The following is a 573,163-nucleotide window of genomic DNA, read 5'->3' as shown; positions in this document are numbered from 1 at the left end:
CTCTCTTATTTTTGTATTTATTGTGCATTCGAGCTCCTCTTTCACATAGTAACAACAGACTCATGTGTTGAAGGAAAGTGAAAATTAAAATATATATTATTTGCTATTTTCCAGCAACAGAATTGATCATACGAACAAGTAGTATTTACAGAAAATGAAAAGTATAAAGCAAAAGAAATTGTCAACCACTTGATGCCTTGGTTTACATGTTTGTAATGGGGAGCGAGAAGAAGGACAAACTTATTAATTCCCATGACTTCTCCATGAGTTATTAATTCATTATTAACCAGCTTCCTTATTGATCTGAACCTAGACACTAATTACTTTTGATCTGAACCTAGACACTAATTACTTTTCCTAAATTATATATATATATATATATATAATTATAATTTACCACTATCATACAAATGTATAAATGTATTACTGATATGCATATCCTTACCCAAAATAGACATCAAAAACATCAATCAAAAATACATTTTATGACATATATATTTTTCTTCATCGTGTTGACTAGTTATCTTTTTGTATATGAGTATGTTATTTATATATAATATACAATAGAAATTAATAATATACAACATACATATAATAAACAACATATATAAATAATATACAATATCTGACTCTGCTTATAAAAATAGATCATACAATATTGAAATAGTTTATCTAGCTTTAAAAAGTAAGACCATTTTCTTATTCTTTTTGTTTGATTGTTTGTTCGTTTGTTTTCACTAGACAGGAAATGTTTGAGAAAGGGACATCAAATACTCAATAAGTTAAATATAGTGAAGAAAATGTACTTTGTTACATATTTTCCACTCAGCAGATGTTTCACAATAGTTTGCTGGCTTGTTATTATTAATTTATGTATCCTCCTGTTTCGCTCGCTGTATTTCTGACAGCACCTGAAGGCAGCAGTCACAGAGAGGAACGCCCACCTCCTCGTGCCAACCTTTGACCAACCAGCGTTCGAGAATCAGCTGATTGTGTCACATGACCTCCGCTAACACGCAGCTAGCCTGCTAGCACAACAGCTCAGGGGACAGCAGCAGCTTCCAGTGTAAATAGTCCCCAGTTTCGGGGTAAACAACACAAAGAAATGAGTAAGTAACTTTACTGAATACTCATTAACTTGTAAATGATTTATGAGTGTGGCTGCCAGCTGTTACGGAAGTTAGCTAACTTAATGTTTCACTAACAGACAGTCAGCAGGATTTGTAGCTAATGCTAACGCTAACTAGTGACAGTAATGTAAGTGTCAAACCTGAGGAGACACCATGGAGACATTTACTGTTTGAAAAAGCGGCTTTAATCTCTCTGACTGAACACAGCAGCTCATTCTACAGTTGTTTTCATTTCTTTCTCAACTTGCGTGTTTTGTTTGCACAAGCAATTAAAGGCACAGATGATAATTAGGAAATAAATGGTGAACTATTTCACAACTGTGATACAGAGCTTGCTTCGTAGGGACTTGGTGTGTCATTGAAGAAACTAAGCATGGATAATAGCCTTTTAACGAGCAAATTAAAGTCATTATTAATGGTAAGGGTGTTACAAATTTACAGAACAAACTTGATTAGATGAAATAAAAAATGAAAGTGTCTGAAATCAATTAACATTTGCTATTACATGCAATTTATAATGCTGTAAACCACATAAATTGCGCTAATGGAATGTAGTACAATACTGCTCAAAATGAATGAATTATTTAATAAACTATTGGTCGACTGATATGGGTTTTTTAAGGCCGATGCCGATACCGATTATTTTAACATCAGTCTTAACCGATCCCCGATATGTGCTACCGATTTTTTAGGCCGATTTTTTTGGGCCGATTCTTGAACCCGATGTTGCCTTTTCTCCCTCCATTCACATGATAAAAATGACACAATGATAACAAATGTTACACAAATGTTAAGTCTCAATTTAAACAAAAAAAAGAAACATTTATTAACAAAACAAAGAAAGCATTAACAGTCATTAACATAGGCCTCGTGGTGGCGGCGCCTCAGATGAGTCCACATATTTGATGTGTTTTTCTTTTTTCCGGTATCAGCACCCAGCTCACCAGCGAATGGCAAATGTTGCACCGAGCAAATATCGGCCCAATGTATCGGTCGACCTCTAAAACATAGACTCATATTGTTTATTTATAACACCATACATGGCTTGTTCTGAAGAGGTATGAGGAAATGCATACAAAACAAATGGCAATCGAATTGTTGATTATTCATAAAAACAGTTATATACTGTTATATATTACAGTACAGTTATAAGAGATAATGGAGATATGTGAAATGGGATATACTGATAAGTTATCTGAAGCTTGAGAATAGAGGCCCAGATGCTAATCAGATAGTATTTAAAATATGTGTTCACTAACACATCATCTAGATTTGAAAAAGGTGCAACTATTATACAGGAACGTTTACAACTTACAAAACACCTCCCTTTAGATGTACTATGTTTATGATATTCAAGCTTAAACATATTTCAGTTGCTAGTTTAACTGCTAGCTGAAGATAGAGCCATTTGAAATGATTTCTTAACGTCCATTCCTGTGGAACTCTTACTTTTAACTTTAACAACTAAGCCACTGATTCCTCAATGATATGCTCTAAAAGTCAAATACTTATTATATTTTAAAACATAACTAATGGTGTATAAGTTAAACAACATATTACGACTTTGTTGCAAGTATCCAAAACTTGTTTAAAATTATAGGAAATCAATATGATTTGGGAGAAGTATGCAAGGGACAAAGGGTCGGGCTAAAGAAATCACTGCATTTCTTCAAAGGTTTAATTGATATAATAATAAACTGTAACTTCAACCTACATATTTATGGTCTCAACAAAAACTGTTTTGTTTTTTGTTTTTTTTTTATGGATTTTCTTGATTGTTTGTTTACAAAAATACAAAATAAATAAATAAAAAGACAGCTTTTTTTCTGTTTCAGTTGAAGAAAGCTCAATCGTTCTCTTTGGCTGTATGGAAGTAAAGGTACGAGTCCAGTTGTGACAGCTGATCAGAAGAGTGTCACAGTGAAAGTGGCCATGCATCCCTTCGGCTGTGAGGCGGAGACGTCCCTTCAGGACCTGTTTGAGTACTTCAAGAGGTGCCTGCAGCATGGAGAGTGGGAGCTGGCTAATGCCTGCGTGCCACAGCTGGTTAACTCGACGGGAGGACTTTCAGAAAACCTCCAAGACATAATCAAAGCTATTGTCTGCCATCCGTACAGTTTAAAGTGAGTCACTCAGGTGCACATTCTCAAGACATGTCAAGGTTTTTCATTGTGAGCTTAATGCCGTGTTGTTATTAGATCCCAAAAATCCCAAAACTTCACCCTCATATTTGTGTGTTATTTGTGCTGTGGATTTAATGTGTGTTTATTGTTGCAGATGGCAGACTGTGGGCAGTCCACACAAACTGGCTTGGTTTTGGCTTCAGGTTTTGGAGAAATGGACAGAAGAGCAGGTAACAGTCACTTGCATCCCTCTCTGTTGTTCTTATGTGACTTACTGTATGCTGTTATTTGAGACCATCTGTTTTTGTCTTTGTTGGAACCAGAGAGACAGTCTTTAAAATTGCACTCTCTCCTCTCACAAGACAACGTTGTATTGTGAAATGAGGCAGAAGGGTGTCTGAAGCAAGATCCCAGTGTGACACGATGCCTCTGCTCTTGTTTACTTTCCACCTCAGGTTCCTCCCAACATCAGAAGAGAGCTGGAGTTCCTGCTGCTCCTGGAAGAGCTGAGCTCAGAGGGCATAGCAGAGACTGTTCTTAAGGTTTTTATTATTATTTTATCATTTTACAACTGTCTACTGTTGATAATGAAGTAGTAAAAACTAGACAAGAAAGCATTTTACCTTTTAATTAGACTGCTCCATCTACCTACATGTACATTTCATTCATGCTGGTTTGAAAGCTGTCAGTGGAAACTTGATTCAGTCCAAATCTGGTGGTGTAAAAAAACCTATAGGATGATATGTTAGCATATATATGATTTTTAGCATTAGTTCAAAAGCTAAACTACTAATAACTACAAAAACTAATGTGTGACAATGATCCCTATGTAATGAACCCCGCATCATTACACTCCAAGACCTCTTGCATTTGTTAGTCATTATTCATAACATGCGGTCGATTTGCAATCTAGTGTTCTCTGTTCGTTACCATAATTAAACTTTCTGCTCTGTTCCTGTAACAGTAGGCAACCATGAGTTACCTGTCAGTGTATAACTTCATGTTTACTCCTTTAAAATCACTGTCAACAGCACCAGAACTAAAATACAGTAATACGTCTTTCTTTTTTCCCCAATCCTTGTTCTGGACAGAATGAACTGAAGCACAGCTTTGAAAGCACCCCAAGTGTTCTAAGAGTAACTTGATTTGTTGTGTTTTCCATGTTGTGACTATACACTGAGATAAATGATCTCTCTACAGGAGTTGCAGCATGCCTTCTTGGACACACAGTCTGAACAAAAGTCCCCAGAGAGTCCAAGGACAACAGATGCTGCTGTTGAGTCTTGCTTGAGAACTTTATTGGAGAAAAAGAAGCCCAGACTCGCCCAGACTTTAGCACATTTCTTACAGGTAGAGACAAAAATATATGTCATGCAGTACAAAAAATGGAAGATAGAAACAAAGTCTCTTTTATGTACTTTTGAGCATTTATATAACCGATGACTATGAATGTCAGAAAAATACATACACATAATATACCTTATGTACCCTGTTCTGGATCTTTTGAATACAAAATGATCATTTGAAATGCTTTGAACGTATTGGGGGAATATATATTTATATTCTCTGATTCTCCGTTCACTGTGGAGACATGTGAGACGCACAAAGTTTTCTTTGAGGATGAAATGTTCCTTTAACATCATATATTTGCAGATCTTGTAAGCTCAGCTATCACATTTTTATAGTGAAGTTAAAATCAAGCAAATAGTTGGCTGTTTGTATAGATTTTGCTCATTTTACAACACCAGCCTTTATTGTCACTATACACATGTACAATGAGATTTGAGAGCTGACTCCAAAAAGCAGTGCGACAATAAATAAAATACATAAAAATATACAATATAAACATAAACATACACATACTTAGGCAAGTAAATGTAAAGAAAAAAAAATTATATAATGTTAAACAAAGGCAAGAAAGGGAGGTAAGGTGCACAGTCTTCAATTCAATTTGCCTCCTACAGGACCAGTCATGCACAGAGGACCAAACTCTGCAGCACACATTCATCCAACACCTGATGAAAGAACTGGGAAAACCGGAGAGAAGGCCGGAGAAGGTGGAGGAGTGGGTGGAGGAGATATACGCTGTGTTGTCTGTGATGCCGTGGAGCTCTCACAGAGGCGGCGGGCAGCTGGAGGCGCTGTGTGAGGCGCTGTGGGCAGCAAGAGACGGGCCCCTGAGAGAGGAGAGGATCCTGAGCTCGCTGCTCCGCCCTCGCTGTGACGCCCTCGTCTCTGTTTACTGTTCCACCGCTTTGAGACTTCAGAGGGATCATCTGCTGAGGAGCGCGCCTGATACACAAGGTGTGTTTGTGTGTACAGATCTGTTTTAGACAGTCTGCTTATTCTGGTTGTGGTGTCACTGAAAGCTTTCTCTTCCTTTGAATCTTGAATTCATCAGCAAATGTTGAGGATTTATTGTCAATAATTATCTTGGGATCATCCAGATTCGCCCTATTCTTAAACTATATTACTGATTTCAGTATGAGTTTGTGATTCAACCCTTTAAGCAACCTTCATGTAAAATCATTGACCAGACTGCTTCATAAAACAGACGTGTGTTCCTTTACATCAGTTCCCCCTTTTAAGCTGTTTTAGTTGTTAGGTTGTCTTTTTTATTTTATAATACCGATGAAATATATTAATATAACCTGAGGTTTGGCCTTCTCTTTCCTCCTTTAATCACACTTCTGCTTATGTGGTTGCAAACACTGAGCAGTATTTAGTCTTATGAGAACTTGACGTGTGACAGCTTTTCTTGCTTCTCTGCAGTTTTGCAACATCTGCATTTTTCTTTCATTTTCGTAACATCTGTTCACCAGATTTAGAGTTTGTATTTGCTTATGTATTTTACTAATAGTAGTGATTGGTCGGTGGTTTATGAAATAATCAGTAATAATGGCAAAACATCCAATCACAAGACCTATTACTGTTTTTTTTTTATTTGCAATTTCCCCCCCCAAACAAGTTCACTATTTCAATTTAAATTGTGCAAAAAAATGATACTTCCCAAGTTCTGCTTCCCATAGAAATGTTCTGGATGTTTTTCAGAAATTAACTTTTGCAACCCTTTGCCACCCGAGACAGAAACCAATCTGTTGTGTGACTATCAAAAAAGCAGATTAGTCACTGAGAGGAGAAAGCAGGGGCTCTGTCTGACACGCTGAGTCCAAGGATGCAACATGAAGTCATTACTGCAGTTTGAGGGATTTATTTTACCCTTTCAGTAAAAAAAACAACATACAGATATGCAGATGGATTTGTAGGACTACATGGACTAGACTATGACCACACCCACTACCCCAGGTGACAAGTGAGAAAACATATCACTGCCTCTCTACAATCTTATACAAGGAAAAAGTTTTAAAAAAATGGACGCAGGTTCACATGTTCAACAATGGTTTTCCCCTAAATGCCTCCCATATCTGATTAACAATCTCTAAGAGGAAAACAATGAAAATGTTTTTGTTGAAATACTTTTGCATTCCCCTTTCAACACTTTATTTTCCACTGTATACTAATGTTGCTTTTAAATAATTATATGGCCTATAATAAATCATCATTCTCACCAGCTGGTTTTACTGTTTTCACACATCTTTGTCTTTAGTGGATCTTCCTGAAGCGGAGAAGCTGGCCCTCAGTTTATGTTGCCATCAGGATCGTCCATCAATTTGGAAGACCATTTATTTTGAGTGCCTTAGTAGTGGAAAACATTTTCTCGAGCAGGTCTTGGTAAGTAAACCGCTGGAATAATACTTATACTGGTTTTGTAACCAGATATCATGCGGTAATAGAGTGTACACAGACTTCTTTCAGTAGTATCGTGACTCTGTATTTTTCTTAATTAGCATCCTCATCGAAGTAAAGTTTGTAAGCAACCACATGTGATGAAATTCAATAAAGTAATAAGATTGCTTCCTTCCTGTAGATTACTGCACTCGACCTTATTAAACACGAGGAGTTTTCCCAGCTGAAAGACTTGCTCAAGCTGGAGTTTCAGCCCTTGTCTCGGCTGCTGTTGCTCCTGGGATGGACTCAGTGTCGCAGCCTGAGCTCGGCTCAAACGCTGCTCAGCATCCTTCACAGAGAGCAGGTCAGAGCTGGAATCATTCAGCTGTACACACATCTACATATACCTCCACATCTACTGTCATTATAACGTGCTAATCCAGTCTTTACTTTCTTTTTTAGGCACCAGCTAATGACTCTGTTCTGCAAGAGTTTTCAAACCTTTTGTTCTCTCAGCTGGGAATACTTGAATGGTGTAAAAATAACAACCCGTAAGAATTCTTTTTTACTTTTTGATGTTTGATTTGCTAGAAAAAATCCATCTCAATCTTTATTTAATTTAATACTTAACTTCTTTTGTGGTTGTTTCTGTGCAGAGGGATTTCCATGGAGGCATTGCTGGCTCAGCTTCACACTCTGGACAACCACTCTGCCCTCTACATCCTGCACTCCCTGACGCCTTTGGCTCAGTTTGAGGAGCGCAAAATACTGGATCTGCTGCAGCAACTGCCAAATTCACCAGGAACAGGTCAGCATCTTCACCATCCTGTCCCACCCTTATTTGTCTAATGGAGTCTGAAATTAAATTGGGGTTTAACTACTTAAGGACTAATGTTTTGTTTATTTTTCCCTGCAGAAGACGCCGAAGTCGTCAGTAGTCTCAGCTCTGGTGTGCAGAGAAACATGGTTTTGTTCCAGGGGTTCTGTGCCATGAAGTATGCCATCTACGCTCTCTGTGTAAATGCACATAAATATTCAAATTGCACCGAGTGTGAGTCCATGCAGCTACAGCAGCATCAGCTCTCTGAAGCAGAAATGGACCAAAACCAAACCTCAACTTCCTCAGAAGGTACAAAGTTTGTCTTTCTTTTCCTGCGGTGAAATTTTAGTTTGATAACCGATAGAAAGCTTCCTGTCTGCTCATTTTAGCTGATTATTATCTTGCTTGCAAAACAAGTAGATATTGATGCCATTTTCTCACATAACTTCTTCAATGTGCTTTAATCCTTCAACAAAAATCCAAGATTGTTTAAAACTGGTTTTCTTTGTTCTGGGGCTGGGCGATATGGACCAAAAGTAATAACCCGACATATTTATGCTGAATATCGATATACGATATATATCCTGATATTTTTATCACAAAGTGAGAGCAAATGTTCAGTCAAAGTCAAACATGACATGTCACAAGCAGTTTTATTGAAATCATTTATTTAAGTGAACATAAATACTGTATAACAACAGGAGTATCTTTTTAAAAAAGGACAAAGCCCCATAAAGTGCACATTAAAAAAAAAATATCTTAAATAAAAATAGCCTATGAAATAAAATAGGCCAATCTTTTTCTGAAATAAATATATTCATATGAGAAAAGAATAACGAACATTACAAAACAACTAAATATGACAAACCCTAGTAAGGGCAGCATTTATATATAGAGAATTATTTTTTTCTTTAACTATATCGATATATACGATATGGTCTAATTCCATATCACATTCAAAAATATATCAATATATTTTCTATATAGGTATGTCGCCCAGCCCTACTTTGTTCATTGACCTCCTCTTTTCAGAACTGACCCTGACCTTGTTCTTTTGACCCTGACCTCGTTCTTTTTTTTATTTCCAGGTTGCCATTTTCTGTTCCAGCACTACCTGTCAGAGTGTCAGCTTTATCTGGAGGCCGTGCCTGCCATGTTCCGCCTGGAGCTCCTGGAGAACATCTTCTCCCTCCTCTTCCTCTCCACCACTGACTTCGCCCAGCAGATCCAAAAAGACTCGATTCAGAATATGGGGAATGCCACTCAGTCAGAGTGTTCATCGAATGCAAGAAACACAAATGAAGAATCTGGAACCAAAGGAAAAAGAGATGAGACTGAGCAAGAGAACCAGAAGCTGCCTCCGGGTTCACCAACAGCAAGCCACCGCAGTCACCTGGAGCTGGGGCACTTTATCCAGGGCTGCAGGGGGTTTCTGGCTGACGCGACGGCCATGGCGGGTTTTCTGAAGCTGCTGAAAGAAGGGTTGGATGGCATGAAGGTGGAGGGCCTTCAGGAGGGACAGGAGGCGGGAACAGCCGAGGCGGCGGAGAACCTCGGCTGCTCACTGACGGCTGAGACATTCGGGGCTCGTCTGCAGAGGTTGTCCAAACGCACTGCAGAGGCTCAGTGGAGGCTGCAGATCATCACCAGCAACCAGGGCAGTGGAAGTGGTGAGATGGACAAGACTCTGCTTTAGCTTTTGATTTTTTTGATTTCCCTTTTCTGCATGCAAGACATAACAAAGGAAAGTCAACTACAGCCAAAACTCACAAACATTTGACTGGTGGTGGTTCATCTGTGTGTCACTTTTTTATATTCGCATTAAGGGTGCATGACTTTGGCGTTATTCTTTAAATCTTGATGGTAAATTCACTTGCAGGTTCAGAGAGTCCTCTCCCGATGTCAGCGGTCAGCTGTGCTGTCACGCCTCTGGGACGCAGCAAGAGCTCGAGCCTGAGGAGAAGGAAGAGACCAGGGAGACACGCAATAGAGAGACAAACCTCAGTGGAGAAACACAATGGGGAAGTTAGCACGAGCACATCAGGTAAAGCTTAAAAAGCTTTTCTTTTTATTTGATTTTGGTCTGTTCAGAACACATTGAATCAGATTGAATTTTATTTTTTGATGACATTTGGTTTGCTTTTGTCTTTCTTGAGAAAATATTTAGGTTAAAGAAGAGTGTTTTTTTAGTGGCAGTGAATTCACTTGTTAAATGAAGTCTGTGATTCATCCCAGTTCCCTTGCTTTTGTCCTTCTGGGGGAAAAAGTTTTTTTTGAAGATTTATATTATATTTGTAGATTTTTGAGTTTGAGTTATGAGTTTCTTTGTCCTTTATCAGATGGTGGAGGAGGGGCAGGTTGTGTGGAGTTGGAGGTTTGCCCATGTGGAGGTCCCCACAACTGGCTGGTCCCCGCCATGTTGTCCCCTCCAGAGTCTCTACTCATGTCCTGCATCCGCAAGGGGAACTTCATGGAGGCACATCAGGTCTGTGTGACATGCTGGAAAAAGTGAATTTTTTAACCAGGTTAAAAGTTAATGTTCCTCATTTTGATACTTATGAATGGATGTTACTAATACTTATAAAACTAAAGAATAGTTTTACATACTACCAATACCATTAGTACTACAACTAATAATATTATGATAAACCTTTATTTAACATGGTAGAGACTACTTCGCTGAGTCCTGTGTATTTCTCTGCAGGTGTCTCAGGTGTTCAATTTGGAGGCGTCCACCTGTTGTGGTGAGCTGGTGTTCATGGAGCGCTACAAAGAAGTCCTGGTGGAGCTGGGAAAGGTGGAGCAGAAGATGGAGAGCCAGTCTATGTCTTCATCCTCGTCCTCCTCAGAGGGTTTGGGAACAGCAGCTGTGTCCGGCCCCGGGCGGAGTCGGCTGGGCAGCAGCGGGCGATCAACCCTGCAGGCCATCGGAAGTGCTGCTGCTGCAGGTTTGAAATCTTTTTTAATGTTGCTCCTACTTCAAGGAATAAACATGCATTAATAAAATCACATGTTTAAATATAGGTTAATTCACTTTGTTGCATAGAGTCAGTGCAATCTCAGCTAAAATATTTTGCAGGTCTTATTATCTCTGTCAGGCATAAGCATCATGTGTGTATCTATCTGTCTGTCTGCTGCTAATCTCTGTATGATCAAGGACTTCTCATTGTAGGTTAGTACTTAGCCTCAGTAAAATTGTTTCCTTGGTAATCTATGTTTAGGCAGGTGAAGATAACTGTCCAGTTTACAGTATTGACATCTGCAGGTATTTTTGCAAAGAATCTGTAATTAATATCAAGAATTTACATATCAGTGTGTTTGTTATCTTCTTTGTTATCGTTGTCAGGATATACTGAGTGAGATTCAACTTAGTATTGGAGGGCAGAGTAGTACACACCTGCCAGAGGTCTGAGTGCACTTTTCTAGTTTAATCTCTGACTGAAGAATTTCTTTGAACAATGTCCAGAGAACAGATGTAAAGCTGCTGAATGCAGCTGTGGCACAGTATTGAGATCCATCGAAGGAACTCTCCGTGGAAAAATGTCGACCTCTTCTTCTTTGTATTTTTCCATTTGTTGTTGTTGAACTCTGGATCAAAATGATGAGGTTACAGTAAGAAGCCATTGAGTTCTGCTGGAAAAAAGTACACTAAAATACACTATTAAGCGAAAAAATACACTTTTTTTTGATACCCAGTTGTCAGAACACATCTGTCACATCTGGCAGTATATAACTGAAGATCTGACTTGGGTTCATGTTTCCCTGCAGGTGTGGCTTTCTACTCCATCTCAGACATAGCAGACCGTCTCCTCAGCACCCCGGCTCAACCGATGCCCTCGCTGGAGGAAGGCTATTGGCTGAGCTGCTGCACTTCAGACCCGTCTGGCCTCCTTTACACACTGCTGGAGGAGCTCAGCCCAGCAGCCATGGCTGCCTTTGACCTGGCCTGCTGCCACTGTCAGCTCTGGAAGACGTCCCGACAGTTGCTGGACACCGCAGAGCGCAGACTGAACAGCAGCCTGGAGGCTCGAGGTATTTTTTTCTTCTTGGAATTTTTTTTAGCAGTTTTGATGATGTATTGTAGATGGTGCAGAATATAGAAGAGATTTATTCTAACATAGAGGGCGAAACAAGACCAACACCAATGTCATGTGTTTTTTAGCTGCTTTAGTAATATTTATTTTAATTTTTATTCCCTGTCTGCCTCCACAGGAGTAAGAGTTGACTCTAAGGTGCCCCATTCAGAGGGGATCTGTGGCTTTCCCATGGTGTTACAGCAGATCAACAAGATCCTGAATCATTCTAACACTAAGAGCTCTGTCAAAACAGGTAAATAAAAAGACTCTTTCATTAGGGGACTATGAACATGTGTATTTACATTGTTATTAAAGGGATAGGGTTAATTTTCTGTGAAGGGACTGTGTGAGATACTTATCTAGTGTATAACATACAGTAGATGGCAGTCAGCATGCCACCAGTTTGTAGAAGCATGCAGGAAAAAAAGCCAAAAAAATATCAGTTTACGTGCACACTATGTTTGGAATTTGGCACTTTCCAAAGAGGAACTGAAGCGTTATCTATTCTCTCTGCAAAGCCACCAGACTGCATTGACAAAATCAGTTATTTTACCTTGTGGAACATGGGAGTTTCTGGTCTCCTGCTGTCTCGATCATCTCGATCGGTTAGTTGTTGCTGTTATTGTGAGACTTTGGTGTTTTAAAGGGTTATTTCGGATACACCAAAGTCACGCAATAACACTAACAAACTAACCAAGTGAGCCAGCAGTACACCAGCACCTTGAGCTCAACTGATGTGCAAGATAAAATGTAAAAAGTACTTAGCTTATCTTCTGTGTCAGTACTCCTCCCTTCTTCTCCAAACTGGGGGCGTGCCGACCGCCATCTACTGTAGTTAATATATTGACTATGGATAAGTATCTCATACAACCCCACTTCAAAAAATCTAAAATCACCCCTTAACATGCTATTTGACTACTCTAATAATAGAAAGAGCCAATTACAAAATGACCTGCAGATGCAAAATCATTTTCCTGACCAGAGAGTTCACATGAAACATGAAGCAAATATACACATATATAATGTGTTACTGATCCACTCTTGTTCATAGAAGCTGTTGGGGAAGACCAAGTGTCCGCCAGCCCATTTGGTTGCTGCATCCAGGAAGTTCTCCTGTGTTGCCACCCAATACTAAACGAAGATGGCATTGCTGCTCGGCTCAGTCGAGCTCAGCGTTTGGAGACCACACTGCAAATCCTGAGCACTGCTACAGACGGCACAGGTCAGCACAGTACCAGAGAATTTTCACATGCAAAAAAGTTTACATATAATTTGTTTTGGTATTCAAATTTTGACCTGCAGTGAACCTAATCATGTCAATCAAGTGATCTTCTTACACTTGCACGTCTTGGAGTTCTGTTGCATGTTTACCAGGAAAATGTGAGGATTGTCTGGCATGTCTTGTGTAATGTGAGATACTGTTTGGATAACTTCAAAATATGTTGCAGGATTGTAGAGTTGTACCACCTATAGTGTTTCTATTGTTCTGTGGCTAACTGTCAATGTTCTGTATGTTTTGATATCACCTTTTTTTATCAGAGGGCAGTGTTGGCAGCGCTCTGCTGACTCAGTTAGTTGAACAGGCCAGTCTGAAGCAGTCAGAGCTGGATGCTCACCCCGTGCGCTCCAGCATGAAGCAGCTTCTTCGTTCTCTGGATCAGCTTTGCCCCTTCGAGCCAGACGGAGACCTTGCCAGACCAGATTATGTGCGCAGTTTCCTCGACTACGTAAACACACTAGCATCTGTGTTAGTGCGCAGCCTCGGTTCAGAAGGTAAAATAATATGTCATTAAGAAGAGATGATGTGCTCTCTCTGTTTCTTTTGGAAGGAGTTGCAGATCTAAAAACAGAAGTGTCTGTTTTTAGATCCTTCTGCCTCATACATTGGGCAATGGAAACAGCTCTTTAAAAGTTTAAGTAGTTAAAGTGCAAAGTGCTGTTTTTATAGACTTCGTCATCTCGGTCATAACAGTCACTTTCCCCCACCTACATTATCCCTTGGTAATACGCTCACTTTTTCTTACCAAACTACAGAATGCTATTCTATCTTAATAGTGTTTATGTCTTTGTTATACTCTTCTTCTACCTTGTTTTTTTCTCATTTGCCTCTCTTGTTGTTTGTTTCAGATCAGAGCAGTGAAGTGAAGCTTGGGAATCCACTGCTGGTTTTGCTTCAATCTCCATTTCAGCTTCTCTCCCACCTTCTGTTTGACAGACAGGTGTCTCCTGACAGGTACTCAGTGTGAAGTATACATAAACCTGTAGTTTATGATATTTGATTGCTCACCTTTTGGCATAGTGATCGGCAGCTATATATGGCAAAATAATTTGTTATTGTTTTTTTAATCTCCAGTTTTCTTTTGTAGCTGGGTTAGATGACTAAGGCAACTTCTTTTGTTATGTCTAGTTTGCAACCTCCAGTTCTTCTACTGTTTACTGGCGTTTTACAGCCATGAGTAATCTGTAGACTAGACTAAATTAACCTACGCTGTAGCCTAGTATAGTTTATTTGTTCCAAACTGCATCGTGTTTTTTTCTTTTTTGTGGGACATTGAAGGGAAACGCGGCTTATAACTGTCAAGGAAATTATTCTTTTGTGTTCATCTAACTTGTTCAGTCTATGGTATTTTACTCTGCAAATTGCTTAAACCAACAAGAATAAGGTGCAACAAGGTAGACGGTGCCACACAGTAGAGGCTTTGTTATATTTGAAGGCAGCAAAATGGGGAAAGTTAAATCAAATCAAATAAAATCAAAATTACTTTATTTATCCCCGAGGGGAAATTCAGTTAGTCTGGTAGAATCTCTTGAAGAATGAGACAGTCTGATGTCTGTAGGAGCGAAGGATCTTTTGTATCTCTCCGTCCTGCAACGGAGAGAGAGGAGCTGTCCACTGCTTTAATTTTAAGGTTTCAGCTTTAATATTCCCTTTGGTTTGAAGCTGTAACATCCATTAATGTGGGTGTGAAAGAGGAGATCAACAACAAATATGAAATGACAAGTTAGAAAACTGGATGGTATGAAGGCAGCAGCTCACTTTTTTTTTTTTTTTAAATATTTTTTATTGCATTTTCCAACATAGACAAAAACAACAAACAACACACTGTGGCCACAGAAAACAAATATCCAATTGCAATACAATGACAATGCTCTGTCCCATTACGATTGACAGTGATGTAGCAAATACACATCTGGAAAGAAGTGAAGAGTCGTTGAAAAATAAACAAAAAACTTTTTTTTTTTCAAAAATCTCAATTTCCATTTCGAGAGAAAATGCTAAATTTTTTTTGATATTTAAAAATAATAATTATAAGTAATTTAATGTCCTGCCTTATCACCCAAAAACATCAGTTAGCCAATTTCCCTCATTGCCATCTATCATCCCTTTTAATACAATAGTTGTGAGTCTTTTACCAGCATATTTAAAGAAAGGTGCCCAGATCTTTAAAAAGTCATCCAGCAGCTCACTTTTTTTTCTTCTATTGTGTTTTATCTGCAGAGTGCTGTCGTTGCTGCAGCAGGAAGGTCTGCGTCTGAGCGTCCAGCAGGTGATTGTCCAGCGATGCTGTGAGACTCTGCCTGTGTGGATCTCCTGCCCAGGTCATGACACCAATCAGGCCAAGAAAGATGACGGAGTCTTTGGTGTTGCCAGTTTGTCCGTCCTGCTCCAACAGCATGCTCAGGAGCACATGCCGACTCTGGGGATCACCGAGTCTGAGTCTGATGAGAGCTCTGAGTCTGAGTCCTCAGCGGATGACCAGACTCCTACAGCCACCAACCTCTCCACCTCGCCACCATCTAGTTCATCCTCCTCGCCTTCTTCCTCAAGCTCTTTTCTCCTCACCCCATCCGCGCTGTCTTTCCTAAAGTCTCGCTCCCCTTTACTGGCCACACTGGCGTGTCTGAGTGTCTGCAAAGGAGAAACTGCTCGGACGCAATCCTCTGGATGGTCCGGCTACTTCCGTAGCAGCCGTAAAGAGGCTGCACTGGATGGAGAGCAGATATCTCGTGAAGCAGATAACCTCCTGAAGGAGTTCCCTATCCTCCGGGCTTACCTTCACACCATGGCTGAACCCCTGCTGGGCACCCTGCTGAGTGAGGGGGAGGACGGTTCTGCTGGACTCGGGGCGGTTGTTTGTGGGAAACCTCTCGTCAGTCTCCTGCTGTCTGGGCCTCAAGAAGAAGTTTCCCAAGCTGTGGCTGCCGAGGCCTTTCAGAAGGCTCTTTCCTCCAGAGACCTGGGCCGAGCACTCAGTCTGCTGGAGCTGTATGGGCAAGGCTGCAGCCAGGAGGGGGCGCTGAGGGACCGCCTGCTGGCCTGTGCTGCCTTGGAAGGTGAGAAATGATGGTAACGTGGTTAAGAATAATAATAGCAAACATAAATACATACATGAAAAAGAAGAAGCACTGGTATATATTCATCCACAGATAACTACATAAAAATAACTAAATAACTAACTAAATCAATAATTAAAAAAACAAATAAAAAAAAAACAACAACAACTAACATCTCTCCACTATAAAAACCCCTTCAGGGCCCTTTTAGAAAGTGTAAATATTTACCCCATTTTGCTTCATATAGATCCAGTCTACCCAGTTGTTTACATGACATTATTTCGAATGCTGCGACTCGTGACATCTCAACAGCCCATTCTCTCAGAGAGGGCACACCCTCCGTCGCAAATTAACTTTTATTTATTTATTTATGGACAGTTTATAGTTTATACAGTTTAACAGTTTATATTACAAAATATACATCAATGCCGGGGTAATTATACGTCCATAGATTTTTCAGAGGTGAAGTGTAAATGCATTTTACCAACAGGCAGCACATAGAAGCTTATTGGATTACTTTGGTGACGGGGGTGAAGCATTTTAATACCAGATTCCCCTTAATAACTACTTTTTGTAGAAAATTTCATGTTCTTGTATCAGATTCTTTTTATTAAACCAAAGAAAAAATGATACGTTCAGTATATTTTCAATTGTCATTTGCACATAAACATGAAGGATTTATAAAATGATGTACTTGTACATTCACGATTACAAAGCAAATTAAATAAAAGATAGATTCAAAACTATCAAAGGGAATGAATGAATTAAGTAAGTAAGATTGAAAAAGATTAGATTAATGTGTACTAAATAAAAAAGACGGGTTCAGTCCAAGTCTAACAACAGCAATAAAGCTCAGAAAAGGGAGTATTGGAACACCAATTTCCTACCATTTGACTTCTAGAAAATGACACTTATTTTAGATTGTTGCGCAGCTTCATGAACATGCAGCTTTTGTGTTGATCAACAGTTAACTAATTGACAACAATTTGTATAATTGATAAATTATTAAATCTTATTAAAGCAAAAATGCTAAACATTTCCATTTACAGTAAATTAATAAGATTCAAATAAAGGATGTTAACTTGTAAAATGTGTATTAATATTTTTTGAGGTTAGATACAGAAAAGTGAGAAAGCTGCTGCATAAAGAAACTTAGATGCAGAAGCCTTTTCCTGTGTTCCCTGTATTTGTGAACTTACTGAGCAGATTCACTTCCGCACATTAATAGCTCCTTTCCTTTTATTTATTTTTTGCTGCTACTGATCCATTTTAAAAGCCTATTTCTTTTATCCTATTTATTTTTGTCGATAGCTGAATTCAACATGTTGAATGCAGTGTTTATGCTACAGTTGTTAATAAATGTAACTGTTGTTTATCTGTTTTTTAATGTTCAGATGGAGGTGAAGGTATTGGTCAGCTCTTCCGCGTACAGGACGCTAACCTGCGGGCGCGTGTTGCTCTCCAGGCTCTGGAGCGCTGGCCTCTGTCCTCCTGCATGGAGCTGCTCGAGTTCTGCCTCAACGACCCGAGCACAGAGACGTCTCTGAGAAATGACCTCGAGCTCAAGAAGAAAGAACTGGACATCTATCACTGGGTAATTTTAGACCTTAACTGCTGTATTATACAACAGCAAAGTGGCTTTACAGGCAGAAACAGAAAAGGAGAATAATACCAATCTTACAAAAGATACATGATAGATGATGTAGTGTTGGAAACATTATCTCAGAAGTCAACACAGAAAGATGCAGTTTTTTTGGGCCTGAGCACTGACCAGTCCAAGGACCCTGTTGTAATGCAAATTATTATTATTCATGCAAATTAATCACATTTTTAAGGGCCTAAAGGTGCTTCTAGTGACAATTTGAGCTTCGAGTGATTTTAACCTGTCCTTGTGTTACAATAGATATAAGCAATTACTTTGACTGATATTGAATTGCGATACGAGTCCTGATATTGGAGTTAATGATGATTTGTGCATCATTTATCTCATTTTAATCAGTGCCACAATTCTTAATTCAGAATGGTATTTTGACAAATATTTTGCTTTTAACAAATGTTAAATGTTAAACGCCTCCTGAGATTTGGGTCTTGCACGGGTTCATAAAATTTAGAATAAATGCGCATTTTTCATACAACTTACATATTTAATGAACATTGTTGGAGGGAACCTGAGACATTAACAGCCACTGCTTCTACTGCTGTGCATATGAAAATAAAGAACTTGAAACTTTAAAATGTCAGAACTGCAACACCTGTTTTTGTCAGCAGGCTTAAAGTGAGCTTGTGTAACTCTCAGTTCTTCTTTTATCCACTAGTTCCTGTTTGGCCTCTGGTCGAACTTTTAATCTGTGTTCACAACAGATGTACATATTTTTCATGAATGATGTTGACATAGTTTAACATGAATATATTTACTACATTCTTCAGTGACATAATCTGATCAGACATCGTGTCATGCCAAGTTTTCCTTCTTCTCCTGTCACAGATGTTGAGTTTACAGCCTCCACTGCCCTGGGCAACTTGGCAGGAGCTGAGGACTGAGTCAAAGACTAACTCTGAGTCCATGTTATCTATGATGGTGGAGGCAAAAGTAGGTACAACACACCTGCAGAAGCATAGAGGATGTCAAACAAAAACTCACAACTGACACTGTTTAATAATCTTTGTTTGCAGGAGTTTGCTCTCTGTGCAGAGTGGGTGGGGCTCTATCCTGTATCAGACCAGCTGAGACTGCAGCTACAGACTGAACATCTGCTTCATCTGCTGGAGAAAGGACAAACAGATGAGGCTTTCCAGGTCAAGACTGTTTAACATCTGGATAAGGCTGGACATTTGTTAGAAATTTGTCAGGGGGTCACAAATTTGATCGTACAGCAAATATTACAATATATACTCTGTTGTTGCCTTGAAAAACAAATTATCCTGATAGATTTTTAATTCTGTATGTAGAGGAGAGTTGAACATTGAAGGACACATTTACCCCCTTTAGTTTACTGTGAAAATGTTGCCCTTGTTTTGTTAATTTACTTTATTCCTTTGTTCCCTACTTGTTTTTTGCAGTTACTTGAAGGCCTCTCAGACTTTGTGGTTGGCTTGGACGTTTGTGAGCGTGCTCTGGACCGCCGCCCCGGATTGGCTGCCTGTCACTTCCTGGCCGACTACCTCACTCTGCATTTCCAGAGGGAGGTGTCTCCAGCACGCCGGCGTCACATCCACGCCCTCCATCTGGGCTCTAAGGTTTGTTTCTATCATTTGTATAGTGGTGATATCTGAAGCAGCGCTCTTTATGTGCTGTAACAATAATGTGCAAAGACACAGTAACACTGTGTAAGTAACACTTACTTAGACACAGTAAACTTCAGATATATCATAATTCATCATTTGTATTGAACAATTAAAACTGTATTTTAATCCATCTGATTTAAATTCTGTGAGTTTCCTTTTGGATGATTAGGTTGTATCAAAGAAGTTTATTCAAAGGACTGAATACTTCTTCATACTGTCAATCAAAGAGACATTTCGCTCAAGGGCTCAAAAAACGACTTGCCCAGTCTTGTATGTGTCAATCCACCTGTCTTGTAGTATGCATGTTCTAAAAAATGTTCTAATTATAGCTGCTGTTGTGGTCCTATATTTTGAGGAGAAAGAAGAATTAAATATATCGTTGAACATTGGAGATTTATTTAGCAAGACTTTGCTGTAGCAGTTAACAGTGCTCTTTTTTTTATTTTCAATTTTGAATATTTATTTTTCTTCACAGTTGTGCACCATCAGTTGCTTGAATGATGCATCAAAGTGAAAATCCTTAAAATAAAGATTCTAAAAGATTTTATGTTAAGGGAAAATTAATGTCTTGTAATCAGTCAAATCTAAGTGTGGTTTAATAACACTATTTTTATTTTTTTATTTTTTTAAAAACACATTTACATACAAGGCATACAAGTAAACAATGGTACTAAGGATAATCAAAAAAAAAAAAGGGAAAAAAAAGATGTGGGAAGAGCAAGTTGAGGAACTAGGCCTGCAACAACACAGTGTTCTTTACAGTTAAACATTGTGATGCACTGTATTTTTTTAAATCTTGGGAAGATAATAGGATAATTAATATGAAAGTGCATCTTGGGATTGATGGAAAAAGCAACACTGAATGGAAATGCTATTAACTCGTTCAGCCCATAAAGAATCCATAAACGATAGCTGACTGGTTTGGTTTGGAACAGCTGCTGAATCGGTCCGTATCTTCAGCTTGTGTTTATATCAGTGGATGTGTTTCCTCCTGCAGGTGTTGCTGACTCTGCCCCCAGCGGCCCGGCAGGAATACTTCCCGCTGCTGTCGGAGCCCCTGTTGATGCTCGAGCAGCTGTTGATGAACCTGAAGGTGGACTGGGCAGATGTGGCTGTGCGATCACTGCGGCGCCTCCTGGTTGGTCAGGAAGCCGGCTTCGGTGCTGAGGACATCGATAAGCTTCTGGCAGACTACGCCTGCAAGGCCCTCGACTTCTCCTGCGCCCCCAGAGAGCGATCTCGTTCAGGTCGGTGCTGAGTGCACGCTGTATGGTGACATCATACAGTGGAGAGCTTCTGGGTAGATTTTCATAAATAAAACGTTGTTGCCTTGAAATCAAAGTTTAAAACACAGAATGTGGTTGTGCTCCAAAAATAAAGTTGTGTTGTAAATGTTTTAAACTCATATTTTAACACAGCCAATGAGAGTAGCGCCTAAATATTTGACTGCTTGTTTTTCAGACTCTGTAATCAGCCTCCAGGATGCCCTGATGCAGTGTCCCGCTCAAGACAGCAGCTCTCTGTCATCCAATCGAATGGAGTCTCCAGCATCCTCTGGAGGTACGGCGTTTGCTCTTTAAGAGTAATAATTAAATACACATGTCGATCCTCCATTGGGAATTTTTCTACACTAAAGTCAGCAACACAACAGCACTGCTGAAGTTTACATGTTCTTGCCCAAAAAAATAAATACTGATTGATAGAAATGCAGATTAAGTCCTTTTTTAAAGAGGCGTTTTAGGAGTGAACTATTAATTTAAGTTTCTGGTTAGGAACTTTTTCTTCTTCTTCTTCTTCTTCTGATTCTGATTCTGATTCTGATTCTGATTCTGATTCTTCTTCTTCTTCTTCTTCTTCTTCTTCTTCTTCTTCTTCTTGATTTTTCTGATTGTTCCCTTTCTTCTGTTTCCTTACAGGCAGCACCCCGACACACACGTCCTCCTCAAACAGCACAGACCGGGAGAAGGATCGAAGCTCCGCAGGGAGAAAACGGCGCTCGGCTGCCAAGTTCCAGCCTCCAGACCAACCGCCGGCCCGCAAAGACTGGGTCCCTGACACCAAGCAGCTCATGTGCATGGTCTGCAAGCGTGAGAGGTTCACAATGGTGAGAGGGCAGAACAGTGCAAGAGTCACTGGTGCTGTCATAAATCACAAACATATACTTCCCAATGGGGATGAATAAGGATTATAAGGAATATCCTACCTTACCTTAAATTACTCTACCTTAGGTCCTGATCAGACAGTGCACTTTTCAGCAGACTATAATGCCTTCTTGTAATGATTTCGATTAGAGTGAAGCTTTTTTTTCGCTCCATAACACCTTGTGTTGTTGCTGGAGCGCCTTGAAAGCCTCCAGTTAAAAAAACACTTCAACAAAGAGCAGAAAAGCACAGAATGTTTTTCCCCGTCCAATAGATTTAATGAACAGAATCTGATCAGAACTTTACTCTGTCTCGTTTTGCCTCACCTGAATGTCGAGTAGCGTAAATGCAGAGTTATAAAAATTATACTGTGTTATTGTTGAAACTGTAATGAGAATAACATGATTGTTGAGTTCAGAACTGGTTGTCAGACAAAATTTAAAATTCACAGCATTGTTTCCTCAGTAGATAATGGTTATTTGTCTCTTGCTTTTTCAGTTCAACAGACGGCATCATTGTCGGAGATGTGGCCGTCTGGTTTGTCACGCGTGTTCAGAGCATAAGATGCCTGTTGAGGGCTGCCCAGGAGATGAAGTCAGAGTCTGCGACCAGTGTTACGCATACTTTCACCCAGAGTAAGATCCTGTAGATTGTGTGTGTGTGTGTGTGTGTGTGTGTGTGTGTGTGTGTGGCAAACCTCAGTTGACCCTGTAGTCCCTCTAACTCAGAAATGGCATGAGTAATATATTCTAGAAAAGACACAGTTTTTAGGAACTGTACAGCATGATTTTGAAAGAGGATGTAGATTCACAGAAAATCATTAATCACGTTACTTTCCGATTAACTTTCTTTTTCTGTTTTCTTCTTTTCCATGTGCAGCTCTGACGACGAGCTGGAACCAGCTGAAGGTAAAATACAAACATCAGAAATGTTCTCTTGTCACTTTTCATCTTTGCTATATAAAAGACCCTGTTTACACTTGGTTTTTAAATTAATTTGGGTTATCTGAACACAACACACATTAGCATTTACACCACAAAAGATTCATGGTCAAATTTTTCCCAGACTGCCTCGAAAAGTGGTTTGAGAGATTAAATAATAATGTGTCTTGGTGGTTGTTCACGCCTGGATTTAGTGCTGTCTATTTGTGATCTGGTCATCCACGCAATTTTAAGTGTAAACAGTGTGTAAAAAATAGTAATCGTCAAACCTTTGTCAAGCATTTATAGTAAAGCAGGATATAGGATTCAACTTATATAAAATCCTGATTACATGCATCCTGCAAAATCGCACGTTCACCTCGAATATCCAAAATCCAGCTGTTTTCCGATCAGTAATGTATAGAGGCTGTAATGAAGAAACTTTCACCCAGTATCTTTCTGCTCTTCTGTCTGTGTGCAGTGGCTGGAAGCCCCGTCATCACACAGGAAGCTCTCGATGGGATGCTGCATCTGCCTGAAGTGATCCAACGACAGATCGAACTCAGCACAAACTCTGCAGAGAACCAGCTGCTGCGGAGCGAATTCTACTATGAACAGGTCTGCATTTCAATGTGTAACATGCACAGGATCACAGGTCATTTTGAGCTCAGTGCAGGTGACTTGCATTAAATGCACCAACACTTAAACAACCTTGCAGTTGAGGTTCAGCATTTTAGAGTTTAGTTCCCAGACCACTATATCGTCATTCAAGTCAAGTCAAGTCAAACTTTATTTATAGAGCACATTTAAAACAAACGTTTTTTTTTTTTTTTTTGCCATATGTCCACTTAAACTTAAAGCCAGGGAGAAAAAGTGTGTTTTTAGGGAGGATTTAAGTGATCTGTTTCATTCTGAAGAGTGAGCTTTTTCAAAACCAACATGGCTCAGTTCAAAATTTTGTTTCAAAACAAAACTTCTCATCTCTTCTTCTTCTCATCTCTTCTCTGACATTATTCAGTTGTCAGAGAATACAGTAAGTAAGTAATTATTATGTTCTTTTCCTAAAACTCCAAGGCTCCCAGTGCGTACCTCTGCGTGGCGATTTTGTCTCTGCACAGTGACCAGACGGCCTGTGGTCATCAGCTCATCAGTCACTGCCGATCTCTGTCTCGTAAACTGACCAATCCAGAGGTGGACGCCTGCCTCCTCACAGATATCATGCGGCAGCTGCTCTTCAGCGCTAAATTGATGTTTGTTAAGGTTGGCCGCAACCAGGACCTCGCCTTATGTGACAGGTAAGACATAAGTGGAGCGCATTGTAATGTAAATATTTATCTGTTGTTAAGTGTGCAGTCCTTTGTTGTTTGAGATCGTGTTGAGACAGATATGGGTGTGATATGAATTATGAGGGTTCAGTTGAACACATGGCGTAAATGGTGCAGCTATTCTAAAGATTGCATAATGCCACCAAACTCTATGAACTAACACCATCATAACATAACAGCTGCCTGAACAGGTGAAACAAAGCTGACAGAGAGTGAGCGTGCTCTCTGTACAGGTCCAGACAGATTCAGACAAGGTTTTATCAGACAACACAAGTGTGAAATACCTGAGTTAGAACTGTACAGTATGTACAGTATCCATTCTGCTTTGACCTACAGGCGTTTTTCACTGAAGCTATTTTGACATGTGACAGGAGGAAAAGCACAGTGGTAAATCATAGAAGAAATTATGGCTGAATTCCATGCAGCAGCTTCAGTTTCAATGTCTTGGTATATTGTATGCTGACTCACTGTTATACTGTAATGGCTTACTGAAACAGTTGAATAGATCATAGGTGCTTTTTCTACAATCAAAAGTAGTAGAAAGATTGTCTCACAAATTGTCTGCTGGGAATAAAAAGCCTTTGTGTCCACTAGTGGGCAGATTAACATCAAGACAAGCTAACAATGTTAGAGGACAAGAGCTTAAAGTCCCAGTAGCAAAATACAGCTGGCCAAGAAAAGTGACATCTGTTTTTTGGAACATAATATATCCAACTTAACAAACTACTTATCCCATTCTGCCTTTATGTTAAAACCCAGTTAACGATTATTTTACATATACTATATCTGTCGATCTACAGTCATGGAACACATAACAACCAAAATAGCTCATAAGAGTTTAATTTTAGAGCTGATATCTAGCCATTTTCCATGGGTTTTCTTGATAATGATGATGGTTATTATCAAGCTATTTTTGTTGTTATCATAATATCTGTCCAAACAAATGAACATTTAGTTGTACCAGGCATTAAAATGAACAAGAAATTGAAGAAAGGGTGGTCTAATAATTTTTTACATGACTATATATATATATATATATATATGAGTTTTTAACCCCCTAATATCGACAATATCCACAAACATCTAAAACTCATTATCTCTCAGAAACTTATAATGACAATATGAAGCTGTCAGTGCAAAAAAAGCACTTTTAGTGGCTGTGCATTGATTGATGAGAATTTTATTGCAGCTTGTCTTGCTCAATTCTGGACAAATTTTATTTAAAAAAAAGGTTTATCATCATTAGTCACTCAGACACAAATATGAAGGAAAATAGGGGACAGGTTGAAAAGGTTGTTTCCTAACTCACCAGATGAGTTGGGTTTATAAAATTAGGATAATAATTGTGGTCATAGTGGATTTGAACTTCCCCTTTCCCAAGCCTACGTGCCACTGTGCGCATATTAATGTCATGCTCTGCTGCAGCTATGAAAGCAGGTCTCTGACTCTCTTCCTCTGACTCACACTTTTAAAACTCCTCTTTTATTCAATCTCTGTTTCCACAGTTACATCAGCAAAGTGGATGTGCTCAAGATTCTAGTGACGGCCAATTACAAATATATTCCTTCTCTGGATGACATTCTGGAGACTGCTGCTGTTACACGTCTCCGAAACCAGCTGTTGGAAGCAGAGCACTACCAGCTGGCAGTGGAGGTGAGGCAGTTCATGAGAGTTCAAGAGAGATGAATTTGTGCCAGATTTAAACAATGACTGCTGGTATTATGTTTCAATCTCACACCCTCCCCTCCAAGAGTTTTGATTGGCTTGTGAAACCACAATTTTTTAACCTTTAAACCTGTATTGTAAGCTTGGTTTGTGTATTCGTTTATACCACACCTTTATTGTTGGCATCTTATGTTTATTTGTGCTAGGTACGAGTGTTTCCTCCTGGCTATTTAAAGAGGTTAAGGAGTTCATGAGAAGCTTAACCATAAAGCTGTATGATCAAGTATATTTTTCAGCAAATTTAAAGTCGATCACATTTCTGACAAAGTATTTTAGAATATCTGTCCATTATTCAGTTTTCAGAATGGTGTGGTGGTTAAAAACAATATTCAGACAGTCATGGTGAACAAAACCTGCTGTCTTAAACCTTTTCCCATGAACATTCGGATACTTAGTCAGCAAAAAACCCCATCCCAGCCTATTTTAATGATTTAATTATATGAATGCTAGCTAAATTATCATGAAATTACATTCAGTGGCTCTTCTTATTTTTGCTGGTGGTTTGGCTGATATGCTAGGTGTCTACCAAGAGTGGCCTGGACCCTAGTGGCGTGTGGCAGGCATGGGGGATTGCATCTGTCAAGGCGGGAAACCTTTCAGGGGCGAGGGAGAAGTTTGCACGCTTCCTGAAGCCTCCAGTGGACCGCAACCAGCTCAACCTGGGTTCCTTACTGCTGCAGGAGGTCGTTCAGCACCTGGAGTCCACTGTACAACCAACTCATGCCCTGGTAGGAAGACAAGTCCTTTTCTTTTTTATCTGACCAGCATCTCTGTTGTAGTGGTAGGCATGCTACCATCTAAGGCAGGGATGGGCAACTTAAATGCTGGAGGGGGCCACAATTTTTCATGGACACTACCACAGGGCCACATATAGGACCGTGCATTTAACCAGATATGATGAAACTGCAATTTTAAATATGTTTACAGTGCAGTAACTTAACATATTTCATGCTCAAATGCATGTATAACAGTATAAATAGGAATACAAAAGGTTTGAAGCAATTAAAAAATAACCACTTACTGTGATTTCTTTTTTATCAGTGCAAGAACAGCAGACCAACATTAATTGCAAGAAGTAATATTGAGTATTTCTATATAGCACTTTTAAGATTTCATGCTCAAATGCATGAGGTTGTACTGAGGGCCACGGCAAATGAGGGTGTGTATGTGGCCCCCGGGCCTCCAGTTGCCCATCCCTGATCTAAGGCCTCCATTATCACCCATGCATATGCAGAAAATATGTGCTGGACTGTAAATAAATACATTTACCAACTTGCATCTATTTAAAATCATCCCCATAATCATATTAAAATACTAATATATAACATAACATTTTTTTGCAAAGATATTTGCCCAATGTTTCCTGTTATCTCTCAATATGATTTGTTCTGATGTATTTGTGATGCAAGAGTGGAATAGTAGGTGGGGATTTTTACAATGGCTTTAGCTGCAATTATGAAATCAGTGGCTCATACTAAAGCAAGAAAGTGTAAGTATATGAAGTTAATAAAGACCAGTGAAACACAAATACATCACATACATTTTTTAAAATCAGTAAATTATGTGTATGGATTCTGTAATTGCTTTTCATGCAAAGCAATAGAAAACTCACCTTCTTGTTAAAAAAAATCAATAGTTCAGGTTCTGCTTTTTTCCCTATATGCACATTTCTGCTGTTTGTGTTTGATAATGCATCACAGTAGAGGTCAGATAGAGTCCCTCCTCGGTGTGCACACATGAGAGTCATACAGAATGTGCAAGACCTCTTCAACCCCCAGCTCTGGTACATGACACTTTAGGAATCTGTCACGTACTGTTTGGTGACAGGGGACCTTGGGTCCTTCACATTGAGAGCATGCTAGAAGGTTTTGGCATGTTGCTCCAGTACATTAGAGCTTCAAGTGAAAGATCCTTGTTAAGTATAACATATGTGATTCTGTATTCTCAGAGAACCACTGGTAGTGTTTCAGTGAATCAATACAATCAATAAAAAGGCATGACTAACAACAATGAACAACAATGTAATGAACTTTTTATTGAACTCAACAAACAAATAATATAGACAGGGAGGGATCCATTCATTCAATCCGGGGGCATCAAGGCCAGAAATGTACTCCCTAAGTTGTTGTTCTTCTGGTTGAAAAACAAAAACAAAACAAAACAAAACAAACACAGACCACCACACTGACACCTAAAAATAAGATTTATATTGTATAATGTTAAACTGGACTGAATTGACCTTTTGTGTGTTGTCTGTCAGTCTCGTGGTGAGGACATCTTGGCGTCCCTGTGGGAGCTGGAGGAGGCCTTGTGTGAGGCCGGTCCTGTGGATCGACCAGAGGGACAGACGCAGAGCAGCAACCTCCACCAGGAGTGTCTCTACTACCTGAACACATACGGCACTCACCTGGCACTCATCAGCTTCTATATGCGTCACGACTGCATGACGGAGGCTCTGACATACCTGCTCAACAGGGTGAGGCATAGCTTTTAAAACATTTAAGCATATTAAAGTCTTTATTAAACATCCAAGTGTTATAATTGTTAGACCAATTAATGGCACCACGTCTGTGTTTGAAAATAGATCCTCGATCCTGTTTTGTGGTGTAGTTTGTCCAGATTTGGCCCGATGTCAGGGTACTTTGACTTTGTCCAGGGAATGTAGTCCTTGTTTGGGAAAATGTGCAATAAAAGTACCAGTAGTCTAGTACCCAGTTTGTACAAAAAAACACATGAAAAAGTTTGACAGGAGTACTGATTGTATTACTCAAGTAGTATGATTGCATCTACTTCTGAGACGTTTTTACAGCTTTTTATGTGCTTTCTCATTGCTCAGGAGTGTCCAGATGATGTTTTTCTGGAGGGTGTGTTGCAGCCCAGTCTGGAGAGGGGGCGCCTTGGCACGCTGCAGGCCATCATGGAAAAGCTTGACCCCGGCCTGGAGGCATGCAGCCGCTACCTCATCGCCTCCTGCCAGTTCCTTCAGCGACGAGGATGCTTCAACACTCTCTACCAGATCCAGCAGTTCATGATGGTTGGAGGCTTTGATGTTTCTTTTCCATGTTTCTTTAATGCAATTTGTGGCTGTTGTTGTTTTTTTTTAATCATTTGAAAGAGTAAAGAAACAGTGGTGACTTGACTTCCACTGAAATCAAAGGTACATGGCCTGTGCTGGCCACTAGCGCTATTAAAAAACATTAGTCTCTTTTTTTTCCGTTCACACAGGCCTTTAAATTAACATATAAATGTCTTAAAAGGGACTGTTGGCCTCCTTGTTAAGAAATGTTCCATATACTCACAGTCTGTCTGAGGCTAAAACTGAAAACAACAATATTTTGCAGGGACAGGGCAGAGATGAGAGTTTGATTACTCAACTAAACTTTATATATATATATATATATATATATATATATATACACACAAACATGTAGCCTAAAAGATCTCAAAGACAAAATACAGTACAGATTAAAAAATAAAATCCAAAATAACCGACAATGAATAAAGTTTTTCAAGACTAAAAAGTACAATCATAAAATGTTAAAATTAATCAATAAAAAATAATTTAAAAAAAATAAATGTGAAAGATAAAAAATAATGTAGAAACCAATGAATAAAGCTTAAAAATTATGGTTATAAGATGAACGATAAGTCTTCAATTTTCTTTTTAAAAATATTTACAGAGCTTGCCAATATAATATCCAGAAGCAGTTTAGGGATGTAAAAACAGAAGGCACCGTCACTATAAACTATTATGTCCAAACCCATTAGATTCATTGTTGTAGAGGTCCTGAATCCACTGCTCTGAACAGTTAATCTAATTGTATAATATAACTAACAATGTAGACAGTCTAATAAAGGGCAAAAGTGTCCAAAAGTTTATAAAAAGAACAAGATACAAGCCTTTAAACTTGTTGTAGGTTCATAATTTCCTTATAATGTTTCAAATTATACCTCTTTGTAACCTGTAAAATGCTGTTTACCTGGACAGGACCATGTGCGAGCTGCCATGACCTGCATCCGGTTCTTCACTTACAGAGCCAGTTCGTACCTGCAGCTGGGAGAACAGAAGGTATATCTCTCTCTTTGTACATACAGTCATTGAAACAATTATTAGACCAGCCTTGTTTTCGCCTTGCTTTCTTGTTTATTTAATGCCTGGTACAACTAAAGGTACATTTGTTGATGATTTTGGTTATTTTCAAGAAAACCATGGAAAATGTCTAGATATCAGCTCTTAAAGTAAACTCTTATCAGCTATGTTTGTTGTTATCATTATATTTGTCCAAACAAATGTATCTTTAGTTGTACCAGGCATTAAAAATTAAGAAAATTATGGTCTAAACGATGGTCTGTAGTTATGCAGTTAAATTTTTTTTTAAATCTCCCTGCTCATATGAGAAAGATGACCCTGCTGTTGATCTTTTACAGCACTGGTTGGGTAAAGCCAAAGAGCACCTAAAGACATACCTGCAGGAGCAGCAAGGCCGGGGCTCTGGGAGAAGAAGGTCTCAGGTCAACTCCTTCAGGAAGATGATGTCGCCCAGTGACGTGTCTAGGTTGTTCAATATATTCTTATTTCAATTAACGTGATTGACAAAAATCTACACTTTTAGCCTCTTTATTAGAATTTATTAAGAGAAAAGAATGTAATTCAGTCTTGGGGCCTTTATATTTATATAGTATTATATTATTACTACCACTTTTGCTTCTTTGGACTTGTTAGTCTTGTGTTTTTAAAGTATGGACCGGTTCCTTCCTTATTTTTGTTAGGCATATGAACACAATTGAGCTTCAGCTGGAGGTGACCCGTTTCCTGTACCGCTGTGAGGCGGCGACCTCCTCCAAGACGCCACAGACCAGCACACCTTCCTCCAAGTCCCCTGGATCCAGCTCACCACCTACACTGTTTGGAGGAAGCCCAATGAAAGTTGAGGTTGCCTGCAAGGTGAGAGTCCAGTTGTGATTATTTCAGGACTTAACTTCTGGACTTAACCTGTATATAAAAATCTATTATCCACTTCAGATAGACAACGTTTGTTAGAAAGGGCCACTACTCTGCTACTGACTGTGGTAATGTGTTTAAACCCTAAATTAAAGATAAACAAATAAACCTATACACATATCTCAAAGCACTTTTAGATATACAGTAGTGTTCAAAATAATAGCACTAATGTGACTAACCAGATTAATCCATGTTTTTCGTATATTTTTTATTGCTACATGGAAAACAAGGTACCAGTAGGTGCAGTAGACTCTCAGAAAACCAACAAGACCCAGCATTTGTGATATGCACACTCTTAAGCCTGTGTAATTGGGCAATTAGTTGAAAGATGATCATTGAGCTGACGCTTTTGTCAAAAGAGATTTACAATAGGTGCATTCAACCTGATGGTACTAGCCTTAGACCACAGGAACCAAGTAAGTACATAACTTTTAAGAGCCAACTGTAACTTCTACAGGAGTGCTATACGCTAAAGAATGTAATGCAAACATCTATTTATATATACACTCACCGGCCACTTTATTTGTTTTTATGTAGCTGATTGTGTTCTTGTTTTTATCAAAAAAAAATGTCTGTGTTTGTAAGGTGACCTTGAGTAACATGAAAGGCGCCCATAAATAAAATGTATTATTATTATTATTATTATTATTATTTGCCAGCAAGATGTACTTAATAAATTGTCCACCGTGGTCTTCTGCTGCTGTAGCTCATCTGCTTCAAGGTTGGACATGTTGTGCGTTCAGAGATGGTCTTCTGCATACCCTGGATGTAGCGAGTAGTTATTTGAGTTACTGTTGCCTTTCTATCATCTCCAACCAGTCTGGCCATTGTCCTCCATCAGAGAGATGCCCCTCACTGGATATTTTCTCTTTTTAACGGGCCATTCTCTGTAAACCCTAGAGATGGTTGTTAGATCAGTAGTTTGGGAAACAACAATTCCACGTTGAGAGTTAAACTTAAATCACCTTTCTGCTTCATTCTGATGCTCAGTTCCAACTTCAGCAGCTCGTCTTCACCATGCCTACATGTCTAAATGCATTGAGTTGCTGCCATGTGATTGGCTGATTAGATATTTGCATAAATGAGCAGATGAACAGGTGTAATAATTAATAAAGTGGCTGGTGAGTGTATTTTGAGGTGTTAAAGTCAGATGTTTTTACATAGTTTGATATGTTGACTGATGTGTATTAATGTCAAATATTAAAGGCCTGATAGTTTTATGTGTTTCATGTACTTCATTACATTCTGTCTAACATTTATCATAATCAGTAATATGTCTTTGTTTTTAAATATTACAGGTGATGCTTGGAGGAAAAAACATAGAAGAAGGTTTTGGCATTGCATATAGAGTCATACAGGTACGTCGAATATTGGTCGACCTTTGCCAATTATTTGTTTCACTTTTTTAATTTATGTGTGCATATGTGGAGTTTTTGCCTGAAAAATTTCAATCATTGATGCCAAAAATATGAGCACTGATTTCAATATTTAAAGCTTTATTAAACAGTAGCAGTATTGATATGGATATCATTGTTGTTAGTATTATTATTATCCACAGATTTTTTTTTTTTCTTTCACATTATGTTATGCATTTTAATCTTTGACATCTGGTCGGTTCATTTACTGACTAACTTATTGTACAAACAAACTACATCAACAAATAAAATCTGACACATTAAAGATTAACATAAACATACACTACCGGTCAAAAGTTTTAGAACACACCAACTTTTCCAGAATTTAATTGAAAATTATGCAGTTTAATGTCTCAGTGTACTCTGAAATTAATGCACATTTGCAACATTATTAACACTTTATTGAGCATGATAGTGTTTTGAAAGTAAAAAAAAGATTCAAAATCACATTTTATGTTGGACTAAAGGACTAAAAAAAGACCCAAATGACCAAAAAAGACACAAAAATGACAAAGAAAGACACCAAAAGACACAAAATGACCAAAAAAAGACACAAAATGACTTACAAAGACATGAAAAGAATTCAAAAATGGACAAAATAGCCCAAGACTCCATAGAGTTAAGTTGTTAACCCATTTCTTGTTCCCTGAAAAAGGCCTACTTGTATAATTCTGAAATGTACATTATTTTTCAGTTTTGGTTAAGCTTACCTTTTTTTATTTACCTCTGGCAGTTCACCACTTACCTTTGTACCCTTTCAAGCTGTTCATTTGACTTGAACTGCTTGGATTTCAATAAAAAACTGGAAAAATTGGGGTGTTCTAAAACTTTTGACCGGGAGTGTATGTTTACTGTTCAATGGTTTTATGTTTAATAGTTGGAGTGTTTGTCCTCTTTTCCTGCCTCAGGACTTCCAGCTGGAGGCTCAGGCGGTCTACGAGCGTGCCGGCCAGAGGCTCGTCCGACAGAGGCAGTATGGAGCCGTACGGCAGCTGCTGAAATGTGTCGGTGAATCGGGCACCGCCACCAAAAACGACTGTGATGCCCTCATCCTCAGCTGTGTCTCCATTGCAGATAAGGGACCAGCCGATGTGAGTGACAAAGGTTTTGAAGATAGTAGAATGAAAAACGTGACACTGAGTGTGCTGTGATAAGGAATGACCTGGCTCCGTGTTGGCTTTTTGGTCATGAAGACTTTTGCTGTCCTTTATCTTATTCAGGCCAAGGAGCTGGAAAGTCTCATTCTGGAGACGAAGAGCACAGAAACCAAGGTAGCGCATGGCATTTTATTATTCTCTGCTTATCACTATCCTTGTTCTTTTTGCCCCAGGCTGTTTATTTTATAAATATAGAAGCCACAATTACCTTGCTGTTCCGGCTCGTCTCCTTGTGAGGGTCATCCTTAAAGGGACTGTTCAGACTTTTTGAAGTTGGGTTTTATGAGGTATTTATTCATAGAGTATTACCTACAGTATGGAGAAGCAGGCAGGAGTACCAGCACAGAAGCTAAGAAATGTACAGCTATGTATATACTTAGTCAACTAAAAAATATCAATGTCAGTTTAAGCTTGTGCTATACATAAATTATTTTCACCGTTTTTTCTTGCTATCAGATAGCCCTTTCTGACGGGTAACAGTGGCCGTTCTATCTATATTTTCTTCAAAACCATCATACTCCTTTTGACAAAAAGTTATTTTACATTGCACAACACCGGAGTTGCTGGTCTACCGCTGCCTTTATTGTTTTGTTAGTTTGTCTTATTGTGTGACTATTCTGAACCCTGAACTAACTAATTGAAATATGTCACACAATAACACAACAAACCAACCGATAGAGGCAGCAGTGGATCAGCAACTCCTGGGAGGTGAAATTACTGTTTTTGCCAAAGGAGGCTTTGAAGAGAGCATAGATAAAGGCTTAATTGACTGATTGACAGCAAGGTAAAGCTGTGAAAATATACTGAATATGTTCTTTTAGGAGCCTAAAATATGTTTAGCTGCTTCCCTTGTCAAAAGCTGCACATTTCTTAGCTTCTGTGCTTCTCCAAGCTGGGGGTGTACAATCTACTGTAGGTAACACACTGACTATGGATAAATACCTCTACGACCCCACTTCAACACTAAAAAAATACCCGATTTACCCTTTCCTCAAAACAGCAAAATGACTTCACTTCTGAAGTCAGTGTTCATGTCACACTCAGAAAGAAAAAAGGAAAATGATTGATGGTCTAACCTTGTCTGCAGATCAAAGCCTACCTGCTATGCAGAAAACTGCGACCAGCGTACCTGCTGGCGGTGAAGCTGGAGCCGAGCCGAGCGGGCCCGTTGGTCCAGGACGTCCTTCAGGCGGCCGAAGCAGCGCAGGATTCAGTGATGCAGAATATCTGTAGCCAGTGGCTGTCTGAACACAACAGCAAATCATCTCAGCAGCGTCAGGGCCGACCCAATGCCAGGTAAAGGCAGTCAGCCTAACAAGGGATCACACGAACTGCACTTGATAACAAATGAGCCACTATGAAGTGTGAATAACAGGATCCAGGGTTTCTAACACAGTTGAAGAAATGTTGATGATTAGTCAGCTTTCAGATAGACTGCACATTGTATGCTACAGGAGAGTAGCAAGCAGCTGTTGCACATGTTACATGTTGTGTGGTCTGCAGCTGCAGATCATTATAACGATAATTATAAAACACTTTTCATGCCCTTAAAGTCCCATACTATCACTCAACAGGGTTAAAATTATTAGAATGAAGTTTTGCAAACCTGCAAAAGTTTAAGGGGATAGTTTGTATTTTTGAAGTGGGATTGTATGAGGTTCTTATCCACAATCGGTGTATTACCTACAGTAGATGGCAGTTTGGAGAATCAGGCAGGAGCACTGACACAGAAGTTAAGCCACCTAAAAAATACCAATATCAAATTAAGTGTAGGCTATATGTTGAATATTTTTGTACTGCTTTATGTTGCTGTCAGACAGCTGTTACTGACAGGGAACTGAAGCTTTAATCTAGGCGCTCTTCAAAGCCACCGGAAGTAATTTTACCTCACAGAACAGAGGAGTTTCTGGTCTTTCATTCAGGGTTCGTACGGGTGTTTGAAATCCTTGAAAATGCTTGAATTTAAATGTTATATTTGCAAGGTTTAAAAAGTGCTTGGATTTTGGATGAAGTGCTTGTAAATGCTTGAAATTCTTACTGGATTTCTCTTGCAATCTGACTATATCTATCGACTATAGATGATCACATGTTCAATGTAAAAAATAATGAGTAGCCTATCTGAAATGAAGACCGTTCCTTCTAAAAGTGTAGTACCATCGCTGTTGGTATGGCTCAGTGAAATCTCCCCTTTTAGTATGTAAGTACTCATCTAAAACATGCAATTTATAACCGGTGAAAGATACTTGAAAAGCTTGAAAATGGACCTTGAAAATCCTTGAAAAATGCTTGTGTACGAACCCTGTTCATTAGCTTAATCGGTTTGTTTGTTTGCGTTTTTTGTGTGAATTTGGTGTTTTAAAGGCTTAGTTCTGATTAACCAAAGTCATACAATAACACAAAAACTAACCAAGCCTTTTATCAGGTAGCTTTGCTGCCGTACATTGTTTAGCTTTCTAATGGTACTCTTGCCTGTTTCTCCAAACCCGGGCTGTGCCGACCGCCACCTACTGTAGGTAACACACTGACTATGGATAGGTACTTCATAGAACCACACTAAACAAAATCCAAACGTTCCCAATCAATTTCCACCTTTCTGCAGTATGTAATCTGGGACCCTGTGAAATGACTGTTTGGTTTGGTTACATGTGAAACAAGCAAAGTTCTGACCACACATGTCATTGATACTTGGTGAGATCAGACGGACAAGAAGCCTTCAACCAGAGAGAGCAGTGACTCTGTTCAGCCTGGTGTTAAGTTACTGTTTAGGTGGAAACATCTTGAAACCCTGACGATCACTTTCTCTTTCTGTTTGTTCAGCCTTCTGTCTGAAAAACTAACAAATCACCGCCGTGCTTTATTTCCATCCTGGAGATATTTTGCTGTTATCTCTCATCTGTACAGTATTTGAGAGGGAACAATGTTACTACAACAACTATTACAGAACAAAATTGCTAACTGCAATGTTAACCGTCGTTTTTACACAATATAAACATATCTATAATTCAGTATTTGACTTACATTAATCTCCTACCTCAGCCAAAAGGGAAAATATTGTTAACTGACCAGAGGGCCTCTGACATGTCACCTGTCCTTTTTTTTTTTTCTTTTCATTTTTATGTGCTTGTTGTTCCTCTGTTTGAATTTACTCTGATGTAAATGTCCTCCGCCAATAACGGTACATGTTCAATCCTCAAAGAAACTGAAAAATCTTGTATTTGTTATCCCGATGAAGCCGTTTACCTGTTTTAAATTATGTCGTATAGCACATTTTATGGCCAGCTTTCAGTGTATATTTCCCTTTTGGTAAGGGAAATTAATATCAAACACAATTTGATGCATTTTAGGGCATTGTTGAGAAATTTACAAGAAAGTTTAAGGTTGGATAAAGAAAGGGACCGACTTATAGATCATGTTTTTGTTCAAGTTGAAATAATGCAGAATATCAACTCTAGAGTCATTAGTTTCATCTCGTTTCTATGTCTCATCTTCTGTCACTAATTTTAAATCATGCTTCTCACTTTCTTCACATTTAAGACCAATATCTATCTGAAATGTATAAATACACAATGATTAACTTACACACAAAATCAGTCAAATAATATTTAAAAAAGGGATATTACTTTTGCCATATTGATGTTTCATTTTGTTTTTGCCTTTTTTTTTCACAAAGATGCACCCTTTGTTTACTTGACAATCACCTTTGTTGCTGAAGCTGCCTTTTCAAGGATGATGTGTACTTCAGAGCCACTCTGATTACATAGTCAAGGTCTGTCTTTGTTTAGAGGAGTTGCTGTGTTGTCCTTTTGTCTTGCTTCCCTCTGCTGCACTAGTCTGAAGACAGAGACTGACGGATCTCCCTGTGATATAAGTGTCGATCGGCAGGAGATGAAAAGAAGCCAGTGTAGACATTCTTGCACTCTAATCCTCCTTAACTCGGACTGTTGTCTCATCACTGCCGCACTTTATACCTACTGAGTTTCAAAAAATAAAATTCTTTTGGTAAAAATTGTAAAATATGTAACTGCTTTGATGATGCAGGGACTAATGATTTTGAAGTGTAATTGATTTCTTCATCCCCTGTAAAATAAAATGAGCAAATAATAAAAAATGTAATATACAAAAATACTGAGCTCAAGTTTTTTTTAAATGAAAGGAAAAGTTTAACAAACACTTATTTATTGGTCAGTTTGCTGACCAATACATTTTTTTGACAAATAGATTTTTTTTTTGGGGGGGGGGGGGGGGGTTGAGTTCACTGAGTATCAGGAGAAAACGACACTTTACATTTAGCTATCACTTTTTTTTATTGCTGCTATTTGTGCTCAGTTCAGTGTTCAGTTAGTTCAATAAAACAATGGTGGTAATTTCCTTTTTTTCCCCAACAAGCAAAATGTACTGATGAACTGAAAGCAGTACTTTAATATCTGTTTATTTAATACGATATTATCGCGGTATTTAACATTATTGCTTATTGCATTCACGCTAGGGGTGGGCGATATGGACAAAAAAAAAAATCTCAATTTTTTTTTTTACATTTTCATGACAACGATTATCTGAAGATACCTTGGGGATGTGATTTCTTCACCCCCCCAAAAAAAACTTAAAATTCTTCTTGCTTACCAGGACATCTATGGATGGACACAATGTTTCAGAACAACAGCTCTTGTTTATTTACACTTAAGCATTCAAGAGACACCCAGTTAAACTTCAATGTAGAGACCTCAAATGGGTAAACATCAGTTTGTTTTCTTTTTGAGATATTATAAATACTCGATAATGTAAAATTTCAGGACTTTTACTTGTAGTGGAGTAATTTTACAGTGTGGTATTAGTACTTTTTCTGAAGTAAAGGGTCTGAATACTTCTTCCACCACTGCTACAGGTAAACTTGCTGCATCCCCAGGATTGCTTTCTTTAAGTTCTGCTTTGCAAATAAGCAAAGAGAAAAACTGACACTGCACTAGTGTTTACCAAAAACCGGCCTGTCAGAAAGAAGTAACCCAAGAACCATGTCTCTTCTCTTTTTCAGCGAGGTAAAAAGATCTGTCCTCACCGTCGATCACTTTCTTTCTTTGACTTGAATCCTTCCTCTTAGCCTTGAGTTTCTGGAGCATCCACTCTGGTAGCTTTTCTTGGCTGCTTCTTAGATTTTCCACCATAGCCTCCGGCATACTCTTAGCTGCTGCTCTGTGGCTATGGTTTCTCCCTCCCTCCCTCCCTTCTTCCTTCCCCTTTAGCTCTGGCTGGTCCACGTAAAACGCATGACTTCCTGTTCTCCGGCATGGAAAAGTGGCCACAGGCACCACAACCTCTGATACACTGTGAAATACAGAGAGCTTTCCCTGGCAGCGATAGGAGTCCTCAGCATTGTGTGAACTCTCTGGGGCTTGAAGGAAACATTCATTTATAGGTAAAAGTTCCACACCCCAGCTTTAAAATGACCCATCTCTCTATTTTTGAGTGTCCGGTTCTTCCTTTGCTGAGAGCTTTTTATCGGTCTGAAACTTGGATTCAAAGGACTGATACGAGCACCGTTATAGTAATATCTCCGTTTATTTACATCAAATGTAAACATTCAACTCTTAACATGAATGTAAGTGTAGTAAAAGGCATGTTTCACTTGTATAAAACACAGAATGTAAACTCTTGGCAACCTTGCACGTGAATGCTGAGCAGGAAACATGACTGGGGAGAGCCTTATAAATGTAAAACTGTAGTTCCTCCATGAATGTGCAGTTTTAGGAAATGGAAAAAAGTTATCTGCAGATATTGCAATGACATGAGTCTAAGTCTGATTTGGTTATAATAGAAAAGCCCCTTATAATAATCTATACTGATTACAATTATCACAAAATACATTTATGCAATTCAAGCGGTAATCGTGGCTCAGACTTGGATAGTTTACTAATTTTTTATCAACCTGGAAACACTGTAAGAACCCCTGCATTTGTTTAGAAACGCTGGCACAAAAGTCAAGCAATTTAGCTGCAAATTCTGGAGAAATTAAAAAAACAAAACACAATATTTGATAAAGATGCTGGTCATTTACCCTGACTTGACCCTTCACAGTATCCTACAGCATTACAATACATCAAGTTGCTTTTTTGCCTACACTGTATTCACATTGTGTCACAAAAATATAGAGTCAAAAAGTTATTTGTGGTTACATGATAATACAGTTGAGTGGTTTTGGTTTGAGGAGCTGTTGTGGAGCACCAAATTACTCAAGTTATTAAAATGTAATTACTGCATTATTACACAAAAAAGCAACTTCACATTATAGTACCTCTCACAGTATTACCTGACTGCTTATTAGGTAAGAAACGCTCAAAGTTACGGAACATCAAAACCATAATGAAATGAATGATGAAAGAAAGAAAGAATAAGGTCTCCTTTGAGAACTGAAATAGATTGTGGTTAAAAGTTGAATCAGTCCCACTCGATGCCAAGAAGCTCACAGCTGACGTCCCACAGTCTCCTCGCTGTCTCCTCACTTCTTCCCTGAGGGGCTACAAAGGCCGGGGCGCAGTCACTGAGACGAAAGGAGAAGGAATGATTATTACATAAGAGCTAATGATGCGGTGACTCATCTCTCTGTGTGCAGTGGTCTCATTTCTCTTTGACCTTGAGCATGATAACCGTGTTTAGTATCAAAGTATTTCTTCTTTCATCTGTCAGCACTTTGTAAGGGGCAGGCAACACAAATAACTGATGTCTTTTATTTCTGCAGTACCTTAAAGTCGTAATCAAAAAGATTTTCTTTTTGAACCCTGAGGCTAAGCAAAAGGTTAGCAAACCTGGCGTCTAATCAGTGAAATCAGATTTGAGTGAGGTTTTGAGCCACTATGACCTCAAACTTTTTGAATTTGATATTCACAGGAAGCATCTGCTAATGTGAACCTAGCGATCAAGAACTGTGGATTTGCAAAAGACTGGAAGGGATCCAAAGTCGTTAGCAGGCGATCGCTAGCGGACGAGCGTTAGCTTACAACAAAGTCCAACATTAACATCTTACATTCAGTGTTAATAAGACTTTATTCTGCGTCCATAGTGCTTAAAACAAGCAGCACAGATGTGTTGTAGAGAGAGACATGTAGTCTGCTGTTGTTATTACACTTGGCTGAGATATACAGACGTTAACAGTGGCGTAATGACGCGGCTCTAGCGCCTGTGGAAAAGCAAACAGGTTTAGTGCTGGTTTGTGAGTTAAACCAACTGTGAACCAGCACTAGCACCGGCTCCGAACCAGCCCTGAAACTGCTTTGGTCAAAAAGTGGTATCAGAGACTTTTGGTCTTTAGGTAGATATGTCTGTGTCTGTTTGGCTCTACTGTTAAGCCATTGTGTATTGCAGAATGAGGTCACACAATGGTGATTGAGGCTTCGTATTTACAGTGAATTAGGGGTTTGTGGTGCCATTAGTGACCGTTTTCCATCAGCCAGCAGTGGTTTGTCCGTCAGAGAGGGCAGGCAGAGCCAATGCAACTCACTTCTGTACGCTGTGGCGTCTGTTTATTCCTGTCTCTGCTAGCTTTGTGAGTAAATAGTTACAAAGAAAAAAGCAATGCCTCCAGACTTAGAAAGTGAGTTTGGGATCCAAAAACACACCTGCAATCACCACTTATCACCATTAGTGTCGCCAAAGAGAACAACACTGAGATCTTTGATATTGTAACTTTAAAATTTACAGTAAATTAAACATACTGAATCTTCACTTTCATATGTGGCCACTTACCGAGATTCCTTATTTCTATACAGACAAAATCACAAACAAAATAATTTTAAGGCTGTAAAAGGCAAAAGTACAGCTCCCTGTTTCCAGGGGTTCTGGGTCCAGAGGGGAATTTTTCCCAAATGACTTCGGAAAATGGATGCTGTTGATTTAATTACCATGAAATTAAGATAAACTCCTCGTGTCTTTTGTGATCTTCTGACTTTCCATCACTGGCACCGTGAGGTTGACACTCGTGGTTGACATTAAAACGTCCTGACAGCTATCAGATAGATTGCCATGAAATGTGGTGCAGACATTCGTTTTTCCCTCAGGAGGAACTGTAATCACACTAGCTCGGCTGTAGACTCTTATTAGCCTTCAATTTTCTTCTCCTGTATGATTCTTTGCCCCGAGATATAAAATACTACAAGCAAGAATTTATGATTAGTTATAAATGCAAGGAGGAAACGGATGAGAGGTAAAACTTCACATTAAATCAACTAGATGAAAGCAAAAAACTGTTTACATTACAAGTAATATATAAAAGGGACTAAACTTGACCTAGCTTGGCTCCAGACCTCTGAAATGCCACTCACAGCTTACATCTCTGTCTATATTTTGGTCTAACTCAGTGGGACTTGCATTCCTTTAGTACAAGATAAAATAATATTACAAAACTGTCTAATGGCCAAACCATGTTGTAGTCACTGGGGGTAACAAAGCTTTGAAGCAGGCAGCTTTCCTCTGGTGAAACAAAAGCTTGTGGGATGTGAAGTTTTTTTGACAAGTAACTGGGGAATGAAACATTAATGAAGAAGTTGAGATCAGGTCACCACATGACTTCTAAAACAACACGCTTGGTGCACAATTTCATACCTTGCTGCACATTTGTCTTGTAACAGCAAAAGTTATAATAACTTTTCCACATTATAATGTCTAAAAACAACTAGACAGATGTTATGTGTTTTATTGAGGTTTGTCCTTGCACTACCCCAAATGTTTAAACCAATTATCCAGCTCAGAGAAATCCGTTATTTTAATCAATGTAACCGTCTATTTCCTTTGCTCGCGGCTGTCTGCCAGAAGCTGTCATCAACTGACATTTTATCCAGTTTTAAGCAACATTTTTACAATACACTTCTTAGATCTTGGTCATTTTTAACGATATATTTTCAGTGAATTAAGGATTTCAGTATCGGAGGGGCAAGCTGAGCAAACGTTAGTGGCAGCTCTGCTCGCAGCCCCTCTGGGACGTCCCTGTCCACCTAACAATGCTGGAAGAACACAGATTTGAACATAAAACTGTTTTAGTCTATGTTTTACCAGTTTGAATCACCCGGTCCTTTTCATTTTGGAGAAGAAAAATTCAGCTCCCAGTAAAAACCTCCTCTGAAGGAATCCTAACTTGGAGAAGCTGAATGATATTGTGGTTAAAAACAACTGCCATGATCCCACCAAATACCTCAAGCAGCAGAAAATGACATACTGTGCATGTAAGAACTCACTGTAAGAACAGAACCAGCCGTTTCAGACGCGCGGCTCTTTGAAGCTCAGTGTCGCCTACCTGAAGTGTTTCCCAGAGATTGAGTGCAGCTCGTCTGCCACAGCACAGTAGATGCTGGTCTGTGCTCCTTCCCGTGGGGTTTTTAGGAACATGGCGAAGACTGTGAAAAATATCGTCATGAGAGTCGAGTGTCTGGTCAGGTCAGAGTTCACCGTCCCCGGGTGGACTGAGTTCACTGTCACATTGGTACCTGTGAGGAGGACAACAGACCCACGTCACTATGAGTGATATTTTATCCACTTTCTAATCAGCGGCAACAGGCTGATTGTCATTAAAAATGGCCTGAACTAACTAACTAACTAACTAAGTACATTTAATACAGTTATTTACACACGCAAACATAACTCATTTTAATTCAATTTTATATATATATATTTTTGAAAATGGACCATTTTGCATAATGGGTTTTTACTTTTGGTATAGTGAATTCGGGTAATGTGGGCCACTTTTTGCAAATTTGACTTTGTTATATTTTTCTAAATTTAAAAATATTTATGTAATTTCAATCACATGACACCCATGGTAGACCAATAGTAAAGGTTTTGATGACTATATTTACTTTAAGCAGGAAATAAACCAGCCAAACCTTAAGTGTCCCACATTACCCGAATCCTTATTCGTATTTCTTTTTTGTAGTATTGCTTTTTTTAAAAACTAAAATATATAAATAAGTAAAATATGGGGATACTTCTTCCACAAATGCAAATGGGTGTCACAGAACATTAACTTTCAGGATGTTACATATATAAACTTTTGATCTTGAAACCAACATTCAAAAAGCAGGGCTGGTTAAATGAGTTGTTGGTCTCACTCCTGTTCTTATAACTGTTCCTCTCTCTGTTTACCGGAGCAGAGCTGCTCATCTGTCCATTCTCCCATGTTGTATGTGCTTGTGTACATGTGTGTGTTTGTGTACCTTGGAGTCTTCGTGCCAACTCTCTGGCAAAGAGCACATTTGCCAGTTTGCTCTGGCAGTACGCTAATCCGCTGTTGTAGCTCCCCTGGCTGTGAAGGTCATGGAAACGGATCCAGCCGAAGTTGTGAGCCAGAGATGAGACCACCACGATCCGGGCCGGCGCACTGCGCTTCAGCAGCCCGATGAGGAGCGACGTCAACAGGAAGTGCCCTGACAGAGGTAAGAAATGCAAACAGCCGGTGCTGAACACACACAGTCTGTGTTTATACCTTTTTCTTTCTTACCTTTACTGCTACATAAACGTATCAATCTGAATTGTTTTGGTGCTCTTTCTATGAGCAGTTTCGTTCAGGATATTTACTCGAATGAAAATAGTTCCTTTCATGAAACTGCTCACAACAACATCTGTAGATTATCTACCTAAGGAATGTGCAACTTAAATGCTGCAGGGGGCCACAATTTTTCATCAACACTACCACAGGGCCACATATAGGACCGTGCACTTAACCAGATATGATGAAACTGAAATTTTAAATATGCCAACAGTGCAGTAACTTAACACATTTCATGCTCAAATGCATGTATAACAGTATAAATAGGAGTACAAAAGGTTTGAAGCAAATAAAAAACAACCACTTACTGTGATTTCTTTTTTTTATTGCAAGAACAGCAGACCAACATTAATTGCAAGTAATTTTGTGCATTTTTACTCTGCACTTTTAAGATTTCATGCTCAAATGCATGTAGTTGTACTGAGGGCCACTTCAAGTGAGGGTGTAGGCCGTTGTTTGGCCCCCGGGCCTCCAGTTGCCCATCCCTGATCTACCTGGTTGGTCATGATTTCTGGAAACAGACGTTGCTGTTGTGTTTTTCAAAAGCATTTTAGCGTAAGAGTCATCTAGTTCCATTATATTGAAGAGAAGACTGACATCTCTATGGCCGATTTCTCCATCACTCAGCAACTCACACCAAAACAATCTATAATAGCACTAAAGGTAAGAGGGGAAAATATGTATTTTTGATTTTGGGGTGAACTGTTCTTTTAACCTGACTGTAAAAACAACAAATTCAGATAACATAAACCTGCTTTTGTCTTGCATTTTATAGCGGAAATTTTACTTTCATGTCATCCATAAGAATAGACAGTTTGTTACAGTAACTAGCTTTAAAAAGATTTAAGTACAAAGAAAAAAGAAGACAATTTTTTACAAAAAAATGTTGTTATATTTATGTTATAATGTATTTACTCACCACTTAAAAAATGATGTTTTTCAGTCTTCATTCAATTTATAGTAATAATTTTTTTTGCAATCATCAACAAATTGTGTAATATATAACATTGTTCTGTGGTAAACAGTTGATGTTTGATTTATTAATTGATTCGACTAAATTTCAGCGCAGTCTCACCTAAGTGATTGACTCCCATGTGCATTTCAAAGCCGTCAATGGTTTTTGTGTAGGGGCACATCATCACCCCGGCGTTGTTGATGAGGATATGAAGATGGTTGACCTCTGCAGAAGAAAAAACATGGTGTGAATTAGTGGTCGACCGATACGGGTTTTTTAATGCCGATACCAATTATTTTGACATCAGTCTTAATCGATCCCTGATATGTGCTGCCGATTTTTTTGGGCCGTTTCTTGAAGCCGATGTTGCCCTTTCTCCCTCCATTTACATGATTAAAATGAAACAATGACAACAAATGTTACACAAGTCTCAATTTAAACAAAAAAAGATACATTTATTAACAAAACAAACAAAACATATTAACAGTTGGATAGCAAACAATGTGTATGTTGTTCTAGGCCTGGAGGTGGTGGCGCCTCAGATGATCCACATATTTGATGTGTTTTTCTTTTCTCTGGTATCAGCAGCAGCTCACCAGAGAATGGCAGTTGTTGCACCGAGCCTCGCCTGGTGTTGGCTCAGTGAAATGGGCTAATTGATCGGTGAACACACGCATGTATCGGCCGATGCCGAAAAAACGCAAATATTGTATCTATTTATTTTGTGCACTGCCTCAGACCTGAAGCTTGTTATCATAGTTGCAGTTTCTTTTTGCACAACAGTTTTTTATTATAAATATTTAACCTGTGGTTCTGTTAATTTTTACATGTTGCATTTTTCTTGTTAATACAAATATTTCTGTTAAATTTTGGGTTCTTTGTTTTTATCCTGGTGGTATCGAAAATGGTATCGAGTATCGAATATTTTCCTGAGTATCGGTATCGAGTTGAAAATTTTAGTATCGTGACAACCCAAATCTCTAGTGTGAATAACAACGAAGCAGTGCTCTGTGTGTCGATGTGAGTCCGTGTTTACCTCTCAGGAACTGCTGTGCGAAGGCTCGTATCGAGCAGGTGTCCGCCAAGTCGAGCTCTCTGACCTCCACTTGTGCTTGAGGATACGCGGCTCGTATACTCGCCGCCGCCTCCTCGCCTTTGTCCACGTCTCTGCACGCCATGATCACCCGCGCCCCTGTCGTGTGAAAAATAAGCAGCAGCTAAACTATGAACAAAACAGAAGCAACATTAATTCATAGAAGAGAAAATAGAGCCATTTATAGAAGGAGAAGGAGGTCTCTAGTTTAGGCTTTGAAATTTAAGATGATCCTTCATTTATGCAACAGAGTGGCACAAAATAAAACAAAAGATGGTTCAACATGTAGTTCAGCATTTAGTTATTTTAAATATACTCCCCATGTATTTTAAGCTAAATAAATAATTACTTTTTTATTGTTGTGTATCACAATGCAAAACTGATATTTACACAAAACTACAATACAAATTGATGGGAGAGAAATGCTCTGAAATTATTTGAATTACCTTTTTAATCTATTTTTATTTGAAAATGTAAAGCCACAATGTTTGTATGTTGCAAACTCCCAGGATTGTAACTGGTTTTGTCCCATTTTTTTTTTGTAAAAAAAAAAAAAAGACCTTATGTAGCAGAAAGACTCCATAATTGTAAAAAAAAAAACCCATACATTTTAGACATTACATTTATACATTTATTTTATCATATTTATGTTGTATATTGACTTATTCTGATTTAATTTAGATAGACAACATTGTTTTTAAAAGCATTTGCAGCATAAGGTCAAATAAGGTTCCTGGAGAAAAAGAGGTTAATGAAAAACATGAAATTCACCTGATAAAGGTAATCTGTAATCTGAAATTGAAATTGTTTATATCCCGTTTGTTATGTAGTAATAGGTGTGCCATAAAAAAGAATAAGTAAATCTGTTTTTTTTCAAGTGTCCCTGTAAACCATGAAATTGCGACAGTGAGCCAGCATGCACAATACCAGGACCCTGAAACTGAAGCATCTAAATGGAATTCAGCCATGATGAAGTTTAATATTTACACATTTGTCTTTACCTACTGTGGCATGTCAAAAGGTCTACAGCCAAGAGATCAAGGTCAAAGTATCAGTATTGTGAAGATGTGACCATGTAATGACATAATAATATAAACTTCTGTTGTGTAAATTAGTTTTCAAGAGCAAATTATTATTTCAAAATGAAATAAACTAGTTAGTTAAGGTTTAATTTTACATAGATCAAGACTTTCTGATATTATGCATTCCAACAGAGGATTTTTTTTCATTTTAGTGAATATTTGTTTGATTATAAATTGCCATTTTGTACACATTATATTGATATATTCTGATGTGGAATATAAGATATTCTTAAAAGAAAACATAAGCCTTTTTTATCCCCAGAGCACAAATTTCAGTGTTGCGGCAGCACAGAGGCAGAAATAAGAGCAGATGAATAAAGAATTAAAATAAATACAAAAATAAAATAAGACCTCTTTAAGACATGCATAAGAATAGGTGTAAAAAATACAATAGATACAATAAAATAATATAAAATACAAGAGTAATAAAAGACAAAGTTACAAGGTAAAGTGACATGTGGTGTGGGTAATCTAGTATCTTCTATACTACAATAGAGTCTATTCTTCGGTATGGTACCAGCTGGTTTAGGGAACTAATAGTAAAATCTAAAACCCAGCACACCAGCACCTCTCAACCCGCAAGAGATCTTTTATCAGGCAACAATAAAACAGACTATTCTATCTGATGGCTTGCATCTGCTGTCTTCTGAATATACACTGTTGAATTCAGGTAGGAGGAACAGGGCTCATCTGGGTATAAACATTAATTTATCCCTCTCTCAATTAAGCTCATCAATGAGAAACTGTGAACATATATCTATGAATGTAGGAAGGAATGTAGGCTGAATGCATGGGTATAAATGGAGCAATGAATGTATATTTATTTAGGATTGTATGCAAAGTCAGGGATTTGGATGAATATACATATATATGACTGAATGCATGGATGTTTATGAAAGTATGAACGTGTTTTTGCAAGGCATGTAAGGTAGAACAGAATAATGTTTGTAGGATGGCTCTTTTGCACAAGCACATGGATGGCAATTTGCACAGCTAATTTTTGAGTAGCCCAAACGTTAAATGTACATTTGTACTGTTACTGTTTTACTGTTTTATATTTTGTGTTGGTTGGATGCCGCTGTTGTATGTTATGATGTAATTGATGCAGCAATTTCCCTATTATCCAAGACACATTCTCCCTGGGGAGACCAATAAAATAACTTGTAATAACACTACTAGTTATATATATTGCATAGCCTCACGGCAGACTGCCAATGGTAGATTACGGGTTTAAAAAGGCACTGTGCTGTGTGTGGACGTAAAACCAAAAAGTCACCTCGCACTGCCAGGTCCAGGGCCGTCTCCTTCCCAATCCCTGTGTTGGCCCCAGTGATGAGGACTGTCTTCCCTTCCAGACTTGTTGTGGAACTGCATACTCCTCCTGCTGCATACTTTCTGTTAAAACACAACGACAACTCATTATTACCACTGTGCCATGAACTACAAGCTCCATTTCCATGACTAGAAGCCCCCTTCTGCAGTCACTATAAGTCATGTCCCCATTATTATTGGACATATTGACAGCCTGGCTTAATTATTCATAGACAAACTTGGACAATGAGCAGGAATGAGCGTCAAGTCGTACGACCCACGCCACTGAACAGGGCCTCCCTATAGCCAATAGCTCTGCTGGAGTAATGCATACAGATATAACTCCTCCTACGCTCAGCCTCCTGATAGGCCCGAGCAGCTCAGATGGAAGACTCCTGCTTCATCTCTGTGCAAAAACTCCCACAGCTCCATCATTCTGTTTAATTGATTTTCTGGTTAAAATACCAGCCAGCGTCGTGTGAAATAATATGTGGTCAGAAAAGAGGCTTTAAAATGATGATCAGTTAGGTTAGGAGGGCGGACAGTATTTTATATAATGTAAATGAACCTCATCGTAATAATTACATCAGTGCACTGTAATGCCCTGTCAACCAAGTAACAACCTCTGCGTGATGTGTTAAAACACTGGATCTTTACGAGAATGAATGGTTGCATTAAATGCAGCTTACCTTATGTGTGGTGCAAATAAAATCACCAGTAGCGACACCACTCCGAGGCCCGCGACAATTAATAAAAGCACCATCATACCACGGATGTGCGCTTTTCTGTCTCTTCCAGCAGGACGCCACTGTTCTGTAGGCAGAACAGCTGATGTCAAAGCATAAAGGGGTGCAGAACGTAGCAGGGTGAAAGATTCACCGCGAACGGAATCATGGGATTGTAGTTTTTACAGCCTGGGAGGAAAATAACTCAAGGTTACCACGTTTGCGGTGAGATTCAAGCGATGTTTTTATTTACAGGTTGATTTTAAATTGTCATTAGAATAATTCGTGTGTGTTTATTATAACAATAGGATAAAAAAAAATTGGAAAATACGATTTTAATTTTATCGTAATTAATATGCAATAATAATAAATTAAGGCATATTGGAACAAATATTATTTTTATAGTGATTTATCTCTGTATGTAAATTTCAAATAAATATTTTGAAAAATAAAAATATGTACATTAATATATACAGAAATAAATGAACATATAAATGAAAATGCATTAAATTATTTTTATTTTTATTTCCACATGTATTTATTATTTAATTAATTGAATTAATAAATACATTATCTATTTCCCTATTAACGTTATATATCTATCTTTTCACTTTTTGTATTTTTAACATCAATATTTATGTAAAAAAAAATTATAATTATGTATACTACAATATACAAGAAATAAATAATGTAAATAATAAGTTTAACAAAAATAAGTTCACCTTAAAGATGTTTTTTAATCCACTTAAACTGAAATAAATAACTAAAAGGGGTTGTCGTGTTTATTTTTATGAAGTAGTCGTAGTAGCTATGAGTAGTAGGGTTTTAAACTTCATTTCCCATAATGCACCGTGAAAGCTGTCTGCGTAGTGCCTGAATAAAAATGTTATCGGTGTGCTTTTTAAATCGTTCTCACCCAGGTTTAGCATTATTTTCATAAGATCTATTTATATTTTGAGTGTAAATTTTTAGCAAGTTGTCTTTCTGGGGTCTAAAAAATATACCGAAACATGTTTGTTGATATTTTTATTTTTGATCATGCGTTTTAGGTTTTGGGTCACGAGGACCATCATGCGGAAATCCCGGGGATGTGATTATCATCAAAGCAAAACTAGTTGTGAGTGTAAATAGTGATTTATTCAACACAATAAGCACAGCTACGTTAGCGTTAAAACAAAATGTCGTCGGAAGAATTTGAAAAGCTGCACGAAATGTACCAATCACTGTACGAGGAGCTGAAGATAATGCCGGAGAGAGCTCTGAAATGTCACGGAGGTAAACAGTTTGTGTTGTTGTTCTTCTACCGGCTAATATTAACGTTAGCTACCTGAAACAACCCCAGCAGGAGACGTTTTCTGTGCTGTTAAACTTGTTTTAAATCCACAGAGGAGAGGAAGAGGCTGGTGAGGACTTTCGATGAGAGGCAGGGGGAGGCGGAGGAAGTGGTGAGCTGCTCTGTTGATTGTTTGTTTTGGAAGTGAAATATGCTAATACATGGACGAAATTTTGATTTCAGAGGTGGGTGGGGGACACACACACACACACACACACACACACACACACACACACACACACACACAAATATCTTTCATAAAACTCAAACTCTTTCAGTTCACTGTGTTTTCTAGTAGTTCTTCTAGTTTTCTATTGTTACTTTTAAGTTTACTGTTCCCTTTTTTGGTTTGATCCTCCTGTATCTCCTTCTGCATTTCTACTATCTGTCACCTGACAAAAATATATTGATGCATGACATGAACAGTGTGACAATTTGCGGTGTAACAATCATCAATTTTGATGATACGGTTATAGAGGAAAAAACTTAGTTTAACAATTATGAGTATGGATGTATAAAATCACATTTGTAATCTGAGTTTTTATTGTATTTTTCCCTAAATCTTTCATTGTTTGTGTTTGCTGCCTTTCAACACACATGAAAGTAATGAATAAGAATAATCAAAAGTGTATCTCTTTGGCATTAAATATAAGCTTTCTTAAAATCTATGCATTGTTGAGGTTCTCAAGTTATAATAATAAAAATAATAATAATAATACATTTTATTTATCAGCACTTTAAAACTCAAGATTATTGAGAGCTTTGTAATTGATGAGGAGGATCTTGGAGTGGATGCTGCTTTATTAGTAACTGGTTGCCAGTGAAGGTGTTGCAGGATGGGTGTAATTTGAGTAACTTACACTTTGACTTGTAAAGAAGATTTTGATGTCCACTTTCAAAAACGGCCTTTTGAAAAAGTGCAGGGGACATGTCCCCTGTGGCCCCCCCAAAAAATGACGTCCGTGTGCTAATGCTCCCTATACACCAGAAGACTTTTAAAAGATTTGGAAAAGACTCCTGGAAAACTATCAGCTCACACCTGCTCACATCTAAAGACAAGTGTTTACAGTTTTTAGTCCCAGACTGAGATTTTAGACAGACTGTGAATCTTGTAGGGTCACTATTTACAAGACTACAACTATATTCTTTTAGCATTTTTTTTCCTACCATGCAATTTTTATCCCATCATGCTCTTAGTAAAAACTTACAATGAATCAGTCAGTCTAAAAAAATAAAAAGACTAATCTATAATGAAACAACTTGAATTCTTTATTATGACTTTGGTCTTTAAAAAAAGGGATTTTTTTCGTCAGTTGCAGTAAAAATGACCTCCACCTCAAAACTACCACTGGTGAAACTACTAACTACTACTAAAGCTGTTGCATTTTGTTTTGGTACCAAGGCATTTAAAAAAAGCATGGCCTAATCCAGAAGTTGTCCCATCAGTGCTCTCTACATGTCACTGTTCATGTATTTACACACACTTCACAGAGAAAGATCTTTCTCTCAATCACTCTATTTTCTTTTCCGTCTCCAGTTAGAAGGAATGGAAGAAGAGCTGCGTGCTGCACCGTCAACCTACAGAAATGCGATGAGTACAAAACTGCGCATGTACCGCCGGGACATGGGCAAGCTGCAGAGGGACATGAAGAGTGCTGCTCCTGGCTCTGGCTCTTCTTCCCAGGCAGGGGAAGGAAGCCATCATGGCATCTATGCATCACAAAACCAACAAAGTGTAAGTGTGTGGCTCTGGACTTTGATATGTTATACAACCCTGACTTTTGGAAAAGTTAGGACATTGTGTACAATGTAAATAAAAAGATAATTACCAATCCTTTTTGACATTGTTCAATTGAAAAATGTACATAGACAATATTCATATGTTAAAACTTTTTTTTGCATTCTGTTTTTACATTTTACATAATGTATAGGAACTGTGCTGTAAATGCTGTTTGTGCATAGTGGGATCTCACTAGGGGAGTCGGAGGGAGGGAGTTTCAGCTATAAAAATATTTTGTCTCAGTCTCAGACTGAAAGCAAGGAGCTCTCTTTTCTGCTGTTTATCAAAACAAATGTGGGGAAATGTAGGAAATCAATAAATTGATCACATGTAAGTATATGTAGAAGTTTTTTTGAGTGGAAATGTCACTCATGAATGAATATCTTAGACATGTCTCATGACTGATTTGCAGAGGAAAAAATTACAATAGTGCAGAAAAACCTCACCAGCCCTATATCTAAATGAGTGCCTGAAAATGGATTTGTTTCTCTTGTAAATGTTCACAATATATCACTTACCCTGGCTGTCTCTGTCTTTTCTGCCCACCTGTGCAGACTCACCAGCAGTCCCAGAGAACCTTGCTCCTCCAGGGCTTAGACTCTCTGAACCACGCCAGCCAAAGTATTGAACGGAGTCAGCGCATCGCCGCAGAGACGGACCAGATCGGCACAGACATCATCGAGGAGCTGGGGGGGCAGAGGGAACAGCTGGACCGCACCAGAAACAGAGTGAGCTGTGAACTGTTATTGTGTTACTGTGCGTGGTGGAGATAGTGGTGCTGCATTCATTTGCACCTGTTTATGGTAGATACCTTGTTTGATATTTGAGTCATAATATATTTTAGTATATTTGATCAATAAAATAGATGATTTGTTGCTGTTAGACCACGATTTTGTAAAAATCTGTTCTGTCTTTTGTTTATTTTAGTTGGTTGATACCGGAGAGAACCTCAGTCGAAGTAGAAAAATTCTTCGTGCCATGTCACGACGGTAAGTGTTGCCCTTGAAGCAGTTATAACATTTGAGTTGAATTGTTGTTTTTAATCGATTTATTAAATTATTCAATTCTAGCTTGGCCGACGTTATTGCTACCTTGAGTTGTCTTGAGAAGAGTTTTGCATTAATCACATACAGTCATAGAAAAATGTATTAGTTTTCTTCAATTTCTTGTTCATTTCAATGCCTGGTACAACTAAAGGTACATTTGTTTGGACAAATATAATGATAACAACAATAATAGCTGATAAGAGTTTAATTTAAGAGCTGATATCTAGACATTTTCCATTGTTTTCTTGATAATGATTTTGGTTATTATCAAGAAAACCATGGAAAATGTCTAGATATCAGCTCTTAAATCCTACTGAAATGTAATAAAATTGTTTGTTCGAAGTGTCCAAAATTCATGAAATATGATCAGTATCTTATGTAAATGATTGCAGAGCAATGTTCAGAGGCTTTAATTTTGACTTTTCTTCTTTTTGTCCTGTAGGCTGGTGACAAACAAGCTGCTGTTAGCTGTCATCATTATAATGGAGTTGGCCATTCTAGGTGCTGTGGTTTATCTGAAGTTCTTCCGACGATGATCAAACTATCCCATCTTAAAAAAGACACTCTGAGCTCTAAGCTCAGACCCAGACTCTCTACATCTGACTATCCTGCAGCAATAATTCTCCTCTGCTGTATTCAGCCAACTGTTTCTGTGGGTGCAAATAAGGACGAGGAGATGCTTCAGTCTTAAAGTGAACCTTTACAGAGAGGGGACTCTGTCCATGGGCAGGTGAAGTTTATCTGACAAGAATAATGAAATGTTGAACCTGTTAATGGACCAAACTTACTTCATGCACAAACTGTGATCTGAGATTTGCACTGTTTTATCAGACTGTTATTATACCATTGAAGCCCTGCAGGTTTATTCTTTTTTTGACTTGTGTGCTGGCTGCTACAGACCCTAGAGATGATTCTCTGTAAGGATTTATTTTATTCAAGCCTGAGTACGATCGACTCACTCCCACGTGTGTCGATCTTGCGGGGGCGATACTTGTGAAATGTTACTGACAGACATTGCTGCAACAGTTACAGTTGGTAGGCTTATAAAATCTCAGATTGGGATATATTATTATTACTTCGCAAATAAAGTTGTGCCATTTCTGTAAAATATGAAACAGTATGTGATGATTTGGCACCAGTTGATCTATTTTTAATGTGTCATAATGCCCAGTATCCAAATGGTTGTGGTATTAATTATTTTTTAAATTCTGAGTACTCTACTGAGGCCAAATATGTCAGTCAGAGATGTGAATGTAAACGGGGTGGAAACTCTTATAGTCAGGTGCAAATATGGTTTAGCCCTAAAAACATTCTAACAAAATGTTCCTCAGCGGTTTACAGTTTACCAATTTTTGACTCCAAGAAATGCCCCATTTTCAAAATGGCTTCAGCCAGGTCTGTAAAATGACCATTACTTCTTTTAGTCAGGTGGCTGAGCTCAATAAAGGGGACTCACCGGACAAAAGCACCACATTTTTCCACATGCTCTCTATCCCAGAAGTTTCAATTTTTGGAAAGCATGTATAAAAAATGTGGTGCTTTTTGTCCGGCGCGTCCCCGTTCTTCTCAAGTCTGGTCCTAAAACGCCTGATAATGTGTATTCGTCCTAGACCAGAAATGCTGGTGCCTGATACATGTTTTGGTCATGAAATATTCAGATTAGCATATTTGCATGATAGATAAGTGATTACAAGTACAAATATGTATTAAAGCAATTGGTTACAAGCATATTTATGCAAAAAATAAGTACACTTTTCCTGAAGTAATTGCATATTTCTCCTTTCTCATATCGATTCCTGCCCATCTTGGACGCCATCTTGAAAATTACACCTTTCTATTGGTCAGATTTTGGTAAACTTTTAGTATGTTAATAGGGACATCTAATACTACAATAAACAGCTGAGTAACCTTTTGTTAGATTTTTTTAGGGTTAGGTGTTTTTTTTTCATATATGCACCCGCCTATTAATACATGTAATATTCTTAACAGTTAATAATGTCTAATCACTGTATAATACAAATATCACTTGTGGAAATAGGCTTCAGTATTCCTTATTTGACAGATCATTAAAGCTAATCTTTAACCTCAGTCTGCATTGTATCTGATATTTCCAGGAACGGAAGCTAAACAGGGCAAAGTTAGAAAAACATCCGCTGTGGAGCTGACGTCAGCCCCAAACCAGGCCAGGTTAGTGCTGGGCACACAGCATCTGTTACTACGGAATTAATTCTCAAATAATAGCTGATAAGGTTATTTTTAGTGCTGTGTTCCTGAAGTGGCACATCTGCCACTATGTTCTTTTTCCGCACAGATATCACGCTTTACTGGTGTGATGCCAAGTACAAAAACATGTTTGTGACCTGGTTGTGAACAGGTGGAGAGGGGGTGTGTCGAAGGAAATATGTGTTTTGTTTTTGCTTTATCTCTAGTAATGCCTTTATGTTCCCAAAAAAGCACAACTATCTTCTGTTACCAAGTACGAACAGTAAATATTATGGTTATATCATTGAGGCTGACATTTTTTCTGTGGAATTTCTGCCGTATCAATTCCTCGTTTTATCATGTGACTTTGACGGGACAGGAAAAAAGTCGAGCAGGTGTGTAGAAAAGCATAACAACTGGGACAGTTATTCTATATAAATATATTCTACTACTAACAGAATACAGCCCTCCAAAACTGTTAGAAACAGCAGCAACTTTCCCTCATTAGGGAAAAATATTGAACTGGTCAATGGATTTAAAAGATTTTTTTTTTTTTTTTTTACTTTTTTTTACATTTTAACTAGTTAATATACTGTTACGATGTTTAATTAAAAAACATCTCATTGCTTTAAATGTATGTATTAAATGTATGTTTTTTATGTTCAGTCTTGACCTGAAAAGTAACTAAAGCTGTCAGCTAAATGTAGTGGATTAAAAAGTCCAATATTTGCCTCAAAATGTAATGGAGTATAAAGTTACATAAAATGGAAAATACTCAAGTAAATACAAGTACCTCAAAATTTTACTCAAGTACTGTACTTCAGTAAATGTACTTAGTTACATTCCACCACTGCTCCCATGTCACCCTCTATTATATAACTGCATGTAAATTATGGTAATATCTCATGTAATATAGATGCAACTAGTCATTAATGTCACTGTGATGCTAAGAATACTGATAAGAAACAAACATCATCCATTATTTCTTTGATCTGCATCATTTTTTCAGCCATGCTGCACCATGGCTCTAATGATAGCAGTGCCAGTTGGTCCAACACTGTTCAGTGGAGCGACCAGAATTTGGTACACACGAGGGATGCATCTTTTCAGTCCAGATATCAACATCTGGGCTTTGGGTACTGGCCGAAAAACCACTGTTTAATTCGTAAGCTAAAATAAGTTAATAAATTAAGTTAAACTTAAGTGTAAGACAAGACCAGGCTTGACTTAAACTTTGCTTTTGTTTTTTTAAACTGGTTGAAGAATCTTCCAAATTGACAGGAATTACAATTTGTAAGTGTAAGCAGCAAATGCAGCGATAAATAGTTAAGTACAGGATTTAAAATCCCAGTATAAAACAATGCAATAGCATAAAATGAAAGCTACTTTTCTTTGTGGTTGAACTTGTCTAGTTCTTCAGCATGTTGCTTCTCAAGGTGCTAGATTAAGTTGGTTGTAATATACTTTTCAGAGCTACTGCCAATCCTGTAAATGCAGAAATGCAACTAGCCGTGTAACATGTTGGCACAGCAAACGAGAAATACCTCCCAACAGCTGATATGTTTGGTGTTTAGTTATGCAGCCATGTGCGTGCTGCTCACACGCGATGTATTACGTAAACGTGGTGTCAGATGTAAACATAGATCTGAATAGATCAGCCTCATTGTCACTCGATTCAAACTATTTTGTAGTATCAGCCCAAAATCAGTATCTGATTTGTGCATCACTAGTACTCAAATTCATATCCCCTTAGGATGAATTATTCTAACTTTGTTGATTTTGTACCTGTTTTATGACCATCTACCTGCATTCCCTTCAGCCAAAGTTTACTCAGTGTTTTCTTATGTACCTTTAGAATAAAATAAAACAAACTATGTAGGAAATAAGACACAGGCACACAAGAAGAAAAAATGCAATCACATTTATGGAAGACCAAAATATAAACTCTTTGTTACAATGACAATCATCGTTTAGTGGCCACATCAAATCAAGCATCAGATCAGTTTAAGCTTAATTATGCAAATTGTTTTGCCGGCATTTGTATGAAAGCTGGATATTGACAGTTTTCAAGCCAATTAATACTGATATAGTCAGTAAATATTTATACACACAGTTATTCTAGTACATGTACTGGTAGGTTCATTGTGAAAATACAAAAGTAAAACTCTAAAGAAAATACAGTAACCACAGCTGGTCCGAAAGTGCAAACACATCATTACTAGTATCTGGCACAGCCACAAAACACTTGTGAGAGTCCACGTTACGCTGTGGACTTCAAACTAAGTCAACCTTGGTTTATCATACCTCTAAGGCAGGTTCATTCTCTTGTAAACCAAAACGCATAATAAATATGTGGCAGCTGTGTCTTCTAACACTTAACCTTTAACATACAAGAGCAAAATAAGTTAGTATTGCCGTTTAAATGAACAGTACTTCCCTCAAGACTTGTAGTAGTCAATGAAATTATGTCAAAGGCTTCCGTCTCAACATTATTAGTGTGAACTTTTCTCCTCGAATCCGAAAAGCCCTTTTATGGTTTTATGATTTCTGACATAATTTTGTTTTCTTCATGAAACAGCAAAAACAGCAGAGATGACAACAAAACCTTTTAGCTACTATTAGTTCAGAGTTGCGGAATGCTCGGGGATGATGTTGACAGAGTTCATAGCTTCGCTTCATGCTTTCAGAGGCGAAGCTGCTCTGTGTCTTCCTTCACAGAGGGAATCTCATCCATGGCCGGGTGAGCGCCTTCTCTCGTCTGTCCCAGAGACGACACGATGACGTCCACCGCTAGAGAGGCGGTGGCCTCCACGGCTTCACGGCTCGCCCCCAGCACTGGGTTTACTTCTACCAGGTCCATGGCTGACAGCAGGCCTGCACAGCAACACATTTACAGGTAAGATACAGTAAATTAACAGAAAAAAACTATTTTACGACAGAAAAACAGACAAAAATATAGCTGCAAGACGTGATTCTGGGGTCTGAGCTAACAGACCATTAGGAGTTAAATGTTGCAAAGAATCAAGGCCTTTTAAATTTTTCGACACCTGCATTAAGTAAAAACTAACAAGTTTTAAGATGATGGACCAAAGCTGTACGACCAAATTGATGATTTCGAAAACATTTTGGAGGTGTGGACAAAATTGTCATTGATTTATGGCCAAATTTGTGCCAGACCCATGAACATGTTTGGAACTGTTGGTGCACGCTATTGGGCAATTTCAAAAATAATCATGCACAACCTGCAAGATTTGCAATGACTGAACAAATAATTTCTGATTTATAGTGCCCATTTGCGTGTTCAAGGCCATTTTTTTTTTACATTTCTGGTGCCCCCTAGTGCTGTATTTTAGGTACTTTTGTTGACCTGTCCTGTAGTTTTATGGAATTAGATCTGATGATATGCTGAGACGCATCATTTTAAAGTTCATTGGTCAATATCTTGAAAACTCAATTTGGCATCAAAAAGCTTTTGATGAGCTCGGTCCAGTAATGATCCACTGAATATTTGGTATAAATTGGACGTGCTTAAGAAGAGAGGAGTCAAAAATGTGTTATTGATTCAAAATTACATTTATGGTCAGGCAGACGTGGAGGAAAATTTGTAGAGTGTAAAGAGATGGATGTCTGTACCAAGTTTTCGTTAAAATCTTTTCAAAGTTTTAATTTTGAACGTGTAAAGTTTAACTTTAACTATAGCGCCCCCATCGGGCTGATTGGGGTCATATTTCTTGGGCAGCATTTGCACACAACTTCCAGTTGTTGGTGAAAATTTAATATGTAAACAATGTACATTCTCAGAGGGATTTGCACAAACGTTTCTGAATAAAAATCATAAATCTGCACAAAAACAAAAAATCGTCTAATACGTACTCCCACAATGGTTTCAATTGCTTAGCTTGAACCGCTAAGTAAGGGTACCTGAAGTGGTCTTTAGGATGTTTTGACCATATCTGTGGCAATCTGTACCTGTGTTATGGATTTCCTCTGTGATGTAGATTCCCTCCCTGTAGGTCAAACCGCCGTTCACTGGTGTTCCTGTGGCCGGAGCCAGAGACGGGTCGAATGCATCGATGTCAAAGCTCAAGTGGATCGGTCGCTGTTTTCTGTTCAGGAAGGTGAGGAAGTTAAAGTGTGAATTAGAAGTTCACTTCAACTCACATATGCAGACATATGCAATCATTTGGTTTGATCAAATATACAAAATTAAAAATTCAGTCAGTCAGCAATACGTTTATAAACCTTAAAAAGAATCATACAATGATGTTAAAAAGTTAAAGATACCTTGACAGAAGGTGGTCAAGGGTGACTTCCATAACCCTTTGGATGCCTAGTCTGTCGATATCCCTCATGGTGAAGTACTGGATACCCAGGTTTTTCAGGATGTGGCTGTAATTAACAAAATCAAAAACATCAGGAACTATTTTCACAGTGCTTACATGGGCTTTCACGGTGCCATGTGGTAGCTGGCTGCCTCTGGGCATTTCAGGAAGGGGAAATTTTTTATGTTGGTGGTAGAAACAGTTGCTGCCCACACACAGATTTTTATCAGGCAGAAGGAATTCCTTTTTGTGGGTGGGAACGCTCCTGACTAATCAGGCAAATATGGTAAAAGTTTAGAGTGATAGTTTGTACTTACTGCTCTCCGGGGTCAACATCCCGCAGTCCGATGTACACCAGGTCGATAGAGGAGAGGAACGGCTTCGACCAGGAGAACCCTGGGATAGCTGGCATCTGTAGTGGACAGTCATAGTTAATGTTTTATGGAATGTATATACTATAGGAGCAGGAAAAAATCCTCCATCATCATCAGCCTGGATGTCTTTCTTTTGTGTTGGAAGGGTGCGGGGCATTTACATGTCTGGGCACAGAGGCTCATAATCTCATAATCTGCCCATGTTTGCATAAGAGGAAGTTATGTCATTGTTGTCCCTTATGGTTGATGGAAATGAATTGCTTTCCCCGGTTACTTCATGCAATGTTTCACAACAAGAGAAGTTTCTAGTTTACTTGTTTAAAATCAAATCAAATAGCCTTTATTGTCATTATATAGGCAACTATACAAAGTGCCAGACATGTGCAATACAATTGATATGTGCAAAACATTCAATCTACCTTATCTATAAATTATAGCATTTTCAGTCACCATTTATTTATCTTTATACTTATTTATTACATCACATGTCCTTGTTCTTGTTTTTGTCCTTGTTTAGCTTGGTATTTTTTAAATGTTTTTACTCATGTTGTTTTGTGTTATGATTGTCTTACTATGCACCTTTTACATTGAAACTGATGCACCTCCATCAAAATAATAATAATTTATCTGATGTGAAAATGTTAGTTAAGCTCAGTAGCAATGATTCTCTTCGCTAAAATACTGTCAAGTTGCTTCAAAGAGATCCAGTCTATATGTTGTTTTAGTGAAGCCTAATATTTCTCCTCACCTTGTCTTGCAGCTCTTTGAGCATGAATGCCACCGGCTGGCCGTGGAGGTTTCCTGACGGAGAAGTCATGGGCGTGTTAATATCTGCATGAGCGTCAACCCAGATGAGACACAGGTCAGGACACTGCTGGGCGTGACCTCCCACTGATCCAATGGCAAGGCTGTGAATAAAGAGGGACAGTCTTATGAATATTCGGTGTTTGAAACAGTCACATTTAGAGGATGTGGGTGTTGTTGCAAGCGAGTTGTAAAATAACACAAAGGGGGAAATTATGACACTAGTACTAGTTGCACTGCCTGAATTCAAAACAGGTTTAATGCATGCCATTATTAAGTAATTACCTGTGATCACCTCCCAGCATGACAAGGGTGTGTCCAGCACCGACAGCTCTGCTCACTGCACCAGACAGCATCTTATTAGCTCCGCCCACACTGCGAGGGTACTTTACATCCATGTAGGGTTCGTCCTTCTCAAGGTGGTGGAAGCTGAGGTCGCCAAAGTCGTGGACGGCGTAATCTGAGAAACACAATAAATAGAATCCAACATCAATTAAAGCACTTAATGTTTTAAGGCATTTAGCTGACATTTGATTATTGATGGACACTGGCTGCAATCTATTGCTGTTGGACAGTCTACCTTATAGTTAGGACTGCACTGTCTAGTTTTAAAGAAACATTAGTGCTTTAAAGACTGTACATCCAGGTTGAAAAAGCCTACATAATCTGTAGCTTCTACACTATGACTTTACAAATACCTGTCTGTCTAGCTTGTGGTCTGAGGATGCTGATTCACTAAATGGCAGTGGAACATTAGTGACGAAAGCACTTTCCACTTGTCCCATTTCCCTATGTGTCAGCTCAGGTTTCACTCAGTGCACCCGGCAGTCGCAGCAGTAAAGGCCGAAAAATTTCCACTTACTTTGGGACACGAACTGTGAAGTAAACAAGTGATGTGATCTACCATATTGGGGGTTCATCTGGACATGTGAGCCTTTATGGCAGTGTAGTGTTACTCTGCTGATCTAAGGGGAACCAATACGGTTCATTACCATTCGTAGAGAGGACAGGAATAGCCCTTGTCTTGGTGCAACAGTGAGAACCTATTGCAGGACAATTCAAAACGTCTGTTTTAGCAGCTACAGGCTGCCAGTTCTGCTTCTGTTTACTGTGAAATGTGAGATCAAAGCAAGTAAGTGTATATGATTACTGGTTGATTATATGTATTTTTTTTATGTGTTTTTTCTTTTTTTGTACTAAGGCAGTTTGGAAAAAAACTGACACTAACCCTGAGAGTGTAAAGATTGCAAGATGACATGGTATTCAGTTCAGTTAGGGTTTGGTTTCCTACGTTGGGCTCAGCTATAGTGACTTGGCAGCTGGATCTTTTTTCACTGAGGCCAAAATGATATCAGGCTACCAGGAAGACGACTCCTCACCATTGCCTTTAGCTTAGGGACATTGGAAAGGACATTGCTCAAACTTTTCATTTTTAAAAACTATATTTTAGATATTTATTTCCTGGTTTCTTAACAGTTCTTAAGTTACAAGTTATACAAGAAATTTAGTTTTGTATTTTTAATATTTGAGCCCATATGACTGCCACACACTGCTGTATGAATAAATAAATGAATGAATGTATGAAGAATAAAAATGAAGTGTCAGTGGCATGAAATAAACTGATGTCCTGGGCGAAGGAGGGGGCTGCCTGTTGCACAACATTTAATGTTTGCAGCTGATGAGCAGATGTCTGGAAACAGACATGCTCAGATTTCCTCGTTTGATTGGCTGCAACACAGGAACAGGTACTGCTCTCCTTGACTGTCACACACTTAGATTATCCATTGTATGAAGGTATGCATTAAGCTGTCGTTATTGCACACAATTGATGTCATGTTGGATACGATTTATGACCAGCAGTCTGTGTAAACCATTAGTGAGGTTACCATGACCTTGCGTTCCTGTCAGCGGAGGTATAATGACTTATTTATATTTAGACTTTGGTGTATAGTGAGCGTATTTATAGAAACGTTTTCATGCATATGGCAGCCTGGTTAGTTAATCTTCTTTGGAGTCAACAGGCACCTCTGGCTTCAGACTCTTTTGGTACACAGTGACCTCTTCATATGTTATAATATTTTTCCTTTTAATATTGTATTATTATTCTATTAAGAGACTAATAGGTGTATAATAGAACATTTTTATGTATTTATTTTTAATTAAAAATGTGAAATTAAAGACACTTATTTGGGCTAGCTTGTACTGGGCACTTGTCATGATCATAATCAAATATTAAACATTAATTAATAATCAGAATAAGTCATAGTTTGTTAAATACTTTGTTATATATATCTTTATTGTACTATTTTGTATGTGCTGTGGCCTGAAGTGGAAGACGAGTTCCGATATTTTACTTATTTAAAAATTGCAATATTACAGTGTGGAAATACTTTTCGAAGTAGACCTTCATTCAAAATCTTACTGAAGTAAACTGTACTAATATGTGCTAATAACTAAACAGTAACTAAAGTTATTGCATAAATGTTGAGTAAAAATACATGATACATATATACAATATTTGCCTCCAAAAAGTAGTAGAAGTATAGAATAGCATAAAGTGGAAATATCAAGTATATAAAAAAGGCAAAAACTTAAATACAGTACTTGAGATCAACACGAAGCTACTTTCCACCACTGGCTATTACATCATATTAATCTTAGGACATCATATTAATCTTAGGTTTGTCCTTGGTATTCAAAGACTTATTCAAAGATTATATGTGTCTGGACAACACATGTACTCAAAGTATTAAGACTTTATAGTGATCTAATCTTACTAAGTCGTCTTTAAATAGTTCCGTGACTGTTGCTCATTGTGTTGAGTCATTCCTGCAGCCTATCAACTCACCGTGTGGTGGAAAAAGTATACTGTCTTTGTTAGGCGTGTGATCCAAACCACAATGCGAACCCATTGACCTTAGCGCTAAAATAAAGAGCGGATTCATTCCGCCTGCTGGGTCTCCTTTCATCTTTAAAGCAGCCAGCCCCTTTCTCACAGGAAACTCGGTTGAAAAGATTTTTTTTTTATGTTACAGTGGAGGGGAAGAGTCTGTTTGCAGCAGTGACGACAGAGTGGAAACCACATCAGCCTATCCTCTTCCTGCGCCCTCCCGAGCATGTGCCGGAGACAAGAATGACTAAAGCAGACATGTGGCTCCCGAGAGAGAGAGACAGAGAGAGAGAAAAGATTTCATCCTCTATGGTGGAGAGTTAACACAGTGTCCTCTAACGTGTGTTGTCTCAAAGTGACCCCTTAGTGATTAATGGGAGGCTATTTTGCGCTTTTGTGGCACCGCGTGGACTGAATGAAGCTCTATCATGAGTTAATAGTCGCCATTACTTTATCGTTACAGGAATTTACATAATGTCAGTACAAGGAGCTATTTTATATTGTCTGTCCTGCTATCAAACTACTTGCAAAACAGAAAGGATTGTGATTTACTAAATGGAACATATGCCGATTAATCCTATCCCGTTTCATATTTTGTTGTATATGAATAAGCCTATATTTAAAAGTGTTGGAGACATTTTTATTTAAATGAGCCTGAGGCAGGGATCACTTTGTTCCCTGAGGCATGTGCGCTAGAATAACCTCTCCCAGGCAACATGTCGGATGTTTATATTTACTGCCTCCCTGTGATGTAACAGGCTGGCTACCGGAGGTAAATCTGTTCTTAATGTTGCCCAGACGAACCTGCAGGCGACACCCATCCACTGTTACATAACGCAGCTGCTCCATTATTATACCGCTCTCCTCTCACCTACCTAAACCGGAGAGCCTCTCGATGAGCCCGGCATCTCTGATGGCTTTAGGGCCGTGCTCCACGCCTCTTCTTTTCTGTTATAAAATAAGCAGGAGGTGAATGAGCCAGTGCTGTGGATGTTAATTTAAAGATGTTTTAAAAAAGTCACATTTTTCTTACCTGTCCTCTTGAAAACGGAGCTCCCAGCACAGCCACGGATTGAGCTCTGCTTTGCTGGCACGTGTGGCCGATTTGAGTCTTGAGAAGACGGAATAAAGGTCCTCTCAAAGCCATTTTGTTTTCTATTAAAAAACAACAACAAAATCGTCAAAGTCCAATTCAATCCGATCCCAGCCGCCGACCAAAAGTCTGATGAAAGCGCTGTGAGATGTTGCACTGGTGGATGCTGAATGTGGCCGCGCTGGTGCAGGGGGCTGATCTTATTGCTCCTAAATCTACTTAATATTCATGAGCTGGTGAATACAGCACCAAGAAGAAAAGTAGAGCTGTCACACCTTACGTTTTTCCCCTCTATGAGTAATATACTATGCTGTAAGCGTCAATGAGCTGTCATAAAGTGTAGTTAATATGTTTATTATTATTATTATAATTATTATATTATATCTTTTCCTTTTTCCTTATTTTTCAACACTCAATATTGTTGATATGTTTGGTTGGTAGTATTGCCATTGTTATTCATTTATTAATTTATGTATTTTTTGTTTGTTGTGCTACACTACCAATAAAAAATGATCACAAAAAATGAAAAGAAAAGTAAAAGTAGAGCTGTCACACCTTACTTTTTTCGCCCTCTGAGTAATTGATGATGCTGTAAGCGTCAATGAGCTGTCATAAAGTGTAGGTAATATGTGTCTTGTTATACATTTATAGTGTGTGGTGTCAGGTTGAATGGCACACCTTCGGAGCAGCCAATAGGAAATGGCGAAATAAGTGGGTTCGCTCGGGGGGCGTGGCCTGTGAGCTGATGTGGGTCAGCTGCTTTTATGAAATGTTTGTTGTGAAGCACTATACTGCAGTCTCATCTCGGTGGAAATTTCCAGAGACGCATCCAAGCGAGGCTGATAGCCTTGTTTACATTGTAGCATATGGCCTGTTTTCTTTTTTGTTTTTGTCAACAAGTGTCTCCGAGGTTGGGTCATAAACATATCGGGTGTCAGGTCAAGATGAAAACACATAGGCTAACCATCTTTACATCTTTATTTAGGGTGCCTTACATGTGTCTATTCTTGGATCCGTGGTGAAATAAGTAATAGAAGTAAGTCCAAACGTTTTAAGCCTATACATAAGTAGTAGTACAGTACAGACTATACATACTTTATATAATGAATAAAGGTTTTATATTAAAAATCTACATAAAAAGTATTATAATAAGTATTATTATAAAAGTATATTTAAAGCATAAGTACTCATCATGATATAATGTTTTTATACATTGGATTATTAATAACGATATAATAATATGTATATGGTTTTAAGGTTGATTGGTCGAGGTAAAGCTAATATGAACTACTTGAGAAACTGTTAGAGTTTATAATCTCATGTTTTTTAAATTATTGCATATGTATTTTTTTTTTTTTTTTTTCAAAATGCGAAGTAGCGTCTCACTATATCTATCATACATGAATAGAGTAAAGGCGCAGAGAATAGAAACGCTCAACTGACGCACCTTCACCTCAGCAGGCTTTTATTATACTTATTTCCCCCACTGCCCACGTCAGTGTGTTGCAACCACCGGCTGAAGTATGTAGGCTAGAAGTCGGTCAGGGGAAAAGCCTCGCGGTTTAAAATGATAGAAAGACATTTGGCGCCACCAAGCGTGGGAAAAAAGGTACTTCTGAAAATGTTAGGATCTGGAAGGAAACTGCGCACATTTTCAAAATTCATACATTCTATTCCTATTGTCCAAGACAGTCGGAAAAAAATATAATTCTCTCAAATACAAAACCTAAAGTGCTAAAACTCTAATTTGTGATGTCACCAAGTATAAAGTCTGGAACTGCTCCATAGACAATGAATTAGGGAACATGTTATAGATGACACTGAGAGCACCCAGGGGAAAGTGATCAGTATATGGCAACATTTTCTGTTTTTAGATCTGATAACACCACTACAGAACAAAGCTCATTCGGGCATTAAAAACAAAACAAACAAGCAATCTATGGGTCCACAGAATCAGTTTCCTGCCAAAGTCAAAATAAAATGTGATTTAGGCAAGTTTTGAACATGCCTTTGTGACTTAAGCAAGATATGGTAACACTTTATTTTGAAGGTTTCTACATAAGAGTGACATGAGTGTGTCATAAACATGACATGGGATGTGTCATGAACATTAATGACACTTTGAAGAAACATTAATGCTCATGATACTTGTCATGTCATGTTTCTGACAGGCTTGTTTGACTCTTATGTAGACACCTTCAAAATAAAGTGTTACCATATCTTGCATAAGTCACAAAGGCATGTTCAAAAATTGCCTAAGTCATTTATTTCTCTTAAATTACATAATTTACACACAGTGTTATTACTATGCCAATAGCCATCATTTGTTACATCTTTTTTGAGTGAAATGATCAATAAATGTCATATGTTACACTTCTGGTGAAGTTTTTTTGTGTTTCCTGCAAAACCTGAAAAAAATGAGTTATGGGATTATTTTTAACAGGGTGACGTCATGTGAACTGAAGTGTTAGGTAGGCCTAATGGAAACGGTACACTGGGATTTTTAAGAGCTGCTGACAAACTGACATGGCAAACCTTCTGAGAGAGGCTACATAACAGCATTAAGTGGAGATCTAGGAGGCATCTAGTTTTTTTAATTTGCAAATAACATCATCTGATTTTCCTGGAAGGCAAATTTAGGGGCCAAAACGGACCTGGGATTAAGTGTGGCTGCCTGCCTGAGAGACTAAATTTCGGGCGTCAAAGCGAGTACGGTACCGTGATATCCCATGATTCCTTTCGAAAAGAATAGGTCCCAGTTATTTGTATCCATAGGGGTTCTTGGAGCGCTCCGTGAGCAACTATAACGCTAATCGTTAGCGTTACGTTTTTCCTTTAACCGTATTTAATGGGCTTCTATTCGGATATCCTCTAGTATTATTGGACACTGGGCTTTATTTTATACTTGACTGCAGGTGAGTAATTTCGCACATGACCGCTGCAGCTAACACGAACTAGCAAAGGCCAAACAGTGTGTGCTAGCTAGCTTGAGCTAATGCAGCTAGTTAACGTTAAACGAGGAGAAACCCAAGTTGGATTCAGCAGGTATCACACCTGGTTAGTTTGTAACGTTAGCCAGTCAGTGGAGCTTTCCATGTTATAAAGTTAATACTATGATGAACTTGACATTAGCCAGTTAACCCTGACATCAGTAATGTTTCACTAGTCTTCAGTTGAACATTTACTCTTGAGAAGTTGATATTGATATGAAATATTTCCATGATTAGATTAGATTCAACTTTTTTGTCATTGAACAGAGTACAAGTACTAGGACAACGAAATGCAGTTTAGCATCTAACCAGAAGTACAGAGTAGTAAAGTGCAAGGGTATGCACATATGAACAGAGTATATAAATATAGTGCAGGTATGAATTGAATATGCTATAGGATATATACAGTGAATGAATATGTTATAGATATATATACAGTAAAGAATGTATAATATAGCAGCAGTGCAGGTTGATGAATGGATGATAATAAATAGTCATTAATATGGGCAGTTTACAGAACAGTAGGTGGGTGAATTTACATTACTATGAATGAATACATCAGGATTAGAAGATTCTTTTGAACTATTGACAGCAAATTTGGCTAGCTGGCATATTCTGTTTTCATCAAAAATACATTTTAGAGATTTTAAATGGATATGGATTACACTTTCTGTAAACGAGATGAAGAAACCATGTGTCATTTGTTGTATTTCTGTTTGAAAAAACTGCAAGGTAAACAGTAAAATAATTGATAACCATTTTATGAATCGATCAGTCAATCAAATACTTTTAATCAATAATTCATGTACATGGCAAAACATGTTGCTTTTAGCCTCTAAAATATAGATATTTACTGTATCTGCAGTATTCATATTAAACTGAAGAGCTTTGGGTTTTGGATGGATTTATAAAGACATCACCTTATGAGAAACTGGAATGGACAGATTTCACTGTTTTGGCTGGATGTTTAACATTTTATAATGAAGAATAATGGTAACTGTGAGGATAAAAACATTTACATATGTTTTGATTGTAATGAGGAGGAAAAAGATAGTATTTTTGTACAGTGGGCAGACGGGCAGACTCCAAACAAAACTGCATCAATATGACACCACAATAAGAGGATTTAAGAATAAGGAGCAGTTGAAACTGTGTTTATATAATTGTGTTTGGACTGTTCGTACAGTTAAATACTGGTCATTATACTGCTTATGTACATGTGTTTTCTTAGGAAAGGAAAGTTTAAAAAAGGAAAATCCTCTCTTCCTTAAGGTTCCTGTATATTTCAGGATGTCATATCCTCCTCCACTCAACCGCCAGCAGATTGGCATCCCGCAGTTACCTCCCAGGATTCCACCTCCTCAGTATGCAGGATTTGCTCAGACTGTCCCTCCAGGTAACGTAACGTATGTCTTTATCAAACGGGCTGCAGATCCTTTGTATGATTTTTAGTTTAAACACCAAACAACAAAATTGGCCAAGAAACCCTAAACCTAAAGGTTAGTGATCTGTTCCTGAAAATGGTAAGATAATATAGAATAACTCTACACAGCAAGCACATCACAAGTTATATTTAATGAATAAACAAATGGCAAGACATCTGCTAGTATTTGTTTGGAACCCCTTGTTGGTTATTGCTTTGGGTAATTTGGTTACTGTATTTTATTTCTGTTTTTTCAGGTACTCCCATGATCCCGGTTCATATGGGTGTAGTGACCCCCACACCCACAGTGAGTTACAAACAGGATTTCCTACTATACACCAATTGAAGCTGTTCTGTATGAAATGTTTGCAAGAGCCATTTTGCTTTGATTGTTTATTTGTTTGTTTGTGCTTCCCACCACCGGGTGGGGAAGAATGCTCATTATGGGTTCTTATGTCATGAGTTAATATAAGACACCGGTGTATGACTGATTGTTGTGAGATGCCCGAGAGGCACACAGTTTTATGGCCACAGAAATGTGATGTATACGTTGGAAATATAACTTTATTAGTTTAAGAAAGAGGTATACCTTTGTTTGGAAACGTTACAATAAACTCAGTCAATTGATATAAGGAAACTGGACATTTTATTTGTGCGCGTAAAACACTATAAACGGGATCTCATCATACTAGTGGCATCTTTTTCGAGTAGCAATCGGGTCACTACAATGTTGTTAAATACATGATCTCCACTCATTATCAGTTTTTCTTTTTGTGTCTTTTTTTTTATGTCAAGTGCTGCCTGACTGAAGCAGTTTAGCCGACCCTTACACTTATGAACAGATTCTTGTAGTATTTGCATTTTTCCTCAGTTGCTCTTGTTGTTGGCCTGGATAAGAATAACACTTGAATATGTTTCATGTAATTTGATGTTGCAGGTCCTTGTCCCGACCACAGTTGCTGTAGCACATAAGCCGATGCTTCCAAAGAAGGAGCCAGCCATCAGAGCCAAGGACACGGACGACAGCAGTGGTCCCACCACCACTGTATTTGTAGGGAACATCTCTGAAAAGGCATCTGACATGTTGGTCAGACAGCTTCTAGCAGTGAGTTAACCAAGTGTCCAAACTCTGTTGTTTTTCAGAAAATGCTCAAATGAAACTCGAGCTTTGATTATTGTGAACAGTGAATTTCTAAGGTTAAGATTCCAGTGACAGACTTTTAGTTTGTACAGACCCAAACCTCCAACACATCATTAATGAATGCAGTACCTTTACTTGTTTCACACATCCACAGACAAATCCCTGGCAAACAATGTCTCGTGTTAGTGCTAGTACATAAATATGGTTTCACCAACTTTCCTGTCAGTGATTGATCATTCAGTACAGTTGTCGCTAATAGTTTGTAAACACAACATTCAAACCTGACGCCTCTTCCTTGGCTCATTCATTTTGATATTCTATAATTAAGTTCTTGTCTGTGTAGCATCCAAACGGTGTAGCCCAGAGACATACTGAACACAGCAGAATGAAATAAATACAGCAAAGGGCAGGGCTTCTAGTGGCTCATTCATGGTGGTTGATACGGAATGCTTTTATTTTAGTCTTTTCATAGTTTTAAAATGAAGAAAATCCTACGTTGTGTACCTTTTTAAAACACTAGCCTTTGTAGTGTAAAATTAAATAATTCCTTTTTTCTCTTTTGCGTTATAGAAATGTGGTATTGTTCTAAGCTGGAAAAGGGTCCAAGGTGCCTCTGGAAAACTTCAAGGTAAAAAGGGCTCAACACAATTCATAAGTCACCTGACTGTAGTTTTTACAGCTCTTGAAAGCTTTTTTGGCATGAAGCTACAGAAAGACAATGTCCCTGTAATTTAATGCTAAAAAAAAGAAATAAATAAATCTTGTTTTAAATTTCCTATTTTTCCCCCTGCAAATATTAAAAGTTATTGGTTATTTTTTAACTTCTGTGGAACTAACTTTCTATCCGCTCTCCTCTCCTGGAAGCTTTTGGGTTCTGTGAGTATAAGGAGCCTGAATCTACACTGCGAGCCCTCAGACTTTTGCACGAGTTGCTCTTAGGTGATAAAAAGCTGCTGGTGAAGGTAGATGCCAAGACTAAAGCCCAGCTAGATGAGTGGAAGGCCAAGAAGAGGAGTGCCAATGGGGTACGCTGTTCACCCAATGAGTAAAACAAAAAATCATTGCCATTTCTTATGTTAAATTGTGCTTACAGTTATTTCCCTGGCTTTACCATACAGGGAGCCAGTGGCGGGTCAAAGAACGGGGACGATGACGAGGAGGAGGTTCTTGATGAAGAAACCCTGCGCCGGGACCAGGTCGTAAAGGGGGCAATCGATGTTCTCATCCGAGAGTATGCAAGTGAGCTCAATGCTCCTTCGCAGGACGCTGACAGTCAACCTCGCAACAAGAAGCGGAAAGAGAAGAAAGAGGAGGTATTGTTTGCATAATGTAGATGTTCTGTGATTTGTAGCATTTTTTTAAACTGCTGTGTACTTAGTGTGTTTCTTTTCTTGTCTTCCTCTCTTTTGTGTAAGGAGGATATCAATGCCATGGAGATGGAGGATGACAAGAGAGACTTGATTTCCAGAGAGATCAGTAAATTCCGGGATACACACAAGGTAACCTATCAAACTGCTGTCTTTACTCTCTAATTTAGGTTTTGGACAAGACATTCTCCATATTTGTAATTAGAAATTCCTCAACAGCAAAATGGAACTGCAATTTATATAATTCATGGAAGTAATTCCTCCATAATTTTGTTCTGTTACTGTCAACTATATTAAGTAGGTAGTGTGTTAATATAAAGATTAAGTAGTGAGATTCAAGCAAGGAATAGAAAGCAGCAGATGTTAATTCGAATATATTTTATAGTATCTATCAGAGGCTTAAAGGGATGGTTTGGATAGTCAGTGATGGTGGTCAGCATGCTCCCAGTTTGGAGAAGCAGGCATGAGTACCAGCACTGAAGCTAAGCAGTGTACTGCTGTGGACTCGGGCAGCAGCAGAACATAGTGTTTTAGCCACCTCAAAACATCGATATCGGTGTAAGTGATATTCGCCTTGCCATCAGACAGCCCTTTCGTAAGGCAAGCTGAAGCCATTATGCATCTTCTTTTCAAAGCCACCAGACTCCTTTGACAATGAAAAACAGAAATTTCACCTTGCAGAATACTGCAGCTGCAGAGTTTCTGTTCTGCAGCTGTCTTGGACAGTTGGTTGCTTAATGTTTTTGTGTGAGTTTGGTTGATCCAAATCTAAAATACCAAAGTCACACAATAATGAAAACAAACTTACTGATTGAGATTGCATTAGACCAGCAACTCCTGTGAAACTACTGTTTTTGTCAAAGGAGTCTGGTGGCTTTGAAGAAAGCACAGATTGATAGAACGGCTTCAGTTCCCTGTCAGAAAGGACTGTGTGCAACATGGTGAAGCAGTGAAAATATTTTACATTTAGTGAGCAAATATGGCAATTTTGCTGCTGACAGTCCTCTGTGTTACACTGCTTAGCTTCCACGTGGGTTCTCCCACCTGCTTCTCCAAACTGGGGGCGTACTGACTACCATCTACTGTAGTAACACACTGACTGGATAAGTGCCTCATACAACCACACTTCACAAAATCCAAACTATCCCTTTTTATAGTATTCAAATATTACATCAACCACTCATAGATGGCTTTATAGTATCTGTCAGTGTTTCCAAATTGGGCAAGAGTTTTTATTAATAATGCTAATTTGAGACGAAAGGTTTTAGCTCTGCACAAACTAAAGTCATCACACAGAGTGCATGGACACAATGTTAAATTCCATCCCAAGCTAATCTATTGATTAAACCCCACCAATGTGGTAGAGTTCATTTGGTGACTAGAGCAAGATGAATCTCAGAATCTCAGCTTTGGAAAAAGTTGCGAGGATAGGATGTAAGTATGATCTTTCCTTTCTTTTTAACTCATGTTGGGCGCTCCCTTCTGGAGGGTTTGCAGAGGGGCAACTGGCTCCCAGTTCATCTCCATTATTTCTATTTTCATGTGGACTGTAGGAAACAAAGTGCCACTAGTTCTGGGTCTTGAACTGGAATATACAAAATGGTGATAACGTCCAAATGTAGCGTGTTGTCCAGGTTTTAGAAGTCGGGGCAGCTCAGTGAACCTCTGCACGTCCTCAGATGATAAATGATGTGTTTGAAGAACACACACAGACTGAATGAGCCTAACCACTGCAGTAGTTTGAACTGCAGCCTGTAGTATTACTAAAGCAGGGAGCGCCCCTCCACAGCACTCTGTGGTCTGAAGACATACAAGGTAAGTGCTTGCATTTGGGTTTTTTTCTTTTTATTTGTTTTATTCTGCACCTAAGTGACTCCACCCCCACACCTTTAGTTAAATAATTACCAATTAAAAACCAATTAAAAACATAAAATTAGTGTAATAATGAATAACGTTTAAGTTATTTGTGTTTGAGTGAGGAGGACAAAGTTGCAGGGACAAAATATTGAAGGCGCCTCATGGAACGGGACTTTCTCTGAAGTTGCAGTGTAATCACAATTTCAAACACTGCTGCAGACACGGGTCATATTAGGGTGAACAACTATTAGTATCAGTATCAGTATTGTCAGAAAGAAGTAATTGATAACTATTAGAGCTGAGAGGCTAACATGCATATAATTATAATGTTGGGAGTCTCTCTCTGTCTGTCAGGTGACCGGTCATATCATATCATATATGCCAAACACACTGCAACCAACAAATAGGAACTCAGATTTTCAGACTAAACAACAGGGGTATATCAGACATGCAGTATGAATTATGAGGTAGGAGGTTGACAACATCTGCAGGTAACTTAATGTAGCCGACCTTAGTCACAGTGTTTGAAGTTGTGATTTACTCTTTTTCAAGCAGCTCTCAAACTAGCCTCAAAATCTCTTCTTTTTCAATCAGTGGAATTTTAGAACAAGAGGTAAGTTTTAGGAGGAAAATAAAATAGAAAACATGACAAAAACTCAGAGCTCCGAAACTAACCAAGGTTTACAAATACTAATTTAAATGAAGGCTAGCTGAATTACAAAGTAGAACCTATCGCTCATGTGGAACAGGTAGTTTCGACCTCTTCCATCCTTTCCTCTTTTTTATTTTATTTTTGTTTATCACTAAACAGCTGTCAGACCCACAATTCCAACAGATCTGGTTGACATTTTGTTAAATCAGTTAGAAGACTGTTTGAACTGTGGGCCAGACTCAGTTGAGGATTTAAAAAAATAATTTATTGGGTTGGAGAGGCCAGAGAGACAACAGAAGACAACCGGCAGGTAAGACTGTTTCACTAATTTCCTTGTGTCAAAATGGAATACAGTATCTGAATTATTTCAGACATTACTTTTAAAACCAAGTTGTTATTGATGTCATTTATGTGGATGAACTGTAATTAGACAAACTGCTTCACAGGTACCGTTTGGAGGTTTTGCTGATTCTTTTGACTTTACACATGACCTGCTTTTCCTCCCACACGTAGCCTGTAGGATGTGTAGGGGCAGAGAGGCGCTGAAACCGTAGTTCATCACCTGTGAGTTGCACACCAATAGCTCCGAAACGGTCTGTAGAAAATTATGATGATGATGATTTTTATGTCAGTTAGTTAGAAAGCAAACACATGGCCAATAATAATACTTAGTGCTCATTAGATATTTAGAGTACAATCAAAATAGGCTGGTATAGATTAATGAAAAATCACTACTGGGAATGTTCAATTGACAAAGGTGCACTGTTTGCTGCAAGGGGATTTATTTGACAAGAGGTATGTTGTGCTTTACAGAATCTCTGAAGTCTAAAAGCATGTCTGGTCCTCTTTTTATTTGCTGAAAAAAATGATATAAACATAAACCGAAATCATCAGAATAAAATATCCACTTGTGTTGCTGTTATTTACCATTGACCACATAAAATTGCAATGCAAATATGTAAAAGAAACAACTTCTGCAGCACAGTGTCCTCCCTGTTCTTGCCATGTCACTCTGCTGCATAAAGACCTCCCACTCTGCTGCAGGGAAGCACTTGTGTTGCAGTCTGGCACTTCTCCCTTGCATCTCAGATGACCATGTAGAAAACACATGGGAGCTGATTATGCAATTCACTTAGTTGGGCCATTTGCCACGTTAAGCTTGAGCTTGTTTTAATCCACTTGGCAGCCATAGGTAAGATCAAACCAGGGCATTATATAGTGATGATCTTAAGTGTATAGTTAGAACTTTGTAAACTAGTTGACCTGATAGTTCAAAGGTGACCTGGCACTTCATAATAATAATGTTTTAAAAATGAGAATCTGCATTAATCAAATTTCAAACAAACATATTTGTGCCCGAGGTACTGAAAGTTTAGTTTTCATTGGCATTCCCTCATAGAATAATAACAATAAAACATGGGCAGATTTACAGCTGAAAACAGCACACTTTTTTTTAAAAAAAAGAAGAAAATACCATACAATAAAGTTGAACGTTTGCAGACAAAATCCAAATAGTAGATGAATCAGGTACAGTGAGTACAGTCATGTTAAAGGTGAATAAAATAGTTTTATAACCAGCCATTGAAAAACATTACATTTAAATGTATAATTATAGGGACTCTGATTGATTGATGGGATGCTTTGCAGGAAAAGATTGCCTGGCCTTAATGCCGTTTTCCTATATGGGATACCCTCTTAGTAGCTCTGTTTGCTGTAGATTTGAAGTTGATCAAACCAGACAGAGGATTAGGAGCTAAACAATGCATGGTCTTATAAAGTAGGCATTACTTTGGGGAATATTTTTGTCTTAATGTAGCATGAGTAGCTCCACTTAGAATTAAACATTTATACCAAAGAAGGATGTAAAGCTGAGTGCATAAAGCATTACATTAATGTGAACCACGTTACCTCAACTTCATGTCAAACTTCATGAATTTTAACCTTCAGTATCTCTTGCATCAGGTAAAATCTATTACTTTTCATCATTTCCCTGAATGCACATTGATTTAAAAAGTGGCTGGATATGTGTTTGACCAGTATGTATTCGCCTACAGCTGAGTTTTTATTGGAATGACCTCTTATTACATCAGAGCATAATCTCAGATCACCACAGAGCACATACTAACTGCAGAGGTCGAGTTGACCTGTTACATGTGTGAAAAAAAAAATCATTCAATATTGGTGTATGTGAGAGCAGGATACTGGAGCCAGGACAGGAAAGGATCTATGCATAACACTTTGACGTAACAAAAATACAATAATGTAAATGTAAAGTGCTAAAAAAACGTTGATAAAACACCAAGGTTTCACTGGTTTTAACTTCCTCTTCTGCCGTAACTCCTTCCTTAAGCACAGATGACCTTAAGTTTTTAGGTGTTTTTCAAGCTTGATCTGTAATTTATGGTTGTAAGTAAGTGTGTCCTGAACTGAGCAGTATCTGCACTAAACCTGCTCAAACAGCGGACCACTCTTCCTGGAGGAAACACCAGGGCTAAGAGGACTTCCTCACTTGCAGCAGCCAGCCTCTCCAAGGCAATGAGTCATGGCAGTATGTGAGCATGTCTGGCCAAAGGAGTCAAAATAATTTTTTTCAGTAATCTGTGCTGATAACATGTGTATTAATGTATTTTAGTATGATCGTTTCTGTTTTGAGAATCTAGTAACACACTCTTCCCCTTTTCTTCCTGTTGGGCTCCTGCAGAAACTTGAGGAGGAAAAAGGAAAAAAAGAAAAGGAGCGACTGGAGATCGAGAGGGAAAGGAGAGAGAGGGACAAAGAGCGGGAGCGCGAGAGGGAGCGCCGCGACCGCGAGAAAGAGAAGGAAAGGGAGAGAGAGAGGGACAAGGAGCGCGAAAGAGACCGCGACCGTGAACGGGAGAGAGATCGCGAGCGGGAGAGGACGAAGGAGCGGGAGCGGGAGAGGGACAGGAGTCGAGACGTCAGTGAAGATCGCAGCAGGTCGAGGTCAGTGCAAGGCCTCTGATGTCACACCTCACGCTCAGTTGTCCCTGTAATGCAAGTTAAAGCACATGGCTCATTATGACAGTTTGTTCTGGTGTATGAAACCAGTAGTAAAGGAGCTGTAGTGGAAAAAAACCCCAACTAATTTCATAACAGCTTAACACATATACATTTAATAAAATTATAGTGTTTCTCAAAGGAATGCATGCATCTTCTCTCCACAATTGGTACTTTTGAGTCCTCATTGTGTTATTTGCTTCATTACTACTTTATGTATCAATTAGTGTGGAACAAGGCTAATAAATCATTGACTCTAGTAGCTTTTTATGCCTCTGCCCAAGTAACCTTATTTACAGTTTGTCCCTCCGTCTATCTGAATATCTCAAGAACACTTTGAGGGATTATGTTCAAATTTGGCCCAAAGTCACGGAAAAAGTGAGTAGATTTAAGTCATCAAAGGTCAGTGTGTTCTCACAAAACATGTTTTTGGCCATAACTTGTGATTTATACATTAAATATCAGAGATGGACATTCTTTGTCATTTCCATATTCAAGTACTTGCATTGAATTATTATTGAGTCACCATTTCTGACACAAAAAAAAGGAATAGACTCCAAAATCAGTGTTTCATTACGTTGTGGAGAAGCGTAGGATATGGGAGCTGTTGTCTTTATTGTAACAACCACCACTGCTGATCTGATGTGACTCAGTGAGAAAGAATGTTCACAGACGAGTTCATGTAGATAATAGATCTCCTGTGCTGCTGGGTTGAAGATCTCTGTGAAGCATCAACAGTTTTAGAATTTGTAGCTTCTTTGCAGCAACGTCAATATTTGACGGTTTGGTGCTGGCAAATCATCCAGACAAGACGAGAAGACAAGAGAAATAAGTTGTTGACATTTTTGTTAAATTCTTTAAATGTTGTTCAGCTTCAGGGTTGTTAGACTTATTTAATTATCTTCTGCAGAGAGAGGACTAGAGACGATAAAAAGCGAGACCGTGAAGAAGATGAGGAGGACGTGTACGAACGGAGGAGACTGGAGAGGAGGCTCAGAGACAAGGAGGCCGCTTATCAAGAAGTACGAGTATTATCCCTCCTGTTATTCTGATTTTGTTTCAATTTTTGCACATGAAAACATTAATTTAATGGCTGACCTTTTATTTATGTCTGCAACATGATGGGTGAATTATTTTTCATCTTAAAGCGTCTGAAAAACTGGGAGATCAGGGAGAGGAAGAAGTCTCGTGACTACAGCAAAGAAACGGAGAGGGAGGACGAGAGGCGTCGTGAAATGGTAAACATGCGTCCATCCCACACCTAAACAAATTGCTAGCAAATAATTATTGCCATTGGTTTGATATACTAATTGTTATTGTGTTTACATTCAGATGAAAGAAGCCAAAAGACTGAAAGAATTCCTAGAAGACTATGACGACGACAGAGACGACCCAAAATACTACAGGTGATTATCTTAATGGACATTTAATAGTGGGAGGTTGTGTTTTGCATTTGACATTACTTAACTCCTCGTCCTCATCCTCAGGGGGAGCGCTTTGCAGAAGCGACTTCGTGACAGGGAAAAAGAGACAGAATTGGACGAGCGAGACCGGAAGAGGGAGAAGGAGGAGCTGGAGGAGATCAGGCAGAGGCTTCTGGCTGAAGGTCACCCTGATCCTGATGCTGAGCTGCAGAGAGTGAGTCAATCATTCTGTTTACATGCACTAAGGGGAGAAAATAAGGACAAACCCAATTCCCTAGGTAGATTTCTGCCGCAGAAAACAAACAAGGGAAGCAAAGAAGCAGCTGGATTAAAGGAGAGATGGTTTAATGGCTATAACCAAAACAAACATGAAATATCCTCTCTGAGTATAAATAATGAAGAGATGTTCAACATTTGATTACTTTAATTCAGACACTTGTAATGTGAGGAAAGGCTCCACTTTTTCATGTCCTTTCCTGCCCCTGATGTTGCTTTGCTTGTAAACATTGTACAGTGGTATTTGCCGATTTCCCTTTCATTAAAAAATGATAAAATAAACAAATAGAACAAAAACAGCACTGTATAAATAAATGAGAGGAGAAGCTAATTACCCCCCCGTTCTAAAAATCTGATTGTAGATTTGTTGTATGTGTCAGAGCCAATTAGCGCTCTTGACACACACACACACACCACACCACACCACACCACTACCCAATCATATACAAGCAAGCCACAGGAGAAACAAAGAAGAATTGAAGGAAATAAATGCAATTTATTGCAAAAATGACTTGGACTTTCATTGATCAAACAATGTAAAAAGGGCATTGAACAGCACCTCGGGTTAAAGCTTGGGCCTCTATAGTATAATCAACAAAAATTGTATCTTCAAAAAGGTATTGATGATACTTGTGCAACCTTATTAGTCACTTATGGAAAACCTTAGTCTTTCTGTTAGAGTTTTTCTGTTTTCTTTCTCCTTTTTGGTGTCCAATCTGTAACAATGTTGCATCTATTATTAAAATGCCACCAGTCACCAAATATTGATTCCTGATGCATACAAATGAAACGTGCGCCAAAATGTGGGGTCATTGATCCTGTGTCTTGTTTATTTGTGCAGATGGAAGAGGAGGCAGAGCGCAGACGACAGCCTCCTCTGAAACTTGAACCTGAGGAGGAGGTGAACCAGGAGAAGGCTCATAAGGAGCGGGAACGGGAGAAGAGAGGGTCAGGGAGGCCCGCAGAGCCGCTGCCTCGAGCCCCCCAGCAGCACTCAGATGATGATGAAGAGGATGTGGAGGAGGAGGACTTCCCCGATGGCGAGGACTCACAGGAGGCCAAGCCGCAGCTCAAACCGATCATGCGACCAATCACCTCTGCTCCCTCCGTGTCATCTGCCAGCGGGGGCGCGACCCCCAACACACCCGGCAACGATTCTCCCTGCGGTATCATCATTCCAGGCGAAAGCACTCCCGAAGTCCAACCTCCTGAGGAACACCGGCCCAAGATTGGTCTCAGTCTGAAACTGGGTGAGTACTGCATCAAAATAAAGACGAAGGGATCCATTTCTATAGCTGATTCATTCGTACGGGTGCTTGAAATCCTTGAAAATGCTTTAATTTTAATGTTGAATTTCAATGTTTGAAAAGTGCTTGGATTTTGGATTAAGTGCTTGTAAATGCTTGAAATTATTGCTGCATTTCTCTTGCAATCTGACTATAGATAACCGCACCATGTGATATGTGTAATTAGGCTAATAACAGTAAAAGACATAACTAACATTTAATGCTGTTTGCTATACAAAGACATTGACAACATTAATGCACCAAATAACAGTGTTTAAAAGAATTGAGTTCACAAGGTGAAAAGACATGATTATGTATTTCAAAACGTGGAAAATAGTGGAGAATATTTCTGAGATGTTTCTTGTTGCTCCACCCTGTATCTTCTCACTGAAGGGAGTTTTTTCTAATTCCTAGTGGATGTGAGGGGTCCTGAAGTAGCCTGTTTGTGGGTCTTTCCTCCTAGTTTGGGTCGTGTTTAGTTCCACCAGCTGCCGGTTGATGATTTTTGTGAGCTTACTGTTACTCCTAGCCCCTAGATTCCCATACCAGTAAATTTTATGAGATTAGCAAACTACTTTTAGTTGTTAAAAGTGTAATACCATTGCTGGTGGTATGGTTAAGTGAAATTACCCCTTTTAGTATGGAAGTACTCATCTAAAACATGCCATTTACAACTGCTGAAAGGTACTGGAAAAGCTTGGAAAAATTAACCTTGAAAGTCCTTGAAAATTGCTTGAATTTGACCACTGACAAAATGTACGAACCCTGCAAATGGTGTTCCTCTTCTCCACCAACCAGGTGCCACCAACAGTCCCAGCCAGCTCAACGTTGGAAAGCGAAAGAAGCTGGCGACCGTGGAAAGTGTTTTTAACAAGTTTGATGACGAGGAGGCTGATGAGCAGCCCCGCAAAAGGAAACTGGTTCCTCTGGACTACGGAGATGACGACAAGAGTCTGGGGCTAGACGGGGCAGAAATTTCAGGAGGCAAAGGAAGCATCAACACAGAGGAGAAACGCAAGCACATAAAGAGCCTTATTGAGAAGATCCCCACCGCCAGGCCTGAGCTCTTCTCCTACCCTCTGGACTGGACTATGGTTGACTCGGTAAAGAGCCTCTGGCATTAGTTATTTTATTAGAATTTTAACAATGTTCAAAAGGTAAAATAGATTGTAGTAATTTAATATTTACCCTGTTGCAGCAGTTTTGAGATCCTCAGCTACATTAATTGATTTGCTATTATAAAATTATGTTCTGATTGTTCTTTCTGCAGACTCTGATGGATCGTCGCATCAGACCATGGATCAATAAGAAGATTATTGAATACATCGGCGAGGAGGAACCCACGCTGGTTGATTTTGTCTGTTCTAAGGTTTGTGATTATTTAATCTAATGATGGATTTATTTATGTGTTATTTGTAAAAAGTTGTTGTCTTGCCCTGCTGCTCTTTTTACCAGTGTTTTTTCTTCACTCACCAGGTGATGGCACACAGCACCCCTCAGGGTATTCTTGATGATGTTGCAATGGTAAGTTAAATCAAAAAGCCAAAGTGTGGTCAAATTGATCTTTTATGGGAGTTGCTGCTTATTTGAGCCAGATGTAATAACTTGTTGGGCTTAATTTCAAGTCATACATTTCTTAATTTGAGGTGTATGGTGATAGAAGTGATTCATATATAGATTCATTGCATATATTATTATGACTGTTTTATAAAGTTTGCCTGACCAACCTGTTTGTGTTTAGGTTCTTGATGAAGAAGCAGAAGTCTTCATAGTAAAAATGTGGAGGCTGTTGATATATGAAACAGAAGCAAAGAAGATTGGACTGGTGAAATAAAGAACACATGGCTGTCTGTCTGACTTAAATCACAGTTCTGCTACCGACAGTTTTCGGGTCCAGCAGACTGTAAACATGCCCGTACACCCCTCCATTCCATCAGCAAGGAGCTGCTGCCTTGTATGTGTGTGTGTTTGGAAGGGAAAGTCTGAGCTGTGAACAGAAAGGGTTTGCACAAACATACTGCATGATAAAACTTTGGTTGTATTTTTTTCCTTTGAGGCAAAAGACAGTTTCAGTTCCCCTATCTGTTCTCCATTATGTTGGACACATTCTGCTTTGAGTTACTGTTGTCATGTTGAGGCACTGCTCCATTGTGTGAACTAATAAATATGCTTTTTTAGAAAATATTGTACTTCTTTAATCTGATTTTTTATTTCTTCTCATTTGGCAGATTTTAAATGTGACTTGAGAAACAGTCTTTTTTTCCCTTTGTTATATTCCTCCTCACTTTGTTTTGAATAGTTCCCTAAAAATTCTACATTTTCAATTTGGTGACCTGAAATGCAATTATATGGTCCATTATCCAGTTCAATAAATTTACTCCCCTCCACTTGAGGAGTTAAAGTTAAACATAGCTAATGCTGATATTTTCAGTTTTTAAAATGAAAAGGAAAAAATGGTAATAACAAAAATTATATAATTCTGTTACTTTTTTTTTTTGTACTTTTTTTTCTTTATTTGTACATTTAAAAGAAAAGCCATAGGAAAGTCAACAAATAAAAAATGTGCAGGTGAGGTGGTAACAGGCTAAGTCTGATCTAAAAACCTCACCTAAAAGGGATGAAAAAATGTATGTATATGCGTACATTTCAATAAAAATAAAAGAATGTGTCCTGCATAACATGTCAAATATATGTTCAATATCAAAGAAAAAAATTAACTGCATTCATAAAATACATGTAAAATTGTTTTCATGTATTACAGTATTGCAAAATACATGATTCAGTGAGAGAATTTCTTTTTTGCTGTTAAAGAGAAATTGTAAAATACGCTTCCATAACTTTATTTTATTTATGAAAAACAACATACTAAATCTTTTTTTAAATTACTGTAATAATTTTTATGTTAACATTTGTTCTGCAAAATATTTGTTATATAAAATCCAAATTAACCCTCTGAAATCTTGGGCTACGATGTCCGTTAAAAAAAATCTGTTAAAAAATCTTTACCATGCCATGTTGGTATCAGTTTTTTTCAGCGTTACCTCACCTATATGTCCTGGTAATTAATTTTTAACTTTGACTTACTTGATCAAAATTTTTACCCCAAAAGAAACAAAGGAAAACATAAAATCTGATCTTGAAAATTATGTTTCACACATAAATGTACATGTTGCAAATATGAAGACAGGTTCCAAATATAACATATAACAGGTAAAATGAGGATAATATCTAGTTCTATATTTTTATACTAAATATATTTTACATTGTCTCTGGTTTTACTTGGCCGAATATCATCAACAAAAATCTGGTATGGAGTTTCAAGCCAGAACTTTAGAGGGCAGCTGGTGGCAAGACTCAATGTTGCTTTATTTTATGTATTCACTTCATAAAGAAGTAATGTGCAGGTGCTTTCATGGACTCCAGAGGGTTAATTGCCAATTGTTTTCAAAGTGACTATTCCAATAATGTTTGTTATGAGAAGTTGCAGGACGAAGTATTATATGTCCAAAAAAACATTATAAGGCCAACATTTCTTTATTTTAAAGCAAATGGACAAAAAACATGTACTTCCTCCAGTCTGAGATACGTGGCAGGTTTATGGTTCCGACAGGTTGAGTTGTCACCCGGAAACACTTTTCAGGAGCACCAAACAAGATGTTCTGTTAGCCAGTTTGTTAGCTCGCTGCTAACCAAGTCGGGAAGTTGCAATATTATTATTATTTTAATTGCTGACAGATAACTGTGGAAGAAACGATGCGGGGTAACGGCAGTTTGCAAATGAACGTTAACGTCTCATTCCTCATTTTGTGATTATTTTGACAGTTACCGAAGCTAGTTAGCTTAGCATTGCTAACGATATCGAGGCCAACGCGACTGTAAACGTCTGTGTTTAGTTAACGTGGATGTTTGGCTGCGAGCTGAACTGGTACCAGAACAAGGGGCGTTTATTATATTGATTAACCACTGTTCACTAACATCTGCAGGTCGGGGCATGTTATTTAACTGGACAAGAAGGATTAAAAGTGCGTGTTGAAGTACAGGTAGAGGTTGATGGTTTAGCCTAGCAGAAGATTAGCCGAAGATAAAAGTGCAGTCATGGACGACTTCAGCTCGATCAGCCTGCTGTCTCTGGCCATGTTGGTGGGATGTTATGTGGCCGGGACGATCCCTCTAGCAGTCAACTTCTCAGAGGTAAGTCTGTGGCATGCAAAGCTTTAAAACTGCTTCTAAAAAGCTTGCAGTTTGGAACACTTTGCCCATTTGTTTTTACCATACAGTCTATGTTTTTTAGAGAGATATATTTGTTTTATTTAACAAGGAAATACCCCATTGAAATTAAGAACTTGTTTTTCAAGGGAGCCCTGGCCAAGAGGCAGCAAACACAAAATACAGTTACATATCGTCACACTGTTAAAATAATCGCCTAACTCATTTTTTCAAGTTTTGCAGGAAACACAAAAAAACTTCACCAAAAGTGTTACATATGACATTTATTGATCATTTCACTCAAAAGGATCTAACAAAGGATGGCTATTGGCATAGTAATAGCACTGTGTGTAAATGTTATGTAACTTAAGAGAAATAAATGACTTAGGCAATTTTTGAACATGCCTTTGTGACTTAAGCAAGATATGGTAACACTTTATTTTGAAGGTATCTACATAAGAGTGACACAAGCCTGTCAGAAACATGACATGACAAGTATCATGAGCATTAATGTGACTTCAAAGTGTCATTAATGTCCATGACACATCCCATGTCATGTTTATGACACGCTCATGTCACTCTTATGTAGACACCTTCAAAATAAAGTGTTACCATATCTTGCTTGAGTCATAAAGGCATGTTCAAAAAATTGCCTAAGTCACATTTTATTTTGACTTAGGCATATTAAATCCGCTTAAGTCACACACTTGACATAGGCCATTATCTTAAAGGGGTAATATCACATGATCTGATGAACTGAGGATGTAGGTGATTTTACCATAGGTGGCCGGCGTCATGAGGACTTGATTTAGGCAAAAAAAACCCAATTTTGACAAAAAATGAGTTTGGCGATTATTTTAACAGGGTGACGATATTTATATAAGACACAGACCTTAAACGCGTTATGAGGAACAAGTGCATGTTGTGGAATTGGCCTCATTAACTCTGTTTGGATTTAAAAAGTGCTCAAAGAAATTGAGTCAGTTAGTTTCCAGTCTTTCTGTAGCATATTCCAGCATGAGGTGCAGAGTAAACAAATGCCTTTTTACCCAACTCTGTACGAGCAGAAGGGACAGAAAGCAACAATTGATCTTGTGAACAAAGAGAATAAGATCCAGCATAAAACTTCTCTCAGTGCCTTTGCATCAGAAGCAATGATTTCATCATAAACTAATGTTATCAGGTGTGGCTGTGTGTATACTGATTTCACAATGCCCCAGCCTTGTGATCGAGATTTTTGTCTGTGATTGTGTTTCTTCAGGAAAGGCTGAAGCTGATCACTGTGCTGGGAGCAGGGCTGCTGTGTGGGACTGCTCTGGCTGTTATCATCCCTGAGGGCGTTCATGCACTTTATGAAGAAATACTTGAAGGTAGAGTGCACTTACAGTGGTTCTCAAGAGCAATGCCTCAAGGATTCACTAGAAACTGTGTCATACGTTTCCCTGGATGAACTCATTGTTGCATTTCATTGAGTTGGAACCAAAAAGTCTACCAGACCGCAATTTAATGGATGCTGTAGTCAATAAAATGTTAGAAAACAATTAAAAAACATATATTGCTTTCCTTGTCCAAAACGCAAAGATTTTATTATGTGGGCTAAACTTGTAGTGACATATAAAAGATAAAAGCAACAAATACTTACATTGTAAAAGCTGCACACAGAACGTTTAGCTTTCTTCCTTGATAACTGACTCAAGTAATTGATTATTTTGTCAGTTGACTGATTAATTGACAGAAAATTTCAATTGTTAATTACATCTTAACTCACGTAATTCCACCAAGATAATTCACTTAGCATTGGTATTGCTTTCCAGGCATTTCTGTTTTAAAATGAACAATAACACAAGGAGACAACGGAAATGTTTTAGCAACAGAGGCAGTTTGACTAGTTTGTACCCTTGTAGACCTGCCAAACTGGGTCCAGATATTGTCACAATTTTACAGAAGGCTGCTCTTGTTCACAACTCAGCCTGTTCAGTTATTCCAAACTTGAAAAAGTTTTAGCATTTGTTTGTCCTGTAAAGCTCTGTGCTGCTTCAAAATGATTTGAGGCCTGGCGTCCTGGCTGCCTCTGGGTTAAGATGCTGACTGTGTAATTTAGATGTCTTCCTTTTTTCCTATCAGTTCTCTTCTGTGTTCTTTGTATCAAAATGATTTAATGTCTTTGGCTATTTGTCAGTGCTTCAGGGGGGCCACAGGCCACAAAGACAGAAGAAACTATAGAGCATATAGACCTATAACCTGTACTCATGTTACTGTGCAGACTGTAACAAATTGAAGCATTATCACACAGAGCAAAGTTCAGCTTTAACGTACAACCAGTGAGGTCTATTTCTGTCGCACAACAAACATTGTCAAACACAGATTATTTGTCTTGTGATCATTTGCATCTCGACTCTGTCCCAATAGAATAGAACATAGGTTTGTGGTGGTCTCTGTGCTGAGCAGAGTAAGCAATCAGATGTGTTGAGGTGTTTTACAGGTTTGACTTGTGTTTTTCTGCAGGTGCACACCACAGCCACGGCCAGGCCGGGGTCGTGGAAGTGTCCGAGCCGAAGGGTGAAGCAGACGTGGCCCTGAGTGCCAGCGGGAAACACGAGCACAGCCACGAGCAGCTTCACGCCTGCATCGGAGTCTCTCTGGTCCTCGGCTTCGTCTTCATGCTGCTGGTGGACCAGATAGGCAGCTCTCATGTGCACAGCACTGAAGGTCAGTATTACAAAGGATAGCAAACGTAAAGATTAAAGCACCCAAAGCATTTGTGGAGAATGATTGTGTTAGAATTAGCTTTGTGACAGCAGGTTTGTCATTAGCCTCATCGAGTACTAATCTTCTCTGGGGGAAAATAATTTGTTAATTTACACCCAAAATATCCCCAGATGGCTCGACTACAGATTCTGTTCTCCCAGATGCACCCAGGGTTTGTACTGTACAGTTTCTCAGCTTTTTATTTGAGCAGCTAATCCTCCACACACTGTTCATAAAGTCTGCCAAAATATGATGACACACAGATCTTTGTCAGTGTGGAGTTTGTGCTCTGTCATTATCACTTGGTTGTCACTTTTGTACTTTTATTTTTTCGATATGCTATCTGTTATGGCAAGGTTGTTTTTTTTTCTTTTGGATTTTGGAAGTTCAACCTCAGCTCCTATATTAAGTCTATAACAAAACTGTGTGGGCAGTGATAGCATTTATTTTGATGATGATCAAACCCTGCAGTGCTCCATAATAAGCAGCAAAACCTCCTGTGGAAATTCTGATAATTACTGAATATTTGTAAATGATAAACAGGACCGGTGTTGGTTAAAAGATTGAACTCGGGGAAAGTTCAAAATAATATTAATATATAATTTCATAGCATTTTTCTTGATAGACATTTTTATCTGAGGGAATCCGAGTAACTTTTTTCAAAGTGAGACACCAAAGTTAAACATGTATATATAAAGTTTCTGTTGTTTTTGTCTGGTTTAGATCCAGAGTCAGCAAGGGCCACCTCCTCAAAGGTCACCACCACTCTGGGTCTTGTGGTCCACGCTGCAGGTGGGTCTGCTTTTATATATTTGTTGTCTCATAATGATATTACTAGATAAGACTTTATGCTAAAATTATCCTTAATATTAATCCGAATCACACATTTTCCCACTCTTGTCAATTTTACAAAATGGTAGGTGTGATCAGATAATTGCTGTGTGACACATTGTGTAAATATTTACTGATTCTTATTTATACTGTACTTCTCTGTTACACCAAAGTGTACTCATGAATCCCAATTATACTCAGTTAGGGAATTACTGCAATATGCAAAATTAAAACATTAAAACACAAATGTGATTATTTAGTTAAAAATCTCAGCAACTGTGTCCTTTGTCTCCAGCTGATGGGGTCGCACTGGGAGCTGCTGCCTCCACCTCTCAGACCAGCGTCCAGCTCATCGTCTTTGTAGCGATCATGCTGCATAAGGTAATAATGGTTCATGTCTTGTACGATAAATCAGGTTTAAAAAAAATCATGTTTATGATTAGTTGATTAACAGAAAATGAATTGAACCAAGCATTTTAATAATCAATTAGTTTGTAATTTTTATCAACATTATTTTTTTCCAGCATCACGTTTATACATATAAAAATAAATAATTAGCTGCTTTTTTACTTATTTGCTCAAACTATTTGTCTCACCAAACACCCATTTTAATTTTTCAGGGAATGTAATGAGTGCTTTAAGCAATAGCTTAACAGTGACATAGTTTAAAACAGCTCTACTGCTCTGTCTTCTGAAGGCTCCAGCAGCTTTCGGCCTGGTGTCGTTCCTGATGCATGCTGGTCTGGAGAGGAACCGCATCCGCAAACATCTCCTGGTGTTTGCCCTGGCGGCACCCGTCCTCGCCATGCTCACCTTTTTAGGACTCAGTCAGGTAAATATTCAAATGGTGGTGGTTTTTTGGAGTATTTGGCATCCTATGAAGCAGCTTTGGACCCAGAAATATTATTATTTTATATATATATATATATATATATATATATATATATATATATATATATATATATATATGGGTCAGTGACAAATAAGGGATGGCAAGGTACAACCATTTTTATCTAAAGTTTTGACAAATTATTTAAAATTTGTTATATACCATAATGTTGCAATGTAAATGTGGGATGTATTTTTTTTTCTCAGTTTAGTTCACATTTATTTTCCTGTATATGATCAGATATTTATCAAATCAATTTTATTTAGTGACATAGGTTAAAACAACTCTACTCTAATTTTTTTATGTGAAAAAACTGACTGCGTTAGATAACATCATTGACCCACACATATATAAATAAACCTGTTTATTTTGAATTGAAAGGTCTTCTAAGACAGTCAGGGTTTGTCTGTGAAACAGTTATTTCTGGTAGGCAGAGATTATCTGAAAAAGATATTTACCAGCTATGTTTTAGATAAAAATATTATATTAGAAATCTCAACGACATGCTGGAACAGATTCATTTCATCAACAGTCGAACCTCTAGAGAATAAAACATGTCTTGTTGAAACAAATGTTTATCCAGAGATTTGAGCCTCACCCTGTTTTTGTTTGCTCCCCTCTCAGAGCAGCAAGGAGGCCCTGTCAGACTTCAACGCCACCGGCGTGGCCATGCTCTTCTCTGCCGGCACCTTCCTCTACGTGGCCACCGTCCACGTCCTCCCTGAGGTCGGGGGTGGCGGGCACAGCCACGCTCCCGCAGGAGGGAACGGAGGCAAAGGACTGAGCAAGGTGGAGGTGGGAGCTCTGGTGCTGGGCTGCCTCATTCCTCTGGTGCTGTCCGTCGGCCACCACCATTAGAGCCGGGGCTCAGGACGGATTACAGACGGGTGTACAGGGGGAAAATGTGGAGACAGAGACTCCAAACATTGTGGATCTAAATGTCTTATTGCTTGTTGTCTGCTGATGGACCTCAGGGACCAGACTGGCGCTGCTCGTTGCGGGGACGTCTCATGACTCCAAACTGAGCTTGAAACAGGGAACGAATGATGTTAGGGAAACCAGAGTCGCTGCAGTGACCACGGAGGAATACAACAATGTTTTTTTTGACAACAAAACACTTTTCAGCTACTGTATGTGTCATTTTTTTCCACCAGAAATCTTTTTTTGAAGAGAGACCAGAGGGGACCCTTTAGCTCTGTTTATTTCGATCACCGTGGAGTTTTCAGTGTTGCATTATCGTGCTTGTCCAAAGTCAAAAGAACCAACTCTGATATCATTACAGTGATGTTTTACTAGACGGTTGCACAGTGAGATTTGATTAAGTCAGTGATATCAAGAAAGCAAACTTTTTTATAATTGTACAGAGTGTAAATCTGATAGCAAAAATCCGAATTGATTTGAGCTGATTTTCAAGTGCCATATTAGCAAGTTGTACCTGAAGAGACGGAGTAAACGTTTCAGACTTATTTTCTTACCAACGGAAATCTTTTTCTCGCAGCCAGCTACGAAGCAGGAAGAGATCAGCGCGATTAACCGGCCAGATGCTCGTGACAAATTTAGCTTCGGCTGGTTAGCTTGCCCTGTTGGAGAAGTCAGTGGTAACAAGCAGTTTCTTGGCTTGATGGGAAGTCGTTCTATGATGGTTACTGATGCTGTCTCTCTATAAAACCACACGCAAAGGTCCCCAGACTAACCGGCTCAGACCTGAGTCCTGCGTGAGGAGAAGACACGACCAGCCTTCATGTATCACAACATGAACTGTCACTTTTTTTTCTTTTGTCTGTTTAGTTTCTGTTCTGTTTACTCGGAGAGTCATTCTTATAAATAGAGGTTGGAGGTAAATAATCTGTATAGAATTGTTTCAAGTGATTGTATAGAGTGTTATTAAATTTATTTAGAGGTGGAGGGTTATTTCAGCAGCTCTGAATGAATGATTTTGCCTTACAGAGGGCATTAACTGGATGAAAACGTTGAGGGACCACTGGCGCAGGAGAACAGATATATTACAGATCCTGTGAGGAGAATTTTGAGAATTTTTTTAAGTTGGTTTGCTCCTCATTAATTAACCATACCTGAGCAATAATTGTACACATGAGATCCGAGCAAAGTCACTTTGAAACGGCTACAGAAGTTTTGCCTTTTATCTTAAAAGCGATTCAGATAGATGCTCTCCAACGCAGCCCCCCTGTCTCTGCCTCATTAAAACATAAACCGGTTGATGCATTAAAATGTACGCAGGCTGCTCCCTCTTCTATCAGGACAGGTGGATATTGTGTTACTGTATCACTGTGCCTGCTCACAGCAGAGCTCATGTATATGTATGTAAGTATGTATGTATGTGTACTGTACAGAGCAACTTCTTCCTTCCACAATCATCATGCTCTTAATGTGAGATTGAACTGCTTACTCACAAATACATTTTTTAAAAATTCTTTCATTTGATTTTTTTTTTTGTTCCGGACATGGACGTTTTGTTCTGACACAAGAGGCTACAGACTGTCTGAGGAGTCTCTGTTTTATGTATAAATTGAAAGGCTTTTTTTGTTTAAGAAACCTGCCGTGATCTTTCTAGAGGAAGAGGTGTGTCGCATGCAGACCAGCAGCTGCATGACTGTTTTATTTTTAATGGGATGCTGGATGTGTGCTAAAGGGAAACTTCTCCACTGTGGCATGTTAGAGGACAGAGCCCTGTTATGTGCCGTTTCATCAGAAAACCTGCAGAGATTTGGCATTTTCCATCCTCGTAGAAACTAATATTTAAATCAAATTAGTTCGCAGGTATTTGTCTAAGGCTTCAATTAATGTTTTTTCTATTATCGATTAATTTACTGATTATTTTCATGTTTAATTGCTTGGTCCCAAAAATGTCCAGTTCAATATTGTGGAAGAAATCCACAAAATATTCAAATTTCAAAGCTGGACCCCAAAAATGTAAAACCCTTTCGCTCAAATAATTCCTTAAATGATTAATAGTTTATCAAAATTGTTGGAGATAAATTGGAAATCAATCAGATTGTGTACATCCATCCATCCATCCATTCTCGTCCACTTATTCGGGGCCGGGTTGCGAGGGCAGCAGGATAAGCAGGGCATTCCAGGCACCTCTCTCCCCAGCCTGCATTTATTTGGGAATGTGTCAGCCTTGAAAGCCCCGAAAATACAGTAAAAAATCATGAATATTTAATCTCAGAAACATTATGACTTAATGATGTCTATTAGCCAACATTTGAGAAAGATGCACACAAACATTGCTGTCCCTTGGAAACCTTGTGTCTCCAAATTTGGTGGGAAAAAAAATCCTTGGTGTGTATCCACCTCGTGATTTGGATCCACACCAAAATTGATTGAAATGCTTCCTTGGCCCACGCTACACCCCTCAACCAAGTTTCATGAAAATCAGGTTAGTAGATTTTCCATAATCAAAAACCTAATATAATAAACAAAACAAAGCATAGCCTCCTTGGTGGAGGTAATAATGGAAGACAAAATTCACACCCTGCACAAATGCATTTAAATTTTAGTCTCAATTAAAGAAATAAAGCTGGTATTTTCAAATTTTATAGTGTTTTTAATACAGCATAGTTTGCTGCTATTTTGCCTTCAAAATACTCGCAGACTGCTTCAAATAAGCTTTGGCCGAACTTCTTTTTCACAATTCTGTTTATCAGAAATTTGTGGCCATCAGCAGTTCAGTTTCAAAAAAAAAAAAAAAATGAAGGTGATAAAAACAATCATACAATAAAATTAAAAAGAATGAGATAAAAAAAATGAAATAAAAGAGAAAGCAGTAGTTAATAATCCAAGACAAAATAATTTAATTAAAAATTATGACAAAATAAATATGGGGGGAAAAAACTGTAAAAATGAAAATGTATAAATATTTAATAACTGGGTTTTGTCCCTGATCTGTTGGGGAGAGACAGGAATACCCCCTGAAAAAAGTGAACTTGTCATTAAAGCTAATTAAACAAACGGTTCTCTGAAGAAAGCCCTGTCCCAAACTGAAAACGGCTGTTTTTCTTTAGCGCCTGAAAACTTTCAGAGGTACATTGTTTTCAAAGGATAGTGATGTGTTCAAATAGTTTATACTGTTGTAGTTTTTAAACATTGTCTATCACGCGAGTTAAAGCTGTTTTTAATAAATCAATATGAAACTTCATCTTGTACCATAAACAATCAAAATACTGGACTTCTTAGGTTTCATGGTTGTTTAATCAATCATAATCAAGTCTGTGGTGTCAGTCTGAACGTCTTGAAGTGCAATAACTTCTTTTTACATTGAATCACACAGAGAGAATCACATGTTGAGAACATAGAAACCCTTCAAACTGTCGTATATCTGCAGGTGGAGTCTGATGACGAAACGTTCAGGGGCTGAGTGGAGGTTTCTGTCGGATCAGGAGAGTTTTAGGATAAAGTTAATATTTGTAATAGTTCCAGTCTGGGTAGGTGTGTCTTTTTTTCCCTGTCATTCCAGAATGAGTCTGCCTTATTTCCATACTTTTGATTGTGAAAATCAGTTGTAAAGCAATGTGTTTTATGACGACTAAATTAAAGTTTTTTAACTGGCGAAACTACCTGCTTATATGTTGATTTCAGCTTGTCAAAACTGTCTTTTGTGGTTGAATTGAGCCTGAACTTCAATACTTTGTTCGTTTTAATTTACTCTGATTGTCTTCATCAAGGTAAGAACTTGTGGATTTTTATTGTTACTTTTGGTCAACAAATTGTGGGATTTTTCAAAGGCTTTTCCACCCTGAAAGGATGTTTTACACTTGTGAAAAAAAGTCTGCAGGCTCATGCACTTCTCTGTCGAGGCTGAGCTGTCAATATCTTTATAATCTGATGTCCATCCACTCTGACACATGTTGTGTAAATTAATCTGATACTCACGACGCTGAGCTGCACGTTAACCACTCTGACTCTCCATCCTCTTTACCAGAAGTCGTGCAGCTCCGCCTCTGCCCCAGATGTTCTCCTAATTCACTGCTGGAGCGACGACTGGATGGATGGATGAAGGGATGGAGTGATGGATGGATGACGAGACCGGAGAGTTCATACCTGCCAAAAGCTGTAGACTGCGGCGAGTAGAGTAATCTGAATAACAGCTTTTACTGGCTGGAATGTATTGACCGGCTTCAGATTTAGCAACTCATTCCTAAAGCTTCCCTCCCCCATCGCCTCCCAGTATCCCTCCTCTTCCTCCCTCCCTCTTTCTCTCTGTCCTCCCTGTTTTCATCTCCGCTGCTGTACAGTCAGTCTGCCTCCAGCTGATGAGCGTATTGGCAGCTGCATCATTCCACCCTGCTGAGTTATTGGGATTTGTTTGCTACTTTTCCTGTTTTGATTTGCAGCCGTCCCTGCGGCTGTGCATGCACCTCTGTGTGTGTGTGTGTGTGTGTGTGTGCAGGGTGTGACTGGACTAATTGTTATTGAGTGACACTATCACTTTTTTTTCCTTTTTTTAAAAATTCTATTGATAGTTTTCTGTATTTGCCACACCTCCCAGGGTGTGGGAAGCCAGAGAGGATGTTCTCGTCTTCCTCCAGAAACTCTCTGTTCTCGCCCTGGACGTCCATGGAGCAGTCAGACTCTGAAGCGCTGGACTTCAGCACCAAGGTGCAGCTGCACGGGGTGCTGTGGAAGAGGCCCTTCGGACGGCCGTCGGCCAAGTGGTCCCGCAGGTGAGGGGGAGGTGTGATTCACCTGGTGGTTTTTAGCTTTTAACCTCAGATAGAGCACTTTATACTGCACTTCTTTCTGCCTCTGCTGCTTATGAAACCTTGTAAAAACCTGCATACAGTTAAGAAACTAGAGCTTAGGCTTATAGGATTTTTTTATTTGACATTTTGATGGGAAATAGTGTGCATCTTGCTTTTTGATTCTAGGTCGTATTTTCCTTCCACGAGAGTATGAAAAGTAAATCTTTGCTCTAATATAGTCTTTAAAAAAAGAATTAAATTGACAATTTATTGGACACCAGAGATATAAAATATTGTTATTCTGCTGTAATTTTCTTTATAGCTGCTCTTAAGACAAGGTGAGTTATTAATAAACCAAATGAAATGTTGCTACCATTGTGTTTAACAGTTTAGTAGCATCGACTGATGTTTAGAGTCTAAATTAAACAGTGAATCAGTGTATTCAGCGTTTTTACCTTCATTATCAGGCGAAAAATCAGTGTAGCAGAACAAATCCTATCATCATTTAACTTTTGCAAGCCTTCCTACACGTCCAATAATCAGATAATAGTTTATTTATCCAGAGGAAATAATAAAAAACAACAAGTTTTCCTCAATAGTAGTAACTTTTACTTTTTGAATAATTTCACAAGTTACAGAAAATGATGTTGTTTTGATGATGGACATCTTTTCCCCCCAAAATTGACATTTAAGAACTGTTGTAATATTGTGAATTAGATAATTGCTTTATATAACAACAGTTTTTATGAAGCGACTGTACACTGAAAAAAATTGTAGTGAGAGTGGAGAGTTTGTAATCTTTACTCAGGCTGTTTCTAAGTAATATTTATTTAATAGAACCACTTCTTTTTTTAATGAAAATACACAAGTAATTTGCAGATTTACTGATGTCCCTCATTTACATTTTACTTGGAAATATCAACTAATTAAGCCCATGAACTGGTTTAGTGAATACTAAACTGCTATTTTAAAGTAAAAGCACTGAATTCATATTTCTTTGTAGAATTTATATAGATGATTGAAATGATAATTACAGGGCCAAAAAATCTTTTTTTTCTGTGTATATTTGGATGTTAAAATGCCTGGATTGCCACCTTATGTCATGATAATGCTCTTAGTTTACATAACAGTTAAAACGACAATACACGGTGCATCCAGAGAGTCCATTTGCAGCGAGCTCCTTCTAACCTCTCCCATTTGCTTGTGTCATAAAGGTCAAAAGGTTTGTTTTTTGGGTAAATGCTCATATGGTGTCCTGTGCCAGACTACTGACGGTAGAGCTCGGAGATTTCCTGGTATTTGTTTTTGTCACCAGCTTAAAAAAAATGAAACAAATCTGCCAACAGTTTGATGACATTTAGATGAGTGTGACTGACCCCGAAATAATATCTAGTAGCCTAAAGTAGATTAAAGGGACACACCGATTTTATACAATGATGTCATGAAGAGTTAAACTGCAGCTGAGCGGAGGGTCTAATTAAAGATGCATTGGCACGCTTAGTTGCTTAACAACTATTTTTAATATATTTCGTTCTCTTGAAATCTGTAAAAAGAGTTAAATACATGTCTGACATCTTCTCTTTATTCCTCTATTCCTGTTTTTTCACATAACCAAGACTATAGAAGTTTAAAATATGATTTAAACAAAAAAATGATTCCAGGAGAAATACATGAGGGGTTCCCTAGAATATTCTCTTGTAAAGGCAGGGAAAAAAAACATGAAAAAACTTATTTTTTGCAGTGTAAGCAATTGTTTACAATGCTCTCATAGCAACTTTTTCTGCAGAATTTTAAGCCAATTAAAGGGACGCATTTGCTGTGATCTTTGATTGGCCAAAGTCTGAAACAGAGCACAGATGAGCTGCAGAAGTCTAGATTTCTTTCAGACCTCTGTTTAATTACTAAATACTAAAAGGTTTTTATGGAATTGGAACTGAATTATGGAAAAAAAACCCTGCCTACCTCAGCTGTAAAGTCAGCATGTCTCAGCCTTTGGTGCAGAGAATTTGATCATTCTTCATTAGATCAGTGACTGAAAAGTCCCGCAACTCTATAGGAGTGCACTATCAAATTACTGGAGTAATTCATGTCAATCATGTCTGCTTATTTTTTTACTTATCGAGTTAATTCGAAATTTTCCGGCTAGAAATTGACAAGTATATATGTGAATATATGTCTATAAAGTAAAAAGCATCTCCTCTACGGAAAATTATACATGACTTATACAGGTATCTTGGTACTTATGACTGAAAAACGTGGATATATAGAGGCAGACTTTGTATAATTATTCATAGGGCAGGAATGTTCAAATATTGTTTATATATATATATATATATATATAATCCAATCCAATCCACTTTATTTATATAGCAAAATATAGCATAAATGCAATAAGATAAAATAAATTTAAAAATAGGATAAATAACATTTGGAAGATATTTCTGGAACTGTTGAGGAATGGAGATATGGAGGAGGCGGTGGGACAATAAGATAATGAAAAATATCTAATTTGTTGTTGGGAATGTAACCTACAGTAAGAATACTCACCACAGTTTAATTTTTTTTTCATTTTATTTATTTGTTTTTGTTATTTATTTTTTGTTATCTACATGTATTTAATTATTCATGATATTTTAATTATTGTTTTCATTGGCTCCCATATGTTTGTGAAGTTTTGGTTGTTGAATGTTGTTATATTAACACAAAAAACAATAAATATATGTTTAAAAAAAATAAGATAAAAATAAATGAAATAAAATGTAAAATGTACTGCCTGCACAAAATAAACTATGCATGTATACAAATAAAAACAAAAAATTATAAAATCATAAAATCAACCTAAAATTGAATTATAATACATTTTCAAACAAGTGTTTTGTTAAGACGTTGGTTCCTTTGAGCCCCGCAGGATTGACTCACTGCTGCTTTCATTGTCTTCCTCGATATAAAGATTCTTCATCATCAAAGACAGCTTCTTGTTCTACTATGCTGAGAGCGAGAAGAGAAACTTTGAGACCAACAGGTACTTCAACATCCACCCCAAGGTGAGCTGCTTCAGCCTCTCTGCAAACATGCTGGACGTTTCTTTATTATCTTGTACACATGCAAGAATTATTATTTGTTATTAGGTAAATAACTCATTTTTTTGATCCAGAATCAACATTTTAAATAGCAGTGTGTTTGTTTCTGTCTCAGGGAGTCATTCCTTTGGGAGGATGTGTGGTGTCCGCTAATGAAAACATGGGCATGCCCTTCGCCATCGTGGTCAACCTGGAGGACTTTACTGTAAGACACTTTCACTTCTCCATTTCATTTGTCGACCTTACAGCAGTTTAAAGTGACATTTTTAACCCATAAGAACCCACAGTGACACAGGTGTAACAAACACTTTAAATGTACTAGAATCTCCCATATTCAGCTTGATGCTTAACTCATTAAATCCCATTAAATAAATGTGACTTTGACAAGAAGTGACTTCTCCAAAATATGGATGTGACTGGAAACAGTAGCTAATTTCAAAAAGCTTATTTTTTGTTACAAGTCCAAGTTTAAACCCATTTAACAATTCTAATCCATTAATAGGATTTCCTGTATCGCATTTATTTGTTATTTGTTTTTATTTATTATTGATTTCTTATTATTTTGTTACTTAAAAACAAATCTGAAAAATAATTAATTGCTATTAATGTCACAATTTCAATATATGTTGTGGAGATGCAGAGAAAAAGGCAAATTTGTGTTTCTGTAAGCAGAGAAGGTGTCGAGTTTATTTATATTAAAATAAGAAATATCATATCTTTGACATTTAGGGGTAGTAATTAAAAAAAAACATCATAAATGTGATCGATGTGGTCCACTGTGGTATATCCCCCATAATTTTCGTTCAAGGATAAATGGGTCTGGGTTCTTATGGGTTAAGACAGAAAAAGACATAAAGGTGCAAACAGATATTAAAATAGCAACATATCCCACGTGCAAAGTCCAAATTGCCTGTGTGTCCTAGCAGCCTGCAGAGCTCTAACGCTGCTTTTATAACTTCTATCTGTCTAATCCTGCAGCTAACGGGTCACATAATGGAGTGAATTTAACAGGCTCAAAACAGTGTTCTGACATAGCTTTTTACCATCCCAGCAGCCAAAGATGGAGCTCTATTGTCTATTTTACAGCCTGAGCCCATTATTGACAAGGTGCTGATGTGTAATATCACATTTCCGTCCCCCAGGGCACCATAGTGCTGGCTGCTGAGTCTGGGGAGGAGCAGGTGCAGTGGATGGAGATGCTGCAGGAGTCGGGCAAAGTGTGAGTATTTAACCGACATAAACTCTCCTTTTCAGAGGGAATTATACAAACAAAACATGACTTTTAAAGCCACTTTGTTTGAATTTTCATCTGATTTTTTGATGGTTTGATGGGAGTCATTTTTGGAAAAATGTGTCAATAAAGTCAGAAATCTTCAGTTCATACACATGAATGTTTAAAAGTGATGTAATGTTAAAGATAAAGGCCTGATGCAAATAAAAAGCATGTAAAACAAGATTGTTGAGACAATTTCTTGCTACAAACTAAAATGACTGATACATATTAACAGTTGAGGCTCTGAACATCATCATATTCACACATTTTTAGGGTCAAAAGTCAGTTACAATCCTCTTGGGAACATGAAAGCTCCAAAAATTGTTGAGATATTTTAGTTTGGACCAAAGTGGTGGACTGTAATCCCCGGAGCCAGGCTGCTGCCATGACTACAAGGGATGGAAAGCATCTATTTCTGTGCCCACTGTGTTTTAATTTATAATCGTCTCTTGGTTTTGTTAAAATCTCTGTTTGTCTAACAGCACGTGGAAGAACGCTCAGCTAGGGGAGGCCATGATCGAGAGTCTGGAGGCTCAGGGGCTGCAGCTGGCCAAAGAGAAGCAGGAGTATCTGGGTAAACATGTGGGGAAATCAGCTGATAATTAACTTTTTTTAAAGGTTTTACAAGTTTTTATTAAATGTTTTTATTTATTTAGATAAACTGATGGAAGAGACTGAAGAGCTCAGTCATCAGAGAGCACAGAGAGAGGTGAGAACTTTTTATTTACCTCTCTGGTATCATCACATCACTGCAACAAAATGTTTCTTAAAATTGGAATAAAAAGAGTATAACTTGTATTTTTGTACAAATTTATAAACCAATATATTTGTACTTTTTTTGGTAGATTTTACTTTATTCTTATATGTACGGCTAACAGTTATTTCAGTGATTCATCTTTTTCATTAATCATATAAATAATACGTATAAATAATAATAATCATAATAATACATTAAAAATACAGAAAACATTAAATAAATAAATAAATAAATAAATAAATAAATAAATAAATAAATAAATAAATAAATAAATAAATAAAAACATAAAAAATATCAACAATAATAATAATAATAATTACAATGATAATAAGGCCTTGGCTTTTAAAAGCGTTTGGGAAAAATAAGGTTTTCAGTCTGGATTTAATTTGTTCTGGTTTAGAGAATAAAATAACAGAAATTACTGTGATATAATACTGAGAAACACAACAAATCACCACACTGGAGGAGCTGGACCTAAAAATTGATGACCTAAACAATAGATTATCAAAACTGAATATTTTTTTACGTCAAATAATTAGTTGATTAATTGATGAATCCTTTACTTTTTACATTTTTTTTAAATTGAACAATTGAAAATACAAACTCTCAACGAGGATAATAATAGTAATAATACAAATGAAAATTGTGAACTTACTAAAACATGCAATTTACAACAGGTGTAAGATATTGGAAAAGCTTGAAAATGGAGCTTGAAAGTCCTTGAAAAATGCTTGAATTTGACCACTGCTAAAGGTTACGAACCCTACGAATGTACACACTGTAACACTGCTGTTTGTGTGCAGGAGCTGGAGCGTCTGAACCAGGTCCTGGAGGAGGAGAAGATGAAGTTTGAGGAGGTGGTGGTGGAGCTGAAGGCGGAGCAGGAGCATATCAAACTGTAAAAAACGAATTTCCTGCTTGTTTGTTTACTGATACAGATTTTACTGCAGAAGCCTGTTAATGAATATGATTTATTTTCTGCTGCGTGTTGATCAGAGACCTGGACGGCACGGCTCAGTCCCTCAGGGGAGTAGAGAGTGAAAAAGAAGAGCTGAGCAGTTTAACCATCATGCTGCAGAAATCCATTGAGGTAAGGTATACATTTTTTTTATTTAAGAAAAAAAGCAGTTTGTTATCAATAGATATAGATAGACAGAACAATGACAATAGGTTTGGCATCAAAATAAAGCGAAATAAAGCTGTGAATTTAAAACAGGAAACCCTGGCACTGAAAATAGATCCACTAAAAAATAAACATTATTTTGAAAAAACACAAAATCTGACACCAAAAACAGACATGAAGACAGGATTGTTGTTAAAAATACATCAGAATGCAAAAATTATGAATAAAATGAATTATTTAAACCTTTTTTATCAGTGGCAATCTTTTTTTTAATGCCAATTTTTATTTTTCAAAGCTAAGCGGAAACTGAGAGTGTGTGGGCGAGTGTTCCTAGAATAACTTATTGATGAGTTGGAGAGGATTCAGGTCATGTGATGTTACAACTGCTGATGTAATACGTTGTGTAACGAACGCTGGAGGTTGATCGTCCAATTATCCGGCTAAAGTAATACATCTGACATTGATGCAACTTCCTGTGGAAGAAGAGTGGAGGAAAACTGAATTATAAACACAATAAAAGTCATAAAGAACTGAAGGATGAGCTCAGAAAAAAGGTGCGCTCACAGTGGGTGAAATCATTATTTGGTCCCTTGCTGATTTTGTGATTTTGCAAAATTTTCCCACTTTCAAATAAATGAACAGTCTATAATTTTAATGGTATGTTTAATTTAACATATTTTAATTAAATTAAATTAAAATAAATAATTTAATTCAATTTAATATTTTAATTTAATGATTCAATTTGATTTAATTTAATTTAATTTAATTTAATTCACTAATTTAATTTTAATGGTATGTTTATTTTAACAATGAGAGACTATATATATATATATATATATATTATAGACCTTTTATTTATTTGTAAATTTGTAATTGTATTTATTAGCAAAAATCACAAAAATTGGCAAATAACTATTCCCCTCACTGTAACTGTTTATCACCTGCATGTGCTTTTGTAAATCTTTTTAGACAAGTAGTTTTAAATGATGGAGTTAAATTATCACTAACACTCAACTTCCTTCTGATTTAATTTAATTAGAGACATTATTACATTACAAGCTCTGTTAGACTGAGGAGTTTGTGTTGGATCTTAATGTGTGGTTTTGTTTTCCAGGAGCTCTCTCAGGAGAAACAGAGAACTCTGGAGCTGCTGGCGGTGAAGGAGCAGGAGGAGCAGGAGGAGAAGGAGGCGGCAGAGGAGAGCGCCTCCTGCAGGAAGTCTGAGGACGGCGAGGAGCCCGGAGACGTGGACCTGCTGAAGGACCTGAGACACATCGAGGAGCAGATGAAGATCCTGCTGAAGGAGAAGGAGCAAGCTGAGGACAAGTGAGTGAGAAACCTGAGATGACTGGTTTTGGTGCAAAAGCAGAAAAAAGTTTTTCTGGTTTTGGTGCAAAAGCAGAAAAAAGTTTTTCAGGTTTTGGTGCAAAAGCAGAAAAAAGTTTTTCTGGTTTTGGTGCAAAAGCAGAAAAAGTTTTTCTCTTTGTTGACTTCTTTTCTTCTGTTTAAAGCTTTAAATTCTCAGAGCCGTTTGGTTGTTCAGTCTGAGATAATTTAAATCAGTGTTTATACATTTTCACACAAAAATGACAATATCATATTTGAATTGACACGTAACTGTCAATGTTACATTTCAAACACTATTCACTATATTAGTAAATGGTTAATAAATACTTTTTGAAGCATCTATAAACATAATTTAGATAGATAATATTGGTGCACAAATAGTCACTCTTTTAAATATTAAATACAAAATATTATATCATAAACTACTTATTAATCATTAGTTATAAGCATTAGCTGATAATGTTTATATGCAGTTTACAAAACAACTATTAACAATGACAAAGTATTCGCTATCTAAATAATGTTTATAGTACAATTTTAACAATTAATCCTCAGCTGCAACTTAGTAATATCATCCAAAATTATTTTATAGACAGTTTATTAACCATTATTAACCATTAGCAAGATGTTAAATAATGTTTTTTACAAGTTTACAAATAATTTTGTAATCACAATTAACAAAAAATGTAACATAGTTTGTAAAATAGTATAATATTTGCAACAATAAACTCTTAAAATAACATTAATTACGAAACGACAATAATTTCCATGATAAATGCATTATTCTTTAACAGTAACTAACAACTATAGGTATTATCTAAAGCTCTCTCGGTTCTCTGGAGCCTGTGATTCCGGTTTTGGCGTCCAAAGGGTGAAACTCTGCAGCCTTTCCAGGGAAGCTCTATGCTAATGCACAGAGGACGGAACTGCTAGTGGAAATGTGTATTGATCTGTGAACAACCAGCCCATTGATCAGCACCAGTAAGTGGGATATTACAGCCAGCTGCTATTGACTGCTGGCTCTAATGTTCTGTTACCAACTCTGAAATACACGAGTCATAACGTTCAGTTTTCCATGAGCTCTGGCTTCACTCTGCTCCTCTTCTATGGAGTGAGATAGCTGTCATAAAGATGTGTGCATGATTCTAACCATTCGTATTCTTAATGTTAAACATTTGTTTGTCAATAAAATAGTTGTACACAAAATTCTGCTTTCACATACGTGAGTCTGAGAAATTGTTTGGGTTAGGATTGTTTTTCTGTGAGTATGAATCTAAAAGCTGTGAGTGCAATGTCTTGTGAATGCAACTCTAATTTCTACAACTATGAATTCAAGTTTGTGGGTAAGTCGAAAAATTGTTGAAATGACGTCACAGGCAGGTCACAGGGGAAAATAATCGAACCACGATTTTCCCATGTGACGTCATTTCAACAATTTTTGACTCGTACCCACAAACTTGAATTAGTGTTCAATTAGAGTTGTATTCACAAGACATTGCACTCACAGCTTTTAGATTTATACGCACATAAAAACAACCCTAACCCAAACAATTTCTCAGACTCACGTATGTGAAAGCAGAATTTTGTTTACAACTATTTTATTGTTTAACATTACAAATACGAATGGTTAGAATCTTGCACACATCTTTATGACAGCTATCTTACTCCATACTCTTCTCGCCCCGAGCTGCAGCTGCATGGAAACATACAAAAATACAACCAGAATCATTCAGGACACTTTTCTTACTACATGCCAGCTCAAATAGATCTTCACCTTCAGTGCAAAATCACAGTCCTGAAACAAATACTGTTTAAAATATTTAGTTTTTTTGCATGTTGATTCAAATCTGCCCTCCAACACCCCTTAAGCAACTCTAAATTAACATCTTTGTTATATATGTATATTTTTTTTTTTACAAAAAACAGTTTCTAAAATGATGATTCAATGCAATCCTCTCACAGATAGTTCTGCTGCTTCTGTTTTCACCTTGAAATGAAATTATAGGTGTGTGTTCAGTGAACGCAGCATGGCATCAGCCTGAGCAGTCCTGACAGTGAAGGGCAACAGAAACACTTCACATCTTCTCTTTATTCTGCAACGAAACAGCATTTCAGATTTATAATGGACTCTTTGAAAGCCTTTAAATAATTAAAAAACACATTAATTATGAACATTTTCTGATTTGGACAAATATATGCATACTGCTGCCCTATTTTTTAAGAGAATTTGAGTGGAAAGTTAAGATTTCCAGACTTTTCAGGACTTCTTATCAAATAACAATTTGATTTGATTGCACATGATAAGAAATATGCAGATTTGCATGATGTTGTATATGTTGTGTTTGTGGTCTTTTTCCTGTCTGACTGTGTTTCTGTCCTTCAGGCTCAGGGACAATGACGAGCGGGCCAAAATCCTGCAGCAGGAGAGGGAGTACTACTCGTCTCAGGCTTGCGCTCTGCAGCAGTCGCTCTCTCAGCTCGCTGTGGACAAGCAGCAGACCGAGGCCGAGCTCAAGGTAGCACAGCATGACTCAGCTGCTCTCTGCACAAAGTCAGTGGAAAGGTCACCGTAGCAACCAGCTGCCAGGTTCATGCTTTCAAATATAGTTTTAGAAGAAGCAATAGTAATAAATGTAAAATAAAACCTGATTTAAACAAACATTCTTCTCCTCTGACATTTATCAGTCAGAATTAACTCAACTAATGGAGAAACATGTCAATGTAAATTGGGTTAATTCTATAAATTATAGTTAATCTCAGTTTTATTTGATTTAATTACTTGAAGATAAAGACACAATCTGCAGTAACATTTACTGTAATGACACCAGAAAATGGCTTTATTCCAGACCTTATTGACAGCAGACAGAAGGTTTTAAAAAGTGATATGGAGTTTTAAAGTGGGTTCCAGTTTTATTAATCCTGTGCACGCTGCACTGCAAAAAAGGTTTGTCTAAAAACAAGATAAAAACACTAAATCTGAGGGAAATGATCTTGCTGCATGGACAGATAATTTCACTTGACAAGATTTCTTAAATTAAGATTGTTAAATCTAGAAATAAGCATAACTCTTAAACAAGATAAATCATCTAACACATCTAAATCTAAAGTTTTTTTTAATCTTGGTAAGAAACAAATAATTGTCAGTGCACTCTGCACGGGCCAGTTCATCGCTACTTGCAGCTTTAATTTATCTTGTTTTAAGAGTTAATTTCTTATTTTAAGCGTTCAACATGCTTATTTCTAGATTTAATAATCGTAATTGAAGAAATCTTGTCAAGTGAAATTATCTGTCCAGCAATATAATTTCCCTCAGATTTAGTGTTTTTATCTTGTTTTCAGACACACCTTTTTTGCAGTGTTGTGACCTGATTAACTTTCCTATAAATGGTTTCATATTATTAGACTCTGGCAGAAATCTGTAATGCACAAAAAAGCTCACATTCCTTTTACTATTTTCCATTTTCTTCTGTTTTTCTATGTGTAAACTTTCCTTGCAAGTGCAAAAAAGCGCAAGCTGTTATTATTATCTTCATGTGGTGGTAATGTGCCAAGAAATGGAGCAATGCACCAAATGAAGGCAGTGAGGAAAGAATGTAAACAATGCAGAAATGAAAATGCCTACAAAGAATCATGAATCAAAATTACACTGTGCATTTAAATGTTTTAATGATTTGAATTGTGTGTATTTTATTTATATTTTATATATAATTTAAGTTAATTGTTTATTTACATATTCTGTAAATTGGGTTTACAAACATTAATGCGTAAATGTTTTTCCAAAGCTTCTGTCACTCTCTTCTGACAGTCCTAGATATTATATAATTTATTTCTGTCTTTACGTCCTAAAGTAGTCATTTTTTATGAATTAAGATCAATCCTGTTTTCTTTTTTGTAATAATAATAATTCAGACAATTCTATCGGTTTTAAATGGGTTATTTATGTGAATAAGTAGAATAATTTTACAACCCACAAAGAAACATATAATCCTTAACTTTTTTCTGATAAATGTCTTAAATGGCAGCTTCGGCCTGCTTGTATTAAATTATTTTTGTAGTAATTTGTAGAAATCAGTTAGATGTAACTTTGATATTTAGGCTGGTTCAACCCTTCAGATTTTTTGTACTGATATCTGTGAGATCTTCAGCAGCAGATCCTCCTCATCTCCAGTCTTTCTGGCATAAAGAGCAGAATGATCTCATATTACATTTACTGGAACAAAAAGCTCATTGTCGTCTCTCGTCCGGTTTCTCTGTATGGAATTACCTCCTCACTTCTATACGTCAACTCACTGTTTCTCTTTCTCCCTCCAGGCTTCAGTCAAACTACATTGTTGGCAAAGAAGTTCTTTTATCTGCAAACAGGACTTCTGTAGTGCTGAAGCGTCCTTGAGTAAATAGCCAAACCTCGACTGGTTGCACCAGTTTCTCCAGGATAAACGTGTTCTTAATTAGGAATGTTCCTAACGACTAATTGTGCTGAAATTTAAAGAGATGTACAGTAGTGTTCAAAATAATAGCAGTCCAATGTGACTAACCAGATAAATCCAGGTTTTTAGTATATTTTTTATTGCTACATAGCAAACAAGGTACCAGTAGGTGCAGAACACAACCCTTTCAACTAATTGCCCAATTGCACAGCCTTAAGAGCTGCATATCATGAATGCTGGGTCTTGTTGGTTTTCTGAGAATCTGCTGCACCTACTGGTACCTTGTTTGCCATGTAGCAATAAAAAATGTACTAAAAACCTGATTAATGTGGTTAGTCACATCTCTAAATCTTATTTTAAATGCAGCTTTGCACCGTGCATTATTAACATTGCACATTTTCCTACAAAATATGACAACAAGTCACTAAATATGTCAACAAATCACATTTATTAAAAACTGTATTCTTTAGAGAAAAAAAATGTTTTTTTAGCGTCATTATAAAAACAAGTAGCTAGTTTCACTATTTTGGGACAAACTATACTACCACATGTACCAACAGACTCTAATTGACCCATTTTATGCGTTTTTAGGCATTTTAAAATTTGAACAATTTTGACAGAAATCGACATGTTATAGTATGACTTTTACAGAACTACAAAGCTAGGTTATTATAGTTAAAGAAAACTAACGAAATAATGCAAACTAGAATTGAAAAAACATTTTAACTGAAATAAAAATAAAAACAAGAGTTTTCGAAAAACAAACAATAACTAACTGAAACTGTATTGTATGGTTACAAAACTAACTAAAATTAAAGTGAAAATGTCCTTTTTTTTCTTGGTAAATCTGTTTATTGAGACTGGGATGTTACAGGACTATGTGAGTTGATTGCCTTCAAAAAGTTCAGCTCTTCACTCGAACCGAAACTCAAAAAGAATTTATTGTTACCATTTTGAATCTCATAACCAACAAATACCACATTAAAAAACAAGTAAAACTAACACTAAAACTAATAAAAACTAAACTAAAACTAAGCATTTTCAAAAAAAAATAAATAATAAAAACTAGCAAACTCACTCTAAAAAGTTATTAAACAAACTGAATCTGAAAACACAAAAATTCACAATGAAATAAAACTAATGAAAAATCTGAAACTATTATGACCTTGCTACAAAGGCAGAGAAGCCTGTTGTGCTGCTTTCAGTTCATCATGTGACCCTTGAGATACAGAAAAAAGACTTTCCTCCTGCTTCTCTCCTTCAAAGAGAAAACACTAAACTGTGATTTCCTCTATTACATCAGCTCAGTTTGTCTTTAAAAGCCCTAGATTTAAATTTCCCTTAAATATCCACATGCAGTTTATTGATTTAGTTGCTTCAGTAAGTTTCCTGTGTGTCTCAGGTGGAGATCGAGTCTCGGATGGAGCTGGAGAAGAGGCTGAAGCAGGCGGAGGAGGCTCTGCAGGACCTGGAGAAAGGCCTGGAGTCAATGGACCGAAGCAAAGAGCGAGACGAGAAGATGAAGGGCGACGTGACTCAGCTGAGGAGTGAGTGCATCCACGTACACTTTTATATCTGGTGGTGAAAATGTGCTGCAGGGTTGCATGTAGTTCACTGTGAGCTGGAGTGATAGGTCATATACCTTAAGCTGGCAGCAAAACATATCATCTTAAAATACATAAATATCTATTAAAGCAGATTTATCAGATAATTCTCTGCAAAAGATCCAAACAGAGATATGAAGTGCATAATGTGATCTGTGTGACTGCCCTCCTCTGGATACAGTTTGTATCACATGTTGATCACTTTCAGTCAAAAAAAATAAAACAGGTTTTGTGTTTTTGAGTCCACAGAAAAAAAAAATCATTTTTTGTGTTTCATTTTGTGTCATTTATTCACTAGAAATTACCTAAAATTGTCAGGGATGCAATTAATGCAATTATATTTGTTTTATCATTACCAGTGAATATTCTGTTTATTGGTTTTTTATTTATTTAGTTTATTTAATTCTAATATACATTTCCAAACCCCCAGCATATTCAGTTTACTTTTACTATATATGTTTGAGAAGCGGGAACCAGGGAATTAATTTGGCATTTTTGCTTGAAAAATACCAAAAACTGTTATTAGGGCCCGAGCAGGCAACGACCTGCGAGGTCCCTATTGTATTTCGAAATTTTTTTTTTTCTTCCCAAATGATCGCATTTTTCACTGCCTGAACATACCCAAAAACTCTTAAATATAAGTCACACCTGGCAAAATATTTTATAATCTATTGTCATCCTGAATTTCCACTACAAGGTGGCGCTATAATAAAGGAAAGTGCGTTTTGGCTAATAACTCCCACATACTTTATCGCACATTCAAAAACCTTATATCCACGCGTTCACTGAGTTGTGCTGAATCTCGTGATATAGGCCACGCCCATTTTCGCTTGGAATTTTTTTTCAAAAATTTGCGAAATGTCCTAAACCTACTTTTTCGAACTCCTCCTAGGCAATTTCATCGTTTTGCACCAAACTTTGCACACAGCATCTATGGACCCTCATAACAAAGAGTTATTAAAAGAATTTTGATAACCCAAAGAATAATCAAGTTATTAAATAACAACTTCCTGCAGGTGGCGCTATTATCAACACAAAACACGAAGTGTTGCATATTTCCACATTGGTGTGTCTGAATGACATGAAACTCAGGTTACTACTTCCCTATGAGCCCCTGAGGCTCTGTGCAAAATTTTGGCCGATGACCACTAGGTGGCGCTCTTTAAATTGAAGTATTTTATATCTCCAAATCGGTCGGTCGGATTAACACCAAACTTGGTATACTTATTGTCAATGCCCTCCTGAGGATAACCCTTGAAGGTTTTTATTGATCGGCCCCTAGGTGGCACTCTGCAGTCTAATTTAATATTTGGCGCTCTGCCCAGACCATAAGACTTAAGGCAATGAAATTGATTATCATTATCATGTTTTTTTATCTCTTTATCTATGATATTTACTTTATTTGTACCCAGAGGTAGATTTTGTTTGCAGTATAGAGTCCTCATACACACACACACACACAAAAGATGCACATGTCACACATCATTCAACTTAAGACAGTGGGAGTTAAGAAATGGCAAGTTAAATAAAAAAATTAAGAATAATAAAATTAAGTTAAAAATTCTTAAAAGTTCTTACAGGTCCAGACTATACTTAGATATTGATGTGAACTAAAGTATGAATAGCAAAAAAAAAAAGAAGACAGAAAAATAAACAAAATAAAACAGCAAAATAAAATAAAACTTGTTTAGGCTGTAAAAACGTATATAAAGGTTAAAATGTACATATAGAAATAGGAAATTAATACATAAAAGCAACAATAAATAAACACCTGTGCAAAGCATAGCAGGAACAAAACTGTTTTTGTGTCTTTTTGTTCTACACCTAGTGATTGTAAACCTACACCCAGAGGGGAGGAGCTGAAACTCTGTGTGCAATGGATGGGAACTGTCATTTAAAATTGAACCAGTAATGCGCTGTAATTGTTTTGTGTACAAGGTCTCCACGTTGAGCTGTGGCTCACCAATCAGTCTGCTAGACCACTTTACTATTTGGTTGACTGAGTTTTTATTTTTCAATGAGAGGTTGTGGTGTGTGCTTTACAGGGGCCAGTCTATACCACTCCTATGAATTTCACTTTCATTTCAAGTGTTATAGTGTGGCCACGGTACCAAATATGAAATTAGACTGCCACCACAGTGGGGCCGATCAATAAAACCTTAAAGGGTTACCCTCAGGAGGGCATTGACAATAATTGTACCAAGTTTTGTATACTAATGCACAAACTATCCCTTTAATCCTCATACAGTGTCTGAAGGAGGACTCTTAACTGATATGTATAAGTTAGAAGAGGCAGGTAGCAATGGTGGAAAGTAACTATGTACATTTACTCAAGTACTGGACTTAAAGTACAATTTTGAGGTACTTTTATGTACATTTTATGTAGCTTTATACTTCTACTCCACTACATTTTGAGGCATATATTGTACTTTTTACTCCTCTACATTTAGTTGACAGCTTAAGTTACTTTACAGGTCAAGATTTAATTTTTTTAAATTTTTTAAATTTATTTATTTTTATTATTTATTTATTTTTTATTTTTATTTTTTTATTTTTAAATTAATTAATTAATTAATTATTATTTTTTTAATTATTTTTTCCCCTGTGCTTCTGCGCATGCGCGGGTTTTCGACGCTTCTGCGCATGTGCGGCTTCGTGGCGCTTCTGCGCATGTGCGGCTTCGTGGCGCTTCTGCGCATGTGCGGCCCCGTGGCTCTTCTGCGCATGTGCGGCCCCTTGGCGCTTCTGCGCATGTGCGGCCCCGTGGCTCTTCTGCGCATGTGCGGCCCTGTGGCGCTTCTGCGCATGTGCGGCCCCGTGGCTCTTCTGCGCATGTGCGGCCCCGTGGCGCTTCTGCGCATGTGCGGCCCCGTGGCGCTTCTGCGCATGTGCGCCCCGTGGCGCTTCTGCGCATGCGCTAAAAGTCCGCACATGCGCAGAAGTGCTCAAAGGCTGCGCATGCGCAGAAGAGCAGGGAAAAAAATAATTTAAAAAATAATTTAAAAAATAATAAAAAAATAAAATAAATTAAAAAAAATAATAAATAAATAATAAAATAAAAAAATAAAAATAAAAAAATTCAAAAAGATAAAAATAAATAAATAAATAAACAAAAAAACCCAAACATTTTAAATCTTGACCTGAAAAGTAACTTAAGCTGTCAACTAAATGTAGAGGAGTAAAAAGTACAATATATGCCTCAAAATGTAGTGGAGTAGAAATATAAAGTACCTACATTAAAGTACCTCAAAATTGTACTTTAAGTCCAGTACTTGAGTAAATGTACATAGTTACTTTCCACCATTGCTACCTGCCTCTTCTAACTTATACATATCAGTTAAGAGTCCTCCTTCAGACACTGTATGAGGATTAAAGGGAGAGTTTGTGCATTATTATACAAAACTTGGTACAATTATTGTCAATGCCCTCCTGAGGATAACCCTTTAAGGTTTTATTGATCGGCCCCTAGGTGGCACTGTGATGGCAGTTTAATTTCATATTTGGTACCGTGGCCACACTATAACACTTAAGGCAATGAAATTCATAGGGGTGGTATAGACTGGCCCCTGTAACGCACACACCCCGACAGCAGCATGCCTCGACACGCGTGTACTGCGAGGGCCCGTTCAGTACTGCTTGCAGTCCTAGTTTAATTATTGAAATAGTTGCTGACTAAATCATTGCAACAAAATGATCCAGTGTATAAATGTCAGTGCTGAACTCGGGCTGTGTAATAATACAGAAACATTTTAATATTAAGATTTAATGGTTCATTGTTGTTTTGTCTTGATGATGAACCAGGATTCTTTGAGGACTGTATCTGTGCAGCAGAAATCGAGGCGAAGCTCCCATCGATAATGAAGAACGCTGTTTATCTGCACAAAGCTGCTGCACGCCGGATCAAGAGCTGCCGGATCCAGAGGAGAGCCTCCAAACGCCACTGGTGTAAGTCATCAATTACCATAATCAACTTCATTTTTGGACAAACCTCACTTTGACGATTTCTTTAATTTTTCTCACACACACACACACACACACACACACACTATACTGTTAAAATGATTAATGTAGTGATGTTGTGTGTGTAGAATGTTATGGTGTGTTTTTGAACGTATTGGACATACTGTACTATGAAAATGATAAACGTACTGTTTTGAAGCTTTTTTAAACTTGAACTTTTTCTGTTCTGACATCCAATAGAACAGCTAGAGATCGTTATCCCTGAAACTGTCCCTTTTCCTCAGTTTCCTTATTGTTTTTATACATCACAACAGGTTTCCATTACATATAACATTTTTAGGCATTTTGAAATTCCAATTTTTTTTGAAAAAAGATACTACCACATGTATCAACAGACTTTTTCAAATTTGACCAATTTTGACAAAAACCGACATGCTATATCATTTTTGGACATCCCAAAATATGGTGTTTTTCTGTCATTTCTGGCCATGTTATGTTCTAATATGTATCAACAGACTATAATTGACCCATTTTAGGCATTTTGAAATTTGACCAATTTTGACAAAAATCGACATGCTATATATAGTATGACTTTTTGTTGAGGAGGTCATTTTTGGACATCCAATAATATGGTGTTTTTCTGTCATTTCTGGCCATCTTATCCTCTAATATGTATCAACAGACTATAATTGATCAATTCTAAGCATTTTTAGGCATTTTGAAATTTGACCAATTTTGACAAAAATCGACATGCTATAGTATGACTTTTTTTTGAGGTGGTCATTTTTGGACATCCAATAATATGGTGTTTTTCTGTCATTTCTGGCCATGTTATGTTCTAATATGTATCAACAGACTATAATTGACCCATTTTAGGCATTTTGAAATTTGACCAATTTTGACAAAAATCGACATGCTATATATAGTATGACTTTTTGTTGAGGAGGTCATTTTTGGACATCCAATAATATGGTGTTTTTCTGTCATTTCTGGCCATCTTATCCTCTAATATGTATCAACAGACTATAATTGATCAATTTTAAGCATTTTTAGGCATTTTGAAATTTGACCAATTTTGACAAAAATCGACATGCTATAGTATGACTTTTTGTTGAGGAGGTCATTTTTGGACATACCAAAATATGGTGTTTTTCTGTCATTTCTGTCCATCTTATGCTCTAATATGTATCAACAGACTATAATTGATCGATTTTAAGCATTTAAAAATTTGACCAATTTTGACAAAAATTGACATGCGCGGGTCATTTTTGTACATCCAATAAAATGTTTTTTTCCACTATTTCCACATGTACCAAAAGACTATAATTGACCCATTTTATGCGTTTGTATTCATATTATATGGTGTTTTCATTGTATAGTATGGCATCAGAATTTCACAAAAGTCATAGTATCATATGCCATAACAAGTCATGATAATGCAATAGCAACAAATTAACTTCTTGTTTCTCTCTTCTGCTCCGTTGCAGTAAAACACTCAAAGTCTTTTGTAGTAGCGAGCGGTGATGGCAGCGGTATGGAGGACCTGTGGGAGACGGCACGGCGACTTACCTCTGACAGTACTTTCAGAGAGAGCGTGTACAAGATCATGGCTCGCAAGGACGCTACGAACAAAACCGAGGACTGAGTGGGGAGATAGCAAGTTACTTAGAGAAACTAATCCCAGACCCACCATTAAGATACTGTAGATGAATGTAAACAGAAATGTATTTGATAGCATCTCTGGTTGTAATCTTAAGACTGTACAACATTTAATGGACACTGACTACACCTTTTATGTGTTACAGCACTGGTTCTCAGACCCCTACTGGTTTATAGCTCTTTCCCACTAAACAGTTCCAGGAAAAAAAGAGAACTAAACACAGAAACGGAGGTCCCTTTTGCATAAAACCTAATTAGAATGTTTAATGATTAACTATGATGATCAACGTTATTTTGCTCTTTAAAAAAAGAAAGAAAATGAAGCGCAGATAATATTTCTGCACAACTCAAAAGGGCAACAGTCTCTAATTAGTCCCTTGAACTGTTTGGTATAAAGTGCAATAAGAACAGATTTGATCTAGTCAAAGAGTTAAGTAAGAATAGGGAAAGACATAGCATTTTATAGTTACATTTAACTTGAAAATCATAACGTTTTAATAACCGGTTTGCAGTGTGTACCTTTTCAACTGTTTTCAACTAATGATTATGAAAAAGTGACTATAATATATTTACAGTACACAAAAATGATTTAGCAGATAGCACCGACAATGCACTCCATCTTGTAAAATGTCTGTTTTTATTGTTCTGGGTTTGATTGTATGCACTGGTTATGTCCTTTACTTTAACAGAGGTCTTATGAAAACAATGAACTCACAGATGCGTGTGATATCAAACTTGACCATTTCATTATTGCTACATCTGAAAAATCAGTCTTCGACGAAGCAACTCAATGTATTTCACTGACGCAAGCATTTTATGTATGACAATGTACAAATGATAACAGCAGAGATGGAACTGAAAAAAGCCCACATGTCAGGGTAAGGGAAGAGGGAACATAGTATGGATTGAACAACATGCCTTGATGCTAATAAAGCTGTGTTTGAACCTTGTACATGTCATTTCATTTCTGTGGGTAAAAGGCTGTAGGTTCATATCTGGGTTCCTGTTTTCAGCAGCAGAAGAGATGGCACTGTCACTAGTTTAAAATGATATGATGGACTCTTGATATGGAGCTAATTCCATCAGAGGAGAGACACGCTTTGTTTTGCACTTTGATAAAGTTCAGTGTGGGAAGAAAAGGAGGATTGCAGGTGGCATCACCAGCTCTCGTTCCTCACCAGGACCTGCAAGACATAAAAAAAAAGTGTGGTGAGTGGAAAAAGTACAGATGAGATCCTGTTCCTTCTTCAAAAACTCATAGTATAGTATGACGTCTGTTGAGCCATTTTCAAACCATAAAATGCCTTTTTTTTTAAAACCTTGGGTATGGGTATTTGCCAATTGTATTTTAATTGACAGTAATGTTATATAATTTAATTAACAGCAAAAAACAAACAAACATTTGGATGTGCAGTACTACTTTAATCTAAATCAGCATAGCAACTAGTTGCTAAAAGGAATCAGACAAATGTAGGGTTCATATGGGTGCTTGAAATCCTTGAAAATGCTTAAATTTTAATGTATTTTCAAGGTTTGAAAAGTGCTTGGATTTTGGATAAAGTGCTTGAAAATGCTTGAAATTCTTACTGTATTTCTCGTGCAATTTGACAATAGATAATCACATGTTCAATGAACATGTACTTTCAGTTGTAAAAAATGGTTGAGTGAAATTGCCCCTTTTAGCATGTAAGTACTCATCTAAAACATGCAACTTAAAACCGTTGTAAGGTCCTGGAAAAACTTGAAAATGGACCTTGAAGGTCCTTGAAAAGTGCTTGAATTTGACCGCTGAAAAAGTGTATGAACCTTGCAAATGTAAGAGTGTAAGAACAAAGTAGCAGAAAATGTTCACGCTCATGCAATGTACAACTTGAGTCAATGTACTTAGTTACTTTCCACAACTGTTATTTTCTATATGTATTTGAAGACATTTAAGACCCTATAAAACCAAAACACTGACAGCTCAGTGTTGCACTTGAAGAATTTAAACATTATTGAGGGACTCCAAAAATCTTAAAAGATGAAATTGCATTATATTTGTACAAACAAAAAATGTTTTGCACAAGATATGGATCTTAAAAAATATCTGCTATCCACAGTTGGAGGTGTTGGGATCTGATGTGACAATTTAAAAGCAAGGAGCCACTTAGAGAGGAGCTGGCCCCCTTCCGATTTACTACAAAATCAATTCACTAAATGAAAAATGTAAAATTAAACTACATTACATTTAACTACGGTACAGTGCAGCTTGAGGCAGAGTCATTTCCACTGACTGGAGATAATAATATACTTGTAACAAGAGGCTTTATGGTTTGATATAGTTCTTGGATTTTTAGATAATTCACTAACTTTTACAGAAATGATCTATTTATTAACAATAAAGATGATCATTACAGTGTCTATTCTGATAGACAGAGCTCAAAGAGTCATTTTTTCTCAAATTTTGAGAACCAGAAATCGTGTGTCAAACCACAAAGTGCATAACGTCACGTTCATTTATAGCGCTGACTCACCCTCAACCTGAACTACTTCTTCTACTACAACAACTGTAGTGTTTTGAGCTGAGGCACAGGGATATGCCTGATTTCTCAGGCATATCCTGGGATATGGGATATCCTTTAACAGGGAGTTCAAATCTGATTTTCTGTCCTGAATTTAGCCAAAATTACGCAGGTTCTCTCTTCAACCAGATCAACTTGTGATCTTTTTGATTTGATTCGACTGCATGTTTAAATGTGTGGTTTACTAAGACGCATCTACTGCATCCTAATGAAACCTTTTCTAGATTAGCAACCTCATCTTTTCAGTCACCATCATAAGCACCGATAAATCTGCCGTCTCATTCCTCCAACCTTACATCACCTCCATGTGATTATGTGGTGGGAACAGCGTGGCTCAGTCAGGACCGTAAGCCTGTCAGTCCTCCGCTGCTCTAATGCTGCATTTCAAATTCCGTCTGGCTTTTATCTCAGTAGTTAGTGACGTTGGCAGGTTACAGGCTGTCGGAAATGCTCGGTCAAGTCTACATCCTGGCCGCGGATGTGCTGCAGGAACAGTGACTGGCTGTGTAGTGGAAGGCTTTAAAGGATTTCTCCCTGAATAAGTGAGGAGGTGGAAGGCTGCGGTTAATTTTCCCGCCTGTCATAGATATATACGACAAAGTGATGGTGAAACCACATGAATGAGCCACAAGAGAGGCAGCTTCCCACAGGCAGCACCCTCATATTCCCACACACTCTCTCTGCTCAGTTATTCACCTTTCGCTGCTCCATCCAGATTTCTATCGCTATGGCAACGCCTTCATCTGAGGGCAAAACCCCATGTGTATCTCTCTTTTCTTTTAATCTGAGAGATTGTGGGATTAACACAGCCAGAGGCCTTTAATGCCTGTTGTTGGCCTGCATGTTGGCTCATGAGTAGATGCATTTTTTTTTCCACTTTTTGTCTGTCATGTCGGGGTCAGTGTGATCAAGGGTTGTTGTGTTTTTCTTTTAATTGCAAGCGCTAAAAGGCACGCGGCAAGAACAGAAGGCATTGCATAACCTGTTAACACGATAAACACTCGTACCTGCTGACCTTGACTCTGTGTTGGGTGCAGATCGACTGGGAGGGAGTCGAGGGTCGGCTGTCTCCCAGAGCGCTTCACTGTTTACTGTCGTCTGACATGAAGAGGACGGACAGAGGGAGACCTTGAAGGGAGAACCGGGGAGGGACGGACAGCCCTTGCTGCAGGAGTCCTCTGGTGCTTCATCAGCACGGGGCTCGTGCACACGGCCCTCCTGTGCTGCATTGTCAGCGGTTAGGTTCAGACGAGTGTCCAGCCCGGGGCTTGATTTCCATGCTATATCTAGCTGTGTCACAGTGCGTGTACAAAAAGATCCCTCATTTGCTTTGGGGGTCTAGAACCATTTGCGCTTAGTTTTCCCTTAGAGCAGTGCTCCCTTAAAAGCCTCTGCAGTTGTCATGGAATTGTGCTTCCTCGTAAACAATGACTCTTTTCATTCCCGCACAGCTTTCAGTCCAGTAGCTGAGATACACGGAGCAGAGGGCAAAGAGAAAGAGAGAGGAGGGGTTGAGTTGCTGCAAGGCAGCTCTCTCCACACTATCATCTATTATGAAGTCCACTGTGCGTCCCACACAGGCTTTACTGTTCATTTATAACAGCTGATAAAAGTTTGTAGTCTCGTTACATCCATGGTACAAAATTTGGTTTACTTTGACAGGATTTATAATAAAAACTGATGGTCAAAAATGTAATCAAACCAGCTGATGGATGAAGATATGTAAGGAAAAAAACAACACTGTGGGTCTTTATGGGAAGATGGGTAAAGCTGTTGGGTGATGAGGGCCATAATGAAGGCAGGAGCCGAGCACATGACCAGAATTAAGGAGACCACAACAAGCGTTGGGTTTATTTCTCATCCAGGCTGGCTTTGAGTTGAGCTTCCAGGGCCATTTTATCAAATGTACGCATGTTGGTCTCCTCCCGCACTTTGTCTCGTACATGGAAAGAGGCCCGGGCCACGGAGCGCGCGCTCTCCAGCACCGCCCTCTTTTCCTTGAAGATCTGCTCGCTCTTCTCCAGCTTCCTCTCGATGGACTGCAGCAGCTCCAGGCGCCTCTGCTTCTCCTCTTCCTCCACGCGCTGCCTGTTGAGCCTCTGGAGTTTCTCCTTCTCCTGCCGGCTCTGGGTGGCCCGCTGAGCTTTCTCTTTTGCTCTCTCCTCCGCCACCAAGGCCGCCTGCTGGGCTCGTTTCTCCGCCTCCTTCACACGAGCTTCCAGCAGCTGCTGCTGTTGCCTCTCACGCTTCTCTGCCGCCTTGCGTGCTTTCTGGATCTGCTTCTCCTCACGCTTGGCCTTTTCCTTCAGCTCCTGCCCTCGACGCTCCACTATCTGTTCGTAATTCTCCAGGGAGCGGCTGAGCTTCTCCTCCGCTGCCCTCCTCGCCTCCTCCCTCTCCTCCTGCTCTCTGCGGGCGATCTCCTGCGTCAGAGCGGCGTGACGTCTTCTCTCTGCTTTGTTCAGACCTCTTCTGTCTTCCTGGACCTGGTGCTCCTTCTCTTGCCTCTTGAGCTCGGCCATGGTGAGCTTCTCTTTCAGCAGCAGCCTCTCCTGCTCCAGCATGGCCGCCCTCTCCTCCTCCAGGGCCTTCAGGTTCTGTTCCTGAAGGGTTTTCTTATGCTTCTCCTCCCGTGCCGCCTGCTGTAACCTCAGTAGACGGTTGCGCTCCTGCAGCTCCGAGAGCTCCTTCCATCGCTCCTCGCTCTCCTCCACCTGTCGCATTTTAGCGGCTGCTGATTGTCGCTCCTGCTGGCTGAGTCTTCGCTGGCGTATCGACACCTGCGTCTGCCACACCCGCTGGCACTGAAGCATGGCGCGCTGCTTTTCTCTCTCCTCCTGTTCTCGCCGTAGCTCGTCCATCCTACGTTCACTGTCCCACTGGAGGTGAGCCACGTACCGGGTCTGACTCATGATGTCTTCCTCCTGGTATCTGGCCAGCATCAACGCTGCGATCTTGCGGTCCCGCTCGGACACGGCCTTCAGCCCTCGCCGCTTCACCTCCTTCACTATGCGCTCCACCTTCTGTGTGGTCTGAATAGAGTGGCTCAGGTCTCCGAGGCTGAGGCTGCGGCCCATCAGGGAGTTGAACGCGGCCATAGTGCGAGCTCGAGGACTGGAGACTTTGGCCCAGTGGCCTCTTGGACTATCCCAGCTGTAAGAAGAGGAAGCACCCGACTCTGATGAGGTGCATGTAGTAGTCGTTGTGGTGGTGGAGGTGGACGAGCAGACGGGATCCATCCTCCGCTGTAAGGACTCCAGAGAATGGCTTTTTCCTGGCACCTTGGAGGGAATGCCAAGATGTCCATTGTGCTGAGAGAACGGAGCTCCTGTTACGCCATTCTGAGGCGTCCCAGAGCTCTGAACTGCAGGCCTGGTCACTGATGAGGTCAACGTAGAGTTGGCTCTGGGGAAGGCGGGGGGTTTTGGTGTGGGCCTGGGGAAAGTGTTTGAAGATTTACCGCCTGAGGACTTCCTGACAACTGGCGGAGGGCCGGAGGAGAGTGGCCTTGTGGTTTTTACTTCAGATGAAGAAGGCTGCTTGACAGATCCTTGGACACCCTTGGAGGACGGTGTAGAGGTTGTGGAACTTGTTTTTGGGGACCCAGCAGGGGCAGATTTAGGAGAGGTACTGGAAGGAGCTTTAGATAAAAGAGCTGTACTCGTTTTTGGGCCTGCTGGTGAAGCTCTAGATGCTCCAGAATCAGGGGCTGAGCTGGAGGTCACCGGTCGAGATTTAGGAGGCTGAGTGGAGCCGGAGGAGGCTTTGTGCTGCTGCTCCACAGCGGAGGGTGATGCACTGCTGCCGGTATTGACTGCTGCCTGCAGAATCCTTCTCTTCTCCTCTCTGATTATCCTCTCCCTCTCCTCTCTGCACTGCCTCAGTTTGGCGTGCCTGTCCCTTTCGTAGACTTCAAACAGGCCTGTCGCAACGCGCATGGATCGACCCGGAGCCTCCCGGGCGAAGTCAGCCAGTGGGCGGGGCAGGAGCTCCACTGGTTTGACCCCGCATCGAGCACACGCCTCCAGAGAATGAGGGCTTGTTAACACGTAGCGGCTGCCCTCTGCGACCGGTGAATCAAAGTTGTACAGGTCCAGGTGCAGTTTCGGTGACGAATCAGTCTGAGTCTGTGGTTGCTCAGGTGGAGGCCCCTGAGGGGCGGCGTCTGGCTCCGCCGATGATGCTGTGTGGCAGGGGCTCGTCTCAGAACTGCCAGTGGGCGGGGTCTCGAAACCGGCATCCCCATCATCCTCTGTTGTCGTGCCATCGGCCTGTTCTGGCAGTCGAGGGTCTTCGGTGGCCACAGCTGGTGTGTCGAGCTGTGGGCCTTTACACTTGTTCTGCTCCTCAGCATCCGAGGGGTCGACCATAGTTGGCTGATACTGCAGGTAGAGAAGAGGGACAGGGACAGGGGTCAGTGGAAGGTAGGGGGTTGTATGATATGTGAGGGGATAACATAGTAGGATAAAATTTCAATTAGAGGATTATAGTATTCAGTCCAGAGCTTAAGAGAGATACAGTCTGTGGGGGAGGGTCTAACGCATGTTCAGAGATGCATGCATGCATGCACACATATTCATGCACTGATTTTTACACCAGATGAGACATTTCCCCTTCAGGGAAGTGACATAACACACGAAAAAACACCAGGGTCCTTTAATAGAGAGTCTATTTTTGGCAGAGTTACTAGGCTGAGAGAATTTGATTACTCATAGCAATATTTTTCACTCCACATCACACAATCAACCTACAAATACATTTGAAATCAAACCAGGTCCCACATCATATACATTATTAACCAGTTAATAGTAAAAGCTTGATTTTAAACAAGATTTTCTTTCTGGTAAACAAGCACTTGACTCTGCTACCATCATGGACTCACACCTAAAGACAGGAGAGGCCTAGACTTTTCTCTATCAGCAGCACAAGGACTGAGAATATCTGCACTTTTTATATTAAAAACCACTCAGGATCGAGTTCTAATAACAGATTATATTAGAGTTGGTTTGCTTTTGTTCAACAAAGATAATAATAATGACTGTTTTTACTGTTTGATCCCGTGGTTTTGGTTGTATTTCACGCTGTGGCGCACCACACAAACACCCACTGACCTGCCAGTTTGTAAAACGTTTTCTGAACCGGTGCTTTGTTCCCCTTTAATCCGTGCAGTGCCCCTTGTTCCCTGCATAATATCAGGTTTCAGGGAAAAGGCTGCGGCCGTCGACCCAACGATGGAGCTTCACATCGCCGCAACCTCCAGCGACACGACAGACAGACGGAGCCTTTCGCAGCCTGTCGGTCTCCTCAGCAGCGAGGAGTCAATCTGTGCTCTCCAAGACTAAAAAATACATGCAAAAACGCTCCCAGAGTGAAATGTACTTTTAACGTCGAGGGAAATCTTCCTATCCTGCTTCCTCTGATCCTCCCGCAGCAAAGTGCATCCCGTAAACATCCGCGGTCTCCACCTGCTATTCAGCAGCATCCCTCCATCTCAGCCTCCTTAGCTCCGCCTGCTTGTGGCAAATACGCTAAAAATACGGACTGCACTGTGCAATTAATCAAGCGCACGTACACTCAAATTACATGCTTTTAACATGCGACAAAACATTGGACTAATGGTGTCTCTGGATGTGTTAGCCTTGAGCAAAGTTCCTCCTATAGGCCTACTTTCTACCAGGGAGATGTATACATATATATATATATATATATATATATATATAGAAGGAGAACGTCTGTTGAATAATGCTTCCTATATTATTTACCGCTTTATAATTTGATCTGTACTCTAGATAATACAAAAAATAATGACAAACATGTTAAATATATTGTATGAATCATTCTATAAATAGATGTTTAATCTGTGCAGGCTGGCCCATTAAAAGTCACATCACTGCATGTAACAGCTGCCATCTGCCACCCTGCTTATGTGTGAAATTAAATACACTGTAATGATGCAAATCAGCCACTAGAGGGCACTATAATATAATGGATTCATGCTTTTAGTTCCTCGGCAGACAAAGAAACAGCATCAGCACATCTCATTAGGGGAGGAAGCACTCACATATTGTCACCCTGTTAAAATAATCGCCTAACTCTTTTTTTCAAGTTTTGCAGGAAACACAAAAAACTTCACCAAAAGTGTAACATATGACATTTATTGATAATTTCACTCAAAAAGGATGTAACAAAGGATGGCTATTGGCATAGTAATAACACTGTGTGTAAATTATGTAACTTAAGAGAAATAAATGACTTAGGCAATTTTTGAACATGCCTTTGTGACTTAAGCAAGATATGGTAACACTTTATTTTGAAGGTGTCTACATAAGAGTCACACAAGCCTGTCAGAAACATGACATGACAAGTATCAAGAGCATTAATGTTACTTCAACGTGTCATTAATGTTCATGACACATTCCATGTCATGTTTATGACACGCTCATGTCACTCTTATGTAGACACCTTCAAAATAAAGTGTTACCATAACTTGCTTAAGTCACAAAGGCATGTTCAAAAAATTGCCTACGTCACATTTTATTTTGACTTAGGCATAATAAATCTGCTTAAGTCACACACTTGACATAGGCCATTATCTTAAAGGGGTAAAATCACATGATCTGAGGATGTAGGTGATTTGACCATAGGTGGCCGGCGTCATGGGGAGATGATTTAGGCAAAAAAAAATAATTTTTGACTTGAGGCGATTATTTTAACAGTGTGAGTATGTTTAAGTAAAAGCAGCAACATCAGAATAAAAATTAAGTTGAAATTCTGCATTGAAAATGTTACTTAAGTACAAGTATCATCAGCATAATGTAGTTAAAATATCAAAGTAAAATCACTCATATTACTGAAAAATTATTATTGCTGATGTATGATATAATTAGCATTTTATTGTGTCAGATTTGAGCTTTTTAAACTATTGGCATGTTGTAATATATTTTACATATAAAAACATGATCATTTGTTATCATGTTGCTGTATCTTAGTCATCAAAGTTCAAAATAAGTGAAACTGTCAGACAAATGTAGTAATGGTAAGACTCAGTAAAGCACAAGTACCTCAAAGTTGGACTTTGAGCTACAGTACTTGGGTAAATGTTACATTTCACCACTGGAACAGACATGTGAGCTTATACATAACTACATTTTACATTTTTTAAAAAAATCTTAAATTATTATTATTTTTTTAAATCTAAATGTTACAAAAAATGTACAATAACTTAACTTTTGTGATGAATGTAATGAGGGGATATTGCTATTACAAAAACAGCAAATATGTCAATTTAAGAGAGTTTGAAAAAAAAAAAAAACTATTGTCCATAGCACCCGTTGCAGTTAATGTGGAGTTTGTATGTTTTCTGCACCACAGACCTTTTTCACAGAAGACATGCTGACTGATTTCAGTAGGAAAAGCACATGTTAAAGTAATAAAAAATAATCATGGGTGAATTCCATTTAGCTACTTCAGTTTCAGGCTCCTGGTAATTTACATGCTGGCTCACTGTCACACTGTCATGACTTGGATAGAACAGAGACATCACTCATGTCTTTAGCAACACCTGTCAAAATGTATAATGATACTGTAGATCAGGGATGGGCAACTTAAATGCTGGAGGGGGCCACAATTTTTAATCGACACTACCACAGGGCCACATATAGGACCGTGCACTTAACCAGATATGATGAAAGCAACTTTTAAATATGTTTACAGTGCAGTAACTTAACATATTTCATTTTTTTCATTTCAAATGCATGTATAACAGTATAAATAGGAATGCAAAAGGTTTGAAGCAAATAAAAAATAACCACTTTATGTGATTTCTTTTTTTTTTTCCAGTGCAAGAACAACAGACCAACATTAATAACAAGAAGTAATTTTGCCCATTTTTACACTGCACTTTTAAGATTTCATGCTCAAATGCATGTAGTTGTACTGAGGGCCACTTCAAGTGAGGGTGCGGGCCGTATGCGGCCCCCGGGCCTCCAGTTGCCCATCCCTGCTGTAGATTGTATGTTTATCTGTGTTAGGCCTTTACATGTCTAGTATACTACAGTAACCAGTTAACTGTATTACAATTTTCCTATTTTAAAGAATATTTCTTGGTTACGCTTCACTTTAAGTGGCTGCATTTATAAGCAGTATATAAACATTAAACAAACTGTCTGTGTGGCTCTATCATGTCAGCAGATCTGAGAGTTGTACAGTAATTTTAATTATTTGTCAACAATTATAACTTTAGATATTTTTTTAGAGTACTACAGCTGTGTTTTGCTTCATTGTTATTCCACCTGCTTCCATGTACAGGTGCACACCGGAGGACAAATTCACTAATTACCACCGATATCTGCCTACTGCTACATCATAGTGTGTTATAATCATAGCTTAATGGGGGACTTAAAGTCTTTCATATTAAAAAAAAAATCGAAATACAGTTTTCACTATGTATTTCATGATTTCTTCAACATTTTACAAGATTTTAGAATAATGAAGCTTCCATGGGCCTAATACATCCACAGTCCCCCACTGACTGTGAATAGGAATAAACGGGAAAAATAGACAAGTTATTGAATGAAAATGAACATGAGATGTGTTGGTAGACTTAACTGATTCATGTGCAGGAGATATTTCTGTGGTGAAAGGTCAGGGTCACAGACAGGGCAGCAACAACAGAGCTGGTGAGATTGAACCTTCATAAGATTGGTGGTGACTGGATTATGCATTTACACTTACACACACATTTCAACATTCAAGATGATCTTTTTGAATAAAACATGTAATAATAATAAACTTTGGTTTCTTATTTTCTGCAATAATCCAAACACCAATGCAGGTTGGCCTGCAGTAGCAGTAACAATACAATTATAGTTCTAGCAGGGACTTCAAGTGGTGAAAGAGGTAAAAAAATATATATATATTGTTAGATGTCATTGTTGTGTGACTCTTTCACCACTACCACATGATAAAGTACAGGATTCGTACACTTTAGCGGTGGTCAAATTCAAGCGTTTTTCAAGGACTTTCAATGTTAATTTTCAAGCTTTTCCAGTATCTTACACCTGTTGTAAATTGCATGTTTTAGATGAGTACTTACATACTAAAAGGGGGAGATTTCACTTAACCATACCAACAGCGATGGTATTACACTTTTAGGAGGAACGGTCTTCATTCCAATAGGCTACTCATTATTTTTACATTGAACATGTGATTATCTATAGTCTATAGATGGATATAGTCAGATTGCAAGAGAAATACAGTAAGAATTTCAAGCATTTACAAGCACTTTATCCAAAATCTAAGCACTTTTTAAACCTTGAAAATACATTTAAATTCAAGCATTTTCAAGGATTTCAAGCACCCGTACGAACCCTGAAAGTAGTGTTTTCATTGAAAGCTACTTTATTAAGACAGACTGGTCTGCCTGGATCCAGTCGGAGCGGTTGATTCAGGATTAGATAACTCTGAGTGAAAATCACAGTGATGATGACCCACTAAACTCCTGACCCGGTGTGGGGAACAGTGCGAGTTTAATTGGCCCCGCCCGTGAGCCGTATCAGGAGGACAGCGGGTAACAAGTGACAACAGGGAACGTGCTGGCTGGCTTGTTAACCGGGGGCATGGGGTCTGAGAGGGGGGCCAAAGGGGAGCGGGGCATGGTGTGGTCGCTGCACAGTTCACTGGTGCAGGGGTATGCTCGACAGAATTTTTGTGTTTTTGTTTTTGGTAGGGCATGCTCCCTACCACCAAAGCTGGACTGGGGGTTCATCGAGAGGTGAGCCGCTCTGTGCAGTCATGGAGACCACTGCAAAGCCCGGCTGGTGGTGAGGGCCTGGAGTAATCCCTTATCTACTGGTTCTGCAGTGGGAACCAGTCTAGATGTGCCAAAACCGTAATTGTGAGTATGAAGAAATAAAATCTGATTTATTTTAAAGTACGTGTACAGGAATTTATTGTGGTACTCAGGACTGTAACTGCAGTTTAAGGACACTAAGGAAACATGCACTTTATTTTAGTTTTGTTGATTTAAAAAAAAAAAAACCTAATAACTTAATATATTTATCAAAGAAATCAGTAAATCAATGATTCCTTTTTGCCCCTGAACACTTATGTTACAAAAGTATGTTTACTTAAGTACTGTACTGTAAGTATAATTTTGAGGTAATTGTACTCAAATTCTCATTTTCTGCTACTTTTTACTTCACCTTCAGTACATTTCAGAGCCAAATATTGTAACTTACTAGTTACTTCAAATATTTACTTTATGAATACAAAACATAATACACAAATAAATTACGATGTATCATTATGGCTGAATTTAACACTTTATTGATAAAATTCCTGGTGAAATACCAAATATATATATTAAAAAACTGGAATTTAACAAGATAATATACATATTTTGGAATAGACCATTCTGCATCTTTTTTTATACTTTAAGTGTATTTCGATGCTAATACTTTTAAGATTTTGAAAACAGTCTTGTAGTTGCAATAGAGTATTTTTACACTACTGTATTAACACTTTCACTTCAGTAAAATATATCTGTACTTCTTCCATCACTGACTAATACATAAACTGTAAAAACAGAAAGAAGAAAGAAAACAAGATGACTTGAAACAGTGATAAAGAGCAATAAAGTCTAGTTGTTAGATAGATAAGTGTGTCTGCTAACGTAGGAGAGATTCGTGCTCCTGTGCATAACATAACCAAGTATAAACTGACTCTATATCAGTTCTCATAGTTTGGAAAATCTGCCTCAGTTCTGGAAGATCTTGCAGCAAATGATTGATGAAGAAGTCTTAAGTCAGAATAACAAAGTGAAAGCAGCATCAGTACAGTTAAGAGGATCTATGTGCCGTTCAATCCAATGACAGAAGCACAGAGGCAACAAATGAACCGAGCCAAGAGATTACAGGCAGACAGAAACTCAGGGAGCTCAGACAATAACCACTCTTGGCTGCATGGCTCAGCAGTTTCAGCTGAGATTAATTCACCCATTTCATTTCCCTTCAAGATCTGATTTTCACTTCTACATGTGTGCTGAACTTTGACAAGTGCGGATAAAGAAATGGCAAATTCTTTTACAGACCTGGAAATAAAGAGGATACAGTCAGTCTCAGTGCATTTGCACATCTCCACAGGGCTACTGATTTTCCACATTATTATATTTTACTACTGTTATAGTGGATTGTGCCAAGAGGACACCATAGGGGTGTTCGCTCAGAGCGGAACATTTTCAGAGAGCGTACAACTCTGGTCAGACAAGTCCAGTGAACCAGATATGATGATGTACCATGGTAGGACTTCTACATGTCACTTTTTACATTATGAAACTGTTTCTGCTATCCAATAATAAATCATAATCTATGGACTTAGAGGGCTGATGTTTTTTTTGAAGATACTGCTCACTCACTTAAAATATCTGGGAATTTATGAGGTATTTGAGGACCTTAACTTGAAAGCAGCTCTCTGTATTTACATTACATTTTATGAATGAATTCTCCATTAAAGGATTTTATTCTTATCGTCAGATTTCCTTTATCATTAAAGTTGCTGCAGCAGATCATTCAGGTTAAATCATAATGTAAATGTTGTTTTCTGATATATACCCTTAACAGAGAACTGTAGTGGAAGAAGCAACACTAAATTAAAAATGAATCAATATTTGATTGTTGTTTTTTTTTTAAAGTACACACATTTACATGGATGCTACTGTATGTTTCACTCGCAGTGGTTCAATAAAAAAGTACACACATATAATCAGCTAAATGTATCAAAATTCAGAGTACTCATCATGCAGAATGCCCCTTTGAGTGTTATTTATATGATTTTATTCTGATGCTGATGAATAAACTTAGTAAGCAGAATTTAACTGTTGAAGCTGTTTCCAGTTGAATATATATATATATATATATATATATATATATATATATATATATACACACACACACACACGTTATGAATAGGAATATATATATATATATATTAAAATTCATTAAAATATATTTCAATTAATGGCTTTCCCATCTTACCAAGATCAGCCTTCAATCATAATTATTTGGTCACATATAAATGTATTGTTTACCTGAACAAAATAGGGTCTTGTATTTCTTGTAAAGCTTTATTTTATAGGCTTATAATTTCCCAATAAATTATGGGATTTTTTTTTATTATGGGAAAATAGAGAAGAGGTTCTGACACATTTATTTTAGTTACATTTTATCTAGCTTTATTGACTTCATGTTGATTTCTGGAGAATTCCGTTAAATAGCCAAATAGTATTGGCTATTTAACTTCCTGATGAGATCCTTTTAAACCGAAGAAAATAATAACTTATGATTTGACACTTAATTCTTCACATACATTAGACTCTATAACCTAAATGACATTTTTTTTTTTTTTTAACATTTTTGCAGATTAAGCTGACCCACTGAACAATTGTGAAAAGATTCCAGGTTACGTAAGCAATTCATTGATATTAATTAATTGGAAGTTCACCAAACGAACTCTCAATCTTTACATAACTGCTGCCAAATTACATAATTCTTTCCAGGAAGCTTCCCAGGAAATTATGGACCTGAGTTCTGAGTTTGGGATGGGTGTGGTGTTAGGGGAGGTGATGTTTAATTTTTCTATTTCAACATAACAATAAACAGGGGAAAACAATTTGAGAACTCAGATTTGTCCTTTGTATTTGTGACTTGTATTTTACCGGTTTCCACTAAATAAATATATGAAAAACCATGCGTCTAACCCCAATAGTTATTATCTGTCTAAAGCAAAGAGTGAGAAAAAGAGACTACCAGATTGTGAGAAAGTTAGAGGTACCACTTGAAAAGCAGTACTGTAGGCTGATGTTGCGTATGTTTTCAAACAATCCTGTCTTTTCACTCACTCTGTCCTGCACACTCGCTGCCCTGCAGGAACTCACTGGTCCTGTGAAGACTGAGACCTTTCGTTGCCCCCAGTTCACATTTCCAGCCTCGGTTTGCCAACAGAAAGGGACACGTTTTCTGGACAGTTTCAACAACTCCCCCTTCTGACCCTTTTGCTTTCTCCAGCCACCGAAGCCCCCTCCCCTTCCCTCTCTCTTTGCTCTGTCTTCTGTGGGACGGTACAGGGGTCCCATGCGGGTGTGGAATAGTCCCCCTCCTCTGTGGAAGGGGAAAAGGTCCCAGAGACAGAGCTGTTAATTCAATCAGGAGAGCGGTATGCTCAATTAGGCATCCATAAGGGCCCTGGATGGGTTCAGGGGCCCTGTAGAGGGCAGGCAGCCCAGTCCCCATGAGGTATTAATTGTGGATGACAGTGTGTAAACAGTGGGGTGAATAGACAGCGCAGGTGCGGGACACCCCAGTCCAGACTCAATAGCCCTTTTCACACCCTTGGCTCTGTGTTGCCACTTTCTCTTTCATTCTCTCACTACGTAAAAATCCCTCACATCTCTGATTAATGTCACGGATAATTCGGCTTTGTGGCGCGTATTTATTTGTTGCTGTGCGTTTCCATCCCTAGGCATGCTCCTACATCAGCTTCAGTGTGTGTGTGTTTATGTGCAAGTGTGTGTTTGAAGAGGGTAATAAGAGGCCAGGTTGCTGCTGTCCAGAACTGTCGGCCAGCCAAGGGCTATCCGCGGCTCCTCGTTTTCAGGAGCTAATGAAAATTGCGGCCAGTACATGTAAAATATGTGGAATTTATGAAATGAAATCCAGATGACACTTTAAAAGGAGTGGGCTTTCAATCTGACCTCCAATTTTTCCGTTCAGCAAACCACCCAGCCCCCGTCACTCTGTCTGTCTGTCTTTCAGTCGGTGCTGGAAGTGTGTTTGGCCGTGTTTGATAATACTACATTTTCAAGTACCATCATACACACCCTTAATAGAGAACTGTAGTGGAGGAAGCAACATTTAATTAAAAATGAATCAATATTTGATTTTTTTTAAAAGTACACACATATAATCAGCAAAATGTATCAAAATTTAGAGTACTCATCATGCAAAATGCCCCTTTGAGTGTTATTTATATGATATTATTCTGATGCTGATACAAACAATATATATATATACACACACACACACACACACACACACACAGACACATATATATATATATATGTATATAAATATATATACACACGTTTTGGAAATTTAATGAATAGGAATGCATCATTTTTATAAGTTTATCATCTGTTTTCAATAGAAAAAGGGAATCTCAAAAAGTAGCTAAAGCTGTCAGATATATGAAAAGGAGTAAAAACTGCAATATTTCACTCTGAAATGTAAAAAAAAAAAAAAAATCTAAGTAGTAGAGGTTCAGAGAATGTAAGGAAGTAAGCAGCAATACCACCAAAAAAGGATAAACATGAGTACAATTAGTATAAGTATTTATTATGATGGCCTCTCTCAGACTGGTATAAATTTGATTTTAGTTTTAGTAACCACACCATTGGCAAAAATATATTTAAAGTAAAAGTAAAACTATGTTTGAGTGATATATTCATATGCTTAATTTGTTTTTTAAAATGACTAATTAATTAACATGTAAGCAGCATTTTATATCATAGCTAGTCAAAGTGAAGTGGATTTTACCAACTTTATATACAGTTGGTTATTTATTCTTTGAAAATGAATTCATATTTTACAAGATAATCATTGCTTTTAATGTATGATAATAACTGAAAGTCAATCAGAAAAATAACTACAAATTAAATGTAGCGTGATAAAAAATTGGATATTTCTCTGAAATACAGTGAGGCTATAAAATAACAAAAAATACAAGCACAAGGATCTAAAAATTGTACTTTCAATTTCTTTCCAATTCGCATTTTAACAAATGATTTGAGTTGATAGCACGGCATGTTAAATATGTCAAAGACAATTAGTAAATTAACAAGTAACCATGGATGTTAAGTACATTTAGTGGAGTTAAGAGCACAATATTTCCCTCTAAAGTATGCGGTTAAAGTTAAAGTTGAACTAAACAGAAATACACAGGTAAAGTACAAACAGCTCAAACTTGTAAGTATAATACTTCCACTGTCTACAAAATACAATAGAAATTATATTAAAAATGTTCATATGGTTCATATGTTCATGTAGATAAAATTGATATCAGATATTTAAATTTGTTTAAATTTAAATTTAAACAAAAACACTGGAAGTGGAGCTTTTATTTTGAAAAGAATGTGGTTCACGCAGTATTAATAACTGTTAAAAATAATGGGACGACTAACTAGTTAGCGCCTCTATTATAGTTCTTACCCACAACATTCAGCAGACCACATCTGAACTCTGTGTGTGTGTCTGACTTGTACTCTTGTACATGTGACATCATGGTTGAACATCTGTGCTAAGCCCCCTCCCCTCTGGCCGTCAGATCTCTGGGTGGCCTCTGTCCTGCTCTGTCTGTTTCTGTGTCTACAGACACCTGCTAATTTTCGGCCGTATGTAGTTGGTGTAAGCCGGCGGGGGGACAGCGGCTGGGGCGACTCTGGAAGGGCCGCTGCAGTAATTGGGAAATACATTTCCTTTCAGCGTGCCCATTCATTCCTTTTTTGTTTTTGTTGTCAGAGGTTTTCTTTCATGCTCGGCCAAATGACAACAGAATTAAAGTGTCGAGCCATGCTTTCCCTACAACAGCTTTACACCCCACAAAACTTTGCCTTCTTTGTTAAGGGTGGAGGGTTGAAGCGAGCGGGAAGAGCAGATATAAACTGATCTCGTTAACATTCCAAGAGACACTCCTGTTCCCCCTCTCTGCTCCTCATCCTCACCTCCCACAGCATTTCTCCACTCCAGGACATGAGTGGACCGGCTGGCACAGAGCAGAGACGGAGGGGGGGTACGATGATACTCCTGGGGTGAGAAACAGCACCAGAGTGAGGCAAATCCAGCCTCTCCCAGCTCTGATAATGATACTACATGGACGCTTTGCTTTGGATCTACGGTGGTCCGATAAAGGAGAATCCAGATTATTCACCGGTGAATAATCTGTCCAACTTCCTTTTTCCTCCCTTGCATTTGGCCTGACCCTCTTCACAAATTCTCTCCATCCTTCCTGAGAAAATAGCCCTTTAGTGAAACCGCCCGGTGCACACAGAAATCATTAATGCTGACCCTAATTGTGCCAATTCCAGCAGCTCAATAGCTCTAATTACAAGGTTCTTCACTGAGGCACTCAAAAAGCCGCTGAACTGTCATAGCCAACAATTAAAAAATATCTATAGGGACAAAGACTGAGGGAAGGGGATTGGGAGGGGGGGTTACCATTCCAGCAAAGGGTGACCGGATGGCCCTTTTCAGCTCTTAAAAGCCCACTTTCTGTGGATTGAGGGGTTGCTGAACTGAAGCTGGACACCTGCACTCAACACTCGGCTTCCCTCGCTCACCCTCTTCAGTCTCTCCTCCTTCTTTTTAACTCGCTCTCAATGGGCTACACAATTTATCTGAAAGGGAAAAGATGGAGAAAAAGAGAGGGCACAGAGAGAAAGAGGACGTGGGAGCCAGAAGTTGAGAGTTTGTAGGACGACTACAGAGTGGGACCAGTTTTATGAGTCCATTTAGTGTTCTTTTCTGTCAGGATGGACAATAATGCAATATGATCAGTGGTCGAAAAGAGTTTAGATCCTTTACATATGTAGAAGTAATACAGCAATATAAAGATACTCTATTACATTTAAAAGTATTGCATTGAAAATCTGACTTAAGTTAAAGCACACAGAACCATTAGCAAAATGTTCTTGAAGTAACAAAAGTAAAAGAAGTCATAAAGCAGAAAAATGTCACCCTTTTTTCAGTGTTTATATATATATATATATAAAATACATAATATTACAGTTTACTATTGGATTATTAATACTGATGCATTCATGTGTAATTACAGTATATCAAATAGTTCCACAGTAAAACTGACAAAGTGCGTTATATTAACATGATTAATATTAGTTTTATATAGGAAATCTTAATCTGGAATCTATGTAGTAACTTGTTAAAGTAGTGCAGTAAAAGTACAATATTTCCCCCTGATATGTACAAGTATGAAGAGTAATACCTAATTAAAGTACCCTAAAAACACTATAGTACTTGAGTAAATGCACCTAATTACATTTCACCACTTGCAAGGCAACTTTGATGGATTTTATTGTGATATGATTACATTTTGCTAATCAACAACTCTGTAAGACATTGTAAAATAAAACCTTGTAATATACAATTATTTTATATGTACATTTGCATCCATTTGATTTATTGTAATACTAGTAAAATATTTTAATGGGAATCAGACTACTCCCAGTCCTACAGGATTTATAGAGCATCATAAGTAAATGCATTTTTAATTTGCAAAAAATGTGTCATGTATGGTCACATTTAGCATAAATTAATTTTTACAGATTTTTTTCTAGTACAGATATAAATCCCTCACATCAGACTCTGCAACTGCAATAAGAAATAATACGACAAAATGATACTACCTATTAAGAATAAGAATAAATTGCTTTATGCCTCGGAGAAACACCTATTACTGATAATCTTGTCAAATCAATTAATCCTGACTCTAGAGTACTAATGAATTTGTGTTTCAACTAAAATGTTGTTTTTTTTAAACCTCCCCACTGCAGCCTGTTAATGACCTTTAAGAACAAGGTTTACTCTTAAAAACAAGTTAAATCATGGACAATAGTAGGATTAGGTGGCACACACAGCTGTTTTTGCCCAATAAACCCCTGAATCCTCATCCTTCCAACACACACACACACACAGTCAAAACTACAAACACAGGCCGCCCCCCTGCCGTGCTTGTGACAGCTATTGACTTTGCTCAATAGATGTTTTCTATTGTAACCCAAGTACACAGGCTAAATGTCACGGCAGCAGGATACTCGGCTATTATAGAGCATTATACGTCTCTGAATGGAGATGAGAACCTAAAATTTGACTTCACAATTGCTCGGCCATTGTTGCTGCTCTCAAAGACTGATGATAATACACTGAGTGTCCCTGCAGCTGCTGAGTCTCCTGCCTGAGCGACCACAGCAGCCTTTTCTCCTCTGTGGAGTGTTAATCTTGGACCAGTTAGAGGTGGGCGTGGCTTGTACCGCCATCCCTCGCCTGCTATTGGACAGCCGGAGTGTCCGTCAACGCTGCTTCTCCCTCCTTTGCTTTTTAAATGAAGTTGCAATGGATACGAGCGCGACTCAACCTGTGGAAGCCCGCGATGAACAGCTGATCCTCCCGCAGTGGATAAAACCGATCAACGTGGTCAACGCCGAGTCATGATTTCTCATCCCACGCGCGGCACTATGTGAATAGTTATTGGAGAAGTAGACAAAAGGAAAATAACTAAAGGAAAGTAGATTGGAGAGAGTGAAGGAGCGTGTCTCTCTTTTTTTATTTTTTTGTATTTTCTTATTTTTGGGACCTGTTGATCATCATCAGTGTGACAGCCGGACACACAGAGACTACCTGCCGCTCCCTGCTCTGCTCTGCGCTCACCGACCATCAATGATGTTATTGTCAAGATTGCTTCTTGTCACCTTTTCTCACTTTTTGGCGTCTTTGTTTCCCTGTTATCTGCCTCAAGTCTCCGCACAGAAGCCTGGTTCCCGGGTGAGTACCTGAGTACCTGCTGGTTATCTCTTATTAAAGGTGCCATGGCCATATAGTGCATAAGCGTGCCAAATTGATTACTGCGTCACTATGCCACGCAATTTATCAGATTACATTAGCGTCAATATTATAACCACTGTGATACATTTTACCGTTTTTGGAGGGAATAATAATCGCTTTGATAAATGAACCGGACTACAGGCAATCCTCAGGTGCTTATATTTACATCTACAAACCCCCACTGAAGTATAGAAATACATATAAAAATGATTGGAAATAGAGTGCTGAGGTGAATTATGCAACTGCATTTCCGTGCAGACAAGGTGAAAAACGAAGGGTACAAGTCCGACAAAAGAGTCCTACAAAGCAATCAATAAAGTCAACAATTGGCGTCATGTTCAAGGACTTTGCAAACTGGAATTTAAGGACTCAAAACACCATGTTGTGAGGGATGAAATAGAAAAAAAATCGGTCTATTTGTAAATGAAATACCTCACTTATTACTAAATATCATGTCATGTAAATAAAGTCAATGCAGCTTGTTCATTTTAGACTCTTCAAGGCCCTATGTTGTACTTATTTTGAAAGAAGTAAATTGGGTAACTCTGATCAGCTGTTTTACTTTTTTAGAAAAACACATTTTATCTAAAATTTTGAGACTTGTCCCTAAAATATTAGGAATATATAAGGAAGAAACTCTAGTCCTGATCTCTGTGTCTATCCAACATTTGATAGTGCAATCAGAGAGTGTGACATGTTAACAGGCTATTTTGAAGGCCAACCTGCAGTTTTTTTCACCACAGCATCCCTGCTCTGATCCTTTCTTTCCTTTTCTAGGACAGGTCTTTGTCACCATCTCTCTCTTTTTTAACCTCTCTCCCCTCTCTCTCACTCACACACTGCTTTATTTGTTCCCCCTGTTGTTGAAGTTTTTACCCGTAGCACTGTCCAGGCAGAGGGGGAAATAAGTGATGGAGAACAGCATTGTTTCAGTTCACAGATGTAATATTTGTGGTCAGAAGGGTGGGTGAAAATGTAATACTCACATATTGGAACTATTTCACAATGTCTTTGAACCCCCCTCTCCCACCATACACAAGGCACAGTGGTCAACATGGTTCTGTGGAAAGAGTCAGTGAATTATACTTTGCGTAATCACTTTTTTTGTTAGTCACTAGATAATTGTTTTCCTATTGACCAAATGATGAAAAAAATCCAAGAGCAGTTACTGGTGTCACTGTCACACAAGAGCTGCTGGTTGTATTTTGAGGAGGATTCAGGTGGCAGATAAGTAGTTAGCCACATGAGACGATACAAGTGTGTGGAAGTTTAAGAAATCAGAAAAAAGGTGATTCAGACTTTTTTTTGTGACTTTTCCAAACTGCTTTTTTCCCCTGTTCAGACTTTAAAGGATGTCATGCTCCTCTGCAGGCTGAGAAACTCTATCATGTTCGTCCTTAGGAAACCCTTTCAAAACCACACTGGAAAAACGCCAGAATACAGGGTGATGTCAATTTGAAAACAAGACTGCTTCTTAGTCCTCAAAAAGTTGACACTTTGGAGACAAAAGCTTTTTGGCAGAGGCGGAATAAATTGCGTAAATTTGTCCGAGGTTCGGTGAACAATCGCAGCATCAACTTCATACCCATCCACTTCATCCTCCTCCTGGCCCAATCTAGTCACACTCTGCTGCACACCCACACTCACACCACAGTAGATACTTTTAACATTGCTCACAGCTGCCGTAATACCATAATTCACACCCCCACTTTCCACGTTGATATCAGGGGTGAAAGCCTGAGCTAACTTCACTGCATAGCACTGCTCCTTCCTCATTTCCCCGGAGGCTCCATGATGCAATAGGTGCACAAGTCCAACATCTCTCACTATCGGGTGATTGAGACACTAACAAAGCTTTAGACAATTAGAACTTTTTGCCTTATGGTTGTTGCTGTTTGTACAGTTCAGATACGTCTGTCTCACCCACTCACTCCTCATTCTACAGAGAGTAACTTTGATGTCTTCTTTATTGTTTCAACAGGAGGCTAGAGGGAGGGCAGCACAGCTCACATGATAAGGATGTGTGATGCTGGTTGAGAGAATGGTGATCACACATTTTCCTATGAGTCTCTGAGTAAACTGCCAAAGCAAAGCACAGTTTGAATTGTTTCATTTAATTCAAAAGAGGGGGAGAAACAACAAAATATGAGAGCCACATTTATGATCTCACTGAAAAACTTTATGTGAAATTGTGCTTTTTTTTTTTTTTTTACAGTCTAAAAGGATTAATGTAATTGCAGGTCTTAATGACTGCAACAAGATATTTTGCATATTTTCTGGTTCTTAGTACCGGGAATGATCTCCCTAACAAGGCAGGTGGTGGGCAGGCGGGCAAAGTCTTGTTTCCTGTAATGTTTTTTTTCACTGAGGACAATCTGGTTCCCAGGAGGGATGTATTGAGAAATTAGGGCTAACAAATGAGAATGAGCCATTCACTCTTAGCCATCTATCCTTAATCCCCCTCATCAAATCAACCTGTTAGTGCCAGGGATGGGATGTGATGAGCAGTGGACATGCATACTTGGGTGACGGCATCATAAACTCATTAAAAAACAAACATAAACAGCCACGTCTGAGCGGCGAAGCAGCCAAGACTGCATACCTTCAGCTTGGGAAAGTACAGCCCTGGTTCTAAAGCAGGAAAGCCTTTTTATTGGTGTGAGGTAGATCACAGTGCAGGTGTGAGTGGTCTGCACGTGTGTGTGTGTGTGTGTGTGTGTGTGTGTGTTTCTGTGTTGATGCCTGCAATGTAAGGGTGCAGGTGTCTGTGTGTGATTGTTGTATTGTCAGCCAGTGACATAATTATGCTGACAGTGCTCTAAGGAATGGAGGTCAGGACCCTTTTTTTAAGTGAGAGAAAACTCAATTGAAAACTAGTTTAACCTCCAAAATAGCTATTAGTGTTGTGCTGAACATTTTAGGGTTTGAGGTCCCTATAATGTTTCTTTATAGGCTCCTCATTTTCACTGATGTGAAAAGAGTAGAAAAGTATTGCACAAGTGGTGGAGATACCATTTTCTCTAAGCTGCATGCAATGCATTCCCTTATTATTCATTATTTGGTAAACTGACGTGAAAACTTAATTTTGGTTTTGAGGTAAACTTCCACTTTATTACTTAATTTAAAAAAAAGTAATAAGTTGTTACTGTGTGTCAAAGGGCATTTGGGTATATTAAAACATGAACATTAAGCAGGTGAGGCAGGTTGAGAGAAAAGTGGGTACAACACCAAAATAAATAGCAAACCAATGGACAGAATGACAAAAAATAGAAGGAATGTGTTGAACCTCAGCAGGCCAAGAATATAATAGTACTTTGTCTTTTAAGAATCAAGTTGCGATTTTAAAATTAATATCAGACTGTACTGGGGAGATACTTCAAGAACAGAAGCATCTTTCAAATCCTTGTCATTCTGCAGCCAACAAGTTGGACAGCAGCAAAATAAAAACCTAATAAATCCTAAACCGAACCCAAAATCTACTTACTGTAAGTGAAAGCAGAGATACTAGAATAATATGTATAGAATGTACACACTCAAAGGGATAAGCAAAGTCTTCTTACTTTAACCTCTATGTATAATAAACTAGTGTTAAGGATGAAACAAATAAAATGTATTCCTAAAAAGGTTTTGCTGGAAATCATGGCTAGATTAAAGAAAGACACAATAGAAACAAAAAAGAAAAGAAAACTATAGGCTAGTTAAATCAGTCAGATGGAAAGCTATATCATGTGTTTTGAGTTGGAGCGTGTGTGTGTGCTATTAAGTGGAGGATACCTAATCTAATATTATTACAACAGTATACATTGATATGAAGCCAGGAGCGAGAGAGCTTAAGTAGAACAAAGTGAGAAGTTTGTGCGTTAACTATTAAAACTCTGGGATGAAGAGCTGTTGGCCTTAATCACACAGATGTGCAGTGCACATTTCTCCTTTTAGACTTTATGGGGAAAAAACATTCTTGGCAAAGTGATAAGGTCATAGTTTGGCATCACCGTCTTCTGTTAAGAGAAGTCATGAAATACAAACCTTTCAGATTAACTTTGTCCTGACTTTGTGTTCAGCAGCAGTTTCTGATTAAGCACTTAAAGGAAAAAATCCCTAAAAACAGTTATTGGTGATGAGGCTCGTGGTTTTTGGTTCTTTTGTTGTATGGTGGTGTGATTTTGAATACTGACACAACAAGATGCATATGCATGGTTAGATGTTTATGCGGTTCTTGCTTAGAATGGGGCAAAATAATAGATTATATAAGATATCATATGTACAAGTGGAAATCATGATGTGATGGTGGTGCAAGGAAAACGGCCATAGTATTAAAAACTAAACCTCTTATTTCTGCAATCTAGTTGTTATATTTTGATGGTTGTTGTGTATTAATGTAGCTAAACGGTGGTGGTAGAGAAAAATATATGCATTTTAGATTCTGAAGTTTTTGGTGTTAAAGTTGAAACTACAGAAAACGTCTGGTGGTCATCAACATGTCAAAATTAATTCTCATTGCATCTGGAATATCAACAGCAAATTGAGTGAATCTAGTGGCTGACATTTATTTATTTTTAATCAAAAATGGTTTATCCTCTGGGTATCAGTGCTATGCTGAGTATATTTCTGTGTGTCCATTAGATACTATTATATCTTGTGTACAAGTGCAAGTTTAGGCCAATTGTTGGTGCTAGGGGAAAGGTTTGGGTTTCAACAAAGTATCTGAATCTGTCCTCTGAGGACCATGAATATTCAGTCCAAGAGAATAAGTTTGTAAGACTAAGCAACACAGTAAAGCTAGACAAAAGGTCATGATAAACTAACAGAATATCCGTGTTACCTGTCAGGCAGCAAGGTGTGTATGTGTGTGTGTTTTTGTGTTTCTCCTCCCCCCTTCCTTTGTTTGTTTGTTTTCTTCACAGGTAGTTTAGATAGGCCTTTTGTTATATTCATTTCAACTTTTTTTTTGGCACAATCACTTGTCCCATCCTTCTCCACCTCAGTGTGTCTTTTTGTTACAATAAAGCACAATTCTTCACTCCACTTTTGACTTCTTTGATTTGATGATTGTCGTGTTTTTGTCTGCTGGCCGGGTTTGGTCAAGTGGACGTATTAATCTGGACATCATGACACTGTGTCTCCAACATCAATGGTAAAAATCAGTAATGAGCTACACCCTTTTGGCCATTCTAGCAACATTGCTCCTGGATGACGATGTCAGTCACTCTACCAGTTTGGTTTAGACTTGAATACCTCAACAACTATTGGATAGATTGGGATGAAATCTTCTACAGACATTCATGGTCCCCAGAGGATAAAGTCATCTTAACTTGGTGATCAGCTGACGTTGCATTTAGTGCCACAAGCAGGCTAAAGTTTGCAGTTACTAAATATGAAATATCTGTACATCTAAAACGTACATCAACAGTGCCCATAAAATGAAATCTAAGGACTCTAAGGAACGTAGGAGGGAATACCATGCAGATATTCATGGTCTTTTTTTAACTTTGGTTTTCTTTACAACGACCATTGCGGCCTCACAGAGCAGATAGACTTTCTGTACTGTCAGTCTCAAATTTTACTGAAGCTGAATGTAAAAACATTCCATCTATTCTGTGGGATTGTTAAGAGACATTCTGGAAAATGTAGGAAATCTAACTGAATGAGACAAGTTGAGAGAAATAGGGCACACAGAGAAATTAAATTACAACTAAAAAACTTCAGCAAAACTACACATATGACTAGACACCTAGGCTCCACTTGTATTTCATGACAGCTGGCTATAAGGGTGACTCCACCAGCGACCAATCAAATTGCTTACATATGTCGATTCCCTCTGATAACTGCGTAATCAGCAAACGCATTTCATGCTCAATTACGGGGCTTTCTAATCAGTGTAATGAAACGCAGTCAACGTCCAGCTCTGTGATTTCAGGCCAGTGAGCTCCACGCACGGATCATCGCTACTCCACTCAGCCTCTTTTCTCTCCGCAGATCCTCCTGATAGTTGCGCTTTATGGGGTGCGTTTGCATTTTTCGTAATTGCCTAGTCCACTATGGGACTTGCTCTATGTACATTTAGTGTGCTAGTAACATGCTCCGGCTCTTGTTTGAGGGGGAATACTGTCTGCTGAAAGAGTTATGGCTCTTTGTAATCCTTCAGATTATGAGGACGGCAGAAACACTTCCTCTTTCTTATCAAACTAGCTCAGCAGATTAGCCTCCACTCTGCCGCATATTTAATCGTTTCCTTTGATATGAGCGAGTGTGTGGTCTCAGTCTAAGTATGCAATGGTGGCGTGGAATCTATTGAAATGTGCAGTGGACACACACACACAGGCACACACACACACGCAGAATGCTTACAGACTTACAGACTTCCTGGGAACAGCAGAGACAGCTGACTGTTCTGTAGCCAGGATGTAGCATTAGTGACAAACAAGGAATGCTGTTAATCAGATTTAGAGCCATTTCCGAAAAGGAAGAACACCTCCCTCTCCCCCTACTCACACTTTCATTTTGATCGCTTTACACCACTTCAAAGGAAAATAAGGAAGTCGTTCTTCTCATTTATGTTGTATTTAATCTCCTGGGCATCATCTAAAGAGGAAATCTGATTACAGCGTGGCGTGAAATTGTTTTTCATCGTCTCTTTTTCCTGGAAGTATTAAATCTACTGTGAAACTATAACATTACATTAAAGCTGATCAAATGAGTATTAGATTAAGAATGAATCAAATGACTGCGTCGTAAAAGGGGTCGCGTGTATTGATCGACTTACATGTAATTATCACCCAACTCTGCAGCTCTCTTTAGATTTATACGGTGCTTTACTGTTTGTTGGTTTATTGCTTTTTTCAAACTGCAACTTTATTGATTTGATTTAGCCTTACTGCTCTCATCAGTGTCCAAACATATCAGGTAGATCAGTGGGTTCCCAATCTGGGGTCTGGGCCGCCCTTAGAGAGGCGCCAGAAATCACAGGGGGCGCGCAAAACTTTCTCTGCTTTGAGGTTATCAAAAATATTAGTTAAAAAAAGAAAACGGTCCAAAAAAACATGCAGACTAGGTTAAGTTGGTGACTAAATTGACCGTAGGCGTTTGTCTGGTGACCTGTCCACGGTGTACCCCGCCTCCCGCCCAAAGTCAGCTGGGATCGGCTCCAGCCCCCGCAACCCGAGCTCAGATAGGCAGTTTAAATGGGTAAATTAATGAATCATGTCTGTCTGTATAAACCCACTAAGGGACATATTTTGGTCTGCATTTTAAAATATTAGGCCATTTTGCTAGTGTGTCGGGGGGCTTGGCGGTAGTAGGGCGGGCTCTAAGAAAAAAAGGTTGGGAACCACTGAGGTAGAGGATACCTGCCTAGCATACAGACTTTAGTTAGCAACTGGCTAGTGCACATAGTGGAGCATTAAGCAGCTATCGAGGCAAATACTTTCCTCAGGAGTTGGTAGAGAACAAAAAGGGAGCTAAAAGGAAGTATGTATAACACTTGCTAGGTCCAGAAACAAGACTCCAAATGCTGATGATGCTCAGCTTGTTTTCACTGCCCCCTAGTGGCCAAAAAATGTTGATGTTAATGTTGAATCCGGGTAGAAAAAGTGGTCCAAATTTAGAAAGCATAGATGACAAAAACTATTAATTGATGATAATTATATGAAAGGTAAAACCCAGATACTGCTAGAATGCTGCCTTTAAGCGTGTCAGTAACTGTCAGAGTTGTGTTTTTAATCATCTCAGTCAACAAGAGCCTGCTTGATACTTAATTTAAAGCAAATATGGAACTTTTTCTGTCGTTTTTTGCGGACTCTGTGGACAATATGGGTAGTGTTCCTATGAGCACTACCACTTTGTGTCTTAAATATCTTGGTCTGGCTGTGCGTGCAATTGTTTTGGAAGTGAATGGATGAAATATACAACTTATTTTAAATACTATTTAACTTAAAAGCTATTTGCAGTATGCACATTGAGTGCAGGAAATCAGACCCGGGGACAGGCATTAATTTTATCTATTATTATAGAAAAAGCCACATTTCTGCCTGATGGTTTATTTTTTTATGTGGGTCAAATAGATCAGTATCAAATTGAGACAGTTTCATAAGTTAAAAACTCCTTGTAGCCACATTAGGTTAAAGATGTACAGTTGTTTCCTTCCCTTCATTGCTTTGTACATTCAGTCTGGTGCTAAAACACCACATACTGAAACGTGACACTAATTACATAAAGAGGTCAAATTAGAAGAAATTGCGGAGTAGGGGAGTGCACTTTAATGTTTTAAGCCTGATCACGGCCCTCCTGCTGCGAGTAGCACACACACTTTGCACCTCGTGTGAGAGTTGTTCAGCACCACAACATGCTAACACTGGGTTGTAAAGGGTTTTAAAGAGTTACTTTGAAAATGTTGAATTACAGGTTTCTTTTTTAAGACAAAACCCAATTAGAAATTTTAAAGGAATAAGGGGGAGGATAAGAAAGGCGCAGCTTTTTGTACATTCTTCTTTATTTTCTCCCCCCTTTTTTTAATAACACGGTTAAGTAAAGCGTGTTAATGGAAACAGCATGAGGGATGGCATTTGCTTTACAGATTTCCTGAAAACTGAATGCTAATCATCGGACGAAAGTGATTACCTCGGCCTGTTAAAAGCACACAACAGTACACAATTAGCTCTGACTTTGGTGGACAACATTCATTGGCTTGTTTCCTTTGTAGGTGGCTCATTTTTATTCTCTTTTTCCTCCACTTGTTGGATAGTGAGGGAATGGCCAAAAACGTCCGGTGATTAATTACATGGCATTAGATGGCCATATACGTATGTATTTACGTATGTGTCGGTGTAGTTGCATTGTTTGTTGTTGTTGTGTCCAGAGGGGATAATGAGACCATCACACGTTAGTGTGGAGCTGACACACACACACACACACACACACACACACACACACACACACACACACACACACACACACACACACACACACACACACACACACACACACACACACAGGCTTGTAATGAATCTCCATCTGTGCATGCAAAAGCCTTTTCCATAGAAGCAGTGATGTCATTCATGTCAAGGAGCATGTTCCTGTTAGTTAAATAGAACAGACATTTTTTTTCCGCTACACAGGATCTGATTTAACCATCCCTTGCGATATCAAGTCAGGGTAAGAGCGTCAGTCGAGCCATGTTAGAACAAAGTGGAGCGGGCTGTCATTACAGTGGGCTTCTCCAACTAAACATTGAGTTTCAATCATGAGAAAAATAACGACAGCAGTAGCTTGTATTTGTATTTTTCGGGATCCAGTTTTACATAGTAACATCAGAGTTAACTCCATCAGATGGTTTTACAGGCCCATACAATAACAGCCTGACAGGACTAGAGCTGATACAGGATTTTTGAGGCAGACTCTGATTTAAGAGGGGAAAAATGAACTGATTGCCAAAAGAGTGGCCGATATAGTGATTTATTTTTAGCTGGAATGAAAATAGACCTTTTCAATGTCCGTCATGCTCTGATTTTGCACCAATACGACAATGCAAAGGTACTCAAAACGCTGCTTTCTTAAACAAATGACTTTATGAAAGAATATTGATATTCAATATACTTACAATTTTTTACATTGTCAACCTTTTCTAGAAATAAAAATGGAGAAAATAAAGAATAAAGGAAATAGTTAACGCCATTTCTAAATCACCCCAAGCAGCGTTTTCTGCATTTTATTATGTTATGTACAAAAAAAAAAGACAAAATATACAGTCATGCAAAAAATTATTACACAACCCCTTTTGTTTTCCCTTGAGTTTTTGTTCATTTTAATGCTTGGTACAACTAAAGGTACATTTGTTTGGACAAATATAATGATAACAACAAAAAAAGCTGATATCTAGACATTTAACATGCTTTCTTGATAATGACTTTGGTTATTATCAGGAAAACCATGAAAAATGTCAAGATATCAGCTCTTAAATGAATCTCTAATGAGCTATTTGTGTTGTTATCATTATATTTGTCCAAATAAATGTACCTTTAGTTGTACCAGGCATTAAAATGAACAAAAATTGGAGAAAAAGGGTGGTCTAATATTTTTTTTCCATGACTGTATGCAGATACATATATACTGTTATGTCTTGCTAATATACAACAGGAGAGACAACTCTCTCTAAAAAAACTTTAATAAAAGGGAATTCTTCTGTAAAGCATGGATTAAATCTGATCTAAAAAAAAAATCATGCTGAAATTTCTTTAAAATCGTGTGCACCACAAATGTTCTTGTGCTATTAAGTAATTAAGATGTTTAGATGTCAGTTACAGTTCTTTGGAGCTCCGACAGTAAGACTCTAAAACTAACCAGAAGTATGTATTAACTTTAATGGGTGTGGACTGGTGTTCTATAACTTTGAGGTTTAACAGTGACAGCAATATAGCCGGTGATTTCCAAATACAACATCGGCCTCAAGTACAACATCCAGCTCGCTGGAGAGCCTTGCTGCAGGTTTGAAACCTCATGTTTCTCAGCTCATAAACAGTATTTGTGCGAACACTCCAAAGACACAGCTGACTTTTTATACAACCTTCCACACAACACAAAGAAACACACAAACACACCACAAGTCATTGTTGCTGCTGCCACAACTGTACTTAACATTTTTAACTGCTAAATCAAAACAACCACATCAGTGGGTTTACAAGTCTTAAAACCGACACTACAAATCATGCAGACTTAAATATTTGCTGAACACTTTTTTTTAAATTTTGGGGTGAATTTTCCCTACTATACCAAACATCCAGCTTTTTCCATTTGTATGTAAAGCGATACATAAACACGATGAACACATATAAACACACATATGAATCTACTGGCAGATTCTTGAAAGTTGCATAAATTGATTGTAGTTAGCTGATCCTTAAATAGTGAATGCTAAAAGTTTTTACAACAAAGTCTGTTTACAGGTTTTGGGACTGTTGTTTTAAGCATTTTGTGGCTCAAGAGGAGTTCACCAAAACTCTGACTGAAGTGTGGGCAGTTGCATTGTGGGTAATGTAGGCACCAGGTTTTGTCAAAGAAGAAGATAGCATTGAATAACGAACGCTATATCTATTTCTTTCTATATCTAATTCTTGCGTCCAACAGAGAATCCCCAAAGGGATTAAATCATGCGGACTCTGTTTGAAATAGCGCAATTTCAATGGGATAAATGAGACTGGACTTATAATGCACAAGTTGTGTGTGAGTTTGTAAATAGATGTTTTATTATAGTTTTACTGTTGTTAAACGCAGCCTCCTTTTACATAATTCATCAAGAATTTTCTCAGTTTTCTGTATTCGAGACACGTAAGAAAAAAAGGTTTTCTTCTAAAAGTTCTAAGTTACGTTGGGTATGAAATTGATATACAAATCCTCATTTTAAGGGTGTAGTATTCCTTTTAAAAACTGTCCATCATGTTGGTATAGATATGCAAATTTAAACTAGTGGACAAATACATATGAGTCATGGTTCGGTGGAGGAAAAAGCTAAATAATTTGACGCTAGTGTTGGGGTCAATGCAGAAACAGGACCTGTATTTGTCCTTTGTCTTATTCCCGTCACCACAGCTGTGGTGTATCTGGGATATAAATCGGCTAACATGTTGTTTTACTAAATTTCAGCAAGCCCGTTCCCTACTAAAATAAGAGCGGATAAGTGTTATAAAGGTGAAAATAGGATCTAAAGTCAATATTGTGTTATATGTTTAACACGTATAATCTTTCCAAAGCAGTGAGCTCTACTTTACGCACAATGAGCCAGTTGGAAAGTTCAACTTAATTGCATTTACGGAAGGAGACGTAATCAACAGATTTGTTTATTTACTACCTTTGTTCCGTTTCTCATAGCCTGCTTTTTCCCCTGTCAGCCCTTCAAGCGTGCATGCATAAAAATGATTATTTTCTAATCATATCCTTTCTTCATGTTCCACTGCTGTGGCTCGGGCTGGAACAGATTCTCTGCCAGTGACGGTAAAAAAAGACCACTTTGCTAATGCTGTAACTGTTGCACAATGGGGGTTGCATTTCACTTATTTTATGAGTGGTGGAGAGAGAACTCAGGGCTCCGTGTGCTTCTGGCTAAGATGTGTGTGTATGTGTATGTGTGTGTGTGTAGGGGGAATTTGGCTCGTTAAATGTGAGAATCTCAGCGCTCATTGTTTCCCGGTCAAGATATCAGTACCAAACCATCGTGTAACTCCCTGGTGTTTTACCTTCAGCTCATCTTGGGCTGCATCTCTTTGGTGGGCTGAGGAGGCAGAAGAGAATACGGTGTTCTCACAATGTTTGGGATTTATACCTAAGCTGTCTCTCTGTCCATTAAAGATAAAAAATATGCATTTCTTCTTGTTCTCCTATTAAAGAAGGACCTCTGAGAGGTTGTTAAAGTGAGATCCATCCCTCAGGAGGGCATTCAATACTCTGTTATGTTATTTGGCGCTTTGATGTTCTGTCCATTGCACTATGATGTAAAACTTTGCATAATGGTGTGCAGGAAGGGAGTAGGAGCAAGTTTCTCCCCACAGGTTTAGGTAATTAATGTTATTTTGAGCAGCACATGGTCCTCAGCAGATCCAGCAATAGCTCCTGTTACACGTTAGTCTGTTTAATTTAGATGTGTTTGTTTGGTTTTGATTATGGGACGCCGGGCGGGTCTCAACCCCAGCCATTATTGGCCTAACAGGAGGGGCTGTTTTCCCTCAGGAGATAATGCCAGGTCTCGTCATCCTGGCTAATACTATAGCAGCTGATTGCTGTCAAACAGACCTGGGTCAGACAGTGACTGAAAATAACTTGTAGCGTTTATTTTAACCTCCTTAAGCTGCCAGATGGGTGGGGTTTACCACATCAGGACCATTCAGATAGTATTTGGTAAGCTGGAAGCCACAGAAAAAGTGTAAGAATGTTGTCAAATGCTTTGTTGATTGCCTGCAAACTGCGTTGTGTGGTGCTAAAAGACAAACCTCACTCATCTGGTTGTCCCCGCTGGTTAACAGAGTTGTTTTTCAGATACCATGTGATCCAGGCTCTGTCACTCACCGCTGGTGTGAGCGAACTTTATTTTGGCAGGATTCTAATGTGAACCACGTGCACATTATTGTGGTGAGGAACTTATGTAAAGCAGTGGTGCTGTAGAAGCTGTTGTGAGAGTCAATCTGACCTGAGAGGTGGCTGGGATACAGTGCAGAGAGTCTCAGTGTCAGGAGATTAGATTAGATTAGATAAGGGTTTACCTGATTAGTCCTTTTTCTATTCATTTATAGGTTTTTTTCCTGCTTTTAAATCTGAAACAGTTCTTTAGCAAGTGTGGTAATGCACAAGCAATTAAGGGTTTCAAAAATGAGGCATTATCTATTTTAAATGACATGCAGTACATTACACAGCTCCTCATAAGGACTTCATCACTGACTGACCAATTACTATTAGCAGGAATTTTTTCTACATTTTGGGAAATAGGTTCAATTACTTTCTACACGCGAAGAGCAATACCATTGTTGTATTTGTCTGTTAAATATGAAGCTACAGCAGCAGCCACTTAGCTTAGCATAAAGACAGGAAACAGTAGGTAACCTTTTTTCCAATTAATGATACTGGGCTCTTTGTCTTTTAATTATATTGAATGATGAAATAAGTTTATATTTACAGAGACCCTGTCCTGTGCCTGTATGTTCAGTTTTCTTTTCTTTTTGCTGTGTTGGGGACATTTCTGGGTTTCCCCCTTTGTGCACGAAGCTAGGGCACAAATAAAGTGAGGCGAAACACCAAAGCTTGTTCTAAATGTGTTCATTGAGCTTGGGACAATAGGGACTTTTAGATCTTGTGATCACAGTCAATATGTCAAAATCCCTGAATGTATGCCATTAAAGGCACTTCATTACTTCTGATTTGTGTTTTTCTCTGGTTTTATTGATCTGGTGTGAATTCTCCTCTTCTACTTTTTTTGTGTTGTGCTCTTTGTGAAACTATAACCAGCAACGTTAACACATGTTGAGTTTTATTTCAGGCAAACTATATCATCAAATTAGACTATTCAACAGTCACCATCTACACCTTAATAGCTGAACAAAATGTTCCTGTCAGCATTTAAGTACCCTTAAGAGTAGTTCTAAATTTTTTAATCTTACTCAATAAAAGAACTCCCAACCATAAATTGGGAAACTTTTTTTCTGATGTGCTGAGTGTCTGGTTTCACCTTTACGGGAGACGAGTCTGTGGGTGGGACAGTATGACTAAGAAATGACTATGTGTGGGAGACTTGGTAGGAGTGTTTATTTCCACTTACCGGACAATGCCGTCTCAAAATCTGTGATTTAATGCTTTATTATGACAGAGGTAGTGGGGCTGAATCCATTAGGGCTGTGTGAGTCAGGGATGGGGAGGACGGGTCAGTCTGTGTGCAGAGGCCAGACTCTGTGGCTCTTAACCTGGATGAGTGGCCGGATAAAATCACTTTTTAAGAATAGCTTTCTTTGGATGGAATTTACCGATTTAACAGTTCATCACATAGACAAACTGCTTTCTGTCCACAGTGCTTTGGCTCCGTCTCACTAACCACTGTTACTCTGGAAGAAACATGTAAAAGCTTTTCTCTTTTCCCACAGAGTTAAATGACAGTTCTCTACACTAGATATATAATGAAATAAATTAGACAAAAGTCACATCGACTTTTCCTGGGGGGAAAAACAAATACAATACAGATACACATTCTTTTTCCGCCTACTGAATTATTCCTGTCCTTCGGTGAAGCCAAGAGGAGGACACGCAAGTTAAAAATGAAATGATGTGCTATGTTTTCCTCTCTGTCTGCACTTTCTCATAAAGAGGCACATCATGATTTAGTTTTACTCCGAGCTGTCCGAAAAGAGATTTTCTACTATGCTTCAATGCCAAGGATGAAATCCCATTAAACTGTCTGGCTTACTCTGGACATATTGTTACAGTGAGGCATGTTGGATTTCTGTCCCATAATATCCACTGATGTATTAGTCTCCGCTTGTTCAGGTGTCCTTTCACCTTGTTATACGAGTTTAAAAAATTAATTTAAGAGAAACATTTAAAGCAGCCAAATGAATCTCTGTGCTCAGAGCTTGGATATTTTAATTTATGTGGGGATTAAATGTGTGATTCTCCATTTTCGGGATACTTTCTTAAATTCTGGACCACCCTGCTACCTCACCTCCTGATTTTGTCTGGAAGATCCTGAAACTCTCTTTCTATTTCAGTAAAAGTCTAATCTCTCTCTTTGCTCTTTACAGATAATGGGAGTATCTGCCTGAGCTGACAGCCAAGATAATTACCATGATAATTTATCTACAGCAAAAATAAAAAAAAATCCCAGACAGTCTACCTAAAGTTATATTTAGTCATAAAAATCCTACTTGGCAGGCATGGTTAAAATATCCTGCGTGTGGGGTGATGAAATAATTCCACGTTTTTTTCCAATAGGGCTTCATCTGTTTTAGTACTACACAAGCCTGAAAAAGGCTTCAGTGCTATGGTGAAAAAGATCCAAACCAGTTAATTTGCATTGGACGCAGGTGCTATTAGCTCACCACTTGGCAGATGTTTTAGTCAGTTTTTGATTAAATTGCTGGGATTTAGAAATTAATGTTCATGACCGTCATAACTGTCAGCGCTGGCAGACTCTCTCTGGTATCGGTAAAGTAAAGAAACCACAAAGGACTGTAAATGAATTATTTTCTGACCTGCGTCTCATTTTCTTCACCACATTTTGGATTTGTAATTTGTGCTATTACAAGTTTAAACTCCTGTGGCATTTCCAGGTCGTCAGAGGGAGAGATATTAGCCAGAATATGACAAAGATTATAAAATTCAAGTAGTAAGAGTATGCTGCCACTGTGGCTGAATGAGTCTGCCTCATTTTTTAGTCACTCCGGTCCAGACTTAAACATCTCAATAACTATTTGATGGATTGGCACAACAGTTTTGTTTAGACATTCATGTTTCCCAGAGGATGGATTAAATGACTTTGGTGATTGCCTGAGTTTTCGTCTTCGTCCGCCACCACCAGTTTCACATTTATGGCTTTGAATGAAATATCTCTAAAGGAATTAAAGTAATTGTCAGAGACATTCATGTCCCCCTCAAGATGAAGTATAATGACTTTGGTGATCCTGACTTTTTATCTAGTGCCGCCAGCAAGTCAAACTTTTAATTTGTCCAAATACCTCCAAAACCAAACATGGTAAACCTAGTAAACATTGGACCGGAGCATTCAGTTCAAACTGTGTCTGGCAAAAATCAGCATTTTGTTTTGCTAATTTAGAGATCTGTCAAAGTTAATTTGATAACATGTTAACACAAATAAGTTTTAATGCCACTATATATTTTTTGAAGCATTATTGCAAGTGTTAAGATGAACGGATTTGGAATGCGTCAAGTTGGTTGGCAACTAGCAGAAAAGCAGAAATAGATAAAGAAAATGGTTCAGCTGCAAACCCCTGCCAGATGGGTTTGTCAACAGGACTAAAGTTATTTGCAGTTACTGTTGATGTTAACAAAGTTACCATTGGAGCACATCTAGTCTTAAATACCATTTACTAGCCAAACACAAAGCTAATTAGCTGTTAGCCCCGAAACATTTCGTTTACGTCCGCATAAATTAATTCAGATCACACCCAGGCGGCGGCTGTGGCTCAGTTGGTAGAACGTCCGCCCATTGATCGGAGGGTTGGTGGTTCAATCCCTGACCATGACAGCCTACATGTCGAAGTATCCTTGAGCAAGATACTGAAGCCCAAATTGCTCCTGATGCTGCGTTCATCGGTGTGAGAATGAATTCTCAATGGTGGCAGGTGGCACCGTTTAGGGTAGCCTCTGCCACCTGTGTGAATGGGTGAATGAGCGCATCCACGTTGAGTGGTTGCATAGCGACTAGAAAAGAGCTATATAAGTGCAGGTCCATTTACCATTTACCCAACTACATTCCTACCCTTTTAAATTGTCTTCAACGTATCGAAGACACACAACTTCTATGAAAACCAGGAAGCAAACGTATCGAAGGTGTTGGGACCAACTATGACAATTGCGTTCACCAGAGATAATAGGACTTCACTCAGCAATCGCAGTTACCCCATGGAGACAGTGCATTATTTTGACCAGCAGTGGGAATTAGAGGCTACACATAAATTCACAGAACCGAAGTTGTGTCCACTACTAACTACTGTGTTTTAAAATACATTCAGTTGCATAAGGCAAGCAAAAATATCCCTTTAAGATACATTTTGAACAGCTAAAAATATGTGCGAGTCATTTGCGTACAATCACGTGATTAACTGCGATTAAATATGTGAATTGATTAATTCATAGTCTGCACTAGGGATGGGAGTTTGGAAGAAACCTGCCACCTCGATTATCTATAACGTTTACGATCAATTAATAGATTAATCGCTGCATGCATACATGGGCAAAATAAAAAATATATATACAGTACTATGCAAAAGCCTGTTCTGATAACAGACCCTCTTATTTTGAAAGGACGAAAAGAGACTTCCTGTCGATTGTAAAACTAACTCAACTGAGATTATACTGTAAAGATAACATCAAGGAGTTCATTGTTTTTTGTCTTAGCCCTGAAGAGGCCTTGTTTCAGTTCAGTGAGGACTGATACTGAATTAAAATTAATTTTAAAAAATACACAGATTGATTAAAAAATGTGATTGACCAAATTCTTAATGACCATTAATCAATTATCGATTAATTATTCCCAGTGACATTTTTTCTTTGTATAACATATTCATTAACATGCCCTAGAAAACATTTATAATTAAAAGTAAAAGGACTTTCAGATGGTGTTCACATTCAGCTGAAAAAGTAAAGAGCAGATTATATGCTTGTGGTTGCCGTCTACTGATCTATGAAAGTCAAATTGTCCAGGAAAATAGTGTCACTGGCGGATGCTTAAAGTTTGATTTTATTGGCAGTGGTTATGGGGCAGAATAGGTGGAGAAGCAAAGAATTCAGACAGGACGGCTGTGACTGTTCTGGAGCAGTCTGACTTCTTTATAATAATAATAATAATAATACCAACCCAAAGGCACAGATGGACATATAGTGCTGCACTGACAGAGGAAAAAGCTCACTGCCATGCAGTTAATCTGTTTAGAGCACATTAGATGAAACTTTTGGTGATTCATTTGTATATGAGATCCAGTTGTACACCAGCTCATTCATGACATCAGTGGTTTGGCTTCGTTACCATCTACACTTTGTTCAGGTCTGTCTGATTGCTCTTTATATGTTTGGAGAAAATCTGTCTCCAAGCAACAATTTTGATGTTATTCAAAATACAACTTTTTTTGGGTCGTGCAATGGGATGAGGAGGGAGAGGGGGAATTAAATTGTGCTTGTATACATGCGAGCTCCACACTTGCGTTTCTACTGCGGATCATTTTGAAAAGATCGTCTGATAGGAGTTGGCAAGTGAAGGGTGGAAACTGCGCCTTTTATTTCTGGCTGCGTCTCATTTTCCACCACCTTCTCCCCTCCGTACCTGCCCTTAATGAGATCTCCTGTGTTGGATCCAGAGCTCCAAACAGCACTCTGGTAATTGCTTAAGAGACCTTGGGTGAAAAATGCATTTGAGAAAGGTTTTCATATGCAGTTTCCTACTGAACTTGAGAATTGCCTGATTATCATTTTTTTTTTAATGAAACAGGTGTTTAACCAGCTTCTAAGTCTAACGATCACTTGCAAGATATGAGTATCTAATGTAACTGTATCCCAAATTGGACACCGTTCGGCAAAGATTCTATCAAAATTTCACATCAACTACTAATATAAATGATCATGGTATGCTTCCAATTAATTAAATGGGGTTAAACTAAAATCTAACTTCTTATCTTTCGAACCGTATACTGTTTTAACGGTGTACGTTAGTCACGGGTTTACCAGAGTCGGCTAAAGGACGCCAACGCCAGTGAATTAGCTGTGTGCTAACTGTATCCCAAATCAGACATTTGGATCTCCTCGCTGTAAAACAATAAAACAATGGGGTTTGCTGAGTTTTTCGGGGGAAATTGTATGTTTCTGGGTTAGCCAGATAAATAACACCGATATCAACCATCGTTATCACCACGCCCGGACCGTACTTCTGTCCTTCATAATAAAAGGCAGTTCAGCGTTCTTACTGCTTTCTCTCATCAGATTTACTTTCGTATTGTATTTACACATGTAAATCTCCATGTACATAAATGAAATTCCACATATAGATTGTTAAATATGTATAAATCAATTATACCTACACTGGTGGTGGCGAGTTTATTCCAAATGACCGTAAAAACACCGGAAAGTGCGGCACTGCAGATGTGTCTGTCCGATTTGGGATACAGTAACGAACAGTGTTTGATTTGGGATACAGTCTCTATAATCAAGACATCCTTCCGTTTTTTCAAGTTGAAACATTTTCAACACGAGTTGGCTCAGGTACGCTGCTGGGACACTTTTCACCACAGAGGATTCTGGTGCTGCTCAATGTACACCTACTCTCTCTCCTCACTAACCCACAACTCCATCTTTTTGGCAAAGTTTGTCCTCCTCTGAAATCCTTTAGACCTTAAATATATTTGAGGCAGCTGTGAAGCCAAGAACCATTACTGCTGTCAGAGAGAAGGCCGACTTCCAACAGCAGAGTAGAATCGACTCACTAATAGATCATGAGTAAAGATCTGGGGGAGAGGGGGAGAGGTATTCCCATTGCCCTGAATGTGGTTTGGCTCCTTCGAAACGTAATCAAGGTTCAACTTGTCTTCAGCCAAAGATCAATTAGATAAATTAGCCTCTAGGTTGAGCTTCAGTGCGCAGCTGCTCACACCCTCTTTACAGTAGCCTAAACAAAGAAAGGCAGCAGCTGTCAAGTGTTTGTGGAGTAAAGAAATGTTTTGAGCAAAATGGGCAAGTGACCCATGAGTCCAATTTGTGCATTAGTTTGGCATAATCTCAGATTCCGCTGAATGCAGCCTTTGTTCAAACACAGTGAAACTAGAAAGAAAGAAAGGGAGCCAAAAAGAAATCTGTTTTTTAAGGAACAAGAAAAAAAAAGCGAAACAATCTTGAGCTGCAAGTGTTGTGTTAAATTCAATCTGAAGTGAATTAAATGTCTTATCTACTACACCGTTATGCCAACATGTTGCTGTATTTGTCATTGCAGTGGCTGATTGGAGACAGAGACAATCACTGTGGGGTCATCTGCTCACGGACGCAGGGGAAGCCGGTGTGCGGCTCGGACGGGCGGAGCTATGAGACCGGCTGTGAGCTGCAGAGGGCGCGCTGCAAAGACAAAACACTGACACTGGCACACCGCGGCCGCTGTCGAGGTATTTATACTACCAAGATCTTTTTGTAATGATGTAATGTCATTTTTCAGGGTGCATTCAGGGAAATTTAGATTTAAGATCCACTTTTTAATGCAAGAAACTATTCATATTTTCATGATGTGCATGTTTGAGTTTTTCTTGTTTCTACACAAATCTCAGTTATTGGAGTTTTCATGAATGCACCAACAAGAGAATTCTCAGTCTGGGCTTTAAAACCGCAGTACTGGCTGACAGTGATATAACTTTTGAGAAATGAAATAGATAATGTAGTCTTTACATTTTTAAAGAACATACCACGATAATCCTTACTAATCCCCTACTTTTTTTGTAGGGGTCTATGTCACAAAGGATTAACAAACTATCTCATTCTGTTTCATTTACATTTTAGACAGTCTCCGAAGTTTTTTGGAATAAGGGTTGTAGATTTATATTGCCTGCTCCTAACTCTGGGGCTGGTATGAAGGTTTTTGCAGAAAATTGCCCAAAAAATCTTAAAATTTTATCATATCCAATATTATAATATAATAATTTATTATTTACTAATATCTTACTAATCTTACTAATAATTATCATTATTAGTATATATATATATAATATTATACTGTCTGAAATGTCAGTGCATTAATAAACAACTTGCACAAATAGCCGTGTTTCCATTAGGGTAAAAAGTGTGCTGGGAAAGTCTCAGGCCACGGCCTCTCAAATGGCCGCTCACTTGGCTTGTCTCAATTACAAAAAAAGGCCCCAGAGGGATTTACGAGATTCGGGAGGTGGTATGGTTTTCCATCGTCGCGTAATTGCTTAGCGACAGTTTCGACCGTGACGTCACATACACGACGGATTTAACACGGGAGACGGACCAAATGTAAACAATAAGGACCTCTTCGTCGGTCCACCTATCCTATGCTCTGCTCATTGTTTTCTTCTGCTGCTCCATCTTCTTCTTCTTCTTCTTCTTGACAATAAAATGATTGTTGTGACTACTCGCTACTTCGCCGGCTTTTAAAAGTGGTGCATGTTGTTGTGGCTTAGCACGTCACATCGTGCTTAGCGTTCTATCCAATCAGAAACCAGGCTTTTTTCAGGGGAGAAAAATGGCCCTGCTCTTCGACAGGGCCAAAAAGCAGCCGGTCAAACAGCCGCTAGGGCCGGCTCACATTCAAATTATGGGCATTTTGGTGAGGGAGACCCGCGTCATTCCAGGTATTCAACTTGAGTGGAAATGCACCTTTTCACTGAAGTTCTGTCCTACTCTGTATTTGTGGTATCGGCCATAATAAAAACATCAACAGTTCTGTTAAGTATAAAAAACGACCTAAAGTATGTCTCTCTAGTTTGCCTTAACCATGACATGACTCCACCTTCCAGACTCCACCGAGCTTTGTGTGACTTTTTTGTCTTTCAGGTAAAAACTGGGTGAAAATCGATCAGTTGCCGGTGGCTCCAGCACCAACTTCTACATCTGAGGCGAGAGACCTGGAGCTCAAAGGTAAGGCCACTAAAAACCTTTGAACTTGATCAACAGTACTACAAACAAGGAGTGATAATGCACTAAATACTCACCTAAAACGGCAAAATAATTTTGAGCCTTATGGTAACTTACTGTTCTCTTGGAGATTATATATTATAAACTCAGAAGGTAAAAGAATACACTGATTTGCTTGAGATTGTGAGACCATGTTTAAGATGTTGCAGCTTTAAGTGAACACCAGACAGTTTGGGAAAAGTGGAACTGAACAGAAGATGTCTTTCATTTTCCGCCTTTCTGTAGGCGTGTAAGTTTTTACAGACCAGGATCACACACTTCCTCAGCCTCTGGATGCCAGCCACTCAACAACAGCAGAGATTGATAGGTCTAGAGTCAAGGTTGGAACTTGGCATTTCCCCCCAGGTTTTTTCAGCCCCACTGTCTATTAGGAAAACAGGGTTAGGGTTACCAAATCCATTTTTGGAGTGAAATTTGTTCTCTCTGTATGGTAATAAGTGGTTTTGTTTCATAATATCTGCGGTGTGCCAAGGAAAGGAGAGCTGGGCAGTAGATGCAGCAGGCCTGTTTTGTTGTAGTGAAACTGCTGTTTTATTTAGGCAGGCAGTTCACAAACCAGCCTTGTTTATAATGGCAAAGTCTGGTAAAGGCTTATTGAAGTTTGCGTGAGATTCAGATTAAACACAACAGATCAATTTGAATACAAGCGTACTAAACTGGAAACTGGTACAACAAACAACCACAAACAACAATAAACACATAACTATGTCTTTTACAACAGGCAGACCTGTTTTCTCTCATGGTTTAGCTGTTAATAAACAACACGTGTAAAATCAAGACATCTTCACACATCTCATTATTCAGAAACTAGAAATTCATTTCAGGTCACGTTTTGCTGTTTTCTATGGCTCATGGTATTTCTCAGGGGGTGGGGCCCGGCCCCTGCTCAGAGGAGTGACCGATAGTGGTGCTGTTGTTTGCAACCAAGTAGGGCTGGGCGATATGGGCCAAAAGTCATATCCTGATATATTTAGGCTGAATCTCGATATACGATATATATTCCAATATATATATATTCCAATATCTTTATCACAAAGTGAAGCAAATGTTCAGTCAAAGCCAAATATGACATGTCACAAGTAGTTTTATTCAAATTGTTTATTTAAGTGAACATAAATACTGTATAACAACAAGAGTACCTTTAAAAAAAAAAAAAAAATCAAAGCTCCATAAAGTGCACATTTAAAAATAAATAAAAACTCTTTAAAAAAATAGCCTATGAAATAAAATAGGCCAATCTTTTTCTGAAATAAATATATTTATATGAGAAACGAATAACAAACATTACAAAATAACTAAATATGACAAACCCTAATAAGGGCAGCATTTATATATAAAGAAATATATATTTTTTTAAACTATATCAATATATGTGATATGGTCTAATTTCATATCACATTTAAAAATATATCGATATATTTTTTATATTGATACATCGCCCAGCCCTACAACCAAGGCCTGTAAGAGTAATTTAAGAATGTAATCAGCGCAAAAGACGTACAGACAACAGAAATAAGCCCTCAAGGGAACACAGTTCACTCAGGTAACTCAGACAGAGGCTGCACCAAAGCAACTAACGCTGGAGGACATTTTTAAAAGAAGAGGGAAATTTCCTCAAGACAGCAAAAAGATTACAGGGAAGGTTTCATATTTCATACTTAAATATATACAAAGATTAAAAATAAACTAACATTAAGGAACAGCTTGAACGCAGGCATTTTTTCTTAATGTAATGCAGCGCTATTCAATTGTCGAGCATGTAACATCTGATTGATTTCAATAACTTCAATCTACTTGGAGTGTGCACTGTGCAGCTGTATTATCTAAGAAAGCAGAAGTATTGGATCGGGACTGGGTATCGGCTCGATGCTCAATATTAAATTACTGGGAACGAGATCAGCGGCAAAAAAACTTGATTTGGACATTCCTACCTTTGGACATGCACCGCTGCTGTCATCTTACAACTAACAAGCAGAGACGAGACATGATGAATAAACTGCTAACATTTCCATAAATCAGACTCATTTAAATGATTTGTTGGAGTCTTCAGTGGGACATTGGACTGTTTTTGCCCTTCTTATGACACGAACACTACAATGAAGTCCACGTTTATAAATTCATGTAACCATGTCTGTCCTTCTTTGTGACTTCATCACCAAGTTCTGGCTCCGTCCGTCTCTTTCTCTGAAGGAGACAACATGTCTGTCTCCTTTCAGGTCCAGAGACAACTTTTTTAAACTTTCTATTTATCCAGGGAGGATGTTTGCCAAAAGTGGAGGACTGCGGTCGCACTGGTCGGCTCCCCGGTGTGAATGTGTATACACGAACAGTTGAATGTGAAGCTCGACTCCACAGGAGCTGTGAGTGCAATAAAAGCAGTAGTTGCTGACGGGATTTTGAACCAGTGACCAGCTGGTGTGGAGCCCACTTCAGTCTCTGACCTTTCAGTCACTTCCATCTTTGTCCCCTGAGAGGAGGTCTGGCTCATCAGAGCAGCAGGAACACAGGCTCAGTTTCCACTGACATTTCAAAATATCAGTGTAGAGTATATGACGCACTCCTCAGCACTAACAATGTGGTGCTCATAGCCCAGCTCTGGCACCAGTGATGGTCAGTGTCGAGGAATGTGTTGTTTTTTGAATAGTGTAATAAAAAGGTCTTTGACTTGTCTGGACTTTATGTATGTAAAACCAGTTTGGATGGAGAGTTTCTTTATTTTCAGAGCTGTGAGCCACCATCACTGCAGCCTGTGCTGTGTTTAAAACCTGTTAAAGGCTGCTCGTCATCAGGAAAGAAAAATAGCCTAAAGGTTGGAAAAATGGCTCATAACTCTGACTGGAAACAAACTGCAGAAAGTGAACAAATGATGCTCTTCTCCCTGTGCATCTATCAAAAAAGTTGCCCTTGAGCAAGGCACTTAAGTGCAGACGCTGCTTGGTGGCCAACAGTAGTAAACTGTGGTTTACTGGTCAGCACCGAGGTGTGAACAGGCAGTTTTTGACATAGAACACACGTCTTCGGTTAAAAAACAAAAAACAACAGCAGTGCTGGATGTTTGTTTGCAGTGTATGAAAGCAGGCTGTTCTGTCAATCTGTTGCAGATGCAGGTCAGTCCAAGTGTCGCGTTGAGAGGAACCAGGCTTTGGAACAAGCCAGGAGGCCTCAGGAGTCCATGTTTATCCCAGAATGCAACGAGGATGGAACATTTGCTCAGGTCTGTCTCGCTACCGCCTCAGATTTATTTTCCTTGATGTTTTTCAATCTTCATCTTCATACTTTCACTCAGTCACTCGTAGGTACCTCACAATTAGATTCAGAGGGCTATGATGCGATAATTCATGCATCTTGATACATCTAAATATTTTATTTCTATGACCTTTGGGTGATGTAAATGAAATGTTTGTTTACGTGACTCATGGATGACTCACAGGTATTTGAAATCTTTTGAATAAGCAAGGTAAGTAAGGTTTATTAGCAGCCATCCTGAGAGCTCAGCCTCTTAACATAATGAGAGCTCAACAGCGGTTGTGATGACAGTAGGTGGGGAGAAGTTTACATTTCCAATTAATGACGGTTCGTTGACATTTTTTGTCAATAAAAGCCCAAATTTGGTGGCCTCCCACACATTCAAATACCATTATTCCATTAAATACACTAATCTTAATGATTGCATATTTTAAGAATTATTGTAAAGGAGAATAACGGTTCTTGAACATTTTATTTAAGGCATCTTATTTGGACAGTCTTGTTAGTTCTTGGTTGATTCTGTTAACACACTGTGCTTTTATTTTGAAAGTTGCATGCGTTTAGCCACAGGAAGTTATTCCAAACAGTTCGTCACAGTTTAGTGTGATTAAAACAACTTGAATTGTTAACTACTGTTAGCTCACGGCTACCGAACCGAGTATGCAGCAGCGTGTTTGGGCAATGGCAACACAACCCAAAATAACTTTATATTATGAATAGTGTAAATATACTTTCAGTAGCTTGAAATGTGACGTTATCGCAGCAAATGAGACTCTGGTTGGACAGATTAGAGTCTGGCGGGCCGCCAGAGTCTAGCTAATTAATGGGAAACCCTGAATTGAGAATTTTCATCAGCTCTAGTCTCCTGAAGGGATCAGTTTTACTTCACTGACAGAAATCTTTCATTGTACTTCACTGTACTGTATTTATACTGAAACATTCTGACTAAATCATGGTTATTACAAAGCTTTTGGTCTTACTTACTTTTTCACCTGTGCAGGTCCAGTGCCATACTCTGACAGGTTACTGCTGGTGTGTCACCAGTGACGGCAAGCCAGTGAGTGGTTCCTCTGTGCACAACAGGACCCCGGTGTGTTCAGGTACTGGGGGGGAAAACAGCCCGGCAACCTGTGGATGAAATGACCAGAGTTTTTCAAAAGAATCTTAAATGTTTGTCCTGTACAAGGATTGCAACACAACTTGCATCTGTCTCAGTACTGTGCACATTGGTGATTAGAATCTTAGTTATTTGTGCAACCAGAGCAGCTCTACTTCAGAGTAATGTTTAACAGGTTGTATGACTAAAACTCTGGTAAAAGGGTTGGATATTTCCCGTCAATTCTTTGTTATGGTGGAGAAGTAGCATAACAACTGTTTAAAATGTTTCTATGATGGCTGCATTTGTAGTTCCTTGGAGCCACAGGTGCTTGGAAGCAAAGTCGCTGCGGTTTGGGCCAAAAAACGTTCACTCATTCTAAGAATTGGACTCTTTTATAATTCGAAAACATCTAGAAATAGTTTTCATTCATAGGCCTCAGCTCAAAATAAACAACTGAGAATGATTGCAGTGCATCTGAGGTTGAACTTTTTTTTCGAGTAAATTATTAGTGAACTGACCCTGCGTCTGAAATAAATGACTTTGCTTTTGAAGGATAACGCCTGAACGCAGCCTTTAGGTTACAGTTAAAGAGGGTCTGTCTTGCCATACGATGGGCACATGTGCATTACATGCCATGTGGAGTATAGCAGGTGCAAGGTCAACGAGAAGGCTAATGGGCATACATCCAGGGGCCTCTCAGCCCCCCCGCCCCCTCGTCTAACTGCTCTCAGCAGGCCGGAGGAGAGAGAGAGAGCGGGGCTCTGCACACTCATCCTGGATGGGAACACTTTATGATAATCACCATCATTTTCCCTCAGAAGATAATACACAGGGGTCTTTGCCAGAATTGGATTGCACAGCCACTAGAGCATATGGTGCAAATTTTGTGTGGAGAGTGTGGTGAGAGCGGTCGCATGCCCCTCTGAAGCTGCTCAACAGACCGCCAGAGGCTTCCCGCTCCCGCTGCGCCTTCTCCTCTCTCAATCCCCCTATCTTCCTCTCTCTGCCTCAATCTTCTCTGCCTTCTCCTTTCACTACATTTCACACTAATCACCTGTATGGTTTCCCCTTGGCACCTGCTGAGTTGCAGTCTTTTGAAAAGAATCAGTAAAGTTCATAAATGGAGCATGGTTTGAGCCATTCATGCTAGAAAACCACACTGCTTTTCCCATTTATGAACACAATTACTGCACTAAGGCATAATAGTTCATAGTTTAGCTCAAGTTATTTTTTATTTCCTCTCTAGATAGGAAATATTTTTTGGACTGAACAATTCATTGTGCTTCTAGAGAATGACTTGTCCTGTTCTCCTGTCTCCTGTGCACAGGACCACAGTGTGTTTACGACTGATTCACAGATTTATTTTCTGGTGCTGTCACAACAGAAAGCAGCACAGTAAATGAATTTAGGTGTTGCTGGAGGGTTCATGGCAGAATAACTGCTTGTGGTTTCTGTCGCTAACTGGACAATAAGTTAACAGAGTTCATTCAGGTTTATGCACCGTTTATTCATTTCTTATGACTGACCGCAAACCATGCTGTTTGTGCAGATAATACTTTGGCAGAGCAAAGATAATGATAGCTATTTTCATTTTGGATATACTTCACCTCTGTAAATCAATCCAGTGATGGCAGTGATTTAAGTTCATTTTTTGGGACCAAATATTAGATGCCGTCTTGGCCCTTCCAATCAGGCTTCTTTAAATCTTTCCATCAAGAGCTCATGAAGACACTTGACACGAATTAGTCCGTCAAAAAAAAAAAAAAAGTAATTGCCAACTATTTTAATGATTGATAATTAATTTCACTATTTTTTCAAGCAAAAATGTTAAAAGTCTGTTGGTTCAAGCACTCTCAAGACATCACTTTGGGCTCAGCAAAGTTGTGATGGCTGTTTTTCATTTCTTTTGGTATAGACAGAGCAAATTATCAACAATTAGCAGACCAACCAATAAGCAATATAGTCAGTGCATAAAATAATTATCTCATGCAGGAATAACTTGTAGGGATCTGAACAGACTATAACTTTTCCTTCACCCCATCGACACTCAATGAAAGAAATCATTTCCAGGTCTAAATAAACTCTTTATGAAATCCTAAACTGCAGTTTATGGCACAACAAAATTTCTACCTGTCTCCTTTCTGTCCTGCATAAGATCCAATATCTTCATTGTTTCTTGCAAAGGTATGTATGACACTGGGACCAGAATCAATAAACCTCAAACTGTATACAGTACAGCTGCTACAGTTGTACATGCCCAACTCCCCTTCCCTCTCAGCTGACAGCAAATAACCTTTACTGACATTCTCAGACGCCCCTGTACACTATGACCCAAATCAATCATCTCACATACATTTGCAGGAAACTTCCGTGAATTTATGGGAACTCATGCTGGGACAAGTGGATTGTCAGGTAGTAAATTTCCTTCCAGTTGCATTCACTCAGAATTTCTCCCCTCTGCCCTTTTATTGTGATTGGTTGCACTGTATAATTTTGCTCTTTTCCTCCGTGCATCCATGCATGAAACCGACCACCTGCATGCAACAAACCAGAATGATATTTGCAAATGTACTACGTGATTTAACTTAATTTCCACAGATGGTGAAGATTCCTCAGGTTTCCATTAGTTAGTGTTAAGATAATGCATCAAGCCTAATGTTTCAATGTGTGCCTGCTATCAAGTACTAACACAATGTACTCATCAACTTTGACAAACCTCCGTGTCTAAATCTAAGTTAAGACATCAGTGGGTTGGTTAATATGTGGGAGTGACTTTTTTTCTTTTCGCCTGTTTTGAGTTAGAACAATCAAATTCAATTTAAAATCATAAGACAGCAATTTAGTGACTCAAGCTCTTGCAAAATAATGGATTTGCAGTTAGGTGGTTAAATTTTATGTACAATGTTATTGTTTCTAAAATGGATCAACGGCATTTTGGAATCAAATTCTTAAAAATATTCCCCAGGAGTTACTGCTGCTGTCTAGTTTGTGCTTGGTACATGTTATGTTTTTTTTCTTTACAGGGTCAGTAACCGATAGACCACCTGGGCCACCGAACTCTGGTAGAAAAGGTGAGTTGAGATCTGCTGTAAGTTTGTGTGTGCATGCGTGTGTTTCTATTTGTATGAAAGAGACAGAAAGAGTCCAAAAAATGTCTTTTGACCTGAATTTGTTCCATCTGATTTGTGCAAAGTCCATATTTGTGCATAGCGGAAAGATACAAAACTGACGTTTTAAGTGGATTTGGATGAAATCTTTAAAGTTAAAAATGCATCTTAAAACTAGCATTTGACATGTTAGCAAAAAGTAGTATTTAAATGAGTACCGGTATATAAAAACTCAGACACAGATACTCTAGCATCACAAATCATCAGGTATTCCTTCTGCAAATGCATCAGTGAGAGGAAAACTACACTGGTTTTGCTACAGTTATGTAACCGAAAGTTAAACTAATGCAAATATTTCTTGCATGTGAAGCAGAACAGCTGCTCTGCTGAAAATGCTTACTTTATACAGTACAGGGCTTTTTAAAAACCCAGTAAAGATGGGCAGTCTCTCAGGGTTTCTCTATTATAAGGCACTTAAGTTGTTTCCGAGGGTGTTATACACAGCTCAGAGTTGTTGTGGAGGTGATAGTTGAGGTAAGGGCTTGCTGTTGATGCTTACATTAATTGTTTTTTCCCCTTGCAGTTTGTAGCTCACAGTCCAGACCTGGATCAAACAGTAATTGTCAAATACTGTAAGTTATAGAACTTGTTTTAACTTGGTCAGCATCATCAGTGTTTTAAATTGGGATATTTTGTAAAATTAAGGAAATCAAACAAAGACTGGTGCATATTTCTAACTAGTGTTTGACCCAGGTTTGCGCTTGTGATAAACTGAGGCCAAATTGAGTCCTGTAGTAATTGTTTTATTGTATTTACAGTTTCACCAGATCAGGTCAGTTTGAGCCCATGTGTTTAAATTTTCTGATAAGCCACCTAATTCAAGGATTTACTTTAGTGTTTGTAGAATGACTCAAGTTCTTTGTGGTTTGCTTTTAAACAAATTATTTCCAAAGGAAACTTCAAGATGCTGCAAAACCACACATGGGTGAGTATGCTAGGTAGCTGAATCCAGAGCATTATATAGGAGCCATTTAAACGTATTCTTTCAGCCGGTCAGCACAGTAAAAGTCCAAGAGAACTGGAAGAGGAAGTGTATTTAAATTAAGATTTTTTCTTTTATCACACAGTAATATATATTGATCTATGGAAGGCTGTTAGTACAGTGAGAAGTACTATGGTTTGTACCATCTTTTTTTATTTACTATATGAGATGTCAGAAATATATATTTGGACTTAAATATTAAGACCAATCACCAAATATCACTTTATAATAACACAAACAAGTTTTGATTGCCAAAATGAGAACATTTATGAAGAATACTGTATCATTTAAAAATATTAAAAACGTAATACTTTGATCATTTCTAGAGAGATATTCGCACATCCACCTATCTGGGAATGTATCACTTCAGGTCCCAAAAACTCTCTTTCTTATTTGAGTTGACAGATTTTTCATTAAGTTCAATTGTAAGGAATAGTCATAACGATAGTGATACAGTGAGCTTTCATAATACTACTAGCTAGGCACTTTGTGCTTAGAATATTATGTGGTTCACATGCGGCCAGAGCCAATTAAGAAACTCTATAATAAACATACATGAACATATCATATAGTAGTAAGGGTACTGCTAGGACTCTTGTTAATAGATAATAGATAGATAGATTATTTTATTCATCTTCGAAGGGAAATACGGTTGTCACAGTAGTCCGGTATTTAAGTACAATAAAATACAATAGAATAAACTACTGAGGTAGAATAAATAAAAACAACAATAGAAAAAACACAGAATAGAACAAGGACACTTAAGAGTTAAAAAGAAGATAAGTTGGTAGGTAAGGTACAGTGGCAACAATGATATGATGGTAATAATGTTATAGTGACTAGACAGTACATAATAATAGTAGTAGTAGTACAGTATATAATATGTATTAATAATAGTAATAATATGATAAAATAAAATAATATAATATATAATAATGATAATAGTAAGGCCAGTATAATAATAATAGTTTTATATAATAATAATAATAATAATAATAATAATAGTTATAATACTGATACTTGGAAGTCAATATCCCTGCAGTGTGTGCCATGAAAACACCTGGAAGTTTATCTCGAGGGTGATGCAACAGGAAAGGCCATGGGAGTCATTAAACCAGTGTTTAATGAGTGTTTATCTACTTGGGAGAATAAATCTTTTTATATTACTGTAAAAATGGAGCCATAGCGTACAAATGGCTAATTCTCAAACTAGAAGAAAGGTCAAGCAGACAACTAAGAATCTAGTCATACAATTTTTGAATGTGATGAATATTGACGACAAATTCTGGCGAAAAGTTGACATGGGTTTTTGACATATGCTTCTCCTGGACCAAGTCAATGACGTCACAGCCACAATAATGGTCAGACCGTGACCAAAATCATTAGAATCAGAATCATTGTCGAATGTCAATGGCTACATGAGATTGTACATCGGACCAGCGTTTTGGAGAGGGACCAACCAATCAGACGACGGACCCAATCAAGACCGACATCCTTAGTGGGACAAATCCTTTCATTCAATCAAGAATGGTGAAGTTCACACTCAATTCATTCTTCAATATTGTTCAGAGGGCCGGTTCACCTCTGTGTTTGGATTAGTTGCTACACCTGCACTGCACTCGTGCAGATCCCGATGGGGAGGGTGGTCTCCTCATGTGAGTTTAATTGAGCGTGTGTGTGTGTGTGGTTTACAGTGCGATTGTAAGGGAGTGTGCTAAATGTGCAGCTTGATCATGTTGGTGTGTGATTGTCAGTGTGAGGAGATTGTTTGATGATTTATTGATGTGTATGTGAGAGATGTGGAGCCACATGTGGGTGGTCGTCCTCTGTTTTTCTATTATTCAATCTGTCTCTCTGTCTATTTTTCTATCTGTCTTGGCCGGGCCATGTGCAAATCCCAACCATTCAACAGTTCTGGAGAGTAGATTGTATTAACCTCAATAATGGTAGTCTCTTTCCGTTTCTTTCTCACTCTCAACCCAGACGATGGCTCCAAGCCCACACCCACCATGGAGACACATGTCCCTCCTGAGGGTGATGGTAAGTCTCCTGAAACTAATCCTCCGCTGAGATCGTCACCTAATTAGCTGAGGTGGATGGCATGGATTCATAAATGCAGCTCACAAGATTTATTTTATGTACTTTTAAGCTGTTGATCCTCAGATTTGTCCAACACTGAAGCTGCACTGTGTCAAGATTTTAATATTCAAACTCAAGACGCCATTTCTAAAAAATGCACCATTATATTAAATGGAAAACTCCATCTGTCATAAAATACCAGATGACATATTTGATATTTTTGGAAAAACTGGAATCTTGGCTGCGATGTTAATTTTGGTATTGTGGGCAAAACTTGGCTGTGCAAGTGTTTGAAATATGCAGCTACTGGCGGATCCGTCACTGAGGTTGACGGGTTTAAATAAAGCTTAGCTGTGGTCAAATCTGTGAAGATCATCTTAAAATAATTATTAATCTGTACTCTGTCTTTCTCTCATTGCAGAGATAACTGCTCCAACGCTGTGGATAAAACATCTGGTTTATAAGGAGAATAAGCAGAACAGCTCCACTTCCAGGAAGCAAGGTGGGACAAAGAAAACATTCTTTCTTTATATGAATTGCAAATAAAGCCAAAAGCCAATAGTTCCATATAGAGATGGTCAATATTGCGAAAATCATATATCATGATATTATTGACCAAATACCTCAATATCAATATTGCAAGAAAGATTGACTGCTGCTTTCACAAAATGTTAACACATTGGGTTTACTGATAAATAATTATCAATAATGTAAATATAAGTGGGTAAAAGCAAATAATAGAACATAATTACATCACTTGACTGTAATGCAGCCTTTAAAACCAGGAAAAGACAAATCTTAGGATAGTACAATATCCAAAACCTATAACAATATCTAGTCTCATATCGTGATATTGCTATAATATTCATATATTGCCCAGCCCTACTTCCAGATTAATATAGCACACTAACCCACAGTTTTTTGTGGGAAGCCAGTGAGGGATCATGCCCTTCGCAACTCGCCTCTTTTTGCAGTCCAACCACCTACTCAAATATCACCCACTCACTGTTTTTAGGATACTATTATTAGCCACATATTGATCTTAAAATGAAAGGGTAGCTCAAATCCTGAATAAGGGCAACACTGAAAGTATCAACTCGTCTCCGGTGTAACCGTTTCAAAGCCACCAGTTTCGTACGAAATGTAAAACATTTGCAGTTTGAAGACAGCCCTGCACCACCAGGATTATGTTTCTTGGTTTCTTTCCTTTGGTGTAATTTGTTTAGCTTTCTCTGTCTCCTTTTCAATTACGCCTCGACATGTTCACTACCCTCTGGGCAGCTGGACGCCTTTCACGCTTCTGCAGCGAGTCAATGAGTGAATGTGGTGGAAGGGGGTGTGTGTCTGTGCATGTCTGTGGATGGATGTTGGCGAGCTAATATATGGGACTGATGTTTGTCTCTTAATAAATAGTCTGCAAGATGTGTATTCATATTATTTAATAACCAAAGTAATGTCCTCTAGCTTGCCACTGAGGTGGTGGAGTGGAGAACTTTAATGTCCCATAATAAAAGGTTAAAAATGAGCATATTCATTTAAACTCTTTTCAATCAAATTTTGTGTCCCTAGCTGCGATCTCATTAGATAAATTAGCATGGATGATTGGTTTATATGTCTATGTGCATCTGCATATAAATATTTTGAATAATTGTGAATGTCCACCTCAAATGTCTGCATGTTATATTAGGATGCGAGGTTAGCTCTCACACACACACAATAGAGCACACAAACAGTTGATTGTAATATGGGGTTTCTTAGTATTTTGAATGACGGCGATGTGGTGGGGGAAACTGTGGTCAGGGCTGCATTGAGGATCATATTTTAGATGAGAGAGATTCACTGTGACGGCTCTTTGAAACTTATGTGGAAACACCAGCTTCCTGTTTCCAATTAGCATCCGGTGTCCTCAAAGTACAAGCGACAAGGCCGACTGAGGGGGAGATGTCATCACGTTTGAGACGCGAGCGATGTGTGTGTCTGTGACTGCATCTGCATGTGATTGTGTATAGCATGTGTGTATCAAAAGGGGATTCAATGCCTGTCTGTGAATATATGTGTATTAGTAGAAGAATGTGTGTGAATATGCATGTGTGCACTTAAATGTCCATGTGGAAAGAAACAAAGTACAACTCAAGTGCAGCACTAAAGTTGGGAAGTTCTTTGGCATTTTCCTTTTTGATAGACCTACTTTTCCTCACACCAGCTCTTTTACCTCTGATACCAGAGTACTGAAGGGTTAATCTTTTAGTCGATTGATCTAATTTGATAAGCGATTACGTATAAATTTCACGAAAAAAATTTGAAAATATTCCAACGTTGCATTTCTTTTTCACACATAAAACAAAACAATTTTGGGTTTTGGACTTTGACAATTGGTCGGTGGCAATTTATTACAGACACAAAAAATCAATGAATTCAATCTGTAATAACTGATAGTTAAAGTTCAACATCATTACTTCAACTTTTTGCAAAAAAAATCTAACCTTTATGAACTCCAATGCAGGACTTCTGCTTTTAACATCCAGTAAAATGTTTTATTTAAAGGATTTGAAGACTTTTCCCATCACTGGTGTGTGAGTTTGTGTGTTATCGTGCAGTTTGCTTCATTTGCTTGATAAGTGCCAACGTTTTAGGCCCAAATCCACAAAGTCTGAAATTGCAGGCAAACAGCTGAAGAGATAGCCCGAGATCATTACACAGAGCTTTCTTTCTTTCTTTCTTCCTTCCCTCCCTGCTGAAACTGCTTGCAAAGTCGGGAAGCTTTGGTGCAACAAATCCTCAATATTTAAACTCTCTCTTTCTCTCCCTACATGCTGGAAAACCTGAGTGCTGAGAAAGCAGCCCTCCTGTGTGCACATAAACTACGTTATTCATTTATTGGCTCTCTGTCTCTGGATACCCCATAATTATGATTTAGAGCGATGCGAAGATTGTGTTAGTGAAACGTGTTTGCTTAGGCAAAGCGATGCAAAAACCATTTTTCAAGAAGATGCTTTGTTGCCAGAATTTGACATGCTGTTGTTCCAATGTTGTAAGGAGGGGGAAGCGCTCTTTCATGCACCTCATTTATAAAAAAGCTGTGTGTGGAGAAGCAGAAAGTCGCTAACCGCTAACTCCTCTTTTGTGGCGAGGCAAACAAAAGAGAAACAAAACGCTGAGGAGATATAATGCGATCATGTAGTCTAAGAGCATGATTTTGTATAAAAATCTGCAGTCTTAAAAAGGGATTTTGTTTCTTTAAATCCTATTTGAAGCCGCATGAACTTGTTTTACTCTTTGGCACGATAAGCGATGACAGTAACGCGCCGGGACCGAACAAGCTAATGAATGATGTGTTGAAAAGTATTATGATTGCCCGTTGTCTCAATTTTATGAGTGAACTCTCCATCATCTCTGGTTTTGTTGCACTCTGGGCCATAAGCACACACACATGTAGGTACATAGCTACTCACAGAGTTCCCCTATTACTAACACTTCCGCTATTTTAACAGCAGAGAAGGCTTGCTAGAGACAATATTGCAGTGATTACCCCACAGCTGAAAGCCATTGGAGTGAAGCGAAGAGGAGAGAGAGGTGGATGAGGTGGGGGTAGGTCCAGAGAGGGAGGTATTGGGATAAAAAGAAGCAGAGAGAGAAAGAAAAGGAAAGTGAAGGAATGAGAGACAAAAGCTTAGAGAGGTGGGAGGAAGGGATCGAAAGATAAAATGTGTATGATAAAGGAAGAGAGAGAGAGAGAGAGAGAGCAACTGAGGAATCCAGAAAAGAGATGATTTAAAAATAGTTTCACTTGGCTTGGAGCCTTGAGGACGAGGGCCAAAGCGAAAGGCATAAAATAGGGCAAGTCTGTACTCAAAGACACTGCAGATGTTGGCCTTTTATCCATTATCAGTTTGCCCTGAAGAGAAAATTACCACAACGAGTAAATTGTTACAACAGTTCCTGACATTCACTTGTGTGGGTCTTTTTACTTTCTTTCAGGACAATATTTGTTTTCTGAGGGTGTGTGTTTCTCATCATTCGTTTCCTGCCAAGGGAAGATAAATAAAATTGAAAAAGAAACAAAAATAAAGAATAAATAGAGCACAAATGTGGATATCCAAGGCAGGCAAAGAAGTTGTAGATTGAATTTCAATTCCACACAAAACTGAGGGGATTACATTGCGAGAGTCCAGCCTTTTTCCATTTATATGTATAAAAACAATTTTCTTTTGGGAATCCTAGCGCCTGGCGCCAGCATAACCTCTGTATAATAAACAGTGCTAAATAATTTGGATGTGAAGGAACCTTGGCGAGGACCAGAGCCACGGCACAGCGCTAAGAACACTTGAGTGTGAGTCTTCGCAGGAGAAAAACGTCTTTGGTGAGGGACACGTTTAGTTCTCTGCTGGCAGACACGCTCAGGAAACATGAACACTGTCTCACACACACACACACACACACACACACACACACACACACACACACACAGCTCCCGGCCTCCTCAGGTCTGCAGCTGATGACCACTGTCATCTTCATCCTTAATAACATTAGCGTGAAGGATGACAAGCACTGTTGTGTTTAACTGTTGTAGATCATGTTCTGGGTAATAAAACTACTTAATCTCTTCCAGTTTTTCTACTCTAAGAAACTATTAATTCTTCCAATTCTTTAATCCTTTAAGATTCAACATCATTCAACTGACCGATCCAAAGTCCTACCCCTCTTAGCTAAAATTGCTGGGTCGGAAAAGCTTGAAAAAATAAACATGGTGACGCCAAAGTGTATTAGTTTCTCAGCTTCAAGCAATTTAGCTTAAAAAAGCCAACAGTAAGACTACAGTACTTTTCCCCATTGCAATACTAGACATCTCGTATATCCAAATAAATAATACCAAACATTACGGAGATAATATAAACAAGGTCATGTTAACCGTGATCTTTTCAGACTGACAATAATTCATGTCAGCTTAAAAATATGTCAGCTGCCAACCCATCTGTGCTGTACAAATCTCTTCAACATTACTACAGAAATAAGGAGCAAACCGGACATTGGAGTTTTATCTAGTGTTAATGTAGAAATATTAATTAAAGCAAATTTAATTAACGATGCAAAGACTTCCTTACCACTGTTGTGGGATGTAGGATATACTACAAATCCTGTAAAAGAAGAGAAGTGCCATATCTTATTTCACAAGCTCGTTTCCTGATATTGCCTTGAATCACACGGTGACTGTGCCGTATTGTCCTAATTATGCTTTGGTTACTGGAACTGTGTGTGCTGAGGCTACCGGCAGCGCTGTGGCTCTAATCAGCTCCACAATGTGAAAATGCAACGTCACCACCCTGAAGAAAAGGCTCCAAACGGTTAGCGTGACCTTCTTATTGTAGCTCGATGCTTCACAGCACACTTGAATGTAAAATGAAGAATGGATCAGGAGTGGCAAAAGCACACTTCATCACCATGGTTACAAGTTGAGCATGCAGCTCTGTTGTACTTGGCTTAAGAGTGAGTGATGGACTAAATGGATGTGAATGTAAATACAGTGTGGTGGGACAAGGTGTTGCAGGAGCATCTCTCTGGGGCCGAGCGGCTGTTGTTGAACAGATCTGAGAGGGTAAGGACTTCCTGAGGCAGCCTGAGAGGGTTTTATGATAGGACCGGTCAAACATGTCCCTGGGTACACTATCGTTGATAAAGCTTGGTGAGGTTTGTTGTGTCCAAGGTACACAAGTGGTGGATAGCAGCCTCTCTGACAAAACACCAGGTTTGCGAAGGAATGTTTTTTGAAGCTGAGTCCTTTAAGTGAAAACAAGCAACCAAAACAAAAATAAATCTTCAATCCACTCAGTTGCTTTTCCAGAGCTTTCCTTCCTTCTTCACCAACATGGAACAAGTTCTGTTTTGGTTTGTGCACCTAGTTTTGAACAGTTTGTAGAAGTTTGACCAAAAATAAGTTGGCTTGGAAACCAAACATGTTCCTCAAGCTGAAGTACAGACTGAAGTCAGCGTATTCCAGGTTGAAAAAAGAGAGAATGGGGGCGCCCCGGTGGCACACCTGGTAGAGCGCGTACCATAGAGGCACCGTCCTCGTGAGCGGGCAGCCCGGGTTCGAATCCGACTCGGAGCCCATTCCCGTATGTCTTCCCCTCTGTCTCCCCCTTTCACTCTGTTTCTCACTATCAATAAAGCCTTGAAAATGGCCAAAAAATATCTTTAAAAAAGAAAAAAGAGAGAATGGAGTCTTGCATGTGATAGTCTTTTATATCTATGTTTACCAAACGTGTAGCAGGTAATTAGGGATGGCAAGATACCACTTTTTCATGTCTGATACAGCAGCCTTAAGTATCTGCTGTTACCAATCTGAATACCCTTAAACAACTAAGCTGTTAAAAAAAATTATTTTTTCAGAATCCACTTTGCTAATCTTGGCCATCTAAAAACATCATGCTAAAAGTGTGAAACAACTACTCCCCTAAAGGAAAAAATACACTGCCCATAACGATACCTCAATATAACACTAATTGTTTATACACAATCAAATCAAATCAAAATTACTTTATTTATCCCCGAGGGGAAATTCACCTGATTCATGCTGCTCGCCTCTCTCTACAGAGTTTAGTGAAGCATCTACGTAATTGTTTTAGGCTTATGGATCGGATTGGGTTTTACTTTTTTTCTTCCGATATCCAATCAAGTGTTTTTGTCCAATATCGGCCCGATACAAGTACTGAATATTGGATCGGCGCATCAGGTAATCAGTGTAATCTGCCATCTTGCTACTACTGTATTATGCCTTGAGTAATACCCTCTGTTGAGGACATGTTCTTAATAACAATGGTTCAACTCAAAACCGATGGAAACGTGGGCTGATCTAATAGGGAGCAAGTCTCCAAGAATCCTGAATGGCAATGGGATGAAGCACTATTACAGTTATCAAGCAGCAATCTTTTTAAAGCTCTTTAAAGCAGAATGTTGTTGCCCTTCCGACCACATACAATGTTTTTCTGCTATATGATACTGATTGTGTGCAGGGTAACTCTTCAAACAGCACCACAACAAAACAGGCACGACGGCCAAGTTAACAGAAAAAAATAGAAAGCAAAGTGACTTAAGGAATGAAAAATTCTTAGGGTATGCATTCTACCAACCAGTAGCTCACCAATCACAATCAATAGTGGTTCATTGACAGACAATCACCATGTAGATCGAAGATATAGATCCATACTACTCTAAAGGCTTTCATAGTTACATGCTACATTTTTTTAGCTGTGACATAATTATCCTGAATAAAGTTATATTTAAAGTTACAGTTATTATTTATTTGTATACAGATAACCAGGTGGTCTGCAGTCTTTCATCTTATCCTACACCGTCCTCTGTTAATGTTGTGATTTTGTGTGTGTTTGTGTGTGTGTGTGTGTTTCTGGTTTCCCTATTATGGTGCCTCTGTATTGAGTGTGTTTCTCATGGTTTTAGAGAAAGTTCCCTCTTGTGACCAGGAGCGACAGAGCGCACTGGACGAGGCTCGGCAGAATCCTCGCGAGGCCATTTTCATCCCTGACTGTGGGCCTGGAGGCCTTTACAAACCAGTCCAGTGCCACCAGTCCACAGGCTACTGCTGGTGTGTTCTGGTGGACACAGGACGGCCCATTCCTGGAACATCCACCAGGTAATATCATTTATCAGATAGAGCGCTTAAAGGTAAGGGATCGCCAAAGTACAACCCTGATAAAAAAAAAAAAAGTTGTGATGCTCCTAGAGGAGTGCATGGACGCCCGTAGCAAATTTGTTCCATCAAAACTATTCCACTGGGAACCATGAATGTCTGCACAAAGTCTGGATTCCAATTTATTTAAATACAGTTGATATTCAGTTAAGTTTGACCCTGGAGAACATATATATGCAATGAGTTGTGCATTTCAGTCCAGTGAAGGTTTTTTTTAAAAATGTATTAAACATGTATTTACATTTTAATGTTCATTTAACATTGGTGTAGGCCCAAAGCAATTTGTATTCTTGAGTTGTAAAAATGTGTCACTTATATATGACATTGGAAAATGTTTTAGCATTTTATTCAACAAGTCTATGGCCCGGAACCTTAAACTCTAAATTTTGCCAATTTCAAGTCTAGTTTTGCATGGCTGCATTCTGACAAAATCATATTAATAAATGCTCACCACTATTAGTAATGTTAATAGGCTGTTTTATTTTAATTTTAAGGCTGAAAATAAGGTTTGTGGCTCCATTACGACATTTTTTTTTTTTTTTTGGCCAACAGTGGCCCTTTTATTAGTAAAAGTTGCCGACCCCTGCGCTAGATGAACTATCAGAGAATAACCAAATTCATTAGGATTTATCCACTAATCATTAAGGATAATTGTACCCAATTTCATGCCAATCCATCAAATGTTATCCATCAGTTGATATATTTCAATCTAGACAAAAGAGGTGGACTGCCCAAAAGACCAACATAACGATCCCAACAGCCAATGGATAAAAGATACTTTCAATGTTCACAATTTTGAAAGGAATTCTGTATCCAAACTGCTGCTGCACTTGGCAAAACAATTAGCTTCAAGCCCTTATGGGAAGATCATTTAGCTCACCATAAACACTCAGCGTTTGGTATGACGTTTGTTTTCAGTGCAGTTGCTGCTGTTTATATTGCTTTCAGGGAAATGGTTGAGGTACAATGGGACCGGGATTAAGATGAGGCAATGCTGAATAACTAATACCCATTGCTCATGTTTTGGTTGTTTAAAAACTTTTCGTGACTTGAATATTACAACTGGAAACACAGCGATAGATAAAGGGAAAGGGATTGGATGTTTGAGAAACTGTCAGCATGCACCGGTTGATAGATGAGCTGTGTTTCTTTCTGAAAGGGTATCATCATTCTCTCTCCACAAGAGGTTTTCATGATGAGGTACAGACCATCAGAGTTAGTTGGTGGCCTTACTCCACTTCCAATACAACATAACACAGGTTTAGCTTCAATCGACCAAACTGTATTTGTATTTAAGAGCTATCCCAAAATAAAAAAAATCCCTTACACAAACAGATGTCTCAATATCTCTGAAATGCAGATGACCGAATTCTCATCTGTATTTCAGAGACAGTGAATGACACTCCTGAGGAGATTATTTCTTCACATAAGAATTTATTGTATTTTGGACTAGACCTCATGTCACTCGTCCCAATTTTTTTCCTCTGGACAGCAATGTGCAGAGTCATACATCAGACATCCCTTCTTGGATCAGTGGCCCTGCAGACTGTGAAAAAAGGAATGACAACTTGCTTTTACTTTGAAAGAAAAAAAATGGGCCAAATGAGACACACATGCTCAATTTTCCATCCTATTCAAGAAGCACTGATACAATAGCCAGGAGAAAACGAGTCATGCCACGCATAATGCCTAACAGTTTGTTATGGCTCCGAAACAAAGCATTGTGCACGTCAAATGATATTTATCTATTAAGAGTTTATAAAAAAGAAAGGGTAATCACTTTCAATAATTCTTTAAAGATCAATAGTGAATACACAGATTGAAGCCAAACAGCAATAGGTTGTAATTTTAAGAAGCCAGAACAGTATGAAAATGTACAAACCCATGCAGTGAAGAGATTAGGGAAAGTGCTCGTTTTCATAACGAAGGCAGACAAAGGGATTTTTTTTGCATCAACAATGTCTCCTGGTTTTAAGCTCCACTTCAGATTCTTCTGAGGGCTGAAAGGAAAATCTTTTTGGGGGGTTTTTGTCTTCAGTTGAAGGCTTTCTTTGATTTTTTTTTTTCTAATCAAATTTCTCCTTTGACGTCTCAGGTTTTTCATACCATACTCTGTCCTCTCCTCTCTGTGTAACAGGTACCAGACGCCGGAGTGTGACGGCGCTGCACGATCTCGTGTCTCAGACACTGAAGACCCCTTCCAAGGCAGAGAACTGATAGGTTTACTTTTCACTTTAGTTCCATTCATTTTGGGGTCTTTGGGGATAACAGAAACAATCTTGGATTAAATGTATTGTCTTGTGTCAAACTGTATTTTTAACAAATGAGGAAGGTTAAATAATCACTTTGGACGCCTTCAAAAATGTCCATAATAACAACAAGAAGTGGAAAACCGAATGCAGTTAGATATTATTGATATTTGCCTATGGCTATGGCTCTCACAAAACACATGCAGTTTAAAAAGACATGTTGGGGCAGATTTAAATTCTTTGTAGTTTTTAGACAAAAGCTTCTCATTTCTAGTTGGCGACCATCGATTACGTAAGATAACATTAGCTCTGTGAGTTGGTTGAAACAATGAAAATCCATGGAGAAAACATGGAAATAAAGCAACGTGCTAGTATCGTTGTGTAGAGTTAGTAAATCTTATGATAGTATGAGAAGATCAGACTGTTTCACTTCATTCTAAAATAACCCTGCTTGTCTTACAAACACTTGGACGAGCAACACAGGTTTGATTTACGCTTTATTGTCCACATTTTCAATCTGTTTGTTTCACTTTTACGGCAACAAAACAAAAAGGCCTTTAAGATGTGGAGCACCTGATGCGTAACACTATCTCAGATAATGATTTTGGCTGAAGTTTCTGGAGTGTAAATTTCCCCAGACCTAATGAAGAGCAGGACAGAGCTGCCAACGTTTCTGAAAACACTGATAGCATCCAGGCCCAGTGTACACACAATGGTTTAATAATACACAGTGGTTGTGCTAGCTGTGAATGGGGCTTGTAACCTGTAACCACACAAACATGTGAAGTAGAACATTTCCTTGGTCTTAGTATTCATGCTAGGTCAAGATTTTAGGCATTAGGCTTGAAAACACAGTGCTTGATCTACTTCTTTGCTTTTTCTCTTGTATTTTTGGTTTTTGGAACATTTGGAGTATCTCTCTTAGTAAAGCTCCACACTCACAGCGCTACAACAAGAAGGTCAAAGCTGCTTTTAGTTACCTTTACTGATTGGACAATCGTTGTCTAAGGGAGGGGTTTAGAGAAAGATCAATAATGGAAGTGTCGCTCACGGCTTCGGAAACTATTTTTCACATTCACATTAACTGCCAGATATAGGGTTTTGATCAAGAATCGACTAAACCACACTTTGTAGGGTTGGATTTCCTGGCAGCATAGATCAGAGAGTTTGTTCCAAACCAGAGGTCGTAACCTCGGCTCAGACTCCTCTGCCCTTGTTACTGCTCACTTACTTTTGTTGCCCCTCTGTTTCCCCATCATTTAAGGTTGCATTGTAACTCTTATTTAACTCCCCATCTGGTGAGTTTACAGAGTCAAGCATGACTCCTGACTGTGCAGCAGATGTGTGGCATGTTTTATGGAAGGTGTGAGTGTTGCGGGGTGTGGTGGTGAGGCTGTGGGGGGGCTGCTGGGGGTGTTGGAGACCACAGGGTGCTGAGTGGAGATATTTTTATGTACTGTAGAGGGATGTTCTGAACCGCCACAACAAAGCACAATATTTCATGTACATCAAGGCAAGAAGAGACAAGAATGCTTGAGAGGGCAGTCTATTAACAGCATGCAGCTACAGGTTCGATCTCACTGTACACAAAGTGACACAATACCAGGTCTGTTAGGAGGAGCAGATAAGAGCTCTACCCCTGAGACTAAAGACTGGGATCTGTTATCTTCCAGTTCAGTCAGTTCAGGAACTGTGTTATGTTCAAAACTTAAATATAAAAAAAACTTAGAGAATAGTTGAGTAGAGAATGGTTTGATCTTATCTAGTTTATCAACATATCATTTAGTTAGTTTCCGAAGGACGAATGGTCTGATTGACATAAATTTGACCCTTTGCTTATTTCTGTGGACTGCTGGGCTTATAAACTCCCTGACTGCACAGGAGTGATACATAGCAACAGTTACATTGTGTGTGTGTGTCGTCTGTCCGCCTGCTTCCCGTGTTCATATCAGTTTAGGTATATCAGGGATTTAATGTTGACAAAACCAGTTTTTACCAGAGAGAAAGGACCGAACCCCGTCTTACATCGGTCGCACAGTGCAGCACAATGTTTATTTCTAGTTTCAGACCGACGCAACGATAATCTTAAACAGCCAGCGCCCAAAGCAAGCAAATTTTTAAATGTAAACATTGTGTCTCCGGCCATGTCTATGCGCCCATAGTCCTGTTGGTCTTGAGGTGCAGTAAGGCTCATTGTTGCCATTTTGCTATCTTGAGGCAGCAGGCCTGACCAACAAAAACCTGGTCTAAAGTCAGTGGGTTATGGTTTAGTATTTTCTGCTATTTAAAGGACCCATTATTCAACTATCAACATGCGCATACATAGGCCAGTTCACAACATGTGTTAGCTATGCTTGTCACACAAACAGATACACCGGTTATCTGTGCATTGGCTATGCAGTCAAATGGAGTTGTAGACTGTCTGCTCACATGCTTTAACCTGCATGAGCAGGTCGGTTTCCTCAGAAAAAACTGCTCGCTTGTCCAATTTGCTGGATCCACTGTGTGGATATCAAAGTGCCAGGTGCATGTGGCTTTAAAAGGGAATTGGAAATGATACTCTGATAAGGTTTAATTCATGTTGCATCCAAAACACACCCATGATAAATAAAGAGACGTAATACAACCCTTTTCTCACAGATTATGAGCCGTTTCACTAGCAAAAGTAGTTCTCTAAAGTAGTCACTCTAAAGGTGTGCAGCATGCACATTTAAATAGGGCCCCTAGTGTTGGTGAACCCAACTTTATCTGGACAAAAATATTGCTCACTGTTGCTAAGCCTTCCTATTGGTTTGTTCCAAGTCACGTGACTTTCAAGGTTCCGGCGGTCAGAACAAAAAACATGGCGGACAGTTCTCTCATTTTTAGTGAAAAAAGTAATATTTTGACTTTGTTTCTGCATAAAAATGGATTTTGATCACATTTCTAGCGAGAAATATATGTTTTATTTTCTAAATATTCACTCAGTGAATGTACATAATCACTTTGTATGTTGGAATAGCCACGGGATATGACTGTCATTAACTTGCATTGTAGCGAAATCCGTGTCAGTTTCACGGAAATTTGAGCGATTCTGTGGCTATTCCACGGATTTTGAGTTAAGCGAAATCCGTGGCTATTTCACGGATTTCTGTGAGACCATGTTGAAATAAATCTAGAGATTCCCAACCTGACAAATGTTTTGTGTAAAGTGATTCATGTGTTAAAACATCACAAACGAGGTTAATCATTCTGAAGTTTCTCTATATTTGCCTTTTCTTGTGAAATGGATGGTTGTAAGTCTTGCAGGCGCTAAAAATAATTCAGGTGGAAGAAACAGAGAAAAAAAAAATCTCTTGCTTACTCAAAGGTTATAAACACATGCAGCCTGTGAAGATGTGGCACAGTTAAATATTGCTTTGATTTAATGATTTTTAACCTTGTTGGTGCAGCTTTAACGTGTTTTCAGATCTAATCCAAGTGGCCCAGAGCCTGTTGGACACTGCCAGAGGTCCTGCACCATACTGTGCCCTTGACACCTTGCCACATAGACACCATACAACATAACAGTTTGCGCTTCATAACACTCCAATTTAACACTTGGATTAAGGCGCAGCAAGGCAGAGCTTCTCCAAGCTTGTCACGTTGTAGGAAATGCTAATTGGATTCACCTGGCGGGCTGCGAACCACCGCCCACAGAACCCCCTGAGCCAGCACAAAAGAAATGAAAAGACATGAACAGAGCAGAGAACAAGGAAGCCACGAACGCTCCGAGGTAGGGGAGGAGGGGATCGACCAAGAAAGCTTGAACGAGAGAGGGAGAGAGTGAGAAAAAAAGAATGAGAAGATTAGTTTACTATGCAGCTGCGTTTGAAGTTTCCCTTTAAGAGACACAATTAGGAGGGAAAAATTTGCACTGGTTTAGCGTGCTATTAAAGCCATACATCTGGGCAATTAAAAAGAGCTACCAAGGTGTTCAGAATTGTGTCATAAAAGTTAACAGGTCTGCGCTGCTCAACAAAACTCTCTCATCACCACACACTTCTGTTCCACCTCTCGCCATGTGCCTCAGCTCTGCTGTTTCTGAGGTCTTACAAAACAACCAAACTATGCATTTCGTCACTATCGAAACATATTCATAGTGAATCATCAGCAATTATGAACATTAGCCAATTTGCAGATACACCTGGTTTGTCATCAAGCTGTGGAGAAAGTTTTCAGGCTTTCTTTTACTGTGCAACAGCCGTTTTCCGTTTGACATCTGTCATACTGGTTCACTGGTGTCGGGGCTTTAGAGGCACTTCAGCTTCACTGTGCCGTAATGACTCAAATTACTTGTGGGTAATTTTGGTGTATTTTTGTCTTTGATTTGTGCCAGGCTGCCCGGAGGGGAAGAAAGTGGAATTCATTACAAGCTTGTTAGATGCCCTCACCACAGACATGGTGCAAGCCATAAATTCACCAGCCCCCTCTGGTGGTGGGAGGTAAGTAGTGTCATGTACTAAAACCCAAGAGTATTGTACCTGAGCAGGATACCTCATGGCTGATTCTTCATGGAAAACTTCCACCACTTCTGGCTTTTCTCATGATCCCTCCCTCTGGTTTTCTGAACTGAATGCTAATATGTTATCTATGACATGTAATGCACAGATCTTGGCAAAGACACTGATGAGGTTTGTGTTCCCGTTCCATCAATGCTAGAACTTAAACACTGATGGGACTGAAGGTATTTGGGATTAAAGTGACACGTATACGTTATGTTCCATAACATGTCATACGTCAAAGCACCCTGTCCACCCCATTCTGCAAACCAAAGCAGAAAATTGATTTAAAAAGATTTTTTATTAAAAACTAAGCCGTGATAAAATAGGTTGTCAGTTTCTGTCATAGAAAAATGACTGAAATATCAAGATTTACATCTTTTTTGCACAAGATGCTGTGATTTGTTTTTATTAGAAATCCACAAAATTGACCAATCTGTCTTGAGTTAAGTCAAGTGATGGCATGTCAAAAAGCAGTGTGTCATGCAGGACTATGAATTGATGTTATCATCTTTTTCCAAGCAATTTCAAAATGATAATGCCATAAATCAAAAAAGAAAACAAACAAAAGTTTAATTTCTTTTTCATAATTCCGCAATGAAACATCAAAAAGGCTTGGGTGTTGTTCCCATAACACAACTCCAACCTCAAAGTACCAACATCATTCCTATTTCACTTTGCCTTGTTTACAGTTGTGCGCTGGCTCTGTGCTGTCATTGGCCAAAGTCATTTTTTTTCTCTTACTTTTTGAGCAGTTCACTTCAGACTTTTTTTTTGTCTTTCATGCAAATCATCCTAGGTTGTGAAACATCCATGCTTTCTCTCTCCATCTGTTCCTCTAACCCATACCAGGTTTGTTGAGCCTGATCCCAGTCACACTTTAGAGGAGAGGGTGGTGCACTGGTACTTCGCCCAGCTGGATAACAACGGCAGCCATGACATCAACAAGAAGGAGCTCAAGCCGTTTAAGAGGTACCTGAAGAAGAAAGCCAAACCCAAGAAATGCGCCCGCAAGTTCACCGACTACTGTGACCTGAATAAGGACAGGGCCATCTCCCTGCAGGAGCTGAAAGGCTGCCTGGGCGTCAGCAAAGAGGGTAAGAGGCAAAGGCAAGCTGGGGAGAAGCTTACAGTTGAGAGCGGGTTGCCACGGTCATGACCCTGGTATGAACCTCAGGCATGCTGGGAAAATCTACATATAGAGTCTCCTTCAGCAGCTAGTTCAGGGATGGGCAACTTAAATGCTGCAGGGGGCCACAATTTTTTATCGACACTCCCACAGGGCCACATATAGGACCGTGCACTTAACCAGATATGATGAAACTGCAATTTTAAATATGTTTACAGTGCAGTAACTTAACATATTTCATGCTCAAATGTATGTATAACAGTATAAATAGGAATACGAAAGGTTTGAAGCAAATAAAAAATAACCACTTACTGTGATTTTTTCCCAGTGCAAGAACAGCAGACCAACATTAATTTAAGAAGTCATTTTGTGCATTTTTACACTACGCTTTTAAGATTTCATGCTCAAATGCATGTAGTTGTACTGAGGGCCACTTCAAGTGAGGGTGCGGGCCGTATGCGGCCCCCAGGCCTCTAGTTGCCCATCCCTGAACTAGTTAGAGTTGCACCTCGGCACGCTGCATTAATGAAAAAACAAAACAAATACATTCTCTTGTAAATGTCAAATTAAGAATTTAAGAGAACAAAAGAGGTGCTGGGTTTTGTTAAGAAAGTGTGAAAGTGTAAATTAGATTTTGCCTAATATTTTCATCATGTCACAGTTTTAACAAGAGGAAGGATGAAGTAACTGTGATGCATGTGACAAACAGATGTGGTGGCAGTCTAAATAAGGTGCACTATGTCACTAAGCACCCACTGATGAATATTTAGACTAGGCTAATGTATTAGTGAATCCTCGTCACTGTCTGGGCTGGTCACTGCAGACTGGACTCTCTAGAGATAATTAACTACTGTCAAAGCAGCTCCCAGTTACAGTCCAAATGTAAGAAAACCAAAGAAATGAAGCTTTAAGTAGTTAGGAGATGCTCAGATGTTAAACAAATTTTACACATAATTAATATTGTAAACTTTCAATTCATTAAAGATAAGTTGCAGGTGACAAAATAATTTTTGCATGTAGCAGTGCTGATGCAAAGGATTTAAACAAATAATAATAATAATAAAAAATACTCAGCTACATTTGAAGTTTATTTTATCGTCACACTGTTAAAATAATCGGGTAAGTAATTTTTTGTCAAAATAGTTTTTTTGCCTAAATCATCTCCTCATGACGCCAGCCACCTATGGTAAAAATCGCCTACATCCTCAGTTGATCAGATCATGTGATTTTACCCCTTTAAGATCATCACTTCTTTGACAATTTGCCACATTCATAGGCATCAGATAAGAACCCAGCAAAGAAGAGCTAGAGGGAGATTGTTTAGTTATCAGTTTAGTTTATCAGTGTTTTATTGTTGACACGAATATTGGTAACATTTTACTCTAAGGTGTCTACATAAGAGTGACATGAGCGTGTCATAAACATGACATGGGATGTGTCATGAACATTAATGACACTTTAAAGTAACATTAATGCTCATGATACTTGTCATGTCATGTTTCTGACAGGCTTGTGTCACTCTTAAGTAGACACCTTCAAAATAAAGTGTTACCATATCTTGCTTAAGTCACAAAGGCATGTTTAAAAAAAAATTGCCCAAGTCATTTATTTCTCTTAAGTTACATAATTTACACACAGTGTTATTACTATGCCAATAGACATTCTTTGTTACATCCTTTTTGAGTGAAATGATCAATAAATGTCATATGTTACACTTTTGGTGAAGTTTTTTGTGTTTCCTGCAAAACTTGAAAAAATGAGTTAGGCGATTATTTTAACAGGGTGACGATATTTCTGTTTTATTTTGTGGCATATTTCAAGTTTTCAGTGACATCTACCTCTATTATATTTCATCCTCATTGTTTCTCCTTTGCAGGTAGTTCAACGACAAGTGGCAACCAAGGGACAAGGCAAGGGACAAAATTGTTCAGTAAGGCAAACTAATACGCTTTTACTAACTCTGGCTTCCTCTGGCTTTGAGTTCTGTAGCCTGCTTATTGTGTAACACATTAACATGCTCTGTGGTGAGACGGATCAGTCTGGAGTAGATAAAGCTTGTTGAAAAAGCAGCGTTTGATTTACGTGCAAAGCTTTAAGTGAGGAAATTAATGCTGAGCTGTACGTGCTTGTGTATCTGTATGAATATGTAATGTAATGTGTGTGTGTCCATGGCTGAGATGGTGTATTGTCATGCGTTCTGCTGGAAAAACAAAGAGCGGTTCAATAAGAGTCAGATTTTGTCTCCAGTGGGTGAAAAGTTATGGCCATTATGTCAGAATTGACATTTGGTTTTATTCTGATCGACAGGCCTGAAAAAATGAAGACAACTCTTAAGATTACTTTGATAGGCTTGAAAAATTTAATTTCAGTAAATAATATGCAGATTTTGCCAATAATCAATAATTTGTGAATTAAATGTAAAAAAAGTGAAAAGCTTAATAAATAATCTGCTAAAGCCAAAATATATTTAATAAATGTATTATCATATATACATAAAGCAGCAAACCCTCACATTTTCAAGTGAAATCAGATCATGTTTGGCATTTTGGCTTTAAATTATTTCTGTGACATCTTTGTCTTGTTTCCAATTTGACCTGACATCAAGAAATTGGTTGAAAAACTCTGAAATGACCAAGAACCAACAAACGCTACAGAGGAATTATCATACCTTTTTGCCTATAGTGGTTCCATCTCCTTCTCCTCTCCATCTCTTTTTTCGAGCCGTCGGGATCCCCCCCATTAAGCAATTATTAGTCCCGTTGGTGCTGTTGACTCTGGCCACTGGGTCGGTTCAGCGCCACATAGCGCTGATGTCATGTGTTTACGCTGGCACCGGCCCGCTGCGCCTGGAGAACAGTGGCTCGGAGCGGGCATAACGTCAGGCCTCTCGGACCCTGGGCCCTGCTGCCAGGATAAACAGCCCCTGTATTGGAAGAGCAGAGAAGGAGGCTCGGCCGGTTGTTTTCCCTGTGGTCACCGAATCTCTCACCTTCATGCATAAGAGCTGGAGGTAAATGGCCTGACAGCTTTATACAGCTCTTTATTTTGCCACTCAGGCACTCTGAGCCAGTGATGATTGTGGAGAGAGTGAGGTATGTAAAGAGAGAAGGAGAGACGGAGGAAGCCTGCGTGAAAGGAGCAGGAGTCTGTGAGAACATATGGCAGCATTCTGCCTTGACTAAGATAGACGGCCATTGTGTTCAGGTATGCCTAGCTGAGCCTCAATGGCCTGGATCCCTTTAAGTCAAGCTGCCTTTGCCAGACATTAAATCTTATCATGCTCTGTCGCAGCTTTGGATCGTCACTGGACTGTTGTTGGACATATTTACAGTTTACAGTACGTGCTTTTTAGTGAAGGATTGTGAGCATGTGGGGCAGAGTGGGGCACATCTGTATGAGGCTCCACGCTCTCAACGCGTTGAAAAGGAAAACATCTGAATACCTTGTGTTAGTTCTGAAGTACTGCTGAGGGTGGCATCCACCCTCTGGAGAGACTGGAATCCTCATTATAGCCCAGATATGTAACTGAAGGCCAGGGCAGAAATTTTCTCTCCTCACAGTCGGGGCATTGGTTAGCACCAGGCCTGGTAGTTCAGATCAAATCAAATCAAATCAATTTTATTTATATAGCCCAAAACACTGAACACATAACACTGAAGATGGCTTCAGTGTTATGTCTCCTTCACTGTAATGAGCAAAAACACAAAAATGTTTCACTGTTCAACTTGTTGCAATGGGATTCAACAGCCTGGTTCATGATGTTCTTTTCAAAAGTCTTAAATCTATTTAGAAAGTCATAAACATACTTTTGCATAAGTACAAACACATGCGGGTGTGTATGTACCAATGCTTGCATGCACACACCAAACATGGGCACACTCAATTATGACATATTAGAGGATCCATTGTGAGTGCTTACAGAAGTTTGACTTTGCAAGATGCAGCAGCCTTTGTTGAGCTTTTGCACTACAGTCACAGCACAAATTCACACATAGACTAAAAGTCATTCATTTAAATTAAGGTTCAATTATGGACCCTAATGAACCAGTGCCCTTGTTGCCAGAGGATCAGATTGCTGGTTTTTACTCACCCAATATTACCTTGAAATCTTGAAGAAAACAGGAAAAATCCTGAATTGAAGTAAATGAAGGCCACATTTAAATATATATCAAAACATCTGTTTACAAACTCACAAAACATGTGCAGTATAATCCAAGTGTCCTTTATTCAGGTGTATGGCTACTACTACCCAGGCACTTAATATTTAAAACACTGTTGCCACTACTGTCCCACACTTGCAACTCCTGAAGAGTAGTATGCCTGCAAAAGCATGAGACGGTAGTGGCCAAATTGTTTTTTAAATACAGGTTCTACTGGGAATAAATGCATGTGGTAAGTAATGAGCATACAACAGGAGAAATGAATAGAAATTATAGTGCACAAGTTGGGTGAACGTTTGTAAATGCATGTTTTGATATAGTTTTGTTGTTAAACGCTGCCTCCATTAACTTCTACCAAGACTTTTTTCTGTTTTTTGATTCTTTGTTTACTGTGGCGGCGTGACAGAAAAACAAAGTTTTCTTCAAGAATTCAAGGTAATGAAGACTTTGTGCTCTGTTCTGCAGGTGAAGCTCGCATTGACAAACACAATCAGTTGTGCACATGCTGTTATGCTTCGTGTGTCCAGTCTGCTGTTTTCTGTCAAACTCCTCTCTTCCTTTCCTGCTCTCTCGTCCTTCCTCTTCTGTTTGTCCTGGCTGTGTCTGTCATTAGGCAGGAATGAAAGGAGGGCATTATGAGGCAGGCCTGGCACCGAGGCTGCAGGACCATTAGAGAGCTCAGAGCCCTGTCCTCCCAGAGCCAACAGCAATTACTCCACACCACTTGTGTTTTAATTACTGTGACATCAGCTCGACACACTGTACTGCGTTAAGGTAACGCAGGTCAACAGAGCGGACTGTGACAGTTAGATAAGCATTGCTTTGATTACGATTACTTCCTGTTAGAAGGATTTTGGAGCAAACTCCTCACCAGAATGTCATTAGCTGACGGTAAACTCCGGCCTGTGTATCCACCTCCTTAGCCAGGTCCTTTTCTCCCTGTTGCCACCATGTACAGGTATACCATGATTCCCAGCTCTTGAGCCAAGTGTCTTTATTGGCTGGTCCCAGGTGAGGCGAGGCGATTCACCGCTAGACAGGATCTGCTTTCAGTTCTTTATCACAAGTGGGGCCAAGGTGTCCAGGGAGAGGCCAGCGAGCTTTGTGTTGTTAATGGCACAGACAGTGTCCTCAGTGACTGAGGAGAGGAGGGAGAGGAGCATTCGCTGCTCTGGAGCCTGGTAATTGCAAAGCCGATTCATCAGCACTACTGTGGCTCAGCTCCTTACAACAGAGACATTTATCTGAGCTAAAGAGAGGAACAACATGACTTCACTGGAAAGAGGAATCAGCAAATATTGTGCTGCATATTTTCACAGGTAGAATATGCCACTAATGCTGCCAAGGTAAAGGGGTTTATAACACCGAATGCACAAAATACTACAGTTCTTGTTACTGAGTTGCAAACTGTTGGTTGAAGGCTACTTAAAAATCCATTAACACCACAGAGGCCAAACTGCAGTCAAATAACAGCTGGTCTGAATCTTAGAGCTTAAACATTTTAACAGTCAAATAATTCTCCATGTTTTCTTCATATCCTGCTTGCCAGACTCAAGGACTCAATGATGCCTGTGTTGGTTTGTCAATCCTCTTATTCAATGGTATCGATCAAACCAAACAAGCTACATAACTACAGTCAAGATTAATGTGAAATGTATTAATACAGGCTGAGATATCGATTTGTATGTCAAAATTTTAGACTGAATATAAGAAGGAGATGTTGTCACAGTGTCGTCACCCATTGGTTTGTAGACCACGGTTTTGAAGCCTCAAGTTTGGCATTTTGGCGTCCGCCATCTTGGTTTTCTTTTACCAGCACATGCAGCAACGATCAGGCGCTGGAAGGAGGCTGTGTTAGCTAGGACTAGCGTTAGCTAAGAGTGTGCAACCATAACTCAAATGAAGCCGGCTCCTTAAAGTGTCTCTTAGTACAACCAAACGCTGAAAAAAACAATTTAGACGATAAAAGCCGTGTTTTCATGAAATGAAAACACACTTGGAGAGGGTAAAAGTAAAGAAATTACAAACATAGTTCACCATAGAAAGAAAAGAAAATCTTTTATGAAACGGTTGGATGCAAGTTGATTCAGTGTCGTGTTTTGTTTCACAGACAAACCAACATGTATTTATACAAAAATGTTAACGGTAGTGGACTGGGTTCAACTAGTTGTGGTAGAAATTGATGGCCATTAAATTTTATTTCAAACACTTAAAGTATAGGTGAAAGCATTCACTGAGGGACTCGCTCATATGGAAGGTAATCTGTGATTTATGGAGCGTTGGAGGGACTGTGATGCTTTAAAGCTTGAACAGAATACTTGACTGAGAGGCAAAGACTTCGTCTGAGACTACAGAAGCTGAAATCAGCTGGACGTCTATTTCATGGCGAACATAACCAGCACTGACAGAGAGTGCACCTGCATTTCCCCACCCCCACAGGCTGCTCACACACACACACACACACACACACATGCACACGGACACACACGCACACGTTCAGAGAGTGACACATACTACATGTACACATACCTGCACAATAAACAAATAAAACAACATACTGTAGATAGATATAAAGACACATATACACACAAACACATTTTAAATGCACAAACATGCAAATGGGTTCATAAAAACACACACACACCCACACACACACACATTCACACACAGCCTGAGCTCTCACGGGACTCAGGAGGACGTCTGCTCCCGTCTGACAGCCATCTGTAAGCAATCTAAGCTCTTTACCCATCTCCTTCTCTCCCAGGCCTCTCTTTTCTTTTTCTCTCTCCCCCTCATCTGATTGATGAGTGGGAAGTCCATCTTTTGTGCAGCATGCTGACTGTCCCAGGCAGTTTCAGCATGGTTGCAACACAACACACAACTTATGGTTGTGCCATAACGCCACCATATGTGATGGTACGTAAGGTCCGTTTGGGTGTAGGTCAGGTACAGCTGCTTAGCAGTCAAACTTTAGTTGGAACCACTGACTGACTCTGACACTGACTGAAGATCAGCTTCTCTTGCATAAATCCTTCCACTTCCTTCTGGTTCCCCCGTCTGTTGGTGGTGGTGGTGGAGTTCTCTTTCTATCATCCTGCGCCATGTTATTTTGAGCCACCCTTCTCTTCTTTTTCTCTTTGGACTTTGGCCAACCTAAGTTGACTTGCATCTCTTGAGTATGGAGTGTGTCGTCTTGCTGTGTGATTTTGAGATAGTTATTATTGGAGATGGTCTGCGGCCGGAATATATGCAAGATCTTTTGTAGGCATTATGTCTGGAAGTTTGCTAGTGTCCTGTTCTGCTGTTTTCCAGCATTCTGCACCATAGAATAGTGTTGATAGTACCTAACTTTAATATAGCTGATGGTGCTGAATTGGTTAGATTTCCATATTTGTTTCTTATGAAAGATGTGCATGCTTTATCTATCTTTACCTTGTACCACCATTGTGGTAAACTGTGCTTTCTACATATTTAAATGATCAGTGTTGCCTAAGACTCGTGACTATTTTGTTGTTGAATTGATGTTGATGGGCATGACTGGTTTTACTCACACTATCCCCACTCCTATTTCGTGTGAAAAGAGCTGTGTTTTTTTGACAATGTTTATGTGTATGTGAGAGGAGGACTAGGTCATCCGCAAAGTCAAAGACTTCAAGAGCAGAATTCTGAAAAAAACTGCTGTATACTACAGAAAACAACAACAAATTAAACCTCAACATCTAGCTGTGAAGACCCACAAAAGCCCCAAACTTGCATGACTGCCACCAACTTCCCTCGGGAAGTCGGTGGCGTGATGAAGTGGCGAAACATCGGTTTTGCTTCTGGAATGTCCAAACTTGTTTGCTTCATATTGAATTTTAAAATAGTCGTGTAAAACACAATAGATAACAGAAGCCACATTGCTGCATCTAATCCTACTTTTAACAGGCTTTACTTTTGTTACTATCGTGAGGCAAATAACATTTAAGAATTAATGGAAAAAGTACAGATATTATGTTCTTAGCTGAACTAAACCAAAAATATCACAGTCTTGACTGGAGTCTGTTTAATGGTTTAACTTTAGTAAAATGATTGACGTGCTCACTCAAAAACGCAACATGCATCATTTAGAAACCTTTTGTATGAAACTACATTTTACATACAGAATTTAAATGTTGTGTGTGACTTATTCTGTCTGTCTAAGTAAGCTTCTGTCTGTGGAGGATGCCATTGTCTTGTCACGCAAGAGCTTGTGTGCGAGTGCATCTGCATGCCGGATACTAAAACAGATGAGTGAATACCTTTTTTTCCCCCCTTCTTCCCCTCTCTTGTCTGTCTTTCTTTCTGTTCCCAGTAGGTCGTCTGGTGTGAGAAGAGAAGGATCCCGAAGCTGAGACGAGAGCAGAGGGCACAGAGGGAAGGCATCTGTACGCTTGCTGACAGGAAAGAGAAAGATGGAGCAGAAAAATTACCAAGTTCCTGAGTTTCAAAAAAGTGAACAGAAGAACAAGAAAACGAAGCGGCGCCAAAATATTTGCACTTTCTCCTCCCTATGTTTGACATTTTATCTGTTTGTACGTGTGTTTTATTTTCTCTTGAAGTGACTGAAAAAGGTCTAGGTAAGAATGAGAATATATTTGTAAAAAGATGACAGGCTCACCACTGGAAGATGTGTATGTTACCACATTTCCCCTTGTGTTTTAGTCTGCTGTTGTGATTCATTCTGTCCTCACATAACAGGAAGAGGCACTAACACACATTTTGTGGCTAATAAATTAAACTTACATTTCCCCTGTTATATATAGGAGCACACAGGCCAGTGGTTTCTCCCTAAACAGGAGCTTACAGTGAGCCACATTCAGCCCAAATGATGTTCGATACTAAAAAGGAGGACCTATGGCAATGTAGACCAATTTAAACGAATGTGTAATATTATATGTGAGCATGCAATATTAAAGGAGCAGTCAGCGATTCTAATCCTTTTTTTTTTGTCAAATTCAGCAAATATCCCCCTACCACCCGTTAGCTTTCCGTTGTGTGTGTTTTTTTCAAAATTGCATACACAGCCTAGCTCGGGAAATGGGAAATAAACAAAGTGGTTTGTACCACTTTTCCAGCCAATCAGCAATAGCTGGCTTGTGCATAAGACAAGGGAAAGGGCCTGTATGTATAAAGACCAAGGCAGTGGGAGCGAGAGAGACAATAAAAAAAAAAGAGCACTGTCGGAGGAGTTAATATTTCAGCAATCTCTCTCCACAATCGCTGACTCCACCTTTAAGTAAACGGCATGAATAAGAATTAAACTGTGACCATGAAGTCTAATTTATCAGCACAGAATTAGCTGAATGAATCCCCTTGCACTGTACAGAGCTTTCTAGATACATTAACATTTTGGCTTAAGAATCAGATCTTCGTGGAGAATGTCTGAGATGTGTTATGTCTGGTTTTTGTTTGGCACATACCAGTGTTGGGGAAAGCTAGCTGCAAGTAAGTACTTACTTGCTTACCACACAGTTACTTAAAGGTGTACTTTTTGTGCAACCAAAACCAATGCAAGAACATTATGTTGTATGTAGTTTGTAGTTCGGTCATTAGCATGTTGTCTGCACAGGAAGCCTTGATGTTTTCAATGTTTTTCTACTTTCGTATAAAGTTTGTGCTAACAAATTAAAATAATTATAGTTCAGTAAAAAAAAAAAAACACTTCAAAGAGCGAATAGAAACAGATTGTGAGAACTGAAAATGTGTAGCTGTCAGTAATAACAAAAGGTAATATGAGTCATGCATTCCCCCCAACACTGGTACAGTACATACACAGTTTTAGCAGTATACTAATGCAGCTTAACACTGAAGCACACAGCAGGTTAAACATTTCTACATGAATGTGGCAGAATGAACATGTTAAAGCTGCATTAATTAATGAAAGTTTAAGACACACATCCCTGAAATATTACAGCCTCAGAATGGTTTTATGGCTAACATTAGATGCCTCATTACAGATGTAGCCAACACAGAGCAGCATCTAAAGTCCAATATTGAGCTCTCCTTTTAGTTCGGTTTTGGTCTCCACCTACTCGTAAGACAAATCTGGTTCTTTAGTGGCTAAACGCTTGACTGTGTTCACCAGCTAGTTGCAAACTCTGTCTGTTCAGTGTTTTGTGCTGAGCAGGTAGCATATAGTCGTTTTATCATGACTTGATGAGAGTGCTAAAACCAAACTATAAGGTAAATGTGCCATAAAAACTGTGGTGTAGTTAACAGTTAAGAGAAACTAAAAAAAGTGAAGCAGAGTTGGGTGATAATTCTCTGAGGCTTCTTCTGTACAAGAAACCCATTTCACATAAACCATATATTAGGGCTGGGCAATATGGACCAAAAGTCATATCCCGATATATTTAGGCTGAATATCGATATACGATATATATCCCGATATTTTTATGTGAGAGCAAATGTTCAGTCAGAGTCAAAGTCAGATATGACATGTCACAAGTAGTTTTATTGAACCTGTTTATTTAAGTGAACATAAATACTGTATAACAACAGGAGTACCTTTTTTTTTTTTTTTTTAATCAAAGCTCCATAAAATGCACATTTAAATAAAAAAAGCAAAAAAAGCATTTATATATAAGGAAAGACGTTTTTTAACTATATCGATATATGCGATATGGAATAATTCCATATCACAATTAAAAATATATTGATATATTTTTTATATCGATATATCGCCCAGCCCTAGTGGTGATATGTAAAAAATTATTGATTAATGCAGCTTTAAGTTCAAACCACAAAGAAGGCCATTGGTTTACACATCTTGTGTCACTCTGTTGTTTTATGTGTAATTTTATGTCAAGTTAATTTTATGTTCGTATTCATTTTCTACACAATCAAACCTGAAAAACAGCTAAAGAGTATTTCCAGTTTGTTAATGGTGAATTCTGCATGTTTTTATAATTTGTGTTTGATGATCATAAGTTCATCAGGCTCTACTGGCTGCCTTTACAAATTACAACAACCTCAACAAATCTCTGACATAGACCCCCTGGTGGGGATGTTATTTTCCAAAACAGATTACAGTCCAGAGAATGACTTAAATATTTTTTATTAGAACCAGGAAAAAGCGGTGGCACAGATGACTAAACCCAACCAGTAAATGAAGTAAGCTGTTTACATGGCTCACTATCCCGTTAATATCAGCTAATTTCAGCTGTCATATTCACGTTCATCAAAGTTATTGTAAACAAGATGTGGCATTTACAAATGCCGGCACCTAAAGTAAATATTTGAGTCTCCCCAGTAATATCAGGGTACATTTTGTTTGTAAACACATTTATTGTCTGTCCTCCAACAGTTAATGTCACTCCCTTCTCTGTGAAACACTTCACACCACACATATTTGGAGAGTTGCCACCTTGTGTAAGACAATGCAGTAAGTAATTTTAAATCCCCCCCTAGAGTGTCCGATGAAGAGGAAAATGACAGAGCAGAGAGGAAAAACACTAGAAAAAGACCTTATGAACAACTTTTTTGGAATGTAAATAAAATTTCTTCCTCACATTTGGAAACAATCGAGTTTCAAAATTGGAGAATCCGGAGTTTGCAATTGTGGTCTGAATGTGTATTTGTTTTGAGTTGTGTATTTGTTAGCATATTCCCAAGAGTCACTGCAGTGGCTCATGAACATGAGACAAGAGAGGCTCCCATTGTAAATATGTACAATAACCTTTATTTGTTTGTTTGTTTTACTAAATTTCATTGTGGGGTGTATGGGTGTTCACTTACTTCACTGTCATTCTGACTTATTGTAAAGAAATATATACTTTTCTCTGGTTTTACATCATGTCAAACATTTGGCTATTACAGTAGCTAATTCACAAAACTGAAATGCTTAGACCGGACTGTATGTTATAAGCTCTGAGCACTGTTTATTTGATCTGTGGTGGGGGTTATTTGACCAAGTCAGCTTGTGTTTTATGACTCCTCTCATCACTAGGCATGGTCAAGTATGTATACATTATCTATGTGGTGCTTAATCCACTACAATCACAAGTCCAGTCTCGTCTAATTTGAACTGGATATTTATGCCAAGAAAGAGAAAAAAAACCCCTTTTCTCTTAGACGGCTGTTCAGTCTCTCCTGAGTGCCTGCTTCAGTCCAGGTCTGAACACTGGGCTTGTGTGTCTGCTGAAGTGCTTCCAGACGCCGCGGAGCTGCAGATCACAAGAGAGATCTAAAACAACCTAACAGGCTAGTAATCATTGCTAATCATGATGGGGGACGTCTAGCGAAGGAGGCTTACAGATGACTGTCAGTCTGACAAGGAGAAGCCAAAATCGTCTTGCTGCTCACCGGTAACCTTTCCATTGCAGAGCCCCAACAGGCTTGTCAAGACCATCTCAATGTGTTTTGACAATATTTCTTATTCATAGCTGAAGAAATGAGATCGGTTGGAAGACAAAACACCGAGACGTGTTGTCTTTGGGTAAACGTGGTTGATGTAAATTATGTGGCTTGAGGTGCAGCTGTTTGGCTAAGCAATGAAAACAAAAAAATGCTTTTCCACTTTAACATAGACCTTATTTTCTTGAGTCATTTGAGCCTGTGTCACAATAGACTCGTACAAGACTAAACAATAGAAAGGACCAAAAAGAAAAAAAGGGCTGTTTTCTTTAGAGGGGAACCAACGCTGGCAGACTTTATGAAGTGCATCTTGGCACACAGCAGTGGCTTACACCTGGGTTGTATCACTTTTCTGGGTAGTTTGTGTTTTTTCCCACCTGAACTGAGACATAAATTTTAAGCGGCCATAATGAGAAAAAGGTCTGTAGTTGCCTTACATTCAGGATAACTGAAACGCTAACATACCAGTTATTTTCTACTTAAAGCAGCAATAATCAATATTTGAATATTAATCATGACAAACAATGTGGAAGGTGTCCCCTGAAATGTATAAAGCGCTATATTGAGTTTCAGCTCACTGTTATGCTGTCTGGCCTGCAACTTTAACATTTTGGTTCACTCTCATAGTGTTGTTTTTTTTTACCACAAAAATTATAAAAAAGCTCTATAGAGTACTGCAGGGGCGAAGTTTTGCAGGCCCGAAAAAGCATAATTTTGGATCACTGCAGAAAAAATGCTCTGTGATAAACAGATTATATTACTTACACATTTTGTTCATCACTGTTATGTTTTTTGAAGCGTCAATGCAATCACCAGAGGTAAAAGGCTAATGTTAGGCTATAAACAAACCACATCACCGTCCCTTACATGACTTCAACATCAGTAACACTTAGCTGAAAGCCCTCCGACAACCTCTCCAGTCTAATTTAGCCATTTGTTAGCAAATGCCTTTTTTAAGACACACTACAGAGATAAATTTGGTTCCCAGAGCACCAAAATATTGGATATAGCTGTCACTTCTCTTTTGCAGGAGCATAAGAAGAGAATAAATGTGCACCACTTTGTATCCAGTCTAGTCCACCTGTTTTGACTCAAGTTTAAGTAGTTGCAAAAGCATAAAAATTCTAAAACAGGATCAGATGGTTTTCTATTTCTTGAATTACCATCATAGCTACTCTCTAATGGTATATTTCTTGTACAAACATGCCAGAAAAACACAACGATAAAAGCAACAATAATACAAACTGATCCTGATACCATTGCACCACCTCTATTTAAACTATGCTCAGTTTAGACTCTGTATTGTGAAGTAAAACAGCATTTAGAGCTGAAGTAGAGAACAAGCTCTCTGGGAAAGAAGGAGGAGTTCAACACTGACCCCTAAAGGTGATGTTGGCTTACTGCAGACTGCAAGTTCACATATTGAACTCTGTTTGCCAGGTATGCACACACATACTGCACAGAATCAGCCAAGCCAATTGAATTCCATGAACTGGCAATAAATATTTTCAAAGAAAAGTTGCATTTTTCTAACTTTAATGGGGACTCAACTGCATCATTTGTTTTAAGTCTGCATAAAAGCTGACAAAAAATTGGCAGGTGATGTATCAATTTTATAAGTAGCTCAAGGTTGACCATTTCTTTGCTATATATATGATTAGGACTCATTTTCAAACATTTTTTGATTGATAAAACTTGACTACAAAGATGCACTCTGTTTGGCCTGTTGATCACATTCTCTGATTTAGTGATGAGACTTCAAAGGTGTGGATGTTGTCAGTGCATGATGGGAGTTGGAGGGCTTCGGGGTGAGGTCGCTGGTGATGGGGGTGGTTTGGAAATGGGGGAGGCAGAGCGGGCGGGGAGGGTTGTATCACAGATGAAATTGGAGCCAAGAGGCAGCTGCAGTACATCTGTCTTGTACTGACACATGTGGCATTTGACTTCCAGTGTGAAGTTCAAAAGAGTTTTTGTAATGACGCAGCTGCTTAGGGATGTATGTGCGTGTGTGTGTGTTTTAGAGAGTGTGTGTTTTCTCCTTTGTTGAAGGTGGGGTGGAGGGTAGGCGGGTTGCCAAAGGGGTTTCATAGGTGAGGACAGGAATTTGGGGGGTTTGAAAGTGACGTGTGGGCAATACAGGTGCTGCATGATGTTGTTTCAGGAAGTTTATAGCTCGTATTTACAGTGTGATCACCAACCCAATGTGTGAGTATTCAAACTATCATTAACAGGTTTGAATCCTAAAAAACATCTTACTGTAGCTTGTAAAAAAAACAGAACAAATAAAATTGTGCAAATCCAGCATGTCTCACAATACAGAGGATATTTTTACTAAAAATTACAACTATCAACATGGAGAAATATAGGATTTCTGTCCATGCAGGAGTTGCTTAATTAGAGCCCAGAAACTTCCTATCATAAGACAGGAAGAGACACATTAAATAAGTTACCTAATAACACCTGGAAAAGTAAATCTATACAGTTTCTTTAATACCGTACACAGTATACAATGACCTATTATTTTACATTTCCCACATGTTTTGGCAGTGATGAGTAATTCTGTGCAGTTTTTTTCCTCCTTTCAGTGCATTGAAACATTTAGAAACAGATCAAACACCATTACAGGTAATTAGGGAGGGCTATTAGCCTGTTTGATAGCTAAACATTAGCTGTGGGGGGATTATGGTGCACTCTGCTCACCATTTGTGCCTGATGCCCTCTGTTCCTGCAGCAGCACCTGCCCAGCAGCCTGAGCCTGCAAAGGGTCAGGGGGTTGCCTGCCAGGAGGCCAGGGCTCAGGGGTCAGAGGTCATGTTCCAGACAGGCGTATCCACACGCTGATTGAGAACTCAGCTGCAGGAACAGAGCTTGCAGGTGGACGGCGCATTTTACCCCCTAACGCTAATTATACTTTCCTCTTTTTTTGTGCTCATACTCTACTGTGCGACAGATTTGGGTTAAATATAGTTCTGTTACATCAGAGTGGTTTTGTGGATAGATTTCAATCACAAAGTAAGAATTAAATTAAGCAAAGGACAAGTACATTCAGTACTAAATCCTAGATTGCTTCAATAAAATCAGAGAATTTGAAAAACAGGGAACATTTTGCGGTGTGAGGACCCTTTTATAATTCAGGGAATTATTATTTATGCAAAGTAATTGCATTTCTGAGAGCTAAAGGTCCTTGAACAGTTATGAAACTTTTTCTTCGATCTTGTTTTTACTTGATAGCTCCCACCTACACAACTTCAACAAAGAAGCCCTCAAGGTACGTTTCACCCAGCTGTACAAAAGATGGTAGGCACATGTAACATCCCAAAACTTAATTCTTAATTCTCTTAAAGAGTTTCACATCTTTTCCAGCCACTGAACTTTAACAAACTCTAGAAGATTCAACCTGAGATCAACTTTAAATTTGGTCGGTACAATCTTTAAGACTGAAGTGGTTAAAAATATGCAACCTTTTTGCCCATTTTGCAATGAAACAGTAAGTTCTGGTAACTTAAATGTGCATTGTCCAATCTGCAACGTCATACCGCTAGAAATAATTACACTGAACAAAAATATAAATGCAACACTTTTGTTTTTGCTCCCATTTTTCATGAGCTGAAGAGCTAAGCTAAAACTTTTTCTACATACTCAAAAATAACCATTTCTCTCAAATATTGTTCACAAATCTGTCTAAATCTGTGATAGTGAGCACTTCTCCTTTGCAGAGATAATCCATCCCACCTCACAGGTATGGCATATCAAGATGCTGACTAGACAGTCAGATTATTGCACAGGTGTGCCTTAGGCTGGCTACAATAAAAGGCCACTCTAAAATGTTGAATGTAAAATATATTGTGATTATAAACCACCTTCAAGAAAACTAAGGCCTGAAAATCAGAAAAGGTAAACAAAGTACAGAACAATATCTCAAAGTTATATCTATCAACAGTTTGGAAAGTAACTATTAATATTTTACAACATTAACAAGAAATAAAGATTTGAAATATCAAACTAGGTGTGTTATATAGTACACAGTTTTATGGGAGGTTTTCTCAACAAAAGAATTTCATATATGAGTCAGTGCAGCACAGGTTTTTCTGTGGATTGGTATTATCTGCTTTTCATCACCTCATGGCCTCAGGGCCCACTTAGTATTCATTTGTACATATTTCACTTATGTTTCATGATTAAAAGATTATTTTCATGCACAAATGATGTGGTTTGTGGTGAGGCCGGGGAATGTTCCCTCACCCAACATTATGATTCATCTTTCTCCTCCACCTTTATTAATTTGGCTCGTGCAATGCAGCAGCAAAAAGCAGTTACTGCCCATTTAGGTTTGTTTCAAGAGGCAGGTGTGTATGTACATGATTTCATTTTGCAGAGTCACATAATAACCTATATTTTACTTGTGGTAATGCCTCATGTGCACACATGTAGCCTATACATAAAGCTGTGTTTGCACATACTAGCATGGAAACAAGTCTTATGTCATTTGATAAGACTGGGTTAGATTAAACTCCACTGATCCATGTGAAGAAATGAACAAAAAGCACAAAATATGCCAATTAAGACGATGCATTTCATCAGCTGAATTTAAAGCATGAAAACCATAAAACTGAGGTAATGAGATTTTTTAACGTGAGTGCGATTTTAAGTCCTCTATTACTTCATATGGGGGAAATACAGGGAAGATGACGTAGTACCCACATAGAATATATGGATACACTATTAAATTATAGCAAACACAAAACACCCACAGGCCCATGCACAAATTTGCACGCGAACACATGCAAGCACAAATTTAAGAACAGATAATCACCCCTACTATAATGAACATGAATTATGAGATTATACAAACATTAAAAAAAAAACACACCAGGCCAAGACGGCTTTAGCCATTAATGCTCCACCGCTCCCCCTCATGTGATCTCTTTGATCAGGATCAGTCTGGTTTTGGGATTACTCTGATATGTGCATGCTTCTGTCACAGCTCTAGGACAGACTGACAGATGTTGGAAAATGATACATCTAGAGCTTTGGGCGGACAGGGAGCATTTTAGGCAAATATTAGGATGGAAGGAGGAGGACAGATTCTAAATATGTATATATAAAATATGGAAAAGACTGGAAAAGCTTCTCTCACTTTTATCTACATGAAATATGTACAAATAAAGTGGGCCCTGAGGCCTGGAGGTGATGAAAAGCAGATTATACCAGGACACAGAACCACCTGTGCTGCAATGAATCAACAGAAGAGATCCCAGACCTCCATTCTAGCATCCTCACACTGACATACAGTTAATCCGTGAACTTTTATGCCCCTATCTGCCTGCACACAATCTCACTTTGCTCGAGGGCCCTCAATTTACAGTCATGGAAAAAATTATTACTATTTCTTCATTTTCTTGTTCATTTTAATTGCCTGGTACAACTTAAGGTACATCAAATATAATGATAACAACAAAAATAGCTGAGAAGAGTTTAATTTAAGAGCTGATATCTAGATATTTTCCATGGTTATCTTAAATTAAACTCTTATCAGCTATTTTTGTTGTTATCATTATATTTGTCCAAACAAATCTACCTTTAGTTTTACCAGGCATCAAAATGAACAAGAAATTGAAGAAAACAAGGGCTGTCTAATAATTTTTTCCATGACTCTAGACTCTAGACTCAGAATTCGTGCTTGCAAAACTCTGTTGAAATTCATCTTGCAACCTCTGTGAGCTCTTTTAAATCATTACTAAAAACTAATTTTTATAAACTTACTGTTTTGTATTAACCTATTTTTTGTATTTGATGTGATTTGTTTAATGAATGTGTATATATCACTTTGTAACCCTGTTTTTAAAGTATGCTATATAAATAAAGTTAATATTATAACTACTTCATCCTGGTGCTGCCTGTTAAATCTGTGAGGCTCTAAATTGTGACAGCATTGTGTGATGGGTGTTGCCTTACACTATCTTTGAAAGCACCACATAGTGTCTCTGCTTAAGTCAGCTAATTACATTGACCCACAATGTACAATTTAGTATGCTGCTGTTGACAATTATCCAAGTTGTTTTAATTTCCTTAAGAACTAGTCATATTTATCGAGCCACAAATATTTTTCTTGAAATATATTACTTACAAACAGGTAAAAGAACACAGAGTTGTTATGATGGGGTCTATTCAACACATATCTCTAACCATGAAAGAAACCCATTATAATTTACTCACATGTGTGGGGATTCATGAAGGAGAGAGAAGGGGCTGCCAATTGTGTTTATTTGGAAAACCCTACAAATAAAAATGGGATTTGCACTAATGTAATAAAAGAAAAGTTTGTTATCTAACTTTTACAGTGTAATAAAAAAGGCTTTTTGATGTTTACGCTCTTGCTCCATTTTTCAAAAACGTAACTGTGGCATGAGGTTTAAAGATGCAAAACAGATTTCATTGTTTTGATAATGTCAGTTGTAGGGTTTTCTACTCGTTTAAGTTTGGAAGTTTGGTTGATGAAATAAGTTTACTTAACAGATAAGCTCGACAGTCAAAACTAGCTTCTTCCAGCTACGACTACTGTCTAAAGCATGGGTCTCAAACTCGCGGGCCAATTCCGGCCCTCGTGACGATATTTTGTGGCCCCCACATTGATATGAAAGTTTAATGTGAGTTTTATATGAATGGCACTTTACCATGTTGTGTGTGGAAGGTCCCTTTAATTATTTTTTTTTGGTAATTTTGTGTCTTTAAAATAATTTTGTGTCTTTTTTAAATAATTTTGTGTCTTTTTTGGTAATTCTGTCTTTTTTTGTCATTTTGTCTTTTTTTGGTCATATTGTGTCTTTTTTTGGTAATATTGTATCTTTTCTGGTCATTTTGTGTCTTTTTTTTGGTCATTTTGTGTCTTTTTTTGGTCATTTTGTGTCTTTTTAAAGTAATTAAGTTTTTTTTCCTGTCATTTTGTGTCTTTTTTTTGGTCAATTTGATTCTGCCTCCAGCGGCCCCCAGGTAACTTGAGTTTGAGACCCCTGGTCTAAAGTAAAGGCTTATCTATCCACAAATGATTTGGAGCGAGTCATCCATACGTTCATCACATCACGCCTAGACTACTGTAATTCTTGTTGGTCTTGGCCAGTCAGCAGCTTACAGGTTGTCCAAAATGCAGCTGCCCACCTGCTGACTGGAAAGAAACAGCGTGAGCACATTACCCCAATCCTTGCATCTTTGCACTGGCTACCTGTAAATTTTAGGATCCAGTTTAAGGTTTTATTAATTGTTTTTAAGTGCTTAAATGGTCTGGCACCGTCTTATTTATCAGAGCTTTTAAAACCCCACAGTACTTTCAGAGCACTTAGGTGGTCTAACCAGCTGCTCCTGGTCGGACCGTGGTCCAGACTCTGTAGTCAAGGGGACAGAGCCTTCTCTGTGGCGGCCCCAAAGCTGTAGAACAGCCGACCTCTCCAGGTCAGCGCTGCACAGTCTGTTGAGCACTTTAAAACATTATTAAAAACCTATTTATTCTCCTTGGCGTTCAGTCCCAGCTAGGCAAGAATCCTTGTCTTTTTTACTTTTTACTCTTTTATTTTATTTTAAGCTAACTCTGTTTTTATTACTATTTTATTGTTTTTAGTATTTTATTGTTTTCATTGTTTCTATTTATTACTATATTTGTGTATGATTTTCATTGTATTTTAATAACTGCACAGCACTTTGGTCAACTGAGGTTGTTGTTAAATGTGCTCTATAAATAAACTTTGACTTGACTTGAAATATTCTCAGCATTAACTTGATAAACTAAGAAATTATTCGATCTGAAACGGTTTCTTTTCTTTTAGTTCCTAGAAAGACATAATGAGATGCACGGCCATCAGACACTTGTGATTTTTCCATTTCAGTGAACATCCTCACAGGACAAAGTGACCCACAGCTTCACACACAGCTATAGCACGTGGCTGAGTTATTGCCAAAATGCCAGCTCCGCTCTTCAGATGGAAACAAGTTTCCTTTTTAGCCCAGACCCGGAACCAGCCATGTTGTTTAAAACATGGTTAATGTTAGGTGTGGGTGCAACAGATGAACTGATCCTGAGTCAGTTGAAGTGCAGCATGTGGATCAGCTGGTCCATGAGAACCAGAAGAGGCCCGCAGCCGCCTTTCTGTCAGGCCAGCCCCAAATTCACCAGCTTGGTGTGACTTCATCACTGGAATCACTGGTCTAATGTGTGTGTATGTGTGTGTGTGTGTCCGGTAGTGGTGTGTTCACTCAGCAGAACTACAGTCATACCTGAAACTCAGGGATGAAGACGGCATCAACGTACGACTCTCAGGAACATTGGTGAGATCTTAAAGAAAAGTATATTTAGATTTTAATGGTAAAAATATAGATAATGGATTTGAAGCCTTTCTCTGCATGCTACTTAGTCCATAAATGGTCTACAAGAGTATTATTATATATTAATGTCAGAATTTTGTCCAAAGGATAGTGGTTATTATTTCATTGTCTTTTTGTACGTGTAAGACATTTTTTTTAAAGTTTCAGAATACACTTCTTAAATTGTAAAAATGTCAATTTTTATATTACATTAGTGCATATGGTGGGGGGAAAAAGCCTGACATCTAGTTTACCCACTAAGATAAATCACATTTTTCATTTGACATTAATATTCAATATGTGAATCATTAATGTCAGAGTCTGTAACTTGTGTGAACATTTTTACAAGCGGATATTCACCTCACTGCCACAGCTAACTGGATTCCTTTTTTTCACTTTTTGGATTTATATTTTGGACAAGACAAGCTTTCTGCTTTACTCCACAGCATTGGAAAGTCTACATAAAAAAAACACACTGTATGCTGCAAGTATATAATTTCATCGCTTGATTTGATTTCTATATACAAAGCATTTATTAACAACTTTCCTGTCTTGAAGCACACAGGACATCTCTGTTTATATTGTATGCTGCTACTGGCAGATCATACAATTCATATTTTGTATTACTAAAATGTATAACTTAAAAGAAAGAAAGTATTTTTTTATTTGTTTTCAAAGTCTGTGAAATATTTAATCTCTCTGCTATCTCATCACATGTAAATGTTTGGCATAATTTGAGTTTTTCACAGCAGAGGAAGTCAGAAGAAGATAAATGCACCAACATCTTGAGGGAGTGACCCCCCGTCTCACCCAAACAAATGGCGTCACAGGAGGTTTGTTTGTTTTAGTCTTCTTTTCTGCAAAGTACTAACACTCGCTTGTGGTAATTAAAATTTGGCACATCTTGCTTGTGTGTGAAAACTGTGGTTCCTGCCACCCTTGACCTTTACCAACAGTCACTATGTTTGTATATCAGATTACTCTTGTTTAAATATGTGCTGCACTGCATGTCTCTGCTGAGAATAAAGTTTTAATCAGGGTTCGTACACTTTAGCGTAGGTCAAATTCAAGCATTTTTCAAGGACTTTCACGGTTAATTTTCAAGCTTTTCCAGTATCTTACACCTGTTGTAAATTCTATGTTTTAGATGAGTACTTACAAACTAAAAAGGGGGAGATTTCACTCAACCATACCAACAGCGATGGTATTACACTTTTAGGAGGGACGGTCTTCATTTCAGATAGGCTACTCTTTTATTTTTTTACATTGAACATGTGATTATCTATAGTCGATAGATGGATATAGTCAGATTGCAAGAGAAATACAGTAAGAATTTCAAGCATTTACAAGCACTTTATCCAAAATCCATGCACTTTTTAAACCTTGAAAATACATTTAAATTCAAGCATTTCAAGGATTTCAAGCACCTGTACGAACCCTGTTTAATATTCAAATAATTGTCATAAAATGTTCTTTTTGCTTTACACTGATTTTTTTTATTTTCTGCAAATAAAAAAGCAAAAAAAAGGAAAATCACATTGCATCACATTGAGAAAATGTCACCAACCCTCGACACTGTTGCAGAGCCATCTGACATCCACACTCCTGATCTCCATCCTGGCGGCGGTCCTCGGCTCCCTGCAGATTGGCTACCACACCGGCAACGTCAATGCTCCGGCCAAGGTTGGCAGCCACAGATGGGACCTGATGGGGGAAATATGACATTATGTTGGTAGATACTGATACCAATAGTTTAGTTTCACAGTTCCAGATATAAACTATGTTAGAATTGCTTTGTAAATACACTGTACTTTAAGATCCATTGAAAAGGAAAACAGAAGACAAAGTCCCTCCATTTAAAATAATACGTCAAAATGCATTCTACAAGGATTCGCTGAAAGGAACATATTGTACAAACCAAAATATCACACAGAGTGCGATGCTTTAAAACTATCGGACTGTCAAACAAATATTTCACAGCCTCAATAAAACACTGAATAAACTTAACAACTCCCTGAAACTCTCTGGCTCAGCTCCAGGACTGGCATGGGTTTGTTATTTCACAGGTTGACTGCACTACATGTTTGCAAGTGGGGCAGATCGTCTCCATCTGAATACTTCGCCCACAAAATATTTTGTCCGGACAAGTTAGTGCCTACTGACAGTAAAAGTGACTTTGATTGTTGAATTAAGATTTGGTTTCAAAATTTGCTTAACTGGTTGTTTGGAGAGGACAGATTTCTGCTACATCCTTCCACCAAATTCTACAAAATTTGGTATTGGATCAAACCCCCAATTTTGAATTTCTACAGCGTTCCCTGATGTTGATTGTTCTTTTGCTGTTTGCTAACTGTTTAGATTATCGAAGAGTTTTTCAACCACACCTGGAGAGCCAGACACAACCAGTCGATGCCAGATCACAGCCTGACTCTCCTGTGGTCGCTCTCTGTCAGCATTAAAGACTTTGGAGCCCTGCTGGGCTCACTGGGAGTCAAGTACCTGGCAGATTCTTATGGAAGGTAAAAATAAATAAAATAAAAATAACATTTTCACATTTTGTTTTTTAATTTTCTCATCTTCCCTTCTAGACGTAACTCCATCCTAATAGTGAACTGTCTCTCTGTGGTGGGAGCGTCTCTGATGTCCGCCTCCAAAGCCTGCAAGTCATTTGAGGTTCTCATCCTGGGACGGTTGGTGTTTGGTCTCTTCTGCGGCTTGGTGATGAGTCTGAATCCGCTCTACATCCAGGAAGTATCCCCCACCAACCTGAGAGGGGCCTTTGCTACACTCAACCAGGTGTCCTTCGCCTCCGGCATCCTGGTGGGAATGGTGAGGACTGTGATGGAAATCTTAAGTTTTGACTGAAAAAGTTGATTGATCTTTACTCTTGTATCAGGAGAAACTTCAGAGATTTGGTCCAATACTGGAGCAAATGGATGTGAGGCAACAAACTTTATTAACATTTTGATACCAGATGTGCCTTCATCAAAGTCCAATGGGAGTTTCCTTCGTTGATCTTTACTCTCCTTACGTTCAGAGTGCAAGGTTGGATATAGAACAGCTGTTTTTATGGAATTCTACAATTTCTGATGTCTTATATCTATCTGTGACTTGTGCTGTCCAAGTTACCTCCCATTTCTTTTGCTCTTGAAGACTTTTTGAGAGTTTTGTTTTGTGTACTTGAAGATCAACATGCAATGTTGCTGACAAGGCTAGATTAGCAACATTTGTTCAGAAATGTCTTTATTTTCTTGTTCTAAATGACTGTTTCTGGTCTAGTGAGAGATTTTTTTCTGAAATAATAATTATAATAATGAGATTTAAAAAAATGTTAAGAAAGGCCACAAAGTGTCAATAGGGGCTCACAGAGAAAGTCTTTCAACAAAAATGATAGAACTGCAAGAAAAGAAAAATTTGAAAAATATAACTTTTTTTTTTACTTTTTTTTTTTTTTACATTTCTTGACAAGTAGTCGACTCCACTGGAAGTAAAAGGAACAAAGTGAAACTGTCAGATGTGGTCCCTCTATGTGTTTGCTGCAGGTGGCTGGTCTGGAGACAATGCTGGGTACAGAGCATTACTGGGCCATGATGCTGTCCCTGTCTGTCATCCCGGCCCTGACTCAGTACCTGATCCTGCCTTTCTGCCCTGAAAGCCCTCGCTACCTGCTCATCAACCGGGGAGAGGAGAGCAAAGCAGAGACTGGTGGGTACAACTTTTTAGAACTTAATATTAGTCTCAGTTGGCGTTATATCACAGGGCAACAGTCCTGCAGTCCTGATTAGAGAGAGAGAGAGAGAGAGAGAGAGAGAGAGAGAGATGACCATGGCTGATCATGGCTTCCAGGAAACAAAAACATGGAAATGCTTTTAATGCACTCTAGTATCTCAGCTCTGTGGATATAATGCAGCAGTTCCTTAAAAAGATGTTGTTTTAACCCTGCAGCGCTACTGAGGCTGAGAGGAAGCTCGGACAAGGTGTTCACTGAGCTGGAAGAGATGAAGGAGGAGGCCGCCCACACTCAGACCGGTGTCACCTTCCACGAGTTCTTCAAGAAACGCAGATACAAGCAGCCAATCATCATTGTCCTCATCATCAACTTGGGCAGCCAGCTGTCCGGATTCAATGCGGTCAGTCTTAGGCCTCATTTATACATAGCAGGGTATTTAGAGAAACAAATATTTCCCCCCCTCCGTTTTCAAAAAAGTTGTCATTTACATCAACCCGCATAAATACGCCGTCGAGCGCCATTATAAGTACGCCAAACCTATAGGCGGCAGTGTAGGGAGAAGGATAAAGCCATGCAAGCCAATCAGAATCCTCAGTTTCTCCCAGTTGACACGACAACACATAACCGGAGTTTTCAAAATTCTCCACTTTGCCCGGAGTTTCTAGAAATAATCATTTTCCATGATAAAAACAGGGTTTTCGTGTAAATGAGAGGCCAAACCGCATGGAAATATCTGCGTTTTCCCTTCGTGTAAACGGGGCCTTATATTAAAACGCAATTGGTCTGGGTTGTTTTTGGCAAGTATTTACTGCATGAAGTACTGTATTTGAAGTATTAAAAAAAATTCTACTGACAATGCCTTTTTGTGACAAAGAAAGAGGTTCCTAAACTATGTTTTATGGCTTCCCCACTGTCTGATGAATATTTTACTTGCATTGTTAAAGTATTTATTCAATATATTATTCAGCCTCAGCACTTTTCTCTGCCTCCTTCTCAGATTCTGGGGCAGTGTGTCAGGACAATACCCCTGTATCTAAAAAAGATGTCCCAGTAACCCACTGAGCTAAAAAAAAAAAAAAATGCCTTCTCTGTTCTTTCAGATCATCAACTATTCCACCAGAATGTTCCAGGCTAAGTTTGATGAGGCCAAATACTTGACTATGGGTGTAGGAGCTGTCAATGTGACCTTCACTTTGGTGGCAGTAAGTACAAAATCTAGTGGTAACTTTTTCATTTCAGCTCCTTTTTTGAGAAACAATATCACTCTACACATTTTCATATCAATGTGAACCCAACAGTGTCAAATCTACTTAAAATACAAGATGTGTGATATTTTGTAGATTATGCCATGGATTGGATTAAAGATAAACGTTTTGTCACCATTATATCATGGATGCAACAGCTGGAGCCACAAAAGGAAATGTTGATTTTTTGTTTCATAAAAGAGGGTAAGTAGAGTCACCACTTTTTTTTGTTTTAGTTCTTCCTGATGGAAAGGGCAGGAAGGAGGAGATTGCTTCTAACTGGTTTCATCTCTATAGCAGTGTGCAACCTATTCATGACCATAGTCGATTCGGTCCTGGTAAGTTCATTTTAGTCCGATTGTTTTTGTTATTCGTGCACAGAGATTTCTATTCCAGTGGTAGCCACTCTGACAAAAGGGTGATTCTCATGAACATGGTACAGCTCATAGCAAACATCCAAGAGTACTGAATACATATTTTCTTTGACCCTTTATAATATAAAATCTAAAGTCACTGTTTAATATTAATTTATAATCTATTTGAAAAATTTTAATGTATTTCTGACATTTTTAGTGGAAGGTTTTTTTTTCTTTGGCAAACACTTAATATGCTCAAGGTTAGCGGTTATCACCAAAATGTATTTTATTAAAATGTACACATATTTTCATTCAAACAATTCTATCATTAACATCGAACCATTTTTTTTCTCATCAATTTTGATTCAGATTTTGCTCTTTATACATTGTTAAAAACCATTATATTTGATTACATTATCTTAAATTATACATTTGTAAACAAATGTATATTTACTTTGATAAAGTTTATTAAATATTTATTGTATATAAGTGTGGGGAAACCATGAAATTTTTATCTGGACGCATTACGGTAATGAATTTGTGGATCAAAAATATGTTCAAAAATATAGAAAATATTATTTCAGCACAAAACAATGAATTGTGCCTCATTATGGCTATATTGTTCATATATATAATATATTTAGTTTAATAAAGTATGTCCTTATAATCTTCACAGACATAACTTACACTAGCTTCATTAGAATCACCCAAAATGACATTTGAGATGAAATTTGATTCTAATGAAACACTAGTACTATCCCCACAACCCTACATCCACCTTCAACAAGAAACTTGTCTATCCACCATGCAGCACCTGGTTCCAGAGCTGCGGAGCCTGCAGGTACTGCTGGTTTTCTGCCTGATTTCAGCCTATGAGCTGGGCCCCGGCCCCATCTCATGGTTCATCGCTGCTGAGCTGTTTGACCAACCCAGCAGACCCATCGCCATGGCCTTCACCAGCCTGCTCAACTGGGGAGGGAAGTTTGTTCTGGCACTCCTCTTTCCTCCATTACTGGTGGGTTTACACTGTCAGCCTGCATGCTGTATAAGTGAGTTAAACTTCAGGGGGAACTTTAGAGGTGGATTTCTTGCTTGCTTTTGCAAGTTCCTTTACACCTCAGAGACATGACTGTAAAATACAGGCTATAAATCTGTTCAGTCTGTTATATACAAATGTAAACTGTATACTGTAAAACAGACATAAATCTGAAATGTTAAATATGTATAAATCTATTGCTAACTCCTTTAGCATCAGGCTGAAATAATAGTAATTAAATTAACAGTTAACCAGGGAAACATCTGTTCGCTGTAGTGCAGCAGAGAAGCAGCCAACCAGAAACTTATACCAAGGAACCAAATCAAACAACTTTTTGTTTTTCTACTTGTGTAAATCTGTTTCAATGCCTTTTCTTTTTGCCTTTTTTCCAACATTTTTGTGTGAATCAGAATCAGAATCACTTTTATTGTCACTGTACCTGGGTACAATGAGATTAATAAACACCACCAAGTCAGTGCGAGAGACAATGTCTCAGAAATAATAATAATAATATACAAATAATGTACAAATAGACATAAGGACATAAGGTGCACACTTTGAATTGCAGCAGTGAAAAATAAATATGGTCCATATACACGTGAGATATTGCACTTGTTTGGAGGTATTGCACAAGAGGGAAGATCAGTTCATACTGCAGTTTAGGGTGATTATGGCCTTGGGAAATGTTGAATGTTACTCTCCATATGGGTGTGTAATCATGTTGCCCTTAATCGAAGCGGTTTGGATCATTTTTGGTTAAATACAGATCAATTACCCAGATGAAAATAATATCCATCTCTACCCCTCCAGAAAATCTGTGGTGCGTACGTCTACCTCCTCTTCATGACCGTGGCTCTGGTCGCCTTCACCTTCACCTGGTTTCGCCTCCCAGAGACAAAAGGTCGCACGTTCGATGACATTGCAGAGGAGTTCAGAGGAGCAGAGGGCATCCCTTTGCACAATAAGGCTGGATTCAACACTTTCAACTAACCTCAAATCAATAATATGGGTATATTGAGGCTTTTGATGTTCATGACAAAAAAAGAACAACTGGTGTTTCACTTTGTGGACACAAGTGAGTCAAAGTAGAGGATGTGCACATCTTAAGGAGGCTGGAATGGCCTTTGTAAATTTGGTTTTCTCATGGAAAACAAACATGGATCTGATTACGGGAATTAAAAGTGTTAACTGATTGATATTTATATTGTATGTTTTGAGGCATTTTGTAACCATAATATATTATATGATATTATATATTATATTGTTGTTTTGTAAAGAGATAGAGACTTTTGGGAGGGAGGCAGAGGATGTGTAGAATCATTAAAATAAGTGAAGAAGTGCAAACGGAGAAATTAAAATCGGATTTGTTGTCGGAGGTTAATTTGCAGACTACAGTACTATTTTTCAACACAAAGAGCAATATATATTGTGCTGCAGACCACACAATTGCAGCAAATTTACAAAACTCTCATGATTCCTATTTGGATTTGGAGATCTTCCAGAGATTAAATTTTTTTTTTTGTCACCACCACTTAATGTCATTTGTGTAAATAAAGATACTGTTAAGTAACATGAGTTCAGTTCTTCATTGACCTCTTAAAACTAAATTCTCTTAGATGAGGGCTTTGAAATGGGCTGTGGTTAAGGTAATCTGATTTATTTATTTATTTTTTCACAAGGCCTTGTGTCCACCAAAGCATTTTCTCCCAGCTGAAAACACCAGGAGCTCTTCTGAAAACGCCCAGCACTAGAGAAACTAGATATCATTTCAGATGACGAGATTTTCTTTGGTTGACTACAGCTCCAGATTTAAGACATAAAATGCCATAGTGCACTTAAGAATGATTACATTAAACTGAATTATACAGTAGATGTGTATTTAAATGTATGTTCGGACTGGTCCCACCATTGAACAATCTGCAATCCTTGCATTTGGGTTACCGTCAGCCTTCTAGATCATTATTTGTCTGAGAAATCTCACATATCTCTGAACTGTATACACTTGTAAGATGTCTGAGAAAACCAACCACATCTGTGCGAATAAATATTTCATCCAACATGATCTACTGCGACTTGCAGAAACCACAGAGGGAGAAGAGCCAAGAGATCAGAGGATGAGCTTGGGTTTTAAAACACCAGGGGCAGAATTAAATTTACATGTATATTACTTTGGTGGTTCATTCAGAGTCAGCATCTAATAACTGATGACACGGTCAGGAGTCTGAACTCTTTGTCATGTGTTCCAAGATGTCTTTGTCTCACTATAAAAATGATGGAAACACTGCCATCTACTGGACCAAAATGTAAAACAGCTGTTATTAATGAATAAACTACAGTATAATTTTGTGTTACAGTAAGTATATTTTGGGGGGATATAGGGCGCCTTCCTACTTGCAGTACTTATTGTACTAAAGTTTAAAAATATTTTCTTCATATCAGTGATCTTAATATCTACTGAGGTACACTGGTCCACCAAGCCTGGTCTTATAATGCAACATTTTCTTTTTACTTTGTTTACATCATTGTCATCTCTTAATATTGCTTCACATAAAAACATTCGGTCTAAATTCAGCATCCACCTCATTTGCTCATTTTGCTCTGAAAACAAGTTAAGGTATTTGGAGAATTTTCAATGTTGTATATTGTTTTACATCTTTATGAGGACATAACTTCCTCAAGCATTCTTCTCAGCAACAAAATTTTTAATTGTTAAACATAACATGTTAACATAATCTTTTATATTCTGTAGCATAGTTGAAAAAAGGGAAAACTAGTGAAATTCACCATATTTGCTTATAAGTAAGACACAACACACATTTTCACTGCCAGTTTGATATTTACCTTAAAATTACAGTGAAAGCAGATGGATGTGAGAGAACGTAGAGGGACCCCAGCACCACTTTAACTCCAATTTGATGACAGTGTAGACAAGCATAAAGAAGCTCAAATGATTACATCATGCCAGAAGAAACTATGAAACAATAGGTGTACACAAAATACAGCAAATACTGATTTTGAAGATGTCAGCAAAGGGAAATGTTCAGCCACCAAGTCTGACCCTGATAGTGGGAGATTCACAGTGAAGAATCTCTAGCCAGAAGATAAAGGCTTATATTTCTGTGCTGTGAGTCAGCCTCACAGCTAACTTGCAAACAAACTTGAACAAAAACCTGTAGTGGACTTTCTCTAAATGTTGTGTAATTACCAGACAACAAAGCAGAACAATACAAGGTGGGACTGTTTCACATTAAGATTTTTAAGAGCGTCATGGAGAATTTCTGTTACCCAGTTTTGCTGCTGTGCGATTCCACTGTATGGATAAACTATTCTTATTCAAGACAAAAGGATAAATGATATGCAGAAGACTATAGTGAACATATAACCTTATTTTAAAAAATATATATATATTAAAATATAGAATTCTGTAATATAATAATAAAATAATAGAAAATTTCCTCTGGGGAAATTCTGAAAGGGCCACGGGGGCTACTGCTGGTGTGTGTACACTATGATGAGATTCTTCAGAGATTTCAAATAATTAATACTAGTAATGTTATAATACTATATTTTATACAAGGAGCACACCTACAACAAGCATTCCTTTTCAAGTATTTATTTATACAGCAACCTATGCCCTTTAACCTCAAAATGTGTGTGTGAAACATGTGTATCTGGAGTGTGAAAAAAAATGTTACTGATTCTGATTTTATGTTTCGGTGGTCACAATCTAAAAAAATTTGGCAAGACTAGTGATAATGAATTGAATGAGGATATATTTCACCTCTCAATTTTCAAACATAGCCCATAATGGCAGAAGATGTGCAGTTGGAAAAGAGACTACTAGCAATTCCACAAACTGCAGCACTAATCTGAATTAACTACCAGTAAATCCGTTTAATATCTGTGAAACAGAAAACAACTTTACGAAACCTTCACTGAGGTAATCTACAGTATCTTTCATGCCAGCAGGGGGCAACAACCCTCAACAAATGAAATGAGCATATCACCCTGCACTTTCATTGACTACAAAATACAAGGTTCATACACTTTTTGAGTGGTCAAATTCAAGCACTTTTCAAAGACTTTCAAGGTCCAATTTCAAGCTTTTCCAGTACCTGTAACGGCTGTAAGTTGCATGTTTTAGATGAGTACTTACATGCTAAAAGAGGTAATTTCACTCAACCATACCAACAGCGATGGTTTTACACTTTTAACAACCAAAAGTACAGTTTGCTAATCTCAATATTCAATTAATTATTTTTTTCATTGAACATGTGATTATCTATAGTCCGATTGCAAGAGAAATACTAAGAATTTCAAGCATTTTCAAGCACTTTATCCAAAATCCGAGCACTTTTGAAACCTTGAAAATACAACATTAAAATTAAAGCATTTTCAAGGATTTCAAGCACCCGTACGAACCCTTAAAATAAGGTTACTCCTTCCTTCCTGATGAAGCCAAAGCTGTGATGTAGACCCGTCTCTGACACCTCCCCTGTTCATTCAACTGTAATGTCTTGTAGTCAACAGGTGCTGAGCTAACAGGACTGGACAGGAAAGCTGACACTCGAATCTAAACTTGCTTAACATGATACTTATAATCTTTATATTTAGTTTTCTTCATCTGCCAGGAAATAATGGTGAGGGAGACAATTCTAAAAAAAAAAAAAGAGTAAAGACACTGAAAAAGCTAAACATTTAAACATTTTTAAATCTTGTCTGCTTTTCAAACAGGTGCCTCTCACAGCAACAACAGAGTCCTCCAAACACCTCCTTTCATCATTAAGAACATCGGTGATTCTGTTGCCAGTGAGATCAACTGTTCACACAGCATACCAGATTATGATGTTATTCTGTGGTACAAACAGGATGAACATCAAGCTCTAAAGCTTCTGGGATATCTGAGTCTAATGTTCCCCGACTTAGAGGACGACATCAAAGGAAAAATCGACACTATCGGAGATGGCCGCAGCCATGCAAACCTCACCATATTTGATCTGTCATTAACTGACAGCGGTGTGTATTTCTGTGCTGCCAGTCTACACAGTGCAGGAGAATCCCCTCACGTCAGTACAAAAACTCCCCCTTATCCGTCTGCAGAAGGACAACATGTTCAGGCTCTTGAACACCTGCAGCCAGCCTCCATCTAAACCTTTGAAGATTTTATCAACTGTTTCGAAACAATTCTAACCCCATCCGACACTACACTCTTTATAACAAATGAATAAAGATTGGTTTTGGAAACTTACCAGACTACAATAATAATGAGTGAACTGAAGTGATCCGACTGAATCTGACTGAATTTTCCCTCACGTCTCACAGTAGCAATGGAGTACAGGATGATAGTCCATCTTCTGACTTAAATGTGTGCATCACAAAATAGAAATTATACTTAAATCTGGCTTCCTTGGCTTGTCAGTGTTACTGATCTAAAGTGCAGGTAATCTGAAGGGAAGTGATGTACTGCAGGGGTGCCTTTCAGTAGTTGTAAGGCAATTATCAGGCAGTTAAATGCCATTTTGAGATAATCGCCAAAGTCTACAAAGTTTTGTTCTCTCTCAGACACAATGAGATGAAGCTATCTGCTGATAAATGCTGTTTTTAGGTGTAAAACTCTTTATTGATATGGTTTTTGTTGTTATTATCTGTGGATTTTTATTGAGTTGATACATTTCTGTGCACTACAAAGTGCAGATAAGCAGACAAAGGCAATGCCGACAATAAATGTAATGTAAGTTCAGCAATTTGTCTTATTTGTTATTATTATTATTATTATTTTTATAGAACAACAACAACATCATCATGTCGCAATTTCATATCGGCCATCAGTCACCCCTCTCTCTAAATATCTGCATCAGCAACTAAAAAACCCACAACAGTCGACCACTAACCTCCAGTATTTATACTACACGCTGAATGGCAGTGTGATTTATACAGAGCAGCTCACATGATGACATCACTCAACACACTCCCACCTGAAGCTCCTCGTCTCTCTGCAACTATATCAAGCCGTGGCAGTTGGTATCTAACAGAACATGGATATCATATTTAATAAAAGCGGCTTCCTCAGGTTGTCCATCTTTTCACTGTGGATGACAGGTAAGTTACAATAAAAACAAAAAAGGATTCCTGATTTTTTTTAAAAGAAAAGAAAAAGGTTTATATATCAAGATTGTGCTCTCATTAGAACAGACTCATTTTGGAAGTGATTGTCAGAGAATACCATGTCACACACAGGTCTAATCGATGGAAGTGATGTCAACCAGCCCTCCATACTGTGGAAAGACAAGGGTGAAAATGCAACCATGAAATGCAGCCACACAAAGATTGTTGACTATAACCAGATGTACTGGTACAGACAGCGGCAAGGAGAAACTATGAAACAAATTGTGTTCACAAGAAACGGGATCCCAAATCATGATTTTGGAGATTTCAGCAAAGAGAAATATTCAGCCACCAAGCCTGACGTTGAGACTGGGACATTCACAGTGAAGAATCTGCAGCCAGATGATGAAGGGATGTATTTCTGTGCTGTGAGTCAACACAGTGATACAGACACATGGGAAAGCTGAACAAAAACCCCAGTACACTGTTATCATAACCGTTATGATGCCATGTACTGCAGGGGGACCTCAAGGACCACAAATAGTCCCAGTTATTTTTTGTTTCACCATGTGGGTTTTGATACAGCAGTTATCAGGATCAGAGAACGTCACTCACCGCAGAGACACTCCCACCTGCAACTCTTCATATCTCTGTAACTACACTGACAACCAGATATGAGAGTCTGACTTCCAGAACATGGACATTGTCAAACATAGACTCTTCAGCTTTTTAATATCTCTCTTTTGGATTAAAGGTGAATTCATAGCTTTACAGTGTTTATCCATTCATTTAGAAATGGCAGCTGGTGGTGGCAATGGATTTAAAGTGGTCTGCTTAAAAGTTAAACTATTTCTTTGATTGTTTTACACACAGGTCTTATGGGTGCGAGTGATGTCACCCAGCAGGACATACTTTGGGAAAAACAGGGTGACGATGCCACAATAAGATGCAGTCACACAAAGGGTGGTCAGTACTACCAGATGTACTGGTACAGACAGCGGCCAGGAGAAAATATGAAACAAATAGTGTTTACAACAACAGGAAACACAAATCATGATTTTGGAGATTTCAGCAAAGAGAAGTTTTCAGCCGACAAGCCTAACGCTGAAAGTGGATCATTCACAGTGAAGAATCTGCAGCCAGACGATAAAGGCTTGTATTTCTGTGCTGTGAGTGAACACAGTGATACAGACACATTCAGTAGCTGCACAAAAACCCCAGTACACTGTTGGCACTGTTAGTGAGTCTATTTATCTGCTGTACTGTAGGGGGACCTCAAGTATCATCACTGAACATCACATAACACAGAGACACTCCCAGCTGTTACTCATCATGTCTCTGTTGTCACATCACACAGACTGACAGGGACTCTGGTCTTTATTCATTTTACTCAGAGCACAATAATGATCACAGCTGGTCTGATAAACTCTCTGCTGCTCTGCTCTGGACTGTTGGTACTGCACATTATGAGGCTGATGAACAAGAGGAGAAGCTTTTATTAACACAGCAATCGACTTGAATATTCAGTTGAACTGCAAACCACAGGACCAATAACAATGATGATCTTAAATTTGGCGATTAAACACAACAATATGTTTGTTGACTTCTGCATAGCCCTTAACATCATTCTGGTTTCAGGTAACATGACAAAAAGTTATCTAAAACTCATGTTTTTACTTTTATGAGGACTCACACGCACACTTGTTCTGCATTTTCTACTGCTTATTTTCCACAGGTTCCTCTCCCAGTGACCAAGTATTCCAGACTCCAGCTGATATGTACAACAACAAAGGAGAAACGGTCAAAATCGCCTGTTCACACAGTATCCAGAACTATGATACTATCCTCTGGTACAAACAAATGAAGGACAGACAACTGCAGTTTCTGGGACACCTGTTTAGAACCACTGATGGAAACCCAGAGTCTGGACTGGGTGTGAAGATAGAAGGGAATGCAAACAAAGACCAGAACTGCACATTAATAATTGAAGAACTCAAGTTGAACAGCAGTGCAGTGTACTTCTGTGCTGCTAGTTACACAGTGCTACACATCACTGCTCCTCTGTACAAAAACCTCCTCATCGCCATATCACAGCCTGCAGCCACCTGTGTTCCTTCCTCAGAATATCATTAATCAAATCTTTATACTGAGTCAGTGGTGTTCAAATGTTTGTTAGCACAATGACACCTCCCACCTAGTTAGAGGTTGGGAGGGTTTATTCAAAGAGGGGGTTGGAAATACTCAATAAAACTGTTACATTCACTGCAACAACCAATCGGTTATCTTATTTTGACCTACAACACTGTTGTTTTAGCCAAAAACTTAGGGAACAAAAATGACCATCTTATTGCATTGCATGACTTTAAACTAAATTCGGGTTTCAGTCTTTTTGCTGTGGACGACAGATAAGTTACAATAAAAACAAAACATTACTCCTGATTTTTTTTTAAAGATTTTGCTCTCATTCGATCAGACTGTCATTTTGGGAGTGATTGTCAGAGAATACCATGTCACACACAGGTCTAATCAATGGAAGTGGTGTCAACCAGCCCTCCATTAGACAAGGGTGAAAATGCAACCATGAAATGCAACTACACAAAGAGTGCTGACTATAACCAGATGTACTGGTACAGACAGCTGCCAGGAAAAACTATGAAACAAATTGTGTACACAACAACAACCAATAAAGATCATGATTTTGGAGATTTCCGCAAAGAGAAATATTCAGCCACCAAGCCTGACGTTGAGACTGGGACATTCACAGTGAAGAATCTGCAGCCAGAAGACGAAGGGATGTATTTCTGTGCTGTGAGTCAACACAGTGATACAGACACATGGGAAAGCTGAACAAAAACCCCAGTACACTGTTATCATAACCGTTATGATGCCATATACTGCAGGGGGACCTCAAGGACCACAAATAGTCCCAGTTATTTTTTGTTTCACCATGTGGGTTTTGATACAGCAGTCATCAGGATCAGAGAACGTCACTCACCGCAGAGACACTCCCACCTGCAACTCTTCATATCTCTGTAACTACACTGACAACCATATATGAGAGTCTGACTTCCAGAACATGGACATTGTCAAACATGGACTCGTCAGCTTTTTAATATCTCTCTTCTGGATTAAAGGTGAATTCATAACTTCACAGTGTTTATCTATTCATTTAGGAATGACAGTCAGTGGTGGTAATGGATTTAAAGTGGTCTGCTTAAAATTTTTCATTATTTCTTTGATTGTTTTACACACAGGTCTTATGGGTGCGAGTGATGTCACCCAGGAGGACATACGTTGGGAAAAACAGGGTGACGATGCCACAATAAGATGCAGTCACACAAAGGGTGCTGGCTACTCCCAGATGTACTGGTACAGACAGCGGCCAGGAGAAAATATGAAACAAATAGTGTTTACAACAACAGCAAACACAAATCATGATTTTGGAGATTTCAGCAAAGAGAAGTTTTCAGCCGACAAGCCTAACGCTGAAAGTGGATCATTCACAGTGAAGAATCTGCTGCCAGAAGATAAAGGCTTGTATTTCTGTGCTGTGAGTGAACACAGTGATACAGACACATTCAGTAGCTGCACAAAAACCCCAGTACACTGTTGGCACTGTTAGTGAGTCTATTTATCTGCTGTACTGTAGGGGGACCTCAAGTATCATCACTGAACATCACATAACACAGAGACACTCCCAGCTGTTACTCATCATGTCTCTGTTGTCACATCACACAGACTGACAGGGACTCTGGTCTTTATTCATTTTACTCAGAGCACAATAATGATCACAGCTGGTCTGATAAACTCTCTGCTGCTCTGCTCTGGACTGTTGGTATTGCACATTATGAAGCTGATGAACAAGAGGAAAAGCTTTTATTAACACAGCAATCGACTTGAATATCCAGTTGAACTGCAAACCACAGGACCAATAACGATGATGCTCTTAAATTTGGCGATTAAACTCAAGAATATGTTTGTTGTCTTCTGCATAGCCCTTAACATCATTCTGGTTTCAGGTAACATGACAAAAAGTTATGTAAAACTCCTGTTTTTACTTTTATGAGAATTCACACTAAATGATTGATTTGCATTTTCTACTGCTTATTTTCCACAGGTTCCTCTCCCAGTGACCAAGTATTCCAGACTCCAGCTGATATGTACAACGACCAAGGAGAAACAGCCAAAATCACCTGTTCACACAGTATCCCGAGCTATAATAATATTCTCTGGTACAAACAAATGAAGGACAGAAAAATGCAGTTTCTGGGATACAAGTATGGAACCGCTGATGGAAACCCAGAGTCTGGCCTGGATGTGAAGATAGAAGGGAATCCAAACAAAGACCAGAACTGCACATTAATAATTGAAGGCCTCAGACAGAACAGCAGTGCAGTGTACTTCTGTGCTGCTAGTTTACACAGTGCTACATATCACTGCTCCTCCGTACAAAAACCTCCTCATTGCCATATCACAGCCTGCAGCCACCTGTGTTCCTTCCTCAGAATATCATTACTCAAATCTTTAAACTCTGCCAGTGGTTTGTAAATGTTACTTAGCACAATGACACCACCCAAAGAGCAGGTTGGAAATACTCAATAAAACTGCTTTATTGACTGCAACAACCAATTGGTGATCTAATTTTGACCTGCAGTACTGTTTTTTTTTGCCAAACACAAAATGACCACCTTATTGCTTTGCATTACTTTTAACTATATTCAGGTTTTAGGTAATGTACTCACAATTGTTTGAAGTTATCTTACCAAACTATGTTTGGATTTAGTTGGGTACATCCAGTTTCATATGCTGCTTGTAATTTAGCTGTGTTTTTGCATTATTTTACATTTTAAATTATTCTGTTTTATGTTTTGTTTTTTTGGCCATTCCTCAATGATCGTACTCATGTTGTATTTTGTCTGATGTTTCAACAGGTTCCTCCCGCAGTAACCAAGTCCACCAGACTCCAGGTACTTTAACAACAAACCTGAAGAAACTGCAAAAATCACCTGTTCACACAGTATTCAGAACTATAATCGAGTTCTCGGGTACAAGCAATTAAAGAATAAAAACAGCTATTTTTTCTAGGATACATGAATAAAACCAGTGGAAACCCAGAGCCTGGACTGGCTGTAAAGATGGAAGGAAGTGCAGATAAAGACCAAAACAGCACATTAAGGATTGATGGACTTAGCTTGAATAGCAGTGCAGTGTACAAAAATGTTTGCTTCAAAAAAGTTTTTTATGATTACCTGTGACATTTATTTAGTTGATACATTTTTTTAAAGAAAGTGCACTGCAGACAAAGTGCATATCTACTGACGCAGACAAAGGCAATGCTGAAAATAAATGGTATGCAAGTTCAGCAATTGTGTGACTTATTTGTGATTATTATCAAATTGCTGTATTTACCAGATGTAAAAAACAGAACATCATCATCATATTGGCATCATATATCAGCCATCAGTCACCCCTCTCTCTAAATATCTGCATCAGCAACTAAAAAACCCACAACAGTCGACCACTAACCTCCAGTATTTATACTACACGTTGAATGGCAGTGTGATTTATACAGAGCAGCTCACATGATGACATCACTGAACACACTCCCACCTGAAACTCCTCATCTCTCTGTAACTAAATGAGGCCATGGCAGTTGGTGTCCAGCAGAACATGGATGTCATATTTAATAAAAGAGGTTTCTTCAGGTTGTCCATCTTTTTGCTGTGGACGACAGGTAAGTTAAAATAAAAACAAAATAGGATTCCTGATTTTAGTTAAGTGGAAAAGGTATATATATCAAGATTGTGCTCTCATTCGAACAGACTCATACTGGAAGTGATTGTCAGATAATACCATGTCACACACAGGTCTAATCGATGGAAGTGATGTCAACCAGCCCTCCATACTGTGGAAAGACAAAGGTGAAAATGCAACCATGAAATGCAGCCACACAAAAGATGCTAACTACCTCCAGATGTACTGGTACAGACAGCGGCCAGGAAAAACTATGAAACAAGTTGTGTACACAACAACAACCAACAAAGATCATGATTTTGGAGATTTCAGCAAAGAGAAATATTCAGCCACCAAGCCTGACGTTGAGACTGGGACATTCACAGTGAAGAATCTGCAGCCAGAAGATGAAGGGATGTATTTCTGTGCTGTGAGTAAACACAGTGATACAGACACATGGGAAAGCTGAACAAAAACCCCAGTACACTGTTATCATAACCGTTATGATGCCATGTACTGCAGGGGGGCCTCAAGGACCACAAATAGTCCAAGTTATGTTTTGTTTCACCATGTGGGTTTTGATACAGCAGTTATCAGGATCAGAGAACGTCACTCACCGCAGAGACACTCCCACCTGCAACTCTTCATATCTCTGTAACTACACTGACAACCATATATGAGAGTCTGACTTCCAGAACATGGACATTGTCAAACATGGACTCGTCAGCTTTTTAATATTTCTCTTCTGGATTAAAGGTGAATTCATAGCTTAACACTGTTTATCCATTCATTTAGAAATGGCAGCTGGTGGTGGCAATGGTTTTGAAGTGGTCTGCTTAAAAGTTAAACTATTTCTTTGATTGTTTTACACACAGGTCTTATGGGTGCGAGTGATGTCACCCAGCAGGACATACTTTGGGAAAAACAGGGTGACGATGCCACAATAAGATGCAGTCACACAAAGGGTGGTCAGTACTACCAGATGTACTGGTACAGACAGCGGCCAGGAGAAAATATGAAACAAATAGTGTTTACAACAACAGCAAACACAAATCATGATTTTGGAGATTTCAGCAAAGAGAAGTTTTCAGCCGACAAGCCTAACGCTGAAAGTGGATCATTCACAGTGAAGAATCTGCAGCCAGACGATAAAGGCTTGTATTTCTGTGCTGTGAGTGAACACAGTGATACAGACACATTCAGTAGCTGCACAAAAACCCCAGTACACTGTTGGCACTGTTAGTGAGTCTAGTTATCTGCTGTACTGTAGGGGGACCTCAAGTATCATCACTGAACATCACATAACACAGAGACACTCCCAGCTGTTACTCATCATGTCTCTGTTGTCACATCACACAGACTGACAGGGACTCTGGTCTTTATTCATTTTACTCAGAGCACAATAATGATCACAGCTGGTCTGATAAACTCTCTGCTGCTCTGCTCTGGACTGTTGGTACTGCACATTATGAGGCTGATGAACAAGAGGAGAAGCTTTTATTAACACAGCAATCGACTTGAATATTCAGTTGAACTGCAAACCACAGGACCAATAACAATGATGATCTTAAATTTGGCGATTAAACTCAAGAATATGTTTGTTGTCTTCTGCATAGCCCTTAACATCATTCTGGTTTCAGGTAACATGACAAAAAGTTATCTAAAACTCATGTTTTTACTTTTATGAGGACTCACACGCACACTTGTTCTGCATTTTCTACTGCTTATTTTCCACAGGTTCCTCTCCCAGTGACCAAGTATTCCAGACTCCAGCTGATATGTACAACAACCAAGGAGAAACGGTCAAAATCGCCTGTTCACACAGTATCCAGAACTATGATACTATCCTCTGGTACAAACAAATGAAGGACAGACAACTGCAGTTTCTGGGACACCTGTTTAGAACCACTGATGGAAACCCAGAGTCTGGACTGGGTGTGAAGATAGAAGGGAATGCAAACAAAGACCAGAACTGCACATTAATAATTGAAGGACTCAAGTTGAACAGCAGTGCAGTGTACTTCTGTGCTGCTAGTTACACAGTGCTACATATCACTGCTCCTCCGTACAAAAACCTCCTCATCGCCATATCACAGCCTGCAGCCACCTGTGTTCCTTCCTCAGAATATCATTAATCAAATCTTTATACTGAGTCAGTGGTGTTCAAATGTTTGTTAGCACAATGACACCTCCCACCTAGTTAGAGGTTGGGAGGGTTTATTCAAAGAGGGGGTTGGAAATACTAAATAAAACTGTTACATTCACTGCAACAACCAATCGGTTATCTTATTTTGACCTACAGTACTGCTGTTTTAGCTAAAAATTTAGAGAACACAAAATGACCATCTTACTGCATTGCCTGACTTTTAACTATATTCGTGTTTCAGTCGTTTTGCTGTGGACAGGTAAGTTACAATAAAAACAAAATATTACTCTTGATTTTTTTTTAAGATTTTGCTCTCATTCCATCAGACTGTCATTTTGGGAGTGATTGTCAGAGTATACCATATCACACAGGTCGAATCGATGGAAGTGGTGTCAACCAACCCTCCATACTGTGGAAAGACAAGGGTGAAAATGCAACCACACAAAGGGTGCTGACTACTTCCAGATGTACTGGTACAGACAGCGGCCAGGAGAAACTATGAAACAAATTGTGTACACAACAACAACCAACAACAAACATGATTTTGGAGATTTTGGCCAAGACAGATATTCAGCCACCAAGCCTGACGTTGAGACTGGGACATTCACAGTGAAGAATCTGCAGCCAGAAGATGAAGGGATGTATTTCTGTGCTGTGAGTCAACACAGTGATACAGACACATGGGAAAGCTGAACAAAAACCCCAGTACACTGTTATCATAACCGTTATGATGCCATGTACTGCAGGGGGACCTCAAGGACCACAAATAGTCCCAGTTATTTTTTGTTTCACCATGTGGGTTTTGATACAGCAGTTATCAGGATCAGAGAACGTCACTCACCGCAGAGACACTCCCACCTGTAACTCTTCATATCTCTGTAACTACACTGACAACTAGATATGAGAGTCTGACTTCCAGAACATGGACATTGTCAAACATGGACTCGTCAGCTTTTTAATATCTCTCTTTTGGATTAAAGGTGAATTCATAGCTTTACAGTGTTTATCCATTCATTTAGAAATGGCAGCTGGTGGTGGCAATGGTTTCAAAGTGGTCTGCTTAAAAGTTTAACTATTCCTTGATTGTTTTGCACACAGGTCTTATGGGTGCGAGTGATGTCACCCAGACGGACATACTTTGGGAAAAGCATGGTGACGATGCCACAATGCGCTGCAACCACACAAAGGGTGTCACCTACTACCAGATGTACTGGTACAGACAGCGGCCAGGAGAAAATATGAAAAGGATAGTGCTTACAACAACCACCATCAAAGATTTTGGAGATTTCAGCGAAGAGAAGTTTTCAGCTGACAAGCCTAACGCTTACAGTGGATCATTCACAGTGAAGAATCTGCTGCCAGAAGATAAAGGCTTGTATTTCTGTGCTGTGAGTGAACACAGTGATACAGACACATTCAGTAGCTGCACAAAAACCACAATGCACTGTTGGTACATCTGTTAGTGAGTCTATTTATCTGCTGTACTGTAGGGGGACCTCAAGTATCATCACTGAACATCACATAACACAGAGACACTCCCAGCTGTTACTCATCATGTCTCTGTTGTCACATCACACAGACTGACAGGGACTCTGGTCTTTATTCATTTTATTCAGAGCACAATAATGATCACAACTGGTCTGATAAACTCTCTGCTGCTCTGCTCTGGACTGTTGGTACCACACATTATGAGGCTGATGAACAAGGGGAGAAGCTTTTATTAACACAGCAATCGACTTGAATATCCAGTTGAACTGCAAACCACAGGACCAATAACGATGATGCTCTTAAATTTGGCGATTAAACACAACAATATGTTTGTATTCTTCTGCATAGCCCTTAACATTATTCTGGTATCAGGTAATATGACAAAAAGTTATCTAAAACTCCTGTTTTTACTTTTATGAGGACTCACACTAAATGACTGTTCTGCATTTTCTACTGCTTATTTCCCACAGGTTCTTCTCCCAGTGACCAAGTCTTCCAGACTCCAGCTGACATTTACAACATACCAGGAGAAACAGCTAAAATCACCTGTTCACACAGTATTGACACCTACAACCAAATATTATGGTACAAAGAGTCGAACAGACAACTGCAGGTCCTAGGATTCATGCTAGCAACCCTTGGGGACCCAGTGAATGGAGTGGACGTGAAGATAGAAGGACGTGCAAATAAGGGCCAAAATTGCACATTAATAATTGAAGGGCTTAGCCTGAACAGCAGTGCAGTGTACTTCTGTGCTGCTAGTTTACACAGTGCTACATAGCACTGCTCCTCTGTACAAAAACCTCCTCCTCACACACTCTCTTATCTCTGTAGAACAGCTCCTACCACCTGCCTTACTTCCTCTCATTAAGTGGCAGTGTATCTGGGTGTAGAGGTAGTCAACATGATGATTATGTTAAGAGGAGGAGGGTGACCTATGACACCACCCATCTAATCATGACTTCATGTTGATCTGCTGGTCTGAGGGTGAACACAAAAAGGAGGTTGGCAACAAGACTACGATCTTCTAACCATACACTCAGAAAACAAGATGATCATCTTAATCCTAAGCATTACTTTTAAAACAATTCTGGTTTCAGGTAATGCCATTAAATATCATTTCAAATTTTAACTTTTCTTTGTGTTTATAGATTTTCTTTTTTACAGCCACTGCTGATATTTCAGCTGAGTTGGTGGATTTTTTATTAACATCTTTTGTTATTCAGTTCATTTAATACATCCGTGTTTATGCTCATGTTGTATTTTGTCTCATTTTTTCAACAGGTTCCTCTCTCAGTGACCAAGTCCATCAGACTCCAGCTGACATTTACAACAAACCTGAAGAAACAGCCGAAATCACATGTTCACATAGTATTGAGGGCTACAACCGAATCCTTTGGTACAAGCAACTAAAGAATAAAGAACTGCAGTTCCTTGGATACATGATGTCAACCTTTGATAATCCAGAGCCTGAACTGGGTGTAAAGATAACAGGGAATGCAGATCAAGGCAAAAACAGCACATTAATAATTGAAGGGCTCAGCCTGAACAGCAGTGCAGTGTACTTCTGTGCTGCTAGTTTACACAGTGCTACATATCACTGCTCCTCTGTACAAAAACCTCCTCCTCACACACTCTCTTATCTCTGTACAAGAGCTCCTACCACCTGTCTTACTTCCTCTCATTAAGTGGCAGTGTAACTGGGTGTAGGGGTAGTCAACATGATGATTATGTTAAGAGGAGGAGGGTGACCTATGACACCACCCACCTAATGACTTTATGTTGATTTGCTAATAGGAGGGTGAACACAAAAAGGAGGTTGGCAACATGATCTTCTAACCATACACTCAGAGAAAACAAGATGATCATCTTAATCCTAAGCATTACTTTGAAAACAATTCTGGTTTCAGGTAATGTCATTAATATTTCAAAGTTTGACTTTTCTTTTATGTTTATAGATTTTCTTGTTTGCAGCCACTGCTGATATATCAGCTGAGTTGTTGGATTTTTTATTTATTAACATCTTTTGTTATTCAGTTCATTTAATTAATCAGTGTTTATGCTCATGTTGTATTTTGTTAAATGTATTCAACAGGTTCCTCTCTCAGTGACCAAGTCCATCAGACTCCAGCTGACATTTACAAAAAACCTGAAGAAACAGCCGAAATCACATGTTCACACAGTATTGAGAACAACGAACGAATCATTTGGTACAAGCAACTAAAGAATAAAGAACTGCAGTACCTGGGACGCATGTATATAGCCTTTGGAAGCCCAGAGCCTAAACTGGGTGTTAAGATAAAAGGGAATGCAGGTAAAGGCAACAACTGCACATTAGTGATTCAAGGACTCAGCCTGAACAGCAGTGCAGTGTACTTCTGTTCTACTTCTACTTCTACTGGTTACACAGTGCTACATAGCACTGCTCCTCTTTACCAAAAACTCCTGCTCACTTACTCTCTTATCTCTGTACAGCAGCTCCTCCCACCTGTCTTACTTCCTCTCATTAAGTGGCAGTGTATCTGGGTGTAGGGGTAGTCAACATGATGATTATGTTAAGAGGAGGAGGGTGACCTATGATACCACCCACTTAATAATGGCTTAATGTTGATCTGCTGATAGAAGGATGAACACAAAGAGGAGGTTGGCAACAAGAATATGATATTCTAGACATACACTGAGAGAAAGCAAGATGATCATTATAATCCTAAGCTTCACTTTTAACACAATCCTGGTTTTAGGTAATGTCATTAAATATTATTTCAAATTTTGACTTTTCCTTTCTTTTTATAGATGTTCTGATATTTCAGCTAAGTTGGTGGATATTGTATTAACATGTTTTGTTATTCAGTTCATTTAATTCATCAGTGTTTATGCTCATGTTGTATTTTGTTACATGTATTCTACAGGTTCCTCTCTCAGTGACCAAGTCCATCAGACTCCAGCTGACATTTACAACAAACCTGAAGAAACAGCCGAAATCACATGTTCACACAGTATTGAGAGCTACGACCAAATCCTTTGGTACAAGCAACTAAAGAATAAAGAACTGCAGTTCCTTGGATACATGAGGTCAACCTTTGATAATCCAGAGCCTGAACTGGGTGTAAAGATAACAGGGAATGCAGATAAAGGCAAAAACAGCACACTAATAATTGAAGGACTCAAGCTGAACAGCAGTGCAGTGTACTTCTGTGCTGCTAGTTTACACAGTGCTACATAGCACTGCTCCTCTGTACAAAAACCTCCTACTCACACACTCTCTTATCTCTGTACAGCAGCTCCTCCCACCTGTCTTACTTCCTCTCATTAAGTGGCAGTGTATCTGGGTGTAGGGGTAGTCAACATGATGATTATGTTAAGAGGAGGAGGGTGACTTATGACACCACCCACTTAATAATGACTTAATGTTGATCTGCTGATAGAAGGATGAACACAAAGAGGAGGTTGGCAACATGACTATGATATTCTAAGCATACACTCAGAGAAAGCAAGATGATCATTATAATCCTAAGCTTCACTTTTAACACAATTCTGGTTTTAGGTAATGTCATTAAAAATTATTTCAAATTTTGACTTTTCCTTTCTTTTTATAGATTTTCTAATATTTCAGCTAAGTTGGTGGATTTTTTTATTAACATTTTTTTGTTATTCAGTTCATTTAATTCATCAGCATTTATGCTCATGTTGTATTTTGTTACATGTATTCTACAGGTTCCTCTCTCAGTGACCAAGTCCATCAGACTCCAGCTGACATTTACAACAAACCTGAAGAAACAGCCGAAATCACATGTTCACACAGTATTGAGAGCTACGACCGAATCCTTTGGTACAAGCAACTAAAGAATAAAGAACTGCAGTTCCTTGGATACATGGTACTAGCCAGTGGAAGCCCAGAGCCTGGAATGGGTGTTAAGATGAAAGGGAATGCTAATAAAGGCAAAAACTGCACATTAATAATTGAAGGACTCAAGCTGAACAGCAGTGCAGTGTACTTCTGTGCTGCTTGGTACACAGTGCTACATATCACTGCTCCTCTGTACAAAAACCTCCTCATCACACTCAAATGTTGTCAATGTATTACAGTTCACAGCCCCTTACACCTGCAGTAAGCCATTAACCGTGTTGGGTTTTTTTCTGATTAGGATCAGAGATTAGGCTATAATGGGAGGTCCTTTCTGTGTCACAATGTCTTTAACCTCCCACCTCACATTATAAAAAGCCTCAGACACTCATGTCTGCTGTGGCTGCATCTCATGTTAACAGGATCACTATGATGACTCAAGTTCTCATCACATTTGTAGTCTTTTCTCTCTGGCTTCAAGGTACAGGGATAAGTGTTAGTTTTATCCTATACAGTCCATGTTTTTTTTCCGTTATCTTGTGTATTTACTAACATGGAAACAAGCTGATGGAGACCCACACATGCAGCCAAAAATTCTTATTACAGGGCTGACAAGCTTTCAGTAACAGTGGATTTAAAATATTTGAACTTTTTCAATGTGTCAATCTGTGTAGTATGATGCTATTTTTTTATCTTTTATTTCATTTTTCATTTTAAAAAGAAAATCTATAGCATGAAAATGTCGACTAAATAGTTATAATATTACAACTTTACACCCTGTTAATTAAAAAAAATAGTATTTTTTTTTTTAATTTTGTATTTTCTCCACACAGGTCACTGCCAGGATGTGACCCAATACCCTGAAATCAGTTGGCAATATGCATCAAAATCTGCAGAGATGAACTGCAGCCACAACAAAGATGCTGGTCATAGCCAGATGTACTGGTTCAGACAGCGTCCAGGGGAGGCCATGACCCTCGTGGTCTACACAGTGTTCCGTGGACAGCCAGACTATGGGGGGTTCAATCAAACCAAATATCCAACCATCAAAGAAAATGTAGAGAGCGGGGCTCTTACTGTGAAAGACTTGCAGCTTGAAGACAGCGCTGTTTATTATTGTGCCGTCAGCAAACACAGTGATGTGAAAGGTATGAGCAGCTGAACAAAAACTGTTTGCCAATACATTTGGGGAGTATTAAATCAAATGTTGGCTTTTATATCTTTCCAGAAGGTGGAGCTGGAGCTCCAGAAATACTCTTTAGTTCATCACATTCATCAGTATGACATTTAAAGCAGCTGGTTTAAGGAGGAGGGCATTAATAAAAGAGTGTATAGTGAACTACTGTTTAGTCAAGTTTCTCGAGCCAGTCAGTGTTCTGTGTTCATTCAGACAAGAGGTCAACATGACAACATTATTCTTTTTATCTTGGATCATCGGTAATCACTTATCGTTAAGCAAAAATAGTATTAATTGCTTTATCAATAGTTTGTGCACAGTTCATTAATTTTCTCTCTTTCTAGGTGTTTGTCTGGGTGTTAAAATCAACCAAAGTCCTTCAGAACTTCTCGGAAGACCTGGAGACAAAGTCCAGCTGGTCTGCAGCCATGAAAAGACTGACTACACACTCATGTACTGGTACCAAAAATCCCCTGGAGACCGAGCGCTGAAGCGCATTGGACATGTGTATTACAACAGCATAGAACGAGAGGGCTCTTACGAAGAACATTTTACTATCATTGGAGACATGAGTGGAGACAAAGCAAAGAACGGCTCTCTGTTTATAGATAAACTGAAGGCACCTGAGCACAGTGGAGTGTACTACTGTGCAGCCAGCTATGCACATTGACAGCAATTCTCCTCTCCGTTATACAAAAACTCTGAACCAACTTTTATCAGAATCTATGGTTTTGAATGAGAGCCTGAACAACAGACCCCTCCCTACCAGCTGTTCTTGATTTCAATATGTCAGTCAGTGTACAGTGATGCTGTTTCATCATCACTTCCCTTTTATGACTTCAGTAGAGACACCCTATCAGTTGAACCTGCATCTCTCACAGTGACAGTCAGGTTGATCTGAGAGTCAAAATGATACATTTTCTCTTTTTCTTTTGTCTGTCAGGTAATAACTTCAAATACAGATAGCTCCTATGGATGTGAAAACGTCTTCATTTTAAATGTATTATCTATCACAATGTACATATGGTCTTTATTTTATTTTTTTGTCTAGGTGTTTGTCTTGGTCTTGATGTCCGTCAGTCTCCCTCTGATGTCATCACAAAACCTGGAGACAAAGTGGAGATCTCCTGCAGCCATGATAAAACTGACTACAGAATGATGCTCTGGTACCAGCGGTCACCTGGAGACACAGCTATGAAACTCATTGGATATTTGAACTACAAGGATGCCACAAAGGAAAAGCCATATGAAGACCACTTCAATATGACTGGAGATTTGAGTGTAAATACAGTGAAAAACGCCTCTCTAATCATCCAAGTTGTTGGATTTAAGCAGGGCGCAGTTTATTTCTGTGCAGCTAGCAAAGCACATTGAGAAAAATCCCCTCTGAACTATACAAAAACTCCCAACTCTAACTTTATCATCGGTGGTTTTGAATAAGACAAGCTGCCAAGCACCTGCTTTTGTGGTTGTATTTTGCTTTTGATGCAATCACATCAAAAAAAAGTTATATGACTCTGCTTCTACCTCAGTCTAATTTAATTGGACAATTTATTTACGCAGAATTTATACAACCACGAAAATAAACATATAATTAGATCGACTAACTGAGAAAGCACTCACAGCAGAAACTATTTCTGCCACCAGGAGTCGCAGAGATGCATATTCATCACTATTTTATCTAAATACAGCATGGCAGCTGTGGGCGGTATCAATGCTTGTGAAATACTATACTTAATTTATCCTATAGGGCAGCGACAGTCATCTTGCGGGTGATTCTCATGAACATGGTGCAGCTCATAGCAATAATCCAAGAGCATTGAATACATATTTTCTTTGACCCTTTATAACCTATACAATCTAAAGTCACTGTTTAATATGAATTTATAATCTTTTTAAAGAATTTTAAGGTATTTTCTGACATTTTTAGAGACACTGTGAGGTAAATTCATTACCGTAACATTCTTAAATAAATAAAAAAACAAGCACTTGGCAAGCGCTTTAATGTGCTCAAGGGTAGCTGGTATCACCAAAATGTATTTTTTTAAAATATACACATTTTTAATGCGAACAATTCTACCATTACTGTAACATATAACCATTTTTTCTCATCAATTTTCATTCAAATTTTGTTCTTTATACATTGTCAAAAAACATTGTTTGATTATATTCTGTTAAATTATACATTTCAAACAAATGTATATTTATTTTTATAAAGCTTATTAAATATATATATTGTATATAAGTGTGAGAAAACCATGACATTTTTATCTGGACGCATTACAGTAATGAAATTGTGAATCACAAATGTGTTTAAAAATATAGAAAATATTATTTTAACACAAACAATGAATTGTACCTCATTTTGGTTATATTGTTCATTCATATAAAAGTGAAATATATTTAGTTTAATAAAGTATGTCCTTATAATCTCCACAGACACAGCTTAGACTGGCTTCATGAGAATCACTGGGTGGCACATTAACCATTTTTTAATGATCAATGAAAGCAAATTGATACACAAAGGGAATTTTGAGCGTTACATGTAAATAAGTCGCTAGTACATTTAAAAAATTATCAAAATAGAGCTTGTTTAGCCTGTCACTTTGCATCCCTGCTGTCTAAGTATTAACTACAATCTGTTAAACACATAGGTGCAAATAACATCCCTCATTTGTAGTTGTTTATCAAACCTATTTTACCTTGCGATGTGTAGATAAGAATACAGTTAATGGAGAATCAAAAGTCACAGAAATATTAAAGATGATTCTTTACTCAATGGGAGAAACTCCTCCCAGTGAGGTGCCTTTACTTTGATGTCCTCTTTTAACCTCAGTCATCTCAGTTGAGCCAGTATTTCATTCTCATCGCACAAAGTGACAGTTCTTGTGATCAGAAATTGACATCCATAAAACTGTCACACAAATCTTTATCTATAGACTAATAAATACATATGTTGACAAAATGATCAGCCTTCTAGCTTTCTGCTGCCTGTCAGGTAATAACTTTGATAGTCAATTTTTTTATTTATTTGATTTACTATCATTTAAAATGTAAATCTCTCTTTTCTCTGCCTAGGTGTTTGTCTGGGTCTCGATGTCCGCCAGTCTCACTCTGATGTCATCACAAATCCTGGAGACAAAGTGCAGATTTTCTGCAGCCATGATAAAACGGACTACAGGTTAATGCTCTGGTACCAGCAGTCATCTGGAGACACAGCTATGAAACTCATTGGATATTTATATTATAAAGATGTCAAAATGGAAGACAAATATAAAGATGATTTTAATATGTCTGGAGATATGGGGGGAGATACAGCAAAGAATGGTTCTCTTATACTCGCAAAATCTGGATTCAAGCACAGTGCAGTTTACTACTGTGCAGCCAGCTTAGCACAGTGACTGTTGTTTCTTTCTACTTCATACAAAAACTACTCTAACCTTTATCAATGTTTAAGGCCTTGAATTAGAACTTGAACAGGCCCCTCCCGGCCACCTGTTCTTGATTTGATGCCATCGTGTTTGCCAGCCAGTATCAAGGAAGAGTGCTATTTAAACACCTTCCTTTTGTAGCCACAGTCATGGGAGCTACTGTTATCTTATGCCAAAATCAACAACTTAAATCCCTAAAACTGACAACAGATTGGCAGGACAGACTTTTGAGTAACACCTTTATACAGAGGAAGTAAAAATGATCTTATTTCTATTTTTCTGTTGCCTAGCAGGTTTGGTAACTCGTATACAGTATACTTGTAGACAATACAGTAAGCTTTTGTGATTGTTGGAATGGTTTCATTTTAAATTAATCTGCTTTCTTCCAGATGTATGTCTGGGTCTTGATGTCTGTCAATCTCCCCCTGATCTCATCACAAAAGCTGGAGGCGGAGTGCAGATTTCCTGCAGCCATGATAAACTGACTACAGGTTGATGCTCTGGTATCAGCGGTCACTTTGAGACACAGCTTCAAAATTCATTGGATATTAGCACTACAAAGAGGTCATAATGGAAGAGCCATGGGGCTTTGGGGCTATCAGTCTCCCTCAGCTGACATCAGAAAGGCTGATGCTGTTGTGCAGTTTGTTTGTATACACATAACTGACTACAGAGTGATACTGTGGTACCAGTAGTCACAGCTCTATAACATGTTGCATATGGATATCTACACTTCAAAAACAACAGTGTTGAAGAGCCGTTTAGAAAACATTTCAAATTAACTGAGAATTTGGGAGAGACAAACCAAAACATGGTTCACTTTAAATAGTTAATGTAAAAACACTTTGAACACACAGCAACATATTTCTGTGTTGCTAGTAAACCACAGGAAATCAAACACTCAACTGCTCTAGACAAAAAACTCTTTTTCCTCTCCTAACTGAAACTGGGTCAAAAAGTAAATTTACTCCAATGTGCAATTTTTAAATGTCTGGGAACTTGAGGGGAAATACATTCGACAATATCTCTCTTATTAGTGGGGCGGATTAGCTGAACAATCGTTCACTTTGTGATAAAAGCATGAAATTTGGTAGATGTGTTGGTGAATATGTTTCAAACAAATCTGGATATTGGGCCACCTCAAAAGCGCCCCCTAGCGGCCGTGGCAGGCAATTGTTATACAAATAAATCAATGATGAATAAAAACTGCCCTTTTAATAATACCAACTGGTGATGAATTGTATATTGTTGGAAAGCCTGATTAGTCACCTTTATAACGAGGTACAGCTTGTAAGGATCGTGCATTCATGGAATGAGCAACGGGGCTAAACGTGTGGGTAGCACCCCCCAAAAATGTGTATCCCCTGTGGGGCGGATTAGCTCAATAAATCACAAGAATTGTTTATTTTGTGATAGAAGCACACAATTTGGTGGATGTGTTGGTGGATATGTTTCAAACAAATCTGTATATTAGGCCATCGCAAATTCGCCCCCTAGTGGCCATAGCAGTCATTTTCTTCATTAAAATTACAAAAAATATTTAAATTATTTCTTAACATATTTAAAAAATTTAAACTAAATATACAAACGTAAATTAAAAAATGTAAATACACATATTAAATTAACAAAAATCCAGTTAGACACTCTTTCAGTTATTTTTCCTGCCTCACCACAATCGGGCTAGCCATCGAGCTAGCTAGCAAATGAGCTAGCTAGCATTTGCTTCCTGGGACAAGCAGTGCAGTGGACTGTCCATCAAGGTATGTCTAAATATTTTATTTCACCTGTTATAATTATGAATAAAATATGCTATGAACATCATAAAGGCTAAAGAGAAAAACAATCATCATGGGCCTTGGCGGAAAAGTAAATTAGCAAGATAGCAAGGTACTTAAGCTAGCTAGTTAGCTTGGAACATGTATCAGTGGCTGTTGGGTGTGAAAGCTTAATAAGACACTGTTAAATTATGTCCTGTGGAATGTGGACATCCCTCTCTGCACACACACACACACACACACACACACACACACACTATATGTAATGTCTCCTAAAGCTATTGAGAATATCACTGGATGACTCACTGTAAATAATTTCTTGATCAAGATCTGACATGAGATGAAAGCGTACCCTTGATTTTTTTGAGCAGTGTACATGGCAGCTAATCCACACTCTCCCGTGAACATTGATTCCAAACAGTTTCAACTCAGGATTCCCTGCTGCAGCACTTGAAGCGAGTTGCCCAGTCTGAGTGAAAATGAACATATCTATTTGATCAAATAATCATCTAGTGATATTCTCAATAGCTTTAAATGATTCCTGGACCCAGAAAATGTATATTTTGACACTTAGACTGACCTTCTAAGTGGCTTGGAAGATATAGCATTTCTCATAGACTTTATATGGCTGCCATCACCGCAATCTTGATGAAGTGGCTCCTACTAAAAATTGAAACCTATAATGATAGAGAGTATGTGGAAAAAATGTGGTGCTCTTGTCCGGCGTGTCCCCTTTATTTGGCTAAGCCGCCTGACTAAGTCACACACCTCAGTACAAGGATTTTGCCAGAAACCTGCTACAAGTAACCCTAGTAGAATTTTTAAAATGTATGATTTTTTTCTCTGTCTAAATGTGTTTTGTTTTTATTGTTGCAGTTCATACAATATTGAAAATTATTTTTTCTTTTTAAGGAGCAACAGAAGAATACAAGCCAAAGAGGAGGCCGTAGCCTGTGAATGGGAATATCAAGACCTAATAAAATGTTATACAAAGTTAATGTTCTTTTCTATTAGACTGTAATAAAGTTTTTGTCACTTTAACATGTCTCTAAATTATATTTGTGGTGCTGAAAACATGAAACAGCAGCTGTAGGGTAGGCAAAGCATTCCTCGCCAGTAACCACCGGCGGCCATTTTTAAAAATGGGCGCTTTTAAATGGCCATTTTTAAAAATGACCGCCACAGCCATCAGAATTTTTTTTGCGATGGCCCAATATCCAGATTCATTAAACATGTATTCAGCAATGAGTGTACCAAATTTGATGCTTTTATCACAAAATGAACGATTGTTCAGCTAATCGACCCCACTACACAGGGGATGCACATTTTTGGGGGGTGCTACCCACACGTTTAGCCCCGTTGCTCATTCCATGAATGCACGATCCTTACAAGCTGTACCTCGTTGTAAAGGTGACTAATCAGGCTTTCCAACAATATACAATTCATCACCAGTTGGTATTATTAAAAGGGCAGTTTTTATTCATCATTGATTTATTTGTATAACAAATGCCTGCCATCGCCACTAGGGGGCGCTTTTGAGGTGGCCCAATATCCAGATTTGTTTGAAACATATTCACCAACACATCTACCAAATTTCATGCTTTTATCACAAAGTGAACGATTGTTGTAAAATATTGAGCTAATCCGCCCCACTATATAGACAAATTTGTAGGACAAAAGTACCATGCAGACACTGTGCAGCTAAAAACTCTAAGAATGAAAGAGAAATGCCACTCGTCATATTTTGAGCTTAAAGTCAACAGGCAGCATTTCTGTGCAGAGAAAATTTCCCTTACACCCCCCCCAAAAAAAAAAAAAAACCTGTTCAAATATTTTTTTTTTTCAATTTAACAAGTTTTATTGCTACAAACAGACTTCTCTACATCACTTCCTGTCCCTCCTTCTGATGCACAAACCTTTGCTGAGAACCCAGTTGGTTTTTTACATTCAACAAGATGCCATCTCATCTGATCATTTCCATCATCTCTATTTTCTGGATTAAAGGTATTGCACATTCAGGAAGTTCTTTAAAATAAACTCTCAACAGGTTTGTCGAGGTCAAGGAGGAATCGAGGTGAAACATCTTAATGGTCACAAATACTTTAATGTTGTTTCTAATAAATGTAACTGTGTAATCAACTCCACCTGCAGAATGACTTATTGGCATCTTGATCTCTCTCTTACAGGAGTTTTCCTCAGTAAAGAAAAACAAGTAGTTCAGACTCCCACTGAACTGTTCTGGAAACCAAATGGTGAAGTCAAACTGAGCCTCACACATCAAATCCCAAGCTATGACACCATCCTCTGGTATCAGCGCTCAGCAGGAGACACTTCCCTAAAGCTGATTGCCTACATGTATTATAAAACTCGTAACGTTGAGCCATTGTTTGTAAGCCGCTTTAACGTGAGTGGAGATGGGGAGAAAACAGCTTATCTTCACATCCTGAACCTGAAGCACCCTGAAGACAGCGGAGAATATTTTGGTGCAGCAAGTATACACAGTAATAAAGACACTGACGCTCTCATACAAAAACCTCCATAATGATCCAGCAGACAACAGGAAACAACTGAAACCACGTGACACATTATCAAAACTGCCTTCATTATAACTGCTACATGAAAATAATAGCTTTTGTTCCTTTTACTGTGAATATTTAGAAGTTAATGATAATAAAAATAAAGAAAGTTAAAAAGTGATACACAATACTACAAATTAAGGATGCATATTTTGGTCAGTTCTATGCGCTACACACATGTAGATATTGTATACTGAAATATTATTTTGTGTAATCAGCTTGCTGCTGCAGCATTTTTCAGCTGCTTTAGTTTTCTGTGACTGCTCTGACTGGACAAACAAATGTATGAAAAGCAATGTGTGCTGCTATATTACATGAACTCTTTACTTGTGCTCTTTATTGACTTCTAAAACTATTAGTTTTAGTAGCCGCAACCTCCAGTCACGAGTAAACATTACAATTTTATCATTATAATATTATGTATTCATTGAACCTACACTGTTTTAGGTGTTTTAGTGTATTTGATCACTGAATGCACTTGTCCACTGCTGAATCATTTTTGATGTAATTTGCTGTTTGTCTAAGTTATTTGTTTCCTTTATGCAAAATGTTTCATGTTTGTTTAAACTTTTCCCCTGCTGTCTTGGCGAGGATTCCATTTAAAAAAATATTTTTAATCTAAATGCAGTGGTGGAATGTAACTAAGTACATTTACTCAAGTACTGTACTTAAGTACAATTTTGAAGTGCTTGTACTTTACTTGAGTATTTCCATTTTATGTAACTTTATACTTCTACTTCACTACATTTTAAGGTAAATATTGTACATTTTGCTCCACTACTTTCAGCTGACAGCTTTAGTTACTGTTTACATGAAAATCATGGTAAATTTAAAGTGATTAGGTGTTTGTTTTTTATAATTAAGGCTTATAAGTAGTTAAAATGAGCCCTATCATGAAGACATTAAGATGCTGCTTATATAAATGCATCAATACAAATAATTTAATAATATACTTAGAATATATTTAACAATTCTGCGTATAGAGTACTTTTACTTCAGTTGCTTTAAGTACATTTTGATGTTGATACTTTTGAACTTTTACGTCAGTTAATTTTGAATGCAGGACTTTTACTTATAGTGGAGTAATTTTCACAGTGTGGTACTCGTACTGTGACTTAAGTAAGGGATGTGAATACTTCTTCCACCACTGTCTAAATGAGAATATCCTGGTGAAATAAAGGTGTACATTTTGATTAAAGAGTCAAAGAGAAGGTCAACTGGGTGCTTGCATGCATGTCGTTGTGCACATCAAGACTGTGAGAACAAATGCTTGCATGCTAATGAGCCTCATCAACATCCTTCTTTACGTCTTCTCTTTGGTTTATCCCACACTGCATAGTTTCTGATGTCATTTCCTCCACACAGAGCTTAAGTGTTGGCTCATTGTATTTTTGTTCATTTCATTTCCTCTTCCTAAATTAAAATGACCCCCACCTTCAGCAGCTTGACTTTCTTTATTGTTTGGGCTGCAGGTAAAGTCAATTTCTATAAAAATAAATAAAAACACAATGTTTGTGATCATTTTTTGGTTGCTCTAAAGCAAACTTTTGATTTCACCTGTTTTAGCCTAAATTAATAGAACCATAACGTTATAACTAATCCGTGATTTAGTAAATTTGTCTTTGTCATGTTGGTAACCGCTTATGTGTTTTCTTTGTTTCAGGTGTTTCTCAGTCTGTGCTGATCACTCAATGGCCCCAGTACATCTCCAGTCTCCCCAGTGGCTCGGCTCAAATAAACTGCTACCAGAATGATACCGATTACCCATATCACTATTGGTACCAACAGATTAGAGGAGAACGTTTTCAGTTAATGCTGTATACAGTAGCTGGAGCTCCAACCTACGAAGAAGCATTCAAATCTGGTTTTGAGGCAGAGACTCAGGGTAACAAGAAATGGTCTCTGATAATAAGCAGCGTTCAGGAGAAGGATGAAGCTGTTTATCTGTGTGCTGCCAGTCTACACAGTGCTGCGGCAGACTTCAGGTCTGTGACAAAAACATACAGCGGAGACAAAGAGGCTGTTTATTGTTCTGACACTTGACTCACATTGATAATTATCAAATGAAGGAAGGAACTCAACCACACTGTGGAGGGGATCATATCAGTGCCTTTTACTACATGCTGTTTCACTTATATTAATGGAAGTGAGAAAGGAGAAAAGACCATGAATAATTAATAAACTGATCCCTAAAATGAAAAACTATATTGCTGGTTATTTCTTCTACAAAAAAACCTGTTTGCATTTTTCTGCTGCTTTAGTTTTCTGTGACTGCTCTGACTGGACAAACAAATGTATGAAAAGCAATGTGTGCTGCTATATTACATGAACTCTTTACTTGTGCTCTTTATTGACTTCTAAAACTATTAGTTTTAGTAGCTGCAACCTCCAGTCACGAGTAAACATTACAATTTTATCATTATAATATTATGTATTCATTGAACCTACACTGTTTTAGGTGTTTTAGTGTATTTGATCACTGAATGCACTTGTCCTGTTACTGAACACTGCTAAATCATTTTTTTATGTAATTTGCTGTTTGTTTTAAGTTATTTGTTTCCTTTATGCAAAATGTTTCATGTTTGTTTAAACTTTTCCCCTGCTGTCTTGGCGAGGATTTCATTTAAAAAAAGATTTTTAATCTAAATGCAGTGGTGGAATGTAACTAAGTACATTTACTCAAGTACTGTACTTACGTACAATTTTGAAGTGCTTGTACTTTACTTGAGTATTTCCATTTTATGTAACTTTATACTTCTACTTCACCACATTTTAAGGTAAATATTGTACATTTTGCTCCACTACTTTCAGCTGACAGCTTTAGTTACTTTTGACATGAAAATCATGGTAAATTTAAAGTGATTAGGTGTTTGTTTTTTATAATTAAAGCTCATAAGTAGTTAAAATGAGCCCTATCATGAAGACATTAAGATGCTGCTTATATAAATGCATCAATACAAATAATTTAATAATATATTTAGAATGTATTTAACAATTCTGAGTATAGAGTACTTTTACTTTAGTTGCTTTAAGTACATTTTGATGTTGATACTTTTGAACTTTTACTTCAGTTAATTTTGAATGCAGGACTTTTACTTGTAGTGGAGTAATTTCACAGTGTGGTACTCGTACTGTGACTTAAGTAAGGGATGTGAATACTTCTTCCACCACTGTCTAAATGAGAATATCCTGGTAAAATAAAGGTGTACATTTTGATTAAAGAGTCAATGAGAAGGCCAACTGGGTGCTGATGCATGTCGCTGTGCACATCAAGACTGTGAGAACAAATGCTTGCATGCTAATGAGCCTTGTCAACATCTTTCTGTACGTCTTCTCTTTGGTTTATCTCACACTGCATAGTTTCTGATGTCATTTCCTCCACACAGAGCTTAAGTGTTGGCTCATTGTATTTTTGTTCATTTCATTTCCTCTTCCTAAATTAAAATGACCCCCACCTTCAGCAGCTTGACTTTCTTTATTGTTTGGGCTGCAGGTAAAGTCAATTTCTATAAAAATAAATAAAAACACAATGTTTGTGATCATTTTTTGGTTGCTCTAAAGCAAACTTTTGATTTCACCTGTTTTAGCCTAAATTAATATAAACATAACGTTAAAACGAATCCGTGATTTAGTAGATTTGTCTTTGTCATGTTGGTAACCGCTTATGTGTTTTCTTTGTTTCAGGTGTTTCTCAGTCTGTGCTGATCACTCAATGGCCCCAGTACATCTCCAGTCTCCCAAGTGGCTCGGCACAAATAAACTGCTACCAGAATGATACCGATTACCAATATCACTATTGGTACCAACAGATTAGAGGAGAACGTTTTCAGTTAATGCTGTACACACTAGCTGGAGCTCCAACCTACGAAGAAGGATTCAAATCTGGTTTTAAGGCAGAGACTCAGGGTAACAAGAAATGGTCTCTGATAATAAGCAGCGTTCAGGAGAAGGATGAAGCTGTTTATCTGTGTGCTGCCAGTCTACACAGTGCTGCGGCAGACTTCAGGTCTGTGACAAAAACATACAGCGGAGACAAAGAGGCTGTTTATTGTTCTGACACCTGACTCACATCGATAATTATCAAATGAAGGAAGGAACTCAACCACACTGTGGAGGGGATCATATCAGTGCCTTTTGCTACATGCTGTTTCACTTATATTAATGGAAGTGAGAAAGGAAAAAAGACCATGAATAATTAATAAACTGATCCCTAAAATGAAAAACTATATTACTGGTTATTTCTTCTACAAAAAAACCTGTTTGCAATTTATTTTAAAAAGCAAGTACCTGCTGCCATGCAATTTATTGTCCTTAATTAATAGATTCGACCAATAGGTGGAGGCACAGCACCTGGCATGAGAATATGGTGATGAACTAACAAACACAACACCCTCCCTCTTCAGCCTGAGCCTTATTTTTCTCAGAGCAATACTTTTTCACACATTAGTGCTTGACAATGTCTCCATCTATGACCACATTTTGTTTTCTATTCATCTGGTTTTCATGTAAGATTTTAAATTTAAGTATTTTGGTTTTAAATGCTCAAAAACCATGAATAATATTAATACTGTATTGTCTCTTTTTCTGTTTGCTTCAATAACAATGTCATCTAAATGTTTCCTCCACAGGTCGGGTGAGCGCTGTTATATTTCAGCAGTCTCCTGCCCAGATAGTACACAAGAGCATTCCGGTCGAGATTAACTGCAAACATGATGATACTTCCCTCATATCAATGCTCTGGTATCAGCAAAGAAAGGACAGTCTGTCTATGACCCTCATTGGGTATGGATATGCAAACACCGAACAAAAATATGAGGGTCAGCTTCGTGAACAATTTGAGTTGAAAAAAGAAGACCCAGTGAAAGGAACTCTGATTATACGCAACACAAGCCTGTCACACTCTGCTGAATATTTCTGTGCTGCCAGTACACAGTGATGTGGTTTAATGCCACTCCCTCACTAAAAACCCTCATCTCTCTCATGCGATGCGACTCTTTATACAGACTCTCACTAAACAGCAGAGGATGTCTCCAACTGTGATCGGATTTCTTCTCGTCTTGCTTCCTTGTAAGGAAATTAGCTGCAAAAATAACAGTTAATATAACTATTAAATTGTGTTGTTAGTTTTTCCCCAGCGATTATAATCATGCTTGCTTGTTGTTGTTTTTTACCAAAGTTTCTGTATCTACTTCTTTTTTATGTTTTTCCCACAGACCAAGCAAAGAGTGTGACGTTTGAGCCGTCTCATCCGAGAATAGTCGACAACACAACCAGCGTAGAAATTAAATGCAGCCATGATGGTGGCGATCTTAATGTAATGCTCTGGTACCAGCAAACAGAAAGCGGTCTGATTAATTTAATTGGGTACAACTACATTAACAGTGACCCCGAATATGAGAAGCAGTTCAAATATCGGTTTGAGATTAAAAGACAAGAAATCCAAACAGGAGCTTTGATTATTCCAAGTGTGAAAATATCAGACTCGGCTGTGTATTTCTGTGCTGCCAGTACACAGTGATGTGGTTTAATGTCTCCCCCTCACTAAAAACCCAGCTCTCTTTTTTCTCTGTTGTTTTCATTTTTTATCAGTTGCTCTCAGTATACACAGACAGTAAAGGATAAAATAAAGGCATAAAACTAAAAGTTGGAACGCTTTGTGAAATAAATAAATAAATAAAAACATCTTCTTCAGAATGAGTGTAAATATTTACCAAAAAAAAGTTTCCCAGTTGAAACATAATGTATCATGTCTTTGTATTGTATTTAATTGAATGCAGGACGCAAAGGATTTGCAAATCATTGCATTATGATTTTATTCTTTTTCACAGCTTAAGAACTTTTTCTTGGTTTGTAATTAAATAGATTCAAACTTAAACATGTAGCTATCATATGCAGGCAAGAGCTGGACAAAAAAAACTATGCATACAAGGTTGTAGTAAAGGTGCAAGAGTGCAGGCACTGCAAAGACATGTATTTAATAAATACTGTGTGGGTAATACATTAATCTGTACAGAGGGGGTTAAAAACTGAGACATATATTTAGACTGCATACATTCAGCTGAGACTTAAATTGCAATATGTGTGTAAAACTATAACATTAATATAGGTTATAAAAAACCACAGGGCTTGACAGTAACAGTTGCCATTTGCAACCTTTTTCTGAAATTGTACCAATTTTTTGCCATTAGTAGTCACCAGTAGAAACCACTGTTTACCTTTAAAAAATAGGAACAACAAACAGCAAAATGCACATCCCAAAATTAATACTTTTTTCCCCTTTTGTTTGTTGCATTAGGAATTGAGGGTGGGCACTGAAACAGCTTACATGAAATTTAAATTATGCAAAGTATCACATAAATCACCAAGCACAACAAAGTTTGATAGGCTAATGAAGATTACACTGTTTTATATAACATTCTCATGATTCAGTTTTGGTAAAACTGCTTAATTAACTCAGTTTTGGCATCAAAAAGCAGATACCTGGTTACCAGTCTGGCAGCCACTTTTAAAAGTTAGCATTATAGTTTAGTTATTCAACAGGTTTTCGTCTAAAGTAAAAAATCAAAGTGTTTAAACTGTTATGGTGAATGGAAAGCTGGTATTGCATCACTTTTTAATATTCCGTAAATCGTCACACTGTTCAAATAATCGCCTAAGTCATTTTTTGTCAAAATTGTTTTTTTGCCTAAATCATCTCCTCATGATGCTGGCCACCTATGGTGAAATTGCCTACATCCTCAGTTGATCAGATCATGTGATTTTACCCCTTTAAGATAATGGCCTATGTCAAGTGTGTGATTTAAGCGGATTTATTATGCCTAAGTCAAAATAAAATGTGACTTAGGCAATTTTTTGAACATGCCTTTGTGACTTAAGCAAGATAACACTTTATTTTGAAGGTGTCTACACAAGAGTCACATGAGCGTGTCATAAACATGACATGGGATGTGTCATGAACATTAATGACACTATGAAGTAACATTAATGCTCATGATACTTGTCATGTCATGTTTCTGACAGGCTTGTGTGACTCTTATGTAGACGACTTCAAAATAAAGTGTTACCATATCTTGCTTAAGTCACAAAGGCATGTTCAAAAATTGCCTAAGTCATTTATTTCTCTTAAGTTACATAATATACACACAGTGTTATTACTATGCTAATAGCCATCCTTTTTGAGTGAAATGATCAATAAATGCCATATGATACACTTTTGATGAAGTTTTTTGTGTTTACTTCAAAACTAGAAAAAAATAGTTAGCCGATTATTTTAATAGGGTGACGAAATGCAATATCATTTTTAACGAAGCACAAACTACAGCCTCATGAAGTTTGAAAAAAATGCCTTTCTAAAATACAACCTAGAGGGAAATATGCGACAAAACAATCTGGCAGGTCCCGCAACGACAAACGTTAGCTAAGCAGCCGCACAACTGTTAGCCAAATGTTAGCTTAGCCCAGTTTCCAAACACCAGGTAAACAAACATTATACAAATGTTAGCAAAGGAAACTAAGGCTTACCTTGACCACTTTATGCTGTTACTTTTGAGCTGTGGGAGAGGAGTAAGTCTTCCAAACTGCTACAGCAGAGCAGGAAACCCAAGTTCAGACTCCAGAACTGACAACTGACCAACTGAATCCTAGCAACAGCAGCGGCAACCCCTCATCATGTCCGTTCCTAGCGGTCGCTAGGCGACTTGACTGAACTGTTTGTAGTACACTGGATTATGAATGCGAAACAAACTGTGGCCAATGTTTTTGGCGGTGTTTCTGGACGTTTAACACATTAGTTATCAATTTGTTTGTTCCGGTTAGGAGTCGGACTTCCAGCATGTTCCAACCGGTTCGGTTCCAACCATTTTAGACTGTCGTTGGTTCTGACAACTGACAAGCGTTACAGGGTGGGCGGGGCAATGTCGGTTTAAAAAGACTGTCGTCATCGGGTAGGGCCAATCACGTCACTCCAAGACCCAGTGGTAAAAAAGTTTATACAAAGAAGATCCAATATAAATAATAATATATATATATATATATATATATATATATATATATGTATATATATATATATATATGTATATATATATATATATATATATATATATAATAATAAAATAAAAGAGGTTCACATCAAAAAGTTACACACTATGCACCTAACACACAAAACTTCCCCAAAAGTGTAACATATGACATTTATTGATCATTTCACTCAAAAAGGATGTAACAAAGGATGGCTATTGGCATAGTAATTACACTGTGTGTAAATTATGTAACTTAAGAGAAATAAATTACTTAGGCAATTTTTTTGAACATGCCTTTGTGACTTAAGCAAGATATGGTAACACTTTATTTTGAAGGAGTCACACAAGCCTGTCAGAAACATGACATGACAAGTATCATGAGCATTAATGTTACTACGAAGTGTCAATAATGTTCATGACACATCCCATGTCATGTTTATGACACGTTCATGTCACTCTTATGTAGACACCTTCAAAATAAAGTGTTACCATATCTTGCTTAAGTCACAAAGGCATGTTCAAAATATTGCCTAAGTCACATTTTATTAGGCATAATAAATCCACTTAAGTCACACACTTGACATAGACCATTATCTCAAAGGGGTAATATCACATGATCTGATCAACTGAGGATGTAGGCGATTTTACCATAGGTGGCCGGCATCATGAGGAGATGATTTAAGCAAAAAAAAAAAAACAATTTTGACAAAAAATTATATAGGCGATTATTTTTAACAGTGTGGCGATATCCGACAAATTTATATTTCTCTAAATGTTTAAATGTTGAAAACAAATGCAGTTTTTGCAATATGGAACCAGAAACCTTAACTCATTTATTCTGCCACTGTACCCAATCTATCAATTTCTGGACTCAACTCGAACAATATATAGTGTGTAAAATCAAGATAAACATCTTAATTGACTGTAGAAGTGTGATTATGTATTATGTGCATGGAGAAAATGACATCACCTTTATTAAAAACCTATTCATTTTGTATGGCAAATTTCACATACACAAACGCAAATACTCCGAAAACTCCACCCAACATTAGAAGTTTCTTGCATGAGTTTAAAGAGTGCATGAAATCCCTTATACTAATTGACACTAAACAAAGCATTACATCCACAGATATATATGAGAGGTTTCTCAAAGAATAATGTATTTCTGTTCCCATTTTTTCCCCCTTTCCTGTCATTTTATTTATGTATTTATTTATGATCCTCCCTACTTTTTTAAAAAGTTTACTGGCATTAATAATAACAACCCTAATTTACTGTGATTTATAAATTATTTATGTATTTCTGATGATACATATATATTGGAGCACCTGTCTGCTGTTCTATATAAAATTGTTTGTATGTACAACCTGTTTTAATAAAGTTCATTAAATGAACAAAATAAGGTTCATACAAAGATTCTGGACAGAAGGAAAATGCTGCATTAAAAGTTTCGCCATTGGGTTGAAATATTCAAGAATTGTTTATTTATCTGCTTACATTACACATGTAAACAACTAACAGTCACATTTATCATTGTGAAAATTTGTTAGCTAGGAAGTTTGTAAATTTTTTTGACGAAGTCAAAGTTTTACTTTTAATTTTCATCATTATTATTACATTTTCTGATATATATGGGAAAAAAAGCAGCAAAAATGTCTGCCGTTTGTTTTCTGGATATACATATCCCAATATGGTTTCTGGTCATTCAATAAATAAAAAGTCTATAAGATATAATCAAAGGGTAAAGGCTATTTTTGTATACTCCTGTATTAAAGATTTAAAAATACTTGACAAACAAAAATTTGTATTTTCTCATTTAATTAAGAGCTTTAGTACAAGCATAGTGAAATAATAAAAGATAATATTTCCAGCTGTACACTTATTATGTTTACATGCATGTACATTAATACAGAGTAATCATTTAAGATAAATATTTGATTTTATCACAGTAAAATACTTGGGTGTAGGCATGCATGAGTTGAACAAAAAAGCTGAATGATTAAATGAATGAACACATTATTCTCTACTATTATTATGCAGAGAGAACCCTGTCCTGAGCTGTATGGACTATTTTATACAGGATTTTCTGGTAAATCTTAGGTTAGTATGTGCTCGTTAATATCAACTTGAATGGTCTGATTATGCATCATTAATCTCATATGATTTAATCTCATTTGCATTGAAAAGAGAGCTGTGACACTAATTTAACGTCAACAGACATCAGAAGAAAAAAAATTGTATGCGCTTTAAAGTCTTGTTTTTATAATCAGTGATTGAAAATAACAGTCATACTCCCAATAACAGTATCATGTGACCTTGTGGTTTGTTTATGATGCAGTGCAGTGTGATGTTTAACTGCCTCATTCAGTTGGAAGTCGGCTCATGGCTGACATGTTTATTACGTTGCTCCATCTGTCGCTGCTTTTACACTCAGGTGAGTTTTAGGTATTAACTCATAATGGTTGTTTTTTTACACTTCATATGTTTATGTGATTTTACAGCTCAGTAAATCGAGGTTAGGTACAATAAATGCCATTTTTTATTTGCTGCAGGTCTCACTGTCATCACTGTTCTTCAGACTGGAGATCAAATGTCCGACCCAGGATCCACAGTGAGCTTTGAGTGCAGCATCGGTCCAGGGTCCAGCATGGGCAGCCAAACCATGTACTGGTACAGACAATCTCACTATGGAGCTCCAGTGGAGTTCCTCATCAAGGAGTATGACGAAACTGTGGGGCACTTCCAGTCATTCATTGACACAGGCAAAAACAACTTCACTCTTAAAATTACTGAGCTACTGCTGAATGACAGCAGCACCTACTACTGTGCTGCCAGTCACGGTGATGCAATCACACCAGACAGTCGTACAAATAACAAGTCAGTCTGTCGCAGGTGGTACACAGGCAGGAAGGAGTCGTGGTTTGTTCTGGAGTCACCAAAAGCGCCAAAGCATGACTTCTTCATCACATCCAGATATACCAAGTAAAACTGGAGACAAGGTCAAATATATTTTGTATAAAATTATAGAACTGCATGTAACCCTCTTACATGTTATATTTACAACCTTTGTTCACATTTGCAACTTTTAAAATTATTTATTGAGCATGATAGTGTTTTTTAGTAAAAAAAAATAAAAAATAAATCAATATCACATTTTATGTGACACAAAATGACCCAAAAAAGACACAAAATGACTAAAAAAAGACACAAAATGACAAAAAAAGACCAAAAACAAAGACACAAAATAACTAAAAAAGAGTCATGACACAATAAAAGACACAAAATGACCAAAAAAGACACAAAATGACCAAAATTGTTGCGCTAAACACACAAGACATAAATAAAATACAGTCACACTAGAATACAGACCAGAGTTGAATGACAGGATCACACACAATCACAAGATCACATTTATGTTCTTTGTTTCTTTTTGGTTCAAAATGTTGATCTTGTAAGTCAGAATAAAAATCAATTATTATTAGGTCATATAGGTGAGGTTGTGCTGGGAAAAAAATACCAACATGGCATTTAAACATTTTTAAAGTGGTGTATGCAGGCAGGATGAAAAGGATTCAAAAATGAACAAAATAACCCAAGACTCCATAGCGTTAACACTAAATTGGTAGAACAATAGGCACCAGTGTTGGTACCTTTACACTGAGTTAGTGTAAATTTGGCTCTTTTTGGTGTAAAATTTTAAATCCAAAATGAGTCAAATTTACACAAACTCAGTGTAGCTCAGGTACCAACACTCGAAAAAGTGTTAAATTAACACTCTGAGGTGTGGACCCATATAGACACTTTAAAAGTGTTAAGATCAACTCTTACAGTGTTAATTTGGGTATGCTGATTTTACTGTGTATGATAGAGGTGACCATCTAACAACTAATGTATTAATGCTTGCAGATAACACATAATACGATACAACTAAAATGCATTCTCATGAGGGATATCATATGATTTATTGCGAAAAAATTTGCAGTGCCATTCCAGTTATATCCTTCATCGCTTTTTCACGGCTTTTAACAGTAGCCATGACAGTAAACAGTCATTCAAATGTGGACCTTGATGCAGTTATCCTACAAATACTAAAATCTGGGAAGCTTCACACACATCTATAACGAGGCAGCACAGAGGATCTATACAAAGTGTTTTTTTGCAGAATATTATGTCACAATGAATTTAGACTTTTGAATATAAGATATCATCACTTCACCATTTGAACTATTAGTCGTTTGTGTGAAATAATGTCTTAACTGGTGTACGAATCTTGAGTCATTGGCCACATTTTTTTTGTGTGCAGTGACCTTTGACCCCCATAATCTAATCAGTTTAGCCTTGAGTGCAAGTGGACATTAATGCCAAATTTTTTTAAATTCCCTGAAGGTGTTCCTGAGCTATTGTGCTCACGAGAACTTAGGACTGATGGCCAGATGGACAACAAAACAGCATGAAAAGTATAAAGTTGCAGTACTGATACCAATAAGCTATCTGGTAAAATGAATTAATCTGAGAAGCTTTTGTACATGGGTTGCAGCAATCAAACTGTTTGTTTCAAGTCAGATCTGTTGTAAAAGCAACAACTCCTAGAAAGACCTCTAAGGACTGCTGTTGCTGCCAAGTGTCCACTAGGAGACTGAGGCTGTTCAGAAACACTTGTATGAACATGTGAAACAATATGAATGAGTTCTGGGTTTAACCCTCTGGGGTCTGAGCATATTTTCCCTTTATATACCACATAATATTTACTATACCCATGTTTGGTATTTGGTGTTTTCTCAGCACAACTTCAACATGATCTGACAATTATTTTTTCAGTTTAACCCACTTTATTAACACATTGAGCCCAAAAATACACAAAAATCATTAAATCTGAAATTAAATTTTACTATTTATGACAATAAAAAACACAAATATGCTAGATGAACTGTTTCAGACCGGAAAAATGTAAAACATAGGTTACAAATATGAACATATAAAGGTAATATTCAAATATGATAAAAATATACATAAAAATGACCATAAAAACATGTTTATTTATAGGAACAGTGTTAGATGATTAGAGCCCTTTTTTCCATTTTTACAAAATGCCATGCCTACTTCATCCCATCCTACTTTTAACACTTGAATAAATATTTTTGTACTATCAAATTAAAACGACCATATCTTTGGTTTTACGTGACCAAGGAATGTCAAACAAAAAAATGGAGAAAGTTTTAGCCAGCGTGATGATAGACCCCAGAGGATTAAAAAACAAAAAAACAAAGGGAAGGGGAGGGTCTGAGCCTATTTCAAGTGTCGATTGAAGCAGTACAGTCAGTTACGTTTCCAGTTGCTGCTAGAGAAGACTCATAATTGTCCATGAAGACGACTTTGCTTTTTAAAAATTCTGTATAATTGAATAATCATTTTGACAATGAACTTAGTCATAGTTGCAGTTCTGCTTTTTTCCAGTAAGATAAATAATTTCCGTTTAAAGAAAACTGTTTATTCATTCATGATTTCCTGCTCATGTTATTGTTCTTTTCTTTCTTTTTTTCCAGGTTTGTCCTTCTGTGTAAAAATTCAGCAGCCTCCATTTGTACTCAGGCGTGAAGAAGACTCGTCTGTTACTCTGAAGTGTGAACAAGATGACCAAGAATATTTCTACATGTACTGGTACAGACAAAGCAGCAGCGAGAGAATACAGCTGGTAGCATATTCTCTGGGTAAAGATGTGTCAACCATTGAAGCTCCATTCAACGTATCCAAGTACAGCATGTCCCGGCCTGCGCTGCTCAGCTCCTCTCTGCAGATACAGCCTGTTGAAGCTGCAGACTCAGCTGTTTATTACTGTGCCTCCAGAAGAGCACAATGGTTCAGAAAGCCTCAGCAGCTACACAACAACCTCAAGAACAAACCAGGAAGAGAAGACAGACAGGAGGGATGGATGAGGGTTGATTAATTTAACTAAACAGCGTGTCAGGTGACTAAAATCAATGTGACATGAAAAAAAGAACAAGAGAAAAGGAACTATTTCTCTATATTTTACCATTTTTAAAAAATGTTTTAAAAACTCCTCAGAAGCTGCCTCTGCGCAGTTCTGTGATGTTCCTGCAACACCACAAAGCTGATCAGTTCAGATAAGTCAGCAGGTGTTAACATTGTAAGGTTTATTACCCCATACATAAGATTATTGCACTGCACAGTTTCTCATCTGTGTTACTTTGTGCTCAAGTTTTTCTTATATTATTTAATTGTGTGTGCAGCCTGAAAAGATGAAACTATAACATGTTAAGAGATTATCATACACTGACCTCTACAGGGTTCATGTGGGATTACACCTAGATCTTGGAGTTAAAAAAAAATCAATATATTATGTTGAAGAGAACTAATTTCAGTGTTATTTAACCCTTTGATGCACAACATATAAACACCTTCTAAGGCACAACATGGGTCAAAAATGACCCGCATTCTTTTCCCATGTTATTTCCTGCTGGCTGTGTTTTTTTTATTACAACAGATCATTATGTCCATTTTTCCTTTCATACTTTATGAAGAAAAATAGTTTTGTACTATTACATCAAAATTATACACATGGGTCAAAATCGACCTTGTGCATTAGAAGTGTAGTGATACAAAAAGTGATTCACTAAATTAACAATTTGAGTGTATGTGTAAATGTTGGTCTTATTTTAAAGGTTTAACTTTAAAGAGAGTTGTTAGAACCACCAGATAACATTGGAAAATCACATATTTTAACATTTGAGACTCATTAGAGCCACCAAATAATGATTTCCATTGGAAAAACACCAATTTAACAAAATAGGATAGTTAATATTTGTGACTTCTTTGTCAGATTTTAAATTGATGATAACATATAAACACCTTCTAATGCACAACATGGGTCAAAAATGACATTGTGCTTTAGAAGCGTAGTGATAAAAAAATGTTTTTTATTCAAAAAATAAGAAATGAAAACAAAAAATTAAAATGTATGATGATAACAAGTTATTTGAGGAAAACCTGCAAGACTGAATGATGAAATTAATTTATTGCAAAGATATAGAATATAAAAACTTAGTCGGGTCACTTTAGACCCATGTTGTGCATCAAAGAGTTAACTGGGCTATTCATTATGTCCAATAGTGCGGTTTCTTTATTAGGTAAGAAATAAGGGGCATGAAAGACTGCAGAGCAACATTAACATATATTTGGAGAATTTCAGTCTATTATTTCCACAATGTTCGTTAAATAAATAAATGTATTTATACTCCAGCGCGTGAATTGAGGTCCGAGGGCCAGCTCCAGCTCGTGGTGCCTAGAGCGAGACTTAAAACAAGGGGGGACAGGGCTTTCTCTGTGGTGGGCCCCAGACTCTGGAACGCCCTCCCCCTCCATGTCCGAACAGCCCCCACAGTGGAGTGTTTTAAGTCTCGTCTCAAGACCCATTTTTATTCCTTGGCTTTTTAACACTGCGTGAGTTTTGTGGTCCTCTGTGTCTTTTATTTCTTTTACTACTTTTAACTATGTCTTTTATTTTAATTTACTATGTTTATCTGTTTGATTATAGATGATTGATAGATGATTGATTATACACTTATTATTTATTACTGATTGGTATATGGAATTGTTTGTTTTATTATTGATTTTATGTACAGCACTTTGGAGACGTTTGTGTTGTTTAAATGTGCTATACAAATAAAGGGGGATTGGATTGGATTGGATTGAATGTTCGTTAAATAGTTTGAACAGTTTTTGTGTTTGTCAAGTCTTTTTCATAAAAGTCAAGTCAAAGTCAAAGTCAAATTTATCTATATAACGCATTAATAGACGGCTGAACCGCACCAAAGTGCTTCACATAAAAGTGCAAAAATTGCAATAAAATACAGAATTGACAAAGGTGAAAAAAACAAAAACAAAAAAACAAAACAAAATTACATTTTAAATTAATTAAAAGAAGAAGGGGTAATTTAAAAATATAATATATAGATAAAGGATTTTTGTTTATATAAAAAAGAAAGAAAAAGAAAAGAAAAAGATCTCTACTGAAGTCTGCTGCTGCCTGAATCACATAATGAGAGAAGAGCCATAAAATAAAAACATAAAGAGCTATAGAGTCCTAAAATACATCATGAAGGTGAAACCTCTAACATTACACATGATTACAATGTGAAGGAGTGAGCGTGTCTCCTGAGCTAAGAGATAACTGGGCGGGTAAAGAGGTGTGACCAGCAGAGATGTCCCTCCCTCTGAACTGCTACAAACAAACACAAACAAACACCACTTTCCCTTTTCCTTCCTCTCGTTCTTGCTTCTTTTCTTAGCTGTCACAGAAATAGCAGCAGTCAGGTTGGAGCCCGTTGAGCCCGACCTGTGCAGCTGCTCCCACAGACACAACAGAGATGGAGGCTGAGATATGGAGAAGCTGGGTGGGGGAAGGGGAGAGGAGAGAAGCAAAGAGGCTTCAGGTTTTTGTATGATGCATTTTCACCGTGGGGACAGGGGGACACGGTGATACAATCCCATAGAGCCGCCGTACAAAAACCTCCTCCCATTAACAACCATTGAAAAGACGGCTACAAGTTGCCTGGGACACTAGTGAGAGCAGAAAAAGACATAATCTGAAGCTGTGCAAGCTGGCAAAAGTAACTGGAGCTGGAAAGTCAACATAAATTAAGAAAATTTGGCTTAAATAGAGCTTTAAAGACTTTGTTTTAGGTCATATGTGAAGCATTTGAATGCTTCTTTAACTCATCTTGACATAATGAATACATGTGGACATTATGATGCTCATCCTGCAGGTTTAAACCCCCTTCATCCTCTGGATTATTACACTGTCTGTCAACATGCTGATTATGGAAAGATTTTGGACTTTTTGTAAGAGGAGACATTCAATGTGACACTGGATCTGAAGCTTACTTCGGAAAGGGAACAAAACTCACTGTTTTAGGTAAGTAAGATCTCTCGCTGTTAAAGTTCACTGCGACACACTTAAAATAGTCAAAATGTTGATATGAATGTGAAGGAAAAATCAGATGTTATGAAAAAGTTGAAATATTAGGCCGAACACAGAACACTGTGAGCTACAATGAACCTGCTTACTTTGGACAAGGAACCAAACTCACTGTTTTAGGTAAATATTACATTTGATTGCTGTATTTTGATAAATGTCACATTAATTTAGAGTCTTAGTATAAATTGAAGTATTAGTAAAAATGTTCCAAAGATAATTCTGGGAGAGAAGGAGTCAAGAGTTTCATGCTCAGTGTTTCTGCACTGTGACAACTTAAACGAAGCTTACTTTGGAAAAGGAACAAAACTGACTGTTTTAGGTAAGTACGATCTCTCACTGCTTCAGTTACCTGTGACAAACTTAATACAATAGAACAGTTGTTACAAAAGTGAATGAAAAACCAGTTAACCAATAAAAAAGTTTAGGTATTTAGATGGACACAAAACACTGTGACGAACACTCAACCTGCTTACTTTGGACAAGGAACCAAACTGACTGTTTTAGGTAAATATTTCAGTTTATTACTGTATTTTAATACATGTTATATTGCTCCTGGGTCCTTTTATAAGTAGAAGTATTAGTAAAACCTTTCCAAAGATAATCCAGGTAGAGAAAGAGTCAAGAGTTTCATGCTCAGTATTTCTGCACTGTGATGATAGAGAAGCTTACTTTGGAAAAGGAACAAAACTGACTGTTTTAGGTAAGTAGGGTCTCTCACTGCTTCAGTTTACTGTGATAAACGTACTACAATTGAACAGTTGGCATAAAAGTCCATATAAACAGCTTTGAAAAAAAAAGTTAACATATTGTGCTGAAGTGAAAACACTGTGACGACCTCTGACCCTGCTTACTTTGGTAAAGGAACCAAACTGACTGTTTTAGGTAAATACTTCAATTTATTACTGTATTTTGAGACGTGTTATATTGCTCATGGGTCCTGTTATAAGTAGAGGCATTAGTAAAACCTTTCCAAAGATAATCCTGGTAGAGAAAGAGTCAAGGGTTTCATGCTCAGTATTTCTGCACTGTGACGATAGAGAAGCTTACTTTGGAAAAGGAACAAAACTGACTGTTTTAGGTAAGTAAGATCTCTCACTGCTTCAGTTCACTGTGATAAACTTATTACAATTGAACAGTTGGTATAGAAGTCCATATAAACAGCTATTTGGAAAAAAAAGTTGACATATTGTGCTGAAGTGAAAACACTGTGACGAGCACTGACCCTGCTTACTTTGGACAAGGAACCAAACTGACTGTTTTAGGTAAATACTTCATTTTATTATTGTATTGTAATACATATCAGATTGCTTTAGAGTCCTGTTATAAATGTAAGTAGGGCCTAACATTTTCCAAGGATAATTCTGTTAGAGAAAGAGTCAAGAGTTTCATGCTCAGTAATTCCGCACTGTGACGATGCAAGAGAAGCTTACTTTGGAAAAGGAACAAAACTGACTGTTTTAGGTAAGTCAAGCATGGTAAAAACTCAGCAAACGTAGTCAAATTTCCTACTTGACTCCTGCAGTAAAAACAAACTAATATAGCTGATTCTTTATAGTTTGAGTTCAGCTCAGTGCTTTTTGCCATTAAGCCTAAGCGCTGTGCCAATTACGAAGCTTACTTCGGCCAGGGAACAAAACTAACTGTTCTCGGTAAGTAAGACATCAAATGTTCTGATAAATTAATATGTAAGACAACTTAAATATATACAAGCAGGTTGGTTGTTGAGGGAAACAGTAAAAAGTACAGTAAAAAGTAAAAGCAGCATGTTGGGCTGGTTTGAGCACTGATCGGCTGCACTGTGACTCTGGTGGTTATGAAGCTTTCTTCGGTGGAGGAACAAAATTAACAGTTCTAGGTAAGGAATTAAATCATTTGAATACATTGTGTGGTAACTGAGATGCTTGTACTGTAACTTCTTAAAATATGGTAAAATTGCATCTATTACAAATCTAAAATGTTAAGAAGCAAAGTAAACGTAGGATCTTCAGCTGTTTTGAGCACTGATCAGCTGCACTGTGACTCAGAATGCCGAGGCTTACTTTGGTGGAGGAACAAAGTTAACTGTTATAGGTAAGAAACGAAATCAAATGTATAAATAACGTTTTAATTTAGGTGTCTCATACTTTAAACTTGCTGTACGCAAGCTAAAATTAAAGTTTAGCTCAGAGTTTTTGTTCTTCAGCTTAAACGCTGTGCCAGACCGAAGCTTACTTTGGATAAGGAACCAAACTCACTGTTTTAGGTAAATATTACATTTGATTACTGTATTTTGGTAAATGTCACATTAATTTAGAGCCTTAGTATAGACTGAAGTGTTAGTAAAAACTTTCCAAAGATAATTCTGGGAGAGAAAGAGTCAAGAGTTTCATGCTCAGTGTTTCTGCACTGTGACAATGCAAACGAGCTTACTTTGGAAAAGGAACAAAACTGACTGTTCTTGGTAAGTTAACAAAGTTTAACAGAGTGGTAAAAGAGATGTTTGTGTTGTGACTTAAAAAATGGAAAAATGGAAAAAAAGAAAGTTGCCTTTTTTATAAAAACTACAATGTCAAGGTGCAAAGTAAAAGCTTTGGGCTGTTTTGAGCACTGATCAGCTGCACTGTGACTCTGGTGCTGGTGAAGCTTACTTCGGTGGAGGAACTAAATTAACAGTTTTAGGTAAGAAATATATTTTATTTACAGTCTGTGATGAAGTCTGCAGTAAGAAACCACAGGGAATGTATAAGAACAAACATTGTAACTGGAGTAGTTCTTTTACAAACTCACTGTTCCTAGACTCTTTCAAGTTCTGCTCAGAGTTTTTGTTCTTAAGCTTAAACGCTGTGTCAGTACGAAGCTTACTTCGGCCAGGGAACAAAACTGACTGTTCTTGGTGAGTAAGAGCTCAAAATCTTCTTTACATTAATACATTATGTAAGAGAAGTAGAAAATATAATAATGTAGCAGGAGACTCATTGAGAGAAATAGTTTTGTGAAGCAACTGTTGGTTTTTAATGTAAAAGAAAGTTACATTATGAAAACTGAAGCTAAAGTTTTCCAAGTAAAAGCAGCATGTTGAGCTGTTTTGAGCACTGATAAGCTGCACTGTGACTCTGGGTACAGAGGCTTACTTCGGTGGAGGAACAAAGTTAACTGTTATAGGTAAGAAAAAAGTCTAATAATTAGATAATTATTTAGGAAAAAGCTTCATAATAGTTTCTTTAAGAAACGTACTATGCTCTAGTGTCCTTTAAATTTAGCCCAGAGTTTAAAAATGTGTCAATTTAAAGCTCATTTCAGTCAGGGAATAAAACTGACTGTTATTTGTGAGTTAATGTAAAGTCTAAAAGATAGCTGAGAGGTTTGTGTTGCATACAACTTGTGTAAAACGCGGCATTTATAGCAAGACTAGAAACTAAAGTTTCAAAGTAAAAGCAGCATGTTTTAAGCACTGATCAGCTGCACTGTGACTCTGGTAATGAAGCTTACTTCGGTGGAGGAACAAAGTTAACCGTTATAGGTAAGAAATCAAATGAAAAAAAAAACCCACAGTAAAAGTTGCAGTGCTCAAGTTTAGTTTAAGTCTAACTCAGAGTTTTTCTTCTTAAGTTTAAACATTCGGTCAGTTTGAAGCCTATTCTGGCCACGAAACAAAACTGACTTTTGGTGAGTTAAAAAAAAGTTGGGTGACATGATGAGAAATGTTTGTGATGCAAGTTGCACAAAACTTAAAAATCCAGGAAAGTTGCATTTATTCCAAACAAGAAACTAAAGTTTCAAAGTAAAAGCAGCATGTTGGGCTGGTTTGAGCACTGATCAGCTGCACTGTGACTGGTGGTGGTGCAGAGGCTTACTTTGGTGGAGGAACAAAGTTAACAGTTTTAGGTAAGAAATCATTTAACATTCATTACATATTGTTCAGGTTGGATGTTATTAAATCTGTAAAAATGCTTTAAGGCTCACTGACTCCTAAACATCAATAATTAAACCATGTTTTTAACCGTTACTCGTCTAAATAATCATAAAATAATCATTAAAAGCATGTGGGTTTTTAAGGTGAAGGTTAGTGGAGTTACTTTTGCAACTAAAGACAACTTTTGCGATTAAAGTCAACGTGTTGACATGTGAAAAAGTGACAAAGTTGGAATAAAGTCAAAGAGGCACAGATAAGATAAGAGAGGCAGCAGGAAGAGTTTTTGTAACAGTCGAAAGTCTCTGTGTTCATACAACGAGGCTTACTTTGGAGCTGGAACTAAACTCACTGTTTTAGGTAAGAAAACCTGCAACACAAACATCTCACAGAGCAGAATTTACAGGTTATGTATATGTTAAGAATATGGGCATAACTAAGAATATATTAAGTAGATATTTAATTTGACGGTAGTGAACAAAGTGTGCCGACTTAAAAATGAGAAAGAAGTTAATGCAGAAGTTAAAAACAAGTGTTGTCTATGTTCTCCAGTTAAAGTGCTGCAGGGATAAAACAATTGGCTCTATGCCCAGATTATTGCTCTCATGGTGGGTTCTTATCAGCTCTGTGAAACACTGTGAGTTCACAGTCTGAAGCTTACTTTGGAGCTGGAACTAAACTCACCGTTTTAGGTAAGACAACACAATATATCAAAATATATCACTGAAAAGTATGTCAAATTATGACTGCAACCAGTAATGTTTTTTTCTTAAATCTTATGCTCCTAAATTGACTTTTAAACACTGTCAATTTGAATAATGTCAACATTTAATTCGGTGAATTGAGTGCATTCCTTTCAGAGTTTTGTGTGCACGGTTAAAAGTTTTTATATTTTCTTTAAAAACTAGAAGAAAGGGCAGTTAGAGTGTTTAGCATTCAGTGCTGAGAGTTTTTCTGTAGCCTTGTATCAGTGTGAACAACTACGACCCTGCTTACTTTGGCACTGGAACCAAACTCACAGTACTCGGTAAGAAAACTATAAAAATCATAAGCATGTATGTATTCCTGGCCTTCATTCAACCTAAATCTGCTAAATTATTGTTGAGTAAATAATCTGTTGAATACTGTACTCAAGAGATTTCTGTGTAGGTTTGTTGTGAAATGTTGAAAAGAAAATGTCAAGTTTATATAATAAGATAAATCTTTAAGTTGTACAGAAAAAAGCTCCATCTGGTCAAGACACCAGACTCTGTTATACTTAATCTACTGCTGTTATAGTTCAATTATAATATTAAAGCTGTAAAATTTGTTATTTGAACTAAAATATTTACACGAGCTTTGATTTGCAAAACAGTATTTCTTTACTTGAATTAGTCAAGAAGTGAAGGGGAAACTGTAAAATAAAAATATATATTTTTTTTACTAGTACTGCATGTGTACTGGTTGGTAAAAACCTCAAAAATAAAGACAGATATAATCAGCCACTGTCGTCAGTTTTTCACATGCGAGTCAATGGTGTGCTCTGGCACTTATCCTGCTTATTTCGGAGAGGGAACCAGACTAACAGTTCTTGGTAAGATAACGTCATTATAAACAAACAATAATTTTTAATAGCTCTAAATAAGAAATAGCAGATAGGTAATAGCTATTAGCTATTAGAAATATGCACTTAAATGTTTTCATGTTTTATAACCAGAAAATAACAAAACAATAAAAAATGAGCACGTTTCATTATAATCTAGATCAGGGATGGGCAACTGGAGGCCCGGGGGCCGCATCCGGCCTGCACCCTCACTTGAAGTGGCCCTCAGTACAACTACATGTATTTGAGCATGAAATCTTAAAAGTGCAGTGTAAAAATGCACAAAATTACTTCTTGCAATTAATGTTGGTCTGCTGTTCTTGCACAACAGTAAGTTGTTATTTTTTATTTGCTTCAAACCTTTTGTATTCCTATTTATACTGTTATACATGTATTTGAGCATGAAATATGTTAAGTTACTGCACTGTAAACATATTTAAAATTGCAGTTTCATCATATCTGGCTAAGTGCACGGCCCTATATGTGGCCGTGTGGTAGTGAACATGAAAAACTGTGGCCCCCTTCAGCATTTAAGTTGCCCATCCCGTATCTAGATTATATATCATCTTGAAGTGAATAAAGTAGTAGATGATTATTTTGGAGAGGGAACCAGACTAACAGTTCTTGGTAAGATAACGTCATTATAAACAAACAATAATTGTTAATAGCTCTAAATAAGAGTAAAAACTGTTTAACCACCATGTTGCTTTTTGTTGCAGTTGGAAGTAAAATAGTTCATGTTTCACTGGGGATGGTCATGATCTTGAAAAGGTGCAGCTTTAATTTGGTGATTTCTGTTTTTTGTCTTTTCAGATCCAGAAAAAACCGTCACCCCACCAACAGTCAAAGTGCTTCGACCTTCAGCTAAGGAGTGTCGAAACCAGAAAGACGAAGGCCAAACGAAGAAGACCATCGTTTGTGTGGCCAGTGGATTCTACCCCGACCATGTCTCTGTTCGGTGGAAGGACGGGGCCGGGACAGAGTTCCTCTCTGGTGTGGCGACTGACAGTGCTGCCCTGGAAGGAGGCGACGGGTTTTACACAATCACCAGCAGGCTGAGGGTCCTTGGCGAAGTGTGGTTCAATCCAGAGAATGAATTCACCTGCATTGTCAGCTTCTTCAACGGGACACACACTGAAGAATATCCAAAAACAATTCATGGGGATAAAGGTATGTTTCATTTGGAACTCAGAAATGACCTAAATTTGATCAGTTTGTGATTGTAAATGCAGCAACCATCATCAGTCCTCCTCGTCTAATCTATTTCTTATTTTCCTGTCAGCTCAAGGAAAAGTCATGACGAGAGGTAAATATATAATTCTGTGTTTCTGTTCACCTTAATGCATCAGTTCTACAACTTTCATCTTCATGCAACTGTTTGATGTTTCTGCAGAGAAATATCTGAGGAGGACACAGGCTGCTTACCTTCTGCTGTATAAAGGCAGTGTTATTTATACATCATAATACATTTATATTTAAATATGATAAACTAAATGAATCAAATTAATAATCATAACACATACATTAAAATGTAGGTAGGCCTTGTTTTCTCTTTTAAAGAAAAAAAAAACGTTAAAAGTGCTCAGACGTGGATTTAAAAACTACAGTAGTCGGATAATTCCTAAAAAATGAATTCTCTCTGCTTCATATATAAAGTCTAAGAAAAAGTGAATGCACCAGTAAATATAAACACTGTCAGCTCATGGCTTCATAATGAAATGTGTCATTGATTGAAAGGTGAAAAATATGGTCCTTGTTAATACAGGTGCATCTCAATAAATTAGAATATCATAGAAAAGTTTATTTATGTCATTAATTCAATTTAAAAAACACATTATATAGGTCCATTACACACAGAATGAAACATTTCTTGTCTTAAATTATTTAATTTCTACAACTTTCATCTTCATGCAACTGTTTGATGTTTCTGCAGAGAAATATCTGAGGAGGACACAGACTGCCAAACTCTCCTACGGGGTTTTAATCGTCAAGAGCTGCATCTACGGAGCCTTTGTGGTGTTTCTGGTGTGGAAACTTAAGGTTTGTTCCCATCACATCCAGCATGCACACGCACTCTTTGTTATCCTTGACATATGAAACATGCTTCATACATTTTAATATGTGAATAAATGACATTATGACATTGTGTCTTTTCTGCCTGTTGCAGGGTTCATCCAGAAAGCAGCGCTGAGAGTTGAGGCCGGAACAAACAACTTTTATGTTGGTTTCTGTAAATGTGTTGTACATAGTGGATATATTCCCACAGCTTTAAGTTCAGAAATAAAGCCACTCATTCTGATGATATTAATACTGATAATAATATAGTTAATGATTGCATTTTCAAAAACAAATCCATAAAATATCAGTTTTTTAACTGTAATTTGACGTGTTTGGTGACTGTTGCTGCCAGACATTCAAACATTTATTATCTAATAGATTTTTTTTTAACCTTAATTTTAAAATGAAACTGAAAAATTAGAAGTTGTCTTAATCCTTAATTCACATTAAATAGTATGTTTTTTCGTAGTTTTACATATAATTCAATGTAATTTAACAGTAAAGACCACAAAAACCACAGATTACAATCTTTATTTGTCATTTAGGGTATTTGAATGGCATTTTCTATTAATGTAGAAAAAACAGTTTTTTTAAAAATATTGGTTAAACTCTATGCATATTTTAAACACTTCTAAGTTTGTAGTTGTGTACTATTCAATGCTTAATTGTCTTCTCAATAAAAGTTAATCAGAGGATCTAAATGACTCAGTGATTTTTTTCTTTCTACTTTGACTGTCCTAAAAAGGGGGATCAAGTTTACATACAGTATGAATCTAAACCAGAAAAGTTTATGCATCTTGTATTCATCCATGTATCTTAATTTCTGGATAAAGTTTGAAATAATCAGGATTAAGCTCAGTCAGTTGTTCCAAATTGTGCTGACATGCAGTTAGAATACCACCCCACTCAGTGCTCTCACATCTCATCTAAATATCACTTTTTCCACAGACAGTGTGGTATTTTTAGCTGCTAGCCTATCTGCCCGTTTTCTGAGAAATCAGTTAATTTATGACTTTCGTGTTGAAACATCTCAGGAAAACTTCATATGCAAGTTCATAACAAGTTTTTCCATGAAGCAACCTGAGAGGTGACTAAAGTTTCTGTGATCACATGTATTTGCGAAATTAAATCAAATACATCAAACATAAAATTGAACTTATTAAAGTAAGTTTATTCAGTTGCATCTGGGGGTTTTCTACTTTGCACAAATGACACAAGTGCTGTATATTTCACATTCTCTTCATGAATAAAGATGTTATTTCTTTAGTTTAAAAGCTGTCAGTAGGAAAGTAAATGTTAAGAGTGTGAGTCGACCACATAACAACAGGAAATCAACGTTCTCATCTGTGTACAGAATAAGGTCAAAGCTGTTGCTGTTGAAACTGAGCAGAGGAGCAGAGAGCGGCAGCAGAGGAGAGGATGTGGTCACAGAGCAGTCTGCAGATCCTTCTCTGTGCTGAGAAATGACGGAGGTGAAACCTTCAGCTTCACCACAACCTCCGGCTCACTGAGAGCACCTGCACCCCCGCTCTGCTGCACGTCTCTGAACACACAGCTGGAAAACTTCCATTTCTGTGTCAACTGAAGCTACACAACCAACATGAATGTGTTTTATATGTCATACAGCAGCTGTTTACACTCATCTGGTCGCAGAAATATGCACTTAAATGTTTTCATGTTCTATAAGCAGAAAATAATGAAACAATAAAAAAACAAACTTGGTTCATTATAATCTAGATCAGGGATGGGCAACTTAAATGCTGCAGGGGGCCACAATTTTTCATCGACACTACCACAGGGCCACATATAGGACCGTGCACTTCACCAGATATGATGAAACTGCAATTTTAGATATGTTTACAGTGCAGTAACTTAACATATTTCATGCTCAAATGCATGTATAACAGTATAAATAGGAATACAAAAGGTTTGAAGCAAATAAAAAATAACCACTTCCTGTGATTTCTTTTTTTTTCAGTGCAATATTTTTTTATATATAGTTTGCATTTTTACACTGCACTTTTAAGATTTCATGCTCAAATGCTCAGTTGCCCATCCCTGGTATAGATTATATATCATCTTGATGTGAACCAGTGAATAAAGTAGTAGATGATTATTTGAAGCAAACAATGGTAACCTTTTAAAGCTAAACTGTTTTCCATCCCATTTTTGTTTTCAGTTGATCAGTAGATCCCAGTGGGACTTAAACTGAGGAAGAAAACTTCCTATTTCCTCCATTTGTTTCTTTAAAAACATGTTTGTATTCAAGCAAGTCTCATAAACAGGAAACAAAGTCTGGGACTCCAACAGAAACATGATGTGTGTGACATCTGTGAGCTACAGAATTAAAATATCTCCTGCAAACCTTCTGCTGTATAAATGCAGCATTATTTATACATCATAATACATTTATATTTAAATATGATAAACTAAATTAATAAAACTAATAATCATAATACATAGATTAAAGTGTAGGTAGGCCTGGTTTCCTCTTTTAAAGAAAAAAATAACTGTTAAAAGTGCTCATTAACCCTAAGGTTTTCAGACCTGGATTTAAAAACTACAGTGGTTTGGTAATTCCTAAAAAATTAATACTCTCTGCTTCATATATAAAGTCTAAGAAAAAGTGAATGCACCAGTAAATATAAACACTGTCAGCTCATGGCTTCATAATGAAATGTGTCATTGATTGAAAGGTGAAAAATATGGTCCTTGTTAATACAGGCACATCTCAATAAATTAGAATATCATAGGAAAGTTTATTTATGTCGATAATTCAATTAAAAAAACACATTATATAGGTCCATTACACACAGAATGTAACATTTCTTGTCTTAAATTATTTAATTTCTTCTAATTATAATGATAATGGCTTACATTTAATAAGAACCTAAAATTCAGTCTCTCAAAAAGTTTTAAATATTACGAAAGACCAATTTTAAAAAAAGTATGTTTTATATGGAAATGTTAGCCTCTGAACAGTATGTCCATCTGTATGACTCAATACTTGGTTGGGGCTATTTGACTTGAACTACTGGAAATGTACTTTTCCATCATATTCTAATGTATTGAGATGCACCTGTACTTTCACTTTAATTTCAGTTATAAACCCAGTGAGGAATATGAGCAGACTCACATATAGTAACTGCTCCCTATTAAATGAGACATTTTCATGGTGGGATTTTGTATTAAATTTTAACTAGACTACCCAGCTGAGAAAGAAAAAACTCAGACCTGCTGCTACAAAAGCATGCAAACTGTACACACACAGCAAAACCGGGAGTGTTAATTCAACTCACAGTGTTAAATTTAACACTTTTTCTGAGTTTATATAATTCTCACTGATTCTGAGTTAAAATTACACTTTGAAAAGTGTTAATATTTTAACTCTTTAATAGTGTTAAATATTTGACACCCTTGGTGTTATTTTATGACACCACATAAGTGCACTTTTAACTTGAAATCATGTTATTCCCTTTCTCTGTGTGCTCTTTGACAAATTAAAGTGTATTTTTAACACCAAAATCATGTTATTTCCTTTCACTCATGTGATAATTAACATTCATTGTTTTGTTTTATGATACATTAAAAGTCCATTCTGTCTTTAACCGAACATACAAGTCACAAAATCTGAAAATCAACTACAACTGAAGTGAATCTAACTCAGGTGTTAACATGTAACAATGCTGGCAGAGCTTTTTGATCACTACAAGTGTTAAAACAACTCCAAAATCAACACTCACCAACTCAAAATGATAAACACTGAAAAAACAACACTACAGATTTTGCTGTGCAGTCATCATGCAGAGAGAAAATAAATAGAATGGACATGTTTTCTGTTTCAATCTACTGGTGAATAGATTTTGCTCCACAGCACACCAAACAAGAATACAGCAAAACTTTATTTAAAATGTTAGTAAAACAATAGCTTTTGAGTAGAGATGGTAAACAGATTAAGAAATGAGTTTTGGACAAAACACAAATGTGAGTTTGATCATTTGATGTTTGCCTGAGTTTATTTGAAAAGTTTATTTTTTTTACTTTTCCTTTAAAAAAAAATCATCAGCTTTACTGATACTCATCTGACACACCTGGTTAATATATTATTAGCTGTGGTTTGGAAAAAAAACTGAAAACGTCAAACAGACATGCCTCTGTCATTATTTAGAGTAACCACACCTGTTTTTAGGAAGTTTAAATATGCATATGTTTAATGTGGATAATAATTTCTTTGACTGGACGGATGGTGTTTGAAAGAGTAGACTAAAACTTTGATTAAACTGCAACAAGAACAAGCAGATTGACTATTTTTCAGTGGTAACTTCTGGTAAACTTCTTCAACTAGATAGGAAGAATACATTCATTCAAGCTGCTGAATGAGACATTTCATTTGTCATGTTCAACGCCCCCTTGTGGTGCAAACTGACTTCAAGTCACATGGAGGGTTCATACAATCATTTTCAGGCCAACACAAGTTTTTATAAAATGTTTAATGTCTTCATCAAATTTAACGGACTTCACAAGTTAACTCCACATCCCTTCAGCATCACACCATCAGTTTATATATATATATATACACTTTAAAATCTAAATGAATGCCTTTGCAATGCTCAAGTACTCTGTGTTTACTAAAAATATTTGTTAGTGGAATCGATACATTTCTTTATGATTTAAAAAACTGATGACGTGAGAGGTTCAGTTCCTCTTGGAGAAAAAAAATAAATAAATAAATAAATAAATGAATAAAATATATATATATATATATATATATATATATATATAATATGTGTGTGTGTGTGTTTGTGTGTGTGTGTGTGTGTGTGTGTGTGTGTGTGTGTGTGTGTATTTAGAGGTTTTAGAGGTTTTCAGAGGTTCAGTTCCTCGTGGAGAAATCCAAGTCATATTTCATCATTTCATAAATCATAAAGAAATGTATCTATTTCAATAACAAATATTTTTAGTAAAACACAGAGTACTTGAGCATTGAAAGGCATTCATTTAGATCTTAAAGTTTCATTAAGTTTTCACAGCTTTCCAAAATGTATACCACAAGTGGGGCTCACAGTGAGTTCAATCTCAGCTTCTTCCTCACTTTTTTATCAATCTAAACTGAAGACTGAAGACTGCTCGCATGTTGACATATTTGTTTGCGTTCATGTAATGTATTTAAAGATTATCGTGTGTTTATAATGATGCTAATGATTTGACCAAACCTCACCTTGGACTTGTGCTGCAGCTGTTGATGGTTCAGCTGTTAAGTGGAGGCTGAACATGTGGAGACGCAGCAGTGTGCAGGCTATCAGGGCGCCATCTGCTGGATGAACCTGCAACACAGCAGACAATCAGAGCTGTAGTAAAATCAAGACACTAACCAGGAAACTTTGATTTCACGTATTATGTTTTTTAATCACAGTCAGACAAGAGCACAGGACTCAGGCATAATAGGTGCATATTCTAAAGAGTTTGCCTACCAGTGGTGAATTACAGGCTTCTTGTGCGTTTAGCCCAGTCTGTAAATAGCTAAAAACTGATCCAACTCTTTGTCAGAAATCCTTTCAATGCTTGCAACACAAAAATCAAGTTGCTGCCACTGATACCATCTAGGGGTAGATAACATTTATACACTTACTATACTGCCCTTCAAAGCCTAACTTCAGTAACTGCGCAGTAAAGGGTGAAACTGAGAAAAACTGCTTTAAAGTTTTTTTTCATGTTTTTTGGCCAGCCAAATTGGTTATAGGTAGGTTAGTGATATGACACTTATTTCTACATGTATTGATGATGTAATTTTTATGATAAAAAATCATGATGATTTATTTGACCTTTGACCCCAAAAACGTAGTTACTGCGTTGCTGTAAAAGGTTCAAATAGTAATACAAAAACAGAGTACAGTAAGTACAATGTTGTTGTCTTCTTTCAGCTTTTATATTTTGTTTTCAGTGAATAAACATTTTCAAATGTATTTTGTTATAAGTGTATTTAAAAGTGTTTAACAACTCTATTCAAAGATGTGCGGATTTTAGACCTAATATTATAAAGAAATGTTAGATTTTACTTAATCACTATCTAGATATTAATTTCCCTTTCAAGTAAACTTATAATTTCTATTATTTTTATTTTTATTATTTTTATTTAAATTAGTATATATATCCAAAGCAGACCGTGGTAAGTGTAATTACTGCTTGGTTTTGAGTTTGATTTTGTGGTTTTTATATAATTATTTATCTGAAATAAAACAAAATTGAAATCTAAAACTTTGTCACAAGATAAAACAGACATCAAGGAGTTCATTTTTAGTTATAACTCAATTTTGACCAAAAATGTAGTTACTGCAATTTGGCTTTGTAGGGCAGTATAAGTAAAATGCATCAATCTCGTGCACTTTGAAAAATGTTATGTGAGGTGTTTGATCTCATTTAACTCTCACAGTCTGGAGATACCACATTATAGAATTTCTGTTATCTTACTTTGTCTTTCATTTTATTGCTGTCAACATGCTTGCCACTAGGACATGGAGTAGCCAATGTGGACAAACAGGGCCTCCCCACAGATTTTTTTTCTTCATAAAAGCCCAAATTTGGGTGACTCTCACACAGTCTAATGCCAGGATAACTGTATGAACCAACAAGGCAGGATACTGATTTTACTGATTTCGTGTCTTTTTGTAATAATTTTGTGTCTTTTTTTTTTAGTAATGTTGGGTCTTTTTTGTTCATTTTGTGTCTTTTTGCGTCATTTTGTGTCTTTTTTAAGTAATTTTGTTTATTTTTCTTGTCTTTTTGTTCATTTTGTGTCTTTTTTGGCTCATTTTATGTCTTTTTTTAGTAATTTTGTGTCTTTTTTTGGTCATTTTGATACTGCCTTCAGCGGCCCCCAGGTGATTTGAGTTTGAGACCCCTGCTGTAAATGCTAACATACAGGACTGAAGTGCCCTTGAGCAAGGCACCTAACCCCAATACACAGCTCACTGGGTGCAGTAATGTGCTGCCCACTGCTCCTTGCATGGTGTGTTCACTTGTGTGTAAAAAAGGATGGGTAAAATGCAGAGGTTGAATTTCCCCATTGTGGGATTAATAAAAGTAATTAATCTATCTGAAATCTTAAACCAAACTCAGTTTTCGTCAACCTGTTATGAATACTACTTTTAAATAAGTAATAAATAATTTGGAGTTACAAAATATGCTTTACTTGATGTATCCCTGTTAAGTCAAATTAGACATTTTTTTTGTTGTTGTTCCCATAGTCCTTTGGGCATTCTTTCAGACATGAGCAGATCTGCCTCATCTACTTCGTGCTTTGTGCTCATAAATAGATGCAGGCTGCCCTCTGCTGGCTGTTCAGGTTCACAACAACTTCATACTGACATGAGATTGATTTTGGATTGGCTCCTTCACTTTAATCAGGATCGGGACATCAATCTGTTAATCAGAGATGCTTCAGCTGTGACACTGGTGGACTCAGGTGGGTCACAACAAGTTTGAACAAAACTCCTCTTGGATGCTCCTGTGGCAGATAAAATATAATAAAGTGTCCTGTAGTTCAGCCTTCCAGTGGAGAAAACATGATGCAGGTCCACACAGGCTGCCCTACATGCTGGGAAACTTCCCATGCTACATTATGTCTTCATTTAAAGTTGTTGTTTAATGATGAATAAATGGTATAGTTCTGCTTTTTGTCCAAAATATCATAACTTTAATGTCATCAAGTGTTTCCTGAACCTCAGTGTGACCTCCATCAGCAGCTGCTGACACGTTAAAACTCCTCTGCAGCTCTGATACATTTCAGCTGAGATATGAATCACTTCACAAGTTTGGAAAATCCATAAAATGTTTTTACTGTTTGTGCTTAAAGAAGAACCAAACATGTCACTCTGAGAACTTTGGTCTGGATGAAACAAACTGATCCTGGTTCAGTTTGTTTGGTGCATTCAAGACATGCTTTTCACAATAAGAGACATATTTGTGAAACAGTCCTCTGAGGAATGAAATGAAGAATAAGAAAACACTAAATAAAATTGCATGAGTGTGATGTGAACCCTCAACCTTTAGACTCTGGAACATTTGTTCCACCATTTAAACTATCAGGGCTCTGCACTATTCATTTGTGGAAATGTACGGAAAATTAACTGGTTTCATAATTTCAACCAAGATTACTCTTTTTAATGCATTTGACTTTAATGGGGTTAAAACATTTGTCTTTTCTGTTTGATGGAGAGTTTTCACTAAATATATATTTTTTAACCTTTAGACAAACAACAATCTTCTTAAAATCATCTTTGGTTATTAAGTGATGATGATATTTCGTTGTCTGAAATTTCGACTTCCAATGGAAATGGAAAAGAAGAAGTATATTAAAAAAACAAAATTTTCTTCATGATTGAATTGTGCTGAGAATCATGAAATTAAGATAAATTGAGTATTTTCTACATTAAAGGTTTTAGCTAAATTGCTAGAATAAATCATAAAATGTGTCTATTTATTAATATAAAGTTATTAGTGCTTGTAGAGGTGACTGTCAGCTCTGTGTTCAGTGGTCTGTGTCAGAGTCTCTTCCTCTTCAGCAGCTGCAGTCGGTTCCTGCTGTAACAGCTCAGTGTCTCTGCAGTCTGACTGAGGGAGGTTTTTGTACCACGACAAATCACTGTGTCAACACATCAGTGCCACTTGTGTCATAGGGAATATAACAGTAATAAACTGCTGCATCCTCAGCCTGAACTCCACTGATGATCAAAGTGAAGTCAGAGTATTTTCCAATGCCACTAAACCGAGCTGCTGTTCCGGAATGACGTGTACTTCCACGAAAGATTAGAAGCTTTGGAGGCTGTCCAGATTTCTGTTGATACCAGGACATACATTGATCATCATTACACAATCCAACATTCTTGCTGGTCTTACAGCTGATAGTGACAGTGGATCCTGGAGCAGATGTCTTTACTGCAGGCTGAGTCACAGTCACCTGACCGCTGCATCCTGCAGACACAAACAAATCCTTCATTTATCAGCAGAAATCAATGAGAGAAAAGGCAGCACATCATGTTTGAAATGTTGCTGAGTGAATGAACCTGTAAAACAGCAGCAGGCCAGCGTCCAGATGAGGATGGTGATGAGAGCCATGGTGGTTGTGGTTTCTGCTGTGTTGACTGACAGATCTGAGTCCTGCAGTGTTGAACTCACAGGACTATAAACCTTCTCAGTTCACTGGAGGATCAGCTGACCATGCAAAGCCTCCTCTCTATGGAAATGATTTCTCTGCTCTCAACAGACTGAAGCCAACGTGGGACACTAAATCAGGAGGAATACTGCTTGGATTTACACCATCTATCATCTTAATGGAACACAAGAAAATATTGATATTAGAAGTGCAGTTGAGGATTTAGGAATCAGTTTGTGTCCACTGTGGTTGGTATGATGTCAATATTAATTTTTCTATATTTACCCATAGGGGATGAGAAACTGCTTTTTTACTTTTTAATGTTTTTTTCTCATTTAAATCTAAATGTAAACATTTGTTTAAACATGTTTTGTTTGCAGCCTTACAACTGATAAAAAATGAATTAGAATATATAAATATTTACGGGTTTGTTTTTATGTCTCAACTGTAAAAGTTACAATAATGATGAAAATGTATCTTTAATTTTGTCAGCAATTTCAGGCTACATGAGTTAAATCATTTTGTATATTAAAACATTTTAATTTTTGCAGTTTTATGATAAAAACAGAGTGTTTTCAGAGGATAGATGTTTGTTCACAGTGCAGGAGGTTTTTGTACGGCCGCTTAATGAGTTTGTATCACTGTGGTGGACTTTTGGTGGAGGAACCAAACTCATCGTTGACTGTAAGTACCAGAGATTTTTATTTCATACAACAGACAGATATTATAACTTTTTAATCAAGTATTAAATGAAATGCGATCAAGTTCAGTGTTTTTATTTTTGTGATATTTTTTGTTATTTTATCAAACTGATCTCACAATCTGAGAAGAAGCTTTGCAGAGATTAGTATTCTTTCAGTATTGCATGTTAAGAAAAGCATTTTAATATACAGGAAATATATATAAATCATTTAATGCTATATATTCATTGAAAAATTTGACTTTTCACCTTTTTGAAAATGCGCAAAATTATTTTTTTGTTTATTTAATAGTTCAAATCAGAAAAATCTGTATTTTATTTTTTGTTTTATTTTGAAAATGTCAAATCATTAATGTAATGAAATGTTTGTGGATTCCTTTTAAACACAAACATGATTTTATCAGTAAAAGCAGCTTCTCTTTGTGTTCACGGTTCATTTGACATGTAGTGAAAAGGAAGTGAAAGAGACAGATGACAAAGGTTTTAACTGTATTCACATGAGAGTTTCAGCTCTGTCAGTTTAAACAGAAGAAAATCATCACAGGGAGCAGTTATTCTCTGTCACACATTATGAAAGACATGTGAAGATGTCATCAATAATCATCATCAATCAACCTTTTTAGTTGCATTTCCACTTGAATCCTGTGTCTGATGGTGTGATACTGAGTGATTTATGACTTCTTGTGTTTGATTTGATGAAATGTAAGAAATGAGCAGAATGTGATGTTTCTTTCTCACCAAGCCTTCACTCTCATTCCTCTGTCTTTTCTCCCCCCTCTCTCTCCTCCAGTGGGTGTGGTGCGGCCCACCCTGAGCGTCCTCCCCCCCTCCAGAGAGCAGCTGCAGCAGGGCAGTGCCACACTGGTGTGTCTGGCCAGCGGGGGCTTCCCCTCAGCCTGGAGGCTGGGCTGGAAGGTGGGGGGCAGCAGCCTCTCCTCAGGGGAGTCACACAGCCTGGAGGCCCTGGGGAGGGACGGCCACTACAGCTGGAGCAGCACCCTGATCCTCCCTGCAGACCAGTGGAGGAAGGCGGGCTCAGTGAGCTGTGAGGCCAGTCTGAATGGACAGAGCCCTGTCACTCAAAGCCTGGACCCTGAGCGCTGCTCAGAGTAGAGCTTCAGCAACACTTCCTGTCTGGAAATGATGCTGCTTCTTTCATAGAGATCTTCATCAAGCTACAGATCTCCTCTCTTCACATATTTCTGCACGTTTCACAGCTCTCTGCTCAGTGTTTTAGTGTGCATGTTGCTTTCTCATACTGATCTTCTGCATCTTCTTCTTTATCATCGTTAAAATCAACTTTATTAGTTTCAGTCCAAGAGAAACGATTCATTCATCAGAAATGTGGCATGAACATTAAACTATCACTGAATAAAACTGTGGATTATAATGAGTCAGTGTCTTTGTGTTTCTTTTATAATATATTCATGATGAAAAATAACTTCTTGATCATCTCAGTATCATACCTGATATTATATTAAAGCTGATAGTACAGGAGACAGGATTTTTCTCTTTGGTCTGTTGTCATTTTAGATTGTTTTATGAAACCATTTTTAAAGAAACTTTTAAACATATTTAATATCAGTGGCTGTAGTGTAGCATGAATTTAACTTTCCCAGCCTACTCATAAAGAGACTGAATAAACTGACAAGAATATAAGTTTAAAACTGTATGTGGGAGATCGTGTGTGAGTGTGTTTCAGTTTTATTTATATTCTTTGTGGTTCTGCTTGATGACTCTTGTGTTGTGTTCACTGGACCAGTTATCCTCATCACAGTCTCTTCACCAACCCTCTGCACCTGCAGCAGGCCGTTTCACTTCAGTCACACTGAGGGAGGTTTTTGTACGGCTACAAATCACTGTGTGAACGCATCATCACTATGAACACCTAGACAGTAATAATCTGCAACATCTTCATCCTGAACACCACTGATGGTTAAAGTGTACTGAGAACCAGATCTGCTGCCTCTGAATCGAGACGGAGTTCCTGAGTTTAGAGTTGATATTTTGTATATAAGAAGTTTGGGAGCCTGTCCAGGTTTCTGAAGGTACCAACTCAGAAAAGAACCAATATTTGAACTCCCTGTGGCGCTGATGGTCACAGTCCCTCCGAGACTAACAGACTTGGATTTGTCAGTCTGAGTCAGAAAGTTGTTGGCAGAAGACTCTGAAATGAGAAATGAAATGTGACCTTGAGAAGAAATGTTTGAACTCCAACAACATGTGACAGCAGTTTAAAGTATAAAAGCAGAAAGATGAAAACAGAAACTGCACCACACAAGAAATTCTCCTAAAATGTCTGATCCATTTTCAGTCTCTCACCCTGAGTCAGAAAACCCAACATGACAATCAGAGTCACTGGAAACATCATCCTGATGCAGTTTTCAGTGTGAGTGCATGAAAACAGTTCAGACTCTGTGTGACAGAAGAACTTAAAACTCTGAGGAGCAGTGAAGCATCAAATCATGCAAACATACTTTAGTGGCCAGCTGTCCTTGTGAAACAGAAAGGGAGAGATGAGGTGGAGTAAGTAGAGGCTACATCTCCCTGTGGACTGATGAAGAACATGGAGAAACTTTTGACTTTCTGTTCCTCGTCTCTCTGCTGTTTCTGTCTGAACAAAGTTTCCCAAAAGGCCTTTGTGCTCATAAATAGATGCAGGCTGCCCTCTGCTGGCTGTCCAGGTTCACAACAACTTCATACTGACATGAGATTGATTTTGGATTCTTGGATGCTCCTGTGGCAGATAAAATATAATACAGATTTCCCTCAATTGCTAAAACACTAATTCATGTTGTGTGAATCAATTGCTCAGTTGTCTAAACTCATCTCCCGAATCGAACATCCTTTTGACAAAACCATAAACTATCTTCATTTATTAAAACACTATTTGCAGATCTCAGTCATTCCTTTTGCAATAAGACACAGTTGTCACTGTGATGCACTTGTGATACATAATGGTAACAACAAGTGACAAAACATGAACTCAAATGAAACACATGTCATCCATTGAACACAACAATTCAAAATTGATCACACTTGTTTCTTTTCGTGTCAACACCAGGGTAAATCTTCTTGAAACCATGGAGCTAGCTTGTGATGACATTAGCGAGGAGATGTGTCAGGGCTGTATAAGACACACGAGGGGTTGTTACCCCGTTTCCTGGTAAGGGCAAATATTGCATGCGATGTGGATGAGGTGCTGTGGCCTGACCCAGCCCAGAGACTAGACGACACTCAGTGAAGCTCAGTGATCAGCTGTGTAAAATGGTTTGAGTTTTAGAGAAAGGCTCTACACTTTCATTTGTATTTTTCAGTTTCAGGATTGGTTGTGCAATCTTTTTTAATTTAATTTAATTTTTTTAACCTTTGAGATGCAAAATGCATGTGCTATACTTTAATGTGACCAATAAACTCCATGAGCTATATGACTTGAACACTGTGTTTTCAATTTTTTTGGTGTAGTGTGTAATGACTGCTCAGCAGTTTTTCTATTTTGACTAATTAGTTCAAGATGTGACAACATTGTTTGGTTTTGAGAACAGGTAAAACTATTTTGAAGCGATGTTATGGTTTTGCTAAAAAATCAGATGTTTTGTGAATGTTGTGTGAGAAAAGAGTTTTGTGTTTACAATTCTGAGAAAAGGACAGGAGGATTCCAAAAATGTGTTTTAACAATTGAAAAAAACTGTTAGAGAAATGGCTTTGTCATGTTTTAATATTTGGTTTATTTGAACTTTTAAAAGTATTGACAAACTTTTATATATATTATAATAAACATTTTAATCTCTTTTGTCAACATAACAGCTTCCAGCTTTCTTATTTTTTAGTACCTCTTCCAATAAAGCATTTTTCTTATGAACTTGAAATTACGTCTCATATTTACTACTTACCTGTGTGCTGTAAACATTATTTTCCTAGGGTATCATGCCGTAGGTGGCGTTATTGGTTCTACTATGTATTGAGGCCCCTTGTGGCCTGGTCACACATGGACTCTATGCCTGTTCAATCTGGTGCGTATGGTAGACTCATGAACAGATGTTAACCAGTTCCAATCATTCATTCAGGTCTTTAGCTGTTACTCTAAGGTTCTTTTTTACCTCACTGAACTTTCTGCGTTGTGGCTTTGGAGTCAACTTGGCTGGGCGTCCACTTCTAGGGAGAGCAGCCACAAAACAAAATCATCTGTTTGTGGACAGTTTGTCTAACTGTGGACTGGTGCAGACCTCAAGTCTTTGAGATGACTTTTTAACCCCTTCCAGTTTGATGCAACGTAACTTCAGCAGTAGCTTCTTGTCAAAAGCAAAATCAAAAAGTTTGAGTGTTTTTTAAAGGTCAAAGTGGCTCTACAGCTCACTCAAATCTTATTTCATTGATTGGACTCCAGGTTTGCTAACTCCTGACTCTGTTGGAGTCATTAGCCGAAGGGTTCACTTACTCTTTACAACAACACTTTGAATGTTTCATGTATGTGTTCAATAAAGACATGAAATATTATAATTGTGTGCTATTAGGTTAAGCGCATTGTATTTGTCTACTTGGGACCGAGATGGATATCAGGTCACATTTTATGACAAATTAATGCAGAAAACTAAGTGAATTCAAAGAGTTGGCATACTTGCTCTTTCCACTGTATAGAATAAATTTACATTATCAGTTCGTCATTGTTCGTCAGATGTGTATTCTTTGTTTTTAATCATTTCATGTTATCTGCAGTTTTATTGTGCAGACTGTTCAACTGACAGCTGATAGAGAAGCTGATCATGTGACCTTCATCTGTATATTATATATTATATAGTAAACCTGCTTTATTAATGCTTTTTAATGAATCTTTTACATGCTTTCATTGGAAGTTGGCAAATTTTTAGGGACAAATGTAACAAAAGTAAGACAAAAGTAAAAACATCTTAAAATGTAGAGTAAGTTAAAATGTTACATTGATAAATAATGTGATGTTTGTTTAAAGTTTTCAGAAATTAACTAGTTTGATCATTTTAACTGAGTTTCCTTTTTTTGAATGAATTTCATTATTATAAAATTAATATTGTTGAATTATTGAGTTTTGAGTTTTAAGGAAAAAAACTTGTTTTTATGAAGTTTAGACATACAGCTATCTTTTGGAAATCATCTTTGTTGTAAAGTGATATTACCTTGAATACCTTTTTCACTTGGAATGAAAGTGGAAAATACTGAAGTGAAAAAGTAAATTTGCTTCATGATGGAAATGTTCTGAGAGTCATAGAAAGATTTAAGTTTTTCTACATCAAATGTTTTAACTAAATTGGTAAAATAAATCATAAAATGTGTCTATTTATTTATATAAAGTTATGAGTGCTTGTAGAGGTGACTGTCAGCTCTGTGTTCAGTGGTCTGTGTCAGAGTCTCTTCCTCTTCAGCAGCTGCAGTCGGTTCCTGCTGTAACAGCTCAGTGTCTCTGCAGTCTGACTGAGGGAGGTTTTTGTACGACGACAAATCACTGTGTGAACACTGGGCCACTGTGTACACTCTTACAGTAATAAACTGCTGCATCTTCAGTCTGAACTCCACTGATGGTCAAAGTGAAGTCAGAGCTGCTTCCACTGCCACTAAACCGAGCTGCTGTTCCTGATGCACGTGTGCTCACATGATTTATTAGGAGCTTTGGAGGCTGTCCAGATTTATGTTGATACCAGAAAATACATAAACCAGCACCACAGGGATAGACAGGTTGGCTAATCTTACAGCTGATAGTGACAGTGGATCCTGGAGCAGATGTCTTTACTGCAGGCTGAGTCACAGTCACCTGACCGCTGCATCCTGCAGACACAAACAAATCCTTCATTTATCAGCAGAAATCAATGAGAGAAAAGGCAGCACATCATGTTTGAAATGTTGCTGAGTGAATGAACCTGTAAAACAGCAGCAGGCCAGCGTCCAGATGAGGATGGTGATGAGAGTCATGGTGGTTGTGGTTTCTGCTGTGTTGACTGACGGATCTGAGTCCTGCAGTGTTGAACTCACAGGACTATAAACCTTCTCAGTTCACTGGAGGATCAGCTGACCATGCAAAGCCTCCTCTCTATGGAAATGATTTCTCTGCTCTCTGCTCTCTTTATCTTAAAGCTCTGGAATTTGTTGAGGCCTGTTCCTAATAACATAAATATATTTCAGGCTATACTATAGACTTTGCCTCCATAAACTCTCTGTTTAGTATTTTATTTTGCCTTCATGTCCCATGTCTTGTGTTTCCTGTTTTATTTGGATCACTCCCCCCTGTCTCTGCTCAGGTTCCTTGACACCCCAAACCCTGAAATCACAGCTGTTTTTGTGAGACAAGAAAAGCAACAGTTCATCATATCTTGAGTATCATTTGGGCCTTTAAAGCTCATCTGAAAACTTTTCTAATATCATCTGACACAGTTTGATTCACTTTGACTTCCCTGCTAGTTTTCAAGACCACAGGTAGGAACACAACATGCAGCTGAATCACAACAGGTGACAAATGTAACATGCTGTCTGTTAAGGTCGACTCTCTGAGTCTTGATTTTAGTTTGACATAATACACAACTCTGATTCCAAAGAAGCTAGGATGCTGTGTAAAATGTAAATTAACACAGAATGTATCAAATTCAGAATTCAGTTTACTTTTACCAGCATGAAAGGTTATCAGCTTTAATATCTTAAAGCGGCAGGTTTAAGAACAGGAGAAGGGTTAGGATCAAAAAACTAAATCTGAGCCAAAGTTTATAACAATTTATACATGTATGAGACTTGATTTCAAAGGTAACATCTAGTTTCCTTAATTGAATATATTTCACAAAGGATAAAGAATTTATCACATTCTGTCTGATTTATGTTTTACTAAGCATCCCAATTTTTTTGGAATCAAGACTTGTAATATAGCACACCTCAGAAATACATCCACAATGCATAATGCACTACCTGTTTGCTCATAATGTGCAACACAGTAGCTTATGTCACATAGTGTTCTTTAGATTCAGTGTTTAAAGAGAAGAGAAATGTCTTCTGCATTTATTTTGGGGCCCTGCATTTTTTTTTTACTTAGTGAAGAAGACTGTGTGATAAGTGAACATCTGGAGCTGTAAAGAGGAACAGAATCTGACTCTCAGGGACATGAATATCTGAGTTTCACTCCACATTTGACTGGGCTGAACTTCATCAGGTTTCTGTAAGGTTGTGTTTCAGGGGACTGTGAAGGTGAGCAGTGGTGCATGTCAGAGTCTCCTGCAGCCATCCTGCAAGAAGATAAAACATTACTACTGTATTTATCATATAAAGGACAGTTCCAACCTAAAAACCAAACTAACTAAAAGCTGGCACTTGATGTTCAGTCAAATCAATCAGAATCTCACCCTGAATGTGGACTGCCACTATCAGCAGGAAAACCAGAAGCATCTTCATTATGGATGTATATGTGTGTTTGAGAGAAAATAATTCAATCATGTATTAGTTGACAGAAGACTTGGGGCCTTAAAAGCCCCTGATGTGCAGGGAAGCACGACAGATATTCAAAGTAGAACTTCTGTGGGTGACACACACATGCCAGTGAGAGCTGTCTGTGTGTTTCTGCTTCATAAAGATGAATACTGCCCTCTGGTGTCAAACAGGAGGAAGTACATTCATTTGAATCATTCACATCATGGAAGAATGATGAGACAGTGGGCCCCTGGACACAGACATGTAATAGGGCCCCCATCCCTCCATGAGAGGAGCAAGATCCTCAGAGTCTTTGTAGTTTTCTCTCTTTGTGGTTGGAGAACTCTGCAGGGCTTTTTGTCTCTTTAAAGTAGTTTTGAGTCTCTTTTTGGTCTTTTGTGTCTCTTTGTGGTCACTTTATTTCTCTTTGATGTGGTTTTGTGAACGTTTGAAGTTGTTCTGTGTCACCTTGTGGTCATTATTAGAACTGTGCATTAATATCTTTATTGACCAAGATGACCCAACACCAAATATGACTTCATAGTTTTCAGTCTCTTTGTGGTTGTTTTGTGTCACCTCTCACAAGACATGAGAGATACACCACACATACAGGTCCGTGGGAAATTGACATTTTTACCCAGTTCTAGGCCAACTTATGTGATTCACTTTTTTAATCTTGTTGTTTCTTGTACTTGTTTAACACGGTTTAAGGTTTTAAGTCATCCGACGTCTGGATTTTTAAATATACGACTTGACCGCCAATACTTGCACAAGCCGGCGTGTTTTTAGCACTCACTTAGCATTTTAGCATTTGCGCTACACGGATCTCAGATACCGGTTGTCCTGGCATACTGCAGACGTTTCTGAAGCCAGTTGTTGGACCCGTGTCAGTAAGTTTTGCCTCTGACTTTCATTCTGTGGATCACCACTGTCACTGCCACTATACCAGAACAACGCTGTTGGCTCCGGGTCGGAGCAAAAAGGTTTTACCAATTATTGGTCCCATTTTAAGCATGCTACCATCCAGCTGATTTTAAAGAAACCCAACCTGGATATCACTGCCCATCAATTTTAGACCCATATCCAAACTCCCAATTTCATCAAACATTTTAGAAAAGTTGTGGCTAATCAATTAACTGCCATTTTCGAAAGGCACAATATTTATGTTACATTTCAATCAGGTTTTCGGAAGCAACACTCCACTGAAACGGCTCTCCTGAGAATTTCAAATTACATTTTAATGTTGTGTGATGCAGGTAACTGCTCAGTGCTGGTTCTACTTGACCTCAGTTCTGTGTTTGACACAGTAGGTCATCACATCCTCCTTCAGAGATTGCAGAACTGTGTGGGCATATCAGGCATAGCGTTGGACTGGTTTACATCCTATCTCACTGACAGAAGCTTCAACGTCTCTATTGGGGACTTTGTGTCAGATTCTTCACCTTTGTCTTATGGCGTCCCGCTGGGCTCAGTACTGGCCCCCCTACTATTCTCCTTATACCTACTGCCCCTGGGTCAGATCATTAAAAGACATAATATTGCATACCATCTATACGCGGATGACATCCAGCTCTTCTTCTCTTTCAAACCTAATGATGCTTTTAAGTTGTTGAGGCTTCTCGACTGTGTAAAGGCTATTAGAAATTGGTTGGCAGAAAACTTCCTACAGCTGAATGACAATAAAACTGAGGTTTTGGTTGTTGCTCCAGACACAGTCACCCCCACAATTGTTCAATCCCTTGGGCCTCTGTCTCCTGCTGTCTGCTCTAACCTCCTTAACTTAGTGGTGTTTTTTGATCAGTCTACATTGTTTTACAAACATATAAAACAGTTGACCAGATCTTGCTTTTTCCATCTTAGAAACATCAGTAAACTGAGATCTGTAGTTTCAAAATCTGAACTTGAGATGCTCATACATGCATTTATCTCATCTCGTATTGATTTCTGTAATTCACTTTTCTCCTCACTAAGTATGTCCGCTCTTGACCGCCTTCAGTCAATCCAGAAAGCTGCCGCAAGATTACTCAGTGGTTCAAACAAACGCTTCCACATCACCACTGTCCTGAAATCTCTTCACTGGCTCCCTGTTGGATACAGGATTCAGTTAAAAATTCTTACTCTAATTCTTCATCCATATCTGTCCGCTATCTGTCTCTTAGGTCAAACACATTACATCTTCTGTCTGTACAACGTACCCGTTTTAAAAACATGTGTAGATTTTAATTGTGTTTTAACTGTGTTTTAATTGTGTTATGTTCCCCTATCTTATTTTTTTTCTTTTTTATCTTCTGTAAAGCACTTTGTTATTTTATCTGTGAAAAGTGCTATATTAATAAACTTTACTTACTTACTTACTGCCCTACATGCTGGGAAACTTCCCATGCTTCATTATGTTCTTCATTTAAAGTTGTTGTTAAACACTAAAAAAAAGCTTCTTCAGCTTTTAATGTGAGCCAATCCTGTTTTTGTATTCTGGGTTTTTCATGGATTATCTGCACAGTTTAAGGTTTCTTTAAGGGGTAACAACCAGTTAACGGGATCTTAATTTTTCAACCAAATTAAGAGCTTCACTCGAAAATTGTGTTTATGAATTAATATTGTATTATTCAGCTTTTTGTCCAAAACACATTAAGGTAAGGTTAAGTGTTTCTTGAACCTCAGTGTGACCTCCATCAGCAGCTGCTGACAGGTTAAAACTCCTCTGCAGCTCTGATACATTTCAGATGAGGTAAAAATTTGCTTCACAAGTTGATCCTGGTTCCGTTTGAGTGATGTATTCATGACAGGCTTTTCACAATAAGAGACATCTTTATGAAACAGTCCTCGGAGGGTTAAACCAACCATCAGACCATTGAGCACTTGTGCTGTCAATCAAGAGGATCAGGATTTTGAGTAAAACACTGAATCTGTCAGACAGATTGATGAAGTTTCTTTCTTTCTTTCTTTCTTTCTTTCTTTCTTTCTTTCTTTCTTTCTTTCTTTCTTTCTTTCTTTCTTGATGAAACAAACTGATCCTGGTTCAGTTTGATTGGTGCATTCAAGACAGGCTTTTCACAATAAGAGACATCTTATCATCATAATAATCCATCTTATCGCCCAGCCAAGTCAACTTGGCTGGGCGTCCACTTCTAGGGAGAGCAGCCACAAAACACAATCGTCTTCATTTGTGGACAGTTTGTCTAACTGTGGACTGGTGCATACCTCAAGTCTTTGAGATGACTTTCTAACCCCTTCCAGTTTGATGCAACGTAACTTCAGCAGTAGCTTCTTGTCAAAAGCAAAAATTAAAAAGTTTGAGTGTTTTTTAAAGGTCAAAGTGGCTCTACAGCTCACTCAAATCTTATTTCATTGATTGGACTCCAGGTTTGCTAACTCCTGACTCTGTTGGAGTCATTAGCCGAAGGGTTCACTTACATTTTCCAGCAGCACTTTGAAAGTTTCATGTATGTTTTCAATAAAGACATGAAATAGTATAATTGTTTGTGTGGTATCGGAGTCCAAGAAAGCACCAGAAAACCACTTCTTCATGACGTCACGACGTAAAAACGAAGCAGCATGGAGCCCTGCTGCCAGCTTCTTTTTCAGCAAAAGTGAAAACCACCATGACCAAGTGCTTCATGATTTTCCTGATGCTTTTGCGGAGGTTTTTCAAATTTTGCAGTGTGCATTCAGCATCTTTAATGCAATATTTTGTGTTTAATGTTTTTTGTGATTTTAAGTGTATTTTTCTGTGTTTTTTTGTAAAACAAAATGTGTTTTTTTGTGGGGGTTTTGTGTTTTCTTATGCATGTTTTTGTGTGGGTTATATGTGGGATTTTTTGTAAAACTTTTGTATTTTTGTGTTTTTGGTTTAAAAAAAAAGTTTTTTGCATCTTTTTTTATGTGTGTTTTTGTGTGTTTATTTTGTGTTCAAAATGTTGATCTAGTAAGTCAAAATGAAAAAAGTAGTGATCAGGTCGTATAGGTGAGGCTGTGCTGAAGAAAATGATACCAACATGGCATGGTAAACATGTTTTATGTGATATTTACAGGCAGAATGAAAAAGAGTCAAAACCCAACAAAATAGCCCAAGACTCCATAGAGTTAAGCACATTGTATTTGTCTACTTGGGACTGAGATGGAGATCAGGTCACATTTTATGACAAATTAATGCAGAAAACTAAGTAAATTCAAAGGGTTGGCATACTTGCTCTTTCCACTGTATAGAAGACATTTACATTATCAGTTAGTCGTGTTTGTCAGATGTGTATTCTGTGTTTTTAATTATTTCCTGTCATCTGCAGTGTTTTATTGTGCAGACTGTTCAACTGACTCTGCAGCTGATAGAGAAGCTGATCATGTGACCTTCATCTGTATATTATATATTATATAGTAAACCTGCTTTATTAATGCGTTCTAATGAATCTTTTACATGCTTTCATTTAAAGTTTGCAAATTTTAGGGGACAACAAATGTTAAAAAAAAGTAAAAACACCTAAAAATGTGGAGTAAGTTAAAATGTTACATTGATAAAAAAAAATGTGATGTTTAAAATAATATTGTTGTATTTTTGAGTTTTGAGTTTTAAGTAAAAAAGTTGTTCTTATAAACTTTAGACATAAAGCTATCTTTTGGAAATCATCTTTGGTGCAAAGTGATGATATTTCCTTGAATGAAAAGTGAAAAATACTGAAGTGAAGTACATTTGCTTCATGATGGAAATGTGCTGAGAATCATAGAAAGATTTAAGTTTTTCTACATGAAATGTTGTAGCTAAATTGCTTTAATAAATCATACAATGTTTCTATTATTAATATAAAGTTATTAGTGCTTGTAGAGGTGACTGTCAGCTCTGTGTTCAGTGGTCTGTGTCAGAGTCTCTTCCTCTTCAGCAGCTGCAGTCGGTTCCTGCTGTAACAGCTCAGTGTCTCTGCAGTCTGACTGAGGGAGGTTTTTGTACGACGACAAATCACTGTGTGAACACACCATTACCGCTTCTGTCGTGGGACATATGACAGTAATAAACTGCTGCATCTTCAGTCTGAAAGCCACTGATGGTCAAAGTGAAGTCAGAGCTGCTTCCACTGCCACTAAACCGAGCTGCTGTTCCTGATTCACGTGTGCTTCCATATTTTATTAGAAGCTTTGGAGTCTGTCCAGATTTCTGTTGATACCAGAACATATAATCTCCAAGAGAACTATGTCTGTAAACAGCCTGGCTGGTCTTACAGCTGATAGTGACAGTGGATCCTGGAGCAGATGTCTTTACTGCAGGCTGAGTCACAGTCACCTGACCGCTGCATCCTGCAGACACAAACAAATCCTTCATTTATCAGCAGAAATCAATGAGAGAAAAGGCAGCACATCATGTTTGAAATGTTGCTGAGTGAATGAACCTGTAAAACAGCAGCAGGCCAGCGTCCAGATGAGGATGGTGATGAGAGTCATGGTGGTTGTGGTTTCTGCTGTGTTGACTGACAGATCTGAGTCCTGCAGTGTTGAACTCACAGGACTATAAACCTTCTCAGTTCACTGGAGGATCAGCTGACCATGCAAAGCCTCCTCTCTATGGAAATGATTTCTCTGCTCTCAACAGACTGAAGCCAACGTGGGACACTAAATCAGGAGGAATACTGCTTGGATTTACACCATCTATCATCTTAATGGAACACAAGAAAATATTGATATTAGAAGTGCAGTTGAGGATTTAGGAATTAGTTTGTGTCCACTGTGGTTAGTATGATGTCAATATTTATTTTTCTATATTTACCTATAGGGGATGAGAAACTGCTTTTTTAATTTTTAATAGTTGTTCTCATTTAAATTTAAATTTAAACATTTGTTTGAACATGTTTTTGTTTGCAGTCTTACAACTGATATAGAAGATATAAATATTTTACAGGTTTGTATTTCTGTCTCAACTGTAAAAGTTACAATAATGATGAAAATGTATCTTTTATTTTGTCATTAATTTAAAGCCAAATGAGTTAAAACGTTTTGTACATTAAATCAGTTTAATTCTTGCAGTTTAATCATAAAAAGTGTGAGTGTAAAAGAGTGTTTTCAGAGGAGAGATGTGTGTTCACAGTGCAGGAGGTTTTTGTACGGCCGCTTAATGAGTTTGTATCACTGTGGTACACTTTTGGTGGAGGAACCAAACTCATCGTTGACTGTAAGTACCAGAGATTTCTAATTTCTCCAACATTTAAGATTATGCTAAATGTTACAACATAATGTGATAAAACCTGAAATTATTTTGTATAATTTATTTGTTGTGGATATTTTTTGTTATCTATTAGGCTGAACTGATGTCGCAGTTTGGTATAAATATTGTGCAGGAATAATGTTTTTCTTTTCATATTCTACATAATTTCATTGTTAATTATATCTCAAACAGTTTTAATTTTCTCATATTTAATTTTCATGATATATTGTTCAATCAAAATATGTTTTACAATTTATAGGAGAACATTTTTAATGCTAAAATATAACATGAAATTATTCTTTTTTTACTTTTACATTCAAACAGTTGTTAAATAAATCTAAAATGCCTTTAAAACAAACGAGTGAGTTTATATGTAGATCCAGTATCGCTGCAGTTTGCCTTCACAGTTCGTTAGTTTAAAGTATTGAAAAGGAAGTGAAACTCACAGATGACAAAGTCTTTCACTGGATACAGATGTTACATTTTTTTCAAGAAAAAAAGTTATTTACTGCCACAGATATTAAAAGTGAACTCATGTTTTAATTCTTTAATTCTTCTCTGCTCTCCCCTCCAGCTGGCCCCATGCTCAGGCCCTCAGTCTCTCTGCTTCCCCCCTCCTCTGAGCGGCTCTCTGGGGCCTCGGCCACGCTGGTCTGCCTGCTGAGCGGCTACTCTCCTCAGGGAGCCGTGGTGAGCTGGGAGGTGGACGCTACAGAGGTGACAGAGGGGGTCCTGAGCAGCTCCGAGGAGGAGAAGAGCGGACGCTACAGCAGCAGCAGCACCCTGAGCCTGAGCCAGGAGCGCTGGATGGAAGGAGAGCTGTTCTCCTGCAGGGTCCTCCATCATGGCCACAGCCAGACCCGCTCCCTCCGCAGGAGCCAGTGTGAGGGCTAGAGGGGCTGGCTGAAGCCCAGGACAGCAGCTCTGTGTGTGGGGAGCAGGAGGAACACACCTGCTGCTCTCATCAATAGGAGTTTGAATGTTTGTAGAGGAAACTAAAGCTTTGTGTGGCAGAGAACAACAGCTGTAAAGTGTTGGACAACAACAACTTAGAGAGTAATGTGAGGAGCTCAGCAGCTAGATGTGACTGTGCTTCATGACTGTCATGTTGATGACTCGTGTTTTTGCTAATAAAGCTTTCACTGAATAATAACATGATGAAGTGTTTGGTCTTTTATGAAGAGTGGTGAGAAATTAAATGTTGTGGTGGAAGATTAAAACCTCATAATTAATCATTGAGATGGACAAGCCTCACCTTTTAAAATTGTTAATTGAAGATATATTATATAATAGTATAATATGATCTTATGAAAAGAAGAAAAAACATTAACAGTGTCGTGAAAGACATTGTTCACGTGTCAGAAATCATGACTCAAATATGTGATCAAGCAACATTTGTCTGTTTAGCTGAGAGGAAATATAGACAGAACATGATATGTTATGTATGTGATTTTATAAGATGATACATTTTTTTTTATATTAAGTTATTAAAGTTTTTGCATGTTTAGGTGACTGTCATTATTATGTAGCTATAAACACCAAAATTACCCCTAAATTGTGCCGTTTTAGAGCAACTAACAGACACTCTCAGACTGAAGCTACAGTCCATTTTTATTTTTATTTAAATGTGGAAAGGTGTTGCTCGTAGTTATGACACTACAGAGAATTATCAACATTTTGTTGCAGGAATCATCATTTTTTTAAAATATAATTTGGTGCCATTTTATCAAATGAATGTTGAGAAATTTAAATGAATGTGTAAAAACATTTTTACCTCAACAGAAGGGTCAGGGGATCACATAAATGACTGGAATATGTCTTCTGTCCACCATGAATACCTGAGCATGTTTGTCAGACATTTTGATAAAAATGTGGCGCTAAAGGTAAGGTGGTAGGTAAGCAAAATCAGTCAAAAATCATCAAAAATTACGAAGAGATACATTCAATTTAAAACTTAACTTAAAAAAATACATAGATACAGCACTTAAGTGAATACTTTATTTAATTAAACCAATCTAAATTCTGTACTGAGACTTCTATCTGTGGAAAATCAACACGTGGGAATAAAAATAACATGCAAAAATGTTTCATGTTTCACTACCTTAAATTCTGAGGACAGAAGGTTAGAGGTCTAAAGTATGAAATAGTTTTCTTCTAATGTATAAGATTCATCATGATGCCACTAAAGCATTTTGTATATTTATATCATATGCTTCTTGTTAACTTGATGAAAATAGTCGAGAATATATTAGTGCAATATATTAGTGTGAATATGTAGTTAGTGCTTGTAGAGGTGACTGTCAGCTCTGTGTTCAGTGGTCTGTGTCAGAGTCTCTTCCTCTTCAGCAGCTGCAGTCGGTTCCTGCTGTAACAGCTCAGTGTCTCTGCAGTCTGACTGAGGGAGGTTTTTGTACGACGACAAATCACTGTGTGAACACTTCATTGCCACTTGTGTCGTGGGACATATAACAGTAATAAACTGCTGCATCTTCAGTCTGAACTCCACTGATGGTCAAAGTGAAGTCAGAGCTGCTTCCACTGCCACTAAACCGAGCTGCTGTTCCTGATTCACGTCTGCTCACTAATTTTATCAGAAGCTTTGGAGGCTGTCCAGATTTCTGCTGGTACCAGAACATATCTTCAGATCCATCACCATTTCTGTAAACAGCCCGGCTGGTCTTACAGCTGATAGTGACAGTGGACCCTGGAGCAGATGTCTTTACTGCAGGCTGAGTCACAGTCACCTGACCGCTGCATCCTGCAGACACAAACAAATCCTTCATTTATCAGCAGAAATCAATGAGAGAAAAGGCAGCACATCATGTTTGAAATGTTGCTGAGTGAATGAACCTGTAAAACAGCAGCAGGCCAGCGTCCAGATGAGGATGGTGATGAGAGTCATGGTGGTTGTGGTTTCTGCTGTGTTGACTGACAGATCTGAGTCCTGCAGTGTTGAACTCACAGGACTATAAACCTTCTCAGTTCACTGGAGGATCAGCTGACCATGCAAAGCCTCCTCTCTATGGAAATGATTTCTCTGCTCTCAACAGACTGAAGCCAACGTGGGACACTAAATCAGGAGGAATACTGCTTGGATTTACACCATCTATCATCTTAATGGAACACAAGAAAATATTGTTATTAGAAGTGCAGTTGAGGATTTAGGAAACAGTTTGTGTCCACTGTGGTTGGTATGATGTCAATATTTATTCTTCTATATTTACCTAAAGGGGATGAGAAACTGCTTTTTTAACTTTTTAATGCTTTTTCTCATTTAAATTTAAATGTAAACATTTGTTTGAACATATATTTATTTGCATTCTTACAACTGATATATAATAAATTACAGTATATAAATATTTTACGGGGTTCTTTTTATGTCTCAACTGTAAAAGTTACAATAATGATGAAAAATGATCTTTTATTTTCTAAATAACTTTCAGGCCACATGAATTAAATCATTTTGTACATTAAATATTTAAAATTATTCAGTTTTATCATAAAAACAGAGTGTTTTCAGAGGATAGATGTTTGTCCACAGTGCAGGAGGTTTTTGTACGGCCGCTTAATGAGTTTGTATCACTGTGGAGGACTTTTGGTGGAGGAACCAAACTCATCGTTGACTGTAAGTACCAGAGATTTTTATTTAATACAACAAACAGATAGTATAACGTTTTAATCAAGTACTTAATGAAATGTGATCAAGTTCAGTGTTTTTATTTTTGTGATATTTTTTGTTATTTTATCAAACTGATCTTACAGTCTGAGAAGAAGCTTTGCAGAGATTAGTATTCATTCAGTATTGCATGTAAAGAAAAGCATTTTAATATAAAGGAAATATATATAAATATTTTAAAGCTATACTTTTATTACTTACTTTGAATTTGTACATTCTTGAATGTGTTTAAAAAGGAAAACATGTTTATTTAATACTTCAAATCATAAAAATATGTATTATGATTTTGTTTTTTATTTTGAAAACATCAAATAATTAATTGAATTAAATTTATAACGGGGATTCATGTTGAAAACAAACATGATTTTATCAGTAAAAGCAGCTTCTCTTTGTGTTCACGGTTCATTTGACATGTAGTGAAAAGGAAGTGAAAGAGACAGATGACAAAGGTTTTAACTGTATTCACATGAGAGTTTCAGCTCTGTCAGTTTAAACAGAAGAAAATCATCACAGGGAGCAGTTATTCTCTGTCACACATTATGAAAGACATGTGAAGATGTCATCAATAATCATTATCGATCAACCTTTTTAGTTGCATTTCCACTTGAATCCTGTGTCTGATGGTGTGATACTGAGTGATTTATGACTTCTTGTGTTTGATTTGATGAAATGTAAGAAATGAGCAGAATGTGATGTTTCTTTCTCACCAAGCCTTCACTCTCATTCCTCTGTCTTTTCTCCCCCCTCTCTCTCCTCCAGTGGGTGTGGTGCGGCCCACCCTGAGCGTCCTCCCCCCCTCCAGAGAGCAGCTGCAGCAGGGCAGTGCCACACTGGTGTGTCTGGCCAGCGGGGGCTTCCCCTCAGCCTGGAGGCTGGGCTGGAAGGTGGGGGGCAGCAGCCTCTCCTCAGGGGAGTCACACAGCCTGGAGGCCCTGGGGAGGGACGGCCACTACAGCTGGAGCAGCACCCTGATCCTCCCTGCAGACCAGTGGAGGAAGGCGGGCTCAGTGAGCTGTGAGGCCAGTCTGAATGGACAGAGCCCTGTCACTCAAAGCCTGGACCCTGAGCGCTGCTCAGAGTAGAGCTTCAGCAACACTTCCTGTCTGGAAATGATGCTGCTTCTTTCATAGAGATCTTCATCAAGCTACAGATCTCCTCTCTTCACATATTTCTGCATGTTTCACAGCTCTCTGCTCAGTGTTTTAGTGTGCATGTTGCTTTCTCATACTGATCTTCTGCATGTTCTTCTTCATCATCGTTAAAATCAACTTTATTAGTTTTAGTCCAAGAGAAACGATTCATTCATCAGAAATGTGGCATGAACATTAAACTCTCACTGAATAAAACTGTGGATTATAATGAGTCAGTGTCTTTGTGTTTTGTAAAAGGTGTAAGGTTCACCCTGCTGGCAAATGGATCAGCACTGAACACAATATTTTGTATCCTGATGATCTGGATCCAGGCGTTACATTTATTAAGATGACAGAACAACAGACATAAGGGAGCAGCAGACATGAAGCCATCTAACCTCAGTGTGTTATCTTAATGCTCTGGTCTTCTATGTTCCTAATAACATAAATATATATCAGGATATAGTACAGATTTTGCCTACATGTTGGAGTTTTGGGGCTTCTGTGAATAAAGCATCACAGATTGATCCGTCTTTTAACATTTTCTCTTTAAATTTTTTCACTGTGAGCATGGTAACATTTAGCTCAAAGCCTCACACAACCACTAGTGGCTTTTAATCTTTCTGATAATTACTGGAAATTATAATTTAATATTATATTTTTCTATACTACAATACATCTACTGTATATGATATAACGACCAAACCCTGAAACCTGAAAACTACCATGCATTCTACATGCTTTAAACAAATACACACCTGTTGTTGTGAAACAGAAAAGAAGCAACAGTTCATATCTTGAGTATCATTTGGGCCTTAAAATCTCATCTGAAAACTTGAAAACACAACTGAAAAGTCGGGATGTTTAACCTCTTAAAGCTGCAGGTTTAGGAACAGGAGAAGGGTTAGGATCAGACAAAAACACAATCTGAGCCAAAGCTTATAACAGAAGAACTGTAAGGCCAAAAATACATATATAATACTTCATTTTAATGGTAACATCTTCTTGTTTCTCCAGTTGTGCTTGTTTAGCATGTGGCTAAAACACAACTGACACGTCAGTTAAAAAAACAAACAGTGTTTTGGTCTAACCCTACCCCTACACTTACCTGCTGGCTGGTTGATTTTTAAAAATGTAAATGTGTTTTCTCTGTACACATTTGATTAAAAATATGTCACAAAAGATAAGCAATATATATTCCATTCTGTTTCATTTATGTTTTACTAAGCATCCCACCTTTTTTTTAATCAGGACTTGTAATATAGCACACCTCAGAAATACATCTACAATGCACAATGCACTACCTGTTTGCTCATAATGTGCAACACAGTAGCTTATGTCACATAGTGTTCTTTAGATTCAGTGTTTAAAGAGAAGAGAAATGTCTTCTGCATTCATTTCAGGGCGCTGCATTACTTTATTTTTAGTCAGTGAAGAAGACTGTGTGATAAGTGAACATCTGGAGCTGTAAAGAGGAACAGAATCTGACTCTCAGGGACATGAATATCTGAGTTTCACTCCACATTTGACTGGGCTGAACTTCATCAGGTTTCTGTAAGGTTGTGTTTCAGGGGACTGTGAAGGTGAGCAGTGGTGCATGTCAGAGTCTCCTGCAGCCATCCTGCAAGAAGATAAAACATTACTACTGTATTTATTATATAAAGGACAGTTCCAACATAAAAACCAAACTAACTAAAAGCTGGCACTTGATGTTCAGTCAAATCAATCAGAATCTCACCCTGAATGTGGACTGCCACTATCAGCAGGAAAACCAGCAGCATCTTCATTATGGATGTATATGTGTGTTTGAGAGAAAATAATTCAATCATGTATTAGTTGACAGAAGACTTGGGGCCTTAAAAGCCCCTGATGTGCAGGGAAGCACGACAGATATTCAAAGTAGAACTTCTGTGGGTGACACACACATGCCAGTGAGAGCTGTCTGTGTGTTTCTGCTTCATAAAGATGAATACTGCCCTCTGGTGTCAAACAGGAGGAAGAACATTAATTTGAATCATTCACATTTTTTAAGGTTCTTTTATTAGTTTTCATCACATTGTTTATATTTTCTTTCCCGTTGTATTTAATTTTTATCCTCTCCTGTTGTTTTTTAGTCTTTTATTTTTTATCCTGTTGTCCTTTAGTCTTTTAGTTTTTATCCTGTCCTGCTGTCCTGTTGTCTTTTAGTTTTCATCCTGTCCTGTTGTCTTGTTATCTTTTAGTCTTTTAGTTTTTATCCTGTCCTGTTGTCTTTTAGTTTTTATCCTGTTGTCTTTTAGTCTTTTAGTTTTTATCCTGTCCTGTTGTCTTTTAGTTTTTATCCTGTTGTCTTTTAGTCTTTTAGTTTTTATCCTGTCCTGTTGTCTTGTTATCTTTTCGTCTTTTAGTTTTCATCCTGTCATATTGTCTTGTTATCTTTTAGTATTTTACTTTCTATCCTGTCCTGTTGTCTTTTAGTTTTTATCCTGTTTTCTTTTAGTCTTTTAGTTTTTATCCTGTCCTGTTGTCTTGTTATCTTTTCGTCTTTTAGTTTTCATCCTGTCATATTGTCTTGTTATCTTTTAGTATTTTACTTTCTATCCTGTCCTGTTGTCTTTTAGTTTTTATCCTGTTTTCTTTTAGTCTTTTAGTTTTTATCCTGTCCTGTTGTCTTGTTATCTTTTCGTCTTTTAGTTTTCATCCTGTCATATTGTCTTGTTATCTTTTAGTATTTTACTTTCTATCCTGTCCTGTTGTCTTTTAGTTTTTATCCTGTTTTCTTTTAGTCTTTTAGTTTTTATCCTGTCCTGTTGTCTTGTTATCTTTTCGTCTTTTAGTTTTCATCCTGTCATATTGTCTTGTTATCTTTTAGTATTTTACTTTCTATCCTGTCCTGTTGTCTTTTAGTTTTTATCCTGTTTTCTTTTAGTCTTTTAGTTTTTATCCTGTCCTGTTGTCTTGTTATCTTTTAGTCTTTTAGTTTTTATCCTGTCCTGTTGTCTTTTAGTTTTTATCCTGTTGTCTTTTAGTCGGTTAGTTTTTAGCTCCAGTGTTCCCTCATGGGGGCCTCCGCACTGGGGTGAGTGTTCAGTCTGCCCGTGGGGATGTGGTCTTGGAGACTCCCTGGGCCCGGGAGACTAGGCGGCCCGGGTCGTGGTGGTCTCTGTGACAACGTCCTCTATGGCTGTGGGCTCTGCCACCTCTCAGTGTGGATGCTCCCACAGGTTGCTTTTTTCTCATCTGGATCCTCGGAGCCTTGGCATGTCTCTACACTGTCAATCAATATGTGCTGTGTGTGAGTCTGAGTGTGTGTTTGTGTGCGTGCATGACTAAATCCGTGTGTGTGCATGTTTGTGTATGTATACTTACAGATGTGTATGTGGGGGAGGGAGGGGTGGGTTTTGTAATTTTCATTGTCTGTTTTTATTTTTTGTAAAGCACTTTGTGTTGCATTTTTATGTATGAAAAGCGATATATAAATAAAGTTTGATATGATTTGATAACGAACCAATTGCAATGTTGTTGACAGGGAGCACCTGTTCTAAGCAATTTCCCATATCTAGAGGATCTGGACAGGGTTGTCCTCTCTCGCCTTTGTTATTTGTTTTATCCCTTGAGCCTCTTGCCCAGGCAGTCCAGCAGTCAATCAGTCATAACCCTATTATTATGCATAATACCAAACACTTCATATCTCTGTATGCCGATGACATCCTTCTTTTCCTCCACAATGTTTCTCATAATCTTCCTCACCTCAGGATACAAAATCAATTGGGAAAAGTCTGCATTATTATTATGAACTCTTCCACTGAACAGGTTCGTACCACCGCAGCCACACTAAACATACCAGTTGTTCAGACGTTTAAATATCATATGTGGCAGTATATATTTTCTTATTTATTTCTCCTCTTTTTCTTTTAGCTTTGACTCCATTTAAGTGGTCCAGCCCCCTTTGAAGTGCCCTTTAGGCGTTGGGTTTTGAGGGTAGTATTGGTTGAGGCTTGTTTAAAAGCTCTGAACTGCTATATATGTGTGTATATATGTATGTTCACACGTGTTTGTACGTTCATCAGTGTACTTCATGAAGACAAAGCCTGTGGACCCCTTGAAATTTGGGGGGCGGGAGAGGGGCTGTCTACCTATTTTTCATTGTTGTTATTATTATTTAATTTATTTTTTCTTTTTTTTTTCCTTTTTCTTTTTTTCCAACACTCAATATTGTTGATATGATTGTTTGGTAGTATTGCCATTGTTATTTAGTTACTTATTGTTAGTTTGTTATGCTACAGGACCATTTTATCTTCTTTGTTGCTGTTGCTATTATTGCCGAATTGATGCTTGCCACACCTGCTTGTTCGCTTGATATAAACTAAATGGAAAAAACAATAAAAATTGATCACAAAAAAGAAATGATTATATTTCTTTACCTTTTCCATTCGAATGAAAATAAAAAAAATACTGATGAAGAACTACATGAAAAACTAAGTTTGCTTCATGATTGAAATGTGCTGAGAATTATAGAATGATTGAAGTTTCTACATTAAAAGGCTTAAGCTAAATTGCTAAAATAAATCATAAAATGAGACTGTTTATTGCTAAAAAGTTATTAGTGCTTGTAGAGGTGACTGTCAGCTCTGTGTTCAGTGGTCTGTGTCAGAGTCTCTTCCTCTTCAGCAGCTGCAGTCGGTTCCTGCTGTAACAGCTCAGTGTCTCTGCAGTCTGACTGAGGGAGGTTTTTGTACGACGACAAATCACTGTGTGAACACTTCAGCACCGCTTCTGTCGTGGGACATATGACAGTAATAAACTGCTGCATCTTCAGTCTGAACTCCACTGATGGTCAAAGTGAAGTCAGAGCTGCTTCCACTGCCACTAAACCGAGCTGCTGTTCCTGATTCACGTCTGCTCACTAATTTTATCAGAAGCTTTGGAGGCTGTCCAGATTTCTGCTGGTACCAGAACATATCTTCAGATCCATCACCATTTCTGTAAACAGCCCGGCTGGTCTTACAGCTGATAGTGACAGTGGACCCTGGAGCAGATGTCTTTACTGCAGGCTGAGTCACAGTCACCTGACCGCTGCATCCTGCAGACACAAACAAATCCTTCATTTATCAGCAGAAATCAATGAGAGAAAAGGCAGCACATCATGTTTGAAATGTTGCTGAGTGAATGAACCTGTAAAACAGCAGCAGGCCAGCGTCCAGATGAGGATGGTGATGAGAGTCATGGTGGTTGTGGTTTCTGCTGTGTTGACTGACAGATCTGAGTCCTGCAGTGTTGAACTCACAGGACTATAAACCTTCTCAGTTCACTGGAGGATCAGCTGACCATGCAAAGCCTCCTCTCTATGGAAATGATTTCTCTGCTCTCAACAGACTGAAGCCAACGTGGGACACTAAATCAGGAGGAATACTGCTTGGATTTACACCATCTATCATCTTAATGGAACACAAGAAAATATTGTTATTAGAAGTGCAGTTGAGGATTTAGGAAACAGTTTGTGTCCACTGTGGTTGGTATGATGTCAATATTTATTCTTCTATATTTACCTAAAGGGGATGAGAAACTGCTTTTTTAACTTTTTAATGCTTTTTCTCATTTAAATTTAAATGTAAACATTTGTTTGAACATATATTTATTTGCATTCTTACAACTGATATATAATAAATTACAGTATATAAATATTTTACGGGGTTCTTTTTATGTCTCAACTGTAAAAGTTACAATAATGATGAAAAATGATCTTTTATTTTCTAAATAACTTTCAGGCCACATGAATTAAATCATTTTGTACATTAAATATTTAAAATTATTCAGTTTTATCATAAAAACAGAGTGTTTTCAGAGGATAGATGTTTGTCCACAGTGCAGGAGGTTTTTGTACGGCCGCTTAATGAGTTTGTATCACTGTGGAGGACTTTTGGTGGAGGAACCAAACTCATCGTTGACTGTAAGTACCAGAGATTTTTATTTAATACAACAAACAGATAGTATAACGTTTTAATCAAGTACTTAATGAAATGTGATCAAGTTCAGTGTTTTTATTTTTGTGATATTTTTTGTTATTTTATCAAACTGATCTTACAGTCTGAGAAGAAGCTTTGCAGAGATTAGTATTCATTCAGTATTGCATGTAAAGAAAAGCATTTTAATATAAAGGAAATATATATAAATATTTTAAAGCTATACTTTTATTACTTACTTTGAATTTGTACATTCTTGAATGTGTTTAAAAAGGAAAACATGTTTATTTAATACTTCAAATCATAAAAATATGTATTATGATTTTGTTTTTTATTTTGAAAACATCAAATAATTAATTGAATTAAATTTATAACGGGGATTCATGTTGAAAACAAACATGATTTTATCAGTAAAAGCAGCTTCTCTTTGTGTTCACGGTTCATTTGACATGTAGTGAAAAGGAAGTGAAAGAGACAGATGACAAAGGTTTTAACTGTATTCACATGAGAGTTTCAGCTCTGTCAGTTGAAACAGAAGAAAATCATCACAGGGAGCAGTTATTCTCTGTCACACATTATGAAAGACATGTGAAGATGTCATCAATAATCATCATCAATCAACCTTTTTAGTTGCATTTCCACTTGAATCCTGTGTCTGATGGTGTGATACTGAGTGATTTATGACTTCTTGTGTTTGATTTGATGAAATGTAAGAAATGAGCAGAATGTGATGTTTCTTTCTCACCAAGCCTTCACTCTCATTCCTCTGTCTTTTCTCCCCCCTCTCTCTCCTCCAGTGGGTGTGGTGCGGCCCACCCTGAGCGTCCTCCCCCCCTCCAGAGAGCAGCTGCAGCAGGGCAGTGCCACACTGGTGTGTCTGGCCAGCGGGGGCTTCCCCTCAGCCTGGAGGCTGGGCTGGAAGGTGGGGGGCAGCAGCCTCTCCTCAGGGGAGTCACACAGCCTGGAGGCCCTGGGGAGGGACGGCCACTACAGCTGGAGCAGCACCCTGATCCTCCCTGCAGACCAGTGGAGGAAGGCGGGCTCAGTGAGCTGTGAGGCCAGTCTGAATGGACAGAGCCCTGTCACTCAAAGCCTGGACCCTGAGCGCTGCTCAGAGTAGAGCTTCAGCAACACTTCCTGTCTGGAAATGATGCTGCTTCTTTCATAGAGATCTTCATCAAGCTACAGATCTCCTCTCTTCACATATTTCTGCACGTTTCACAGCTCTCTGCTCAGTGTTTTAGTGTGCATGTTGCTTTCTCATACTGATCTTCTGCATGTTCTTTTTTATCATCGTTAAAATCAACTTTATTAGTTTTAGTCCAAGAGAAACGATTCATTCATCAGAAATGTGGCATGAACATTAAACTCTCACTGAATAAAACTGTGGATTATAATGAGTCGGTGTCTTTGTGTTTTGTAAAAGGTGTAAGGTTCACCCTGCTGGCAAATGGATCAACACTGAACACAATATTTTGTATCCTGATGATCTGGATCCAGGCGTTACATTTATTAAGATGACAGAACAACAGACATAAGGGAGCAGCAGACATGAAGCCATCTAACCTCAGTGTGTTATCTTAATGCTCTGGTCTTCTATGTTCCTAATAACATAAATATATATCAGGATATACTATAGATTTTGCCTACCTGAAACCTGAAATCTACCATGCATTCTAAATGTTTGAAACAAAAACACACCTGTTGTTGTGAAACAGAAAAGAAGCAACAGTTCATATCTTGAGTATCATTTGGGCCTTTAAATCTCATCTGAAAACTTGAAAACACAACTGAAAAGTCTGGACGTTTAACCTCTTAAAGCTGCAGGTTTAGGAACAGGAGAAGGGTTAGGATCAGACAAAAACACAATCTGAGCCAAAGCTTATAACAGAAGAAGTGTAAGGCCAAAAATACATATATAATACTTAATTTTAATGGTTACATCTTCTTGTTTCTCTATTTGTGCTTGTTTAGCATGTGGCTAAAACACAACTTAAACTACAGTTAAAAAAACAAACAGTGTTTTGGTCTAACCCTACCCCTACACTTACCTGCTGGCTGGTTGATTAGGAAAAATTCAAATATATTTTCTCTGTACAATTTTCAATTAAACATGTGTCACAGATGATAAGCAATACATCCAAATATGTTTAATTTATGTTTTACTAAGCATCCCAACTTTTTTGGAATCAGGACTTGTAATATAGCACACCTCAGAAATACATCTACAATGCACAATGCACTACCTGTTTGCTCATAATGTGCAACACAGTAGCTTATGTCACATAGTGTTCTTTAGATTCAGTGTTTAAAGAGAAGAGAAATGTCTTCTGCATTCATTTCGGGCGCTGCATTAATTTATTTCTAGTTAGTGAAGAAGACTGTGTGATAAGTGAACATCTGGAGCTGTAAAGAGGAACAGAATCTGACTCTCAGGGACATGAATATCTGAGTTTCACTCCACATTTGACTGGGCTGAACTTCATCAGGTTTCTGTAAGGTTGTGTTTCAGGGACTGTGAAGGTGAGCAGTGGTGCATGTCAGAGTCTCCTGCAGCCATCCTGCAAGAAGATAAAACATTACTACTGTATTTATTATATAAAGGACAGTTCCAACGTAAAAACCAAACTAACTAAAAGCTGGCACTTGATGTTCAGTCAAATCAATCAGAATCTCACCCTGAATGTGGACTGCCACTATCAGCAGGAAAACCAGCAGCATCTTCATTATGGATGTATATGTGTGTTTGAGAGAAAATAATTCAATCATGTATTAGTTGACAGAAGACTTGGGGCCTTAAAAGCCCCTGATGTGCAGGGAAGCACGACAGATATTCAAAGTAGAACTTCTGTGGGTGACACACACATGCCAGTGAGAGCTGTCTGTGTGTTTCTGCTTCATAAAGATGAATACTGCCCTCTGGTGTCAAACAGGAGGAAGTACATTCATTTGAATCATTCACATCATGGAAGAATGATGAGACAGTGGGCCCCTGGACACAGACATGTAATAGGGCCCCCATCCCTCCATTAGAGGAGCAAGATCGAAGATATGGTCTTTTGTGTCTCTTCGTGGACACTTTATTTCTTTATTAAGTGGTTTTGTGAATGTTTGAAGTTGTTTTGTGTCACCTTGTGGTCATTATTAGAACTGTGCATTAATATCTTTATTGACCAAGATAACCCAGCAACAAGAAGGACTTTGTAGTTTTGTGTCTCTTTGTGGTTGTTTTGTGTCACCTTGTTGTCATTATTAGGGCAGGGTATCAGAACTCTTATTGAGCAAAATAAAACAGAACCAAGTAGAATCAAACCTTCTTAGATTAAATCTGCAAAACCTGCATTTGATCTTTTTTATATCCAGGTTATAAAAAATAACTATTTGTATTGTTTTGCTTGCAGTCAATCACAACAAGCTTATCTGATGTGGATGCTCCTGTGGCAGATAAAATATAATAAAGTGTCCTGTAGTTCAGCCTTCCAGTGGAGAAAACATGACGCAGGTCCCCACAGGCTGCCCTACATGCTGGGAAACTTCCCATGCTTCATTATGTCTTCATTTAAAGTTGTTGTTCAATCCTCAAAAGGTTTTCAGGCCTTTATTGGGAGTCAATGCTGTCTCTCTATTCAGTAGTTTTAATGGATTATCTGCACAGTTTAAGTTTGTAAAGAGATTTCACTCTTTGTGCTAAAAGAAGAACCAAACATGTCACTCTGAGAACTTTTGTCTTGATAAACAGACTGATCCTGGTTCAGTTTGTTTGGTGCATTCAAGACAGGCTTTTCACAATAAGAGACATCTTTATGAAGTCCTCTGAGGGTAGAAATGAAGAAGAAGAAAAAAAAAAGTAAAATAAATCTGCATAAGTATATGTGAATATAATAATTTCAATCTAAGCCACTTGAGATGCCAATATCCCTCCCCCTTCCTGCCACTAGATCAAGGTCCTCTTTGTGTTTTAAATTGTGATGTAAAGACTTAATTATGTAACTAAATGCAATTACTGCAGGACACCACAAACCCTGGGGAAGGGCCGAGGCTGTTCTTCAGGCATAAAATGCATAGGTTTCCCTATCTTCGGGGTCCTTCTCCATCTTGACTGCTCGCGTTCATTCAGAATCATTCTCTCTGCCAGTTAATCTATCAGGACTCTGTATGAATAAAATCACAATTGCAACTTGCAAATTTCCAATTGTCAGCTTGCCAAATAATTTTAATCTGTAGACAGTGTTCAGAAATTAACTGGAATAATTTCAAGTGATTTTACTCTTTTTAAAGGATTTCATTGTTATAATAATAGTATTTCAAGATGGAGCAGTGTGAGTGTCAGCTAGTTACAGCAGCTCTTACACTCTCTTCTCTTCTTTACATCATGTAGCACTGATCATATCACCATGTCACTTCACACACTACCTTTGAGTATATATATACACACATATATTTTAACATATTTTTATTTTATTTTATTTTATTAGTTTACACTGATGTGTATTATCTGTGCAATGCAAAATGACTCTTAAAAATATGCAATATGAACAATAACAGTCAATAACAGTCATGTATGTACCTTACGTATATAATGTGTATGTAATGTCTGTATATTTATGTATGAACAAAATGTTTTATTTTCTTGATGTGTATATCTTTATATATTTTCAACATGTACCTTAAGCTGCTGTGAGGACTGAAAGTTAAGTGAAGTCTTATTTATATTTGTTGATGGAGAGTGTCAGTTTTAGAGATACTAGTCTACCAGCTTTTGATCATCTCTGGTTATTCAGTGATGATAATATTTCTTTTACTTTCTAATGAAAATGGAAAAATACAGAAGAAGAACTACATGGAAAAAACTACATTTGCTCCATGACTGAAATGTCCTGAGCACCATGGAATGATTTCTGTTTTTTCTGCATTAAAAGGTTTTTGCTAAATTACCGCCCAGATATATATCTATTTATTAATTAAGTTATTAGTACTTGTAGAGGTGACTGTCAGCTCTGTGTTCAGTGGTCTGTGTCAGAGTCTCTTCCTCTTCAGCAGCTGCAGTCGGTTCCTGCTGTAACAGCTCAGTGTCTCTGCAGTCTGACTGAGGGAGGTTTTTGTACGACGACAAATCACTGTGTGAACACATAGGCACCGTTTATTACATGGAAACTCTTACAGTAATAAACTGCTGCATCTTCAGTCTGAACTCCACTGATGGTCAAAGTGAAGTCAGAGCTGCTTCCACTGCCACTAAACCGAGCTGCTGTTCCTGATTCACGTGTGCTCACTAATTTTATTAGAAGCTTTGGAGACTGTCCAGATTTCTGCTGATACCAGGACAAACAAGTCTCATCACCATCATCACCACACCAATCTCCTACATCCTGGATGGTCTTACAGCTGATAGTGACAGCGGATCCTGGAGCAGATGTCTTTACTGCAGGCTGAGTCACAGTCACCTGACCGCTGCATCCTGCAGACACAAACAAATCCTTCATTTATCAGCAGAAATCAATGAGAGAAAAGGCAGCACATCATGTTTGAAATGTTGCTGAGTGAATGAACCTGTAAAACAGCAGCAGGCCAGCGTCCAGATGAGGATGGTGATGAGAGTCATGGTGGTTGTGGTTTCTGCTGTGTTGACTGACAGATCTGAGTCCTGCAGTGTTGAACTCACAGGACTATAAACCTTCTCAGTTCACTGGAGGATCAGCTGACCATGCAAAGCCTCCTCTCTATGGAAATGATTTCTCTGCTCTCAACAGACTGAAGCCAACGTGGGACACTAAATCAGGAGGAATACTGCTTGGATTTACACCATCTATCATCTTAATGGAACACAAGAAAATATTGATATTAGAAGTGCAGTTGAGGATTTAGGAATCAGTTTGTGTCCACTGTGGTTGGTATGACGTCAGTATTTATTTTTCTATATTAACCTATAGGGGATGAGAAACTGCTTTTTTACTTAATAATGTTTTTTTGTCATTTAAATTTAAATGTAAACATTTGTTTGAATACATTTTTGTTTGCAGTCTTACAACTAATATCAAATAAATTAGAATATATAAATATTTACGGGTTTGTTTTTGTCTCAACAGTAAAAGTTACAATAATGATGAAAAATGATCTTTTATTTTGTCAGTAATTTCAAGCCCCATGAGTTAAAACGTTTTGTACATTAAATCATTTTAATTTTAGCAGTTTTATCATAAAAACAGAGTGTTTTCAGAGGATAGATGTTTGTTCACAGTGCAGGAGGTTTTTGTACGGCCGCTTAATGAGTTTGTATCACTGTGGTGGACTTTTGGTGGAGGAACCAAACTCATCGTTCACTGTAAGTACCAGAGATTTCTAATTTCTCCAACGTTTAGGATTATGCTAAATGTTACAACACAATGTGATAAAACCTGAAATTATTTTGTATAATTTATTTGTTGTGGATATTTTTTGTTATCTATTAGGCTTGACTGATGTCGCAGTTTGTCATTTTCATTGTGAAGAAAGATTTGACTTGTCATAATCTACATAATTTCATTGCTTATTATAGAGAAAATAACTTTAATTTTGATAATATTTATTTTCAATTAAATTAGTGTTCTACAAAATATGATATATATTTTATCTGAGAAACATTTTATGGCTTTAAACAAACAATGTATTTTAATCAGCTTTTTTAACTTTTACATTCAAACAGTTGTTAAATTAAATCTAAAATGCCCTTAAAACAAACGAGTGAGTTTATATGTAGATCCAGTATCGCTGCAGTTTGCCTTCACAGTTCGTTAGTTTAAAGTGGTGAAAAGGAAGTGAAACTCACAGATGACAAAGTCTTTCACTGGATACAGATGTTACATTTTTTCAATAAAAAGTTATTTACTGCCACATTTTGAAGCAGATATTAAAAATGTATTCAAAGGTTAGTTATTTCATATTTTAGCTACATTCAAAAATTAGTCAGGGTGCAATATGTTGTCTAATTATTAGTGATTGATGATGAGTGCCACAGAAGAAGATTGATGACTTTAAATGACATCAAGTTTGATGATGTAGTTTTCTGTGTTAAAGCCTCATTTCCTCCCATGTCTGGGCTCCTCTCCTCTGTCTGATCTCAGTATCATGCACACAGTTCATCCACAGTAGTGTTGACCTCTGTCATGTCTCATAAGTGTCTCATGTTGAGCTGTCTGTCCTCCAGTCAAGTTCATCTGCTCCTTGTGTGTCTCTGCTCTCCCCTCCAGCTGGCCCCATGCTCAGGCCCTCAGTCTCTCTGCTTCCCCCCTCCTCTGAGCGGCTCTCTGGGGCCTCGGCCACGCTGGTCTGCCTGCTGAGCGGCTACTCTCCTCAGGGAGCCGTGGTGAGCTGGGAGGTGGACGCTACAGAGGTGACAGAGGGGGTCCTGAGCAGCTCCGAGGAGGAGAAGAGCGGACGCTACAGCAGCAGCAGCACCCTGAGCCTGAGCCAGGAGCGCTGGATGGAAGGAGAGCTGTTCTCCTGCAGGGTCCTCCATCATGGCCACAGCCAGACCCGCTCCCTCCGCAGGAGCCAGTGTGAGGGCTAGAGGGGCTGGCTGAAGCCCAGGACAGCAGCTCTGTGTGTGGGGAGCAGGAGGAACACACCTGCTGCTCTCATCAATAGGAGTTTGAATGTTTGTAGAGGAAACTAAAGCTTTGTGTGGCAGAGAACAACAGCTGTAAAGTGTTGGACAACAACAACTTAGAGAGTAATGTGAGGAGCTCAGCAGCTAGATGTGACTGTGCTTCATGACTGTCATGTTGATGACTCGTGTTTTTGCTAATAAAGCTTTCACTGAATAATAACATGATGAAGTGTTTGGTCTTTTATGAAGAGTGGTGAGAAATGAAATGTTGTGGTGGAAGATTAAAACCTGATAATTAATCATTGAGATGGACAAGACTCTCCTTTTAAAGTTGTTAATTGAAGATATATTATATAATAGTATAATATGATCTTATGAAAAGAAGAAAAAACATGAACAGTATCGTGAAAGAGATTCTTCACGTGTCAGAAATCATGACTCAAATATGTGATCAAGCAACATTTGTCTGTTTAGCTGAGAGGAAATATAGACAGAACATGATATGTTATGTATGTGATTTTATAAGATGATAAAGTTTTTTTTTATATTAAGTTATTAAAGTTTTTGCATGTTGAGGTGACTGTCATTATTACGTAGCTATAAACACCAAAATTACCCCTAAATTGTGCCGTTTTAGAGCAACACACAGACACTCTCACAGACTGAAGCTACAGTCCATTTTTATTTTTATTTAAATGTGGAAAGGTGTTGCTCGTAGTTATGACACTACAGAGAATCATCAACCAACATTTTGTTGCAGGAATAATCATTTTTTTTAAAAATATAAATTGGTGCCATTTTAACAAATGAATGTTGAGAAATTTTACTGAATGTGTAAAAACATTTTTACCTCAACAGAAGGGTCAGGGGATCACATAAATGACTGGAATATGTCTTCTGTCCACCATGAATACCTGAGCATGTTTGTCAGACATTTTGCTAAAAATGTGGCGCTAAAGGTAAAGTCGTAGGTATGCAAAATCAGTAGAATTCATCATCAAAAATTACAAAGAGATACATTAAATTTAAAACTTAACTTAAAAAAATACATAGATACAGCACTTAAGTAAATACTTTATTTCATTAAATCAATCTAAATTCTGTACTGAGAATTCTTTCTGTGGAAAATCAACACGTTGGAATAAAAATAACATGCAAACATGTTTCATGTTTCACTACCTTAAATTCTGAGGACAGAAGGTTAGAGGTCTAAAGTATGAAATAGTTTTCTTCTAATGTATAAGATTCATCATGATGCCACTAAAGCATTTTATATATTTGTATCACATGCTTCTTGTTAACTTGATGAAAGTAGTCGAGAATATATTAGTGCAATATATTAGAGTGAATATGTAGTTAGTGCTTGTAGAGGTGACTGTCAGCTCTGTGTTCAGTGGTCTGTGTCAGAGTCTCTTCCTCTTCAGCAGCTGCAGTCGGTTCCTGCTGTAACAGCTCAGTGTCTCTGCAGTCTGACTGAGGGAGGTTTTTGTACGACGACAAATCACTGTGTGAACACTGGGCCATTGTGTACACTCATACAGTAATAAACTGCTGCATCTTCAGTCTGAACTCCACTGATGGTCAAAGTGAAGTCAGAGCTGCTTCCACTGCCACTAAACCGAGCTGCTGTTCCTGAATGACGTGTACTTCCACGAAAGATTAGAAGCTTTGGAGGCTGTCCAGATTTCTGTTGAAACCAGGACATACATGGATCACCACTACACAATCCAACATCCTGGCTGGTCTTACAGCTGATAGTGACAGTGGATCCTGGAGCAGATGTCTTTACTGCAGGCTGAGTCACAGTCACCTGACCGCTGCATCCTGCAGACACAAACAAATCCTTCATTTATCAGCAGAAATCAATGAGAGAAAAGGCAGCACATCATGTTTGAAATGTTGCTGAGTGAATGAACCTGTAAAACAGCAGCAGGCCAGCGTCCAGATGAGGATGGTGATGAGAGTCATGGTGGTTGTGGTTTCTGCTGTGTTGACTGACAGATCTGAGTCCTGCAGTGTTGAACTCACAGGACTATAAACCTTCTCAGTTCACTGGAGGATCAGCTGACCATGCAAAGCCTCCTCTCTATGGAAATGATTTCTCTGCTCTCAACAGACTGAAGCCAACGTGGGACACTAAATCAGGAGGAATACTGCTTGGATTTACACCATCTATCATCTTAATGGAACACTAGAAAATATTGATATTAGAAGTGCAGTTGAGGATTTAGGAATCAGTTTGTGTCCACTGTGGTTGGTATGATGTCAATATTTATTCTTCTATATTTACCTATAGGGGATGAGAAACTGCTTTTTCGCTTTTTAAAGGTTTTTCTCATTTAAATTTAAATTTAAACATTTGTTTGAACATAGTTGTTTGCAGTTTACAACTGATATAAAATAAATTGGAAAATGAAAATATTTTACGGGTTTGTTTTATGTCTCAACTGTAAAAGTTACAATAATGATGAAAATGTATCTTTAATTTTGTCAGCAATTTCAGGCTACATGAGTTAAATCATTTTGTATATTAAATCATTTTTATCTTTGCAGTTTTATGATAAAAACAGTGTTTTTTAGAGGATAGATGTTTGTTCACAGTGCAGGAGGTTTTTGTACGGCCGCTTAATGAGTTTGTATCACTGTGGTACACTTTTGGTGGAGGAACCAAACTCATCGTTGACTGTAAGTACCAGAGATTTTTATTTAATACAACAAACAGATACTATAACGTTTTAATCAAGTATTTAATGAAATGTGATCAAGTTCAGTGTTTTTATTTTTGTGATATTTTTTGTTATTTTACCAAACTGATCTCACAGTCCGAGAAGAAGCTTTGCAGAGATTAATATTGATCCAGTATTGCATGTTAAGTTACAATTTAATATACAGTAAATATATATAAATGTTTCGATGCTATATATTTATTAATAACTTTGAATTTGTAAGTTCTGGAATATGTTTAAAAGGAGAATTTGGTCAATTAAGACTTCAATCATAAAATCATGTATTATAATTTTTGGTTATTTATCTTGAAAGTGTTAAATAATTACTTAAAGTCAATGTAATGTGGATTCATGTTAAACACAAACATGATTTTATCAGTAAAAGCAGCTTCTCTTTGTGTTCACGGTTCATTTGACATGTAGTGAAAAGGAAGTGAAAGAGACAGATGACAAAGGTTTTAACTGTATTCACATGAGAGTTTCAGCTCTGTCAGTTTAAACAGAAGAAAATCATCACAGGGAGCAGTTATTCTCTGTCACACATTATGAAAGACATGTGAAGATGTCATCAATAATCATCATCAATCAACCTTTTTAGTTGCATTTCCACTTGAATCCTGTGTCTGATGGTGTGATACTGAGTGATTTATGACTTCTTCTGTTTGATTTGATGAAATGTAAGAAATGAGCAGAATGTGATGTTTCTTTCTCACCAAGCCTTCACTCTCATTCCTCTGTCTTTTCTCCCCCCTCTCTCTCCTCCAGTGGGTGTGGTGCGGCCCACCCTGAGCGTCCTCCCCCCCTCCAGAGAGCAGCTGCAGCAGGGCAGTGCCACACTGGTGTGTCTGGCCAGCGGGGGCTTCCCCTCAGCCTGGAGGCTGGGCTGGAAGGTGGGGGGCAGCAGCCTCTCCTCAGGGGAGTCACACAGCCTGGAGGCCCTGGGGAGGGACGGCCACTACAGCTGGAGCAGCACCCTGATCCTCCCTGCAGACCAGTGGAGGAAGGCGGGCTCAGTGAGCTGTGAGGCCAGTCTGAATGGACAGAGCCCTGTCACTCAAAGCCTGGACCCTGAGCGCTGCTCAGAGTAGAGCTTCAGCAACACTTCCTGTCTGGAAATGATGCTGCTTCTTTCATAGAGATCTTCATCAAGCTACAGATCTCCTCTCTTCACATATTTCTGCACGTTTCACAGCTCTCTGCTCAGTGTTTTAGTGTGCATGTTGCTTTCTCATACTGATCTTCTGCATGTTCTTCTTTATCATCGTTAAAATCAACTTTATTAGTTTTAGTCCAAGAGAAACGATTCATTCATCAGAAATGTGGCATGAACATTAAACTATCAGTGAATAAAACTGTGGATTATAATGAGTCAGTGTCTTTGTTTTTCTTTTATAATATATTCATGATGAAATATAACGTCTTGATCATCTCAGTATCATAACTGATATTATATTAAAGCTGATAGTACAGGAGACAGGATTTTTCTCTTTGGTCTGTTGTAATTTCAGATTTTTTCGTGAAACTATTTTTCATAGAAACTTTTAAACATATTTAATATCAGTGGCTGTAGTGTAGCATGAATTTAACTTTCCCAGCCTACTCATAAAGAGACTGAATAAACTGACAAGAATATAAGTTTAAAACTGTTTGTGGGAGATCGTGTGTGAGTGTGTTTCAGTTTTATTTAGATTCTTTGTGGTTCTGCTTGATGACTCTTGTGTTGTGTTCACTGGACCAGTTATCCTCATCACAGTCTCTTCACCAACCCTCTGCACCTGCAGCAGGCCGTTTCACTTCAGTCACACTGAGGGAGGTTTTTGTACGGCTACAAATCACTGTGTGAACACTCCACCATGAGCACCTAGACAGTAATAATCTGCAACATCTTCATCCTGAACACCACTGATGGTTAAAGTGTACTGAGAACCAGATCTGCTGCCACTGAATCGAGACGGAGTTCCTGAGAACAGGCTTGTTGCAGAATATATAAGAAGTTTGGGAGCCTGTCCAGGTTTCTGAAGGTACCAACTGAGATCAGCCCCAATATTTGAACTCCCTGTGGCGCTGATGGTCACAGTCCCTCCGAGACTAACAGACTTGGATTTGTCAGTCTGAGTCAGAAAGTTGTTGGCAGAAGACTCTGAAATGAGAAATGAAATGTGACCTTGAGAAGAAATGTTTGAACTCCAACAACATGTGACAGCAGTTTAAAGTATAAAAGCAGAAAGATGAAAACAGAAACTGCACCACACAAGAAATTCTCCTAAAATGTCTGATCCATTTTCAGTCTCTCACCCTGAGTCAGAAAACCCAACATGACAATCAGAGTCACTGGAAACATCATCCTGATGCAGTTTTCAGTGTGAGTGCATGAAAACAGTTCAGACTCTGTGTGACAGAAGAACTTAAAACTCTGAGGAGCAGTGAAGCATCAAATCATGCAAACATACTTTAGTGGCCAGCTGTCCTTGTGAAACAGAAAGGGAGAGATGAGGTGGAGTAAGTAGAGGCTACATCTCCCTGTGGACTGATGAAGAACATGGAGAAACTTTTGACTTTCTGTTCCTCGTCTCTCTGCTGTTTCTGTCTGAACAAAGTTTCCCAAAAGGCCTTTGTGCTCATAAATAGCTGCAGGCTGCCCTCTGCTGGCTGTCCAGGTTCACAACAACTTCATACTGACATGAGATTGATTTTGGATTCGCTCCTTCACTTTACAGTTTTTCTCAATTGCTAAAACACTAAACCCTATTGTCTGAACCAAATGCTCAGTTGCCTGAACCCACTGATTGAATCAATCACTCTTTTGGCAAAACCATAAGCACTTTTCACATGTTTAGACACAACTTACCAACACATTTTCATTGTGATGCACCGTGCTGCATAATGGTGAGCACAGGTGACAAAAGTCAAACATAATTAAAGCACCAGTGTCACCACTTGAACACAACAACTCAAAATAGATCACACTTGTGGCTGATGGTGTGAGGGAACATATAAGGCAGTTCAGAGAGCTGGTTTGTGAGGCCCTACAATGGAAAGAAATCTGAGAGGAAGAGTTCGTGTGAGAGGAGGTTGAGGAGGTCAGAGAAGACAAAGAACAGTAATATCTGATGAAATCGGAGCTTCTGTGATTGACCATGTTCTTGTCCATGGTATGAGCATGAGGGAGGCGGGACAAAGGGTACAACCAAACATCAGTAGATTCACTGTGTCCACCATAATCTGAAGATTTAGAGAAGAGAACAGGTAATTACCTTTTTTGACATTATAGTACAGTATGTAAATGTTGACAGCAATTACTGTGTGACATACGATATACTGTATCACAGTATACTGTAAGTAAATATGTATATGTCAGTACATCACTGTACCAATGTACTGTAGTACTGTAATGGAGGGTTGGTCTGTTTGTAGACCTAGTATTTCATGTATATTTTTTGCAACATGCATTTAGCCTACAGTGAACAATGAACATGTATTTCTCCAGCTTCATGTCCTGAGCATTGTGTTTTCTATTTTTCTATGTAGTGTTCAGTGACTGCTCAGTAGTGTTTTTAATTTTGATTGACTCAGGGCACGATTTGACAACATAGTTCAGTTTTGAGCACAGATTGAACTGTTTTGAGGTGAAAGTTTGGTTTTGCAAGAAGAGTCTGAGGTTTTGTGAATGTAGCTTGAAAATTGGGTTTTGTGTTCACAGTTTAGAGAAAAGGAGAGCAGCTTTCAAGAAATGTGTCTTAGCAATCGAGAAAAACTGTAAGCGATGATGATATTTCTTTGACTGTCTTTTCCATTGAAAATGGAAAAATACTCAAGAAGAACTATGTGAGGAACTAAATTTGCTTCATGATGGAAATGTGCTGAGAATCATAGAATGATTGAAGATTTTCTACATGAAAAGCTTATGGCTAAATTGCTTGAATAAATCATAAAGTCAGTATATTTATTAATATAAAGTTATTAGTGCTTGTAGAGGTGACTGTCAGCTCTGTGTTCAGTGGTCTGTGTCAGAGTCTCTTCCTCTTCAGCAGCTGCAGTCGGTTCCTGCTGTAACAGCTCAGTGTCTCTGCAGTCTGACTGAGGGAGGTTTTTGTACCACGACAAATCACTGTGTGAACACACCATTAAAACTTGTGTCGTGGGACATATAACAGTAATAAACTGCTGCATCTTCAGTCTGAACTCCACTGATGGTCAAAGTGAAGTCAGAGCTGCTTCCACTGCCACTAAACCGAGCTGCTGTTCCTGATTCACGTGTGCTCACTAATTTTATTAGAAGCTTTGGAGTCTGTCCAGATTTCTGTTGATACCAGTGCATACCCTCATTGCCATCAGACCATCTGTAAACAGCCTGGCTGGTCTTACAGCTGATAGTGACAGTGGATCCTGGAGCAGATGTCTTTAATGCAGGCTGAGTCACAGTCACCTGACCGCTGCATCCTGCAGACACAAACAAATCCTTCATTTATCAGCAGAAATCAATGAGAGAAAAGGCAGCACATCATGTTTGAAATGTTGCTGAGTGAATGAACCTGTAAAACAGCAGCAGGCCAGCGTCCAGATGAGGATGGTGATGAGAGTCATGGTGGTTGTGGTTTCTGCTGTGTTGACTGACAGATCTGAGTCCTGCAGTGTTGAACTCACAGGACTATAAACCTTCTCAGTTCACTGGAGGATCAGCTGACCATGCAAAGCCTCCTCTCTATGGAAATGATTTCTCTGCTCTCAACAGACTGAAGCCAACGTGGGACACTAAATCAGGAGGAATACTGCTTGGATTTACACCATCTATCATCTTAATGGAACACAAGAAAATATTGATATTAGAAGTGCAGTTGAGGATTTAGGAATCAGTTTGTGTCCACTGTGGTTGGTATGACGTCAGTATTTATTTTTCTATATTAACCTATAGGGGATGAGAAACTGCTTTTTTACTTAATAATGTTTTTTTGTCATTTAAATTTAAATGTAAACATTTGTTTGAATACATTTTTGTTTGCAGTCTTACAACTAATATCAAATAAATTAGAATATATAAATATTTACGGGTTTGTTTTTGTCTCAACAGTAAAAGTTACAATAATGATGAAAAATGATCTTTTATTTTGTCAGTAATTTCAAGCCCCATGAGTTAAAACGTTTTGTACATTAAATCATTTTAATTTTAGCAGTTTTATCATAAAAACAGAGTGTTTTCAGAGGATAGATGTTTGTTCACAGTGCAGGAGGTTTTTGTACGGCCGCTTAATGAGTTTGTATCACTGTGGTGGACTTTTGGTGGAGGAACCAAACTCATCGTTCACTGTAAGTACCAGAGATTTCTAATTTCTCCAACGTTTAGGATTATGCTAAATGTTACAACACAATGTGATAAAACCTGAAATTATTTTGTATAATTTATTTGTTGTGGATATTTTTTGTTATCTATTAGGCTTGACTGATGTCGCAGTTTGTCATTTTCATTGTGAAGAAAGATTTGACTTGTCATAATCTACATAATTTCATTGCTTATTATAGAGAAAATAACTTTAATTTTGATAATATTTATTTTCAATTAAATTAGTGTTCTACAAAATATGATATATATTTTATATGAGAAACATTTTATTGCTTTAAACAAACAATGTATTTTAATCATCTTTTTTTACTTTTACATTCAAACAGTTGTTAAATTAAATCTAAAATGCCTTTAAAACAAACGAGTGAGTTTATATGTAGATCCAGTATCGCTGCAGTTTGCCTTCACAGTTCGTTAGTTTAAAGTGTTGAAAAGGAAGTGAAACTCACAGATGACAAAGTCTTTCACTGGATACAGATGTTACATTTTTTCAATAAAAAAGTTATTTACTGCCACATTTTGAAACAGACATTAAAAAATTAATTCAAAGATTTGTTCTTAAATATTTCAGCTACATACATAAATTAGTCAGGTTGCAATATGTTGTCTAATTATTAGTGATTTATGATGAGTGCCACAGAAGAAGATTGATGACTTTAAATGACATCAAGTTTGATGATGTAGTTTTCTGTGTTAAAGCCTCATTTCCTCCCATGTCTGGGCTCCTCTCCTCTGTCTGATCTCAGTATCATGCACACAGTTCATCCACAGTAGTGTTGACCTCTGTCATGTCTCATAAGTGTCTCATGTTGAGCTGTCTGTCCTCCAGTCAAGTTCATCTGCTCCTTGTGTGTCTCTGCTCTCCCCTCCAGCTGGCCCCATGCTCAGGCCCTCAGTCTCTCTGCTTCCCCCCTCCTCTGAGCGGCTCTCTGGGGCCTCGGCCACGCTGGTCTGCCTGCTGAGCGGCTACTCTCCTCAGGGAGCCGTGGTGAGCTGGGAGGTGGACGCTACAGAGGTGACAGAGGGGGTCCTGAGCAGCTCCGAGGAGGAGAAGAGCGGACGCTACAGCAGCAGCAGCACCCTGAGCCTGAGCCAGGAGCGCTGGATGGAAGGAGAGCTGTTCTCCTGCAGGGTCCTCCATCATGGCCACAGCCAGACCCGCTTCCTCCGCAGGAGCCAGTGTGAGGGCTAGAGGGGCTGGCTGAAGCCCAGGACAGCAGCTCTGTGTGTGGGGAGCAGGAGGAACACACCTGCTGCTCTCATCAATAGGAGTTTGAATGTTTGTAGAGGAAACTAAAGCTTTGTGTGGCAGAGAACAACAGCTGTAAAGTGTTGGACAACAACAACTTAGAGAGTAATGTGAGGAGCTCAGCAGCTAGATGTGACTGTGCTTCATGACTGTCATGTTGATGACTCGTGTTTTTGCTAATAAAGCTTTCACTGAATAATAACATGATGGGGTGTGTTTGGTCTTTTATGAAGAGTGGTGAGAAATGAAATGTTGTGGTGGAAGATTAAAACCTGATAATTAATCATTGAGATGGACAAGACTCTCCTTTTAAAGTTGTTAATTGAAGATATATTATATAATAGTATAATATGATCTTATGAAAAGAAGAAAAAACATGAACAGTATCGTGAAAGAGATTCTTCACGTGTCAGAAATCATGACTCAAATATGTGATCAAGCAACATTTGTCTGTTTAGCTGAGAGGAAATATAGACAGAACATGATATGTTATGTATGTGATTTTATAAGATGATAAAGTTTTTTTTTATATTAAGTTATTAAAGTTTTTGCATGCTGAGGTGACTGTCATTATTACATAGCTATAAACACCAAAATTACCCCTAAATTGTGCCGTTTTAGAGCAACACACAGACACTCTCACAGACTGAAGCTACAGTCCATTTTTATTTTTATTTAAATGTGGAAAGGTGTTGCTCGTAGTTATGACACTACAGAGAATCATCAACCAACATTTTGTTGCAGGAATAATCATTTTTTTTAAAAATATAAATTGGTGCCATTTTAACAAATGAATGTTGAGAAATTTTACTGAATGTGTAAAAACATTTTTACCTCAACAGAAGGGTCAGGGGATCACATAAATGACTGGAATATGTCTTCTGTCCACCATGAATACCTGAGCATGTTTGTCAGACATTTTGCTAAAAATGTGGCGCTAAAGGTAAAGTCGTAGGTATGCAAAATCAGTAGAATTCATCATAAAAAATTACAAAGAGATACATTAAATTTAAAACTTAACTTAAAAAAATACATAGATACAGCACTTAAGTAAATACTTTATTTCATTAAATCAATCTAAATTCTGTACTGAGAATTCTTTCTGTGGAAAATCAACACGTTGGAATAAAAATAACATGCAAACATGTTTCATGTTTCACTACCTTAAATTCTGAGGACAGAAGGTTAGAGGTCTAAAGTATGAAATAGTTTTCTTCTAATGTATAAGATTCATCATGATGCCACTAAAGCATTTTATATATTTGTATCACATGCTTCTTGTTAACTTGATGAAAGTAGTCGAGAATATATTAGTGCAATATATTAGAGTGAATATGTAGTTAGTGCTTGTAGAGGTGACTGTCAGCTCTGTGTTCAGTGGTCTGTGTCAGAGTCTCTTCCTCTTCAGCAGCTGCAGTCGGTTCCTGCTGTAACAGCTCAGTGTCTCTGCAGTCTGACTGAGGGAGGTTTTTGTACGACGACAAATCACTGTGTGAACACTGGGCCATTGTGTACACTCATACAGTAATAAACTGCTGCATCTTCAGTCTGAACTCCACTGATGGTCAAAGTGAAGTCAGAGCTGCTTCCACTGCCACTAAACCGAGCTGCTGTTCCTGATTCACGTGTGCTCACTAATTTTATTAGAAGCTTTGGAGTCTGTCCAGATTTCTGTTGATACCAGTGCATACATTGACCACCACCACAATTGGGGTGAACAGCCTGGCTGGTCTTACAGTCGATAGTGACAGTGGATCCTGGAGCAGATGTCTTTACTGCAGGCTGAGTCACAGTCACCTGACCGCTGCATCCTGCAGACACAAACAAATCCTTCATTTATCAGCAGAAATCAATGAGAGAAAAGGCAGCACATCATGTTTGAAATGTTGCTGAGTGAATGAACCTGTAAAACAGCAGCAGGCCAGCGTCCAGATGAGGATGGTGATGAGAGTCATGGTGGTTGTGGTTTCTGCTGTGTTGACTGACAGATCTGAGTCCTGCAGTGTTGAACTCACAGGACTATAAACCTTCTCAGTTCACTGGAGGATCAGCTGACCATGCAAAGCCTCCTCTCTATGGAAATGATTTCTCTGCTCTCAAAAGACTGAAGCCAACCCTTCTGCCTGTTTGACTGCCTGCTTGTGTCCTGATCTTACTTCTTAATTAATTAATTACATCCTTTGACACCCCAAACCCTGAAATCACAGCTGTTTTTGTGAGACAAGAAAAGCAACAGTTCATCATATCTTGAGTGTCATTTGGGCCTTTAAAGCGCATCTGAAAACTTTTCTAATATCATATGACACAGTTTGATTGACAGTTTATACATTTATGAGACTTCTAGTTTATTTAATTAAATATATTTCACAAAGTATAAATAATTCATCACATTCTGTCTGATTTATGTTTTACTAAGCATCCCAATGTTTTTTGAATCAGGACTTGTAATATAGCACACCTCAGAAATACATCTACAATGCATAATGCACTACCTGTTTGCACATAATGTGCAACACAGTAGCTTATGTCACATAGTGTTCTTTAGATTCAGTGTTTAAAGAGAAGAGAAATGTCTTCTGCATTCATTTCGGGTGCTGCATTAATTTATTTACAGTCAGTGAAGAAGACTGTGTGATAAGTGAACATCTGGAGCTGTAAAGAGGAACAGAATCTGACTCTCAGGGACATGAATATCTGAGTTTCACTCCACATTTGACTGGGCTGAACTTCATCAGGTTTCTGTAAGGTTGTGTTTCAGGGGACTGTGAAGGTGAGCAGTGGTGCATGTCAGAGTCTCCTGCAGCCATCCTGCAAGAAGATAAAACATTACTACTGTATTTATTATATAAAGGACAGTTCCAACGTAAAAACCAAACTAACTAAAAGCTGGCACTTGATGTTCAGTCAAATCAATCAGAATCTCACCCTGAATGTGGACTGCCACTATCAGCAGGAAAACCAGCAGCATCTTCATTATGGATGTATATGTGTGTTTGAGAGAAAATAATTCAATCATGTATTAGTTGACAGAAGACTTGGGGCCTTAAAAGCCCCTGATGTGCAGGGAAGCACGACAGATATTCAAAGTAGAACTTCTGTGGGTGACACACACATGCCAGTGAGAGCTGTCTGTGTGTTTCTGCTTCATAAAGATGAATACTGCCCTCTGGTGTCAAACAGGAGGAAGTACATTCATTTGAATCATTCACATCATGGAAGAATGATGAGACAGTGGGCCCCTGGACACAGACATGTAATAGGGCCCCCATCCCTCCATTAGAGGAGCAAGATCCTCAGAGTCTTTGTAGTTTTCTCTCTTTGTGGTTGTAGAACTCTGCAGGGCTTTTTGTCTCTTTAAAGTAGATTTAAGTCTATTTATGGTCTTTTGTGTCTCTTTGTGGTCACTTTATTTTAAGTGGTTTTGTGTATGTTTGAAGTTGTCTTGATTGAGCAAGATAACCCAACACCAAATATGACTTTGTAGTTTTTAGTCTCTTTGTGGTCTTTGGGCTTGTTTGGTGCATTCAATGCAGGCTTTTCACAATAAGAGACATCTTTATGAAACAGTCCTCTGTATATATATATATATATATATATATATATATATATATATATATATATATATATATATTGGTATGAATTTTCACAAAATGGGAAAGTTAAAGTCTCATCTTATATTTAGTTTTTTTGACTAAACTTTTTAGGAACTGCAAAGAAGCTTTGTTTTTATAATCTTTGGTTGCTAAGAAATTATTATGTTTCTTTGCCTTTTCCATTCGAATGAAAATGAAAAAATGCTGATGAAGAACTACGAGAAAAACTAAGTTTGCTTCATGATTTAAATATGCTGAGAATCATAGAATGATTCAAGTTTCTACATCAAAAGGTTAAAGCTAAATTGCTTAGACATAAAGATATCTTTTGGAAATCATACTGAAGTGAAAAATTAAATTTGCTTCATGATGGAAATGTTCTGAGAATCATGGAAAGATGTAAGTTTTTCTACATGAAATGTTAAAGCTAAATTGCTTTAATAAATCATAAAGTGAGTCTATTAATATAAAGTTCTTAGTGCTTGTAGAGGTGACTGTCAGCTCTGTGTTCAGTGGTCTGTGTCAGAGTCTCTTCCTCTTCAGCAGCTGCAGTCGGTTCCTGCTGTAACAGCTCAGTGTCTCTGCAGTCTGACTGAGGGAGGTTTTTGTACGACGACAAATCACTGTGTCAACACTGGGCCACCGCTTCTGTCGTGGGACATATGACAGTAATAAACTGCTGCATCTTCAGTCTGAACTCCACTGATGGTCAAAGTGAAGTCAGAGCTGCTTCCACTGCCACTAAACCGAGCTGCTGTTCCTGATTCACGTGTGCTTGTTGATCTTATGAGGAGCTTTGGAGTCTGTCCAGTTTTCTGTTGATACCAGTGCATACAATGAGAACCACCACAGTTGTGGTAAACAGCCTGGCTGGTCTTACAGCTGATAGTGACAGTGGATCCTGGAGCAGATGTCTTTACTGCAGGCTGAGTCACAGTCACCTGACCGCTGCATCCTGCAGACACAAACAAATCCTTCATTTATCAGCAGAAATCAATGAGAGAAAAGGCAGCACATCATGTTTGAAATGTTGCTGAGTGAATGAACCTGTAAAACAGCAGCAGGCCAGCGTCCAGATGAGGATGGTGATGAGAGTCATGGTGGTTGTGGTTTCTGCTGTGTTGACTGACAGATCTGAGTCCTGCAGTGTTGAACTCACAGGACTATAAACCTTCTCAGTTCACTGGAGGATCAGCTGACCATGCAAAGCCTCCTCTCTATGGAAATGATTTCTCTGCTCTCAACAGACTGAAGCCAACGTGGGACACTAAATCAGGAGGAATACTGCTTGGATTTACACCATCTATCATCTTAATGGAACACAAGAAAATATTGATATTAGAAGTGCAGTTGAGGATTTAGGAATCAGTTTGTGTCCACTGTGGTTGGTATGATGTAAATATTTGTTTTTCTATATTTACATATAGGGGATGAGAAACTGCTTTTTCACTTTTTAATGTTTTTTTTCTCATTTAAATTTAACTTTAAACATTTGTTTAAAAATATTTTGTTTGCAGTCTTGCAACTGATATAAAATAAATTAGAATATATTAAAATTTACGGGTTTGTTTTTATGTCTCAACTGTAAAAGTTACAATAATGATGAAAATTGATCTTTTATTTTGTAAAAAACTTTTAGACCACATGAATTAAATAATTTTGTACATTAAATAATTTCAATTTTTGCAGTTTTATGATAAAAACAGAGTGTTTTCAGAGGATAGATGTTTGTTCACAGTGCAGGAGGTTTTTGTACGGCCGCTTAATGAGTTTGTATCACTGTGGTACACTTTTGGTGGAGGAACCAAACTCATCGTTGACTGTAAGTACCAGAGATTTTTATTTCATACAACAGACAGATATTATAACTTTTTAATCAAGTATTTAATGAAATGTGATCAAGTTCAGTGTTTTTATTTTTGTGATATTTTTTTTTATTTTATCAAACTGATCTCACAATCTGAGAAGAAGCTTTGCAGAGATTAGTATTCATTCAGTATTGCATGTAAAATTACATTTTAATATACAGAAAATATATATAAATATTTTAAACCTATATTTTTATTACTAACTTTGAATCTGTACCTCCTTGAATGTGTTTAAAAAGGAAAAAAATGTTTGTTTATTACTTCATATCATAAAAATATGAATTATAATTTTGTTTTTATTTTGAAAATATCAAATAATTAATTGAATTAAATTTATAACGGGGATTCATGTTGAAAACAAACATGATTTTATCAGTAAAAGCAGCTTCTCTTTGTGTTCACGGTTCATTTGACATGTAGTGAAAAGGAAGTGAAAGAGACAGATGACAAAGGTTTGAACTGTATTCACATGAGAGTTTCAGCTCTGTCAGTTTAAACAGAAGAAAATCATCACAGGGAGCAGTTATTCTCTGTCACACATTATGAAAGACATGTGAAGATGTCATCAATAATCATTATCAATCAACCTTTTTAGTTGCATTTCCACTTGAATCCTGTGTCTGATGGTGTGATACTGAGTGATTTATGACTTCTTGTGTTTGATTTGATGAAATGTAAGAAATGAGCAGAATGTGATGTTTCTTTCTCACCAAGCCTTCACTCTCATTCCTCTGTCTTTTCTCCCCCCTCTCTCTCCTCCAGTGGGTGTGGTGCGGCCCACCCTGAGCGTCCTCCCCCCCTCCAGAGAGCAGCTGCAGCAGGGCAGTGCCACACTGGTGTGTCTGGCCAGCGGGGGCTTCCCCTCAGCCTGGAGGCTGGGCTGGAAGGTGGGGGGCAGCAGCCTCTCCTCAGGGGAGTCACACAGCCTGGAGGCCCTGGGGAGGGACGGCCACTACAGCTGGAGCAGCACCCTGATCCTCCCTGCAGACCAGTGGAGGAAGGCGGGCTCAGTGAGCTGTGAGGCCAGTCTGAATGGACAGAGCCCTGTCACTCAAAGCCTGGACCCTGAGCGCTGCTCAGAGTAGAGCTTCAGCAACACTTCCTGTCTGGAAATGATGCTGCTTCTTTCATAGAGATCTTCATCAAGCTACAGATCTCCTCTCTTCACATATTTCTGCACGTTTCACAGCTCTCTGCTCAGTGTTTTAGTGTGCATGTTGCTTTCTCATACTGATCTTCTGCATGTTCTTCTTTATCATCATTAAAATCAACTTTATTAGTTTTAGTCCAAGAGAAACGATTCATTCATCAGAAATGTGGCATGAACATTAAACTCTCACTGAATAAAACTGTGGATTATAATGAGTCAGTGTCTTTGTTTTTCTTTTATAATATATTCATGATGAAATATAACGTCTTGATCATCTCAGTATCATAACTGATATTATATTAAAGCTGATAGTACAGGAGACAGGATTTTTCTCTTTGGTCTGTTGTCATTTTAGATTTTTTCGTGAAACTATTTTTATAGAAACTGTTAAACATGTTTAATATCAGTGGCTGTAGTGTAGCATGAATTTAACTTTCCCAGCCAACTCATAAAGAGACTGAATAAACTGACAAGAATATAAATTTAAAACTGTATGTGGGAGATCGTGTGTGAGTGTGTTTCAGTTTTATTTAGATTCTTTGTGGTTCTGCTTGATGACTCTTGTGTTGTGTTCACTGGACCAGTTATCCTCATCACAGTCTCTTCACCAACCCTCTGCACCTGCAGCAGGCCGTTTCACTTCAGTCACACTGAGGGAGGTTTTTGTACGGCTACAAATCACTGTGTGAACTCTCCACGACCATGAGCACCAAGACAGTAATAATCTGCAACATCTTCATCCTGAACACCACTGATGGTTAAAGTGTACTGAGAACCAGATCTGCTGCCTCTGAATCGAGACGGAGTTCCTGAGAACAGCCTTGTTACATAATATATAAGAAGTTTGGGAGCCTGTCCAGGTTTCTGAAGGTACCAACTGAGACCAGAACCAATATCTGAACTCCCTGTGGCGCTGATGGTCACAGTCCCTCCGAGACTAACAGACTTGGATTTGTCAGTCTGAGTCAGAAAGTTGTTGGCAGAAGACTCTGAAATGAGAATTGAAATGTGACCTTAAGAAGAAATGTTTGAACTCCAACAACATGTGACAGCAGTTTAAAGTATAAAAGCAGAAAGATGAAAACAGAAACTGCACCACACAAGAAATTCTCCTAAAATGTCTGATCCATTTTCAGTCTCTCACCCTGAGTCAGAAAACCCAACATGACAATCAGAGTCACTGGAAACATCATCCTGATGCAGTTTTCAGTGTGAGTGCATGAAAACAGTTCAGACTCTGTGTGACAGAAGAACTTAAAACTCTGAGGAGCAGTGAAGCATCAAATCATGCAAACATACTTTAGTGGCCAGCTGTCCTTGTGAAACAGAAAGGGAGAGATGAGGTGGAGTAAGTAGAGGCTACATCTCCCTGTGGACTGATGAAGAACATGGAGAAACTTTTGACTTTCTGTTCCTCGTCTCTCTGCTGTTTCTGTCTGAACAAAGTTTCCTAAAAGGCCTTTGTGCTCATAAATAGATGCAGGCTGCCCTCTGCTGGCTGTCCAGGTTCACAACAACTTCATACTGACATACTGATTTTGTATTGGCTCCTTCACTTTAATCAGGATCAGGACATCTGTGAGGAAGCATCAACTCCCTCACTAGCTTTGCTTAAACCCTTTTTTTTACTTTAACAAAAGTACACAAACTCATACAGTTTTCTTTGTTTCCTTTATTTGGTATAAAATAGTTTGATGATAAATTTAGGAGATACACATTGTTTATTTTGCATAAAGCTCAGTTTTAGTTAAAGTCATAACCTGTCCTTTGAGTCCTTTGTGGAGGCCATCTTGTGCTGGTGATTAAAGAGGAAGCACGCCTCAGTTGCAGCCCTTTTATGTTGTTTGTGAGTAGGTGGGTACCTGCAGCTGATTGGTTAAAGGGTGTGTAATACAGATGACAGCAAATTAAGATGAATATTAAATGATAGAGAAATGTTTCACTTAATTTGAAGGTATGACATTAAGGATCTCCTAATGTAGAAATTAAATGGGGTTTGTTGTTATGAGCAACCTAAGAATATGTATGTATATTTGTGTTTAACCTTGTGACCTCTGTTATAGTGCTGTCCTGATAGGCCAGTTTGAACTGGCAAGGCGGGCTCTCATCCTATATATATGAGTGAAATGACAGTGGCCGGGCTGATATAGAGGGAGAGCGGTGTCTGAACTGTTTGAGCTGTGACCCGTTTTGTCTTGTTTCATTTTGATTCTTTTTGAGACTGAAAATAAAAGTCTAAGTTATTTTTCAGCATAACTCCTGGCTATTGTGATAGTTTTTGTCCTCCTCAAGTCTCACTATGTTTCCCTGCATTTCACATTGCAACAACATCAATCTGTTAATCAGAGATGCTTCAGCTGTGACACTGGTGGACTCAGGTGGGTCACAACAAGTTTGAACAAAACTCCTCTTGGATGCTCCTGTGGCAGATAAAATATAATAAAGTGTCCTGTAGTTCAACCTTCCAGTGGAGAAAACATGATGCAGGTCCACACAGGCTGCCCTACATGCTGGGAAACTTCCCATGCTACATTATGTCTTCATTTAAAGTTGTTTTTTAAAATCTCAAAAATATTTTTCAGGCTTTAAATGTGAGCCAATCCTGTCTCTCTATTCAGGGTTTTTAATGGATTATCTGCACAGTTTAAGGTTTCTTAGAAGGCTCATAACCAATTAAAGGGATTTTCATTTTTAATTCAATTAAGTGGTTAACTCCAAAGTTCTGTTTATGGGTAAATAAATGATATTATTCAGTTTTTGGTCCAAAATATCTTAAGTTTAATGTCATCAAGTGTTTCCTGAACCTCAGTGTGACCTCCATCAGCAGCTGCTGACACGTTAAAACTCCTCTGCAGCTCTGATACATTTCAGCTGAGATACGAATCACTTCACAAGTTAATAAGTAGATCATAAAGTGTTTTTTCTCTTTGTGCTAAAAGAAGAACCAAACATGTCACTCTGAGATCTTTGGTCTGGATGAAACAAACTGATCCTGGTTCAGTTTTATTTTTACGAAATTCAAGAAAGGCTTTTCACAATAAGAGACATCTTTATGAAACAGTCCTCTGAGGGTTGAACCAACTGTTAGAAAAATAGCTTGAGGAAATCTTGAAAATTGAATAATCTGACACCAACCGAAAATCCTCACCTATTTTCTCTGTGCAGATCGTTGATGGGGAATGATGAGCAGGAGACGTCCAAGTTCTCAGTTTAACATAATTTTATTACAATACGTCAAGAAATGTGCAATATTTTACAGAGATCCCTGGGTTCACTCTACATGTCCCTGATACACACAGACGGGTTTCAGTTCGTGAAATCTGAACCCCGTCTCTCGCCCTCGAACCCATTAAATACTAACAATGTTTACTAATCATGAAAGTAGATTTCGTCCAGGAAGTTCCGCCTTCTTGATCCGTTGATTCGTCAGTTTTAATCAATACAGGGACACGTCATGTCACCGGGCGACAATCTTCTGATGCCCAGCACATCAAGTCCTGACCTGGCCTCTTCTTCAGAACATTCAACAAAACCTCCTGCCTTGTTATGTCTTACAGATATATTTTGGAGCCACTTATTTTTCAAGTGTCTACATGTTATTCTAAAGTCTAAAAAATATGAAACATAAAATATATTCTTTGTGATTATAGAATCTTAATCAGTTTAAGCAAATGGAATATATGTAATTAAAGTAATCACAGTTTTCTAAACCAACATTAACACACAAACATAATCATTGTATCAAAATCATGATTGCCTGATTAATATATAAATGCATAGAGATAGATAGTACACCCAAGGTTTAGTGAATTACGCATGCATAGTGACCTTCACCACACAGAGACAGACAACAGAGACAAAAGAGAGACACAAAAAAGAAGGAGAGTAATCAAATCATTTTAACAATAGAGAATAATCAAATTATTATAACACAACCATCAGACGATTGAACACTTGTTCTGTCAATCAAGAGGATCAGGATTTTGAGTAAAACAATGAATCTGTCAGACAGATTGATGAAGTTTCTTTCTTTCTTTCTTTCTTTCTTTCCTTCTTTCTTTCTTTCTTTCTTTCTTGATGAAACAAACTTATCCTGGATCAGTTTGCTTGGTGCATTCAAGACAGGCTTTTCACAATAAGAGACATCTCAGTGTGGAGAGTTTTCACTAAAAATGTTTTTGTAACGTTAGACAGATGATGATCTTTCGAAAATCATATTTGGTTATGAAGCGATGATGATATTTATTTGATTGTCTTTTCCATTGAAAACTGAAAAATACTGAAGAAGAACGTGAGAAACTAAATGTGCTTCATGATGGAAATGTGCTGAGAATCATAGAATGATTGAAGATTTTCTCCATGAAATATGTTTTAGCTAAATGACTTGGATAAATCATAATATATGTCTGTTTATTAATATAAAGTGATTATTGCTTGTAGGTGACTGTCAGCTCTGTGTTCAGTGGTCTGTGTCAGAGTCTCTTCCTCTTCAGCAGCTGCAGTCGGTTCCTGCTGTAACAGCTCAGTGTCTCTGCAGTCTGACTGAGGGAGGTTTTTGTACGACGACAAATCACTGTGTGGACGACCAAACACTGTTTATTTGGTGTGCACTCTGACAGTAATAAACTGCTGCATCTTCAGTCTGAACTCCACTGATGGTCAAAGTGAAGTCAGAGCTGCTTCCACTGCCACTAAACCGAGCAGTTCCTGATACACGTGTGCTCACTAATTTTATTAGAAGCTTTGGAGTCTGTCCAGATTTCTGTTGATACCAGGACAGCCGATATCCATGACCATCTCTGTAAGGATCCTGGCTGGTCTTACAGTCGATAGTGACAGTGGATCCTGGAGCAGATGTCTTTACTGCAGGCTGAGTCACAGTCACCTGACCGCTGCATCCTGCAGACACAAACAAATCCTTCATTTATCAGCAGAAATCAATGAGAGAAAAGGCAGCACATCATGTTTGAAATGTTGCTGAGTGAATGAACCTGTAAAACAGCAGCAGGCCAGCGTCCAGATGAGGATGGTGATGAGAGTCATGGTGGTTGTGGTTTCTGCTGTGTTGACTGACAGATCTGAGTCCTGCAGTGTTGAACTCACAGGACTATAAACCTTCTCAGTTCACTGGAGGATCAGCTGACCATGCAAAGCCTCCTCTCTATGGAAATGATTTCTCTGCTCTCAACAGACTGAAGCCAACGTGGGACACTAAATCAGGAGGAATACTGCTTGGATTTAGACCATCTATCATCTTAATGGAACACAAGAAAATATTGATATTAGAAGTGCAGTTGAGGATTTAGGAATCAGTTTGTGTCCACTGTGGTTGGTATGATGTCAATATTTAGTTTTCTATATTTACCGATAGGGGATGAGAAACTGCTTTTTAAAAATGTTTACTTTTTAATGTTTTTTTCTCATTCAAATTTAAATTTAAACATTTGTTCGAACATATTTTAGTTTGCAGCCTTACAACTGATATAAAATAAATTAGAATATATAAATATTTTACAGGTTTGTTTTTATGTCTCAAATATAAAAGTTAAAATAATGATGAAAAATGATCTTTAATTTTCTCAGTAATTTCAAGCCACACAAGTTTAAACGTTTTGTACGTTAAATCACTTTAATTTTTGCAGTTTTATCATAAAAACAGAGTGTTTTCAGAGGATAGATGTTTGTTCACAGTGCAGGAGGTTTTTGTACGGCCGCTTAATGAGTTTGTATCACTGTGGTGGACTTTTGGTGGAGGAACCAAACTCATCTTTCACTGTAAGTACCAGAGATTTCTAATTTCTCCAACATTTAAGATTATTTTATATGTTACAACATAATGTGAAAAAACCTGAAATTATTTTCTATAATTTATTTGTTGTGGATATTTTTTGTTATCTATTAGGCTTGACTGATGTCGCAGTTTGTCATTATCATTGTGAAGAAAGATTTAACATGTCATAATCTACATAATTTCATTGCTTATTATAGAGAAAATAACTTTAATTTTGATCATATTTATTTTCAATTATATTAGTGTTCTACAAAATATGGTATATATTTTCTCTGAGAAACATTTTATTGCTTTAAACAAACAATGGATTTTAATCAGCTTTTTTAACTTTTACATTCAAACAGTTGTTAAATTAAATCTAAAATGCCTTTAAAACAAACGAGTGAGTTTATATGTAGATCCAGTATCGCTGCAGTTTGCCTTCACAGTTCGTTAGTTTAAAGTGGTGAAAAGGAAGTGAAACTCACAGATGACAAAGTCTTTCACTGGATACAGATGTTATGTTTTTTCAATAAAAAAGTTATTTACTGCCACATTTTGAAACAGACATTAAAACATTTATTCAAAGGTTAGTTATTTAATATTTCAGCTACATTCATAAATTAGTCAGGTTGCAGATATTAAAAATTAAGTCATAGATTACTTCTTAAATATTTCAGTTATATTTATCAATTAGTCAGGTTGCAATATGTTGTCTAATTATTAGTGATTTATGATGAGTGCCACAGAAGAAGATTGATGACTTTAAATGACATCAAGTTTGATGATGTAGTTTTCTGTGTTAAAGCCTCATTTCCTCCCATGTCTGGGCTCCTCTCCTCTGTCTGATCTCAGTATCATGCACACAGTTCATCCACAGTAGTGTTGACCTCTGTCATGTCTCATAAGTGTCTCATGTTGAGCTGTCTGTCCTCCAGTCAAGTTCATCTGCTCCTTGTGTGTCTCTGCTCTCCCCTCCAGCTGGCCCCATGCTCAGGCCCTCAGTCTCTCTGCTTCCCCCCTCCTCTGAGCGGCTCTCTGGGGCCTCGGCCACGCTGGTCTGCCTGCTGAGCGGCTACTCTCCTCAGGGAGCCGTGGTGAGCTGGGAGGTGGACGCTACAGAGGTGACAGAGGGGGTCCTGAGCAGCTCCGAGGAGGAGAAGAGCGGACGCTACAGCAGCAGCAGCACCCTGAGCCTGAGCCAGGAGCGCTGGATGGAAGGAGAGCTGTTCTCCTGCAGGGTCCTCCATCATGGCCACAGCCAGACCCGCTCCCTCCGCAGGAGCCAGTGTGAGGGCTAGAGGGGCTGGCTGAAGCCCAGGACAGCAGCTCTGTGTGTGGGGAGCAGGAGGAACACACCTGCTGCTCTCATCAATAGGAGTTTGAATGTTTGTAGAGGAAACTAAAGCTTTGTGTGGCAGAGAACAACAGCTGTAAAGTGTTGGACAACAACAACTTAGAGAGTAATGTGAGGAGCTCAGCAGCTAGATGTGACTGTGCTTCATGACTGTCATGTTGATGACTCGTGTTTTTGCTAATAAAGCTTTCACTGAATAATAACCTGATGAAGTGTTTGGTCTTTTATGAAGAGTGGTGAGAAATTAAATGTTGTGGTGGAAGATTAAAACCTGATAATTAATCATTGAGATGGACAAGCCTCTCCTTTTCAAATTGTTAATTGAAGATATATTATATAATAATATAATATGATCTCATGAAAAGAAGAAAAAACATGAACAGTATAGTGAAAGAGATTCTTCACGTGTCAGAAATCGTGACTCAAATATGTGATCGGGCAACATTTGTCTCTTTAGCTTTGAGGAAATATAGACAGAACATGATATGTTACGTATGTGATTTTATTAGATGTTATTTTTTTTTAAAATTAAGTTATTTAAGTTTGTGCTTGTTGAGGTGACTGTCAATATTACGTAGCTATAAACACCAAAATTACCCCCAAATTTTGCCATTTTAGAGCAACACACAGACACTCTCACAGACTGAAGCTACAGTCCATTTTTATTTTTATTTAAATGTGGAAAGGTGTTTCTCATAGTTATGACACTACAGAGAATTATCCACTAACATTTTGTTGCAGGAATCATCATTTTTTTAAATATAATTTGGTGCCATTTTATCAAATGAATGTTGAGAAATTTTACTGAATGTGTAAAAACATTTTTACCTGAACAGAAGGGTCAGGGGATCACATAAATGACTGGAATATGTCTTCTGTCCACCATGAATACCTGAGCATGTTTGTCAGACATTTTGCTAAAAATGTGGCGCTAAAGGTAAAGTCGTAGGTAAGCAAAATCAGTAGAATTCATCATCAAAAATTACAAAGAGATACATTAAACTTAAAACTTAATTTAAAAAAATACATAGGTACAGCACTTAAGTAAATACTTTATTTAATTAAATCAATCTAAATTCTGTACTGAGACTTCTATCTGTGGAAAATCAACACGTTGGAATAAAAGTAACATGTTTCATGTTTCACTACCTTAAATTCTGAGGACAGAAGGTTAGAGGTCAAAAAGTATGAAATAGTTTTCTTCTAATGTATAAGATTCATCATGATGCCACTAAAGCATTTTATATATTTGTATCATATGCTTCTTGTTAACTTGATGAAAATAGGTCAGAATATATTAATGCAATGTATTAGTGTGAATGTGTAGTTAGTGCTTGTAGAGGTGACTGTCAGCTCTGTGTTCAGTGGTCTGTGTCAGAGTCTCTTCCTCTTCAGCAGCTGCAGTCGGTTCCTGCTGTAACAGCTCAGTGTCTCTGCAGTCTGACTGAGGGAGGTTTTTGTACGACGACAAATCACTGTGTGAACACATTATTGGCACTTGTGTCGTGGGACATATAACAGTAATAAACTGCTGCATCTTCAGTCTGAACTCCACTGATGGTCAAAGTGAAGTCAGAGCTGCTTCCACTGCCACTAAACCGAGCTGCTGTTCCTGATTCACGTGTGCTTGTAGATGATATGAGGAGCTTTGGAGTCTGTCCAGATTTCTGCTGATACCAGTGCATACAAAACCCACTGCACCAATTTCCTACAGCCCGGCTGGTCTTACAGCTGATAGTGACAGTGGATCCTGGAGCAGATATCTTTACTGCAGGCTGAGTCACAGTCACCTGACCGCTGCATCCTGCAGACACAAACAAATCCTTCATTTATCAGCAGAAATCAATGAGAGAAAAGGCAGCACATCATGTTTGAAATGTTGCTGAGTGAATGAACCTGTAAAACAGCAGCAGGCCAGCGTCCAGATGAGGATGGTGATGAGAGTCATGGTGGTTGTGGTTTCTGCTGTGTTGACTGACAGATCTGAGTCCTGCAGTGTTGAACTCACAGGACTATAAACCTTCTCAGTTCACTGGAGGATCAGCTGACCATGCAAAGCCTCCTCTCTATGGAAATGATTTCTCTGCTCTCAACAGACTGAAGCCAACGTGGGACACTAAAGCAGGAGGAATACTGAGGAATAAGAATAAGCAGTAAATATCTTAAATCATGCAAACATACTTTAGTGGCCAGCTGTCCTTGTGAAACAGAAAGGGAGAGATGAGGTGGAGTAAGTAGAGGCTACATCTCCCTGTGGACTGATGAAGAACATGGAGAAACTTTTGACTTTCTGTTCCTCGTCTCTCTCCTGTTTCTGTCTGAACAAAGTTTCCCAAAAGGCCTTTGTGCTCATAAATAGATGCAGGCTGCCCTCTGCTGGCTGTCCAGGTTCACAACAACTTCATACTGACATGAGATTGATTTTGTATTGGCTCCTTCACTTTAATCAGGATCAGGACATCAATCTGTTAATCAGAGATGCTTCAGCTGTGACACTGGTGGACTCAGGTGGGTCACAACAAGTTTGAACAAAACTCCTCTTGGATGCTCCTGTGGTAGATAAAATATAATAAATTGTCCTGTAGTTCAGCCTTCCAGTGGAGAAAACATGATGCAGGTCCACACAGGCTGCCCTACATGAATTAATACTACATCCAGTAAACCTCCTGAGACTCAACAAAATAAAATAAGGTAGGGCAGTAGCTATGAATACTGATCTTTAGATGCACTAAGGGCTGCAGGACCTCATGAGCTTTCTGCAGACAAGATGTGTTGTTGTGGAGCCTGACAGAGCGATGATAAGCAGAGGACGAGCATCAGCCCAGGGATTTAATGTTGAGGTAGACGGATGGAGAGCTGCAGTTGTAGCTGCGCTGATTCTTAAGAAGTGAGGGGTGTAGCGTTCTGGAGGTCGGACACTAGTCAGACATAGATCATGAAACTTTGAAGTGAACCAGGACCTCGTCAAAGATTTACACCCATCAATGATGAACAGATTTGTTGTGAGTGATGACTCAGGCATTTTAACATGGAAGAGAAAGCACAGATGGTGGAGTTAGTTTTAGCAATGATAACTTGGTCCCTTGGTGAGATCGATCAGTCTTTGAGTGTTTCAGGAATATTGAATACTGAGTTCTTCTACAGTTAAATCAGAGAAGGTGAGATCGAGCTAAGGGTTAAAAGAAAAATCTAGTTGTATATTCACCACACCTGAGAAATCCCTGGAAGGCCACGAGAAGAACTGTTTCCAGCATAATATCAATATAATGTGAAGAACAACCTTGCCTCAACTTAAACACAGGTGAAATAGTTTGAAGCAGTCTTTGTCAAAGCCTGGAGGACACTCCTTTTATGAGGCCGAAGATAATCAGCTGAATGGAAAGATTCCCAGGAAGGCTCTGGGATGCTGGTCTTTGCATCTAATGTGGAACTGAATCCCTGCTAGCATGGCTTTACTGCTTAGAAGATTGCAGAATTCAAATGAAAATACAATAAATGTATAAAGTCACATGACACTGTTTATAAATTAATTTTATAGTTGCCCTTAATAATCATTTCTACTGTAGCAGCATTGTCACAAAACACCATAACTTGTTTCCTTGTCCACCTAGTTTTTTTATGATCATAGACCTCAGAGGGTTCAGGGTAATGCAGAGAAAATCCAAATGTTTGGAGGGACCTACTGTATTGACTTGTGAAAGAGGGACACCTAACTGTTGGAATAGGGTTTTCCCTGCAGATATGCTACGAGCTGGTGGGGACGAGAGAAAATCAACTCCTAGAAAATCATCTAAAACATGCAGGACTCTGAAGATAGAAAAGGGGGAGCTACAAAAATTGACTTATTAACCTCTGTTGACAGGAGACATCTACTACTTCTGGTTCCTGAGAGCAGACTGCAGATTTTATTAGACATGTGTCACTTTTGGGCTTCATATTTATTTACCTGATGCAGGACGAAGCTTCCTGGGACACAGAGCGTGGGTGGCTGTCCCCACACCAGCTGTCTCTTTGGAAGATGGCTCACAGAATTAAACTCTGGATATTTTGTCTTGGGCGGAGATCTCAAGCTGGACAGATCTTACAGAGCCGTTCTCAGACAGAGGGAAGTAGCACTGCAAAAAAGGTGTGTCTAAAAACAAGGTAAAAACTCTAAATCTGAGGGAAATTATCTTGCTGCATGGACAGATCATTTCACTTGACAATATTTCTTAATTCAAGATTATTAAATCTAGAAATAAGCATATTGGACGCTTAAAATAAGAAATTAACTCTTAAAGCATAAATTAAAGCTGCAAGCAGCGATGAACTGGCCCGAGCAGAGTGCACTGCAAATTATTTGTTTCTTACCAAGGTAAAAAAAACTTTAGATTTAGAAGTGTTTGATATTTTATCTTGTTTTAAGAGTTATTTCTTATATTAAGTGTTCAACATGCTTATTTCTAGATTTAATAATCTTAATTTCAGAAATCTTGTCAAGTGAAATTATCTGTCCATGCAGCAAGATCATTTCCCTCAGATTTAGTGTTTTACCTTGTTTTTAGACAAACCTTTTTTGCAGAGTGTTTGGGAGAAATGGTTGGGATGGGAGATTGCAACTTGTGAAAATCAGAATTTCAGCTTGTAAAATAGTTTTAATCAGTCGACATCTGGGTTCATAAATTAACTGGCTTGATAATTTCAACTGAGTTTCCTCTTTTTTTAATGAATTTAATTTCTATTAAAAGAAATATTTTTTTGTTTAATGGAGAGTTTTCACTTAAAATATTATTTTTTACCTTTTGTGTAATAACCATTTTTTGAAAATCGTCTTTGGTTATTAAGACATGATGAAATTTCTTTGACTGCTGTTTCCACTTCCCCCCCCAAAAAGTGACATTTTTGAAGAACTATGTTAAAAAAACGTATATTACGTCATGACTTTAATCAGAATAATGGGTGATTAAAGTTGTTCTAAAATAAAGGTTTTAGCTAAATTGCTAAATAAATAATAATGAAAAGGGTTTTTTTATTAATATAAAGTTATGAGTGCTTGTAGAGGTGACTGTCAGCTCTGTGTTCAGTGGTCTGTGTCAGAGTCTCTTCCTCTTCAGCAGCTGCAGTCGGTTCCTGCTGTAACAGCTCAGTGTCTCTGCAGTCTGACTGAGGGAGGTTTTTGTACGACGACAAATCACTGTGTGAACACATACCCACTGTGGCGACTCTGACAGTAATAAACTGCTGCATCTTCAGTCTGAACTCCACTGATGGTCAAAGTGATGTCAGAGCTGCTTCCACTGCCACTAAACCGAGCTGCTGTTCCTGATTCACGTGTGCTCACTAATTTTATTAGAAGCTTTGGAGGCTGTCCAGATTTCTGTTGATACCAGAATAGATGATTTCCATTGTAAGCAGCCTGGCTGGTCTTACAGCTGATAGTAACAGTGGATCCTGGAGCAGATGTCTTTACTGCAGGCTGAGTCACAGTCACCTGACCGCTGCATCCTGCAGACACAAACAAATCCTTCATTTATCAGCAGAAATCAATGAGAGAAAAGGCAGCACATCATGTTTGAAATGTTGCTGAGTGAATGAACCTGTAAAACAGCAGCAGGCCAGCGTCCAGATGAGGATGGTGATGAGAGTCATGGTGGTTGTGGTTTCTGCTGTGTTGACTGACAGATCTGAGTCCTGCAGTGTTGAACTCACAGGACTATAAACCTTCTCAGTTCACTGGAGGATCAGCTGACCATGCAAAGCCTCCTCTCTATGGAAATGATTTCTCTGCTCTCTGCTCTCTTTATCTTAAAGCTCTGGAATTTGTTGAGGGCTGTTCCTAATAGCATAAATATATTTCAGGCTATACTATAGACTTTGCCTCCATAAACTCTCTGTTTGATTGTATATTTTTCCTTCATGTTCCATGTCTTGTGTTTCCTGTTTTATTCGGATCACTCCCCCTGTCTCTGTTCAGGTTCCTGTCTGCCCCCCCCTCCTTGTCTGTGTTCACCTGAGCCCTGATTGTGTCTCCCACACCTGTTTCCCATCACTCCCCATTAGCCCTGTATATAACCTATATAACCCGCTTTTGTCTTGTCTTGATGCCAGTTTGTTGTTCTTCATTGTTCACTTACCAGTATTCTTCACAGTCATTGTCTTGCTGTTTTTTAATACTTGCTAGTCTTTGGATTCTCCCTTTTTGTCTGTCATTTTTGGACATTTCTGCCTGTTTGACTGCCTGCTTGTGTACTGATCTTACTTCTGAATTAATTAATTACATCCTTTGACACCCCAAACCCTGAAATCACAGCTGTATTTGTGAGACAAGAAAAGCAACAGTTCATCATATCTTGAGTGTCATTTGGGCCTTTAAAGCTCATCTGAAAACTTTTCTAATATCATCTGACACAGTTTGATTCACTTTGACTTCCCTGCTAGTTTTCAAGACCACAGGTAGAAACACAACATGCAGCTGAATCACAACAGTTACAAATGTAACATGCTGTCTGTTAAGGTCGACTCTCTGAGTCTTGATTTTAGTTTGACATGATACACAACTCTGATTCCAAAGAAGCTGGGATGCTGTGTAAAAATTCGAGCGCGCAAGGCAGTCTGGGTATACCCAGGCTAGTGTAAAATGTTAATTAACACAGAATGTATCAAATTTAGAATTCAGAGTTTACTTTTACCAGCATGAAAGGTTATCAGCTTTAATCTCTTAAAGCGGCAGGTTTAGGAACAGGAGAAGGGTCAAGGATCAAAAAACTAAATCTGAGCCAAAGTTTATAGCAGTTTATACATTTATGAGACTTGATCTGAAAGGTAACATCTAGTTTCCTTAATTGAATATATTTCACAAAGGATAAAGAATTTATCACATTCTGTCTGATTTATATTTTACTAAGCATCCCACTTTTTTATCAGGACTTGTAATATAGCACACCTCAGAAATACATCTAAAATGCATAATGCACTATCTGTTTGCTCATAATGTGCAACACAGTAGCTTATGTCACATAGTGTTCTTTAGATTCAGTGTTTAAAGAGAAGAGAAATGTCTTCTGCATTCATTTCGGGGCGCAGAATCTTTTTTTAGTCAGTGAAAAAGACTGTGATAAGTGAACATCTGGAGCTGTAAAGAGGAACAGAATCAGACTCTCAGGGACATGAATATCTGAGTTTCACTCCACATTTGACTGGGCTGAACTTCATCAGGTTTCTGTAAGGTTGTGTTTCAGGGGACTGTGAAGGTGAGCAGTGGTGCATGTCAGAGTCTCCTGCAGCCATCCTGCAAGAAGATAAAACATTACTACTGTATTTATTATATAAAGGACAGTTCCAACATAAAAACCAAACTAACTAAAAGCTGGCACTTGATGTTCAGTCAAATCAATCAGAATCTCACCCTGAATGTGGACTGCCACTATCAGCAGGAAAACCAGCAGCATCTTCATTATGGATGTATATGTGTGTTTGAGAGAAAATAATTCTATCATGTATTAGTTGACAGAAGACTTGGGGCCTTAAAAGCCCCTGATGTGCAGGGAAGCACGACAGATATTCAAAGTAGAACTTCTGTGGGTGACACACACATGCCAGTGAGAGCTGTCTGTGTGTTTCTGCTTCATAAAGATGAATACTGCCCTCTGGTGTCAAACAGGAGGAAGTACATTCATTTGAATCATTCACATCATGGAAGAATGATGAGACAGTGGGCCCCTGGACACAGACATGTAATAGGGCCCCCATCCCTCCATTAGAGGAGCAAGATCCTCAGTGTCTCTTTGTGGTCACTTTATTTTTCTTTTCAGTGGTTTTGTGTATCTTTGAAGTCATTTTGTGTCACCTCGTGTTCATTATTAGAAATGTGCACTAACATCTTTATTGACCAAGATGACCCAACACCAAATATGACTTCATAGTTTTGAGTCTCTTTATGATCTTTGGGCTTCTGTAAGGTTGCATTGTGCCTCTTTGTGGTCTCTGACTGCCTTTCTGACATAGCCACTTGGATGAAGGCACATCACCTCCAGCGGAACCTTTCAAAAACTGAACTGCTGGTCCTCCCTGCTAAATCTACAATACACCACAACATCAACATCAAGATTGACTCCCTGTGTCTCGCCCCCACCAAGGTGGTGCGAAACTTAAGGGTGATGATTGATGACCAACTCACCTTTTCCAGTCATGTCGCCTCAGTTACCCGGTCATGCCACTTTACACTTTACAACATCAGAAAAATCAGACTTTACCTAACTCAACATGCCACTCAACCCTTGACACAAGCTGTCGTCATCTCCAAACTTGACTACTGTAACGCCCTCCTGACGGGCCTGTTAGCCTGCACAGTAAAACCGCTTCAGATTATCCAGAACGCGGCGGTGCGCCTGGTCTACAACCAGCCAAAAAGGTCTCATGTCACACTGCTGCTCATTGAGCTCCACTGGCTACCTGTTGCAGCCTGCATCAAATTCAGATCTCTAATGCTGCCTTCAAAGTTGTCTCCGGTACTGCTCCTACCTACCTGAACGCCCTGATTCAGACATATGCTACCTCACCACCTGAAGACCCAGCTCTTCAGAGAGCATCTTCTCTCCTAGCACCACACGATAATTCTACTCCTTAAAGAATCCTCACTAGCACTTATTGATGCACTAATGACTCTTATTGCACTATACCTTGATTGTTTGCTTTTATTCTTCCTGTAAGTCGCTTTGGATAAAAGCATCTGTTAAATGTAAATGTAAATGTTCTGCTTGATTTTTGTATCTTTGTAGTAGTTTTGTAGCACCCTGTGGTCATTATTTGTACTGGGTATAAATATCTTTATTGACCAAGATAACCCAGCACCAAGTATGAATTTGTAGTTTTATGTCTCTTTTTGGTTGTTTTGTGTCACCTTGTTGTCATTATTAGGGTTTCAATTGAGTTAACTGTTTTTAAATGATTTGGTTGTTATTAAAATAGTATTTCAAGATGGAGCAGTGTGAGTGTCAGCTAGTTACAGCAGCTCTTACACTCTCTTCTCTTCTTTACATAATGTAGCACTGATCATATCACCATGTCACTTGGTAAATTTTAAATGGGGTGCACTTATATAGCGCTTTTATCCAAAGCGCTTTCCACTACACACTACGCTCATTCACCCATTCACACACACATTCATACTGGTGGCGGAGGCTACCAGGGCACACTGGTGCCACCTGCCACCATTGGGAATTCATTCACACACCGATGAACGCAGCATTGGGAGCAATTTGGGGTTCCGTATCTTGCTCAAGGATACTTCGACATGCTGCCATGGTCGGGGATCGAACCACCAAAATTCCGGTTATACTGTAAAAAAACATAAACAATAGGTAATTAATAAAATTGAGGCAACAGATTGCACGCAATATCATTAATTAAATCTAACTATGTTACAAGTTGAGTTAATAACTTAACAGGAAGTGCCTGGCAATTAAAAACGGACTAATTCTATTGTGTTGGATTAATTCAAAATTCTCTTGATTTAGAATTACATACACATAAAGATTATATTTAATGTGATCAGAATAAGTAGATTCTATCTCAAACATTTTTATATAAAATTTACTTAAACAACTGCCTCAAAATCAAGGACGCCTTTATATTTAATACATTTTATCAAATATATTAAGTAAAATTAAATGGCTACAGAATAATTTATTACAGTGTACTGGACGAACGCCCTACTTCACATATTCCTTTACATATATACACATATTCATTTTTAATATATCTGCAATACAGAATGACTCTTGAAAAATAGGCAATATTAACAATAACTCCCAACAGCAGCCATGTTTGTATCTTGTGTTTATAATGTGTATGTAGTGTATGTATGTAAATGTATTTATATAATGTCTTATTTTCTTTATTTTTATATCTTTATATATTTGTCACCTACACCTTCAGTTGTAAGTACTGAATTTCTTATCCACTGTAGGATAGATTCATTATTCTCTATTTTTGTTGAATTAATGTTTTTATGAAATTTAGACATATATCTAACTTTTGATCGTCTTTGGTTATTAAATGATGATGATATTTCTATGACTGCTTTTCTGCTTTAAATCACAATGAAAAATACTGAAGAACAACTTGAAAAACAAAATTTCCGCCATGATTGAAATGTGCTGAGAATCATGGAATTATAAATTGTTTTACCACATTAAAACTTTAGTTAAATTGTCATAAAAAGTCATCAAAATGTGTCTATTTATTGATATAAAGTTATTAGTGCTTGTAGAGGTGACTGTCAGCTCTGTGTTCAGTGGTCTGTGTCAGAGTCTCTTCCTCTTCAGCAGCTGTAGTCGGTTCCTGCTGTAACAGCTCAGTGTCTCTGCAGTCTGACTGAGGGAGGTTTTTGTACGACGACAAATCACTGTGTGAACACATAGGCACCGTTTATTGAATGGAGACTCTGACAGTAATAAACTGCTGCATCTTCAGCCTGAACTCCACTGATGGTCAAAGTGAAGTCAGATGTGCTTCCACTGCCACTAAACCGAGCTGCTGTTCCTGATTCAAGTGTGCTAATAGATTTAATGAGGAGTTTTGGAGTCTGTCCAGATTTTTGTTGATACCAGTGCAAACATCTCACACCATTGCAATTCAAATTGACAGCCGGGTTGGTCTTACAGTCGATAGTGACAGTGGATCCTGGAGCAGATGTCTTTACTGCAGGCTGAGTCACAGTCACCTGACCGCTGCATCCTGCAGACACAAACAAATCCTTCATTTATCAGCAGAAATCAATGAGAGAAAAGGCAGCACATCATGTTTGAAATGTTGCTGAGTGAATGAACCTGTAAAACAGCAGCAGGCCAGCGTCCAGATGAGGATGGTGATGAGAGTCATGGTGGTTGTGGTTTCTGCTGTGTTGACTGACAGATCTGAGTCCTGCAGTGTTGAACTCACAGGACTATAAACCTTCTCAGTTCACTGGAGGATCAGCTGACCATGCAAAGCCTCCTCTCTATGGAAATGATTTCTCTGCTCTCAACAGACTGAAGCCAACGTGGGACACTAAATCAGGAGGAATACTGCTTGGATTTACACCATCCATCATCTTAATGGAACACAAGAAAATATTGATATTAGAAGTGAAGTTGAGGATTTAGGAATCAGTTTGTGTCCACTGTGGTTGGTATGATGTCAATATTTATTTTTCAATATTTACCTAGGGGATGAGAAACTGCTTTTTTACTTAATAATGTTTTTTTTGTCATTTAAATTTAAATGTAAACATTTGTTTAAACATATTTTTGTTTGCAGTCTTTCAACTGATATAAAATAAATTAGAATATATAAATATTTACGGGTTTGTTTTTATGTCTCAACAGTAAAAGTTACAATAATGATGAAAAATAATCTTTTATTTTGTCAGTAATTTCAAGCCCCATGAGTTAAAACGTTTTTTACATTAAATAATTTTAATTTTATCAGTTTTATCATAAAAACAGAGTGTTTTCAGAGGATAGATGTTTGTTCACAGTGCAGGAGGTTTTTGTACGGCCGCTTAATGAGTTTGTATCACTGTGGTGGACTTTTGGTGGAGGAACCAAACTCAGCGTTCACTGTAAGTACCAGAGATTTCTAATTTCTCCATCATTTAAGATTATGTTAAATGTTACAACATAATGTGATAAAACCTGAAATTATTTTGTATAATTCATTTGTTTTGGATATTTTTTTGTTATCTATTAGGCTTAACTAATGTAGCAGTTTGGTATAAGTATTGTACAGGAATAATGTTTTTTGATATTATACATGATTTTATTGTTAATTATATCTCAACCAATTTTAATTTCCTCATATTTAATTTTCATGATATATTGTTCAATCAAAATATGGTTTTACAATTTATAGGAGAACATTTTTAATGCTAAAATATAACATTAAATTATTATTTTTTTACTTTTACATTCAAACAGTTGTTAAATTAAATCTAAAATGCCTTTAAAACAAACGAATGAGTTTATATGTAGATCCAGTATCGCTGCAGTTTGCCTTCACAGTTCGTTAGTTTAAAGTGGTGAAAAGGAAGTGAAACTCACAGATGACAAAGTCTTTCACTGGATACAGATGTTACATTTTTTCAATAGAAAAGTTATTTACTGCCACAGATATTAAAAATTAATCCATGTTTTAATTCTTTAATTCTTCTCTGCTCTCCCCTCCAGCTGGCCCCATGCTCAGGCCCTCAGTCTCTCTGCTTCCCCCCTCCTCTGAGCGGCTCTCTGGGGCCTCGGCCACGCTGGTCTGCCTGCTGAGCGGCTACTCTCCTCAGGGAGCCGTGGTGAGCTGGGAGGTGGACGCTACAGAGGTGACAGAGGGGGTCCTGAGCAGCTCCGAGGAGGAGAAGAGCGGACGCTACAGCAGCAGCAGCACCCTGAGCCTGAGCCAGGAGCGCTGGATGGAAGGAGAGCTGTTCTCCTGCAGGGTCCTCCATCATGGCCACAGCCAGACCCGCTCCCTCCGCAGGAGCCAGTGTGAGGGCTAGAGGGGCTGGCTGAAGCCCAGGACAGCAGCTCTGTGTGTGGGGAGCAGGAGGAACACACCTGCTGCTCTCATCAATAGGAGTTTGAATGTTTGTAGAGGAAACTAAAGCTTTGTGTGGCAGAGAACAACAGCTGTAAAGTGTTGGACAACAACAACTTAGAGAGTAATGTGAGGAGCTCAGCAGCTAGATGTGACTGTGCTTCATGACTGTCATGTTGATGACTCGTGTTTTTGCTAATAAAGCTTTCACTGAATAATAACATGATGAAGTGTTTGGTCTTTTATGAAGAGTGGTGAGAAGTTAAATGTTGTGGTGGAAGATTAAAACCTGATAATTAATCATTGAGATGGACAAGCCTCTCCTTTTCAAATAGTTAATTGAAGATATATTATACAATAGTATAATATGATCTTATGAAAAGATGAAAAAACATGAACAGTGTCGTGACAGAGATTCTTCACGTGTCAGAAATCATGACTCAAATATGTGATCAAGCAACATTTGTCTGTTTAGCTGAGAGGAAATAGAGACACAACATGATATGTTATGTATGTGATTTTATAAGATGATAAAGTTTTTTTTATATTAAGTTATTAAAGTTTTTGCATGTTGAGGTGACTGTCATTATTACGTAGCTATAAACACCAAAATTACCCCCAAATTGTGCCGTTTTAGAGCAACACACAGACACTCTCACAGACTGAAGCTACAGTCCATTTTTATTTTTATTTAAATGTGGAAAGGTGTTGTTCGTAGTTATGACACTACAGAGAATCATCAACCGACGTTTTGTTGCAGGAATCATTATTGTCATTATGGGATAACATAAATGACTGGAATATGTCTTCTGTCTACCATGAATACCTGAGCATGTTTGTCAGACATTTTGCTAAAAATGTGGCGCTAAAGGTAAAGTCGTAGGTAAGCAAAATCAGTAGAATTCATCATCAAAAATTACAAAGAGATACATTAAATGTAAAACTTAACTTAAAAAAATACATAGGTACAGCACTTAAGTAAATACTTTATTTAATTAAATCAATCTAAATTCTGTACTGAGACTTCTATCTGTGGAAAATCAACACGTTGGAATAAAAATAATATGCAAACATGTTTCATGTTTCACTACCTTAAATTCTGAGGACAGAAGGTTAGAGGTCTAAAGTATGAAATAGTTTTCTTCTTCTGTTAACTTCTTGTTAACTTGATGAAAATAGGTCAGAATATATTAGTGCAATATATTAGAGTGAATATGTAGTTGGTGCTTGTAGAGGTGACTGTCAGCTCTGTGTTCAGTGGTCTGTGTCAGAGTCTCTTCCTCTTCAGCAGCTGCAGTCGGTTCCTGCTGTAACAGCTCAGTGTCTCTGCAGTCTGACTGAGGGAGGTTTTTGTACGACGACAAATCACTGTGTGACCACTGGGCCACCGCGTACACTCTTACAGTAATAAACTGCTGCATCTTCAGTCTGAACTCCACTGATGGTCAAAGTGAAGTCAGAGCTGCTTCCACTGCCACTAAACCGAGCTGCTGTTCCTGATTCACGTGTGCTCACTAATTTTATTAGAAGCTTTGGAGTCTGTCCAGATTTCTGTTGATACCAGTGCATTAAATCTCCAAGAGTACTATCTCTGTAAACAGCCTGGCTGGTCTTACAGCTGATAGTGACAGTGGATCCTGGAGCAGATGTCTTTACTGCAGGCTGAGTCACAGTCACCTGACCGCTGCATCCTGCAGACACAAACAAATCCTTCATTTATCAGCAGAAATCAATGAGAGAAAAGGCAGCACATCATGTTTGAAATGTTGCTGAGTGAATGAACCTGTAAAACAGCAGCAGGCCAGCGTCCAGATGAGGATGGTGATGAGAGTCATGGTGGTTGTGGTTTCTGCTGTGTTGACTGACAGATCTGAGTCCTGCAGTGTTGAACTCACAGGACTATAAACCTTCTCAGTTCACTGGAGGATCAGCTGACCATGCAAAGCCTCCTCTCTATGGAAATGATTTCTCTGCTCTCAACAGACTGAAGCCAACGTGGGACACTAAATCAGGAGGAATACTGAGGAATAAGAATAAGCAGTAAATATTTTTAAGTCATGCAAACATACTTTAGTGGCCAGCTGTCCTTGTGAAACAGAAAGGGAGAGATGAGGTGGAGTAAGTAGAGGCTACATCTCCCTGTGGACTGATGAAGAACATGGAGAAACTTTTGACTTTCTGTTCCTCGTCTCTCTGCTGTTTCTGTCTGAACAAAGTTCCCCAAAAGGCCTTTGTGCTCATAAATAGATGCAGGCTGCCCTCTGCTGGCTGTCCAGGTTCACAACAACTTCATACTGACATGAGATTGATTTTGTATTGGCTCCTTCACTTTAATCAGGATCAGGACATCAATCTGTTAATCAGAGATGCTTCAGCTGTGACACTGGTGGACTCAGGTGGGTCACAACAAGTTTGAATAAATCTCCTCTAGGATGCTCCTGTGGCAGATAAAATATAATAAAGTGTCCTGTAGTTCAGCCTTCCAGTGGAGAAAACATGATGCAGGTCCACACAGGCTGCCCTACATGCTGGGAAACGTCCCATGCTTCATTATGTCTTCATTTAAAGTTGTTTTTAAACCCTAAGAAACATTTGCTGGGCTAATGTGAGAGAATCCTGTCTCACTACTAAGGGCTTCTTAGGGAACTCAGGAGCTCCTCAGATTCAAGGGAAATGTTCTACCTAGTCAAGATAAGAAAAGATAAGAAAAAAGATAAGATAAGATAAGATAAGATAAGATAAGATAAGATAATCATTTTATTGTACAGATGAACCCAAACAGTAGATCAGGTGTTAACACATAGCATAACATAGACCTGCATCAGACAGAATTCTCACATTAACGGCGATTGTTGTTTCAGTACCACAGACAGCTCATGCGTAACAGAAAATGCGCAGATCATAGCCTACGGCAACCAGTTAGTGTGGAAACCAGTAAGGACACAACACCAGCCTTTAGACTTTCTGTTGTCTCACGCCAGTGTTTACTTGTCCTGTTTAAGGTTGAGCTGCCAGCCGTTGTGAGAAATAAAGCACGACGCGGTCCGAGCCGCAAATATAACGACCACCCGTGTCCGACTGGTCCCTCCTCCGCCCTACATCATCATAAACAACACAACGCAGAGTTTACATTTAGTCATTCAGCAGACGCTTTTATCCAAAGCGACTTATAGGAAGAAAAAATAAAACAATGAAGGTATAGTGCAGTAAGAGCCATTAGTGCATCAATAAGTGCTAGTGAGGATTCTTTAAGGAGTAGAATTATTGTGTGGTGCTAGGAGAGAAGATGCTCTCTGAAGAGCTGGGTCTTCAGGAGGTTTTTAAAGGTAGAGAGGGACGCCCCTGCTCTGGTAGGAACTGGTAGTGTGTTCCACCAGCGGGGAACAAGAAGTGCAAAGAGTCTGGATTGCTTTGGACCAACGGGGGGCAGAGCCAGGCGCCGTTCATTGGAAGAGCGCAACGGTCGTGAGGTAGCATATGTCTGAATCAGGGCGTTCAGGTAGGTAGGAGCAGTACCGGAGACAACTTTGTAGGCGAACATTAGAGATCTGAATTTGATGCGGGCTGCAACAGGTAGCCAGTGGAGCTCAATGAGCAGCGGTTTGACATGTGACCTTTTTGGCTGGTTGTAGACCAGGCGCACCGCCGCGTTCTGGATCATCTGAAGCGGTTTTACTGTGCAGGCTAACAGGCCTGTCAGGAGGGCGTTACAGTAGTCAAGTTTGGAGATGACGACAGCTTGTGTCAAGAGTTCCAGGGTGTGGAGAGGCTCATCCCACACGGGCAGGGTTACAAATACAATTATACATTTATTTCCTTTCTTACATACATGTTTATATTTTTTTGTAACAAAATATGTTTTTATCAAACTTGGCTGGGTGGGCCAGTGAGTAAAATGGGCGGGCCAGTGCCGCCTAGGCCCATTACTGGCTATGCGTCTGGACTACAGATCTCGAGAAAATTATCTTGTTATCTCAGGAAAACAACTGTCTTTTCCCAAGATAACGAGATAATTTTTTTTCAAGATCTCGAGAAACAAATTAAATTAACTCGTTATCACGAGAAAACGGAGGGAAAAAAATATATGAATGCATGGCCGTTTAGGGCTTCCGTAGAAATTAACTCTTAAAGCAAGATAAATTAAAGCTGCAAGTAGCGATGAACTGGCCCGAGCAGAGTGCACTGCAAATTATTTGTTTCTTGCCAATATAAAAAAATCCCTTTAGATTTAGAAGTGTTTGATATTTTAAAATCATCTTTGGTTATTAAGAGATGATTATATTTCTTTGTGCTGCTGTTTCCACTTCTAATGAAAAGAGAACATTTTTGAAGAACTATGTCAAAAACTTATATCACGTCATGACTGAAATCAGAATCATGGGTGAGTAAAGTTAATCTAAAATAAAGGTTTAGCTAAATTGCTTAAATAATTAATAATGAAAAGTGTCTTTTTATTTCATATATGAAGTGATTGGTGCTTGTAGAGGTGACTGTCAGCTCTGTGTTCAGTGGTCTGTGTCAGAGTCTCTTCCTCTTCAGCAGCTGCAGTCGGTTCCTGCTGTAACAGCTCAGTGTCTCTGCAGTCTGACTGAGGGAGGTTTTTGTACGACGACAAATCACTGTGTGAACACTGGGCCACTGTGGAAACTCTGACAGTAATAAACTGCTGCATCTTCAGTCTGAACTCCACTGATGGTCAAAGTGAAGTCAGAGCTGCTTCCACTGCCACTAAACCGAGCTGCTGTTCCTGATTCACGTGTGCTCACAAATTTTATTAGAAGCTTTGGAGGCTGTCCAGATTTCTGCTGATACCAGTGCATATAATCTCCATTGCTATCTCTGTAAACAGCCTGGCTGGTTTTACAGCTGATAGTGACAGTGGATCCTGGAGCAGATGTCTTTACTGCAGGCTGAGTCACAGTCACCTGACCGCTGCATCCTGCAGACACAAACAAATCCTTCATTTATCAGCAGAAATCAATGAGAGAAAAGGCAGCACATCATGTTTGAAATGTTGCTGAGTGAATGAACCTGTAAAACAGCAGCAGGCCAGCGTCCAGATGAGGATGGTGATGAGAGTCATGGTGGTTGTGGTTTCTGCTGTGTTGACTGACAGATCTGAGTCCTGCAGTGTTGAACTCACAGGACTATAAACCTTCTCAGTTCACTGGAGGATCAGCTGACCATGCAAAGCCTCCTCTCTATGGAAATGATTTCTCTGCTCTCAACAGACTGAAGCCAATGTGGGACACTAAATCAGGAGGAATACTGCTTGGATTTACACCATCCATCATCTTAATGGAACACAAGAAAATATTGATATTAGAAGTGCAGTCGAGGATTTAGGAATCAGTTTGTGTCCACTGTGGTTGGTATGATGTTAATATTTATTTTTCTATATTTTCCCAAAGGGAGATGAGAAATTGCCTTTTATCTTTTTAATCTTTTTTTCTCATTTAAATTTAAATTAAAACATTTGTTTGAGCATATTTTAGTTTCCAGTCCTACAACTCACAACTCAATACATTTGGAAAATATAAACATTTTACGGGGTTGTTTTTCTGTCTCAACTGTAAAAGTTACAATAATGATGAAAATGAATCTTGAATTTTGTCAGTCATTTCAAGCCACATGAGTTAAAACATGTTGTACGTCAAATCATTTTAATTTTTGCAGTTTTATCATAAAAACAGAGTGTTTTCAGAGGATAGATGTTTGTTCACAGTGCAGGAGGTTTTTGTACGGCCGCTTAATGAGTTTGTATCACTGTGGTGGACTTTTGGTGGAGGAACCAAACTCATCGTTGACTGTAAGTACCAGAGATTTTTATTTCATACAACAAACAGATACTATGACTTTTTAATCAAGTATTTAATGAAATGTGGTCAAGTTCAGTGTTTTTATTTTTGTGATTTTTTTTGTTATTTCATCAAACTGACTTCACAGTCTGAGAAGAAGCTTTGCAGAGATTAGTATTAATTCAGTATTGCATGTAAAGTTACAATTTAATATACAGCAAATATATATAAATATTTCAATGCTATATTTTCATTACTTACTTTGAATTTGTACATTCTTGAATGATTTTAAAAAGGAAAAATGTTTATTTAATACTTCAAATCATAAAAGTATGTATTATAATTTTGTTTTTATTTTTAAAATATCAAATAATTAATTGAATTAAATTTATAACGGGGATTCATGTTGAAAACAAACATGATTTTACCAGTAAAAGCAGCTTCTCTTTTTGAAATTTTGAAAATTTCTAATTTCAAAATCTTAAAAATATATAGGTTATGTATACATTATGTGATAAAACCTGGAATTATTTTGTATAATTTATTTGTTGTGGATATTTTTTTTTATCTCTTAGGCTTAACTGATGTCACAGTTTGATATAAATATTGTGCAGGAATAATGTTTTTCTTTTCATATTCTACATCATTTCATTGTTAATTATATCTCAAACGATTTTAATTTTCTCATATCTAGTTTTCATGATATATTGTTCAATCAAAATATGTTTTACAATTTACAGGAGAATATTTTTAATGCTAAAATATAACTTGAAATTATTATTTTTTTTACTTTTACATTCAAAGAGTTGTTCAATTAAATCTAAAATGCCTTTAAAACAAACGAGTGAGTTTATATGTAGATCCAGTATCGCTGCAGTTTGCCTTCACAGTTCGTTAGTTTAAAGTGGTGAAAAGGAAGTGAAACTCACAGATGACAAAGTCCTTCACTGGATACAGATGTTACATTTTTTCAATAAAAAGTTATTTACTGCCACATTTTGAAGCAGATATTAAAAATTAATTCAAAGGTTAGTTATTTAATATTTTAGCTACATTCAAAAATTAGTCAGGTCGCAATATGTTGTCTAATTATTAGTGATTGATGATGAGTGCCACAGAAGAAGATTGATGACTTTAAATGACATCAAGTTTGATGATGTAGTTTTCTGTGTTAAAGCCTCATTTCCTCCCATGTCTGGGCTCCTCTCCTCTGTCTGATCTCAGTATCATGCACACAGTTCATCCACAGTAGTGTTGACCTCTGTCATGTCTCATAAGTGTCTCATGTTGAGCTGTCTGTCCTCCAGTCAAGTTCATCTGCTCCTTGTGTGTCTCTGCTCTCCCCTCCAGCTGGCCCCATGCTCAGGCCCTCAGTCTCTCTGCTTCCCCCCTCCTCTGAGCGGCTCTCTGGGGCCTCGGCCACGCTGGTCTGCCTGCTGAGCGGCTACTCTCCTCAGGGAGCCGTGGTGAGCTGGGAGGTGGACGCTACAGAGGTGACAGAGGGGGTCCTGAGCAGCTCCGAGGAGGAGAAGAGCGGACGCTACAGCAGCAGCAGCACCCTGAGCCTGAGCCAGGAGCGCTGGATGGAAGGAGAGCTGTTCTCCTGCAGGGTCCTCCATCATGGCCACAGCCAGACCCGCTCCCTCCGCAGGAGCCAGTGTGAGGGCTAGAGGGGCTGGCTGAAGCCCAGGACAGCAGCTCTGTGTGTGGGGAGCAGGAGGAACACACCTGCTGCTCTCATCAATAGGAGTTTGAATGTTTGTAGAGGAAACTAAAGCTTTGTGTGGCAGAGAACAACAGCTGTAAATTGTTGGACAACAACAACTTAGAGAGTAATGTGAGGAGCTCAGCAGCTAGATGTGACTGTGCTTCATGACTGTCATGTTGATGACTCGTGTTTTTGCTAATAAAGCTTTCATTGAATAATAACATGATGAAGTGTTTGGTCTTTTATGAAGAGTGGTGAGAAATTAAATGGTTATATGAGTTCAACTGATGCTCCTCTCTCTGTATATTTGATTGAATTAACCCTATAAAGCCAAGTGTATCATATTTGATACACAAGTTTTTGAGACCTATACATCAGTGTGATATTTTTTTCCTTAAAAACCTGATGTATACATGTGTTGAAGAAGAAAAAAAAGAGCAACAAATTGCACAAAAATACAAGATATAGCAAAAATGTATATGCAGGTTCCACTGGTGGATCAGTCATTGCTGCGTGAAAACTTCATATCAGCAGATATATGATGTTGTGTTATATGGAAAAACATATTTTGCATGTTTGAGGAAAATGTTAAAAGAAAGTAAAGCCTTAAAAGGTTAAAAATGTTGGGTTTTATATGTTTTTGTTAGTTCAAGAAAAACAAACTGTGAGCAACAAATTGCACAAAAAGAACTGATGTATCAAATATTATACAAATTAGAATCATATATCCCTATTTTTTTATATATATTTTTAAAATACCTGTCAGCAGGTTCAAGAAACACTCCAGTTTAAAAAAAGAATTTTCTGGCAATTATTTAGTGGTTCAGGCTTTATAGGGTTAACATACAATTAAATATTATTGTAAAAAAAGGAAAGAATATTTAACAATTTGTATTTTTTTATGGTGCAAAATTAACATTAATTGAGCGAATGTGTGATCAGGCAACTTTTATCTGTTTATGTTAGACAGTACAGAACATGATGGGTTAGATCAGGGTTCACTAACTTTTCCATACCAGGGACCTCCACACAGCATTGGTCCCCTGTTGCAATTATTTTGATGATGGCAAATATCAAAAGACAAACATACAGCTTGTTAATATATTTTTCCTATTTTTTTATTATAATTATTGACTAGTCTTTCTTCTGTTATACACTTTCCTTGTTATTTCTGTCTTAATATTCAGTAATAATAGTAATATTAACAGTCAGGCCTATTTATTCATTACATTAAGTGGCTTCTGTTATAATGGAAATGTATTAAAAGACATGTATAAAGAAAACATAAAGTACTGTGGAAAAAATTTCGGCAGGTGTGAAAAACACTGTGGAATAAGAATGCTTTCAAAAAAATGTTAATAGTTTATTTTTATCACTGCATAAAAAATTTAAAATGCAAAGTGAGTGAACAGAAGAAAAATCTAAATCATATCAATATTTAATGTGACCACCCTTTACCACATCAGCATCACACCTGCCTCAGACTTTTGCACAGTACTGTATATCCCCTTGGAAGACAGTGGGTAAGGGCTTCATTGCATGGTGACATTAGATTTTAAAGCATTTTTAAATAAATATATTATCATGAATATGTAGTTAGTGCTTGTAGAGGTGACTGTCAGCTCTGTGTTCAGTGGTCTGTGTCAGAGTCTCTTCCTCTTCAGCAGCTGCAGTCGGTTCCTGCTGTAACAGCTCAGTGTCTCTGCAGTCTGACTGAGGGAGGTTTTTGTACGACGACAAATCACTGTGTGGACGACCAAACACTGTTTATTTCATCGTATCTCTGACAGTAATAAACTGCCTCATCTTCAGTCTGAAAGCCACTGATGGTCAAAGCAGAGTTTGCTCCGTTTCCTCTGCCAGAGAATCGAGAAGAAAACTCACTTTCAGGATTTTTACTGTTTTTCATAACTAACTTGGGAGCTTCTCCAGGTTTCTGCTGATACCAATGTACTCTGTTGGATCCATCAGACCATGACTTAACTTCTGGGTTTGTTTCACAGGTCAAAGTGACTGATGATCCCAGAGGACTTGTTACTACGAGAGGTTGAGTCACAGTCAGTTGACTGTTAGATCCTGCAGGGAAAGAGGGAAAAGATGACTTTAATTCACTTCAGAGTCATGTGTTATATTAAATAATTAATTTATCTATGGTGTTGTATTAGAAATCGAATTACAATATGTCCTTATCTTATATTTAAAATAATCCTGACCTTTGAAGCAGCAGCAGGCCAGCGTCCAGATGAGGATGGTGATGAGAGTCATGGTGGTTGTGGTTTCTGCTGTGTTGACTGACAGATCTGAGTCCTGCAGTGTTGAACTCACAGGACTATAAACCTTCTCAGTTCACTGGAGGATCAGCTGACCATGCAAAGCCTCCTCTCTATGGAAATGATTTCTCTGCTCTCTGCTCTCTTTATCTTAAAGCTCTGGAATTTGTTGAGGCCTGTTCCTAATAACATAAATATATTTCAGGCTATACTATAGACTTTGCCTCCATAAACTCTCTGTTTAGTATTTTATTTTGCCTTCATGTTCCATGTCTTGTGTTTCCTGTTTTATTTGGATCACTCCCCCCTGTCTCTGTTCAGGTTCCTTGACACCCCAAACCCTGAAATCACAGCTGTTTTTGTGAGACAAGAAAAGCAACAGTTCATCATATCTTGAGTATCATTTGGGCCTTTAAAGCTCATCTGAAAACTTTTCTAATATCATCTAGCACAGTTTGATACACTTTGACTTCCCTGCTAGTTTTCAAGACCACAGGTAGAAACACAACATGCAGCTGAATCACAACAGGTGACAAATGTAACATGCTGTCTGTTAAGGTCGACTCTCTGAGTCTTGATTTTAGTTTGACATGATAAACAACTCTGATTCCAAAGAAGCTGGGACGCTGTGTAAAATGTAAATTAACACAGAATGTATCAAATTCAGAATTCAGTTTACTTTTACCAGCATGAAAGGTTATCAGCTTTAATATCTTAAAGCTGCAGGTTTAGGAACAGGGGAAGGGTTAGGATCAAAAAATTAAATCTGAGCCAAAGTTTATAACAATTTATACATTTATGAGACTTGATTTCAAAGGTAACATCTAGTTTCCTTAATTGAATATATTTCACAAAGGATAAAGAATTTATGACATTCTGTCTGATTTATATTTTACTAAGCATCCCAATGTTTTTTGAATCAGGACTTGTAATATAGAACACCTCAGAAATACATCTACAATGCATAATGCACTACCTGTTTGCTCATAATGTGCAACACAGTAGCTTATGTCACATAGTGTTCTTTAGATTCAGTGTTTAAAGAGAAGAGAAATGTCTTCTGCATTCATTTCGGGCGCTGCATTAATTTATTTTTAGTCAGTGAAGAAGACTGTGTGATAAGTGAACATCTGGAGCTCTCTTTGTGGTTGTAGAACTCTGCAGGGCTTTTTGTCTCTTTAATGTAGTTTTGATTCTCTTTATGGTGTTTTGTGTCTCTTTGTGGTCACTTTATTTCTCTTTGAAGTGGTTTTGTGAATGTTTGAAGTTGTTTTGTATCCCCTTGTGGTCATTATTAGAAATGTGCATTAATATCTTTATTGACCAAGATAACCCAACACCAAATATGACTTCATAGTTTTGAGTCTCTTTATGGTCTTTGGGCTTCTGTAAGGTTGCATTGTATCTCTTTGTGGTTTCTTTATGTCACTTTGTCTCTTTCTGGTTGTTTTATGTTTCTTTGTAGTAGTTTTGTAGCACCCTGTGGTCATTATTTGTTCTGGGTATAAATATCTTTATTGACCAAGATAACCCAGCATCAAGAAGGAGTTTGTAGTTTTGTGTCTCTTTGTGGTTGTTTTGTGTCACCTTGTTGTCATTATTAGGGCAGGGTATCAGAAATCTTATTGAGCAAAATAAAACAGAACCAAGAAGAATCAAACCTTCTTAGATTAAATTTGCAAAACCTGCACTTGATCTTTTTTTGTGTCCAGGTTATAAAAAATAACTATTTGTATTGTTTTGCTTGCAGTAAATCACAAAAAGCTTATGTGATGTGGATGCTCCTGTGGCAGATAAAATATAATAAAGTGTCCTGTAGTTCAGTTCAAGTTTATAAAGTGTTTTTACTCTTTGTGCTAAAAGAAGAACCAAACATGTCACTCTGAGAACTTTGGTCTTGATAAACAGACTGATCCTGGTTCAGTTTGTTTGGTGCATTCAATACAGGCCTTTCACAATAAGAGACATCTTTATGAAACAGTCCTCTGAGGGTAGAAATGAGAAAGAAGAAAAAACAAATAGACAAAAAAAAAACTAAAATGAATGTGCATTGGTGGGATGTGAACTTTCAACCTCCAGAATCATTATCTCTGCCAGTTAATCTATCAGGACTCTTTATTAAACACAATCATGATTGAAACTTGCAAATTTCCATTTTTCAGCTTACCACATAGTTTTAAACTGTGGACAGAGTTCAGAAATTAACTGGTATGATAACTTCAACTGATTTTACTCTTTTTAAAGGATTTAATTGTTATAAAAATAGTATTTCAAGATGGAACATCTTGAGTGTGAGTGTCAGCTAGTTACAGCAGCTCTTACACTCTCTTCTCTTCTTTACATCATGTAGCACTGATCATATCACCATGTCACTTCACAAATTCCTTTACATATATATATATATATATATATACAGATATATGCAATATTGACAATAATGCTCAACAGCAGCTGTGTATGTATCATATGTATATAATGTGTATGTAGTGTTTGTATGTTTATGTATATTAATAATGTGTTAATTTTATTTTTTATGTATATATCTGTATGAATTTTCACAAAGTGGGAAAATTAAAGTCTCATCTTATCTTTTTTTTTGATAGAGACTTTTAACTAAAAATATTGTTTTTGGGAACTTCATAGATACGGCTATGTTTTGATAATCTTTGATTACTAGGAAATGATTGTTTCTTTGCCTTTTCCATTCAAATGAAAATGAGAAAATATGAAGAAAAACTAAGTTTGCTTCATGATTGAAATGTGCTGAGAATCATAGAATGATTCAAGTTTCTACATCAAAAGGCTTAAGCTTAATTGCTTTAATAAATCATAAATGAGTATATTTATTAAAATATAAAGTTATTAGTGCTTGTAGAGGTGACTGTCAGCTCTGTGTTCAGTGGTCTGTGTCAGAGTCTCTTCCTCTTCAGCAGCTGCAGTCGGTTCCTGCTGTAACAGCTCAGTGTCTCTGCAGTCTGACTGAGGGAGGTTTTTGTACGACGACAAATCACTGTGTCAACACACCATTGCCACTTGTGTCGTGGGACATAAAACAGTAATAAACTGCTGCATCTTCAGTCTGAACTCCACTGATGGTCAAAGTGAAGTCAGAGCTGCTTCCACTGCCACTAAACCGAGCTGCTGTTCCTGATTCACGTGTGCTCACTAATTTTATTAGAAGCTTTGGAGTCTGTCCAGATTTCTGTTGATACCAGTGCATATAATATCCATTACCATCTCTGTAAACAGCCTGGCTGGTCTTACAGCTGATAGTGACAGTGGATCCTGGAGCAGATGTCTTTACTGCAGGCTGAGTCACAGTCACCTGACCGCTGCATCCTGCAGACACAAACAAATCCTTCATTTATCAGCAGAAATCAATGAGAGAAAAGGCAGCACATCATGTTTGAAATGTTGCTGAGTGAATGAACCTGTAAAACAGCAGCAGGCCAGCGTCCAGATGAGGATGGTGATGAGAGTCATGGTGGTTGTGGTTTCTGCTGTGTTGACTGACAGATCTGAGTCCTGCAGTGTTGAACTCACAGGACTATAAACCTTCTCAGTTCACTGGAGGATCAGCTGACCATGCAAAGCCTCCTCTCTATGGAAATGATTTCTCTGCTCTCAACAGACTGAAGCCAACGTGGGACACTAAATCAGGAGGAATACTGCTTGGATTTACACCATCTATCATCTTAATGGAACACAAGAAAATATTGATATTAGAAGTGCAGTTGAGGATTTAGGAATCAGTTTGTGTCCACTGTGGTTGGTATGATGTCAATATTTATTGTTCTATATTTACCTATAGGGGATGAGAAACTGATTTTTCACTTTTTAAAGGTTTTTCTCATTCAAATTTAAATTTAAACATTTGTTTGAACATGTTCTTGTTTGCAGTCTTACAACTGATATAAAATAAATTAGAATATATAACTATTTTACGGGTTTGTTTTTATGTCTCAACTAAAAAGTTACAATAATGATGAAAATGATCTTTTATTTTGTATGAAATTTCAAGCCACATAAATTAAAATGTTTTGTACATTAAATCAGTTTAATTTTTGCAGTTTTATGATAAAAACAGAGTGTTTTCAGAGGATAGATGTTTGTTCTCAGTGCAGGAGGTTTTTGTACGGCCGCTTAATGAGTTTGTATCACTGTGGTACACTTTTGGTGGAGGAACCAAACTCATCGTTGACTGTAAGTACCAGAGATTTTTATTTCATACAACAAACAGATACTATAACTTTTTAATCAAGTATTTAATGAAATGTGATCAAGTTCAGTGTTTTATGTTGTTGATATTTTTTGTTGTTTTATCAAACTGATCTCACAAACTGAGAAGAAGCTTTGCAGAGATTAGTATTCATTCAGTATTGCATGTAAAATTACATTTTAATATACAGGAAATATATATAAATATTTTAAAGCTATATTTTTATTACTAACTTTGAATTTGTACCTCCTTGAATGTGTTTAAAAAGGAAAAAAAATGTTTGTTTATTACTTCATATCATAAAAATATGTATTATAATTTTTTTTAATTTTGAAAATATCAAATAATTAATTTAATTAAATTTATAACGGGGATTCATGTTGAAAACAAAGATGATTTTATCAGTAAAAGCAGCTTCTCTTTGTGTTCACGGTTCATTTGACATGTAGTGAAAAGGAAGTGAAAGAGACAGATGACAAAGGTTTTAACTGTATTCACATGAGAGTTTCAGCTCTGTCAGTTTAAACAGAAGAAAATCATCACAGGGAGCAGTTATTCTCTGTCACACATTATGAAAGACATGTGAAGATGTCATCAATAATCATTATCAATCAACCTTTTTAGTTGCATTTCCACTTGAATCCTGTGTCTGATGGTGTGATACTGAGTGATTTATGACTTCTTGTGTTTGATTTGATGAAATGTAAGAAATGAGCAGAATGTGATGTTTCTTTCTCACCAAGCCTTCACTCTCATTCCTCTGTCTTTTCTCCCCCCTCTCTCTCCTCCAGTGGGTGTGGTGCGGCCCACCCTGAGCGTCCTCCCCCCCTCCAGAGAGCAGCTGCAGCAGGGCAGTGCCACACTGGTGTGTCTGGCCAGCGGGGGCTTCCCCTCAGCCTGGAGGCTGGGCTGGAAGGTGGGGGGCAGCAGCCTCTCCTCAGGGGAGTCACACAGCCTGGAGGCCCTGGGGAGGGACGGCCACTACAGCTGGAGCAGCACCCTGATCCTCCCTGCAGACCAGTGGAGGAAGGCGGGCTCAGTGAGCTGTGAGGCCAGTCTGAATGGACAGAGCCCTGTCACTCAAAGCCTGGACCCTGAGCGCTGCTCAGAGTAGAGCTTCAGCAACACTTCCTGTCTGGAAATGATGCTGCTTCTTTCATAGAGATCTTCATCAAGCTACAGATCTCCTCTCTTCACATATTTCTGCACGTTTCACAGCTCTCTGCTCAGTGTTTAAGTGTGCATGTTGCTTTCTCATACTGATCTTCTGCATGTTCTTCTTTATCATCGTTAAAATCAACTTTATCGGTTTTAGTCCAAGAGAAACGATTCATTCATCAGAAATGTGGCATGAACATTAAACTATCACTGAATAAAACTGTGGATTATAATGAGTCAGTGTCTTTGTGTTTCTTTTATAATATATTCATGATGAAAAATAACTTCTTGATCATCTCAGTATCATACCTGATATTATATTAAAGCTGATAGTACAGGAGACAGGATTTTTCTCTTTGGTCTGTTGTCATTTTAGATTGTTTTATGAAACTATTTTTAGAGAAACGTTTAAACATATTTAATATCAGTGGCTGTAGTGTAGCATGAATTTAACTTTCCCAGCCTACTCATAAAGAGACTGAATAAACTGACAAGAATATAAGTTTAAAACTGTATGTGGGAGATCGTGTGTGAGTGTGTTTCAGTTTTATTTAGATTCTTTGTGGTTCTGCTTGATGACTCTTGTGTTGTGTTCACTGGACCAGTTATCCTCATCACAGTCTCTTCACCAACCCTCTGCACCTGCAGCAGGCCGTTTCACTTCAGTCACACTGAGGGAGGTTTTTGTACGGCTACAAATCACTGTGTGAACGCATCAGCACTATGAACACCTAGACAGTAATAATCTCCAACATCTTCATCCTGAACACCACTGATGGTTAAAGTGTACTGAGAACCAGATCTGCTGCCACTGAATCGAGACGGGGTTCCTGAGTTTAGAGTTGATGCAGAATATATAAGAAGTTTGGGAGCCTGTCCAGGTTTCTGAAGGTACCAACTGAGACGCGAACCAATATTTGAACTCCCTGTGGCGCTGATGGTCACAGTCCCTCCGAGACTAACAGACTTGGATTTGTCAGTCTGAGTCAGAAAGTTGTTGGCAGAAGACTCTGAAATGAGAAATGAAATGTGACCTTGAGAAGAAATGTTTGAACACCAACAACATGTGACAGCAGTTTAAATGATAAAAGCAGAAAGATGAAAACAGAAACTGCACCACACAAGAAATTCTCCTAAAATGTCTGATCCATTTTCAGTCTCTCACCCTGAGTCAGAAAACCCAACATGACAATCAGAGTCACTGGAAACATCATCCTGATGCAGTTTTCAGTGTGAGTGCATGAAAACAGTTCAGACTCTGTGTGACAGAAGAACTTAAAACTCTGAGGAGCAGTGAAGCATCAAATCATGCAAACATACTTTAGTGGCCAGCTGTCCTTGTGAAACAGAAAGGGAGAGATGAGGTGGAGTAAGTAGAGGCTACATCTCCCTGTGGACTGATGAAGAACATGGAGAAACTTTTGACTTTCTGTTCCTCGTCTCTCTGCTGTTTCTGTCTGAACAAAGTTTCCCAAAAGGCCTTTGTGCTCATAAATAGATGCAGGCTGCCCTCTGCTGGCTGTCCAGGTTCACAACAACTTCATACTGACATGAGATTGATTTTGTATTGGCTCCTTCACTTTAATCAGGATCAGGACATCAATCTGTTAATCAGAGATGCTTCAGCTGTGACACTGGTGGACTCAGGTGGGTCACAACAAGTTTTAACAAAACTCCTCTTGGATGCTCCTGTGGCAGATAAAATATAATAAAGTGTCCTGTAGTTCAGCCTTCCAGTGGAGAAAACATGATGCAGGTCCACACAGGCTGCCCTACATGCTGGGAAACTTCCCATGCTTCATTATGTCTTCATTTAATGTTGTTTTTTAAAATCTCAAAAATATTTTTCAGGCTTTTAATGTGAGCCAATCCTGTCTCTCTATTCAAGGGTTTTAATGAATTATCTGCACAGTTTAAGGTTTCTTTGAAGGCTCATAACCAATTAAAGGGATTTTCATTTTTAATTCAATTAAGTGGTTAACTCCAAAGTTCTGTTTATGGGTAAATAAATGATATTATTCAGTTTTTGGTCCAAAATATCTTAAGTTTAATGTCATCAAGTGTTTCCTGAACCTCAGTGTGACCTCCATCAGCAGCTGCTGACACGTTAAAACTCCTCTGCAGCTCTGATACATTTCAGCTGAGATACGAGTCACTTCACAAGTTAGTAAGTAGTTCATAAAGTGTTTTTACTCTTTGTGCTAAAAGAAGAACCAAACATGTCACTCTGAGAACTTTGGTCTGGATGAAACAAACTGATCCTGGTTCAGTTTTATTTTTACGAAATTCAAGAAAGGCTTTTCACAATAAGAGACATCTTTATGAAACAGTCCTCTGAGGGTTGAACCAACTGTTAGAAAAATAGCTTGAGGAAATCTTGAAATTGAATAATCTGACACCAACCGAAAATCCTCACCTATTTTCTCTGCACAGATCGTTGATGGGGAATGATGAGCAGGAGACGTTCAAGTTCTCAGTTTAACATAATTTTATTACAATACGTCAAGAAATGTGCAATATTTTACAGAGATCCCTGGGTTCACTCTACATGTCCCTGATACACACAGACGGGTTTCAGTTTGTGAAATCTGAACCCCGTCTCTCGCCCTCGAACCCATTAAATACTAACAATGTTTACTAATCACGAAAGTAGATTTCTTCCAGGAAGTTCCGCCTTCTTGATCCGTTGATTCATCAGTTTTAATCAATACAGGGACACGTCATGTCACCGGGCGACAATCTTCTGATGCCCGGCACATCAAGTCCTGACCTGGCCTCTTCTTCAGAACATTCAACAAAACCTCCTGCCTTGTTATGTCTTACAGATATAATTTGGAGCCACTTATTTTTCAAATGTCTTCATGTTATTCTAAAGTCTAAAAAATATGAAACATAAAATATATTCTTTGTGATTATATAATCTTAATCAGTTTAAGCAAATGGAATATATGTAATTAAAGTAATCACAGTTTTCTAAACCAACATTAACACACAAACATAATCATTGTATCAAAATCATATTGCCTGATTAATATATAAATGCATAGAGATAGATAGTACACCCAAGGTTTAGTTAATTATGCATGCATAGTGACCTTCACCACACAGAGACAGACAACAGAGACAAAAGAGAGACACAAAAAAGAAGCAGAGTAATCAAATCATTTTAACAATAGAGAATAATCAAATTATTATAACACAACCATCAGACCATTGAACACTTGTGCTGTCAATCAAGAGGATCAGGATTTTGAGTAAAACACTGAATCTGTCAGACAGATTGATGAAGTTTCTTTCTTTCTTTCTTTCTTTCTTTCTTTCTTTCTTTCTTACTTTCTTTCTTTCTTTCTTTCTTGATGAAACAAACTGATCCTGGTTCAGTTTGATTGGTGCATTCAAGACAGGCTTTTCACAATAAGAGACATCTCAGTGTGGAGAGTTTTCACAAAAAATGTTTTTGTAACGTGAGACAGATGATCATCTTTCGAAAATCATATTTGGTTATGAAGCGATGATGATATTTATTTGATTGTCTTTTCCATTGAAAACTGAAAAATACTGAAGAAGAACGTGAGATACTAAATGTGCTTCATGATGGAAATGTGCTGAGAATCATAGAATGATTGAAGATTTTCTCCATGAAATATGTTTTAGCTAAATGACTTGGATAAATCATAATATATGTCTATTTATTAATATAAAGTTATTAGTGCTTGTAGAGGTGACTGTCAGCTCTGTGTTCAGTGGTCTGTGTCAGAGTCTCTTCCTCTTCAGCAGCTGCAGTCGGTTCCTGCTGTAACAGCTCAGTGTCTCTGCAGTCTGACTGAGGGAGGTTTTTGTACGACGACAAATCACTGTGTGGACGACCAAACACTGTTTATGTAGTGTGCACTCTGACAGTAATAAACTGCTGCATCTTCAGTCTGAACTCCACTGATGGTCAAAGTGAAGTCAGAGCTGCTTCCACTGCCACTAAACCGAGCTGCTGTTCCTGATACACGTGTGCTCACTAATTTTATTAGAAGCTTTGGAGTCTGTCCAGATTTCTGCTGGTACCAGGACAGCCGATATCCATGACCATCTCTGTAAGGATCCTGGCTGGTCTTACAGTCGATAGTGACAGGGGATCCTGGAGCAGATGTCTTTACTGCAGGCTGAGTCACAGTCACCTGACCGCTGCATCCTGCAGACACAAACAAATCCTTCATTTATCAGCAGAAATCAATGAGAGAAAAGGCAGCACATCATGTTTGAAATGTTGCTGAGTGAATGAACCTGTAAAACAGCAGCAGGCCAGCGTCCAGATGAGGATGGTGATGAGAGTCATGGTGGTTGTGGTTTCTGCTGTGTTGACTGACAGATCTGAGTCCTGCAGTGTTGAACTCACAGGACTATAAACCTTCTCAGTTCACTGGAGGATCAGCTGACCATGCAAAGCCTCCTCTCTATGGAAATGATTTCTCTGCTCTCAACAGACTGAAGCCAACGTGGGACACTAAATCAGGAGGAATACTGCTTGGATTTACACCATCTATCATCTTAATGGAACACAAGAAAATATTGATATTAGAAGTGCAGTTGAGGATTTAGGAATCAGTTTGTGTCCACTGTGGTTGGTATGATGTAAATATTTTTCTATATTTACATATAGGGGATGAGAAACTACTTTTTTTAAAACTTTTTAATGTTTTTTCTCATTTCATTTTAAATGTAAACATGTTTGAACATGTTTTTGTTTGCAGTCATAAAACTGATATTAAATAAACTGGAATATACATTTTTATGGGTTTGTTTTTTTGTCTCAACTGTAAAAGTTACAATAATGATGAAAAATTGATCTTTAATTTTGTCAGTAATTTCAAGTCACATGAGTTAAACATTATGTTCATTAAATCATTTCAAATTTTGTAGTTTCATCAAAAAAACAGCATGTTTTCAGAGGATAGATGTTTGTTCACAGTGCAGGAGGTTTTTGTACGGCCGCTTAATGAGTTTGTATCACTGTGGTACACTTTTGGTGGAGGAACCAAACTCATCATTCACTGTAAGTACCAGAGATTTTTAATTTCTACGACTTAAAAATGATGCTAGTTGTAACAACAAAATGTGATAAAACCTGAAATTAATTTGTATAATTTATTTGTAGTTGATATTTTTTATTATTTGGCTTCACTGATTTCAGTTTGTCATTATCATTATGAAGAAAGATTTAACTTGTCATAATCTAAAAAATTTCATTGCTTATTATATAGAAAATATCTTTAATTTTGATAATATTTATTTTCAATTAAATTTGTGTTCTACAAAATATGATTGTGCATTTTATCTGAGAAACATTTTATTGCTAAACAAACAACATATTTTATTCGGCTTTTTAAACTTTTACATTCAAACAGTTGTTAAATTAAATCTAAAATGCCTTTAAAACAAACGAGTGAGTTTATATGTAGATCCAGTATCGCTGCAGTTTGCCTTCACAGTTCGTTAGTTTAAAGTGGTGAAAAGGAAGTGAAACTCACAGATGACAAAGTCTTTCACTGGATACAGATGTTACATTTTTTTCAATAAAAAAAGTTATTTACTGCCACATTTTGAAACAGACATTAAAAAATTAATTCAAAGATTTGTTCTTAAATATTTCAGCTACATTCATAAATTAGTCAGGTTGCAATATGTTGTCTAATCATTAGTGATTTATGATGAGTGCCACAGAAGAAGATTGATGACTTTAAATGACATCAAGTTTGATGATGTAGTTTTCTGTGTTAAAGCCTCATTTCCTCCCATGTCTGGGCTCCTCTCCTCTGTCTGATCTCAGTATCATGCACACAGTTCATCCACAGTAGTGTTGACCTCTGTCATGTCTCATAAGTGTCTCATGTTGAGCTGTCTGTCCTCCAGTCAAGTTCATCTGCTCCTTGTGTGTCTCTGCTCTCCCCTCCAGCTGGCCCCATGCTCAGGCCCTCAGTCTCTCTGCTTCCCCCCCTCCTCTGAGCGGCTCTCTGGGGCCTCGGCCACGCTGGTCTGCCTGCTGAGCGGCTACTCTCCTCAGGGAGCCGTGGTGAGCTGGGAGGTGGACGCTACAGAGGTGACAGAGGGGGTCCTGAGCAGCTCCGAGGAGGAGAAGAGCGGACGCTACAGCAGCAGCAGCACCCTGAGCCTGAGCCAGGAGCGCTGGATGGAAGGAGAGCTGTTCTCCTGCAGGGTCCTCCATCATGGCCACAGCCAGACCCGCTCCCTCCGCAGGAGCCAGTGTGAGGGCTAGAGGGGCTGGCTGAAGCCCAGGACAGCAGCTCTGTGTGTGGGGAGCAGGAGGAACACACCTGCTGCTCTCATCAATAGGAGTTTGAATGTTTGTAGAGGAAACTAAAGCTTTGTGTGGCAGAGAACAACAGCTGTAAAGTGTTGGACAACAACAACTTAGAGAGTAATGTGAGGAGCTCAGCAGCTAGATGTGACTGTGCTTCATGACTGTCATGTTGATGACTCGTGTTTTTGCTAATAAAGCTTTCATTGAATAATAACATGATGAAGTGTTTGGTCTTTTATGAAGAGTGGTGAGAAATTAAATGGTTATATGAGTTCAACTGATGCTCCTCTCTCTGTATATTTGATTGAATTAACCCTATAAAGCCAAGTGTATCATATTTGATACACAAGTTTTTGAGACCTATACATCAGTGTGATATTTTTTTCCTGAAAAACCTGATGTACACATGTGTTGAAGAAGAAAAAAAAGAGCAACAAATTGCACAAAAATACAAGATATAGCAAAAATGTATATGCAGGTTCCACTGGTGGATCAGTCATTGCTGCGTGAAAACTTCATATCAGCAGATGTACGATGTTGTGTTATATGGAAAAACATATTTTGCATGTTTGAGGAAAATGTTAAAAGAAAGTAAAGCCTTAAAAGGTTAAAAATGTTGGGTTTTATATGTTTTTGTTAGTTCAAGAAAAACAAACTGTGAGCAACAAATTGCAGAAAAAGAACTGATGTATCAAATATTATACAAATTAGAATCATATATCCCTATTTTTTTATATATATTTTTTAAAATACCTGTCAGCAGGTTCAAGAAACACTCCAGTTTAAAAAAAGAATTTTCTGGCAATTATTTAGTGGTTCAGGCTTTATAGGGTTAACATACAATTAAATATTATTGTAAAAAAAGGAAAGAATATTTAACAATTTGTATTTTTTTATGGTGCAAAATTAACATTAATTGAGCGAATGTGTGATCAGGCAACTTTTTTCTGTTTATGTTAGACAGTACAGAACATGATGGGTTAGATCAGGGTTCACTAACTTTTCCATACCAGGGACCTCCACACAGCATTGGTCCCCTGTTGCAATTATTTTGATGATGGCAAATATCAAAAGACAAACATACAGCTTGTTAATATATTTTTCCTATTTTTTTATTATAATTATTGACTAGTCTTTCTTCTGTTATACACTTTCCTTGTTATTTCTGTCTTAATATTCAGTAATAATAGTAATATTAACAGTCAGGCCTATTTATTCATTACATTAAGTGGCTTCTGTTATAATGGAAATGTATTAAAAGACATGTATAAAGAAAACATAAAGTACTGTGGAAAAAATTTCGGCAGGTGTGAAAAAACACTGTGGAATAAGAATGCTTTCAAAAAAATGTTAATAGTTTATTTTTATCACTGCATAAAAAATTTAAAATGCAAAGTGAGTGAACAGAAGAAAAATCTAAATCATATCAATATTTAATGTGACCACCCTTTACCACATCAGCATCACACCTGCCTCAGACTTTTGCACAGTACTGTATATCCCCTTGGAAGACAGTGGGTAAGGGCTTCATTGCATGGTGACATTAGATTTTAAAGCATTTTTAAATAAATATATTATCACGAATATGTAGTTAGTGCTTGTAGAGGTGACTGTCAGCTCTGTGTTCAGTGGTCTGTGTCAGAGTCTCTTCCTCTTCAGCAGCTGCAGTCGGTTCCTGCTGTAACAGCTCAGTGTCTCTGCAGTCTGACTGAGGGAGGTTTTTGTACGACGACAAATCACTGTGTGAACACTACAGCACTGTTTATTTCATCGTATCTCTGACAGTAATAAACTGCCTCATCTTCAGTCTGAAAGCCACTGATGGTCAAAGCAGAGTTTGCTCCGTTTCCTCTGCCAGAGAATCGAGAAGAAAACTCACTTTCAGGATTTTTACTGTTTTTCATAACTAACTTGGGAGCTTCTCCAGATTTTTGCTGATACCAATGTACTCTGTTGGATCCATCAGTCCATGTCATAACTTCTGGATTTGTTTCACAGGTCAAAGTGACTGATGATCCCAGAGGACTTGTTACTACGAGAGGTTGAGTCACAGTCAGTTGACTGTTAGATCCTGCAGGGAAAGAGGGAAAAGATGACTTTAATTCACTTCAGAGTCATGCGTTATATTAAATAATTAATTTATCTATGGTGTTGTATTAGAAATCTAATTACAATATGTCCTTATCTTATATTTAAAATAATCCTGACCTTTGAAGCAGCAGCAGGCCAGCGTCCAGATGAGGATGGTGATGAGAGTCATGGTGGTTGTGGTTTCTGCTGTGTTGACTGACAGATCTGAGTCCTGCAGTGTTGAACTCACAGGACTATAAACCTTCTCAGTTCACTGGAGGATCAGCTGACCATGCAAAGCCTCCTCTCTATGGAAATGATTTCTCTGCTCTCTGCTCTCTTTATCTTAAAGCTCTGGAATTTGTTGAGGCCTGTTCCTAATAACATAAATATATTTCAGGCTATACTATAGACTTTGCCTCCATAAACTGTCTGTTTAGTATTTTATTTTGCATTCATGTTCCATGTCTTGTGTTTCCTGTTTTATTTGGATCACTCCCCCCTGTCTCTGTTCAGGTTCCTTGACACACCAAACCCTGAAATCACAGCTGTTTTTGTGAGACAAGAAAAGCAACAGTTCATCATATCTTGAGTATCATTTGAGCCTTTAAAGCTCATCTGAAAACTTTTCTAATATCATCTTACACAGTTTGATTCACTTTGACTTCCCTGCTAGTTTTCAAGACCACAGGTAGAAACACAACATGCAGCTGAATCACAACAGGTGACAAATGTAACATGCTGTCTGTTAAGGTCGACTCTCTGAGTCTTGGTTTTAGTTTGACATGATACACAACTCTGATTCCAAAGAAGCTGGGATGCTGATTAAAATGTAAATTAACACAGAATGTATCAAATTCAGAATTCAGAGTTTACTCTGACCTTTGAAAGGTTATCAGCTTTAATCTCTTAAAGCTGCAGGTTTAGGAACAGGGGAAGGGTTAGGATCAAAAAATTAAATCTGAGCCAAAGTTTATAACAGTTTTTACATTTATGAGACTTGATTTGAAAGGTAACATCTTCTAGTTTCCTTAATTGAATATATGTCCATAAAGGAAAAAGAATTTATCACATTCTGTCTGATTTATGTTTTACTAAGCATCTCATTTTTTTGGAATCGAGACTTGTAATATAGCACACCTCAGAAATACATCTACAATGCATAATGCAAAACCTGTTTGCTCATAATGTGCAACACAGTAGCTTATGTCACATAGTGTTCTTTAGATTCAGTGTTTAAAGAGAAGAGAAATGTCTTCTGCATTCATTTCAGGTTGCAGAACCTTTTTTTTTTTTAACTTAGTGAAGAAGACTGTGTGATAAGTGAACATCTGGAGCTGTAAAGAGGAACAGAATCTGACTCTCAGGGACATGAATATCTGAGTTTCACTCCACATTTGACTGGGCTGAACTTCATCAGGTTTCTGTAAGGTTGTGTTTCAGGGACTGTGAAGGTGAGCAGTGGTGCATGTCAGAGTCTCCTGCAGCCATCCTGCAAGAAGATAAAACATTACTACTGTATTTATTATATAAAGGACAGTTCCAACGTAAAAACCAAACTAACTAAAAGCTGGCACTTGATGTTCAGTCAAATCAATCAGAATCTCACCCTGAATGTGGACTGCCACTGTCAGCAGGAAAACCAGCAGCATCTTCATTATGGATGTATATGTGTGTTTGAGAGAAAATAATTCAATCATGTATTAGTTGACAGAAGACTTGGGGCCTTAAAAGCCCCTGATGTGCAGGGAAGCACGACAGATATTCAAAGTAGAACTTCTGTGGGTGACACACACATGCCAGTGAGAGCTGTCTGTGTGTTTCTGCTTCATAAAGATGAATACTGCCCTCTGGTGTCAAACAGGAGGAAGTACATTCATCTGAATCATTCACATCATGGGAGAATGATGAGACAGTGGGCCCCTGGACACAGACATGTAATAGGGCCCCCATCCCTCCATTAGAGGAGCAAGATCCTCAGAGTCTTTGTAGTTTTCTCTCTTTGTGGTTGTAGAACTCTGCAGGGCTTTTTGTCTCTTTAATGTAGTTTTGAGTCTCTTTATGGTGTTTTGTGTCTCTTTGTGGTCACTTTATTTCTCTTTAACCCTCTGGAGTCCATCTATGTATTGACAACACACATGTTTTATTTACAGTAGTAACTTTATTTTTATATATGATATGTAGACAAGCTGAGAAAGCCAGTTGAAAGTGTAATCATAGGAGCTTTCACAGTGTGCCATTTATATTTTTAGACCATTTTCAAAATGTGAATTTTCTTTCTACAATGAATACTATTACTATTTTTAATTTACATGCAAAAAGACTGTTTTGTAGTTTTATTATTTATTATTATTTCTGCGCTTTTTGTGTGTATAAATAATTTTTAAAAAAGGTACATTTCCATAGAAACCTGTGTCTTTTGTTTGTATTTTGCGTTCCTGGCAGCTTTATAATTTGTTAATTAAAATAAAATGAAAAATCTGACCGATTGCCAAGTTTGTGTGGAGAAAAAGGAGCCATGCATATGATGTAAGGACAGACTGAAAGATGCTAAACAGAGACAGAAATTAATGCATAGGAAGTTGACAAATTTGAACCCAAATCTCCTGGACTTCAGAGGTTTAAAGTGGTTTTGTGAATGTTTGAAGTTGTTTTGTGTCACCTTGTGGTCATTATTAGAACTGTGCATTAATATCTTTATTGACCAAGATAACCCAACACCAAACATGACTTCATAGTTTTGAGTCTCTTTATGGTCTTTGGGCTTCTGTAAGGTTGCATTGTGTCTCTTTGTGGTTTCTTTATGTCACTTTGTCTCTTTCTGGTTGTTTTATGTTTCTTTGTAGTAGTTTTGTAGCACCCTGTGGTCATTATTTGTGCTGGGTATAAATATCTTTATTGACCAAGAGAACCCAGCATCAAGAAGGACTTTGTAGGTTTTTTTTTATAGTTAGTTTTTGTCTCTTTGTGGTTGTTTTGTGTCACCTTTTTGTCATTATTACGGCAGGGTATAGCAAATTTCCAATCTTCAGCTTACCACATAATTTTAATTTTTGGAAAGAATTAACTGGTACGATGATTTCAATTGGTTTCACTCTTTTTAAATGATTTGATTGTTATAAAAATAGTATTTCAAGATGGTGCAGTGTGAGTGTCAGCTAGTTACAGCAGCTCTTACATTCTCTTCTCTTCTTTACATAATGTAGCACTGATCATATCACCATGTCACTTCACATGTTCCTTTAAGTATATATACACATATGTATTTGTAATATCTCTGCAATACAGAATTACTCTAGAAAAATAGGCAATATTAACAATAACTCTCAACAGCAGCCATCGATGTATTTTGTGTTTATAATGTGTATGTATTGTATGTTTGTCAATGTATATATATAATGTCTTATTTCCTTTATTTTTATATCTTTATATCTTTGGAACCTACACCTTTAGCTGCTGTGAGGACTGAATTTATTTATCCAAGGTAGGACAAATAAATCTGATCTTCTCTATCTGTGTTGAAAAAATGCTTTTTATAAACTTTAGACATACATCTATCTTTTGATCATCTTTGGTTATTAAGTGATGATATTTCTTTGACTGCTTTTCTGCTTCGAATGACAATGAAAAATACTGAAGAACAACATGAAAAACAAAATGTGCTACTTGAAATTATCTGTGAATCATGGAATTATTTAAGGTTTTACTACATCAAACGCTTTGGCTAAAATGCCATTAAAAGTCATCAATATATCTCTATTATTAATAAAGTTATTAGTGCTTGTAGAGGTGACTGTCAGCTCTGTGTTCAGTGGTCTGTGTCAGAGTCTCTTCCTCTTCAGCAGCTGCAGTCGGTTCCTGCTGTAACAGCTCAGTGTCTCTGCAGTCTGACTGAGGGAGGTTTTTGTACGACGACAAATCACTGTGTGAACACACCATTGCCACTTGTGTCATAGGGAATATAACAGTAATAAACTGCTGCATCTTCAGTCTGAACTCCACTGATGGTCAAAGTGAAATCAGAGCTGCTTCCACTGCCACTAAACCGAGCTGCTGTTCCTGATTCACGTGTGCTCACATATTTTATTAGAAGCTTTGGAGTCTGTCCAGATTTCTGTTGATACCAGTGCATACCCTGTCTGCCATCAGACCATCTGTAAACAGCCCGGCTGGTCTTACAGCTGATAGTGACAGTGGATCCTGGAGCAGATGTCTTTACTGCAGGCTGAGTCACAGTCACCTGACCGCTGCATCCTGCAGACACAAACAAATCCTTCATTTATCAGCAGAAATCAATGAGAGAAAAGGCAGCACATCATGTTTGAAATGTTGCTGAGTGAATGAACCTGTAAAACAGCAGCAGGCCAGCGTCCAGATGAGGATGGTGATGAGAGTCATGGTGGTTGTGGTTTCTGCTGTGTTGACTGACAGATCTGAGTCCTGCAGTGTTGAACTCACAGGACTATAAACCTTCTCAGTTCACTGGAGGATCAGCTGACCATGCAAAGCCTCCTCTCTATGGAAATGATTTCTCTGCTCTCAACAGACTGAAGCCAACGTGGGACACTAAATCAGGAGGAATACTGCTTGGATTTACACCATCTATCATCTTAATGGAACACAAGAAAATATTGATATTAGAAGTGCAGTTGAGGATTTAGGAATCAGTTTGTGTCCACTGTGGTTGGTATGATGTCAAGATTTATTCTTCTATATTTACCTAGAGGTGATGAGAAACTGCTTTTTTACTTTTTAATGTTTTTTTTTTCATTTAAATTTAAATGTAAACATTTGTTTTAAATACATTTTTGTTTGCAGTCTTAAAACTAATATAAAATAAATTAGAATATATAAATACTTACGGGTTTGTTTTTATGTCTCAAATATAAAAGTTACAATAATGATGAAAAATGATCTTTAATTTTCTCAGTAATTTCAAGCCACACGAGTTTAAACGTTTTGTACGTTAAATCACTTTAATTTTTGCAGTTTTATCATAAAAACAGAGTGTTTTCAGAGGATAGATGTTTGTTCACAGTGCAGGAGGTTTTTGTACGGCCGCTTTATGAGTTTGTATCACTGTGGAGGACTTTTGGTGGAGGAACCAAACTCATCTTTCACTGTAAGTACCAGAGATTTCTAATTTCTACAACATTTAAGATTATTTTAAATGTTACAGCATAATGTGATAAAACCTGAAATTATTTTGTATAATTTATTTGTTGTGGATATTTTTTGTTATCTATTAGGCTTGACTGATGTCGCAGTTTGTCATTTTCATTGTGAAGAAAGATTTGACTTGTCATAATCTACATAATTTCATTGCTTATTATAGAGAAAATAACTTTAATTTTGATAATATTTATTTTCAATTAAATTAGTGTTCTACAAAATATGATATATATTTTATCTGAGAAACATTTTATTGCTTTAAACAAACAATGTATTTTAATCATCTTTTTTAACTTTTACATTCAAACAGTTGTTAAATTAAATCTAAAATGCCTTTAAAACAAACGAGTGAGTTTATATGTAGATCCAGTATCGCTGCAGTTTGCCTTCACAGTTCGTTAGTTTAAAGTGGTGAAAAGGAAGTGAAACTCACAGATGACAAAGTCTTTCACTGGATACAGATGTTACATTTTTTCAATAAAAAAGTTATTTACTGCCACATTTTGAAACAGATATTAAAAAATTAATTCAAAGATTTGTTCTTAAATATTTCAGCTACATTCATAAATTAGTCAGGTTGCAATATGTTGTCTAATTATTAGTGATTTATGATGAGTGCCACAGAAGAAGATTGATGACTTTAAATGACATCAAGTTTGATGATGTAGTTTTCTGTGTTAAAGCCTCATTTCCTCCCATGTCTGGGCTCCTCTCCTCTGTCTGATCTCAGTATCATGCACACAGTTCATCCACAGTAGTGTTGACCTCTGTCATGTCTCATAAGTGTCTCATGTTGAGCTGTCTGTCCTCCAGTCAAGTTCATCTGCTCCTTGTGTGTCTCTGCTCTCCCCTCCAGCTGGCCCCATGCTCAGGCCCTCAGTCTCTCTGCTTCCCCCCTCCTCTGAGCGGCTCTCTGGGGCCTCGGCCACGCTGGTCTGCCTGCTGAGCGGCTACTCTCCTCAGGGAGCCGTGGTGAGCTGGGAGGTGGACGCTACAGAGGTGACAGAGGGGGTCCTGAGCAGCTCCGAGGAGGAGAAGAGCGGACGCTACAGCAGCAGCAGCACCCTGAGCCTGAGCCAGGAGCGCTGGATGGAAGGAGAGCTGTTCTCCTGCAGGGTCCTCCATCATGGCCACAGCCAGACCCGCTCCCTCCGCAGGAGCCAGTGTGAGGGCTAGAGGGGCTGGCTGAAGCCCAGGACAGCAGCTCTGTGTGTGGGGAGCAGGAGGAACACACCTGCTGCTCTCATCAATAGGAGTTTGAATGTTTGTAGAGGAAACTAAAGCTTTGTGTGGCAGAGAACAACAGCTGTAAAATGTTGGACAACAACAACTTAGAGAGTAATGTGAGGAGCTCAGCAGCTAGATGTGACTGTGCTTCATGACTGTCATGTTGATGACTCGTGTTTTTGCTAATAAAGCTTTCATTGAATAATAACATGATGAAGTGTTTGGTCTTTTATGAAGAGTGGTGAGAAATTAAATGGTTATATGAGTTCAACTGATGCTCCTGAATTCTCCTGAATGCTGAATTAACCCTATAAAGCCAAGTGTATCATATTTTATACACAAGTTTTTGAGACCTATACATCAGTGTGATATTTTTTTCCTGAAAAACCTGATGTACACATGTGTTGAAGAAGAAAAAAAAGAACAACAAATTGCACAAAAATACAAGATATAGCAAAAATGTATATGCAGGTTCCACTGGTGGATCAGTCATTGCTGCGTGAAAACTTCATATCAGCAGATGTACGATGTTGTGTTATATGGAAAAACATATTTTGCATGTTTGAGGAAAATGTTAAAAGAAAGTAAAGCCTTAAAAGGTTAAAAATGTTGGGTTTTATATGTTTTTGTTAGTTCAAGAAAAACAAACTGTGAGCAACAAATTGCAGAAAAAGAACTGATGTATCAAATATTATACAAATTAGAATCATATATCCCTATTTTTTTATATATATTTTTTAAAATACCTGTCAGCAGGTTCAAGAAACACTCCAGTTTAAAAAAAGAATTTTCTGGCAATTATTTAGTGGTTCAGGCTTTATAGGGTTAACATACAATTAAATATTATTGTAAAAAAAGGAAAGAATATTTAACAATTTGTATTTTTTTATGGTGCAAAATTAACATTAATTGAGCGAATGTGTGATCAGGCAACTTTTTTCTGTTTATGTTAGACAGTACAGAACATGATGGGTTAGATCAGGGTTCACTAACTTTTCCATACCAGGGACCTCCACACAGCATTGGTCCCCTGTTGCAATTATTTTGATGATGGCAAATATCAAAAGACAAACATACAGCTTGTTAATATATTTTTCCTATTTTTTTATTATAATTATTGACTAGTCTTTCTTCTGTTATACACTTTCCTTGTTATTTCTGTCTTAATATTCAGTAATAATAGTAATATTAACAGTCAGGCCTATTTATTCATTACATTAAGTGGCTTCTGTTATAATGGAAATGTATTAAAAGACATGTATAAAGAAAACATAAAGTACTGTGGAAAAAATTTCGGCAGGTGTGAAAAAACACTGTGGAATAAGAATGCTTTCAAAAAAATGTTAATAGTTTATTTTTATCACTGCATAAAAAATTTAAAATGCAAAGTGAGTGAACAGAAGAAAAATCTAAATCATATCAATATTTAATGTGACCACCCTTTACCACATCAGCATCACACCTGCCTCAGACTTTTGCACAGTACTGTATATCCCCTTGGAAGACAGTGGGTAAGGGCTTCATTGCATGGTGACATTAGATTTTAAAGCATTTTTAAATAAATATATTATCACGAATATGTAGTTAGTGCTTGTAGAGGTGACTGTCAGCTCTGTGTTCAGTGGTCTGTGTCAGAGTCTCTTCCTCTTCAGCAGCTGCAGTCGGTTCCTGCTGTAACAGCTCAGTGTCTCTGCAGTCTGACTGAGGGAGGTTTTTGTACGACGACAAATCACTGTGTGAACACTACAGCACTGTTTATTTCATCGTATCTCTGACAGTAATAAACTGCCTCATCTTCAGTCTGAAAGCCACTGATGGTCAAAGCAGAGTTTGCTCCGTTTCCTCTGCCAGAGAATCGAGAAGAAAACTCACTTTCAGGATTTTTACTGTTTTTCATAACTAACTTGGGAGCTTCTCCAGATTTTTGCTGATACCAATGTACTCTGTTGGATCCATCAGTCCATGTCATAACTTCTGGATTTGTTTCACAGGTCAAAGTGACTGATGATCCCAGAGGACTTGTTACTACGAGAGGTTGAGTCACAGTCAGTTGACTGTTAGATCCTGCAGGGAAAGAGGGAAAAGATGACTTTAATTCACTTCAGAGTCATGCGTTATATTAAATAATTAATTTATCTATGGTGTTGTATTAGAAATCTAATTACAATATGTCCTTATCTTATATTTAAAATAATCCTGACCTTTGAAGCAGCAGCAGGCCAGCGTCCAGATGAGGATGGTGATGAGAGTCATGGTGGTTGTGGTTTCTGCTGTGTTGACTGACAGATCTGAGTCCTGCAGTGTTGAACTCACAGGACTATAAACCTTCTCAGTTCACTGGAGGATCAGCTGACCATGCAAAGCCTCCTCTCTATGGAAATGATTTCTCTGCTCTCTGCTCTCTTTATCTTAAAGCTCTGGAATTTGTTGAGGCCTGTTCCTAATAACATAAATATATTTCAGGCTATACTATAGACTTTGCCTCCATAAACTGTCTGTTTAGTATTTTATTTTGCATTCATGTTCCATGTCTTGTGTTTCCTGTTTTATTTGGATCACTCCCCCCTGTCTCTGTTCAGGTTCCTTGACACACCAAACCCTGAAATCACAGCTGTTTTTGTGAGACAAGAAAAGCAACAGTTCATCATATCTTGAGTATCATTTGAGCCTTTAAAGCTCATCTGAAAACTTTTCTAATATCATCTTACACAGTTTGATTCACTTTGACTTCCCTGCTAGTTTTCAAGACCACAGGTAGAAACACAACATGCAGCTGAATCACAACAGGTGACAAATGTAACATGCTGTCTGTTAAGGTCGACTCTCTGAGTCTTGGTTTTAGTTTGACATGATACACAACTCTGATTCCAAAGAAGCTGGGATGCTGATTAAAATGTAAATTAACACAGAATGTATCAAATTCAGAATTCAGAGTTTACTCTGACCTTTGAAAGGTTATCAGCTTTAATCTCTTAAAGCTGCAGGTTTAGGAACAGGGGAAGGGTTAGGATCAAAAAATTAAATCTGAGCCAAAGTTTATAACAGTTTTTACATTTATGAGACTTGATTTGAAAGGTAACATCTTCTAGTTTCCTTAATTGAATATATGTCCATAAAGGAAAAAGAATTTATCACATTCTGTCTGATTTATGTTTTACTAAGCATCTCATTTTTTTGGAATCGAGACTTGTAATATAGCACACCTCAGAAATACATCTACAATGCATAATGCAAAACCTGTTTGCTCATAATGTGCAACACAGTAGCTTATGTCACATAGTGTTCTTTAGATTCAGTGTTTAAAGAGAAGAGAAATGTCTTCTGCATTCATTTCAGGTTGCAGAACCTTTTTTTTTTTAACTTAGTGAAGAAGACTGTGTGATAAGTGAACATCTGGAGCTGTAAAGAGGAACAGAATCTGACTCTCAGGGACATGAATATCTGAGTTTCACTCCACATTTGACTGGGCTGAACTTCATCAGGTTTCTGTAAGGTTGTGTTTCAGGGGACTGTGAAGGTGAGCAGTGGTGCATGTCAGAGTCTCCTGCAGCCATCCTGCAAGAAGATAAAACATTACTACTCTATTTATTATATAAAGGACAGTTCCAACGTAAAAACCAAACTAACTAAAAGCTGGCACTTGATGTTCAGTCAAATCAATCAGAATCTCACCCTGAATGTGGACTGCCACTGTCAGCAGGAAAACCAGCAGCATCTTCATTATGGATGTATATGTGTGTTTGAGAGAAAATAATTCAATCATGTATTAGTTGACAGAAGACTTGGGGCCTTAAAAGCCCCTGATGTGCAGGGAAGCACGACAGATATTCAAAGTAGAACTTCTGTGGGTGACACACACATGCCAGTGAGAGCTGTCTGTGTGTTTCTGCTTCATAAAGATGAATACTGCCCTCTGGTGTCAAACAGGAGGAAGTACATTCATCTGAATCATTCACATCATGGGAGAATGATGAGACAGTGGGCCCCTGGACACAGACATGTAATAGGGCCCCCATCCCTCCATTAGAGGAGCAAGATCCTCAGAGTCTTTGTAGTTTTCTCTCTTTGTGGTTGTAGAACTCTGCAGGGCTTTTTGTCTCTTTAATGTAGTTTTGAGTCTCTTTATGGTGTTTTGTGTCTCTTTGTGGTCACTTTATTTCTCTTTAACCCTCTGGAGTCCATCTATGTATTGACAACACACATGTTTTATTTACAGTAGTAACTTTATTTTTATATATGATATGTAGACAAGCTGAGAAAGCCAGTTGAAAGTGTAATCATAGGAGCTTTCACAGTGTGCCATTTATATTTTTAGACCATTTTCAAAATGTGAATTTTCTTTCTACAATGAATACTATTACTATTTTTAATTTACATGCAAAAAGACTGTTTTGTAGTTTTATTATTTATTATTATTTCTGCGCTTTTTGTGTGTATAAATAATTTAAAAAAAAGGTACATTTCCATAGAAACCTGTGTCTTTTGTTTGTATTTTGCGTTCCTGGCAGCTTTATAATTTGTTAATTAAAATAAAATGAAAAATCTGACCGATTGCCAAGTTTGTGTGGAGAAAAAGGAGCCATGCATGTGATGTAAGGACAGACTGAAAGATGCTAAACAGAGACAGAAATTAATGCATAGGAAGTTGACAAATTTGAACCCAAATCTCCTGGACTTCAGAGGTTTAAAGTGGTTTTGTGAATGTTTGAAGTTGTTTTGTGTCACCTTGTGGTCATTATTAGAACTGTGCATTAATATCTTTATTGACCAAGATAACCCAACACCAAACATGACTTCATAGTTTTGAGTCTCTTTATGGTCTTTGGGCTTCTGTAAGGTTGCATTGTGTCTCTTTGTGGTTTCTTTATGTCACTTTGTCTCTTTCTGGTTGTTTTATGTTTCTTTGTAGTAGTTTTGTAGCACCCTGTGGTCATTATTTGTGCTGGGTATAAATATCTTTATTGACCAAGAGAACCCAGCATCAAGAAGGACTTTGTAGGTTTTTTTTTATAGTTAGTTTTTGTCTCTTTGTGGTTGTTTTGTGTCACCTTTTTGTCATTATTACGGCAGGGTATAGCAAATTTCCAATCTTCAGCTTACCACATAATTTTAATTTTTGGAAAGAATTAACTGGTACGATGATTTCAATTGGTTTCACTCTTTTTAAATGATTTGATTGTTATAAAAATAGTATTTCAAGATGGAGCAGTGTGAGTGTCAGCTAGTTACAGCAGCTCTTACACTCTCTTCTCTTCTTTACATCATGTAGCACTGATCATATCACCATGTCACTTCACATGTTCCTTTAAGTATATATACACATATGTATTTGAAATATCTCTGCAATACAGAATGACTCTTAAAAAATAGGCAATATTAATAATAACTCTCAACAGCAGCCACGTATGTATTTTATAATGCGTATGCAGTGTATGTTTGTCAATGTATATATATAATGTCTTATTTCCTTTATTTTTATATCTTTATATCTTTGGAACCCACACCTTTAGCTGCTGTGAGGACTAAATTTATTTATCCAAGGTAGGACGAATAAATCTGATCTTCTCTATTTGTGTTGAATAAATGTTTTTTATAAACTTTAGACATACATCTGTCTTTTTATCATCTTTGGTTATTCAGTGATGATATTTCTTTGACTGCTTTTCTGCTTCGAATGACAATGAAAAATACTAAAGAACAACATGAAAAACAAAATTTTCTACTTGACTGAAATTATTTGTGAATCATGGAATTATTAAAGGTTTTACTAAATTCAAGGCTTAGGCTAAAATGCCCTAAAAACTTATTGAAATGTTTCAATTATTAATATAAAGTTATTAGTGCTTGTAGAGGTGACTGTCAGCTCTGTGTTCAGTGGTCTGTGTCAGAGTCTCTTCCTCTTCAGCAGCTGCAGTCGGTTCCTGCTGTAACAGCTCAGTGTCTCTGCAGTCTGACTGAGGGAGGTTTTTGTACGACGACAAATCACTGTGTGAACACATGAGCACTGTTTATGTAGTGATAACTCTGACAGTAATAAACTGCTGCATCTTCAGTCTGAACTCCACTGATGGTCAAAGTGAAGTCAGAGCTGCTTCCACTGCCACTAAACCGAGCTGCTGTTCCTGATTCACGTGTGCTCACTTTTCTTATCAGGAGCTTTGGAATCTGTCCAGACTTCTGCTGAAACCAGGACATACAATGAGCATTATCACCACAATTGGGGTAGACAGCCTGGCTGGTCTTACAGCTGATAGTGACAGTGGATCCTGGAGCAGATGTCTTTACTGCAGGCTGAGTCACAGTCACCTGACCGCTGCATCCTGCAGACACAAACAAATCCTTCATTTATCAGCAGAAATCAATGAGAGAAAAGGCAGCACATCATGTTTGAAATGTTGCTGAGTGAATGAACCTGTAAAACAGCAGCAGGCCAGCGTCCAGATGAGGATGGTGATGAGAGTCATGGTGGTTGTGGTTTCTGCTGTGTTGACTGACAGATCTGAGTCCTGCAGTGTTGAACTCACAGGACTATAAACCTTCTCAGTTCACTGGAGGATCAGCTGACCATGCAAAGCCTCCTCTCTATGGAAATGATTTCTCTGCTCTCAACAGACTGAAGCCAACGTGGGACACTAAATCAGGAGGAATACTGCTTGGATTTACACCATCTATCATCTTAATGGAAGACAAGAAAATATTGATATTAGAAGTGCAGTTGAGGATTTAGGAATCAGTTTGTGTCCACTGTGGTTGGTATGATGTCATTTACATATAGGGGGATGAGAAACTGCTTTTTTACTTTTTAACGTTTTTTTCTCATTTAAATTTATATGTAATCATTTGTTTGAAAATATTTTTGTTTGCAGTCACAAATGATATAAAATAAATTAGAATATATACATATTTTACGGGATTTTTTTAATGTCTCAACTGTAAAAGTTACAATAATGATGAAAATGTATCTTTAATTTTTCAGTAATTTCAAGTCACATGAGTTAAAACATTTTGTACATTAAACCATTTCATTTTTTGCAGTTTTATGATAATAACAGAGTGTTTTCAGAGGATAGATGTTTGTTCACAGTGCAGGAGGTTTTTGTACGGCCGCTTAATGAGTTTGTATCACTGTGGTGGACTTTTGGTGGAGGAACCAAACTCATCGTTGACTGTAAGTACCAGAGATTTTTATTTCATACAACAGACAGATATTATAACTTTTCCATCAAATATTTAATGAAATGTGGTCAAGTTCAGTGTTTTTATTTTTGTGATATTTTTTGTTATTTTATCAAACTGATCTCACAATCTGAGAAGAAGCTTTGCAGCGATTAATATGAATTCAGTATTGCATGTAAAGAAAACATTTAATATACAGGAAATATATATAAATATTTCAAAGCTATATTTTCATTACTTACTTTGAATTTGTACATTCTTGAATGATTTTAAAAAGGAAAAATGTTTATTTAATACTTCAAATCATAAAAATATGTATTATAATTTTGTTTTTATTTTTAAAATATCAAATAATTAATTGAATTAAATTTATAACGGGGATTCATGTTGAAAACAAACAGGATTTTATCAGTAAAAGCAGATTCTCTTTGTGTTCACGGTTCATTTGACATGTAGTGAAAAGGAAGTGAAAGAGACAGATGACAAAGGTTTTAACTGTATTCACATGAGAGTTTCAGCTCTGTCAGTTGAAACAGAAGAAAATCATCACAGGGAGCAGTTATTCTCTGTCACACATTATGAAAGACATGTGAAGATGTCATCAATAATCATTATCAATCAACCTTTTTAGTTGCATTTCCACTTGAATCCTGTGTCTGATGGTGTGATACTGAGTGATTTATGACTTCTTCTGTTTGATTTGATGAAATGTAAGAAATGAGCAGAATGTGATGTTTCTTTCTCACCAAGCCTTCACTCTCATTCCTCTGTCTTTTCTCCCCCCCTCTCTCTCCTCCAGTGGGTGTGGTGCGGCCCACCCTGAGCGTCCTCCCCCCCTCCAGAGAGCAGCTGCAGCAGGGCAGTGCCACACTGGTGTGTCTGGCCAGCGGGGGCTTCCCCTCAGCCTGGAGGCTGGGCTGGAAGGTGGGGGGCAGCAGCCTCTCCTCAGGGGAGTCACACAGCCTGGAGGCCCTGGGGAGGGACGGCCACTACAGCTGGAGCAGCACCCTGATCCTCCCTGCAGACCAGTGGAGGAAGGCGGGCTCAGTGAGCTGTGAGGCCAGTCTGAATGGACAGAGCCCTGTCACTCAAAGCCTGGACCCTGAGCGCTGCTCAGAGTAGAGCTTCAGCAACACTTCCTGTCTGGAAATGATGCTGCTTCTTTCATAGAGATCTTCATCAAGCTACAGATCTCCTCTCTTCACATATTTCTGCACGTTTCACAGCTCTCTGCTCAGTGTTTTAGTGTGCATGTTGCTTTCTCATACTGATCTTCTGCATGTTCTTCTTTATCATCATTAAAATCAACTTTATTAGTTTTAGTCCAAGAGAAACGATTCATTCATCAGAAATGTGGCATGAACATTAAACTATCACTGAATAAAACTGTGGATTCTAATTAGTCAGTGTCTTTGTGTTTCTTTTATAATATATTCATGATGAAAAATAACTTCTTCATCATCTCAGTATCATATATGATATTATATTAAAGATGATAGTACAGGAGACAGGATTTTTCTCTTTGGTCTGTTGTCATTGCAGATTTTTTCGTGAAACTATTTTTATAGAAACTGTTAAACATATTTAATATCAGTGGCTGTAGTGTAGCATGAATTTAACTTTCCCAGCCTACTCATAAAGAGACTGAATAAACTGACAAGAATATAAGTTTAAAACTGTATGTGGGAGATTGTGTGTGAGTGTGTTTCAGTTCTATTTAGATTCTTTGTGGTTCTGCTTGATGACTCTTGTGTTGTGTTCACTGGACCAGTTATCCTCATCACAGTCTCTTCACCAACCCTCTGCACCTGCAGCAGGCCGTTTCACTTCAGTCACACTGAGGGAGGTTTTTGTACGGCTACAAATCACTGTGTGAACTCTCCACCACCATGATCACCAAGACAGTAATAATCTCCAACATCTTCATCCTGAACACCACTGATGGTTAAAGTGTACTGAGAACCAGATCTGCTGCCACTGAATCGAGACGGAGTTCCTGAGAACAGCCTTGTTGCACCATATATAAGAAGTTTGGGAGCCTGTCCAGGTTTCTGAAGGTACCAACTGAGATCAGCACCAATATTTGGACTCCCTGTGGCGCTGATGGTCACAGTCCCTCCGAGACTAACAGACTTGGATTTGTCAGTCTGAGTCAGAAAGTTGTTGGCAGAAGACTCTGAAATGAGAAATGAAATGTGACCTTGAGAAGAAATGTTTGAACTCCAACAACATGTGACAGCAGTTTAAAGTATAAAAGCAGAAAGATGAAAACAGAAACTGCACCACACAAGAAATTCTCCTAAAATGTCTGATCCATTTTCAGTGTCTCACCCTGAGTCAGAAAACCCAACATGACAATCAGAGTCACTGGAAACATCATCCTGATGCAGTTTTCAGTGTGAGTGCATGAAAACAGTTCAGATTCTGTGTGACAGAAGAACTTAAAACTCTGAGGAGCAGTGAAGCATCAAATCATGCAAACATACTTTAGTGGCCAGCTGTCCTTGTGAAACAGAAAGGGAGAGATGAGGTGGAGTAAGTAGAGGCTACATCTCCCTGTGGACTGATGAAGAACATGGAGAAACTTTTGACTTTCTGTTCCTCGTCTCTCTGCTGTTTCTGTCTGAACAAAGTTTCCCAAAAGGCCTTTGTGCTCATAAATAGATGCAGGCTGCCCTCTGCTGGCTGTCCAGGTTCACAACAACTTCATACTGACATGAGATTGATGCTGGATTCGCTCCTTCACTTTACAGTTTTTACAATCGCTTTGACCTGTTGTTCAATACTTTTAACGCTTTTTCAAAGCTCTTCACACATTTACCACAATATCAGCCTGAGTGGGCGATACAATTAACACAATTCTTCTTTTTTTGACACAAAATACACACATTTTACACATTTAAAATTAGTTTTAACTCCTTTTACACCAGGCCCGGGGTGGGTAATCGGGAGAATCGGGAGAGTTCCCGGTGGGCCGCTTCACTTTTGTGCCGGCCGATAATTTATTTATTTATTTATTTGACATTTTTCACGTTAGTCCATCTTCTCTTAAAGTACGACAAACACGTTTTGCATTCTGACACCGCAGCCTCAGCATAGGTTAAAGTAAAGTTGGTTGGGTCCATAGAAGTCTTTCCAAAAAAGTTTTCTCAGGTAGGCTACCGATAGCTGGGCCAGCCCTATCTCAACGATACACGTCGGGGAGGATGGATGGGAGGAAGAGGCCAGGAAGGGCTGAAAAAGCCAGGTTGAAAAAAAGAAAGGCATTGGAGGAGGATGCTGCCAAATGTGCCAAGCTTACAGATTTATTTTCGAGAGGACAAACACAAGTGGCAACTGGTAAAGAGAGACATAGGCTTAATGCAACGTAACTGTTCGGCTAACGTTGTAACGTGGTTAATATCGTTGAATCGTTGTCAACCTATTCCCAAGCAAAATATTGAATTGAATTAAAATATAAGCCTTTTCATATCACCTGATATATGGCGATTCATAGACTTTGCAAATATTATGAAAATATTAATAACAAAACTCAAACTTGATCTGTGTAGGCTATGCAGTGAAATTATTTTTTCTTTGTAGCTTCTGAGCAGCAGATAAGCCAGTCTCCTGCTGAAGATGAGCCCGAAATTTGCAATGAGGAGGCCATGACTACAGGGACAGGTAGAGAAGATAACAGAGTAAACAATATGAATTAAAGTTATTTAATGTAAGAAAGAGCAGTATATGACAGTCCATGATGAACCAATATGCATTATTTGCTCAGATGTGGGCGCAGTAGCCTAAAGGAGTAAACCACCATAATATACCTATGCAGAAAAATGATAATGACCATGACATGACGGCCCCCATGAGGTCTCATTCCAACAAATCTGGCCTACTGCCTAATCTGAGTCTGACACCCCTGATATGCCCTTCTGCCTTTCTTAATGTTATGCAATACAGGTGAGTCAAATGCTGAGAGGGGAGATGTAGAGGAGACAGCATCCAGTGGATATAGAGAGGAGACAGCATGCAGTGAGACAACAGCCCAGCAAGAGATCCCAGAGGCACAGGCAGATGCTAGTGTAGATGAGGAAGCCTATCATTTTGATTATTTTATTCATCCTCAAACACAGGGTCTAAACACATTTTTCAGTTACCATCCTCAGCAGCCAACAAAACACCACCTATCTAAAGTTTTTCACAACAAGCATGGCACCAACCGCAAGTGGTTGACATATAGTGAAAAAACACAATCACTGTATTGTTCTGTATGTTTGGCATTTGCACCTGCTGCAAGTGATAGTCCTTTCATAAAGGGAGGTATGAAAACATGGAAACATGTTCATCAGCGGATAGAGGAGCATGAGAAAAGTAAGATCCACAGAGATAGTGCAGATGCTTACTTTCTGTTGGCTAAACGGGCAGATGTAAAAAGCCTTCTGGCAGGCAAACAAATGTCTTTACATCATGAGCAGGTGAAGAAGAAGCGTCAGGTGATGGAACGCATAATAGATGTGATAAAAGTCATAGGCAAATGTGGACTTAGTTACAGAGGGGATAAAGCAGAGGCTGCCTATACACTAGCAGATACTGCAGTCAATCATGGCAACTTTCTAGAGTTGGTAATACTTTTGAGTCGTTATGATCTGTGCCTTCAACAGCACATTAGCAGTTGTATTGAGCAAAGCAAGAAACATCATGACACTGGTGCAAAAGGTAGAGGATCTCTTGTGACTCAGCTATCAAAGGACATTGTTGAGAAAGTTGTAGATGCTCTCAGCCAGGTCATAAAGGGCACAGTTTCAGATGAGGTTAGAGAGGCGGGACTGTTCTCGGTTCAGATCGATACAACCCAAGATATTACATCAAAGGACCAGTGTGCTATCGTTGTCAGATATGTCACAGATGTAATTCATGAGCGGTTGGTTGCTGTGGTGAACTGTGAAAAATCCACAGGTAAATATCTGACAGAGCTACTAAAGAACACATTAGACAAACTTGGCATTGACATTGGCATGTGTGTGGGCAACTCCACTGATGGTGCAGCAAATATGCAGGGACCGTATAAAGGGTTCTCCGCATTCCTCTCTGAACAGTCTCCAACACAAATTCATGTCTGGTGTTATGCACATGTTTTAAATCTGGTACTGGCAGACACAACAGGTAGTGTTATAGAGAGTGCATCTCTCTTCTCACTACTTAATGATGTGGCAGTTTTCCTCAGGGAGTCTTATAAACGTATGCAGACTTGGGAAGAGACTAGTGAGGACAGACATCACAGGAGACTGAGCCCAATAGGGGAAACCAGGTGGTGGGCTAAGGATCAGGCTCTTACTAAGGTCTTTGGATGTTTTGGTAATAACCAGGATGCATTGTTTGTTGATCTGCTGCTGACCCTAGCCTCTGTTGAGGAAGATGTAAGCATGAAGTTAACAGTGAGGGTCAAAGCAAGGGGATTCATTGAAAATTTTCTGAAATATGAGACTATCCTCATTGCTCAAACTTTCCTTCGCATTTTCCAACATACATCCCCCCTCTCCAAGTACCTACAGACACACGGAATGGATATTTTGTCAGCTCAGCGCCTGGTTGAGGGGACGAAGGATAGCCTTAAAACATATGTCAGGGACTTTGAGGGAGTGAAAGTGGCAGCTGATAAGTTTGTGAGTTGGGCCAATGAAAAGCTGGACGATATGGACAACTATGAGCTAGTTGTGCAGACTACACTTCCAGAGAAGCGTGTCCGAAAAAAGAAAAGAATGCCAGGAGAGATTTTAGATGATGAACCAGTAGCCTCATCTGATGCTGTCTTTGAGGTGAATGTCCACAATGTTATTCTGGACACTGTGGCAGGTAGCGTAGATAGAAGGTTTTCAGCAAATGCAAAACTTGCCTCAGATTTCGCTTGTCTTGACCCTAAAAACTTTCCTCAAATAAAGATAAATGGGCTCCCTAACTCAGCACTCCAGGCAATCAGCAAATGTCTGCTTAGGTTTGATGACAGAGCTACTGTTAGCACATTACAAACTGAGCTGTCTAGCCTGGCATACCAGTGGGAGAGACTGAAAAAGTCCTCTCTTGAAGGTTACACTGTCAGGGCATGTAGTGAGGTCGTACAGGAAGGTCAGGAGGATAGTGGCGGACTACCATATATGGAAGAACCAGAGATGGAGCTTGAAAGCAGGACCTGTTCCTCCTGCAAAAACTGTGCCATTTGTGTCCATTTAATACTCTCACAGTACAACCTCCTCACAGATGCATATCATGTGATTGGGTTAGCATACAAGTTTCTGTTGACTTTGTCCATCACACAGGTTGCATGTGAGAGAAGCTTCTCAACCTTAAAATTTGTGAAGAATAGGCTACGAAGCTCATTGAGTCAGGACAAATTGGAGGCTTTCATGTTAATGTGCACAGAGAAGGAAATCCTCATGTCTATCAGCAACGACACAGTTATAGATAAAGTGGCTGAAAGCAGTGCACTGCTTAGGCGGCTACTGATGCTGTAGATGCTTATGGTGCTATTCGCAATGTAACTGAATAGTGTAGCTACTGTGAGTTGAACTGTAAACAGTAGTTCAATATGCATCTTTATTGAAGAGTGGGATATGTTTCAAATGCTTTATTTATTTTATGCTTTTGTTAATTTATCAACCTACTGTATCCTTGCGGAATAGTGAAATATTTTTTGTTAACTTCTCAGCTTAAGTGGATTATTATTTAACCTTTACATTATCTGTTGAACCATGGTATTAATAAAAAAAACTACAGGATAGTAAGAGCTGAACTGTTGCTTCATTTATCCAATTTCCACTACCATGGAAAAAGTGGGCCGGTCTTGGGCCTGAAATTCCCGGGCTGAAAAGTGGCCCCACTCCGGCCCTGCCTCCTACCTTGCTATGTCTTACAGATATAATTTGGAGCCACTTATTTTTCAAATGTCTACATGTTATTCTAAAGTCTAAAAAATATGAAACATAAAATATATTCTTTGTGATTATAGAATCTTAATCAGTTTAAGCAAATGGAATATATGTAATTAAAGTAATCACAGTTTTCTAAACCAACATTAACACACAAACATAATCATTGTATGAAAATCATATTGCCTGATTAATATATAAATGCATAGAGATAGATAGTACACCCAAGGTTTAGTTAATTACGCATGCATAGTGACCTTCACCACACAGATACAGACAACAGAGACAAAAGAGAGACACAAAAAAGAAGCAGAGTAATCAAATCATTTTAACAATAGAGAAAAATCAAATTATTATAACACAACAATCAGACCATTGAACACTTGTTCTGTCAATCAAGAGGATCAGGATTTTGAGTAAGACACTGAATCTGTCAGACAGATTGATGAAGTTTCTTTCTTTCTTTCTTTCTTTCTTTCTTTCTTTCTTTCTTTCTTTCTTTCTTTCTTTCTTGATGAAACAAACTTATCCTGGATCAGTTTGCTTGGTGCATTCAAGACAGGCTTTTCACAATAAGAGACATCTCAGTGTGGAGAGTTTTCACTAAAAATGTTTTTGTAACGTTAGACAGATGATGATCTTTTGAAAATCATATTTGGTTATGAAGCGATGATGATATTTATTTGATTGTCTTTTCCATTGAAAACTGAAAAATACTGATGAAGAACGTGAGAAACTAAACGTGCTTCATGATGGAAATGTGCTGAGAATCATAGAATGATTGAAGATTTTCTCCATGAAATATGTTTTAGCTAAATTGCTTGGATGAATGAGTCTATTTATTAATATAAAGTTATTAGTGCTTGTAGAGGTGACTGTCAGCTCTGTGTTCAGTGGTCTGTGTCAGAGTCTCTTCCTCTTCAGCAGCTGCAGTCGGTTCCTGCTGTAACAGCTCAGTGTCTCTGCAGTCTGACTGAGGGAGGTTTTTGTACGACGACAAATCACTGTGTGAACACACCAGGATAGTGGTAACTCTGACAGTAGTAAACTGCTGCATCTTCAGTCTGAACTCCACTGATGGTCAAAGTGAAGTCAGAGCTGCTTCCACTGCCACTAAACCGAGCTGCTGTTCCTGATTCACGTGTGCTCACTAATTTTATTAGAAGCTTTGGAGTCTGTCCAGATTTCTGCTGATACCAGGACATATAATCTCCAAGAGTACTATGTCTGTAAACAGCCTGGCTGGTCTTACAGTCGATAGTGACAGTGGATCCTGGAGCAGATGTCTTTACTGCAGGCTGAGTCACAGTCACCTGACCGCTGCATCCTGCAGACACAAACAAATCCTTCATTTATCAGCAGAAATCAATGAGAGAAAAGGCAGCACATCATGTTTGAAATGTTGCTGAGTGAATGAACCTGTAAAACAGCAGCAGGCCAGCGTCCAGATGAGGATGGTGATGAGAGTCATGGTGGTTGTGGTTTCTGCTGTGTTGACTGACAGATCTGAGTCCTGCAGTGTTGAACTCACAGGACTATAAACCTTCTCAGTTCACTGGAGGATCAGCTGACCATGCAAAGCCTCCTCTCTATGGAAATGATTTCTCTGCTCTCAACAGACTGAAGCCAACGTGGGACACTAAATCAGGAGGAATACTGCTTGGATTTACACCATCTATCATCTTAATGGAACACAAGAAAATATTGATATTAGAAGTGCAGTTGAGGATTTAGGAATCAGTTTGTGTCCACTGTGGTTGGTATGATGTCAGTATTTGTTTTTCTATATTTACCTATAGGGGATGAGAAACTGATTTTCACTTTTTAATGTTTTTTCTCATTTAAATTTAAATGTAAACATTTGTTTGAACATGTTTTTGTTTGCAGCCTTGCAACTGATATAAAATAAATTAGAATATATAAATATTTACGGGTTTGTTTTTATGTCTCAACTGTAAAAGTTACAATAATGATAAAAAATGATCTTTAATTTAGTCAGTAATTTCAAGCCACATGAGTTAAAACATTTTGTACATTAAATCATTTTAATTTTTGCAGTTTCATGATAAAAACAGAGTGTTTTCAGAGGATAGATGTTTGTTCACAGTGCAGGAGGTTTTTGTACGGCCGCTTAATGAGTTTGTATCACTGTGGTGGACTTTTGGTGGAGGAACCAAACTCATCGTTGACTGTAAGTACCAGAGATTTTTATTTCATACAACATACAGCAAATTTAACTGTTATCAAGTATTTAATGAAAATGTGGTCAAGTTCAGTGTTTTTATGTTGTTGATATTTTTTGTTATTTTATCAAACTGATCTCACAGTCTGAGAAGAAGCTTTGCAGAGAGTAGTATTCATTCAGTATTGCATGTAAAATAACACTTTAATATTCAGGAAATATATATAAATTATTTAATGCTATATATTTATTGATAACTTTGAATTTTTACCTTGTTGAAAATGCGTGAAATTATTTTTTTGTTTATTTAATACTTCAAATCAGAAAAATATGTATTATAATTTTGTTTTTATTTTGAAAACATCAAATAATTAATTGAATTAAATTTATAACAGGGATTCATGTTGAAAACAAAGATGATTTTATCAGTAAAAGCAGCTTCTCTTTGTGTTCACGGTTCATTTGACATGTAGTGAAAAGGAAGTGAAAGAGACAGATGACAAAGGTTTTAACTGTATTCACATGAGAGTTTCAGCTCTGTCAGTTTAAAGAGAAGAAAATCATCACAGGGAGCAGTTATTCTCTGTCACACATTATGAAAGACATGTGAAGATGTCATCAATAATCATTATCAATCAACCTTTTTAGTTGCATTTCCACTTGAATCCTGTGTCTGATGGTGTGATACTGAGTGATTTATGACTTCTTGTGTTTGATTTGATGAAATGTAAGAAATGAGCAGAATGTGATGTTTCTTTCTCACCAAGCCTTCACTCTCATTCCTCTGTCTTTTCTCCCCCCTCTCTCTCCTCCAGTGGGTGTGGTGCGGCCCACCCTGAGCGTCCTCCCCCCCTCCAGAGAGCAGCTGCAGCAGGGCAGTGCCACACTGGTGTGTCTGGCCAGCGGGGGCTTCCCCTCAGCCTGGAGGCTGGGCTGGAAGGTGGGGGGCAGCAGCCTCTCCTCAGGGGAGTCACACAGCCTGGAGGCCCTGGGGAGGGACGGCCACTACAGCTGGAGCAGCACCCTGATCCTCCCTGCAGACCAGTGGAGGAAGGCGGGCTCAGTGAGCTGTGAGGCCAGTCTGAATGGACAGAGCCCTGTCACTCAAAGCCTGGACCCTGAGCGCTGCTCAGAGTAGAGCTTCAGCAACACTTCCTGTCTGGAAATGATGCTGCTTCTTTCATAGAGATCTTCATCAAGCTACAGATCTCCTCTCTTCACATATTTCTGCACGTTTCACAGCTCTCTGCTCAGTGTTTTAGTGTGCATGTTGCTTTCTCATAATGATCTTCTGCATGTTCTTCTTCATCATCATTAAAATCAACTTTATTAGTTTTAGTCCAAGAGAAACGATTCATTCCTCAGAAATGTCGCATGAACATTAAACTATCACTGAATAAAACTGTGGATTATAATGAGTCAGTGTCTTTGTGTTTCTTTTATAATATATTATTATTGATCATCTCAGTATCATACCTGATATTATATTAAAGCTGATAGTACAGGAGACAGGATTTTTCTCTTTGGTCTGTTGTCATTTTAGATTGTTTTATGAAACTATTTTTGTAGAAACGTTTAAACATATTTAATATCAGTGGCTGTAGTGTAGCATGAATTTAACTTTCCCAGCCTACTCATAAAGAGACTGAATAAACTGACAAGAATATAAGTTTAAAACTGTTTGTGGGAGATCGTGTGTGAGTGTGTTTCAGTTTTATTTAGATTCTTTGTGGTTCTGCTTGATGACTCTTGTGTTGTGTTCACTGGACCAGTTATCCTCATCACAGTCTCTTCACCAACCCTCTGCACCTGCAGCAGGCCGTTTCACTTCAGTCACACTGAGGGAGGTTTTTGTACGGCTACAAATCACTGTGTGAACACTCCATCACGAGGGTAGCCAAGACAGTAATAATCTGCAACATCTTCATCCTGAACACCACTGATGGTTAAAGTGTACTGAGAACCAGATCTGCTGCCACTGAATCGAGACGGAGTTCCTGAGTTTAGAGTTGATGCATCATATATAAGAAGTTTGGGAGCCTGTCCAGGTTTCTGAAGGTACCAACTGAGATCATTATCAATATTTGAACTCCCTGTGGCGCTGATGGTCACAGTCCCTCCGAGACTAACAGACTTGGATTTGTCAGTCTGAGTCAGAAAGTCGTTGGCAGAAGACTCTGAAATGAGAAATGAAATGTGACCTTGAGAAGAAATGTTTGAACTCCAACAACATGTGACAGCAGTTTAAAGTATAAAAGCAGAAAGATGAAAACAGAAACTGCACCACACAAGAAATTCTCCTAAAATGTCTGATCCATTTTCAGTCTCTCACCCTGAGTCAGAAAACCCAACATGACAATCAGAGTCACTGGAAACATCATCCTGATGCAGTTTTCAGTGTGAGTGCATGAAAACAGTTCAGACTCTGTGTGACAGAAGAACTTAAAACTCTGAGGAGCAGTGAAGCATCAAATCATGCAAACATACTTTAGTGGCCAGCTGTCCTTGTGAAACAGAAAGGGAGAGATGAGGTGGAGTAAGTAGAGGCTACATCTCCCTGTGGACTGATGAAGAACATGGAGAAACTTTTGACTTTCTGTTCCTCGTCTCTCTGCTGTTTCTGTCTGAACAAAGTTTCCCAAAAGGCCTTTGTGCTCATAAATAGATGCAGGCTGCCCTCTGCTGGCTGTCCAGGTTCACAACAACTTCATACTGACATGAGATTGATTTTGTATTGGCTCCTTCACTTTAATCAGGATCAGGACATCAATCTGTTAATCAGAGATGCTTCAGCTGTGACACTGGTGGACTCAGGTGGGTCACAACAAGTTTTAACAAAACTCCTCTTGGATGCTCCTGTGGCAGATAAAATATAATAAAGTGTCCTGTAGTTCAGCCTTCCAGTGGAGAAAACATGATGCAGGTCCACACAGGCTGCCCTACATGCTGGGAAACTTCCCATGCTTCATTATGTCTTCATTTAAAGTTGTTTTTTAAAATCTCAAAAATATTTTTCAGGCTTTAAATGTGAGCCAATCCTGTCTCTCTATTCAGTGTTTTTAATGGATTATCTGCACAGTTAAAGGTTTCTTAGAAGGCTCATAACCAATTAAAGGGACTTTCATTTTTAATTCAATTAAGTGGTTAACCCCAAAGTTCTGTTTATGGGTAAATAAATGATATTATTCAGTTTTTGGTCCAAAATATCTTAAGTTTAATGTCATCAAGTGTTTCCTGAACCTCAGTGTGACCTCCATCAGCAGCTGCTGACACGTTAAAACTCCTCTGCAGCTCTGATACATTTCAGCTGAGATACGAATCACTTCACAAGTTAGTAAGTAGATCATAAAGTGTTTTTACTCTTTGTGCTAAAAGAAGAACCAAACATGTCACTCTGAGAACTTTGGTCTGGATGAAACAAACTGATCCTGGTTCAGTTTTATTTTTACGAAATTCAAAAAAGGCTTTTCATAATAAGAGACATCTTTATGAAACAGTCCTCTGAGGGTTGAACCAACTGTTAGAAAAATAGCTTGAGGAAACCTTGAAAATTGAATAATCTGACACCAACCGAAAATCCACACCTATTTTCTCTGCGCAGATCGTTGATGGGGAATGATGAGCAGGAGATGTCCAAGTTCTCAGTTTAACATAATTTTATTACAATACGTCAAGAAATGTGCAATATTTTACAGAGATCCCTGGGTTCACTCTACATGTCCCTGATACACACAGACGGGTTTCAGTTTGTGAAATCTGAACCCCGTCTCTCGCCCTCGAACCCTAGCCTGGGTATACCCAGACTGCCTTGCGCGCTCGAATTTGATTTCGAACCTCCAGGCAGTCTGGAAACGAGGCGATTATCTTAGCCCTGTTTTAGGGATCCAATCACAGAGCGGGGAGGGACGGTGAGACGATGACGCGTACTACTCGGCACTTGGAAGCTTTCCGGATCCAACATGGCTGCTGCGGACGCGAAACTCTCTTTAGCTGTAGATGGTGTTTTAAATAGTTTAGAGCGAAAGTTGAAAGGCGAAAGGTCTCTCGGCAGCTCCGCTGTCCCCCGGCTCGTAGCGAGATCACCGGTAGCGGGGCTATTAGCGCCGCACGGGCGGTTTCTGCGGCTCGTTGCGCCGAGCCGGTGAGACCGCCGGTCACCGCCGGTGATCTCGCTCCGAATCGGGGGACAGCGGAGCCCCCAGAGACCCGCAGCAGCTTGTTTATTGCCCATAAAATCAGTGGATGTGTGTGGCTGAATGACATGAGGGGGAATAAAGCGTGAAAATAAATAATCTTGCAGAAAGCGAGAACTGGAGAAGCAAAGCAGCAGCAACACTCTCTCACAGACACACACACAACAAACATCCATCTCTGTTGCTCTACTACGTCATCTGGTATAACTGATCTGATTGGCTAAGAGCTACCTACAGACGCTTTGATAGACATTCTAAGCGTCCAATAAACGGCTCCGGAGGATCGTAAACCACACCTCCTCTACGGAGAAATGCATTGAAGGTGTCCAGACCTAATCTCCAATGAGATTTGGTCTGGTGTTAGCCAGGCTACTCGAACCCATTAAAAACTAACAATGTTTACTAATCATGAAAGTAGATTTCGTCCAGGAAGTTCCGCCTTCTTGATCCGTTGATTCGTCAGTTTTAATCAATACAGGGACACGTCATGTCACCGGGCGACAATCTTCTGATGCCCGGCACATCAAGTCCTGACCTGGCCTCTTCTTCAGAACATTCAACAAAACCTCCTGCCTTGTTATGTCTTACAGATATAATTTGGAGCCACTTATTTTTCAAATTCACTACATGTCTACATGTTATTCTAAAGTCTAAAAAATATGAAACATAAAATATATTCTTTGTGATTATAGAATCTTAATCAGTTAAAGCAAATGGAATATATGTAATTAAAGTAATCACAGTTTTCTAAACCAACATTAACACACAAACATAATCATTGTATCAAAATCATATTGCCTGATTAATATATAAATGCATAGAGATAGGTAGTACACCCAAGGTTTAGTTAATTATGCATGCATAGTGACCTTCACCACACAGAGACAGACAACAGAGACAAAAGAGAGACACAAACAATAATAATAACAATAGAGAATAATCAAATCAGACCAATGAACACTTGTGCTGTCAATCAAGAGGATCAGGATTTTGAGTAAGACACTGAATCTGTCAGACAGATTGATGAAGTTTCTTTCTTTCTTTCTTTCTTTCTTTCTTTCTTTCTTTCTTTCTTTCTTTCTTTCTTTCTTGATGAAACAAACTGATCCTGGATCAGTTTGATTGGTGCATTCAAGACAGGCTTTTCACAATAAGAGACATCTCAGTGTGGAGAGTTTTCACTAAAAATGTTTTTGTAACGTTAGACAGATGATGATCCTTCCAAAATCATATTTGGTTATGAAGCGATGATGATATTTATTTGATTGTCTTTTCCATTGAAAATCTATTGAAAAATACTGAAGAACAACGTGAGAAACTAAATGTGCTTCATGATGGAAATGTGCTGAGAATCATAGAATGATTGAAGATTTTCTCCATGAAATATGTTTTAGCTAAATTGCTTGGATGAATGAGTCTATTTATTAATATAAAGTTATTAGTGCTTGTAGAGGTGACTGTCAGCTCTGTGTTCAGTGGTCTGTGTCAGAGTCTCTTCCTCTTCAGCAGCTGCAGTCGGTTCCTGCTGTAACAGCTCAGTGTCTCTGCAGTCTGACTGAGGGAGGTTTTTGTACGACGACAAATCACTGTGTGAACACACCACCACTGTGGTAACTCTGACAGTAATAAACTGCTGCATCTTCAGTCTGAACTCCACTGATGGTCAAAGTGAAGTCAGAGCTGCTTCCACTGCCACTAAACCGAGCTGCTGTTCCTGATTCACGTGTGCTCACTAATTTTATTAGAAGCTTTGGAGGCTGTCCAGATTTCTGTTGATACCAGAATATATAATTTCCATTGTAAACAGCCTGGCTGGTCTTACAGTCGATAGTGACAGTGGATCCTGGAGCAGATGTCTTTACTGCAGGCTGAGTCACAGTCACCTGACCGCTGCATCCTGCAGACACAAACAAATCCTTCATTTATCAGCAGAAATCAATGAGAGAAAAGGCAGCACATCATGTTTGAAATGTTGCTGAGTGAATGAACCTGTAAAACAGCAGCAGGCCAGCGTCCAGATGAGGATGGTGATGAGAGTCATGGTGGTTGTGGTTTCTGCTGTGTTGACTGACAGATCTGAGTCCTGCAGTGTTGAACTCACAGGACTATAAACCTTCTCAGTTCACTGGAGGATCAGCTGACCATGCAAAGCCTCCTCTCTATGGAAATGATTTCTCTGCTCTCAACAGACTGAAGCCAACGTGGGACACTAAATCAGGAGGAATACTGCTTGGATTTACACCATCTATCATCTTAATGGAACACAAGAAAATATTGATATTTGAAGTGCAGTTGAGGATTTAGGAATCAGTTTGTGTCCACTGTGGTTGGTATGATGTCAATATTTGTTTTTCTATATTTACATATAGGGGATGAGAAACTGCTTTTTTACTTTTTTAATGTTTTTTCTCATTTAAATTTAAATTTAAACATTTGTTTGAACATATATTGTTTGCAGTCTTACAACTGATATAAAATAAATTAGAATATATTAATATTTACGGGTTTGTTTTTATGTCTCAACTGTAAAAGTTACAATAATGATGAAAATGTATCTTTTATTTTAAAACAAACTTTCAGACCACATGAATTAAATAATTTTGTACATTAAATCAGTTTAATTCTTGCAGTTTAATCATAAAAACAGAGTGTTTTCAGAGGATAGATGTTTGTTCACAGTGCAGGAGGTTTTTGTACGGCCGCTTAATGAGTTTGTATCACTGTGGTGGACTTTTGGTGGAGGAACCAAACTCATCTTTCACTGTAAGTACCAGAGATTTCTAATTTCTCCAACATTTAGGATTATGCTAAATGTTACAACATAATGTGATAAAACCTGAAATTATTTTGTATAATTTATTTGTTTTGGATATTTTTTTGTTATGTATTAGGCTTGACTGATGTCGCAGTTTGTCATTATCATTGTGAAGAAAGATTTAACTTGTCATAATCTACATAATTTCATTGCTTATTATAGAGAAAATAACTTTAATTTTGATCATATTTATTTTCAATTAAATTAGTGTTCTACAAAATATGGTATATATTTTATCTGAGAAACATTTTATTGCTTTAAACAAACAATGTATTTTAATCAGCTTTTTTAACTTTTACATTCAAACAGTTGTTAAATTAAATCTAAAATGCCTTTAAAACAAACGAGTGAGTTTATATGTAGATCCAGTATCGCTGCAGTTTGCCTTCACAGTTCGTTAGTTTAAAGTGGTGAAAAGGAAGTGAAACTCACAGATGACAAAGTCTTTCACTGGATACAGATGTTACATTTTGTCAATAAAAAGTTATTTACTGCCACATTTTGAAGCAGATATTAAAAATGTATTCAAAGGTTAGTTATTTCATATTTTAGCTACATTCAAAAATTAGTCAGGTTGCAGATATTAAAAATTAAGTCATAGATTACTTCTTAAATATTTCAGTTATATTTATGAACAAGTCAGGTTGCAATATGTTGTCTAATTATTAGTGATTGATGATGAGTGCCACAGAAGAAGATTGATGACTTTAAATGACATCAAGTTTGATGATGTAGTTTTCTGTGTTAAAGCCTCATTTCCTCCCATGTCTGGGCTCCTCTCCTCTGTCTGATCTCAGTATCATGCACACAGTTCATCCACAGTAGTGTTGACCTCTGTCATGTCTCATAAGTGTCTCATGTTGAGCTGTCTGTCCTCCAGTCAAGTTCATCTGCTCCTTGTGTGTCTCTGCTCTCCCCTCCAGCTGGCCCCATGCTCAGGCCCTCAGTCTCTCTGCTTCCCCCCTCCTCTGAGCGGCTCTCTGGGGCCTCGGCCACGCTGGTCTGCCTGCTGAGCGGCTACTCTCCTCAGGGAGCCGTGGTGAGCTGGGAGGTGGACGCTACAGAGGTGACAGAGGGGGTCCTGAGCAGCTCCGAGGAGGAGAAGAGCGGACGCTACAGCAGCAGCAGCACCCTGAGCCTGAGCCAGGAGCGCTGGATGGAAGGAGAGCTGTTCTCCTGCAGGGTCCTCCATCATGGCCACAGCCAGACCCGCTCCCTCCGCAGGAGCCAGTGTGAGGGCTAGAGGGGCTGGCTGAAGCCCAGGACAGCAGCTCTGTGTGTGGGGAGCAGGAGGAACACACCTGCTGCTCTCATCAATAGGAGTTTGAATGTTTGTAGAGGAAACTAAAGCTTTGTGTGGCAGAGAACAACAGCTGTAAAGTGTTGGACAACAACAACTTAGAGAGTAATGTGAGGAGCTCAGCAGCTAGATGTGACTGTGCTTCATGACTGTCATGTTGATGACTCGTGTTTTTGCTAATAAAGCTTTCACTGAATAATAACATGATGAAGTGTTTGGTCTTTTATGAAGAGTGGTGAGAAATTAAATGGTTATATGAGTTCAACTGATGCTCCTCTCTCTGTATATTTGATTGAATTAACATGAAATTAAACATTAATGTAAAAAGGAAAGAATATTTAATAATTTGCATACATTTTAATTGAGTGAATGTGTGATCAGGCAGCATTTCTCTGTTTTTGCTAGACAGAACAGAACATGATGGGTTAGATCAGGGTTCACTAACTTTTCCATACCAGGGACCTCCACACAGCATTGGTCCCCTGTTGAAATCCTTTGATGACGGCAAATATCAAGAGACAAACCTACAGCTTCTTAATATTTTCCATATTTAAAAAAAATCATAATTAATAATCATTTTTCTGTTATAAACATGACTTGTTTTTTCTGTCTTAAAATTCAGCAATAACAGTAATATTAATAGTCAGGCCAACTCATTCATTACATTCAGTGGCTTCTGTTATGAAGGAAATATATTAAAATACATGAATCAAAAAACATACAGTACTGTGCAAAAGTTTTAGGGAGGTTTGAAAAAACGCTGTGGAATAAGAATGCTTTCAAATATAGAAATGTTACTAGTTAGTTTATTGTCAATTAACAAAATGTAAAGTGATTGAACAGAAGAAAAATCTAAATCAAATCAATGTTTGGTGTGACCAGCCTTTGCCTTCAAACCAGCATTCATTCTCTGCATTTTTTCGCATGAGTTCAACTGATGCTCCTCACTCTGTATATTTGATTGAATTGACATACATTTAATGTTAATCTAAAAAGGAAAGAATGTATAATACTTTGCATTTTTTATCGTACTAAATAAACATAAATTGAATGAATGTGTGATCAGGCAGCATTTCTCTGTTTCTGCTAGACAGAACAGAACATGATGGGTTAGATCAGGGTTCACTAACTTCTCCATACCAGGGACCTCCACACAGCATTGGTCCCCTGTTGCAATTCTTTGATGACGGCAAATATCAAAAGTCAAACATACAGCTTCTTAATATATTTTTGCTCATTTTTTAATATAATTAATAATCATTCTTCTGTTATAAACATTCCTCGTCATTCCTGTGTTAACATTCAGTAATAACAGTAATATTAATAGTCAGACCTATTTATTCATTACATGTGATGTGATGTCGGCTGGTGTGAAAAATGCTGTGAAATAAGACTGCTTTCAAAAATAGAAACATAAATAGTTTATTTCTCATCAATTAATAAAATGCAATGTCAGTGATCAGACGAAAAATCTAATTTAAATCAATATTTAGTTTGACCACCCTTTGCCTTCACACCAGCATCAATTCTCGACATTGTTTCACACCTGCCTCAGACTTTTGCACAGAAGTTTGAAGTTTTTTATTTTGCACAATAAAAAGACAAAAAAGATAAAGATAAAGACATAACAACAAAATAAAGGTGCAAGGTAGCGGCAAGAAACCCCAAAGGGCTTATACAGGGCCTCTACCTGTATTAAAATTCACAAGTTAAATTAAAAACAAGTATCTATAAAATAGAAACTTTTGCACAGTACTGTATATCCCCTTGACAGACAGTGGGTAAGGGCTTTATTGCATGGTGACATTCGATTCTGAAGCATTTTTAAATAAATATATTATCATGAATATGTAGTTAGTGCTTGTAGAGGTGACTGTCAGCTCTGTGTTCAGTGGTCTGTGTCAGAGTCTCTTCCTCTTCAGCAGCTGCAGTCGGTTCCTGCTGTAACAGCTCAGTGTCTCTGCAGTCTGACTGAGGGAGGTTTTTGTACGACGACAAATCACTGTGTGGACGACCAAACACCGTTTATTTCATCGTATCTCTGACAGTAATAAACTGCTGCATCTTCAGTCTGAAAGCCACTGATGGTCAAAGCAGAGTTTGCTCCGTTTCCTCTGCCAGAGAATCGGGAAGAAAACTCACTTTCAGGATTTTTACTGTTTTTCATAACTAACTTGGGAGCTTCTCCAGATTTCTGCTGATACCAATGTACTCTGTTGGATCCATCAGACCATGACTTAACTTCTGGATTTGTTTCACAGGTCAAAGTGACCGATGATCCCAGAGGATTTGTTACTACGAGAGGTTGAGTCACAGTCAGTTGACTGTTAGATCCTGCGGGGAAAGAGGGAAAAGATGACATTAATTCACTTCAGAGTCATGCGTGATATGAAATAATTATTTCATGTGTGTTGTTTTAGAAATCTAATTACAATATGTCCTTATCTTATATTTAAAATAATCCTGACCTGTAAAACAGCAGCAGGCCAGCGTCCAGATGAGGATGGTGATGAGAGTCATGGTGGTTGTGGTTTCTGCTGTGTTGACTGACAGATCTGAGTCCTGCAGTGTTGAACTCACAGGACTATAAACCTTCTCAGTTTACTGGAGGATCAGCTGACCATGCAAAGCCTCCTCTCTATGGAAATGATTTCTCTGCTCTCTGCTCTCTTTATCTTAAAGCTCTGGAATTTGTTGAGGCCTGTTCCTAATAACATAAATATATATCAGACTATACTATAGACTTTGCCTCCATAAACTGTCTGTTTAGTATTTTATTTTGCCTTCATGTTCCATGTCTTGTGTTTCCTGTTTTATTTGGATCACTCCCCCCTGTCTCTGTTCAGGTTCCTTGACACCCCAAACCCTGAAATCACAGCTGTTTTTGTGAGACAAGAAAAGCAACAGTTCATCATATCTTGAGTATCATTTTGGCCTTTAAAGCTCATCTGAAAACTTTTCTAATATCATCTGACACAGTTTGATTCACTTTGACTTCCCTGCTAGTTTTCAAGAGTACAGGTAGAAACACAACATGCAGCTGAATCACAACAGGTGACAAATGTAACATGCTGTCTGTTAAGGTCGACTCTCTGAGTCTTGGTTTTAGTTTGATATGATACACAACTCTGATTCCAAAGAAGCTGGGATGCTGTGTAAAATGTTAATTAACACAGAATATATCAAATTCAGAATTCAGAGTTTACTTTTACCAGCATGAAAGGTTATCAGCTTTAATCTCTTAAAGCTGCAGGTTTAGGAACAGGAGAAGGGTTAGGATCAAAAAATTAAATCTGAGCCAAAGTTTATAGCAGTTTATACATTTATGAGACTTGATTTCAAAGGTAACATCTAGTTTCCTTAATTGAATATATTTCACAAAGGATAAAGAATTTATCACATTCTGTCAGATTTATGTTTTACTAAGCATCCCAACTTTTTTTGAATCAGGACTTGTAATATAGCACACCTCAGAAATACATCTACAATGCATAATGCACTACCTGTTTGCTCATAATGTGGAACACAGTAGCTTATGTCACATAGTGTTCTTTAGATTCAGTGTTTAAAGAGAAGAGAAATGTCTTCTGCATTCATTTCGGGCTCTGCATTAATTTATTTTTAGTTAGTAAAGAAGACTGTGTGATAAGTGAACATCTGGAGCTGTAAAGAGGAACAGAATCTGACTCTCAGGGACATGAATATCTGAGTTTCACTCCACATTTGACTGGGCTGAACTTCATCAGGTTTCTGTAAGGTTGTGTTTCAGGGGACTGTGAAGGTGAGCAGTGGTGCATGTCAGAGTCTCCTGCAGCCATCCTGCAAGAAGATAAAACATTACTACTTATTTATTATATAAAGGACAGTTCCAACGTAAAAACCAAACTAACTAAAAGCTGGCACTTGATGTTCAGTCAAATCAATCAGAATCTCACCCTGAATGTGGACTGCCACTATCAGCAGGAAAACCAGCAGCATCTTCATTATGGATGTATATGTGTGTTTGAGAGAAAATAATTCAATCATGTATTAGTTGACAGAAGACTTGGGGCCTTAAAAGCCCCTGATGTGCAGGGAAGCACAACAGATATTCAAAGTAGAACTTCTGTGGGTGACACACACACATGCCAGTGAGAGCTGTCTGTGTGTTTCTGCTTCGTAAAGATGAATACTGCCCTCTGGTGTCAAACAGGAGGAAGTACATTCATTTGAATCATTCACATCATGGAAGAATGATGAGACAGTGGGCCCCTGGACACAGACATGTAATAGGGCCCCCATCCCTCCATTAGAGGAGCAAGATCCTCAGAGTCTTTGTAGTTTTCTCTCTTTGTGGTTGTAGAACTCTGCAGGGCTTTTTGTCTCTTTAAAGTAGCTTTGAGTATCTTTATGGTCTTTTGTGTCTCTTTGTGGTCACTTTATTTCTCTTTAACCCTCTGGAGTCCATCTATGTATTGACAATACACATGTTTTATTTACAATAGTAACTTTATTTATATATATGATATGTAGACAAGCTGAGAAAGCCAGTTGAAAGTGTAATCATAGGAGCTTTCACACTGTGCCATTTATGTTTTTAGACCATTTTCAAAATGTGAATTTTCTTTTTACAATGAATACTATTACTATTTTTAATTTACATGCAAAAAGACTGTTTTGTAGTTTTACTATTTATTATTTTTTCTGTGCTTTTTGTGTGTATAAATAATTTAAAAAAAAGGTACATTTCCATAGACACCTGTGTCTTTTGTTTGTATTTTGGGTTCCTGGCAGCTTTGTAATTTGTTAATTAAAATAAAATGAAAAATCTGACTGATAGCCAAGTTTGTGTGGAGAAAAAGGAGCCATGCATGTGATGTAAGGACAGACTAGAAGATGCTAAACAGGGACAGAAATTAATGCATAGGAAGTTGACAAATTTGAACCAAAATCTCCTGGACTTCAGAGGTTTAAAGTGGTTTTGTGAATGTTTGAAGTTGTTTTGTGTCACCTTGTGGTCATTATTAGAACTGTGCATTAATATCTTTATTGACCAAGATAACCCAACACCAAACATGACTTCATAGTTTTGAGTCTCTTTATGGTCTTTGGGCTTCTGTAAGGTTGCATTGTGTCTCTTTGTGGTTTCTTTATGTCACTTTGTCTCTTTCTGGTTGTTTTATGTTTCTTTGAAGTAGTTTTGTAGCACCCTGTGGTCATTATTTGTGCTGGGTATAAATATCTTCATTGACCAAGAGAACCCAGCATCAAGAAGGACTTTGTAGTTTTTTTTTATAGTTAGTTTTTGTCTCTTTGTGGTTGTTTTGTGTCACCTTTTTGTCATTATTACGGCAGGGTATAGCAAATTACCAATCTTCAGCTTACCACATAATTTTAATTTTTGGAAAAAATTAACTGGTACGATGATTTCAATTGATTTCACTCTTTTTAAATGATTTGATTGTTATAAAAATAGTATTTCAAGATGGAGCAGTGTGAGTGTCAGCTAGTTACAGCAGCTCTTACATTCTCTTCTCTTCTTTACATCATGTAGCACTGATCATATCACCATGTCACTTCACATGTTCCTTTAAGTATATATACACATATGTATTTGTAATATCTCTGCAATACAGAATTACTCTAGAAAAATAGGCAATATTAACAATAACTCTCAACAGCAGCCATCGATGTATTTTGTGTTTATAATGTGTATGTATTGTATGTTTGTCAATGTATATATATAATGTCTTATTTCCTTTATTTTTATATCTTTATATCTTTGGAACCTACACCTTTAGCTGCTGTGAGGACTGAATTTATTCATCCAAGGTAGGACAAATAAATCTGATCTTCTCTATCTGTGTTGAAAAAATGCTTTTTATAAACTTTAGACATACATCTATCTTTTGATCATCTTTGGTTATTAAGTGATGATATTTCTTTGACTACATTTTCTGCTTCGAATGACAATGAAAAATACTGAAGAACAACATGAAAAACAAAATGTGCTACTTGAAATAATCTGTGAATCATGGAATTATTTAAGGTTTTACTACATCAAACGCTTTGGCTAAAATGCCATTAAAAGTCATCAATATATCTCTATTATTAATAAAGTTATTAGTGCTTGTAGAGGTGACTGTCAGCTCTGTGTTCAGTGGTCTGTGTCAGAGTCTCTTCCTCTTCAGCAGCTGCAGTCGGTTCCTGCTGTAACAGCTCAGTGTCTCTGCAGTCTGACTGAGGGAGGTTTTTGTACGACGACAAATCACTGTGTGAACACACCATTGCCACTTGTGTCATAGGGAATATAACAGTAATAAACTGCTGCATCTTCAGTCTGAACTCCACTGATGGTCAAAGTGAAATCAGAGCTGCTTCCACTGCCACTAAACCGAGCTGCTGTTCCTGATTCACGTGTGCTCACATATTTTATTAGAAGCTTTGGAGTCTGTCCAGATTTCTGTTGATACCAGTGCATACCCTGTCTGCCATCAGACCATCTGTAAACATTCTGGCTGGTCTTACAGCTGATAGTGACAGTGGATCCTGGAGCAGATGTCTTTACTGCAGGCTGAGTCACAGTCACCTGACCGCTGCATCCTGCAGACACAAACAAATCCTTCATTTATCAGCAGAAATCAATGAGAGAAAAGGCAGCACATCATGTTTGAAATGTTGCTGAGTGAATGAACCTGTAAAACAGCAGCAGGCCAGCGTCCAGATGAGGATGGTGATGAGAGTCATGGTGGTTGTGGTTTCTGCTGTGTTGACTGACAGATCTGAGTCCTGCAGTGTTGAACTCACAGGACTATAAACCTTCTCAGTTCACTGGAGGATCAGCTGACCATGCAAAGCCTCCTCTCTATGGAAATGATTTCTCTGCTCTCAACAGACTGAAGCCAACGTGGGACACTAAATCAGGAGGAATACTGCTTGGATTTACACCATCTATCATCTTAATGGAACACAAGAAAATATTGATATTAGAAGTGCAGTTGAGGATTTAGGAATCAGTTTGTGTCCACTGTGGTTGGTATGATGTCAAGATTTATTCTTCTATATTTACCTAGAGGTGATGAGAAACTGCTTTTTTACTTTTTAATGTTTTTTTTTCATTTAAATTTAAATGTAAACATTTGTTTTAAATACATTTTTGTTTGCAGTCTTAAAACTAATATAAAATAAATTAGAATATATAAATACTTACGGGTTTGTTTTTATGTCTCAAATATAAAAGTTACAATAATGATGAAAAATGATCTTTAATTTTCTCAGTAATTTCAAGCCACACGAATTTAAACGTTTTGTACGTTAAATCACTTTAATTTTTGCAGTTTTATCATAAAAACAGAGTGTTTTCAGAGGATAGATGTTTGTTCACAGTGCAGGAGGTTTTTGTACGGCCGCTTTATGAGTTTGTATCACTGTGGAGGACTTTTGGTGGAGGAACCAAACTCATCTTTCACTGTAAGTACCAGAGATTTCTAATTTCTACAACATTTAAGATTATTTTAAATGTTACAACATAATGTGATAAAACCTGAAATTATTTTCTATAATTTATTTGTTTTGGATATTTTTTTGTTATCTATTAGGCTTGACTGATGTCGCAGTTTGTCATTATCATTGTGAAGAAAGATTTAACTTGTCATAATCTACATAATTTCATTGCTTATTATAGAGAAAATAACTTTAATTTTGATCATATTTATTTTCAATTATATTAGTGTTCTACAAAATATGGTATATATTTTCTCTGAGAAACATTTCATTGCTTTAAACAAACAATGGATTTTAATCAGCTTTTTTAACTTTTACATTCAAACAGTTGTTAAATTAAATCTAAAATGCCTTTAAAACAAACGAATGAGTTTATATGTAGATCCAGTATCGCTGCAGTTTGCCTTCACAGTTCGTTAGTTTAAAGTGGTGAAAAGGAAGTGAAACTCACAGATGACAAAGTCTTTCACTGGATACAGATGTTACATTTTTTCAATAAAAAGTTATTTACTGCCACATTTTGTAGCAGATATTAAAAATGTATTCAAAGGTTAGTTATTTCATATTTTAGCTACATTCAAAAATTAGTCAGGGTGCAATATGTTGTCTAATTATTAGTGATTGATGATGAGTGCCACAGAAGAAGATTGATGACTTTAAATGACATCAAGTTTGATGATGTAGTTTTCTGTGTTAAAGCCTCATTTCCTCCCATGTCTGGGCTCCTCTCCTCTGTCTCCTCTGTCATGCACACAGTTCATCCACAGTAGTGTTGACCTCTGTCATGTCTCATAAGTGTCTCATGTTGAGCTGTCTGTCCTCCAGTCAAGTTCATCTGCTCCTTGTGTGTCTCTGCTCTCCCCTCCAGCTGGCCCCATGCTCAGGCCCTCAGTCTCTCTGCTTCCCCCCTCCTCTGAGCGGCTCTCTGGGGCCTCGGCCACGCTGGTCTGCCTGCTGAGCGGCTACTCTCCTCAGGGAGCCGTGGTGAGCTGGGAGGTGGACGCTACAGAGGTGACAGAGGGGGTCCTGAGCAGCTCCGAGGAGGAGAAGAGCGGACGCTACAGCAGCAGCAGCACCCTGAGCCTGAGCCAGGAGCGCTGGATGGAAGGAGAGCTGTTCTCCTGCAGGGTCCTCCATCATGGCCACAGCCAGACCCGCTCCCTCCGCAGGAGCCAGTGTGAGGGCTAGAGGGGCTGGCTGAAGCCCAGGACAGCAGCTCTGTGTGTGGGGAGCAGGAGGAACACACCTGCTGCTCTCATCAATAGGAGTTTGAATGTTTGTAGAGGAAACTAAAGCTTTGTGTGGCAGAGAACAACAGCTGTAAAGTGTTGGACAACAACAACTTAGAGAGTAATGTGAGGAGCTCAGCAGCTAGATGTGACTGTGCTTCATGACTGTCATGTTGATGACTCGTGTTTTTGCTAATAAAGCTTTCATTGAATAATAACATGATGAAGTGTTTGGTCTTTTATGAAGAGTGGTGAGAAATTAAATGTTGTGGTGGAAGATTAAAACCTGATAATTAATCATTGAGATGGACAAGCCTCTCCTTTTAAAGTTGTTAATTGAAGATATATTATATAATAGTATAATTTGATCTCATGAAAAGATGAAAAAACATGAACAGTATCGTGAAAGAGATTCTTCACGTGTCAGAAATCATGACTCAAATATGTGATCAAGCAACATTTGTCTGTTTAGCTGAGAGGAAATAGAGACACAACATGATATGTATGTGATTTTATTAGATGTTAGTTTTTTTTTTAAATTAAGTTATTTAAGTTTGTGCTTGTTGAGGTGACTGTCATTATTACGTAGCTATAAACACCAAAATTACCCCCAAATTTTGCCATTTTAGAGCAACACACAGACACTCTCACAGACTGAAGCTACAGTCCATTTTTATTTATATTTAAATGTGGAAAGGTATTGCTCATATTTATGAAACTATGGAGAATTATCAACAACATTTTGCTGCAGGAATCATTAATGTTTTTGATATAATTTGGTGCCATTTTATCAAATGCATGTTGAGAAAATTTAGTGAATGTGTAAAAACATTTTTACCTCAACAGAAGGGTCAGGGGATCACATAAATGACTGGAATATGTCTTCTGTCCACCATGAATACCTGAGCATGTTTGTCAGACATTTTGCTAAAAATGTGGCGCTAAAAGTAAAGTCGGGGGTCAGCAAAATCAGTAATATTAATCATCAAAAATTACGAAGAGATATACATTAAACCTTAAAAATTACATAGGTACAGCACTTAAGTAAATACTTTATTTAATTAAATCAATCTAAATTCTGTACTGAGACTTCTATCTGTGGAAAATCAACACGTTGGATTAAAAATAACATGCAAACATGTTTCATGTTTCACTACCTTAAATTCTAAGGACAGAAGGTTAGAGGTCTAAAGTATGAAATAGTTTTCTTCTAATGTATAAGATTCATCATGATGCCACTAAAGCATTTTATATATTTGTATCATATGCTTCTTGTTAACTAGATGAAAATAGTCGAGAATATATTAGTGCAATATATTAGAGTGAATATGTAGTTAGTGCTTGTAGAGGTGACTGTCAGCTCTGTGTTCAGTGGTCTGTGTCAGAGTCTCTTCCTCTTCAGCAGCTGCAGTCGGTTCCTGCTGTAACAGCTCAGTGTCTCTGCAGTCTGACTGAGGGAGGTTTTTGTACGACGACAAATCACTGTGTGAACACAAAGGCATTGTTTATGTAGTGTACACTCTGACAGTAATAAACTGCTGCATCTTCAGTCTGAACTCCACTGATGGTCAAAGTGAAGTCAGAGCTGCTTCCACTGCCACTAAACCGAGCTGCTGTTCCTGATTCACGTGTGCTTGTAGATCTTATGAGAAGCTTTGGAGTCTGTCCAGATTTCTGTTGATACCAGTGCAAACATTTCACACCATTGCAATTCCAATTGACAGCCGGGCTGGTCTTACAGCTGATAGTAACAGTGGATCCTGGAGCAGATGTCTTTACTGCAGGCTGAGTCACAGTCACCTGACCGCTGCATCCTGCAGACACAAACAAATCCTTCATTTATCAGCAGAAATCAATGAGAGAAAAGGCAGCACATCATGTTTGAAATGTTGCTGAGTGAATGAACCTGTAAAACAGCAGCAGGCCAGCGTCCAGATGAGGATGGTGATGAGAGTCATGGTGGTTGTGGTTTCTGCTGTGTTGACTGACAGATCTGAGTCCTGCAGTGTTGAACTCACAGGACTATAAACCTTCTCAGTTCACTGGAGGATCAGCTGACCATGCAAAGCCTCCTCTCTATGGAAATGATTTCTCTGCTCTCAACAGACTGAAGCCAACGTGGGACACTAAATCAGGAGGAATACTGAGGAATAAGAATAAGCAGTAAATATTTCAAATCATGCAAACATACTTTAGTGGCCAGCTGTCCTTGTGAAACAGAAAGGGAGAGATGAGGTGGAGTAAGTAGAGGCTACATCTCCCTGTGGACTGATGAAGAACATGGAGAAACTTTTGACTTTCTGTTCCTCGTCTCTCTGCTGTTTCTGTCTGAACAAAGTTTCCCAAAAGGCCTTTGTGCTCATAAATAGATGCAGGCTGCCCTCTGCTGGCTGTCCAGGTTCACAACAACTTCATACTGACATGAGATTGATTTTGTATTGGCTCCTTCACTTTAATCAGGATCAGGACATCAATCTGTTAATCAGAGATGCTTCAGCTGTGACACTGGTGGACTCAGGTGGGTCACAATAAGTTTGAAGAAAACTCCTCTTGGATGCTCCTGTGGCAGATAAAATATAATAAAGTGTCCTGTAGTTCAGCCTTCCAGTGGAGAAAACATGATGCAGGTCCACACAGGCTGCCCTACATGCTGGGAAACTTCCCATGCTTCATTATGCCTTCATTTAATGTTGTTTTTTAAAATCTCAAAAATATTTTTCAGGCTTTTAAAGTGAGCCAATCCTGTCTCTCTATTCATAGTTTTAATGGATTATCTGAACAGTTTAAGGTTTCTTAGAAGGCTCATAACCAATTAAAGGGATTTTCATTTTTAATTCAATTAAGTGGTTAACCCCAAAGTTCTGTTTATGGGTAAATAAATGATATTATTCAGTTTTTGGTCTAAAATATCTTAAGTTTAATGTCATCAAGTGTTTCCTGAACCTCAGTGTGACCTCCATCAGCAGCTGCTGACACGTTAAAACTCCTCTGCAGCTCTGATACATTTCAGCTGAGATACGAGTCACTTCACAAGTTAGTAAGTAGATCATCATGTTTTTTCTCTTTGTGCTAAAAGAAGAACCAAACATGTCACTCTGAGAACTTTGGTCTGGATGAAACAAACTGATCCTGGTTCAGTTTTATTTTTACGAAATTCAAGAAAGGCTTTTCACAATAAGAGACATCTTTATGAAACAGTCCTCTGAGGGTTGAACCAACTGTTAGAAAAATAGCTTGAGGAAATCTTGAAAATTGAATAATCTGACACCAACCCAAAATCCTCACCTATTTTCTCTGCGCAGATCGTTGATGGGGAATGATGAGCAGGAGACGTCCAAGTTCTCAGTTTAACATAATTGTATTACAATACGTCAAGAAATGTGCAATATTTTACAGAGATCCCTGGGTTCACTCTACATGTTCCTGATACACACAGACGGGTTTCAGTTTGTGAAATCTGAACCCTGTCTCTCGCCCTCGAACCCATTAAATACTAACAATGTTTACTAATCATGAAAGTAGATTTCTTCCAGGAAGTTCCGCCTTCTTGATCCGTTGATTCATCAGTTTTAATCAATACAGGGACACGTCATGTCACCGGGCGACAATCTTCTGATGCCCGGCACATCAAGTCCTGACCTGGCCTCTTCTTCAGAACATTCAACAAAACCTCCTGCCTTGTTATGTCTTACAGATATAATTTGGAGCCACTTATTTTTCAAATGTCTTCATGTTATTCTAAAGTCTAAAAAATATGAAACATAAAATATATTCTTTGTGATTATAGAATCTTAATCAGTTTAAGCAAATGGAATATATGTAATTAAAGTAATCACAGTTTTCTAAACCAACATTAACACACAAACATAATCATTGTATGAAAATCATATTGCCTGATTAATATAAAAATGCATAGAGATAGATAGTGCACCCAAGGTTTAGTTAATTATGCATGCATAGAGACCTTCACCACACAGAGACAGACAACAGAGACAAAAGAGAGACACAAAAAAGAAGCAGAGTAATCAAATCATTTTAACAATAGAGAATAATCAAATTATTATAACACAACCATCAGACCATTGAACACTTGTGCTGTCAATCAAGAGGATCAGGATTTTGAGTAAAACAATAAATCTGTCAGACAGATTGATGAAGTTTCTTTCTTTCTTTCTTTCTTTCTTTCTTTCTTTCTTTCTTTCTTTCTTTCTTTCTTGATGAAACAAACTGATCCTGGATCAGTTTGATTGGTGCATTCAAGACAGGCTTTTCACAATAAGAGACATCTCAGTGTGGAGAGTTTTCACTAAAAATGTTTTTGTAACGTTAGACAGATGATCATCTTTCGAAAATCATATTTGGTTATGAAGCTATGATGATATTTATTTGATTGCCTTTTCCATTGAAAACTGAAAAATACTGAAGAAGAACATGAGAAACTAAATGTGCTTCATGATGGAAATGTGCTGAGAATCATAGAATGATTGAAGATTTTCTCCATGAAATATGTTTTAGCTAAATGGCTTGGATAAATCGTAATATATGTCTATTTATTAATATAAAGTTATTAGTGCTTGTAGAGGTGACTGTCAGCTCTGTGTTCAGTGGTCTGTGTCAGAGTCTCTTCCTCTTCAGCAGCTGCAGTCGGTTCCTGCTGTAACAGCTCAGTGTCTCTGCAGTCTGACTGAGGGAGGTTTTTGTACGACGACAAATCACTGTGTGAACACACCACCACCATGTTCACTCTGACAGTAATAAACTGCTGCATCTTCAGTCTGAACTCCACTGATGGTCAAAGTGAAGTCAGAGCTCCTTCCACTGCCACTAAACCGAGCTGCTGTTCCTGAATGTCTTGTGCTTCCTGATCTAATCAGGAGCTTTGGAGTTTGTCCAGATTTCTGCTGATACCAGGCCATACAAAACCCACTGCACCAACCTCCTACATCCCGGCTGGTCGTACAGCTGATAGTGACAGTGGATCCTGGAGCAGATGTCTCTACTGCAGGCTGAGTCACAGTCACCTGACCGCTGCATCCTGCAGACACAAACAAATCCTTCATTTATCAGCAGAAATCAATGAGAGAAAAGGCAGCACATCATGTTTGAAATGTTGCTGAGTGAATGAACCTGTAAAACAGCAGCAGGCCAGCGTCCAGATGAGGATGGTGATGAGAGTCATGGTGGTTGTGGTTTCTGCTGTGTTGACTGACAGATCTGAGTCCTGCAGTGTTGAACTCACAGGACTATAAACCTTCTCAGTTCACTGGAGGATCAGCTGACCATGCAAAGCCTCCTCTCTATGGAAATGATTTCTCTGCTCTCAACAGACTGAAGCCAACGTGGGACACTAAATCAGGAGGAATACTGCTTGGATTTACACCATCTATCATCTTAATGGAACACAAGAAAATATTGATATTAGAAGTGCAGTTGAGGATTTAGGAATCAGTTTGTGTCCACTGTGGTTGGTATGATGTCAATATTTATTGTTCTATATTTACCTATAGGGGATGAGAAACTGCTTTTTTACTTAATAATGTTTTTTTCTCATTCAAATTTAAATTTAAACATTTGTTTGAACATATTTTTGTTTGCAGCCTTACAACTGATATAAAATAAATTAGAATATATAAATATTTTACAGGTTTGTTTTTCTGTCTCAACTGTAAAAGTTACAATAATGATGAAAATTGATCTTTTATTTTATAAAAAACTTTTAGACCACATGAATTAAATCATTTTGTACATTAAATAATTTCAATTTTTGCAGTTTTATCCTAAAAAGTGTAAAAGAGTGTTTTCAGAGGATAGATGTCTGTTCTCAGTGCAGGAGGTTTTTGTACGGCCGCTTAATGAGTTTGTATCACTGTGGTTCACTTTTGGTGGAGGAACCAAACTCATCGTTCACTGTAAGTACCAGAGATTTCTAATTTCTCCAACATTCAAGATTATGTTAAATGTTACAACATTATGTGATAAAACCTGAAATTATTTTGTATAACTTATTTGTTGTGGAAATTTTTTTGTTATCTATTAGGCTTAACTGATGTAGCAGTTTGGTATAAATATTGTGCAGGAATAATGTTTTTCTTTTCATATTCTACATAATTTCATTGTTAATTATATCTCAAACAGTTTTAATTTTCTCATATTTAATTTTCATGATATATTGTTCAATCAAAATATGTTTTACAATTTACAGGAGAATATTTTTAATGCTAAAATATAACTTAAAATTATTATTTTTTAACTTTTACATTCAAACAGTTGTTAAATTAAATCTAAAATGCCTTTAAAACAAACGAGTGAGTTTATATGTAGATCCAGTATCGCTGCAGTTTGCCTTCACAGTTCGTTAGTTTAAAGTGGTGAAAAGGAAGTGAAACTCACAGATGACAAAGTCTTTCACTGGATACAGATGTTACATTTTTTTCAATAAATAAAGTTTTTACTGCTACAGATATTACAAATTAATTCATGTTTTAATTTTTAAATTTTATATTTATGACAACGTCAGGTCGCAATATGTTGTCTAATTATTAGTGATTTATGATGAGTGCCACAGAAGAAGATTGATGACTTTAAATGACATCAAGTTTGATGATGTAGTTTTCTGTGTTAAAGCCTCATTTCCTCCCATGTCTGGGCTCCTCTCCTCTGTCTGATCTCAGTATCATGCACACAGTTCATCCACAGTAGTGTTGACCTCTGTCATGTCTCATAAGTGTCTCATGTTGAGCTGTCTGTCCTCCAGTCAAGTTCATCTGCTCCTTGTGTGTCTCTGCTCTCCCCTCCAGCTGGCCCCATGCTCAGGCCCTCAGTCTCTCTGCTTCCCCCCTCCTCTGAGCGGCTCTCTGGGGCCTCGGCCACGCTGGTCTGCCTGCTGAGCGGCTACTCTCCTCAGGGAGCCGTGGTGAGCTGGGAGGTGGACGCTACAGAGGTGACAGAGGGGGTCCTGAGCAGCTCCGAGGAGGAGAAGAGCGGACGCTACAGCAGCAGCAGCACCCTGAGCCTGAGCCAGGAGCGCTGGATGGAAGGAGAGCTGTTCTCCTGCAGGGTCCTCCATCATGGCCACAGCCAGACCCGCTCCCTCCGCAGGAGCCAGTGTGAGGGCTAGAGGGGCTGGCTGAAGCCCAGGACAGCAGCTCTGTGTGTGGGGAGCAGGAGGAACACACCTGCTGCTCTCATCAATAGGAGTTTGAATGTTTGTAGAGGAAACTAAAGCTTTGTGTGGCAGAGAACAACAGCTGTAAAGTGTTGGACAACAACAACTTAGAGAGTAATGTGAGGAGCTCAGCAGCTAGATGTGACTGTGCTTCATGACTGTCATGTTGATGACTCGTGTTTTTGCTAATAAAGCTTTCACTGAATAATAACATGATGAAGTGTTTGGTCTTTTATCACATGAAGAGATGTGAGAAAATAAATGTTTCATATGTTTAACTGATAATCCTCTTCATGGAAGATTAAAAGCTGAGTAATGATCGCTTAAATGTACAAGATGCTCTTTTTAAAATGGGCATTTTAAGTTATATTAAACACTAATATTATATGATCTCATGAAAAGAAGAAAAAGCAAGGACAGATTTGTGAAAGAGATTTTTCACGTGGTAGAAATCATGACTCAAATATGTGATTGGGCAACATTTGTCTCTTTAGCTGAGAGGAAATATGGAGAGAATATGAAATTTTATTAGATGTTGAAGTTGTTTTTTTTTAAATTAAGTTATTTAAGTTAGTGCTTGCAGAGGTGGCTGTCAGCTCTGTGTTCAGTGGTCTGTGTCAGAGTCTCTTCCTCTTCAGCAGCTGCAGTCGGTTCCTGCTGTAACAGCTCAGTGTCTCTGCAGTCTGACTGAGGGAGGTTTTTGTACGACGACAAATCACTGTGTGAATACTAAAGCACCGTTTATTACATGGTAACTCTGACAGTAATAAACTGCTGCATCTTCAGTCTGAACTCCACTGATGGTCAAAGTGAAGTCAGAGTAGCTTCCACTGCCACTAAACCGAGCTGCTGTTCCTGATTCACGTGTGCTTCCTGATCTTATGAGGAGCTTTGGAGTCTGTCCAGATTTGTTTTGATACCAGGACATACAAAACCCGCTGCACCCATTTGAAACAGCTGGGTTGTTGTTACAGTTGATAGAGACAGGGGATCCTGGAGCAGATGTCTTTACTGCAGGCTGAGTCACAGTCACCTGACCGCTGCATCCTGCAGACACAAACAAATCCTTCATTTATCAGCAGAAATCAATGAGAGAAAAGGCAGCACATCATGTTTGAAATGTTGCTGAGTGAATGAACCTGTAAAACAGCAGCAGGCCAGCGTCCAGATGAGGATGGTGATGAGAGTCATGGTGGTTGTGGTTTCTGCTGTGTTGACTGACAGATCTGAGTCCTGCAGTGTTGAACTCACAGGACTATAAACCTTCTCAGTTCACTGGAGGATCAGCTGACCATGCAAAGCCTCCTCTCTATGGAAATGATTTCTCTGCTCTCAACAGACTGAAGCCAACGTGGGACACTAAATCAGGAGGAATACTGCTTGGATAAACACCTTCATTTCTTGCCTTTTTTGTCGTTTTTGGACACTTCTGCCTGTTTGACTGCCTGCTTGTGTCCTGATCTTACTTCTTAATGAATTAATTACATCCTTTGACACACCAAACCCTGAAATCACAGCTGTTTTTGTGAGACAAGAAAAGCAACAGTTCATCATATCTTGAGTATCATTTGGGCCTTTAAAGCTCATCTGAAAACTTTTCTAATATCATCTGACACTGTTTGATTCAGTTTATACATTTATGAGACTTGATTTGAAAGGCAACATCTTCTAGTTTCCTTAATTTAATATATTTCAACAAGGATAAAGAATTCATCACATTCTGTCTGATTTATGTTTTACTAAGCATCCCAATGTTTTTTGGAGTCAGGACTTGTAATATAGCACACCTCAGAAATACATCTACAATGCATAATGCACTACCTGTTTGCTCATACATGTGCAACATAGTAGCTTATGTTACATCGTGTTCTTTAGATTCAGTGTTTAAAGAGAAGAGAAATGTCTTCTGCATTCATTTCGGGTCACTTTATTTATTCATTTTTAGTTAGTGAAGAAGACTGTGTGATCAGTGAACATCTGGAGCTGTAAAGAGGAACAGAATCTGACTCTCAGGGACATGAATATCTGAGTTTCACTCCACATTTGACTGGGCTGAACTTCATCAGGTTTCTGTAAGGTTGTGTTTCAGGGGACTGTGAAGGTGAGCAGTGGTGCATGTCAGAGTCTCCTGCAGCCATCCTGCAAGAATATAAAACATTACTACTGTATTTATTATATAAAGGACAGTTCCAACGTAAAAACCAAACTAACTAAAAGCTGGCACTTGGTGTTCAGTCAAATCAATCAGAATCTCACCCTGAATGTGGACTGCCACTATCAGCAGGAAAACCAGCAGCATCTTCATTATGGATGTATATGTGTGTTTGAGAGAAAATAATTCAATCATGTATTAGTTGACAGAAGACTTGGGGCCTTAAAAGCCCCTGATGTGCAGGGAAGCACGACAGATATTCAAAGTAGAACTTCTGTGGGTGACACACACATGCCAGTGAGAGCTGTCTGTGTGTTTCTGCTTCATAAAGATGAATACTGCCCTCTGGTGTCAAACAGGAGGAAGTACATTCATTTGAATCATTCACATCATGGAAGAATGATGAGACAGTGGGCCCCTGGACACAGACATGTAATAGGGCCCCCATCCCTCCATTAGAGGAGCAAGATCCTCAGAGTCTTTGTAGTTTTTGTCACACCGTGGTGAGGTCTTGGGTTTTTTATGTTTTGGTCTCGTTACTGCTTTTATTTTGAAAAGTAACTCTCCTCTCGTTTCAGGTCACCTGCCCCTGCCTGTGTGTGTCACCTGCCTGAGTGTCTCCCCTAATTACCAATTGTGTTCACCTGGTGCTCCCTCCCTCATGTGTTAAATAGTCTGTGTCTCCCTTGTCCTGTGCCAGTGTGTCGTTTTTTCGTCTCGCCAGCATTACCACAGTTCTTGTCATCGCCACAGTCATCTGCCTTGCTTCGTTTTCAAGTTTGTTCTCCTCGTAAGAGTGATTTTCTTTTGTAAATTTTCACAGCTTTGCTGCTCCCTTAGTTTGTTAGTTGTTTAGATTGCCTTTTGTTATTCCTCCTTAAGAGTGATTTTGAGTTATTTAGTTTTTCTCCCTTAGATTGTTCCTCCATTTTACGGAGTGATTTTTAGTTTAGTCATTTTCCCTGTTAAGTCTTTTCCTCCCTTTTGGAGCGCCTTTTGTTTATTAGTATTTTATTTTGTCCCTTTTTCCCCCTTCCCTTGTCTAGTTGTTTGTTCCTTATCCCGTAGGATAGTTTGCCCTGAGTTTCAGGATAGTCAGGAGTTTTGTGTTTTCCCTCTTTTTAGGGATTTTTAGTGTTAGGTCTTCTAGACTGTTAAATGTTCATAGCCCTTTTGCTTCCTCTGTTCGGGGAGTTCCTCTTGCTCACTAAGGCCCCGTTCACACGAGGACGGTCTCAACAGAAGACACAAAAGTGGCGTCGCGTCTTCACTTTTTATTCCTTGTTTAGACAAGTGTTTTCGGGAGGAAATCTGCGTGCATACGGTGATGCAAAAGTGTGTGAAATTCGATTGTATGCAGCCAGGCAGCATCACTTAAAGTGATAAGAGCATCTTTGGGCATGCAGAAGTTTTAACGCCACACATTTTCATCAGCTTCTCCTTCCACAAAGTTCTCCACCATCACTAGATCTCCCAGGTCTCGTTCACAGCCGTCTGGCTCGCCTCCGACGAATTGCTGCATCCAAAATGTGATGGAGGTAATTCCAGATCCTTCTCTGTTCACTAATACTATCTGTACAGATCCTGTACATTTGGTGGAAAGACTCCTGTAAGTTTATTAGAGCTGCCAGAGCAGCTTGAAGGTCCGACGCATGGAAATAATCCCACGTTTGTTTATTTTCCTGTACTGGAGCATGTATGTGACGTAAACACATACGTGACGTGAGCAGATCTGAGCAGAGTTTCGCGTCTTGTCAGTGTAGACGGACACGCTACGGCGGAGCGTATTTAACTTTTCCACTTTGGAAGGCACTTCCAATAAATTATTTTGTCGTTTTTACCCGCGAGCGTCCTCGTGTGAACGGGGCCTAAGTACCAAAATAAAGTGCTTTTGACATACTCTATCTCTGCGTCTGAGTCCTGCTTCGAGCCCGGCCTGACAGTTTTCTCTCTTTGTAGTTGTAGAACTCTGCAGGGCTTTTTGTCTCTGTAAAGTAGTTTTGAGTCTCTTTATGGTCTTTTGTGTCTCTTTGTGGTTACTTTATTTCTCTTTGAAGTGGTTTTGTGAATGTTTGAAGTTGTTTTGTGTCACCTCGTGGTCATTATTAGAACTGTGCATTAATATCTTTATTGACCAAGATAACCCAACACCAAACATGACTTCATAGTTTTGAGTCTCTTTATGGTCTTTGGGCTTCTGTAAGGTTGCATTGTGTCTCTTTGTGGTTTCTTTATGTCACTTTGTCTCTTTCTGGTTGTTTTATGTTTCTTTTGAAGTAGTTTTGTAGCACCCTGTGGTCATTATTTGTGCTGGGTTAAAATCGTTTTATTGACCAAGATAACCCAGCATCAAGAAGGACTTTGTAGTTTTTTTTTGTAGTTAGTTTTTGTCTCTTTGTGGTTGTTTTGTGTCACCTTGTTGTCATTATTAGGGCAGGGTATAGCAAATTTCCAATCTTCAGCTTACCACATAATTTTCATTTTTGGAAAGAGTTCAGAAATTAACTGGTACGATGATTTCAATTGATTTCACTCTTTTTAAATTATTTGATATAAAAATAGTATTTCAAGATGGAGCAGTGTGAGTGTCAGCTAGTTACAGCAGCTCTTACACTCTCTTCTCTTCTTTACATCATGTAGCACTGATCATATCACCATGTCACTTCACATGTTCCTTTAAGTACATCTATACACATATTTATTTGTAATATCTCTGCAATACAGAATGACTTTAGAAGAATAGGCAATATTAACAATAACTCTCAACAGCAGCCATCGATGTATTTTGTGTTTATGTGTATGTTTTGTATGTTTGTCAATGTATATATATGTCTTATTTCCTTTATTTTTATATCTTTGGAACCCACACCTTTAGCTGCTGTGAGGACTGAATTTATTTATCCAAGGTAGGACGAATAAATCTGATCTTCTCTATTTGTGTTGAATAAATGTTTTTTTATGAACTTTAGACATACATCTATCTTTTGATCATCTTTGGTTATTAAGTGATGATGATATTTCTTTGACTGGTTTTCTGTTTCGAATGACAATGAAAAATACTGAAGAACAACATGAAAAAAAAATAAGTGCTACTTGAAATGATCTATGAATCGTGGAATTATTTAAGGTTTTACTACATTAAACGCTTTGGCTAAAATGCCATAAAAAGTCATTAAAATATTTCTATTATTAATAAAGTTATTAGTGCTTGTGGAGGTGACTGTCAGCTCTGTGTTCAGTGGTCTGTGTCAGAGTCTCTTCCTCTCCAGCAGCTGCAGTCGGTTCCTGCTGTAACAGCTCAGTGTCTCTGCAGTCTGACTGAGGGAGGTTTTTGTACGACTACAAATCACTGTGTGAACACTTCATTGCCACTTGTGTCGTGGGACATATAACAGTAATAAACTGCTGCATCTTCAGTCTGAACTCCACTGATGGTCAAAGTGAAGTCAGAGCTGCTTCCACTGCCACTAAACCGAGCTGCTGTTCCTGATACACGTTTACTTGTAGATCTTATCAGGAGCTTTGGAGTCTGTCCAGATTTCTGTTGATACCAGTGCAAGCCCTCATCGCCATCAGACCATCTGAAAACAGCCCGGCTGGTCTTACAGCTGATAGTGACAGTGGATCCTGGAGCAGATGTCTTTACTGCAGGCTGAGTCACAGTCACCTGACCGCTGCATCCTGCAGACACAAACAAATCCTTCATTTATCAGCAGAAATCAATGAGAGAAAAGGCAGCACATCATGTTTGAAATGTTGCTGAGTGAATGAACCTGTAAAACAGCAGCAGGCCAGCGTCCAGATGAGGATGGTGATGAGAGTCATGGTGGTTGTGGTTTCTGCTGTGTTGACTGACAGATCTGAGTCCTGCAGTGTTGAACTCACAGGACTATAAACCTTCTCAGTTCACTGGAGGATCAGCTGACCATGCAAAGCCTCCTCTCTATGGAAATGATTTCTCTGCTCTCAACAGACTGAAGCCAACGTGGGACACTAAATCAGGAGGAATACTGCTTGGATTTACACCATCTATCATCTTAATGGAACACAAGAAAATGTTGATATTAGAAGTGCAGTTGAGGATTTAGGAATCAGTTTGTGTCCACTGTGGTTGGTATGATGTAAAAAAAATGTCTTCTATATTTACCTACAGGGGATGAGAAACTGCATTTTTACTTAATAATGTTTTTTTTGTCATTTAAATTTAAATGTAAACATTTGTTTAAACATATTTTTGTTTGCAGTCTTTCAACTGATATAAAATAAATTAGAATATATAAATATTTACGGGTTTGTTTTTATGTCTCAACAGTAAAAGTTACAATAATGATGAAAAATAATCTTTTATTTTGTCAGTAATTTCAAGCCCCATGAGTTAAAACGTTTTTTACATTAAATAATTTTAATTTTATCAGTTTTATCATAAAAACAGAGTGTTTTCAGAGGATAGATGTTTGTTCTCAGTGCAGGAGGTTTTTGTACGGCCGCTTAATGAGTTTGTATCACTGTGGAGGACTTTTGGTGGAGGAACCAAACTCATCTTTCACTGTAAGTACCAGAGATTTCTAATTTCTACAACATTTAAGATTATGTTTAATGCTACAACATAATGTGATCAAACCTGAAATTTTTTTGTATAATTTTTTTTGTTGTGGATATTTTTTTGTTATCTATTAGGCTTGACTAATGTCGCAGTTTGTCATTATCATTGTGAAGAAAGATTTGACTTGTCATAATCTACATAATTTCATTGCTTATCATAGAGAAAATAACTTTAATTTTGATCATATTTATTTTCAATAAAATTTGTGTTCTGCAAAATATGATTGTACATTTCATGTGAGAAACATTTTATTGCTTTAAACAAAAAATGTATTTTAATCAGCTTTTTTAACTTTTCCATTCAAACAGTTGTTAAATTAAATCTAAAATGCCTTTAAAACAAACGAGTGAGTTTATATGTAGATCCAGTATCGCTGCAGTTTGCCTTCACAGTTCGTTAGTTTAAAGTGGTGAAAAGGAAGTGAAACTCACAGATGACAAAGTCCTTCACTGGATACAGATGTTACATTTTTTCAATAAAAAAGTTATTTACTGCCACATTTTGAAACAGACATTAAAAAATTAATTCAAAGATTTGTTCTTAAATATTTCAGCTACATTTATAAATTAGTCAGGTTGCAATATGTTGTCTAATTATTAGTGATTTATGATGAGTGCCACAGAAGAAGATTGATGACTTTAAATGACATCAAGTTTGATGATGTAGTTTTCTGTGTTAAAGCCTCATTTCCTCCCATGTCTGGGCTCCTCTCCTCTGTCTGATCTCAGTATCATGCACACAGTTCATCCACAGTAGTGTTGACCTCTGTCATGTCTCATAAGTGTCTCATGTTGAGCTGTCTGTCCTCCAGTCAAGTTCATCTGCTCCTTGTGTGTCTCTGCTCTCCCCTCCAGCTGGCCCCATGCTCAGGCCCTCAGTCTCTCTGCTTCCCCCCTCCTCTGAGCGGCTCTCTGGGGCCTCGGCCACGCTGGTCTGCCTGCTGAGCGGCTACTCTCCTCAGGGAGCCGTGGTGAGCTGGGAGGTGGACGCTACAGAGGTGACAGAGGGGGTCCTGAGCAGCTCCGAGGAGGAGAAGAGCGGACGCTACAGCAGCAGCAGCACCCTGAGCCTGAGCCAGGAGCGCTGGATGGAAGGAGAGCTGTTCTCCTGCAGGGTCCTCCATCATGGCCACAGCCAGACCCGCTCCCTCCGCAGGAGCCAGTGTGAGGGCTAGAGGGGCTGGCTGAAGCCCAGGACAGCAGCTCTGTGTGTGGGGAGCAGGAGGAACACACCTGCTGCTCTCATCAATAGGAGTTTGAATGTTTGTAGAGGAAACTAAAGCTTTGTGTGGCAGAGAACAACAGCTGTAAAGTGTTGGACAACAACAACTTAGAGAGTAATGTGAGGAGCTCAGCAGCTAGATGTGACTGTGCTTCATGACTGTCATGTTGATGACTCGTGTTTTTGCTAATAAAGCTTTCACTGAATAATAACATGATGAAGTGTTTGGTCTTTTATCACATGAAGAGATGTGAGAAAATAAATGTTTCATATGTTTAACTGATAATCCTCTTCATGGAAGATTAAAAGCTGAGTAATGATCGCTTAAATGTACAAGATGCTCTTTTTAAAATGGGCATTTTAAGTTATATTCAACACTAATATTATATGATGTCATGAAAAGAAGAAAAAGCAAGGACAGATTTGTGAAAGAGATTTTTCAGGTGGTTGAAATCATGACTCAAATATGTGATTGGGCAACATTTGTCTCTTTAGCTAAGAGGAAATATGGAGAGAATATGAAATTTTATTAGATGTTAAAGTTTTTTTTTTTTAAATTAACTTATTTAAGTTAGTGCTTGTAGAGGTGACTGTCAGCTCTGTGTTCAGTGGTCTGTGTCAGAGTCTCTTCCTCTTCAGCAGCTGCAGTCGGTTCCTGCTGTAACAGCTCAGTGTCTCTGCAGTCTGACTGAGGGAGGTTTTTGTACGACGACAAATCACTGTGTGAACACAAGGGCACCGTTTATTTCATGGAGACTCTGACAGTAATAAACTGCTGCATCTTCATCCTGAACTCCACTGATGGTCAAAGTGAAGTCAGAGCTGCTTCCACTGCCACTAAACCGAGCTGCTGTTCCTGATTCACGTGTGCTCGAAAATGTTATTAGAAGCTTTGGAGTCTGTCCAGATTTCTGTTGATACCAGTACATACAATCTCCAAGAATAATATCTCTGTAAACAGCCTGGCTGGTCTTACAGTCGATAGTGACAGTGGATCCTGGAGCAGATGTCTTTACTGCAGGCTGAGTCACAGTCACCTGACCGCTGCATCCTGCAGACACAAACAAATCCTTCATTTATCAGCAGAAATCAATGAGAGAAAAGGCAGCACATCATGTTTGAAATGTTGCTGAGTGAATGAACCTGTAAAACAGCAGCAGGCCAGCGTCCAGATGAGGATGGTGATGAGAGTCATGGTGGTTGTGGTTTCTGCTGTGTTGACTGACAGATCTGAGTCCTGCAGTGTTGAACTCACAGGACTATAAACCTTCTCAGTTCACTGGAGGATCAGCTGACCATGCAAAGCCTCCTCTCTATGGAAATGATTTCTCTGCTCTCAACAGACTGAAGCCAACGTGGGACACTAAATCAGGAGGAATACTGCTTGGATTTACACCATCTATCATCTTAATGGAACACAAGAAAATATTGATATTAGAAGTGCAGTTGAGGATTTAGGAATCAGTTTGTGTCCACTGTGGTTGGTATGATGTCAATATTTATTTTTCAATATTTACCTAGGGGATGAGAAACTGCTTTTTTACTTAATAATGTTTTTTTTGTCATTTAAATTTAAATGTAAACATTTGTTTAAACATATTTTTGTTTGCAGTCTTTCAACTGATATAAAATAAATTAGAATATATAAATATTTACGGGTTTGTTTTTATGTCTCAACAGTAAAAGTTACAATAATGATGAAAAATAATCTTTTATTTTGTCAGTAATTTCAAGCCCCATGAGTTAAAACGTTTTTTACATTAAATAATTTTAATTTTATCAGTTTTATCATAAAAACAGAGTGTTTTCAGAGGATAGATGTTTGTTCACAGTGCAGGAGGTTTTTGTACGGCCGCTTAATGAGTTTGTATCACTGTGGTACACTTTTGGTGGAGGAACCAAACTCATCGTTGACTGTAAGTACCAGAGATTTCTAATTTCTCCATCATTTAAGATTATGTTAAATGTTACAACATAATGTGATAAAACCTGAAATTATTTTGTATAATTCATTTGTTTTGGATATTTTTTTGTTATCTATTAGGCTTAACTAATGTAGCAGTTTGGTATAAGTATTGTACAGGAATAATGTTTTTTGATATTATACATGATTTTATTGTTAATTATATCTCAACCAATTTTAATTTCCTCATATTTAATTTTCATGATATATTGTTCAATCAAAATATGGTTTTACAATTTATAGGAGAACATTTTTAATGCTAAAATATAACATTAAATTATTATTTTTTTACTTTTACATTCAAACAGTTGTTAAATTAAATCTAAAATGCCTTTAAAACAAACGAATGAGTTTATATGTAGATCCAGTATCGCTGCAGTTTGCCTTCACAGTTCGTTAGTTTAAAGTGGTGAAAAGGAAGTGAAACTCACAGATGACAAAGTCTTTCACTGGATACAGATGTTACATTTTTTCAATAGAAAAGTTATTTACTGCCACAGATATTAAAAATTAATCCATGTTTTAATTCTTTAATTCTTCTCTGCTCTCCCCTCCAGCTGGCCCCATGCTCAGGCCCTCAGTCTCTCTGCTTCCCCCCTCCTCTGAGCGGCTCTCTGGGGCCTCGGCCACGCTGGTCTGCCTGCTGAGCGGCTACTCTCCTCAGGGAGCCGTGGTGAGCTGGGAGGTGGACGCTACAGAGGTGACAGAGGGGGTCCTGAGCAGCTCCGAGGAGGAGAAGAGCGGACGCTACAGCAGCAGCAGCACCCTGAGCCTGAGCCAGGAGCGCTGGATGGAAGGAGAGCTGTTCTCCTGCAGGGTCCTCCATCATGGCCACAGCCAGACCCGCTCCCTCCGCAGGAGCCAGTGTGAGGGCTAGAGGGGCTGGCTGAAGCCCAGGACAGCAGCTCTGTGTGTGGGGAGCAGGAGGAACACACCTGCTGCTCTCATCAATAGGAGTTTGAATGTTTGTAGAGGAAACTAAAGCTTTGTGTGGCAGAGAACAACAGCTGTAAAGTGTTGGACAACAACAACTTAGAGAGTAATGTGAGGAGCTCAGCAGCTAGATGTGACTGTGCTTCATGACTGTCATGTTGATGACTCGTGTTTTTGCTAATAAAGCTTTCATTGAATAATAACATGATGAAGTGTTTGGTCTTTTATGAAGAGTGGTGAGAAATTAAATGGTTATATGAGTTCAACTGATGCTCCTCCCTCTGTATATTTGATTGAATTGACACACATTTAATGTTAATCTAAAAAGGAAAGAATATATAATACTTTGCATTTTTTATCGTGCTAAATAAACATAAATTGAGTGAATGTGTGATCAGGCAGCATTTCTCTGTTTCTGCTAGACAGAACAGAACATGATGGGTTAGATCAGGGTTCACTAACTTTTCCATACCAGGGACCTCCACACAGCATTGATCCCCTGTTGCAATTCTTTGATGACGGCAAATATCAAAAGTCAAACATACAGCTTCTTAATACATTTTTGCTCATTTTTTAATATAATGAATAATCATTCTTCTGTTATAAACATTCCTCGTCATTCCTGTCTTAACATTCAGTAATAACAGTAATATTAATAGTAAGGCCTATTTATTCATTACATTCAGTGGCTTCTGTTATAATAATAACAATAATAATAATAATAATAATAATAATAATAATAATAATAATAATAATACATTTTATTTGTAAAGCACTTTTCATACAGAAATCTCAAAGTGCTACAGAAACCAGAAACAAGAAAGAAAAAAACTCATTAAAATCAGCAGTAGATAAAAGAGACACGGGTAATAAAGTACATTATGCAGAGACAAAATAAAAACATCTAGGGACAACCTAAAAATGCCTCCCTGAACAAAAAAGTTTTAAGCCCTTTTTTAAAGGTGTCCACAGACTGGGGTTGACGTAGATGTTCAGGGAGGGAGTTCCAGATGTGGGGGGCAGCGGAGCAGAAGGCTCGGTCTCCCATGGTGTGAAGTCGTGTGCGGGGCTGATGGAGGAGGTTTATGCTTTGGGAGCGAAGGTTGCGGGTGGATGAGTGAGGGGTGAGGAGGTCTTTGAGGTATGGTGGGGCGTTGCTGTAGATGCAAAGGTGGGTGATGAGGGCGATCTTGTATTTAATTCTTGAGGTTATGGGAAGCCAGTGTAGGTTCTGAAGAATGGGGGTGATGTGGTCGTATTTGTGGGTTTTCATCAGAGTTCAGGCAGCACAGTTCTGAATGAATTGGAGTTTCTGGAGGTGTTTGTTGGGTAAACCGATGAGCAGGCTGTTACAGTAATCAAGCCTAGAGGAGATAAGGGCGTGGACGAGTTTTTCTGCGTCAGGGAAAGTGAGGAAGGGGCGGCTTTCAAAAAAAGAAACATAAATAGTTCATTTCTCATCAATTAATAAAATGCAATGTGAGTGATCATAAGAAAAATCTAAATCAAATCAATCGTTTGACCACCCTTTGCCTTCACACCAGCATCAATTCTCGACATTGTTTCACACCTGCCTCAGACTTTTGCACAGAAATTTGAAGTTTTTTATTTTGCACAATAAAAAGACAAAAAAGATAAAGATAAAGACATAACAACAAAATAAAGTAGCAAGGTAGCGGCAAGAAACCCCAAAGGGCTTATACAGGGCCTCTACCTGTATTAAAATTCACAAGTTAAATTAAAAACAAGTTTCTATAAAATAGAAACTTTTGCACAGTACTGTATATCCCCTTGAAAGACAGTGGGTAAGGGCTTTATTGCATGGTGACATTCGATTCCGAAGCATTTTTAAATAAATATATTATCATGAATATGTAGTTAGTGCTTGTAGAGGTGACTGTCAGCTCTGTGTTCAGTGGTCTGTGTCAGAGTCTCTTCCTCTTCAGCAGCTGCAGTCGGTTCCTGCTGTAACAGCTCAGTGTCTCTGCAGTCTGACTGAGGGAGGTTTTTGTACGACGACAAATCACTGTGTGGACGACCAAACACCGTTTATTTCATCGTATCTCTGACAGTAATAAACTGCTGCATCTTCAGTCTGAAAGCCACTGATGGTCAAAGCAGAGTTTGCTCCGTTTCCTCTGCCAGAGAATCGAGAAGAAAACTCACTTTCAGGATTTTTACTGTTTTTCATAACTAACTTGGGAGCTTCTCCAGGTTTCTGCTGATACCAATGTACTCTGTTGGATCCACCAGACCATGATACAACTTCTGGGTTTGTTTCACAGGTCAAAGTGACCGATGATCCCAGAGGATTTGTTACTACGAGAGGTTGAGTCACAGTCAGTTGACTGTTAGATCCTGCAGGGAAAGAGGGAAAAGATGACATTAATTCACTTCAGAGTCATGCGATATATGAAATAATTATTTCATGTGTGTTGTTTTAGAAATCTAATTACAATATGTCCTTATCTTATATTTAAAATAATCCTGACCTGTAAAACAGCAGCAGGCCAGCGTCCAGATGAGGATGGTGATGAGAGTCATGGTGGTTGTGGTTTCTGCTGTGTTGACTGACAGATCTGAGTCCTGCAGTGTTGAACTCACAGGACTATAAACCTTCTCAGTTCACTGGAGGATCAGCTGACCATGCAAAGCCTCCTCTCTATGGAAATGATTTCTCTGCTCTCTGCTCTCTTTATCTTAAAGCTCTGGAACTTGTTGAGGCCTGTTCCTAACAACATAAATATATTTCAGGCTATACTATAGACTTCCATAAACTCTCTGTTTATTATTTTATTTTGCCTTCATGTTCCATGTCTTGTGTTTCCTGCTTTATTTGGATCACTCCCCCCTGTCTCTGTTCAGGTTCCTGTCTGCCCCCCCTCCTTGTCTGTGTTCACCTGAGCCCTGATTGTGTCTCCCACACCTATTTCCCATCACTCCCCATTAGCCCTGTATATAACCTATATAACCCGCTTTTGTCTTGTCTTGATGCCAGTTTGTTGTTCTTCATTGTTCACTTACCAGTATTCTTCACAGTCATAGTCTTGCTGTTTTTTAAAAACCTTGCTAGTCTTTGGATTCTGACTTTTTTTTTTCTTGGATTCTTGCTTTTTTTTGTTGTTTTTGGACACTTCTGCCTGTTTGACTGCCTGCTTGTGTACTGATCTTACTTCTGAATTACTTAATTACATTCTTTGATACACCAAACCCTGAAATCACAGCTGTTTTTGTGAGACAAGAAAAGCAACAGTTCATCATATCTTGAGTATCATTTGGGCCTTTAAAGCTCATCTGAAAACTTTTCTAATATCATCTGACACAGTTTGATTCACTTTGACTTCCCTGCTAGTTTTCAAGACCACAGGTAGAGAGACAACATGCAGCGCTGAATCACAACAGGTGACAAATGTAACATGCTGTCTGTTAAGGTCGACTCTCTGAGTCTTGATTTTAGTTTGACATAATACACAACTCTGATTCCAAAGAAGCTGGGATGCTGTGTAAAATATAAATTAACACAGAATATATCAAATTAAGAATTCAGAGTTTACTTTTACCAGCATGAAATGTTATCAGCTTTAATCTCTTAAAGCTGCAGGTTTAGGAACAGGGGAAGGGTTAGGATCAAAAAACTAAATCTGAGCCAAAGTTTATAACAGTTAATACATTTATGAGACTTGATTTGAAAGGTAACATCTTCTAGTTTCCTAAATTGAATATGTGTCCATAAAGGAAAAAGAATTTATCACATTCTGTCTGATTTATGTTTTTCTAAGCATCCCAATTTTTTTGGAATCAAGACTTGTAATATAGCACACCTCAGAAATACATCTACAATGCATAACGCACTACCTGTTTGCTCATAATGTGCAACACAGAAGCTTATGTCACATAATTTTCTTTAGATTCAGTGTTTAAAGAGAAGAGAAATGTCTTCTGCATTAATTTCAGGGTGCAGAACCTTTTTTTTTTTAGCTTAGTGAAGTACACTGTGTGATAAGTGAACATCTGGAGCTGTAAAGAGGAACAGAATCTGACTCTCAGGGACATGAATATCTGAGTTTCACTCCACATTTGACTGGGCTGAACTTCATCAGGTTTCTGTAAGGTTGTGTTTCAGGGGACTGTGAAGGTGAGCAGTGGTGCATGTCAGAGTCTCCTGCAGCCATCCTGCAAGAAGATAAAACATTACTACTGTATTTATTATATAAAGGACAGTTCCAACGTAAAAACCAAACTAACTAAAAGCTGGCACTTGATGTTCAGTCAAATCAATCAGAATCTCACCCTGAATGTGGACTGCCACTATCAGCAGGAAAACCAGCAGCATCTTCATTATGGATGTATATGTGTGTTTGAGAGAAAATAATTCAATCATGTATTAGTTGACAGAAGACTTGGGGCCTTAAAAGCCCCTGATGTGCAGGGAAGCACGACAGATATTCAAAGTAGAACTTCTGTGGGTGACACACACATGCCAGTGAGAGCTGTCTGTGTGTTTCTGCTTCATAAAGATGAATACTGCCCTCTGGTGTCAAACAGGAGGAAGTACATTCATTTGAATCATTCACATCATGGAAGAATGATGAGACAGTGGGCCCCTGGACACAGACATGTAATAGGGCCCCCATCCCTCCATTAGAGGAGCAAGATCCTCAGAGTCTTTGTAGTTTTCTCTCTTTGTGGTTGTAGAACTCTGCAGGGCTTTTTGTCTCTTTAAAGTAGTTTTGAGTCTCTTTTTGGTCTTTTGTGTCTCTTTGTGGTCACTTTATTTCTCTTTGAAGTGGTTTTGTGAATGTTTGAAGTTGTTCTGTGTCACCTTGTGGCCATTATTAGAACTGTGCATTAATATCTTTATTGACCAAGATGACCCAACACCAAATATGACTTCATAGTTTTCAGTCTCTTTGTGGTTGTTTTGTGTCACCTCTCACAAGACATGAGAGATACACCACACATACAGGTCCGTGGGAAATTGACATTTTTACCCAGTTCTAGGCCAACTTATGTGATTCACTTTTTTTAATCTTGTTGTTTCTTGTACTTGTTTAACACGGTTTAAGGTTTTAAGTCATCCGACGTCTGGATTTTTAAATATACGACTTGACCGCCAATACTTGCACAAGCCGGCGTGTTTTTAGCACTCACTTAGCATTTTAGCATTTGCGCTACACGGATCTCAGATACCGGTTGTCCTGGCATACTGCAGACGTTTCTGAAGCCAGTTGTTGGACCCGTGTCAGTAAGTTTTGCCTCTGACTTTCATTCTGTGGATCACCACTGTCACTGCCACTATACCAGAACAACGCTGTGGGCTCCGGGTCGGAGCAAAAAGGTTTTACCAATTATTGGTCCTATTTTAAGCATGCTACCATCCAGCTGATTTTAAAGAAACCCAACCTGGATATCACTGCCCATCAATTTTAGACCCATATCCAAACTCTCAATTTTATCAAAGATTTTAGAAAAGTTGTGGCTAATCAATTAACTGCCATTTTGGAAAGCCACAATATTTATGTTACATTTCAATCAGGTTTTCGGAAGCAACACTCCACTGAAATGGCTCTCCTGAGAATTTCAAATGACATTTTATGTCATGTGATGCAGGTAACTGCTCAGTGCTGGTTCTACTTGACCTCAGTTCTGCGTTTGACACAGTAGATCATCACATCCTCCTTCAGAGATTGCAGAACTGTGTGGGCATATCAGGCATAGCGTTGGACTGGTTTACATCCTATCTCACTGACAGAAGCTTCAACGTCTCTATTGGGGACTTTGTGTCAGATCCTTCTCCTTTGTCTTATAGCGTCCCGCAGGGCTCAGTACTGGCCCCCCTACTATTCTCCTTATACCTACTGCCCCTGGGTCAGATCATTAAAAGACATAATATTGCATACCATCTATACGCGGATGACATCCAGCTCTTCTTCTCTTTCAAACCTAATGATGCTTTTAAGTTGTTGAGGCTTCTCGACTGTGTAAAGGCTATTAGAAATTGGTTGGCAGAAAACTTCCTACAGCTGAATGACAATAAAACTGAGGTTTTGGTTGTTGCTCCAGACACAGTCACCCCCACAATTGTTCAATCCCTTGGGCCTCTGTCTCCTGCTGTCTGCTCTAACCTCCTTAACTTAGTTGTGTTTTTTGATCAGTCTACATTGTTTGACAAACATATAAAACAGTTGACCAGATCTTGCTTTTTCCATCTTAGAAACATCAGTAAACTGAGATCTGTAGTTTCAAAATCTGAACTTGAGATGCTCATACATGCATTTATCTCATCTCGTATTGATTTCTGTAATTCACTTTTCTCCTCACTAAGTATGTCCGCTCTTGACCGCCTTCAGTCAATCCAGAAAGCTGCCGCAAGATTACTCAGTGGTTCAAACAAACGCTTCCACATCACCACTGTCCTGAAATCTCTTCACTGGCTCCCTGTTGGATACAGGATTCAGTTCAAAATTCTTACTCTCACATATAGAGCATTGCATGGTCAGGCTCCCCTATATATTGTTGAACTACTTCACCCATATCTGTCCGCTATCTGTCTCTTAGGTCAAACACACGACATCTTCTGTCTGTACAATGTACCTGTTGGAAAACACATGTTTTTAATTGTATTTTAACTGTGTTTTAATTGTGTTATGATCCCCTATCTTATTTCTTTCTTTTTATCTTCTGTAAAACACTTTGTTATTTTATCTGTGAAAAGTGCTATATAAATAAACTTTACTTACTTACTTACTGCCCTACATGCTGGGAAACTTCCCATGCTTCTTTATGTTCTTCATTTAAAGTTGTTGTTAAACACCAAAAAAAAAGCTTTTTCAGCTTTTAATGTGAGCCAATCCTGTTTTTGTATTCAGGGTTTTTCATGGATTATCTGCACAGTTTAAGGTTTCTTTAAGGGGTAACAACCAGTTAACGGGATCTTAATTTTTCAACCAAATTAAGATCTTCACTCGAAAATTGTGTTTATGAATTAATATTGTGTTATTCAGCTTTTTGTCCAAAACACATTAAGGTAAGGTTAAGTGTTTCTTGAACCTCAGTGTGACTTCCATCAGCAGCTGCTGACAGGTTAAAACTCCTCTGCAGCTCTGATACATTTCAGATGAGATACAAAAAAAATGGTTCGCAAGTTGATCCTGGTTCAGTTTGAGTGATGTATTCATGACAGGCTTTTCACAATAAGAGACATCTTTATGAAACAGTCCTCGGAGGGTTAAACCAACCATCAGACCATTGAGCACTTGTGCTGTCAATCAAGAGGATCAGGATTTTGAGTAAAACACTGAATCTGTCAGACAGATTGATGAAGTTTCTTTCTTTCTTTCTTTCTTTCTTTCTTTCTTTCTTTCTTGATGAAACAAACTGATCATGGTTCAGTTTGATTGGTGCATTCAAGACAGGCTTTCCGCAATAAGAGACATCTTGGGGAAAGTTAAACTGGATACTGGAACTCTCTTTTTATTGGATTTGATTTCCATAAAAATGGTCTTTTTTGTTTAGTGGAGAGTTTTAACTAAAGATGATTTTGTAACTTTAGAGAGATGATGATCTTTTGAGAATCAGCTTTAGTTATTAAGCGATGATGATATTTCTTCCATTGACAATGGAAAAATACTGGAGAAGAACTATGTGAGAAACAAAATTTGCTTCATGATTGAAATTTGCTGAGAATCATGAAATGATTGAAGTTTTCCACATTAAAAGGTTATAGCTAAATTGCCATAATAAGCCATAAAATGTGTCTATGTATTAATATAAAGTTATTAGTGCTTGTAGAGGTGACTGTCAGCTCTGTGTTCAGTGGTCTGTGTCAGAGTCTCTTCCTCTTCAGCAGCTGCAGTCGGTTCCTGCTGTAACAGCTCAGTGTCTCTGCAGTCTGACTGAGGGAGGTTTTTGTACGACGACAAATCACTGTGTGAACACTGCAGCACTGTTTATGTAGTGTATACTCTTACAATAATAAACGGCTGCATCTTCAGTCTGAACTCCACTGATGGTCAAAGTGAAGTCAGACTTCCAACGTGAAGTAAGAGTTCCACTGTCACTAAACCGAGCTGCTGTTCCTGAATGTTTTGTGCCTCCTGATTTTAGCAGAAACTTTGGAGACTGTCCAGATTTCTGTTGATACCATAAAAAAAAATCTCCATTACTATCTCTGTTAACAGCCTGGCTGGTCTTACAGCTGATAGTGACAGTGGATCCTGGAGCAGATGTCTTTACTGCAGGCTGAGTCACAGTCACCTGACCGCTGCATCCTGCAGACACAAACAAATCCTTCATTTATCAGCAGAAATCAATGAGAGAAAAGGCAGCACATCATGTTTGAAATGTTGCTGAGTAAATTAACCTGTAAAACAGCAGCAGGCCAGCGTCCAGATGAGGATGGTGATGAGAGTCATGGTGGTTGTGGTTTCTGCTGTGTTGACTGACAGATCTGAGTCCTGCAGTGTTGAACTCACAGGACTATAAACCTTCTCAGTTCACTGGAGGATCAGCTGACCATGCAAAGCCTCCTCTCTATGGAAATGATTTCTCTGCTCTCAACAGACTGAAGCCAACGTGGGACACTAAATCAGGAGGAATACTGCTTGGATTTACACCATCTATCATCTTAATGGAACACAAAAAAATATTGATATTAGAAGTGCAGTTGAGGATTTAGGAATCAGTTTGTGTCCACTGTGGTTGGTATGATGTCAATATTTATTCTTCTATTTTTACCTATAGGGGATGAGAAACTGCTTTTTTACTTTTTAATGTTTTTTTCTCATTTAAATTTAAACATTTGTTTAAACATATTTTGTTTGCAGTCTTGCAACTGATATGAAATAAATTAGAATATGTAAATATTTTACAGGTTTGTTTTTATGTCTCAACTGTAAAAGTTATAATAATGATGAAAATTAATCTTTTATTTTGTAAAAAACTTTTAGACCACATGAATTAAATCATTTTGTACGTTAAATCATTTTATTTTTGCAGTTTTATCCTAAAAACAGAGTGTTTTCAGAGGATAGATGTTTGTTCACAGTGCAGGAGGTTTTTGTACGGCCGCTTAATGAGTTTGTATCACTGTGGTACACTTTTGGTGGAGGAACCAAACTCATCGTTGACTGTAAGTACCAGAGATTTTTATTTCATACAACAAACAGATACTATAACTTTTTAATCAAATATTTAATGAAATGTGGTCAAGTTCAGTGTTTTTATTTTTGTAATATTTTTTGTTATTTTATCAAACTGATCTCACAATCTGAGAAGAAGCTTTGCAGAGATTTTATTCAATTAGTATTGCTTGTAAAATAACATTTTAATATACAGAAAATATATATAAATATTTTAAAGCTATATTTTTATTACTAACTTTGAATTTTTACCTCCTTGAATGTGTTTAAAAAGGAAAAAAAATGTTTGTTTATTACTTTATATCATAAAAATATGTATTATAATTTTTTTTTATTTTGAAAATATCAAATAATTAATTGAATTAAATTTATAACGGGGATTCATGTTGAAAACAAACATGATTTTATCAGTAAAAGCTGCTTCTCTTTGTGTTCACGGTTCATTTGACATGTAGTGAAAAGGAAGTGAAAGAGACAGATGACAAAGGTTTTAACTGTATTCACATGAGAGTTTCAGCTCTGTCAGTTTAAACAGAAGAAAATCATCACAGGGAGCAGTTATTCTCTGTCACACATTATGAAAGACATGTGAAGATGTCATCAATAATCATTATCAATCAACCTTTTTAGTTGCATTTCCACTTGAATCCTGTGTCTGATGGTGTGATACTTAGTGATTTATGACTTCTTCTGTTTGATTTGATGAAATGTAAGAAATGAGCAGAATGTGATGTTTCTTTCTCACCAAGCCTTCACTCTCATTCCTCTGTCTTTTCTCCCCCCTCTCTCTCCTCCAGTGGGTGTGGTGCGGCCCACCCTGAGCGTCCTCCCCCCCTCCAGAGAGCAGCTGCAGCAGGGCAGTGCCACACTGGTGTGTCTGGCCAGCGGGGGCTTCCCCTCAGCCTGGAGGCTGGGCTGGAAGGTGGGGGGCAGCAGCCTCTCCTCAGGGGAGTCACACAGCCTGGAGGCCCTGGGGAGGGACGGCCACTACAGCTGGAGCAGCACCCTGATCCTCCCTGCAGACCAGTGGAGGAAGGCGGGCTCAGTGAGCTGTGAGGCCAGTCTGAATGGACAGAGCCCTGTCACTCAAAGCCTGGACCCTGAGCGCTGCTCAGAGTAGAGCTTCAGCAACACTTCCTGTCTGGAAATGATGCTGCTTCTTTCATAGAGATCTTCATCAAGCTACAGATCTCCTCTCTTCACATATTTCTGCACGTTTCACAGCTCTCTGCTCAGTGTTTTAGTGTGCATGTTGCTTTCTCATACTGATCTTCTGCATGTTCTTCTTCATCATCATTAAAATCAACTTTATTAGTTTTAGTCCAAGAGAAACGATTCATTCATCAGAAATGTGGCATGAACATTAAACTATCACTGAATAAAACTGTGGATTATAATGAGTCAGTGTCTTTGTGTTTCTTTTATAATATATTCATGATGAAAAATAACTTCTTGATCATCTCAGTATCATACCTGATATTATATTAAAGCTGATAGTACAGGCGACAGGATTTTTCTCTTTGGTCTGTTGTCATTTCAGATTGTTTCGTGAAACTATTTTTACAGAAACTTTTAAACATATTTAATATCAGTGGCTGTAGTGTAGCATGAATTTAACTTTCCCAGCCTACTCATAAAGAGACTGAATAAACTGACAAGAATATAAGTTTAAAACTGTATGTGGGAGATCGTGTGTGAGTGTGTTTCAGTTTTATTTAGATTCTTTGTGGTTCTGCTTGATGACTCTTGTGTTGTGTTCACTGGACCAGTTATCCTCATCACAGTCTCTTCACCAACCCTCTGCACCTGCAGCAGGCCGTTTCACTTCAGTCACACTGAGGGAGGTTTTTGTACGGCTACAAATCACTGTGTGAACTCTCCATCACCATGAGCACCAAGACAGTAATAATCTGCAACATCTTCATCCTGAACACCACTGATGGTTAAAGTGTACTGAGAACCAGATCTGCTGCCACTGAATCGAGACGGAGTTCCTGAGTTTAGAGTTGATGCCCAGTATATAAGAAGTTTGGGAGCCTGTCCAGGTTTCTGAAGGTACCAACTGAGATCAGCACCAATATCTGAACTCCCTGTGGCGCTGATGGTCACAGTCCCTCCGAGACTAACAGACTTGGATTTGTCAGTCTGAGTCAGAAAGTTGTTGGCAGAAGACTCTGAAATGAGAAATGAAATGTGACCTTGAGAATAAATGTTTGAACTCCAACAACATGTGACAGCAGTTTAAAGTATAAAAGCAGAAAGATGAAAACAGAAACTGCACCACACAAGAAATTCTCCTAAAATGTCTGATCCATTTTCAGTCTCTCACCCTGAGTCAGAAAACCCAACATGACAATCAGAGTCACTGGAAACATCATCCTGATGCAGTTTTCAGTGTGAGTGCATGAAAACAGTTCAGACTCTGTGTGACAGAAGAACTTAAAACTCTGAGGAGCAGTGAAGCATCAAATCATGCAAACATACTTTAGTGGCCAGCTGTCCTTGTGAAACAGAAAGGGAGAGATGAGGTGGAGTAAGTAGAGGCTACATCTCCCTGTGGACTGATGAAGAACATGGAGAAACTTTTGACTTTCTGTTCCTCGTCTCTCTGCTGTTTCTGTCTGAACAAAGTTTCCCAAAAGGCCTTTGTGCTCATAAATAGATGCAGGCTGCCCTCTGCTGGCTGTCCAGGTTCACAACAACTTCATACTGACATGAGATTGATTTTGTATTGGCTCCTTCACTTTAATCAGGATCAGGACATCAATCTGTTAATCAGAGATGCTTCAGCTGTGACACTGGTGGACTCAGGTGGGTCACAACAAGTTTGAACAAAACTCCTCTTGGATGCTCCTGTGGCAGATAAAATATAATAAAGTGTCCTGTAGTTCAGCCTCCCAGTGGAGAAAACATGATGCAGGTCCACACAGGCTGCCCTACATGCTGGGAAACTTCCCATGCTTCATTATGTCTTCATTTAATGTTGTTTTTAAACCCTATCAAACATTTGCTGGCCTTTAATGTGGAGGTCGGCCACAAGTCAGGCATAGATCGTGCAACTTTAAAGTGAACTGGGGATGGGAATAATTAATTGCTGATCAATTAACAGTATATAATTTTATCCTTGACTGCTTATTAGTAGGCTACTTACGGAACTGAAACACGGCCGATCGTTCAGTTCTGTGGCCGTACGTGAATAAGCCAATAAGCTGAGAATTAAGTTGGATAAAGTTACAGTTTGCAAACTGAAAGTTGCAATAACAATTATAAAACACAGAGAAATACAAAAGTATTAATTTGAGCAAAACTAGCTTACTGTAGCCTATCAAAGCTTGCTAGCATGACTTACTGAGTTTAATTTTATCCAAAACTTATTTAAACACAAAACACAGGGGGCTAAAACATAAAACATTGAACTCCTTGAAGTTATCTTTACAGTTTAATCTCACTGAGTTAGTTTTACTATCCACAAGATCAAGTCTCTTTTCGTCCTTTTAAAATAAAAGCGTCCGTTAAAAATAAAAGCGTCCGTCATCAAAAAAGGCTTTTGCATAGTCGGCCTACTGTTCTTTTATTTTGTGTGTTTGGGAATTAATAAAAATGAGCAATTGTCTGCATTTTAACTTTTAGTAACATGCTGCTTAGAAATGTTTTTAGCAAAGCATAAAACACATTTTATATGGCAGGTACAGCACACAGAAACAACGAGTATCAACAGAAAGGACATACTGATAACACTTTGCACGCTAACACATATTTGAGGGCAAGCAGATGGAACACTGAAGCACTCTTGGTGCTATAATTCAAAGTCATGAGCCTAGGTGGAGATGACGAACACTAGACAAGATACAGAAGTGTGCTGTTAGCTTTTTTCTTCCACAGGGCAGAAGCTGAAGCACCAAGAGGCTAGGACTAGCCAGCTGCCAATGAAATGGGCAGGTCAAAGTTTAAACCAGGGTGCTGCCCCAACAGTTATTGACCAATAAGATAGTCGCACATTTACATAAAAAGAATCTGTGTAAAACTAAGTTAGGTATCCTTTTCTGGGAGATGGTTGGTTACAGCTAACTGCTCAGCAGCCTGATTTCTGAACAGAGAAGGTTGATGTATACCTGACTCACTCTTTCATTATTGTCTTAAATAAATAGTCAAAAGGATATTACTCTCCTCTCATCTGTTCTGCAAAAAACAACAACTCTAACATGTATGCATGCATCAATTAATCGATTAATTGATCGTTAACGTTATAGATAATCCAGTTGGTAGGTTTCTTCCAACCGCCCATCTCTAAAGTGAACCAGGATCTCGTCAAAGGTTTGCACCCATCAATGATGAACAGGGTGCTAACAGATCTGTTGAGAGCGATGACTCAGGCATTTTAACATGGAAGAGAAAGCACAGATGGTGGAGTTAGTTTTAGCAATGATGACTTGGTACCTTGGTGAGATCGATCAGTCTTTGAGTGTTTCAGGAATATTGAATAGCCTACTGAGTTCTTCTACAGTTAAATCAGAGAAGGTGAGATCGAGCTAAGGGTTAAAAGAAAGATCTAGTTGTATATTCACCACACCTGAGAAATCCCTGGAAGGCCACAAGAAGAACTGTTTCCAGCACAATATCAATATAATGTGAAGAACAACCTTGCTTCAACTTTAACACAGGTGAAATAGTTTGAAGCAGTCTTTGTCAAAGCCTGGAGGACACTCCTTTTATAAGGCCAAAGATAATCAGCTGAATGGAAAGATTCCCAGGAAGGCTCTGGGATGCTGGTCTTTGCATCTAATGTGGAACTGAATCCCTGCTAGCATGGCTTTACTGCTTAGAAGATTGCAGAATTCAAATGAAAATACAATAAATGCAAAACGTCACATGACACTGTTTATAAATGTATTTTAGTGTGGCCCTTATTTATAGATTCCGCTGTAGCAGCATTGTCATAAAAAACCATAATGTGTTTCCTTGTCCATCTATTACCCCATAGCTACAACAGAGTACAGCTCAGAAAGATCAGTGGATGTGGAGTTGTTACTCAGGGACTGATTTTCACTTGGCAAGATGTCTGCAAACCACTCATTGTTGAGGAATCGGTAAAAAACCATCAGAAAGGCTGCATCAGTAAACTGGAGGGAACCTGAGGACTCGACATTGTAAAAGAACAAAAGACCATTCCCTTCATCACATAGCAAGGACTGTAACCACAGATCTGAGTCTTCATAAGATCAGATGAGAGAGATCTGATGGAATCAGCCAACGTTATGTGTGTATGGCAACATTAAGGTGACCTAGTAGAGATAAGAGATCTCTTTTAGAGAGGATGGTAGCAGTGGACCAGGATTTGATGGCTGCTCTAATACGAGACAGCTTGTCTTGTGGCAGAGAAGCCTGTTTAAACCGCTATTAACCCTCTGGGGTCTGAGCCTATTTTGGCCGTTTTTGAATACTGTTGATTTTACCCTTCATGTGCCACATAAAAAATGTTTACTATACCCATATTTGGTATCCAGTCTGTTGTGGCGAGCACCATCTTCTTTGCTGTGGTGTCCTGGGGGGTGGGCATCAAAGCAAGGGACGCCAACAGACTGAACAAACTGATCAGGAAGGCGGAGTCTGTTGTTGGCTCTAAGCTTGTCACCCTGGAGGAGGTGGTGGAGGACAGGATGCTGGCAAAACTGCTAGCTGTCATGGACAATCCCTCCCACCCCCTCCACAAAACACTGGACAAGCTAAAGAGCAGCTTCAGCCACAGACTCATTCAACCCCGCTGCTCCAAGGAACGATACAGGAAGTCGTTCCTTCCTTCTGCAATAAGACTATACAATTCATCTACCTCTGCCAGAACCAACATTACTGAAATGCACTAAATCTATGCACTAAATCTAAGCACAACACATTGCTATGTTATTAATATTATTACTATTATTATTATTATTATTATTATTATATATACTGTTGCTGCCATTACTATTATTACTATACACTGTAATATACTACTATTATTATAATACCGGCCTTACCAGCCTTATTTATTATTATTATTACTATTATTATATATTACATATCATATTATTTTATTTTATAATTATATTATTTTACTTATAATTACTTCATTTATATTTTTCATTTTATTTTATATTGTTTATTATTTATTATATTATATTATATTATATTATATATATTATATACTGTATTATTATTAATATTATTATTAGTATATACCTTCTAGTCACTATAGCATTGTTGCCATCATATCATCAGTATAATTACCTTCATCTTGTCAACCATCCTACCAACTGATCTGTTTTTTTTAACTTGTTAAGTGTCAGTATTTTATTTTATTCTATTGTATTTTATTTTTATTGTACTTGAATACCGGACTGCTGTGACAACCGAATTTCCCTTCGGGGATGAATAAAGTAATCTATCTGTCTGTCTGTCTGTCTGTCTGTCTGTCTATCCATCCATCCATCCATCCATCCATCCATCCATCCATCCATCTATCTATCTATTCTATCTATCTATCTATCTATCTATCTATCTGTCTATCTATTTTCTTCACCTATATGATCTGACAATTATTTTCTCATTTTAACCTACTTTATTAACATATTGAGCCCAAAAATCATGAAATCCGAGTTGAAAAATTATACTATTTACTACAATAAAAACCACAAATATGCTCAATGAACAGTTTTGGAACTTACATAGAATACAAATATGAACATATAAAAAGGTAACATTTAAATATAATAAAACTATATACAAAAAAGTCCCATAAAAACATGTATATTTATAGGCTTTTTTTCCCCTTGTTAGCTGCAACTCTCCAAATCAAACTATGTGCGAAATTGCACAGAGAGCTACACCAACGCTCAAATTAAAACTATCATTTTTTTCTGATCATAGACCTCAGAGGGTTCAGGGTATTGCAGAGAAAATCCAAATGTTTGGAGGGACCTACTGTATTGACTTGTGAAAGAGGGACACCTAACTGTTGGAATAGGGTTTTCCCTGCAGATATGCTACGAGCTGGTGGGGACGAGAGAAAATCAACTCCTAGAAAATCATCTAAAACATGCAGGACTCTGAAGATAGAAAAGGGGGAGCTAGAAAATTGACTTATTAACCTCTGTTGACAGGAGACATCTACTACTTCTGGTTCCTGAGAGCAGACTGCAGATTTTTTTACATTACATTACATTACATGTCATTTAGCAGACGCTTTTGTCCAAAGCGACTTACAATAAGTGCATTCAACCTGATGGTACTAGACATAGACCACAGGAATCAAGTAAGTACATAACTTTAAGAGCTAACTGTCATTGCTACAGGAGTGCTATATGTTAAAGAAGAAAAGAATAGAAAAGAAGAAGAAGAAGAGCAAATTTATTTATTTATTTTTTTTTAAATATATATATGTGTTAGGTGACCATGGCTTAACCGAGGTATTGTTGGAAGAGATAGGTCTTCAGCCTGCGGCGGAAGATGTACAGGCTGTCTGAGGTCCTGATGTCGGTGGGGAGCTCGTTCCACCATTTGGGAGCCAAGATAGAGAAAAGTCTGGAAGAGGTTTTGAGGCGAGTTGACCCACGGAGGGTGGGAGTCGCCAGCTGTTTGGCTGATGCAGAGCGGAGAGGACGGGCAGGGGTGTAGAGTTTGACAAGGTCCTGGATGTAAGTAGGACCTGAACCGTTAGCAGCAGAGTACGCCAGAGCTAGAGTCTTGAAGCGTATCCTAGCAGCCACAGGTAGCCAGTGCAGGGAGCGGAGGAGGGGTGTTGTGTGTGAAAATTTGGGAAGATTGAAGACCAATCGAGCAGCTGCATTCTGGATGAGTTGCAGAGGTCGGATGGCTTTGGCAGGCAGACCTGCCATGAGGGAGTTGCAGTAGTCCAGGCGTGAGATGACCGGACCAAGGACCGAGCCTTGAGGGACCCCGGTGGTGAGTAGACAGGGTTCTGAAACAGAACCCCTCCAAGTTACACGGAAGGTGCGGTCCTTGAGGTAGGATTTGAGCAGAGACAAGGCAGAGCCCGATACTCCCAGGTGGTGAAGGGTGGAGATGAGGATCTGGTGATCCACAGTGTCAAAAGCTGCAGAAAGGTCCAGTAGAACCACCACAGATGAGAGAGAGGCCGCCTTCGCCTTGTGAAGCTGTTCAGTCACAGCGAGAAGGGCAGTCTCTGTTGAGTGGCCCTTCTTAAAACCAGACTGGTGAGGGTCAAGGAGGTTGTGCCCATGCAGATAGCAGGATAGTTGGTTGAAGATAGCCCGTTCCAGAGTTTTGGAGAGGAACGGCAGGAGAGAGACGGGTCTGTAGTTGTCCACTAAGGATGGGTCGAGGGTGGATTTCTTTAGGAGAGGATTCACCCTTGCTTCCTTCAGAGAGTTAGGAAAGCAGCCGGTAGTCAAGGAAGTGTTGATAAGATGGGAGAGGAACGGGAGGAGATCAGGAGCAATAGACTGAAACAGGTGGGAGGGAATAGGATCCAGCTGACAAGTGGTAGGACGGGCAGAGGTTACAAGGCTGAGCACTTGAGGAGGAGACAGTGGAGTGAATGCTGAAAGGGAGGGAGACGCTGATGGGGAGGGAGGAGAGGCAGGTTGTGAGACTGGATGGGTAAATGACGAGCGTATGTCCTCAATCTTTTTCAGGAAGTGGCTGACAAAGTGGGTCGGTAGGAGGGAGGAGGTAGGAGGGGGGGTTGGAGGGACCAGGAGATTTGTAAAGATTGAGTAGAGCTTCTTCGGGTTGGAGAATGAAGATTGAATCTTGGCCTGATAGAAAGAGCTTTTTCCAGCTGAGATCAGAGATGAGAAGGCAGCAAGAAGAGATTGGTAATTGCATAGGTCCTCAGGGTGTTTTTTTTTAGACATGTGTCACTTTGGGCTTCATATTTATTTACCTGATGCAGGACGAAGCTTCCTGGGACACAGAGCGTGGGTGGCTGTCTCCACACCAGCTGTCTCTTTGGAAAATGGCTCTCAGAATTAAACTCTGGATATTTTGTCTTGGGCTGAGATCTCGAGCTGGACAGATCTTACAGAGCCGTTCTCAGACAGAGGGAAGTTGCACTGCAAAAAAGGTGTGTCTAAAAACAAGGTAAAAACTCTAAATCTGAGGGAAATTATCTTGCTGCATGGACAGATCATTTCACTTGACAAGATTTCTTAATTTAAGATTATTAAATCTAGAAATAAGCATATTGGACGCTTAAAATAAGAAATTAACTCTTAAAGCATAAATTAAAGCTGCAAGTAGTGATGAACTGGCCAGAGCAGAGTGCACTGCAAATTATTTGTTTCTTACGGAGATAAAAAAAACCTTTAGAAGTGTTTGATGATTTATCTTGTTTTAAGAGTTATTTCTTATTTCAAGCAGCAAGATTATTTCCCTCAGATTTAGTGTTTTTATCTTGTTTTAGAAACACCTTTTTTGCAGAGTGTTTGGGAGAAATGGTTGGGATGGGAGATTGCAACTTGTGAAAATCAGAATTTCAGCTTGTGAAATAGTTTTAATCAGTCGACATCTGGGTTCATAAATTAACTGGCTTGATCATTTCAACTGAGTTTCCTCTTTTTTTAAATTAATTTAATTTCTATAAAAATATAATTTTTTGTTTAAGGGAGAGTTTTCACTTAAAATACTATTTTTTACCTTTTGTGAAATTACCATTTTTTGAAAATCATCTTTGGTTATTAAGAGATGATTATACTTCTTTGTGCTGCTGTTTCCACTTCCAATGAAAAGAGAACATTTTTGAAGAACTATGTCAAAAACTTATATTACGTCATGACTGAAATCAGAATCATGGGTGATTAAAGTTCTTCTAAAATAAAGATTTTAGCTAAATTGCTGCTAATTGCGTTATTAGTGCTTGTAGAGGTGACTGTCAGCTCTGTGTTCAGTGGTCTGTGTCAGAGTCTCTTCCTCTTCAGCAGCTGCAGTCGGTTCCTGCTGTAACAGCTCAGTGTCTCTGCAGTCTGACTGAGGGAGGTTTTTGTGCGACGACAAATCACTGTGTGAACACTGGGCCACCGTGGTCACTCAAACAGTAATAAACTGCTGCATCTTCAGTCTGAACTCCACTGATGGTCAAAGTGAAGTCAGAGCTGCTTCCACTGCCACTAAACCGAGCTGCTGTTCCTGATACACGTGTGCTCACAAATTGTATTAGAAGCTTTGGAGTCTGTCCAGATTTCTGTTGATACCATAACATACAATCTCCATAACTACTATGTCTGTAAACAGCCCGGCTGGTCTTACAGCTGATAGTGACAGTGGATCCTGGAGCAGATGTCTTTACTGCAGGCTGAGTCACAGTCACCTGACCGCTGCATCCTGCAGACACAAACAAATCCTTCATTTATCAGCAGAAATCAATGAGAGAAAAGGCAGCACATCATGTTTGAAATGTTGCTGAGTGAATGAACCTGTAAAACAGCAGCAGGCCAGCGTCCAGATGAGGATGGTGATGAGAGTCATGGTGGTTGTGGTTTCTGCTGTGTTGACTGACAGATCTGAGTCCTGCAGTGTTGAACTCACAGGACTATAAACCTTCTCAGTTCACTGGAGGATCAGCTGACCATGCAAAGCCTCCTCTCTATGGAAATGATTTCTCTGCTCTCAACAGACTGAAGCCAACGTGGGACACTAAATCAGGAGGAATACTGCTTGGATTTACACCATCTATCATCTTAATGGAACACAAGAAAATATTGATATTAGAAGTGCAGTTGAGGATTTAGGAATCAGTTTGTGTCCACTGTGGTTGGTATGATGTCAATATTTATTGTTCTATATTTACCTATAGGGGATGAGAAACTGCTTTTTCACTTTTTAAAGGTTTTTCTCATTCAAATTTAAATTTAAACATTTGTTTGAACATATTTTGTTTGCAGTCTTACAACTGATATAAAATAAATTAGAATATATTAATATTTACGGATTTGTTTTTATGTCTCAACTGTAAAAGTTACAATAATGATGAAAATTGATATTTTATTTTGTAAAAAACTTTCAGACCACATGAATTAAATAATTTTGTACATTAAATAATTTCAATTTTTACAGTTTTATCCTAAAAACAGAGTGTTTTCAGAGGATAGATGTTTGTTCACAGTGCAGGAGGTTTTTGTACGGCCGCTTAATGAGTTTGTATCACTGTGGTACACTTTTGGTGGAGGAACCAAACTCATCGTTGACTGTAAGTACCAGAGATTTTTATTTCATACAACAGAAAGTTATTATAAGTTTTATCAAGTATTTTATGAAAATGTGATCAAGTTCAGTGTTTTATGTTGTTGATATTTTTTGTTATTTTAACAAACTGATCTCACAAACTGAGAAGAAGCTTTGCAGAGATTAGTATTCATTCAGTATTGCATGTAAAATTACATTTTAATAAACAGTAATGATATATAAAAGTTTTAATGCTATATATTTATTGTTAACTTTGAATTTTCACCCTGTTGAAAATATGTAAAATTCTTTTTTTTTGTTTATTTAATACTTCAAACCAGAAAAATATGTATTTTAATTTTAGTTATTTATATTGAAAATATCAAATAATTCATTGAATGAAATGTAATGTGGATTTGTGTTGAACACAAACATGATTTTATCAGTAAAAGCAGCTTCTCTTTGTGTTCACGGTTCATTTGACATGTAGTGAAAAGGAAGTGAAAGAGACAGATGACAAAGGTTTTAACTGTATTCACATGAGAGTTTCAGCTCTGTCAGTTTAAACAGAAGAAAATCATCACAGGGAGCAGTTATTCTCTGTCACACATTATGAAAGACATGTGAAGATGTCATCAATAATCATCATCAATCAACCTTTTTAGTTGCATTTCCACTTGAATCCTGTGTCTGATGGTGTGATACTGAGTGATTTATGACTTCTTCTGTTTGATTTGATGAAATGTAAGAAATGAGCAGAATGTGATGTTTCTTTCTCACCAAGCCTTCACTCTCATTCCTCTGTCTTTTCTCCCCCCTCTCTCTCCTCCAGTGGGTGTGGTGCGGCCCACCCTGAGCGTCCTCCCCCCCTCCAGAGAGCAGCTGCAGCAGGGCAGTGCCACACTGGTGTGTCTGGCCAGCGGGGGCTTCCCCTCAGCCTGGAGGCTGGGCTGGAAGGTGGGGGGCAGCAGCCTCTCCTCAGGGGAGTCACACAGCCTGGAGGCCCTGGGGAGGGACGGCCACTACAGCTGGAGCAGCACCCTGATCCTCCCTGCAGACCAGTGGAGGAAGGCGGGCTCAGTGAGCTGTGAGGCCAGTCTGAATGGACAGAGCCCTGTCACTCAAAGCCTGGACCCTGAGCGCTGCTCAGAGTAGAGCTTCAGCAACACTTCCTGTCTGGAAATGATGCTGCTTCTTTCATAGAGATCTTCATCAAGCTACAGATCTCCTCTCTTCACATATTTCTGCACGTTTCACAGCTCTCTGCTCAGTGTTTTAGTGTGCATGTTGCTTTCTCATACTGATCTTCTGCATGTTCTTCTTCATCATCGTTAAAATCAACTTTATTAGTTTTAGTCCAAGAGAAACGATTCATTCATCAGAAATGTGGCATGAACATTAAACTCTCACTGAATAAAACTGTGGATTATAATGAGTCAGTGTCTTTGTGTTTTGTAAAAGGTGTAAGGTTCACCCTGCTGGCAAATGGATCAACACTGAACACAATATTTTGTATCCTGCTGATCTGGATCCAGGCGTTACATTTATTAAGATGACAGAACAACAGACATAAGGGAGCAGCAGACATGAAGCCATCTAACCTCAGTGTGTTATCTTAATGCTCTGGTCTTCTATGTTCCTAATAACATAAATATATATCAGGATATACTATAGATTTTGCCTACATGTTGGAGTTTTGGGGCTTCTGTGAATAAAGCATCACAGATTGATCCGTCTTTTAACATTTTCTCTTTATATTTGTCACTGTGAGCATGGTAACATTTAGCTCAAAGCCTCACACAACCACTAGTGGCTTTTAATCTTGCAGATAATTACTGTAAATTAAAAGTTTTATCATCTTCTTCTATACTACAATACATCTACTGTATATGTTATAAAAATACATGAATGACAATTCATTTGAATGGTAACATCTTCTTGTTTCTCCAGTTGTGCTTGTTTAGCATGTGGCTAAAACACAACTTAAACTACAGTTAAAAAACAAACAGTGTTTTGGTCTAACCCTACCCCTACACTTACCTGCTGGCTGGTTGATTTTGAAAATTTTAAATAAATTTTTATCTGTACAGTTTTCAATTAAACATGTGTCACAAATGATAAACAATACATCCAATTCTGTTTAATTTATGTTTTACTAAGCATCCCAACTTTTTTTGAATCAGGACTTGTAATATAGCACACCTCAGAAATACATCTACAATGCATAATGCACTACCTGTTTGCTCATAACGTGCAACACAGAAGCTGATGTCACATAGTGTTCTTTAGATTCAGTGTTTAAAGAGAAAATAAATGTCTTCTGCATTCATTTCTGGGTGCTGCACTTTTTTTTAACTTAGTGAAGAAGACTGTGTGATAAGTGAACATCTGGAGCTGTAAAGAGGAACAGAATCTGACTCTCAGGGACATGAATATCTGAGTTTCACTCCACATTTGACTGGGCTGAACTTCATCAGGTTTCTGTAAGGTTGTGTTTCAGGGACTGTGAAGGTGAGCAGTGGTGCATGTCAGAGTCTCCTGCAGCCATCCTGCAAGAAGATAAAACATTACTACTGTATTTATTATATAAAGGACAGTTCCAACGTAAAAACCAAACTAACTAAAAGCTGGCACTTGATGTTCAGTCAAATCAATCAGAATCTCACCCTGAATGTGGACTGCCACTATCAGCAGGAAAACCAGCAGCATCTTCATTATGGATGTATATGTGTGTGTGAGAGAAAATAATTCAATCATGTATTAGTTGACAGAAGACTTGGGGCCTTAAAAGCCCCTGATGTGCAGGGAAGCACGACAGATATTCAAAGTAGAACTTCTGTGGGTGACACACACATGCCAGTGAGAGCTGTCTGTGTGTTTCTGCTTCATAAAGATGAATACTGCCCTCTGGTGTCAAACAGGAGGAAGTACATTCATCTGAATCATTCACATCATGGAAGAATGATGAGACAGTGGGCCCCTGGACACAGACATGTAATAGGGCCCCCATCCCTCCATTAGAGGAGCAAGATCCTCAGAGTCTTTGTAGTTTTCTCTCTTTGTGGTTGTAGAACTCTGCAGGGCTTTTTGTCTCTTTAAAGTAGTTTTGAGTCTCTTTATGGTCTTTTGTGTCTCTTTGTGGTCACTTTATTTCTATTTAACCCTCTGGAGTCCATCTATGTATTGACAATACACATGTTTTATTTACAGTAGTAACTTTATTTATGTATATGATATGTAGACAAGCTGAGAAAGCCAGTTGAAAGTGTAATCATAGGAGCTTTCACAATGTGCCATTTATGTTTTTATACCATTTTCAAAATGTGAATTTTCTATCTACAATGAATACTATTACTATTTTTAATTTACATGCAAAAAGACTGTTTTGTAGTTTTATTATTTATTTATTTTTCTGCGCTTTTTGTGTGTATAAATAATTCTTAAAAAAGGTACATTTCCATAGACACATGTGTCTTTTGTTTGTAATTTGGGTTCCTGGCAGCTTTATAATTTGTTAATTAAAATAAAATGAAAAATCTGACCGATAGCCAAGTTTGTGTGGAGAAAAAGGAGCCATGCATGTGATGTAAGGACAGACTGAAAGATGCTAAACAGGGACAGAAATTAATGCATAGGAAGTTGACAAATTTTAACCAAAATCTCCTTGATTCAAAGGTTTAAAGTGGTTTTGTGAATGTTTGAAGTTGTTTTGTGTCACCTCGTGGTCATTATTAGAACTGTGCATTAATATCTTTATTGACCAAGATAACCCAACACCAAACATGACTTCATAGTTTTGAGTCTCTTTATGGTCTTTGGGCTTCTGTAAGGTTGCATTGTGTCTCTTTGTGGTTTCTTTATGTCACTTTGTCTCTTTCTGGTTGTTTTATGTTTCTTTGAAGTAGTTTTGTAGCACCCTGTGGTCATTATTTGTGCTGGGTTAAAATCTTTTTATTGACCAAGAGAACCCAGCACCAAGTATGATTTTGTGGCTTTTTTTGTAGTTAGCTTTTGTCTCTTTGTGCTTGTTTTGTGTCACCTTGTTGTCATTATTAGGGCAGGGTATAGCAAATTTCCAATCTTCAGCTTACCACATATTTTAAATTTTTGGAAAGAGTTCAGAAATTGACTGGTACGTTGATTTCAATTGATTTCACTCTTTTTAAATTATTTAATGGTTATAATAAAAAATATAATAAAAAAAAAGAAATATATATAAAAAATAGTATTTCAAGATGGAGCAGTGTGAGTGTCAGCTAGTTACAGCAGCTCTTACACTCTCTTCTCTTCTTTACATAATGTAGCACTGATCATATCACCATGTCACTTCACATGTTCCTTTAAGTACATACATACACATTTTTATTTGTAATATCTCTGCAATACAGAATGACTCTTAAAAAATAGGCAATATTAACAATAACTCTCAACAGCAGCCACGTATGTATTTTATAATGTGTGTGCAGTGTATGTTTGTCAATGTATATATTTAATGTCTTATTTCCTTTATTTTTATATCTTTATATCTTTGGAACCCACACCTTTAGCTAATGTGAGGACTAAATTTATTTATCCAAGGTAGGATGAATAAATCTGATCTTCTCTATTTGTGTTGAATAAATGTTTTTTATAAACTTTAGACATACATCTATCTTTTGATCATCTTTGGTTATTAGGTGATGATGATATTTCTTTGACTGCTTTTCTGCTTCGAATGACAATGAAAAATACTGAAGAACAACATGAAAAACAAAATTTTCTACTTGACTGAAATGATTTGTGAACCGTGGAATTATTAAAGGTTTTACTAAATTCAAGGCTTAGGCTAAAATGCCCTAAAAACTTATTGAAATGTTTCTATTATTAATATAAAGTTATTAGTGCTTGTAGAGGTGACTGTCAGCTCTGTGTTCAGTGGTCTGTGTCAGAGTCTCTTCCTCTCCAGCAGCTGCAGTCGGTTCCTGCTGTAACAGCTCAGTGTCTCTGCAGTCTGACTGAGGGAGGTTTTTGTACGACTACAAATCACTGTGTCAACACATTACCACTGTGGCGACTCTGACAGTAATAAACTGCTGCATCTTCAGTCTGAACTCCACTGATGGTCAAAGTGAAGTCAGAGCTGCTTCCACTGCCACTAAACCGAGCTGCTGTTCCTGATACACGTGTGCTTGTAGATCTTATGAGAAGCTTTGGAGTCTGCCCAGATTTCTGTTGATACCAGGACATACAAAACACACTGCACCAATTTACAACAGCCTGGCTGGTCTTACAGCTGATAGTGACAGTGGATCCTGGAGCAGATGTCTTTACTGCAGGCTGAGTCACAGTCACCTGACCGCTGCATCCTGCAGACACAAACAAATCCTTCATTTATCAGCAGAAATCAATGAGAGAAAAGGCAGCACATCATGTTTGAAATGTTGCTGAGTGAATGAACCTGTAAAACAGCAGCAGGCCAGCGTCCAGATGAGGATGGTGATGAGAGTCATGGTGGTTGTGGTTTCTGCTGTGTTGACTGACAGATCTGAGTCCTGCAGTGTTGAACTCACAGGACTATAAACCTTCTCAGTTCACTGGAGGATCAGCTGACCATGCAAAGCCTCCTCTCTATGGAAATGATTTCTCTGCTCTCAACAGACTGAAGCCAACGTGGGACACTAAATCAGGAGGAATACTGCTTGGATTTACACCATCTATCATCTTAATGGAACACAAGAAAATATTGATAATAGAAGTGCAGTTGAGGATTTAGGAATCAGTTTGTGTCCACTGTGGTTGGTATGATGTCAATATTTAGTTTTCTATATTTACCTATAGGGGATGAGAAACTGCTTTTTTACTTTTTAATGTTTTTTTCTCATTTAAATTTAAATTTAAACATTTGTTTAAACATATTTTGTTTGCAGTCTTGCAACTGATGTGAAATAAATTAGAATATGTAAATATTTTACAGGTTTGTTTTTATGTCTCAACTGTAAAAGTTATAATAATGGTGAAAATTAATCTTTTATTTTGTAAAAAACTTTTAGACCACATTAATTAAATAATTTTGTACGTTAAATAATTTCAATTTTTGCAGTTTTATCCTAAAAACAGAGTGTTTTCAGAGGATAGATGTTTGTTCACAGTGCAGGAGGTTTTTGTACGGCCGCTTAATGAGTTTGTATCACTGTGGTGGACTTTTGGTGGAGGAACCAAACTCATCGTTGACTGTAAGTACCAGAGATTTTTATTTCATACAACAGACAGATACTGTAACTTTTTAATCAAATATTTAATGAAATGCGATCACGTTCAGTGTTTTTATTTTTGTGATATTTTTTGTTATTTTATCAAACTGATCTCACAATCTGAGAAGAAGCTTTGCAGAGATTTTATTCAATTAGTATTGCATGTAAAATAACATTTTAATATACAGAAAATATATATAAATATTGTAAAGCTATATTTTTATTACTAACTTTGAATTTGTACCTCCTTGAATGTGTTTAAAAAGGAAAAAATGTTTGTTTATTACTTCATATCATAAAAATATGTATTATAATTTTGTTTTTATTTTGAAAATATCAAAAAATTAAATTTATAACGGGGATTCATGTTGAAAACAAAGATGATTTTATCAGTAAAAGCAGCTTCTCTTTGTGTTCACGGTTCATTTGACATGTAGTGAAAAGGAAGTGAAAGAGACAGATGACAAAGGTTTTAACTGTATTCACATGAGAGTTTCAGCTCTGTCAGTTTAAACAGAAGAAAATCATCACAGGGAGCAGTTATTCTCTGTCACACATTATGAAAGACATGTGAAGATGTCATCAATAATCATTATCAATCAACCTTTTTAGTTGCATTTCCACTTGAATCCTGTGTCTGATGGTGTGATACTGAGTGATTTATGACTTCTTGTGTTTGATTTGATGAAATGTAAGAAATGAGCAGAATGTGATGTTTCTTTCTCACCAAGCCTTCACTCTCATTCCTCTGTCTTTTCTCCCCCCTCTCTCTCCTCCAGTGGGTGTGGTGCGGCCCACCCTGAGCGTCCTCCCCCCCTCCAGAGAGCAGCTGCAGCAGGGCAGTGCCACACTGGTGTGTCTGGCCAGCGGGGGCTTCCCCTCAGCCTGGAGGCTGGGCTGGAAGGTGGGGGGCAGCAGCCTCTCCTCAGGGGAGTCACACAGCCTGGAGGCCCTGGGGAGGGACGGCCACTACAGCTGGAGCAGCACCCTGATCCTCCCTGCAGACCAGTGGAGGAAGGCGGGCTCAGTGAGCTGTGAGGCCAGTCTGAATGGACAGAGCCCTGTCACTCAAAGCCTGGACCCTGAGCGCTGCTCAGAGTAGAGCTTCAGCAACACTTCCTGTCTGGAAATGATGCTGCTTCTTTCATAGAGATCTTCATCAAGCTACAGATCTCCTCTCTTCACATATTTCTGCACGTTTCACAGCTCTCTGCTCAGTGTTTTAGTGTGCATGTTGCTTTCTCATACTGATCTTCTGCATGTTCTTCTTTATCATCATTAAAATCAACTTTATTAGTTTTAGTCCAAGAGAAACGATTCATTCATCAGAAATGTGGCATGAACATTAAACTATCACTGAATAAAACTGTGGATTATAATGAGTCAGTGTCTTTGTGTTTCTTTTATAATATATTAATAATGGAAAATAACTTCTTGATCATCTCAGTATCATACCTGATATTATATTAAAGCTGATAGTACAGGAGACAGGATTTTTCTCTTTGGTCTGTTGTCATTTTAGATTGTTTCATGAAACTATTTTTGTAGAAACTTTTAAACATATTTAATATCAGTGGCTGTAGTGTAGCATGAATTTAACTTTCCCAGCCTACTCATAAAGAGACTGAATAAACTGACAAGAATATAAGTTTAAAACTGTATGTGGGAGATCGTGTGTGAGTGTGTTTCAGTTTTATTTAGATTCTTTGTGGTTCTGCTTGATGACTCTTGTGTTGTGTTCACTGGACCAGTTATCCTCATCACAGTCTCTTCACCAACCCTCTGCACCTGCAGCAGGCCGTTTCACTTCAGTCACACTGAGGGAGGTTTTTGTACGGCTACAAATCACTGTGTGAACGCTCCACCATGAGCACCTAGACAGTAATAATCTCCAACATCTTCATCCTGAACACCACTGATGGTTAAAGTGTACTGAGAACCAGATCTGCTGCCTCTGAATCGAGACGGAGTTCCTGAGTTTAGAGTTGATGCTTTGTATATAAGAAGTTTGGGAGCCTGTCCAGGTTTCTGAAGGTACCAACTGAGATCAGCACCAATATTTGAACTCCCTGTGGCGCTGATGGTCACAGTCCCTCCGAGACTAACAGACTTGGATTTGTCAGTCTGAGTCAGAAAGTTGTTGGCAGAAGACTCTGAAATGAGAAATGAAATGTGACCTTAAGAAGAAATGTTTGAACTCCAACAACATGTGACAGCAGTTTAAAGTATAAAAGCAGAAAGATGAAAACAGAAACTGCACCACACAAGAAATTCTCCTAAAATGTCTGATCCATTTTCAGTCTCTCACCCTGAGTCAGAAAACCCAACATGACAATCAGAGTCACTGGAAACATCATCCTGATGCAGTTTTCAGTGTGAGTGCATGAAAACAGTTCAGACTCTGTGTGACAGAAGAACTTAAAACTCTGAGGAGCAGTGAAGCATCAAATCATGCAAACATACTTTAGTGGCCAGCTGTCCTTGTGAAACAGAAAGGGAGAGATGAGGTGGAGTAAGTAGAGGCTACATCTCCCTGTGGACTGATGAAGAACATGGAGAAACTTTTGACTTTCTGTTCCTCGTCTCTCTGCTGTTTCTGTCTGAACAAAGTTTCCCAAAAGGCCTTTGTGCTCATAAATAGATGCAGGCTGCCCTCTGCTGGCTGTCCAGGTTCACAACAACTTCATACTGACATGAGATTGATTTTGTATTGGCTCCTTCACTTTAATCAGGATCAGGACATCAATCTGTTAATCAGAGATGCTTCAGCTGTGACACTGGTGGACTCAGGTGGGTCACAACAAGTTTGAACAAAACTCCTCTTGGATGCTCCTGTGGCAGATAAAATATAATAAAGTGTCCTGTAGTTCAGCCTTCCAGTGGAGAAAACATGATGCAGGTCCACACAGGCTGCACTACATGCTGGGAAACTTCCCTTGCTTCATTATGTCTTCATTTAATGTTGTTTTTAAACCCTATCAAACATTTGCTGGCCTTTAATGTGGAGGTCGGCCACAAGTCAGGCATAGATCGTGCAACTTTAAAGTGAACTTGGGATGGGAATAATTAATTGCTGATCAATTAACAGTCGTTTAGAATTTTTAATCCATCTGTGTATTTCTTAAATATAATTTTATCCTTGACTGCTTATTAGTAGGCTACTTACGGAACTGAAACACGGCCGATCGTTCAGTTCTGTGGCCGTACGTGAATAAGCCAATAAGCTGAGAATTAAGTTGGATAAAGTTCCAGTTTGCAAACTGAAAGTTGCAATAACAATTATAAAACACAGAGAAATACAAAAGTATTAATTTGAGCAAAACTAGCTTACTGTAGCCTATCAAAGCTTGCTAGCATGACTTACTGAGTTTAATTTTATCCAAAACTTATTTAAACACAAAACACAGGGGGCTAAAACATAAAACATTGAACTCCTTGAAGTTATCTTTACAGTTTAATCTCACTGAGTTAGTTTTACTATCCACAAGATCAAGTCTCTTTTCGTCCTTTTAAAATAAAAGCGTCCGTTAAAAATAAAAGCGTCCGTCATCAAAAAAGGCTTTTGCATAGTCGGCCTACTGTTCTTTTATTTTGTGTGTTTGGGAATTAATAAAAATGAGCAATTGTCTGCATTTTAACTTTTAGTAACATGCTGCTTAGAAATGTTTTTAGCAAAGCATAAAACACATTTTATATGGCAGGTACAGCACACAGAAACAACGAGTATCAACAGAAAGGACATACTGATAACACTTTGCACGCTAACACATATTTGAGGGCAAGCAGATGGAACACTGAAGCACTCTTGGTGCTACAATTTAAGGTCATGAGCCCAGGTGGAGATGACGAACACTAGACAAGATACAGAAGTGTGCTGTTAGCTTTTTTCTTCCACAGGGCAGAAGCTGAAGCACCAAGAGGCTAGGACTAGCCAGCTGCCAATGAAATGGGCAGGTCAAAGTTTAAACCAGGGTGCTGCCCCAACAGTTATTGACCAATAAGATAGTCGCACATTTACATAAAAAGAATCTGTGTAAAACTAAGTTAGGTATCCTTTTCTGGGAGATGGTTGGTTACAGCTAACTGCTCAGCAGCCTGATTTCTGAACAGAGAAGGTTGATGTATACCTGACTCACTCTTTCATTATTGTCTTAAATAAATAGTCAAAAGGATATTACTCTCCTCTCATCTGTTCTGCAAAAAACAACAACTCTAACATGTATGCATGCATCAATTAATCAATTAATTGATCGTTAACGTTATAGATAATCCAGTTGGCAGGTTTCTTCCAACCACCCATCTCTAAAGTGAACCAGGATCTCGTCAAAGGTTTGCACCTATCAATGATGAACGAGGTGCTAACAGATCTGTTGAGAGCGATGACTCAGGCATTTTAACATGGAAGAGAAAGCACAGATGGTGGAGTTAGTTTTAGCAATGATAACTTGGTACCTTGGTGAGATCGATCAGTCTTTCAGTGTTTCAGGAATATTGAATACTTAGTTCTTCTACAGTTAAATCAGAGAAGGTGAGATTGAGCTAAGGGTTAAAAGAAAGATCTAGTTGTATATTCACTACACCTGAGAAATCCCTGGAAGGCCACGAGAACAACTGTTTCCAGCATAATATCAATATAATGTGAAAAACAACCTTGCCTCAACTTGGACACAGGTGAAATAGTTTGAAGCAGTCTTTGTCAAAGCCTGGAGGACACTCCTTTTATAAGGCCGAAGATAATCAGCTGAATGGAAAGATTCCCGGGAAGGCTCTGGGATGCTGGTCTTTGCATCTAATGTGGAACTGAATCCCTGCTAGCATGGCTTTACTGCTTAGAAGATTGCAGAATTCAAATGAAAATACAATAAATGCATAACGTCACATGACACTGTTTATACATTTATTTTAGTGTGGCCCTTATTAGGGCCTCGGGGCAATCGCACCGAGCACTACTGTTATACTGTGGATTTTTTCTTCTTCCTCTTCCGGACGCAATTTCGTCCCGCTACTAGTCCTACAACTTGAAGAGTTGCAGGACAAATTTTATATCGAAACGTGCAGTTTGATCGGGATCGGTGTGCTATTACTTTTCTCTACAGAATACGAATTTGCCCAAAATTTTGCATTGAAATGAATGGGATGGCCGACAAAAAATGAGCGAAAAAGAACAATAATTGGAGGTTTTTAAACGTCTACTTCTCCGGCATAATTTCACTTAGAGACTCCATTTAAACTTTAAACAGTTGACACAAGTCTTGTGTATTGGTGTCTCGATCCACGTTTCGATAGGTCATATAGTTTTTTATCAATCCCTGTTCAATGACCATGATCATTTTTGGAGAAATTCTGAGATTATAATGGGTGTGTATTGCACGGAATGTTCGCGTCACAGTGTGTGACATCATCGCCAGAGTGTAGAGGGAGAGAAAAAATTGTCAAAAAATAAATTTGAAAACTGCGCTCCAGGCCGCAAATTTCACTCTACAGAGATAATTTATACATAGAAACGTAGGAAAACTTGTCTTCTCACTCACAATCCTCTGGTAAAGCTGTCAGAGTTATAGTTTGGGCGTACGATGCAAAGATGCGCCACCAACACGCATCAACAGCCTCATTGGCTCCCATATTAAAAACGCAGGAAGATTTCTGAAAAAAAAGGTTTTTTTAGATCGCTCTAACAAAGCTATTTTTTCATTTTTCTTTAAAAAAAACATATGTAGACGTTCAGGAAGAACTCAGGACGCTCAAAGTGAAGTCGGATCAATGATAGGTATTATGGTTTTGCCAAAAATGCTTTCTGTTCGAGGACAGAAATTTCAGTCCACCTCTGGCTGCTGTCACTCTTTCATTAACAGCTGCAGTTAATTCTGTTGATTGCTTTGATCTGATTGCCTTTGATCTTTGATGTGATTACAGTTACAGATACACACACACACACACATACGCACTAAAGTGCGCACACTCCTCACACATGCATACACATGCTTCAAACACGCACACACAGGTAACTTTATGTGATTTTAATTACACACACACACACAGGTAACTTTATGCGATTTTCGCTACACACACACACACAGGTAACTTTATGTGATTTTAATTACACACACACTAGTCACTATAGCATTGTTGCCATCATATCATCAGTATAATTACCTTCATCTTGTCAACCATCCTACCAACTGATCTGCTTTTTTTTAACTTCTTAAGTGTCAGTATTTTATTTTATTCTATTGCATTTTATTTTTATTGTACTTGAATACCGGACTGCTGTGACAACCTAATTTCCCTTTGGGGATGAATAAAGTAATCTATCTATCTATCTATCTATCTATCTATCTATCTATCTATCTATCTATCTATCTATCTATCTATCCATTTTCTTCACCTATGTGATCTGACAATTATTTTCTCATTTTAACCTACTTTATTAACATATTGAGACCAAAAATCATGAAATCCGAGTTGAAAAATTATATGCTCAATGAACTGTTTTGGAACTTACATAGGATACAATTATGAACATATAAAAAGGTAAAAATTTAAATATAATAAAACTATATACAAAAAAGTCCCATAAAAACATGTATATGTATAGGCCTTTTTTCCCAGCTGCAACTCTCCAAAACAAACTATGTGTGAAATTACACAGAGAGCTACACCAATGCTCAAATTAAAACTATCATATCTTTGGGTATACATGAACTAGGAATGTCAAACAAAATTTGGGCGAAAGTTTCAAGTCTGTACTTTGGAGTGAAGTTGATAGCAGCGCTCCATGTGACCTAGTTTTTTCTGATCATAGACCTCAGAGGGTTAAGGGTAAAGCAGAGAAAATCCAAATGTTTGGAGGGACCTACTGTATTGACTTGTGAAAGAGGGACACCTAACTGTTGGAATAGGGTTTTCCCTGCAGATATGCTACGAGCTGGTGGGGACGAGAGAAAATCAACTCCTAGAAAATTATCTAAAACATGCAGGACTCTGAAGATAGAAAAGGGGGAGCTAGAAAATTGACTTATTAACCTCTGTTGACAGGAGACATCTACTACTTCTGGTTCCTGAGAGCAGACTGCAGATTTAGACATGTGTCACTTTTGGGCTTCATATTTATTTACCTGATGCAGGACGAAGCTTCCTGGGACACAGAGCGTGGGTGGCTGTCTCCACACCAGCTGTCTCTTTGGAAGATGGCTCTCAGATTTAAACTCAATATTTTGTCTTGGGCTGAGATCTCGAGCTGGACAGATCTTACAAAGCCGTTTTGGGATAGAGGGAAGTTGCACTGCAAAAAAGGTGTTTCTAAAAACAAGGTAAAAACTCTAAATCTGAGGGAAATTATCTTGCTGCATGGATAGATCTAGAAAATTCTAGAAAGAAACTAGAAATAAGCATATTGGACGCTTAAAATAAGAAATTAACTCTTAAAGCAAGATAAATTAAAGCTGCAAGTAGCAATGAACTGGCCCGAGCAGAGTGCACTGCAAATTATTTGTTTCTTACCAAGATTAAAAAAACCTTTAGATTTAGGAGTGTTTAGTATTTTATCGTGTTTTAAGAGTTAATTTCTTATTTTAGGCGTTCAACATGCATATTTCTAGATTTAACAATCTTAATTTCAGAAATCTTGTCAAGTGAAATTATCTGTCCATGCAGCAAGATTATTTCCCTCAGACTTGTGTTTTACCTTGTTTTTAGACAAACCTTTTTTGCAGAGTGTTTGGGAGAAATGGTTGGGATGGGAGATTGCAACTTGTGAAAATCAGAATTTCAGCTTGTGAAATAGTTTTAATCAGTCGACATCTGGGTTCATAAATTAACTGGCTTGATAATTTCTTGATAGTTTCCTCTTTTTTTAATTAATTTAATTTCTATAAAAATATAATTTTTTGTTTAATGGAGAGTTTTCACTTAAAATACTATTTTTTTTTACCTTTTGTGAAATTACCATTTTTTGAAAATCATCTTTGGTTATTAAGAGATGATTATATTTCTTTGTGCTGCTGTTTCCACTTCCAATGAAAGGAGAACATTTTTGAAGAACTATGTCAAAAACTTATATTACGTCATGACTGAAATCAGAATCATGGGTGATTAAAGTTCTTCTAAAATTAAGGTTTTAGCTAAATTGCTTGAATAATTAATAATGAAAAGTGTCTTTTTATTTCATATATAAAGTGATTAGTGCTTGTAGAGGTGACTGTCAGCTCTGTGTTCAGTGGTCTGTGTCAGAGTCTCTTCCTCTTCAGCAGCTGCAGTCGGTTCCTGCTGTAACAGCTCAGTGTCTCTGCAGTCTGACTGAGGGAGGTTTTTGTACGACGACAAATCACTGTGTGGACGGCCAATCACTGCCTATGTTGTGGACACTCATACAGTAATAAACTGCTGCATCTTCAGTCTGAACTCCACTGATGGTCAAAGTGAAGTCAGAGCTGCTTCCACTGCCACTAAACCGAGCTGCTGTTCCTGATACACGTGTGCTTATATGTCTAATTAGGACCTTTGGAGTATGTCCAGACTTCTGCTGATACCAGAACATACAATGACCACTATCACCACAATTGGTGTAAACAGCCTGGCTGGTCTTACAGCTGATAGTAACAGTGGATCCTGGAGCAGATGTCTTTACTGCAGGCTGAGTCACAGTCACCTGACCGCTGCATCCTGCAGACACAAACAAATCCTTCATTTATCAGCAGAAATCAATGAGAGAAAAGGCAGCACATCATGTTTGAAATGTTGCTGAGTGAATGAACCTGTAAAACAGCAGCAGGCCAGCGTCCAGATGAGGATGGTGATGAGAGTCATGGTGGTTGTGGTTTCTGCTGTGTTGACTGACAGATCTGAGTCCTGCAGTGTTGAACTCACAGGACTATAAACCTTCTCAGTTCACTGGAGGATCAGCTGACCATGCAAAGCCTCCTCTCTATGGAAATGATTTCTCTGCTCTCAACAGACTGAAGCCAACGTGGGACACTAAATCAGGAGGAATACTGCTTGGATTTACACCATCTATCATCTTAATGGAACACAAGAAAATATTGATATTAGAAGTGCAGTTGAGGATTTAGGAATCAGTTTGTGTCCACTGTGGTTGGTATGATGTCATTTACATATAGGGGGATGAGAAACTGCTTTTTTACTTTTTAATGTTTTTTTCTCATTCAAATTTAAATTTAAACATTTGTTTGAACATATTTTTATTTGCAGTCTTACAACTGATATAAAATAAATTAGAATATATAAATATTTTACAGGTTTGTTTTTCTGTCTCAACTGTAAAAGTTACAATAATGATGAAAATTGATCTTTTATTTTGTAAAAAACTTTTAGACCACATGAATTAAATCATTTTGTACATTAAATAATTTCAATTTTTGCAGTTTTATCATAAAAACAGAGTGTTTTCAGAGGATAGATGTTTGTTCACAGTGCAGGAGGTTTTTGTACGGCCGCTTAATGAGTTTGTATCACTGTGGTACACTTTTGGTGGAGGAACCAAACTCATCGTTGACTGTAAGTACCAGAGATTTTTATTTCATACAACAGACATATACTTTAACTTTTTAATCAAATATTTAATGAAATGTGATCACGTTCAGTGTTTTTATTTTTGTGATATTTTTTGTTATTTTATCAAACTGATCTCACAGTCTGAGAAGAAGCTTTGCAGAGATTAGTATTCAATTAGTATTGCATGTAAAATAACATTTTAATGTACAGAAAATATATATAAATATTTTAAAGCTATATTTTTATTACTAACTTTGAATTTGTACATTCTTGAATGATTTTAAAAAGGAAAAAAATGTTTGTTTATTACTTCATATCATAAAAATATGTATTATAATTTTGTTTTTATTTTGAAAATATCAAATAATTAATTGAATTAAATTTATAACGGGGATTCATGTTGAAAACAAAGATGATTTCATCAGTAAAAGCAGCTTCTCTTTGTGTTCACGGTTCATTTGACATGTAGTGAAAAGGAAGTGAAAGAGACAGATGACAAAGGTTTTAACTGTATTCACATGAGAGTTTCAGCTCTGTCAGTTTAAACAGAAGAAAATCATCACAGGGAGCAGTTATTCTCTGTCACACATTATGAAAGACATGTGAAGATGTCATCAATAATCATTATCAATCAACCTTTTTAGTTGCATTTCCACTTGAATCCTGTGTCTGATGGTGTGATACTGAGTGATTTATGACTTCTTGTGTTTGATTTGATGAAATGTAAGAAATGAGCAGAATGTGATGTTTCTTTCTCACCAAGCCTTCACTCTCATTCCTCTGTCTTTTCTCCCCCCTCTCTCTCCTCCAGTGGGTGTGGTGCGGCCCACCCTGAGCGTCCTCCCCCCCTCCAGAGAGCAGCTGCAGCAGGGCAGTGCCACACTGGTGTGTCTGGCCAGCGGGGGCTTCCCCTCAGCCTGGAGGCTGGGCTGGAAGGTGGGGGGCAGCAGCCTCTCCTCAGGGGAGTCACACAGCCTGGAGGCCCTGGGGAGGGACGGCCACTACAGCTGGAGCAGCACCCTGATCCTCCCTGCAGACCAGTGGAGGAAGGCGGGCTCAGTGAGCTGTGAGGCCAGTCTGAATGGACAGAGCCCTGTCACTCAAAGCCTGGACCCTGAGCGCTGCTCAGAGTAGAGCTTCAGCAACACTTCCTGTCTGGAAATGATGCTGCTTCTTTCATAGAGATCTTCATCAAGCTACAGATCTCCTCTCTTCACATATTTCTGCACGTTTCACAGCTCTCTGCTCAGTGTTTTAGTGTGCATGTTGCTTTCTCATACTGATCTTCTGCATGTTCTTCTTTATCATCATTAAAATCAACTTTATTAGTTTTAGTCCAAGAGAAACGATTCATTCATCAGAAATGTGGCATGAACATTAAACTCTCACTGAATAAAACTGTGGATTATAATGAGTCAGTGTCTTTGTGTTTTGTAAAAGGTGTAAGGTTCACCCTGCTGGCAAATGGATCAACACTGAACACAATATTTTGTATCCTGATGATCTGGATCCAGGCGTTACATTTATTAAGATGACAGAACAACAGACATAAGGGAGCAGCAGACATGAAGCCATCTAACCTCAGTGTGTTATCTTAATGCTCTGGTCTTCTATGTTCCTAATAACATAAATATATATCAGGATATACTATAGATTTTGCCTACATGTTGGAGTTTTGGGGCTTCTGTGAATAAAGCATCACAGATTGATCCGTCTTTTAACATTTTCTCTTTATATTTGTCACTGTGAGCATGGTAACATTTAGCTCAAAGCCTCACACAACCACTAGTGGCTTTTAATCTAGCTGATAATTACTGTAAATTAAAGGTTTTATCATCTTTTTTCTATACTACAATACATCTACTGTATATGTTATAATGACCAAAACCTGAAACCTGAAATCTACCATGCATTCTACATGTTTTAAACAAAAACACACCTGTTGTTGTGAAACAGAAAAGAAGCAACAGTTCATATCTTGAGTATCATTTGGGCCTTTAAATCTCATCTGAAAACTTGAAAACACAACTGAAAAGTCGGGACATTTAACCTCTTAAAGCTGCAGGTTTAGGAACAGGAGAAGGGTTAGGATCAGACAAAAACACAATCTGAGCCAAAGCTTATAACAGAAGAACTGTAAGGCCAAAATTACACATATATAATACTTCATTTTAATGGTAAAATCTCCAGTTGTGCTTGTGTAGCATGTGGCTAAAACACAAATGACACGTCAGTTAAAAAAACAAACAGTTTTCAATTAAACATGTGTCACAAATTATAACCAATACATCCAATTCTGTTTAATTTATGTTTTACTGAGCCTCCCACTTTTTTGGAATCAGGACTTGTAATATAGCACACCTCAGAAATACATCTACAATACATAATGCACTACCTGTTTGCTCATAATGTGCAACACAGTAGCTTATGTCACATAGTGTTCTTTATGCGTTCTGCATTCATTTCAGGGCGCAGAATCTTTGTTTTAACTTAGTGAAGAAGACTGTGTGATAAGTGAACATCTGGAGCTGTAAAGAGGAACAGAATCTGACTCTCAGGGACATGAATATCTGAGTTTCACTCCACATTTGACTGGGCTGAACTTCATCAGGTTTCTGTAAGGTTGTGTTTCAGGGGACTGTGAAGGTGAGCAGTGGTGCATGTCAGAGTCTCCTGCAGCCATCCTGCAAGAAGATAAAACATTACTACTGTATTTATTATATAAAGGCCAGTTCCAACGTAAAAACCAAACTAACTAAAAGCTGGCACTTGATGTTCAGTCAAATCAATCAGAATCTCACCCTGAATGTGGACTGCCACTGTCAGCAGGAAAACCAGCAGCATCTTCATTATGGATGTATATGTGTGTTTGAGAGAAAATAATTCAATCATGTATTAGTTGACAGAAGACTTGGGGCCTTAAAAGCCCCTGATGTGCAGGGAAGCACGACAGATATTCAAAGTAGAACTTCTGTGGGTGACACACACATGCCAGTGAGAGCTGTCTGTGTGTTTCTGCTTCATAAAGATGAATACTGCCCTCTGGTGTCAAACAGGAGGAAGTACATTCATTTGAATCATTCACATCATGGAAGAATGATGAGACAGTGGGCCCCTGGACACAGACATGTAATAGGGCCCCCATCCCTCCATTAGAGGAGCAAGATCCTCAGAGTCTTTGTAGTTTTCTCTCTTTGTGGTTGTAGAACTCTGCAGGGCTTTTTGTCTCTTTAATGTAGTTTTGAGTCTCTTTGTGGTCACTTTATTTCTTTCAATTTATTTTGTAATACCCTGTGATCATTATTTGTGCAGGGTTTAAATATATTTATCGCAGCAACAAGTATGACTTTGTAGTTTTAAGTCTCTAGCATATTTAGGCATTTTAAAATTTGACCAATTTTGACAAAAATCGATATGCTATATTATGACTTTTTTGGAGTGGGTCACATAGGACATCATATCATGGGATGTCGAAAAATTGGACAAAAACAAAAAAGTCATACTATAGCATGTCTTTTTTTTACCTAAATATGCCCAAAAAAATGCTTTATTATAGTCTGTTGATACATATTAGAGCATAATATCACGAGAAAATACAGAAAAACACCATATTATAGGATGTCCAAAAATGACCCACTTGTAAAAAGTCATACTATAGCATGTTGTTTTTTGTCAAAAACAGTACAATTTTAAATGCCTAAATATGCCCAAAAATACTTTCTTACAGTCTGTTGATACATATTAGAGCATAGTTTGTCCATAAATGACAGAAAAACACCATATTATGGGACATCGAAAAATTGGACAAAAACAAAAAAGTCGTTTTTTGTCAAAAATGGTCAAATTTTAAAATGCCTAAAAATGCTAAAATTGGGTTAATTATAGTCTGTTTATACATATTAGAGCATAGTTTGTCCATAAATGACAGAAAAACGCCATATTATGGGATGTCGAAAAATTGGACAAAAACAAAAAAGTCATGTCGTTTTTTGTCAAAAATTGTCAAATTTTAAAATGCCTAAAAATGGGTTAATTATGGTCTGTTTATACATATTAGAGCATAGTTTGTCCATAAATGACAGAAAAACACCATATTATGGGATATCAAAAAATTGGACAAAAAACAAAAAAGTCATACAATGCCTTAAAATGCTACAAATGACTTTATTATAGTCTGTTTATACATATTAGATCTTTTTTTCTCTTTAAATTATGGTATTTTGTGGTCAATTTACCAGTCCATACATTTTTTAACCCTCACCCATCGATGGGCATGAGCCTCTGGGTAGTAACTGAACAAATGAGATCACAGAAACAAGCAGCTGAAATGAGTTTCCCACGTCCAACTGGTAAGAGGTCCTGGGGTGACCCAGATCACGCTGGAGGGACCATGTGTCTCATCTGGCCTGGGAACGCCTCGGGCTCCCCCAGGACGACCTGGAAGTTGGGTCTGGGGAGGGGGACGTCTGGAGTGTTTTGCTTAGGTGATGTAAATGGATGGATGTAAATTTTTTTATGATATTTTCATGGCATACTGTAATATGACATTTTATAACACATTTTTATGGCATACATTTCTATGACTTTTATGACATGAGACCAGATTTTTTTTAAAAATGTTGATAAATGTAAGAAAAACAGAATTTGATAATCTGATCATCGTTTTTTGCATTGAAAACTATACTAAGACAATACATTTAGCGTTAAACAGATAAACTTTTGTTTTATGTAAATATAGATCATGAATTCTACCATTAAAAAAAAAAAGATAAGTGAAGGCTTTACTCTGAATTTCATGGATTACTATATTCCACGGCCTCCACATTCATTTTTATCTGTTCATGCATAACATGGATGATGGCATTAGTGATTGAATCTATTTTAAGAAGCAACATTAACCTGAAATGCTTGTTGTATACATAAGTACACATGAGAAGGCCCAACGGCCAACGCTAATGGAGAGTCGTGTGTGTGTGTGTGTGTGGAGCACTCAGAGCTGAATAGGTCACAGCTCTATTATCCTGTCTGTTAGCGAGGTGACGGTTATATAAGTGACAGGTTGTAATTGCATCATCCTGGCTCCGGTAAGGAGGATCAGAAGTTATATCCGGACAGAGAAAATGAGGCTGGAAGGACAAAGAGCTAGAGGGAAATCAGCCAAGAAAGATGAAGGGACAGATTCAGCTTTAGGGAGGCATAAAGTGTAGAAGGAGGACAAAAGCCAGAAACAGTAGGAAAAGTGAAAATACAACTGTCAAAATACATTTACCAGGGTTCAATTTGCTCGTTTTTTAAATTATTTACACACAGATAATATAATTATACTTTTTTACTGTAGGTCAAAACTTAATATTGCAGTTTGTGAGCATAAGTAAGGACTATCCTTGGAAGTTTGGTTTCAAAATTAAATATTTTTCTTTTCTCTTATCTTTTTAGTTTTCCTTTCTACATGCATATAATCAAAACAGGCTTCCCACACCTTCTTAAGCATCAAATTCTTTTCAGCCCAATTCACTGAAATTAAAGGACCAATGTGCCATAGCCTAGTTTAAGAAACAGATCAAGATTTATTACTGTCACAACACTAAACATTTTCATATAACATATTCTTTCATAAAACTAGACTGCTTTACAGAAGATCAAAGACTAATTTAACAACCTGTCATTTGTGTTGGGTTATGTGCACGCAATGCTCTAATATGTATCAACAGACTACAATAAAGTTATTATTAGGAATTTTAAGATTTGACCATTTTTGACAAAAATCAACATACAATGACTTTTTTGTTTTTGTCCAATTTTTGGACATCCCATAATATGGTGTTTTTCTGTCATTTAAGGACAAACTATGCTCTAATATGTATAAACAGACTATAATAAAGACATTTTTAGCATTTTCAGGCATTTTAAAATTTGACCATTTTTGACAAAAAACGACATGCTATAGTATGACTTTTTAGTTTTTGTCCAATAATTTTCAACATCACATATTATGGTGTTTTTCTGTCATTTATGGACAAACTATGCTCTAATATGTATCAACAGACTATAATAAAGTAATTTTTAGCACTTTCAAGCATGTTTACTCACATCACGTTAAAAAAAAAGTTATGAAAACAAGCGATAATTTCAATCACTTTTAATGATTATGTCTACTTTCAAAACTTTTAAGACCTTTCTTTTTCCCCTTGCACAAGTATGCACAAAATAACCATGGTAACTAAACCTGAACAATGACTTTTATGCACATTTATACACCTGACTAGGTAGTAGGTTTTATATGTGCCCTCACTCACTGAATAATTGAAGCGGTGTGTGCTTGTTTTGAGCATTAAGAACTCAAAGTACCTTTGGCCTTTAGTCAGCCACACCACATTACTTATAACAGATACAGAATAACGGCACAAAATTCACACAATAAAAGACTCAATTTTTGTTTTATGTGTATTTACAAATATACTGACTAAATGTGAATTAATTTACTATTGTTTACATTTGAGTTCCTTACAGTTGTACTCCCATATCCTCTTCTTCACAGTGATCTGATAACAGCCTGTCTTGTGACTTGTTTGTTTGAACATTAACACTGTGAACAAGACAATAGTGGCAGAAACAGTGACAAGCAAACAGACTTGTTCATTTCAACTCAAGAATGATTAAAGAGAAGGGAACGGCCGCTTCCTGCCGCCGTTACTTGTCACGGTTACTGTTTGTTTTCAGGAGGATGCTCTCTGAACATTGATTATGCAACTGTGTATGCTCCCTTCTTTTATCAGCCTCCAACAGCCATTTATATGGTTGAATTAGAATTGAGAAATTGAGAAAACATCTTCATCCACAACATCCACAACATCCACATCCTTCATCTCAACATCCACAACACAATAAAAGAAACAGCGCTGCAAAGGCCACAACACAACAGAAGTGTTTCCAGAGGACACTTAAAAGTGATGCACGTCTGGACACGCTTGTGCTATTATCACGTTATTTAATGATAATGATAATTTCATGTTATGTTAGCGGCAGATCGATAGCATGCAAATGTTAGACGGCGATCGATAGCGTGCTAATGTTAGCGAGATCAATGTCGTGCTAGCGTTAGCAGGCTAGCAAGACCAAGACGAACTCGGTGCCGCTGAGACCAACTAAAACGTGTTTCATTCATTTATTTGATTTGTTCAACTGCAATGTGATTGATACAGGCTAACGGGCTAATGCTATATATCACGTTATAAAATGAAAATATCATTATCATGAAATAACATGATAATTTCACATAATAATGTTATAGTTATTTTGAAATAATGTGATAGTATCAAGCGTGCCAAGACGTGTGCATCACTTTTAAGTGTCCTCTGGAAACACTTCTGTTGTGTTGTGGTCTTTGTAGCATTTTCTAAATGCTGCGCTTGTGTTTTCAAATTGATGAAGATGTTTTCTCAATTTGCTTGTGTTTTGTGTATTTGCATGTGTTTTCTTAAGTTGCAGCGCTGTGAGCTCTCAGGGCCACCGTACGTTTAAACAACTAACGGAACAAAACAGAGGACACATGGCATTAAAATCAGCAAATCACCACTATCTGTCATGATACAATCCTTTATAATGCATGGAAGATGAGAAAACAAGTGATATATATACTGTACATCAGTGGACATGTTTAGACAATTATGTACAACAAATTGTGTGTAATCGCTGTGAAATGTGTTACATTTGAATATTTGTTACAAATATAAAAGTGGAGCAGTTGCTCCTCATTCTTCCCTTAAGGTTCCTAAATCTTGAAAGCTACTGTGTGTGTACAGTAAGTGCAAGTGTGCTTGTGTGTATATCTCGTCCCCAAGGTAAATGTGTGTGTTCACTGAACAAATCACTGCAGCAGGGTGCTGTTACTAACAAGCTCTCTTTAAGTGCCATTTCCTGCTAGAACGGAGAGTCTTTTCTTTTTTATAACACACTGTCGTTATTCCAGGTTCTCCAGAGACAGATGCCTGGAGCCAGGAGAAACTGGATCCTCCGGAGCTGTGCCCAGAGTCTAGATGGCTGAGCTAAAGTTTCAGATCTCTGCCCAGACGCCTGCCGTTTGGTTGGAGACAGACTGGCAGGCACAAAGCCCCTTTTAGAGTCCTGCAGGAGACACTGGACAGGTTTTAACCTCAAATCCAGAAGTCTCAGTATACTGTGATTGAAAAGACTGAGCAGTGCCCTATATACAGCAGCGTGCTGGTACACATTTACAGCTCTGACAACCCTTTAGAAGATTTCTACTCAGTGGGTTTAAAGTGCCTTGAAGGGTTTTGCCCTGCAGGTACAAATCCTAGCCAGAATAGACAACTTTAACATCTGCAATATAATGTGTCATTAATAGTTAAATTCTAACAGTTTGTTCCCCAACCATGAATGCATCCGTACCTATTAATAGATGATGGTTTTAGACCACTGCAGTTAGAAAAAAACAACAACCAACAGAAGGAAAATATTGTCCTTGGAATAAGAGTTTATGAGGCTCTGAAAGCCTCCGGTTCCCTGGTTGGTTTCCAGAATGAGTACATGTTAAAAGGTATGAATCCATAAAACAGTGCCATTTATTTCCTCAGGCATCTTTTGGCTAGAATATCCTCATGTGGAAATATTCTCCAGTTTGAGTCAGATCCAGGAGTAATAACTCTGTCCTCTCCTGAAGGTAAAATCCACTGCAGGATGAAGAGAAGTTTCCAGTAGGCGACCAATGCTGGTTCAGGTCCTCCTGTGTTACCATAGAGTCTTCTCACATGTCCATGTCCCTTCAGTCTGTTAGTTTGTGGACATAGTTGACAGGAAAGGTCCCACTCCTGGATGGGTCCCCTTCTATGTGACCAACCTGTCAGGACAGATGGAGAGAGACATAGAGTACTTCATTAATCACAGCAGGACATTTACTGCAAGACAAGAAATACAAAGATAATGAGCACACAAAAAACAAACTATGCAGCACTCAACAAAAACTGTATATACATGAGTGTGACTGTGGACACAGTGCAAAGTAAAATTCAAAGTATACTGTAAAGTTGAAATGCAACTTTGGATCTGTTTCGTTGTACTGAAGACTAATATATGTCGGCCTAGGGCTGGGCAATATGCACCAAAAGTCATATCCTGATATATTTAGGCTGAATATCAATATACGATATATATCCCAATATTTTTTTATCTGAAAGTGAGAGCAAATGTTCAGTCAAAGTTAAATATGACAAGTCACATGTAGTTTTATCAAAACCGTTTATTTAAGTGAACATAAATACTGTATAACAGGAGTAACTTTTTAAAGAAATAAAAGCTCCATAAAGTGCACATTTAAATAAAAAAAATATCTTAAATAAAAATAGCCTATGAAATAAAATAGGCCAATCTTTTTCTGAAATAAATATATTTATATGAAAAAGGGATAACGAACATTACAAAATAACTCAATATGACAAACCCTAGTAAGGGCAGCCTTTATATAGAAAGAAAGAAAAAAAATTGATCTATATCGATATATGCAATATGGTCTAATTCCATATCACATTTAAAAATATATCGATATATCTTTTATATCGATATATCTCCGAGCCCTAAGTAGGCACATATGAAAGTCCATGTTATTTATTTCACTATTTTTTTCACATTGCTCCCAAATGCCCCATAATGAAATCAAAGAAGTTGTAGTTGCACTTACCCACCAGTGGGGGTCATTAGTGGCCGTGGCCACAATGATCTCATCTTTGAAAAAGGCGAGCTGTTCTAAACTGACCGCTCTGCAGTCCACTAGAGCCTTGACACGCTTCTGATGAGGCCTGCTGCCAGAAACCTGGAGGAGACATGCAATATGTTTTACAATGAACCACCAGCAAACTGATATTGACTGTGAAATCTAGCAGGATTTTTTCTGACTACAGAAAAAAGCCTTGTGGAACTGAAGACTGGGACATGGAGGACTTAACCCTCTAAAGCCCACAACCCCAAGGCAATTGTACCATTTATCATAGCCAGAAACTTCTGAAACAGAAATTATTGACATATTTTCAAATGTACAAAAGCCCTTGATGAATCATATGTGGCAATCCAATCCATCAGGAGAAATAACCCATAACACACTCAAAAAAAACAACATCACTTACGTACTTTTTTTTTCCATTTAAAGCATTATAACTGTTAAAATGCACAAAAGACATTTTCGAGTTCTCCGTTCCCAATTGTACTGATCCTTAGAGGTGCAGCACTTATATTACACACATACACATATACATACATATATATATACATATACATATATTCATACATATATATACACATACATATATATATACGTGCGTGCGTGCGTGCGTGCGTGCGTGCGTGCGTGCGTGCAAAAACAAACGCCACAGTGAGTAATATGTAGAGGACAAAACACCCTCAGAATGCTTGGGGTTCAGAGGGTTAAATAGAGGCTGAAAACAATAGAAAGAGTGTTCTATGTGATTGTACCATAGCATTCCTGCGGGGTCGTGGGACACAGCTGATGGCAGGTGAGGGTGGCGCTGCTGGAGCCGGAGCTGGGCTGAGGCTCGGATTATTGGTCACTAAACTGCAGTACAGCTCCTCCTGGCTGCCCACACAGCTCGGAGACAACACCCCACACTTCGCCTGGCTGCCTCCTCCGCTGCTGGTCCGTCGGTACGACGTGGTTTTCTCTGAACTGCAGGATGGAGAGGTCACATGAAATTACTATCAATCAATCTATCAATCAATCAATTTGTATAGAACTTTTCTTACAAAAAAGGAAAAAATACAAATAAAAAGTAAAAAAGCTAGATAAAAGATGAAAATAATAAATAAATCATTAAAAAGTAGAGCATGATTATATATATATATATATATATATATTTATATATATATATTATCATGCTCTACTAAAAATATTAGTAGGAATAGTAAAATTAGTCTAAAAATAGACTAATAAATAATAGCAAATAAATAAATAAATAAAAGAGAAGATGTTGTAACACTAAGATGCATGAGCAGAAAAATTATAAAATATTTTAAAATGGTTCAAGTAAAAGCCAAATTAAAAAGGTAAGTCTCAAGTACATTACTCGGCCTTTCAGTGGCTCTCTCTACACCCAAATGAAAGCAGTGCTGCCTCACCTGACGGGCCCTATGTGACTCTGAGAGGATGTTGGTGTGATGCTGCCCTGAGACCCAGAACCAGCACCAGGTTGACCATCCCAGGACTGCTTCGGCCCCCTGAGCAGGACTCCCTGTCCGTGGGGAGACCTTGGTGGTCTCCCTCCTTGGCCTTGGTTTTCCGTGCTGGGTGAAGAGTTCCTGTTCCTGGCCCGTGTCTGGGGGCTGGTGGAGTGGGAGGCCGGGTTAGAGCAGCGTCGTGGAATGGGATTGGTTTCCTGGGTAGTCACTGAAATTTGGGGGTCTGAGCGACCTGTGGAAGAGCGACACATTGTAAATGTTTAAAAAAGCAATATTAATTACTATTAGTTATTAATTGGTTTAAAATCAAGTGAGTTTGGTACATGTTATTTAAACTGGTACCATGCATTATATGAAGAAACGGGTTATCTTCATATAAGCAGAATTATCAAAATGTAAATTATTTTTGACATTTAGTGTAAACCAAATATAATTAAATGCACCCTTGTACCTTCAGAAATTATTTTAAAAAATCCAGATTGGTTTGGATTTATTTTGGATGCGGATAAGCCATACAGTCATGGAAAATTATTAGACCACCCTTGTTTTCTTCAATTTCTTGTTAATTTTAATGCCTGGTACAACTAAAGGTACATTTGTTTGGACAAATATAATGATAACAACAAAAATAGTTAATTTAAGAGCTGATATCTAGCCATTTTCCACGGTTTTCTTGATAATAACCAAAATCATTATCAATAAAACCATGTTAAATGTCTAGATATCAGCTCTGAAATTAAACTTATCAGCTATTTTTGTTGTTATCATTACATTTGTCCAAACAAATGTACCTTTAGTTGTACCAGCCATTAAAATGAACAAGAAATTGAAGAAAACAATGGTCTAATAGATTTTTTAACAACTGTACACTATAGTAACTCGCCTCGCTGGATGGATTTAGCTGGCAGCGGTGGTGGCATTGATGCTCCAGAAGGGGCGCTGTTGGCTGGAGGATTTCTGTACAGAAAGTCTAGATTCTCATATGTCTGACAAGGCCGGCTTCCTGCATTCCCATTGGCACCATTACCAACACTCCAGCGGGCAAAGGCACTAGCACTACCTCCATTAGAAGACGGAGGAGAACGGTTCTTGGGTAATGGGCTCACCTGGAAGAAAGTGGAAAGTAGTACAGGGTTTACTTCTAGTTTCTCCTCAACTTTTTTTTCATGTAATCACTTTTTATTTACATGTTCTCGTAAGTAAAAGAGATTGCAGTGGAAAACCCCGTAAATATCCTCCTCCAAACTCTGTAAAGGGCTTTTTTTGGCAGCTTGACAACGCCAGTAATGATTGTCTGTGTGATGTTGTTTACCCTCTCATCCAGGTCATCCTCGCTGTCATAAAACTCCTGCGACTGCGTCTCCCATGTGAACTCCACGTGGATCTGAGAGTTGAACTTCCCACTCTGGGCCAGCTCCAACTAAAACACACACAGGAGCAAAAACACTTAGAATTCTCTCATCCACACATAACCACACAGCCAGTAATACAGAAATCAGCTTCGATCCAGGAACTATGAACTAATCAAAGCTCTATCAAGCCAACTACACTTCTATTGCTTTGCTGGAGCAGTTCTCCTTCTTGGCTGTCCTTGGGTTATAATATTTGGGTTTTAGGTACAGATAAGAACAAATATTTAATGCTTGTGTTATTGTGGTTTGATGTTTTGAGACTGATACAAAGAAACAATGAAAATAAGATGGAAAAAGACCAGAGTACTGATCTGATATCAGTATTTAATTAATGAGTTCAATGCATCACTGTGCAGAAGTGGATGGATTTATATATATATGTATATATATATATATATATATATATATATACACACACATATATACATATATATATAAGGCAACATCAGGCTTGAGTTAAACATTGCTTTACTAACTTTTTAAAACAAAATGTAACAAATGAAGTAATTCATGAAATGGTATGCATGTGGATGTGAATGTATGCACTATTTATTGTTTGTTTTGTTTTTAATTCTCCATAATGACAAATAAAGATATTCTATTCTATTCTAAATAAATAAATACATAGATATTTTATTGTTATTTATTATCAACATAATAAATGATAATACTAAATAAATCAATTCAAAAGGCTGGCTCCATTGTCACAGATACCCAAACCAGGTATTTTAATCAGTATCGGCCTGATATCAAATCTGATATTGGTGCATCCAAAATAATTAAAAGGAAGGATTATAAATTATGTCAACAAAGAAAAAAACACATCCTTTAGCAATTTTGGGAATATCTATTAACCAAAAACTCCCTCCTGACTGGCGGTGACCAGTCATATCAGTGTGACCTTGGGTTCAGCAGATGTTTTTTGAAAAAATGAAAAACAATTAGGAAAGAGCAAAACTGAACGAGAAGTCTCCTGAGTCCTGAGTCAGCCAACTACTCACTGGAGCTTCCAGATAAAAGAAAATGAAAAATGAAATTAATTCAGCCAATAAGTAAACAGAGTAAAATTTCAAGTTGCTTATTTGTGTATCTAGCCTGCAAGAGAAGGTTATGCACTATCAAACAGGATATTACACAAAGCCGGAGTGATTCAGCAGGGCAGATGGCCGGTAAGAAAATAAAAGCAGTTTATAAATGATTCACACTGGGACCTGATGAGGGATAGATTCTTTGTCCTGGGAGCGAGTCCTTAGCCGAGCTCGGCTGCACGGGGAGTTATTTCAAGGTAGAATTTCCAGCTGTGGAAATTGTCCTGGTTTGTTTCTGGAGTTGGCTTTCTGGTAGGCATTTTAATGTTGCAACTTGATTCCTTGGTCGAGTCTACCTCCTGACTGTGTGTGTTCTCTGACATTATGAATTAAAACTTTTTTAAAAAGTGGCAACTCACCAGCTCGACACACTGAATGTGCTGCAGCCTCCGAGCAACATCCAGGGCTGTCTCTCCTGCAGAGTTCACTATGGGAGGATAAAAAGAAGAAATGGTTAAAGTATGCACTGACTGGGTGAAAAGAAAGCAGAGTAAAGAGTAAATAGAGTTCCCATTAGTGGTGGAAGAAGTATTCAGATCCCTTACTTCAGTAAAAGTACTAATACCACACTGTGAAATTACTCCACTACAGTAAGAGTCCTGCATTCAAAACTTACTGAAGTAAAAGTACAAAAGTATCAGCATTAAAATGTACTTAAAGTATCAAAAGTAAAAGTACTTGTAATGCAGAATGGGCCCACTCAGATTGTTTTATATATTCTAAATATATTATTAGATTATTATTATTATTGATGCATTTATGTAAGCAGTGTTTTTCTGCTGTCAATGCAGGGCTCATTTTAACTACTTAATATACTTAATGTGGTTTAATTTATAAACATGCATAATCACTTAAAATTTTGTGGGGTAAAAACTACAATATTTGCCCTTAAAATGTAGTGGAGTAGAAGTATAAAGTTACAAATGTGGATATACTCAAGTAGAATAAAAGTACTTCAAATTTGTACTTAAATACAGTACTTGAGTAAATGTACTTAGTGACATTCCATCACTGGTTCCCATATTGTAAAAATATGATTTTCATGCCTTTTTTTTTAATTATAAAGCAGGTCTAGGTTATTAATAAATACTGTGAAAGCATCAAAACTCTGAATCTATCTGTAGCACAGTCTGTATTTAGAAACTGTGCCTTTATAGAAGCCATCAGCATGTAAACATGTTCTCACAGAGACCCAAAATACAAGCCTAAGCCTGAAAATGAGCATAATAAACCCCCTTTGTAGGTACCTGTGTGAAGGGCTGCCTTTGCTTTGAGCAGTAACTTGAGAGATTCTGTCTTGTGGTGCAGGACGCTGTAGTGAAGAGCTGTGTTTCCTTCTGCTGTTCTCTTCTCCAGACAGTTGCTGTAGGGTGAACATACAGTATAAGTAAATGGTGTTAAATTAACCAGTTTTCTCAAGCAATACTGATAAAGAGCGTAATGTTCTTTATGCACAGGAGAAACGTATCATATATGAGACTCGTCAGTGTCTGACCTGTTCTGGCAGAGGAAGTCCACCAGTGCTAGGGAGCTTCTTTCCTCCAGACGCACAGCAAGATGGAGAGCTGTCTCTTTGATCCCCTTAAACAGGAAGAGACGAGAGACAAATGAGGCCAAATTGTTGACCCTCAAAAGAGGTCGTCCTTTTGTACAAAACTTTCTACTGTCAGTGCTCAAGTGGCTGCATTTAGTGCAGTGGTGGAATGTAACTAAGTACATTTACTCAAGTACTGTACTTAAGTACAATTTTGAGGTACTTGTACTTTGCTTGAGTATTTCTTTTTTATGTAACTTTATACTTCTACTCCGCTACATTTTAAGGCAAATATTGTACTTTTTACTCCACTACATTTAGCTGCTAGCTTTAGTTACAGGTCAAAATTTAACATAAAAACATGATTAATTGAAAGTTATTATACGTTGTTTTTATTAAAACTGTAAAAGTATCTTTTCAGTATATTAAGTAGTTAAAATTTCTACATAAATGCACCAAAACAAAGAATCTAATAACATATTTAGAACATATAAAACAATCTGAGTGGGTTCAATATGCATAACAGTCTACTTTTTCAGAGTACTTTTACTTTTGATACTTTAAGTACATTTTGGTGCTGATTCTTGTCAAAACCCACCTGTTCAAAACTGCTTTTAATGTATGACCAATGTTGTTGATTTTAATTGTTTGTTTTTATTTGTAACTGCATTTTCACTGTGTTTTAACTGTAAAGCATCTTTGAGTACAGCACTCTATAAATAAAATGTATTATTATTATTATCACTTTTACTTCAGTACGTTTTGAATGCAAGACTTTACCTGTAGTGGAGTAATTTCACAGTGCGGTATTAGTACTTTTCCTGAAGTAAGGGATCTGAATACTTCTTGCACCACCGATTTTGTGTCCGATAATCAAATCTAGAAATAATGCCAGAGGCTAACTGTGAAACAACTAATTTGTGTTTCTGTGTTAAAGAATGAAAACACTCATACAGCTTTAAGCATCATCTGTTTATGTGAAGTGCAAAAGGAGGGGCAGAAGAAAGACCTGCATAATTCAATGAGCTTGTCCTACTTGTTCTCATGAGACGTGAGCTCTGACCTAAAAGCTGAAATAATAAACGATGGCCAACCAACACAAACAAACACACACACATATATGTGCACACACACACTCACACACACAGTGAAGTCAACAGTGTTACACAGGCTGCTTGTGCTGAGCAGGAAGTGTATGACAAGGAGGGTGGAATGTGATTAAAGACAAGAGGACAAGAGGCGTTTTTGGAGACAGCAAAGGCGGGGAAAACAAGATGAGTGGGTGAGGAGAGAAAAAGGGGCAAAGAGAGGATTAGAGGCCAGAGGAGATGGGACGGCTTCCGATCGACCCACCCACATGAACCATGCACACAAGAGGACAATTAACACATACTGCACATACTGTAACTATCCACACACCTCCTACATGCTGTAGGTTGTGGCTTTTGTTAAGACTAGGAAGATTTTATTCTATTTTTAGCCGTTTCAGGCGCAGCTCTAAAGTGACAGAAACAAGTTACAGTGTTTCAGGGGGATGTATGATGCATGTTTTAATGAATTATTGTAAAGGAGAATAAAGGGTCTTGTATGTTTTATTTAAGGCATCTTATTTTGACACTCTTCTAGTAAATTCTGGTGTGGCTTATGTTAACACACTGTGCTCTTTTTTTGAAAGCTGCATGTGCTTAGCGACAGGAAATAATTCCGATCATTAGTCAGAGTTTAGCTTTTTGTTATCAAAACAACTTTAATTATCAGCTAAATGTTAAACGGTAAATGGAGTGCACTTACATAGCGCTTTTATCCAAAGCGCTTTACACTACACACTACACTCATTCACCCATTCATACTGGTGGCCGAGGCTACCAGGGCACACTGGGGCCACCATTAGGAATTCATTCACACACCGATGAACGCAGCATTGGGAGCAATTTGGGGTTCAGTGTCTTGCTCAAGGATACTTCGACATGTAGGCTGCCACGGCCAGGAATTGAATCACCAACCTCCAATCAGTGGGCCACCACTCTACCAACCGAGCAGCCGCCCCTAACTAACCTAACCTAACCTAGCTAATGTTAGCTCACGGCTACCAAACAGCATTATGCAGCAGTGTGTTTGGATCTGACGGCCCGGATGAGTTGATAGGATTTAGTTCCTCGCATGCGCACATGGAGAGATGATGTGGGGACGGGACTGACATAGACAGGTAGGCATTAAAGCGTTTCTCTATCATGTTGGAATTGTTTTGGAGCGGAGAAGTAGGGAGGGCAGCTCGGTAAATTCAGTGCACGTGTCAGTGTGTGAATGCGCCTCATGTCTCGTAGAAGGACGGAGAGGTGCGTCGGGGTTTTTACTGACTGACGGCTGAGCAGAGACAACACAACACAAAATAACTTTAATCATGAACAGTGTACATATACTTTTAGTTGCTTGAAACGTGACGTTAGGGCGGCAAATAACTCTGGTGGTGCCACAGTCTAGGTAATAAATGTGAAACCCTGACACACGCGCGCATCAGGGTGGAACGCCGCACACAATTCAGAGAGTAGTCGAGAATTGCAAACGCACAACCATGTAGAGCCAGAAATGACACGCCGTAATGTAAATAAGATAAATAACATAAGGCTATTTAGTTTGTTAAATAAAAGGACAAGATATAGAGCTGTTCTATAGGAAAGGTAATCTGGCGCTATATAGAAAATAAAATTAATCTTTAAGGGGGGCGGGTGCCCCTCTAATATAATGGTAGGGAAACCACTGTAAGTTAGTAACTTTTTGAAATGTATGTGTCACTGTAAAGAAGCCCGGTGGGCGGCCTTGTCAGGATGCAGCTGCCATTCATCCTAAATCCATGACATCTGTAGGCGTTTCAGTTTGTCAGGATATGGATTTATTACATGAATAAGCCCGAACAGGACGTATTTCAGGGATAAATGCTGCTGTAGAAATCTACTTGCAGCTGTAAATTATCCTCACCTGTCCATCAGGCAGTGTGAGCGGTTTGGAAAGGTCCGCTCCCTCGGCGTAGAGCTGTAGGAGAGACGTGAGGTCACGACTCCTCACTGAGTCGTGCAGGCGACTCGGATCTGCTTCTTCTCTCCGCAGGACGTACCGGCGCTCAGCGTACTTCGCCACGATGTACTCCTTCCTGGCATTCCTGGTTGTTAACATTTTAATTTAAAAAAAATACAAGACAGTGTATAAAATCACAAAATTCTTCTTTATTCCTTTTGCACAATTGAATTGTGAGTTGAAATGAAAATCAGGGACTCACATGTCACTTTGTGGCAATGGTTTAACAGAGTCGTTGGGAAGGCCCGCCTCCATGATGTCATTGAATCTGGTGTTGCCGATGCTGACAGCCAACTGGAGTGACACACAACGCAGCCACAAAGATGTCACATGAAAGAATTCCAATGAAAGACAGACGGTTACCTAATGTTGGTAATTAGGAAAACCTGACAATACAAAATCCATCTGGAATATGTATTTCCATGTGTGTGTGTGTGTGTGTGTGTGTTTCCATGTGTGTGTTTAGTACCAGAAGCTCAGAGGTGCTCAGCAGGTCCAGGGTGAGGGACTGAATCCTGGAGTAGTGGACACCCAGCTCTCTGTGGATGCCAGAGCACTCTATACAGGTCAGGATGCCCAGATTGGTCGACAGCCAAGTTGGATCTGAGATAGAGAGAGCAAAAGAAGTCAACTGATTGTTAACAGTCTAATAACACAGCTGGAACTGATAAATGTTGTTATGATTACTGACAAGCTCTAAAAAAAAAAAAACAGATATCTGATGTGTTTTCACATTTAATTCTGCAACGCTCATCAATAACAACTACTGGCTGACCTGGTGCTCCACAGTCGGCGCAGGCCTCGTTGCCGGGCATGTTTCTGAGCTCGGCGATGATGGATCGGGAGAGTTCCTGGAGCCCACTGTCCTGGACCTGGAGCTGGTCTCCTATCAAGGCTGTGTTCAGGGCTTCCTCCTTGCTGTTCTGCAGCACTGACACCCAACTAAGGTACAATCAAATCAAAATGACATTATTTATCCCAAAAGAGCCCCTTTCTGTAGAGGGTGTCTATGTTTAGGGACCAGTCAAACTTATTATCCAGGTATACACCTAGATCCTTAGATACAGGTTAATAAAAGAGGCAAAATGTCATTTGTTTCCAATTTTCACATTGTGAAACGTCTCTCTTGCAGAAGGAAAGACACAGAGTTTGTGGCACAAAAGAACTGATCATTTCAGTCTTTTACCCAGAAGATCAAAAGTAGTCCACCATGTGGTTTGCATGTGTTTTTTTGTTTGTGTAGTCATCACTCTCGCTTTCTCAGTTTCATGACTTCTCTGCCACCCAGGCTCATACTGAAACTCGTGTCTTTCATTTCTGAAGCTTTGGTACTTTTCCCTTTAAACCATTGCCATCTCCCTCTGTCCCTAAACTTACACAGCACATCACATCAAAGAATCTGCCTGGAGGCCCACACACAGGGGAAGGGACAGAAAACCCCACATACACTCCCTTCAATCCCCACATCACAAAACACAAAGTTCCCTTGCTTGCTTTCTGTGGCTGGAAAGAGAAGTCCCACCCAGACCCAGCTGGTCCAGGAGGCTCCGAGAGGACAGCGTTTAGTTTCTCTCTATTTTTATGGGTATTGTCAGCCCTGCATGTTCTTCCCTACATACGTAATTACTCGTCTGTTTTACTACATAGTTTTAATCTTTCTATTTTATTATCTTTAGTGCACCTCTCTCCATTCTGAGTGCTTTCTTCTCATACAGACCCAGGCACAAACACAAAGTGCATGACATGTAACAGCTTGCTTACACAAGGAGATAATACAAGGAGTAAGGAAGTGAAGAAAGTTAGCAGCCTACAAGTCATTTCAACACTTACATCATACATTCCTGCTCGTCTTCTGCCTGGAAATGGTATGTTCGATTATCTATGGAGAAGGAAATATGGTGGTTAGATATCACCAGTGGATCTTTAGAAAACAAATAACATAGAGTGTAGGGTTCAGGATGGTGGAAATAAAGGTTTCATGACTGAAAATGGCTCTAAACAAGCACACAATCCCCCTCAACAGTTTATATAAGTCATAAAGAATCTCTGGCATTCATCCAGGTAAAATGTGTCTAATATCCAAATTTATTTTTATATGTGGAACAAAAAGTTTCCGCACAGCTGCACTGCAGATGACACTTAAGAGTCTTTATTGACGATATCTGGAGGGCTAAGTGTTAAGGGTCAAGAGTTAAAAATAAACCTACGAGTGACCAGGTCAAAGGTCCTCCTGTCCTCTGGGTTCGGTCGCACCTGACAGGTCAGCAGGTTCAACTTGGCCGGCGGTCGATTGATCTGAGGACAGAGACAGATGCTAACATCAGCATGTATTCATCATCATTTGGACAGATTTCACATGACACGTTGATCTGAATCTGAATGCTTAGTGGCGGTTTGGTCCATGTGTCCTCACCGTGCTGTGGGAAATGGTCAGGCAGCCAAATTTCACTCCACACTTCCTCTTCTGCCAAACCTTCCTGATCCTGCAGGATGAAATGCAATCAGAAAAAAATCTAAATTGACAAAAAACAAACTATTGAAATAACATCATCGACCTGGATGCTTTCTGTGCAGTGCACTAACTGTTAAAACATGTAGCCTTGAAGTGAGTAATGGTGATCTACACACTTCTGGCCCAGCTCCTGTTCACAGTGCTTCACTCGTTTTCATTATCTTGATTGAATCAGTTAATTTGGCCGAGAAAGTGTTCTGTTTTGTGTCAGTGGCCTGAGGAAAGTTAACTCTCCCCCCTCTGCTATTCACCCTACCTAACCACATCCCTTCTCCTTATCACACTGTAATCTAGCTGTGTGTGTGCGTGTGCGTGTGTGTGTGTGTGTGTGTGTGTATGACGCAAAAGCTGGATCCGTTCAGTTAGCCAGTCTGCCAATAAGTTCCACAGGAGGGGCCCCTGCTTGAATCTTCATCTCCCATAATGAGGACCAGGTGGGGCAGACAGAGTTTGAATTCCCCTTTCTCTCTCCATGCCTTACTAGCTTACTCTTCACCCGGCTCTGATCGCTACTGCACACGACAGCAGTGTGTTTGAAATATAGCGATGAACGGGCCCAAGCAGAGTGGAGGCGTCGGGGGAGCCGGCCACGCCAGGTCCAGCGATTGTTGAAGGGGAGAGGGAATCAAGGACTCTCTGGTGTTTACACTGACACCTCATACAAGTCTCTACGACAAATGTTCATTAGTTAGGAAAAGGGGGTGTGGCTAATCAAAAAGGGAAGGACTTTATGAAATATTGTTTTGTAGAACTGTTCAGTGATAGACCATCATAAGAGGCAGATTGGACAATGTATGTGAAGTTATACAGTCTCGTGTTTTATGCCAAAACACCATATTTTGCCGCCATTCTACGCCCCCATAGTGTGACGGTCTGCAAAGCTTTTTATAACTTTTGATGTCAAAGGCCTTGTGATGGTACTGAACAAGTCCGAAGAAGTCGGATTAAATCTGTAGGAGGAGTTTGTTAAAGTACGCGGTGTGGAAATGGTGAAAAACGTCTAAAACAGCAGTTCGATCCAACATGGCCGACTTCCTGTTCGTTTTTGGGTATGGCTGCTTGAGACTTTTTGGTGCGTCTTCCCATGATACATGCATGTACCAAATTTCGTGTCTCTATGACAAACCTGTTTTAGGGGCTCAATTCTAGGGGGCGCTAGTAGGTCACTTTGCCACGCCCATTTCCGAAACCAATGAAATACGTACATTTTCGATGGGATTGAATTTTGTCCCAAGTTTGGTGAGTTTTGGAATTTGATAAAGCCCTCAAAAACGCAATTAATTTAATTTAAGTTATAATAAAGGGACCAATTTCAATAGGGTCCTCATAGTGTCAGTGCTCGGGCCCTAAATATAACATGAAATTAAACCTGGAGAGTTTTCAGTGACAAAAGCATGTGTGTTAATAAGCTATGTCACATTATATTGCATGGCTTTTTTTAATTTTTAGCACCTTTTGATTTTGTTCACATCTTGTCTTCCACGTATTTTTAATTCCCATACAATACTTGCATTATAACTGCTTGTGAGCTTTTGGTCACTGTAACTAATACTTTTACACACCCATCACTCTTCTTGAGCAGGAAGCCGGATTTCTCTGTCCCATACTTCTTGTTGCCCTGCGGTTGGTGGATGCTATACCCGTTGCCAGAGTTCTTCCTGTTGAGGTACTCCTGGGATAAAAACAAGATTTAGGACTTAACTTCAAAGGCTTCAAGTCAGCTCTGAAAATTTGCAACCATTGTGAGAAGATAATCTAATAGCATCAACAGCAATCAAAGCTGTCTGCTGCTGTTTTTTTATGGAGCACACATTTTGTTTTCACACTAACACAGTATAACTGAAGATGTGCCAACACAAGGTACTCTATATGTAATGAGAAGAACAATGATGCATTACGAATACCTCTTTCCCCTCCATTTGCAGAAACAGTCTGAGAGAATCCCTCAGCTGAGTGAGTTGTTTTACCTCCTCATCCTGGTCCGTACGTACCTAAAACACACACCATAAAAGTCAGTCCAACTGAAGCTGTAAAAATCATAATTAGTTGGGAAAACAACATGTTCCACATTCTTCCATGTTCATTTGATTATACAATCCACAAATTCAATCCAAGAATTGGGTGTGGAATGACAATACATCAGAGCTTTGTGTAATGGCCTAAATAATGCAGAACAGACTCAGTTCTGGGGTGTGTCGACCGAGGAGGCTGTTCATTTTGTATTTAAGCAGCAGCAGCAGAGTGACCGGTCCTGCATGCAACATAAGTCAGTTTAACTGAATTATTTCAACATTTTTCCTAGGAACCATAACACATATTCTGTCTGAATTTCCTTCTTGAGGCTGAGGTCTGGCATGTCTGAGCGGGCCTCTGTTCTGCCCATGGAGAACCAGAAAAACCTCTAACGTTTGCTAGTATCACAGTTAACAGTCTGTTTCCAGGGCTCTATCCAGAGAAGGGACTGGAAACCAGTCGGAGTGGTTGGAGAAATAGGTGTGCACTAGGGAAGGAATGAAAATAAGGGATGCTTTCAGTTTCATCTTTTGGTAATAGGGGGAGGGCATTTCTGGGAAGAGACCGCAATAAGAGTCTGCCTCTGGGTTCAGCTGGGGGGATGTTTGAGAGGAGGGGAAGGAGACTGAGGTTTGGGCTGTCGTGAAAGATTAATAGAGAAAAAGTGCTATAGGGGGTAGTTAAACTATGTGATTTACAGCGACAGCTTTACTTTAAGTGCCTTCTCGGACAGTTCTACCCGTGTATGTGTGTGTGTGTGTGTGTGGGGGTGCATTGAGGGTATGATAACATCAACATGTGCATGAGTTCTGTGATATCATCAGTTTGAGTCAGTCAGGACAGTTACCACAGAGCCAAACCTTTGACCTCTTGATCATGACAAATCATAACAAAGCTGAAAAATACTGTTTTCAGGCATAAGATGACTAACATTTACCCCTATAAACGCTGACTGATATAAAGCAGGTAGACAGACAAACCAGCAGCAGCTGTGAATTTACCGTGTGAACAGACGCAGCAAGTTTCTCGATAAAGGGAGCAAGATTCTCTGCAGCTTTCAGTCCATCCTGAAAGAAACTGAGAACAGAAAAAGAAAAAATGCTGAGTCATGGTGGTACTTTAGTCCAAACATCCAAGTTCACACCAACCATAACATCACATGCTAGAGCTGTATAAGCAATGTCGCTCCCACATAAAACCTTTGTTATGATTAAAACGGGTAAATGGTTAACAACAGTAATAATAGCTTGTAAAAGGAAAATAAAAACCAAAGAACCTCAACTATTATGCAAATCTCACTGAAACCCTGAGGTAGAAATCAAATCCATATGTTACTTTGGACCAGGAAAAAGTTTTTAAAAAATCTTTCTTGTCCTTATTTTACATCTAGAACAAAATGTCAACAGGGTAAAATAGTAAAGGTGATGTTGGCAGAGACTGACCTGAGCTGGGCCTGGAAATATTTGATGAGGCTCTGGAGAAGATCAGGACCCTGACGCACCTTCAGCTCCTGGATCTTCAAAAGATACTGAAAGCATAAACACAGACGGTTTAAAACAGCTCCAGAAATGTCAGCTCTGCATGGGAAAGCCACTAAAAAGGAATCCTGAATCAAGAAATTGTGATATGATTCACAATATCAGAGAGATTAATCCTCTTTGCATCATTATCCTCATTTTCATTAAAATAATCATGGTGTGAATGTAGAATATGATTTGTACGCTGGGACATCTCTGTAGCACCACAATACTTTACTTACAATGACACATAAGCATTTAACAAATATTGTGCCTCTTGTGATTTTGGTATTTCCCTTGTAGATAATGCACATTGTGTAACATTTTAATAACTTACTCAGCACTATCCTAGACTACACATCTTAATTATCCTCTTCTGTTCATGTTTGTATGTGCGGCTCCTCTCTTACTAGGACACTGTTTCATATTGTTCCAAAGGTCAATGCCTTATTTCAACACTCCAGCGAGTCAATGAACCTTGTAGACTGAAACCGGAAAAAGTTTTAATTTAAGAAAACCTAAAAACACAGACACATAGTGCATGCAGGCTATATTGTTAATAATTTCCAGCCTGCACACCTTCTCTGTGTGGAAGGAATGACTACATTGTCTTGCACCATAAAACCCAAGTCTGGATCCATCCGTCAGAGACAGGCTCAGTGAAGTGTTACTGTAAAGTGTACATTTGTGTGAGCTTGTGTGTGAGTGTTTTTCTATATGCAGCATGAAAGAAACACAGCCAGGCAACGAGAAGAAGGGGTGGAGCGCTCTGCAACAAGTGGAAATTCCATTTTTCCTGCCTCTCCTCTTTGTCTCAACAGCTGGTCTCAGTCAGGATTAGACCTTTTTTTCTCAGGGTTTTCTCTCCAGCTACATGTGCACCAACAAACTTCACTGAAACGACACCACCTGTGTGTAAAATCACTGCCAGTACATTTCAATTTAGCTTTCAGGTGTGGGTCATGAAGCAGTTTCATCTGCCTTTGAACTGTGTATGACCGCGCTCTACTGCAACTCTGCAAGACATAACCAATTAAGCTGATGTTCCACTTTCTAAAACAGATTTTTTTCCATGAAAGGAATTATTAGAGGGACACAAAGGGATCAAACCTAACCATGCAGCCGGCCATGGAGGGAATATAGAATCCACAAAGCAGACCACCCATGTAAAATAAATCCCCACATCAGGTATATGAAAGGTGTCTGGGTCTGATATTTTGACTGGCACCGATCCCTCACCTCACACATCTGCAGCTGAAAGTTCCTTCTTTCTCTTTCCATGTCCTCCCCTCCGTCCGATCCCTCCGTCCTGATCAGACCCAGCTGCTTGGTTTTCTCCTTCCTCTCCTTCTCTAGCTTCCCTCTGGTGGGGGGAGGGCAGGACAAGAAAAAAGAAAGACAGTTATTATTAGTCTTTATGTGCACAATGTACTTCAGAATTTTTAGATCAACTCTCTTTTGTCTGTACTGGTTAACTTTTTCACCTTCCTCAGAGAGAGAGACAGAGCGGAGAGGAAATTGGATGGAAGACAAAGAGGGAGAGGTGATCTCTCCTTATAACATTATGAAACACTTTAAAAGACTGTTCGCTGCCACAATGAGATCAAATGATGGCTGCAAAGTGCAATGCCTCAGTTTTATTTCACAGAGATGTAATGGAGAAAGGCCATGGGGAATGAACTATTATCCTATTAACCTCTGATGTTACATCAGTGTCTGTGACCCAGCAAAAGACCAGCAAGAACTGTGAATGTGCAACATGGTTTTCCTAAGGCAGTAACATCTGTCTCAGGCATCTTTTCTCTCATGAAACAATTAAGCGTAAAGAACTATAATCACACAGTACAAAGCCATATAAATGTAAGGTAACAAACTAAGTGTGAGAGTATGGTTTATTACATTTTTATGTCGTACTCCTTCCAACTCTTCTCCATCTGTTTTTTGAGCTCCTGAAGAGAAGAGAGAAAAGGGGTTAACATGACATGGTTAATCATCCACATACAGCCAGGTGAAGCAGTATTTTATAGTATCTGCGTAGATCTGAATAGAGCCAGACAGTTATTGCACAGACATGATTACTCACATTATGCTAACTAGTCTGCTATCTGGCTGAACAGGATTTCAGAAGGGCTTTGCCTCCCTTCATAGTTACAGTGAAGCAATGTTCAGCTGTCGAATCAGCTGTTTCAAAGACAGGGCAGTGACAGGAGCTTACAGAAGCATTAGCCAGTTATTACTCACTAGTCTGTCGGCATGGGAAATCAAAAGGACAAATACTGACAAGACACATCGGTTCAGTTCTGGAGCATAGCTCCGTCTTACTCACTAATCTGCATAAACAGCCTCATCTTATCCAATATCTCAGTAGGCTCAGCTTCGTCTGCGACATAGACAGACAGAATTACCTGCTTAAAGAGGAAATCCACCCTAAAACTGATTTTATGTTGCGATATTTCGATTACTTTGGGCAGTAAAGTCAACATCTAGAAATTCTGTCTTCATTAGAAGCATGTATGTTTGTCAGTTCTTAGTTTTTCTTGACAGCTGTACATCCGATCAACTTCACACTTGATTGTGTGTGTTGCTGGAGCCCAAGAAGTTGCAGTGTAAAGTGCCAAGCCACATTTATTAGTAGTGTGTTATGTACACATTGTGTTGTATATTGAGAGGGGACCTCTTTTAATTGTTACACTGCATAACAGTATTCTGGCTACAGCTCACACTCTAGGTGCATTTCCACTATCGTCGAATACCCGGAACAAGGCGGGTCTCCCTCTCTGAAACGCCCCTAATCTGAATATGAGCCATCCTAGCGTCTGTTTGACCGGCTGTTTTTTGGCCCTGAAAAAGCCTGGCTGCTGATTGGAAAGAATGCTAAGAGGGATGTGACGTAGAACACAGTAGCACAGTGCTAATAGGCTAACAGTTAGCTCTGTAGCAGTACAGTGTGTATGTGCTGCAGCATGTGTTCAGTTAGCGATCTCTGTTTGTTTACAACAAGCACCGGACACTTTGTGTACAGTTAGCATGCCAGTTTGTTTACAATAAGTGGCGGACGATGTGCACAGTTAGCGACGGCGGCCGAGGTGAACAGTGATTGGATGACTGTTGGACCAGATGGGAGGTGTGTGTTAGACTACATGCGTGACGTCAAATATCCCGCTTCTCCCTGATGTCCCGTTCATAGTGGTCCCGCTTCCAACAGTCCCACCAGTGTTCCTCCTCTGTGACCTCTGGAGGCGGAAAATTCGTGGATCATTTGATCCCGGCATCCCGATTCGGACATGTTCATAGTGGAGGCGAGACGTTACAGAGTCGTAAATGTCCCGGCATGAAAGAGCACTATGAAATGAGCTTGTGTTACAAACAATTTATATAATTTGATGAAGTTATTGGGCTGTAACTGAGTTAAAGGAACATGTGCTAACTGTATGTTTAAATATGTGAATGCACTTTTAATTGTTCACAAAATACTGATCATCTTCAGGACATTTCTCTATGACAGCATCACTACAGGCTGCGGACAAATTAAAACTTCCCTTTTAGGCAGGTGTAATCTCTCTGCCCTAAAGCAAGTGATCATCATTTGTAAACCAAGAGTTTTATTTGCATTTAATGAACTCACTAGTCTGCTGTCCCGGAGTTCTGACTTCAGCACATTTTCCAAAGGAAACGCCATGATGTTGTTGAGGTTCTGCACCTGAAATATGTAAGAGCAGATCAAATCAGTAAAGAAGTTAAAAGTTTTCCACATCACACATTTACCACATTACAGGTGGTCCTTATCTCTGGCTGTATGAGCAAACAATCGCATGCACGAACTGCTCTGCACACCCCTATCTCCCTAGGGAGCCCTCATTTCTGGGAATAAGTCTGGATAACTCAAAAACATGGTGAGTCAGTCATTTTGAACTTGTGATTCATGAAAAGAAAACACTGGACAATAATCTGAACCATTAAGATTTTTTTTTTGGATCCGAGGGGGAGCATGATGCAATGTCTTTTATTCCTGTTCGTGAATTGAACTGAGTCTACCATGGATCTGGGGAGAATGAATCACAAAACACCAGGATGAATCTAACAGGTTGCACTTTAAAGTAATTCATAGTTTCCACAAAAAAAAATCCCCAATAGAAATACATCAATTTTTTTCTTTGATATGCAGCGTCGCTACAGACATTATCCATCATCTCCAGTTGACCACGGTCGAGCTGTGGCCTATCCTTGGATCCTGGTAGATTAGCTGCACCCTGCTCTCAATATAAATAATGTCCAACCACTTCCGTGAGCTGACTGCAGCGCTGACCTTCATATATTGACACAGAGGCCTGAAAACTGGTCAGATTGTTTTGGTTGGTATCCAAAAGCTGAGGTAATAGATAAAACATGGAGTTCTGACAGGGAAATACCTACTCCCAGAGTGTCAACACATGCACAAATAACACAACTCAATGCTTACTTGCCTGTATGAACACTGGGACGTCACACACACACAATCACACACACACACACAGTGCTAAGGGACACACTCAGGTTGATTTCATAGTTCAGCTCTTTAAATCAGCCTCCTGTTAGTCTCTTGGACCCACTTCCTCTTCACATATGTACGGCCTGGTCTCCCCTGTGAGGCCTTGATTGACACATTGGAGGGGGTGTGTGAGATGGTGTGTGTTGACCCACACATGGAGGTCTGGGATGAATTATCATCGCCATGGAAACTATCAGTGGGAGGGTTCCGGACGGCCCCAGATTTTGGGGTCAAGAGATGTGAGCATGCAGCTGCTGAAAGCTCTTTTCCTCAATGCATTCAGGTATGTATGAGGGTGCACACACACTTACACTCTACAATAATGAACACACACACAATCTAAAGGGGGGATTTGGAGTTATTTCACCTACTGCTGTTTAGAATACTCAAACTAAATGGTGCTTATTTACTTTCTTCCTTTTTAGAACTTTCAGATTATACCAGCATTTGAAAAACGATAATTGCAGTCCTTGATTGTGATTGGCTGTTGGCGTGTTTGAAGCCGTTGTCAAATAATAAAGAAAGAGAACTGAAGTTAGGGCTGGGCATACTTAGTTCTTTCATAATGTTTGTTATTCAATAAATATATTTATTTCAGAATTTTGATTTTTAAAAAAGGTACTCCTGTTATACAGTATTTATGTTCACGATAATGAACAGTTTCAATAAAACTACTTGTGACATGTCATATTTGACTTTGACTGAACATTTGCTCTCACTTTGCGATAAAAATATTGCGATATATATCATATATCGATATTCACCCTAAATATATCAGGATATGACTTTTTGTCCATATCGCCCAGCCCTAACTGAAGGGTATTTATATTTAAGCAACATGTTAACTCACATGTCAAGTAAATTTTGTAGGAGAAATACCGGTCCTTGCTGATGCACAATCAACCGGCCGTATATTTCCACTTCATGCAGAAAAGGCAGCAATATAATTTTTGTTATAGTGTACTTAGCTTCATTACTCTACACTGCAACAAAAAAGATATCTGCTTTGCAACAAGCCTAAAAACACTCCGTAGTTGTTCTAAAATCCCTGTAAACCACAGTGTCTTATTGCTTCATTTAGAGCCATGTGATGGACCTGCTTCCCTTTTCGTTATGTCTGCATTTCTATCCCTCCTCCTTCAGTCTTTCTCTAGGTTTTGCACGAGTGATTTGAACTTTCTAGTAAAGACAGCTAATTTGAGGAAGCCTCTCCTGTCAGCTTCCCCTTTTTCCTCCACAGTCTGCTTCTCGTTCCTTACCAGGTTTTTGAAGAGGGCCGTGACCTCTCTGGTGAACACAGCCAGGTTGAGGAAACCTGTGGAGACTTCGTTGTTGTCCTGAGTCAGGTGACTGTTCCCAAGGTTCTCCAGCACCTCAACATACTGCTCCTTGTTGTCTACATGGGCTGAAAAACAACACACAAAGCGAGTGTCAACATAAACAGTTTAGGGTGACTCAGACTTGAGCAACATGTCGGGAAAATCTCTAGAAGGCAGATTGATTTGCCGTAATCCAGAGAGAGTATTTTAACAAGACAAGCATGTGGGATAAATTAGTCCTGGTTTCCACCATCCTGGAGGAGGAGACTGGCAAACCTATAGAGAACATGTTTCTCTGGGGCCTACAGGTCACTTTCCCAAGGGTCACGACCCCAGTGGGCTCTCAGTCTGTTGGATTTATGTGGAAAACGGCTGATGGAAAAGAATCCGACTGGCACCACATTGGTTTACATTTCACTAAATGAGGTTTTACCCTACAGCTATTTTAAAGTGAGGCTTAGATGAGGACATCAAATAAACACAAGTTACTATTTAAACCCTGCTATGGAAATAATCATTTTCAATCAACACAGATGGGCACGTGATGAACAATTAGAACCAAATGTCTGTTCACAGTCATATCGAAACATCTTAGCTGACTTTGGGAAACTCCAACTCAGTAAGGCGAAAATAAAATACATTTTTGTAGTTTGGGATTAAGAATTTAGGGAAGTAGTAAAGGAACATATGGTCCAGACATCTGCAGAAGTGTCCAAAGCAGACTAAACAGACGAAAGCAGAAATAAGCAGAAGGAGTATAGCAAGTTAATGTCTTCTGCTCCAGTTTCCATCTCAAAGCAAATATTAAATGGTAAACTGACTGTAAGTTGGGAGACACGCTAATGTATTTATACAAACTGGATGAAAAGTAGAAAGCGAAACATTTTGTATGACTGCAAAATTGTGAACTCAAGGAAAATATGCAGACACTGCAGGAGATAAAACCAAAGGGGGGATAACTGAGCCGTTATGGCTGCATACTCATATAAAAGAAAAGGTACTATAATAAACAACATACATGCAGCAATCAAAAAACAAAGCGCTGAGTCACAGAGGAGCTGAGAGGATGATTTTTCAGCTGACCTTTAACTTCCGGATACCAGCAGAGCAACTCAACTCTTTCACTCCTCAGCCAGAACACACACAGACTCTCAGGCCACATCGTCTTGGCAGAAAAGTGGTACTTAGCGGTTTATTGGAATGGAGATCGAAAGAAGAGAACATCTCACCATGTGTGTGTGTTTTTGCATGTGTGACACAGTAACGGACCATCAGAGTAGTGAGGGGGAGTAGTGTGGGCGTACAGCTTCGTCTGTATGCGTGGTGAGTCAGACAGTTCATTAACATCGGGACTGATTAAGGGGTTCAACAACATAAAGGCAGAAAGGGGTGGGCATGGTCACATTACTGGAACTAACTAACCCATCTGATTCTACTTAGATACAGAAAAAAAAAAGAGTAGAGTGAGTACGTATGGCGAATAATGACGGGGCACTTCTCTGCAGCTACAATATTGCTTCTGACTGTATCTGGTTGCCTAATTCTGGGCAGCTGGCCCTCTGACTCACTTTTACTAAAAACTATGAGTTGAAGCCTCGAAATGGGAAGCAGGCTTGTAAGCGAGCAGAGAAAAACAACTTCAGGATATGTTTTGCAGTTCCTCCGTTTCTCCCGCACATTTTTGAGGTGAACACTCACATCTTGTGCATGTTCACTTCTTCTGATGCATGGTGACGTACTGTAGTGACACATACACACCAGCAGAATATGCACTTCGTGACCCAGTGGGTTTCTTAGGTCACTATATAGCACCTCGTTGATGCCGAAACCGCACATACCATTTGCTTTAACACAGACACACACGTATGCCACAAAACCATACACTCCGTATGGATATAAACACAATCACCCAACATCCCACGCACTCTGGTCCCATAACAAGGGGCCTCACTCATAAACACTGCTGCCCACATGAGCTTCATGATGTCATCCCAAAGCTTGTACAATGAATTATGTGAAGGATCCCCTGTGCACTGAACAGCTCATCCTGCCATAATAGAAAGTGACCTTTACTTAAAAACTAGATGTGGAGTTAACATCAGCAGGGACAGACATCCTTTTCCATGGATTTTCTAAGTTGTCAAATGTTGTTTTGTAGTAATGTGATAACTGTTAAAAAGGGAAAAGATCCTATTTTATGAGCCTAGGGCTTTATGTGCCTCCACATCAGCAGTAGCCATGGCCAGAGGCATTTTGTTTTCCAGTAGTCCATCCATTGGTCCCATCCTCATGAACCCGATATCTCAGGAACGCCTAAAAGGAATTTCTCATTTACAACAAAGATCCACTTGGACTGATGGTTGAACTGATCAGGTTTTGGAGGTCAAAGGTTGAGAACACTTTGACAAGGTAATGTTGCTGGAAATCATTCAAGCCACTAAGAAGCTGAATAAGAGATTGTGGCCATACTTCCCATTTGGTTAGATACTGAAGTAATGTCTTTTTGGGAACCCACCTTAAAACCAGACTGACTGTCAGGATCTTCTGTGCTAACAGGTTGAAGATGTGTGTCATGCATCCAATTTTTAGTACACGTGCATCTCAATAAATTAGAATATCATAGAAAAGTTTATTTATGTCAGTAATTCAATTCAAAAAGTGGAAATAACACATTATATAGATCCATTACACACAGAATGAAACATTTCATGTCTTCATTTATTTATTTTCTTCTAATTATAATGATTATGGCTTACATTTAATGAAGACCTAAAATTCAGTGACTCAAAAAATTTGAATATTACAAAAGACCAATTTTAAAAAGTATGTTTAATATGGAAATCTTGGCCTCTGAAATGTATGTTCATCTATATGACTCAATACTTGTTTGGGGCTGTTTGACTTGAACTACTGGAAATGGACTTTTCCATCATATTCTGATGTATTGAGATGCACCTGTATGTGTAGCTTCTTTGCAGCAACGTCCATATTTGTCCATACATGTCTATATACGAGTCTAGACTGACATGGATGTCAACGACACTCATACAAATGGCCATTTTAAAGGTGAAGTATTCCTTTAAACTAATAATGTATTAGAGACAATACGGTGTGAGCCATTGATACTTACAGAGTCCAGAGGTGTGAATAGCTTTGATCATCTTCTTCATCCTCTGGAGAGTTGTGTGGTCCATCTCCAGAGACTGCAATCAAACAAGGACACAAAGACAGGTGTGAAAATAAAATAAAAAAATCCTGAAGAATATAAAGATGTCTGCACTTTAAAATCCTACAGATTCCCTTAAATTTCACCACTGACTGTAAGTATGTCAGTGGTCAGACAGATGTAAATAGAAGTTTAAGTGAAAGAACAAATACATTTCAGTGCTTTTACTTACTTCAACACCTTCATACAATAACTTGCATAATTAACAGCAGGAGTAAAACTGCAATGAAAATTAACTTATTTTCCATTCTCACTCACTGTCAAAGGTGCATTGGCCAAACACTTAAATTAAGAAACAGCGCATCCGTGCTGGTGAAGCACTGAGGAAAATCAAGATGGTTTGTGTTGTTCAATCACAAGTCAACTGACTCACTGAGCAGAAATCCCCATCACATCTGCAATAACATCTACAGAAAAAAGCAGATTTCAACTCTTGTTTTTGCAGTGGACAATTGAGAAACTCTTTCTGTTTTTGGCTTATCCAGTTGACTAAATATCTGTAAGTTGAAGCAAGATACACATTGATGCAAGAATCCTGTTAATCCTATGTTGCTTATGTTTTTAAACAGTGCCTGAAATGGCCTAATAATAATAATTATCAAGGGAATATCTACACACAGGAACATGGCTGATGATCAACAAACATGTAAATATATATCCTCTTATCCCCAACCCAACTTCATTCAAGCTGTCCTTGTCCCCAATGTTTAGAATGTGTAGACGTGTGTTCTGACACTGTCAGTTATGATGATGTTTGAGCTGTATTTTCTCACGTTGTGTGACTAAGGCGAACAGGTGACTCAGCTCTTTCCAGCAACACAATCGTCTGTCTTGTGTTATCACGTACAACCCTGAATGACGTCAGTGAGAGTGCATTAATTTCACTCTCTCTACCAACACAGACAGATACATGATGGAGACAACATGTAGAACAGGGTCAAACTCAAATTACCTGGGGACCGCTGGAGGCAGTATCAAAATGACCAAAAAAAAGACGCAAAATTACTAAAAATAAATACACAAAATGAAAAAGACACAAAATGACCCAAAAATACACAAAATTACAAAAAAAAAAAGACCCCAAATTATTGGAAAAAGACACAAAATTACCAAAAAAGACGGTCTGGTAGCAGCTGCCTTTCTTTTTGTTAACGTCATCATAGAAACATAGAAATATCGTCACGAGGGCCGCAATTGGCCCGCAGGCCGCGAGTTTGAGACCCCTGATGTAGAATCTTATTGCAACTGAACGGTCAAAGAAAGATTTGAATCTACATCCTGTTTATTCTTCTCTCACAGGCCATTTGTTTTACTGAGCTAGACATGCAGCACTCCACCTACGGGCCACTCGAAATAGCTTTAATGAGCCAGTAATCTAGACTTAACAGAGACTCTGCCTTGTTAGATGGTCCTGTTTACATGCCCCAGTCTTTCCTGGTCAAGTCCACTCCCTAAGTGTTAGTTCACTAATTAAAAGGCGGTGTGGGTGTTGTATATTGCAACCTTGCAGACAATGAATGGGAAAGTGATTTAGTGGAGACTGGGGATGGGAGTTGCTCGCTGATGCTGCTGCTGCAGTTTCCTCTGCTTGGTAAGTTTGTTGGCAGACGGGATAAACAGTGGAAACAAGCTGGTACAGGTATATATAAAACAGGTTGTGTTTGTGGAATTTTGTGAAGTAAATGAGGGCACACGGACACACCAACAGACGGACAAGCCACAAGTCAGTCCAGACAGACGACACACTCATGCCTGCTGCTGAGGGTATTGAGCTCCACCCGTTAGTGTGAAACTACAGTGTGTTTTACAGAGCCTTTTGGTGCCTGTATGTGAGGTTCACCTGCTGTCAGGGCGTGTGCGCGCCTGCTGTCAGCCGTGCATGACAAACTGACATCTGAGCCTTTTCTGATTTACTGCATTAACTGTCATGATGACACACTTAGCTGCAGGAAAATCTACAGTATTACATTTCAAACACGTCGACCATGAGAGAAAACTTTAGATCTCTTCTTAAAAAAACATTTATGGAAATAACATAAAGCCAATTATAGCTTACAGCTATAGAAAATGAAACCATTCCTTATCCTCCGTCTCTCTGCCTTTATCGTTGCCTCTAATCAGGAGTAATAAGTAACAAGCAGCAGAGTGTGTGTCGCAGTAAATGGTGTCTCTGTCTCCCTGCCTGCCGCCGTAAACCACACACATGCCCACACATTACCCTAGCTATTAATCAAGCTGGTCCCTGCTGAGCAGACTAAACATAATAACCATAGATCTATCTATAAAGTGACTGTTGCATTTACATCTGTCTGCCTCTCTGTCTGTCTGTCTGTCTGTCTGTCTGTACATGTGTAGGATTCCAACAAGGCCCTCCCCAGAGCAGCTATTCCAGCTATGTATTTTCCAGTATGTCATGGTCATAAATAAGGATATTATCCCCAAGATAAATAGATCAGACAGCTGTGTAAAACTCTTTATACACCCTACTTGGACTCGGCTTTGTCCATCTCTGCTCAGAAGTCATTTTCTAGCCAGAAAATAATAATGAAGACCTTTCATCTCTTGCAGACTTATAAAGACTTTTGTGCATTGTGTATCAGCTGGATTCTATCATTTGATATCAGTACTGTTTCAACTTATCTGTGCTATAGACTGAATTAAGGCTGTGAAACAACCATAGTTGCATAGTAAACTATCATCTTCCCCCACATGGTGTACGTATAACTTTATAAAATGTGTAACTGTTGCCAATGTATTGCAAGAGATTAAGGAATTCATTTAAGTTGCATTTGTTTCTTTCAATGTTATTTTATTTGGTATACATTACAATGCTTTTATTTTGAAGGTGAAGTGACTCACCCCTAACTGCTATTGGAGCATAGCAGAATTCCCGGGAAGCATGAACAATGGTTCAGATGGAATAATTTGTCAAGAGAAGACTGGTCATTAATGTGAAGAAGAAGACTAAGTATAATAAAATATAATTTCCTTTATATGTAGCATGCAGCCAAGAATGTATTTTGTTTCATGTATCTGTATCTTAAGTGAATTTGATTTTACCTTTATTTCCTTATAATTTATATGCAGTTTTCACAGTGGATTTTGAGATGGAAGAATGACACTTAACAAAATAAATCGGTTGAAAGAAACCGACTTGCGTTTGCCTGGTGCTTGGAGGGAGTTACAAAATGTATCCTCCAAAACCATGTGATTCCATGGAAGTGACCTCTGACCTCCGGTGCAAACAGAGATCCATCTTGGGTTACAGTACAACAGTGAACCGTTTTGTTATGTCACACGAAGACAGACAAGGAAGGATCGGCTTGTGTGCGCACTTGGATTATTTGTTTTATGGCAGAGTTCATGGCAGCCACCCTGTGTTTCCTCCTTCGCCCGGGGAGCTTTAGGAGAACAGATTTCAAACAAACACACATAGAGACTTCAAATAGGCCTTGAGCCAAAGTACCAGTTCAAACAGACAAAAAACTCTCACACTGCCCTTCACAGACATGCTTCCAAGCCTGGACAAACATGTGCATGTATGCTTACACTCACAAAAACAATACCTTATCCTGTTAAAGAGCCACACTTGTTCCTGGCATGTCTGCTGTGCCCTCTATGGGTTCTGTTTGTCCCATCTCAGTCTGACTCCCTGGAGGCAGACGGCAAGGCCAAGTAAACTCTCCGTATGCTACATTACCTCATGTAACCTTTACTTTTCTGCTGAACCAGGCCAGCCTGCACTGAATCACCATTAAGTGCCTGCATCAAGTCTTCTCTGAAGACAGTAGTAGTAGAGCTGGGGGATATATATCGATACAAAAGATATATATCGATATATTTTTAAATGTGATATGGAATTAGACCATATCTCATATATCGATATAGTTGCATAATTATATTTGCACTGTGATCCTTTCTCCAGGCAAGCTGCAGCTTTTATTTAAGATATTTTTTATTTATTTAAATGTGCACTTTATGGAGCTTTGATTTTAAAAAAAAAAAGGTACTTCTGTTATTTTCCAGTATTTATGTTCACTTAAATAAACAGTTTCAATAAAACTACTTGTGGCATATCATACTTGTCTTTGATGATATCGTATATCGATATTCAGCCTAAATATATCGGGATATGACTTTTGGTCCATATTGCCCAGCCCTAAGTAGTAGTTGCACCTAGTGGTGTCATGATTTCAATTCCCAATTAGACATCAATCTAATTAGCTTTCAATTTCAATTACTGCAATCAAAAGCAGGATCAGTGAGATTGGGGAAAATGGCCATATTATTAAATTAGTGTGGTACAGTCCAGAAAATAATGGCAGTTTGAGCAAACTGTATGGCATCATCTTCTTAAAGAAGGAAGAGTTGGAAAATGAGGCTGGCAGTTGCCAGGGGATAAACCAATGATCTGTTGATCTTTGCCAATCAAGACTTGTAATTGAATCATGACAATAAAAATGGAAGACGATTCGAAATTTGGAGAATCATAATGTCCCTGGTATCTCCATACAGAACACACACAGAACCTGACAAGCAGTTACATACAAGCCATTTACCAGTGTGCAAAAACACTTGTCTGATTGTCCAAATCAGAATGACCCAACAGGGGGTCAGTAGAGCCCCAAAATCAGCACACCACAGATGTGCAAGTTTTTGCCCCCAACACTACTTTGTGCTCATAAAAACACATTGCACCTGCCTTCCTTCATTAGCACTGGGCTACATCTGCTATTACAACTTTTGGAATACAAGTATTGTTTTGTCAGAACCTCATGGAAAAGTCTTCAAGTTTATCTCACTTGGAAACAATGTTGAATAACTTCAAAGCAAGTGTTTAACGACATAATGGTCCGTTTCCACTGTGCTGTAAAACCTGTAAAGCTGTCACCTTAATGTAAGCTCGCCTACAGGTGAATGTTGAGCCCTCTTTCTTTAGCCAGAGCTACATAGTGCTACATGAACAGGTAAACAACAGACAAAAGGTGTTTCTCTGCACCGCCTCCCTCCACTTCTCCTCTCTCACCTCCTCCACGGTGGTAACTGTGTTCCGACAGTCGCTCATTTTGGACTGAAAAATTGAAGTTCCCGGCGAAGTTAAGTCCTCGTTTGTCAGGACCACGAAGTCCGAAATGCTTATTCGCTCCGGCATGTTTGGAGCGGTCTGACTGACAATCACTGCAGGGAAAAGTGAGCCAAAGTTTCACGCGCGCATGTAATTCCCATTTGAAAGAGAGAGAAAAAGGAAAAAAGTTTACTCCTCCACTGCGTGCAAGAGCTGAAAAGAGACTGTAGTCCTCAGAGTGCTGGTTCCTAAACACGTCTTTAAGGTAGAGAGCTGTCTAAAGCGGACTGACCGAGTTCAGGCTCCGCTCTGCTGCTGTGTGTGCGCGTGGAGGTGCGCCAGCGCGCTATTGTCCGCCCCGCGAGGGAGGGAGCAAACTCCATCATCACGTGGGAATGTTTGTGCTTTCTTGCACTCTGCAGAAAAGTGTGTGTGTGTGTGTGTGTGTGTGTGTGTGTGTGTGCGTGTGTGTGTGTGTGTGTGTGTGTGTGTGTGTGTGTGTGTGTGTGTGTGTGTGTGTGTGTGTGTCCGTCCTGGCTCTTCTCGTCCCTTTCAATCTAACTTCTCATTTCTATGCAAACTCCAGAGAGGCTGCAGTGTGGTCGCCATGGTTATGCATAATACCTCATTCACAGACTAAAGTGAAGGGGAGGAATTTCTCTGAATGAGGTGATGGTTCTTGGCTACAGAACTCTGCAGTGAGGCAGAGGCATACAGTTCTCCAAGTGTCACAGAAAATAGCCAATAGCTCAAACTTTTTTGGTTCTTTTGCACAAAAAAATCGATCATGGCTTTCCAGTTGCCTTGAGGAGCACATACTTGAATGTTTTTAACAGGATCCCAAACGATTTACACTGCAAAAAAGGGGTGTCTAAAAAAAAAAAAAAACCACTAAATCTGAGGGAAATTATCATGCTGCATGGACAGATAATTTAACTTGACAAGATTTCTTAAATTAAGATTGTTAAATCTAGAAATAAGCATGTTGAATGCTTAAAATAAGAAATAACTCTTAAAACAAGATAAATTATCAAACACTTCTAAATCAAAAGTTTTTATTTTATCTTGGTAAGAAACAAATAATTGTAAGTGCACTCTGCTCCGGCCAGTTCATCGCTGCTTGCAGCTTTAATTTATCTTGTTTTAAGAGTTAATTTCTTATTTTAAGAGTACAACATGCTTATTTAGCATGATTTGTCTTGTTTTTAGACACCCCTTTTTTGCAGTGTACTTTTGGCAAAGTTTTAAAATGAGACGTAGAATGTAGAATGAAGTGATTTTGACAGAAATATCACAATTTTAAGCTTTGTTTTGGTTACTTTTTTAAAAGGAAACTTTTGTCGTTTTTTTCACTTTTTTTCCACAATAAACTGTATTTTAGTATTAATCTTTTAAAGAAAACATGGTTATGCATAATACCTCATTCACAGACTAAAGTGAAGGGGAAGAATTTCTCTGAATGAGGTGATGGTTCTTGGCTACAGAACTCTGCAGTGAGGCAGAGGCATACACTTCTCCAAGTGTTACAAAAATTAGCCTATAACTCACAGCTCTGATGTTTTGCTAAAAAAAGTGTTAATAGTTCTTTGGTTCTTTTGCACAAAACACTAAAGACGACCAGGGTTAGTTGCCACGCAGCTATTTTCTGATACTTTAAAGGTCACAAACAAAAATGTCACATCAAAATGCTTTTTGACCTGCACTCATCTACTGTATTAAAACTAGTGGTGGAATGTAACTAAGTACATTTACTCAAGTACTGTACTTATGTATCATTTTGAGATACTTTTCACGTCAGTATTTAATATAAAAAACATGATACATTTAAAGTGATTAGACATTTTTTTATTAAACCTCCGAATAGCATATTAAGTAATTAAATGAGCCCTATCTGGACAACAGAAAAATGCTGCTAAAATGCATCAATTATAGTAATCCAACAATATATTTAGAATATATAACACTATCTGAGTGGGTCCAATCTGCATAATGAGTACTTTTACTTTGATACTTTAAGTATATTCTGATGCTGATACTTTTGTACTTTTACTTCAGTAAGTTTTGAATGCAGGACTCAACTACTAGTGAAGTAATTTCACAGTGTGGTATTAGTACTTTTATTTTAGCAAAGGATCTGAATAATTCTTCCAACACTGATTAAAACATTGGAGAGTCAATACGTTTTTGATGAGAATAACAATTTAGTTTTTTAGCAGGTATCGAAAGGAAAGTCTGTTGATTATTGTTATACTCTTTATAACCATAGGAATCAGTTACATTTTTATCTAAGATTTGAAAGTCAGTCATAAGTGATAGCAGCTGGCTCACATAATTTAATCACAAAGTTGGTTCAATTGGCGGATATTCTATTAAATATTCATGTTTTCTGGTTCTTGTTTGTATTCTATGTTCAAAATGTTTCTATTGGATGTTTCAGTTTTTGCATTCATAAAACTGGCATTTTAACATTTAAAACACTCACAATTAGACTTTAATTTAAAAAAATCACCTATTTTTAGAAAACTTTGTGCACATAACAACAGTTATATATAGTTGAGACTTAACATTTAACTTCCTGCTTTTTAGAAATGCTAATATGACTTATGCCAGAGAAATACAGCAGAGAGTGAAAAGTTTCCCCTACTACTTACTTTGTTACATCTAAAGCAGGGCTTTTGCAGCTGTGCAGCTGCCCTTTAATCAGGAGTCTGGGGGTATAACGCCTTGGCAATCCCTTTAGCTTAGGCCCCAAAGCTTCTTCCTCTTCCTTCAGATCTCATCAAAAGACATTTTTTCATTGAGGCAGGGTTTCTGAAGTCCCTGCCCACTGACCTTCTACTGAAATCACCTGACAGTGTGAACAAAAAGGAAAGAGTGCATCAGAGAGGTGGAAAAAAACTCCAAAGGTTGTGTATAGAACATCACTCCTGCATGCCTGACATTGTCAAGCCTGTCAACCCAAAGAAAAGAGGTGTATCATTGAAGCTCGCCTCGGGGTGAGACGTGATTCAATACACTATGAAGTGCAGATGGGTGATTTTAGGAAGCCGCATCAAATACAGTGGCTCCCTTTGGTTTGACCACAAAACCACATATTTGCCTTCATTAACTCTATAAAGGGAAAATTTGTCCCAGTACTATAGATAACTTGATGTTATTTAACCCCTTAAAACGACTCACTTTGTGGTAAAGGTTTTCTTTTTTCTGTTCTCTGTAACTACTTACTGTCACACAGTGAATAGTGCAGAATGGATGTCGTGTCTGTGCGCTCACAGTGGTGCTGTGTTCATATTCACAGAGACAGACAAACTCCTTTTTGTGCAGGAGTCTCTGCGCTTAGCAAATAACTCCGATGCCCTGAAATGCACATGCACAGCATTTGATATCTGTGTTGTACTCTCACACACACAGAGAGACTTTAAAGTCATGTTTCTCCAGAGACAGAAAGTGAAAACCACCGAAAGACAAAACAAATACCTCTCATGTTTTCTCATGCAAATGCAGACAAATATGCACAAAAGTCTCCAGAGGCAAAGCTGCAAAACTCTCTTTTTAACCTATTAATCATTAAGAAAAAATGTCTCCACTCTTGTAAGGAAGTGAGGGCACGCGACAAACTCCAAACAATGCAGAGCCACATAAATGGGTTTGCTGACCCAGTTTACCAGGGCCTCATTCACTCAGTGTTTCAGTTGCATGCATGTACTACATATGTGAGCATCAGTGAGGGAAAGAGAAAAACAGATGGATATAAACAGTTTGCACGGGTACGTCGAGGTGTTTTTTGTTGTAATATATGTGCCACATATGTGTGTGTCTGCATGCTCATTTTGCATGCATGCATTTTTTGCATGGAAGTCCGGGGTGATGTAATGCAGAGGCTTTCCAACAACAATACCCTCCTTCAGTTTCTTTGCAGCCTCTTGTAAAGAAGCAAAGCCTTTGTGCGTCTGCCAGCCTTCCAGCCTGGGTCCTATTGTAAAACTGAGCAAACCGGTCTGCTCAGGCTTTTGCACTAACATATAGAAGAAAACACAAGTCTGAGGACACGGACGGGGGAAGAGGAGAAATGCGGAAAAAGTTTAGGAAGGTGGAGGGAGTGAGGGAGGGAGGGGGAGATGCTCAGCATAGAAGGAAGGATGACAGAGGAGAGGAAAAGAGATAGATAGAAACTCCATTGTTTGAGTACACAAACTGGAATGACTCACTTAATATTTCCCTCCTTGTCTCCACCCTTTTCCTTCCTAAACACCACATACCTATTCATTCTCACTCCTGCCAATGGTGATTTCACTCATTACTTATATTATCAACCAGGGCTTGCTTTCTTTTTCCCTGCACACCATTCCTCACTTTGACTGTGAGGAAGTGAAATCAAATGCAGCTTCTCTTTCTCTGACGCACACACGCGCAGCAGAACAGGGGTCGGATCGACATCTTCCAGTAAAGATTACAGCTGCCAGGATTTCCTTGCTGCTTCCCAGCAGCAGCCCGGTGGAGTTGCAGCACAAGGTCCTCCAACCTCCCCCCAAAAAACCTCCCTCCCTCTCTCTCTCTCTCTCTCTCTCTCTCTCTCTCTCTCTCTCTCCACTCTGCTTGTTGACTCAGCTCCACTAGTCCTGCTATCAATTTACTACCCCTGTCAAGCCAGGAGGCCCAGGCTTACCGTAACATACCCCCTCTTCTGGTTGACACGGTTGACTGAAAATGGGAGGACTGGAGAGAAGGAGAGACAGAGGGGTCTGATTTATTGTTTAACCCAGTTTCCCACTGGAATAAGCATATGAAGTGTCTTTAACGCAGCAGGGGGCTCACTGTAAACATCTGCTTCAAGAACCTGCACAGCTGCACTGAAGAAGCACTGAAGAAGCACTGGGGGAACACCTCAGCCACAAAAAGAGCTGTGACACTTTGCTCTGCTTTAAAATCAACATGGTCTCACAGGAATCTGTGGAATAGCCACGGATTCTCTTAACTCAAAATCCGTGGAATAGCCACGGAATCACTCAAATTTCCGTGAAACTGACACGGATTTCGCTACAATGCAAGTTAATGACAGTCATATCCTGTGGAGATCAGGTTCTTTGAAATATATGTCTTCCTTGACTGAATCAGCATTATCAGTCTCAAAACAGTCATGCATTTCATCTGCATATCTGCCAAAGTGACCACACCCACAGACAGACACTCTCCAGCAGGCCTGTCATCGCGGTTGTTAGGGCAACAAAACTTTTCCAGACTGGTAGCAGGTAGTCAAACTTGTTTGTGATTCATAATTATAAATGCGCATTACGTGTAACCACGTCACAGTGTCTCTGATTTACTTTTCCTTGAGCTATTCCTCTTACCTAAATACCGGTAACTTCCATTCTTTTTAACCCTCTGAGCCCCAAGCTGTTTCCGGTTGCTTTTTTCTTTTACTTTTTTCACCTTTTACTCACTGTGGCCTTGTATTTCTCTGCAATATATAAGTCCTGCACCTCTATGAAATCAGCAAAATCAGGGCTTAAAGTGTGAACAAATGTGAAAAATGACACACATTAAGAGAAAAAAGTCTGTATGTGCCCACAAGTGTCACGAAATATTGGAGAAAAAAGGGTCTTCGTGTGCTATAAATACTGAACTATTTACATTTTTACAACATCTCCTGTCCTCTCCTCTCAGCTCTGTGTAAACAACCTGCAGTTCTGTCCAATTTTCTGTGAATATTGGTCATGTGACTGATCATCTCAGGATAAATCGATCATGGCTTCACAGTTGCCTTTAGGAGCACAGAACTTAATTATTTTAACAGGATCTAGTTTTTCCAAACAATTTACCTTTGGTGACCCTTTAAAATGAGACATGTATACAATTTTAAGCTTAATTTTGGTAACTTTTCCTAATGGAAGCTTTTGTCTTTTTTTTTCTGTTTCTTTCCCCAATAAACTGTATTTTAGGATGGATCTTTTAAAGAATACATGTGTTTCAGTCATTGATGGTGGGGTTCAAAGGGTTAATATCTATTAACATGATAACTACATAAATAAAAGTTCAGATTTTTTTTTTAAATGCAAAAACTTGAAGTCAAACACAATCTGTTCAAACACCCATAACCATATTCAGTTCAAGGCTTTTAAACAAGTCTAAATAAGATTTTAAGTAGCCTCAAACACACCAACCATAGTCACTAAATTGCTCCCACCTTTAATAACAACAACACTGCCATTATGTGTCCATTTAGCTGATGTGGCCCTAAACAAAGACATGCAACGTTTTGGCCTGAGGTTGTTGCTGCTCATTGACAAACTGCACACAAAGAGAGCTTTTTAGTTTCTGGACATTTAACTGCTCAGCTAAAAATATTTACCTCAGCCCCTCGTTGTCACAGCAGTTGGTCTCAAGGTGACAGAACTGAGGTGGCGTGCTGTTTAGATAGCATGTAAACCACATGGTCCAAGGCTACGCTTGTGTACGTGGCGTCTGACATTTTAGTTTATCACCTTGTTAAACACACGAGCTGTTGTGTGCAACATCTGTTAATAGACACTTAGCGCTAATAGACACCTGGTGTTGGTGCAGAAGTGAGGAGTTTGCAGGAAACTGTGCATGAAGAGTTCTTTGTAAGGGTTAACCCTCTGGGGTCTGAGCCTAATTTGACCGTTTTTGAATACTTTTGATTTTACCCTTCATGTACCAGATAAAAAATGTTTACTATACCCATATTTGGTATCTATTTTTTCTTCACCTATATGATCTGACAATTATTTTCTCACTTTAACCTACTTTATCAACATATTGAGCCCCAAAATCATGAAATCCGAGTTGAAAAATTATACTATTTACTACAATAAAAGCCACAATATGTTCAATTAACTGTTTTTGAACTTGAAAATGTAAAAATGGGATACAAATATGAACATATAAAAAGGTAAAAATTTGAATATAATAAAACTATGTACAAAGAAGTCCCATAAAAACATGTACATTTATAGGTTTTTTTTCCTTGTTAGCTGCAACTCTTAAAAACAAACTATGTACAAAATTACACAGAGAGCTACACCAACGCTCTAATATTTCTGTACTATCACATTAAAACTATCATATATTTGGTTTTACATGGCCTAGGAATGTCAAACAAAAATTGGGAGGAAGTTTCAAGTCTGTACTTCTAGTTTTTTTGTTAAACATCACATGATCTCAACTGGACGGCACGATCATAGACCACATAGGGTTAAAAAAAAAGGCTTGTTCATGATCAACTATTTTTTGCTGTGAGCATGATATATCTGTGTTTCCTGTTGTTATACATGATAGTTCACTTCAGTTATAGGCTGTAAACTCCAGGTTCTATGTTGAATGACTTCAGCATGTCCAGCTCTTTTTACAGATTCATTCTGGGAAACAACATTTAAGCTTAGTCATTCCCGAAGAGCAGCCAGTAAGCTCCGTTCTCCTCTTCACATGCTCTGTGATATTTAAACACAATATGTAATTTTCTGCCACCATGGGTCTGATGTCGTAAAGCAGCGTGGGATCATGGGAGTTGTTTTCTTCACCACCATTGATGTCATTGCAGCTTTTTCCAGTTAGGATTCCTTCAATGTTTATCATTCAGGAGACTTTGCACAACAGAAGTCCACAGTCCACAGAAGTTGTTCTCAAAAACAAGTGATTCAAACTGGTAGAAACACTTTAAAGACACAGTTTCACATTAAAATTAAGTGATTCAGCTAATAAAGGACCATGCCGGGGACATATGCTCAGTTTATTCCTCTGATAACTGAAGATCCAGGCATCTAATAACTAAAATCCTTCATCCAGGTTATACTGTATATGTAGTCAGTGGTGGAATGTAACTAACTAACAATAAATCTTGCAACTATTGAAGAAAATTAGACAAAGCACAAACAATAATTGCTACTATATAACATGTAATCTCCAATAGGCAAACCGGTCTCTGTCATGGTTTTGAGTCACTAGAAATCTAGATAAACTATACAAACTATACATAAACTGTTAAAGATCTCCACTTTAATGGAACATTTCTTATTTCCTGGTATTTCTGTCATATATGCATTGGTGGAATGTAACTAAGTACATTTACTCAAGTATTGTTCTTATGTACAATTTTGAGGTACTTGTACTTTACTTGAGTATTTCCATTTTATGTAACTTAGTAATACTTCTACTTCACTACATTTTGAGGCAAATATTGTACTTTTTATTCCACTACATTTAGCTGACAGTTTTAGTTACTTTTCAGGTCGAGATTTAACAAAACAACAAACATGATACATTAAAAGTGATTTCACATTTTTAAAATAAATCTCATAACAGTATATTAAGTAGTTAAAATGAGTCATATCTTTACAAAATTAAAGCGCTTACATAAATGCATCAATACAAATAATCTAATAACATACTTTGAATAAATATCACAGTCTGAGTGGGTCCATTATGCATAATGAGTACTTTAACTTTTGATACTTTAAGTACTTTTACTTCAGTTCTACGTTATCTTCGTTGTAAGGCTCAAAATAAGGTTAGCAGCTCCATTCTGACATTTTTTCTCTTTTTTAGGCCAGTAGTGGCTCTTTTGTTAGTAAAGGTTGCAGACCCCTGGCCTAGATATAAAATAAAGGATAAAATAGAGTAGAAAAGAATAAAAGTTTTACAACAATAAAATTTAAATAAAATTAAAAGAATAAATACCATGAATAGAATAAGATTCTATAGGTTAAAAGGAAAAATGTATATCTGTATAAAAACGGCCAAGATATAAAACGTGTATCTTAAAAATCAAATTTAGGTTAAAACTTGAAAAGTCATCATAACAATGAAAAACTTAAACAGACTGTTACCTTGATTAAAATAAAGTTTTTCTTGAGGTAAAATGGTTGAAAACATTATAAATAAATAAGATAAGCAAACAACCCAACAAAACATAAAGCACAGGTCTACTTGCTTTAGATATTTTAATGTGGAAAAGTTACATATTATATCTTTAACGAAGTCTGAATCTTCTATAGATTTCTTAGCAAATCCCCCCCAAGACAACACATTAGCACCATTCCACAGTGACCCGCTGACCTTTGACCTCATGTGTGTCTGTTCCCTTTTGTGAGCTCGTTCCCACGGCAACCCGCTCACAAAGAGTGATGGGTGTTGTTTTGTCTACCTGTCTGAGTGAGTTTATAGCTCATTCACTGGTATTGTCTCTCTTCATGTCGACCTGTTCTCTCCCCTCTGGGAACGTCACTTCCTATTAAGTCCAAACTCGTCTTCAGTCACCACAGCCTGCTGCTTTTAGACACAATATACCAGGGGTCTCAAACCTGCGGCCCTCGTGACGATATTTTGTGGCCCCCACCTTGATATGAAAGTTTAATGTTTGTGGGTGTGGAAGGTCCCTTTAATTACTTTTTGGGGTAATTTTGTGTCTTTTTTTTTTAAATAATTGTGTGTCTTTTTTAATAATTTTGTGTCTTTTCTTAAATAAATTTGTGCCTTTTCTAGTAATTTTGTGTCATTTTTTTGTTATTTTGTGTCTTTTTGGGTCATTTTCTGTCTTTTTTAAAAAAAATGTGTGTCTTTTTAATAATTGTGTCTTTTTTTAAATATTTTTGTCTTTTTAAAAAAAATAATTCTGTGTCTTTTTTGGTCATTTTGTGTCTTTTTAAAGTACATTTTTTTGGTCATTTTGTGTCTTTTTAAAGTACATTTTTTTGGTCATTTTGTGTCTTTTTGGGTCATTTTGTGTCTTTTTTGGGTCATTTTCTGTCTTTTTTTAATAAATGTGTGTCTTTTTAATAATTGTGTGTCTTTTTTAAATAATTCTGTGTCTTTTTGTCTTTTTAAAATAAATAATTCTGTGTCTTTTTGGTCATTTTGTGTCTTTAAGTAATTTAGTTTTTTTTCTGTCATTTTGTGTCTTTTTTTTTTAGTAATTTTGTGTCTTTTTTTTGTCATTTTGATACTGCCTCCAGCGGCCCCCAGGTAATTTGAGTTTGAGACCCCTGCAATATATGGTTTGACCCTCCTGGTTCCTTGTACAGAATCAGGTCATATTAAGAATATAATTCAAAGGCTCAGAGAAGACATGGCATGAATTTTCATTTTAGGAGGAAAAAAATATTTCACACTAGTTTTTAGGAGCTTGAGGGTCCCTGATAATATATCAATCATAATATCATCCACATTACAGATACTATTTATACAAGGTTATTCAAATTCAAACATGTTAGAAAGTGAAATTTATCTTACCTTCTGCTAGTAGTGTGTCCCAGCCGGCAATGGTCCCAAAAAGGATTGTTCCCGCCGAAGAGGAAAGGTCAAACAGACGCCCTTCTCAAAATGTATTGATCACAGACTTTTAATTTGATCTTTTACAAAATATGCCATTGAGCATGGGTCTCAAACTCGCAGCCCGCGGGCCAATTGCGGCCCTCGTGACCATATTTTGTGGCCCCCACCTTGATATGAAAGTTTAATGTGAGTTTTATATGAATGGCACTTTACCGTGTTGTGTGTGGAAGGTCCCTTTAATTATTTTTGTAATTTTGTGTCTTTTTTTTGGTAATTGTCTTTTTTTAAATAATTTAATCTTTTTTTCAATAATTGTTTTTTTTTTTTTATAATTTTGTGTCTTTTTTAAACAATTTTGTGTCTTTTTTTTTTTAACAATTTTGTGTCTTTTTTTAGTAATTGTGTCTTTTTAATAATTTTGTGTCTTTTTTAACAATTTTGTGTCTTTTTTTTAGCAATTGTGTCTTTTTAAATAATTTTGTGTCTTTTTTGGTAATTCTGTGTCACAATAATATTGTATCGTGACTCAAGTATCAGGATAAAATCATATCGTTGGGCTCCTGCTGATTCAAACCTCTAGTTAAAACAATGTTGCATGACAATCAAATGCAGTTTTGTTTCTGCTGTAATTTCTACAGGAAGTGAATAAAAAAATCAATCACAATTCCAATTGTAAACCATGGCTTCAGTATTTATTTAATCATTTCAAACAGACCACACAATATTACAAAATATTAAGTGCTGCATGTCATACAAAAACAGCTGTGCCTTCTATAAAAAAAGGCCAGTATCAACTTTCAATTTTTTTTAGGAAAAATAGGCATAAATACAACAAATTATGTACAAATACCAAAAAAAATAATGCTCATTGAAAAAAAACTACAATTTCTGAATTCACATCCTCTAATCTACATTATAAAAACTCACACGCAAACACACCGTGACACCCGTCTCCCACTCACAAACACACAGTTTCAAGTTTTGTTAGGACAGGACAGTTAGCTTATCTCTGCAGTGTAGAGGGAAAGCCACAAATACATCAGCATCAAATTCAAATTTCAAAAAGTCTAGAACCCTTAAAGGAATACAAACTTTAAACAGATCAGAGTCACAGCCACTCTGACCTCTGACCTCGGACATTTCAAACGGTCGCACCACAATTCATGGGCTTAAAATTTTCAACGGTAAAATTAAATTCCATCTTGTTTCTGTGGCTGCTCCATCAGCAACCATTTCTGAACAAGAGGAAAGCAAAAGGGCTACTCTAATTAAACCTTAATTACATCAATTACACACACACCTGCAACACAGATGCTGCATTTAATTTATTTTGGGTTATTTCCTCAGAAATACAATAGTAGTTTTCCACTACTAAAATCAAAAAAATCTTTTAAAAATCAGCAAATTCGTACGAAAAGAGGAGCACCTGGACTGGAAATAAAGCTGCCACACCAACGAGAGTGAGAGAGATTGTATACATGTTCACAATTCACAGGAACAAGGCTCGATTTAAAGCTTAAGGCAGAAGAAAAGCAACGCGAGCATCTTCCACATGAGGTTTCACACGATGCTGCGTGTTTGAGACGTAGACGACCGGTTTTATTCACAGCTTCGTTTGAACAGTGTTAAATGTTGACGGACTCTTAGAAACACGCCCTGCGTTTGGTTCTTGGTGGCTTTAGCTCACGTCCGTCCAGTGATTGAATCGTGTGAAGCTGCACGGCAGTTAAAGCTGACATAATACAAGGCTGCCCCCTACGGGCCAGAGAGTGGCACAAAACATTTAGACTTTGGAAACAAGGAAGAAAAAGGAATCCCTGAGTTGTGTCGCTGTAAACACCGTCTGATTTTGTTGCTGGGGATGTGATATGCATAATAACTCCTGTGTTTGTAAGAGTTGAAATATCATTTTTAGCAGAATCTGAAAAACAATCCCTGCTTTTTAAACAGTGTTTCCTATCGGTTTGAGATTATACTTAACCTCCCAATCTGATCTTTTTTTTTTTTTTTTTTTTTACAACACTATATACAAATTATTTTTACTTTATTAAAATATACAAAGGGGGGAACTCCACCTTTGGAATCATTGACATTAAAACAGGCATGGTAAAACAAAGAGTGATGGCTTCATAGTGTAATATTTTCTACCTCCAAAAAGGCATTAATTAAATATTTCCCCCTAATCACCCCAGATTTCCCTCCTCCGTCACCTCAGCTCTTCAACAGGTCTCCCAGGTCGTACGTGTCGAAGAAATCTGACACGCCCTCGCTGTCCTCCAGGCTCCAGAGGTAGTCGTCGTGGTCCAGAGGTGGAGAGAAGCTGACGAAGGGGGTGTTGGGGTCCGGGGCGAAGGAGGTGCAGGGAAGCTGGTCCTCTGTGATCTGCAGCAGGCTGGGGGGCAGACCCAGCAGACCCTCCACGTCCAGCAGGGTGGAGGTGGAGGTGGAGGCTGAGGAGGAGGAGGAGGGAGCTGCTGCACAGATGGTGGCTGGAGAAAAAGACAGAGCACAAGTTCAGTCTCAATTTGGTATTTATATTATTTCGCATTTTGCTTGTCTATCCTTATTTCGCTAATTTAATAGCAGCAAAGTGGACAGCAAAAAGACAATAAATAGTAAAACAGCTGTATAAACTAGAAATATAAGAGGTATGTGCAAATAAAGTAGAAAATACAAAGTATTAACAATTTACAGTATGAACAAGTAGAAATATAAAAAGGGGAACACTTTAGATTAGGGAACACATATTCAACATTAATTAGTTGCTTACTAGCATGCAAATACGTAACATATTGGCTCTTAATTAGTCATTATTAAGTAGTTATTAATGCCTAATTCTGCATGGTCTTATTATACAACCAGTAACTAAAAGTTTTCCCTCAATCACCTCAGAATTATTGCTAATTAGTAGTAAGTAAGGACGTTGTTCTATATGAGTTATGATCTTAATATAATAATAATATAATTCCCAAAGTGTGGTGCTGCCGCTAGGGGGTGGGCGAGAAGAAAAATGTAATGGCAGTCTGATAATTACACAATTACATTTCCCCCCCACACACAATAAAGACATGCAAATAAACATTTCCTTTGTAAAATGTAAAATCAAAAACTGTAATATTAATTAATTAATAAATGCAGGGTATTCAAAATGCACTTAATCTTAAAATGAATCGTGGAAGAAGTTATCTTCTTCCATTTTTCCAACCCGTGTTATGATGACGGGGTTGTTTTAGCTCCACGCTCATTTAAACTTGCTGCAATTTTTGTTCAACGCGGCTCAAAATATTATAACATTTTCCCAACTTATCTGCTTTCTGTCTCTGATCCTGTCATCATCCTCTTTGCTCTTGAAAGTGGAAGCTTGCACATAACTTTGTTGCATTATATTGAAACTGTGTTTCAGATTAATTCAAATGCGAGAGCGCATTGTTGTGAGGGTGATTATTTTATTATATGTGTGTTCTGGTCATTTGAGCATGATTAAACATGCCGCCTTTAATATGGCTATAAAAATTATTGCATTTTTTTTTTTTTTTTTTTGAAGGTGTGGGGGATTGGGGGTGCGTCAACCCGGTTGGGACATAGAAGGGGGTGCACGGCTAAAAAAGTTTGGGAACCGCTGCACTTTAGTAAACTCAGCTTACATTCAGCAGGCTCCTCTTTGATGCTGTAGCTTGGTGGAGCCATCGGGGCTGTGGTTGGAGGGCAGAGAGGTTGAGGGAACTCCTTTTTAGGGGTGATCGCACTTTTTACCGGGCTCACGTCTTCAAGCCCCTCCTCTGGACACAAGTAGACCTCGATGGGGCCGTTCTTACTCTTTAAATAGATCTGTAACGACCCTTGCTGTAAGGAGAAAGGATCATTTAGTGTCATTGCATGGATTCTATTTGTCTTTTGGGGATTTTTTTTGTTTTAAAGTCTTTTTTTCTCACCCCTGCCGTGTCTGGCACCTCCAGCTTGGTGTCAGCGGGAGCCTTGACGGCGATGACCGTCTCCTCTCTGAGGCTGCCGATGGAGCGGATGTCCTGATACGTCACGTAGCCCAACGTACAGAGGGGGGTCAAGGGTGACAACAGCAGCAGAAATGAAGGTGTTTGCATGTGTAACCCAGAAGAGAACCATATTTTGTCCATGTACAGTTAAATGTAAAGCATTGTTCGTACACTTTTTCAGTGGTCAAATTCAAGCACTTTTCAAGGACTTTCAAAGTCCATTTTCAAGCTTTTCCAGGACCTTACAATGGTGGTAAATGACATGTTTTAGATGAGTACTTCGATACTAAAAGGGGTAATTTCACTTAACCCTCTGAAATCTTGGGCTATTATGTGCGTTAAAAAAATCTGGAAATTTTTTTAAACTTTTGAGCCCAAAAGAAACAAAGGAAAACATAAAATCTGATCTTGAAAATTATGTTTCACACACAGAAATGTACATGTTGCAAATATGAACACAGGTTGCAAATATAACATATAACAGGTAAAATGAGGAGAATATCTAGTTCTATATTTTTTTACAAAATATATTTGACATTATCTCCGGTTTTACTTGACCGAATATCATCAGACCGGATTTTGTAAAGGTAACAAGCTGAACAAACTTTTTATTTGATTTCCTTTTTTTTGGGTCTCCCACTGTATCTCAGTGACATGAATACAACTGAATGATACCCAACTGCTACAGACATTTATATTTACTTATTCATGTTATGTATTTACTTTTTGCCTCCATACCCTCTGGATGTAAGTTAAATAGTAATAGTGTAATAGTTAAATTGTATGTCTTTGTTTTTTGTTTTTTCTTTACATATTCATATTATTAAAAGGGAATGGACAATGAACATTTGGAACAAGAAGCTATTGACACAAAACCCTTGGCTCTGTACAATTTTTATACTAACAACTGTCAACTTGTCAATTGTTGTGAAATTTCTGAATAAAAAGATAATTACAAAAAAAAAAAGAAAATTCAGTTATCTATAGTCAGATTGCCAGAGAAATGCAGTAATAATTTCAAGCATTTACAAGCACTTAATCCAAAATACAAGCACTTCTTTTCTTGAAATTCAACATTAAAATTCAAGGATTTCAAGCACCCATATGAACCATGTAAAGGATATCTTTTGTTATCTTCATATTCTGTGAGTTGTTTGAGCTGTGCCGTGCTGGACTGGATCAGTTCATCCAGAGATCTCTCTACTTTCTCCAGGTCTCCCAGCTCTTTCCTCAGAGCGCAGGCCTTCGGTCCTCCGCCTGCACCGCCCTCAAACACATCTCCAACCCTGCCAGAACACACAGCAACAGAAATAAGCCAAACATGTGATGATGTGGTTGCACTAAGAATTGAAGCTCTTACAAAAACTCAAAAACAGGTGTAATAGATAGTGAGCAGCAGTGGTGGAAGAAGTATTCAGATCCTTTACTTCAGTAAAAGTACTAATACCACACTGTGAAATTACTCCACTACAGTAAAAGTCCTGCATTCAAAACTTACTGAAGTAAAAGTACAAAAGTATCAGCATCAAAATGTACTTAAAGTACCAAAAGTAAAAGCACTCGTTATGCAGAATGGACCCACTCAGATTGTTTTATATATTCCAAATATATTATTAGATTATTAATATTGATGTATTCATAACTGATGTCAAGGTAGGGCTCATACTTTCTACCACTGGTGAGAAGTCTGCATGGTTCAGTGGAGGTTCTGCACTGTTGTAATGCATGCTAACAGCCACTAGGGGGCAGATATGTTGAGCGTAAGGAGGAATAAATGCAGTGAGTTGTAGAACACAACAGCTTCTAAACACAGCCTTGTGAAAGGTATTTTCAGTTTTTTTTTGTTCTAATAGTGTTTCTGTTCCATATATACAGTGATGGAATGTAACTAAGTAAATTTACTCAAGTACTGTTGTTAAGAACAATTTTGAGGTACTTGTACTTTACTTGAGTATTTCCATTTTCTGTCACGTTATACTTCTACTCCACTACATTTTGGAGGCAAATATTGTAATTTTTACTCACCTATATTAAGCTGAAAGTTACTTTTCAGGTCGAGAATTATCATAAAAAAAATGACACGTTTAAAGTGATTTGACTTTGTTTTTTTTTGTTTTTTAATTAAACCGCATCAGAGTATATTGATTAGTTAAAATGAGCCTACCTTTATTAAATGAAATGACATCAATGCATCAATATAAATAATCTAATAATATATTTAGAATATATATATTACAATCTGAGTGGGTTCATTCTGCATAACAAGTACTTTTACTTTTGATACTTTAAGTACATTTTGATGCTGATACTTTTACTTCAGTCAGTTTTGAATGCAGGACTTTTACTGTAGTGGAGTAATTTCACAGTGTGGTATTAGTACTTTTACTGAAGTAAAGGATCTGAATACTTCTTCCACCAATAAATATAATATATATATATATATATATATGAGCAACACTTTTCAGTATGATGCATTCTAATCAGTACACAGTCTATGGTCAACATGGAGATAATGGGAGTAGCATTTCAACAAAGAATCTATAGAATATGGTATATTTAACGCAGTGTTTTGTGTGTCTTTACATTAACAGGATACAGATTCCTTTATCTAACTGGCCCCTCAGTGTTTAGCCCTGTTCAGACTTCTTCTGTGGGAACCTCATTGCTGCTAATTCTACAATTTACAGTGAGTAAAAATGTTTGGAAGTTGTTTTGGAAGACATCAAAGGCTTGTCTGGGCTGTTTGACAGACGCAAACAAACTCTATGTGATGTGTTGATGGATGTGTTTATAGACTCAACTGTGGCTGTCAGTATTTGTGCTGCCAAACACTACTCTGAGGTTTTAACTTTTTATACACCGTTACACTCACACAGTTTAGTCGAGCTTTGCTTAAAAATCGATATTGGCGTCTAATAGGAATTCTGTCCTTGTCCCAGTTTACATGCAACTGAGAAAATAGAATAAATGACGGGAACGTGTCCTCCTCCTCAACACTGGGTGGCGATATGCGTCATTTCAGCAGGTTAATATGGCGCCCTTTCCAGTTGACCTCAGTTTGACACTTTTGCCGTCGCTACTGACTGGAGACCGGCTAATGCGACCGGCTAATGTGCGACCGGCTAATGCAACCGGCTAATGTGCGACCGGCTAATGCGACCGGCTAATGTGCGACCGGCTAATGCGACCGGCTAATGTGCGACCGGCTAATGCGACCAGCTAATGTGCGACCGGCTAATGCGACCAGCTAATGTGCGACCGGCTAATGCGACCAGCTAATGTGCGACCGGCTAATGCGACCAGCTAATGTGTGACCGGCTAATGCGACCAGCTAATGTGTGACCGGCTAATGCAACTAGCTAATGTGTGACCGGCTAATGCGACCAGCTAATGTGTGACCGGCTAATGCGCAGAGTTGGAGAACTGCGACATCAGTCGGACTAACACGTTTACATGCACTGCAGCTGTCCAGTTATAGTCAGATTAAGGCAATAATTCGTTTTTTACAAGTGTCATGTAAACCTACTGATTGTCTTCTTAATGTAACTTGCTGCAGTGTTCACACTGTGGAAATTCAGCTACAGTCTGATTCTCAACAGATGCATTTCCCTATTCCTTCATCATAAAATGCTTTTCAGTAAGCTGTATTTAAGATAAGTTTGCCTTTTTATTCATCTAAAGAAAACGAAAGTCTGCATTTGTATTTCAACATTTCATACCGTTAAATGTACCATCATGATCATCAACTTGTTTCAAAAGCACATGTACCTGTAATTCAAAATAAGTCTTTAATCAAAGAAAGATCTGTCTCCTTAAGTTTAATACTCCATACAGCTACATTTTGATTCCTGAAACTTGAGCGTCATCACTTTAATTTGTTGAAAACTCAGATGTAACAAGATCGAAACCTTGCAATGGTGGTAGCCACTCGTAAAAAGTCACTTTTAAGCAGTGGTGGAAGAAGTATTCAGATCTTTTACTTCAGTAAAAGTACTACTACCACACTGTGAAATTACTCCACTATAAGTAAAAGTCCTGGATTCAAAACTTACTGAAGTAATAGTACAAAAGTATCAGCATCAAAATGTACTTAAAGTATCAAAAGTAAAAGTACTCTTTATGCAGAATGAACCCACTCAGATTGTTTTATATATTCCAAATATATTATTAGATTATTAATATTGATGCATTCATAACTGCTGTCAAGGTAGGGCTCATTTAACTACTTTATACACTGTTATGTAGTTTACTTAATAAACCTGTGCAATCATTTTAAATTGATATATAGGTTGTGGCTGGGGAGAGGGGCGCCTGGAATGCCCTGCTTATCCTGCTGCCCCCGCGACCCGGCCCCAGATAAGCGGATGAGAATGGATGGATATTAAAACTCGACCTGAAAAGTAACTAAAGCTGTCAGCTAAATGTAGTGGAGTAAAAAGTACAATATTTGCCTCTAAATGTAGTGGAGTAGAAGTATAAAGTTACAAATGTGGAAATACTCAAGTAAAGTACAAAAACCTCAAAATTGTACTTAAATAAACTTGAGTAAATGTACTTAGTTACATTCCACCACTGCTCTTAAGTTCAGTCTGCCTTTAGGCCTGGTTGAACTTTTGTTGAACTTTGTTTTTAGTTTATTTGATGTTTTTAACCGTACATGAAGGCATGTGTATTGCTCCAGGTTTCTTGCTAAATAAATTTGGATGTTTAACAATTTTCAGAAATTTGGGTCACAACTTGATGTCTAAGGGGAAAAAGTGGCTCCTGTCCTGAGGCCTGACTGGTTTAGAGAATGCGTAAAAAGCTTACAAAGCCCTGCACATCCACATGACGTCCAGTAATGGAACTTACAGCCACTGGATGTTGTTCTTTGACTTCTTCCGGATTAGCTGGACTCCCTCCAGGACGTTGGTGATGTCATAGATGCGTCTCTTCTGGACCTCCAGAACCTCAGTGGCCCAGTTCAGGTCGAGGACTCCATCAGGAGACTCAGCGATCAGACCCACAAATTTCTTGGTCAGCAGGCCCAAAGAGGTGTCGTACCGCGTCCGCTCACCTGGAGACTTTGGAGCTGAGAGCAAAAATACACACAAAGACATGAAAGGGCGAACAGGGAGAAATAAAACCGACAGACAAAGACATTTAGATATTTAACAGAGAAGCTTTGCAATCATGAGGTAAGTAAAGATCAATATAAGCAAGTTTTTCAGATCCCTCCCACAGCTAGCATGTCCTACCAAGAATGTAAAAGGTGTGAGAAGATAGAGGTGCAAAGTGTTGATTGTAAACCATCTTCACACCACAGATACCACCTCACAGTGACAAACCTCTGTTACCCCAAAACAGAAGGGATTTGAAAGTATTGTAAGTTAACGCAGTGGTTCTCAACCTTTGAGTCGTGACCCCCAATTTAACATGCATGTTGTCTGCGACCCCCCCCCTCTCTTGTATCTTCAGTTTTACTGCTACAGTCTGATTTTTCAACAGATGCATTTCCCTACTCCATCATTCTTTCAAAGTCTGCATTTGTATTTCAACACTTCATACGATTAAATGTATCATCATGATCATCAACTTGTTTCAAAAGCACATGTACCTGTAATTCAAAATAAGTCTGTCTTTAATCAAAGAAAAATCAGTCTTTTTAATTTAATACTCCATACAGCTACATTTTGATTCCCCCCTCTCGTCTCTTCAGTTTTACTGGTTTCAGCTTTCGTTTGCCAGCACTTCAAATGACACACTGTGGATATTCTGTCTTGTTTTTTGTCGTGCACTAAAAGCCGTACTTGAAGAAGTGGGGCTGATATTTAGGGAGCCTAGCCGGTGTCGGCCCACTGCCCTCCGTTTCTGGGCTAGTGGTCGCGTTAGGCTTTCTGGTGGTCGACCTTTGACCCCTGCTGCTGCTGCTGACCCAGTCTGGAGCTTTTCTTTGCAGCCATCGCTCCATTTTTCCAGCATCAGTTATAGCTGCTAGCAAACTGCAGCTGTGGTAAAGCAACAACGCTCCAGTTTTTTCTTTTCTTTTTGTTTGTTTATTTTTCCCGCTGTGCTCACTGAACAGAATCTCACAGTTCAGATCATAGAAACTCTGCTGATACGACAAATTTTGGACAAATAATGAAGCAGACAACAACTAAAACACCTCCCTGTGTGAAAATTATGTCATTTAATATTAATTTTGTGCATTTATATTTTTTCCAAAATGATTTGGCGACCCCCAGAAATCATGTCTCGACCCCAATTGGGGTCAGACAAGTATCACATTAGAAAAGCTGAGTGGAAACATCATAATCCAGTAAAAGTTGATGCACTAAATGTCTGGCCCGTCTCCCACATGTTGACTTTTTGTGTGCCAAATATACATCTCAAACAATATGTTACTGGTTTAATAATTGTATTTTTATTTTATTTTAGTTCCTGAGGCTCCTGTTGGCCTTTAGTTTCAAGCTACATTTCAGCCCCTCCCCTACTTGTGTCCTTTGGACTTGCACCATTGTAAGAACTGCTAAATAATTAGACAACTTCCTGTCCCATATCTCTTTGCACCTACTGTATTTTATTGGTCTTTTTATATTGCTTTCATATTACAACTTTCTGTTTTCTTTTGACGAAATAGCCATTTTCCTGTTTTATTGTTCCTATTGTGCCTCCTGCTCCCAGTGGAGGAAGGGTCTCTCTCTCTAATTGACTCTCTCTCTTTTTGTACTGTAGACTTGATTTGACTTGGAGAGAAGCACTGCAGAGATGTTATCACCACGGATACCACTACTAGAGCACAAAACCCCTCTGAATTTGATCGGTGGTTGGTGTACTCACTCCTCGGACTTGGTATCCTGGCTGCGATGCTGCTTTTGCCTTTTGGTGTGCGGAACTCTGGCAGGTAAAGGGGGTCCTCTAGATCCAGCTTCCTTTTCGCCTAGAGAGCAGAGAGTTTCTGTACATTAGTAACATATAGGAGCAAAGAGGGTGTTTCTTACATTCTTATAGGCGCTCACTATGACCTCATCATTCTGCCATCATAAGAACAAATAGTGTGAACATATTCCCCACTTGGATTCTCTCCTACACTTTGGAACCAATCTGGAAACAATCTGTCATTCTACTTGACATCTGAAACGTTAAATCATGAGAATGAAGTGTGTAGGGCGCGTCCAGCCAATCCATGAAACAGTGACATCAATGCTGGTTGAAGTGCTAAATACGACGTCGTTGAAAAGTGTCGTAAATGTGCCAACGGCCCTCAAGTGCAGGAACAAAGCACCCCCGTCACACTTTCCCCAGCACTTCAAGAGGGGCTGAACTTGTGTGTATGTGTGTTTGTGGGGGCGGATAGGGAAAGGGGCTGATTGTCTCTCAAACCAAACCACTGCCTGCAAAACGCAAGGAAATCCCTGGAATCGCTCAATGACCTCTCCTCCCCCTCCCGAGCCTTCCTACGTGCCCTATCCCCCACAGCTTAACAAACAGGCTCTCCACCACACACACAAACAGATGATTACTAGGCTAGAGCCCCTTTCACAAGCCTGCTTGAGGCGGGAATGTTGCACTGTTATTCCACCTTGCCATTCTGCATGCGAACACATCAAGATTCAAGATTCATTCAATGCTTTAATTGCTATATAACAGAAGTTGTTAGGGATTTGCTGCAGTGTGCTCTACAATACAACAGACAAGACAAACACCACACAAAATAGGAAGCCACAGACATAGACGTAGACATAAGACATAGACATAAGACATAAGACATAAGACATAAGACATAGTGCATACATGATTCACTCATTCATTCATGGCTCGTCCCCACATAGGCAAGAGTCTAAAGTGGCAAGTGACTTTAGTGGAAGTTCACCCAAAGTGCAGGTTTTAAGTTCACTTACAAAAGTGCAAATGGAAAAGGATGATGCTGGTGTGAGAAATAAATAAAAAATTTAAAAAAAAAAGAGCTAAGAAAATCAGAAACACACTATCCAAGATCCGTATTGGATTGATCTACTTCCATGAGGTGTTGGTGCAAAGATAAAGAGCTATTTAAAAATTGAATTGCACTACAGTATGTGCTATTTAAAAAGTGGGATTTCGTTGTGTTAATGTTCATGTTCGGACAGAGTTGTTCCACCATTCAGACGGCAGTGGGGGTAGTAAACGATGTCTATGTGATGTTGATTACAGCATGACGGGACTACATGCATACACACTAGTAGGGCTGGGCGACATGGACCAAAAGTCATATCCCCATATATTTAGGCTGGATATCGATATACAATATTTATCCCGATATTTTTTATCACAAAATGAGAGCAAATGTTCAGTCAAAGTCAGAAATGACATGTCACAAGTAGTTTTATTGAAACAGTTTATCTAAGTGGACATAAATACTTTATAACAGCAGGAGTAGCTTTTTAAATAAAAATCAAAGCTCTATAAAGTGCACATTTTAAAAAACAATTATCTCTTGTAATATTATCTGTGTGTTTGTTTTGTGTTGTTCTTTGTTTGTGCTGCTGTTCTGTCTTGGCCAGGACTCCTTTCAAAAATAGACTTTTAATCTCAATGGGAGCTTCCCTGGCTAAATAAAAGCTTAATAAAATAAAAAAATGTCTATATGGTCTGACTTTTCTGTGGTGCCCTCTAATAAAAGACCTTTAGTTCATAGACAAGTATGTGGACAATTACCATTTGAAAAGCAATTATATCTTAGGCCAGGCATGTTCAAACTATTCCATAAAGGGCCACGCTGCTGCAGATTTTAGTTTGAACCAATCAAGAACAAACCTGATTCTACTGATCAGTTGTTTGAACCTTGAGATCAGTTGATTAAATGACTGGTGCCTGCAGCTACATGGCCCTTTCTGGAACAGTTTGGACATGCCTGTCTTAGGCCTATAAAGCAAAGCCGGCATAATGGCAGTATTGCTGAATCTCTGTGTGATAGGGGGTTCTAACAATAATGCAGGGGTCTCAAACTCAAATTACCTGGGGGCCGCTGGATAAGACAAGACAAGACAGAAAATGACAGAAAAAAAAAACAAAATTACTTAAAAAAGACACAAAATTACCAAAAAAAAGGACAGAAAATGACCAAAAGACACAAAATTATCAAAAGACACAAAATTACCAAAAAAAGACTAAATTACTTAAGACACAAAATGACCAAAAAAAGACACAAATTGACAGAAAAAACTAAATTACTTAAAAAAAGAAATAAAATGACCAAAAAAAATACACAGAATTACCAAAAAAAGTTATTAAAGGAACCTTCCACACACAACACGGTAAAGTGCCATTCATATAAAACTCACATTAAACTTTCATATCAAGGTAAGGGCCACAAAATATCCCGCAAGTTTGAGACCCATGCTATAATGCATCATATTCTAAGACCTGCAGCTTCACACAACCTTTGGACCTGGACATGTGACCACTACTTTTTTCAATGACCTACATAGGCCCAACACAACAAAAGTGAAAGTCACATGAACCTGGTGCCCTCCCTGGATTGAGAAATGACCAACTGTCTGAAAAATGACTAGTTGTGCAAAGTGGCGACACCCTAATGTGCAGAATTCCTGCCGGTTGATAGTTAACTCCGACACGATGGACGAGAAACTTTGCAGTCAATCTGCATTCATTCCTCGTCACACAGTGCGCCCACACACACACAACACTCTGGTGGCTGAGCTAACGAGGCGTGGGATTACAGCTTGCTGTTTCTGAGGCTGCTGGCTAATTTGCAGCATCTGGTTCAGACTTCTAGGTAACACAGGACACAGTCATCTACCACTGTGTCCCGTCTTATCCTCTCAGCTCTGTATTGTCTCAAAAAGTCGCCTATCCTCCGTGTCTTTTCACAAATACTTGGCAAGAGTAATCCCGTTTTGTCACCGCAGTGCTTTAGCTAATAGGTTTAGCCGAGTGACTTTTCAGAGACGGAAAAAGAGCTGAATTGACTTAACCATGTGTGGATGCGCCTGTGTGAGTTCAGGGATAATGAAGGCTGCTTTTGTCCCAGTGTGCTCCCTGACATGTCCACCTGTTAACTGGCGACATCTGGAGAAGCACAGCAAGTGTATGTGCTGCTGGCAGGGCAGCTTTTAATCCCTCCAGCATACAGGCGGCCCACAGTAACTTCAGTAGGACAGAGACACACATACAGTACAGGCCAAAAGTTTGGACACGCCATCTCATGTGTTTCCTTTATTTTCATGACTATTGACATTGTGATTCATCAAAACTATTAATGAACACATGTGGAATTATGTACTTAACAAAAAAGTGTGAAATAACTGAAAACATGTCTTATATTCTAGTAAGCAAAGGGTGGCTACTTTGAGGAATCTAAAATACAAGACATGTTTTCAGTTATTTCACACTTTTTTTGTTAAGTACATAATTCCATATGTGTTCATTCATAGTTTTGATGCATTCAGTGAGAATCTACAATGTAAATAGTCATGAAAATAAAGAAAAACGCATTGAATGAGTAGGTGTGTGTCCAAACTTTTGGCCTGTACTGTACACAGGTCAGGGCAGTGACCAGCTACTCTGAACAAAATGGTGACTTTACTATTTATTTATGGGATTAAAAGCTGTGTATTTGTTGGCTCTGAGTCCTGACAGTAGCTGCCAAACACAAGAGGTCACAGAGAGGAATCACATACTGGCTGTAGTGTCTACAAGCAGTGACAGCTGTAGTTAAAAAGAGAAGATCCGGCTGCTTTTACTTTACTGTCCAATGACCTAAAGTCCCAGCATATAAAAAGAGCAGCCCTGACATTAGAAACAGGTTAAACTTATGTGACCTCAATGTAGAGATCAAGCTGACATGTTTCAGGCTTGCAGGTCTATAATTTAGAAGTCGCAGCTACAGGCGTAGTGACATGTTGTAAGAAGGGAACCAACTGTTTCACCCTGCAGCTGTATGGGCGAGGGTGGGGGTTTGGGTGCTCCCTTTTTTGCATGAGGGATTTCTCTGGTGAGTCAAGCATATTACGCAAACACCGTTTCATATAGTGGAAACTAAGACAGGCTGTTGTCTGTCGAGTTATAGCCGGACAAGGACTTTTGAGAAAACTGGACATTGTGTGCATTAGTTATTATAGTAAGCACGTGTTCCTCAATTTTAAAATCACTTCCCATGCAGTTATTGTGCAGCAAGCCACTGTTTAGGCCAATTGCTGTGAGAGGAAATGGGAAAGGCCTGAGCCAAACACACTCCTATTAGCTCTTTATCTGCCTGCCCGGTTGCACCCACGTGGCTTCTTCTGTTTGCTGTAAATTCTTTGGCTGATTCCTGGCGTCGCTGCTGCTGCGGTGAAATCTCCACAGCATTTTTTACACACAGTCACAATCACGTGAAGCACTTTTACAGTTGGGCCTCTCCTCAAACCAACAAACCTGGTCTGTCAGGCTGCATAGGACTTGCATTCCATCCAAGCCGAGGGCAAGTTACGGTATGCCTGCAAACATCCTCTGTACACAAACCCCTCAACAGTACCACACCCTCGGAGAGTCTATGGATAAACAATGGCTACAACTGATGATGAGATTGTCAGTGTGGCTCTCAAGAGGTAAAAAAAGAAGGGTGGATCTGGCCATTTGGGTGGAGAGAAAGGGGGAGCAGGAGGCTTTGAAATGCAAAACTCCCCCCATTGAGGGCTTTATGCTGCAGGGCCGGGGCTGGCCCGGGGCTGGGGTAAGACAAGGTGCATGACAAGAGAGATTGTGGGTGCATACAGTTGGTTATGTGGCCAATGTCACACCCAAGTATCATCGGAGTGAATGGGGGCTCTCTGGAACCACTAGGTGATTCAAGACTCCACTGGAAGTTGAGAAAAGATGTTGGTTTTCCAGTGGTGGAAAGCCACTAAGTACATTTACTCAAGTATCATTTTGAGGTTCTTGCACTTTACTTGAGCATTTCCATTTTATGTAACTTTATACTTCTACTTAACTACATTTTAGAGGCAAATATTGTACTTTCTACCATTGATGTCATTGCAGTTTTTTCCAGTTAGGATTCCTTCAATGGTTATCAACAAGGAGACTTTGCACAACAGAAGTCCACAGTCCACAGAAGTTGTTCTCAAAAACAAGTAAAACTGGTAAAAACACTTTAAAACACAGCTGATAAAAGGACCATGCTGGGGACTGTAATGTAACTAAGTACATTTACTCAAGTACTGTACTTATGTATAATTTTGAGGTACTTTTACTTTACTTGAGTATTTCCATTGTATGTAACTTTATACTTCTACTTTACTACATTTTGAGGCAAATATTGTACTTTTTACTCCACTACATTTAGCTGACAGCTTTAGTTACTTTTCAGGCTGAGATTTAACATAAAAACATAATACATTTAAATATTTTTTTACCTTATAACATGTTTACTAAGTAGTTAAAATCAGCCCTACATTGACAGCATTTAAATGCTGCTTACACAAATGCATCAATAATAAAAATCGAACAATATATTTAGAATATATTCATCAATCAGGGTCCTTTCTGCATAACGAGTACTTTTACTTTTGTTACTTTAAGTACATTTTGATGCTGATACTTTTACAGCAGCAAGTTTTGAATTCCACAGTGTGGTATTAGTACTTTTACTGAAGTAAAGGATCTGAATACTTGTTTCCACCACTGTGGTTTTCTTAGAAAGAGTTTTTCATATAGTTTATATCAATGCTGATACAGTTTTGGCAGATTGGGCACATTCCATGAAAATCTGGGATCACGCACATGTGACATAAGAAGAGAATAAGCAGGACATTGTTTCTGGTGCTCATTATGCAGATGCATCTTGTTGCCATTTGGCTGCAGTAGATGACGCCTGTTGCATCTGGAACAGACACACTCATTCATGTGTTTGCTTTGAGGACCATATTTGATTAAAGTAACCGTCAAATAGAGGCAAAATGAGCTTCCTGGACTTTGGAGGCAGGCCTGAGTCCTGTAACACATTTACATCATTATCAATCCGAAAGGAAACAAGAGTGACACATTATCAACAGTCCACACACCCTGGTTAAAAGTCACATGACAGTCACTGATACGCAGCATTTTACTACAGCTAGCGTGATTAACAGGTAAAGAGGATATCTCTGCAGCTTCATTTACACAAACATTAACCCTCTGGAGTCCATCTATTTATTGAAAATACATGTTTTATTTGCAGTAATAACTTTATTTAAATATCATATGTAGACAAGCTGAGAAAGCTAGTTAAAAGAGCAATCGTAGGAGCTTTCACTGTGTGCCATTTAGGGTTGTCAAAAGTACCGATACTCAAAAAAGTATAGGTACTAAAATGTTGTATCCAGATAAGATACTCATTTTCAAAAGTATGGAGTATCGGTATTTGCATTACCTCTTTTATTATAAATATTGAACCTGTGGTTCTGTTAATTTTTACATGTTGCATTTTTCTTATTAATAACAATATTTCTGTTAAATTTTGGGGTCTTTGTTTTTATCCTTGTGGTATCGAAAATGGTATTGAGGATATCGAATATTGTCCTGAGTATCGGTATCAATTTGAAAATTTTAGTATCGTGACAACCCTAGTGCCATTTATGTTTCTAGACCATTTTTAAATTGTGAATTTTCTTTCTACAATGAAAACTATTAATATTTTTGATTTACATGCAAATAGACGGTTTTGTAGTTTTATTATTTATTATTTCTGCGTTTTTTGTGTGTATAAATTGTTAAAAAAGGTACATTTCCATAGACACCTGTGTCTTTTGTTTGTATTTTTGGGTTCCTGGCGGCTTTATATTAAGTTAATTAAAATAAAATGAAAAATCTGACTGATAGCCAAGTTTGTGTGGAGAATAAGGAGCCATGCATGTGATGTAAGGACAGACTGAAAGATGCTAAACAGAGACAGAAACGAATGCATAGGAAGTTGACAAATTCGAACCAAAATCTCCTGGACTTTAGAGGTTTAACTTTTCTGTGTTTTCGAAAGCCCCGTGATTAAACCTTCAAGCGTGGGATCATGCATGACTGTCTCATAGTTGAAGGCTTTCACAGCGAGCTACGCATCCTGTTTCCCAGTTAAAGATAAAAAGGCAGTGGTAGCTGTTGTGTTGTTTAAGATGAAGGAAGTGAGCTGAACATGAAGAAGCAACACTTCCTGTAAACATAAAGAACCATGGCTGAACTTGCAACCAAGCTGCTGTGTCAGCAAGAACATAAGAAGAAACTCTTTAGTTTTAAGGTGTGTCTAAAAACAAGACAAAAACACTAAATCTGAGGGAAATGATCTTGCTGCATGGACAGATAATTTCACTTGATAAGATTTCTTAAATTAGGTTGTTAAATCTAGAAAAAAGCATGTTGAACGCTTATAATAAGAAATTAACTCTTAAAACAAGATAAATTATGTAACACTTCTAAATCTAAACTTTTTTTTATCTTGGTAAGAAACAAATAATTTGCAGTGCACTCTGCTCGGGCCAGTTCATCGCTGCTTGCAGCTTTAATTCATCTTGTTTTAAGAGTTAATTTCTTATTTTAAGCGTACAACATGCTTATTTCTAGATTTAATAATCTTAATTTTAAGAAATCTTGTCAAGTGAAATTATCTGTCCATGCAGCAAGATTATTTCCCTCAGATTTGTGTTTTTATCTTGTTTTTAGACACCACTTTTTGCGGTGTATATGTACATGCCAGTTGTTTTTAAACAGTTTTTCCCCCATTCAGACACAATCATAGTAATGGTATTCTATTGTGATGTCCTTTAAAGTTAATGTAAAGTGAAAACTTGTCAACAGGTTTTGTGAAATCAGAGAATGTATTTTTAGTCGATGCCAGCTGCTGCAGTGATGCTCTGTGGCTGAAAACTAAAGCTCATCTTAATTTGGATACTGTTCTGTTCTGCATCTAATTAAGGACTTTGGAGGTGACAACATATCATCGAATTTAGGACATGACCTTAAAAACACTGCAGGTGCAGCTGTCAGTAATTTAGAAATTCAGGTCTGTGTTAGAGACTGGAACACGCTCAGAAAAACCTAGAGAGAAAAAAGAACGCTTTCTTACATAAAACAAGACGAAAAAAGAGGAAGCTGTGCCATTGTCACCTTGGATGGTTTTGAGGCAGGGTAGAAAAAGGAAGGAAAAAGCGAAACATCATTCCTTTAGAAAAGGGAACCAAATGGGATTACGAAGCTTCATGTTTCTTGACATAAGCAAGATACTTTTCAAAGTTATTTGTAAGACTTTCAGGTGCTTCTCCCTCCTAGAATTGAGAGTTTGCCTAATTTATTGAAATGTGCTGAGGAAGTTTCATAACCATGGGACTTGGGGACTTTTGAAACCTGTTGTGCCATTTCAAAAGTGCATCACTCTTTGCCACCTCAACCAAGTTCTCACAGTGACCAATTCATCTCTCCATTAATTGTTTAGTCCAGGGGTCTCTAACTCAAATTACCTGGGGGCCGCTGGAGGCAGTATCAAAGTGACAACAAAAAGACACAAAATGACAGAAAAAAAAAGACACAAAATGACCAAAAAGACACAAAATTACTGAAAAAAAAAACCATGAAATTACTTTAAAAAAAGACAAAAAATGACCAAAAAATACACAGAATTACCAAAAGACACAAAATTACAAAAAAAAAGACACAGAATTGCCCAAAAAAAGACACAAAATTACTAAAAAAAGACAAAAAATTACAAAAAAAGACACAAAGTTATTAAAAAAAAAGACAAATTATTTTAAAAAAAGACACAAAATTACCAAAATAAGTAATTAAGGGTAAAGTGCCATTCATATAAAACTCACATTAAACTTTCATATCAAGGTTGGGCCACAAAATATCGTCACAAGGGCCGCAATTGGCCCGCGGGCCGCGAGTTTGTGACCCATGGTTAAGTCTATAAAATGCCAGAAAAATAGTGTAAAATTTCCATCCCACTTTCTCAAAGTCCATGGTGGTGATGTCTTTAAAAGATATATGGTGAGATTTATTCTTGAGAGATAAAGTCTCATAACTTTATTAATCAATCTCAAAAATATCACAATGGAAATGAAACCACAATTGACAACTTTATGGGTGACTATGGACTTTAGTTAAAACAAAAAACAAAAAACAGGAAATCCCTTATATTTGAGGGGCTGAAAACATTTCTTTTTGCCATTTCTGCATGACAAATTAGTAATTACTTAAGTTATTTCTCTGTCAAACAACAATTATTTGGCTAATCATTGCGGCTGACAGTGCATAACAGCTAAGAACACCTGCTTTTCTTCAAATCACCAAAAAACAGAAGATTATGTGGTCATAACAAATCCAAACGTGACATAACTATAAGTCTGTATGTATGTATGTACGGCAGAGAGAAAGAATAGACGACGCCACTATCAGTGAGAAAACACACTCAGCACTCCGGCTCCCTATCAGCAACATGTCACCATCTGATGATGATTGCACAGCAGTGTGTGTGTGTGTGTGTGTGTGTGTGTGTGTGTGTGTGTGTGTGTGTGTGTGTGTGTAATAAACCCTACCACCCCACATCCAACACACTCTATATTACCCTGTCATATGCAGACTATATCTGTCATATGAAATGTTCTTTATGCTGGATTAAAAGGGGAAAAACACATCTCCAAGTCATAATTCCACCATGTGACATGAATGGATCCAAGAATACATAAATAACTAATAATTAAGTGCATCTCGGCATGTGATAAGCCAGGTGGTCGCCTATTTCTCACTTTACTTACGTCTGGCTAATCCTCTTGAAGGGCCTATTAGTGAATACAGGCTCCGGGGGCAGGGGGTTAACATGAGATTTGGAGACCCTGTACACAGTCTAACCCCTCACCCCTTTAGCCTTACTGCAGTTCACCAACTCAAAGTCTGCGAGGCTGGCCGGTTAGAGAGAACGGAGCAAATATAACAAACAACAGCAGGTGTGGAGCTGTAACACGTTGCAGAGTGCGATCCAATCCTCTCAGATCATAAAGCTTTTCAAATAATCCTTCAGGAATAGGAAGCATACTGTATAACACAGGAGGCAGGAGCAGCCCTCACATTGATTATTATATTTACGTGAGCAAATCACGCAGTTGAGAATGTTGTTTTTTAGTGTTTCTAAGAGCTCCTTTCACTAGAGCGTGCACACACCAGCTCTGAGGAAACACACCAGTTGTCCAGTGGTGACCTCTGACCTCCACCTTCTTCCAACTGTGATATGAACAGGTTACACAGGTCCTCTATGGCCTCAATGACAGGTGCAGTTGGAGCAGCTGTTATATGGGCGTAATCACTAAAAAAAAGCTGACCAAATAGAAATCCAGGCTTCCTAAACACTTTCTAAAAGTCAAAGCAAAGAGCTTTCGAGCTTTTCTAGCCCCTTGGTAAATTACATATTTATACACGGTACATACTGTATATAGAGTACGGATTATTTCACCAATTCATCACATTAAATTGGATGTTTCTGTGTTATAAACAGCCAAAATCATGTTTTGCAAGAAGTTGAATTAGAATAATGTAAGTAAGTCGACGTGGCATCGTGTATAACTTTCATTTCAAGCAGGTTCCAGTACTTTAATTCAAGATCAAAGCCCTCTTCAAACCTTTAAAATACCACATTTGTCACAATTCAAGCCTTTTCAAGGGTTCCCAGCACCTGTAGAAAGTGTTAATAGTGACTCTGGAACATTTCTTGACAAATTGGAGCTGATTTGTACTCCCCGGAGTGATTAATAGGACAGTAAAATGCTGTGTTTACATTAATGTCTGCCACCAGCCTGGGCATTGTTTGATGGTGTAAAAGCTACCCAGCTATCTCCCACTGTGGAGGCCAGCCATCCTTCCTTTTCACATGCGAGGGGCCCCAAACACTCTCCAAACACTACCAACCACCCCCCCTCTCTCATCAAAACCACCATACACATTCACACACACACACATACACACAGCGTCTGGTCTTGTCTAGCTACAGCTGGACTGCGGGAATAGATGTCACACAGCTTAAACCTCTGAAGTCCAGGAGATTTTGGTTCAAACTTGTCAACTTCCTATGCGTTCATTTCTGTCTCTGTTTAGCATCTTTCAGTCTGTCCTTACATCACATGCATGGCTCCTTTTTCTCCACACAAACTTGGCTATCAGTCAGATTTTTCATTTTATTTCAATTAACAAAGTATAAAGCTGCCAGGAACCCAAAATACAAACAAAAGACACAGGTGTCTATGAAAAAGTACCTTTTTTAACCATTTATACACACAAGAACAGCAGAAATAATAAATAATAAAACTACAAAACAGTCTATTTGCATGTAAATTAATAATAGTAATAGTTTTCATTGTAGAAAGAAAATTCACAGTTTAAAAATGGTCTACAAACATAAATGGCACACTGTGAAAGCTCCTATGATTGCTCTTTTAACTAGCTTTCTCATCTTGTCTACATATCATATATAAATAAAGTTATTACTGTAAATAAAACGTGTATTTTCAATAAATAGGTGGACTCCAGAGGGTTAACATGGCAGGCAAAGGGGACACACACCATCATACACATCCAGCAGCAGCAGCAGTCACAGTGGCTCCTCTGTGGCTTATCACGTCAAAACATATTTGAATGTGCCCCATGTTACACATGCATACCAATGGAAATCATGATTCCGCCCACAGAACTCACTTTACTGGACACACTTTGTCTCACACCAGTGTTTGTAGTGTTTGTTGTGTGTGTTTGATTGATTCCTTACCGGCAGCCTCCCGGAGGATGATCTGATGGGTTTAGCCTCTGGTCCGTGGGGGGTTGAATACAGGCTGTTGGCTCTTTGTTCGGCCACGGCTGTGTTGCAGATCTGGGTGAAATACCCGGCCGGTACCGTGCTCATCGGCGGGCTGGACAGTCCGGTGCTGAAGAACTCGGTCTTCACTCCTCCGGTGGACAGGACCTTCATCTTCTGCTGAGAGCAAGGCAGCCCCACTACCGGCCGACCTGATGCCGGAGAGACGCCTTTAGGCATCCGCATCATTTTCCTGAGTAAACTATAATTAACCGGATTGGTCAAGCTGGTAGCTCAGCGATCAATGCTCTGCGTAACGGTTCCCTGTTACTAACAAGTTGCTTCTGCTATAGGTTAATTATGAACGTATATTCATACCCTGTAAATATAATAACAAAAGAGCAACGTCATACAGCTGAAATCAGACTATTATATGCACAATGCATGGGTTAAACAGGTAATTCTGTGGTGTTTACTAACAATATTCGTCAGTAAATACAGCAGAATATCGGTTTTGTTAATTACCCTTTGTCCCGTAACAAAGTACAGAGGGGACTTGCACTACAGGTTACAGAAAACTGCCAGTTAAATAAATAAATCTATGTCAAACCTCCAGTATTTTAAAGTCCAGTATAAGAAGGCTTCCAGGTCTCATTGAGATCAGGTTCCAGCTTGAGATTTATAGTTTATTGTGAGTCCCTGTGATGCGGAATCCGACCCGGTGTGTGACTCCTGTCCGTCCACTCCAGAGCTCAGCTCTCCATACAACAGGACTAGAGCTGGGGGAGAACTGCTTTTTTACCGCCAAACTTCGTCCCGCGAAATTTAGATCTCCCGCGGTTCGAACTCGCCTCTGATTGGCTGACGGCACGTTCGGCTTGTCATATTTGCATAAAACAGTTGTACGCGGATGGGGCTTGTCTTCTTAAAGGGGCCGTAGCATCATTTCAGGACATAATGTTCTTTTATTACCAGGCTGGAGTTGGACACAATGGGGTATTATTTTGAAAATGAATGAGTCCAGTCCATAAAATCACACATATAAATAGGGAGCTAATTAGAAGAAATTAGAAAATATTCTTTTTTTTATTTTATTTTAATTGTACAGTTCAGTAAGTGCGTTTTTATAATTCAAGAAGTGATGTTTTAAGCATAAAACAAACTACTCACATCCTCAAGCTAGTCTGTTAATATTCTTCCTTAAATCTGATGTTATCACTTGCCACCCATTTCCATTTACAGCTGGGCAACTTTTCTTGCTTTTGTTCGTAAATAAATAAACAAACTGAACTTAATGGGCTATTTTTACCTGAAACATTAAATTTTTTTCTCACAAATTGTGCAGTACTTTGTCAACAATTAAGTTTTTGTGGTCATCACACACCATGACAAGCAACAAGTTGACCCATATATTGCATCATACAGCATATAAGGCTTCAATTCAATTTCAAATTTAAAAAATTATAGGAATATTGTATATAAAATATTTTATTTTTTGATGCAATGGTGCGTCCATAACATTGCATTGTGATAGTGAAAACTGAATTACTATATTTTTTTAAATGTGTATTTATCATGAGGTCTAGCCTCAATGAAGAAGATACAGTGCATATATATATATATATATATATATATATATATATATATATATATAAAAAAATTTAAAGTAGGGAACTGTTTCATTTATCTTTCAAGACACTATATTTGTAATTTAACACAATTGTTAGATAAATATTATGTAATTATGTAGAAAATCGATCATTTGTATAGGAATAAAGAAGCCATTTCATTGTTTACATTTGAACTCGTATATATAACTGCTTGATGAAAGTGCATAGTAGCCCGGTGCAAGGTGTTGCTAGGGGATAGTTCGTAGATGATAATTGGATTCATTCAGTACCACTCTTGCTTATTGGCTCAAAGGAGATATTGAAAGAAAACAACCCCTCCCCCACCCGCAGCTACTACACCCAAGCCATATGACTTGACCCCCATTGGCCAAGGCAAAGCAGACTCCCATCCAAAGCCGGCTCTATTGTCATGGCTCAGTTTGAACTACATTTCATTGTCATTTCAAATCATGAAATGTAAAAAAATATATTGAATGCAAGATAAGTTGATTATGCTTCATTCACTCAATATAGACTTCATATACAGTATATATAGATATAAAGGATCAATGGGGAGGGAAAAAGCTGACACAGTTTGAAGCTTATTACACTGGATTAGATTAGATCATTCTTAATTGTCTTTCAGTGCAGACATTTGCTTTGCAAATCACATGATATTGCAACATTAAACAGATGTTAGAGACTAGAAATACTGGCAGAGGTGTTACTTCACTGCACTTAGTTGAAATTAAATTGTCCCCACCCTCCGTTTCTTCCTCTTTAGTGATAGTTTGTGGTGAAGTGATGTTGTCTGAGTTGTAAAATATTAACAAAATGTTGAGGGAGCATGACATGAGCCTGCAGAGCACAATGATATATCGGATTATTCACATAAAATTGACGGAATGGATATAGAGATAAATATAAAGTCGCCCATAAAGTTGGAATAAAATATTTTTAACCTCTTTTAATGAAATGATTGTGACAATGTGATTTATTATGACCGAAAAAGTGTATATCTTCTAAAAAACATTATCAATCAATCTCTTCCAAACATATAATGAAATTGAAACCATAATTAACAGAGAATTGTGTCTGAAAACAAAAAAAGGACAACCGTGTATTTGGCCATGTCATTATTATATCTCTATTAATTGTCATTGAAACCTTCAAATTAAAAAAAAAATCCAGGTGTTTCATATTGAATTCAAGCAAATGTGTCATGCGTGTTCAAAGTCATTGTCAGTATAGTGTGAAATACCTCACACTGGAGGCTCACTACGGGGCCAGACAAACAGAAAAAGTGCTGTCACGTCAATATAACAGCAGTGATGGGCTTTTGTTTGACACATGCCAAAACTTGTTCATGACACCACCACACTGAACCAGAGCTGGTTCTATGTATTTCATGTGACGAATGATGGATTACATTCAGGCCTGAGTTGCTTCGTTTCACACCTCATGCTCAGTAATCTCTGTCTTGTACCAAACTGGTCAGGATTTGTTGCGAGGTCAAAGGGTTGCATTTCTATGTCAAAGCAGCACTTGACCTGCAGAAGTTCAGATCCAAAGCATGAAGCTTATCTTGTGTTTAGAGCGATCACATTCCTGGGATGTCAGGGGGGGCATCCACATCATCATCCAACAGCCCCATCTAGTGGTGTGAGCTGGGATCTGACAGCAAGTTCTAAGGCCTCAAGCATTTAATCCTCTGGAGTCTCCAAAAGCTCCAAATCATGACTTCTTCATCACATCCAGGCTAGAAAACAAAGCAGCGTGGAGCCCTACTGAAAATTTACCTCTAAAGTTCTGGCTGTAAACTCCATGAGGCCAGTTTCAGTTTGATGATGATATACCAAGTACAACTGGAGACAAGCTCAAATATATTTAGTATAAAATGATAGATCTGGATGTAACCCTCATGTTATATTTGCAACCTTTGTTTACATTTGCAATATTTAAAATTTTTTATGGAGCATGATAGTGTTTTGAAAGTAAGAAAAAGATTCAAAATCACATTTTATGTTGGACTAAATGACTAAAAAAAGACACAAAATGACTAAAAGACACAAGAAAAAAAAAACACAGAATGACCAAGAAAAGACACAAAATGACCAAGAAAAGACACAAAATGACAAAAAAAAAGACACAAAATGACCCAAAAAAAGACACAGAATGACCAAAAAAAAGACACAAAATGACCCAAAAAAAAGACACAAAATGACCAAAAAAAGGGCACAAAAAGACTTACAAAGACACGAAATGACCAAAATTGTTATGCTAAACACACAAGACACAAATAAAATAGAGTCCCATAAAAACTAGGTGTGGATGACAGGATCACACACAATCACAAGATCACATTTATGTTGGTTTTCTTTGTTTCTTTTTGCTTCAAAATGTTGATCCAGTCGGAATAAAAAAAAAAAAGTCGGAATAAAAAAATTATTAGGTCATATAGGTGAAAAAAAAATATATCAACATGGCATTTAAACATTTTTTTAAGTGGTGTATACAGGCAGGATGAAAAGGATTCAGAAATGGACAAAATATCCCAAAAAGACTCCATGGAGTTAATCTTTTACTGGTTACAAACACTCAAATCGTCTTTGTAAAAAAATATGTTTGTCAGTTATGTTTTGTTTCTACCCTAAGCCAAATTTTCACCCATTGTTTGTAATTATTACATTCATGAAGATGATCTTGGTATATCGTTCCCTGATTTGCATAGTAGAGGTGTGGTAGAAATGACATATTACCAGTGGTTGAATGTATTTAAGTATATTTACTTAAAAACAATTTTGACGTACTTGTACTTTACTAGATTTCCATTTATGTAACTTTATACTTAACTACATTTTAGGGACATATATTGTACTTTTTACTCCACTACATTTAGCTGACAGCTTTAGTTCCTTTTCGGGTCGAGATTTAGCGTGAAAAACATGATCAATTTTTACTGATTATGCATTTTTATAAATTAAACCACATAACAGTATATTAAGTAGTTAAATTGAGCCCTTCCTTGACTACAGTAAAGTGCTGCTTACATAAATGAATCAAAAATAATAATCCAATAATATATTTAGAATATATAAAACAATCTGAGTGGCTCCATTCTGCATTATGAGTACTTTTACTTTGATACTTTAAGTACATTTTGATGCTGATACTTTTGCTTCAGTAAGTTTTGAATGCAGGACTTTTAGTTGTAGTGGAGTAATTTCACAGTGTGGTATTAGTACTTTTACTGAAGTTAGAGATCTGAATACTTCTTCCAGCACTACATATTACATTAATACAGTGTAATGAAACACTTATTTTAAATTAAATGACATTGGATTCAGTTTAAGTACAACTGCTGACACAATGAAATACAATGTAGCATCTAACTAGAAGTGCAAAAAGCAGTACACTTCATAGTCTATATGAATAGTGGTCATATTAAAAACATTAAACAGTCTACAGAGGTATATGAATATGCAATATCAGAATCACAAATGGGTTGTTACAAAGGCTTTTACCCACAATGACTTTGATGCACGCAATAAAGCCACACAACCTGAAAGCAGAGTATTTTAACAGTCTAAAGCTTGTAAAATAGAATAATTCAATCACATATAATATGACAAACATATTATAAGACTATCACAGATATGTATAAATATAACCAGGGCCGGTTCTAGGCTATTGGCTGCCCTAGGCGATATTGAGATTTTGCGCCTTTGCGCAATAAAAATAAATATAAAAAATAAAGAAATGTAAAAATGTAAGTACTATGGTATTTCACCATCAATGGTTAAAGTAATATGGTATTTCACCATCAAAGTGTAAAGTAGTATGGTATTTCACCATCAAAGTGTAAAGTAGTATGGTATTTCACCATTTCATTTTGCTAGTTGACCTTCTACGACCGTTAGCGTGATCTAGTTCTAGTGTTTTGTGACTTGCTACTGCATCGTCATGACGAGTGACGACACCCATGCACGTATCATATTTTATATAATATAATATTACATTTTCATTCGAAATATGGGTTGGGGCATGTTCATTTAATTCAATGAGGGTTTTATTGCCCATGCTTTTTAAAAAATGTTTCGTTAATCAATGTTGTTAAAACAAAGATGTATGCTTAAGGGCGCCACAAGGGGGCGCCCCCTGCCAATTTGGCGCCCTAGGCAGCCGCCTTGGTGGCCTGTAGGAATAACCGGCCCTGAATATAACTGTCTAAGAAGAACAGGAGAGCTGTATAAAATATGAACAGTAATGACAGTATGAACACTGTGAAATGAATATGCTATAACATGAACATGTGCAGCAAGTAGCCAATATATATAGTGCTGAAGTATAAGTAGTTTAGTAGTTAAAATATGAATACATTATGGTGCGACACATCTTATGGCAGGGGTCTCAAACTCAAATTACCTGGGGGCCGCTGGAGGCAGTATCAAAATGACCAAAAAGACACAAAAAAAAAAAAAAGACAAAATTACAAAAAAAAGACAATTTTAAAAAAGAAAATTATTTTTAAAAAGACACAAAATTGCCACAAAAAAAGTAATTAAAGGGACCTTCCACACACAACACGGTAAAGTGCCATTCATATAAAACTCACATTAAACTTTCATATCAAGGTGGGGGCCACAAAATATCGCCATGAGGGCCGCAATTGGCCCGCGGGCCGCAAGTTTGAGACCCATGGCTTATGGGGACTTGTAGCGTAAAAGTGAATAGGATCATAGAGATAACGTTTTAACTAATAGATATCACTATAAAACTTCGTCAGCTGATTATAAACGACAAGACAATTATTGTTTTTTTGATTAATACATTTTTCTAAAATGTAATATTACAATAAAATGTATCAAATTTAGTATGAAAATGGGGCATTAGCTAATGCTTACCTTTGGTGAATGTAAGAGAAATCTACAGATGCAAATAGAGTTTCCCAAATAATCAACTGAACTTGTATTTTAGATGTTTTCTTTCCATAAGTCTGAAAGAAGACATGTCATGGAAGAAAAATAGTCCAAAAACTCAAAATTGAACAGTGCGTGAAAATAAACAATTATTTGTACTTTTACTTTTAACGCCAATTCCTAAAAAGTTTGGACGCTGTGTTAAATGTAAATAAAAACAGAATGCAATGATTTGCAAATCTCATAAACCCATATCTTGACCCAGTTTGAACTTGCGGCCTTGTCCCTTGTGCACAGAGATTTCTCCTGATTCTCTGAATCTTTTGATGATGTTATAGGCTGTAGAAGTTGAGATCTACTAAGTCTTCACAATTTTATGTTGAATTTGTTCCACAATATTTAGATGCAGTTCGTCACACATTGGTGAACCACCTCCCCATCTTTCCATCTGAGAGGCTGAAACGTTCCTTTTATACCCAGTCATGTTACTGACCTGTTGCCAATTAACCTAATTAGTTGTCCAGCTGTTTTTGATTTGTGCCAATTACTTTTCCAGCCTTTTGTTGCCCCTGCCCACACTCTTTTGAGACGTGTTCAAAATTAGCTCTTATTTTCCATGAAATGGTCAAATATCTCCGTTTCAACATCTGATATGTTGTTTACGTTCTATTGGGAATAAAATATGGGTTTAATCATTGCATCCTGTTTTTATTTTAACACAGCATCCCAACTTTTTTGGAATTTGGGTTGAATGATATCTCGTCTTAAAGGAACACTCCACCGTTTTTTCATAATAAAACATGTTATTCGGTCAAGTAAGACGAGTTGATACAGACCTCTTGCGTCTCAATGCGTGCACTCAATCGCCCTGGCGCGCGGCGCCACTTGGCTAGCACTTAGCTTAGCCCAGTTCATTCATTAGGATCCAAACAGATGGACAGTTAGAAGCGACCAAACTCCTCCACGTTTTCCCTATTTAAATACAGCTACACGAGTAGTTAAACGACCAAGTATGGCGACACAAAATAAAACGTGGCGCTTTTCTAAGCGGATAAAAAGGATAACTATAATGTATGGCGGAATAGCACTTGGGAGCACTTCGACTCGGCCCAGTAATATCATCACTCCTGAAAAGTCTTCTCCCCCTCCCTCTCCCTCTCCCTCTCACTTCCGTCAACAGAACCAACGTGAGCTGCACCAGGAGTAGTAGTTCGAGCAGAGCTGACAAAGTATCAGGTTGTAGGAAGATATTTGTGAACAATCATGGTTATAACGTGCATCGTAAAGGGTTGCGATAACAAGTAGAAGGTATATAGTGCCGTCATGTTTCACAGAGAGGGAGGGGGAGAAGATTTTTCAGGAGTGATGATATTACTGCGCCGAGTCGAAGTGCTCCCAAGTGCTATTCCGCCATACATTATAGTTATCCTTTTTATCCGCTTAGAAAAGCGCCACGTTTTATTTTGTGTCGCCATACTTGGTCGTTTAACTACTCGTGTAGCTGTATTTAAATAGGGAAAACGTGGAGGAGTTTGGTCGCTTCTAACTGTCCATCTGTTTGGATCCTAATGAATGAACTGGGCTAAGCTAAGTGCTAGCCAAGTGGCGCCGCGCGCCAGGGCGATTGAGTGCACGCATTGAGACGCAAGAGGTCTGTATCAACTCGTCTTACTTGACCGAATAACATGTTTTAATATGAAAAAACGGTGGAGTGTTCCTTTAAGAAAAAACAAACAAACAAACAAATAAATTGCAAATTGATATGAATGATGTTCACATTTTTTAGCCCACATATTCTCTATAATATGTATGTACAGTCATGGAAAAAATATTAGACCAACTAAAGGTACATTTATTTGGACAAATAGAATGATAACAACAAAAATAGCCGATAAGAGTTTAATTCAAGAGCTGATATCTAGACATTTCCATGGTTTTCTTGATAATGATTTTGGTTATTATCAATAAAACCATGTTAAATGTTTAGATATCAGCTCTTAAATTAAACTCTTTTGAGCTTTTTTTGTTGTTATCATTATATTTGTCCAAACAAATAAACCTTTAGTTGTACCAGGCATTAAAATGAACAAGAAATTAAAGAAAAAAGTGGTCTAATATTTTTTCCCATGACTGTATGTACGTACACAGAGTCCATACAGAGGCTCTGGTCTGCAGTGCTCCAAGAACTTGAAAAACTTTGTGCCAATGACACATTTTAACCACTAGATGGAGCCATAACCTCACTATTAGCAGCAACAAGGCTACAACTAGGACAGTTTCTGAAACTGTTCAACATGGAGATGGATTTTTTTTTGCTTCTTGTCTCTTTATTAAGTTTGGAAAGACTGTAAATAACACGATTCTTTATTGTTACTGATGATTCTGCCATATCCAGACATTGTCTATTACCAGAGGCACTGGTAATATGTCCCAACCATAGACTGTATATAATGCTAAAGATTAATGCCTGAAATTCCAGATGACTCCACCAGGTGGAGTAGTTTGGCCAGTTTTTGAGACCAACTAAGTACAGTAAAATTAATGTACAAATCTGCCCATAAATCATTTCACAGCTGTATTGATGCTGTATAATTAATGATTACATAAGTGAAGCACGCTCTCCTGAGGTGGATAGATGCTTCGGTACAGGTGCTCTACAACTTTTCAGGCTGAGCAACATATTTTGGCACATGCTGATTTGGTGTCATGAATGCTTTAAAATGTATGAATGATCAGAATGGTTTGATCACAACACATCCTCTCTTTTTACACCTTTTAGGAAGTTCAACTGCTTTAAACTGCTGGTAACTCTTCTTTGGAAAATTAGAAACACTCACAGGAAACTCCCTCCGTTTGATTTCCAACCACTCAACCTCAAGATTCATCTGAATACATCCTGTTGTATCAGCATTTCATTGTCATCCAGAAGCCGAAAAGTTGCGTCAGCATCACCTTTATTTTCTGAATAACACGTCTAGAGTTCACAGGGATTCACAAAAGTACACCGTGGGGCCAAACTGTTTCACATCTTTTTTTATTTCATTACATAAGAACATACATACATACATACAAAGCAAACTTTATAATAAAGAGTTTATGAAACTCACAGCACATTGTCTGTAGAAATAACACAATCCCTACAAACACTTACAATTAACTCTAGTATAGAGTTCTGATTATAGCTAAGAAAACCCAAACTCCCATTCAGAAAACATACCAACATCCAAATTGACTCACACCTTACATACCCACAGCAGATATGTACACATTCATTGTAACAGTCTCATTAGAAATCAGATTAGAGGAGGGAAATAATGCAGGGACAATAATGTGAGATGATGTGAGACTTGGTGTAGAAAGGGGTTCAGGTTGGGCTGTGGAGTTTGACCCACGTACAGTAGGTTTGGAATGCAACACACACAAAAAAAGGAAAATAAAACAACAAGGTTTCTACTTCTACCTATAGGGGATCCCAGGTTTTTGGACGAGGGCATACAAAGCCGGTCGCTTTCAGTTTCCAATCCTGGCTTCTGCTTTGGTGTGTTGATTTGTCTGTCCAGGGGCCAAAGAATGAGTCTCTGTTTTCTTGCTCATGCACCACTGTTGATCCCCACTCATCTAGGAAACAGTCCACTTTTTTTCTGTCTTTTCTTCTTTAAACCCTCCACCTCCCTCCTCCTCCTCCTCCTTCTTCTTCTCCTTCTCTCCCAAATACCTATCCCACCCTTTCTGCCCCTCTTGTCCTCTTGCCCGGAGTGAAGTGGAGACATGTGTTTCCCTGCACCTGCATGGAGAGAAAGGAAGAAAAGTGAAGTCAGATCTCTCTCCCTCTCGCCCTCCCTCCCTCCCTTGCAGAGGAGAGCAGACAGACTGGCGCCTAGCATGGAACTTTCATTAACCCCAGGCAGATAGCAATGAATCCGCTACACATTCACTGGCCTGTCTAATTGGCAACCGTGGTGAATGTGGAGGGTAAGGAGACCTTCATCTCCGAGCACATCAATGCCTACATTATTCTCGCTGGTATTAAAACTTTTATTTATTTTCTGAAAGTCAAAAACAAGCCACAGCTGTAATTCAAAATCGAGTGACCCGAGGCTAGGCTGTTTCTAGGCATACTTAACATGTGATTTTACAAAATTAGGCAGATATTAAGATTTATTATTAAAGATTTATTATTAAATGATAAAAAAAACATACCGTGATCTGTCATCCTCGTCTTAGTGGCACAACCGTGCTTCTTCTTTGGAGAAATTGCGAGCAAGGTCCGCAGTCTGAATGGAGAGCAAAAAGCAGCATTTAGACAATACTCTTGTTTTAAAAACTGTGCGTGCATCACAGAAAAACACAGTTTCGGCATTGTGCATGCAAACGGGGGGTGCACATGGTGTTGCAAGTGGAGTAAACTTCATAAAATCAACAAATTATGGCTTCACGCGTAAAAATAAACGATGCACATGCATGCATATAGCTATATGGTGCATAAATGTGTTTGAATGTCAGTGTGTGGTGAAGGACGAGCATCAGTCAGTCCACCCTGCAGCCCGCATCTCCCCTCACCTTTATTGACAGAACCATCTCCGGCGTCGCCGTGTCCTCCGCCTCCAGCGCGATCTGCAGGTCGAAGATGTAGTCGATAACGTGCTGCAGGATCTCCACCTGGCTCACCGACTTGTTCTGCGGGATGCTCGGCACCAGCTCCTTCAGCTTGGAGTAGCAGTCGTTCATGTCGCACAGGGCGCCCAGCGGCTCCTCCAGACACGAGTGTTTATTCCGGCTGATGGCGAGACTCTGCTCCGAGATGCAGCACACGGCCTTGTAGCAGCTCCTCACCGAGCGGACGGGACTGATGGCTTTCATGGTGAAAACAAAAACAACAACAAGGAGCCTCGGGCTTGAGTGTAAGTTCGGTTTTTTTTTTCCTCTTGTGGTCTTCCTGTATAGCTGTCCTGAAAAGCTCCAGTGCTCTGACAGCGACGTACAGTTAGCTCTTTATACACTGCGCCCTGCTGACGCCCCCTGACTCTCTCATTGGCTGATATCACCTTGTGGAAGGGTTGGAAAGAATGAGGAAATTAGGGGCTGGGATGCCTAAAGGGGATTGTCAATCAATTAGTTACCTCTTTCAGGTGGTGCTATTTATTGGGAATAGATAGACAGTTCTCAGAGAAAGGCACAACAAAAGTTTCGAGTATTTTTTTGTGTGAAAATGTGAATATTTTTAGTTCACAGCCACTATAAGAGAGGTGGTTGCTTTAATTATAGACCTCACCACACTTTCTGTCTCACTTTTACTTTCATAAACAGCTATAAATCAACACCAATGACAGTCTTTTCAAATAAAGATGTACTTGTAAAAGTTAATCGTGCTCAATTTTACACAATTATGGCTTATTATTTTTTTATTAGTGCTGTAAATCCTTCATGAAGTTTGACTGCATGTCTAACTGTGTCAGGACCTTGAAAACACATCTTCAGAACTTCATAGACAGATGTTATAACGCTGTATAGGTATGTAGGGTGTTGAAGCAGTGAGTGAGCTTATTTTAGGACACAGTTCACCCAAAATTGTACATACAGAGATGAAAATGTTCAAGATAAGATATTTATATGATATAGGTAAAAGGTCAGTGTAAAGCCAGGCTATTTTCTACATTAGTAAATCACTAAGAATGTTAATTATGACGATCGTTTATTGGATATTGATTTATTGAGCTATTATTTATGTTTAGGAAGTTTATAGTCCTTCTCTTACAGCTCTATTGCTGATGCCTGTATGATGAACTATAATAGAAACTCGTAAAGAATAGTTAGGCTGCGCTAAATCCGTCCACTCACTTTCTGCTAAGATCTAACCCTCTTTTGGGTGAAACAGCTTTATGAAAATTATATTTTTAAAAATTCCAAATGTTGCTCCGCTTTAGTTTACATCAAAGCACGTCCCGTTCTGCTCCTATTTGGGTCTTATTTTCCCCTTTTCTCACAATCCTGTTTTGTGGAGGAATGCAGGCCTGAGCCAGCTGTGTGTCCTATCCCGGCCCAGCTGTGTTGATCTAACGCGCCAGTCCCAGACATGCTGGCGCCAGCCTCCCGACGTCATCCATTCACCCCGACGCGCACTCCCCTCTTTGGCAGACGGCCCGCCCTCCCCCGTCCACCAGCAGAGGGGAGAGAAGCAGAGGCGCTCGGAGATCCGATTGGAAGACCGGCTCTGTCACTCAGGGATATAGAGCTACGCCCCAACGCTTTCCCTCCTCCTCCTCCCGTCTGCAGTTGTACTCAGAGAAAGTTAGAGGAAAACCTTTACAAATATTCCACAATTGTGTAATGACGAATACGCCTAAACGGAGACGAATCTCATCATTAAAAGTGACAGGAAAGTAGTGAAGATGTGATCATTTTAAAAACCAGGATAAATCTCACATTTATACTGTCAAGTAAACACTAAAGTAGTCCATGTACAGTAGTTAGATAAAGTTGAAGTGGGTGCCAGAATTTTGACATTTTGCAACCACTGTGAACGCCTCACCCACTTAGAACTGAAGGTTTCATCGATCCATTTTAGGTTAAATAGTGTTACAACACAGTTGACATTATGTTACGTCACATGCAATAAAAGAGTTGATTCAACATAACACACTAATACAAGAAGATGAGCAGTGAGTAGAGTGCTACATTTTTTTAATCTTCGTCTTGGATGTACTTGTGCGTAAATTACGCACGGCTGGAGATATCCTTCCCATTATGCAGAGGTTTAACAGATGTTCAAGTCACTGCCTGGTAATCACCCCCCCAGTCCTCCCCACAACCACTGACCCTGTATGACGAGTCACTCACTTTAGAGCAAAACACAATATTGAACCGTGAGACAGGACTTGAGTCCAGTGCTATTTTAGAGATATATTGTGTGAGCGGTTCAGAGTATCCAAACAAGACTTTGACCTTAAATATCTTTCTTAAATATGTCAAGGGGAGGACAACTATTGCACCACATTTCCCAGGTCTGGTGGGAAAATAAATTGTGCCTTTTGGGCTGACTGGGCAAAATAGTTAATGCTTTTGGGATTGAAGTCCTCCACGTGGAGTCCGCGTAAACATTATTTGATTTTGATGATCCACATAAAAGCTCTGGTTATTTCTAGGAACTGGGGAGCTATTTCTGGGATATCAAAAATGCCAACAGTGTATCCCATGACAGCGCTTGTCTGCAGATTCCAGAGTTCTCATTCGTAAAACTGTGCGAAACACACACACGCTCCCTCTCTCACACACACACGCACTAGTGTGTCTGGGCAAGGATCAGGTGCTTGTCGGAAAGGCCCCGGACACAATCGGGTCTCTCTTTCAATGGATGGGAGAATTCCGAGCCTGGCGTCAGTGAGTCTGCCTCTCTCCCCGCCCTCCCTCTCCCTCTCCCCGCTCCTCCGTGCAGCTGGACGCAGACAATCAAGCCATCAACAATCGCCATGCATAATTAGCAGCGCCCCCTCCCCTACTCCTCCTCTCTACTTCTCCCTCTCAATTAAATTTCAATTTGGTATATTTTTATTGACAGCCAAGGTAGTGAAAAATACCACCACACAATAATAAGCCTAAACATCTGTTCCACTCCTATGACTGGGTGTTTTTCCACACCTGCAGGATCTAAATCTCACTCATCTTTACCTCTCAGAGCACCTTGTCTCAACATAAACAAAGTGTCTCTTTCTACTTGTGCTAACAACAGAACAGAGGATTGAGGGTCAACTTTAGATGAGACAGAAGGAGGGAGGGAAACCACCACACTGTCATGTGGAGAGGCACTGTTGTATACAAGAAGGGTATCTTTTTCATCCACAAGTGCAGGCCCATCTTGGCGGGGATAATTAAGTGACAAGAAACACACTGAAACTTAATTCTTTGTATCCGTAGTGTGTCGTTCAGGATTCCTCCTCCTCCTCCTCTGCCCCCTGTTTTCACCCCGTCCTTCATCAAAGACGCTACAGTCCTCTCCATCAGCTTTGAACGGCCTACAGATCCACAGCTATTGTCCCTCGTGACCCGAGCGATGACATGACATTTTATGCACATTGTTGATTTGTACTGCTCACTTGTTATTAATGTTTGAGTCTCTTGTTCAAGCTTGTGCATAATGATCTTTGCTTGGTTTTTCAGATGAGAGGATAACCGATTTATTAAGAAAGAAACTCACCCACGCACTTCATTCATTGATTCATTCACTCGCCCACCATGTGCCCATTGTGGCAGCAATGATACACCAGGATCACGCCTTAGACACTGTGACTGTGTGGTTAATACTCAAATATACTCTATCTTGGTTGAAACACATGAGACACATGGAGCTCTGACAGCTCAGAGCAAATCTAATGTTGGACCAAATGTAAACACAATATATATCAGTGGTGCGAAGAAGTATTCAGATCCTTTACTTCAGTAAAAGTACTAATAGCACACTGTGAAATTACTCCACTTCAAGTAAAAGTCCTGCATTTAAAACTTACTGAAGTAAAAGTACTAATACCACACTGTGAAATTACTCCACTACAGTAAAAGTCCTGCATTCAAAACTTACTGAAGTAAAAGTACAAAAGTATCAGCATCAAAATGTACTTAAAGTATCAAAAGTAAAAGTACTCATTATGCTGAATGGACCCACTCAGACTGTTTTATATATACTAAACATATTATTATATTATAACTATTATTGATGCATTTATGTAAGCAGCATTTTAACTTTGTAAAGATAGGGCTCATTTTAACGACTTAATGTCAAATAACTTTAAATTGATCATGTTTTTATTATATTTTCTAAATATATTATTGTACTATTGTATTATTGATGCATTTATGTTATTTTCTCAAGATAGGGCTCATTTTAACTTCTTAATATACTGTTAGGAGGTTTCATTTATAAAAATAGCTAGTTTTTGTAATGTTAAATCTCGACCTGAAAAGTAATTAATTCAGCTAAATGTAGTGGAGTAAAAAGTACAACATTGCCCTTTAAATGTAGTGGAGTAGAAGTATAAAGTTACATAAATTGAAATACTCAAGTAAAGTACAAGTACGACAAAATTGTACTTAAGTACAGTACTTGAGTAAATGTACTTAGTTACTTTCCATCAATGATAAACACAAATGTACTTCTAATAATAAGTGCATACAATAAAATGCGAACCCCATCTAGACCTAGTTTAAGTCCTTTGTGAATAAAAAGTGCTGCATGTTTGCACGTTTGAGCTGAGATGAGTACATTGTCTTTGCAGCTGTAGCAAAATCGTTGAAATTGTGGTCACTTGTGACACATAGGTCAGTTTACTCATCACAAAGAAGCCTACACATGCCGGTAAAACTGTTGCATAATGTCCTCTGTGGCTGTGGAGGAGCTTTGTCAAGTCTGAAGAAATATCCCTGCTGATGTCATCAGGGGTACCTTGGCCTGGCTCGGAGCAGCACATTTTAGAGAGAAACTCTATATTATAATCTGAGGGTGTGGAGTTAGACATTTGTTTGATACCAGACAGACAGCATATAACAAACAAAGTTGCATTATGGGAAATGTAGGATCCAACATGTGAGCTATAATAAAGAGTAAAATCAGGATATATTGGCCTCTTCTGCATTCATTTGCATTAAAAAAGTCTAAAGTCTCCCAAGTTCATAGTGGAACACTTAAGATTTCTGTTGTCAAGTACTAAAGGTTGGAACAAATCCATCAGAAAGAAAGAAAGAAAGAAAGAAAGAAAGAAAGAAAGAAAGAAAAGCACAGTTTGTTTATGGTTAAATAAAACCCCCAGCTCAGAACATATTTTCATGATTTTGCTTTAAATTATTTAATCTTTTTCATCATAACATCATTGTTATTATTTGACACAGCTTTTCTTTTTTTTTTTTTAAACATTTTAATCCATTTCAGCTTGTTTTTTGTTACAAGTTTTACTATATTTAAAAATTATGTATTTTTTGGATGTTATTATTTGATTTTTTTTCACTCTGTTTTTTACAACATGTGTTATTGATTTGCTTTCATCATGAATTAATAAAAATATATAATTTAAATATATTATTATTATTATTATTATATTAATAAATAAATGAAACACCTATGTATGTTTAGGGGGAAAAAACAAAACAAAACAAAAAACAACAAATTGTTAATTGAGTAGTGGAGAATAGGGTTAAATAAGCATATGCTTCATCCTACTCCTTTTCGGACATGTTGCGTTCACATTATAGCTTTTGTTATGACTATTGCTATTTTTGTTTTGATTATTCTCATTGGATTTGTTTGTTCTTGAGTTGACCTTGTTGTGTTACTCGCACATGTTCGAAAAGCGCCGGAGACCCCTGCTGTCAGCTTCCCTCTAAAGTTTTGACTTTTCTAGAAGTTTCCATGTCCCATTTAACGCATCAACTCTTTTTCAGCAAAGGTTAAAACTACCTTGACCAAGTCTAACATGATTTTACTGTTTTTGAAGAGATCTTTTTGAATTTTGCAGTGTGCATTCAGCATTTCAATGCATTTTTAATGAAATAATTTTGTGTGTTTTTTTGTGTTTTTTGTAATTTTCTTGTGTGTTTTTTTGTAATTTATTGTGTGGTTTTTTTGCATTTTTTTGTGCGTTTTTGTTTTTTGTCATTTTTGTGTGTTTTTTGTAATTTTTCTGTGTGTTTTTTTGTCATTTTTCTGTGTGTTTTTGTGTGATTATGTGTTTTTTGTAATTTTATTGTTTTTTTTTTATGGATTTTTTTGTGTGTTTTTTGTATTTTTTTGTGTGTTTCTGTGTTCAAAATGTTGATCCAGTAAATCAAACATTTTGAACACAGAAACACACAAAAAAAAAATACAAAAAACACACAAAAAAACTTAAAAAAAACTATAAAATTACAAAATCCAATAAGTCAAAATGAAAAAATAATAATCAGGTCATATAGGTGAGGTTGTACTGAAAACAATGATACCAACATGGCAGGTTGAACACTTTTTAAGTGGTTTATACAGGCAGAATGAAAAGGAGTCCAAAACCACCAGAATAGCCCCAGACTCCAAAGGCTTAACCATAATATCAGGAGCCAGTAATAAGTCAATAGTTTGACACTACTGTGGCTGCCCGTTGTGGGAACTTTGTTGTTGTCATTATCATGTGTCAGGTGACCCTGTGCATGTCCTTGGTTTTGAATATTTCAACGGTCCATGCAGGAATGAACGGAGGCCATTCAACTGTACTGCAGGTGGGACACAAGCTCCAGAAGGCCATAAAGCCCAGGGCCACCAGCACAGAGGGCCAAAACAAGCTGAGTGTATGCTCAGTGTGGCTGGGCGGGCGGGGAGGCTGCCAGCTGTTGGTCACACTATTGTTTTGTCGTTTTCATCGTCCCTGACTGGAACAGTCCGTGTATTCTGCAGCCATCCAATGAGGACAAACATCTGGCTTTGTGTAAGCAGAGTTAAGGCCAGACTTGGTGGCTGGGGCCAGTTGGTGTAGGCGAGTGATCTGATTAGTCATAACACCTTCCATCACTCCTCTCAACTTGGATTCTAATTTTATACGAGTTCTGATGAGTAAACTGACTTATTCAGAAGAGACATCACTGCAGCCATTAGTGCCTTGTCAAGCAGCCAGATTATTCACAGAGCTGACAGTGAACCTGCTGCTGTAGTCTCCCACTAGATGACCATTAATGGAAGCACTGCAGGCCTTAATCTTCTCTTCTAAAACCATTCCTCTGTTTTCAAAACCAGCAAATAAACAGAATGAGTGTCTGCAGACAGCACAGAGACAGAGCGTGTCTCCACAGAGTGAGTCTGATGTGGCGCTATATCTTTAACCCCAAACAAGACCTATGCAACAATTTGCAGATGACTACCAGATGATGACCATAATAATTACAAAAATCCTCTTGTGTAATTGCTGTTCTTACTGTTGTTTTGCAAGTGGGACATTTGTGGTAAATACACTTTGAACTAAGGTTTTGACCTTGTAATTAGCGACTGTCCCGGTCCATATGCTGTGTGAGACCCCACACAGAGAGCAGTCTGCACATTAAAGACGCCAAAAGTGTTCGAGACAGAGATACAAATCCATTCCTGCACTTTCATGGCTCCAGTAGACTCCAAACAAAGTCCATTTTGGCTGCTAAACGGCTCCTGGGAGAAAAAATAAGTACTCAGACTGTAGTTTGATCTGTTGGTTTAAAGACACCTAAGCTAGATGGAGGAGAAAGCTGCGAGCTGCGCTGGAAGGAGAGGACTGGAATGGAAATAAAGCAATCCCAGCATTTTTGACCAGTTACAAAGGTGTATTAAGTTGCAGTAACAGGTTCAGGATTTTTCATTTTGTTCGCAGACCCCACACAAAGTTCATGCATGTGTTTCTGCGAGACAACATGGGCCGGGGGAGCAAGATGGAGAGATACAAACAGGAAATTTGCACAGGCGATCAGGAAGCCAGATGAAGAGAGAACATTAGTGTGGAAAATGACTGCGGGATAAACTTGCAGGCGAGTGACAGAGAAAAGGAGAGAAACAGAAAGAAAGACGTGGAGGAGGCTGAGTGTGGCTGCTGCAGGGGTTCAGCTGGTCAGGCTTCACACAGACACACAGACAGAGGCCATCAGGTCCCTGGTGGGTATCTCTGCACCTGTGTGTGTGTATATGTGTATCTGTGTGTGTGTGTGTGTCATGTGTTTCTAGGTCAAGTGGGTCCCTGACATCTAAGATGCGCCACAGCAGTGACTTTCTCCTTCTGTCACTGGCTTTGTATTCTTTTAACACTTTGTCCTTGGTCTGTTCCCCACCCCCTGCACACACACACACACACACACACACACACTTGCATGTACAAAAGGATATAGTACACATGCATGAGCACACACTTGCAGCCCCTCCTCATTGCTCTTGTATCTTCCTTGTGCTGCTAATGAATGGAAACAGTGGGGACTGAGACATGATACACAGCTGATTCCCACCACCACCCCCCCATGCACACACACCCACCGACACACACCCTTACCCATTGCTAATCTGGGTCAGCGGTGCCCCTCTTGGTCACCCCTGTCGGAGCCCTCCAGACAGAGGGGGCAGAGTGGGAGCAGAGAGGTCTGGGCTCTCAGTGACCTGATTAAAAGCTCTTACACAGACTACTGAGCTCCGTAACCAATCAAAACACAACACACACCCTGGGCCTTGCTACTGGACTGTCTCTCACTCTGTCTGGCTCTCACACACAATGCTTTCTCCATTTAGACCAGTTTATCTTCTCTTATAAGAAGATTTCTCTTCATCCCTCGCCCCCTCCCGACACTAACACACCCTCTTCCTTGGAAGTTTCTCTAATCGTGGCGGTGTGACGTGCACGGCATCATGGGACGGACATAAGGCCTGAGGGAACATGGACACTTCGCCAGCTGGTCAGCTATGCATTGCCATGTTCAGCTGTGCATTATGTGGCGAGGCTTAATTGGGTTTTGTGTGCAAAACCTGTGAAAACGCATCAAGATGTCATAGTCCAGTATGTTTTTTATCCATTAAACAACGCCTAGCAAAGATGCTTAAAAAGTCCATGTATTGTTTCTGAGAGTAAAACAATAATGAGTCATTCCCAAAGAGAGTAACACTACCAGGAAATGCCTTTATCTGTTTAGCCATGTCTGCTCTGTGTGTATTGTTTTATGGACACTTCCTGCTAACATTCTCTGGCCACTCTGTAATTTACTGAAAATATCCCCGCACCGCTAAGTTAGGAGTCTGGCCAGAGTGGAGGGTCAAAGCCACTCAGGATTTCTAAAAATGTTGCTTCCTCCAATACCTCAGAAAGGCCAAAAGAGGACTAGAAGCCAGTTCTCACACACTGGAGGCAGCCTGTCATTTGTATGGCAACACAGGAATAAAAAGTAAGAGTCAGAAGTTTTAAACTAAAGTTATACATGAAAAAAAAACATGTTAAAAAAGTTTTTTCACCCATATAAAAATATATTTAGCAGTTTATTGCTACCAGGCCAGAAAAAGAATAAAGACCAGTATCACTATATATGTAAAAAGTTGAATGTTTTAACACATTATAACAAGATATGTGTTGTTGCAATTTTACAAATTTACATAAAAAGTTATCATGTCATAATAAGAAAATGTAGGCTATCATTATAACAATATACTGTAGCATTTTATAATGTGAAATGTTTCATGTTATAACGTGCTTATTATAAGAAAAACATTTATTGTTATAATATGATAATTTATGAAACATTTTATGATATAACAACATAAAAATATATTGTTATAACAGTTAAAAGTTGAATGTAATAATGTGACAACTTATTGTTAAAACATGAAACATGTCACGTTATAACAATAAGTTTTTGTTATAACAACAGTTTCTGTTATAAAATAAAATGTTTCACATTATAACAAAGATAAAAAGTTTGTTATAACAAGAAAAGCTTGTTGTTATAACGTGAAGTTTTTATGTCATGATAATGTGAAAAAAAAATCTTTAAACTTTTTCTGTTATAATGTGATTCTGACCCATTTCTCTTTTTCTGTCATTACAGCAGTGAGCTTTCATAATGCTCTGCTGTTTTGGGCTGGATGTTCTGGTAGCTGAGCTCATGTTCACACTGTCACTTACACTGTATTATAACATGCAAGCACCTCATTCATTCTAGTGATGCCACTACACTGATGCATTGGGGACACCAATGAAGGGTTTGGTCGAAAAAAAGAAGAAACAGACATTGAACCTGGTTCAACATGTTGCAACACTATGCAACGTCATGCAGCAAAGCAGCGATTCAGCCAGTCAAAGAACTAAAAGCGCACATTTCATTTACTTTCTTTCATTTTTTCATCTGATAAGCAATTAAACTTGTACATGTCTTCCTCAGCCTGGCTGTTCTTGATCATATTTTCTTTGTTTTGATCTGTTTAACACTGAATTTATCCCTTTTAGCGTATTTATTTACTGTCAACTGCACTTTATATAACAGCCTCCCTGAAGACCTGAGGCCATCAGAGACTGGTCACATTTTTAAGAGCAAACTAAAGACTTATCTTTTGGAGGCTGTTTGCTTGTTTCTATGTTTTATTATTGTTATTATTATTTTTTCCTTTTTTATGTGAAGCACTTTGTGTTACATTTCTCTTGTATGAAAAGTGCTATACAAATAAAGTCTGATTGATTGATTGATTGATTGATTGATTTATACTGACCTATTTGCACTACCTACTGCTATCTGCTGCTAAAACCTATTGTATTGATTTATATATAACTGTACATATGCACATACGTTGCACTTTACTGCCTTTTTGCACTTCTGTTTAGATGCTAAACTGTACCTGTACTCTAGTTGAATCTAATCTAATCTAATTTTACTTTCTACTTGTAGCTGTTAACTTTCAAACACCGCCACTTTTTCTTTCTTTTTTTAAATTGCTGTGCTATTTTCAGTCAAAACGCCCACTTAGACACAGACAACTTTCCCAGCTCAAGACAGGAAACTTCGTCATATGTCATCAGCCTGTCTTTGTTTACCGTCTCTGTGCGTATACCGTCATAAGATCAAATTAAAGGAAAAAACAACCTTAGAAAACCAATGATACCAAAAACATCTGCATGGCACCATGGCTTTGGTGATATATAAAGCCATGGTGCCATGCAGATGTTTTTGGTATCATTTGCCCAGTTTCTTTTAAAGGTTGTTTTTTCCTTTAATTTGATGTTTTTATACGTAATTAATTTGGATGAATCAACCTTTAAAAATCACTTATTTTATGTACATATATATATGTATATATATATATATATATATATATATATATATATATATATATATATATATATATATATATATATACACACACACACATATATACACATATATATAATATATATACACATACATACCTAAATACATACATATATACACATAAATATATATGTATATTTATATATATATATACATACATATATACATATATATACATATACATACATATATACATATACATACATATTTACATATATATATATATATATATATATATATATATATATATACATACATATATATACATACATAGATACATACATATGTTTGCATGTAAATCATTTGGATGAATCAACCTTTAAAAAGCACTTCTACTTTTTTTATTTTTTTGCAGAGAAGTAGCAAAAGCAGAGATAGAGGCCACATGGTCAGGCTGATGACCTCAACACAGTGAGTCAGATAAAGACGAGCACTTCAAACACGACTGATAAGCTTCACAGTGAAGGACGCAGAGCAGCTCCTTTGGCCCAAAACAAGAGATAGGCCTGACAAAGCCCAGCTTATGAGAGGTGAGAACCAGTGTTAAACTGATAGAAATCATCATGTCTCTGCATTGTATTCACAGTAGGCACGAGTGTAAAGATACTTCCTCCCTGTGGGTTTAATGCTGAGCGTCAGTAGGGACTTTATATCTTTATCTAATCAGTGTTAAAACAGTCAACAGGGACATTTTGTAGCTGAATAGGTTCAGCCTGATGTGACAGACAAGCTATGACAGTGTTGGTGGTTACTCCTATGTGTTCATTCACATCACAGCAGCCATATAATCAGTGGTGGAAGAAGTATTCAGATCCCTTACATCAGTAATAGTACTAATACCACACTGTGAAATTACTCCACTACAGTAAAAGTCCTGAATTCAAAACTTACTGAAGTAAAAGTACAAAAGTATCAGCATCAAAATGTACTTAAAGTATCAACAGTAAAAGTACTTGTCATGCAGAATGAACCCACTCAGACTGTTAAATATATTCTAAACATTTTATTAGATTATTTCTATTGATGCATTTATGAAAGCAGTGTTTTAATTTCATGATGATAGAGCTATTTTATCTACTTAATATATAGTTATGAGGTTTAATAAAATAAAAAAATAAAAATTCACTTTAAATGTATCATGTTTTTTATGTTAACCCATAAGAACCCATGGTGACATCCGTGTAACAAACACTTTAAATCTTATAGAATCTCCCATATTCAGCTTTATGCTTCACCATAACTCATTAAATCCCTAAGTGACATATACTCAACATCCTGGTGGTCATGTGACTTTGACAAGAAGTGACTTCTCCAAAATGTGGCTGTGACTGGAAACAGAAATGTGAAAAATGGCTCATTTCAAAAGGCTTTTTTTTTTGTTACTAGACTAAGTTTAAACCCATTTAACTAGTATAATCCGTTAACAGGGTGTCCTGTATTGCATTTAACTTGTTCTGACCATATTTCCTTAACAAATTAAAGTCACAATTTTGGTATATGTTATGGAGATGCAAATAAAAAAGGTTATTTGTTTTTATTTATTATTGATTCATTCTTATTTTGTTACCTAAAAACAAATCTGAAAAATAATTTATTGTTAAACAGCACTATTAATGTCACAATTTTGATATATGTTGTGGAGATGCAAAGACAAAGGCAAATTTGTGTTTCTGTAAGCAGAAAATGTGTCTAGTTTTTTATTTTAAATTAAGAAATATCATAAACACAAATACCATAAACGCCCAATGTATGGTATATGTCACATCACAGATCTTTGACATTTAGGGGTAGAATTTTTTTTAAAAACATCATAAATGTGTTCTATGTGGTCCACTTGGTCTATATTGGTATATCCCCCATAATTTTCCTTTAAGGACTACTGGGTCTGGGTTCTTATGGGTTAAATCTCGACCTGAAAAGTAACTAAAGCTGTCAGCTAAATATAGTGGAGTAGAAGTATAAAGTTACATAAAATGGAAATACTCAAGTGAAGTACCTCAGAATGTTGCTTAAGTACAGTAGTTGAGTAAATGTACTTAGTTCTATTCCACCAGTGCATATAATGACTGTTTAACAACCTGAGTAGTGCTCACCTGTGTCAACGTGTTGAGTGACTGAGTTAATTATTGTCCTCCAGACGTCTGTAAGGCCTCAGAGAGATTACAGAGGACAAACTGAAGATCAGATAAACAGAGAGCTAGCTTTTCTTTTCAGCCGTGATCGATCTCAACATTTAAGTTGCTGTTTAAATATCACAGATAAGCCAAAGCATCAGTGCTGCTTTTCACGCTCGTTTAAGATAATGCTCATAAATGACTTTTCTGTTTCAGGCCAGATGTGTGCCCCCCCCCCTCTTGTTGGGGAGGCAGATGATTCCACCCTTCCCCGACCAACAACAACACTCCAATGTTAGGCTAACCTCCTGGTGACTTTATCGCAGCATCTGGCAAACGTTAGGCTTCACCTGAACCACCGTTTATGCTGTAATCTGAGCAGCGTTCTTACAGATGCGGCTTCAGTAGGCAGAGCCGGGTGTGTGTGTGTGTTTGCGTGTGTGTAATCATGTATGTACTCTTCTGTGCATCTGTGTGCTCTCTGGGCTCACGGGTTTAAAAAGACAATTGCTCGGCTTAGATTGGGAACCAAATAAGCTGGTGCAGACACAGCAGGGGAGCTCTTAAAGTCCTTCTGTTATGAGTTTTTTTTGGTCTTTCCCTAACCTGCCTGGTTTTAAGAAGCCTGTAACCTGTTAAACTTTTAATGTTACACTCAACATTCCCTGTGATTCTTGTACACCAGGGATGGGCAACTTAAATGCTGGAGGGGGCCACAATTTTTCATGGACACAGGGCCACATATAGGGCCGTGCACTTAACCAGATATGATGAAACTGCATTTTAAATATGTTTAGAGTACAGTAACTTAACATATTTCATGCTGAAATGCATGTCTAACAGTATAAATAGGAATACAAAAGGTTTGAAGCAAATAAAAAATAACCACTCACTGTGATTTCTTTTTTTTCAGTGCAAGAACAGCAGACCAACATTAACTGCAAGAAGTAATTTTGTGCATTTTTACACTGCACTTTTAAGATTTCATGCTCAAATGCATATAGTTGTACTGAGGGCCACTTCAGGTGAGGGTGCGGGCCGTATGCGGCCCCCGGGCCTCCAGTTGCCCATCCCTGATGTACACACTCTATTGTTGTATACAGGATCATCTCAATATATTAGAATATGATGGAAAAGTCCATTTCCAGTAGTTCAAGTCAAACAGCCCCAACCAAGTATTGAGTCATATAGATGGACATACTTTTCAGAGGTGATTACTAAGTTAAGTCATTGAGCAGTACATTAAAGTCCCCCTCCAGACATTTGCACATAAAAGGTCTTTTTGGGCCCCATGGCATCATACAAAAGACTCAGAAGTTAAAATTCCATGTTTTTGCCACTATGACAAATTGGCCTCATTCATGAATGTGGCCTCATGGCCACATTCATTTTGAATATGGATGCACGATATTATCGGCACGTTATCAGTATCGGCCGATAATGGCTTGTAAATGAACTATCGGACATCGGCCAACACGCCGATATCCGCCGATGTAATAAAGTGATTAAATAATGGGGTGCACATCACCTCTCTGTTGCACCTTGTTTGTAGCTCATAGAATTGTGCAGTGTAGTCTGAGCCCACCTATTTATTTATGTTCTGATTAAGGACTGAAGCTGCTTATATTTTTTGTACTTTTTGTGATTTTGTTTGCACAGTGCAGATTGAGTCGTCACATATTGGGCTCCTGTTTTAAGTTCAATTTGAATTTAAGCAGCAGTCTGTAAGGTACATGTAGTTTTATTCAATTTTGGTTTAGTTGCTGTACAGTTGCACTTTTCACATGTTCCCAGTGAACACAGGTGATGTTTATTTATTATGTCAATTGGGAAATTGGCCAAATTTGCCCTGATAGTGGGTATTAGTTGTGCGGGAAAAAAATATCGGTATCGGTAATCGGCTAAATGAGTTGACGTATCGGAAATCGGTAAAAAATCCAATATCGTGCATTCCTAGTTTTGAACTTGTGGTTTCAGGTTTCTTTTATGACTTTTGATTGGTTTTCCAAGTTGTGACGTGTCTAAGCTAGCTTGCCTAGCGTGCATCTGAATCTCAAATTGTAGGGAAGTGTGCAGACATCTCCCCCTTCAGTAGAAAAATGTGACAAACTTTACACAAATACAAGTCAGTATAGTCAAGGTCAGACATTTTAGGGGACAGACGCATATAAAAAACACATTTTTGAGTGCAGTGTGACTAGCAATATTGATATGCTCAGCTAAGAAGGTAAAAACTAGATGGTTGTTCCTCTGCCGCCTAACAAGCTACATGTAACTGTTTTTTGAGACACTGAATTTTAGGTCTTCATTAAATATAAGCCATAATCATTATAATTAGAAGAAATTAAACAAATAGAACAAAGACATAAAATGTTCCACTCTGTGTGTAATGGATCTATAAAATGTGTTATTTCACCTTTTTGAATTGAATTACTGACATAAATAAACGTTTCTATCATATTCTAATTTATTGAGATGCACCTGTATGTCACCAATTTCTCACCAAAATAGCATTTAAAAATTGCCCACAAAATTTGAGCACAATATAATCCAGGTTTGATTTATTTAAACTGTTAACAATTGAGCGCCAACTGAGGCTTCAACACCAGTTTCTTTAAAAAAAAAATCTTAGATAAAATCAGCAGTTTCTTACAGATGTGGCTTCAGTTGGCAAAGCTGTGTGTGTGTGTGTGTGTGTGTGTGCGTTTGCATGTGTGCAATCATGTATGTACTGTTGCATCTGTGTGTCTCTGGGCTCACGGGTTTAAAAAGACAATTGCTCGGTTCAGGATGGGAACCAAATAAGCCGGTGCAGGCACAGCAGGGGAGCTCTTTTCACAGCGCGCACAATACCCAGCAGCCCAGAGACACAGTGCCTGGCTGCCTGGTGAACGCAGCAGTGACAGTGTGCCGCGCACGTGGTCGAGACGGCTCTATGTGTCCTTTTGTTAGCAGCAACAGCAAAGTGAAAAAAAAGCAAAAACAGACAAGACCTACGAGACAATAATACCACACTCCCTGCACAGCTGGCATATTTTCTGAGAAGCTATTTCCTGTAAAAATTCTGACACGGGAATAATGATGGCTTTGATTGGGCCCCAGTTAACGGGAGGCACTTCCTGTTCCTTTGTATTGGTTTCATTGTGAGGCGACGGGGTGGGAGGGGGGAGAGGGGGCGAGGCAGGGTTTGAGGGAAACAGCTGCTGGAGATGACACAGTCAAGAACATCCCTGTGACCCCCCCAGCCACACACACACACACACACACACACACACACTCACAGAGTATCACCTCTTGCATTTGTAAACTGGTAAGTTTGAGTTTTAACCTGATTTCCCAACTGCTGACCCAGTTAAATCCGCCAGATTAAACGTTCGCATTTTACGTTTCTGCAAACCACAGATCGCTCCATTTTAAAACCACAAATATGTTGAATGCAAACATTTCTGAACCATTGCACTGCAAATGATTTGTTCTTACCAAGATAAAAAAAATAAACTTAGATTTAGAAGTGTAAGTAGATTATTTATCTTGTTTTAAGAGTTAATTTCTTATTTTAGGTGTCTAACATGCTTATTTCTAGATTTAACAATCTTAATTCAAGAAATATTGTCAAGTGAAATTATCTGTCCATGCAGCAAGATAACTTCCCTCAGACTTAGTGTTTTTAAACTGGTAAGTTTGAGTTTTAACCTTATTTGCCAACTGCTGACCCAGTTAAATCCGCCAGATTAAACGTTCGCATTTTACGTTTCTGCAAACCACAGATCGCTCCATTTTAAAACCACAAATATGTTGAATGTGAACATTTCTGAACCACTGCACTGCAAATTATTTGTTCTTACCAAGATAAAAAAAAACTTAGATTTAGAAGTGTTAGATCATTTATTTTTTAAGTTTTAAGAGTTAATTTCTTATTTTAGGTGTCCAACATGCTTATTTCTAGATTTAATAATCTTAATTCAAGAAATCTTGTCGAGTGAAATTATCTGTCCATGTAGCAAGATAACTTCCCTCAGACTTAGTGTTTTTAAACTGGTAAGTTTGAGTTTTAACCTGATTTGCCAACTGCTGACCCAGTTAAATCCGCCAGATTAAACGTTCGCATTTTACGTTTCTGCAAACCACAGATCGCTCCATTTTAAAACCACAAATATGTTGAATGCGAACATTTCTGAACCACTGCACTGCAAATTATTTGTTCTTACCAAGATAAAAAAAACAAACTTAGATTTAGAAGTGTTAGATAATCTATCTTGTTTTAAGAGTTAATTTCTTATTTTAAGTGTCCAACATGCATATTTCTAGATTTAATAATCTTAATTCAAGAAATCTTGTCAAGTGTAATTATCTGTCCATGCAGCAAGATAACTTCCCTCAGACTTAGTGTTTTTATCTTGTTTTTAGACATCCCTTTATTAAAGTGTGCAACCTGTTCTCACTGTGCCACGTGATGGCCACCGTTATAAACAAGCTTGTTTAAACACGCTGGTTTAACCTTCCTCTTATGTTCTTAGATGTTTTTAAAAGTACCACAACACTTTTGTTTATTGCATCAAGGCTTTTTGACTTTGTCAGGAACTTCTATTTAAACAAAATACATTTTACTAAATTATAAATTGCCCCGGTGAAAATTATAACATTTGTGTTGTTATTAGTGATAATATAAGTTTATGAGACAATATTTAGTGCCAAAACTGAAATCATAAACATACTGTCAGCTCAAAATGACAACAGTCCACTGACAGCCAGCTCCTCTCCAACCCCCTGAGCTTCAGTTAGGAGCTGAACAAACAAAAACAAAAACAAACAAAGAGGGACATGTCCAGATTTGTAAGCGATGCATAAGACTAATTCATTACAGGTTTGGTGACTTGCAGAGTACACATCTCTTAGAAGAAGATTTATAATAAGCCACGTTCTGGATCATATCTTTACTGAAAATGAGGCAGAGACACAGAGCAGCATAGTGGATGAGCAGGTTTCTGCGAAAGAGCATGTAGAGCAGGGGTCTCAAACTCGCGGCCCGCAGGCCAATTGCGGCCGTGTTGTGTGTGGAAGGTCCCTTTAATTAGTTTTTTGGTAATTTTGTGTCTTTTTTTTCTTAATTGTGTGTCTTTTTTAATAATTTTGTGTCTTTTTTTAATAGTTTTGTGTCTTTTTTGGTAATTCTGTGTCTTTTTTTTGGTAATTTTGTGTCTTTTTTGGGTCATTTTGTGTCTTTTTTTAAATAATTTTGTGTCATTTTTGGTAATGCTCATTTTGTTTCTTTTAATGTTGGTCTGCTGTTCTTGCACTGATAAAATAAAAATCACAGTAAGTGATTCTTTTTTATTTGCTTCAAACCTTTTGCATTCCTATTTATACTGTAATACATGCATTTGAGCATGAAATAAGTTAAGTTACTGCACTGTAAACATATTTAAAATTGCAGTTTCATCATATCTGGTTAAGTGCACGGTCCTATAAGTGGATGAAATAAGGGATGAGTGAATGAAAAATTGTGTCCCCCTCCAGCATTTAGGTTGCCCATCCCTGATCTACAGTATATTAAAAGTAATCGTTTCATGGATAAGGAGCCTAACAAGATAAACCAAGAGGTAGGAAACAAACTGGATGATAAATAATTGTTTTGAGGTTATTTTATGGATCATTTAAGACACTGGTTAGAAACGGACCCACTAACACCATGGATAGTTACAGAAAGCTAACACAAGAGGAAGGTTAAACAGACTAGAGCCAGTTAAGACATCACTTTGACAAAGTCAGGACGTGACCGTGACACAAAATTAACATTTATAACATAATATACCTTTAACCCATGTCCGTTGTGAGGGACAGTGGGACTTCTCAACATTTATCAACCATGTTTCATGCTACGGATGCTCTTGACTAGTTGTAAACGAGAGGCTGAAAACACACCTCAACAACAGAATACCAATAAAAAAATTATCATCATTTTCAAAGACGTCTATAGTGCATTAAAGGGCTTTCATAGTAAATTATAATGCAGTTATAATGACTCATGACTACACTGATAAACACTCACTCATGAGACATTATAAGTTCAATCCTTCAGACCAGGCAAGTCATATTTATCCTCTATGGGGACAAAAACATGTAAGCTGTCAATTTAAAATCTAACATTCTGTGCAAACACATCCTGGGCTTTCTCGTGATGTAACACACGGCGGTGCAACCCACAGAAATCAACTTCTGTCTTTTCAAAGTGGGGAAAATAGCAGAAAACTTTTTTTTTTGTCAGGAAGGGGAATAAACTATAAAAAAAATCATAAATATATTGTTTCTGTTCCTTCTTATTATGATGTTGTTGTTTTTTTATTTATGGGGGTTTAAAATCTATTTTTAATGGATTAAAATTAACATTTATAACATAATATACCTTTAACCCATGTCTGTTGTGAGGGACAGTGGGACTTCTGAACATTTTCAACCATTTTTCATACTATGAATGCTCTTGACTAGTTGTAAACAAAAGGCTGACTGATGAAAACACAACTCAACAATAAAAGGGAGTAAGGAGGAATAGTATGTTATCAGCTGTCATTGTATGTGGTAATTAAAGTGAAGTACCTATTGGTGCATCTATAATAATGCATGCTTTTTCATAATGTCACATTGTTAGTTGAAAGTAAAGTGTGATGCGTTTTCATGCATTTAAAATAATCCATGCTGCATCATAACTGAATATTACATAAGACGCCAAAAAATTTTATAAACAGAGTTGAATTTTTCAGCTCAGAAACTACAAAACAACATCAATCGGAACAGCCTCTTGTAAGACAGTAAAGATCTGAACTTAACTTAACCCTTTGGAGTTTGGGTCTAGTTTGTCGGTTTGGACTCCTTTTCATTCTGCCTGTATAAACCACTTAAAAATATTTACCATGTTGGTATCATTGTTTTCAGCACAACCTCACCTATATGACCTGATTATTTTTTTCATTTTGACTTACTGGATCAACATTTTGAACACAAAAAACACACATAAAACACATAAAAACACACACAAAAAGACACCAAAAACATTAAACATTCTTTACAAAAAACACACAAAAACACACAAAAAACACACACAAAAAAATACAAAAAACACACATAAAACATAAAAACACACACACAAAAAATAAAACAATACACACATTACAAAAAACACACACAAAAACACACCAAAAACATTAAACATTCTCTACAAAAAACACACAAAAACACACATTAAACACACAAAGAAATTACAAAGAACACAGATAAAAACAAAGAAATTACAAAAAAAACACAGAAAAATGTAAACACAAAAGATTGCATTAAAATGCTGAATGCACACTGCAAAATGAGAAAAATATCTGCAAAAAAAGTAAAATCATGTTACTACACTTGGTCAAGGTCCATGCTGCTTCGTTTTTACATTGTGATGTCATGAAGAAATCGTGCTCCGGCGCTTTCGTGGACTCCAGAGAGTTAATAGTGATGTAAACTGTGGTGGAATGTAATCAATTTACTCATGTACTGTACTGAAATACAATTTTAAAGTACTTGCACTTTACTCATGGATAACACCATGGACAGTAACAGAAAGCTAACACAAGAGGAAGGTTAAACAGGCTGGTAGTCTCCTCTGAGCCACCAGTGAGTCGAGCCAGTTAAGACATTGCTGTGACATAGTCAGGACATGACCGTGACACATTAGTTCCAAACAGAAACGTTACTCAGAGATCAGCTTTCAGGGCATCATGATGGCAAAAACAAGACCCTTAAATCAGTCACTGATGCCTATCATCTCTGGTCTCCAGTCCTGGCCAGTACCACTATGTAAATAAGGCTGGCTCTGTTCAGACAGCAGAGGGGTAACACCTCCAGCAAGCGATTACAAGAAACCAGAATATTCATATAATTCTGAGAAATCCTCTTAAAACACATTTTCCCTCTGGCGGTTTAGGGGGTAAGGCCTCGGGTTAGACAGAAATGTTTTGTTTGTTTGAACTAATATAGTTGAACTTGGTTGGGCTTGAGCAGGAAGTAGATGTTGTTCAAATAAAGTCCCACACGTCAATATGCCCTTACAGTCCTTCTGTTATGAGCTTTTTTGGTCTTTCCCTAACCTGCATGGTTTGAAGAAGCTAACATGTAAGGAAGAATTTGTCAAACTGTTAATTGTTACACTAAATATTTCCTGTGATTGTCATCCATGCACATGCTCTATTGCTATATACAGTGATGGAAAAATTATTAGACCTCTTTTTCTCTAATAACTTGTTCATTTTAATGCCTGGTACAATTAAAGGTACATTTGTTTGGACAAATATAATGATAACAACAAAAATAGCTCATAAGAGTTTAATTTAAGAGCTGATATCAAGACATTTTCCATGGTTTTATTGATAATAACCAAAATCATTATCAAGAAAACTATGGAAAATGAGCTATTTTTGTTGTCATCATTATATTTGTCCAAACATATATACATTTAGTTATACCAGACATTAAAAATGAACAAGAAAGTGAAAAAACAAGGTGGTCTAATAACTTTTTCCATCATGTATGTCACCAATTTGCTACCAAAATAGCAGTTAAAAATTGCCGAAAAATTTGAGCAAAGTATAATCCAGGTTTGATTTATTTTAACTGTGAACAATTGGGCGCCAAGCGAGGCTTCAACAGCGGTTTCCTTTTCTAATCTTAGATAAAATCAGCAGTTGAAATAAATATAGATAAACTGTTGAGAACAGAGTGATGTTTTCGGGTTTAAAAAAAATGGTGTGAAGTGTGAAAAGGTTAGGGCTTGTCTGTTTTGTCTGCACATTTCTCACTTGTTATCTCTAAAGGAAAGTCTGTGGTTCTCAACTTAATTGCTGCAAAAGCAGGTGTGTGTTGCACGCGAAACCCTAACACAGTGTCTTTGTCTTAATTATAATTTTGACAAACTTGCAAGGCGTTCCGCCCACTCACTTGCAGGTATTTAAATGCACGCACATGAACACACACTTGTACTTTTATGCATACACACCCACGTCTTTTTTTTTTTTTTTTTTTTATCTGAGTGAGGTTTTCCATTAGTGTTTTTGCAGAGATCACAGGTTGTTCTGTTTCCTGCCACACAGAGTGTTTCGCCACAGAAGCTACCCAGTGTTCATGCTTTCTCTGCTCTGCATCGAAGATGATCACTGGAAAATCATCAGCACAACACACACACACACACACACACACACACCTACCACAAGCACAGATGTTCAGCTCTATTTTGCACTGATCATTTTCCTATTTTTCTCTCTCTACCTTCATTGTTACTCTTTCTCTTATTAGCATTTTCTCGCCTCCTTTCTTCTAGACCAGGGGTAGGAAACCTGTGGCTCCAGAGCCAAATGTGGCTCTTAAGGCCATCTGCAGTGGATCCCTGTGGCTGTGACCAACATTTATACAATAAAATCTTCATAAAAATATTTGTTTACATTTTATTTTTTATTTAACTTTGGTGTAGACCTAAAGCAATTTGCATTATTCGATTGTAAAACTATGCAGCTTATATATGACATTGAAACTTTTTTTTTTTTTTACTTTTTGGTCAACTTAAATGTGCATCATAGCAAAAAAGACACAAAATGACAGAAAAAAACTAAATTACTTGAAAGACACAAAATTACTAAAAAAAAGACAGAAAATAACAGAAAAAAACCTAAATTATTTAAAAGACACAAAATGGCCAAATAAACCCAAAAAATTACTAAAAAAAAGACACAAAATGACCAAAATGACTGAAAAAACACTAAATTACTTTAAAAAGACACAAAATGACCCAAAAAAGACACATTATTTTAAAAAGACACAAAATGACCCAAAAAAGACACAAAATTATTTTAAAAAGACACAAAATGACCCAAAATAGACAAAAAATTATTTTAAAAAGACACAAAATGACCCAAAAAAGACACAAAATTATTTTAAAAAGACACAAAATGACCCAAAATAGACAAAAAATTATTTTAAAAAGACACAAAATGACCCAAAAAAGACACAAAATTATTTTAAAAAGACACAAAATGAGAGAAAAAAAACCTAAATTACTTAAAAAAGATACAAAATGACCAAAAAAAGTAATTGAAGGGACCTTCCACACACAACACGGTAAAGTGCCATTCATATAAAACTCACATTAAATTGTCATATCAAGGTGGGGGCCACAAAATATCATCACGAGGGCATGAATCGGTCCACGGGCCGCAAGTTTGAGACCAATGCTGTAAAGCCTTTTGAGGCAAATCTGTGATTTGTGATTTAGGCTATATCAATAAAATTGACTTGACTTAACTTGACTTTAGACTTCGTAGGCTGTTTTATTGTCATTGTAAGGCTTGAAATAATTTGCGGCTCCATTCAGACATTTTTACCTTTTTTCTGCCAACAGTGGCTCTTCTGCCCGTAAAGGTTGCCGACCCCTGTTCTACACCATTCCTCTCCTCTCTTTTCTCTTCTCTGTCGCTCCTCTCATCCCTCTCTCCAGCAGTGCCAGTCTCTGAGGAGGGCTGATGGGAGCTCCAGATGTTGCGGTAGACTGGCTGGAGACAGAGAGGGCAGAGGGCTTCCCCGTGCCTCCTTCTCCTTTTATTACCTGATGGTTTTAACTGTTGTTTGGCTCTCTGCCTTCACAGCTTCTCACTTTGACTAATTTGAAGTCTGTTTATCAGGATACAAATATGTCTCAATACCAATCAGCAAAACTATACCTTTATTATCTGTTCATATTATATTTTATTAACTCTATGGAGCCTTGGGCTATTTTGTCCATTTTTTAATCCTTTTCATGTCTTTTTGTGTCTTTGTAAGTCATTTTGTGTCTTTTTTTTGGTCATTTGTGTCTTTTTGTGTCTTTTTTGTGTCTTTCTGTGTATATTGTTGTGTCTTTTTTTTAGTTTTTTTGTGTCTTTGTAAGTCATTTTGTGTCTTCTGTGGGTTTTTTTTGGTTATTCTGTCTTCTCATGTTGTGTCTTTGTAAGTCATTTTGTGTCTTTTTTGGTCATTTGTGTCTTTTTTGTGTCTTTTTTGGTCATTTTGTTTCTGTTGTTGTGTCTTTTTTAGTTGTTTTTTGTCTTTTTTTTGTCATTTAGTGTCTTTTTTTGTCATTTAGTGTCTTTTTTTGTCATTTTGTGTCTCTTGTGGGTTTTTTTTTTGGTTATTCTGTCTTCTCATTTTGCGTCTTTTTTGGTCATTTTGTGTCTTTTTTTTAGTCATTTTGTGTCTTTTTTTGGTCTGCTTTGTTTTTACGTCTGGATGTGATGAAGAAGCCATGCTTTGGCGCTTTTGGAGACTCCAGAGGGTTATCTCATTACAACAACAACAGAATACCAATAACAAAATTATCATCATTTTCAAAGACGTCTATAGTGCATTAAAGGGCTTTGATAGTAAATTATAATGCAGTTATAATGACTCATGACTACACTGATAAACACTCACTCATGAGACATTATAAGTTCAAGTTTCTTATCCTTCAGACCAGGCAAGTCATATTTGTCCTCTGTGGGGACAAAAACATGTATGCTGTCTATTTAAAATCTAACATTCTGTGTAAAAACATCCTGGGCTTTCTCATGATGTAACACACGGCGGTGCAACCCACAGAAATCAACTTCTGTCTTTTCAAAGTGGGGAAAATAGCAGGAAGGGAAATAAATTATAAAAAATCATGAATATATTGTTTCTGTTCCTTCTTATTATGGTGTTGTTGTTTTTATTTATGGGGGTTTAAAATCTATTTTTAATGGATTGAAATTAACATTTATAACATAATATATATTTAACCCATGTCTGTTGTGAGGGACAGTGGGACTTCTGAACATTTTCAGCCATTTTTCATACTACAACAATAAAAGGGAGTAAGGAGGAATAGTATGTTACAGTCCATATATTATCATCAGGTGTCATTTTATGTGGTAATTAAAGTGAAGCACCTATTGGTGCAGCTATAATAATCCATGCCTGATCATAATGTTACATTGTTAGTTGGAAGTAAAGTGTGATGCATTTTCATACATTTAAAATAATTAATGCTGCATCATAACTCGCCAGAAATGTTCATAAATAGAGTCGAATTTTTCAGCTCAACAACTAAAAATTAGTATCAGTCCTCTTGCAAGACAATAAAGATCTGAACTTAACTTAATAATAATGTAAACTGTGGTGGAATGTGACTAAGTACACTTACTCAAGTACTGTACTTAAATACAATTTTGAGGTACTTGTACTTTACTTGATGATTTCCATTCATGCAATTTTCTACTTCACTACATTTTTGAGACAAATTATGTACTTTTTACTCCACTAAATGTAGCTTTAGTTACTTTTCAGGTCAACATTTTACATGAAACACTTTATCAATTCAAAATGAATATGCACTGTAACAAATTAAATCACATAACAGTATTTTAAGTAGATAAAATCAACCCTACCTTGACAACAATAAAATGCTGCTTGTGTAATAATAATACTAAAAATAACAATAATACCAATACTAATACTAAAAATACAACTTCTACTATTACTACTACTAATACTAATAAGATAATATATTTGGAATATATAAAACAATCTCTGTGGGTCCATTCTGCATAACAAGTACTTTTGGTACTTTAAGTAAATTTTGGTGCTGAAACTTCCGAAATTCTACTTTTTACTCTTGTTTTGAATACAGGACTTTTACTTCATTTTGCCGTATGGTACACAGTTGCCCATGAAGTTGGAATAAAATATTTTTTATCTCTTTCCATGAAATGATTGTGACAATGTGATTTATTATTGACAGATAAAGTGTATAACTTCTCATTATTCCAACTTTATGGGCGACCGTGTATATATATTTTCATTTTTTCATTTATCCTTTATTTATTTTCTCGAGGAATCATTGAGTGCAACCCCTCATTTACAATGATGTTGAGAGCATAGAGAAAACACAAAACAGAGTACAGAGGAAACACGAAACAGCACAGACAAAACACATGCAAAAACATTTAAAACAGTTACAGTGAAAGGCAGTTATTGGTTATCATAGTTTTGAATGTTCCAGGTAGATGCAGCAGACAAACTGAAAGCAGTTTTTCCAAATTCAGTATTAGTATATATATATATATATATATATATATATATATATATATATATATATATACTTAATATACACCTATTACATCCTGTATGCAGCTATAGAGATTCCTATAGACATTTCTCAAGAAACAAGTTATATAAGGTCAGAAAGGTCAACCTGCTGGTTGTGTTGCTCTTTAGTTGTTGTTGAGACTCGTCTCTGCCTCATGACCTCTCTCTCTCTCTCTCTGTCTCTCTCTCACTCTCTGTCTCTGTCTCTCTCTCTCTCTCTGTCTCTCTGTCTCTCACTCTCTCTCTCTCTCTCTCTCTGTCTCTCTCTCTCTCTGTCTCTCACTCTCTCTCTCTCTCTCTCTCTCTGTCTCTCTCTCTCTCTGTCTGTTTCAAAACAAATGTTGGAGTTGTTGCCTCCACATAAGGCCTTATGGCTGGGGTCAGAGGTCATCTAGCCTCTAAAGATACTATCTCTCTGTATTCCAGCATCATCATCCATCACTGTGGATACAATGTCACCTTCCTCACCTCTTGTCCCATACTGCACCTCTCCTCCTCCTCCTCCTCCTCCTCTCTCTCCTCGTCCTCCTCCTCTTCTCTCTCCTCCCCTCCTTCTCCTCCTCCTCTTCTCTCACCTCTCCTTCTCCTCTCCTCTTCTCTCTCCTCCTCCTCCTCCTATCTCCTCCTCCTCTCCTTCTCCTCTTTCTCTCTCTCCTCCTCCTCCTTCTCCTCTTTCTCTCACTCCTCCTCTCTCTCCTCTCCTTCTCCTTCTCTTCTCTCTCCTCCTCCTCCTCCTCCTCCTCCTCCAACTCCTTCTCCTCTCTCTCCTCCTCCTCCTCTCTCCTCTCCTTCTTCTCCTCTCTCTCTCCTCCTTCTCCTCTCTCTCTCCTCCTCCTCTTCTCCTCTCCTCGTCCTCCTCCTCTTATCTCTCCTTCTCCTCCTCTTCTCTCTCCTCTCCTTCTCCTCCTCCTCTCTCCTCTCCTCCTCCTCCTCCTCCTCCTCCTCCTCCTCCTCCTCCTCCATCATCCAGTCGTGTCCTGTGTTCGCTCACCCGGTCTCCTCCCTCGCCCACCTCGCCGATTCTTCCCCTTCAAAGCACGCATTGATCACCGGCGACGTAGATAGACATTAAGGGAGTTGTACTGTGTGTGTGTGTGTGTGTGTGTGTGTGTGTGTGTGTCTGTGTGTGTGTGTGCAGCAGCAGGGGTCACACTGTGAAATCAGGCTGCATGCCGGGGCTAATTGAACTCAGAGGTCACTAACGTGCATCGTTGACCATGCACGCTACTTAGCATATCTTAACGTGCTGATAAGATCGTGTGTGTGTGTGTGTGTGTGTGTGTGTGTGTGTGTGTGTGTTTGTTTGTTACAGGTAATTTGTAGTAGAAAAAAACAAACTAAACAACAAGGTAGCTGTTAGATAAGTGCAGGAGAGAGGAGAGTTTCAAGTGTTATTGCTTTACGTTGCGGGAAAGGAGTGCAGCTTTCACAGTTTGCTGCCATAAAAAGCAACTGCTGATTCTGTTTAATTAGACAAAAGCGTGATTGCCTGGTTGTTGTTTGGGAGAGAACGGGAGGTTTGTAATTGGATGGCATTAAACAGACCCAAGCTTATAAACAGTACAGTATACACACATACAAATGGACCTGGCAAGCGTTAATAAGTCCTTGTCACATTGGAATAAACACAGAAACTCGAGAAACCCACATGAAAACGGATCTCAACAGCCTTTCACCCTTCATGTTTTGCCTGTTTTTCTCATATAAGAGACCACAAATCCTCTGTAACTCAATTTCATGTACTTGTCACTCTGAAAATAGACCGTCCACATTATCTTTACAGCCACATGAAGAAACACCAATAACCAAGTCAGCTCTGCGCTCACACGCACACACAAACTATTCTACTCAAAGGTCACATTAGGAAGAGATGGGACATTTTGAAATAGCTGCTAAATCCACTTTGCTGTAATTAGACCAGCACACCAATGTGTAATCTATTAGTCCGGTCACTTCTAGACAAATGACACATTTTACCTGCTGTGACCAGACACCTCCTGAATGTTATTAAGAAGCAGCTATTCTGGAGTTCCTGCGAGAATTCACAAATGCGGAATAAAGCCACAGAGTAGTTCAGACAGTCCTGAGGAGCTGACTCACACACTGACAGCTGCAGGAGAATGATACGTGCTAAAACAGCAGCACAAGTCAAATAAAAGTCACAAAGTCAGCAAAATTACTTGGTACTGCCAGTAATACAGCTATATCCAACATTTGCTAACATTAGCCACCATAAGCTAATGGTCAAAACCAGTGGTGGAAAGTAACTACGTACATTTTTTTGATGAATTTGTACTTTACTTGAGTATTTCCGTTTTATGTAACTTTATACTTCTACTCCATTTACTACATTTAGAGGTAAATATTGTACTTTTTACTCCACTACATTTAGCTGACAGCTTTATTTACTTTACAGGTCGAGATGTAACATAAAAACATGATACATTTAAAGTAATTTGACATATGTTGAAATCAAACCTCATAACAGTATATTAAGAAGATAAAATGAATCCTACCTTGAGAAAATTAAAATGCTGTTTACATCTCTGCATCAATAATAATCCAATAATATATTTAGGATATATAAAACAATCTGAGCGGGGCCATTGTGCATAATGAGGACTTTTACTTTTGATACTTTAAGTACATTTTGATGCTGATACTTTTGTATTTTTACTTCAGTAAGTTTTGAATGCAGGACTTTTACTGTAGTTTTACTGAAGTAAGGGATCTGAATACTTTTTCCACCACTGGTTAAAACAGAGAGCTGCAACTAAACAAGGATGCATTTTATTCCTTATGGTATGTTCACACCAAACACACAGCACATTTTAACCTCATAGATATTGGGCTGCAGCATCACATTTGTGTTTATTCACAAGTAAAAACGCAATCGTATAAACCATGAGCAGAATAACCACTATTACTGCTTTGTACCAAGGTTATTATAGTTAATGAAAACTAACAAAATAACGAAAACTAGAATTGAAAAAACATTTTTGTTAACAGAAATAAAAATAAAAACGAGAGTTTTTAAAAAAAAAAACGATAACTAACTGAAACTGTATTGTGTGGTTACAAAACTAACTAAAACTACAGTGAAAATGTGATTCGTTTTCATCTTTGTCAACCTTTTTCATACGTAAACCTTTTTGGTTGATATGAAATCTATTTCATCAATCTGGTTTTATGACTTAATAAACTTATTGGGGCTGAGATGGATCAGACAAAGGAAATAAAGGCAACATTTATTGTGACTTTTTTGAATCTCGCACCCAACAAATACCCCATTACAAAAAAACTAAACCTAACACTAAAACTAATAAAAGCATTTCACTCTAAAGTCACTCTAAAAACTGATTAAAACTAACTGAATTTGAACACAAATGTAAACACAAAACTAATGAAAAATCCAAAACTATTATAATGTTGCTTTGTATCTGCTGTGGATGTCCAGGATTATGTTGAAAAACCAAACAGCATTGTGTCTGCGTTCATAACATTTAATGGAGGTGCACACAGCTTGGTGAATTCCTCTATTACAGTAGTATCAACCCAGAATAAACAGGTTTTAACTGCAATAGAAGGACCAAAGGTATGCCAAAGTAACTCCATCATGTGTTAAAATCTGAATTCAAGCTTTGTCAGCAAACAGTTCAGTTCACAGTTCAGATGTTCAGGGCTATGCAGGAGAATCTCAACACTGATAGGCTACTGCCACACAGACAAATGTCTAATCTAGTCTTTGCATTGACTTTGTATGAAAGTACACTATGTGAAAAATGTGCTTCTAATGTGAATGCACCATTATCATATATAGATTTTTGTTACATCATGTTTTAAAAGGACTCACTTGAACACATTAGAATCTGCATATTTATCCGTAAAACTAGTGATTAAACACATAACCAGAGAAGCATCTCATCCTAAAACAATGACATTTACATTACACACTACAGTCATGGATAAAAAAAAAAATTAGACCACTTTGTTTTCTTCAATTTCTTGTTCATTTTAATGGCTGGTACAACTAAAGGTACATTTGTTTGGACAAATATAATGATAACAACAAAAATAGCTCATAATAGTTTAATTTAAAAGCTGATATCTAGACATTTTCCATGGTTTTATTGATAATAACCAAAATCATTGTCAAGATTTAACATGAAAAACATGATCCCTTTTCAAAAGACTATGCTCTGTGATAAATTTAACCACATAACAGTATTTTAAGTAGTGAAAATCGATTCCATCTGGACAACAATAGAATGCTGCTTACATAATAATAATACTAATAATAACAATAATACTAATACTAAAACTAATACAATTACTACTACTACTACTACTAATGATAAAAGAATATATTTGGAATATATAAAACATCATAACATAATCTTGGGCCATTCTGCATAACAAGTACTTTTACTTTTGGTACTTAAAGTACTAATAACCAAAATCATTATCAAGAAAACCATGTTATATAACCAGATATCAGCTCTTAAATCAAACTCTCATCAGCTATCTTTGTTATAATTAGATTTGTCCAATCAAATGTACCTTTAGTTGAACCAGGCATTAAAATGAACAATAAATTGAAGAAAACAAGGTGGTCTAATAGTGTTTTCCATGACTGTATATTCTGTAGTAAACGTCTTGTTGTCAGTCTCTGACCTGTGAAGAATGAGTGGAAGCTTATTGGGAACTGATCTACAGATGCTGCTTTGATGTTGACCCGTGTTGTCCCGCCTGCAAAACTCTGACCGACATGCAGATGGAGGGTCAGAATGTGTGTGTGTGTGTGTGTGTGTGTGTGTGTTCTTGTACTTCCTACATAGTGAGGACCAGAACACGTTTTTAACATTTTTGCAAAGTGAGGACATTTCGGCCGGTCCTCACTTCTTTAAAGGCTTTTTTGAGATTTCCGACTTTGTTTTAAGGGTTAAAGGTTACATGATCATGATAATTAACTGAAACTGTATTGTGTGGTTACAGAACTAACTAAAATTATAGTGAAAATGTCCTTCGTTTTCGTCTTTGTCAACTTTCTTCACACATAATGAAGATGGATAAAAAAAAGGAAATAAAGGCAAAATTCACTGTGACCTCTTTTAATCTCCCGTCCAACAAATACCCCATTAGTAAAAACTAAAACTAACACTAAAACTAATAAAAACTAAAGCATTTCAAAAAATAAATACTAAATACTAATACTAAAACTACACTAAGGCTAATACTAAAACTAGCAAACTCACTTTAAAAACGAATTAAATATAACTGAATTTGAAAACAAAAATTCAGAACGAAATTAAAAGTAAAACTAATGAAAATTCAAAACTATTATAACCTTGCTAGGGAATTCACTATTCCATTGAGGGCCCTCACACAGATAGAAGTAGAAGAATGTGTGTGTGTGTGTGTGTGTGTGTGTGTGTTGGACAGTCAGACGTCCGCTGCCTCCTTCGCCCATCTGGAGCAAAGGCTCAGGAGTTGCAACAGTGTCGATGATGTCTTTAATAAATGTGTGTGTGCTCGATGCCCTCTCGCCCCCCCTCTCCTCTCTTCTACTGCAGTTCTCTGTGGCTTGACCTTTGACCTGGTCATTTGACCTCCTCAGTGCTGACCGCTCCTCGGTCATCCAGCTGTGAAATAGACTCTGTGTGTGTGTGTGTGTGTGTGTGTGTGTGTGTGTGTGTGTGTGTGTGTGTGAGCACATCTGTGCTCTGGCTACATCCTGAAAACGGCTGATAGACGCGTTTGTTTGTTTCCTCATGGTGCGGGTTCCTACGTGGTTTCCTCTTATCGTTGGCCTATATGTTCACGCTTCAATCTGCACTGTAAAAAATCTTTCTATCACTGCTCTCCCATCTCCTTTTCCCCCAGATTCCTTGCCCCCTCTGCAGAAGGACAGAGGAACTGCATCCTAGTCTGGACTGACACAGTTTAAAGTTGTGCATTTGGGGCTCTGGAATGACAGAAAGCGACAAACCAGGATTGTCCAAAAAACATTTAAATTAGCTGCATTTAATCAACAGTAACTTTTGTTTCACATGCACTATTTGAAAACCAACTGGGTGAGCATCATGCAGGTAAAACTGACTATTTTATGTGCAGTTAATTTCCTTTCTGGTGAGAGAGGAATATAACATATACAGAGGTCTTTTATAGTAATATTTTATACATAAGGTTGATTTATTCAGCTGAGTGTAATGT

The 573,163-nt window shown here is 38.1% G+C and overlaps 16 protein-coding genes, 1 long non-coding RNA gene and 47 gene segments (V, D, J or C); 33 read left to right on the top strand and 31 right to left on the bottom strand.

Moving 5' to 3' along the window:
• Window positions 1-2,975: 2,975 nt before the first annotated feature.
• Window positions 2,976-37,306, top strand: zfyve26 (zinc finger, FYVE domain containing 26). The gene is made up of 42 exons (XM_059353299.1): window positions 2,976-3,253; window positions 3,408-3,483; window positions 3,709-3,795; window positions 4,454-4,603; window positions 5,218-5,557; window positions 6,861-6,985; window positions 7,182-7,346; window positions 7,445-7,533; window positions 7,639-7,790; window positions 7,899-8,111; window positions 8,891-9,472; window positions 9,682-9,846; window positions 10,142-10,287; window positions 10,507-10,750; window positions 11,571-11,834; window positions 12,015-12,131; window positions 12,930-13,100; window positions 13,418-13,651; window positions 14,006-14,111; window positions 15,378-16,213; window positions 17,608-17,807; window positions 18,699-18,803; window positions 18,887-19,009; window positions 19,274-19,450; window positions 20,496-20,745; window positions 20,960-21,058; window positions 21,415-21,602; window positions 22,138-22,274; window positions 22,519-22,547; window positions 23,041-23,177; window positions 23,634-23,854; window positions 25,390-25,537; window positions 26,128-26,337; window positions 27,870-28,085; window positions 28,446-28,643; window positions 29,598-29,678; window positions 30,038-30,165; window positions 30,380-30,554; window positions 31,910-31,969; window positions 32,935-33,117; window positions 33,247-33,297; window positions 34,271-37,306. The coding sequence occupies exons 1-42, from the start codon at window positions 3,063-3,065 to the stop codon at window positions 34,481-34,483; spliced, it is 7,782 nt and encodes a 2,593-aa protein (XP_059209282.1). The 5' UTR covers window positions 2,976-3,062; the 3' UTR covers window positions 34,484-37,306.
• Window positions 37,307-39,120: 1,814 nt separating this feature from the next.
• rdh12 (retinol dehydrogenase 12) lies at window positions 39,121-49,043 on the bottom strand. The gene is given in 8 exon segments (XM_059353254.1): window positions 39,121-39,715; window positions 42,461-42,650; window positions 43,377-43,586; window positions 44,784-44,888; window positions 45,700-45,855; window positions 48,115-48,233; window positions 48,839-49,013; window positions 49,016-49,043. Coding segments are annotated over 8 exon segments (1,086 nt in total). The 3' UTR covers window positions 39,121-39,612.
• Window positions 49,044-49,903: 860 nt separating this feature from the next.
• On the top strand, window positions 49,904-53,890 carry vti1b (vesicle transport through interaction with t-SNAREs 1B). The gene is made up of 6 exons (XM_059353255.1): window positions 49,904-50,149; window positions 50,261-50,319; window positions 51,745-51,942; window positions 52,542-52,715; window positions 52,915-52,976; window positions 53,476-53,890. Exons 1-6 carry the CDS (start codon window positions 50,053-50,055, stop codon window positions 53,567-53,569), a joined length of 684 nt encoding a protein of 227 aa, XP_059209238.1. The 5' UTR covers window positions 49,904-50,052; the 3' UTR covers window positions 53,570-53,890.
• Window positions 53,891-57,140: 3,250 nt separating this feature from the next.
• On the bottom strand, window positions 57,141-64,935 carry arg2 (arginase 2). The gene is made up of 8 exons (XM_059353986.1): window positions 64,659-64,935; window positions 64,501-64,573; window positions 61,021-61,195; window positions 60,680-60,839; window positions 59,875-59,969; window positions 59,520-59,624; window positions 59,205-59,341; window positions 57,141-58,109 (listed from the first exon to the last, which is right to left on the bottom strand). The coding sequence occupies exons 1-8, from the start codon at window positions 64,770-64,772 to the stop codon at window positions 57,919-57,921; spliced, it is 1,050 nt and encodes a 349-aa protein (XP_059209969.1). The 5' UTR covers window positions 64,773-64,935; the 3' UTR covers window positions 57,141-57,918.
• A 2,506-nt stretch (window positions 64,936-67,441) lies between these two features.
• Window positions 67,442-82,820, top strand: rbm25a (RNA binding motif protein 25a). 6 transcript variants are annotated; one of them, XM_059352946.1, is made up of 18 exons: window positions 67,442-67,633; window positions 68,998-69,104; window positions 69,389-69,438; window positions 70,060-70,236; window positions 70,843-70,900; window positions 71,137-71,297; window positions 71,391-71,585; window positions 71,688-71,771; window positions 76,850-77,112; window positions 78,077-78,188; window positions 78,315-78,404; window positions 78,499-78,572; window positions 78,654-78,804; window positions 79,708-80,116; window positions 80,951-81,255; window positions 81,423-81,521; window positions 81,629-81,676; window positions 81,894-82,820. In XM_059352946.1, the coding sequence occupies exons 2-18, from the start codon at window positions 68,999-69,001 to the stop codon at window positions 81,984-81,986; spliced, it is 2,475 nt and encodes an 824-aa protein (XP_059208929.1). In that variant the 5' UTR covers window positions 67,442-67,633; window position 68,998; the 3' UTR covers window positions 81,987-82,820. The 6 variants fall into 6 exon arrangements, with proteins under 6 accessions (XP_059208929.1, XP_059208928.1, XP_059208933.1 ...); XM_059352945.1 differs by having other exon boundaries at window positions 68,940-69,104; XM_059352950.1 differs by having other exon boundaries at window positions 67,443-67,633; window positions 68,981-69,104; window positions 70,069-70,236; window positions 71,691-71,771.
• A 972-nt stretch (window positions 82,821-83,792) lies between these two features.
• slc39a9 (solute carrier family 39 member 9) lies at window positions 83,793-91,258 on the top strand. The gene is made up of 7 exons (XM_059353079.1): window positions 83,793-84,343; window positions 85,620-85,728; window positions 86,864-87,067; window positions 87,830-87,898; window positions 88,233-88,318; window positions 88,635-88,769; window positions 89,451-91,258. Exons 1-7 carry the CDS (start codon window positions 84,248-84,250, stop codon window positions 89,682-89,684), a joined length of 933 nt encoding a protein of 310 aa, XP_059209062.1. The 5' UTR covers window positions 83,793-84,247; the 3' UTR covers window positions 89,685-91,258.
• A 2,621-nt stretch (window positions 91,259-93,879) lies between these two features.
• plekhd1 (pleckstrin homology domain containing, family D (with coiled-coil domains) member 1) lies at window positions 93,880-114,235 on the top strand. The gene is made up of 14 exons (XM_059353070.1): window positions 93,880-93,918; window positions 94,336-94,510; window positions 97,479-97,572; window positions 97,724-97,813; window positions 98,751-98,827; window positions 99,364-99,455; window positions 99,538-99,590; window positions 100,442-100,536; window positions 100,635-100,728; window positions 101,876-102,087; window positions 104,492-104,624; window positions 107,938-108,082; window positions 111,941-112,084; window positions 113,587-114,235. Exons 2-14 carry the CDS (start codon window positions 94,356-94,358, stop codon window positions 113,742-113,744), a joined length of 1,542 nt encoding a protein of 513 aa, XP_059209053.1. The 5' UTR covers window positions 93,880-93,918; window positions 94,336-94,355; the 3' UTR covers window positions 113,745-114,235.
• Window positions 114,236-114,376: 141 nt separating this feature from the next.
• On the bottom strand, window positions 114,377-163,575 carry ccdc177 (coiled-coil domain containing 177). Of its 3 annotated transcripts, none has more exons than XM_059353068.1 (3): window positions 161,106-163,575; window positions 117,327-120,701; window positions 114,377-114,942 (listed from the first exon to the last, which is right to left on the bottom strand). In XM_059353068.1, exon 2 carries the CDS (start codon window positions 120,687-120,689, stop codon window positions 118,170-118,172), a length of 2,520 nt encoding a protein of 839 aa, XP_059209051.1. In that variant the 5' UTR covers window positions 120,690-120,701; window positions 161,106-163,575; the 3' UTR covers window positions 114,377-114,942; window positions 117,327-118,169. The 3 variants fall into 3 exon arrangements, with proteins under 3 accessions (XP_059209051.1, XP_059209050.1, XP_059209052.1); XM_059353067.1 differs by lacking the exon at window positions 161,106-163,575 and adding an exon at window positions 121,431-121,802; XM_059353069.1 differs by lacking the exon at window positions 161,106-163,575 and adding an exon at window positions 121,431-121,802 and having other exon boundaries at window positions 117,335-120,701.
• smoc1 (SPARC related modular calcium binding 1) lies at window positions 134,499-192,964 on the top strand. 6 transcript variants are annotated; one of them, XM_059353075.1, is made up of 15 exons: window positions 134,499-134,924; window positions 155,164-155,329; window positions 156,735-156,818; window positions 159,977-160,089; window positions 161,122-161,221; window positions 163,582-163,632; window positions 164,244-164,291; window positions 167,353-167,409; window positions 167,870-167,950; window positions 174,904-175,096; window positions 177,291-177,373; window positions 181,760-181,865; window positions 182,775-183,019; window positions 184,928-184,961; window positions 191,545-192,964. In XM_059353075.1, exons 1-15 carry the CDS (start codon window positions 134,820-134,822, stop codon window positions 191,582-191,584), a joined length of 1,506 nt encoding a protein of 501 aa, XP_059209058.1. In that variant the 5' UTR covers window positions 134,499-134,819; the 3' UTR covers window positions 191,585-192,964. The 6 variants fall into 6 exon arrangements, with proteins under 6 accessions (XP_059209058.1, XP_059209057.1, XP_059209054.1 ...); XM_059353074.1 differs by having other exon boundaries at window positions 167,320-167,409; window positions 177,291-177,358; XM_059353071.1 differs by having other exon boundaries at window positions 167,320-167,409.
• Window positions 185,513-246,464, bottom strand: LOC131988076 (uncharacterized). The gene is made up of 4 exons (XR_009395852.1): window positions 246,102-246,464; window positions 205,507-205,643; window positions 203,853-203,910; window positions 185,513-185,974 (listed from the first exon to the last, which is right to left on the bottom strand). It is a non-coding gene; the product is annotated as an uncharacterized LOC131988076 (long non-coding RNA).
• LOC131988066 (solute carrier family 2, facilitated glucose transporter member 1) lies at window positions 204,758-211,916 on the top strand. Its single transcript, XM_059353078.1, has 10 exons — window positions 204,758-204,772; window positions 205,524-205,622; window positions 206,298-206,458; window positions 206,528-206,768; window positions 207,482-207,644; window positions 207,885-208,069; window positions 208,770-208,871; window positions 209,150-209,251; window positions 210,081-210,284; window positions 211,116-211,916. Exons 1-10 carry the CDS (start codon window positions 204,758-204,760, stop codon window positions 211,293-211,295), a joined length of 1,452 nt encoding a protein of 483 aa, XP_059209061.1. The 3' UTR covers window positions 211,296-211,916.
• LOC131988068 (M1-specific T cell receptor beta chain) lies at window positions 240,004-263,823 on the top strand. Of its 2 annotated transcripts, XM_059353080.1 has the most exons (7): window positions 240,004-240,052; window positions 240,244-240,565; window positions 260,454-260,509; window positions 261,878-262,234; window positions 262,353-262,370; window positions 262,998-263,104; window positions 263,232-263,823. In XM_059353080.1, the coding sequence occupies exons 1-7, from the start codon at window positions 240,004-240,006 to the stop codon at window positions 263,253-263,255; spliced, it is 933 nt and encodes a 310-aa protein (XP_059209063.1). In that variant the 3' UTR covers window positions 263,256-263,823. The 2 variants fall into 2 exon arrangements, 1 of the variants encoding a protein (XP_059209063.1); XR_009395851.1 differs by lacking the exons at window positions 240,004-240,052; window positions 240,244-240,565; window positions 260,454-260,509; ... (1 more) ...; window positions 262,998-263,104; window positions 263,232-263,823 and adding an exon at window positions 255,038-255,530 and having other exon boundaries at window positions 261,878-262,009.
• Window positions 263,824-272,818: 8,995 nt separating this feature from the next.
• Window positions 272,819-274,357, top strand: LOC131988402 (Ig lambda-3 chain C region-like; the record flags this gene model as incomplete). The annotated part of the segment is given in 2 exon segments: window positions 272,819-272,957; window positions 273,764-274,357. Coding segments are annotated over 2 exon segments (462 nt in total), but the record flags the coding sequence as incomplete, so codon positions are not given.
• Window positions 274,358-286,066: 11,709 nt separating this feature from the next.
• On the top strand, window positions 286,067-287,726 carry LOC131988075 (Ig lambda-2 chain C region-like). The segment is given in 2 exon segments: window positions 286,067-286,540; window positions 287,148-287,726. A coding segment is annotated over 1 exon segment (312 nt).
• Window positions 287,727-288,851: 1,125 nt separating this feature from the next.
• LOC131988398 (Ig kappa chain V region BS-5-like) lies at window positions 288,852-289,475 on the bottom strand. The segment is given in 3 exon segments: window positions 288,852-288,968; window positions 289,156-289,331; window positions 289,424-289,475. Coding segments are annotated over 3 exon segments (345 nt in total).
• Window positions 289,476-290,047: 572 nt separating this feature from the next.
• On the top strand, window positions 290,048-291,608 carry LOC131988397 (Ig lambda-3 chain C region-like; the record flags this gene model as incomplete). The annotated part of the segment is given in 2 exon segments: window positions 290,048-290,198; window positions 291,009-291,608. Coding segments are annotated over 2 exon segments (474 nt in total), but the record flags the coding sequence as incomplete, so codon positions are not given.
• Window positions 291,609-295,961: 4,353 nt separating this feature from the next.
• Window positions 295,962-296,585, bottom strand: LOC131988396 (Ig kappa chain V region BS-5-like). The segment is given in 3 exon segments: window positions 295,962-296,078; window positions 296,266-296,441; window positions 296,534-296,585. Coding segments are annotated over 3 exon segments (345 nt in total).
• A 572-nt stretch (window positions 296,586-297,157) lies between these two features.
• LOC131988395 (Ig lambda-3 chain C region-like) lies at window positions 297,158-298,863 on the top strand (the record flags this gene model as incomplete). The annotated part of the segment is given in 2 exon segments: window positions 297,158-297,308; window positions 298,119-298,863. Coding segments are annotated over 2 exon segments (474 nt in total), but the record flags the coding sequence as incomplete, so codon positions are not given.
• A 3,572-nt stretch (window positions 298,864-302,435) lies between these two features.
• On the bottom strand, window positions 302,436-302,923 carry LOC131988394 (Ig kappa chain V region 3381-like). The segment is given in 2 exon segments: window positions 302,436-302,779; window positions 302,872-302,923. Coding segments are annotated over 2 exon segments (396 nt in total).
• Window positions 302,924-303,154: 231 nt separating this feature from the next.
• LOC131988074 (Ig lambda-2 chain C region-like) lies at window positions 303,155-305,126 on the top strand. The segment is given in 2 exon segments: window positions 303,155-303,643; window positions 304,548-305,126. A coding segment is annotated over 1 exon segment (312 nt).
• A 1,281-nt stretch (window positions 305,127-306,407) lies between these two features.
• Window positions 306,408-306,874, bottom strand: LOC131988073 (Ig kappa chain V region 3381-like). The segment is given in 2 exon segments: window positions 306,408-306,730; window positions 306,823-306,874. Coding segments are annotated over 2 exon segments (375 nt in total).
• A 496-nt stretch (window positions 306,875-307,370) lies between these two features.
• On the top strand, window positions 307,371-309,000 carry LOC131988393 (Ig lambda-3 chain C region-like). The segment is given in 3 exon segments: window positions 307,371-307,381; window positions 307,494-307,591; window positions 308,398-309,000. Coding segments are annotated over 3 exon segments (432 nt in total).
• A 464-nt stretch (window positions 309,001-309,464) lies between these two features.
• On the bottom strand, window positions 309,465-310,000 carry LOC131988072 (Ig kappa chain V region 3547-like). The segment is given in 2 exon segments: window positions 309,465-309,772; window positions 309,928-310,000. Coding segments are annotated over 2 exon segments (357 nt in total).
• Window positions 310,001-311,737: 1,737 nt separating this feature from the next.
• LOC131988392 (Ig kappa chain V region 3381-like) lies at window positions 311,738-312,216 on the bottom strand. The segment is given in 2 exon segments: window positions 311,738-312,072; window positions 312,165-312,216. Coding segments are annotated over 2 exon segments (387 nt in total).
• Window positions 312,217-312,507: 291 nt separating this feature from the next.
• LOC131988391 (Ig lambda-2 chain C region-like) lies at window positions 312,508-314,421 on the top strand. The segment is given in 3 exon segments: window positions 312,508-312,516; window positions 312,801-312,936; window positions 313,843-314,421. Coding segments are annotated over 3 exon segments (465 nt in total).
• A 1,283-nt stretch (window positions 314,422-315,704) lies between these two features.
• LOC131988071 (immunoglobulin kappa variable 3-15-like) lies at window positions 315,705-316,174 on the bottom strand. The segment is given in 2 exon segments: window positions 315,705-316,030; window positions 316,123-316,174. Coding segments are annotated over 2 exon segments (378 nt in total).
• Window positions 316,175-319,495: 3,321 nt separating this feature from the next.
• LOC131988390 (Ig lambda-3 chain C region-like) lies at window positions 319,496-321,051 on the top strand (the record flags this gene model as incomplete). The annotated part of the segment is given in 2 exon segments: window positions 319,496-319,634; window positions 320,443-321,051. Coding segments are annotated over 2 exon segments (462 nt in total), but the record flags the coding sequence as incomplete, so codon positions are not given.
• A 457-nt stretch (window positions 321,052-321,508) lies between these two features.
• LOC131988070 (Ig kappa chain V region 3381-like) lies at window positions 321,509-322,047 on the bottom strand. The segment is given in 2 exon segments: window positions 321,509-321,819; window positions 321,975-322,047. Coding segments are annotated over 2 exon segments (360 nt in total).
• A 3,353-nt stretch (window positions 322,048-325,400) lies between these two features.
• Window positions 325,401-325,873, bottom strand: LOC131988389 (Ig kappa chain V region K-25-like). The segment is given in 2 exon segments: window positions 325,401-325,729; window positions 325,822-325,873. Coding segments are annotated over 2 exon segments (381 nt in total).
• Window positions 325,874-326,391: 518 nt separating this feature from the next.
• Window positions 326,392-328,160, top strand: LOC131988565 (Ig lambda-2 chain C region-like). The segment is given in 2 exon segments: window positions 326,392-326,605; window positions 327,582-328,160. A coding segment is annotated over 1 exon segment (312 nt).
• A 4,967-nt stretch (window positions 328,161-333,127) lies between these two features.
• Window positions 333,128-333,585, bottom strand: LOC131988388 (Ig kappa chain V region 3381-like). The segment is given in 2 exon segments: window positions 333,128-333,441; window positions 333,534-333,585. Coding segments are annotated over 2 exon segments (366 nt in total).
• A 6,021-nt stretch (window positions 333,586-339,606) lies between these two features.
• LOC131988633 (Ig lambda-2 chain C region-like) lies at window positions 339,607-340,721 on the top strand. The segment is given in 1 exon segment: window positions 339,607-340,721. A coding segment is annotated over 1 exon segment (312 nt).
• Window positions 340,722-341,865: 1,144 nt separating this feature from the next.
• LOC131988387 (Ig kappa chain V region 3381-like) lies at window positions 341,866-342,335 on the bottom strand. The segment is given in 2 exon segments: window positions 341,866-342,191; window positions 342,284-342,335. Coding segments are annotated over 2 exon segments (378 nt in total).
• A 2,781-nt stretch (window positions 342,336-345,116) lies between these two features.
• Window positions 345,117-345,583, bottom strand: LOC131988386 (immunoglobulin kappa variable 4-1-like). The segment is given in 2 exon segments: window positions 345,117-345,439; window positions 345,532-345,583. Coding segments are annotated over 2 exon segments (375 nt in total).
• Window positions 345,584-347,128: 1,545 nt separating this feature from the next.
• LOC131988578 (Ig lambda-2 chain C region-like) lies at window positions 347,129-348,090 on the top strand. The segment is given in 1 exon segment: window positions 347,129-348,090. A coding segment is annotated over 1 exon segment (312 nt).
• A 6,250-nt stretch (window positions 348,091-354,340) lies between these two features.
• Window positions 354,341-355,723, top strand: LOC131988383 (Ig lambda-3 chain C region-like; the record flags this gene model as incomplete). The annotated part of the segment is given in 2 exon segments: window positions 354,341-354,479; window positions 355,287-355,723. Coding segments are annotated over 2 exon segments (462 nt in total), but the record flags the coding sequence as incomplete, so codon positions are not given.
• A 590-nt stretch (window positions 355,724-356,313) lies between these two features.
• LOC131987679 (Ig kappa chain V region 3547-like) lies at window positions 356,314-356,891 on the bottom strand. The segment is given in 2 exon segments: window positions 356,314-356,663; window positions 356,819-356,891. Coding segments are annotated over 2 exon segments (360 nt in total).
• Window positions 356,892-359,504: 2,613 nt separating this feature from the next.
• Window positions 359,505-359,980, bottom strand: LOC131988382 (Ig kappa chain V region K-25-like). The segment is given in 2 exon segments: window positions 359,505-359,836; window positions 359,929-359,980. Coding segments are annotated over 2 exon segments (384 nt in total).
• Window positions 359,981-360,562: 582 nt separating this feature from the next.
• On the top strand, window positions 360,563-362,166 carry LOC131988586 (Ig lambda-2 chain C region-like). The segment is given in 2 exon segments: window positions 360,563-360,697; window positions 361,598-362,166. Coding segments are annotated over 2 exon segments (378 nt in total).
• Window positions 362,167-367,952: 5,786 nt separating this feature from the next.
• Window positions 367,953-368,431, bottom strand: LOC131988380 (Ig kappa chain V region 3381-like). The segment is given in 2 exon segments: window positions 367,953-368,287; window positions 368,380-368,431. Coding segments are annotated over 2 exon segments (387 nt in total).
• A 460-nt stretch (window positions 368,432-368,891) lies between these two features.
• On the top strand, window positions 368,892-370,506 carry LOC131988495 (Ig lambda-2 chain C region-like). The segment is given in 2 exon segments: window positions 368,892-369,155; window positions 370,062-370,506. A coding segment is annotated over 1 exon segment (312 nt).
• A 5,908-nt stretch (window positions 370,507-376,414) lies between these two features.
• LOC131988489 (Ig kappa chain V region 3381-like) lies at window positions 376,415-376,896 on the bottom strand. The segment is given in 2 exon segments: window positions 376,415-376,752; window positions 376,845-376,896. Coding segments are annotated over 2 exon segments (390 nt in total).
• A 538-nt stretch (window positions 376,897-377,434) lies between these two features.
• On the top strand, window positions 377,435-378,998 carry LOC131988378 (Ig lambda-3 chain C region-like; the record flags this gene model as incomplete). The annotated part of the segment is given in 2 exon segments: window positions 377,435-377,600; window positions 378,408-378,998. Coding segments are annotated over 2 exon segments (489 nt in total), but the record flags the coding sequence as incomplete, so codon positions are not given.
• A 475-nt stretch (window positions 378,999-379,473) lies between these two features.
• On the bottom strand, window positions 379,474-380,012 carry LOC131988490 (Ig kappa chain V region 3547-like). The segment is given in 2 exon segments: window positions 379,474-379,784; window positions 379,940-380,012. Coding segments are annotated over 2 exon segments (360 nt in total).
• Window positions 380,013-385,517: 5,505 nt separating this feature from the next.
• Window positions 385,518-385,987, bottom strand: LOC131988377 (Ig kappa chain V region K-25-like). The segment is given in 2 exon segments: window positions 385,518-385,843; window positions 385,936-385,987. Coding segments are annotated over 2 exon segments (378 nt in total).
• A 581-nt stretch (window positions 385,988-386,568) lies between these two features.
• LOC131988376 (Ig lambda-3 chain C region-like) lies at window positions 386,569-388,105 on the top strand (the record flags this gene model as incomplete). The annotated part of the segment is given in 2 exon segments: window positions 386,569-386,707; window positions 387,514-388,105. Coding segments are annotated over 2 exon segments (462 nt in total), but the record flags the coding sequence as incomplete, so codon positions are not given.
• A 284-nt stretch (window positions 388,106-388,389) lies between these two features.
• On the bottom strand, window positions 388,390-389,087 carry LOC131988492 (Ig kappa chain V region 3381-like). The segment is given in 2 exon segments: window positions 388,390-388,875; window positions 389,031-389,087. Coding segments are annotated over 2 exon segments (360 nt in total).
• Window positions 389,088-392,474: 3,387 nt separating this feature from the next.
• On the bottom strand, window positions 392,475-392,932 carry LOC131988493 (Ig kappa chain V region 3381-like). The segment is given in 2 exon segments: window positions 392,475-392,788; window positions 392,881-392,932. Coding segments are annotated over 2 exon segments (366 nt in total).
• Window positions 392,933-393,722: 790 nt separating this feature from the next.
• On the top strand, window positions 393,723-395,208 carry LOC131988494 (Ig lambda-2 chain C region-like). The segment is given in 2 exon segments: window positions 393,723-394,279; window positions 394,350-395,208. A coding segment is annotated over 1 exon segment (312 nt).
• A 6,711-nt stretch (window positions 395,209-401,919) lies between these two features.
• LOC131988599 (Ig lambda-2 chain C region-like) lies at window positions 401,920-403,924 on the top strand. The segment is given in 2 exon segments: window positions 401,920-402,455; window positions 403,357-403,924. A coding segment is annotated over 1 exon segment (312 nt).
• A 4,505-nt stretch (window positions 403,925-408,429) lies between these two features.
• On the bottom strand, window positions 408,430-408,896 carry LOC131988371 (Ig kappa chain V region 3381-like). The segment is given in 2 exon segments: window positions 408,430-408,752; window positions 408,845-408,896. Coding segments are annotated over 2 exon segments (375 nt in total).
• Window positions 408,897-409,591: 695 nt separating this feature from the next.
• On the top strand, window positions 409,592-411,093 carry LOC131988567 (Ig lambda-2 chain C region-like). The segment is given in 2 exon segments: window positions 409,592-409,626; window positions 410,515-411,093. A coding segment is annotated over 1 exon segment (312 nt).
• Window positions 411,094-417,493: 6,400 nt separating this feature from the next.
• LOC131988558 (Ig lambda-2 chain C region-like) lies at window positions 417,494-419,070 on the top strand. The segment is given in 2 exon segments: window positions 417,494-417,582; window positions 418,492-419,070. A coding segment is annotated over 1 exon segment (312 nt).
• A 504-nt stretch (window positions 419,071-419,574) lies between these two features.
• Window positions 419,575-420,053, bottom strand: LOC131988370 (Ig kappa chain V region 3381-like). The segment is given in 2 exon segments: window positions 419,575-419,909; window positions 420,002-420,053. Coding segments are annotated over 2 exon segments (387 nt in total).
• A 631-nt stretch (window positions 420,054-420,684) lies between these two features.
• On the top strand, window positions 420,685-421,951 carry LOC131988621 (Ig lambda-2 chain C region-like). The segment is given in 2 exon segments: window positions 420,685-420,774; window positions 421,379-421,951. A coding segment is annotated over 1 exon segment (312 nt).
• Window positions 421,952-422,742: 791 nt separating this feature from the next.
• Window positions 422,743-432,196, top strand: LOC131988369 (immunoglobulin lambda-like polypeptide 1). The gene is made up of 4 exons (XM_059353491.1): window positions 422,743-422,863; window positions 430,202-430,328; window positions 430,736-430,884; window positions 431,692-432,196. Exons 1-4 carry the CDS (start codon window positions 422,743-422,745, stop codon window positions 432,012-432,014), a joined length of 720 nt encoding a protein of 239 aa, XP_059209474.1. The 3' UTR covers window positions 432,015-432,196.
• Window positions 432,197-432,278: 82 nt separating this feature from the next.
• Window positions 432,279-433,296, bottom strand: LOC131988410 (Ig kappa chain V region 3547-like). The segment is given in 2 exon segments: window positions 432,279-433,068; window positions 433,224-433,296. Coding segments are annotated over 2 exon segments (360 nt in total).
• Window positions 433,297-436,368: 3,072 nt separating this feature from the next.
• Window positions 436,369-443,504, top strand: LOC131988368 (immunoglobulin lambda-like polypeptide 1). The gene is made up of 3 exons (XM_059353490.1): window positions 436,369-436,695; window positions 441,965-442,097; window positions 442,905-443,504. The coding sequence occupies exons 1-3, from the start codon at window positions 436,369-436,371 to the stop codon at window positions 443,225-443,227; spliced, it is 783 nt and encodes a 260-aa protein (XP_059209473.1). The 3' UTR covers window positions 443,228-443,504.
• A 4,638-nt stretch (window positions 443,505-448,142) lies between these two features.
• LOC131988367 (Ig lambda-3 chain C region-like) lies at window positions 448,143-449,684 on the top strand (the record flags this gene model as incomplete). The annotated part of the segment is given in 2 exon segments: window positions 448,143-448,284; window positions 449,082-449,684. Coding segments are annotated over 2 exon segments (465 nt in total), but the record flags the coding sequence as incomplete, so codon positions are not given.
• Window positions 449,685-449,808: 124 nt separating this feature from the next.
• On the bottom strand, window positions 449,809-450,681 carry LOC131988324 (Ig kappa chain V region 3381-like). The segment is given in 2 exon segments: window positions 449,809-450,455; window positions 450,611-450,681. Coding segments are annotated over 2 exon segments (357 nt in total).
• A 6,989-nt stretch (window positions 450,682-457,670) lies between these two features.
• Window positions 457,671-459,487, top strand: LOC131988366 (Ig lambda-3 chain C region-like; the record flags this gene model as incomplete). The annotated part of the segment is given in 2 exon segments: window positions 457,671-457,815; window positions 458,624-459,487. Coding segments are annotated over 2 exon segments (468 nt in total), but the record flags the coding sequence as incomplete, so codon positions are not given.
• A 5,905-nt stretch (window positions 459,488-465,392) lies between these two features.
• Window positions 465,393-496,614, bottom strand: asap3 (ArfGAP with SH3 domain, ankyrin repeat and PH domain 3). The gene is made up of 26 exons (XM_059353764.1): window positions 496,262-496,614; window positions 491,140-491,212; window positions 487,950-488,095; window positions 485,788-485,862; window positions 484,062-484,111; window positions 483,402-483,525; window positions 482,088-482,173; window positions 481,647-481,722; window positions 480,537-480,623; window positions 480,195-480,304; window positions 478,534-478,603; window positions 478,328-478,415; window positions 477,951-477,999; window positions 476,896-477,062; window positions 476,590-476,723; window positions 476,323-476,414; window positions 476,025-476,205; window positions 473,010-473,095; window positions 472,762-472,877; window positions 471,874-471,941; window positions 470,327-470,434; window positions 469,898-470,120; window positions 468,955-469,246; window positions 468,295-468,505; window positions 467,507-467,638; window positions 465,393-466,669 (listed from the first exon to the last, which is right to left on the bottom strand). Exons 1-26 carry the CDS (start codon window positions 496,385-496,387, stop codon window positions 466,595-466,597), a joined length of 3,045 nt encoding a protein of 1,014 aa, XP_059209747.1. The 5' UTR covers window positions 496,388-496,614; the 3' UTR covers window positions 465,393-466,594.
• A 10,645-nt stretch (window positions 496,615-507,259) lies between these two features.
• On the bottom strand, window positions 507,260-530,097 carry e2f2 (E2F transcription factor 2). Its single transcript, XM_059353418.1, has 7 exons — window positions 529,316-530,097; window positions 517,399-517,498; window positions 515,431-515,650; window positions 511,704-511,865; window positions 510,520-510,634; window positions 510,232-510,430; window positions 507,260-509,076 (listed from the first exon to the last, which is right to left on the bottom strand). The coding sequence occupies exons 1-7, from the start codon at window positions 529,589-529,591 to the stop codon at window positions 508,799-508,801; spliced, it is 1,350 nt and encodes a 449-aa protein (XP_059209401.1). The 5' UTR covers window positions 529,592-530,097; the 3' UTR covers window positions 507,260-508,798.
• An 8,792-nt stretch (window positions 530,098-538,889) lies between these two features.
• Window positions 538,890-540,856, bottom strand: id3 (inhibitor of DNA binding 3). Its single transcript, XM_059353337.1, has 3 exons — window positions 540,432-540,856; window positions 540,072-540,145; window positions 538,890-539,655 (listed from the first exon to the last, which is right to left on the bottom strand). The coding sequence occupies exons 1-2, from the start codon at window positions 540,729-540,731 to the stop codon at window positions 540,092-540,094; spliced, it is 354 nt and encodes a 117-aa protein (XP_059209320.1). The 5' UTR covers window positions 540,732-540,856; the 3' UTR covers window positions 538,890-539,655; window positions 540,072-540,091.
• Window positions 540,857-573,163: the final 32,307 nt, after the last annotated feature.

Source organism: Centropristis striata, chromosome 16, assembly GCF_030273125.1.
Source record: "Centropristis striata isolate RG_2023a ecotype Rhode Island chromosome 16, C.striata_1.0, whole genome shotgun sequence".
NCBI classification, from domain to species: Eukaryota; Metazoa; Chordata; class Actinopteri; order Perciformes; family Serranidae; genus Centropristis; species Centropristis striata.
This window is presented reverse-complemented; position numbering and strand designations above follow the sequence as displayed.

Excerpts from the sequence above, each read along its gene's own strand:
- rbm25a (XM_059352946.1), top strand. The coding sequence starts at position 68,999 with ATGTCATATCCTCCTCCACTCAACCGCCAGCAGATTGGCATCCCGCAG. Across the intron at positions 69,105-69,388 it reads TGCTCAGACTGTCCCTCCAG|GTACTCCCATGATCCCGGTT; the intron begins GTAACGTAACGT and ends CTGTTTTTTCAG. Across the intron at positions 71,586-71,687 it reads GGAAAGAGAAGAAAGAGGAG|GAGGATATCAATGCCATGGA; the intron begins GTATTGTTTGCA and ends CTTTTGTGTAAG.
- zfyve26 (XM_059353299.1), top strand. The coding sequence starts at position 3,063 with ATGCATCCCTTCGGCTGTGAGGCGGAGACGTCCCTTCAGGACCTGTTT. Across the intron at positions 12,132-12,929 it reads TAAGAGCTCTGTCAAAACAG|AAGCTGTTGGGGAAGACCAA; the intron begins GTAAATAAAAAG and ends TCTTGTTCATAG. Across the intron at positions 33,298-34,270 it reads CGAAGAGCACAGAAACCAAG|ATCAAAGCCTACCTGCTATG; the intron begins GTAGCGCATGGC and ends CCTTGTCTGCAG.
- plekhd1 (XM_059353070.1), top strand. The coding sequence starts at position 94,356 with ATGTTCTCGTCTTCCTCCAGAAACTCTCTGTTCTCGCCCTGGACGTCC. Across the intron at positions 94,511-97,478 it reads TCGGCCAAGTGGTCCCGCAG|ATTCTTCATCATCAAAGACA; the intron begins GTGAGGGGGAGG and ends CTCGATATAAAG. Across the intron at positions 97,814-98,750 it reads TCAACCTGGAGGACTTTACT|GGCACCATAGTGCTGGCTGC; the intron begins GTAAGACACTTT and ends TCCGTCCCCCAG.
- LOC131988369 (XM_059353491.1), top strand. The coding sequence starts at position 422,743 with ATGTTCAGGGAGGGAGTTCCAGATGTGGGGGGCAGCGGAGCAGAAGGC. Across the intron at positions 430,329-430,735 it reads CTCAACAGACTGAAGCCAAC|CATTTTATTTTTGCAGTTTT; the intron begins GTGGGACACTAA and ends TGTACGTTAAAT. Across the intron at positions 430,885-431,691 it reads AACCAAACTCATCGTTGACT|TGGGTGTGGTGCGGCCCACC; the intron begins GTAAGTACCAGA and ends TCTCTCCTCCAG.
- LOC131988066 (XM_059353078.1), top strand. Across the intron at positions 206,769-207,481 it reads CCGGCATCCTGGTGGGAATG|GTGGCTGGTCTGGAGACAAT; the intron begins GTGAGGACTGTG and ends TGTTTGCTGCAG. Across the intron at positions 207,645-207,884 it reads GGAGAGCAAAGCAGAGACTG|CGCTACTGAGGCTGAGAGGA; the intron begins GTGGGTACAACT and ends TTAACCCTGCAG.
- arg2 (XM_059353986.1), bottom strand. The coding sequence starts at position 64,772 with ATGGCTTTGAGAGGACCTTTATTCCGTCTTCTCAAGACTCAAATCGGC. Across the intron at positions 64,574-64,658 it reads CTCCGTTTTCAAGAGGACAG|AAAAGAAGAGGCGTGGAGCA; the intron begins GTAAGAAAAATG and ends ATTTTATAACAG. Across the intron at positions 59,625-59,874 it reads GATGTTGACCCCGGAGAGCA|CCACATCCTGAAAAACCTGG; the intron begins GTAAGTACAAAC and ends TGTTAATTACAG.
- ccdc177 (XM_059353068.1), bottom strand. The coding sequence starts at position 120,689 with ATGGTCGACCCCTCGGATGCTGAGGAGCAGAACAAGTGTAAAGGCCCA.
- LOC131988068 (XM_059353080.1), top strand. The coding sequence starts at position 240,004 with ATGACCCCCACCTTCAGCAGCTTGACTTTCTTTATTGTTTGGGCTGCA. Across the intron at positions 240,053-240,243 it reads CTTTATTGTTTGGGCTGCAG|GTGTTTCTCAGTCTGTGCTG; the intron begins GTAAAGTCAATT and ends TCTTTGTTTCAG. Across the intron at positions 263,105-263,231 it reads TTCTGGTGTGGAAACTTAAG|GGTTCATCCAGAAAGCAGCG; the intron begins GTTTGTTCCCAT and ends TGCCTGTTGCAG.
- LOC131988368 (XM_059353490.1), top strand. The coding sequence starts at position 436,369 with ATGTTTACTATACCCATATTTGGTATCCAGTCTGTTGTGGCGAGCACC. Across the intron at positions 436,696-441,964 it reads GGAAGTCGTTCCTTCCTTCT|TTTTATCCTAAAAACAGAGT; the intron begins GCAATAAGACTA and ends CAATTTTTACAG. Across the intron at positions 442,098-442,904 it reads AACCAAACTCATCGTTGACT|TGGGTGTGGTGCGGCCCACC; the intron begins GTAAGTACCAGA and ends TCTCTCCTCCAG.
- id3 (XM_059353337.1), bottom strand. The coding sequence starts at position 540,731 with ATGAAAGCCATCAGTCCCGTCCGCTCGGTGAGGAGCTGCTACAAGGCC. Across the intron at positions 540,146-540,431 it reads AGATGGTTCTGTCAATAAAG|ACTGCGGACCTTGCTCGCAA; the intron begins GTGAGGGGAGAT and ends CTCTCCATTCAG.
- vti1b (XM_059353255.1), top strand. The coding sequence starts at position 50,053 with ATGTCGTCGGAAGAATTTGAAAAGCTGCACGAAATGTACCAATCACTG. Across the intron at positions 50,150-50,260 it reads AGCTCTGAAATGTCACGGAG|AGGAGAGGAAGAGGCTGGTG; the intron begins GTAAACAGTTTG and ends TTAAATCCACAG. Across the intron at positions 51,943-52,541 it reads CATCACAAAACCAACAAAGT|ACTCACCAGCAGTCCCAGAG; the intron begins GTAAGTGTGTGG and ends CCACCTGTGCAG.
- asap3 (XM_059353764.1), bottom strand. The coding sequence starts at position 496,387 with ATGCCGGAGCGAATAAGCATTTCGGACTTCGTGGTCCTGACAAACGAG. Across the intron at positions 483,526-484,061 it reads AAGGAGTACGACATAAAAAT|AGGGAAGCTAGAGAAGGAGA; the intron begins GTAATAAACCAT and ends TCCCCCCACCAG. Across the intron at positions 480,305-480,536 it reads TGCAAATGGAGGGGAAAGAG|GAGTACCTCAACAGGAAGAA; the intron begins GTATTCGTAATG and ends TTTTTATCCCAG.
- smoc1 (XM_059353071.1), top strand. The coding sequence starts at position 134,820 with ATGATGTTATTGTCAAGATTGCTTCTTGTCACCTTTTCTCACTTTTTG. Across the intron at positions 160,090-161,121 it reads AGGATGGAACATTTGCTCAG|GTCCAGTGCCATACTCTGAC; the intron begins GTCTGTCTCGCT and ends TCACCTGTGCAG. Across the intron at positions 175,097-177,290 it reads ATTCCTGGAACATCCACCAG|GTACCAGACGCCGGAGTGTG; the intron begins GTAATATCATTT and ends TCTGTGTAACAG.
- slc39a9 (XM_059353079.1), top strand. The coding sequence starts at position 84,248 with ATGGACGACTTCAGCTCGATCAGCCTGCTGTCTCTGGCCATGTTGGTG. Across the intron at positions 87,899-88,232 it reads TCTTGTGGTCCACGCTGCAG|CTGATGGGGTCGCACTGGGA; the intron begins GTGGGTCTGCTT and ends CTTTGTCTCCAG. Across the intron at positions 88,770-89,450 it reads CCTTTTTAGGACTCAGTCAG|AGCAGCAAGGAGGCCCTGTC; the intron begins GTAAATATTCAA and ends CTCCCCTCTCAG.
- e2f2 (XM_059353418.1), bottom strand. The coding sequence starts at position 529,591 with ATGATGCGGATGCCTAAAGGCGTCTCTCCGGCATCAGGTCGGCCGGTA. Across the intron at positions 510,635-511,703 it reads GAATATGAAGATAACAAAAG|GTTGGGCTACGTGACGTATC; the intron begins ATATCCTTTACA and ends CCCCCTCTGTAC. Across the intron at positions 509,077-510,231 it reads CAAAGAGGAGCCTGCTGAAT|CCACCATCTGTGCAGCAGCT; the intron begins GTAAGCTGAGTT and ends CTTTTTCTCCAG.